This window comes from Clarias gariepinus, chromosome 20 (genome assembly GCF_024256425.1).
Source record: "Clarias gariepinus isolate MV-2021 ecotype Netherlands chromosome 20, CGAR_prim_01v2, whole genome shotgun sequence".
NCBI classification, from domain to species: domain Eukaryota; kingdom Metazoa; phylum Chordata; class Actinopteri; order Siluriformes; family Clariidae; genus Clarias; species Clarias gariepinus.
In genome coordinates, this window is record NC_071119.1 from 12,925,918 (window position 1) to 13,502,633 (window position 576,716).

General features: G+C 36.5%; 12 protein-coding genes across 19 annotated transcripts; 9 read left to right on the forward strand and 3 right to left on the reverse strand.

Annotated features, from left to right (window-relative positions):
• The first annotated feature begins 4,450 nt into the window (after positions 1–4,450).
• Positions 4,451–13,673, forward strand: chrna9a (cholinergic receptor, nicotinic, alpha 9a). Its single transcript, XM_053480238.1, has 6 exons — positions 4,451–4,496; positions 5,513–5,658; positions 8,839–8,993; positions 10,732–10,915; positions 11,301–11,655; positions 12,844–13,673. The coding sequence occupies exons 1-6, from the start codon at positions 4,451–4,453 to the stop codon at positions 13,671–13,673; spliced, it is 1,716 nt and encodes a 571-aa protein (XP_053336213.1).
• A 15,236-nt stretch (positions 13,674–28,909) lies between these two features.
• Positions 28,910–39,814, forward strand: erlec1 (endoplasmic reticulum lectin 1). The gene is made up of 14 exons (XM_053480229.1): positions 28,910–29,220; positions 29,582–29,686; positions 31,222–31,302; positions 31,723–31,800; positions 31,990–32,053; positions 32,153–32,217; positions 32,713–32,936; positions 33,080–33,218; positions 35,023–35,184; positions 35,388–35,447; positions 36,948–37,072; positions 38,438–38,515; positions 38,603–38,678; positions 38,805–39,814. The coding sequence occupies exons 1-14, from the start codon at positions 29,089–29,091 to the stop codon at positions 38,874–38,876; spliced, it is 1,461 nt and encodes a 486-aa protein (XP_053336204.1). The 5' UTR covers positions 28,910–29,088; the 3' UTR covers positions 38,877–39,814.
• A 122-nt stretch (positions 39,815–39,936) lies between these two features.
• On the reverse strand, positions 39,937–43,867 carry gpr75 (G protein-coupled receptor 75). The gene is made up of 2 exons (XM_053480228.1): positions 43,829–43,867; positions 39,937–43,270 (listed from the first exon to the last, which is right to left on the reverse strand). Exons 1-2 carry the CDS (start codon positions 43,858–43,860, stop codon positions 41,554–41,556), a joined length of 1,749 nt encoding a protein of 582 aa, XP_053336203.1. The 5' UTR covers positions 43,861–43,867; the 3' UTR covers positions 39,937–41,553.
• A 50,464-nt stretch (positions 43,868–94,331) lies between these two features.
• On the forward strand, positions 94,332–131,646 carry thbs2a (thrombospondin 2a). Of its 2 annotated transcripts, XM_053479837.1 has the most exons (23): positions 94,332–94,458; positions 94,613–94,647; positions 94,892–94,963; positions 95,167–95,720; positions 98,313–98,397; positions 103,579–103,772; positions 104,826–104,966; positions 105,057–105,150; positions 106,124–106,294; positions 108,168–108,344; positions 109,428–109,601; positions 111,522–111,649; positions 111,879–112,031; positions 116,621–116,839; positions 116,932–117,039; positions 117,670–117,829; positions 118,721–118,839; positions 120,818–121,052; positions 124,795–125,022; positions 125,105–125,376; positions 125,479–125,576; positions 127,990–128,129; positions 128,342–131,646. In XM_053479837.1, exons 3-23 carry the CDS (start codon positions 94,897–94,899, stop codon positions 128,347–128,349), a joined length of 3,525 nt encoding a protein of 1,174 aa, XP_053335812.1. In that variant the 5' UTR covers positions 94,332–94,458; positions 94,613–94,647; positions 94,892–94,896; the 3' UTR covers positions 128,350–131,646. The 2 variants fall into 2 exon arrangements, with proteins under 2 accessions (XP_053335812.1, XP_053335813.1); XM_053479838.1 differs by lacking the exon at positions 94,613–94,647 and having other exon boundaries at positions 94,343–94,458.
• A 6,826-nt stretch (positions 131,647–138,472) lies between these two features.
• Positions 138,473–149,852, forward strand: memo1 (mediator of cell motility 1). 2 transcript variants are annotated; one of them, XM_053479995.1, is made up of 10 exons: positions 138,942–139,820; positions 141,225–141,240; positions 141,548–141,629; positions 144,273–144,341; positions 144,422–144,534; positions 145,328–145,439; positions 146,950–147,092; positions 148,872–148,948; positions 149,062–149,166; positions 149,289–149,852. In XM_053479995.1, exons 1-10 carry the CDS (start codon positions 139,800–139,802, stop codon positions 149,418–149,420), a joined length of 870 nt encoding a protein of 289 aa, XP_053335970.1. In that variant the 5' UTR covers positions 138,942–139,799; the 3' UTR covers positions 149,421–149,852. The 2 variants fall into 2 exon arrangements, with proteins under 2 accessions (XP_053335969.1, XP_053335970.1); XM_053479994.1 differs by lacking the exons at positions 138,942–139,820; positions 141,225–141,240 and adding an exon at positions 138,473–138,904.
• A 3,766-nt stretch (positions 149,853–153,618) lies between these two features.
• Positions 153,619–181,552, forward strand: tasp1 (taspase, threonine aspartase, 1). Its single transcript, XM_053480295.1, has 14 exons — positions 153,619–153,737; positions 155,536–155,753; positions 157,656–157,723; positions 163,397–163,465; positions 164,812–164,932; positions 165,443–165,527; positions 165,725–165,804; positions 166,362–166,468; positions 169,333–169,470; positions 169,625–169,703; positions 169,909–170,019; positions 171,433–171,540; positions 171,707–171,780; positions 179,116–181,552. The coding sequence occupies exons 2-14, from the start codon at positions 155,609–155,611 to the stop codon at positions 179,206–179,208; spliced, it is 1,278 nt and encodes a 425-aa protein (XP_053336270.1). The 5' UTR covers positions 153,619–153,737; positions 155,536–155,608; the 3' UTR covers positions 179,209–181,552.
• Positions 181,553–184,913: 3,361 nt separating this feature from the next.
• Positions 184,914–235,163, forward strand: fam184b (family with sequence similarity 184 member B). Of its 4 annotated transcripts, none has more exons than XM_053479897.1 (19): positions 184,914–185,218; positions 194,876–195,055; positions 195,190–195,840; positions 200,249–200,384; positions 204,557–204,708; positions 208,836–209,099; positions 214,777–214,872; positions 216,640–216,849; positions 216,960–217,066; positions 219,589–219,706; positions 219,775–219,966; positions 221,008–221,224; positions 221,872–222,002; positions 222,142–222,308; positions 222,993–223,142; positions 223,317–223,419; positions 224,479–224,580; positions 229,169–229,395; positions 231,751–235,163. In XM_053479897.1, the coding sequence occupies exons 1-19, from the start codon at positions 185,099–185,101 to the stop codon at positions 231,839–231,841; spliced, it is 3,414 nt and encodes a 1,137-aa protein (XP_053335872.1). In that variant the 5' UTR covers positions 184,914–185,098; the 3' UTR covers positions 231,842–235,163. The 4 variants fall into 4 exon arrangements, with proteins under 4 accessions (XP_053335872.1, XP_053335873.1, XP_053335875.1 ...); XM_053479898.1 differs by having other exon boundaries at positions 204,560–204,708; XM_053479899.1 differs by having other exon boundaries at positions 185,135–185,218; positions 194,949–195,055.
• Positions 235,164–235,484: 321 nt separating this feature from the next.
• On the reverse strand, positions 235,485–247,977 carry haspin (histone H3 associated protein kinase). The gene is made up of 18 exons (XM_053479901.1): positions 247,846–247,977; positions 246,110–246,296; positions 245,525–245,662; positions 244,504–244,728; positions 244,213–244,312; positions 243,123–243,691; positions 240,233–240,689; positions 239,926–240,100; positions 239,705–239,847; positions 239,399–239,584; positions 238,590–238,675; positions 238,155–238,217; positions 237,927–238,018; positions 237,722–237,801; positions 237,108–237,196; positions 236,839–236,981; positions 236,464–236,566; positions 235,485–235,872 (listed from the first exon to the last, which is right to left on the reverse strand). Exons 2-18 carry the CDS (start codon positions 246,256–246,258, stop codon positions 235,668–235,670), a joined length of 3,003 nt encoding a protein of 1,000 aa, XP_053335876.1. The 5' UTR covers positions 246,259–246,296; positions 247,846–247,977; the 3' UTR covers positions 235,485–235,667.
• A 1,797-nt stretch (positions 247,978–249,774) lies between these two features.
• tarbp1 (TAR (HIV-1) RNA binding protein 1) lies at positions 249,775–283,507 on the forward strand. Of its 2 annotated transcripts, none has more exons than XM_053480044.1 (29): positions 249,775–250,719; positions 250,804–250,898; positions 253,989–254,058; positions 254,145–254,293; positions 255,241–255,293; positions 255,498–255,592; positions 255,734–255,869; positions 258,193–258,289; positions 258,486–258,575; positions 258,740–258,872; positions 262,552–262,818; positions 262,917–263,014; positions 263,096–263,254; positions 264,282–264,496; positions 269,245–269,452; positions 270,316–270,501; positions 270,731–270,924; positions 271,049–271,120; positions 271,251–271,371; positions 271,469–271,579; positions 271,717–271,869; positions 273,980–274,066; positions 276,284–276,504; positions 276,642–276,723; positions 276,871–277,042; positions 277,389–277,568; positions 279,414–279,538; positions 280,719–280,855; positions 282,523–283,507. In XM_053480044.1, exons 1-29 carry the CDS (start codon positions 249,813–249,815, stop codon positions 282,683–282,685), a joined length of 4,776 nt encoding a protein of 1,591 aa, XP_053336019.1. In that variant the 5' UTR covers positions 249,775–249,812; the 3' UTR covers positions 282,686–283,507. The 2 variants fall into 2 exon arrangements, with proteins under 2 accessions (XP_053336019.1, XP_053336020.1); XM_053480045.1 differs by having other exon boundaries at positions 253,989–254,049.
• A 16-nt stretch (positions 283,508–283,523) lies between these two features.
• On the forward strand, positions 283,524–288,258 carry LOC128508640 (5-hydroxytryptamine receptor 1D). Its single transcript, XM_053480046.1, has 3 exons — positions 283,524–283,717; positions 284,608–284,768; positions 286,408–288,258. Exons 1-3 carry the CDS (start codon positions 283,558–283,560, stop codon positions 287,761–287,763), a joined length of 1,677 nt encoding a protein of 558 aa, XP_053336021.1. The 5' UTR covers positions 283,524–283,557; the 3' UTR covers positions 287,764–288,258.
• Positions 288,259–300,363: 12,105 nt separating this feature from the next.
• On the forward strand, positions 300,364–370,036 carry map3k4 (mitogen-activated protein kinase kinase kinase 4). 2 transcript variants are annotated; one of them, XM_053480200.1, is made up of 26 exons: positions 300,364–300,682; positions 312,732–312,922; positions 319,068–320,377; positions 323,300–323,551; positions 333,138–333,290; positions 335,667–335,824; positions 342,383–342,499; positions 342,632–342,731; positions 349,646–349,729; positions 350,335–350,604; positions 350,787–350,936; positions 351,198–351,359; positions 351,485–351,618; positions 351,764–351,842; positions 353,219–353,297; positions 353,451–353,544; positions 360,286–360,377; positions 362,884–362,964; positions 363,138–363,329; positions 363,418–363,488; positions 365,220–365,336; positions 365,456–365,615; positions 365,711–365,833; positions 366,019–366,125; positions 366,987–367,166; positions 369,104–370,036. In XM_053480200.1, exons 1-26 carry the CDS (start codon positions 300,660–300,662, stop codon positions 369,122–369,124), a joined length of 4,500 nt encoding a protein of 1,499 aa, XP_053336175.1. In that variant the 5' UTR covers positions 300,364–300,659; the 3' UTR covers positions 369,125–370,036. The 2 variants fall into 2 exon arrangements, with proteins under 2 accessions (XP_053336175.1, XP_053336176.1); XM_053480201.1 differs by having other exon boundaries at positions 300,364–300,678.
• Positions 369,890–389,015, reverse strand: agpat4 (1-acylglycerol-3-phosphate O-acyltransferase 4 (lysophosphatidic acid acyltransferase, delta)). The gene is made up of 9 exons (XM_053480202.1): positions 388,603–389,015; positions 387,192–387,417; positions 378,217–378,386; positions 373,885–374,046; positions 373,420–373,573; positions 373,229–373,331; positions 371,886–371,961; positions 371,499–371,697; positions 369,890–370,424 (listed from the first exon to the last, which is right to left on the reverse strand). The coding sequence occupies exons 2-9, from the start codon at positions 387,367–387,369 to the stop codon at positions 370,330–370,332; spliced, it is 1,137 nt and encodes a 378-aa protein (XP_053336177.1). The 5' UTR covers positions 387,370–387,417; positions 388,603–389,015; the 3' UTR covers positions 369,890–370,329.
• Between the last annotated feature and the right edge of the window lie 187,701 nt (positions 389,016–576,716).

The following is a 576,716-nucleotide window of genomic DNA, read 5'->3' on the forward strand; positions in this document are numbered from 1 at the left end:
GGGATCTTCCGAACCGTAGTCCAATACCTTAACCACTGAGCTACCCCTGTCCTGGCCCTCCTGTTTTTCATCTCCCCCCGACTGATTCTTTTTGTGTGTAGCATCTGAACATGGATTAACTACTTCTACAATCCATACAGCCTGAACCTAAAGGCTTCAAGGCCTCTAATGGTCTTCCTCATCGGATTGCAGTACATATTGGAACCACTTTTGGCTGCGATTACAGCTGCGAGTCTTCTGAGCTATGTCTCTATCAGGGCTTCACATCTGTTTTTTTTTTACATTCTGACTTTTTAACCCAGTTTTGCCTTTATTTGTCACATATACATTACTTCACAATGAAATTCATTCTTGGAATATCCCAGCGTAGCCAAGATACAGCCATGATACAGCATGTAGCATGGAGCTGATAGTGTTAAGGGTCTTACTCAAGAACCCAACCCTGGCAACCTGGGGAAACTGCGGCTTGAACCCCCGACCTTACGATCAGGAACCCTCTGAGCTACTACTGAACACTGCCCCAGTTTCACCAGGTTTTTGCTTTTAAACCAATGTTACTCTGGCAATATTTGAGTCATTGTCCTGTTCAAAGATGTTATAATTCTAGTTATGACATTATATTATATCTCTTATATGTGTGTGTGTGTTAGGTGTGTTTGGATGTGTAAATCACATGCTGGTGTATTGATGGATGTTCATTCATGCATCTTTTATAACGTTTATCCTGCACAGAGCAGCGCCTGGAACATATCCAAAGAGACCTTGAACATGAGGCAGAGTGCACTCTGGACATAGTGTGAATCCATATCAATCAACATCCACCACCCCTTTGAGTAATTTGGGAATGGTAATTAGCTTAATCTAAACGTGGGAGGAAACTGGGGTACCACTTCCATTTTGGGCATTTGGGAGACATTTTTATCTCACAATACATCTGAGCAGTTGAGGGTTAAGAGCCTTGTTCAAGGGCCCAACAGGGACAACCTGGTGCTTGTGGGATTTGAACCTGGGAACGTTCAATCTGTAGTCTGGTGCCTTACCCACTGAGCTACCCCTGACCCAGAGTACCAGAAGGAAACTCACCACGCACACGGAGAACATGCAAACTCCACACACACAGACTTAAGGTGGGAATCAAACCCTCAACCCTTTAGGTGCAATGCTAACCACTATGCCACCGTGCCACCCAAAGATAAGCCCAGAATTACCTTTTGTAGGCCTGACCTGGTCGCATACTGAATTGTCTTGTCTAGCTGACAACTGTTTTTTTTTTTTTAACTTCCAGCTGACTGGTGTGTATAGGCAGTTGATGTTTTCATTATGACTCATGACGGGCTTTCTCCAAATGTATTACTTTCTGAGACCCAAAAGTTAAATGTTTGCTCATAAGATGAGAGAGAGGCTTTTTTGATATATTTTCTCAGCCTACACTATGCTTTCTTTTCATTTTCAGGTTGTGGTTGTCCTCTGAACAGCCTTTCTCCTCTGAGCTCTGTCTTAAGCTTTTTTTTTTTTTTTTAAAGATACAGTTGTCTTCTTGTTTGCCTGTGTGATTCTGCCTTTCTTACTGTTACTGACTTTATATACAGTAGATGCAGTATCTCTGTAGACACATGCTATAGGAAGTATGTGGCTTAGTGGTTAGCATAGTTGACTTGCACCTCCAGGGTCCGAGTTCAATTCCTGGCCAGGATTCGATTAGTTTTTCCGCTTCTGTGTGTATGGAGTTTGCATGTTCTCTCCGTGCTTGGTGTGTTTCCTCCAAGTACACCAGTTTTCCTCTGACAGTCCAAAGACATGCAGATTAGGCTAATTGGCGTTTTCAAATTGCCCGTAGTGTGTGAGTGAGTGTGTATGTGTGTCCTGCGATGGCTTGGCACCCTGTCCAGGATGTACCCCGCCTCGTGCTCTAAGCCTCCTGGGATAGGCTGCAGGCTCCTGGGACACTGTGTACAGGAATAAGTGGTATAGACAGTGAGTGAGTAAGTAAGAGCGTGAGTTAGAGTCACAGAGGGTAAGAATATGAAAAATCGACTATGAGATTAAGCTCATACAGTGGCTGATTTGTAACCCTGTCTGTTCTAAAAATATTTTACTATTAGGTTGACAAAAAAAGTGTGGCTATAAATTCCCATCTAGATTTTCACAGCATTCTCATCTATAAATAGTTTATTTGGTGTTTGAACATAAAGTAATTTAAACTAAAAAAAACAAATGCAACCTTTGTAAATAATTTAATTTACACCCTCTTCTTATGACTATAACTGAACAACTGTTAAAGCATTCTGGGAATTGGAGTTCACGAAAGCCTCTCGCATAAAGGGAAGGCAGGGGTGGCTGTGAGTGAGCGAGAAATTGTGAGTGAATGAGGTAGAAGAGCATGATGCTTTGAATCGAACCACTTCCTGTCTTACTTGTCTGTTCTCTCATCTCCGAGCGTGCCATACTGTGCGCGTGTGTGTCGAACTAAGGTGTAGGCAGTTGAGGGGGTTGTGAAATACGAGTGGGTTGAAGTTTAAGCAATTTTATCAAAGAGACCTCAAAATAACTGACACAAACTAAGCAGTTCAGCGATTCAAGCACATCATGAATAAATAAAACCAAACAGTTCTGTAGCTGAATTTGATGAGTAAAGATAAGAGATACTGCTTGCAGTTGTATCGTCGTGTGCTCTATAATTTTCGGTTATATTTGTAATGACATGGCATTTACAAAAACTGGAGAAGCAAATGAGAGTACATGATTGGCTGACACTTTTCAGGTTATATGAACCACAATCAGTGATGTGATTTGAGATCAGTTGTGTCATGGTGTTGGAACTTGGGAATAATAATAATAAAAAAAATAAATCCAAAATAATTTCCTTATGGGACATTTCTTATACAAGATATTATTTATTCTCAAGGAATAAAAATGTGATGTCTTTTAATCTTCGAAAAACAGGAGCGTCTCAACCTGAAAATGTAATTCTCTTACACTGTTCTGTGGTGACAGTCAGTAAGCACTGTGACAACAGAGCTGTATATATGTGTTTCTCTCTCTTATGCAAAGGGAGTTTATAATTTATAAGATATTAATTAAAATTTTTTTTGACAGAATTGCTTAGATTTTCTCAGACCATAATTAAGAGCAAGCAGCCTGTTGATCATTATGTGACCCTGAAGCACCGTACAGAGCTTCAAAGTCAGTTTACAAAAACAATTACATCACTCGTATCACAGCTGAGGTTAAAATAATCAGAAAAACAGCTGACAAAATCATTGATTCTAAATAATTAAAGCAAAACTGGTATAAATAATGAGCACTTTTTTACACTTTAAGTCCTTGTTTTTTGGTTGTTCCTGTGTCTAGAGTTTGTTCTGTGTTGCGTGCTGTCTGTGTGTCGCGCGTCTTGTGTTCATGGTTTCCGTAGCTCAAGGTTAGAATCTTGTTTTTTGTGGTGTTTATGGTGATTTGTGTTTTACTCCTTAACAAATCATATGCACTCACGTCTGAGTCTATAATCCCTGGCAGTTCTTTACCCCAAAAATATATGTATCTCATCTCATCTCATCTCATCTCATCTCATCTCATCTCATCTCATCTCATCGTCTATACCTCTATACATCGTCTATACCTCCTGTACACAGGGTCGTGGGGGGCATGGAGCCAATCCGAGAAGACTTTTGTACACGAAGGATTGTACACAAGACAGGGTACAATCCATTGCAGAGCATACTTTTTTTTTTGTATATAATCAAAATTCCCACACTCATTCACACACTACGTGCAATTTGGGAACGCCAATTAGCCTAATCTGCATGCCTAATCATATGGTGTATATTATATTGATATCATGATAATAATATTATTATATGAATTGGTATATAACATAAAGCAAATAAAATGAGTATTAAAATATTTATACATAAAATATGTATACTGTACAGTATATGTATATACAGTATATAGTTAAGTAAAAGACACACAATTTAATTGAGTAATTAAGCCAGGGGACATCATGATTATGGGTTACAGTATATATATTTTGCTGTATGTGTACAGTATATGTGTATAAATATATATACTGTAAAGGTGTGCATATTTTTGTTTTGTAGTACATAATCATGATTTCACCTGACTTCCTTAGTTACTCAATGAAAATGTGTATCTGTGTGTGTGTCTGTGTGTGTCTGTGTGTGTGTCTGTGTGTGTGTGCCTGTGTGTGATATGTGATACCCCAGGTCTTGTTCCACAGACACAAGAAGATCGACATTCAGGCCTTGGGTTCTGTATACTATGTGCTGTAAAGCCAGGCTAAACCTGAGCAGTGTTCAGTCACTGCTCTCCTAAACCTGTCTCAACCTTTAAGAGGCCTTTTTGCATTTTTTTTTTATCTTGTCAGCACAAAGTGTACCACTACTGTGCCACCAAATAAACAACATCTACTTGTATAGACTTAAAAAGGAAGATGAAGGTCTGTGTTCTTGGGCTTCTTATGACTATGCAGCTACATGGTAAGTAGTGATTAGCATTTTTATTTAACGAATGCATGTAAGTGACTGATAGATTTTATAGTGAGTGATGTCATTGCCTAGATGGTAAAATTATTTTTATTAAAATGCTTACACTTTCACAACTTTTTTTTTTTTTTTTTTTACATTTTTAACTATTAACCTATATACATCCAGTATGTATATATTTACAATGTATATACCTTACAAAGAAAGAATATGACGTAGACATTCTGATGCAGAATATATTTTTAATTTTCAGCCAGACTTAAGTTTCTCTCCTTAAAGTTCCCTTTTCTCTCTTGTATATTTTTTTAATTTTTTATATTACTGTCATAGCAAAACTGGCCCTGCTGTTTGAATGGGAGTCTGATCACTTTTGTACAACCCAGGTCCATAAATTTTGGAACAAAGATAAGTTATTTTGCCATTTGGTCTCTGTGTTTGAAATTTTAATTTTAAATTGGAATAACTTTGAATTTGAAATGAAAGATTCAAGATGTGAGCAAAGTCTAGACTCCCAGCTTTAATTCAAGGTGTTTGACAAAAGCATAGCATTTTAACATTCAGAAATTACAGCCAATTTCATAAGTACCCACCATTTGGGGGGCTCATAAATAATGGAACAAATTAACATAATCATAAAAATTGCCTTGGAAGAAAATCCCTTTGCAGTCAATGACTGAAGTCTGGAACCACTGGAACTACAGTGACCAAATGCTGACTTTCCTCTCTCAAAACACATTGCCAGGTCTTTACTGCAGCTGCTGCTTCTCTATGAAACTTTCTGCCTTCAGTCTTGTCTTTAATAAGTGAAAATGTTGGATTGAAAGCAGGTGTCAGCAGATAGGAAGATCTGAATATCCCATTTCACTGTATGATTTGGGTTCTTATCCATCTGCAGTGAAGTGGCCTACAGCTCATCTCTTTATACTGTATTTTCTTAATGAAATTGAAACCAGTGTAAAATCCACCTGTCCTATCTCTTTCTTTCTGTCTTTCTCTCTCTTTTATTGCAGTGGTGCTATCTGCTCAAGGCCACTACGCGCAGAAACTTTTAAACACTTTGATGGAGAACTATTCTAAGGCTCTGAGGCCTGTGGAGGACACTGACAAGGCGCTCAACGTTACATTGCAGATTACACTCTCGCAGATCAAAGATATGGTGAGCTCGCAACCAATCCGCCCAATTCCCACCCCCACACACATGTGCACACATCATAAACAATGACTGCACTGAGCTGGCCTGGTGAGATGGTGAGAAACCTCTCAGCTGTAACCATTTTCACTGATATTGAGGTCAACACAAAAGACCTGCCACCTACGACTTCCTTCTGGTCGTCTTGTGGTTGCTGTGCAGTATTTGTGTATTCTCTATGCCCGTCTGTCTGCAGTGATGAAACCACAGAGGTCATGATTTTTCATAAACATGTACTTTGCTCAGGTTGCAAGCATTCACTGGAGGTCTTTCTCAAAGGAACCTGAGAGTTTATATTCACACCACATAACTCTAGCCTAGTTATTCACTTATTTTGTGATTATGTGCTTAAGTGGCATTTATACATACATCAAGAGATTCAGTTAAGTCTACAGCAGACATGAAGAATGTGGAAATAAATGCGATTTCAGTTACTTGCTATGGCAATTTGAAAGTTTTAGAAACTGTTGATCTCCTAAAATATGATGTTCATTCACAACACTCTGAAGATTTGTGAAAGAAAGAAGAAAAAAAATCAGTAAGCAGATCACTCCTGCAGGAGGAAGTGCACAAACCATCAAAAATTGAACAGTTTAACACATCGCCTGACCTTTTAATCTTCAACTTTCTATTTCTATTTGCTGAGCTTTATTATTTTCACCTCAGAGCTTCAGAATACTCTATTTACTCATGGGTTTTATTTATGGTCTGTGCAGGGTTTCACATGTTCTCCCCATGTCTTCATGGTTTAATTATGGGTTCTCTGGCTTCTTCTACATCTCAGTGTTAATGCCTGCAATGGATTGGCATGCCCAACAGGGTGTATAATAAACTAATGCACCTGATCCTGATGTTCCTGATCCACTGACAATTTGCCCAGAATAAAGAGAACAATTGGTAAAGATAAATAAAGTATTAAATATATAATAAATATTTTTGTTAGAAATAATTCAGATCCACCAGTGCTTAGTAATGATTTTACAGAACTTTTTTTTTTTTACTTGTGATTTATTTTCACTGGGATGAATTAAAACTATTTTGCACTGCACTATATGAAGTGACTAAAACCTCAGATCATCTGAGACCACTTGACCTGACCTACATTAGTACACTCCTACTCATGTGCATGTGCATGTTTATATGAATGGGTCTTTGTCATTATCTGATGAAATCATAAAGGTAGATTGTGGTTTGTGGTGTTACTTAGGAAAACACGCTTCTTAATTAGTTTTTAATTATTATTATTATTCATAGTGTATTATACTGCTATGTGACCAGAATCAGTGTCACAGAGTCACTTTAAAATTCTCAGTTTTTTTTAGAAGCCCTCACCGGAATCATTTTCGCCTTTTGCAGTACCTCTTAAAGCTCAAGGCATTTTGGCCATTATTTGTTTTGCCTTTTTCTTTTCTTTTCTTTTTTTTTAAACTTAACATAGGGCTCAGGATTGTGCAATATACAGTGACATATCCTTTTTTCAGCACAAAACAGGCAATATGATGAAGTGAATTTTACTTAATTTTAACGAACTTTCCAGGACAAACAACATGACTGAGCAAAAGATAATTTAAAAAATGAGTCACATAGCCAAAGAAATAACACAGATACACATGATCACATTTTTTTTTGCTGGTTGTTTCTTTGACCAAAATAATAATAATAATATGCAAAATTTTCTACATTTTTGTGATGTCATTCCCATATTCCAGTAGTGGAAAAATGCACACGTTATAAAAGTAATGATAACTTTTGTTCTACCTCACATCTAAAAACCCGAATACCCAGTTTCAATTCTAACGGTTCTTTAGTAAACACTTTTTAAAAATCATTATAGACCTCTGCTGAGTTGCCAGCTTGTATCTGTGCCGCTTAAGGATTAAATATGCAGATTAAAACTAATTTTATAAATGAATGTAAAGAGGTCTTATTGGCACCAACATTGGCCGTACCACATGACTATAATGGTTTGATCTGGAGCTCTGGGGTGAGAATGATTATTTTTGTGAGAGTGACAAAAATAGTTGAAGATTAAAAGATCAAGTGATTTGTTAAACTGTTCAGATTTAATGGTTTCAATCTGTGCTTGATCTGATCTTGTTCTTTAATAAGTGTTTAAGTGTATTTTCAGCCACATCAAACTCAATCGGATATCAAACTTCTGATCTACCCAAAACTTTCCACTAACTGAGTTTGGTTTCTTACAAACCCTGATTAGGGCGATGCTTCCTGTGTTCTCCAAACAATTCAGCCAAAAACATTCTAGCAAGAGTTTTGTCAATTATTTGTCTGAAAGATAGACTAATGATATTGTCAAACACCCATGCTATCTGTTTCAGAACGATGAATGAATTGGCAAATCCTAGGAGAACTATGTTTCATAGCAGAGCTATCTTGTGTGAGTGTGAACATGACAGTGAGTGAGATGCAGAAGTGTTGCAATCTTGGTACAGTAGCTATACTTGTAGTCTGTGATGTGTTCTGGGGAAGGAAACTGACAATGATTCCACTGCGTAAGTAAAGAGTATAACATTTTCACTAAAATGTTTGCCCCATGTTGGCCCTGGCTTATTAATAAGAAACCATCACTCACCCACTCATTCAGCATCTATACCACTTTATCCTGTATTCAGGGTTGCAGGTGGCCTGGAGCCTATCCCAGGGGCATGAGGCAGGGTACACACACATACAAACACTCACACACTCATTCACACACTACGGAAAATTTGGAAATGATTAACTTTTATTTATAATTGATTAAAATGTAATAAGTGGAAAATTTGACATTTCAAATATGATTTTTTATTAAGTAGTGTAGTGGTCAGCACTGTCGCCTTGCCGTATTAATAAGATATCATATTTCAAATATCTAATTTTCCACTTATTACATTTTAATTAATTATAAATAAAAGTACATTATTGATCGGGTGCTGACCACATGCTCATGTGTCTTGATCAAAGATTAGAAAGTTTTTAGTTTTGAGATTGTGTACCTTTAAGCATTACTTCTTTACTATTAGACTTGTTTATGATATCTTGTCTATCATGTTATATTATGTTATTGTCTATCACAAGTCAGAAACCACCATTATTTGATAATTCCAGGTTATTAATTTTGTGCTAATAGCAAAATTCTGTCTTTGTTGACAGGACGAGAGAAATCAGGTGCTGACCACATACCTATGGGTGCGCCAGATCTGGCATGATGCTTACTTACGCTGGGATAAAGATGAGTATGACGGCCTGGAGGTCATCCGCATCCCTAGTGACCTGGTCTGGAGACCTGACATTGTTCTTTACAACAAGTAACACATTTTATATTTATAATACTGTATAAGTTCATATGTAGATACTTTTAAAGGAACACATATACCGATATTTTGGAAGCAATACTACACTAGATTAGCAACACATACAATAAGACTTTTGTAAAATTTCTGTTGAGTAAGACAACCCACATGAATCAAAATTTCAGAAATATGAACAGGTGATCTTTTTCGGGGTATTTCTTTCTTTTGAGAATCAGTAAACTCACTCACTCACTCACCCACATTATTGATTTAATTAAACACAAAGAAGTGAACAATTGAATTCTTCTGAAAGAAATGATGACAGGCCAGTAAAATGGACTATATCCTTGCTCATGTTTATGAGTTTATGTGTGTGTGTTTGTGCGTGTATGTGTGTATGAGTGTGTACGTGCGTGCATTTGTGTGTGTCTGTTTGTGCGTCTGTAAGTGTTAACATTTGTGATGTGTACTGTACATGTGTAGAATAGGTGACAGATGCTGAAACAAAAGCATCACACTATGATGTCACTGAATGTGATGTCACTGAATATAAAGTCAATCCATATAAGGCTACCCGTTTAAGATCCCTCTCTGAGATCAAAAATCCCTCTGCAATTTTGCATCATCAATGTTTTTCAATCACATCGGCCCGGTTTGGTGACGATCGTATAAATTCCCTTGGAGGAGTTTATCAAAATCCATTGGGTGCGTTTTAGCAAGTGGCCAAAAATAACTGACTTGCTGTTGGGTTGATCCCAGAACATGCAGTTTGAAAGTTTTTCGGCTCAATGAGCTCTAAATGTGTACAGAGTTACGTGTGCCTACATGAAAGTGTGTATGAGCTATCCAGCTAAGTCTTGTGTGAGGGCCCCTGAGGGCCCCAGGCCCCGCGACTGTCAGGCATCCTAATGGCAGCAGATTTAAACCTGTCTGCCAATTTTCTTCAGTTTTTGAGCATGTTAAACCCCCCAAAAACCCAAAAGGGTGGGAAAAAATCCTTAGGAAAACAAGAGGGTCCTGTGCCCTATAGTGCTTGGGCCCTAATAATAATGATATGCTAATTTTGAGAGTTTTTGAGAAATTTTTGCAATGTCATTTCCATATTCCGATAATGGTAAAATTTACCTTTTATTAAAGTAATCTGTGACGCTTGGGTTTTAAGTATCCTCACCATTCATTTTGAGTCAAAATAACTTCTGTCTTCCAGCCTTTGTGCTGATTGTATTTTTCTTGCTCCCAGCTGGTTATGCACTTGAACTTTTAATTTACATTAAGCATCGGTAAATGCCAGTGAGGTTTGTTGGAAAAGTGGGTTGTACTTTACAGATGATCAACATACAGTACAGGTACATATCAATGTACCTAAATCTGGCAGACAAATTTTTTGTTAATTTGACAAACAGGTACACACAAGTTTACTACAAGACTGATAAATCAGGGAAAATAAATAAATAATTAAATAAAAATAAAGTGTCAAACTGAGATACTGCTGGAAGGCCTATTTTCTAGGATTTGGTGATAAGATTTTTACATTTTTAAAAATCTTTGTTCAATTTATGGCATAAGTAGTAACTATGCATCAATGTTTGCTGAAACTATTGTGCATTTTTTTCCATTTCCAAGAGACACTGTGTTAACATCTACTCAATTAAAAAAATCACCAAAATCTGTTGTTTATCAAGGGGTGCCTAAACTTTTGCATAAGAATGTACATGCAAAATCTTGGGCTTGCATCCTTTCTCTTTTTTTTTAGCGCTGATGAAGAAGACTCATCAGGCCCTCCTGACACTAATGTAGTGCTGCGGTACACGGGGGAGATCACATGGGATGCTCCTGCAATCACAAAGAGCAGTTGTGTAGTGGATGTCTCCTACTTCCCTTTCGACAGCCAGCAATGCAACCTTACGTTTGGTTCCTGGACCTACAATGGCAACCAGGTGATGCATACACATTACAAACACATAGTGTTATTTTGAAATGTGAAACAAAATAATGCACTAAAGAATCACTCTGCCAGATAAGAGGAGTAGTGTTAAGTGTGTCTGTTTTCACACACAGTATTTGAATTTCTAATTATGAACATATATTACGACTGATTCAGAGAATAATCCTATGTGGATACTTTAGGTTTGTGCTTACAGTATAAACTGCTGCTGTAATCCTAAGACTGATATAAGCTCATCCCAGGACTCTTATTTACAATATGTTCATACAGAACATACAGAAAGTGATGTCTCTTTGGTACTTTGCTTTTGCATGTTTAAACAATCTGAATATCTTGTATCAATTTTATCATCATTCTTCTGCACCATATCACTCTAGGTGGACATCAACATGGGTGGTATGGAGAGCGGTGACCTCTCAGACTTTGTGGAGAATGTGGAATGGGAATGTCATGGCATGCCAGCTGTCAGGAACGTAATCATGTATGGCTGTTGCTCAGACCCGTACCCGGACATCACCTATACGGTGCTGCTGAAACGCCGCTCGTCATTTTATATCTACAATCTGCTCCTCCCCTGCTTTCTAATCTCCTTCCTGGCTCCACTTGGCTTTTACCTCCCAGCTGACTCTGGAGAGAAGGTCTCACTGGGAGTCACAGTGCTTCTTGCCCTCACTGTCTTCCAGATGATGGTGGCTGAAAGCATGCCACCGTCTGAGAGTGTGCCACTCATTGGTGAGTCTGGGGTTGAGTGTTTGATAAAATATTTTTATATTAACATTATAAACATTATAAAGTTTTTCTTTCAAACTGGGTAAAATATTAATTTGGTACATCATACTGTATTAATTGATTTGCTTAACATTGGTCTTTTCAACAGGGAGGAAAGGAAAGACTTCATATTATACTACTAGATAGCATAACTGATAACTGATAAAAGTTCTGCAACGGGCTTGATTTTTAAAATCACCCATAACCATAAGCAAATGTATAAGGCAGTATAACCCTGAGGCACACCTGCATTAACAGTAGTTAACTGCCAAGCGCAATTAAACATAATGATTTTAATAAATTAACAAAAGAGGGATATTTGGAAGTAAATGATAATTTAAAGAAAAGAAAATACTTATTGTTTCATATTTTAAGACGCAGGTTAGCTACAGAAGCTATAGCTGGGAGGTAACAACTAGTATTCATTAATATATACATAGGCAACAAATTTAATGAAAAACAAACAAACAAGCAAAAACTGGGGGATAAACACCATTGTTCCCATATACTGTATATTGCGGCAATTTTATGTTTTCTTTACATCATTATTCTCATTAAACATCCGAGTGAGTTTGGCTTTAGTGTTTGTTAGTATTATTAACACTCATAAGAAGCCTTTTGGTTTCATATTCATATTTCTGTTATATATATATATATATATATATATATATATATATATATATATATATATATCCAGAACAGTAATACATCTATTTATTAATTTTCCCATAGATTCAAATGTCACTTTAGTCACTAATCCTTGAGCACAAGCCAGTTTAGATGTTTTTGTGACTGAAATCCCAAAACTATTTTTTCTTGCTTGATTTAACGTCCAAGTCAACTGGGCCTGCTTAGCATTCTGGTATGCCACAGGGCATGGTGGATGCTTAATTAACTGTATATTACAGTACATTTTCTTGAAATGTCTGTTATTGCTGTTTATCTACTAATTCCTTCAGTTTTTTACTTTGTCCCTATCTATAAATGGAACATGTAATATTTTAGGCTACTTAAAATACATTGCCCTGGACTGTAAAATGTTGAATGATGGGTATTTCTATAACTGGTGTAAAGCAAAGTATCTGGAGACTGTATCTTCTAATTATGGTAATGTGTACATGCACTGATCTTCTGCATGTTCTTATGTCACAGGTAAATACTACATAGCCACAATGACAATGATAACAGCCTCCACCTCATTGACGATCTTCATCATGAACATTCACTTTTGTGGTGCAGAAGCCAAACCAGTACCCCACTGGGCCAAAGTCCTAATTATTGACTACATGGCGAAGATTTTCTTTGTGTATGAGGTAGGGGAGAACTGCACTACTCCTCAAAGTGAATGCGGTCCAACTTTTGCAGAAGATCCACTGGCTAGTTTGGAAAATTATGACTATTTCTCCAGCAGCTTTTACAGCAGTCAAATATATGATGTGTCTATTAATCAGTATAACAGGTATAATAACTGTGGAAGAGATTGCCATAATGCCAGAGGTCACCAGTCAAACGGCTACCATTTTAATGCCCTGAACATGGCACACATGCCTCAACAGTTCTCATCAAGACAGAAAACACAGCAGCCCAACAACATACACCACATTGGGCGAGATGGCAATGCAGTTAACCTAAAGGAGGAAAAACTAAGACAAAGTGATCTCTCTATTTCTGAAAAACTGAACGGATATACCTATGAACATGGCTCTGGCTATCAGCACAATAATGAGTACACCAAACCATATACAGTGGAAGACTACGGTAAAAAGACCAGCACGGAAAAGTGCATGTGTGTGTGCGCTCAGCACCAGAAAGTGGTGCAGAACATTGAGTACATGGCCAATTGCTTCCGTGAGCAAAGGTCCAACCAAGCCAAAGGAGCAGAGTGGAAGAAGGTTGCCAAGGTAATGGACAGGTTTTTCATGTGGGTGTTCTTCATCATGGTCTTTCTCATGAGTATCCTCATCATGGCCAAGGCATCCTGAGATCATGTGATATGAGATATTGAAGACAGGAATAATGTAGGCAGTTCCTAAATAGTTTCAATGGAAGAGAATGTAAGATGGATCATGAAAAATTATTATTGGAATAGATACAATATCCTATTGAACTGGGGACAAATGAGTGATTGATTATTGGTGTAAACTGAACCAAATTTTTAAGTTGCCACCTTACAGTTCTGAATTACTGTGTCCTATTGGTTTAGGATCCAACATAACCTTGATTAATGAATGAATGAATGTATGAAAGTATGAAAAAAATCATACTATAATCAGTATGTTTAAAGATCTTGTATTAAACAATTATTAAAGTGAATTAATTAAATTGTTTATTGTTCTTAACTGTATTTATATATACACAATTTTCCAATCAAATGCCTATAGATTTATATTCTCATGGATAAGCACATTACACGCACCAGGAACTAACACAAATGCACTTCTGCTTTTATCTGTTTTTTTTTTTCATTCTGTAAATTCACTTACAGTAATGTGCCCTTTAAAATCTTAATATAAAGTATTAAATAGTTAATGGGAAGGCATGTTTCTATGTGTGCGTGAGGAGTAAGACAATCTGTTGGCATGGGCACATAAATAATATATAATTACCCTCAAGTGCACACACCTATCAATAATTCATAAGAGTAATTAAAGTATAGTTACAATCCTTTAATTCCGAGAAGAAAAGTGCTATAAGTACAGAAATACACAAAGATTAAAAGCTAAAATACTGAAACTAAAATCACTATGCACTAATCACTCCTCCCTTTAAAAGGAAAACATTGAGCAGCTTCAACATTAAACTTTCAGTGACTGTTCTAATTACTGGTGCACAGATCTGCTGACACAGAGCACGTCAACATTCACACAACTCTCTGTCTCCTGAACAATAAAAACAAATGAAGATTATATATATATATATATATATATATATATATATATATATTTACTTAATTGTAATTATTCCTAATTATTCATTATTTTCAGTCTTTCATAGTTCTGTATTTTTTCCTTGTTCAATCATATATTTTTTAATTATTGCAGCACATTACAAAGATAAATTTCTTGTACATGAAAACCAACTTGGCAGTAAACACGATTCTCATTTGAAAAAAAAAACGGAAAAAAAAGAAAAGCTCTGTTTTTCCTTCAGTCTCAAGCACAACACTATCGAAGGGAGTGTATAGTATTTCTTTGCTTACATCGTGAGGAACATGGAAACCATTTCAAAATCAGCACATACGTCTATGCTATTTCATTATTCCAATGAATATCTAATTATATAATTAAATTGATATGTGTATGCAGAGAAAAAAAAATAGTGATTTAAAAATTTTTTTCATTATTATCCGTTTATCTTAAAAGCGCTGAATATGGAAAGTGAAGTAATGTCTTTGGAGCTGTTAATCAGCATTTACTCGCAAAAAAACAAGCTTGCAAAGAGACAATAAATATATTTGGTTAAAAGTTTCTCAAACTGTTGGTTAGTAACTACTTTGCGAATATAATAGATTAGTTTAATTCCCAAGCTACCCACACATAAAATGAACTAAAATCAATCAATCAATTAATCAATCAATCAATCAAATCAACCTGCTTTGCTTTATTCCCACACATTCCTTTGTAAAAGTCACAGTGTTTGTGTGCCTAGTGAATATCCATGTGAATAACCTTTCAGACCCATGTCGTTACCAGCACACAAAAACACTGGCCTGTAAAAAGAGACAGAAAAAGCAGATCAGTTCAGTGTTTGGTAATGTGATAACTTAAGACCAGAATCTGTTTCACATTTACATGCTGCTCACAAACACTCATGTTTCAATAGTGCTTTCACTTCAACTGATCTTGTTTGCATGACACATGACTGAGTGAGTATAAGGTAACACATGTTCAATTCAATTTAATTCAATTCAATTCAATTCAATTCAATTCAATTCAATTCAATTCAATTCAATTCAATTCAATTATATTTATATAGCGCTTTTAACAATGGTCATTGTCTCAAAGCAGCTTCACAAAAATGAAAGAAATTTAAAAAAAGAAAATTTTGGAAAGTGTGTATGTGAGGGAAAAATGTGTCTAGATAATAATGAGATGAATGAACGAATGATGGATGAAATGTCTCTGATGAGCAAGCCAAGGGTGACGGCGACAGTGGCAAGGAAAAACTCCCTGAGATGGCAATGGGAAGAAACCTTGAGAAAAACCAGACTCAACAGAGAACCCATCCTCATTTGGGTAATAACAGATAGAAATTACAGTATATAACATCATGTATGTTATGCAGCTAAAAGTTCAATATAACAGAAGTTATTTAAATGAACATGAAGTCCAGTTCAGCACAGGGAGGAGTCAGCAGGTGCAGAGGGCAGATGAGGTCTGGATCACTGGGAGCTCAGGAGCAGGATGTGTAGCTCCAACCATCATGAAGCAGAATCCAGCTGGAGCTGGTCCTTCTCTGGATGCCTCAGGATCCTCGCAGCGTTGTCCTTTGTCTACTGAAGCTGGCACAATCTCCAGATGCCTCGGGATGGGTAGAAAAATACAGAACAGATGGAAAGTAATTGGCGTGGTTGCCATTCAGGATAGATGTACTGGAGTATGAGGTTATGGGATGAGTTACGTGTATGCCAGATTAAAGAAATGCGTCTTGAGTTTTAAACTGGGAAACTGTGTCTGAGCCCCGAACACTGTCTGGAAGGCTATTCCAAAGCTTTGGAGCTAAATATGAAAATGCCCTCCCCCCTTTTGTAGATTTTGACATTCTGGGAACTACCAGAAGTCCGAAGTTTTGTGACATAAGATGCAAATTTTAGTTTTTGCTTAAACTTATAACACTTATAACAACTATGACAGTGTATTCAGTCAATACACACAATATATATTTAATTGTCTATATGTCTGTCTATTTGTCTAACTAGAGAGAAAGTAAGAGGTAAGGAGTAAAGAGTCTTTAGACGTAAAGAGTGTGGCAGTGTCTAAGTCCTGAACACTACTTTATTTAGAAAAAAAGAGCATGTTGAAGAGATATCCCATGGTCAAGATCAAAAATGGTCAAAATGTTTTTTTATGGCCTTTATTCAGGGAAGAATACAACGTCCTGAACTTACTAGAATAGGGAGGGTATTCAATAGAGAGAGTTGACTTTTCAATAGGTAGTGCTGAATCATTAATGTAATCCCGAATGATGGCCACACCAGGGTGATGACCAGGGCGGAAAGACAAGAGGCGGAGGATTGTGCATTTATGTTAATAATGCTTGGTGTACGAACTCTGTTATTATTGGAAAACATTGCTCAGCTAACCTAGAGTTTCTCATGGTTAAGTGTAGACCGTTTTATTTGCCACGGGAGTTCACTTCCACCATTATAACTGCCGCTTACATTTCTCCCGACGCTGATGCCAAGCTTGCTATGAACAAATTTCATGCGGCCAACAGCAAACAACAAACTGTTCACCCGGAGGCTGCTTTTATTGTTGCGGGGGACTTTAATCACTCCAACTTAAAGACAGTACACCCTGGAGTCACGTGATGTCAAGTTGGGAAATGGCAGCACGCTAGAGCACGGCCCTGGATACCCACCAGTAATTACATTACTTAGGATATTTGCTTCGCAAATTCAAACAAATTTCGATTGATAATTTACTTCTTACGTGAAGTAAATAACAGACGACAAGATGACATCTTCCAAGCAGCCAATTCGAGGGGTTCAAACACGCCTAAAAACAACGAGCGCAGAAGCTAGCGACTCCCCGTCGCCAGAGTCAAGTAAAGTTAATCAAAACCCGAATTTGAAAGATCTTTTTGCCGAAATTAGCAAAATGAACTCTACTTTACAAGGGGTAGCAAGTGATGTGGTCACTATTAAAGCGACCACTACGGAACTTAAAGATGCGATTAGCTCCGTGCAGGCCCGACTCGATGAAGCGGAGTCTCGTATTTCGCACGTGGAGGATGTATTGAATCGTCTGGAGGGTGATAGCGAGAGGATGGTGAAACTTGTGGACGAGCTTTGGAATAAAACCGAGGACTTAGAAAACCGTAGCCGACGGAATAACATTAAAATACTCGGCCTTAAAGAGGGGAAAGAAGCAGGCTACAAAATGAACGAGTACGTGCTTAAGATCCTTTCAGAGGGCTTCGGGTTGACGGGACTGGAGTTCGAGATAGAGCGCAGTCACCGGAGTTTCGGACCTAAGCCTAACGATGATCAACGTCCCCGAGTAGTGATGGTGAAATTTCTGCGTTATACCGCGAGGGAGAGAGTCTTGGCAAAAGCAAAAAAGAGCAAAGGATTAAAATGGGAAGACTGCAAGCTGTCCTTTTTTGAGGATATGTCGAGGGAGAGAGCAATGATGAGGAAAAAATTCTCCACAGCGAAGAAGTTACTTTGGGACCATGAGGTTCGACATACGCTGGTTCATCCAGCGACACTTAAGTTTACTTGGAAGGGGAAGAAACAGAGTTTCACAGATCACATGGAAGCAGAAAGGTATATAAAGGATCACATCCAGACACAAAGAGGTGATGAGTAAATCACTGGAAATATGTAAGTCGAAGTATTATGAGACATGATTCCGAAGGTGGGTCCGGGAAAGCTTTGGGGTCTGTCTTCCCGAGTTAGCGTGTGCGCTGACTATGAGCATTACGGACCAAAAGGTCTCACCCACAATCGGGTTTCTGTCCCTTAAGGACAGTGTTTTTTGTTTACATTCTTCTTTCTTTTTCGAATTTTTTGTATGCATTTTAAGGTTCTGTTGTTCACAAAAATGGTGGAAGTTTATCCGTTGGTTTTTACTCAGATGTGACAGTGAGGATAATACCAGTTTATATGTTAAAGGGTTATTTTACCTTCTTATTTGAAGCACAGCAAGGAAGTTGTCATGGAGCACATTAGGTGCAAAGTATTATATTTTATTAGTGTGGGATGGATAGGCAAATTACAAATATTATAACTTGGAATATAAATGGATGTGGGTCACCTGTTAAAAGGAAGAAAATACTTACATATCTTAAGCTAAAGAAAGTTGATATTGCATTTTTGCAAGAAACACATTTTAAGGACGAAAGGGAAGCTTTGAAATTAAGACGGGATTGGGTCGGTCATGTTTTTCACAATTCGGTATCAAGCTAGAGAAGCGGAGTAGTTATTCTAGTGAGAAAAAAAAATAAATTTTGTATTAGCAAAGCAACATAAAGACAAGGACGGCCGTATACTCTGCATAGAAGCTAAGCTTAATGATGTTCAAGTAGTGCTGTGCAATATATATGCACCAAATAAGGAGGAGCCTGAATTTTTTTACAAAGTAAACAAAATATTGGCTAATCTCAAGGGATACATTATACTTGGGGGTGACTTTAATCAAACTATGGATGGCATCCTGGACAGAAGTCAAAAGACGATCAGATTTAACCCCAGAGACAGGGCTGCTATCCACACTCTGAAGGAAGACAATGGGCTAACAGATATTTGGAGACTGGTCAATCCACGAGAAAGGGAATACACATTCTTCTCAAATTGTCATAAGTCCTTTTCGAGAATTGACTATTTTTTGATCTCCAACTCATTAATTGACTCTGTTGCTGACTGTATAATTGGTATTATATCACTGACAGATCATGCACAGGTGGAGCTAAAATTAGAAATGAAGATCGACAATAAGAAAAGAGGGAGGTGGAGATTAAATACTTTTATGTTGGATGATAAGGTCTTTGTAAATTCATTACAGGATGACATGAAGATGTTTTTTGAGCTTAATATTGGGTCAACCCCAAAATTAGCAACAGTATGGGATGCATCTAAAGCGTATATCAGGGGAAAATGTATTGCTTATGCTACTAGACAGAAAAAAGAATATTTCGGAAAAGTGAAACTTTTATAAAAACAAATTAGTGACTTAGAAAAAGAATTGGTGCAAGGTTTTACGGAACCAAAATTTAAACAGTTTTGTCAGTTAAAATTTGATTTACACGAACTCTTTAACAAAAAAGCAGAATATGCTCTATTTAAATTAAAGACCAAGTATTATGAAAGTGGGAAAAAAGCGGGGAAACTGCTAGCTAGACAGATAAAGCAATGTGATGAATCCCATATCATACCTGCAATTAAGGAAGGAAATAAGGTGATTACCTCAGACAAAGAAATTAATAGGGTTTTTAACCAATTTTATTCAAAATTATATACATCAGAATCCAGCTATAGTCAGGAAGAGTTAAAAGATTTTTTGACCAATGTTATACTGCCTATTTTATCCCCTGATGAACGAGACTTATTAGATGCACCGATAACACAAGAAGAGGTCAAAAAGATCATAATGTCTTTGAAATTTGGAAAATCACCAGGCTTTGACGGATTCCCAGTTGAATATTACAAAAAGTTTGTGGAGGAGGTATATTCAGAGGTACTTAAGGATAATATGCTGCCTGACAGTTTTAATGAAGCTATAATAACAGTCATACCAAAACCAGGAAGAGATCTGACAGATCCTGCTAATTACCGTCCAATAAGTTTATTAAATGTTGACTTCAAAGTGTTAACAAAATTACTGGCCTCAAAATTAGAAGGTATTCTACCTAAAATAATATATAAAGATCAGGTGGGCTTCATAAAAAATTGATTTTCGGCCGACAGTATGAGGAGGTTATTACATCTGATATGGATGAATCATTCTAATTTAGACCCAATTGCGGCAATATCCCTAGATGCGGAAAAAGCCTTTGACAGGGTGGAGTGGGGGTTTCTGTTTGCTGCCTTAGAGAAATATGGTTTTGGTTCAGATTTTGTGAAGTGGGTTAAAATTCTTTACTCCAACCCTAAAGCAGCTATAATAACTAATGGAATAACTTCTTCTTTTTTTAATTTGTCTAGGTCCACCCGTCAAGGCTGCCCTCTCAGTCCATTACTTTTTATATTAGTTTTAGAACCGCTTGCGTCAATGATTAGAGAAGACCCAAGAATTAAAGGCATATTTGCTGGGGAAAGAGAACACAAATTATTATTATATGCTGATGACATATTGCTTTTAGTTAAAGAACCAACGTGTTCCTTACCAGCACTTCTTAATGTGATTGAATCTTATTCAAAACTTTCAGGATATAAAATAAACTGGCATAAGTCAGAGGCTATGCCAGTATCACAAGCATGTTTCTCTTCCTCAGTGAACACATTTAAATTTAAATGGATGAATAAAGGAATTAAATATTTAGGCATCAATTTGAGCCCTAATTTAGAGAATATATTGTATTTAAATATGGAACCTTTGTTGCAGAAAATACAGACAAAATTAGATAGTTGGAAAAAACTTATGTTAACTTTATGGGGGAAGATTAATATAATAAAGATGGTGGTAGTGCCACAGTTTAATTACATATCAGGAATGGTTCCTGTTACCATGCCTCCTCAGATATATACACAGTATAATGCTATGATTAAGAATTTTTTATGGGAAGGTAAAAGACCCAGGATTGGGGTAAATAAATTATGGTTGCCTAGAGACATGGGAGGCTTAGCATTACCTAATGTAGAGCTCTATAAAAGAGCATTTGAAATCTCTAAGCTCGCTAGACATTGAGGGAATGAGGATTCAGATTTAGATTGGGTATTGATAGAACGACAACTAACTTCCCCTTTCAGGCCAATAGAGGCTCTTTCCCAAAATTCAGAGGGGGATTCAAAACACCCAATGAACAACCCAATACTGCGTCATTCTAAAGAGGTGTGGAAAATTGCCCACAAAAAATGTCAGATTTCTTACTGGTGTCAACATTACTCTTCAGTATGGAATAACCCTTACATTAGAGTTGGTAAAAAGCCCTTGTTTTGGGGACAGTGGTTTAGAAACGGAATACGTACACTAAAGGATTTATTTAGTAATAATACGCTTTTGTCTTTTAATAATCTAAAAGAAAAATTTCAGTTAGAAGGCCGTGATCAATTCTGGAAATACTTACAAATTAGGCACTGCTTGATGGTAAAGGTTCCCATGGAACAAAATAAAAATGTTTTAGAAAATTTCCTTGAACTACCAAGACCTGTCCAAAAGGCATCTAAATTTTACCAACTCTGTTTAAGGATCAATGACAATAACTGTGAAAACCTAAGACTGATTTGGCAGAGAGACATCGATAGTGACATAGATAAAGACACCTGGAAGAGAATTTTGTCCAACAGTGGAAAGTATATAAAAGAAGCAAGAGGCAAATTTATTCAATATAAGGTATTACATAGGTATTATTACACACCAGTTCGACTTTTTAGAATGGGTTGTAGGGAAGATAATAAATGCTGGAAATGTACAGAAGAAAATGGTACACATATGCATGCTCTATGGGAATGTTCAAAGATTCAACCTTTTTGGAAAGCTGTGTTAAAATATGTAGGAGAATGTTTGGGAATTGACATTCCAGTATCACCCAGGATATGTTTGTTGGGAGATAAATCAGAGATCTTACAGATCAAAAACATTGAGTTCTCTCTTATTACAGTGGGTGTAGTCACAGCAATACGACTGATACTTAAATTTTGGAAAGATATTCAATGTCCTGCAATTAAAATGTGGATTGAATTTATGACTGAGAATGTATCATATGAAAAACTGCTAGCCAAATTGAATCAAAATTATAAAGATGTGGAAATATGGGAGAAATTTATTCAGACTGTGGTTTCTAAGGATGACTGATAATAGATCCATGTTTAGATTATAACTTGCTTAATCTGTGGTGCTTTACACTGGTATTTCTGGTTATTACTCGGTGATCACCATTATTGTGTAAGTTTTTTTTTTGTTTTTTTCTTCTTTTTTTTTTTGTTTGTTTTTTTGTTTGTTTGTTTTGTTTTTGTGTTTGTTTTGTAAATAGTACATTAACCTAGTTGTTGTTGGATTTTTGTACTTGTATGTTATGTTTAAGAAAACCAATAAAAACTTCATTTTCAAAAAAGACAGTACACCCTAAATTTCACCAGAACATTTTCTGTCACACCAGGGAAAAACAAAACTTTAGACTTTCCATGTATACACAAACATGGCTGAAGCCTAAAATGTGGACCCCCTCCCCCACTTGGGACAATCAAACCACCTTTCTTTGTTCCTCACTCCTAAATACTTACCCTTCATCAACCGTGTGCAGCCATCAGTGAAGACCATCAAAGTGTGGCCAGCGGGGGTAGACTTCACACTCCAGGACAGTTTTCTACTCAGGCCACCTGTGGCTCTCACACGAACATAGACAGCTACACTTTCTCTGTTCTGGATTACATCAACACTACCATAGACAGTGTCACAACCCAGAAGCAGATCACCACATACCCAAATCAGAAGCCATGGATGAACAAGGAGATGCGTCTCTACTGAAGGCACGCAACACTGCCTTCAGATCAGGTGATGCACAGGCCTACAGCACATCCAGGGCTGAAAAGGGGCATCAAAAAGGCCAAACACTGCTACAAACTAAAGCTAGAGGAGCACTTTTTAAACTCTGACCCTCGGTGCATGTGGCAGGGCATCCAGGCCAACAGCAACTAAAAACCCAGTCACTCCACCCTCATAGCCACTAATGTCTCCTTTCTGAATGAGCTTAATTACTTTTATGCTCGCTTTGAGAAAGATAATAAAGAAAATATCACCAAGATCGCCTCCTCACCCGACCACTCACCCATCACACTTACCTCATCTGACGTCTACAGCGTATTGAGCCGGATCAATGTGCACAAGGCTGCTGGACCAGACGGTATCCCTGGGTGCGTATTGAGGGCGTGCGCAGAGCAGCTCGCTGGGGTATTCAGCTGTACCAGCGTGCTTTAAATCTACCTCAATTGTGCCAGTGCCGAAACACTCTAGCCCAACGTGCCTGAATGACTACCGCCCCGTAGCACTCACACCCATCATTATGAAGTGCTTTGAGCGGTTGGTCCTGACACACCTAAAGGACTCTTTCCAAACATCACTAGATCCACACCAGTTTGCTTATCGTGCCAACAGGAGCACAGATGATGCAGTCTCCATAGCGCTGCACTCTGTACTCACACACTTGGACAATACAAACACCTACGCACGACTGTTGTTTGTTGACTTTAGCTCAGCTTTTAATACTGTTTTACCTTCTAAGTTAACCACCAAAGATCTGAATATTAACACCTCACTTTGTAATTGGATTATGGACTTTTTGACCAACAGACCCCAGCATTTTGGGTCAGGCCACATCTGCTCCACTACTGTCACGCTCAACACTGGTGTACCGCAGGGCTGTGGGCTGAGCCCCTTCCTTTACTCCAGTTTCACCGACGACTGCAGGCCTGTGTATGGATCGAACAACATCATCAAGTTTGCAGACGACACTACAGGGATCGGCCTCATCAGCAACAACGATGAAACTGCCTACAGGGAGGAGATTAAGCACCTGGCCACTTGGTGCACTGACAATAATCTGCTCCTTAACACCAATAAGACCAAGGAGCTCATTGTGGACTTCAGGAAAGGAAGAAGAGGTTCACATTAACGTATTCAAATTCAAAAATTCTAATTTTAAAATTCAAATTTTATTTGTCACGTACACAGTCATACACAGTATGATATGCAGTGAAATGCTTTATATGCAGTGAAATGCTTTACACTTTACACTTTATAGTTGACATCAACGGGATGGTTGTTGAGCCTGTCTCTTCCTTTAAGTCCTGAGGACTCACATTTCGGAGAACCTATCCTGGTCCACCAACACCTCTAGCCTGGTCAAGAAGGCTCGCGCCTATTCTTCTTGAGAACACTTAAGAAGAAGCAGCAGTCCTCAACTACTCTGGTGAGCTTCTATCGCTGTGCAATAGAAAGCATCCTAACCAACTGTGTCACAGTTTGGTACGGAAGCTGCTCTGTTGCTGAGCGTAAGGCACTGCAGCGGGTGGTGAAAACTGCCCAGCGTATTATAGGGACTCCACTTCCAGCCATTGAGAACATTCAAAAGAAACACTGTGTGCACACAGTATTCCTAAGGATTACTCTCACCCCACCCACAAACTGTTTTCTCTCCTGCCTTCTGGTAGGCGCTTCAGGTGTCCCAGGTCAAGAACCAGCAGACTGAGACACAGCTTCTTTCCCAAAGCTGTCTCCTTATTGAACTCTGCCCCCCCACTGACACCTGCCCACACCTCACACACCACTATACTCTTCCCATTACCATTACACTATTTAATATGGACTGCACTAAAATATACATACCTGTTTGAAAATACAAATATCCACGCACAATACATTTGTAAACTTTTGACTGAGTATACATTCGCACATGTCTACTTGTAAATTCCTGTCTATAGAAAATAGCAACCTGCACGTTATGTTCATATCTATCTGTACATGTCTACTTGTAAATTCCTGTACATAGAAAATAGCAACCTGTGTATTATCTTCATATTTATTTGCAAATTCCTGACTATAGTTAATAGCAACTTGTATATATTGTTTATCCATTGTAAATTTATAATGATATTTACTAGCAATCTGTATATTATGCTCACACAATATCATTCTGTAATAGTTACCCATTGCTTCTCTCTTAGAACTTATACCTTTATCCTGCACTTTTTGCTAATTGCACTTTTGGTTAGACCTAAACTGCATTTCGTTGCCTTGTACTGGTACATGTGTAATGACAATAAAGTTGAATTCAATCTAATCTAATCTAATCTAATCTAATCTAATCTAATCCAAAAAGGGAAGCACATGTAGCGATGATCTGGGGTTGCTTTAGTTGGGGGCAATAAGTTTTAAAATATTGCACACACAACACTATCAAAGGGAGTGTATTGTATTTCTTTGTTTAATTCTTGACGGACACAAAAAACTTCTCTGAATCAGCACATACATCTATGCAAAATCATTATTTCAATGAATATCTAAGTATTTAATTAAATTGATATGTGTATACACATATATTTAATACAGTATAGCATTTTCTGCACTTAGAATTTACTGAAGTGTTTTTTTTTTATATTTAATATTATCCGTTTATCTAAAAAGTGCTAAATATGGAAATGTTTCATGTGGTCTATGAAGCTGTTAATCAGCATTTACTTGCAAAACAAGCTTGCAAAGAGACAATAAATAAAGTTTTTGTTACAAATTTTTCAAACTGTTGGTTAGTAAAAACAATTTGTCATGTTTTGATTACTTTGCAAATATAATAGATTAGTTTATATTTCTGCTTAATTCCTTTTTTTTTTTCTTGATCATCCTTTAGTTTTCTTGGTAGTTGTCAAGTGACTTTGTACTGCTGGTGCATTACCGCCACCTACTGGACTGGAGTAGCTTGACAGGAAAAAAATTAATAAATTATAATACTCACTCACTCATTACAGCATTAGTTAGGGTGCATTATGGATGGGGTGCCAATTTATTGCGGGGTACACACATACACACTCACACGCTCATTCACACACTACCGGCAATTTGGTAACGTCATTTCAAACTTGAGGCGGGAATCAATTCTGTAGCCTAGAGGTGCAAGGCTAACCTCTAAACCACCATGCTGCCAACTAATTCATAATAATAAAATTATTATTAATTATTATAAAAATTCCACAAGGTTTACCAGTGTGATTATGGGAACTTTTGACCATTCTTCCAGAAGTGCAGACATTGATGTTGGACAAGAAGGCCTGTCTCACAGTTTCGTCTCTTTCTCTATATATCTCTTTCTATCTCTCTCTCTCTCTCTCTCTCTCTATATATATATATATATATATATATATATATATATATATATATTCTCTCTCTCTATATATATATAATTCCAACTTTCCCATTTCCCTCCAGTCCTACAGGAGTTAAAAGCCAAATAAACAAATAAATAATATTTTAAAATATGTATATGTGCATCCTACAACACTCCCAGTAATCACTCACTCACTCATTGTCATCTATACCACTTTATTCTGTATACAAGGTTGCTGGAAGCCTGGAGCCTATCGCGGATGACTTAGGACACGATGGACTCAAACCAAGGATAGACCCAGGATAGGGTACCACTCCAGTGCAGGGCACACACACACACACACACACACACTATGGGCAATTTGGGTACGGCAAGTAATCTAATGTGCAAGTCTTTGGACTGTGAGAGGAAACCAGGGCACCTGGAGGAAACCCACCAAACACAGGGAAAACATGCAAAATCCATGCACACAGACCCTGGGTGGGAATCGAACCCAGACACTGGAGGTGTAAGGCAACAATGCGAACCACTCTGCCACCTATTTCTAATAGGAAAAAAAGAAAAAAAATAGTTAAATAACTGAGCTGTATATACTCATAACTGATCTGTTGCTCTCCTTTCACCAGCTGATATGATCCGTGTGATGAAGCTGCACCTGTGTGTCCTGTCTCAGTCTTATAAACCGTCTGAAAATATGACTAATATTCTATAATCTACTACTTTAACTGGGTAATATGCTATTACATTTTGGAAGCACTGCAGAAAATGCTTAAAGCGTAATCATCAATATCATTACTTATTAAAAAGCGTCAACAAATGTCGTAACCCCGGATACGGAGAATGACGTCAAAACACTGCAACGGTAACTCAGCGTGAACCAATGGAAGTCTCGCGAGATTTCACCGGCTTCCCTCTAACGAAACTAGTCGAGTCCGTTAACAAAAATATAAAATAATAAAATAAAAAAATAATAATAAAAAAAAAACTTGGTGTTAAATCTGTATTGATACGCAAGAAAATTAGATTGACTCTTTTTCATTATAGGTAATAAATAGCTTTTAGTCACACTCCAGATTTATCAGACCGACACCACCAGACATAGAGCATATTTTTTTATTTAAGTATTTCTTGGAAATTACGAAAATTACGGTTTATTAGCGGTGTATGTATGCCAGTGACAGGTATGTTGACATTAGTGACAGCCTACCGTCTTCCCACCGGAAACAGACGTGGCATATTGACCGGCTCCTGGTCTTTCTTTCAATAGTCTTTCAGGACTCGTTGAATCGACTCTGATTTTGAATTACCCGATAGAGTCGATTCCACGAGTTGAATTCACAATGAATTTACGCTTAATGTCCGTGACACGTGTGTGAAATAGGGCTGTTTAAACATGATATGCAGTAAGTGAGAGGAGAGATATTAGCTCTGCCTACATTCACAAAAATCCAATGCCTCCAATCCTATACCAAATAAAGATTGGGAAAATCGATAAAAAACAGTTATAAATCGCAATTCTTTTGTTTGCCGATTCACATATCGCCACACTGACTCCAAAATAGATTAAATTATTTTTTTTATGTTTATGACAGAGATAAACCTGTCAGAGATACATGCTGCTCAATTAAATGTTAAAATCTGTGTATTTAAAGTATTGTTTAAAAGCTGTACTTGGTTTTTAAATATTATAACAAAGAGGCTACATTTCATTACTCATTCAACTATTTTTAAAGGTTTAAAATTGTAAACCAAATCAGGGAAAATGTAATATCGAATCAGGATATTTATAAAATCGTGATTTTTACAGTATACAGTGGTACCTTGGCATACAAATTTAATCCGTTCAAGAGGTGAGCTATTAAGGTGAAATTTCGTATTGTGCAACGCATTTTCCCATAGTAAATAATGTAAATGCAAATAATCCGTTCCAGCCACCCAAAAATATTACCAATAATACCAATTTTCAAAACTATATTAATATTTTTGCATATAAAAAGAATTAAAACATTTAGGGAAGACATGTAAATGAAGTAAAATATAAAATAAATATTCATTAAACCTCACATATTCTTTATTTATGATTCCTCTAGGCACCGGCTGCTTTCAAAATGAAATTAAATGTGGCTACATTTTGTTCTTGCTGCACTACTTAATAACATTCTTGGGACTTATGGTACTATGTCTTTACTAAATCCTGCGAAAAAAAACAGCTGAACAGCTTCCGACGTGTGCGCAACTTAGCCGGTTGACATCTGGTTCAGCTCGGTTTATTCATTTGTATGCTGAAAATGTTTTGCATGCTGAATTGAATTTCTTACAAAATTTTAATTCTTAACGCTAATATTTAGGAGGTTTGGTATTTGTATACAGAGGTACCACTGTACTTACAGAATCGCAATATTAATCGAATCGGCAGCTAAGTACCGTGATAATATCGTTTTGAGAGGTGACTGTTCCCCACTGCCAAATAGGATTCAAGACTCCTTAAGCTTCGGTCGACTCCCAATGACTGAAATCAGAGAGTCGACTCTGTCTGTGCTCGACTCTGAGCCCTAGCCTGAGTTATTTCTCTATCGCGAGCACTGCTGTTTCATTTCTCTGTGCGTGTGTGTGTGTCTGTGGTCGGATCTGAGAGTCAGTTCTGTCTCCTTAACCGATCCACGTCTCCATAAAGAGCGGCTAAAGTGGCTGGTCGGAGCCATGCGCTTGTGTTCTGTGTGTGTTTGTGCGCTGCTGCTGTGTATCGGAGCTAACGCAAATCGCGGAGCCTCGCATTTATTAACAGATGAGATTCCCTTCAAAATCAACTGGCCTGGGGAACACTTCACCTTGGTAAAAACTAATAATAAAAATAGCAATGCCGTCAGAACTGTAAAATGTATTTCAAGCTAGCTAAGAGGCTAACAGTAGGACGTATTGATCTATTTTATCTTGTTTTTTTTTTTTTAATCCTGCTGAAACTCATTTGTCATTAACGATGTGTGTAGCAGACGTTTTACGCAGACAGAGCTTAAAAGATAAAAGTCACTTTCCATTTTAATTCACGCATATTCATTGTGTTTGTGCTGCGTTATGGCTAGTTGTGCTTTTAGTTCCGCGTTTGTGGATCACGTGATCACTTTCATGTGGCACGAACCATAACAGAGACATAAGATGTACACGTGATGCTGATGCCCTGCTCTGTCCTCCACAGCCTTCATCTGGAGCCCTTTATGAAGAAGATGACTTCCTTATTATGACAACCGCAGAAAAGGAGAAATACAAGTGTTTACTGCCTTCTTTGTCTAAAGGAGATGAGGTAAAACTTTTCAACAAGTTTAATTCCCTAACTTAAACTCACAGGCCATTACTCAATTGAGTTCAGTCTTTATTTGTCAAACATATACATTACTGCATAGTGAAATTCTTTATTCTTCACATATCCAGCTGTTGTTAGTAGGCTGGGGTTAGAGCGCATTATACGGCGCCCCTGGAGCAGACAGGGGTAAGGGGCTTGCTCAAGGGCCAAACAGCGGCGACCTGGCCTTAACATGCTGAGCCACCACCGCCTCAGGATAACCTTGGTTGATCATGTATGAGAGGATTCACTAGTATGATTTAAATTCCCAAGTCACTGTAAAACACAATCTGTAGTACCCCTGCGCAGGGGTAGGTCAGAGGTTCAGGTGTTGGACTACTGATCAGAAGGTTCCAGGTTAAAACCACCATCACTAAGTTGCCATTGTTGGGCCCTTGAGCAAGGCCCTTAACCATCAACTTCTCATTATTATCTAAGGGCCTTGCTCAAGGTAAAGATAAAAATGTAATAAATGTAAATCTGTTCTGTTTGAATATTGCATATTATACCAAGATGCACCTAATCAAGTTGTCAGTGTCTGAACCATAAGCTTGATTTACTATGTAATTCAGCAAAATTTGAAATAGGATTCAAATTGGGGTTAAAACTGACATCATGACATTTGCGAATTCTTTGCCCAAGTTGTTGTTAGTCTTTCAGCTGCTCCGATGGAGGAATCGCCAGAGCAGACCATCCCATCCGCACAGGTTTTACGCTAAATGTCCTGATGCAACCCTCCCATTTTATCCAGGCTTGGGGTAGATACTGCATCCAGTGGCATGCGAGAAACCTACCCTCAATTCTTTCCCCAAAAACACATGTTTATTTATATTACTATAGAACACTGTGGTTCCTAAACGATAGGGGTAGACATTTAAGTGAATGATCATCCGCATTTAAATTTAGGCTTGAAAAAAAAGGGCATGAGTGTAATATGCATTGTTATGCTATTGGATATCAGATAGCTGACAAAGTTTCAGAGAAGAGTAAGTATTTAACCTTAATTTAGTGTGCAAGCTATTGGCCTTAATAGTAGCTCAGAGGTAGTTCAGTGGTTAAGGCATTAAACTACGGTTTGAAAGGTCCTAGGTTCAAACCCCACGACCACAAAGTTGCCACTGCATAATCATAATTCTTAGATGTAAGGGTGTTTGCCAAATGCCTAAATGTCATGGTGTGTTATTGCTGATTTTGCTGTGTGTTGTGATCTATTTTAACATGAGACTAAAGTCCTGTTTCATTTTAGTGTATTTAAATATTTGACTCTGTACAATTTTCCAGCTAACAAAGGTTTCTTAAATGATAAATACCTTGCCTAGTGGAATAGTCGAATAGTTCATATGGTTGGATTAATTTAAATGTCAAAGTAATCAAATGAGTCATAATCCTACTGTCTTTAGACTAGGATGGAGGTACAGAGTACCTTATTCATCTGTGCTTTCTTTCTCCTGATCTTTCTTAATTGCTTTTTCACTCATTAATGCCTGTTTCATCAGGACGACGAGAAGGAGTATACGGGACACAGCCCAGCTGCCCTTCTGGCACCATTATTCCAGCAGAGCAGCTGCTCATACAGGGCAAGTTTCACATCTTTAATTTCGTTATTTAAAAAGATACTTTCGATTTCACTCTGACATGATTTTCAAAATTTGTTTAAATTTATCCTTCCTTCCGTGCATCAATCCAGATGGCGATGTGTGGCCAGCTGGCTACATAGTTAAAGACTTTTTTTAAAATAAACATGTGTATAAAATCATGGCAATGGGATGACTATGGTGTCATAGTCCTTAGTGTCTCTTAAAGTTTTTGCTGTAGGATGTCATGTTAACCGTATGTCCCTGACACTGCCCCTGAGTTGTTGCCACTCATTTGGACCATGAAAATGAAGTCTATAAGCAAACTTTCATTGTGCATCTTTTGTAATAACTGTCTTGTTTTTTTAACCATTATAATATCCTTCCCATTCTGTTGTATAATAAGTCCTCTGTTTGTTACAGATTGAATCTTACTGGTCCTATGAGGTGTGCCACGGTAAACATGTGAGGCAGTACCATGAGGAAAAAAAAACTGGTCAGGTCTGTTAAACATTTCCAATTCTCGTTATGGTTTAAACCAGAAAATACTGTTTATTTTGAGTGCCAAGTACACAATGTTACAGTACTTTACTAGTTCAGGTGAAAAGGTACCTAGTATAAGGACCTACTGAACTTTATTTATAGAACTAATGCAGCTTTAATGCTAATTTGTCTGTTCTGGGCCTGCAGAAATTGAATATGCAGGAATATTACCTGGGGACCATGACCAGCAAGAATACAGAGTCTGCAGGAGGTTATTATTATTATTATTATTTTTTTAATTATTATTATTAATACTAAACTTTTAAACATATGGGTTTTTATCATACTGTATGCTTTGTCTGCTTCTCAGAATCAGAACCTAGTAAAGCAGAAGATTCTGTCAATGAAAGATCAACACCAGATACCAACACTGCGGTATGTAAAGTGCTAATAAATTAAATCAACTAATTTGTACAGTGCCCTCCACAATTATTGGCACCCCTGGTTAAGATGTGTTCTTAGGCTTCCAATAATAATAATTATTATAATTTTTTCACATGAAATCATGAGTACCACAATTATTGGCACCCCTAATGTTAATACTTCTGACTGTAGATATGGGCAAGTTTAGCCCAGCTATTTTATATATATATATATATATATATATATATATATATATATATATAATCTTTTTTTTTTTATGTATTTACTTGAGTTAAAGGTTAGATTTTTCTACAATTTTCAGTGAAATTATGCTTCTGCAAAAAAAAATAATCAATGTATTAGAAATCTAAGAACACATCTTCACCAGGGGTACGATTATTTGTCGAGGGCGCTGTATGTGAAAAGCTCATTGTGATTCCACAGTATTAGTGTTAGCTATTTGTTTTTGTCTGAGTAAATATAAAAAAATGCTGTTAAATATTCCAGGTACCAACAAAGAACATTGAAGGCCAGCTGACGCCGTACTTCCCGTTGGAGATGGGGAATGGAACCCCATGTGTATTGAAACAAAATAAGCCTCGTTCCACCTCTGTACTGTACGTGTGTCACCCAGAAGCAAAACATGAAATCCTGTCCATTGCTGAGGTGACGACCTGCGAATACGAGGTGGTGGTACTAACGCCACTGCTCTGTGCTCATCCTAAGTATAGGTATGTACTAAACACTTAATAAACACTCAGGAGCTAATGACATAACATATTACAGCTATGATTTTCATTATAACCACAGATTTGGTTTCTTTCCCATGTCTTAGCATTATTCCTTTGTCTTGTTCTTGTCATAAAATGTTCAGGTTCAAGTCATCGCCAGTAAATGTCATCTTTTGCCAGGCACTGGCAGGCTCTCCATTCAGGCCCCGCAGCCTCACCCACCAGGACCAGCAGCAGGAGGAGCTTCTTAGGCCACACTTCAGCCCTCCCACTGAGCAAGAGGTGAGAACACCACACATGCACATTCAGTTCAGGGTGATAATTATAATTTGAGAAGGCACTTGTTAAACTTGTATATACAGTATTCAGACCCCGTTAAAATTTTCACACTTTGTTATATTGCAGCCATTTGCTAAAGTTCATTTTTTTCCTCATTAATGTACACACAGCACCCATTTTGACAGAAAACACAGAATTGTTGAAATGTTTTACAGATTGCTAAAAAAAACCCTGAAATATCACATGGGCCTAAGTATTCAGACCCTTTGCTGTGACACTTGTATATTTTCTTCTGATCATCCTTGACATGGGTTTACACCTTCATTTGAGTCCAGCTGTGTTTGATTATACTGATTGGACTTGATTAGGAAAGCCACACACCTGGCTATATAAGACCTTACAGCTCACAGTGCATGTCAGAGCAAATGAGAATCATGAGGTCAAAGTAACTGCCTGAAGAGCTCAGAGACGGAATGTGGCAAATTCTGCTGCATTTAAGATTCCTAAGTTGTTTGTTTGTCTTTCGGCTGCTCCCGGCAAGGGGTCGCCACAGTGGAATATCCAGTTCGCACTTCAACTTGGCAACCCTCCCATTTTATGCGGGCTTGGGACCGGCACTGCATCCAGTGGCTGGGCCTCCATAATCCTTAAATGGAAGACGTTTGGGACAAACCCTTCCTAGAGCTGGCTGTCCAGCCAAACTAAGCTATCGGGGGAGAAGAGCCTTGGTGAGAGAGGTAAAGAAGAACCTAAAGATCTCTGTGGCTGAGCTCCAGAGATGCAGTCGGGAGATGGGAGAAATAAGATGGTGAGAAATAAAATTATCTGGTCTGATGAGACCAAGATAGAACTTTTTGGCCTGAATTATTTGGCCTTAGCATTATGTGTGGAGAAAACCAGACGCTGCTCATCACCTGTCCAATACAGTCACAACAGTGAAGCATGGTGGTGGCAGCCTCATGCTGTGGGGGTGTTTTTAGGCTGCAGGGACAGGATGACTGGTTGCAATTGAGGGAAAGATGAATGCGGCCAGGGATATCCTGGACGAAAACCTTCTCCAGAGTGCTCAGGACCTCAGACTGGGCTGAAGGTTTACCCTCCAACAAGACAATGACCCTAAGCACACAGCTAAAATACAGAAGGAGTGGCTTCATAACAACTCTGTGACTGTTCTTGAATGGCCCAGCCAAAGCCCTGAATTAAACCCAAGTCAGCATCTCTGGAGAGATGAATAAATGTCTAAAAATGGCTGTTGACTGACAACCTGACAGAACTGGAGAGGATCTACAAGGAGGAATAGCAGGAATTCCCCAAATCCAGGTGTAAAAAACTTGTTGCATCTTTCCCAAAATGACTCATGGCTGTATTAGATCAAAAGGGTGCTTCTACTAAATACTGAGCAAAGGGTCTGAAAACTTAGGCCCACGTGATATTTCAGTTTTTCTTTTTTAATAAATCTGCAAAAATGGCAACAATTCTGTGTTTTTCTGTCAATATGGGGTGCTGTGTGTACATTAATGAGGAAAAAAATGAACTTAATAGATTTTAGCAAATGGCTACAATGTAACAAAGGGTTAAAAATTTAAGGCGGTCTGAATACTTTCCGTACCCACTGTATGTCATAAAATATGTCATATTTTCAGTTAAGTTTTGCTTGTCCCATTTGTGTTATTTTCTATAGTATCATTTGTCTTTTTTATTTCTAAGGTTTAAATGATGACTAAAACACAATTTCACAGACACAGCTTTACACTCAATCTGGTTTTAATGAAAACCAAATTTTTAGGCAGAACTTTATCTCTTTCAGGAGGACACATCACCTGTACGGGAAGAGGCTTTTACCTCTACCCACAAACCCATGGCAGTAGGTGGACACACCCAGGTTACAGTCGGCACTACCCACATATCTCGCCTCACTGATGAGCAGCTCATAAAGGAATTTCTGAGCGGTTCATACTGTCTACATGGGGTGAGGTTTTAAAGAGTGTTCTTATAATGTGTTTCCTCAAGATCTTATGTGAAAAAGGGAAATGAAACTAAATAAGTCTTTTATGGTTTTCTACCAATATTACCGTAATTTAAAAAAAAAAATTTTTTTGGTGCAATTGCTACTTTGTTCGCCATGTAAAGCCATGATTCATTCACAACCTTGTACTTTATGCATCTGTTTAGGGGGTGGGATGGTGGAAATACGAATTCTGCTATGGAAAACATGTTCATCAATATCATGAGGTGAGAGGAAGTATTTGTAGTCTAGTCTGTAAGGTATGTTCATTACATTTACAAAGAGTTTGGATCTACTTTTGAACTTGCGCACAACAGTAACTATGCAGCTTAAACATGGACCCCTTTCACATGTATCTGTTTTTAAACCATCTAGGAGTAAATATAAATTAGCTCTCTCTTTAGGGTATAGATGGTTGCATGAAAAAAAGGGAACTGAAAGCGAATAAGATTATACCTTTGTTCGTCCCATGGTGGGGAAATTTTTTGGCAGAGGATTGCAGACAGAATTACCCAGTACCTGTTATTATGTCCTATGATTTTAGAGATCCACTCACCTCCGGAAAAAACACTTTAAAGAGAACTTCTTGCACTTCTTGTGAATGGTGCTATAAGCCTGGAACATCTTTCTTTTGGAAGTGCCTCCCATTCCTCTTGGCAGGATTATTTAACTTTTAAATAGTCAACATCACCAGTTTTATGCTCATTATCTTTGGTGGTATTGATATGATGACAATACTGGGAGACAAATAATCTTTCCTTTAAAATTAGAATCTGGAATTTTTTTATCCGGAATTTAATTTAAAATTCATTGTGATGTAAAGTGAAGCATTTCAAGCTGTTTTTATGTTAATGATTACGCCTTACTATCATGAAAATCAATAATCCAGTATTCGTAAATATTAGAATATTCCACTTAAAGTTTGAGTAAATTACTATCATGCAGTAGAAATACCATGTATCAGTCTATCTCAGTAGACACCAGAGACTACTAACTTGACACGTGCCTAGAAGGTTATCACCTCAGTCCAACATACAGAAGGTGCTGTATTGAAGAAAATTCATGAAAAGTTAACAGTAGAGGAAAGTGTGTTAGAAAAAGGTGCCTAAGCAACAGGGTTGACCACAGCCTTAAGAAGATTATCAAGCAAAGACTATTCAAGAATTTGGAAGTGCTTCACGAGGAGTAAGGCTGGTGGTACTTCATCAAGAGCCACCTCGCACAGACATCTTCATTAAATAGGCTAGAACCGTTACATTCCTAGTATCAAGCCTGGACCAATGCTCAGTGGTCCAAAGTTCTCTTTCCAGATTAAAGTAGTTTTTAATCATTGATCTCACCTCAATGTCCCGGAGTCTAGAGGAAGAGTGGAGTGGTGCAAGAACGAGTTACACTGTGATGATTTGGGGTGCCATGGAGGTGAAGGGTGCAATCAAAGAAACCTGGTCCTCAGTAATGCCTCAGCAGTGCCACAGACTGACCACCACCATGCCATGCATTAGAGTTTTAAGATTTAAGCTTCAAGAGGCAGTGTATATGTGGTTTCTATTTGGAATCGATATAGTCCACCCTGCCCAACTGTTATTGAAAAGATAATTAAGCTATGCTAATTAGTTCTACACAAGTGAAAAAAAATGCGAAAATAAGTGGGGAAAAATGTTCTTTTGCATCCCCAGACATAATATACTTTTTATGCATGACATTCACTTCATTTCATGTTGTTTTAGGACAAAGAACAGGGGACAAGTATTGTTGTGGTGGGCAATTGGAATCATGCTGAGCATTTAGAGTGGGCCAAAAAGAACGTGGCACGCGCCTACCAGCTGAAAGAAGAGGGAAGCCAAAAAGTGAAGTATGACATCCCTGTATTGCTTGTTTATGTATAAATATGGCACCCTGATGTGTTAAGTTAGGAACAAATAATATAAAAGAAGGGGTGTGAAGTGAAGACAAATAGACTGCATAGTAGAGTTACTGTTACCACCCAGATGATCATCATTTTCCAGTTATGTTAGTTCCTGTTGTCACGTAAGTTATAACAGCTATAAACAGGTAGGAAGTTGCCAGGTTATTCACCCCATCTCTTGAGATTAATAAGAAAAAAATCACAGCTTGTCCTGTTTCCGAGCAAACATACAGTAGTTACAGCTTTACTTTGACTGTTACAAAGTGCTTGCAAGGACTCCTTCCAAAAACAGTGAATAAGAATTGGTGATAAGGTGCTGAAATCTGTATGCAGTGCATGTTGAAAAATTAGAATGTTGTGAAAAAAGTATGTTTTATTTTATAATTTAATTTTAAAAAGTCAAACACTTATATATTCTAAATTAATTGCACGTAAAGTTAAATATTTCACGATAACGTTATTGATCCCCAAAGAGAAATTTTCGTTTCTTAGCAGCTGAATTTGTAAAACTAAGATACAACTTTAATATACCCCAGCTGATCATTGAATTAGGCAAATACAATCTCAGTCAAACACCATGTAACAATAGGCCAAAAAAGCCCACAAAAAAAAAGGAATGTAAGCAATACTAAGTACTCTTATTGCTTCCAATAAGTATTGGTAAGTTGCAGCCAGGTGCTGTTAATAGTCAGCCCTTGATTAATTGATCTTTAAAAGTTGTGCAGACCTCTATAAAAGCAGAAGGTATTGCAATGGCTTAGTCAAAGTCCAGAACTCAACCCAATTTAACTGCTGTGGTGGGACTTTAAGAGGGGTTGTGCATAAGCCAGCGCCCTTGTTTTAAAGCGATGTTGTAAAGAAGTATGGGCCAAAATTCCACAATGATGTGAGAGACTAATTAAGTCATATAACAAACAATCCACTTCAAGTTGTTGCCCGTATTTGACTGTATATAAACCTACATAAAGAAATTGGTGATCATAAGCACCTGCTTGGTATAAGTGATTAATCTTATCCTGACATTGATCCCGCAAAATTCCTGACTTTGTGCAAGTGTAAGAATTCAAACCAAAGGGTAGTCAACCAAATATTGATTTGATTTAGATTGTCTTGTGTTGGCTGAGTTAGGATTTGGAAAATGGATTAAAACATTTTTAATCAATTTTTAAAATGCGAAATCAGCAAACAGTTTTTTTTTTTTAAAGCAATCTTACTTTACAGCATTTCTGTCTAAAGCTTTTGCACAGTACTCCACACACACTTAAATACATGTATACACCCCAACATTTAATATTCCACATATTATTCCAGAGTGGTATCCCATTTCTATGGCCATGGAGATGTGTGTGACCTCACAGGGAAGCCAAGACAGGTCATTGTGAAGCTCAAGTAAGTCACTTTTAGTTACAGTAAAAGTACAGTAAATACTGTATTTAAACCAATAAGTGTATAAATTCTGCCATCTTTTACTTTCAGGTGTAAGGAATCGGAGTCTCCTCATGCTGTTGTTGTGTATCTTTTGGAACCTCAGACGTGCCAGTATATTCTTGGGGTAAGCAGATGTGAATGACTAATAGACTGAAATAAAACTCAATGCTTTGTTTTATTGGCTAAATAAAAAATAGACATAAGGTTTTGAACTGTGCTTTTTTTCATGTTTCTTCTTTGTTCTCCTTAGGTTGAGTCTCCAGTGATCTGTAAGGTCTTGGACACAGCTGATGAGAATGGTCTTCTCTCCCTCCCTAGTTAGAAAGAAGACACACTAGTGAACTGGCCATGTTTTAGGAAGAGGAATAGCATTATAATTGGAGTGAAATGTGCATTTCTGAAGGAAAGTGCCTGAACACATGATTTCCTCATTATCCCTTTAAGAACAATTAGCTCTGGACTGAGCTCTGAAAGGTTCATTTATCCTGTGTTACAGCAGGTATGTCTTTTGAAATTATGTTAATTCTGGAGTTGGCAGTCGTGGAACTGCTTAAATTCCTGATCAGCCTGAGAACATCTCTGATTTTGTAACTTTTTGGCACATTTTAATGACTGCTCATGTTTTATTTTTTTATTTAATGCAATAATGTCTGCAGGGAACTATTTTGTTGTTTTAATGGTTTATTTATTTCTGTTAACATGCTTGCTGTTGCAAGCATCAAATTCCATTTTAAGTAAAGCTAAAATTTAAGACTTTAAACAGTTTGTTCATTGAATATATGGACAGATATATTTCTTTGCAAAAGGAGTGGAATGGTTACATAGTACAGCCATCTGAGCATAAAAATGACGAGGCAAATGCAGGAAGAATTCAGACTGTGAGCTTTATTTTGGACTATATATATATATATATGAACACGTACAATAGACTTTGTGTTGATACATGAAATTATGTTTATAATTATGATGAAATTATGGAAGAATCATTACCATGTGTGCTTACAGTCATACATTAGGGTAAGCATTTGTCTTTTTTATGTAAACACAACATAACTGGGTTGTGCTTTGGATAACTGTTAAAATATTTAGGGTGTGTGTGCACACAAATTAATGTAGTTAGTAAACTGTGCTTTAGTTCATGGGTGTTGGCATGGGTTTTTAAAACTGATTTTTTTTTTTTTTTGATTTAGAACAGAATCCCATTGTCCAATTCAGTGACACTACTTGAGCAAATAAAGAATGAATATGGTTTGGTTATAATTAATTTGCATAGGATTTAACGTTCTTAGAACAATGTTTAACACGTGTATACACAGACATGCTCAAGTGATTCTCCAATTTAGAAAAAGGGGAAGAAAATTTGTGTCTTCTGATTTAACAGCCTAGTGGTCATTCGTGGAAAAAATATGGCATACAGTATAATGGCAGTAAATTAAGGCTGACCATCATTTTGGCCTAGGCTACATTGCTGCAGGAGAGCTGCAGACTTTACTTCCACAGGACTTTACTGTTCATATTCCAAAAAGTAAATGCATAAGGAAATGTTGAAATGCTTTAGATCTCTCTGTTGTATTATGATAGGCGCTCATACAGGCAAAATACATATTTTCTTGAGTTAAAAAATCAACAGGTGGATCTAAAGTATTTTGCTGGCATGCTGTCGTGTAACATGTCCTCCTTAATCGAGCAGACAAATATTTATTTTTTAATTATTTCTTTCTCATCATGAATGATGTGTTTCTTCTCACTATGTATTTTTTTCAATTGGCCTTGCTGTATGCTCTGAAGCTGCGAACATACTTGCTCACACTCTACATTCAAGTAAACGGTAATGATGTAATGCTCACACTGTACGTTTACACTGAAATTTTTTAATCAAACAAGATATCTGAACCCTTGAAGGCAACAGAAACCAAAAAACTAATAAAAAAAAGCACATGGTTGAAAGAAGCCCTGCGAGTAAGAGCTGTCTGTTTTGCAGCAGTAACTGGAGGGTCAGTATGTACACAGACATGTTGAAAATTTGTTCGTGTGCACTTTGGGGCTAAAATTGGACAGAATCCATTCAATGTCTGACTTTAGTGGGATTTTCTAAAAAAAAAAAAAAAAAAACATTTTTTAAATCACCTTTAAGCAACTGTTTTTTTGCAGATTGACCTGGCTTTGTCCAACAGGAAACAAGGAATCACTGATCTCACTGGTTTGATGATGTAAATTTCATGCTATGATTTTCATAGGCACCATATCTCAATGCAGTCAAACACCTATAGGAGACATTTAAGTACTGTGTTTGGCAGAAAATCTAAAAGAAAAAGTAACAATTTTACCTTGTGGAAACAACTACTTTTAAACAGGTTTATTTAAAATGAACATTACTGTCTGTGTTGGTATATAATCAAATTAGCATGTTCTGATTTTTTTTTTAAAAATCTGGCTTGGATGTATGTAAAATGTTTAAAACTAAACACTTAAATTGTAGCTCTCTATGACAGGTTAATAAGCAGACACAAACTATATTTTCACTTGCATTATGAAGGTAGTAAATGTCTAATTTTGGGTCTGAAACAAATCTACAACATTTGAGGACTGAACGATTTCATGATGTCATTATTCTGATGGGCCCCACGCAATGAACCTATAGTGTGCTCTTATCCTTCCCTTTACCTGGAAAATATGTAATCAAATCAACATAAGCAAAATACAGTTGCAAAACATTTAGTGACATTAAATGTATAACAACATTTACTTAAAGAAAAGATGCTTTACCATGTTATCAAAAACTCCATGCCAGTGTAAAAATAGAATATCCTTGAATCAGTGAACATCAATAACACTGTGGATAGTCTTAGAATTAGCAGCAACTCTGTTTAAACGTGCACAGCCTCTCAAAGTCCAGCACTGATAAACCAGAAATAAACAAGGTATATTCTTCTATATATTGTGTACAAACTGCCATTCTACTGCTCCCATTATGTTTAGTCGTAGACGTAGTACAGCATTCATACTGAGGGTGCAGGGATCTGATGAGCTGAGGTACTGTCAAAGTCCTGCAGTGCCTCCTGGTGGATGTGATAATGCATGGCCGCAAAGCTCTTAACGAAGCCCGTGGTCTGAGAGTTCACTGGTTTCAGGCTATTGGGAGAACTGGGCCCAGCAGAGGGACTGCTATTGTAGATGCTATAGTAGGGCTCTATGCGAGTGTTGATTGGTGTGGATGTGCTAGGAGGATGGGATTTACATTTTTCGGTTGTGGCACGCATACTGGGCATGCTTTCCCGAGTGTGGCTAGGCCCACATGCCTGGTCTACCAGCCTTCTTTGTGGTTTTGGTGAGAGCATGTAAGCTGAGTTGGTTTCATGGTGTGAGGACTTATTACGGTTTACCTCCAAATTTCCCTTGCCCATAGCATGCAAACGAGTCTTATGCTTACAGCAGAAGGAGCCAAATGCCAGCCATTGGAGGAAACAGAGTACACGACGTCGCAGACCGGCACTGTTTCTGGAGTAAACAAATGGGTTTATGCCAGACTTAAGAAAGATCAGAGCAAATCCACACAGCTCAAATTGATAGTGAATGAAGCTGTTCTCTGGTGACAAAACATCCTGTGCTAAGGCCACACCCATGGGCAGGCAGCAAATAAGCACAGATATGACTATGACCACACATGTCACTATTGCCTTGGAATCCTTGGCCGTGGACGGGTTGGAAACCAACTGGCAGCACGTAGCGTGTGTGGTAGCCTTGGGTACCAGGGGTCGACTGCTAGACTTTGTAAAAGGGTGTGTCTGAACATGCTGTAGCTTGTTGTATGTCTGATTACGATAGAGTGAGGGCACCTGGACAGCACACTGTATGCCCTCAAATCCAGCAGCAATGAAGGCTGGAGGTGCAGCTGGAGGACGTGTGGCACTCACCATGATAACAGAACACTTCCGCACCATGGAATTCTTCCGCAGGGTCTGTGCAATCATAAGATATGACATGGACACTACACCCACACAAAAAGCAAAATCAGCAAGGTACACATACAACACCACCTTTGACTGATTTTCTGTGAGACCAAAGTGAGGCAGGCAGGGACCAGCGCTTCTGGGATAGGCTCTTAAGGTAACCAAGGCTGCCAGGGTGAAGCTTGAAGCCCACAATAAGGCAGTAAGGGACAGTGTGCATGGGAACGAGGCTGCATGATTCGGCTGCTGGCCCAGTACCATGCGCAACCGATGCAGGGCAATGACTGCCACTGTTTCCAAAGACATGATGATGAAACCTGAGCTAGTGAGATGAAAGGCAAAGCAGAAGCCCTTTGAAACACCACCTCCACTGTCCCCAACGTCCAGGAAGATGATGAGCGCAAACATGGGCGCAGTAACGCAACAGATGAAGAGGTCACAGAAGGACAGGTTCAGGATCATGAAGTCGAAGTTGGTACGGAGCTTGCGGACGGCTGGGTCAAAGAAAGACAGGAACACCACCAGGTTGCCATAAGAACCGAGGAGGAAGATGAAGATGAGGAGAAGAGAGCACGACGCCAGGGTAGCTGTATGGATCAAGGCCCAGCCGCTGACAGGAGTCTGTCCGAGAGAGCTGTTGGAGGCTGGGCTCCGGGCAAAATCTGCCAGGTCTAAAGGCCAGGCAGTGCTGTTCATGGTGCAAATGGAGTATCGCAGCCTGAGACGACTTCGCCCATTGTGCAGCAATCCCAAATCTCCTGAAGTACTGACAACAGAAAAACAGAAAAACATGAATATTCTATATGATCTCTGTTAATAGTAATACTACTAATATAAAAAAAAAATTGTTATCGTGCATAATCTGAGGAAAAAAGATTGATACTGGTTATGAATTATTTACGGATTATTTACGCTACATGCGCATAAACGATTAAATATGTTGCATGCACCGGTGTGGTAATGTTAGTTATGCTGTCAGAGTGTTAATGCATGCTGGTGTAATATTGCACAATCTGCATTGGAAGGCTGTATCGATGATATTTCACTGCGCGAACAGGCCATTTCATATCGATAAAACCCGACAATCAGCGCCTCTGGATCAGGTGCACAAATAATACAGTGTATATATGAAGCCCGGAAATATGCAGTTATTTTCCTCCATCCTGGACAAAAATGTTCAGCTCGCATGCTTTACCCTATTATAATTAATAACGCCATATTTATATGTGTATTGCTTCTCTAAACAGCACAGTGATTTGTTTTTTAACCTTGTCAGTATTATAACCAATAATAATAATAATACATACGCAGAAAATGCTCTTACCCCATTTTACTGTAATCGCCCATTTTGATCATCTTTAAAGTTGCCAGTAAAAAAAAATGCCTCTCTTGTTATCTTACTAATAGGAAATAATCACCGAATCACGCGCGATGTAGCGGAATAAAATGACTGATAGAGCTGCAGCGCGCGCGCGGTAGAGGCAGCGCGCGCGGATTGGCCCAGAGAACAGACAGCGTGCGCGTGCCCGTGAGAAACCGCTAGGGAGACAAAATCAGGATGGCAAACTCTTTACTGTTACTGTGTATTCACATCCCGTTTACACCTGCATTAGCCACATTCGACGCTGACATTCACAAAATGGTTTCCTCACTATACCAGAAGGAAAAACAGAAAAACATCTGCACGTGGAGGAGAATTTGGGGTTTGAAACCCTCCTGAAATGCTCTTAAAATGCACAGTTGTACTGTATAAACCAGTATGTCATTGCGGTTTAGTGGTTAGCACTGTTGCCTTGCACCTCCAGGCTCCGGGTTCAATTCCCTCCTTAGGGTCTGTGTTCATGTTCTCCCCGTGCTTGGTGGGTTTCCTCTGGGTATTCCGGTTTCCATGCAGTGCACAAACCCAAGCCACTGAATGCAATGGTGGTCATAGCCTTGATAAGTAGGATTAAATCCTGTGCCAAAGTTGTATGTGGATCGGACGGTCTTCTGTGGCCACCACTTGATGGGAGCAGGCAGAAGACTAACAACAACTTCAGTTTCCTACCAGAGTCCAAAAACATGCAGATAATACTAATAGTGTTTCAAACTTGCCCGTAGTGTGTGAATGCGTTTATGAATGTTGACTGGAGGCCTTCATGGTCCCTTGTTGGTCTAAAGAGGTTCTTTGATGGATGGAACTGGATTCGGCTAACCAGATGTTGCCATTTCACTTCACTGACAGTCCAGGGATTTCTAATCACCTTCTCCACACTGAAATTATAAACTACATAAATTTCACTCATGGCTGCACACTGATGTAGTGGTTGGCACTGTCACCATAATCCTCCAGGGTCCATGTTCAATTCCTACCTCGGGTGCTTGGTATGTTTCCTCAGGGTACTCCAATATCTCCCACAGTCCAAAGACATGCAGATAATACTTATTAGTGTTTCAAACTTGCCTGTAGTGTGTGAATGCATTTATGAATGTTGACCGGAGGCCTTCATGGTCCCTTGTTGGTCTAAAGAGGTTCTTTGATGGATGGAACTGCAGTTAAACCAGCTACTTTCCCTGAAAACATGGTTAATCTAACTGCAGTAGTGTGTATAGGGGAGATCAGGTATGGTTATATCATGGTTACATTTACATTTACATTTACATTTAGGCATTTGGCAGACGCTCTTATCCAGAGCGACTTACAAAAAGTGCTTTAATGTTTACAACATTGGATACATACTTACACTAGGTTAACTAGGTTAATAACTAAGTACCATTAGTCCAACACAACTGAGTTTTTTTTTTTTTTTTTTTTTTTCGGGGGGAGGGGGGTTAGTCCAAGTACTGGAGAAACAGTACTGTTGTATCAAAATCAATTTCACCAATTAGTGATCAGATCGTAGTCATATGATTTCAAGATTTCAGTGTTCAACAGCTTCCTTCCCACATGCTGGCTGTCACATCTGGAAACAGATACATGTAAATTCTGTAGAATGTTTGCAGCCACGTGACCAGATGCTGCCATTCCATGACACTGACGGTCCAGGGATTTCTAACCACCTTTTCCACACTGAAATTATACACCACATAAATTCCACTCATGGCACGGTGGCTTAGTGGTTAGCCTTGTACCTCCAGGGGCCAGGTTTAATTCCTGCCTCAGGGTCTGAGTCCATGGTGTTTGTATGTTCCCCCTGTGCTTGGTGGATTTCCTCCAGGTCCTCTATAGATGTACTCTGCCTTTTGCCCTATGTCTCCTGGTATAGGCTCCAGGCCCCCAATACAGCAACTTTGTATAGGATAAAGTGGTATAGACGATGACTAAGTGAGTTTTAAATTCCACTCAAAGCAGAGATGTGAATCCAAACCTTGTAGATTTAACTTATTCAAATCTCTACATTGAGCCCCAAGTGCTGTTTACTGGCCTGAATTGTTTGCCAGGTTTAGAGTGGTTAAGTCTTTATTATGACATTTAGTTATAAAATGGTAAAAGGGGAAATATATTTAGTTATACACTATTTAAAAATTTCTGTAAAATAATCAAATAAAGTGATGTGAAAACTTGATCCAAAAAAAGTTTATATAAAATTTTAAATAAATTTTAGATAAAAAAACAAGTCGAAGAGCGTTTAATTTTTAGTAAAATATTTTAAGTAAGATTATGTTAATCATATTTTTTTGCAGAATTTAACCACAATTAAACACAGAAAAGGCAGCGCAATGACTTAGTGTTTACCACTGTCGCCTTGCACCTCCAGGATCAGAGTTCAATTCCCTTCTCGGGTCTGTGTGCGTGAAATTTGTATGTTCTCCCCATGCTTGGTGGGTTTTCTCCAGGTACTCTGTTTTTTACCCACAGCCCAGAGACATGCAGAATGGGTTAATTGGTGTTCCTGAAGCCTATTTTGTAGAATGTTTACTGTAAGAATCTTGGATGTGAAAACCATGACATTTGCAATTCTAAACTGATCATAGCAGTTGTAGTCCATCATACCTAAAATGTTCAGATCAGTTGTAGTGCTAAGCCATCTTTATGGTTTCCAAGTGTACCTATAGGCTTTCTGTAGGGGTCCTCCTCAGCAGCTTAGATCAGAACCAACCAGATGGAGGCCATCAGAATGGATCAGGCAGGGAGGGAGAGCAGAAGGGGTCAGGATCACTGATATGTAACGTTAGCATTTGTAACTTGATAGAGATAGAAAGAAACCAATAAGATTTTGCAACTACACTAAATACTGTGACTGTGCTCCCTACTATAGCTTTTACTATTAGAGTTAATAACAAATTCCATTCAATTAAATTTAATTCAGTTTTATTTATATAGTGCTTTTAACAATAGTCACAAAGCAACTTTACAGAATGAAAAAGAAAATTGGGGAAATCAGTATGAAATGTGAGAAAATATGTATGGTATGTGTTTAAGTTAATATGAAGTCTGCTTTTGTAATTGGATGCTCAGATAAATAACTGTTTGTGGGAATTTAAATCCTTAACTATTAAGCGACTGCATCCTTTGATTGAAATAAGCATTGAGGATAGTACAACACTAGCAGTTCACTCAGGCATGAGACCATTTAGTGCCCCGGAGGCCAAAAGTCGCATTTTTAAATCAATGTGTAATTTCATTGAAAGCGAATGCAGTGTGGGTAAGGTAGGGGTGATGTGAACTAACATTCTGGACTAACTGAAGCTTGTTTATGCAGCTAGTTGCACAACGAGACAGTAAGGCATTGCAATAATCTAACACAGGTGACGAAAGCATGAACTAATTTTCTGCATCATGTAGTGACAATGTATTCCTTATCTTGGCAATATTTTTCAGATGAAAGAAGGCTATTCTAGTAATATTATCTACATGAGCTTCAAATGAAATACTGAAATCTATAATCACACCAGCCCTGTGATGGATTGGCACCCTGTCCAGGGTGTACCCTTCCTCATGTCTATTGGGATAGGCTCCAGGCCCCTCCGCGACCCTGAATACAGGATAAGGCATTAAATACAATGAGTGAGTATAATCACACCAAGGTCTTTAGGACTGCACGTGATAAAACTGGTCATTCAGAGTTACTGTGTGATCAGCAAGCTTACTTCTAGCTGCATATGGTCCTATTACAAATAGCCTGCACTTTGTGCTTGAAGAATGTGGGTTGGATTGTAAAGGACCAGGGATTTGCTCCAATATTGCAAAATTTGATAGAGGGTTAATGTGGTTTAGATAAGATCTGTGAATAAGATAGAAAAATATCTTCTGGTTGTTTAGCTTCTTTAAGAACCTACTGGAACATCCAGACAGAAAAGCATTGCAATAAATCTTAATTATATGTAACAAAACAATGAACTACTGTAGCTTTTTTATGCATCATGTATTTCTTATCTTAGCAATATTTCTGAGTTAAAAGAAGGCTAGCATAGTAATAATAAAGTTAATAATTATATATATTTTTTCACTGCTGCACATAATGCAATTGAAAGGCTATGCAGTGTTATTGGCTCGTCTGACCTTTGGTACCAACAAGGCATTTTTGCCATGAGCACTGTAACTTTTTTAGGCTGTTCACTCCCTAGGAATGGTTGTGCGTTAAAATCCCAGTAGAGAACCACATTTAAGGACCTGAAACCAGTCTCTCTCTGTACAGTATGTTTGTATGTCTGCCTGTGTGTATATCTGTACAGTATGCGTGTTCAGCCGATTCACACAAATTGCTGGACAGATTTTAATCAAACATTGCCAGTCCTCCAGTATTTGCCTAAATTTAAATCTGCGCCATAATTAAACCAAAACATCGAGTGGAAATAGTGGTAAAATACCAAAACTAAGAGCAAATTGTTATGTACTAAAATTAAAATGTTGAATAAAATCGATGTGATGATCAGTTATGTGCTAGATTTAACAATTTGCTTTAAAATAAGCTACTAATAAGTTACTTGCTCAATGTGAACAAACATCTGCGCCAATAGATATTAATTAAAAAATGTAAACTGAATATTTTTTACTGGGATTATTTAATATTTTTAATGCTGAAATAACAGTGCTGAATGTGCTGAAGACTGTGCTGAAGATCTGCTGTGGGCTTCAATCCAAAATAATATCACTGATTACATTAAAGCTGATTTTTTTTTTTTTTTTAGCTTCAACCTTTTACAGTAACTCTTTTCCTGTAAATGGAAGGAATGGCATGGCAAGTAAGCACCAAAGGAATTCTCTCTGTCCTAGCAATAGAATATGTAGAAATCACACTCTCTCAATAATGATAACACAAGTTATCTTAAACATTCTTAAAGCTTTGGCTAAATTTTCATGAGGCTAATGCAGCAGACAACATGCTCTTTTTAAAAAAATTATGTACTTAAAAAAGGCCATTTCTTTTACCCATGTCAACCTTCTAACTGTCCATGTGCAAATCTGAAACATTGTTGCTATGGAGACAAACAACCTTTGAAGCTACCATAGTACCTTGAATGAAGAAGAGAGGAAAAATGTGCATAAAATTAAGAAGGAACACTCAGTTACAAAATAAAGACCAATGCCAACATCATAAAAAAATCTATATACATATACTCAGCAAAAATATAAATACTCAGGACTGTGTATTTCAACAATAATGTTGTAAAAATCCAAATAACTTTACAGATCTTCATTGTAAAGGGTTTAAACAATGTTTTCCATGCATGTTCAATTAACCATAATCAATTAATTAACATGCACCTGTGGAATGGTTGTTAAGACCTTAACAGCTTACAGAAAGTAGGCATTTAAGTTCACAGTTCTAAAAACACAGGACACTAAAGAGACTTGTCTACCGACTGTGAAAAACACCCAAAGAAAGATGCCCAGGGTCCCTGCTCATCTGCGTGAACGTGCATTAGGAATGCTGCAGGGAGGCATGAGGACTGCTGATGTGACTAGGGCAGTGGTTCTCAAAGTGTGGGGCGCGCCCCACTAGTGGGGAATACAGATATGACAGGTGGGGCGCAATGAATGGGAGGGTATTAGTGGAAAATAATAGGAAAGTACCTATTCTAATTCATGCTTTTTTTATTGATTTATTTAATCTTTATTTTCTTTATCAGACACTCGAAACATTCGGTATTATATATGTCATTTCATTTATTTCAATGTGTATGCTAATGTTTCTGTATTTTTGTTAAAAATTTATATTTTATCAGGCAGTGCTAGTCTGGCATTTCTAGTTTCCAGTGTGGTAACAAAGTTGCAAAAGGGAAGATTAATATCGTTCTACGCTTTTTGTTGCTATGCAACAGATATAATTTATATATTTTGCCCCCTATACAACCTTTTTTTTTTATATTGCTTACTTTATAATTAAATTAATTTGTTATAATTTGTAATTTGTAAACCATAAACCTATGAATTTAGGTGGGCAATCCGTGGCCTAGGTCGGGGGCATTTTAGACCATAACACAGTAGTGTACTGTATATAGTGAGCATAATAACATCAATGGATACATTTGTTACATGGACCACAAAAAAGCAGGTGATTCAGTCCTATCAGCCTAATCAACCAAAAATCCAGCCGAAAGGAAAACATGATGTAGCCTATGTTGCGCTTGGATTCATGGTGGGGATGGTGGGGCAGAGGAGAGACCTTTGTGTGTTTTGTGTCTTAAACCGCTGGCAGCAGACAGCATGAGACAAAGTAGGAAGACACTTAGAGACAACACACCTCAGTCACGTTAATAAGCCACTTAACTTCTTTGAAATAAAGCTCTAGATAAGTGACGAAGTAAGCCTGTTATAACAATTGCACGTGTATTTTATCTGTTTTGAACTTGGTGTTATTTGATCTTACTGGTTTAGAAATTGATTTTTCAATAAATAGTACACTTGGCCGTTTTCGTTATGATTTTGTTGACAAGTGGGGCTTGAAAATTCGCCCACCCCCTTAAGTGGGGAATGACAGAAAATGTTTGAGAACCACTGGGCTAGGGCAATAAATTGGCATGTCCGCACTGTGAGACGCCTAATACAGCGCTACAGGGAGACAGGAAGGACAGCTGATCATCCTCGCAGTGGAAGACCACGTGTAACAACACCTGCACAGGAACGGTACATCCGAATATCACACCTGCGTGACAGGTACAGGATGGCCACAACAACTGACCGAGTCACACCAGGAACACACAATCCCTCCATCAGTGCTCAGACTGTCCGCAATAGGCAGTCCATGAGGAGGAGATGCACTGCAGTACTTCAAGCAGCTGGTGGCCACACCAGATACTGACTGGTACTTTTGATTTTGAGCCTCCCTTCATTCAGGGACACATTGTAAAACATTTTTAGTTTGTCTTATGGTTTTGACTCTTTTAGTGTTTATACAAATATTTACACATTAAGTTTACTGAAAGTAAAAACAGTTGAAAGTCAGAGGACGTTTCTTTTTTTGCTGAGAGTATTTATATAAATATGTATCATAAATAACTCAGAACCAATGCCTCTGTTTTGCTTATGCAGCTAAACTCATTGTGACAGTCATCATTATTAAATGGTCTGCGGTGTGAGCAGAAGGAAAAAAATGGGAGATCTCTGAGAAAGGGAGGAGGAGAGAAAAAAAAGCAGTAAAAAATGAAGTGTTTAGAGACTTCACCAACCACTGCAAAACACTACAAGAGACATATACACACACTATATTTACTTAACCTTAAAAACTATACAGTATAGTAAGTACAGCAAACAATAGAGTATTTTGATTTAAGTGAAATATATTTTGGACCCTTCTGTGTTCGTTTAAAAAATATACATCCACTTTAATGTCATTTGGCGTATAAATGTAATTCTTAACCATAAAATGCTATGATTACACCACATACCACAAATGTCAAACAATAATACTTTGTTGCAAAAGTGTTGCTGCCAATTACAGCTTTGATATTATTATTGTAAAAACAAATTGTTTCTATTTCAATTTCAGCCCATTCCTCATGGCATTCCAATTTCAATTTACAAAAGGCTTTTTAGTATTGGGAGGTGAACTGTAGACCCCGATCCGAGACAACGTCTTTGGAAGGCCATGAAGCTTGAAGACTTGGTTGATCATGAGTTCGGCGGTCTCCTTGGCGTAGGGCAATCTTGGCAGAGGAATGAAGTGGGCGGCCTTCGAAAACCGATCCACCACATTCATGTTGCAAGTGTGGCAGTTAGACGCAAGTATCACTGTAACGAAGTCCAAAGCGACGTTGGACCATGGGCGGTGTGGAATAGGCAGAGGCTTGAGGAGGCCTGCTGGCGCTGTGTTGGTGTGATTGACCCTGACACAGACATTAATGCCGCCACAAAGCTGGAGACATTCTCCTTAAGTGTGGGCCACCAAAATCGCTGCTGGGTTTGCGCCAAAGTGACAGGAGAGTTTAGGGCTGGCTCACTCCAGGACCTGGGGATGCAGGAAGAGAGGAACGAAGAGGCATTTAGGGGGAACGTTGTAAGGCTCAGGCTCGCGGGTCAGATTGCTTAACCTTGGTCTTAATGTCAAGTTCTGGGGCGGCGAGCTAGGAGGTAGGAGGCAGGATTGTGTCATTAGCGTGGATGTCATGAGAGCCAATAAAATGTCTCGAGACAGCGTCTGGCTTGGAGTTCTTGGATCCTGGGCGATAGGAGAGGGTAAAGTTAAACCTACTGAACAACAGGGACCATTAGGCCTGGCGGGCGTTGAGCCTCTTGGCGCTCTGTAGGTATGCAAGTTTCTTAAGATTGGTCCAGATCAGGAAGGGAACCTCTATCCCCTCTAACCAGTGTCTCTATTTCCCCTAAGCTAACTTGGCCACAAGCTTGCGATCGCCGAAGCCATAGTTTCTTTCAGCAGGAGTTAGGCGGTGTAAGAAGAAGGAACAGGGGTGTAACTTGTTATCATGTGGGGCTCTCTGAGAGAGGATGCCCACTACTCCCGTGCTGGAGGCAGTTGCTTAAGTTCAGTAAAGGCCCTCTCAGCCTCCAGGTCCCAGTGAAAGTGGTTCTTGGGAGAGGTGAGAGTCATTAGGGGGCAGATATAGAGCTGTAACCCTGGATGAAGTGGCAGTAAAAGTTGGCAAAGCCCAGGAATCTCTGGAGGTACTGTCGTGGGGTAATCAAGATATCTTTAAGGTAAACGAATACTGAGGAGTTGAGGAACTATCTTGGCTCCCTGGAGTAGATCAAAGACAGTAGACATTAATGGGAAAGGGTAGCGATTCTTAACTGTGATGTCATTTAGGCCCCCGTAATTTATGCATGGACGAAGAGAACCATCTTTTTTGCCCACGAAGAAGAATTCGGCCCTCAGATTCTTCTTTGTCCTGGACCATGTGGATGTGCTGTTTATGGATAAGAAAGACAGGGAGCAGGTGGCATTGGTCTGGGAGCCTTCTTGGAGCCGTGCCCTCTAGTGCTCCCAACTGAACTAGAGGGCACCTCCTTTTACTAGATAGTCTTTAAGTTGGTGACCTGATTTCCCGCAGTAAAAACAGGCCCCTTCCACTCGATGGCATCATCTCTCCTCTGGGGAGATGCGCATGCTGTCTAGTTGCATGGGTTTATCTTGGGGTTCGGCTCAAGGAGAGGAGGGTCAAGGGAGAAACCTGGGTGAAGAAGGCTGGGTAGGTCTATGAAGGTGGGGGCATAGATCCACTCGGACGGCCAAATCTATAAGTCCCTGGAGAGACAAAGGCAGTTCTTGGCAGATCTTTAGGCACCATACACTGGAATGCGCGAGGGTCTGAAACTCGATGGCATAGTCGTAGGCTGAGCATAAGTCTTGTCTGAGTTTTAACAGCTTACGTCCAGCCTCCCTTCCATAACACGAACGCTTATCTCCTTGGCGAAACTCTTGTAATTGGAGCAGCAGTGGTCATGGACATTCCAGAGCGCAGTGCTCCATTCCCGGGCTCATCCTGTAAGGAGCGTGACGCCACCTGGATCTCCTTCGTAGGTGGGGAAGGGGGGTGGGGAGGCGAGGCTCTTGTTGCTCACTGGAAGCTCCATCTTGCGCTGGAGAAAGTCGGGGGGTCTTTGAAGCTGGGTTGTAAGGTCAGCAAGCGACTGCTTATTGGTGAGCAGCTCCTGTTGATGTGCTCTGAACAAGGGCGCCCTGGCTCTCCAGCACCGAACACATGTGGTTAAAATCCACTCGATCCATATCATGGCTGGATTATTGTGTCACGGGGAAGTGCGGAGCAAGATGGATCCAATGCGGGAATGAGACGGCAGGCTTGGAGTGGGCATAGTCGAAGTGCAGAAGCGGGGTCGGAACCAAAAATAAGTCGGACCAAAAAAATAGCAGACCAAAAAAACCGATGGCGGGAGTCGTAGTCAAAAGGTAGAGCGGAGATTCAATAACCGGCAGATCAAAGAGCGGGGCGTTAAATACGAAAACGTAAGATGAGAAGCCGAAAACCAGAAGAGAAAGCGTGAGGACAAGACCTGCAGATCAAACAGCGAGGCGAACAAATCCGAGAAAAGCGACAGAAAGCAAAAAACAAGAAACAAAGCAAAGTCGGCAACGTGATTATAAGAGATGTGCGGAAAGTGATAGCACGGGAAAAAAAGACAGCAAACAGGACGTGAATCATGACAAAGAAATACCCAACTGTGCAGAAAATTTGCACATGTCTTGCAAATCTGTGCTAAAAGGTAGGTGTTGTTATAACAGCTGTCAGTACCTGTAATATTCATTTGGGCAGCCAAAATGGATTCGTTAAGGTTCCTTATCAAAAATAGAATCTCTTTTAATCAAATAGTGAGTCCCACCATACAAACTCTTGTGAGGATTTGTCTTCCTGTGCATAACTTCAATGGAGCAGCCTTTTCCTCTTCAGTGGCTGGATCGCGGCACAGTCCATGCAGTTCTTTAGCCGCTGTCTCTTGTGCAGAGATAAAGCGGCGGTGTACAGTCTGCTTGCCTTTAAAGTCCCAGGGACTTGTGACATTGTCCCACTCACATGCCATTGGAGCTACTTTTTGCAACTGCTCCAGTTGTAACCCTCACTGAATGATGGCAATCTGTCATGAATATCCATGGCTGAAATTTTTACATGAGCACACTTGAGGGAGACCCAAATAGCACTACTTTGTTGGCCCAACGTTGGCAAAATTTTGGTAACCTTTTGTCAGTGCTCATACTGTACGTTGCGCCCAATGTCATTTTGTCCGTTGGCCCACTGTTCGTCTTTTGGTGGGGCTAAAGATAGGTTGGCCCAATGTTGTTTCAGTACATAATGGCAAGGTTTAAAATTGGAAATTGGAAATTAAATTATGTTGTGTTAGCTTTGTGCAGCAGGCTCTCTTAATGATGCCATCACATCAGGAGCTCATATGAGAGTTGGTTACTGATCTAGTACATAGATAAAATAGAAAGAACTATATATCCAACCTAGTGGATACCGTCGCTGGCCCAACGTTGGTCCAAAAGTGTCGTCTGTGTTGCTCCTATTATGCTTTTTTTGAGGATTGCTAACTATTTGTGAATATAAGTTTCCTAAATATTGCCTATAGAACTATGAATATTTAGTGATCCACAATGACTAAATAATTTGAAAGAAATGCAATGCATTGAGAGAACGAGACAAAGAAACAACTTGATTAACTTGTTTATTTTTGCTTATGCACTCTTGTGTGTGTTGTATGCTAATAAAAAGACTTTTAACAATATTACTGGAAGAATATGTCCTATTATCATTAATATTATCTAAATGGATTCGCTCTAATGTGTTGTTATTTATTTCTGTGTTCTCTGTTGTTATTTATGGCTTAATGACATAGATGCAGATGTAAAAGCTTAAAATTTGATGTACATGAAATAAATAATATGCAGTTAAGACAGCTAAAAAAAATAGTTAAATAAGTTCATTGTGGTACAGTTCATAAGGTGTAACAGGTAAAATAAGACACCCCATTTTTAAAAAATTTTAATTATGTTTTCTAAATGATAAATGTTAAATTCATTGTACTTTTTACATTTTAATGTACAATGCTCAAATTTTTTATGTATTTAACGTTGGAACAAAATGACACTAGGGCAACCACTGATGCCATTGTTGGCCCAATGTATGCACTGGCGTTGGCCAAGTGTTGACCCTTCAGCAGTGTGCTGTCTGGGGAGGTTTCTCTCTCTCCTTGGTGTGGGATTGATTTGCATCCGCCATAGTGTAAAATGTTAAACTGTTAATAAATTTTCTCTCTGTAGCTAATTAATGATTAGTGAGTGAGGCTATGAGCGAGCTGGCACTATTTTAAAAGTTGCTGCTACCCTATCACCACAAGGAAGGGAAATACTGTTTTGTCCAACTCATCATAATCCCATGGCTGAGCATTTGGGAAGAATAAATCACTAAAACATCTTATGGCTCATTTCTGCTGGCTGGGCATTTGTGGTGGTTTTGGTCACATGCATGGCATCATCATCATCATCACTTTTTCCTCCACACTGCAACATCATCGATAGTCCAAAATTTTTATGTGAGTGTGAAGTGATGTGTTGAATGGTAAATGCTGTGTGGCCTTTCTTATAGGTGTAAATGGTGTAACCAATAGATGTAAAGCTAGTTAGGTTATTAATGGATATTTCTTTTAATTTAGTCAGCAAACTATTTTTTTATAGGGGAGACATTAAAATACACCATCATTGTTATTCCTGCCAATATTGCCAGTACATCATATTTCTATTTTTATTTTTTCTATTTTTATTTTTAGTTCTATTTTTCCTAGCACATTTCTATTTTTATTTTTAGTTCTATTTTTCCTAGTTTAATTAAATTTTTCTATTTAATTTTCTATCGTATTTCTTTTATTCATATTTATTTGTTGTAAACTTTAATTCTCTTTTAGGGTCAACGGCAGTCGTATAAGCATTTCACTACATTTCGTACTGTGTATGACTGTGTATGTGACAAATAAAATTTGAATTTGAATATTGTAAACCCAAACTTCTCATTATAACCTCAGCAAGTTTCACATTCAGTTATACTTTTACAGAAGAGGACAATGTCATCAGTATAGCTTACTTGATTGACTAAGGTGAGTTATTGTGCATGCGTGGTTAGACCTGCATTTTCCAGGACGTTGTCTGCGACAATGTGGACCTCATGAATGGCCTTCAAGAAATCCAGATCTCACTCCATGTGATTTTTTCCCCCTGTGGGGCTACGCAAAAGCAGGTGTACAGGACAAAGCCTCTCACACTGGAGGACTTGGAGGTATGGATTCAGGAAGTTCCCATCAATATCCCAAACAGCTTCCTTCAGAAGAAGTGCATTCCATCCCCAACTATTTGAGGAAATTGGTGCATACATTAAACTGGTGCATACATTAAAATTTGCTTACATTTTGCTATGTAATAAAGTACATGTACAATTTGTTTAGATAAATCTGTTTTAGAAATATGGACTTTTTTTGAAACTAATTTTTAATGTCTAGTTAAAAATAATAACAGGCCATATGTTGAAAAAATAGGCCATATATTGCACATCACATGATGTACCAGACAGGCTGTCTATGTTACAAGTCGTACCAGAAAGGTGTTACTTCTTCCTGATTCCTACTAAATCCTTGATCCTGAGCAGGTGCAATTGCTTTTTGCAATCCAGTACCAAACCATCTGGAACATTGCACCAACAGGACTGGGACTTAAGGCTCCTTTTAGCGCTCTAATAACTGTAGAATGATGATCAATTATGCGCTGACAGTCATAATTGTGCTGCCAATGATGCCATCCCACAGCATTTTAGCCTGCTCAATGATGCAACAGCAAGCCTTCAGGACTTGGTGGTGTATTGATACCATGTCTAACCATTGCTTGAGTCTCAGCTTGGTGGAGGACACATCTTGAAACTGGTCGACTGGCTTGTTCAGCTATTGGTTCTGTGATCGTGACAAGTTATCTCCCTGCTGCTCTAATGCCCCTGTTATTTGGGAGAGAGAATGGCAAGAGCTGAAATGCATGGCATTGGTTCAAGCCATCTCTTTAATAAATTGACAGGCTAAGGCTTAGTGCAGTCGGCAGTTGCAGTCGGTAATTCACTAAACCTACAGTACTCACTTTTTGACAGTGAAGGGTCCTTGCCACTGCTCGACGAGCAGACTGCATGGCCTTACTCCAAACAGCAGCTCGAAAGGAGTAAAGCCAGTAGACATTTGTGGAGTCTCTCTTTGACAGTGAGGAGGACATATTGGAGGAACCATTTGGTGTAACACCATTTGGTGTAACATTCTTTTCAGCATCTGGTTGAAGCATTTCACCAAGCCATCGATTTGTGGGTGTACACTGCTCCAGCTCCCCAATGTTTTTGGAGGTGGCCCTATTGGCGTCAGAGTATTGTGCATAATTCACCTTTTTTAGCATGTACTCATGGCCCCTCCCTGACTTTGGGAGGTCATTACTGTAGATCCACACCAATTCGTTTGAATGTCTCACCAATGATGGCCAGAGGGCTAAGTGGGAAAGGACTAGCTTTCTGGGAATAGTTTTATGGGGCGAGGCTACTTTTATAGTGTGCTGATGACTCCAGAACAGTGAGTGATTATGCACTGGCAGGCCATGTTAAGGAGCCCTGCCCCTCTTACCCATTCAGTTGAGCTGGCCATGGTGCTGTAGGCCTGCCCTTACAGTTGAGAACGGGTGCTTTCTGTGAGTACACTGGGCAGGAAATGCCAAAATGTTTGTGGCACATTTGCACACAGGATGCATGTCTATGTTAAGAAATTATATTGTTGTTCCAATTGTCACTTCCTGAAACATTAATTTGGTAAGACTGAGGCTTCAGAATCAAAGGATTCTCTTTATACAAAAAGAATCCCTATGATTCACATAAGGAGTCAAACCTGCCATAGTAAATATATCCTCTCGCTGGTTGGCTTTGTTGAGCATTCTGTCCTGGAGACTGACAGTTTTCAGTAAAAAGTTAGAGGACATCTGGTCATCAAACCTAACAGATATCACAAACAGCCTGGAGATCAGCTTGGAAGACTTAACAGTGTTAAAGGCCAAACTAAGGATGACAAATACTGTAGCATACTACCCTAGGAGTTGCTATTGTCGAGGTGGGACAGTGGAGTGCTGTGGTGATGTTCTCTGTTGTTCTCTTGGGGCAGTAGGCAAAATAATTCTGGTAGAATATAGAAGATAGGCAAAATGTGGCCAGTTGGCAAAGATGGGTGTGAGGGCAACAGGACAAAGTCATTGCACTTTGGTATGCGTGTGGTGTCTGGGGACAGTTCCACTTTACCATGAAGATGATCCTGACCTTGGCCGATGCAGAAAGCTGTTCTCTGAGTGTGACTTGTGACTGCAGTCGCTCAATAGGACTGGGTCCTACAGTCTACCCAAGCCTCCAATTAAGAACTGGACTCCATATTAACCTAACACACAGTATGACTGCAGATCAATTCCTGCTATCTGTTATCACCCCAATGAGTATGGGTTCCCTGTTGAGTCTGGTTCCTCTCAAGGTTTCTTCCTATTGCCATCTCAGGGAGTTTTTCCTTGCCACCTTAGCCCTTGGCTTACTCATCAGGGACTTGACTAATTATTTCAATTCATACACATTTTTTACATTTCATACAAATTTCCATAATTTTTATGATTGTGTAAAGCTGCTTTGCGACAATGACAATGACAATTGAATTTTCAAGATGGCGCCAGTGAGGTCGGCTGCCGTCACGACTGCTCCAACCACCTTTTCTTTGTTTTTGTTTTTTAAGTTAGTTTTTAGCATTTTAAAACTAGTCAAATCATCACCATTGAGTACATTAGTTATAATAGAGACACTCTTGTTTCTATTGGTGTACAATGTACTCACAATTCAACGTTTTAAACAGGATCCGAGCTGGCCGAGTGAAATCTTGAGGGAGAACAATGGACGCAACGTGAAGCGGCGGCCTCGAGGGAAACGAGCCGGCGTCAGGAACAGGCTGAGCCCATGCACACCGCACACTGCCTAGCATCCTGCTCGCCAACGTCCAGTTACTGGAAAACAAACTTAGTGACCTCAGGGCCAGGATAAAGTCCCAGAGAGACATTCGGGACTGCAATCTCCTCTGCTTCACCGAGACATGGCTGAATCCAGCGGTGGCGGACCACGCCATGCCGCCAACTTCCTCTTTCCAAAATACAAACAAAGGCTGAAACAGGAAGTTACGGCTCAGAGGGAGGGCTCCTGTTGATGACGGGGGTCTGGTAGTTCCTCTCCTGCTTTGTACTGAAGTCCACTATCAGCTCCTTTGTCTTGCTGACGTTCAGGAGGAGATTGTTCCTCTGGCACCAGTTCACCAGATTTCCAACCTCCTCCAGGTAGGCCGTCTCATCGTGGTTTGTAATCAGGCCGACCACGACAGTGTCGTCAGCAAACTTGATGATGGCGGTGGAGTTGGTAGTGGCCACGCAGTCATAGGTGTACAAAGAGTACAGCAGGGGGCTCAGAACAGAACCCTGGGGGGCTCCAGTGCTGAGAGTGAGGGAGACTGAGACATGTCCGCCCATCCTTACTGCCTGTGGTCTGCCAGTCAGAAAATTGCAGATCCACTGACACATTGATGAGCACATTTATGAGTCCCAGGTGCTCCAGCTTGGTGGTGAGTATGGAGGGAATTATGGTATTAAATGCAGAGCTGTAGTCGATAAAGAGCATTTTCACATAATTCCCCCTTCGAGTGTCTAGGTGAGTGAGAGATGTATGGAGGAGATAAGAGATAGCGTCATCCGTAGAGCGGTTTGGACGATAAGCAAACTGTAGTGGGTCCAGTGTGTCTGGTAGTGAAGAAATGATGAAGTCTCTGACCAGGCGTTCAAAGCACTTCATCACTACTGAGGTGAGGGCTACAGGGCGATAATCGTTGAGGGAAGCAGGATGATGTTTCTTCGGAACATGGAACAATGATGGACTCTTTGAAGCATGAGGGGATCACCGACTGAGATAAAGAGATGTTGAATATCTCAGTGAACACAGGCGCTAGCTGGTCTGCACTAGCTGGTCTGCGCAGGCTCTGAGGATACGACCCGAGATGCCGTCTGGTCCTGCTGCTTTCCTGGTGTTCACTTTATTGAAGGCTTTCCTCACATTGTGCTCGGTGATGATGAACGCGCTTCCGGTGCTGGCAGTGTCTTCCTGTCTGCAGCCTCGAAGCAAGCATAGAAAGCGTTCAGCTCGTCTGCCAGAGTCGCGTCTGCATCGTCATGCCAGATGTTGTTGCTTTATAATCCGTAATTGTCCTTAGTCGCTGCCACAGGCTCCTAGAGTCACGCTGTTGGAGTTGTGACTCTAGTTTCCTCCCGTAGCACTGCTTCGCCTCTTTCACCGCCTTCCAGACGTTATATGACGCAGCCTTGTACGGTTCCATGTCCCCTAACGCAAGTCCCGTGTTGTAGGCAGCGGTGCGAGATCTCAGAGCGTCGCGAATGGTTTTATCCACCCACGGCTTCTGGTTGGAAAACGTTCTGATAGTCTTTTTCTCCACGGTATCATCCGCTAGTTTCCCAATGAATCCCACAACCGCTTCCGTAAACACGCTGACATCATCATCGAAGCTGTTTCTAAACATGTCCCAGTCTGCGTCATTGAGTGCGTCCTGTAATGCGGCCACAAATTGGTCCGCCCAGCGCGCGACCTCCCTCTGAACCAGAACTTCCTGTTTCAGCCTTTGTTTGTATTTTGGCATGAGGAAGATGGCGGCGTGGTTAGATTTACCAAACAGAGGGCGAGATTGTGCCTTGTAGCCATCCTTGACCGTTGTATAACAATGATCTAGTATCCTTACACCCCTGGTGGGGCAGATGATAAAAGTTCGACGCTGCGCGTTTGAGGTTGGCACTGTTAAAGTCCCGGTGCTGTGTGAGTGCCTCATGCAGCTCGCATAAGGCAGTGTCTGTGTCTGCTTGTGGTGAAATATAAAAGGCGCTGATTATGACCGATGTGCAGGAGCGTGTAAGAGGAACAACGCTCGCGCTGTTGCACCAGCTGTGTCCTATCCATGTGGTGAACCGAGAAGAAATCGGCCGGCTGGATGGCGTGGTCCGGCACCGCTGGGTTCAGCCATGTCTCGGTTAAGCAGAGGAGATTGCAGTCCCGAATGTCTCTCTGAAACTTTATCCTGGCCCTGAGGTCATCGAGTTTGTTCTCCAGTGACTGGACGTTGGCGAGCAGGATGCTAGGCAGAGGTGTGCGGTGTGCACGGGCTCTCAGCCTGTTCCTGACGCCGGCTCATTTCCCTCGTAGCCGTCGCTTCGTGTCACATCTATTGTTCTTCCTTAGGATCTCACTCGGCCAGCTCGGATCCGGAGTTTAAAACTTCGAATTGTGAGTACATTGTACACCAATAGAAACAAGTGTACCAAAAACCAACTTAAAAAACAAAAACAAAGAAAAGGTGGTCGGAGCAGTCCTGACGGCAGCCGACCTCACCAGCGCCATCTTAGAAAGTGACTAAATAACGTGTAAGAAAATGCAATGCATTGAGAGAATAAGACAGAGAAATGACAACTTGCCTATTATCGCTCATGTACGCTGGTGTAATTTGAACACAAACACTTTGTATGCAGCCAAACAATTTTTAACAATATTATTGGACGTATATGTCCTATTATCATAAACTGTATCTAAATGGATTAGCTATGATGTCAGCTAAATAATGGTGATAGTGAGTTGTTATTAATTCGTTATCTACCTATTGTAGATAATATGAACACTATTGCAATGACTACCCCCTACTACTATTTATACTAGGTCACTACTTGCATTTTAAAATCATGATAAGGGGGAATGCATTCATTTATTTATTCATTCACATTTATCAAATTTACATCCAGAATTAAAAAAAAATTATAATTGAAATAATTGCATTTTTTATTAAATTGTAAGGACACTGGAACAATGTTTAATTGCACATTTGTGTGCAATTAAACATAGTTCGTAGATTTACTTTGATATTTTTAGTAATTACATTTTTGTGCAATTTGCTAAAAATATTAAAGTAAATCTACTAACTATGTCATACACACATATCTAACGCTGGATAATTTTCTTATTCTATAAACACAATTCCTGACCATTGAAAAAAAATGTGTTCAGAATTCATGTGCTCCTGTTGCCATTCAAGCATCCCTGGAAAATGTGAAAGTGCACTTTAGACCTATTACTAGTATCATTTCTGCTGATGGAGACTTTACTATTTTATGAAATCCACATGAACTGAAACCTTTCCAGATGTTTTTAATGCTGATTCTCATTTTTTTTTTACAGTGTACACACATTTATAATTATAAATGATATATTATAGATAATAATGGTGTGTCAGAAAAATGTACTCTGCTCCCTGGAAACATTTCATGGAACAGTGTGAAGGAAAGGACAAACGCATACACAGGTTGCGACCAGATTGCTCCAAGAGAGTGGGAAGCAGTTGGAAGAATCTGGGTGAAGCGGATACTTGGACCACAACAAAACACCCATAAAACTATCACCAGGATTTATTCTTGCACACTGTCAAGTGTCAGGCATCTGTTAAAAGAGCATTACTGGGCAACACAGGGAAAAATAACGACCTCTTTTCAAGAATGGTCTCAGATTGTCTGCTTCCTAAATAAAACATGCAAGCTGCAATTTTAACAATGGCTCATAAAGCTGTGCTACAAGAGCCCAAAATCATAACTTAATCGCTCCAATCCAACTTGCAAAACTCTGTATTAAATTGACAACCAGAGGCAGTATGTCTGTGAAGCAGCATTTCAGCCTCACTAAGAAAGAAGAGCAGTTGAGGTGACTCAACTTCCAGATAACCAGAGGCAACTTAATAGATCTTGGAGTCAAAATGATAAAAAAAGCATAATGATTATTTTTCATCGATGTGATGTTTATTGATATGAGCACTATTTTTTTCAGTACCTTTAAAGAAAAATTAATAATAATGCATTAATAATAATAATAATAATAATAATAATAATAATAGATATGTTATTTTTTATAATGGTAATAAGAAAATCCATTAAGTTGACTGAAACCAAGTGTGTGCATATATAATTGGGCTACATTATGAGTTGTATCATCTACATTTAGCCTGTTTTTTATATGAGTGTCTTGGAGAACCGATCCACCATAGATATGACGCAAGGGTGACTGTCGGAGGTGGGTAATCCTGTGATAAAGTCCAGTGCTATGTCGGACCATGGGCAGTGGTTATACCTTAAACAAACATTGCATGCTCCTACGGATCGGGAGATCTCTTCCTTTAATGCTGGCCACCAAAAACGTTGCTGGACTTGGGACAAGGTTTGAGCGGGGCCTGGGTGGAATAGGGTGGGGCGAACAAAGAGGCAATTAGGGGGTACATTACTAGACCCCAATCGATGAGACAGGGCCTGCTTGACCTTGGTTTCAATATCTAGCTCTGCTGCTGCGTACAAGCAGGTGCCTGTGAGTGTGAAGGAGAGAGTGTGTCGAAGCAGCCAAAATGCGTGATAGCGGGATCACAACTTCAGGTGAGGGTTGTCGAAGAAACAGAAACATGAGTTCTAAGCTAGGAAATTAATCAGTGAGGTGATGGAGCCAAACTTTAAAAGAAAAAGCCATAGTCAAAAGGGGAAGCGAGATCAATAACCGAGAAATCAAGGAACGAGGTGGCAAATCCAAATCGTGAAACAAAAAGTGAGAAAACGAGAAACAAACTTGCCAATGTGAAAATCGTGAAACAAAACGTAAAAAAATTGGGTGAGAAGGCATGCTTAATGGCCGGGAGTAATCAAGGTGAGATGAGAGACCGGTGTGCAGATACCTGACAGTACCTGAGCTAACTGCTAATGTCTTAAACACCTCCTTCGATCTAAGGATCCAGGCTGCTTTTTAAGAATGTATTTAGAGTATTATTGTTCTCTTTATTATTAATAATAGGAATAGTATTAGTAATTATATTATTTCTATATAATTGCCCGCCCATGTGTTTTTACGTACATTAATAAATGATTGTTGCAATATATTTGACCAACATAAAAAAATATTTTTACAGCCTTTCAAGTGAAAGTATGTTGTGTCAGGGTCACTTCATTAATCCTTACGTACATATTTAGTTTCCTCTCACCTACAGGCCACCCTATGTTTTCCAGAGGGGACTTAAATTTTTAAACTTGCTTCTTACCATCAACAACATCAGGTATCATTTAATAAATGAGCATTTTTGTTTATTGCTTTTTTTACTGTTTTATCCATAATTTGGCCATGTTTCCCCTCTGTATTGGTTGATTTTGTGTATAAGGAGTCTCATTTCACACCGTGTGTTTAGCCTAAATGACATGTATGGTTTATCCAGCCACAATGCTTGTAATTTCCTGGCTCAGTTTTGACAAATGCTTGAGGAGAGTTAGGTGGGCATTGCCCACACCATTTACTCTAACCTCACTGCCTTTTAACCTTATCAGCTGCGGCCATGCAGTTCAGATGAGATCAATGCACACTGTGCACATGCAGTTCCCTAGTTACAGAAGGAGACAGTCGACTTTTGTGATTTGTGATGGTTGTCATTCATATTTTATTCAACCTGTGCCCAAGTACATTATACCATGCTCAAGTCTACTTGACACGAGCTTGAAAACACCCTTATGTAGTAATAATAATATTACTACTACTACTACTACTAATAATAATAATAATAATATAAATGTATAGGTGCTTTGGGGTCATTAAAGAAAGCAAACACTTAATAGCAATAAAAAAAAATTCAGCAATGAATTCATCTTTATCTCATTGGACTGAATTGGGCAGAGGTCAGTTTCCTGTTTTTATTTTCGCTGTATGATTTGTGTATGATAGATTTGAAACTGAAGAGATTAAACTAATTAGGAAAGATGTTTATATAAAGTAATCTGTGACATATTGTCAACCCAAAACTTTAGACATTAGAAAAACCATCTTATAAGAACTTTCCATACTAATGCATAAGTGGACTGGACAGCTTGAAGGAGACCACGCACTGTAAATTCCTATGGATTTCAAGGAATAAATATATTATAAGCTATGCTGGTTAATCTAACTCTGACTTGACTTGAGTTCTTGAGTTCTAATTAAAAACAAGAATGTTGCAACTTGGCTATATTTTATAAAATTTTATTAAGTTTTTTTGGCATATTGGGACATTTTGTTGTTTTGTCCAATACAAATGAATTTAAAATTTAGTGAGAAGCCTAAGGATATAATGAATAGAGAGAACAGTGAGAGGGGAATCAGCAGAAATACTATAAGGAAAGCTATATCAGGTATTTGCTAAAAAGGCTAATACCTTAATTTACTTTAATATTTTAATTATTTTTGTGTTAAAGAAAGTAACAAAGCACAGAAAAGGTTCAGGTACTGTTATTGCGGAAAACAAGGATTTTGTGTTACTTTAAACAGATTCAATGATTATTATTATTATTATTATTATTTAAAAGACAGATTTAGTTAATGAAGAGTATATACAGTACAATAGTGGACATGCTCACTATACATTTTACTATACATTTCTGTGTACAGTAAATCTAGATCTTTATAAAGCTGTTCCAGTTGTCTCTGGATTTATAGTAAGCTGATGAAGCTCAGGAGTAAACCAGGTGCAGAGTGAGTAAAACGTGAGGGTATAAGGTGTCCAGGATGTTTTGCTGTTTAGAGTTGCAATAGAATACCAGCTCATCAGGAGCGGTTAAATGGTCTCTGCATGGGTGATTTTGAATTGCAGTGATCAATATGGAGGAAGTTTTTTTTTATTGCAGAATGACATGAAGAGTTCCTGCAAAGATTTCGCTAATTTGTTGCCCACAGAACCATTTTTAAAAGACAAAGATTATTAATCATTAGAAACATAGAAATCAACCAAAAACATATGTTTACAATACATTATCATTGTAAACTAGTTTCAGTTTCACTTTAATGGTGTGTTCAGAAATCCCAAATTGATAACAGGAATTAGTGTATAAAGCTGGATATAACGTATATATATATATAACGACGTAGAGAATCCAAAAAGCTTCCTATACATGTGTAACTCTTGTACAAAAAGTGATCATCTTGTGCATTGTAACATTATCTCTATGCCTAGTTTTCTTTAGTAAATATTTCAGTAATGTGCATCACATTTCCCAAGTGCTGAAAAACAGTGTTAGTAACAGTTCAAAGGAAAAAAGTTCAAAGTGATTTTTAGAAAAAAAATATGTTACAGATTAACTTGTGTCTGTGAGAAAAAGGGATGATTGGAAGTCTGAAATGGTGTTTATTTCTTTTTGTAGTCAAAATTATTAAATATTTCTTATTGTTCTTGTCACACTATAATAATAAACCTCATAGTCTTTATTAAATTGTCAACTCTTTAAACAACAAATTGCCACAAAAAATAGTGATTGTAAACGTCACAATATATTTAATATTTGCACTAAATCAATAATCAAATATAAAACATCATTATCTAATAATAAAAATCCAAACAATTGTTTAAAGTATGCATTACAATTAATGAAAAATGAACTACTATAAATTGTCAGGTCAAACAGCAAATGCCTACACATCAAATAACAAGCTTAACTACAGTTTTTTTAATCCTGGCATTAATCCAGTCAATATGTAACAATTTTTTTAAAGTAATTGTTCCTGTCTGGACTTGGTCCAATAAATTGACCAACAAATTGACTTGGCCTAATAAATGAATTACAATAAGCCACATTAGCCTGTTAGCGCAAGCTAGCAACCCCAGCTCAGCATCAGCAGGGAATGGGAATAGGTGGAAACCTCTGATGGTAGGTTTGATTGACAGGTCAGATCGAGTAACAAATGACCAGTGTCAGAGGACGTTACTTTTTAAAGTAACTAATTAAACTACAAAATTACTGTGTTTAAAAAGTAATCAGTTACATTACAGCGTTACTTTCTGATAAAAGTAACTAGTTCGAGTACTTTTCTATTGCAGAAAATGAAAACTCCTTTGTGATTCCTCATGCATGTTGTTTTAGTCAAGAACTTTATAAATTTAAATTTTTTTCAAGATGGCGCTGGTGAGGTCGGCTGCCGTCACGACTGCTCCGACTACCTTTTCTTTGTTTTTGTTCTTTAAGTTAGTTTACAGCGTTTTAAAACCGGCAAAATTACCACCATGGAGTACATTAGTTATGATAGAGACACTCTTGTTTCTATTGGTGTACAATGTACTCACAATTTGACGCTTTTAACCCCGGATCCGAGCTGGCCGAGTGAGATCCTGAGGGACAACAAAGGACGCGGCGCGAAGCGGCGGCCCCGAGGGAAATGAGCCGGCGTCAGGAACAAGCTGAGAGCCTGTGCACACCGCACACCTCTGCCTAGCATCCTGCTCGCCAACGTCCAGTCACCGGAAAACAAGCTCGATGACCTCAGGGCCAGAATAAAGTTCCAGAGAGACATTCGGGACTGCAATCTCCTCTGCTTCACCGAGACATGGCTGAACCCAGCGGTGCCGGACCACGCCATCCAGCCGGCCGAGTTCTTCTCGGTTCACCGCATGGACAGGACACGGGACTCGGGGAAGTCAAGGGGAGGCGGCGTGTGTTTAATGGTGAACAGCAGCTGGTGCGAGCGTTGTTCCTCTCACACGCTCCTGCACACCAAATCTGGAACTACTGTCCATCATGTGTCGTCCTTTTTACTCTCCTCAGGAGTTTACATCAGTCATAATCAGTGCCGTTTATATTCCACCACAAGCGGACACGGACACTGCCTTATGCGAGCTGCATGAGGCACTCACACAGCACCAAACGCACTCGATGACGCAGACTGGGACATGTTCAGAAACAGCTCTGATGATGACGTCAGCGTGTTTATGGAAGCGGTTTTGGGATTTATCGGGAAACTAGCGGATGATACCGTAGAGAAAAAGACTATTAAAACATTTCCCAACCTTAAAGAAGCCGTGGGTGGATAAAACCATCCGCGACGCTCTGAGATCTCGCACCGCTGCTTACAACACGGGACTCACGTCGGGGGACATGGAACCGTACAAGGTTGCGTCATACAGTGTCCGGAAGGCGGTGAAAGAGGCGAAGCAGCACTACGGGAGGAAACTAGAGTCACAACTCCAACAGAGTGACTCTAGGAGCCTGTGGCAGGGATTAAGGACAATAACGGATTATAAAGCACCAACATCCGGTATGATGAACGCAGACGTGTCTCTGGCAGACGAGCTGAACACTTTCTATGCTCGCTTCGAGGCTGCAGCTAAAGACGCTAGCGATGCTAATGCTAGCGGCGCTAACGGCTGCAGACAGGAAGTCACTGACACTGAAGTCACCAGCACCGGAAGCGCGTTCATCATCACAGAGCATGACGTGAGGAGAGCCTTCAAGAGAGTGAACACCAGGAAAGCAGCAGGACCAGACGGCATCTCAGGCTGTATTCTCAGAGCCTGCGCAGACCAGCTAGCACCTGTGTTCACTGAGATATTCAACATCTCTTTATCTCAGTCGGTGATCCCCACATGCTTCAAAGAGTCCATCATTGTTCCTGTCCCAAAGAAACCTCATCCTGCTTCCCTCAATGACTATCGCCCTGTAGCCCTCACTTCAGTAGTGATGAAGTGCTTTGAACGCCTGGTCAGAGACTTCATCATCTCTCCACTACCAGACACACTGGACCCACTACAGTTCGCTTATCGTCCAAACCGTTCCACGGACGATGCAATCTCTCATCTCCTCCAAACATCTCTCACTCACCTGGACACTCGGAGGGGGAATTATGTGAAAATGCTCTTCATCGACTACAGTTCTGCATTTAATACCATAATTCCCTTCACACTTACCACCAAGCTGGAGCACCTGGGACTCAGCTCATCAATGTGTCAGTGGATCTCCAATTTTCTGACTGGCAGACCACAGGCAGTAAGGATGGGCGGACATGTCTCAGCCTCCCTCACTCTCAGCACTGGAGCCCCCCAGGGTTGTGTTCTGAGCCCCCTGCTGTACTCTCTGTACACCCACGACTGCGTGGCCACTACCAACTCCACCACCATCATCAAGTTTGCTGACGACACTGTTGTGGTGGGCCTGATCACGAACAACGATGAGACGGCCTACCTGGAGGAGGTTGGAAATCTGGAGAACTGGTGCCAGAGAAACAATCTCCCCCTGAACGTCAGTAAGACAAAGGAGCTGATAGTGGACTTCAGTACAAAGCAGGTGAGAAACTACCAGACCCCCGTCATCAACAGGAGCCCAGTGGAGAGAGTGGACAGCTTCAGATACCTCGGTGTTCACATCACGCAGGACCTGGCATGGTCCTGTCACATCAACACCGTGGTAAAAAAGGCCCGGCAGCGTCTCTACCACCTCAGACGCTTGAGAGACTTTAGACTGCCCTCCAAGGTGGTCAGGAATTTCTACTCCTGCGCCATAGAGAGCATCCTAGCGGGAAATATCACGACCTGGTTCGGGAACAGCACCATGCAGGACAGACGAGCTCTACAGAGGGTGGTGCGATCAGCTGAGCGCATCATCCGCATCGAGCTCCCTCACCTGCACTCGATCTACAGCAAGCGGTGCTTGACCAAGGCCAGGAAGATTGTGAAGGATCTCAGCCACCCCAATAACAGACTGTTTACTCTGTTGCGTTCTGGGAAGCGATTCCGCTCCCTGAAGGCCAACACAGAGAGACTGAGGAGGAGCTTCTTCCCGCAGGCGATAAGGTCTCTCAACCACAACCACACCACTATGCAGAACTAACACAATCTTTTCATAATTGATCAAATCAATCAATCTTTTTACATCCATGGACACTATGGACAATTACACGCACACCTTCCTTCATATCTACACTACATGTTGTACGTTTACATCCTGGACCATTGCACAAAGACACTTTAATAACTTTGCACACCTACCTTCACAACTACACTACATGTTTACGTTTACATCCTGGACCAGTGCACAAAGACACTTTAATAACCTCTGCACAAAGACACTTTGTTCTATGCATATTTGCACACCCAGTACAGTATATTTCAATTTGTACAGTATATTTCTATTTTTATGTACATCATATTTCTATTTTTATTTTTAGTTCTATTTTTCCTAGCACATTTCTATTTTTATTTTTAGTTCTATTTTTCCTAGTTTAATTAAATTTTTCTATTAAATTTTCTATCGTATTTCTTTTATTCATATTTATTTCTTATTTGTAAACTTTAATTCTCTTTTAGGGTCAATGGCAGTCATATAAGCATTTCACTACATTTCGTACTGTGTATGACTGTGTATGTGACAAATAAAATTTGAATTTTGAATTTGAATTTATAATTATTCTACCATCATCACTCAGCCAAGTTTGGCCCATAATCTGTTAACTACTAATACCCCTATCTCACCTACGCGGTTTCGCGCGGTGACTGTAAGTCATTATGATCCACTGCGAGTTTTGGCGCTGTGATTAGATTCATCTTTTCGCGCGGTGGTCCTCACATAGTCAAACCGCATAGGTGAGATAGGGGTACAACAGCATGAACAACAGAGGGGGGTGGAGGCTTGTGGGACGACTTTCACACATACAGTTCACACACACACACACAACGGATTGGAAATGACTGCGGTCTGGCTCGCGGATTGTATAAATTGTCTAAATAATTAAGTACATTTTTAAAAAGGTAACTAAAGAGTGTCATGCCCACTCAAGACGCGACCGGCACTAGGACCCGGAAGTATAAAAGGAGTAAACAAACCACAGTACAACGCTCAGTCATTGAGTTGCCCGATGTTGTCTCGGTTGCGGTCATCAAACCGTGAGTACTCACTTTCTTGGCTTTGCTTTCTTACTGAGTGTGTGTTTATAGGACGCGGGTTAGATTGTGTCTTTCCCTTACTCCCCAATCGTGAGAGTTCTTAGACTAAACTGCGTGATTATCCTGCCTATTCGTGTCACTCCGCGTTTGGGTTTACCATTCACGCTACACAGGGCTAACCGCTAAAGCTACATCTTCTGGTCATCTCAGAAAGAGAAAATGCATTGCTCTTCTCGCATCGTTGTTGTCCGGGCAGGCAGCTAAGTGGGCCACGGCAGTTCTTTGAGCAAACACCGACACCGCCCATTCTTACAATGAGTTCACCAGCCAGCTTAGACTCACTTTTGAACATCCTGCGGGCGAGGTGGAGACCGACACAAAGCTTTACCACCTGCGGCAGGGAGGATTGTCCGTGAGCCGCTATACCGCCGAATTCCGCACCCTCGCGGTACAGACATCCTGGGGAGACGCCGCGCTCCGGACATCCTACTATGAGGGACTGGCTATGCGCATCAAGGACGAACTGGCCGGACGAGAGCTCCCCGCCACACTGGAGGGGCTAATCTAACTCGCCCTCCGCATCGACCAGCGCCTCCTCTCTCGTCCGAAGCCAGTCCCGAGGACCCTGCTGCCTGCTCCTACCTATGCCCACACGTCACCTCGACCACCGATCACCTTCACTCCCGCCATCACCGAACCCGTCGGATCTCCACCTCCTGCCGTGGTTAACACCGGAGCCGGGGAACCCATGCAACTAGGACGCGCCACCCTGACTGTGGCAGAACGAGAACACCGGTTTCGAGAGGGTCTGTGTGCCTACTGTGGGTCAGCGACTTATCACCGGGCGATCTGCCCACTACGCCCGGGAAACGCGCAGCCCCGGTGAGCAGGAAGAGAGACTCACCGGGCACCATCCACCTCTCCACCACTACCAACGCCACCACTTCCTGCCTCACGGTTCAGGTAACCCTCCAATTTGGCCACAAACGGGTCCGAAGTACCGCGTTCATCGATCCTGGTGCCGCGGGGAACTTCATTGACTCCACTTATGCCAAAGAAATGGGGGTAAAGATCGAGGCGTTATCTCAGCCGCTTCACATCACATCCGGCGACGGTCTGCCACTTTCATCTAGCCCCATCACTCACCAGACCCAACTTCTTACGTTCATCATCGACCAACATCAAGAACAGCTACAGTTTTTTCTCACACCCATCGCATCACCTCCCGTAATCCTCGGCTATCCATGGTTACTACAGCACGACCCTCTCATCTCATGGGCACAAAACCGGATCCTTCAGTGGGGGCCGACCTGCGCCGAGCTCTGCCTCCGGGCACCGGCTGGAACGTGTTCCAAGGAGTCCGAGGTCCCCGACGTCGACACCGACGCCATTCCATCCAAATATCGAGACCTGGCTGAAGTATTCTGCACAAGAAGAGCCACTCACCTACCACCTCATCGCTCATACGACCTTGCGATAGAACTTCAGCCGGGCCACCGAGACACAAGCTATGGAGGAGTACTTTGCCAACGCCCTGCGCAACGGTACCATCCGGCCCTCCTCCTCACCAGCTGCCGTGGGGTTTTTCTTCGTTAGGAAGAAAGGGGGCGAACTTCGCCCGTGTGTCGACTATCGGAGACTGAACAAGATCACACCCACTGCCACTCAACAACTCAGCCCTAAACGCCCTCTCTAGTGCCACCACCTTCACGAAGTTGGACCTCCGGAGCGCCTACAACTTGGTGCGTATCAGAGAGGGCGATGAGTGGAAGACGGTGTTCATCACACCCACCGGACACTACGAGAGCCTGGTCATACACTTCGGACTCTGCAACGCTCCCTCGGCCTTTCAACAATTTATCAATGACGTCCTCAGAGACATGCTGGGCCGATGGGTGTTCGTCTACCTAAACGACATCCTCATCTATTCCCATAACATCAAGGAACACATCCAACACGTTCGGGCTGTTCTTAAGAGATTGCTTGCTTACCAACTGTACTGTAAGCTAGAAAAATGTGCCTTCCACAGGCACTCCACCACGTTCCTGGGTTTTGTCATCTTGCCCCAGGGTGTGGCCATGGATCCACAGAAGCCTGACGAAGACCTTCCCTGGGCGGATCCCGTGCCTGTCATCCCCTCTTCCCGGATCATTGCACTCCTTCAATGGAACTTGGAGACAAGGGTCCGCCAGGCACAGGCTGCAGAGACCGGGCCGGCAGGCGTGCCGCCTGGACGACTCTACGTACCCCAGAACGTAAGATCAGACGTCCTCCAATGGGGCCACTCCTCATCGTTTGCCGGACATCAAGGGACACGGAGGACCCTCTCATTCATCAGACGGGCGTTCTGGTGGCCCTCCATGAGAAGGGACGTCACTGAGTTCGTTCAGGCGTGCTCGGTGTGCGCCAGGGCCAAGGACATCAATCAACCATCCCCTGGAGAGCTCCAACCACTTCCCGTTCCTCGACGGCCCTGGACGCACATCGCCCTGGATTTCATCACGGGCCAGTCGGTTTCCGAAGGGAAAAACACCATACTCACCATTGTTGACCGGTTCTCCAAGGCAGTGCACCTGGTGGCCCTCACCGGACTCCCATCAGCCAAAACCACCGCTGAACTAACACTGGAACACGTAGTCCGCCTGCATGGGTTCCCCAAAGACATTGTCTCGGACAGGGGGCCCCAGTTCACCGCCCAGTTCTGGAAGGCCTTCTGCCATCTGATCGATTCCACCAGTAGTCTGTCATCTGGATACCATCCCCATACTAATGGTCAGACGGAACGGACCAACCAACAAATGGAGCGCTACCTAAGGTGTTTTGTGGCTGATCCCCAGCGCTCCTGGGCCCGCTACCTCATATGGGCAGAACTTTCTCACAACCTGCACGTCTCATCTGCCACCAACCTAAGCCCATTTGAGGTATGCTATGGTTTCCAACCCCCGATGTTTGCCCATCAAGAACCGGAGGTTGACGTACCATCGGCCCAACAGTTGGTCCGTAGGGGTCGACGGCTCTGGAACCAAGCCAACCTCATGATCCAGAATACATTACTCAACACCGCCGTCGACACCCTCCGGGACGCTTGTACAGAGTAGGTGACAAGGTATGGTTATCCACAAAGAACCTACATCTGCACACGGAATTCAGGAAACTTTCACCCCGCTTCATAGGACCATACCGCATCACCCTAAGGATAAACCCTGTCACCTACCGGCTCCAGCTGCCTGCGGCGCTCCGGATTCATCCCATATTCCACACATCCCAAGTCAAACCCTCCAATGTTGTCTCGGTTGCGGTCATCAAACTGTGAGTACTCACTTTCTTGGTTTTCCTTTTTACTGAGTGTGTGTTTATAGAACGCAGGTTAGATTGTGTCTTTCCTTTACTCCCCAATCCTGAGAGTCCTTAGACTAAACAGCGTGATTATCCTGCCTATTCGTGTCACTCCGCGTTTGGGTTTACCATTCACGCTCCACAGGGCTAACCGCTAAAGCTACGTCTTCTGGTCATCTCAGGTTAGTTCTTGACAAAGAGACTGAGTACTTAAATGGTAGACCTAACGCGTTAGATTACTCGTTACATCAAAAAAATAAACCAAGTACTCTAACGCGTTACACCCAACACTGCAAATGACCACATCAAATAACAAATGTGACAGAAAAGAATAATGAAGGCCTGTGTCAAATGTTGAAGTTGTGATGAGAGCTACAGTATGCTACGCCTTCAAAGAGAAAGTAATGATGCTGAATTGAATTAATTTAGTGAATATTCTTTTGTCTTTTCTTATTCAATGGCTGACATTTAATTATTCTACCTCCATGTTTGTTATTTAATGTGTAGACATATTTATTATTTGATAATTTATTTAATGCAAATATTTAATATTGTGTGATGTGTACATTCATTATTTATTCTGGTAATTTGTTATTTGAAGTGTTGGTGTTGCTTTATTCATTAAATGTAGTAATTCATTAGTGTAATCTGACACAAAAAATCCATAGATATTGTACTGTTGAACATACAGTAAAACTTCTTGGTCTATGAAAAAACATATCTTTTTTTTAGTCATTCTCAGGAACTTAATCAACATAAAAATACAAGAGGTCCAACCTGGTGATAGGAAGTCCAGCCTATCAAAAGATTGTGTGACCCTGACTATTTGTTACTCTGATCATAATATATTACAAGGAGGCCCAGACGGTATAAAAAGATTTTACCAGCATAGGCAGTCATAGGCCAGATGCTTTTTAATATCAAGCATCCTTTGTCCACAAAAGTGTGAACTGACTCTGTAAAGCTTAAAATATCTGTATGTTTTGTGTTTTTTTTAATTGTATAAAAATCTTTGTATTACTTAATTTCTAAATGAATAATATCTTTTTCACAAGAAAGTATGATGCACACACTGAAGCATGCATGATTTATATAACTTGTTTTCTACTTAAAGTTAGACAAGTTGTGAAAGTGACCTCTGACTTGCCAAAATAAGAGGCTAATTCTTTTATTTTTTAAGATAAATTCTCTGACAAGTGATTATGAAGGCTGCATGTTGACAGAAACCTTTGAATTAACTGAATTATTAAATATATATAATATACAGTATACATAATATACAGTATATATATATATATATATATATATATACAGTATATATATATATATATATATATATATATATATATATACAGTATATATATATATATATATATATACAGTATATATATATATATATATATATATATATATACAGTATATATATATATATATATATATATATATATATATATATATTGTGGCGTGGGCGGGGCGGCGGCTGACGACCAGCATGCCTTGCGGGGATGTCGGTGTGTTCACCATGATGGGGAAAGGTGTTTGGGTTAGTGACTTCGGCCCTGTTGTGTGTGTGTTGAGGGGTGTGACGTGTGAAATGTGCTCCAGTTCAGGCTGACGCTGAATTGGATGTAGGCTCCTGAGTGAAGGTGCTGCTCATGCCATACCTGCTGTGTGCCTAATAAAGTACTCCCAGCCATTGCATTGGGCAGCAAATAAGCTTACTCGTCTCTTCAGCATTCTTTCCGGCATAAAAACGCTACTATATATATATATATATATATATATATATATATTAGATTATACCATTTATAAGGTTATTAAACAGGCTGTAAAAGCATTTGACACATGGATTAGTACAGACAATTTTAGTATAAAGCAAGTTTTTTAAAGGGTAGAAGTGAATACTAAAGGTAATTTGCTTCTAGGAATAACTGTAAGATAATAAACTGAAGTCAGATTGTTATTTTTATGTCTTAAAATTCATGTTTCTTTAAATCATGTATGTAACCTTTCACTGCCCCTATATTCCGTCATTGTTTATAGAGGAGTAGCGAAGTAAATTAGTATCTCTCATATATTTTAGTAAAAACCTAGGTTTTCTTTCTTACCAAAAGGTTTTATTTATTTATTTATTTTTTACACCTTTGCGTCTAGTTTATGCACAACAATAAAACCTGAGTTATAATATTTGACAGTGCGCACTCTTAGGGATCTTCTGTGAAAGGGAATTTTTATCAGACATTAGTCACATATTGCAAACTATGAAGGTGTTTAGGATGTTTTTCCTCTCAAGTGTTGTTAAGATTAATTGTCTCTAGGAATGTCTAGTACCAGATGTAGCATTCCTTTAAAGTGATGTTTTTATTCTGAAATGCCTTCCACAACGTCAAAGCACAGGCTGCATTATCATGGTTCAGTGTCTTGTGAAGAGATGTTCTGTTCTGACATTCTGGTCTAGAACATACAATTCACATCTGAAATCTGACTTTAGATCTTCAGAACAAAACCACACATCTGAAATTTCTTATGCTCTGACATGCTCTGTCCATTTTAATCAGTCCCAGTTAGATAGTAGTGCTTCTCCTTAAGAGAAAGAATAACCCTTTATAAACCCTTTTTTTTAACCACATTGTCACTACTTGCAACTTGTTAAGAGGTCATTCAGTTCAACTGTTTATTTATTTAATGTGTGTTCACATAACATAACATGATTTAGTGTGAGTGTAAACTAACGCCAATTTTCCTCATTGCTTGAATAGTTGAATCTGGAAAAGGTATTGGCTTTGAGTTCAGAACAATTGTAACGAGATTTTATTTGCTCCCTTTTTTCCGAGTATGATATGCCACAGTTTGGGAGAAATCCTGGGCATAAAAAATATTCCATGTTTAAAATTTTAAAATGTATTCACCACTAGGGCTGCTTAATTATTACAAAAATCATTAAAAGTGTGCCAAACCCCTGTCTAACCCATGATCAAGGTTACTAATTGGTGAGTGGATTGTAAACTGTAGTACACTAGCCTTCCATTCAGTGCTATTTGGGATTCAACCAGAGGAACTCCGGTTCTGAGGGAGGCACTGGAGGAGGTAAGGTTATTCAGGCAAACAGACTGTGGTCTGTTCGTAAGGTAGTCTGGGGTCCATTTGCAGAGTGGTGTGCTGCTGCCAAGCTGTTTCAGGTTCTGGGCTAGCTTGGAAGGGCTAATTGTGTTAAAAGCTGAACTAAAATAGAGAAACAACATCCTGACAGGGTTGTCTAGGTGAGTCAAAGCAGAATGGAGCGCTGTGTAAATGGTATCTTTGGTTGACCTATAAGGGCAGTAGGCAAACTAGTATGTGTCCAGAGTGGGTGGCAGACATGCTTTGAGGACCAACCCTTCTTTGCAATGACAGGGGTGAGCGCATCTGGTCGGAAGTCACTGAGTGCTGTTGCAGTGGAGTATATTGGCACTGGTACAATGGTTGCAGACTTAAAGCAGTTTGGGACCTGGGTCAAGGGTTTGATTCCCATCTCGGGTCTGTGTGTAGAGTTTGTATGTTCTCCCTGTGATTGGTGGATTTCCTTAAGGTACTCCGGTTTCCTCCCACATTGCAAAGAAATGCAGATTAGAGTTAGTGGTGTTCCTAATTGGCCATGGCGTGTGTCTGTCCAGGGCATTCACCTCCTTGTGTCCTTAGTCTCCTAGAATAGCCTCCAGGCCCATGACCCTGTACACAGGATAAGCGGTATATAGTAGATGCTAAATAAACAAATGCGAAAAAAATTCATAATTTACTCCATGCTGCAAACTCATTGAACACTTTATAAGAAACACCTGTACATCAGCAGAAAAGCATTTCAGAACTCACAGCATGTTGAACTTGAATGTGGATGGTCTCCAACAGTAGCAGATCACACTGAGGTTCTAATTCTGCCAGCCAAAAACAAAAAATACACTAAAGTTGCAGTAGTCACAGGCTCACCAGAACTGGCAAGTTTAACTGAACAGAACATTTTGGACCAAGAACTTTAAAGTCTGTTTCCAACAACTTGTGAAATCAATGGATTGAGACAGTTTTGAGGGCCTGAAACCATATGCCAGATACTGTACTGTAGCTTTTGTTCTACTGCCTTCTGACAGACAGATTGACTTAATCTTCTTGCAGCTGCCCTTAGTCACCTAATTGGGATTCCTGCAAGAGGATGAGGATGAAAGTAAAAATGTTTAGCCCAATTGAAAATGTAACATGCCAGCATTAAATACATATTAGAGTATGTAGGTAATTAATTAATTAATTAATTAATTAGTGTTTATGTAATGGCATTGATTGATTAATTGAATATTTTAACAATTTCATTATGTTTATAGGATTGTTCACATAGCAGTTTTAACGTTCAAACCTAATTCATAAAATTGCATGCATGGCTCTAGCCACACAGTGTAAAAGAAAATTCACTACAATTATATTTGTGCACTAGGATAATTTTATATCATCTACAGTGTATAATTCAAAGTTTATACTTAATTCACTGTCAAAAGTGTCACAGTTTCATTGTCAAAAACTTTAGTGAAAACCATATACATTTATAATAATTTGTAAGTAAATATAATATGGTTGTAAAAATGAATCACGAGCATTGTGATTTGCCCAAGGAACAGATATAGGAATCAATGAAAAAAAAAAAGGCAAAGTGTTCCAGTAAACTGTATTATGTCTTCAGAACACTTAAGCTCACACAGGCAAGCTGGTGCATTCCTATTAGAATAACTCACACACACAGATGCTAACACATACTACAGCCATACTTCATGTGAATGTAAATCCACAAATACATAGTTATACACTTAAACATATATACCTTTAGGTGTGAACATTATTACAGAAAACAAAACTTGCATTGATTTCAGGGGGTGAATCCCAACAAATAAAATATAACTCATAGCCAAAGTATGATTTTTACTATACTTTGTATCTCATGTTTTACTGCTTACAACAGACTGGCTTAGATTTTTGGGTTGTTTCAGTCTAATGGAATGTTCCTCATTGAGATTTATTAAAAACACAAGCAAATCCTTTAAAACATCTTTACACTTCATATTAGCAGTAGTCATTACAGGAATGTTCCAAAACATATATCCATTCCGAAATATGCACCACTGAGATAATATATTAGATAATATTACAAAAAGATAACCAGAGTAAATACAAAATACAGTTTTTAAATGATAATGGTTTCATTTATTGAGGGCCAAAAAAGTTGTCCAAACTAACCGGGTCCTTTGTAAGGAATTAAATTCCCCCAAACCTAATAGGTGGGTTTATAATAATTATATATTAGTGTGTGTATACATATGTATACAGTATATACAGTGCATCTGGAAAGTATTCATCACCTTTTCCACATCTTGTTATGTTACAGCTGTATTCCAAAATGGATTAAATTATTATTATACTCAGACTTTTACACACAACACCCCATCATGACAATGTGAAAAAAGTTTACTTGAGGTTTTTGCTAATTCATTAAAAAAAAAAAACAGAGAAGTTACATGTACATACTGTAAGCCTTTGCTCAATACTTTGTCGATGCACTTTTGGCAGCAATTACAGCCTTTTTGAAGTCTTTTTGAATATGATGCCACAAGCTTGGCACACCTATCCTTGGCCAGTTTCGTCTATTCCTTTTTGCATCACCTCTCAAGCTCCATCAGGTTGGATGGGAAGCGTCAGTGCGCAGCCATTTTAAGATCTCTCCAGAGATGTTCAATCGAATTCAAGTCGGGGCTCTGGCTGGGCCACTCAAGGACATTTACAGTGTTGTCCTGAAGCCACTCCTTTGATATCTTGGCTGTGTGCTTAGGGTCACTGTCCTGCTGAAAGATGAACCGTCGCCCCAGTCTGAGGTCAAAAGCGCTCTGGAGCAGGTTTTTATCCAGATTGCTGCAGTTATCTTTCCCTTTATCCTGACTAGTCTCCCAGTTCCGGCTGCTGAAAAGCATCCACACAGCATGATGCTGCCACCACCATGCTTCACTGTAGAGATGGTATTGGCCTGGTGATAAGCTGTGCCTGGTTTCCTCCAAACTTGATGCCTGGCATTCACCCCAAAAAATTCAATCTTTGTCTCATCAGACCAGAGAATTTTGTTTTTTTATGGTCTGAGAGTCCTTCAGACTTTTTGGCAAACTCCAGACGGGCTGCCATGAGCCTTTTACTAAGGAGTGGCTTCTGTCTGGCCACTCTACCATATAGACCTGATTGGTGGTTTGCTGTATAGATGGTTGTCCTTCTGGAAGTCTCTCCCCTTTCCACAAAGGACCTCTGGAGCTCTGACAGAGTGACCATCGGGTTGGTCACCTCCATGACTAAGGCCCTTCTCCCCCGATTGCTTAGTTTAGATGGCCGGCTAGCTCTAGGAATAGTCCTGATGGTTTCGAACTTCTTCCACTTACAGATGATGGTGGCCACTGTGCTCATTGGGACCTTTAAAGCAGCAGAAATTTTCTGTAACCTTCCCCAGATTTGTGCCTCGAGACAATCCTGTCTCGGAGGTCTACAGACAATTCCTTTGACTTTATGCTTGGTTTGTGCTCTGACATAAACTGTCACCTTATATAGACAGGTGTGTGCCTTTCCAAATCATGTCCAATCAACTGAATTTACCACAGGTGGACTCCAATTAAGCTGTGGTCCTGGTCAGCCTCCAAGTGGTGCAGTGGTAAAGTGCTCGCCCTATCATTCGGGGAGCGCCTGATAATCACAATGGGGTGATCACTGACCTAGACCCAGACATCCTGGAATGTAAAGTCAAATGGGCCTTAGGAAGTCTAAGCAACAACAAAGCTAGTGGAGGTGACAGTATTCCAGCTGAACTATTCAAAATCTTAAAAGAGGATGCAGTAAAAGTGTTACACTCAATATGACAACAAATTTGGAAAACTCAACAGTGGCCACAGGACTTAAAAAGATCAGTTTACATTCCAATTCCAAAGAAGGGCAATGCCAAAGAATGTTCAAACTATCGCACCATCACACTTATTTCACATGCTAGCAAAGTTATGCTTAAAATCCTACAAGCTAGACTCCAGCAATATGTGGACCGAGAACTCCCAGAAGTACAGGCAGGATTTAGAAGAGGCAGAGGAACTAGAGATCAAATTGCCAACATACGCTGGATCATGGAGAAAAGTAGGAAGTTCCAAAAAAACATCTATTTCTGCTTCATTGATTATGCCAAAGCTTTTGATTGTGTGGATCACAACAAACTGTGGCAAGTTCTTAAAGAGATGAGAATACCAGACCATCTTATTTGTTTCTTGAGAAACCTATATGCGGGTCAAGAAGCAACAGTGAGAACTAGACACGGAATCACTGAGTGGTTAAAAATTGAGATTTGGAGTTTGGCAAGGCTGTATACTGTCCCCTTGCCTATTTAACTTATATGCAGAGCACATCATGAGAAAGGCGGAGCTAGATGAATCACAAATTGGAATTAAGATTGCAGGGAGAAACATCAACAACCTCAGATATGCAGATGATACCACTCTAATGGCAGAGAATGAAGAGGAACCAAAGAACCTCTTGATGCGGGTGAAGGAGGGGAGTGCAAAGGTTGGTTTGAAACTCAACATTAAGAAAACTAAGATCATGGCATCCGTACCTCTCAATTCTTGGCAAATAGGTGGAGAAGAAATGGAGGTAGTGACAGATTTTATTTTCCTGGGTTCCAAGAACACTGCAGATGGGGACTGCTGCCAAGAAATTAAAAGACATCTGCTCCTGGGGAGGAAAGGGATGGCAAATCTAGACAGCACACTAAAAAGCAGAGACATCACCCTGCCAACAAAAATTGCGTATAGTTAAGGCTATGGGTTTCCCTGTTGCAATGTATGGCTGTGAAAGTTGGACCATAAGAAAGGCTGAGCGCCAAAGAATTGAGGCATGGTAGAGGGATGAGGGATTGAGGGATGGTAGAGGTCAGGAAGGCCTGGAGGAACATGGTCCATGGGGTCGCGATGGGTCGAAAACGACTTCGCAACTAACAACATGCGGCAGTCCTGTGGGCGAAAATGCCTTGTTGATGCTAGAGGTCAGAGGAGAATGGGCCGACTGATTCAAGCTGATAGAAGAGCAACTTTGACTGAAATAACCACTCGTTACAACCGAGGTATGCAGCAAAGCATTTGTGAAGCCACAACACACACAACCTTGAGGCGGATGGGCTACAACAGCAGAAGACCCCACCGGGTACCACTCATCTCCACTACAAATAGGAAAAAGAGGCTACAATTTGCACAAGCTCACCAAAATTGGACAGTTGAAAACTGAAAAAATGTTGCCTGGTCTGATGAGTCTCAATTTCTGTTGAGACATTCAAATGGTAGAGTCAGAATTTGGCGTTAACAAAATGAGAACATAGATCCATCATGCCTTGTTACCACTGTGCGTGTGGTGGTTATGGTGTAATGGTGTGAGGGATCTTTTCTTGGCACACTTTAGTCCCCTTAGTGCCAAAACAGGCTACCTGAGCTTTGTTTCTGACCATGTCCATCCCTTTATGACCACCATGTACCCATCCTCTGATGGCTACTTCCAGCAGGATAATGCACCATGTCACAAAGCATCGAATAATTTCAAATTGGTTTCTTGAACATGACAATGAGTTCACTATACTAAAATGGCCCCCACAGTCACCAGATCTCAACCCAATAGAGCATCCTTGGGATGTGGTGGGACGGGAGCTTTGTGCCCTGGATGTGCATCCCACAAATCTCCATCAACTGCAAGATGCTATCCTATCAATACAGTATGGGCCAACATTTCTAAATAATGCTTTCAGCACCTTGTTAAATCAATGCCACGTAGAATTAAGGCAGTTCTGAAGATGAAAGGGGTTCAAACACTGTATTAGTATGGTGTTCCTAATAATCCTTTAGGTAAGTGTATATGTGCATGTACTACTTTAATAGTCTATGAATATACAGTATAAGTATATTTCAGTACAAAATTAATCGCCAACACATTATTGTACAATTTTATGCACCCCAAAAAATCTGATGCATCCCTGGCATCATATACAAAGAATGTTTAATTTGCAGAAGAACAGCTTCAACCGGCGGTGTTTCCTCTATCTGCCAAAACAGACACATACTTCAGCAAATAAAAATTTATATACTGTAGAACACAGGTGATAAAAATGTATATACTGTAGAACACAGGCTGAATATATGATTTCCGTGGATGATTGGTCAAACAGAGTCATGTGATTATTGTTGCTGATTGCTACGTCTGAGTTTCCTGAATCCTACGGTGTCAAAATTCCCTTCTGTACTGTACATTAATGTGAAAAAACCTCTCTAAAAAAAGTAATGCTTTTAACCTCAAAATTGTGACAACAGTTTTGAGAGGAAACACACAATATTTTACATATATGTGGCTCAAAGCATTTGCCTGTAAATGAAAGCTAAGCTAAGCCATTATAATCTTAGATATATAATCAGAAATGTAAGCCTTGAGCACTTCTCTAGACTTTTTTACAATACAGGCTGGGATCCTGCCCAGCCGAGCAGCATTGCTGCATTGCACCATCAGTTTTCCTTGTTTACCATTAGTTCTGAACCAGTGCCAATAAACTTCTGCTTCTTGTGTTCATGAAGACAAGTCCCTATCATAATTATTAGCATCATACAGCTATGATATGGGCTTCTTGGGGTAGGTGCTCTTCTGTGAATGTATAGCCAGTTCAGTAGCCTAAAGCTCTATTAGCGATTTCACATGTTAACAGCTGTGAAAAATTATCATGCCTACAATACACTTGTGCCAACATCTCACAAAATGATTTCATGTTGCCAGCTTTTCCTAATGAATGTATACAATATATGACATAAGCCAGTAAATTTAACCATACAGAATGGAAGATATTTCTTTCTTGAACAACAAATCAAATGTGTTCGCTTTCACAAGGGGAAAACAACACAACCGAAGGTAAATTCACATACAGTAGCAGGTTAAAGTGCCTGCATTTAACTGTACAGTACTCTAAATCGGAAGTACAGTGTAAGTCTTTTAATCTGGTATTAGCGTAAGTTGTAATGTATGTAAATTCAAACCGCCTTCCTCAACACTTACCAGAGTCTATGTTTCTGTCCCAGTGAATGTCTGAATGCCTGGATAGATAATGTAGCTACGTACATCCGTTATTAACAATATGCAACCATCCTCAATGAGTTTGTAAATTTGTTGTTGATGGATCTACTGTAGCACTGGTAAGAAAAAAAAATAGTTGTGGTGTGGAGTGTGTGTAGTTGTCTCATTAGCCATGCGAAAAGGCTGGTCCAGCATCCAGACTTTGCTTCCTATGCCTTTTTAACCTCCAATATTTACTAGGGCCAAGAACGCTCCATGAAAAGCCTGATGTCCTGGCTACCTCCTCTGGTATATTATGAGAGTGCAGAAATCCACTTAAAATTGCCTGTTCATACCAGAATTCCAGTTGAACCAAAATATTTAACCTCCTCTACCTTCTTTACCACCCTGTGATGGATTGGCAAACTGTCCAGGGTGTACTTCGCCTCATGCCCTAAGTCTCCTGGGATAGGCTTTAGGCCCTCCATGACCCTGTATACAGAATACTCATCTCAACCTGCTCCCTATTCCCGCTGCGGAACACAATATCATCTGCAAACATTATAGTCCATGGGGTCACCTCACCACTGTAGCACTGTCCTTGTACATATTTTGCGCCACCTGCACATACGTATTTCTCTGCCTCTCCTGACTTCCTCGTGCAATACCACAATTTATCTTTGGGCACACATTCTTTAGATTTACAAACACACAATGCAACTCTTTCTGACCTTCTCTATACTTCTCCATCAGCATTTTCAAAGCATACATGGCATCTATGGTGCTCTCACCTGGCATGCGGCTGTACTGTACTGCTGCTCACAGATCGTCACTTCTCTTCACAATCTAGCTTCCACTACTCTTTCCTATTACTTCATGGTGTGGCTCATCAGCTTTATGCCTCTGTACTTGCTACAGCTTTGCACATTTCCCAATTGGAACTAAAACACTTTTTCTTCACTTATCAGGCATTCTCTCACTTTCTAAGATCTTGTTAAATAATCTAGTAATCAATAGATTACTAGTTTCAAAGAAGTAATTCAAAGAAGAAGAAGAATCTAGTAATCAATTCCCATGCCATCTTTCAAAAACACATCCATGCCTTCACTGGAATGTCGTCTAGACCAACTGCCTTTCCACTCTTCAACCTCTTCATAGCTGTCCTTACTTTATTTTTTACTAATTCCCTGTACTACCTGATTCATCTCCACCACATCCAACCTTCTCTCTGTCTTCTTTTCTCAGTTCAGCTGCTCTACAAAATACTCCTTAAACCTTCTCAAAACACCCTTTTCCATTGTCAAGTGCATTTCCATCTGCATCTGCCTGTCCAGTAAATATAAATACTTTTCTTTTCCTTTAGCTTTAGTTTAATTTAGCTTCTAATACAACTCGGTATACACCTTTTCCTTGGCCTTTGCCCCTTCCCTCTTCACCTTACATAGCATCTCCTTATATACTTGTCCACTCTCCTTATCCTTCTTACCTACCCAATTCCCCAAGCCTCTTTCTCTTGTTGCTTTTTTGTACTTCCTCATTCCACCACTAAGTTTCCTTATCTTCCTTTCTCTGTCCTGATGTCATGCCAAATACTTTCCTAGCTGTCTCCCTTATCACTTCTGCAGTAACTGACCAATTGTTCAATTTCTCTTCACCACTACCCAGTACCTGACTCAACTCCTCTCTGAATTTCACACAAAAATCTTACTTCTTTAACTTCCACCATCTAATCCTGGGTTCATTCCTCACTCTCTTTTTCTTCTTCTGTAACTCCAAAGTAATCCTGAAGACCTTCGTCCGATGTTGTCTAGCCAAACTATCCCCTGAAACCAGTCTCTAATCTTCTTTAAATTCTATCTGCTTCCCTTTCACTTAGTACACACAACAGGAGGGGTATCAAAATGTTTCGAGATTTGTGCGCCTCTTATCCGGTTGCTTTTACCATATGTTCTTAATCTGATGCCTTAAAACCTGGCAGTGGAATTCACAATGTCACAAATGTTGAAAAAGAGGTTGAGTATGCACTTGGTTGAGCTTTTTGGTCATAGAGATGATAGGCTCTTCCACTCACACGCTTTGTCTTCGGGTCATACTCATACCAACAAGTTTCAATACAGGTAATGATCCTCAACATAAAGGACGGGTCATCCAGGATCCGGTCATCCGAGGTTCCTTCTGCTCCTGGGTCAGCAGTCTGGGGACGAATTTGGCAGTAACACAATGCATGTTCAAATCACACACTGTTTCGTATAACAGACCAATAGTGGGACTATTGGTCATGCACAAGCTGCTAAATAATTTCCACATTTTTTTGGGGGTGTTGAGCTTATATACCCCCTAATATCTACCTTACTCTGATCCACCATATCAGCTAACTATTGTCCTTTACCCTTCATAGTGCCAATATTCAAAGTCATATTTTAACATTTACCTTTTTACCTTTTCTTATTCTTCTCTGCAGTCAACAGTAGCCTAGTTTCCATGGGTATCCTGCTGACCTGAGGCGGTTGTTTAACTGGGCCTCGACCGGTCTGGTATGGAATTTTTTTTATGATCTGGATATTGATTTGGCGCATGTTTTATGACGGATGCCTTTCTGGTGCAACCCTTCACTTTTTTTTCAGGCTTGGGACCATCACTAAGACTGCACTGGCTTAAGCAAACTTATTGGACAACTTAGCTAAGATTAACACTGACAAACATACAATAAATGCAAAAGATAAAGAAAAAGATAAACGCACACACAAAGAACACCAAAAATAAATGACATTATTTTTTAAAAATTGTACGCCATTAAAACGTTAAATTTTACTTTTGTCTCAACACTTTTGACCACCACTGTCACATAAACACTGTACTGGAGCTTTAAAAATAAATTAACCCTGTAGAGGACTAAACTTGAATCTTTTCTTCTCTTGCCAAGTACAATAATATGTTTTCCAAATCACTAAACAAAATTTAAATTTCTCTCTCTTTCTCTTACACACATACACACTTTTATATGAAGTGCAAAAATGTACAGCAAATGTAGTTATCTTAATTTGTAGTGTTCCATTCCTTTGGAATAATTAGGGCACTGAGTTAGACCACTGTGTTTAACAAAGGATTTAAAAAAATTATAGAAATCTTAACTTTGTTATATTATCTACGCTTAGTTTTACTTAGTAACAAACATAATCTGTGTTTGTGCATTGCAAACACAGAAAGAGCATTGCAGCCCCTTCTGAGCCCGGGGACCCAAGTCCAAAGCTCCACCTCTATATCACTCTCTCTCTCTCTTACACATACACACACACACACACACATAGAAGGAGAGAGAGAGAGAGAGAGAGAGAGAGAGAGTGAAGAAATCTGTCCCATGCTGATCTCCTCATAAAGCATTCATATACTAGTATTTTCCATCATCATTTTGCACTAAAGCATTGCACATTCGACCTGACTGGCTGGTTTCTTTTGGCACTTATTTGGATTTAACTTGACATACTTACATTCCTAATCATCTCTCAACAAATCATCTTTTAAAAATTCTGGTTTAAAAGCTGTTTTTATTACCGCTCACTCTGAATTGTCTTCCATAATTCTTATTAAAAAAAAGATATCAGCAGTTGTAATGCAGCTGTTGGTTGAGATTGTTATCTTTGACTTAAGTTCTGCTGTAACCTGAAAACAAATCAAATGACATAAGCAACACTGCACTATTGATGAATACTGAAGTCAAACAAATTAAGCAAGCACATTAATTAATATTTACAGTAATTAGATTGTGGGGGGAAAAAACAGAGTACCCGGAGGAAACCCATGAAGCATAGGGAGAACATACATTCTCCACACACAAACCTTTAGGACCTCTATAAATATTCTTCATATTAAATTTAATTATGTGAAGTAAAGATATGGGAAATGGTTCTCTTCTCTTCTCTCCCTTTCTGTCAAGCTACACATGCCACTCCTGAGCTGCCAGTGATCCAGACCCCCTCCGCCCACAGGACCTGTCTGACTCATCCTGCTGCCCCGCTCCTGGTTGGAGATGTCGTTGCATGGAACCCCGTGTTGTCTGCTTGGGATGCGTGTGGTGACTAGAGATGGTTCCACTTTACCACGAAGACGATCCTGGCCTCGGTTGATGCAGACAGCTGTTCTCTGAGGATTTGTGACTGCAGTCACTCAATAGTTTAGGACTGGAATTTTCAACACTCCAATAATGAGTCTCCAATAACGAACTGGACTCCATTTTAACCTAAACACATTATTTGTATATTGAATTTCCAGCTGACTAACACACAGTATGCCTGCAGATCAATCCCTGCTATCTCATATCACCCAGATGAGGATGGGTTCCCTGTTGAGTCTGGTTCCTCTTAAGGATTCTTCCTATTGCCATCTCAGGGAGATTTTCTTTGCCACTGTTGCCCTCAGCTTGCTGATCATTTTGATTAATACACATTTTCTCATATTTCATACACATTTCCATAATTTTCCTTTCATTGTGTAAAGTTGTTTTGTGACAATGACCATTGTTAAAAGCACTATACAAATAAAATAAAATCAAATTGAATTGAATTGAATTTTGTTCCAACCACTTAGAGGTACAGGTACAGAATTGAAAATGAGACCCAAAAGAAGAGCCCAAAGAACTTTTCCTCAAGCTTAAATAAAAAAGAAAATACAAGAAGGGCTGATTCTTTGGAAGCAAAATATAAAGAAATGAAGGGTGGCTTAAGGCATGTGCACAGTACTGTACATTTAAAATTTGTTGCTGTTAGCTATTTATTATTTAGCATAAAGACAGTGCAAAGCTTTTTGGGCACAATATGTCAAGTGGTTGCCCTGCCTGGTGGTTATACTATATGAACTATGGGGAAAAGTATTTCCTGCATCTTTGTGGTATCAGTAAATGTGTCACCTTCTTGAGTATTCTGCTTCACGTAATCCCTATTAATATTGTGCAGTTGCAGCTGGTTTTCTTCATTTAATGTCATAGACTGGAGCTGCCTTCTAGTGTTCTCCCAAACTGCTTGATCATGCCAACCTCCTTGGCCCTGCAATCAGGTCAGGAGATCCAAAACACGTAGTCTCCTCTTTTTCTTCTGCCATGCACATGCGGTGATCATGCTGAGGTGGAATGTGCACTTTTTACTATCCAACACAAACAAAATTAGAGAGAAGTAAAGAAAAAAACTGTTAATGCAGCCCACACACAAACAAGCAACAGAAGTTATCTGTCCACTCTGCAATGCTCCTGATGCACTTTGCAGCTAAACTATATCCTCACCTGCCACAATTTTACTAAAAGAATGTCATCATCTTTAAATGTTTGCATATTCTAGTTTTTGACTTCCTGGCACATCTAATGAAAAAAAAAAAAACAAGTATGATTTACCTACAGGTATACTGTAAATTGTACCTAGTGTTATGTATAACTAAGTGGTGAGACCAGTAGTGCTTGGTATCTGTTTACAAAGTGATCTTGGATTTCCAATTCCAATATCTCGGAATTTGGCCGCGAACTGGTTCCAAAATAAAATAAATAAAACTATCCAAATGAAAAGAAACAAAAATACAACAAATATTAACTCTTTCCTTACTCCCTTCCAAAAGCAAAAGAAAATTGAGCATCAAATGGTGCTAACTAAAAACCTTTAAAGGGTCATACACAAAATAGCTATAAGCACAACGTGTCAAAGGCAATATAGACAGAAGTGGTTTATGTCATCTTCCTGGTCTCCATTAAACCAATCACATAGCAGGAGACGAGAGTAACCAGAGAAGAGTAAGTGATACCCTAGAAGTATACATGACAATTTTTAAATATCAGGCACCTAGGATGTCTTTGCTGAATATCTTCCTATGCTACCATAAATGCAACCAGAAATAGCTCAGTGAAATTTTTGACTGATTTTGGACCCCACTTTAACAAGAAATTTAGCATATAGAATTTAGGATTGCATCGCATCCTAATATACAGTGAGCATTAACCCATTGGGCCTTATTTAAGAGACTCTTTAAGAATCCGTATAGAACTTATTGTTGTGGAGTATAAAGACTATGGAAGTTCATTATAGGATTCTTTAAATTGTTTTGGATTCTTTCCCCACTTACTTATGGTGAAATATTCTTAAACAAACCTTGTAAGAAAACTTTCCATTTGTATAACTTGGCAAAAAAATAAAAATAAAGAAATAATTCTCAGGTAATGGCCAAAGTTTCCCATAAACCGGGATGTGTACAGACTTTTTAAAAACCATTTTAAGACCCCCACCCTTCCAGTTTGGGGTGTCACAAGTCTGCATGCATAGATTTGTGCAAAATATGTCATTTAACTAACCACAAATAAATGTTTTTTTTTTTTTTTTAATAATTGAAGGATTATTGCAATTTATGAAGCTCCACAGTAGTTGAAGTTATGTTAAGCTGATTTCTTTTCATTTTAATGTAAACCATATACTTTTATGGTGAGCACAGCTTTACCATGGCACATTCCCTCTTTAATTAATTATTACTTCTAGACAGCAGACTGTATGTAAAGCATTGGAACTTCAAAAAAAGCTTTTAGAAACAAACAAACAAACAAACAAACAAACCAGCAAACTAAAAAGTGAAACAACAATATTCAAGCTTTAGTCATAAGCTCTGATACTCTATTATTGTATACATCATAAAAAAGAAAAAAAAGTAGATTTTGAAAAATCAGTTCATAAGAAATCTTATATACAGTATGTATCAGTTGTATCAATTGTACTCATAATTCATGAATAAATATTACAAAATTATTTAATAGATTACAATAATAAACATTTCTTCAATATTATCTTATACAATTGCAGGGGATAGCATTAAAATGCTGTGTGCAGCTTTAATCACACCCTAAATGAAGTATGTCTAATTAAAGAAGTATATATTAAGACTTAAAGAAGTATATATATATATATATATATATACACTTATATATATATAATTTTTTCCTCTGGATTTATATGGCATATAACTTCCTGGAAAAAATGGCATAAATATGTCACTGTTGTGTGTTTATTAATTAATTAATTTATAATTATCTCTATTAGTATATGGTTCACTGTTTTCTGCTTTTTTGTTGTGTTTTCCAAATTCCACATAGGGTTCATTTGATTATTCTGCATGTTCTCTAGTGGAGTTTGGCGTTCCGCAGGGTTCAGTTTTGGGTCCACTGCTTTTTTCCCTTTACATGCTTCCTCTGGGCAACATAATCCGTAAGCATGGTATTAGTTTTCATTGTTATGCTGACGATACACAGTTATATGTCTCAGCAAAACCTGATGAGAAAAAACAGCTTACTAAAATTGAGCAATGTGTGCAGGACATAAGAAATTGGATGCTAATTAACTTCCTTCTGCTAAATCCGGATAAGACAGAAGTTCTAGTCATAGGACCGCATACAGCTAGGAGTAAAATTTTAGATCACACCGTAACTTTAGATGGCCTTTCTGTTCCATCAAATGCAACAGTGAAAGACCTTGGTGTGATTATTGATTCCAGCCTTTCATTTGAAGCACCCTGAAGCACCAGGATAGCATTCTTTCACCTCAGAAATATTGCCAGAATAAGAAATTTATTGTCGCTAAACGACGCAGAAAAACTAGTTCATGCTTTTATCACCTCTAGGTTGGACTATTGTAATGCCTTACTGTCTGGTTGTTCAGCTAGATGCATAAATAAGCTTCAGCTAGTCCAGAATGCAGCAGGGAGAGTCCTCACCAGAACCAGAAGATATGAGCACATCACCCCTATCTTATCTTCACTCCATTGGCTCCCTGTGAAATTTCGCATTGATTTAAAAATACTACTCTTGACATATAAAGCATTAAATGGTCTCGCGCCGCAGTACCTGAGCGAACTGCTAGTGTCTCACGATCCGCCACGCCTACTTCGATCAAAGGATGCAGGCTGCTTGTCAGTACCGCGTATTATGAAAAATACAGCTGGGGGCAGAGCTTTTTCTTACAAAGCCCCAAGGTTATGGAATAGTCTTCCAAATAGTGTTCGGGACTCAGACACAGTCTCAGTGTTTAAGTCCAGGCTAAAAACCTATTTATTTAGCCAAGCATTTTTATAAATAGATTTGCCATAGGTAAAGGAGCAGATCTGGGGGACTCATGGACGTAGAGTATTATGGTGAACTGGTATGTTTGGATGCTGTCTTCCTCACTCTCATTGATCACTCAGGTTTGCTGACGGTGAGGTGATTGTTTGCTTTACATGTCAGGAAGCCCTCATGTTTGTGTTTCCTTCTGGCTCTCCCTTTTAGTTATGCTGTCATAGTTAGTCCTGCCGGAGTCTCTGCTTGCACTCTACAGTTAATATACATTCACATTATACATTGTGTGACTGTGACCATACCTAACTGCCATCTCTCCTCTTCTTCTCTTTCCCCCCCTCTTTCTTTTTCCTCTCTCCTCCTGTCCCCCCCTTTCACTCTTTCTCTCTCTCTCTGTCGAGCTACACATGTCGTTCCTGAGCTGCTAGTGATCCAGACTCCCTCTGCCCTCCGGACCTGTCTGACCCATCCTGGTGTCCCGCTTCTGGCTGAAGATCTCGTCACATGGATGCCCCGTGTGTCTCTCTGGGATGCGTCTGGTGTCTGGGAATGATTCTCTCTACCTAGAAAATGGTTCTGGCCTTGACTGGTGTTGGCAAGTGTTTCCCTGGGGACTTGACAGTTCGATAGTTCATGACTGGAACTTCTTACAAGTCTACCTGGGTCTTCAATAACTACCTGGACTCCATATTAACATCAATTAACATCAGCTATTATAGCTGAACTGCCTCCCACCCTACACACTGTATAAATGCAGATCATTTACTGCTTTCTGTTTCACCCAAATGAGGATGGGTTCCCTGTTGAGTCTGGTTGCTCTCAAGGTTTCTTCCTATTACCATCTCAGGGAGTTTTTCCTTGCCACTGTCGCCCTCGGCTTGCTCACCAGGGACAAACTGACCATTTTGATTCATACAAATTCACATTTCATACAAACTTAAATAATTCTTTTGACTATGTAAAGCTGCTTTGCGGCAATGAAAATTGCTAAAAGCGCTATACAAATAAAATTGAAATTGAAATTGAAAATTTGATTCCAAAACAACACTTTTTTGTGTGTGTGACTATACCACCAATTACATAGTTTGTGGTTACTATTATTTATTGCATATTATTAATTATAATCAGATTTTTTTAGGTTTAACCTATTTTATAAAATATTGACGTTATTGTAAATTTCATGAAAAAATATATAAGTATACGGCCCCACTTTGACGTTTGACGTTTGAAAATGCTACAAGTGAATATTGAACATCAAAGTAAAAGAATGTAAAGGTAAGGGAATGTATTTCATACTATATTTTCTGAGCATATACAAGCAATGTGTCTGTTATGTTCATTTCAATGATTCTGGCATCAGCGGAACTAAAAGTGACATCACTTTCCACCGTTTGTGTAGAGTGCCCTGTATAAGACTTTACAGAGCGCTACTACGCCGTTTTAAGGCGTTGAAAAAGGCATCGGTTTTCCTCTCGCGCTCCTCCTTCACTAAGAGCCCACAGTGATGATTTGTAACGGGATGCACGAAGTAGGAGGGATTCATGTGTGCTACTGATTTATTACGATACAGGAATTACGAAATCTCTGCAGTAGACAGGGACACCCTGTACAACTGACATGCCATTCTCTGACTATATATAGGACGGAGTGGATGAGCTCCGAACATTTCCCTCGAACCTGCGCTCATGTGGACTTAGTCGGCTTCTGGAGTTTTGCACGTGTGACATCGGTAATTTTTTATGTAAACGCTGTTTTTTTCTGCTGTTTAACGTCGTTTAGTCCGGCATTTTTTTTTATCGTTTTTTTCCATATTTGAGAGAATTTCATATAAGTAAACGAAATGAATCATTTTTGTTGAAATATAGGTTTTCTTTTTTTTTCAGATAATAATTTACCTTGGGATTTAATTTTTTAACAGGTATATGTTTTTTTTTTTACAACTATCACTATAATTACAGGTTTTTCTCCAGCTTTTATGTTAAATATATGAGACAAGTCAAACTGCCAGTCACACTGGTATGATTAGCATGATGTGTTATTGTTGCCATATTGTATTTACAATACATTCACCACAGAATGCTGAATATTTAATTAATTCTAATCTGAACTACATAAATTCGAATTCGATTAATCTAATTCTAAACAAAATCTGTTCTTTTAAGGAGTTATGATACTCAGGGCAATTCATATCTTGCTACCAGTGGTGTTACTGCACACGACAGGAATACCACAAGGTAAATGCATACCAATTATTTTCCATATAATAATGAAAAAGTTAAAGATTTTTTCATTAAAGTTTTTATGTAGCATTTTCTATTTAAATAGGTCTAGGATGCTTAGAATCTTGTGACGAGCCGTTGCAGTAAAACGCTTCAATAATGTCATTGCCTACCAGTAAGTTTTAACATGAATGAATATTAATGATATTACTCCCAAGGGGGCCAAGCGGACGATGACTCCAGGTTTAACTTGTTCGAAATCAGCAACATCACCAGAAAAACGATTGGCGCTAAAGTCCTCAAGGGCCATGACTGGGATTCCCCAGCATTTCGTTTCATTCGCTTTGACCACATTCCTCCAGTCAGCCCACCAATCCTTCAGCAGCTTTTAAGAAAGATACACAGCAACGATGGTTTTGTATTTGTGGCCACTATTCGTCAGGATCGGGCTTCTCGTGGCACCCTTGTGGGATTAGAAGGGTCTGGTGGCCGCCGACATTTTGAGATCATCTCTAATGCATTTGCCAACAGTCTGGATCTAGTCTACTGGGTGGACGGCTCCCAGTACATCGTATCCTTTGAGGATGTGGATATATCAGACTCACAATGGAAAAACATTACATTGCATGTGCATGAAGTGAATGCCAACCTGTATGTGGACTGCAGCCTCATTGATAGCTTTACCCTGGATGTTCCCTTTTATGACCACTTGGAACCTGAGGGCAGCCGCATGTATGTGGCCAAGGGATCTAACAGGGAGAGCCACTTTAGGGTAAGAAGAATTTCTTTTATGTCCAAATGGTGTCTAGTCTCTATCATGAGACAAGTCTCCAGTGTCTAGTCTCCATTCACTGTGATGTCTAATGATGACCCTTTGTCTATCAAGAAACTGATTATAAATTAGTTAAATAATTGATAAATTCATTCATTCATGTTTTATCCTGGTCAGAGTTAATGTTAATCTGGAACTTGTTTGGAAACAGTGGTTGGAAGGTGAGAACATACACAGATAGAAAGCCATCTTCTATTTCTCACCATGCTACATTGATTTGTTACTGTTACATCCAGATTTGAATGAATCTCCCTACATTTAAAAGCATACATGAAAAAAGGTTATCACAGTGGGTACAGAAGAGCATTTAAACACTTCGCTATTTGCATACTTTGTTCTGTTATAGATTTTATTTTAAATGGAAAACGTTGCCTCCTGCTGTAAAGCATTCTACATTTACAGCATTGAGTCTTTAGTGGTCTCACATACTGACAGATCCATTCAAAATTGATCCCAAAGTTGTTCACTGGGTGACCAAAGCATGAGGCCTTGTGTACTCTGCAACAAGTTTTCTTAAAGGACCTCTCTGTATTTGGATACATTTATGCTTCCTACCAGTATGGAGATCTTTTTTATCATCTATGATTCCTTAAAGTGGCCTTCATGCGTCACTGTACCCTAAAGAAGTGCTTAAAAAAGTCCAAAATTATCCACACTCAGGCTGTAGAATTTATTTTTTATGTCTTTTCTAATAGTTAAATACATAATTTTTCCACTTAATCTCCTTGCTTATTCATACACTTTGTCCATCAATCCAGAACCTTTTGTATCCCATCATTAATCGAATGCACGCTATCTTCATTTCTTTAAGTTCCTTCATTTTCGTAGGGCTGCTTTAAAGGGACCAAACAGGTGAGAGTCTGATAGAGCAAGATCAGGACTATAGTAAGGAGGCTTTAACACCTCGTTTTTGCAGTGTTCACAGTGTGGGCAAAAGCAAGATACCGACATCCTTGGATAGCAGCCCTCTGTGTTTAATCTAAAGTTTAAACTTCAGCTCTTTAATAAGCATCTCACTATAACGAGCATTGTTAATTTTCAAACCTTTTTTCCTGATAATGTTCCAATACTGGCCCGTGAGAATACCAAAAACTGTAAGCATCGACTGTTGGGTGACCTTGGTTGACTTTTGAACTTTTTCTTGGTCAGCGAAGAGGATGTTTCTGTTCCATACTTTGCGATTTACTCTCAGGCTTGTAGTGATTAATTGTCAACTGTAATGATTTTCTTTAAGAAACTTTCACTTCATTAGAGTATCGGTCCAAAATTTTTGCAGATTTCAAGACACTTCTGTTTATCCTCTCAGATCACAAAAAATAAATCACTGCCTATTGCTCTTCTTTCAAGCAAATCACAAGTGTAGCATCTATTTTTGCTTGCACCACAGTTGCAAATGACCTGATGTACAGTAACATGTTCACACCTGTACAGCAGCACAAACAGTGCGGCCAACAGAAGTATAAATACCTGTATACCCAGAGTGCGGATATTTTTTGACTCAGATGACTCAAAATTTCAGAGATGGTTGTTCTTTCAACCAGACTCAAAAGGCTTTTAGATCTTTGTAGACTGGTTTTGATCGGGTGGTCAGGTATTTTCAAAATTCTTCCATTTCACAATAATGTGACCCACTGTGATCCTAGGAACATTTATAACTTTACAAATGGTTTTAATGCCTTGCCTATGTCTACGTCTATAAATGTGGAGGTCCATAGATAACTCTTTACACTGCATTGCTTGGACATTTGCTACGTGCAGTGTACGCTGTGGGACTTTTTACACAAAGGTCTTTGCCTTGAATTTACCACAGGTGACAGTTTGACTGCTGTGAACTTCTAGAAATAAAAAAAATCTAATAATAAGCATATGAGAATGCACCTGAGTTTAATTTACATTGACATTATGGTATTTGGCAGATGCCCTTATCCAGAGCGACTTACATTTTTATCTCATTATACTGTACATCTGAGCAGTTGAGGGTTAAGGGCCTTGCTCAAGCGCCCAGTGGGGATAATTTGGTGGTCATTTGATTTAAACCTAATTTTGAAGTGCTCCGGTCAAGAGGCTGAATATGTACAGTAAATAAATGTTTTTTGATTGTTTAAACAGATGCAAGAATTTCTAAAAATGTTTATTTATAATGGAATTTATGATGGAATTTGTTGATTAAAAAAACATTTAACTCATTTAAACAAACAGCACAACAAAGTATGCAAAAACTGAAAGGGTCTCTATACTTTTGACCTTTGCCCAGGTACTAACAGCATTATATCATGATCGTACAATTGCAGGTGGTTTATGCTCTATTCATAATCGTCTCTTCCTTCACAGTATGTACTTTAAAATTTCTGATCAAAAAAAATATAAAAAATATTGTCTTTGAAGGGAATATATTATATCCTGTATTCGTACTTGACTGGCTAATAGTACTTCAGTTGACTGACTTGTACTCAAATAGTAATTTAGCAGAAAACAGTGGACAGTATAGGCGTAAATGATTACTTTAGTAATAACACCTCTACCATCTTACAGGCTTTGTTGAAGAATGTTTATTTCATCTTTGATACGCCTGTCGAAGATATTCTGAGAAACAAGGGCTGTGAGATTTACAAGCCTGGTGAGTATGGAATAACAATATGTAAAAGATTAACAAAAAACAAGCTAATGAGACTAACCATAAGGAAATGATTATAGGGATGGGTTCGGCCTATAACCCCCAACTGTTTGATGAAGGCAATTAGTCAGATGTTGCATAATTCCTTTAACATTTCTGGCAGATTTTTTCTTTCTTTGTTTCTTTTGTCCAGAAGATGTATAGTTGTTAGTGATCAACTCATGATAAAAATAGAGGTTTAAAGACATTAATAATGTTTATTTAAATTTACCTTTTTTTTTTGCTGGACTGTATCCATTCTACATCTTATGGCCATTTGCAGAAGTGGGTCACAGGGTCTGTGGATCAGCCTGTAATATATCAAGCTTATTGAAAATGACTGTGGCTAAGAACTATACTGAGTTCAACCAGGTTGAACATACTATGAAGAAAAGATTTATATCACAATTATATTCTATGGCCACATTGGGGAAAGCCACCAAAGAGTGCAGAAGTAAGCCATGTACTGTAAGTTCACACAAACACAGTAAGATCATGAATTGGCAGGCTCCATGCTAAGTCCTTAAACTGGGCATTACGCCTTTTGGTCCTTTGCTCACACATGGAGCAAGCCAGCAACGTCCATACACATAGCTAAATCAATACCATTTGGATTGCCCTTACATTTTGACCACAAACCAAGCATCAGTTAACATGGATTTAAGTTGCTTTTTATGACAATTTTAAAGGGCTTACCATGACTACATGAAGAATCTATACATGGGGTGTGTACAAATATAGTACAGTTATATTAAACTTAAATATTCCTTTTAAGATATGTGTGAAGATTAATATGCCTTTATGGACAAAGGCTTTGTGCATTTCAGTGGTGGGGCTCAAACCCTCTACCCACTGATCAGTAACTACCTGAGCCGGTAGCTCTTTATATACACTACCGTTCAAAAGTTTGGGGTCATTTGCAAATTCCTTTGTTTTTGTTTAGTAATTTATTTTCTACATTCTACAACAATACTTTGAATTTCAAAACTATAAAATAACACATATGGAATTAGTTAATTATGTAACAACAACAAAAACAACAGTTAGTTGTTATTTTAACTTTTATTTCTTACAAAAACAGTATTGTCAAGTGCATTTGCAAAATCCATCAGGCACCATAATGAAACTGGCTCTCATGAAGGCCATCCCAGGAGGGCGAGACCAAAACCTACCTCTGCCGCAGACGAGAAGTTCATTTAGAGTTATCAGCCTGAAAAATGACCAAATAACAGCACCTCAGATTAGAGGCGTTATGAAGTCTTTAATTCAATTCAATTCAATTTTATTTGTATAGCACTTTTAACAATTGTCATTGTCGCAAAGCAGCTTTACACAAATAAAAAGAATTATTTAAGTCTATATGGAATGGAAGTGTGCATAGATCAAGTTGAGCAGATTGTCCCTGGTGAGCAAGCCGCGGGCGACAGTGGCAAGGAAAAACTCCCTGAGATGGTAATAGGAAGAAACCTTGAGAGGAACCAGACTCAACAGGGAACCCATCCTCATTTGGGGGAAAGCAGGAATTGATCTGCATTTATACAGTGTGTTAGGTGGTTCAGTTATAACAGTTGATGTTAATTGATGTAAATATGGAGTCCAGGTAGTTATTGGAGACAATTGCAGTCTTGAACTATCGAGCAACCCAACCAAGTCAAGTCCTCAGAAAAACAGCTGTTAACACCAGTCGAGGCCAGACAGGGCAGGATGCAGGGCACCAGGATGGGTCAGACAGGTCCGGAGGGCAGAGGGAGTCTGGATCACTGGCAGCTCAGGAATGACATGTGTAGCTCGATAGAGAGAGGGAAGAGAGAGAGAGGGGTATAGTGAACAGAAGAGGGGAGAGCAGAAGAGGAGAGATAACAGTTAGGTATAGTAAGGTATTCTAGGTTCCGATCTGACATAGTTAGTTTAATATCTGCATCAATTGCATTGTCCGGTTTCAAAGCTTCAATTTTATGCCTGATATTTACAATTTTATTATTAAAAAAGTTCATAAAGTCCTCACTATTGTACGATGTTGTCGTGGAGGTTTCTGAATTGGTCTTATTTCTAGTTAATTTGGCTACGGTATTAAATAAAAATCTAGGAGTAGTTTAGTTATTTTCTATAAGAGTGGAGAGATATGTTGATCTAGCTACACTAAGAGCTTTTCTATTGTTCAGGATGCTCTCCTTCCATGCTATTTGAAATACTAACAATTTAGTTTGACGCCATTTACGTTCTAATTTTCGAACTGTCTGTTTTAAAGAGTGCTTGTGGTTGTTATACCAGGGAGCGAGTTTCTTATCTTTTATAATTTTTATTTTAATTGGAGCTACATTATCTAAGGTATAACGGAACGTCGACTCATCATCAGTCGCCTGATCGAGTTCTGTGGGGTCAGATGGTGATCTAATAAAAGTTGTTAACTCTGGGAGATTACTGATAAAACTTTGTGTGGTATTTGATGTGAATGTACGTTTAGTACGGTAGCGTGGTGCTGCGCATACATCATCACTATAACACACTTTAATTGAGACAAGATAGTGATCTGATATAACTTCAGTGGAGTTGTGAATAAATTTCTTATGCTTAATCCGAAAGATATTATTAAATCTGAAGTGTGACCTGCTTTACGAGTGGGTCCTACTACACACTGATTTACTCCTATTGAGTCAAGTATGGACATAAACTCTCTACGCAGAGGGTCTTCTGGATTTTCGAAATGAATATTAAAATCTCCAGCAATTAACGCTTTGTCTACAGAAAGGACTAGATTTGCACAGCATAATTAGCAGACACATTTCACCATTACTGTAACTGTGCAAAGGAAATTAATGCATTTTTTGGACGCCTTCAGCATTCCTTTACAATGTAGAAAGAAATAAAAATCAGAAGGAAAAGGACTTTTGACTTGTAGTGTACATCAGGCCAACGTCAGGCAGACCTTTGTATGCTGTTAGGGATATTCCAGTTGTATGCTCTTATTTTACAGTCATTTAAATGACATTAAAATATACGTCTAGAATGCAATATATTTTAAAATAAATGATTGCAGCTCTGTACCAACCTTAATGTATAAACTTAAGTTGAACTCTGTCTAAATTATTAATACAAAAAAAATCTAATTTTGTAAGATCTTACACCTTGTTTATGCTAACTTGTACTTTTTCGTCATCGGCCAAATACCTGTTTGGTAATTGGAAAGTGAATCAAAAAATCAAAAAAGTAGATTAGGTTTTTACCTTAAAGCAGATTACAATTCAATGACTCCAGCAGATGAAAATTCACTCATACCACTTCAGCACTGTTATTTCTGCAGATAAAACACTAATCCCAGTAAAAATATTCAGTTTAGATTTTTTTTATTACTATTTGTTGGTGCAGGTGTTTGTTTACATTGAGCAAGTAGCTTATTAGTAAATAATTTTAAAGCAGATTAATAAATCTGGCACATAACTGTTCAAAACATCGCTTTTACTCAACTTTGATTTGACTTATGGTGTAGGTTAAACTCAGTTAAACTGCTGGTTTTACCACAGTCAATTGTGGTATCATAAAGTGGAAGCGATTGGGAACGACAGCAACTCAGCCACGTAAAATCGAGCAGGGTCGACGAATGCTGAGACACATACTGTAGTGCACAGAGGACTTTGCCAACTTTCTGCAGAGTCAACAGTTACAGACTTCCAAACTTCATATGGCTTTCAGATTAGCTCAAGAGCAGCGTGTAGAGAGCTTCATGGAATGGGTTTCCATGGCCAAGCAGCTGCATCCAAGCATTACATCACCAAGTGCAATGCAAAGCATCGGATGCAGTGGTGTAAAGCACACAGCCACTGGACTCTAGAGCAGTGCAGACCTGTTCTCTGGAGTGACAAATTACTGTTTTCTGTCTGGCAGACGAGTCTGGGTTTTGACAGTTGGCAGGAGAACAATACTTGTTTGACTGCATACAAGTGTAAGTATAAAGTGTGCCAAGTGTAAAGTTTGGTAGAGGGGGGGATTATGATATGGGGTTGCTTTTTAGGAGTTGGGCTCGGCCCCAGAGTTCCAGTAAAAGGAAATTTAATGCTTCCGCAGACTAAGACATTTTGGACAATTTCATACTCCCAACTTTGTGGCAACAGTTTGAGGATGGCCCCTATTGTTCCAACATGACTACGCACAAGTGCACAAAGCAAGGTCCATAAAGACATGGATGAGATAAGATGAGATGACCCCAACCCGATAGATGTCCTTTGGGACATATTAAGGTGGAGACTGCAAGCCAGGCCTTCTTGTCAAACATCAGGTCTGACCTCAAAAATGTGCTTCTGGAAGAATGGTCAAGAATTCCCATAAACCTTGTGGTAAGCCTTCCCAGAAGAGTTGAAGCTGTTATAGCTGCAAAGAGTGGGCCAACATCATATTAAACTCTATGGATCAAGAATTTGATGTTACTTAAGTTCATATGCATGTGAAGGCAGGAGAGTGAATACTCTTGGCAATAAAATGTATCTAAGTATTGCCAAAGTTTCAATAAATTCTGTCCAGCGGTCGATCTAAGTTGCACATAAACAATCTAGCTCATAACTTCTATTCAACGTTTTGCTTTCATTCATGCCTCAGGTTTAACTTCAGGCAAATACCAAAGTACTGCCAAAGTTTAATTAAATTCTATCCTGGACAGACATACAGACAGGCATACAGACAACAATTTTTCTGAGACTGGGTTTGTGTCCTCCGATATATGAAACGTAAAGATATCATTGAAAGAGCGAGGTCTGACCGATGCACAAACAAAACCTTTCTTTTATTTATATAGATGTATAATTTGGAGAGGTAAAGTAGTAAACATTTAAAGGGGGCTGAAATATCTCCAGGTATTATCAGGGTGTTTGTTTATTCTTTCAAATCCTTGTTTCTAAAATTCACCGGGCGATTCTAGCACCCACAGTGGTTACTCTTGATTGTTCTCCTCCCTAAGTAGCCAAAAGAAAAAAGTCATCAGCCAGTTACCAATTTCAACACTGCTGACCTTTACAGTGGGTCTAGATTTGCACTGCTTAGTTGAAAAATATGGTTTTCACAAACATGTCTGGGTTAGAAACATACATGCCTGCATATCATAAATGTTTGTCTATCTGTCTATTTCTATTCGTGTTTAAACTGGATATTTCTTAGATAATGTGAACACCGCAAACGAGGGTGAAGACATCATGGGCGTCAGTCCAGCACTCTCCACTAACTTTATCGGGCAAAATGTGAAGGAGTTGGAGACGTGTGAACACTCTTGTGAGCAGCTGAGCTCCATGTTGCAGGAACTCAAAGGACTCCGCATAGTGGTCGGAAACCTTATAGATGGCCTACAAAAAGTGGTAGGTTTTTTACTCAAATTATTGTAAATGATCTCTTTTAACAGTCAGGAGAAGTTTCCTGCCAATTACCTATAACCACTTCAAAATTTAATTTAAATGAAAGTACATTAAAGGAAAAGAATAAAAATCATTAAAGGAATTTCTTTATTCTTATAACAGGTCTTAAAAACGAACTTATAGCCTGTATTAGTATATTATGTTTTGTCCTGGTGTTTAATAGATAGACATATGGATAAACTTTTGAAATGGTATTAATAATTATAAATATATTTATGGCAATTAGAATTTAAATATAAATACATGAATTTGATTACATACTTACAGTATGACTTAATGGACCACTCATAATTTTACTGGAATGTAGAGAACAAAACAATTACTCCTATAAATGGGACTTCTAGCTAGTACAGTATAGGCATATATATGTTAATCTACTGTATCATCACTAAACAGTACTTGGTTAATTAAGCTTAAGTAGTAGAATTCCGGCAGTTGGGATTTTTTCTCATTCATTTCATCAGGTTAGAGTGTTTCCCTGTTTCTGAGTGAGAGCCGAGACATGTCTGGCTGTGTTTAAACATCACTCTTTTTTCCTTTGGGAGCATCCCAGCAGTGAAAGAGTTTTGGCACGATCGCTGGGAAATTCAGCTGCTGCTGAACACACTTGGTCCCTAAGGCTCTTGCAGACCAAGTGGTGTGCCACTTTTTGGATTCACATCACTCTCTGTCTTTCTCTCTCTCTTCCTCTGATATTCTTTTTCTAACACATACACACACTCCGAAACACATGCTGTTAATTTCTTAAGTCTTTTTCCACACAGCTAAACCCATATGCCTATTTTGGCATACAGTATTCTCATAAACCTGAGTATGTCACTGAGTTAATAGCTGATTAGACATGCATTTTACAAACAGCATCTCTCTGATTGTCCATGTTTCTCATGTCTTTTATTCCTTTATCAATAATATGTACAGTTAAATGCGTTATATTTGCTATAAATCAAGTCATATATCCACATATCACTCAGGAACATTGTTTTTTATGTCTTTCAGAATGAGGAAAATGAAATCATGAAGAAGACTCTGGGCAACATTAAAAATATCAAACACAACCATATGTGCTGGCAAGATGGCCGCTTGTTCGAGGATAAAGAAGACTGGGTTGTGGATAGCTGCACCAAATGCACTTGTCAGGTAGAAGACTTGGATGAGGGAGATTTGGATTATAAAGGCTTGTAATAAATGTCATTATTTTCCTTTACGGGCCCTTCTTTTTGTTGGTAGGAATCAAAGATTGTGTGCCATCAGATTACTTGTCCTCCTGTGGCCTGTGCTATTCCAGTTTTCCTGGATGAAGAGTGCTGTCCAATGTGTCTGCGTGAGTAGAATTAATTATGATCAATCAAACCCAGGAGACAACACATACTGTATCTGAATCTGTTTCCTTTTACATTATTAGTTATGCCTTAGTATACCAAGAAATCCTGTGTTCAGATTAGAGTGTGGAGTTTGAATGAAGTTACCATGGTGACATGGCGCATCAGGTAGCATTTCCACCTCATAGTCCTGGATGCAAGCCTGGATGCTTTGTGTAAAGTTTTACATGTTCTTTTCATGTTCCTCATGGGTTCTATGTTTTCCTTCCAATGTGTCAGTGTATAAATTGTTTCTAGGTGAACATGAGTATGTAAATAAGTGTGAATGGTTCTGTATGGTGATGGACTTGTGTCCAAGCTGGTGTGAATCCTCTGGATACACCCTGACCCTGACCAGGATAAAGTAGCTTCTCACTCACTCACTCATCGTTCATACTGTACCACTTAATCCTGTATACAGGGTCGCGGGGGTTCTGGAGCATATCCCAGGAAACATTAAGGCATGAGCAGAGACAGGGTCCCAATCAGTTGAAGGACACACACATACAGTACACACACTCATTCACACACTAAAGGCAATTTGGCAATGCTGACTGTGGGAGGAAACCGGAGTACCCGGAGGAAACCCACCAAGCACAGAGAGAACATGCAAACTCCATGAACACAGAGATGGGAATTAAACCTGGACAGTGCTAACCACTACGCCACAATGTCACCAGAGTGGCTACTGAAGACGAATAAATGAAGTTTGTTAGCTACCATGCATGTATGACTGGAAAGAAATTCAGATGTTATCTACAGTATATCTGGGCCAGCAGGGTAAGTGTAGATAAGTCATATAACGCAGCTGTGCTACTTTGTCACCCCAACAGTGAAAATGGGGTTTAGTTGCACTAATACTGGAGTTCTATTCTTAGCATGAGCTGAAAAAGTTGATGGACTAATGAAGTGTTTCTGTTATATGACTGTTCGCAGCCAAGGACAGTGAGGACGGCTGGTCACCCTGGGCTGAGTGGACAGAATGCACAGTCACATGTGGGACAGGCACCCAGCAGAGAGGCAGGTCATGTGATGCAACCAGCAACCCCTGTAGTGGTCCTTCTATCCAGACCCGCACATGTAGTTTGGCTAAATGTGACAGTCGAGGTGAGAAAGTACAACTGCTGATTTCAGATGTATGCATGTTGGTATAAAACTGGTCCAAATTATTTTGCATAGTCCATTTCCACATTCTAGTCAATAGACAGATGATTGAACAATGACAATCAGTCTATTTAAAAAGTCCGTTGAGGAACATCCATTTTATATTGCTCCTCAACGATGTTTGTGTGTTAAACAGTGGTTTGCATGGGGAATATTCACTGAAGAGTATAAAGAAATGACATTTTTAAATATGCAATTGTATGGTCTACATTCAAAACATTCGCTCAAACAGCAGTAAACACCATTTCAAAAAAGTCAGTAAACTGCATCTGACAATTATTTTATCTTTTAAATTCCATTAGTGCAGTTAAATATGGAATTTGGCTGGATTTTTATTTATTTTTTTCGAAGAAACTCGAAAAATCAGTCACAGTTCTTCTGGAGACTTTGACTGTTACATGTGTCTGCTTTTTGTATTTAATACATAAAAGCCAACTTTTTTTTTTTTTTTTGGAGACACAGTGTATGTGTTTAACGATTTACGATTTACTCAGAGAGGGAGACAGAAATCTCAAACTTTAATAGAAAAAAAAAAAATAAACATGGAAAAAAAATCAATGATAAGAAAAATAAACTGATAGCAGAAGAGGGATGACCTTATCTGAGAGAGATTTGATTGCATAAAAGAGACTGCTTCGTGCAACCAAAAGCTATTCTGAGACAATAAACCCTTTGCTCAGAAAACAACATGCCAAGCAACTAAAGATATAAACTTACTGAACTTACACTGAAAATAAGGTAAATATTTAGAAAACTTATGATACTGTACATGAACACACATAAGAGACGAGACCGCAGAGAAACATAATTTAAAACATAAGTGTGCAAGTGCCATCTTGTGGTTTGGTATGAAATTTTTCAGGTATATGTGACACTTTAATACGCTTCCTGTTGCACCTTTTTTATTTTTTGCAACATTTAATTTGGTATTTGTAATTTTCTGCTTACTCAGCAGTGCAGAAGTCATAAAACAAAAATCCAAGGCAAAATTAGTTGAAACAAAGTATATTACCTAAAACCTTTGCACAGCACTTTATACCAACTATATATCGGGGGGGGGGGGGGGCTGTTAGAGAGTGGAGGGGAGAGAGCTGTTAGTGTAACGACCCTCCCTACTAATGTCATCTTCTCCATGGTGCATGTACAAAGCCAATTCAGATAGGGGAGGATCCTTTGACCTTGGAGGATTTAAATACAAGGAACTTTCCAACCTACCTTAGACTGAAAAAGCTACTTGGAAAAGTACTAAAACGTTTCTACTAAACTAAGTCAGTTGACATGACTCACCTTCCACATAATATGTAAAACTTTTCCTTTTATGAATGCAACCTCTCTGGGTACAAAAAAAAATAATAATTCATGTTATAATATAGCATTTTATAATCATGTAATAAAAATGTAAATGCAGCTATAAATTTAAAAAAGTTTTCAGTGACTAAGCGGACAATTGCCTTGACATGACAGCTCATGCTCTTAACACAGATTTGGTGATTCATTGTACATGAAATGTTCGACTGTGTAACAAACTCACACTTACAGCTGATTATTTACAGATGTATTCAAGAGTTGAAACCTTTTTATTCTATAATTTATTTAGCTATATTTATATCTGGACTTGTTTATACAGCAGAGAATCAGGAATTTGTTAAAATAGGGCTGATTCCTAAGTACTGCATAAAAAGGGATATGAAAACTGCCTTTAATTAAATAAAAAAATAAAAATATTTAGCAGGTCATATTTCTGTTGGCATGCAATAATAAATGTGTACTGGATCTATTGTATTAAAAAGATCATAAATGGCACTGTGGTTTTCAGTTCGTCAGGATGGAGGATGGAGCCTGTGGTCTCCTTGGTCCTCCTGTTCAGTAACATGTGGTGAAGGCCAGATTACTAGAATCCGCCATTGCAACTCCCCAGTGCCCCAGTTGGGGGGAAAGGACTGTGAAGGAAATGGCAGAGAGACAGAACATTGCGATACCAAGCCCTGCCCCAGTGAGTGACAGCATACACACTTAATATGTTTCATATGATCTGGCTTAATATATTCCATATAAAAATCCTAGATCTCAATAAATTGTTTGTTGAGAACTGCATGGAAACTTGCTTGATTAATTTATTTAATAAATCACTCAACATATCGACATACACACACGTGGAGCTTTCAGGTCAAACTGGGACTAGTGATGAAATGTCCCGTGAATGAAGCTATAAAACTGATTGACATTTACAGAAGACTTCAAGCACAGTACGGTGAGGAGACTCATAGCCGCAGTAAAACATTTGAATGGTGCAAACGTCCAGAGGCCTCCCGAGAATCTGCTGGGGACCAAGGCAAAAAAAGTATTCATGATGATCATCTTATACTGTAAATTATAAATAAGTTTGCCAGCCCTCGGGAAGACCTACAGTACAGTAAGCAGTTGGGGCCTGCTGACAAGCAGCACCACTGCGTACAGTGACGAATGATGATCCCAGTCAAAGTGGTTTGGGGCCATCTGCAGTCGTTCCTATAAACATTCAACAAGTAGAAAGCCTGATCATTGAAAATTAAAAAAAAAATCATTTGCTTGGACATTACAGGAACTCGGTTGGGAGTTATTGTCACATCCCACATACAGTACTGACCTCGCTGCAAGCCATTTCCACATGTTTGAACCATTAAAGGAGTTCAGCGTTTCAAATGTGGAGCAGTTTGATCATGGCTCCAGCATACTGAGAAAACCTTCTACACTGATGGTATTCAAGCACTAATGAAACACTATGATAAGTGTATGAGTGTAGTAAGAGATTAAATAGAGAAATAAAAGTAGTTTTTACTCTCAAAACTGTGTTCTATTATTCAGCAAACAAAAGTCATTGTTTGACTTGAACACCTCTCGTGTATACACAGATCAGCCATAACATTACGCCTGATTAAGCCTGATTTGCCACCTAAACAGTAATGCATTGTGTGTTCTGACACCTTTCCGTCAGAATTATGAATAACCTTTTCAGCAGTTTCAGCGGAGTATCCCCAGGTACTCCGGTTTCCTCCCACAGTCACAAGCTTTTTTTTTTCACCTTATATGCTTGCAGTTAATGGAGGATGGGGTCCATGGTCCCCATGGGCTGTATGCTCACTGACATGTGGTGGAGGACTGCGGAGTCGAAAACGTGTGTGTAATAGTCCTCGTCCACAATATGGAGGAAAAGTGTGCTCAGGAGAAGCTGAAGACACAGGGACTTGCAACAACCAGAACTGCCCCATTGGTATATTAATTGTGCTCACTTCTGTTTGCTATCTAGTTTATCTTGATAAATCTGAATTTATATTGTAATCTTTTAAGGAGTTATTCTTCACATTAGTTGAAAACTGAAAGTTTGGGTACTTAACTTGCCCTGTAATAAAATCAACAATGAGTAAAATCTTCTCTAAAATAAAACATACATGAGCAAACATCAATAAGCATACACACTTAGATGCACTTTCTCCTTTTGTAGTTCTTCTTTTTTAATATTTTCAACATTGTTCATTAATACTTAAGACATTTAATCTATAAACGAACACATATGGAATTATGTGGAAAAAAAACTCACAACTTGTGAGGGTTCACCACTAGAGGGCAATATGTTGTGTTTGTAGTTTTTGTTTGTAGACTCAGTTTCCCAGAAGGCACCTCTGTCAGGTGACACGGATGCTCACCTAAACTGAGGATGCTCATTAGATTCCTTATAAATAGCTGTTAGTTCTGGGAAACTGGGTCAAGCATTAATGTTAATTTCAGTTCGGTTAAGTGGGTCTTGTCTTGTTCTGTTTTAGTTTGTTTAGTTGGCATTTGGTTTATGGAGCTTTAAGTTTATATTTGTCATTATTTAGTTTGTCTCTGTGTCTCCTAGCAGGATCAGCCTCTAGGAGAAATAGCCTTTTGTGTTTCTCCTCATGTGTCAGTTTGCATGTTTAGTTCTTTGTCTGTATAAATACTAATCAGTGCACTACTAACCTGCTTAGATCTTAGTCTGTCTAGTCTTCGAGTCTGTCTAGATCTTAGTCTGTTTAGGTACTAACCTGTTCAGCCACTAACCTTTGAAGTTCTTAGTCTGTTTTGTACCTAGTCTGCTGTGTACCTAGTCTGTTCATCCCTTGGGTCTCTGGCTACTAGCCTGTTTAGCAATTAGTCTGTTTAGCTACTAGCTAGCTTAGCAGCTAATGTGCATAACAGCTAGTAGGCCTAGCCAAGTCTGTCGTGTGTGTGTGTCCGTGTCCGCCCCTTGCATGTATTGTCTCTTGTGTTTAGTCCATTAGGCTGTTTAGTGTGTCTTGTCTTGTCTGGTTTGTATCCTCTGTCTGTACTGTATTAGTTTGTGTAATCCCTTGTCTGTGAACTGGTTGATTATTAGTTTTGTTTATAGTATGCTCCAAATTCAAGCCAAATCCCTTTGTTCATGTTTGTTTGGTTTTGTTATAATTAAAAGACTTTCTTTGTTATACCTCATCCCCCTCTGCGTCTATGCCTTGCCACACCACCATGCCCACAGTCCAACACCTAGCAGTTTGTGACACAACTCAGAATATGTTTTAGATTGTCCAAAGTAGAGACCAAGATGAAGAGCTACCTTTACTGCAAACAATAAGTTTATTAGAATGAAAAGCATCAAAAACAAATGATTTACAGCACCACAGATTTATCAATTAGGCAGCAGACATATTTCCACATCCAGAAGGAGAACACATTAATCAGGCCTCCATGGTCAAATTGTAGCAAATGTAGCAAATTGTTGGGCCAAGAAACACAAAGAATGAAGGACAGGGAACACAAGGAAGGAATCCAAGTACTCTTCACCTATGGGAACTCCTTCAAGATTGTTGGGAAACCATTCTAGTTTACTGCTACCTCTTGAGGCTGACTGAGAGATTGGCAAGATTGTGCAAAACCTGTTTTCAAAGCAAAAAAATATAAAACATTCTGGGTTATTTAAGACCTTCTTGTTGACAACATTGAATTCCATATTTGTTTGGTCATAATTTCAATGTCTAAATGTAACAAAAGTAAAAGAAAATGAGAGTGTACAAACTTAGGCTGGTACCTGTGTGTGTGTGTGTGTGTGTGTGTGTGTGTGTGTACTGTATACTGTATACACACACAAGGTTTTAGGTTGTTTTATTTCTTTGTTTTTGTTTCTCTTTATCAGATGGCTGTCTGTCCAATCCCTGCTTTGGAGGAGTGGAATGTACCAGCACACCTGATGGCTCATGGGAATGTGGTCCCTGTCCTGTTGGTTTCCAAGGCAATGGAATATTTTGCAAAGATGTCAATGAGGTAAGGTTTGACACTGGAAAGCATGTGTTAATGCAGTCAGCACAGCGTGAAAGATCCTGCAATTTTCCAGCATGCTCAGATCAGTATCCTTTCACAAAAAGACTGTTCTTTTCAGGATTTTACCAGAATTATAATTTTTTAATTCCTAAGAATAATGCCACACTGTTTTATTTTGTCTGAAATATTGCTGATTTTACTATTAACTTCTTTGTGTGTGTTTCAACCATAGTGCGATCTCGTACCTGATGTGTGCTTTAAAGTCAGTGGACAACAGCGCTGCATAAACACTGATCCAGGATTCCACTGCCTTCCTTGTCCTCCTCGTTACAAAGGCAACCAGCCCTTTGGCATGGGAGTGGAAGTAGCCAATAACAATAAGCAGGTTAGGAAAGCCTCGACACTACTGTGTAATGGTAGTAACTGAACTTTCACTGCAAGTAACTACTTATGTTAAAATCTTGAATTTCCATACACATGTTGGTAAGCTGCTCAAGTCTAAACCATGCATCTTTCTATAATACTATCATATTTTCACTTCCCACTAATTACCATACTGTACCTTGCTAGTGAATTATTTACATTTACATATATGGCATTTAGCAGATTTGCTTAACCAGAGTAACTTTGAAGCCTTTATCAATAAGGTTTTGAAGGTTTTTTAGTGCTAATTTAAGTACTTCTGAATGAGGTAGGTCTTGGACTCCCAGTGACTCAGCTGTTTGATGCTGGGATATTTTTGGCTTTGTAGGCAAGCAGAAGCGTTTTGCATCTATTGCAGGCAGCTACAGGAAACCAGTGAAAGAGTGTAGCAATGAGGTACTAATAGAGAAATTAGGTTTAAAACAAGTCATGCAGCTGTATGCTAGATGAGTTGCAGAAGGTCAAATGGTGCACACAGACAGACCTTCCAGAAGTGTGTTGTTTTGTTTTACTCCAGTTTTTACATGTTAAGGGAGATAACACGCACCTGAATGGGGTGACAGAAATAAATAAATCCTTCTGATGCTGTAATGGAGAACTCAACATAGAGGACTCAGGGACACAGTCTATTTCATCTATTTCGGCTTTAAAGTGAGGTGATTGTTCTATTGGAATACTCAATTTTATCCAAATTCTAACCATCTAGCTTATAAGAGGTAGTTCTGAAATTTCTGAAGGGGCTTAATTGTTTATTATTGTTAATTCTTAATTATTTCATCTACTTTGCAATGCACCAGTTCACCTGGCAGCAAAACAACCCTAAAGATGTTACCATCACCATGCTCAAGAGCTGGTATGGTGTTCTCCGTGTTCTTGGTGCCTTAATGCCCTCTGCTGATTTGTTCCTGACCATCCAAACCAAATTTCCTCTCACCTGCGATATTTAGAAATTTGGTTAGAAATTGCCAAGGAGACATTGATGGATTGTGCACATCTACAGTACAATCCTCTGTAAAGATATGCACTAAGATCCTTGGACTTTGTCACTGTAGTATGCGTTGATTAATCCAATGAATGCTATCAAACTGCCGCCTTTTTACGATGGCTCAGACAAGCGACCATCTGCAATCTTAATTAATAACAAGAAGTTGTAGAATAATTAAAAGTAAATTTTTTTTTTATTGGATACATACAGTGTAAGTATGGATACATTTTTATTGGATACATACAGTGTAAGTATGTATCCAATGTTGTAAACATTAAAGCACTTTTTGTAAGTCGCTCTGGATAAGAGCGTCTGCCAAATGCCTAAATGTAAATGTAAATGTAAAATACTTATCCTCTGCCTTAAACGAAAGACCTCTGGGTAGGCTATTGTGTCTAGCATCTGGAAATTAGCAGTAGATCCTTTGGGTGCTGTGGGTTGAGGGGATTGGATTGATGATTCCATAGACCAGACTGAGATCAGGGGAATTTGTGATGCCAAAAAAAGAGAAATTAGTTATCATGAATGAGATTCTTTACCCAGCAGAAGTTTTTGGTGGGCAACATTACAAATGTTGGACCCCAATAGGTATTATTTTGTTTTTGAAAGAAATGACTATAACTGACTGGGATAATGTTGATCGAATGACCTCAACACACTGTTGCAAATATAATTTAAAAACAATATTTAACAAATGTAATTCCTTAAACCAAATGCATCCTTAAGATACTCACACTGCTGCGGGTAGCCTTTTTTTTCTTTCTTGCTGTATCTAAGTCAATGCCCTTAGCAGCATTTAAGCCCTGGGTCCTGATAGTGAGAGTGTTGAATGCTTAAGGAAGGAATTTTTGCAAATACCATTCTACAGTGTGTTATAGAAAATTTTGGTATCACACACACTTAGAACGGACCAATCATAGGTTAACATGGATTTGCTCAAATGCATTTGCATCATTGCCTCAGTGTAATCATTAAGATATTCCACGCGACATGTTTACAGTGAGGTCAATACGTTTTTGATCAACCTGTGATTTTGCAAGTTCTCTTACTTAGAAATCATGGAGGGTCTACAATTTTCAGCATAGGTGCATTTCCACTGTGAGAGACAGAATCTAAAATGAAAAATCTGGGAAATTTACATTGTATGATTTTTAAACAACAGGTCTTTGAGGGTCAGAAATCTGGCTGATAAGCAAGTAATCAAATACTTATTTGACACAGTAATTCACGAACAAATTGGTAAAAAATCATATGTGATTTCCGAATTTTTCTTTTTAGATTCTGTCTTTCACAGTTGAAATGCACCTATGCACCATGCACCCCTCCATGATTTCTAAGTAAGAGGACTTGCAAAATCACAGGGTGATCAAATACTTAATGACCTCACTGTATATACTGTTGTCTCTACTATGCGTTTGAACTGGGATGAGTAATATGATAATGTGTCTCAGCAACACAATTCACACAATCCATTATTGAAGCTGTTTGCATTCCTGAGCGATGAAATTCTAATGGGAAGAGAAAGATAACGGGACATGATGCGCTCTGGAAGTGAAGTCTCATAATAAGGCACTAATGGTTTGGACCCCTACCACACAGAAGAGCAGAGTCAACAGTCTGTACAAAACATAAGGTCAACTTAGGTTATGGACACACACACAGGAAAGAAAAAGCATAAAAGACATGTTAAAATATCCTCTTCAAGTGCAGTAGTGCAGACACTTAGCAAAGCTATGTGGGATACTGCAGTGTAGCTGTACTGTTCAAGTGTGACATGCCTAAATATTGAGCAATATCATTTACTGACTTTCGACAATTAGTTTAATTTCCAAATTGACACTTGTCCTTTGTCTCTTGCTTTTGCTATCACTAGCAAAGGCTTTGTCACTTTTTATGCAATTCGTATTTAGTAAAGAAAAAGAGAGAGAATTCTCAACACTCGAGCGATATGCACACATTGTGTGTGGGACGTGTGGTGTTTGTCCAGTTCTCCAATTGGGATTTCTTAATTCTGTTCCTGTATATACTTTTTTTTTTGGGCCAGGGGTAGCTTAGTGGTTAAGGCATTGGACTACGGTTCGGAAGATTCCAGGTTCAAACCCCACAACCACCAAGTTGCCACTGTTGGGCCCTTGAGCAAGGCCCTTAACCCTCAACTGCTCAGATGTATAATGAGATAAAAATGTAAGTCGCTCTGAATAAGAGTGTCTGCCAAATGCCCAAATGTAAATGTAAATATATTTACGGGACCACAGATGTAATGGTTGATATTTTGCTGTTTTTAGGTTGTATTTGCAACTTTATTTTGGGGTTATTCATTTGACATTATTTCATCCAAGTAATTTTATCTTTTAAAAACAACAACCTAATTGCTGCTATATGAGGTGGTATCTAAAAGTTTCAAGATTAGCTTAATTTACAAGCTCTGTATTTTCACCATACTGTATATTCTCCCTCAGAGACCTGGGCGTTAAATTCCCTATTCGTGGTCTGTCCCGGGGGACGAATTATCGATGCACAATGCATATCGAAAAAGACAATGGCCATGCATTTGGTCGAGCTGTGGACCGGTCTCGCCATTTTCAGTTGTAGAGATGATGGATTCTTCCACTGCTTCGTCTTAGGGTTGTATCCATACACCCAATTTCCTCACTAGTAATGATCCACAACATGAGGGACGGGTCATCCATGGCACGCTGGCAGACTTTGATGCATGTTCCTTCTAATCTCGGGTTAGCAGCTTGAGGATGAACTGTGCAGCAACACAGCACAAATCACACGGCCTAATTGTCTGCACTGTTCCACATAATATAGTGGCAGCAATGTTATGGATTGTTCTCTGAAGATCATCATGCACAAGTTCCTGAATGGTTTCAACATATTCAGGGGTTCAGATCATTGAAGGTCTTCCTGATCTGTAGTCATCTTCCAGTGATGTTATCCTGTATACTCTTGATACGCGCTTGCAACCCAAAACACCTTGAATGACTCATTACAGCCTTAACATAAACTTGCTGATTCATGTCAAACGTCTCTTTGGCAGATTTGCCCATTTTTACACAATTTTACGTTTACTCTTTGTTCTAAGTTGCACACTAAATTATGAAGGTCGGTTTTCCCTGTGACTGTTGGTCGTGTTACAAAACTAGTCTCGGAACATTTCGATACCATCTTGTATGAACATGCCCTGGGATGGGATCCTCCAAGATGTATTTTTTTATTCCGGCAGTTGTCTGCCAATGAAGAATTGATGATTACTGGCAAGAAATTAGATCATAAACCCCCAGACAACAAACTAGCAGTTTGATCTGCATCTAATAATAATCTTCAAAAAGTTTCATAGAAGGTACCCATATGTACAGTATATATGGGTTGTTCAATCAATATATGGGTAATATTCAAGAGTAATCTACTTGTGAACAATTCCTAGTATGTTTTTCACAGAATGTTTAACACTAATACTTTGCTCACCTATGTACAAGCAGTATAATGTAATAAAAGACCCCAAAAAGGCTATATCAGAGGAGAAAGGCCTGACAACTTTAAACCATTTTTTAATCCCACAGATTTGTGAACCTGAGAATCCTTGCAAGGATAAGAGCCATAGTTGTCATAGGTCTGCTGAGTGCATTTACCTCAGCCACTTTAGTGACCCAATGTACAAATGCCAGTGTAAGATTGGCTATGCTGGAGATGGTTTTATCTGTGGAGAAGATTCTGATCTGGATGGTTGGCCCAACCAAAACTTGGTGTGTAGAGCTAATGCCACGTACCACTGCAAGAAGGTAAGCAGCCAATATACAATGGCACTATTATAATTATGAGGAAATATAATTTGTTAATTACTTTGCTTTCTTGTCGTGAATTATTCCTACAGGATAATTGTCCCAGACTTCCTAATTCTGGGCAGGAGGACTTTGACAAGGATGGCCAAGGAGATGCATGTGACAAGGATGATGACAACGATGGAATTATGGATGAGAAAGTGAGAGATCAAAGAAAAAACATTGCTAATCATTCTTGTAAAGATTTTTGTAAATTCAGTTGTTAGTGCAATAGTCTCTCTCATCTCCACAAGGGAACTCAGGCTTTTATTTGTAGTGACCCTTAGGTTCTCGGTCACTAAATTGTAGAAGCATCTCAATGAACACTGATAGGAGTAGAATGTGTGTCACTCTACCCAAAGCTCAATTCGAACATAACAAAGGGCCTGAATACTTATGCAAATGGTATATTTCAGTCTCTACATTAAATTAAATTACCAAAAACTTTTTTTTTTAAACTAAAAAAAACAACAACATATATTTACTTTGTCATTGTGGAGTATTGTGTGTAGAATGATGAGGAAAAAAAGAGCACATTTTAAGATAAGTGTGAAACATAACAAAATGTGAAAACGCTCTGAAAAGTTTCCGTTAGTTTGCTATATATCTCTCTGCCTGTGGATTAGGCATGCTTTTGACAGAACTTAACGGCACATTTTTGTGGATAAAGATTTTTTTTTTTTTAAACTTAGGTCATGTGGAAAGAAAAAACAAAACTAAGGACAAAAACTCAGCTTTTAAAAATGCCCAGCTATGTGTGGACTCGGCCTGAATTTTCTTGTTCTCCACAGGACAACTGCCCTCTCCTCTTTAACCCCAAGCAGTATGATTATGATAAGGACGATGTGGGTGATCGGTGTGATAACTGTCCGTATGAACACAATCCAGCTCAAATTGATACCGATCAGAATGGGGAAGGAGATGCCTGTGCTGTGGACATTGATGGGGATGGTATGATCTAACTTTGTAATTTTCTGCTCAGATAAATGTCAAAAGGACAATGGGATAAGTTGACATAAAATGCAGATACAAGTACAAATTACTGGCATTAATGAGAATAAAAGTACCAGCCTACAGGCAGCATGGTGGCTTAGTGGTTAGCACTGTCACCTTGCATGTCCAGGGTCCGGGTTTGATTCATGGCCAGGTTTGATTCTTGCCTCTGTGTGCATGGAGTTTGCGTGATCTCTCTGTGCTGTGTGGGTTTCCTCCGGATACTTCGGTTTCCTCTCACAGTTCAAAGACATACAGATTAGGCTGATTAGAGTTCCCAAATTGCCTGTAGTGTGTGAGTGTATGTGTGTGTGTGCCCTGCGATGGATTGGCACCTTGTCCAGGGTATACCCCACCTCATGCCCTAAGTCTCCTGGGATTGGCTCCAGGCCCACATGACCCTGCATACAGGATAAAGCGGTATAAAAGATGAGTGTGTGTGAATGTGTGTGTGCCCTGTGATCGATTGGCACGCTGTCCAGAGTGTACCCAGCCTCATGTTTCCTGGGATAGGCTCTAGGCCTGGGATTAAGCGGTATAGACGATGAGTTAGTGAAAGAGTACCAGCCTACATGCTGGGTCCCACATACAGTGTACATACAGTATATTTTTATATTATCTATTAAATCTAAGAAGGAGAACAGCTTATTACATTATTTGTGATTGCGTTGTTGGTATAATCTTACACTGTTTCAAGTAATACTATTTACAAATGTTGCTAAAACCAGCTGTAGAACTATGGCCAAGATTTCAGACAGCTTCCGTTATGATAGTGCCGAAGCTTCTAATTCATCCATAATCATGAGAAAGCAAATCTTAAAATGTCAACTCTTACTGTTTGTGTTCCAGGTATCTTAAATGAAAATGACAATTGCCCATATGCATATAACAATGATCAGGAGGACACTGATATGGATGGAGTGGGAGACCAGTGTGACAATTGTCCTCTGTTGCATAACCCTGATCAGGTACTATTGGGACATTTTATGGCATCTAGTCTATGACACCACACCATTATACAGATGACCCACAGATATGCATGTCACTATGTAAGCTAGTTAACTGGGTTAACATCAGGAATAAGTCAAAAATGCAAAATAAAATCTAGCCAAGTTAATGTCCAAATATGTATAATGGGAGAATTGGGGCTCAGTGGCAGACTTCTCATCTCCCATGGCCCAGGTTAGATTCCTAGCTAATGCCCCAAGTCAAGCCACTTGATGCAGGACAACAATAGTGCCAATCACAAGGTTCAACCTGTGTTGGTAAAAGTTAACTGTTCGCCCTGGATGGTCTGGTGTGGAAACGCCTTAATGGGAGCAACTAAAATCTGCTACCATAAGAAAAAAGACTGCTATAACACAAACAGTAGCTAGTAGACATATATGCAAGAATAACATTTATTTCTTTAAAGAGAGAATGACAGAGATGGAGAGGACAGAGGCAGACTTGGAGGCCAGCTTAACACTATGATTGCTTTCTTAAACCATTCTTAACGAATTTGACAAATCCTAAACAGTTTGACGGGGCACATTAGCCTGTTGAAAGACCTATTGCCATTAGGGAAATACCACTTTAGTAAAGGAGTGTACCTGAAATAATGTTCAGAGGTTAATGTTTAGGATTTTTTAGAAGTTTTTAATGACAAGGTTTTTCAGCAGATCATTGCTGGGAGCATCAAACCGCTTCTGCCTCCTTGTCTTTATCACATAGTGCATCCTGGTGCCATCTCTTACCCTTCAATTAGCAATTAGTTACACACACACACACATCCCGCCATTCACATACTGTAAAAATTAAAAGTAGCGAGCTGTTTCAGCATGTTTCAACATTTGCGCGTTTCAGCATGCTTCTATCATAGCCAGCGGATTCATCAGCGATCCTTTCGTTTGGAGGTTAAAAGTTGCACTTACAACAGCTGAATAAAAAGAACTGTTTTCATTTCATTGCTGATTATTTTAAAGGGGATGATTATTTTCTATACCCATTGTGTGTGTGCGTGTGCATGTATATGTATGTGTGCGTGGGCATGTATGTGTGTGTGTGTAATATTAAATAGTAATCCTTTCTGATACCATTACAGCTATCTAGGTACAACATACTGTAGCAGTGTGCCTAAGACAGTGTATGATGTTTTAAATGTAAAATGCAATATATTAAATAGTACATTTCTATACTGTATATAGGAAACCAGTGCTTATATTTACTAATATTTTGCAATATATGAATGGAGCATGTATGGATATATACAGTTCATTGCAATGAAGACAAAAAAACATTATACTTATACTTATAATTGTTCTAGTAAAACTTGAAATTTTATGCATGTGTAAAAATTATACACACTTTTACTTTGTCAAAGTGCTCTGATTAATGCCTATTAAGTCCATTTAGTTCAAACTACATACAACATATATATGAAGAAATACATATATGTCATCAAATTTAATGTATTATAAAGTATATTGTTGAATATAAAATTATATTTATTTAAATATACATTTGAATATATATATTTCTCAATATATTTCTTAAATATATTTTTAATATAGTTTTAAATATGAATATCTTATTTCCTGTTATCATTAGTCAGTATCAGTTAGTGTAGCAACAAGGAATATTAACATTATAAAATCTGGTCAATTTACCAGTAGATCAGAACACTAAATCATTAAATATATTTACAGTTAATATATAGAGAAATATACTGTATTTTCTTCGCGTAAGGGAAGCACATTCTATTCAGTTTATTTCTTATAGTTGTAATGTTTACTGTGCTGCATATTTTTAAAAGCATCTTCACTTTACATATATATATACTATATACTACTGTAGATGTGTATGTAATAGTTCTTACTTTCAAAAATGTTATATATTTATTGTATGCACATTCTTACAGAAGTTTAATGTGACCACTTTTTCTGATGTATTGTTTAATATCCACAGGCTGATACAGATAATGACCTTGTAGGAGATCAGTGTGACAACAACCAGGACATTGATGAGGATGGCCATCAAAACAACCTAGACAATTGCCCTTATGTTCCTAATTCCAATCAGGCAGATCATGACAAGGACGGTAAAGGAGATGCTTGTGACTTTGATGATGATAATGATGGAATTCCTGATGACAAAGACAACTGCAGGCTGGTAGCCAACAAAGACCAAGTGGACTCGGGCGGTAGGTCAAGTGTCATAGAAACTTGTGTATATATAATGTGTGACCATCATATCAAGTCATGATTTATGGTGCACAGGGTAGTTTTGTGCTATGAACATCACAAAATCCTCATTTAAATATTCTGAAAATAGAAGGTCCTTCTTGTAATCTAACATTGGCTCTGGTCATATACCAGCAAACCGGACATGATACAGTAATAAACCTGGTATCAACCCTAATGGGTCTTTCATTTTCACATTACCAGTTGTATAAATAGGTTTAACTTTTAAAAATGTTCAATACAATCATATCATATAACTCTATGGACTATAAATTGTTAGCTCTATGAGCTACAAGCTAGTTGTGTATGTCTAGCTTGACTCATCTAATGTCTGGTCCACACCCCGATACATACGGTAGAGGTAAATGCACTGACGATGACAATTTAATTTAGTAGCCAATTTAGTGTTCCACATGTGGCTACACATGATATTAGGGCTCTTCATCACACAATCCTTTTTTTTTAAGCATTTCTTTTCTAACATTCCTCCATGTGCCCGTATAAGTTCTTGTGTTTCCTTTTTGTCTTTGTCAAATCTTGCATGTTTTTCACCTGACTAAGCTTTGGCTATTACCTTTTTGAGATTGTTCTTATGTCCAGTTAACCTACAGCAAAAGTGCATTAGATAAGGAGGGAGAGTGCACCCTGGCTGCATATTCCCTCCAGATGGATTTCTCCTGCAGTACCAATTTCATTGACACCTCGGTGAACCCAAAGACCAATGAAAAAAAACTGGGCGGAATTTGTGCTGGTCATCAAGGGAGATCTAGGCCTCAGGAATTTTGCAGAGTTGGAAGTAGTTCTTTATAATCCAGTGTAAGATTTTGGTGGGGGGCGGGCTATAGCTGTTGAGCCTCCTGGAGTAGGAAGAGGCCAAGGCCAACAGCATAGGATGCAAGGGTGAAGAGGCTCCGCATACAGTATAATTTACATTTAGGCATTTGGCAGACACCCTTATCCAGAGTGACTTAAATGTAATCTTATTGTACATCTGAGCAGTTGAGGGTTAAGGGCCTTGCTCAAGGGTGCAACATGGACAACTTGGTGGGCATGGCATTTGAACCTGTGACCTTATGAACCATAGTCCAATGCCTTAACCACTGAGCTAGTCCTATATAATTCCCTGCCCATGTCTCCTAACTTCAGAGTTGGAAACTCTGGTGCTATCTTTGAATGTGATTCAACCCCACCACCTGGATTTGAGAACAATCTCGCTTTGGGGATGTCGTGCTGGAGCCACCACCTAGCTTCAAAGCACATTTGTGCTGGTGCCAACACCTGGCTTAGACACCATTATCATCTTGGTGCAGCCTTGCCTTCATGGACATTGATGCCACATGAAGTCCACTACATGTAGCTGAGAGCATTTTTAAACAGACAGTGCCTTGGATTTATGCACTGTTTACTGACCTTCTGCCACATGTGTTTGTTTTGGTTTCTGTCCTGTGTCCTTCCATGTCTGTTTATTTGTGTCTGCCTCGTGTGTCCTAATTGTTTTCAGGTGTTCCCTGTTCCACAGTCCTTGTGGTTATTTTTATATTTGGAAAATGCTGTCTTGTGATCTCACCAAGCTTTCTGTGTCCTTGCATTTGCTTTTCAGTTTTTGCTCTTATTCCTGTTCTCACTTCAAATTTTTGCTTTAGCCCAGTTTTGGTTGTTTGTTGATTGCATGGATTCTTGGCTCTTTTTTGAGCTTGATTGCTGTTTTAAATTTATTTACTCTGGTTTATCCAAAAAAAGCTTTTGACTTGAATCACCGATATTTGTTCCCATGACCTCACATTGTTTGGTTCATAAAATAAAGCTGGTGCTATTTTCACTTGCAAATAAAAGATGATCAAGCCACTCTAAACGTCACTAAAAACAACCTTATGAATCGTAGATTTACACATTCAATTAAACTCTCTGTAGGTTACACTTTTAAGAATGAGTCGGTGCTCGTCCTTGGGCAACACAGTTATTTCTGTAAAATATTTATATGAAAACACTTTGAAACCAGGAGCACTCTCTTCTCTGCATGTGCACCTGAACTCACTCATTACATGCTGAACGCTTACACTCTACTAGCGTCCATGCCCAATTCTCTAAACACAAATCTAAACAATGTTACATGACACAGATCTTCTGCTATCAAACCTAAACAATAGACAAACAGATCTTTTAAACTTACATGACAGATATAATCATAAATCACAATATGCTGCTCTAACAGATTCATGACAGCAAAAGACAAACACAATATTCGAAGTCATGAGGATGGCGATTCACATTTACCCAGCATTGATAATGTGTATGAATCTGTCTCCCTGCTTATTACACATTAATCATGTTAATCACAACCCTAACTCAATATGAATTGTGCCTAGTAACTATTCCACAAACTTGCTTTTAACTGAACACATAACTGTATTTTAACAATCACATTCTTACTAAATGGAAAACAAAATACATTTTTAACACCAAGTCTGACTTAACATAAGATGCTAGGTAAACTCGAGACTAGATAAAAGAATGAGACTAGATGACTTAAGCATGCGAGCAATAAGCTAAAAGTTATGACCTTTTACCCAAATTATTAACGCCATTGGTTGCCAATTTAGGCGCGAGCACTCTTAACACCAACTTCACCATTTTGCTACTCTGGTACAAACTACAGTTGCATGAACACATAATACTGTTGTGCATTACCTGAAGATTAATTAAAATCAACTTACCTGTAAAATAATTATCAATTATTTATAAACAATTCTCAGCCATGTGTACACCAATAAGGGTGCCTCCACTATGGTCCCAGTGGTATCTCTGAATATGATTGGATACAGTAATATTTGCTCAATACTCAACATTTCTTACCTCAGGACCAACCAATTGAATAGGAAAACAACCTGACAATTCTCATTTACATTTTATATATGTGATGTGAAAATGTAAAATTAACATGATTTTTTAAAAGAGACCACAGAAAGGTACAGAAACCCTTGTTTTATTTGAATACTTGTAGTCTTGTATAAAAACGCGCAGTTGGGTGCAGCACGTAAGCATGACCAAATAAAAGCTAATAAAGTGTCTTAAAATAAGTTCCTAAATAAAAATCAGTGAAGTTGTAAGAATCTTAAATAGGCATATTTCGGATATTTTTTGGCCAGCTGCTGCTAAAATAACAAAGAGCTAGGCCTTTCCCAATTAAAACTAAAAAATCTGTAGTACACTAATATATCAATACTGTACATATTGGGCTTAATTACAGTTGTGATACCTGTAATGTAGTTATGAAAGTCAAGAGAATTCAGAAGTGTGATCATTTTTGAGATGTCTATGCTGTATCACAAATGGACAAAGGACAAACACTTTACCTTGTCAAAAAAGACTCTTCAGATTTGCGACAACAGCCCTTTGATCTTATGCTAAAACCATTTTCAACAGACAGTTATTTATATGTGTATTATTTTCAGTTAAAATTGTGCAGCAGATTTCACATCCATGAAGTTTAAAACCTCAACCATGCCCACTGTGGCACATCTTATGAGTCTTGACTCTGATTTCAATCATCTAGAGCCAATTTAACATATGAAATCATACTGGATGTCGCATTTTTTTATGTATTCAATTCAGCAGTTTCATTTAAGCATCTTTCAATTGTTGCTTATGTCTTTTGCAAATTGATAAGAAATGTCAATTTTAACAAAATTTTACTTTTTATAGGTGACGGTCGAGGTGATGTCTGCCAAGAAGATTTTGATAATGACGGCATCCCTGACGTTTTTGACATGTGCCCAGAGAACAATGCTATAAGTATGACTGACTTTAGAAAGTTCCAGATGGTGCATTTGGATCCCAAAGGGACCACACAAATCGATCCCAATTGGGTAGTCAAGCATCAGGGCAAAGAACTGGTCCAAACTGCTAATTCTGACCCAGGAATTGCAGTAGGTAAGTTAAAACGTTCTTAAATAGTACCTCATAGTCTCATACCCTGGGTTGGTATCTTAATATAATGAGATTTTTTTTCTAGGCTATGATGAGTTCAATGCAGTGGACTTCAGCGGCACCTTCTATGTGAACACAGACAGAGATGATGACTATGCTGGCTTTGTGTTTGGTTACCAGTCAAGTGGCCGCTTTTATGTGGTTATGTGGAAGCAGATCACCCAAACATACTGGGAAGAGAAGCCATCAAAGGCATTTGGAATCTCTGGTGTCTCCCTCAAAGTGGTTAACTCCACCACTGGCACTGGGGAAAACTTACGTAATGCCCTATGGCACACTGGTGACACCCCTGACCAGGTGAGGCAGATGTGCCAATTTTCTCAAAACAGAAACTTATATTTATACAATAAATAAATATACAATTTATACAATTAATAAATGATAATCACTTTCTTCCAGGTTCGCACTCTGTGGCATGACCCAAAGAACATCGGTTGGAAAGACTATACTGCATATAGGTGGCATCTCATTCATAGACCTAACACGGGATTTATCAGGTGACAACCAGCACATATATATATTTTCCAACCAATAGCCCATAACCTTCAGACTATTGATTATATCAGTACAGTGGCCTGTGAAGGGGTGGCTTATATTAGGCAGCAAGTGAACAGTTCGATCTGAGCAGCTTTGACGAGGGACATATAGTGTTCCACATATGCAGTGGTTAGCACTTGTGTGGTACAAGGAGCATAAAAGTTGGTTTGATAAACATGACCAACCGGAAGGTGGTTAGGAGTTTTTGTATAGGAATGGTTTTAGTCCTAATATTTGGTCAGTAATTCACTTTAAACTTAAAAAATAAAGTTATACACGTTTTAAAAGTTTATTTGAATAGCTTTTTAACAATATAACTTACATAAAGTCCCAAAGCAACTTTAGTTCAAAAATTACCTTAGAAATGTTATACAATGCAAACATATATAGGCATGCATGTACTGAATACATTAAAAAAATGTTTATTCTATGTTAAAGACCAGCGTCATTGTTGAAAAGAAAGGAGTTTGTAGAGATAGTTAAAAGGTTAAAGCTGAAATGAGGCCGAGCAGCTTCACTGTAATCAATGATATTACTATTTCAGATTGAAGCCCACATACATGTCTGCCTGTCTGTATTTCTGTACAACAGAACTCAAAAATCGAAAAAGAAGTTCAGATAAAGATTAAGTTTTGTCCTAAAACAACTCCAGCATGTTATTAGTTACATATACCACTTGATCACAGTTATTTCAGCTGTGAAAATATTAACGAATCCCAGTATAAATATTCAGTTTAGCTTTTCTAATTAATATCTATTTGTGCAGATGTGTGTTTACATCAAACTAGTAGCTTATTGGTAGGATGTTTTACATTATTAAATCTGATTATTAAATGAAAGGTTTTGTATAACCAAGGTGGTAAAAAATGTTGTTGCTCATAAAATCTCCTATTACAAAGATTGTTAAAGATCCTGAGAAACAATTAATACAATACAAAAAATTCAGTTTACGATCAGCCTCTTCCTGTCGAAGTTTCCGTTTCACATTGGTAGTTTAAAAACAGAATCGTATCAAACAGATATGCACCATGTAAGGTCATTACAGGCATCGTCCGAGCGCATATACAGTTCCCATATGATAATAAAAGAGTTCAGAAAAGAGCCTTTAGATGTGTATACATTGGGTACATCAGATATTGTATCAAGTATTGTAAACTGAAAGATTTTGCAAAAATTATATTCAGTTAAGTCCAGTACAACCTATTCTTATACATTAAAAAATCCCAAATTAAATCAGTATTCAGTGTGACCACCCTTTCCCAGCAAAACAGCATCAATTCTTCTAAGTCAACTTGCACACAGTTTTAAAAAAAACTTGGCAAGTAAATTGTTCTAAACATCTTGGAGAACTAACCACATATCTTCTGTGGGTGTAGGCTGCCTCAAATCATTCTGTCTCTTCATGTAATCCCAGACAGACTCCATGATGCTATTCAGAGCCAAACCATCCCTTCCAGAAATCCTTGTTCTTCTCTAGGCTGAAGATAGTTCTTAATGACTACTGTATGTTTATGGTTGTTGTCCTTCTGCGGATAAATTTGGGGCCAATCAGACGCCTCCCTAATAGTATTGTATGATGGATAAATATCTGCCTGTACTTCTCAACATGGGACAGCATTAATCCTGTTTAAATCTCCATTTTCAGAAATGTAGCTCCAAACGTTCAAGAAAGCTCCATCTTGCTTCGTTGTTGCCCATAGAGACAATGCCCATTAACACAATGCTCTTCAGCTCATTGACAAACAACCTGCATTTTGACTCATCACCTGCTGTCCTTTTTCTGCACCTCAGTTTCCATGTTTTCATGTATAGTTGAGTAACTTAGCCTTGTGCCTTGTTTCTATGTTGGAGGTATGCCTTTTGGGCCACAATTCTTTATGAAGACCACTTCTGGCCAGACTTTTCTGGACAATAGATGGGTATACGTGTGTCCCACTGATTTTTATCATTTTTTTTTTGCCGATTGCACTGCTGAACATCTTCCGATATTTAAGTAGCAAAGGTTTACTGATCCTCACCCAGTTTTAAGTCTCCTACACAGCTGTTTCTGTTTCAGTTAATGACTGTGTTTCAACCTTCATATGAAATTGATGAAAATTAGCACCTGCTTAATATAAGTGATATTAATCATACACGTAACGCTGATTCTGCAAATTCTTTGACTTTGTTCAAGTGTAAGAACTGATGCTGGTTTGAAGCCAAAGAATAGTCACACCAGATATTGATTTGATTTAGATATTTCTTCTGTTCATGTACCGTACTTTGCATTTTGTAAATTGATTACAATGAAAAACAGCATTTACAGCATTTTTTCTCATACCATATACACAGTACTGTGTTTAGTAACATATTATCATATCTGCTCTTATTCAGAGTGATAGTATATGAGGGGAAACATATCATGGCAGATTCAGGGCCAGTCTATGATCAGACATTTGCTGGGGGACGACTGGGATTGTTTGTCTTCTCTCAAGAACTCGTGTTCTTTTCTGATCTTAAATATGAATGTCATGGTAAGTAATTAAATACCTTGCAATATTATCTGAGTAATGTGTAACATGTTAACTTTAAGCTTGTTTAATGTAGTTTATTTAAACACGGGTGAACTTTAAAGATTTAACATGTATCACACTGCATGAGTAACATTTCAGCATGAGCCTAATTAATTATGTCTTTGAAACACCAGCTATTGCAATATAACCATTGAACAACTTTTTCTCCCTAGATAATTGAAGTATGCAAGTCATGGTAACTAAGGATTCATTTCAGCAAAATGGAATGTTTTGTGGTGACATAAAATAAATTTTGATGGAAGCAAATTCACAGGACATGGAAAATCGCTCCACTTTTACACCATATACTTCACACCATAATAAATTTTTTATTAAAATATTCTCTGCTAGTTCATAAACAGTCAACATTTTTTCTATTTTTTTTCCTTTTGTATGCGTTTGTGTTTCTGTGTGTGTGTGTGCGCGCGCGCTTTAACAGCCCATGTAATATTTGTACTTTTAGAGCATTTTATATTATTTCACACAAAACTGCAACGGATCACAAATACTACAGCTGACATTTGCATTAATGCACACACACACACACACACACACTCTCACACAGATCTTAACATCTTCTAGGCATTTTTTTATTTTATGCGTCTCCCCACCCACACACATAACGAGATATGCAGCATAGATTCAATAGTGAATAAAAGAAGCATTCATTACAACCTTAATCAGGAGATATTTACAGTAGACTATATGTATTAAATATACGACTTATAAATCCCGCTATATGAACATGATAAACAAATACTTTCCATAATTCTTATATTCTGTTTGCAAACAGCTACAGTAAAATAACACATGCAGCTAAATTCAGGCACAATAAGCAATAGATGTCACAGTCATCACAACATTATTTTCCGTCATGAAATTCCAAATACATCCCTTTTCCCCTTTGCGTATATACAGTAAGTCCCCGCAGATGCTGGACTAACGGACCATGGATCTATGAACATTTGTAAATACCAGATATGAATATTTTCAAATATATACAATATTTCCAGTGTGTAAGTGAATGTATAAAATGTCCAAAGTCTGGTACAGTATATTGTATGTGCATGTGGGAGTGCAGATGAAATTTGTCGGCCTCACCGGTTTCAATAAATCAGTCCGGAAGCACAATGATAGAAAATAAATTACCTCGTAAAGCTATCTTGATGGTGAATAATCCTTAACAAAACAGAGTTCACAGTCCAATACAGTGGAAAACAGCTCTGAGACTAAATGACTAATAGAGTCCAAGCGTACAATAAATATAAGTAAACAAGCACTCAGTAAACAGCATTGTCCCTCCCTCTCGGATTGAATGTAAATGAGATCAGCTGATCCCGCTGCGTCTTCAAGATTCCCCTCGCTATTTAAAAGTGTAGCCTTGTGTAATCAAAAGACAACACTGTTGCATTTCACATGTCTGAGATTAAGTACCCGTTATGCATGTTTAAAAAGGCTTACATTGGGCCTCCGAGTGGCGCAGTGGTAAAGAGCTCGCCCTATCTCCGGGGAGCGCTGGTTCGAACCCCGGGTGATGGTGTTTTCCTCTTACAGCCAGGGTACAGAGAGAGCTGATTGGCCAAGCTCTCTCAGGGAGGAGGGATGAGAGGTACTTGCGCTCCCACATTAATCACGGCTCTACAGCCAATCGGGGGCGTCAGTGAGCTCACGCATGCGGAAGGAGCGGCTAGCGCTTTCCTCCGAGTGTGTTACTCCACACCTAACGGTGCGTGAGCAAGCAGTTTGAAAAGATGCGGTCGGCTGACGTCACGCCGTTCGGAGGAAACACAGGGGTCAGGGGTAGCTCAGTGGTTAAGGCATTGGACTATGGTTCGGAAGATCCCAGGTTCAAACCCCACAACCACCAAGTTGCCACTGTTGGGCCCTTGAGCGAGGCCCTTAACCCTCAACTGCTCAGATGTATAATGAGATAAAAATGTAAGTCGCTCTGGATAAGAGCGTCTGCCAAATGCCTAAATGTAAATGTAAACACGGGATAGTCTTCGCCCTCCCGACTAAGTGGTAGTAGTAGCCTTAGTAGTAGTAACACCAACCTCCCCAAAAAAAGTCTTACATTAGTTAGGCATACGGTTTTGGGCCACATGATGGGAGTGTGGGGAAAGGGGACATAGGCACCGCTCAAATTTAGCCAAGTGTTTTTCATTGTATATTCGTGTCAGAGGCGTGTAAGACTTAATTTGTCGGACTTAAGAGCAAATCTAACTTACAATGTGGTCCTGGAACTAATCATGTTCGTAAGTCGGGGACTTACTGTAGCTCTGTTTTTTTGGTATGCCATCAGATTTCATTTTCAGTTCTGAAGGTATTCTAGTGTAAAAAGATTTGTTTTTTTCCTTTTTTTTAAAAAACAAAAAATACCAAATGTCTACTTTCCATCACTGCACTTTTTAATGTTGCTAACTGTGAGTTAAAACAGTTTGACAATGATATGCAGACAGCCATATCTGATTGGTTAATGTTTTTTATTAAGTTCTTTTTGAGTCAGTATTACGATTACAGCACATTTGTCATTAAGAACCATAACTGCTTTATAAGATTTTCCTAAAAGGCAAATATTCTACAGTATATTCCTTAGAATAAATGACACTTAGTTCCACTATTAGATGAGATTACCTTTTAAGTTCACACTGTCATTAAAGTGTATGTTTTTGTTTATTTCTGCTCAGGCACAATCACGCAAATAACTTACTTTACATTCTGTTTACTGAGGCAGTCACCACTCTAATCACAAGATGTTTTTTATTACATCTTTACATTAGTTTATGTTTGTTTGTTTGTTTGTCCTCTTAGTTTTTGAGTCTGTAGTTTTCATTGTTGGAAGCATGTACATTCTTTTAACAATTTACAACAATTTACAATGGTGATGTTAATATTAAGATTTATTTTCTTTTGTAAATTATTTGTGTTATTTCATAAAAATATGTCTAGATACTGCTTTCAGCACAAGGAGATTGTATATAATTATTTATTTGATTACACCAGCTACACACTTAAGAAATTATAATAGCAACTATTACTAGTACTAATTACAGTAACGGTAATTATTTTTCTACATTCAAATACACATTAAATAGTTCTAAGTATACACAGCATCATTCAGTGCTTGATTAGTGTGTCCACCACAATGTAAAATAGAATCTGGGTTCTTTATGTGAAACATCTGTATTTCTTTTATTGAAAACAACAATTTTATAGCCAGCATTTTCCAGAGTAATAATAGAATGCACATTGCAAGACATATAAATCACATGTTTTTAGTGTTTTACATTCATGTGTTTGGTAATAAACCAAAGATTTTTATTTTTAATTATATTAAACCAATGTTGCCATTTACTGTACTAGTATTCTGGACTTCTGATCTTTTTTTCAAGTCATCTGTTTGGTCCTGTTAAAATTTGTAATTTTTATGCCTCACTATTTTTATTTCATTGCTCCTTGAATAAAGATTTGTAGACTACAAAAACTGTACATTGGCACATGTTGACGACTTATGCATTTAATATTTGAATGGTGTGAAATTATTTATATATGAAAGATTAGTTCGAGTCAATATAAAGTCTACTTTCCCTGATGAAGCCTTAGGTACAAAACTGTTTGTGAGAATTTCAGTCCTAAATTATGAAGAAAATACAATCACCAGACTTCACAGAAAAGCCACCATCAGCCCAGGTTCCAGACCATCTTTCTAATAATCAGTCATTACATGCATCCCAAAGTAGTCCATATGGGGCCATCCTCAGCACCAGCCAGAGGCCTCTATGACCATGCAATGAGAACTCCACACAAAAGCGGGGCATGAGTATGTGTCAGACACGTCTGGAGAGCAGAAGGGATCAGGATCATTTGTAACCCAGGAGTGCCATGTGTAGCTTAACAGAAAAAGAGAGGGAGAAATTAGGTTTCCTCACAGTCTCATAATGTATAAGGTTAGCATATATTTTGTGCAGCGTGCAAGCAAGGACTTTGGCCAAACTAGTTATAACAGCATAACTATAAGGGAGAGCCAGATGGAAACAGACACGAGAGCTCCCTGGAAAAAGCTTCAACCACGCTTTGCTGGCAACAAACCTGAGTGGTCGAGTGAGGAAGGCAGCATCTAAACAAGCCAATTTACCACAACTCTCTTTGTTGCCCAACAAAAAACTATTCATGAAAGTGACTAAACAAATAAATTTTCAACCAAAACTTAAACAAATATTCTGTCTTCCTATGTTTATGGAGATTTCCAATAGGACTTAACACCTGTCCATCCATCCATCCATCTAGGATCCTCAAGAAAGTCCGCTAGGGACCATGTATTGTATTTATTCAAATTTTATGACCCTGATTGGACCTCCGGTTAACATTCACACACGCATTCACACATTACAGCCAATATGCATTACACCAATTAGCCTAATCTGCATGTCTTCGAATGGTGGGAGGACACCGGAGTAGCCGGAGAAAACCAAGCACAGGAAAAACATGCAAACTCCATGCACACAGACCCCTGGGCAGGAATCAAACCCGGACTCAAGGCGACCGTGCTTTAGCACCTCCTCACCATGCTTGATTGGCCAGCCAACTCACCTGGTCTAAAACCCATAAAGAATCTATGGGGTATTTGCAAGGGGAACATGAGAAACATCTGAACCAACAATACAAACAAGTTGAAAGCTTCTATCAAAGCAACCTTGCGTTCAATAACGCCTCAGCACTGCTCCTGTATGTCACATTGATTCAGTAATCCCATGGAAAAGGAGCCCTGACCAAGAATTTGAGTGCATAAATTAACCTTTTTTTATTTCAGTATTGTTAATCCTTTTTTTAAAAATTGATCTTAGCAAATATTCTAATATATACTCTAACGATTTTTGACTTTCACTGTACATAGCCAAGTCCCAATAAATAAATAAATCCCTGGCCAATGCAAACAGTCAAAATCAAATTTTGCTTATTCACTGCTTAAATGAACATAACTAATACACTGGGATCCTTGGTTTAATGGTTACGTATTTAATACTTCTGTAACACTAAAATAAATGGATACCATTTACTTCATCTATTTTGTTATCTCCATTCAATTTTTCTTCCTAAGTGGTGTTGGTGATTGAAAATATTTAAGGTTTCACAAAAAAACTGTTTTTTTTACTCTACTACAATTTAGAAAGAAATTTCGCCCCTTGCTCTATTAAGTTTATTTCACATCTTTAAATACTGGTTACTTTTGGCAGGTGTAAGTTCACTCACTCACTCACGCACTCATTGTCTATACCGCTTTATCTTGTATTCAGGGACCTGGAGCCTATCCCAGGAGGTTTAGGGCAGGAGGCAGGGTACACCCTGGACAGGCTGCCAATCCATCGCAGGGCACACACACACACATATACGTACACACACTCACACACTCATTCACATACTACGGGCAATTTGGGAACGCCAATTAATCTAATTAACCTACATGTCATTGAAACCGGAGTACCCGAAGGAAACCCATTAAGCACGGGGAGAACATGCAAACTCCATGCACACAGAGACAGCAATCGAGCCTGGCTTATGAAAAGTGTAAGTTCTTTAACAGAATTTTTAATTTAAATAAAATATCAAATAATCTAATAATGTCTGATGTATTATTATTACAGATAAACTAGATGTTCTTATGCAAAATGGCTAAACTCTTGTATAATTTAAATTATTGTATTATTCTTGTGTTATATGTTTATTCTACTTTATTTATTGTTTTTTTTACAAATAACTGACTGACAGAGTTTTTGCTCACACAAAAAATGACTTAGTGACTTAGTCAAAATTAAGGACCCACTTAACCAGCATGGCTACCAAAGCGTTTTGCAATGACATGCCATCCCATGTGGTTTGCACAGTAGGGCCATTATTTGTTTTACAACAGGCCAATCACCCCAAACACTCCTCTAGGTTCTGTAAGAGCTATTTGTCGAAGAAGGAGAGTGATTGCATTTTCCCATTAGATCAGCAATTTTGGAAATATAAAGACCAGCCCATCTCGCAAGAACAAGCACGCCATGTTCAGAGTCACTTCCATCACATTTCTTCCCCATTCTGAGGCCGGGTCTGAGCTTTAGCAGATTACCTTGATCATGTATACATGCATTAGGTTGCTGCCATGTGATTGAATCTGTGATCTGTTCAACTGAAGTTAAACAGATGTGGCTAATGAAGTTAGCTGGTAAGTGTAGACAAGCCAAGCAAACATAACAAGGTCTAGGTCAGTGGTTCTCAAACATTTTCTGTCATTCCCCACTTAAGGTGGTGGGCGAATTTTCAAGCCCCACTTGTCAACAAAATGATAACGAAAACGGCCAAGTGTACTATTTATTGAAAAATCAATTTCTAAACCAGTAAGATCAAATAACACCAATTTGATCTTACTGGTTTGTTATCTAATCTTGTTGAAAAACAAGTTCAAAACAAATAAAATACACGTGCAATTGTTATAACAGGCTTACTTTGTCACTTATCTAGAGCTTTCTTTCAAAAAAGTTAAGTGGCTTATTAACGTGACTGGGGTGTGTTGTCGATAAGTGTCTTCCTACTTTGTCTCATACTGTCTGCTGCCAGCGGTTTAAGACACAAAACACACAGAGGTCTCTCCTCGCAACATAGGCTTCATCATGTTTTCCTTTCGGTTGGCTTTTTGGTTGATTAGGCTGATGATGCTGAATCACCTGCTTATTTGTGGTCCATGTAACAAATGTATCCATTGATGTTATTATGCCCACTACATACAGTACACTACTGTGTTATGGTCTAAAATGCCCCCGACCTAGGCCACGGATTGCCCACCTAAATGCATAGGTTTATGGTTTACAAATGACAAATTATAACAAATGAATTTATTATTAAGTAAGCAATATAAAAAAAAGGTTGTATAGGGGGCAAAATATATAAATTATATATTTTTTTCATATTTTTCTATTGCTTATTTTATAATAAAAATCTTTTCCTGTAATTTTTCACCACAAACAATATTTATTTAGTGTAATTTGTGATAAATAATTTGTTATTTGTACATTGACAAACCCCTGCAAAATAAATGTGCTATAAAATAATCATTTTGGGGGATATGTATTAATCGTCTCGACGAGTGTCACGTGCCTAGGGTTAATTATAAAATTAATAATATATTTGATAATAATAAACCTTTGAATGTATGTCCTAATATAATATTTGATAGAGATTATGTAGGGGGGGAATCCGTGGCAGGGGGGCATTTTAGCGCATAACACCTGTTTGTGTCCGCGGTAAAGTTAGTTTGATATTCGCATCTCCGAATTCAATAGCTGCGTAAATAAACCCGCAAATAAGACCCACATATATTTCCTCTCTTAAATTATACATGTTTAAAAGCATAAACACCATTATTCTCTACGGCGCAACGAATGATTTAGGGATCATCGCAAAATGCCGCACAGCAACAAAAAGCGTAGAACGATATTTATCTTCCCTTCTGTTCAGCGCCTGAAGGAGCAAAAAGCTACTTTGTGGCCGCACTGGAAACTAGAAATGCCAGGCTAGGACTGCATGATAAAATATTAATGTTTAACAAAAATACAGAAACATTAGCATATACATTAAAATAAATGAAATGACATATATAATACCGAATGTTTCCTTATATATCGTTCCTCTGCAATTAACATGCCGACGTTAAACCGTTATTGTTGGACTATGGTTCCACTTTTTCTCTGATGTTATTTTAATTTACTTGTATTAATGATCCATTTCTTTGTGTGTCATTATTTAGTTTCGAGTGTATGATAAAGAAAATAGAGATTAAATAAATCAATTAAGAAAAGCATGAATTAGAATGGGTACTTTCCTATTATTTTCCACTAATTCCCTCAAGTTCATTGCGCCCCACCTGTCATGTCTGTATTCCTCAAGAGATGAGCCCTGCCCAAAGACCCATAATAACAGCTGCCATCCCCAGCCCAACAGCTCTGGTTCATTGCATGCATCCTCCAAGAAAACCTATTACTAGCAAAGACAATGTGGGTCATTCTGGTCATTCCTACGCCAACACTGCCTGCAGGAAGATTTTCATGCGCCTGGCTAATGCTCATCTCCTCAGGGTGATGACACCCTCCCACCTTGGTCTCAATATTTGATGGTACGAATGACAGCTATGCTTAATAGTGAAAATAACAGCATTTCCACACCCACAATGCAATAAAGATTCATTGGAGTGGGACTAAACATATGTACACTGTATGGACAGAAGTGTTTGGCCAAACCGGCAATGACATTGTATCCAAACACATTCAATATGGAGTTGGTCCCCATTTTGCAGCTATAATTGCTTCCACTCTTCTTGGACAGTTGTCCACAGGATTTTGGAGTGTTTCTGTGGGAATTCATGGCCATTTATTTTTTAGAACATTTATGAGGTGATGAAATTATTTCCAGGGTAATATTAAAAAAAATTCTATCCTATCCTATCCTATCCTATCCTATCCTAACCTATCCTATCCTTTCAATTTATTTATAAAACAGAAATTCTGTTTGGGCTGTTGCTGGTGTCTGAGTGGCCAGTGTGGCGGGCATCCCTCACCATGTACCATTTGGGCAGTGCCATCAAATGTAACAGTAGACAAAAGCATAGCATTATTCAAAATATCTTTGTATGCCAAAGGATTAAGATGCCCTTCATTTGGAATAAGGGGCCTGATTGAAATTCAACATATTATGTATGTCCATAAGAAAACCACTTGTTAGTAAGACAAAAAAAAAATGCTTCAATTTGGCAGAGAGGATAAAGATTGGACTTTGGAACAGTGGTTAAAGGTCATGTGGGTTTGCTTCAGTTTGGGAGGCATAGGGTCAGCAATATTATAAAACTATCAAATGAAGTCAGCTGGCAACCTGAATGTACTGAGAAGACAATGCTGGGATGGGTCTGGAAGTATGAGGAATCATTTTCACACATAATTATCTTCCCCATTGTGTGCTATAACCAAACCTGAAAAAAGCAGCTGAAAAAACCCTAGAGATTTTTTGAGCAGGCAATGTGTATTATATTATAGGCAGCATGGAGGTGGAATGTGTGGGCTTGTGCTCTGCAATAGGAGTGTGTACCCCACCTTTTGCTGTAAGTTCCCAACACAAAATTAGTATTATAGACGATGGATATCATATTATGTTATGTTATACTATTTAAACTTCTCCTGCGTGCAGTTCCTGACGGTCTTGTGCTACAATTACCTGTGAATGGGCTGTGCGGTCAACTCGCTGCCACTCCTTATGCTATTTCGGCAGTTATATTATTACCTCACAGTGTGATGTAAAAGGTGATGATAAAGCTGTCTACTGTTACATTTGATGACACTGCCTGATGCTGATGTTACACGGTGAGGGATGCCCGCTACACCGGCTACTCAGTATTTCTGTCTTACATAGATTATTATTATATTATTATGTCATAATATAGGATAGTAAAGCATAGGATGGTATAGGATTTTTTTAACATCAGCCTGGAAATTATTTAATCACTGAAACACACACAAACTAAATTTAATGACTGTAAACGTCATTAAATGTCACTATTTGCATGAGACAATGATTAACCATCCAATGTTCATTTAATAATTGGTTTCGTAGTTTATTAATGTTATAGTACAGAACCAAGTTCTATAGCCTTTATGTACGCTGCAATGTTTTGAGTAAACAAACACGTGGATCAATTAAGCAAATGCGTTCAGCAAAATGACGTTATGTCATCACATGCTTTTTCATATTTCTATGCTTAAAACAAATCACTGCTAGATGGAGAGAGAGAGATAAAGTGAGTGTGGGATCATTAGCACCAGGAAGGTAGCAGCGTGGAAGATTTAACACGTTAATATCAGATCTATGAAGAAGAGAGTAGAATTAACTTCTTTTTTATAATAATTTTTTTACAATGTTAATAACAGAATTTTCATAAGATTTACATGCAAAACAAACAAGCTTCACGGGATAATGTTTTGAGTACAATAATATGGCCACCCTGAAATGAAAAATCTTCGGAAAAATTACGTCATGTCGGCTCCCACGCCATGAAAGCGGACACATGCGCAGAACAGTTTTGAAGCACATTACGATAGTATGCTAAACGGAGCTAGATTGCGTTAGTATGCTTCAACAGAACTCCCGCCCTCCGGGGTCTCCTGAACGTCCTGATTGGGTGTTCAAAAATACTTGGGCTGCGACTCCTACCTTCGTTGACGAATCAGAAGTCAGAATATCGTTAAGCCTATGGACCAATGAGAGTCGCTGTGTTTTTGACAGAACCTCGGAAGAGTGTTGGCAAACCAACCCACCCGGATACCGCACTAACTTGCCTGCGAGTGGATGAACTACTCAGTGCTTTGTTCTATAAAGCCATCGGTTCTGACAAGTTTTTTTAAATAATACTTTCCGGTTTTCTTTTCCGCGCATAGGTTCAAAGTATTATTTATATATACACACACATATATATATATATACATATATATATATAATTTTTCTTACCACCTCAGCGTTTGTGTCTAAACTAATAATTCTGCTGCTAGCTAGCGGTTTGGCTATTGTTCCCTAAGTCTTATTGAATTTCATACACACTGACCAATCAGATATATTTTTTATATATCTGACCAAGATAGGCGGCTCGGGTACCAAGATGTCGAACCGAATGGTGTGCAGAGAAGCGAGCCACGCCGGCAGCTGGTACACCGCCTCAGGTAGAACCAGGGGGAAAGGGGGCCCTAATAGTGTCTAACAGGAGTTAGCTAGCTAAATGGAGCTAGCTGGCGTTAAACGGGTGGGGGCTGTGTGATCAGCTGTGAATTGTTAAATACCTCTCTGTACACAACCAGGCCTTGTCTTTCACTCGACTGCTCGTCGTTAGTATTTGGTTGGGAAAGTATGATTAATACTAACTTTTAGGGCCTGGTGCCAGCCGACCAGGTCACACGGAGTGATTAGTTTAACGAATATTTACTATAGTAACAGCTTTATGTTGCTCAGTGACTTTAGAGACAAAGGCGCTGGTTAGCAGTAAGCTAACACTGTTAACGGTACGAGTAGTAATGTCAGTAATGCGTTTTCATGGTTAAAAAAACCCAAAAGCAAACAAATACAACATTTATGGCTTTGACGTCTTATTAAAATAATTTTCCTGTCAGCACCGAACGTAGAAAATGGTTAGCTATCTGTTTTCAGCTAACTAGACTAGCCATTGTACGAAAGAAAACATCCGAGCTTGATTTCTCGATTATTAACTAAGCTAAGTATGTCTAGACAATACACTCTCCAGATGTATAGGTTTACATGTTTTAACCGTATTTTAGTTTTTATGTTTTATTTCCCAGCTATATTAACTCGGAAAAGATATCGCTCGTCTAAGCCCATAACTCCGAGCTTTTGGCTAGCCGTGCTGTTTTCAAGTTGCCATCTTATTACTCAGCAGATTTTTAAGCTGCCATACAGTGTGTCAGATTGCCTGCACTGGCAAATCATAATTTATCATCATCATCACACCCGCCAGGCCTTCCTCCACCAAGCCAAACCTGGGGCCCTTCTGACGTCACTGTAGCTGCTCTGTTCAGTGTTGTCAGCTGTTCGGAGACGTAAAACATGTTTTTGCGTCTTTATGAGGTCTGTGCACTGTGTAAATAGTATGGATGAGAATCACCAGTCATCTCCCAATATGATATTGTCATGATAACTAGGTGGCGATTTGATTAAAATAGCAATTCTAGTATCAAGATTTTATAAATATCCTTATTCAATATTACGTTTAGTTACATTTTATACCTTTAAATGTGATGATTAATTAAATTTAGCCTGTTGTATCTCTCTTATTTTGTTTAGGGCAACAGGGCATATAATTTACTCCTACCACATGAGATAAAAATGTGAAAAGTGCACTACCTGTAGGATTATAAAGAAACAGCGTTTTCCAGCCTCAAACACCTTCAAAGTCTCAAAACTCAACCCGACAGTGAGTTCGCGGGTTGAGTGGCTGTGAACATGCAAACGCGTGTGGCTTTTAACATGGGCACTCAGGACTTCCATCACGCTGTTTTCGAGTGATTTGCGCTTGTGGTGTTTTGACACTGACATAAACGTGTGTAATGATTGGGTTTAAGACTAATTAAATTACAGAGTTTGGGGGAAAAAAAGTCAGATTGGAGGCTTTTAACACACGCAATTTGAGATAATGTAATGGCATAAAAATGTATGAAATGTCGATATTTGGTGACAATTCAGCCAATGCACTTCACCATGATATTTCATGGCTGTATTGCACGTACTGACTGAGATTTGTTAAAATGTCAGGACTAATAGTGCTGGTAACTGAATTATATCTAAAAGTTTGACTTTTAACATGTATTTTGAATAATAATCCAAGAAATTGAAAATAGATGAATACGTTATCAAAATACAAGTTATTAGTGATGTAGGGAAAAATTGATTGTTACGAATCATGATTTTTTTTGTGGCGATTCATTTATTGCTGTATTGACTTCAAATTATTATTATTATTTTATAAATGTGCGGTTCTATTTGAGGTAGCAAAATGTTAGGCACCACAGTATTTTAAGAGCAAATTATTTGCTAAATTTGTTTAGAATTGTAACAAAAAATATATTTGTTTATTATATCGGGATGTTTATAAAAGCGTCTTACCAATCTTACCAACATAATCGCACGAACGAAATTAAAACCCAGCTAGACTAATAAGAGAAATCTTGGTAACAGTGAGGCTTATAATTGAATCAGCACCTAGGCATTGTGATAATATTGTATTGAGTAGTCCCTGGTGATTCCCTTCTCTCCTAGTTATACTTAAGTGATTATGCGTTTTGTGTAGTGTTATAGCATTGTAATTGCTCCAAAATAAGATGTTGGATAAGTAGTACCTTTTCCTGAAAAAAAAAATGCACTTAATGAAGGAAAATTAAAAACCAGCTAGATCCGTAGTAAAATCTTAGTAACATCTTGGCTTATGAATGCTGCACAAATGAGTATAATTTTGTCATTTTGAGATGTCTTCAGGTTTTCTTGGAACTTGGTAAGTAATCAAGAACATAAGAAGCTATAGGTTTTACAGTAGTTGTTTGATAAATATAACTGCATATACTAGTATTTACCCAACTTCCAAGTAGTTAGTAAATATTTTAATCATTAATTATTGACAGCTAAGGGATTGTCTAGTAGGTAGGTTTACAAGCTTTAACACATGGTATTGATGATTTAAATAAGAGGTATATTGCCTTGTGTCTGTATGCAACCTCTTGTTAGACCTATTGTTAGTCAGACCATTTTCGTTTACTACTGAATAGTAATCTGATTTTTTTTCTCTCTTTCTCCTACTTTAGGATCCCAGCTGAATGCACAGCTGGAGGGCTGGTTATCTCAAGCTCAATCTATATTAGGACCTGCTAGAGCCATTATAGCACCGTATGTCACCGTATAATTTTATAAAAGTAGCATTTAAAGTAATTTGTACAGTGTTAATTTCTGATTTGTCCTGCATTCATTTTGCTAACATGAACTTCATTTATTTTATTTTTTTATGATGTTGACCTTTTTATAGTTTTGCACCGATCATGGTAACCCATTAAATAGTAAATGCACTTGTAAAAAGCGCTAAAATCTTTACTGATGAACCTTGACACCTTGCTGTACCTAGAATTTGCAAGAATCATTTTCTGCACAGGATGGTCTTATCAACTTTAGGCTGTCACACACTATCAGAGTCATACCCAAACCACAAAGTTGCACCTTGAACTGAACTAAACATTGAAAATCCTGCTGAACAGTGTTGAACACCATTGGATTTATCAGAATTAAAATGCATATTTTTCCAATTGTGTCCAATGTAGGGCAGCACGGTGGGGTAGTGGTTAGCACTGTCGTCTTGCACCTCCAGGGTCCGGGTTTGATTCCCGGCCAGGCTCGATTCCCGTCTCTGTGTGCATGGAGTTTGCATGTTCTCCCTGTGTTTGGTGGGTTTCCTCCAGTTTCTCCCCACAGTCCAAAGACATGTAGGTTAAGTTAATTGATGTTCTCAAATTGCCCATAGTGTGTAAATGGATGTGTGAGTGTCTGTATGTGTGTGTGTGCCCTGCGATGGATTGGCCTCTGTCCAGGGTTTACCCCGCCTTGTGCCTCTGTATACATTTTGTTATAAAGCAAAAAATGTTAGGTCTTTGTAGACAGTGGTAAAAGAGAAAATATTTTTTTCATACACTCCATTATGGTCCATTGAGATAAATTGAGTGTGATTTATTTTCTACATTCTAAAATAATCCTAGATTTTTTCCAACTATGGAACAACACATACAGCGTTAAATTATTAAATAACAGCAAGAATAGTCAGTTATTATTTTAAGCTATAAAGGTCAGCCTTTATGGAATAGTTCTTGCAAGAACAGTATTGTTAAAACACAACAAGCACCGTGATAAAACTGGCTCTCATGAAGACCTTCCCAGGAAAGCAAGACCAAAACTTACCTCGGCTGCAGAGAAGATTATTTAGGGTCACCAGCCTCCGAAATCACCAATTAACAACCAGCACCCAGATTGGAGATTATTGCATATTTTTGTGCCCTCAGCAGTGTTTTACAGTGTAGAAAGAAATAAAAATCAGGAAAGACAATCAAGATAGGAGATGTGTCCCAACTTTTGACTGGTAGTGTTCATCTTTGGTCCCTGGTGTCCTGTCAAAGCACTTTTGCTTATGAATCTGTTCTGTGCAGTCTACATTTTGTTTCTAAGGAATATTGTAGAAATCTTATTTCATTAAAACTGTTCTATTTTTAAAAGCCTAACGTTTACATGAGTGTAGAACAGACCCCTTTTCTGTTGCTATTTTATTTAGTTTTTGAAAGTGTGCTAACGAGCAAGGACTCAATAAACACATGCCTGGAGCTTAGTTAAAATTCCTCCTGTCTTCTTCGCTCAGACACTGTAGACAGTACTGTACAGTATGAACCAGATTAACCTTCTTAACCCAGATATACCCTTGGCAGATATGTTAATTGCTATACAGTACTGTATATTTAAAGTGTCCTGGATTTGAATTTAGTCAGGACGGGTACACTACAGTATCCTACTGTATATGACATTGCTAAGCATATATTATACTGTAAGACATCTATGGAGGAAAGAAAAACTCCATAGATGTAATAACCTGGTCATTTAGTACACTCAAGTCATCAGTTGACTTAATTTTGCTCCCTAGCAAATTAAAGGCCTTTTTTCTGATTAGTGTCACTAACAATCGTTTTTTTCTGGCTACACAGCTGTTTAGTCGCAAACTTGTAAGTTCTCATCACATTGCTTGTGCATGAAAATGTCCTTGCGTTCACTATTAAACATAGCTGTGGTTTTTACTGTGGTTACTTTTTATTATGTGAAAGGTGAAAACCTGTATAGGCATGTCCACGTCTTTACTGTTGTATTTAGACGTCACATGTTCTGTAGACATTCTACAGTCAACTTTAGCATAAAAAAATCTATAGAAAAAACTTCCTCATATTGTTTACCTTACATTTCTTATTTTATTATAAATTTATGCAGATAGTGGGACAACACAATTCAAATTGTAATATATAACTAGGTTGTTCCCTGGTTCTGTTCACTGGAACAGAATCTTATATACACTCTCACACACATCTGATTTTGATCATGTAGCTCTTTAGTTGTGGGAAAAAAAGAGATTTTTTTATTAAAATAAAATGTATATATTTTAGTGAATGTGTGTGGAAAGAATTTTCCAGATATTAAGTGTTTGTCTGTTTGTTTTCTTTTCCCTTTTTTTTTACATGCAGAACCAAAAAACTTCCAGCTCCATATTCTTTTTTTTTTTTTTTTTTTTTTTTAAGATGCCTGGCGTCTAGCCTTTCTTATGCATGTAAAACTGGCTTGGAGTCAGGGAGGGGTGGGGTGGGTGCTATAGGGTTTATAATGGGGTTGTAAAATCTATATTGAAACATTACATGTTTACCCTGTTATATCCCTGTTTAAAATTAATAAAAATATTGTTGAGAATTTTCCAGAGACTACAGTGTTAACCCCCACTACCTATTTCTTTTGCAGACATGCTGGTTATACCTATTGTGGCGCCTGTGCTGCACATGCCTACAAGCAAGTGGACCCTTCTATCACGTGAGTTTAAATGACGAAGTTTCTAAAATTAAGCTGAAGTTCTTCATGTTAGAATAATTGACCGCATTCTTGTTTGGTAGCCGGAGGGTATTTATTCTTGGACCTTCCCACCATGTGCCCTTGTCTCGATGTGCGCTATCCCCTGCTGAGGTCTACAGAACACCACTGTATGACCTGAGGATCGACCAGAAGGGTAAAGCATGGATAGCAGTTAATTCAACTCTTTATGCATAAAGCTTATTTCCTTTTGGTTCATGAGTGTCTTAACCTTTTAGCTACACAACCTCCAAGCAAGCAGGATAGCCACTGTCTCTAAATCATTTCTGTATAGTCTTAACACGGTTACCCTTCAAGTTTTTTCCCTCCCTTCCCCTTATTTTATTTTAGTCTTGGCCGATTTGCCCCCTCTGGTTAGGTCTCTCCTATCATTTAATATCTGCCTAGCACGGAGGGCAAAAGATATCACATGTTCTCCATGGCTTGTACAGCCAGCTACCCTCAACTTTTTAAACTGCTATTCATGCACCATTAGGAGGTCGTATAACGCCACATGAGGAAATTGATATCCGCCTACTTCTACATACATGAGCTCACAGACAATCATGCTCGTCTGATGTTGCTGTGATCGGGGAGAGTACGACACCCCTCCTTGCCTTAATTTAAGCATGCCCAGTTCTGTGCTCTTGGACATTTGGTCACAGATAGGTGTTTAGAGAAGCATTAGGATTTGTGGTTAAGGAGTTAGTTTCCACAAAGATTTAAGTGTCCTTATTCAGCACTCCTGCTGTGACAACCCTCTGAATACTGTGTTGATTCTAATTATTCTCTAACTAGGTAACTTAGCATGTATTTATACCTGCATACCTTCATAGTATTCTATAACAATATATAGCCTTGCTAAGTTCAATAGGTGTATCAAAAAAAAAACTGTATTTTAGCTTCCCCTGCACCACACATTAGTAATGAATTTGTATTTTGTCTTTTAGTGTATGCCGATCTGTGGAAAACAGGCATGTTTGAAAGGATGACTTTGCAAACAGATGAGGATGAGCACAGCATTGAGATGCACCTGCCTTACACCGCCAAAGCAATGGAAAGGTAGTGATTGTATGGCTTGTAATCATGTACCCACTGTATCTGCACACAAAACAAAAATACAGAAACATCATGTTCACTAAGGCAGTATTAACATTTTGATAAATACTTAATAGAAACACGCCATTACTGTACCTGAACCTTATAAAGTTTCATTCAATTTTATTTGTATAGCGCTTTTAACAATTGTCAATGTTGCAAAGCAGCTTTACACAAGTAAAAGAAATTGTGGAAGTTGGTATAAAATGTAAATGTGTATAAATTAAAATTATCAGATTGTCCTTAATGAGCAAGCCAAGGGTGACGGTGGCAAGGAAAAACTCTATAGGAAGGCAATAGGAAGAAACCCTGAGAGGAACCAGACTCAACAGGGAACCCATCCTGATTTGGGTGGTTTTTTAGATATTTAATAACTGCTAATTTAAAGGATTTTGGAACATACCCACCTTTAGGGATTCCATTATTGCTGCTACTATCTACTTGAGAAACTGTGTTTGTATGGGATCATTAAATCATTAGATATAAAGGTTGTGGATTTGCAGAAGAGATGTAAATGTTAAACTGTCCTGACTTTAGCTTCACGCACACAGCGCCTATGTGCACAATCAGAAACACTTATCTGTCAGGATTTATTTTTCCTTTTTTTGAAGGTAAAGTGCAGGTTAATTTGTTTTATTTTTACTTTATATTTTTTATTAATTATTTTTATGTATTAATTTTTTTGGGATGTGGAACAAATAATTTGAGTTTCCATTATTTCTTATGGGGAAATTCAATTTGGTGTATGAGTGTTTTGAAATACGAGCCCTCTTCCGGAACAAAGTATGTTCATAATCCAAGGTTCCACTGTAAATATGATTATACACTCACTGTCCACTTTAATAGAAACATTTACAGGTTAAACTTAGGAAAAAAGACTGGACAGTTCATTATTGGAAAATCAAACTTCAACTGTCTGCTTTTGGTGAGTGTCTTGTTCTTGTTTTGGCTGACAGGACTGGAGTCTGAGGTGATCTTCTGCCCATCCACTACTTGGTTCCATGTTTTGTTAAAGCCGAGATCTCAGCTGATTTCCGCTCAACTCGGTTAAAAAATGAATATTTGAGTCTCTATAATTTCTGGCAGGTTGACTCAATCTCTTATTAACAGGTTCTTTTCACTCACAAAATTGTCACTCAGTAGTATAAACAGTGAAGACAATTGTGTTTAAAAATCCCAATGAATCAGCAGTTTGAAATACGTAAACCGGCCCATCTCGTACCGATAACCATACCAAATAAAGAACACAGAATTTAAACTTTTTCCCCCACATTTAATGTTAGCTTTGCCTGAAGTGCTTGACCTGTATCTTCATTAGTTTATGCATCATGCTTGACCACATTGTCTAAAATGATAAGAGCAGAACTGATCTGGGTTGCAGGTGTTTCTATTAGAGTTGACAGTGGGTGTATATTTCATATAGATTAGGGATGTACTAATTAAAAGTATTGGTTGTTTTCTTTCTAAATCACAGCTGCAAAGATGAGTTCAGCATTGTTCCAGTGCTGGTTGGAGCTCTGAGTGAATCTAAAGAGCAGGAGTATGGAAAGCTGCTCAGCAAATACCTTGCTGATCCTGCCAACCTTTTTATTATTTCATCAGATTTTTGCCACTGGGGTGGGTTCTTCTCTCTTTCTCTCATGCTTTCTTTCCCACATACGCAAACCTTTCAAGTTTAGAGAAACTTCACACATAATGCAGGCAAAGGAACTGTTGCTTTCATTAGACCGTGAAACAAATTAATGATGATCAGTAAATACTTATCTATGTGCATTATGGCAGTGACATACTAGTGTCTAAAAGCCACATTCCTAAAATCTACATGTGAATTTGGATTAACTGTGTTTTACTCTATTAACTGCAGTCAAAAAGGTAGCTCATAGTCTATGCTCAGACATTTCCTGAATTTCTTTTTTTTGGTTAATGTGGACAACTAAATAAGCAATGTTTTTGGAAATGATGCACAAATGAGAGCAAATTGAAATGATTTGGACAGAGCCGGGGGCTGAGGAAAAAATGCAAATGTTTATTTTGCATACAAAATTATGCACAAACCAATTAAACTAATTTAAAAAGATCTACACAATGTGTGTATATGGGAAAGGTGGGGGGCATAATTCGGGGTGTCACATTAACAAAATAGTTTACATGTCACATAAAATAATTTAAGTTGAAAAACTAAATGTGTATTATGCTCACCAAACAATACACTAACAAAATGATCTGGTTTTCATCACACAGGTCAGCACAAGTCTATAGTTTACCTTTCTGGTTGCTCTGTATGTACCATCTGATGTGTGTAAATAAAAAGCGATGCAAACACAACCTGGAGACCTCGTTCGCTGTGGTCTCATGGGTATTGGTTGTAATCTGAAATAATCTATCAAGAATTTCTTGAAATTTAAAAGCCACTTTGACATTAGCTAAAATATTATCTATTTATCATATAGTACCTCTAAGACAGTGTGGCCATAGAAGTTAATGGGACACAATTTCTGCAATACTTTTGTTTGTGTAAAGGTGTGCATTATTTTTTGTGTAACAGCATTGCAATAACACCTGCAGTAACATGAGCGGGATATAATGTCTATAATTAACAGCTACTACAAAGGGACATGTACAGTGGAGGCTTCACTTAATTTAAAACTTAATAAATTAAGAAAAGCCACCATGTTTAAACCTTATGATTTATGATGTGATATTTAATTTGTTAGGTAGGGTGTGGTGTCTTAGGTGGCTAAGGCTCTAGGTTGTTTGAGGTTCAAACCCAGCGTCTTTGGGTTGCCACACCCCACACTAACCAGCCACTGCATGCATGGCGGTCCCAGAGAAAATGGGAGGGTTGCGTCAGGAAGGGCATCCCGGCATAAAACCTGTGCCAAGTTGTAGCAGCTGAAAGACTAACGACCGACGACGACAACAGCATTAATTTATTATCTGACATTTAGTTGACATTTATTTCACATTCAAAAAAGGAGTCTCTGTTGTGTAAGCACTTTGTAAAAGTAACTGAGATTTTTGTTTATCAGCAGAATCTCAGGGTTTTTTAATTTCTTATTAAAAATGACCGATTACACAGCAAGACTGGAGTGGGAGTGAGACTGGTGAGGGCATGAATGTTTATTGCTCTAATACAAGTAAAAACAGGAGCTCACTTGCCTCTTGAAAGTTTAAAAAAAAAATGCTATGTTTCCTCAAATCACTGTGGTACAAGTGAAATAAAACACTCAACTGTGCTGTTTTGCAAAAATAATGCACAAAAAATATAAATTGAATGCTTATTACTACATTTGCCTTTTGAGGTAACAAGAGAAAACCTACAGTATAATAAGTTTATACAATTTGAACATATTTAACATTGTCAGAATTTCTCAACCATGTTTACCATCTTTTCAGGTCAACGGTTCCGTTACACATACTACGATGAAAATCAGGGTGAAATCTATAGATCCATTGAACATCTGGACAAGATGGTAAACCTGCTTCTTTTGTTTTGGAGTTTACACTAGAAATGTCCCAGATTTATTACCCATTATACCCATTATATATTTTGCCTGTTGCTGTAGTAACACTTTATTCCCTTTAGGGTATGGGCATTATAGAACAGCTGGACCCTGTCTCCTTCAGTAACTACTTGAGAAAATATCACAATACTATTTGTGGTCGACACCCTATTGGAGTTCTACTAAATGCAAGTTACTTATTCTCTTTAAAACATAAGTCTTGAACGATATATGAAGCTTTTCTTTAGCTTTTCTTTAACCGATCTTTATACGAAAATAATAAAATATAACTCTCTTTTGTTTTCTCTAGGCTGTGGCAGAACTGAAAAAGAGTGGTCTAGACATGAACTTTTCTTTCCTAAATTATGCTCAGTCGAGCCAGTGCCGAAACTGGTCTGACAGCTCAGTGAGTTATGCTGCTGGAGCTCTTGTAGTTCATTGAGGTGAATTCACCCAGGAGTAACTTCCCTGGCTTTTTTTTTTTTTTTTGAAAACCCAAGGAACTTCCCCAACAACTTAAACAACCTCTCCTCAACCTCTCCACCTTTTTCCAGTTTTCTCATTTCCTTTTCCAGTGAAAGACTTTAGATTTGCTGAGATATAAAGCATTAAATACTAATTAAATATATTCAACTACTGCAATCCCCTCCCTTTTTTTATTTCTTACACAATTTAGTTAATGCTTTAGTTTAAAGTACAATTGCAGCTTGTGCTGCTGTGGATGGTTTTCTCCTCTTTTTTTTTTTTTGCAAGCTTTCCAGCAGTGGATTTTGTAGCGTGATGGAATCTGCAAGGACTTTACCTGTCAAGTTCTTAAGTATCTGTAAGAACATATGGTTCCGTTAAAACTGAAATAAAGTAAATGATATATGCATATTGACATTGCCCTCATTGCAGATCCCCCTCAATGTAACCTAATAAAAAAAAACACGTATAATGATGGAGTAATTAAATAATAGAAAAGTAAAGTGAGACACCTTTTTATAGGTGTGAGAATTGTAGTGATAATGCTGCACCCATTGTTCATATACTTTCAGTTATTCGTAAAGGGCTACACAATATCAAGTTCCCTGTCCCATTTGATAAAAATGTAAAAAAAAAATGTTTTACCTCAGTCGATTAAAAAGGCTGCTCATAATTTAACTTAGTTCCATTTTCTTCTTTAAAAAAAATATATATATATATTTTATTATTAACAGTTTTCTTAACATATTCAGAAATATCTCGTACATATTTTGTGCAACAGTTCTACAAAAGTATCATTTAATTAGCTGACTTTAGGGAAATAATATGGTCTAAGCATTATTTACTATTATATAAGATAATTTAAGGCTCCCTTTCGCCACAAAATGGTAGTAAATAAAAACTATTTGTTGTAGGATGTTGCCAATTTTGTCTTTGAGGGGAAATGCTTGTACACTGCCAAGCCAAAAAACAAAAAAGCTGTATTGCCATAAAAAGGAAACAAGAAGATTTTCTAAATGAATGGATCTGGTTTATGAATTGCCTAATGCATTATTTTAAAACCTGAAACTACAGTGGCATTAGTTATCTTCGTGAAACAAACGTAGTCAGAAAAGAATGACTGTGTTTGGAGATTAATTTATTCTTGGCGAAGTTGCTTCATAAAAAGACAGTAGAAACAGTAGAAATAACAGCTGTTTAATAGGTTAATAAAAAAAAACAAAATGTGACAAAAACTCAGTAATGGGGCCCAAACAGTTATCCATAAAAAAAACTTTCTAGTGAGCCTAATCAGAAATGAATGGCTTCGGTTTCCTTACAATTTGAAAATAAAATTGGACTTTGTAGCAGTGGAAAACAGTTGTGTGTTTTGTTTGGCCCAGATTGACTCTATTCCAGAACGATGAGCGCATCAGGGTAGGAGGGGACACGCATGAAGTGATGCACCCAAAATGAAATGCGTTCTGGAAGTTTTTATTTATTTATTTTTATTTTATTTTTTTAAATGTGCCACTTGACTTCATATTGATAGCTGGCTCTGGGTGGCTGACTGGGCAGTTCGAGCCCCAATCCCAACAACCTTTAACTGAGGGCCTCCAAAAAAAACCTTTTACCGCTGTCTACTTCAAGGTGCACTGTATCACGAAGAAAGAATTTCACTGTGCAGTAATGTACTGTATACATGATAAATAAAGGCTTGATGTAACCTAAAAAAAATAGTCTTTCCTTTTCCAGGTTCGCAGTACAACACTTTCTTCGATTCCTGCCTCATCCTGAACAAGTGTATTATAGAGCAAAGTGGGTTTTTATAGTAGAGCAGTGCTCAGGATATGTTGAACAATTCCATCTGAAAGGTTTACTAATGGTGGCAGCCATAGGTGAAAGTTAAACTTATCTCCTAATCATTTTATATGTCACAAGACAATAAAAATGGTGTTTCCATTGTGGAAATATGAGCTGCAGAAGAAAATTATTCTTAAATACTAAGAGCACAGAACTATTGAGCCTTTAAACAGGGGGGAGGAAAGAAAATATGTAAGAGAAAAAACAAACTGGGAGATGGACATCGACAGCAACAACACCCCCCAGCCTGAACCACTGATAGAAGGCAGAATGGATCAATGCTTTCATGTTGTTTGCGCCAAATTCTGACCCTACCATCCAAATGTTGCAGCAGAAATCGAAACTCATCAGACCAGGCCGTGGTGCTCTCTGTTGTGGGTACGCTTGTTGCACTTTTCATTTTAAATAACAAAATTGGGCACGCCAAAAGAAAAGACCTGAAAGACAGTCATAATACACTGCAGCCTAGTCTGAGAAATGGCACTGTCTGACTTTAATCAGCTGCCTAAACCCACATAAAAAGGTGTGGTCTTTTACCACATTTTGTTACATAACTACAAATGTAAAAATGTGTTACTGGGATTTTCTTCGGTGAAGCCCCCAGAGGTTTGTTAGAAAACATTAATAAACAAACAGCATCATGAAACCCAACAAACACGCCAGAGGTCAGGGATAAAGTTGGGGTGAAGTTTAAAGCAGAGTTAGGTTATAAATATTTTTCCAAGCTTTTAAACATATTTCAAGGAGCACTGTTCAATCCATCATCTGAGAATGAAAAGAGTATGGCACGACTGCAAACCCTGTTTGTGGCAAGCCATGTGGAGAACACAGCAAACGTGGGAGAAGGTGCTTTGGTCAAATGAAACCAAAATTAGACTTTTTAGCCTAAATGCAATTAATACTGTACTTCACCCTGAACACATCATCCCCACCCTGAAACATGGTGGTGGTAGTGTCATGTTGAGGGGATGCGTTTCTTCAGCAGGGTCAGGGAAGCTGGTCATAGTTGATGGGAGCCAAATGCAGGGCATTGTTAGAAGACAACCTATTCGAGTCGGCAAAAGACTTGAAACTGGGGCAGAGGGTCATCTTCCAGCACCCTAAACATACAGCCCGAGCTACAATGAAACGGCTTAGATCTAAGCTTATTCATGTGTTATAATGGCCCAGTCAAAGTAGAGATCTAAATCCAATCAAGAATCTTGTGGCAAGACTTAAAAATTGCTGTTCACAGACGCTCTCAATCCAATCTGACTGAGCTTGAGCTATTTTGCAAAGAATAATGGGCCAACAATGCACTTTCTAGATGTGTAAAGCTGGTAGAGACATACCCCAAAAGACTTGCAGCTATAACTGCAGTGAAAGGTGGTTCTACAAGTATTGACTCAGGGAAACCATTTATTATTTTTTCTTCCACTTCGCAATTATGTTCCACTTTATGTTTGTCTGTTGCATAAAATACATTTATGGTTGTGGTTGTAATATAAAATGTGGAAAAGTTCAAAGGGGCATGTAACACAGATGATGTAATGCACTCTGACAGAAGACACTGAAGTCTTGCTTTTTCTTTAATGTCAAAATGAGAAACTGTTACATTTAGCTTTAATCTCTGGTCAGGATCGCCATTACGATCTCCGAATAGACTTTAAAAATAACAGTTTATTGATGAGTATAACACATTTTTATTTCCAGGTAGGAAACATACACTTTATAAATTGCGTTAAGAAGAAATTTCCCCATTGTGTGCCGAATAAAGGTATATGTTATTATTGCGTTACTTATTTGAGGTGTGGCAGCGTAATTGCTAGCACTGTCACCTTGCACCGCCAGGGTGAGGGTTCAATTTCCACCTCAGGTCTGTGTGCATGTTCTCCCCGTGCTTGGTGGGTTCCCTCTGAATACTCCGGGTTCCTCCCACAGTCCAAATCCATAGGGATTAGGCCAATTGGTGTTCCCAGATTGCCTGTAGTGTGTGAATGTGAGTGTGTGAGTGAGTGAGTGCACGTGTGTGTGCCCTGCGATGGATTGGCACCACATCCTTGTGCCTTGTGGAATCAATTGTCTAAGACAAACGTTACAAGTGCCGTATTGATGTATATGATGTTCATGTTAATCAGTCTAAAGCATAACATAAGACGGGTGTGTGTGTGTGTGTGGGGTGGGGGGCACTTTTACTTGACTTAAAGACTGATTAATGAGATCTTCCATAACTCGAAGTGCAAAACACTGCACTCTCCAGCACAGTAGATGGCGGTAAAGGCAGTTTGCCGGTTTGAGGGACGCTCGATAAACCAGCGAAGAAGATGAATCAGGAGTTTGTAGTTGTAGAAGAAGAAAAAAGAAGCAGCCCGACGTTGCTAGCTGAATTGGAGAGAGAGGTGTAAGTTGTTAGTGCAGCAGAACATCAGCTCTAATGATGTATTTACACCTTAAACACTGCGAACTCATTGAGGTACTGACTTATATATGTGTTTCGGTTTTTATAGATGTTTTTGAATGATTAATGAGATTGTATTGAATATCTGCGACGTTGTTAGAAACGCAGTAATGTCTAACATTAGGCTTCAGCCCAGTGTGATGCTTCAGTAGTGATGAACATCATGACATTTTAATTTTTCTAGCACACAGAGCTTGCATTTAAGAAGTTGTGAGAGTTTAAACTTACAGTCTGCCTGGTTTCTGTCTACACCATGCTTTAGAGTAATGTGTATAAAGTATAAGCATTAAAAAGCCTGATTCAGATTAAATGTTAAGCTGAGTCAGATAGATGAATGTAGGCTACATTAGGTGAAGAGTGTCCTGTGTAACTGCAGTCCACAGATCATGTTTCTGTCTCAGTTCTGTTCATGATGCAGCAGTAATGAATCAAAATAAATAAATAAATGTGACATTCTTTATATCAAATACATTTATTTCAACTCATTACTGTTATTCATTGATTGGAGGCATTGGTGTCTCAGTGGTAGGTCTCTTACGGCCCGGGTTTGATTCCCACCCAATGTCTGTAGTTGATTAAATACAAATGCACACCACATTTTTTGACAACCATTTATCATTTTACTTGCACTTCCCAATTATGTGCCACTTTGTGTTGGTCTGTCACATAAAAGTCCAATAGAATGCATTTACGTTTGTGGTTGTAACATGATAAAATGTGGAGCGGGTATGAATACAGTGTTTTTGGATCGTGACATCCTTAGCACACAGGTGATGTAATGTACACTGACAGAGGACGGCAAAGTCTTGCTTTTCCATTAATGCTGCTATGACAAAAATGTCAAACTATTACTTTTCTTTGTCTTTCGGCTATTCCCTTTCAGGGGTCGCCACAACGAATCATGTGCCTCCATCTAACCCTATCCTCTGCATCCTCTTCTCTCACACCAACTAACTTCATGTCCTCTCTCACTGCATCCATAAATCTTCTCTTTGATCTTCCTCTAGACCTCCTGCCTGGCATTTCAAACCTGGCAGTATATTCACCATCTCTCCCCTGAACATGTCCAAACCAACTCAATCTGGCCTCTCTCACTTTATCTCCAAAACATCTAACATGGGTTGTCAAACTATTACAGTTAGCTTTATTCTTGGTCCAGGATTGCAGTACCCATCTCTAAACAGGCTGCAAAAAAAAAAAAATTTTTTCAAGTTAGGAAACATACACTCTGTTACACTGCATTACTAATTTAAGGTTTGGTGGCACAGAGACCTTGCACTTACAGGGTCGGGGTTCGAGTCCCACCTTGGGGTCTGTGTGCATGGAGTTTGCGTGTTTTCCTCGTGCTTGGTGGGTTTCATCCGACAGTCTATAGACATGTAGGGTAGACTAATAGGCATTCCCGAATTGCCCGTATTGTGTAAATGGCAATCAGGTGTCAAGCTGGCAACCCGACCCTGTAAGTAACTGCCACAGAATCGGCAAATATATCTCAATGCCCAAACCCCCCAGTATTGCCAGTCCCAAGCCCGGATAAAATGGGAGGGTGGCGTCAGGAAGGGCATTCGACGTAAAACCTCGATGGGAGCAGCCGTAAGACAGCGATAGACTGCTGCATTATGAACAGAATTGCATGGTGTATTGAAAGACTGTTAGTCTTACAGTTAGCTCTGGTTGCTAGATGAATTTAAATGTTATGATGTCTTAGAAGTAAAAAGAAAACTGCATTAAAAAAAAATTAACATTTTTTTTACTCTACATGTTATGCAAATTTTTTTTTTAATTTCCTTTCATGTCCATTTCTGTTTTTTAGGGATCAAAACGCCAGTATTTACATGCTGTGAGTGATTGGTAGACCAAGATGCAACTGCTTCTGCGCACGGGTCATGGAGAAAGCGATAAAATCAACAGGGTGCGAAGGGAACACACCTCCACTGAATTATTTAAGAACTATACAGAATAACAAAGAGCAAAATATAGAGATCTCCAGCAAAGACAACAGAGCTGTAGGCTTTGTGTTGGTCCATGCAGGTATGAGATTAAATGTTTTAAATGAATAGCAAAAAACAGATTTATTAGGCATTTTTATAGGCCTGTGTTATTATCTCATTATGTAAAAAAGAGACTTTCAACATTTTTAGAAGATTCTTAGATTCTTCTTCTGCTGTAAGGTACATGTGACTGTATGGTTCACTGTGCTGTATGGTACATGTGTGACAAATACAGATAGTCTTGAATTACCAACCAACCTCGGTTTTACTTTTGTTTTAATCATGGAAGTAGCTCTTGTGTATTTTACCAAAAAACATATCTTGCAGTGCACTTGATACCAATATTTACAATTATATACTTCTATCCGGGAGCACGAAAGAAAACAGCTATCCTGATGGTGAATAATCCTAATTTTAAAAAATCCTTAACTAGTACGTAAGTTAGGGACTACCTACAAGTTGAATGTTATCTTGTCTGTGTGTTGTGAGTTAAACCTTGAAAATGACAAATGTTGTCAAAAAAAACTGATTATGCTTTTCTATTAGCATCTTTGCTTGTTGTTCTTAAATCCACATTTGCAAACAGTGGAAAATGTGTGTATACATTTACTGAGCACTTTAATAGAAACACTATACTAATACAGGGTAGGACCGTCCTTTGCTTTCAAACAGCATCAATTCTTTGTGGGATTGATTCTACAGCATGTTGGAAGTGCTCCTTGTGACATTTTGTGCCTGGGTTGACGTGGCAGCTTTGTGCCATTCCTGATGATTTTTCAGGTGCACTTTGATGTTGCAAATATCCTGATATAGTTTGTCAAAAGTGTGGGGTTAAATCCAATGATTGGCAAGGCCAGTGGAGGACAGTACACTTATTGTTATATCCATGAAACCAGCTTGAGACATCATTTGCTTTGTGACATCATGCCTAATCAGGCTGGAAATAACCGTTAGAAAAATTATCGCTCTAAAAGGAAGCACAGGGTCAGCTGCCAGACTTATATAGGTTGAAGCATTCAGTTTTAAATTGTGCCAAGAGAACATTAACCAGAGCATTATTTCACCCCACCAGCCTGAACTGTTGGCACATGATATTGACATCAAATTCTGAACCTACTATCTGTGTGCCTCATCCGAAATCAAGATTTATCACACCAGGCATGTTTTTAACTGTCTTTACCTGTCCAGTTTTGGTGAGCCTGTCAACTGCAGCCTCAGCGTTCTGTTCATAACCTTATGAGGTCTTCAGGTACCTTAAGGTTTGATGCATTTCGAGATGCTTTTCTGCCCACCATAGTTGTTCAGAGTGATTGAGTTACTGTAGCTTTTCTGTGAGCTTAAACAAGTCTGGTCATTGACTTTCTCATTAACTTGTTATTTAAATAGAAATTACATGGCAGAAATAATACTTTAAACATTTTAAACTTTTGGCCAAAAGTTTGTGGACACCTGACCATCCCACCTAAACATGCTTAATAAACATAACAATCCTAATTTACTTTTGTTGTTTGTAACAATTATCCCTTTTTTAAAAAAGCTTTCCTCTAGATTTATGAGCATTTTTTCAGCAATAAATAACTAATGAGGTCAGGTACTGATGAACTAAATGCAGTTGATGTTCCAATTAATTCCAAAGGTGTTCAGTGAGGTTCAGATCAAGGGTTCTGAGAAGTCTTTTTTAGGTCTTCTGCTTTAGCCTTGCAGTTTTGCTTTGTGCACAGGGCCATTGTCATGCTGGAACAGGTTCAAGTTTCTAAGTCCCAGTGTAGGGAATGTGTAGTGCTACAGGATACAAAGACATCCTGTACAATTGTGCGCTTCTAACTTTGCGGCAACAGTTTTTTATATCTTGTAGCTTGTACGTTATGTTAAAGCTGTTGGTATTGATGGTCTGTTATTTAATACTGAAATACTGATGTTTTCTTTTCCCTTCTTTATGCAGGGGCAGGTTATCATTCTGAATCCAAAGCCAAGGAGTATAAACATGTGTGCAAAAGAGCCTGTCAGAAAGTTAGTACATTTCATATCTTATTAATCTTGTGGTCCAACAACATAAGTGATTTCCAGGTTTGTGTTTCCATGGTGTGCAGTTGTGTATGTATATGCACTTAATGTAAAACATCTACACACCCTTGTTGAAAATTTTACTTCTTTTCATGGAAAAAGTTAAACCAAGATAAATGATGTCAGTATTCTATGTCTAACAAAATTCAGATGTGCACAACATAAGTTGAACTTTTTTTAAAGCACTTTTTGCTTGCAAGACAGCGCTTTTTTCTTCCCTCTAACAAGACATCATTATTTAACAATTTTACAGTGGTACTTCTGCATACACATGCACCAATTAAAAAATTTTCACCTTACGATCTGAAATTTCAACAATCCAGGAGCCTTTTTTTTTTTTTTCATTTTTGCAAGATTTAGTGAAGACATAGCACCTTCGGGCCCAAGAATGTTAGCAAGCATGGTAGCAAAAAAAAAAAAAGGAGCCGCTGTCAGTTTGGTTTTTAAAACAGCTGGTGCCAAGAGTAATCATAAATTACGGTTACGTGAGGATTATTGTCTATTTACTTCATATTTAACTACATTTACATGTCTTTTCTAAATGTTTTGATTGTTTTTAGGCAAAGATATGATTATAGTGTTGGAAATTGGTAATATTGGTAATATTTTTGGGTGACTGAAACGGATTATGTGCATTTACATTATTTTCTAAAATGGGAAAATGTGTTTTGCAATCAGTGTTGGGTGTAACTAGTTACAAAGTAACTTTTATTTATTTATTTTTGTTACTTTTTTCATCTAACAAGTAATCTAATGTTTTTTTTTTAAGTTCTCTAGTTATTTAGTTAATTTTTACTAAAATGTTGTTGTTGGTCTTTCGGCTGCTCCCGACGAGGGGTCACCACAGCGTGTAATTAGTTATTTAGACAATTTATGTAAACCGTAAGCCAGATAGCAGTCATTCCCAATCCCTCAGTGTGTGTGTGTGTGTGTGTGTGTGTGTGTGTGTGTGTGAGAAAGTTTCCGTCCCCGATAACCTGCCCCCCTCTTTTATTTCTGCTGTTATACCCCTATCTCACCTATGCAGTTTGACTTTGCAAGGACCGACGCGCAGAAAGATGGAAACCTAATCACAGCGCCAAAACTCGCGGTGAATCATGATGAACCGTACTTTTTGTACAGCCACAACGTGAAACCGCGTAGGTGAGATAGGGGTATTAGTAGTCAACAGATTATTGGCCAAACTTCGCTGAGTGATGATGGTAGAATAATTATAAAGGTCTTGACTAAAACAACATGCATGAGGAATCACAAGGAGTTTTAATTTTCTGCAATGGAAAAGTACTCGATCCAGTTACTTTTATCCGAAAATAATGCTGTAATGTTAACTTGTATATGTGCACATATGATTATATATATGAGTAATTTTGTAATGTAATTAGTTACTTTAAAAAGTAACGTCCCCCAACCCAACAATATGAAATTTCACCCTAAGAGCTCGCCCCCGGAATGGATTAAATTCGTATGCAGAGGTACCGCTGTATTCACTGCAAGTTCCACATCTATTATATTGCATGGGAATCCCATGTGCACAGCCCTCTTCAAGGCAGTTAAATTTTTAGGTCCCTGGTAAATGTAATTTAAGTGGACTTGCATGAAAGGAGATTCCATCTAGCTACCAAACCTTATGTTCCAAACATGTGAAGAATATGCACGAATGTTATCCAATACAGTGAGTGATTAGTATTTGCCAAATATTCCTACAGCCACTTCAAACCCTACCCTTTCTTTAACAAGTTATTATATGTCTCAAAGGTTCCCCAAAGGGTGTCTGTTAATGCTCTAGCATTTTCAGAAAATGTATTTTTTTACCTTAAACTTCCTTTGTTTCACTCCTTTTTGAATGTGGCATTTCGGTGTCTGTTTATACAAGCTCCTGCTAAGCTATGCTCACCAGAGAACAAAAGACCTGAGAAATAAGCCAGGGGAAGGGTTTTCCATAGATGACGTCACATAACGGGGACAATCTAATTAAATTGTTTAAATGACAAAAAGTGAATTTTGCATAATAGATCTATGTTAGTGTAAGTCTCTTTGCAGCCTTTTTGTCCTCGTTTGTTTGTTTTCCACATATTTATCCCGTATAGAATTTATGTTGCTAAAATATCAGACATAAGTTATCTGGTTTATTTATTTATTACATTAAAAACCCCTACACCCTACATCCTTGTATCTACTGTGCATTTGTAGATGGCAGCTCCTATCTTCAATACTTAATTCATTTATTCATTCATTCATTCATTCATCGTTGTTTTAGGCTTGTAGGTTTTTTTTATATAAATTAAGCATGCCATGGAAAATGCTGGTGAGAAAGCAGGAAAGTTCACATATACAAGGATCAGCTGCTGGTACTCAAATCCAGAGTGCAGAGCTGGATTCAAAATAAAGGCAAAGTGGAGATGCTACAAGCCCTTCAGTTACCTCTAGCATCCTAGGAAAAATGTGTCTTTTTGCAGTAATGATGGAAAGCTCCATGCACTGATTGAGACCCATAGTGAGTATCAGCTGTTCATCTTGTTTTACTCAGAAAATGCTACAGAATGCTTCAATTTCCTGGCTTTCAGGCTGTGAGATTGGACTGGTAAGAAGGAAGCGGTTGTACTGTGTGCAAAACAGCTGCTGTAATCCTGGGCAAATTGATAATATAATATAAATCAAAAATTGCAACTGTGAAGCAGTACGATCATTACCCAAATGTTAAACATCATTCTCTTGCGATCATCATTTACCTCTGATCGACAGCTGACACAGATCACGCTTTTGATGTCATAAACTTGTATCGCAAACTCAACATACAAACTATTTTGCTGTCATTTCTGGGAATTATAATCATACATAACTCTCCAAAGTTTCACCAGTTTGTGGTACAAGTGGAACAGGTCACTGGATTTACTAGAGACAAATGTGGGGGAAGGTTTAACCATGACCTGGTTTTACTGACAGTTACCATCCTGCTATCCTAAGGCAGTCTGTGACAAAGACCAGGAGGAGATGTCACTAGAGGCAGAGCAGGCACTGTAGCTCTGTTTTAAGACCAGAGACTGCGAAGTGTTATGTGAACCAGTTGGGGAAGAATAGCAGACATCAGTTTCTACATGGACACTATAGTTCCAGACAGGAAAGTGTTTTGTTCCTATAATAACAAACACTTGATCACCAAAGAACTGAACTAATAAATAAAAATAAGCAGGCTTTTATGGATTAGTTGGTGAAACTCAAGCCAGTTGTGCGCTTCTGCATTAGGTCTACACAGCAGGTTTCACATAGTTAATGTATAGCTGTGTAACCTGTGCCATAGCCTGAGGTGCTTCTCCCCAGAAATGAAGCTATGTGTAGCTAACCCTAGCTTCTTCTACAATTCCATTTTTGAACTGAGATGAAAGTTAAATGAACACAGACCAAATCAAGGAGACACTAACTGGAGTTAGTAAGTTCATAAAAATGTGCTTTTGTAAGGTTTTATCGCCACACTACAAAGACCGCCAAATGACAGCAAAGTCTTGGTATGGATCCTTGTCACTTCGGTCTCTTTGCTCCAATTCCAACAAGATTCACTCAGTTTTATTCACCATTGTTTGTTGTACACCAAAAACCCCACTACCATCTAGCGTTTTTTCGGCGTAATTGCATAGTAACACCGACATATCAGTGCACAAGTATAAATTCTCATAATGGTAAAGGCCACTTCTGTAGCCGACAGTGTAGATTCTGCATGGACCTGATGCAGAAGCATAATGGGGCATGCAATGTTGTAGTCATCGCAGGTGTCTTTGTAGCTGGGAAGACAGTATGAGAGCTAGAGATGCAGAAAAGAAGGACGGATTCATCAGGCACTAATCTTTGAATAGTTTTAAGCTGGAGTTATGGTCATGACACTGGTGACATGTGTAAAAGTATTATCTTAACAGCACTTTCAGGGACGTATACAGAGACGTGCAGCTTAAAGTGTTTGAGTTATCTCAGATCATAGTCATTAATGAATCTTTTTTCCAGCCACATTTATTTTGTGAATTTGATGGCTCATCACTATCCTTCCAGTTTTAATAATATATTGAAGCGTTTTTTTTTTTTTGTGTGCCAATAATTTGAAACACATCTTTTCCATGACCAAGGTTTTTAAAACTCACAGAAAAATCTGAACTAAAAAATAAAAATAGTTTACTCTTATCGAACCTGCCTGTGTTCTTCCTTTATTGTTCCAACAAGTCTAATCACTCAACAGTAACCTGAACAAAGCGAACTTCATGTTAACTAAAACACATTTCACGTCATATAATCTCACCATATTGTACACAGTTATTCAAAGGATTTATTTGTGGTTATACTATCCAGCACCAGGATGGGTTAATTTGTGAGTCTGGTTCCACTGAAGGTTTCTTCATCATGTCATCTCAGGCAGTTTTTTCTTGTCACTGTCAACTCGGGCTTGCTCGTTAGGGACAAATTGCTATAAGAGCACATATTTATTTTTACCTTTATATCCAGAATATATTTCTGTGCTGCTTCTTTGCAACAATTTTCATTAATAAAAGTTATTTACAAGTTAAATTCAATTAAACTGCATGTATACATAATTTAGGAATATAAAAAAAAAATAAAAATAAATAAAGCTGAGTTTCCTGTTACATTGGAATGGGATATATTGGGTAGCAAGCGAACAGTCAGTTATCCAAGTTGATATTCCTGGAAACAAATTAATTGTGCAAGCACACTGATCTACACAACTTGACATGACATTTTGACATGGAACTAATTGTGTTGGCAAGACAACCAGGGCATGCATGCTTTTTTTTGTTATAATTATTATCAATAATAATTATAACAGTCATAAATTTGATAAATAAGTGCCCAAATGCAAATATTTTAATTAGCACATCCTTTACTTTAATCACTGAACAATAACAGTAACAAACAAAAAACGAAACTTTTACAAATTAATGAAAAAAGTGACTATAAGCATTGTAATAGACTGCATTACAGCCTGCTTGTTCATTTTCACTAAGTGATGTCAGGCTCGCTAAAGCTTTGTGTGACACAATAGGAGAAAGCTTAATTCAGACATTGAGCATAAATTACACTCACATTCTGTGTTCAAGATACATTTTTAATAACATTTTTAATAAAAATTATTAGTTTCTTTTGTGAGAGAATAATGATACGGCCACAACAATATTAATAACAGTATATTGTCTCTTAGGCTACCATACTTAAACAAACATTATAATCATCCTTACCTATTCCATTTAGCGGCACCCCTGCAAAATCAATGTCAAATAAAAAAAAAAAATAGAAAATTATATATGTGGCAGACAGTGTTGATATTGTTGTAAACCACAAATAAATCAGTGCATGTAAAACACCTTGCTGCAAAAGTATTTTTGCCAAAAACAGCAGTTTTTGGCAAAAATAGTTTTACTGTTATGGCTGATAAATGTAATGTAGGATGAAAACTAAAACAATCCCGAGTATCACTATGATTACAGTAGTCAATAAAGTAGATAGTTGTTTGCTGTTCCATGTTGTGTTTGGTTACTCCGGTCAGTAATTGTCGTACATTATCTCTCTCTTTTTCTCTCCTATAATAATAAAGATAGTTATTATTGTTGTTTTATTTTGCAGGCTATGGAGAGGTTGAGAGATGGTGCTATGGCAGTGGAGGCAGTGACTGCAGCTCTTATAGAGCTAGAGGTGATGCCATTGACATTTCTCTTCAACTTGTTATTATTGAGTAATAAAAACCTTATTAATAAAGTTGTGTAAAACTAAGCACTATTGTGGTTGCTTTAAGGGATAGTGTATGTGAACAGATTTGCTTTTTCACAAGATTACAAAAACCTTCTTCACATATTAGATGTCTATTGCACACTCCAACTTACCTGCATATAAACATCTGGGCCCGTATTCACAAAGTTTCTTAAGCCTAAAAGTTGTTCCTAGTGACCGAATTTAAAAAGAAATTCTTACAATTGTGACATTTTCTTAGAATTTACCCTTAAATTTAGGACTAAATCTTAGTAAGGATAAAAATGATTCACAAATCATTTTAGACCTAAAAACAGCTCCTAAGGTAAAAATTGTTAAGAGTAGAGAGGAGGACTTTTAAGAGGCTTAAGAGTTTTTATAGCAGAGGACAAAATGGCGGGAAAAATAAATATTCTCCAACGACTGAACGTAAAGCTAAAAGTAAACACTGCTCTTCTGTCTAATTTGGTTTTCTTGTTCTTTTACTTCCTTCCATCTTTTTTGGATTGCTACATAGCATTTAAAAGTGCAATTTAAACAGACTGTCCTGCAATCATGTAAATTGGTAATCATGCAAGTTGAGCCATTTTGCTCCCATTAATCTGAAATGTAATAAAAATCAGTATGATAAATAAATTTAAGAACTTAAATATAGTAACTTCTGTGTTTAAATTGGTTGCTTCAAAGGTAGACACATTTTCACTAAACTTTTAGATATTAAGCCTATAACAGAAACTTTGCATAAAGGTTTTCATACTTTCCTTCCTCAGAGTTACTCTGAGAAGTTTTCTAAACCACTTTTAGTCTAGGACTCCCAGATAGGACTTTTTAAGCTAAGATAGAAGCTCTCTGAAAGAAGGCTAATGAGCTTTTTAATACGGGCTCTGTTTCACATGAAATATGTTATTGTCTATGGTGGTTAGAACTCCAGACTGTGACCATTTAGTTGCAATTTGCCATTAACTTGGTGCAATGTTGTGACTTGCAAATTTGGCTTCATATGTTGGCTTTAATTTGTTGGTCCTAATTGCAAGCAATTTGGAAACCAGTGTTTTGTAAAAGAACTTGCTATGTCTCTGTATGTTTGAACACAAAGTATCAAGGTATCTTGCAATGTACCTTGAAGGTCTCCTGTTATATGGCCATTCCTAAGGTCCAAATTACAAACAGTATAAGATCAAAATGCCTTCATTGTGTGAACCTGATGTATAACAGCAGAAGGATGAACCATGAAGGAAATCAAAAGTCTGCCCAAGTGTAAATTTATCTCTATACTTTTCTTTTGTTTGCAGGATTCACCCTTTACCAATGCTGGTACGGGCTCCAATCTAAACCTGGTTGGGGATATAGAATGTGATGCCAGCATCATGGAGGGAAAGTCATTAGATTATGGAGCAGTTGGTGCTTTAAGTGGTGGGTTGATTTCAAATTTTTTTAAATACATATTATTTTACATACAATCTAGATTTTTAAGTGCTGTTTTTTTTTGTTTTGTTTACTGTGCAAGACTTGTATAAAAATATATTTTAAGGTGAAGCATAAATGCCCTTAGTTGTGATGTGATGTTGCTCAGGACTATTTGCACTCAAGTCTGTTACGGATTTAAGAATTAAAAAAATGGTAAATAAATATTGAATACAAAAGGGGCATATTGTACTCAACTGAACATATTTTATATGATATAGTTTTTACTCTTATTTATATTTAAACTCATATTCAGAGGAGTTTTACTTTACCCTGATCTATGTATGCTACATTTGGATGTTCTCTAATGTATGAGCTTCAACAAAGTAATGATTTTACAGTGACCTAGTATTATATGCCGTGTCACTTCCTTACTTTTTTTTCTGAATCTGATGTGAATTTTAAACATTAGCTTTATCAGGAATGTATGCATTTTCCAATTCTGCTAATATTTCTCAGGAATTAAGAATCCAGTATTGGTGGCCAGAACGCTATTGAATGAAGCACAGAAAGGGAAGCTTTCAGCTGGAAGAATTCCTCCTTGGTAGGCTTTTTATATAATTACTAAAACATAAAATAAAAATGGTTTAATTTTTTTGTTTTCTGTAATATAGTTTTGTATCCAGTTAACAAGGGCTAATCTCATTCTACAGGCAGAGGTACTGTGTACTTATACCATGTATATTTCAATTCTCGCTGGTTTAAAGTAAATTGGATCTTTTTTTATTTAATATTTTTTAGTTTTTTAGTTGGAATTGGAGCGCAACAGTGGGCTGTTAGTCATGGTATACCTCCATGTCCTTCAGAGAAGATGGCCACCAGTAAGTATTCTGTAAAATAACTATAATGAGTTTGACTGGTATAAAATAAGTGTCCTAAATTCTGTCTGTTTAGATACAAACACCAATATAAAGACACATTAATATTCAAGGCATTTTATTTTACTATTTTAAAATACATATGTAAAAGATTATAATCAGGAAAAACTATCTCAAATAAATAACAATATAATAAATGTTTGACCTAAAGCATGTTTTAAATGTTATTAATGTTTATATTATGCTATATTATAGTTTTATAACTAGGACACTATTCACTAGTAATTAGTTCAGCGTAATACAAGAAATATAAGAAAAAAGTAAAATCAGAGTGTGCTAATGGTATGATTTTGGGCCTTGTGGATGTTTTGTTGAATAATGGCATATGAGGGTAAGCCAGTTAAGGAGGGAGTTGCAAAAGTCTATTTTGCCTTAGTGTCGCTGGTTAAGTGTAGGTTAAAACTGCAGCTTTTAGACCTAGTAGTTATACCCTAGTGAGACTACATTGGCGAGGGAAACATCTAATATTAAATATTTATATTTCTTTTGAAATATTTCAGAGTGTAGCTTGTCAGCATACAAAAGGAATAAACGAAAGATGGAGATGGCAGAGAAGATGGAACCAGAACTTAACTCTCTTAAGAGGCGACGACAATCAAGTGGAACTGTGAGTTACCTAATAAAAGCTAATTTCTATATCACCAACCAGAAACCTTGGGCAATAGGAAACAAGTGCATCAGTCTCTGGTTGGTGGTACACATTAGATGCGGTTAAGGGTTAGATGCAGTTTAGGGAACACTTAAGGGTTGTGATCTGTGTACACATGAACTAGAGTCGAATTGTCACCGAGGTATTACAGAATGTTGCAAGGCCATCAGCAAGGCAAGGGCCTCCTTCTCGATGGTCCTAAAGTTGTGCTGGTGCTTCAACTTTTTGGAGAAGTAGCATACAGTGTGATCTACCACATAGTCATCCTCATGACTTAACACAGCGCCAGCACTGGTACGACTGGCATCTAACCTCCACCTTGAAGGCCCTCCTAGGATCAGGTGCAAAAAAAGCTGAAGAGGACGGTATTAGTTTCACTTAGTTCAAGGCAAACTGGTACTTAGGGGACAACTTGAACGCCACATTCTGGCATAGTGGTTTAGTGAGGGGTAAAACAACATCTTTTTTTTTTTTACACACAAAAACAACACTAATTACCAGCCATAGCTATACTCATAACTGTCTTGAGGTCTCATCATGTCTTGAGGACTGGGAATGTGCTAACGAATTTGGATTTAAATGGCTTTGCAATTCCTTACCCAACCATGTCCCCAAGATAAGACACTCCTCCCTATCCAAACTCACATTTATCCAGGTTCAAAACCAAGGAACCTTCTGAGAGACATGTAAATATATGTAAATAGGGGTTACCTAATTGGTGCATGATCACCTACGCTCTGTCATGCTGTATGATGGTTGTTTGTGACGGGACATTATAATTAGTGCTATGATGTCCTCCTAAAAAGATGCATGCAAATTTGCAACTTTCTCAGGCAAACGTTGCAACACATCTGAATTCATTAAATGAACTGAAGGTACACAATTTATAAAAAGATATAAGCCATTTACAACTGGGGATTACACAGTGTGACCCTACCCTTAGTGACAAAAGGAAACCACTGGAACCACAGAGGAAACTTGTTTTAACTTGTGGTGAGGTGTGTGTATGGTACTTCTTATGCAAGTTGATAAGGCGTATATGAGTTTTGGTCTGCAGTCAGGATTACTGACTTAGTGTAACTTAGTTTTCACTTCAGACTACTACATTTAGAGTCCAGTAAATCGTGTCTGATGTGAAGAACCAGGTATAGGCAATAAAGCTAAAACTTGATTTAATTCACACACCCACACAACGCGGGTACAACAACCTTGCATTAGTTTCCATTTTTCCAAGTTACCATTTTTGATGGTAGTACAGACTACCAGTTGAAGAACAATACCTCATGTTTTTCCAGTTTCAGTGAGTCTGTTTTCACAATATCCTCAGATTCTTGTTTTTAGCTGACTGGGTGAAACTTGATGTGATTGTCTGCTGTTGTTACCCGTCCACTTCAAGAATTGATGTGTTGTCTTCTAAGATGCCTTACTTAAGTTAAAAGAGTGCTTACTTAAGTTACCTAAAGACTTTCAGCTCAGACCAGTCTCACCATCATTCACCTCCAATCTCTCTCATCAATAGGATGTTTCAGGCTTATGTCAGACACGTGTCTGGCTGTGGCGGAGACAGATTGCCCCGTCCCCGTCCCCTACATTCTGTGTAAAGGTTTGGTGTGCCTATTATTGTGCTGCTGACACATACAGTAATTACCATTTAGTTATCTGCATAAATGTACTGGTTTATATATTTTAAGTGGATGGTGAGTTTATGTAGCCTATTGCAGTTTTACTTGCGAGACATTGATATTAAAATTAGTATAGCCTTACTTAATGTATTATATAATATAATGTTTGTAGATAAGACTGAACTATACTTGAAGTAGGATTAAAAATGTGTTGTATTCCTCTTTACCTTGTTATTTAGTTGCATGTACTCTGCTCACTGTTTTACATTACTGAAATTTTAAACAAGGAAATTACAAAACAGGCAGGATTTGACGATATTGACCAAATATAATTTCTATAAACCGTAGGATTCATCAGATAAATTAGTTATGGTTATACCGGATTTATCAAGCTTCCCTGTCTTTATCAGCATATATCACCTCAGAATATTTTGTCCAAACCATCAGTACTATGTTTGACAACTCGGAGTAAAAAAAATAATAATATAAGCAAATTGAATTGCGAATAATATATACACCAAATTTGATGTACCTAAAGGTCTTTGATATATTCTGCAGCTGGGAAATAGGACGTCTCATCAATATGGTATACTTAAGCAATGCCTAGCTGCTGCTCTCTCCTTAGGACAGTGGACATACTGACCTACTTTCACTCTTGCTGCGTCCAACAGTTTGTGTTAACCATTTTTAGAACATCTGTGACACAGATAAATATATATAGTTAAACGTTCTGATGCTGTTCCCATCTATTATCAACTCTTGTGGAAAGCCACCCGTTCACATAATCAAACATAAGCCTAAAGATAAAGCGGTCATATGTAGCAGCCCATAGCAATCACATTCCATTTTCTTCAATTGTACCCTAAACATTAAACCATAAAGTCCAAATCTAATATATATATATATATATATAAAGATTTGGACTTGTATATAATCTTTTTAAGCTGATAAGTAAAGGGAACTTCCCTTGGTGTCAAATCATATTTATGCCCCAAACAAACAAAAAAAAGTCATCAAAAGCCCTCATAAACACTAGGTTAGGGTTAAAAAATATTATGTGAACTTTGAGTATCTAAGGACCCTGGCTGTGTCAATAATTGTCACATGGATTTGTTGTACAATATTTACCCAATATTTATCTTAAGTAAACTGTATGATAATTCTGATGTACAGAACAATAATTAGCATTTCTTTCATCAGGTAAATGAAATGGTAGATTTAGAGGAGCCTTCGTCCCTGGACACAGTTGGAGCTGTTGTCGTGGATCAGCAAGGGAACGTTGCAGCCGCTGTCTCTAGTGGAGGTTTAGCTATGAAACACCCAGGGCGAGTGGGCCAGGTAAAAATCCCTGTTTCTTGCAGGTGCCTCTAACTGAGTAGTTAATAATAATAAATACTATTTTTATTTTCTTGCATTTTCAGCTGTCTTCTTGTAAAGGTTGTACTGCAGTAATAACAGTGATGTCTTTTGCATCTTAATCTCTTATTCTAAGGCTGCTCAGTATGGATGTGGCTGTTGGGCTGAAAATGCACATGATGATCGACCTTATTCTACAGCCGTGAGTACCTCAGGTATGAAAATAACCTTGCAGTGAAATAATATATGTTTGGTCTATTCTGTGCAATTGGATAAAAAAAAAAAAGAAAATACAATTTTCTGCTTGGATTTTATTTTGGTCATCCAATTTTAAGTAAGTTGGGAAAAGCACAAAGTATACATACACTGACTAAAGATTGTAATCTGTAACTTAATTATTGTTCTTGCTGATTGTCACAGGATGCGGAGAGCATCTGATGCGGACCATGTTAGCTAGAGAGTGCTCTACAGCTATGCAGGCTGACAACGCTCATCAGGCACTCCTGGAGGCTATGCAAAACAAGTTTATTGGTGAGTACCTCTTAAATTATTATTTATGTAAGCTGCATGTGAATGCCCGTCTGTATTTACCATCTGATACAATAGCATGATATCTAGGTGCAATTCCAATTAATATTGTGATGACAATTTTTTCCCAGTTTTGTTACAATTTTAAGAAATTGAATATTTAAAAAAAAGTTGCCATAACTTGAAAGTTTTATACTTTATCTTTATGCAACAGCTTCACACCTTAGTTGAACACAATTAATTAAATGTAGCCCATTTCTTATAACATTAGATTTTTCACCTAAAACCAAGCACAGTATTTCGTGTTCGAAAAATACTAACTTTAAATACAAGAGTTTAACATTTAACTTAAAATTAAACTATGAATGCATTTTTTTTACTGAGCAGCACATATCTTTTATGTTGTCTGGCATAATTATTTTTAAACAAACCTAGCAAATAAATCACACAGCCCCTAATGCGCGTTTCGAGACAAATTAGTGCTCGATTATTTGCAGCAATTGGAAGCTTGTGCACTCGGCACAGAATCGGTTATGTCCAGACAGTGTATGTAAATATATAGAACCAAATTTATGACACTAAAGCTTGATTATGTCATAAGCAACATAGAGTAAGTGGTACAGCAGCCACAGCATTAGCAAAGGTATTGTTTGTTTAAAAAAAAAAAAAAAAAAAAGACCCCTCTATGCTTCAAGATTCTCAGGATATAAATGTAAAATATAAATCGTATAGACAGTGCTATAGTGCCACCATTAGATTTATCAGGTTCATTACTCTTGTCTAAGTAAAGAATAGTACAGTAATACTGCACATTACCCAAAAGTCATGTATACAGTCTGTACTGTTTGGTCTGCACAAAAAGTTTTTTTCCATTCATTCCTGTGAGTAAACACCATACTGTAAACAGCCGATATGTGGCATCCATATGACCAACCAAAAAAAGCTGTTCACAAGTAAAAGAAGTGTCATTGTCATGGTGGTGGCGCACACAGACGCAGCAGCCTGGTGCTTATATCCTACTTCACATAGCTATTGTGGTTACTGCGTTGCTGCACTATAGTTGCGCTTTATTACATGCCGGGAAAGATGATGCCCTAATGATATCTTGTTGTTATTTATTGTTTGTTATTTAATACAATGACACTAAAGTTTAATTGAATTCTTTTAGTTGAGCACCTTAGACAAATTGGTCAACCCAAGACATATTTGAGAAAATATAAGAATGTATTAAATTATATTTAAAATTTATGTATATAGCGATTAATACAAAAAGAATTTTAAAAACGGTCCAAAGCTTTGTCCCTTATTTCAAGTTATTATGAGATGGTTTACCTCGAGGTAAGAAAAGGTATGATACATATTGAATATAACCTCTTAAAAGGCTGCATGAGTAAATGTAGAGACTATCTTTTACAGGGTCACCATTTTTGGCCAGTGAGGATGGTGTTCTAGGTGGCATAATTGTTCTGAGATGCTGTAGATGTGGAGAGGACCACAGCACTGGCAGTATGCAGGCATTACTGGGTATGTTCTGTAATCCTAAAGCAGCACAGCACGCATTCTCTACTGACAAATTTATTTGCAGCAATTATACATTTTAGCAATACAAAACACAGGACACTACCGTTCAAAAGGTTGAGTGTCTAATAATATTTATTTATTTATTTATTTTTTTGCGCCCACCATACAGTGGAATTTCTGTGGACTCATACTACGGAGAGTATGTGTGTGGGATACATGTCTGCAAATGACAGGAAAGCTAGGGTAAGGACATCATTAATGTTATTTCATTAACTTTCCATGAATATATATTTTCTTAGGGAAATTCCATTATCGCTGTTATGTTGTAACTCAATAAAGCTGAAATCAACCCTGGACCCTTAGGGTGCTAGACTAAGCCACATGAGTTCAGTGAATGCCTCCTTGTTTGTTGACTGTCACTTTGTGTCATATAAAGTCTCAGCTACAGTATGTCAGTAATTACAGGCCTAAGCAAATCATAAATGCAGTCCATTGGCATGAATGAACTAATGGAACAAATAAGTTTATCTAGCTAACTATATATAGATCATCAATACACTTTAATTTAAGTCTATTAAAAGTGCAGTTACAATCAACAAAATGTAAATTCTCAATGTACGCTATGTCCAAATGTGTGTGGGCCTGGTCAATCACACACATTTTCTGGCAAGCACACAAATGTTAAGAATACTACAAAATACTCCCACAAATGTGGGCCATTAATTGCAAACAAGATTTGTTAATTTGAACACACAAAAAAGTGATTTTTCTAACAAATTCATTTAAGCCCATGTTGCAAAAATGAGTACACCCCAATTATAGTCTTAGGAGAAAAGCCACACTTAAGACTACAAAATTCTAATTAACAGGCATTCAACCACAGGTGAGTCTAATGATTAATTTAAAAAGTGTCCAGCAGACAGGTGACTATAAAAGGGCATTACTTAACAAAGAAAAGCCCTTCCCATTTTATGATGTCAGCAATGGCTTCGCATGGAAGAGAAATGTCACAAAATCTGAGAAAGGAAATTATTTCTTTACACAAAAAAGGTGAAGGCTACAAGAAGATCAGCAAAGCTTTACATATCCGTCAAAATATTGTAGCAAAAGTAATCCAAAAATTTAAGAAAGATGAAAGTGCAACCATCTTACAGAGACATTCAGTTAACATCTCAACAGGAGCATCTTCTGATGAGAAGGGTTGAAGAAAATCGCCATGCAAGTTTACTGCAGTTAGCTAAAGCAGTAGAAAGCCAAAGTGGAGTGACCGTTTCCCGTGACACCATACGGCACACACTGCAGAGGAATGGCATGCATGGGTATCGTCAAAAATGGTTTCAAGTGAGAAAAAACCTTTCGATTAGAGATGTAGTTCTAATAATTGATGAGTCTTCTCCAAGAAATTCATGGGTCGTAAGACGAATAACGAAAGTGTTCCCTGATAAAAAAGGACTTGTGAGACTGTGTGCTGGTTAAAACTAAGACCAATACACTGGAAAGACCTATTGACAAGTTGTGCCTCATATGTGAAATGGACTGTTAATTATGTCATAACTAGTTATGACTTTTTCTTTGGTACGCAAAGATATAACACTCTAAGGCAAATAGTACACATTCTATATTTAAGGAAGCCCAAGGGGTCGTAAATTGAACTAGTAATTGACAAGATTCTTCTTCTGGTCACAGGCTGTTCTTTTAAACTAATCTTAAACTTGAACATGTCTGAATTGATGCACCACAACACCCCTAGAGCTCTCTCGATGGGAAGTGCATCTTTACTCAAATCCAAGTCTCTCATGTCTTTGATTCTTTCACTCTCAGGAATAGAAGTCAGTAAGGCACGACTATTACTTGCCCACTTGGTGAGGTGGAATCCTCCACTTGCACAAAGGTTGGTGAGATTGTTATATAACGCAACTGCTTGATCATGGCTCGAAACGGACTTCAAACAGTCCTCTACATAAAAGTTTCTAAGTGCTGTGTTGACTACCTTAGCAGATGCATTGCTGCGGTTTTCTTCTGCTGTTTTTCTAAGGGCGAAATTAGCAACACTTGGAGACGATTTTGCACCAAACAGATGAACGACCATCTTGTACTCAACCAAATCTTGATTTACATCTCCATTCGGCCACCATAGGAAGCACAGCAAATCTGTGTTTTTTTCTGGAACTCTCACCTGATAGTACATGGCTTCCACATCTGCCATCATGGCAACATCCTCTTGTCTAAAACATGTAAGCACTCCAATGAGTGAATTCGTCATGTCTGGTTCCTGTAGGAGCTTGCTATTCAATGATACTCCCTGGTAGCTGGCAGCACAGTCAAAGACCACCCTTAGCTTTTTCTTTTGAGGATTATATACACCATGGTGAGGTATATACCACACTTGACCATCTTGTCGACAAGAGTGAGGTGTCGGGATCTTGACTGCATGACCTTTTTCAAACATGTCGTTCATAAAGTTTAAATACTTCTTGTGAAAAGAGCGGTTATTCTTGAATTTTCTTTTGAGATTCAGTGCGCGCTGCATGGCTGCACTTGGGTTGTTGGGCATTTGAATAGCTGCTTTCTTAAAGACTGATATAGAAGTGATTATCGGTAAACCGTGTTAGACACAGAGTCTAAAAACTGATAATCCTCTTGTGACAACTCGGCCTTATCATCACAATTCCGTTCAAGAAAATCATGGTTATACTGTTGCATCAGCATTTGTTCCACGCTTTCGATGGAAATTCTGTTGGCTGTAACACTAGCCTGCTCGTTGTCATACATGCTTTCCTCTACCAATTCTCGAAGAGGTCCATTTAGAGTCCATCCAAGAGCAGTCTTTACTGCATATGGCCCTTTGTGCCTGCTGTTAATTACTTGCCATGGTTCTAGATCCTTATCCTTTGTTGCCTATGAGAATTTCAACTCCAGCATCAATCTGAGGCAATTTCACTTCACTGAGGTATGGCCACTTATTAATGTCGTGCTGTTGTGGAATGTTTTCAACTGAGACTGGGATGCTCTTTTGTGACAACACTCTGGAAAGTTCAACAAAGGTGTTTTCTTTCAGACCACTGACCTCCAAGTCAGTGAGCACATAGCTTTCTACTTGAACTTCTTCGAGTTCATGATGCTTAACATCATGTCAACTTTTCAGCCTTGAACATTTAATCGCCTTGCTAATGACTCTGTGCAGGAAGTAGCAGAACTACCTGGGTCCATAAAGGCATACACTTCCACTGTCTTGTCACTTTTCTTGGACTTTATTTTAACAGGTACTATGGAGAAAATGCAATTGTCTCCAGCCCCAGGACAGACGCTTGTTTCATTGTTCACTGTAGCAGGCAAGGTATTAACTGTTTCAGTTTCATCAACTTTTACCATTACCTGAGCTATGTCTTGTGCGGCAATGTGTAGCATGCGAGGATGTTTCTTTGAGCACGACTGACATGTGATTCTTCTTGTGCAGTCTTTGCTTAAATGTCCTTTTACTAAACATCCAAAGCAAAATCCATTCTTTCTCAAAAAGTCCAATTTGTCTTTATATGTCTTAGCGTTGAAATGATAGCATTCATCTAAGGTATGACTTTTCTCACAAAATGCGTTGAGTGAAAGCACTGATAACTAATGCACTTTGCTGTAATCAAGTCTTTATGATTTTTTACCAACCTGTTTTACGCCGGTTGCAAAGCTGCTACCTCTTTTTCCTTCTCTTTTTTAGCTTGGCTCTTTGAAATTTATTACAGTGTTACTTATCACTAGTCAGAACGTCCAGGTCTCCAAAGAGTGGATTTGACAATACTTTTGCTTGTCGATCAACGAATTCCACCACTGCATGAACTTGGCTCTTTTCCGACGGCGCTCCTCGTATTCGTATGCATGGACCCTCTATCTTTCATGCAATTTGTAGGGCAGTTTTGAGATAATAATCCTCATGTTGGTAGGATTATCTAACTCATCCATGTATTCAATGTCTTCCATAACATTGCTGCAAGTTACCAGAAACAGGGAGAAAGCGCTTAATGACTTTCCATCCTCTGACTTTATTTCAGGCCATTTGAATGCCTTTTGCATTAGTGCTGTTGCAATTCTTATCTCATTTCTAAACCTGTCGTGTAACAATTTCATTGCTTCTGCATAACCACGACGATCTGGCATATGCTGGCAGCTCTTCACAAGGTCTCTAGGCTCTCCTCTAGTTTACTGCTCAAGAAAGGTTAACTTATCAGCATCACTATCAGCTCTAGATTTAATGTTCAAACGCCTTCATAAAAGACCTGAACTCCAGCGGGTCTCTATGAAACAAAGGAACGTCGCGCTGAGGTAAAGAAAATTGCCTTTGACTATTCGCAAGCATTTCTGTGATATCTGTCTGACGTTGCATCACTGAAGCTCTACTGTATCCATATTATGGAGTGAATATTCGTTGTCTTGGGTAAACTATTCCTTAAAAAAAAAAATTTCCTAGGTCTTTGGGCTGCCTCACGACGTAATGACATTCGGCCATATTTTGATGACACACTGTACTTGTCATGTTCATTATGTTCCGATTTGGGAACATATGCACCACTCGATTCGATGACCACTCTGTCTTGCGGGATGTTCTCGTTCTTTACAATCCTGATACACCTTTAATGTAGCATGGAACATTGCAAGCGCCGTTTCGATTTTCAGCTTTTCAATTTTAGCCTTTAATTGTGCTTCCTTAGTTTCTAACGCCTGCCGTTCTTCTAGGGTCGCTGCTTTAACCAACAGGGCTGCTCTGTTGGCTTCTTCTTTAAGACGAGCTGAGGATTCTGCAGATGTTGAGGACCTTTTGGATACTGCTGCAGCTACACTTCCAGGCTTATTAGAAGCGAGTGTCTTAGACTCCACCGTTCGTCCATTGGTGAAACTTCATCTTTGAATGTTTGAAACATCTACAAGCGGTTCTTAGTGTCTGCAATCCACAACTCCACTTTTGCTATGAATTCTGTGCAGCACAGCAATTTGGGCTGATACCAGTTGTACTGATCACGTTCGTGTTTTTCTTCACTTAAGCACAATCGCTTATTTACATTGCTTTCAATAAAGTCTTTTAGCAGCCCTTTGTACTTACGAAACTTAGTTTCAACAACATTCAAATTGCAAGCATTGTCCATAAGCAACTCTATTTCGTTGGATTTTGCAGTCAGTTGACTCCACTTGCCTTCTCTGGTGTTTATCATTTCGTGAAGCTTCTCTTCGAAACCTTTGTAGACGAGCGCCCTCACACGCTTAGACTCAGTAAAGGCAGCGTTGCCATCTTCGTCTGCCATAGCGAATTTCAAAGCAAGCAAATCCTTACTTTCGGTTTCAGTTACTTATCAACACTCCCCGTTCCCCTCCCTCGAACGACAGAGAAAGCTTTTGACTTTACATGTACGGGCATGTTATTCCACAAGTTATAACACATCTTTCTTATTGAACTCATTTACTCATGACTCGGACGTCCATGAATTCTTTGTCTCCTTGTTTATTTTTTAACGTCAAACGTTCAACACTTCCTGCATAAATCCACTATGGTAACAACAACTTATTTGCTGTATCTTATTACGTTTTTTTTATTACGGTCAAAAGCTTGTGTTCTCCACAACTTCCGTACCCTAACAACTTCTACCGTGCGTAATAGTCATGCAACTACGCAATTATGGAATGACGTCACAGGACAACTTACGATTATCATAAATGAATGCCTAACTAATAAACTTTAAATAAATACAACAACAGAATCCTAAAAAAAGGAAATATGGCTCTTACAGAAATGGTTGTACGACTGTTTGTGACCTAACAAAGAGAGGTAGGATAGAATTAAAAGAGAGAAAGATTAGAAAAAAAGAGAACTACATTTTTTAAAATTAAATAATTTTGCATAAATGGACAGATCTACAATTTGCATAGTTACAACAAATATAATTGAAATAGAAAAATATAAAATATAAAACTTATTGCTTGTAACTCTCCTCTACAAATGAATGTTTAAATTTACAGTGCATCCGGAAAGTATTCACAGCGCATCACTTTTGACGCATGTCACAGCCTTATTTTAAAATGGATTAAATAAATTTTTATCCTCAGAATTCTAAACACAACACCCCATAATAACAACATGAAAAAGTTTACTTGAGATTTTTGCAAATTTATTGAAAATAAAAAAAACACATGTACATAAGAATTTACAGCCTTTGCCATAAAACTCAAAACTGAGCTCAGATGCATCCTGTTTCCCTGATCATCCTTGAGAGTTTTTGCAGTTAATTGGAGTCCACCTGTGGTAACTTCAGTTGATTGGACATGATTTGGAAAGGCACACCTGTCTATATAAGCATGAAGCAAACCAAGCATGAAGTCAAAGGAATTGTCTGTAAATCTCAGAGACAGGATTGTCTCTAGGCACAAATCTGGGAAAGGTTGAAGAAAAATTTCTGCTGCTTTGAAGGTCCCAATAAGCACAGTGGCTTCCATCATCTGTAAGTAGAAGTTCGAAACCACCATTTAAACTGAGTGATCGGGAGAGAAGGGCCTTAGTCAGGGAGGTGACCAAAACCTGATGGAAGAACCTCTGCAGCAATCCACAAATCAGGCCTATATGGTAGAGTGGCCAGACGGAAGCCACTCCTTAGTCAAAGGCACATGGCAGCCTGCCTGGAGTTTTCCAAAAGGCACCTGAAGGACTCTCAGACCATGAGAAACAAAATTCTTAGGCCTAATGGGACTCTCTGGCCACTCTACCATATAGGCCTGATTGGTGGATTGCTGCAGAGATGGTTGTCCTTCTGGTAGGTTCTCCTCTCTCCACAGAGGACCTCTGGTGCTCTATCAGAGTGACCATCGGGTTCTTGATCAACTCCCTGACTAAGGCCCTTCTCGCCCGATCGCTTAGTTTAGATGGCCGGCCAGCTCTAGGAATAGTCCTGGTGGTTTCGAACTTCTTCCACTTATAGATAATGTAAGCCACTGTGCTCATTGGGACCTTCAAAAAAGCAGAAATTTTTGTAACCTTTCCCAGATCTGTGCCTCGAGACAATCCTGTCTCGAAGGTCCACAGACAATTTCTTTGACTTCATGCTTGGTTTGTGCTATGACATGAACTGTCAACTGTGGGACCTTATATAGACAGGTGTGTGCCTTTCCAAATCATGTCCAATCAACTGAATTTACCACAGGTGGACTCCAATTAAGCTGCAGAAACATCTTAAAGATTATCAGGGAAACAGGATGCACCTGAGCTTAATTTTCAGCTTTATGGCAAAGGCTGTGAATACTCATGTACATGTGCTTTCTCAAAAAAAAAAATTTCAATAAATTTGCAAAAATCTCAAGTAAACTTTTTTCATGTTCTCATTATGGGGTCTTGTGTTTAGAATTCTAAGGAAAAAAATGAATTTAATCCATTTTAGAATAAGGCTGACATAACAAAATGTGGGAAAAGTGATGCGATGTGAACACTTTATGGATGCACTGTAAGCTTTTGTAAGTATTTGGACACTAATCTAAATAAATGCTCTCTGTCTTTCTCTTTCTCTCTCTCTCTCTCCCTCTTTCTCTCTCTCTCACTGTCTCTCTCTCTAGGCTCATATATCTAGGCTGCCTCCTGGGGCTCTGGCAGGGCAGTCACTGGCAATTGAAGGTGGAGTATGTCGTCTAGGAGGTGCGAGAGACTGATCAGAGTAAATCACTTAAAAATAAATAAATAAATAAAAAGCAATATGCCTCTGCTAAAGTCATTATTGACAAGTGTGGGGAATGTGGCATCAATAGCAATATGCCTATGTGATAGTCTGGGGAATTTAGTATCATTTTAACATAAGCCACATCTTGCTAACTTTGATCACATTTTTAACATTTTAGTCTTAGTTTCTTTTTAATATTCCACAGCGCTACAGAATGAACAGGAATATAATAAGATAATAAAATATAACGTATACACTGATCAGCCATAACATTAAAATCACTGACAAGTAAACTGAATAAAATCCGTTGTTACAGTGGCACCCTTCATGGGGCGTGGGGGGGGGGTATTAGGCATTATCAAGCGGGCTAGTATAAGAATCTGAGCGACTATGACAAGGGTCAAATTAAGATGACTAGCCGACTTGGTCAGAGCATCCCTAAAACGACAGATCTGGTGTGGTGCACCAAGGATTTAGTGGTTCAATGACCGATGAACAAGTGACAGGGTCATGGGTCCCCAAAGCTGACTCATGAGAGTGAAGGCTAGCCTGTCTTGCCTGAGCCCACAGAAGATCCACTGTAGCACAAATTGATTAAAAAAAGTTAATGCTGGCTCTGATAGAAAAGGATCGGACACGCAGTCCATCACAAATTGCTGTTCATGGAGCTTTGTAGCCTTGTACTGATCAGAACGCCTATGCTGTTCACTGTCGCAGAATCCCTACAATGGGCACATTAGCATTTAAACTGGACCATGGAACAAAGTCGAAAAAGGTGGCCTTGTCCGATAAAACCTATTTTCTTTGCATCTCGCTTACCTGGGTAAAGATTTTACACCAGAATACACATGCAAAAAAGGCCAAGCCAGCAGCAGTAGAGTGATGCCCACGACAATGTTCTGCTGGGAAACCTTCAGTCCCGGTATTCATGTCACTTGTCATGTTTACACGTTCCACATAACAATGTTTTTTGCTAATAAAGTACACCCATGGCAGTGCTCCTCCCTAAAGACAGTAGCCGTTCTGTAGGATAATGCACTTTGCTGTGCTGCAAAAATGTTTCAGTAATGGTTTGAGCAATATAACAGTGAGTCCACGTGGTCACCTTGGCTCAACCTGCCTTAAAATTTCCAAGATTTAAATGTAACAGAGCATTTATGTAACCTGCTGGGCAAACCAGTCTAACCCATGTATCTGCTGCTGAAGTCTTGATGCCGCACACACAGCACACCCTCTAAGGTATTGTGGAGTCCACGCGTTTGTCAGATCTGTATTGATTGCACAGGGAGGACCTACACATTATACTGTAAAGCAGGTGGTTTTTATGTTGTTGCAGATTGGTGTATATGAATTACAGCTGTTCATTTTGGGAGCATGCCAGCAACATGAAAATAAACAGGATTGAATCGTTGAATAAGCTTAACAAAAAAATTCAAGCTGCTGCTCACGTTTTGCACAGATAAATTGTAAATGTATTTCTTCTATGTATCATACAATCCATATTTAAATAATTTTGCTTTGCGCTGTTATTAAATAAACTAAAATGAACCATACAACATCTTGACCAAAGCTTATTCTGACTATTGCGAAATTGCTTTAGGGCATCTTTGAATTGTTATTATGAGCATTGTTTCCATAAGGTACTATGGATCATAAATGCACCTTATCAGTTTCTGTTCTGTTGATACTTCCATTTGTCTGGGAATAGTTTAACAAAATCATCACATACAACATTAAATCGTGCTATTGTTTGTCTATTATTACTTGTATCTGTTGCACAAATTAACTTTTGGAAGCTAATGTCAAAGAGTTCTCGCAGTAGTATAATATTTTGGTAAAATATTTGCTGTGACTGTAACTTTTCCTGTATGTGTTGTTGAGCAGGGAAATACCTTTAGAAAGCATGACATGAATGTGCTAATTGTTCTAGAAATTAAAATTGCACTATTTTTGTATCAAATCTGGTGTAATGTATGCTATACAACTTTTACATGTATTTTGGTGCAGTGGAATTTTATTTACATATCATGGTTTAATGTAAGAAATTATAATGTCATAATATCTGTTAGATTCAATGCTATACATCAAGCTATCAGTCATTGCCAATATTTATTAATTTTCATCTTCATTAATGTTTCTAAACTACTACATAAAGGCATGTTAAGCTTTAAAAATGAAATATGTAATATAAAATGCTTTGTTTTCATATTGCCAGAATACAATTAACAGTCTTTGTAAAAGTGTATTTGCAAAGCTTTGACCTATAGTTTGTCCTTATTGTGTTATTTTTTTCCCTTTACCATGCTTTCTAATATAGTGAAATAAATTTTAGCCTTTTAAAAGCCTACTTTTTTATTATATCTTTTATCAGAATGTCATACAAAACACCAAAATGACTCCTGGGTTAAATACTTCAGTGTCATTTTCTATTCCAGTGACATACTGTCATCTATTACATAGAGGTGAGGAATATAGTGCAATGCTAGAATGCATGATCTAAGCTGGCTTTCAGCTAGAACTTTAACAGAATCATTTATAACTTTAATATTTTTGCTGGGTTAGATGAACAAACATCCATATTAGTATGAACTTGATTGCAGTATCCACTAAAACAGTGGCCTGAACATTTTAGTATAATACTAGAGATTTCAAAACTATAAAATAACACAATAACTTTATTATTTTAAGACTCTAAGTAGCTCTTGCAAGAACAGTATCGTGCAATTGCATTTAAGCCCCATGATGAAACTGTCTCTCATGAAGACCTTCCCAGGAAACCAAGACCAAAACTTACCTCTGCTGCAGAGAAGTTCATTTAGAGTAACCAGCCTCAGAAATCACAAATTAACAACCAGCACCTCAGATTAGAGTCGTTATTATGAACACAATACCAACTGTTCAGAGGAGATTATTGCGTATTTTTGATGCCTTTAGCATTGTTTTACAATGTAGAAGAATAAGGTAAGACCATGGAATTAGAAGGTCTCCAAACCTTTATTAACAATAATGAGCTCTATTTATAATTCTATTACTGTAATTACTTCAAAAGTATGGCTGGGTAAGTGTGTGTGTGTGTGTGTGTGTGTGTGTGAGAGAGAGAGAGTATGTGTGCAAATGGGAGGGGTATGGGCAGCTTAAATTGCAGTAACAGTTGCCACCCTTATGTAAAGCTATCAAGTGGTTTGACAAAAGGGTCACAAGTGCTTGGAAATGCATCCTGGTCTTTTAGTACCCTACTGCAACCAGTACTGAGATATACATACTGAGAAATTTCGCTTCTGCTGCACATGACTAGAAACATGATGTAACGTACAATAATTCCTTACCTCTGACAAAGAACATCCAAAGCAATGCCCCTCAACTTGGTACTCCTACTCTTGACATTGAAGTTCATCAGGTAACATCCAGTCAATATGTCTGAGTTCATCAGTAAAGTATGTATTAATTCTTCTTTTTTAAATGAGTAAACATGTACTGTATATATATATATATATATATATATATATATACACACATTTGTATGTTGTTTGACGGGCTGCTCCCATCAAGGGATCTTCTATGGTAATCTGAAAGTAGTGTAAAGTAAAGTAATAGACAGTGTGTTCAGGACTTTTTCAAAAATGAATTTGTAAAATATAAGACTTCAAATTCAAATTTTCAAATTTATATAAAGTAGACTTTATATAAAGTAGAATATAAAACAGATGTTTTAAAGAAGGTTGTATGTCTGTGTATGACATACTGTAACCAGGTGTGAATGAAGGTCCAAGCCAATTTGAAAAACCCTTATAGTATCAAAGTCTTGCTCAGATCAAAGCAAAAGTATCCATCCAAAAATACTCACATGAAAGTAAAAAAAAAGTTTCACTGCAACTTTCATTCCTTATTTTAAATTATTTTGTTTTTGATGTTTTAACATCATTTTTGTTTAATTATTCACCCTCTTTTTTGCTGATGTCATGCATAAATAATGAAAAGTAAACCAACTGTTTAAAAATTAACTTATAAATACAACAAAAAATATATTATTTCATCAATATTTACCCTGACCATGAGTGTACGATGTGTCAAGATGCAAAGATGAGAGAAATATACCTGACTAGCTGAAGTACCTGTCGTTGATAGGAAAAGAGTTTGTAAAAAATAGTTAAAAGGTTAAAGCTAAAAATAAGCTAATCAGCTTTAATGTAATCAGTGATATTTTTATTTTAGGTTGTATTTTAGGTTTAGTTAAGATTTTAAATCTACTGTTATTTCTCTTATTACAATCAATAGGAAAGGGAGGATATAGAAAAGTTTATTTTGACTCGTTATTCACACTAACTTGAACTTCTTTTGTCGTCAGTCAAATACACACCCTGTTCGGTAATTGAAGAGGGATTCACGGATGAGAAAGTAGACCAGATAAAGATTGAGTTTGTCAAAAAATTACTCCAGCGTGTTAAAATTCACTTATACCACTTCGTTATTATTTAACGCTTACAGACTTACTCATCATCAATACTGCTTATTCCTGTCTACAGGGTTGTGGGGCACTGGAGCCTATGCTAGGAGACTGCTGTGAGGGGGGTACATCCTGAACAGGGTGTCAATCCATCACAGGGCACACACACACACACACACAAATATACCCACACTACAGCTGCACCTAGACTGTGGAATGCTCTCTCTGAGTATCTGAGGACGCCTCAGATGCTTTTAAATCTGGTCTTAAAACGTATCTTTTTATCAGAGCTTTTGAGTCGAATTAATTTGTAGCACTTTGAGATTTGCTTCAAATATAAACTGCATTATAAATTAAATGTATTATTAAATGTATTACTACAGGAAATTTGGAAACAACAGTTAGTTACATCTGCATGTCTTTGGCTTGTGGGAGAAAGCCAGAGTACCCGGAGGAAACCCACCAAGAACATGCAACCTCACGGGAATCAAACCCAGCCCCTGGAGGTGCAAGGCGACAGTGCTGACCACTAAACCACAGAGCTGTGAAAATATGAACTAATCCCGATAAAAATGCTTAGTTTAAATGTTTTCCAATTAATAACTATTGGTGCAGGTGTTTGAGCAATTAGCTTATTAATGCATTAATTGGTAAAAACATTTCGATTTAGATACACATCTACAGTTGTGTGTGGCTGCATGTATAGCTGTTACTCTGACTGTTAGCTACACGGTGTTCAGTAAATACCCTCCAAGCAAACGTTTGGACGTTTGGTGACCGTTGATGACGGCTGTTGTGAATCCGATAACACATCCGTTTAACTTTTCTTTTTGGAACTATTTTACATCCATGACGGGACGTGTCGAAACAACGTCATTTTAACGGTCATCAAACGTCCAAATGTTTGTTGTGTATCTAAATACTGCAAAAGTTTGATTCAGTTCCGTCCAGTCAGTTTTGTGTGATGATGCTGAGACAAACACACAGAAATTTCTTCTTAGACTGGTTTCTGGTTTCCTTAAATGTATGAAACCTAAAGATATCATTGAGAAAGCGAGTTCTGACCAATGTACAGACCCCCCCCTTATTTAATCAATATAGTCTCGAGGCAGATTTTTGGCCTTCCATACAGTCAGTCACGGCGTCAGCGGCTTGTGAGCCCCGGCGCCCGGCTCGGCGCGCATGCCGACGCTGCGTGTTGTGTTCAGCAGGGTGGGGCTGTGACAAGCCGCGTCTGTGGACGTGCAGCCAATAGTAAGAGACAGTGATTTGACGGGTACCGGGTCAACCAGCGGACAGGCTGTCAGAGAACGTGGTTCGCTATATTCGCTGGATGAGCGTATTCTTCGGTCAAAACAGCTCTCCGTGATCACAGGATTCATCTGCAGGTTTTAAAGCGAGACGCGGCTCCACGGTTGTGACGTCAAGCTCGGGAAAGATGAACCTGCCGCCGAATGCGTGTAACGGGACCGCCGCAGACTTCTCGAGCACTGAAGAGGAGCTGTATGATTATCAAATGCACACCAGGATGTGTAAGAAGATAGCACAGCTCACTAAGGTAGGACAAAGACACATCAGACACCTCGCTTTCATCTTACAGCTGCGTTTATACATTGTATTCAAGTCGCTTTGATTACAAAGTCATCCGGTTTATGATGTGTGCTTATGCAAAGATTCATATATAAGTCCAGTACATACTCTAGTGGTGATTAATGCAGGGTTTTTCCTAAAGCCTTTAATCACTTTAATTACATCTGGGTTTCCTCTGGGCACTCCGGTGTCCTCCCACAATCCAAAGACATGCAGGTTAGCCTAAATTAATAGGTAAATTATTTTAGTGTGTAAATGAGGGTGTGAGTGTGTGTATGTGTGTGTTCGCCCTGTGATGGATTGGCACGCTGTCCCAGGTGTACCTCCTCATGCCCTCGGATACGCTCCTGGCTCCTCGCAACCCTGTATTATACAGGATAAAAGCGACATGGACGATGAGTGATTTGGCCAAACCTGCATTAACATTGTATCCAAATCCATATACACGTATACACATATTCAATATGAAGTTGGTCCCCTTTTGCAGCTATAACAGCTTCCACTCTTCTTGGAAGGCTGTCCACAAGATTTTGAAGTGTTTCTGTGGGAATTTGTGCTCATTAATTCTGAAGAGCATTTATGAGGTCAGGCACTGGTGTTGGATGAGAAGGCCTGACTGGCAATCTCCATTACAGTTCATCCCAAAGGTTTGAGGTCAAGGCTCTGTCTTCGGGCCAGTCAAATTCTTCTACATCAAACTCATCAAACCATGTCTCTATAGTATTTGCTTTGCGCACTGGGGACAGTCATGCTGGAATAGAAAGGGTCTTCCCCAATCAGTTGCCATGAAGTTGAAAGCATAGCAATATCCAAGATGTCTTGGTAGACTAAAGTATTAAGATTACCCTTCACTAAGGATAAGGTGGCTAATTGAAACACCTAAACCCCCCCCAACATACACACACACACACACACACACACAAAATAATTGGTCAGTTCCTGTGAGCTCAGCATTAAAGAAGTGACATCTTGCTAGTATGTTGAACAACTTGTTGCAAAGAAAGGCAAGTTTCAGTACAATATGACCACTGACAGCTGAAATGGGAATAACCTTGATAATCTCGTTACACTGGAACCTGAAAGTTGGTGGGATATAATAGGCAGCAAGTTAACATTTTCTCCCTGAAGTTGAATGTTGGAACTGAGTAGCTACAGCCAGTCAGGATGTGTGATCAGTGTTGTGCTGGGAAAACTTGGATTCCGGCATTAATTTTGATGTTACAGTACTTTGGCATGTACCATTAGGGCTAAACAATTCTTGCCAAAATGTGAATAAAATTGAGATCACAATAAAACAATTCTCTTTTTTCAACCAAAGAAATTATAACACTCAAGTAAAAAATAAATGAATAAATAAAATCTTATGCAGTCTAACTTTCAACTTGCTTGTAAAAAAAAAAAAGGGCTTTACCCTATTTTAGAATCCTTAAAGTGAATTATCTGTTTAAAATACATAAATTGAATGCTTTTTGGACACTGCAATACTTTATGATTACATGCTTTAGTTACTATTATTTTTATTAATAATAATAATAATAATAATAATATTAATAATTTCTTATCAGCATAAGGTAAATGCTGCAGAGTTTATTAGGTAGTTTTTAATTATTTACATAGTTTACAGGGTAGATTTTATTGATTATTCCCATACCGGATCGGTCGTGGCTCGGGTTAACAACGACCACCACTGGTGTTGTTGACCTACAGGGTGCCAGTGGAAATTGGGCTACTGTTGGTCGAAGGAGAGGAGGAAGGCGTGTCCGAAAGCAGAGAGACAAGAGGAAAGGCAAGCGTTTAGGAGTGATAGTAGGAACTTTGAATGTTGGGACTATGACAGGGAAGGCAAGAGAGTTGGTTGATATGATGCAGAGAAGAAAGGTGGATTTACTGTGTCCAGGAGACCAGGTGGAAAGGTAGCAAGGCTAAAAGCTTAGGATCAGGGTTCAAATTGTTTAACCATGGTGTGAATAGGAAAAGAAATGGAGTAGGAGTTATTCTGAAAGAGGAGTTTGTAAGGAATGTTCTAGAGGTGAAGAGAGTATCAGATAGGGTGATGAGTCCGAAGCTGGAAATTGTCAGGTCGACTACATCTTGTGTCGACGTTGTAATCTAAAAGAGATCAGTGACTGCAAAGTGTTGGTAGGGGAGAGTGCAGCCAGACAACACAGAATGGTGGTGTGTAAAATAACCCTGGTGGTGAGCAAGGTGAAGAGTACAAAAGCAGAGCAGAGGACAAAGTAGTGGAAGCTGAGAAAGGAAGAATGTTGTGTAGTCTTTAGGAAGGAGTTGAGACAGGCTATGGGTGGTCAGGAGGTGCTTTTAGTTGACTGGACAACAACAGCCAATGTGATCAGGGAGACAGGTAGGAGGGTACTTGGTGATACAGGGGCTACAAGAGGCTAGCTAAGAAGAAGTGGGACACTGAGAGGACTGAAGAGAGTAGACAGGAGTACAGGGAAAAGCAACGTAAGGTGTAGGTAGAGGTGGCAAAGGCCAAACAAAGAGCATATGAGGACTTGTATGCTAGGCAGAGAGCAGGGAACAGGTGGAGGAAAATTTGGAGAGGTGGAGGTATGCTCTGGAAAGCAGAGGAATGAAGGTTAGCCACAGCAAGACGGATTACCTGTGTGTAAATGAGAGGGACCCAGGAGGATCGGTGAGGCTACAGGGAGCAGAGGTAAAGAAGGTGCAGGATTTTAAGTACTTAGGGTCAACGGTCCAGAGCAACGGAGAGTGTTCAAAGGAGGTGAAGAGGCGGGTACAGGCAGGTTGGAATGGGTGGAGAAAAGTGTCAGGTGTGTTGTGCGATAAAAGAGTATCAGCTAGAATTAAAGGAAAGGTGTACAGGACAGTGGTGAGACCAGCAATGCTTTACGGCTTAGAGACAGTGGCGCTGAAGAAAAGACAGGAGGCAGAGTTGGAGGTAGCAGAGCTGAAGATGTTGAGGTTCTCCTTGGGAGTGACAAGGATGGATAGGATCAAGAATGTGTTTATCAGAGGGACAACCCATGTTAGATGTTTTGGAGATAAAGTCAGAGAGGCCAGATTGAGGTGGTTTGGACATGTTCAAAGGACAGATTGTGAATATATCGGTAGAAGGATGCTGAGGTTGGAACTGCCAGGCAGGAGGTCTAGAGGAAGACCAAAGAGGAGATTTATGGATGCAGTGAGAGAGGACATGAAGTTAGTTGGTGTGAGAGAAGAGGATGCAGAGGATAGGGTAAGATGGAGGCAGATGATTCGCGGTGGCGACCCCTGAAAGGGAACAGCCGAAAGACAAAGAAGAAGACAGGGTAGATTTTATTGTTGTCCAAGCTTTTATTGTTCAGTCTTTACGTATCTCTAATACAGTACTCCCTGTAGCCTTCTATCTGTAAGAGCTAGAATCATAAAGTCAAGTTTAATTAACTGATACAGTTACTGATTAGGACTGTACATGTATATCTTTTGGCTTTTGGCTTTTTGTGTGTGTGAGAGAGAGAGATAAAAATAATAACAATATAAATTAATTCAAAAACACACAAGTACAGAAGAAAATGTAATGGTTTAACCATATGGTTGGGACACAGACAACCCGTCGAGTAGCTTTTTGGCTGGTATTGAGTGAGCGTAGAAAGAAAGTGAAATACTGTTTGAGCACAAGTGAGAGTTGAGTGAGTTAGTGAATGAGTGCGAGTTTGATGGTGCGAGTGAGTGTTTAAAGCAAAAATAGAAGTAGAAGTGCAAATCAGAGATTTACATTTAGGTTTATGGCAAGGAAATAACGACAAACTACTCCAACTTCACCAAGTAAACTGATCAGCTTGTTAAGGTTATTACACATCATATGAGTGACAGCTGAACATCGTAAATTAGGAAGTAAAATGAGAGAAGTGATTGAGTTGTATGACTGAATTATTTGCTAATCTCTGACCTGATGGGTAAATTAGTAGTGTTTTGTTTTTCCAGTGTGACCAGTGAGTGTGACTGGTATACTGTAGTATCTGGGATTGTTGTCAAGTAAATTCAATTCAATTCAATTTCTTTTTGATCAAATGATCAGATCCTCCCTCATGAGTAAGCCGAGGGCAACGGTGCCAAGCTGACTCCATGGTCAAGTGGAACCGTCCCAAGGCACCACATGCATGCCAAAGATGATTCAGACAGGTCTGAAGGGCAGAGGCGGTCTGGATCACTGGGAGCAGATGCAAAGAGAGAGAGAGAGAGAGAGAAAGAGACAGAGAAAACAGTTAGGTATGGTTACAATCACATGTCTAAGGTGAATGTATATTTAGTGCTGAGAGCAAGCAGGGACTCTAAATCTGAAACCTCCAAACTCTCAAACCTGAGTGATCAATGAGAGTGGGGAAGACAGCATCTAAACATACCATCATAATACTCTGTTCATCATAATACTCTGTGTCCATGAGTCCCCCAGATCTGCTCCTTTACCTAAGTCTTTAAGTTAATATGGAGTCTAGACTCTTTTACCTAAGGCAAATCTATTCATAAAAATGTTCGGCTAAATAAATAGGTTTTTAGCCCAGACTTAAATGCTGAGGCTATATCTGAGTCCTGGACATTAATTGGAAGGCTATTCTATAACTTTTGGGGGTTTGTATGAACAAGATCTGCCCTCTGCTATAGTTTTCATAATAATAGAGTAATAATGTCTAGACGGGTCAAGGGTGTCAAGGGGTCAAAGGACTTACTCAGTATTATGCTTGTGGTCATAATGAATAATGTTGTGGCAACAGACAGAGTGTTCTTGCAACATTAGCATTCTAGAGCAAAAAAATAAATATATATATATATATATATATATATATATATATATATATATATATATATATATATATATATATATATATATATATACTGTATATACTCTATATATTCTACGTGGCATTGATTCAACAAGGTGCTGAAAGCATTCTTTAGAAATGTTGGCCCACATTGATAGGATAGCATCTTGCAGTTGATGGAGATGCACATCCAGGGCACGAAGCTCCCGTTCCACCACATCCCAAAGATGCTCTATTGGGTTGAGATCTGGTGACTGTGGGGGCCATTTTAGTACAGTGAACTCATTGTCATGTTCAAGAAACCAATTTGAAATGATTCAAGCTTTGTGACATGGTGCATTATCCTGCTGGAAGTAGCCATCAGAGGATGGGTACATGGTGGTCATAAAGGGATAGACATGGTCGGAAACAATGCTCAGGTAGCCTGTGGCATTTAAACGATGCCCAATTGGCACTAAGGGGCCTAAAGTGTGCCAAGAAAACATCCCCCACACCATTACACCACCACCACCAGCCTGCACAGTGGTAACAAGGCATGATGGATCCATGTTCCCATTCTGTTTACGCCAAATTCTGACTCTACCATTTGAATGTCTCAACAGAAATCGAGACTCATCAGACCAGGCAACATTTTTCCAGTTTTCAACTGTTCAATTTTGGTGAGCTTGTGCAAATTGTAGCCTCTATTTCCTATTTGTGGTGGAGATGAGTGGTACCCGGTGGGGTCTTCTGCTGTTGTAGCCCATCCGCCTCAAGGTTGTGCGTGTTGTGGCTTCACAAATGCTTTGCTGCATACCTCGGTTGTAACGAGTGGTTATTTCAGTCAAAGTTGCTCTTCTATCAGCTTGAATCAGTCGGCCCATTCTCCCCTGACCTCTAGCATCAACAAGGCATTTTCACCCACAGGACTGCTGCATACTGGATGTTTTTCCCTTTTCACACCATTCTTTGTAAAACCTAGAAATGGTTGTGCGTGAAACACATACCAGTAACTGAGCAGATTGTGAAATACTCAGACCGGCCCGTCTGGCACCAACAACCATGCCACGCTCAAAATTGCTTAAATCACCTTTCTTTCCCATTCTGACATTCAGTTTGGAGTTCAGGAGATTGTCTTGACCAGGACCACACCCCTAAATGCATTGAAGCAACTGCCATGTGATTGGTTGATTAGATAATTGCATTAATGATAAATTGAACAGGTGTTTCTAATAATCCTTTAGGTAAATGTATATATATATATATATATATATATATATATATATATATATATAATATCTCACAATTAAATTCTCTGTGGGTCCGAACAAAAATCAGCATATTATGTAGATCAGGCATCACTCATTGGCGGACCGCAGTCTGGATTTGGGCCAAGTGACAGTTCTATCTGGACCCTGATGCTTTTCTGATAATGTGTAATGAATAATGTATTGTATATAGCAGTAATCTAGTGCGTTTAAATTTTATGAAAAATTATTGCAAATAAACATTAAATTTCAAAAGGTTCACAGACTTTTTTTACCCACTGTATATTGTTGTTTGTATTCCATACAAATATAAGGAAATATACAAGGCCATTGAAGTTCAAACTGTACACATGTTTAACATAGTAACTAAAAACTGGCAATAAACATTATTGAAATGCAGTTGAAGGTTTAAATTGCTTATTTTTTATAGATCTCCAATAACTGCGTGTGGTCCGAGATGTAGACCATACGCATAAAAAAAAAAAAACCCACAAAGTTTTGCATGCATGAAAAAGTACCAGGTGTCTTCAGAAGGACTGTTGGTTCTGCTCAGTAAGACTAAGTAACAGTATTTCCTTATAAAACAGCACAAATAGTACTTAAGACCATATTTTAAAAATCAAAGAGTCGTCACACCAATTATTGATGTTTATTGATAGTCATGGAAATTTGTTGATCAAAAAGTGTGTGAACTCTTGTTCCTGGATTGGCACGTCTCCAAGCAGTGGCAATGAGGAGAGGTGAAACTGATAGAGTGGCACGTCACAGAACGACAATAAAGTAGATCTGAGGTTTGGGCTATCATTTAGTAACAGTTCAAATAATTTTGTGGAGTATTTACTGTCTTTTACCGGGAATGCTTTGCACGCTCAGGCTTATTGAAGGATGCAAGGTTGTAATAAACTGATTCAACAGCATTTACAGCACAACATGAACCAGCATACAAGTCCCAAGTGTTATGAGCTCTAAATAAGGTTATTGAGAATTGCAAACTGCTGATATAGTGGCGTACCACATTAGGGCCTGGGTTACTGTGCTGTACTACTGCGACTAATTTAGTTTGTTATGTGCCAGATTGAGAAAAAAAAAAAAAGTTTCATAACTCATACTGCATCAGTTGTTACCACAAGGTTTTCATCTTTTTTACCATAAGATGTCTGTTTAGGCAAGTGTCCTAACACGAATGTTAGGATTCGGCTTATAGTTACCTAAGACAACATGTGCTGTAATTCACTGTCTCATGTCTTTTCATTTTTCATTTTCATTTCATTTCTTTCAACGGGCCAATTCCATTTTATTATCATTACAACAGTTTTATTTGCATTAATGTTGGCCCGTCTCATTCCATCTAAACGTCTTGATGTACAAATGTTTGTGGTTTATAATTTTTTCTGTACTACTTTGTGTGCCTGAAATTGCCCCTGGGGATAAATAAAGTGTTTTTGAATTGAATTGAATGTCTGCTTAAATAAAATACAGAAAACTCACTCCTCTTATCTCCTGAGTTTGGTCTCTTAATTGAAAAAAAGAAAAGTACTATGAGTATGACCCCAAGACAGAGGAAGTGATGCCCAGACTGAGAGGAGCTTGTCTGAGATGCAGATAACCACTTCATTATACAAAGCTGCATTTAAATTATTTAAATGCCTCATCTGTTTCCGTACATTAAATTCTGTAAATGTAATTATAGAAGTACATACTGTAGGTGAGAGGAACACTAAAGGGCTGTTTAACATCATGACTCCCAAATGCACAAAACCATATATGTTCCTCCAGGACCATGGTGCTACAACAAGCTACAGAAGACTACACAAACTAGAAATTGTACTAAAAACTACACTCAAGTGTGCAAGTGCAAGCATGGACAAACCACACACAGTACCCAAAAACGATGTGCAGGACTGCAGGAACAGTTAAGCAGTGAAGTGTAGATCAGTACAAAGTTTTAATTTGAAACAGTGCAAAACAAGAAATTACAATATAATAATACAGTTAAACCTTGGATTGCGAGCAAAATTTGTTCCAGAAGCGTGCTTGTTTATCAAAGCACTAGTTTCCCCAATAGGAAATAATGAAAACCCAGATGATTTGTTTTACAACCAAAAAATACTCATTACAGAAATGTATAGTAATTAACAAAATATAAAGTAAAAATAAAACAAATTAACTATTGTGTAGGACAACTTTTACACATTCACGCACACACACATACACTAACGGAAATTACTGCTCTGTCAGTAAACTTCTTTGAACAGGAACCTCTCGAATGACATTCGCTTTTGGATTTCACAGAAATGTGACGTTACCTTGTCATTAAACAGAACGATTTCCCGCACTGCTACAGCCCTTTTAACCTTTTTATTTACAGAGGCTGTTGTTGCAGTCACAGAACAGTCACTACACTTGGACACAAAAAAAATGCTTTTACGGGTACGCACATACACATGTCGTCACAATTTTATAGTAAACGCTTCATGTGTGCATGGATGTTGTTATATGAGTGATGTGCCCACAATCCGGCACTGCAAGAGAGAGAAAAACCATTGGCTCAGTTGTGATCACGTGACGCTCTGTAGACCAAGCGCATGCGTACTACTCGTATGTCAAGACCTTGTTCATTTATCAAGGTAAAATAAATTTTTTTTAAATGTGCTCACAGACCAAGTTTCACTGTAAATATAATTAAATATAGTTACAAGTTCCAATGTAAATATAAATAAATACAGTTACACGTTCCACTGTAAATATAAATAAATACAGTTACACGTTCCACTGTAAATATAAATAAATACAGTTACACGTTCCACTGTAAATATAAATAAATACAGTTACACGGTTCACTGTAAATATAAATAAATACAGTTACACGTTCCACTGTAAATATAAATAAATACAGTTACACGTTCCACTGTAAATATAAATAAATACAGTTACACGGTTCACTGTAAATATAAATAAATACAGTTTCACGTTCCACTGTAAATATAAATAGGTACAGTTACACGTTCCACTGTAAATATAAATAAATACAGTTACACGTTCCACTGTAAATATAAATAAGTACAGTTACACGTTCCACTGTAAATATAAATACATACAGTTACATGTTCCACTGTAAATATAAATACATAGGGTCCCCAACATAAGTCCCCAACATAGGGGCAAGTTCTGTTCTGAGAGCTCGTTTGTAAGTCCAATTTGTTTGTAAGTCCAACAAACATTGTTTACAGTACTAGAATAGTAATACAATTGGCAATACACAGTATATTACAGTACAGCATTCTTTAGAATCACCAATTGTCCAATCGCTTTTTAGCAGTACCAGCTTCATCCCCGCAGATTTTACGCTTGCTTTCGACATACTGGGCTTGTGTGGTACTTCACTTGCAGAGGGTGCATGCTGCAATCACGTGACAGTGTATGCTGGACATGTGATCTAACTTCCGCAACTTCGAAAGTTTGTAGCTCGAATGTTCGTATGTGGGGGACTTGCGTGATGAAAACAACAATGATTATTTTGATTAGTTTATTAGTTTGATTATTTACAAAGTATCTGTTTTTTCTTTTATAAATATTTTTTCTGTTTATTTGTAGGTAATATATTCTCTTAATACCAAGAATGAGGAGCAGGAAGCAACTTTGCAAATGCTGCTGCATATTACCACAGACACAGCAGACAACATTCAGCCAACCACCAGTCAGTTTGAGGAAGGAGAGGAATCCACATCTGCCCTTAGGACCCGTATCTTAGAGCTCCAGGCTACAGTAGAAGAGGTAAAAAAACATGTACATCTATACTGTATATCCACATCTTCAATGTCACATGAAATAAAATATATGGTTTGCCAAAGTGCAAGTCCTAATTATAGAAGAAGTGTTTTTTTATTTAAGTTATATGTGTTCCTCAGGTAGAGGAGCGGGAACACAGGGCCGAGACAGAGCACGCTGAGCGCATGGCGGTGCTAACCCGAGAGGCTGCAGAACTCCGTCAAAACTACCTCAGTCTAGAGATGGAACGAGACAACCAGTGCAGATTACTGCAGCAAGTCCAGGAGGAAAAGAACTCCCTAGAAGAAGAATGCCAGCTCTTACGACAAGTACGGGACGACAACAGGAAGAAAGAAGAGGATGCTAAGAGAAGAGAAGAAGAAGAGAGGAAGAAAGAAAATGAAGAGCAGTGCAGAGATTTAGAAGAAAGGAGGAAAACGGAGCAGGAATGGGAGAAACGTCTGCTCACACTGAGAAATGCGCTTCAAACACTAGGTGAGGAAAAAGAAAGACTAGAAGAACAGTGGGAGATGGAGAAGGAAGAGTGGAAGAACCGAATGGAAGTCATAGAGAAGGAAAGAAGGGAAGAGCAGGAAGCAGCAAGAAAAACTTTACAGCAAAGCCTTAAAGATCACATAAGCCAGTGGCAGCAGAGAGAGCAAGAAAACTGTAAATTCCAGAACTCACTGCTGCAACAGAAGCTGAAGAAGTCTGAGGCAGAGCTGGAAATACAGGCGGAAAGACTGATGGAGTGCAACAGACACAGCAGTAAATTGCAAGAAAGAATAGAGGTAGACAGACAGACACACACACACACACACGTCAGCATTTTTTATCTTGTTACTTAAACTTACTATACTGTAGGTAACTTTTGTGGTAGAATTATGATGGCTTACTCTACTAAAAAAAAAAAAAAAAAAAAAAGATTTTATAGATTGTTAGGTCTCCAGGTCAGTAAACAGGGTTCCAGACTGAGAAAGTCACATTTTGCAAAATTTCTGGACATCATTTCACAAAATTTTATATCCAAGTGCACCAGTGTGAAATGCATGTGCCTCCCATTACCAGGAGTCCATGTGTGTGTGTTTGGATGCAAGGGTTAACGCGAGGCTCTCATCATCACAATCATCATAAGAGCACAGGCTGGGGACAGTTTTTCATGACGTCATTTAGCTGTGTCCCAATCATGAGTAATCTCAGCCTGACTGACCCTTTCATGACTTTTCATTAAAAAAAAAAAAAAAAAAAAAAAAAAAAAATATATATATATATATATATATATATATATATATATATATATATATATATACAGTATATATTCAGACCTCTTATGCATATATGCAGTGCTTCAACAGTCTTTCAATTTTCAATTAATAAAAGGTCACAAATTTGTAAGGTCATATTTATGTGTTCAGTACCATGCAAGAAAATCTGTTGCCCTTCAGTATCAACTGTAAATATAGATATGTTGCCAGCTAGCGAACAAAAAGTTAGCACTGTCGCCTTGCACCTCCAGGATTTCCACCTCCGGGTCTGTGTGCATGGAGTTTATATGTTCTCCCTGTGCTTGGTGGGTTTATCCGGTTTCCTCCCACAGTCCAAAGACATGCAGATTAGGCTAATTGCCCATAGTGTGTAAATGCATGTGAGAATGATGACCAAAGGCTGTAAAAAATGGGAATAAATACAATGGTCACTTACTGCTAAAACTCAATCTCTATTGGTCCAGTGTTCATCTTCTGTCACTCAGGGCCACTCACATTCCAGGGCACCTGAATCTTGGGGCGGACCTTCTATCCAGAGCGGGCCCGCTTGTGAGGGAATAGAGGTTACACCCATGGGTGGTAGCTCAGATCTGGGAGCTCTTTGGCAGGGCAGGAGTGGATCTTTTTGCATCCAAAGAAAATGCTCACTGCCCATTATTCTTCTTCATGTCAGATCGCAATGCCCCTCTGGGGATTGATGCACTGGCACACTCATGCCATGGGGGCCAGCTCTATTGTATGCTTTTCCTCCAGTGGAACTGATTCTGCCTGACAGAGAGGGTGCGCCAGCAGGGCCTTTAATCCTGGTGGCCCCTCATTGGCCAGCGAAGTTGTGGTATGCAGAGATAGTCAGCCTGCTAGCTGCAGAACCATGCAAACTTCCTCTCATCAGGGACCTTTTGTCTCAGGCAGGGGGAGAGGTAGTGTACCCGTGTCCCGAGCTGTGGAACTTGCACGCTTACCTGGTAAAAGGTCCAATCTGATAGCTAAAGGGCTTCCCCCGAATGTGATTGAGACAATTCAAAGTGCTCGGGCCTCGTCTACGAGAGGCTTATATGCTTACAAGTGGGGAGCTTTTGAGCAATGGTTTTAAGAATGTAATGTTCTTCCATTTCGGTGCTCCGTGGTGGAGGTTTTGTCTTTTCTACAAGAACTATTAGAAAAAGGCCTTTTCTTCTCTACCATTAAAGTATACTTGGCAGCTATATCAGCCTGTCATGTTGGTTTTGATAGAGTGTCACCAGGGGCTCATTGGCTGGCAGTACGAAGGCGACGTCTGCGACCCACATTGTTCCGTCTTGGGATTTATTATTAGTGCTTGAGGCCATCTGTGGTCCTCCTTTTGAGCCAGTTGAGTCTATAGATATGAAAATTCTTTTATATAAGACGGCACTTGCTTTAGTGTCTGCTAAATAAGTGGGTGATCGCCACACTTTGTCCGTGCATCCATCTTGTACGCAGTTTGCTGCTAAGGGTTTAAAGGTTACTCTACGGCTGAACGCAGCCTATGTACCCAAGGTGGTCTCCACTAATTATAGCTGTCTTTGACCTTTATAGCTTTTGTCCCCCTCCTTTTGCTTCCAAAGAGCAGGGAAACATAGACCGTACAGTGAATATGCGCTTATGTGATCAACTGTTTGACCGCTTTTCCAGTCCAGTAAAGGGTAAAGCGCTGTCTAAACAGCGGCTTTCCCATTGGATCGTGGAGGCGATTTCATTAGCTTATAGCAGTAAGGGTCTTCCATTGGCTTAGGGTGTGAAAGTTCATTCAACAAGGGCTATGGCAACATCATGGGCGCTGTTTAAAGGGATGTCGGTGGGTGATATTTGCGCAGCAGCCAGTTGGTCCTCACCACACACTTTTGTCCAGTTCTACCGGCTTGATATAATGACTCCCTCAGTGGCTCATTCTCTCCTCTCTGTGGAGTCCATGATGCAGTAGAGTAGCTATCAGGGTTCTTTTGGCTAACTTTGGTAGATGCTCGGTGGGGCGTGAATATATGTCCCATACAATATGTGTTGTACCAAGTGAATTGACTGAAAGGGAACAAATGGTTATTAATGTAACCTCTGGTTCCATGAAGGAGAGGAACGAGGTTCAACACATTGCTGCCCCGCCTTACAGTTACACTCGGCGAAGAGTGGCTGTTGAACTGGGGGTCAACCGTTGTGACGATGGTTTATAGGTGTAGGCAGGGCTACACCTACGTCACCACAGGTTTGTCTCCCTTTACGGCGTGAATATGGGTGGCTTTAACCAGGACACAAGAGGGCGTAATATCCCATACAATATGTGTTGTAGCTCGTTCCTCTCCTTCAGGGAACAGAGGTTATAGTCATAACCATTCATTCCTAGATGGATGGATGGAACTATTTAAATGGATGGAAGTACTTTGCTTACTGCCAAACTAATTATCACCTACTACATACAGTGTATGTTTGGCTTCCTGCATTGTAATATTCCCAACATGACATGATTCATGAGGTCAGTTGATTGCATCATCAGTTATAGTTAATTAAACTTATATACTTGCCACTGTAGAAACAGTATTTACATTCTGTGTACTTGGAAAGAGACGCACTTTACCTGTGTGCAATCCTACAGTAGGTGTGCTCCATAACCTATACTTTTCCTGTGCCAATACAGCCCCAAGTTTTTGATAATGATAATTCAGATGAAGAACCAACATGCAGCCAGATATTAAAGAAAGCAAAGACATTCTCTTTCTGACAGGACTAATCCGGTTTACATGGTAGAGATATTACAAAGAAAGTAACATCCTCAGTGTGGCTCTGAATCATATGTAAAGCAAAACTACAGCATGAAGCATGAACCATGCGGAGAAAGGTGCCTGAGAAAGCCTGGAGATATTCTTGATGATATTTTGTGTCTGAACATTGGGGAATGTTATTCTGAAAGTATTGGGTAATTTGCTGGTGTGTCTGTTGGCTAATCCGGCCAGCCTCACCAAGTTCTTTAAAACTCTGTTTATACTAAAATATAGTTGGTTCACCCGCTTAACTTTGTAATTTCTACTTGTCACATTGTGATTAGTCATAAATTGGACTCATTCAAAGAAAAAGATTTTCATATAATATAGAATATATATTCCAAGGTGAAAAGATTTTACAGATGACCTCTTATGTTTTCATTCAGACACTGTCATGCCTTTTGCATGTATGTATGTGTGTGTGTGTGCGTGTGTGTTTCCTTCTGAGTGGCAAGCAAGTAGCGAAGCTACTCCGTATGTTTATTGAGGCACGGTTCAAGCAATTCTCCATAGGAATTTTCAAGATGTGGTCAAAATGGGTGTCAATGAGGTGACTTACTTTTTTAAAGACAAAGCAGAAAGCAAAAAGACCAACAAACAAGCAGCAATCAAAGGCATCTGCAGTAATACTCAGGCAAAGCATCCGAAGTGAGGTAGCTCAGCATTAGCTGATCTCCATAGGTTTCAGTTTTAGACAGTACATGAATGAAAATGACTTCTGAGGCTGTAAAATGGAGGAGGAAATGTCTGTAATTCCAAATTTGTTAAATCTCACTGAAATAAAACTGAAAATTTGTTTCAATGACATTTTGCTGACACCCTTATCCAGAGTGACTTAATTTTTATTTTCATTATACATCTTAGCAGTTGAGGGTTAAGGACCTTGCTTAAGGGCCCAACAGGGACAACTTAATGGTCATGGAATTTGAATCTGTGACCTTCTGAGCCATAGTCTAATGCCTTAACCACTGAGCTACCTCTGACCTGACCCCATTACCTGACCCAACTACCCCTGACCCAATTATACCTTGCTTGCTTATTTTTTAAATTAAATGTGGTGGTGTACAGAAGCAAAGCAGACTGTCCAAATACTTATGGACATGATTATATATGTTACTGACTAAAAGGCACCAAGTGTACTATTTTCTCTCATATTCCATCAGGATCTAGAAGAGCAGCTGGAAAATTGCCATCATCGAGTTGCAGAGGCAGAAAGAATAACTAGGAAAGCCGAGGAGGAGCTAGCCGTGGCAAAGGAACGATTATTACTGCAAGAAAATGAACTTCAAAACAAATCAGGTAAACAGTTAAAAGCAACATCCATGTTCTGTTGTACTGGCCATAAACATGCATAACATTTCTGTATAAATGATTATTGTTGTATTTATGTTCACTATTTTTACCAGTAGTTTTTGTATGTATTTGATTCCTAGTATTATGTACATTACTTTTATACTACATGCTAAAAAGATACCTGTCCTCTAATGCAATGTTAAATCACAAATCCCTCCCTAACCCCTAATCAAGGGCACTACTTGGTGTGTGAGACAAGAGGTGTGGTCAATGACTGCTCCACACGGAAAATCTCCCATGAGTGGAGGAGGGGATCCCCATGTCACCCTCAGTGTTTCCCTGACACAGAGATGATGCCCTCCTCCCCAGCCAATGCAGCCCATTCTGTACCCCATCTATTCCTAATGCAGTACCATCCGCGAGCATTTCACTCATTAAGGCTGCAAGCTTTGGCCTATCTGTTCCCAATATTAGTGGATGAGTTAGGCAAGAACTAACCACAGTCTTAACTCCATGATTTTAATCCTAAAACGTCAACTTAAAAAATCCACTTATTGAACATTATGCATACAATTTATATACTATATTTATAAACTGCAATGATAAATAACAAGCCTTGTTAAAAAAAATTCAAATTAAGCTACACTGGAAAAAAACATCCTTCTATCCACTGTAAATAATTGAGGTAATGATTCACACTAAATATTATCAATCTGAACTGTAAACCTAAATTATATTTTTAAGTTGATAACATTGATAAATAATAAATAATTTAAGAGTAAAAGTTGATAAATAATTTGAGAGTGGGTGTAATTCTCTTTTTTTACTTTTAGATTTTTAGTTATCATTTAAAACATTTTATTCTGTTATTATCTATTTGCATTGCAACCACAAAGCTAATAAATGCAAATATTGAAACATATTGAAAAAAAAAATCTTATCAGCACTGCAGTGAACTAGTCTGTATCCACCCTGTAGGCACTTCTCATCTCCACATATATCTGTTCCCAAAACATGTTACCCATGTGAATCATTTACGCATATGTTAAATATAAATGAAGATTATTTGGTGAATTTTCATTTGTTGTGACAGCGTGGCAACTGAAGGGGCTTGAGCAAGTTGAGCAAGAATAAGAAAGAGAAGAAGGAGAATACTTGGGCAACTGCAGCCTCTCTCCATCATTTACTCTCTGGAAGGGTGTGGGTCATTTACCATTTAAAAAGAAGGGTTTTGATATTCTATTTAATTGTTCGAAATATGACAAGAATTTCTATTCAATTTAATTCAATTTTATTTAGGTAGTTATTGGAGGCTCAGGTAGACTTGTAGGAAATTCCAATCCTGATTGTAAGACACTAGCAGTTCACTCAGATACTGCGGCACGAGACCATTTAATGCTTTATATGTCGAAAGTAGTATTTTAAAATCAATGCGAAATTTTACAGGGAGCCAATAAAGTGAAGATAAGATAGGGGTGATGTGCTCGTATCTTCTGGTTCTAGTGAGAACTCTCGCTGCTGCATTCTGGACTAGCTGAAGCTTATTTATGCATCTAGCTGAACAACCAGACAGTAAGGCATTACAATAGTCCAACCTAGAGGTAAGAAAAGCATGAACTAGTTTTCCTGCATCGTTTAGCGACAATATATTTCTTATCTTGGCAATATTTCTGAGGTAAAAGAATGCTATCCTGGTAATATTATCTACATGAGCTTCAAATGAAAGGCTGGAATCTATAATCACACCGAGGTATTTTACTGTTGATGGAACAGAAAGGCCATCTAAAGTTACAGTGTGATATAAAATCTTGCTTCTACAGTAGCTGCATGCGGTCCTATGACTAGAATTTCTGTCTTATCAGGATTACTGTAAGCAGAAGGAAGTTAATTAGCATCCAATCTCTTATGTCCTGCACACATTGCTTAACTTAAGTAAGCTGTTTTTTCTCATTTGGTTTTTCTGTGACATATAACTATGTATCATCAGCATAACAATAAAAACTAATACCATGCTTACGGATTATGTTGCCCAGAGGATGCATGTAAGGGGAAAAGGCAGTGGACCTAAAACTGAACCCTGTGGAACACCAAACTCCACCAGAGAGCTAGATACCGATAATGATCGGTCAAATAGGGTTTGAGCCAGGAGAGGGCTGTACCCTTAATTAAAACTACATTTTCTAATTTGTAAAGAGAAAGAATATGATCAATGGTGTCAAAAGCTGCACTGAGGTCGAGTAATACAACCATAGTTACACAACCCCAATCAGAGGCCAATAGGAGGGCATTTACTACTTTAACGAGTGCTGCCTCTGTGCTGTGATGAGGTCTAAATTCTGACTGATACAGTTCATGTATGCTATTTTTATGTAGATATGAGCTTAGCTACTATCTTTTCCAGAATATTAGAGATAAAGGGGAGGTTTGATATTGGCCTATAATTATTCAGCTGACAGGGGTCAAGGTCAGGTTTTCCTAATTATCAGTTTAATAACTGCTAATTTAAAAGATTTTAAAACATACCCAATGCAGAGTGAGGAATTAATTATTATCAACAGAGGTTCTGTTATTTCTAGCAGCCTGATAGGAATTCGTGCAACATGTCTCTGCTATCATCATTAACCACTGGCAGCACAGGGATTTCATAGCAGTGCTAGCCATAGCTGGTTAAACAGCTAAAGCAAGGCATCTTGTCCTTCTTTCACTTTTCTGGACCTCATCGAACATAGCCAACTAACTGCTTGCTGTCCTCTAGAGCAAAATTCCTAGATGATACAAAAATTACCATATCATACCATTATGCAACATCATTTCAGTCAGATAAAACCCACTTGTTATGATGAATGCGAACTGTAATGACATACTACTCCAAACCTGGTCAAAACCTGGAGCTGAACAATGTGGCTTTTAATGCGAATGGATCCTTATACCTCATGTGCCACGGTAAGGCCACATTGTTTAGGAACTTGTAGGTTGTTCTGTGTAAAACTGATTGTTTAGAGCATGTTTAATTTATTATAATTTTTTTTAAAGAATCGAGAGAAGTTATATTGGTAATGCTACCCACAGACTGGATGTATTTAGTGTTGACCTTTTTCTGATGGATGTAATGCTTGTTGTTTTGCAAGAGAGTCTTGCAAAATGATCAGGAGCAGAGTTAAAGAAATATACAGAGGATATAAAAACACTTGTTAAAATGCTCTAACCAAGATAAATCCCTACAAAATCTTTTCCACCTTTATTGTGACCTATAACCTGTACAACTCAATTAAAAAATAAACTGAAATCATTTAGTGGCGGGAAGCACCTTCTGATTTTATTACAGCACTCAATCTTTTTCGGTAGGAGCCTAACAGCGTGGCACAACTTGACTTGCCCACTCTTTGCAAAAAACATTCTAAATCTGATTGCGAGGGCATCTCCTATGCACGGCCCTCTTCAGATCACCCCAGAGATTTTCAATCCGATTCAGGTCTGGGCTCTGGATGAGCAATACCAAAACTTATATCTTTTTCTGGTGAAGCCAGGAAATTTTGTTGATTTGGATGGATGCTTTGGGTCGTGGTCTTGCTAAATGATCAGTTTCTCTTCATCTTAATCTTTCTAGCAGAAGCCTGAAGGTTTTGTGCCAACATTGACTGATATTTGGAACTGTTCATAATTCCCTCCACCTTTTCTAAGGCCCCAGGTCCAGATGAAGAAAAACAGCCCCAAAGCAGGATGCTACTATTTGGTCATGTGCAGTTTTGTTCTTGCGCCAAATATAACTTTTGGAACTATGCCCAAAAAAGTTCAGCTTTGGCTTCATCAGACCATAACACATTTTCCCACATGCTTTTGGGAGACTTCAAATGTGTTTTTGCAAAATGCTAAACAATATTTATATGTTTGGATGTTTTTCTTCACCCTACCCCATAGCCCTGAATTTGAAATTAAATATTTAAAAGAAATTGAGCTGCACTGCATATTAAAATGCTAAACATGAACCTGCCTATTAGAAAACAAAAAAAGTTGGGTAAGACTTTAAGGCCCTTAAAATGGGGTCACTGACCAAAAAGGTTTGTAAATTCCTATCCTAAGAAGTGTCTTTTTGTGTCTCTCTTTTTGTGTCTTTTTGTGTCTTTTTGTGTCTCTCTTTTTGTGATTGAAAATACTGAGATGTCTTCATTACTGTTTAGAAGAACTGTTAAACCAAAGCTCCTCTCAAGTACGGGTATCTGCTGAAGTGGAGGATCTGAGGTCTCAACTGAGTCGTCTCAACATCAGGAACAAAGAACTGGAACTTCAAAACAGCGGCCGGTCTAATGACCATGCTCGAATGCTTAAACAGGTAATCATGCTCACACAGAGGAAACTGCCTACATGTCCAAAATGTTCAAATTCAGCCACAAAAGCATAAGTTCTGGTGTGGATACAGTAAAATGGCACCTGGTCCTACAGTTTTAACAGTGATTTTAAACCAGAATACTTATTTCCATGATCATGTTGATTTGGTGTTCAAACATCCCCTGGGTTTGGACACAAGTGAAGCACATATTGGACACATTGCTTACTGTATCCTGTTGATAGTGTTAGATGTGATGCTAAAGATATGATTTCCAGGATAATGTGACAGCTGTGTTTGCTTTAGCTGATTTTTATATATACAGTTTATATATAGTGGGGCACAAAAGTATTTAGTGAGCTACCAATGTGCAAGTTCTCCCACTTAAAATAGATGAGAGAGGCCTGTAATTTTCATCATAGGTATACCTCAACTATGAGAGACAAAATAAAAAAAAATCCAGAAAATCACATCAATTTTGTAAATAAATAATTTATTTCCAAACTATGGGGGATGAAATTTTCTTATTGGTCAATAACAAAATATTACTTTGTTATATACCCTTTGTTGGCAATGACAGATGTCAAACATTTTCTTTAAGTCTTTACAAGGTTTTCACACACTGGTGCTGGTATTTTGGCTCATTCCTCCATGCAGATCTCCTCTAGAGCAGTGATGCTTTGGGGCTGTCGCTGGGCAACACAGACTTTTAGCTCCCTCCAAAGATTTTCTATGAGGTTGAGATCTGGAGACTTAAATCTTAAATCTGGTCGACATACAGTACCGTGCAAAAGTCCTGGAGCCACCTCTCAGTTCTTTATATTAAATTAAAGGAAATGGGAACAAATATTACTGTGACAGAATAAAAAGTGCCTAAATATATTATTTTAAAATTGGTTGATTATGTAACAAATGCCGCAGCATCACCAGTATACTAATCATCGGACTGATCATCTGTCATCATCTGTACCTGTGTCTCACCGGTTCATGCCGTATGTTACATGGTTTTATGCTTGAATGATTCATAGGTCACTGTGTGGTTTACAAACAAAAAACATCCCTCTGAAACTGCTCAGGTACAGTGACTGGAATAAGAATGAGAGCCAAAACTTTCCAAAACTAAAAACCTAAAACGTTCGCCAGGAGGCCTGGAAAGCCTGGCTCTTTGGAAACAAAAATATGATAAAATGAGGAGTGGAACAGAAACAGAACTAAATTTAACAAGAGAAACAGGACAGACAAACAGTCCAAATATCACTTCACTTCAGGAAATTTAGCTGAGAGGAACAGGCAGACAGATCAGTTAGGAGCAGGCTCAGAGCACGTCGATAACAATCAGTCAGATTTTCAGGCAAATTCAAGAACAGACTGAGAACTCCATCACAATGCGTAGAGACAACCTGGGAAGGGTGAACTGTGCCTATGTAATATGTAGAGCAGAGAGGCGGGTTGATTAGAGAGAGGTGGAGCTGATTAGGAGTGGCAGCAGATGGAAATAAACAACTGGCAGAGGTGCACTGCAACTCACAGGAATGTGAACAACAAAAAAAAACAAAGTACATAAAGTCACTGGAAGATTATTTTTTTAATTACATGTACACTGCTTTATCAAAAAAGTCACCATTTTATAAGGGTCAAGTTATTGGGCCGCATCAAGCAAAGAAAACAACTATGGCAAAAAAGCACTGTTTAGAGAGGCTAATCAGAAACAAGGTTTCAATCTACTAGATCACAAGTAATGGAAAAGGGTCATGTGTTACGATGAGTCCAAATTGACCCTATTGATTGATTGATTAATTCATTCATAATTTTTATTTCTTTTAAAATGTATATCAATCATATTCTTTACTTACATCATCATTCTTACATTTAAAATTCATTACATCTGTTTAAAAAGGAGTAGGTTAAAGTATAAACTTATTTTATAAGTTTATTGCAGAGCAATGTGTGTGTCAGGGTAAGAAGGGAAGCACATGAAGCGATGCATCCATCATGCATGGTGTCCACTGTACAAGCCTCTGGAGGCAGTGTTATGAACTGGGGTTGCTTCTGTAGCTCAGGTCTAGACTCAGCAACGCTATGTGGCATAAAAGGAAGTCAGCTGACGACCTGAATGTACTGAATAACCAGGTTATCACACCTATGGAGTTGTCTACCCTGATGGTTTGGGCATATTCCAGGACTCACATTGTGAAAGAGCAGTTCTGGGAGCATGAGGAATAAATTTTCAAAAATGACCCAGCCACCATAATGTGCACTGTAATCAAAGCTACACATAAATTAAATCAAATGAAATCAAATGAAGTGTGCCTTTTTTTTCAAGTCAGTGTAAGGCAGTGAGAAACTGCATTTGTTTATTGTTTACCCACAATGCTCATATACATATCTATAGAGTAACATGTCTATTAAACAGGTTTTTAATTGTGAACTTGTCTGTGAAATAAGCAAACCCATATATCATAGGTACAGTGGCTTGCAAAAGTATTCGGCCCCCTTGAACTTTTCCACATTTTGTCACATTACAGCCACAAACATGAATCAATTTTATTGGAATTCTAAGTGAAAGACCAATACAAAGTGGTGTACACGTGAGAAGTGGAATGAAAATCATACATGATTCCAAAACTTTTTTACAAATAAATAACTGCAAAGTGGGGTGTGCGTAATTATTCAGCCCCCTTTGGTCTGAGTGCAGTCAGTTGCCCATAGACATTGCCTGATGAGTACTAATGACTAAATAGAGTGCACCTGTGTCTAATCTAATGTCAGTACAAATACAGCTGCTCTGTGACGGCCTCACAGGTTATCTAAGAGAATATTGGGAGCAGCAACACCATGAAGTCCAAAGAACACACCAGACAGGTCAGGGATAAAGTTATTGAGAAATTTAAAGCAGGCTTAGGCTACAAAAAGATTTCCAAAGCCTTAAACATCCCACGGAGCACTGTTCAAGCGATCATTCAGAAATTGAAGGAGTATGGCACAACTGTAAACCTACCAAGACAAGGCCGTCTACCTAAACTCACAGGCCGAACAAGGAGAGCGCTGATCAGAAATGCAGCCAAGAGGCCCATGGTGACTCTGGATGAGCTGCAGAGATCTACAGCTCAGGTGGGGGAATCTGTTCATAGGACAACTATTAGTCGTGCACTGCACAAAGTTGGCCTTTATGGAAGAGTAGCAAGAAGAAAGCCATTGTTAACAGAAAACCATAAGAAGTCCCGTTTGCAGTTTGCCACAAGCCATGGAGGGACACAGCAAACATGTGGAAGAAGGTGTTCTGGTCAGATAAGACCAAAATGGAACTTTTTGGCCAAAATGCAAAATGTTATGTGTGGCGGAAAAACTAACACTCCACATCACTCTGAACACACCATCTCCACTGTCGAATATGGTGGTGGCAGCATCATGCTCTGGGAGTGCTTCTCTTCAGCAGGGACAGGAAAGCTGGTCAGAGTTGATGGGAATATGGATGGAGCCAAATACAGGGCAATCTTGGAAGATAACCTCTTGAAGTCTGCAAAAGACTTGAGACTGGGGTGGAGGTTCACCTTCCAGCAGGACAACGACCCTAAACATAAAGCCAGGGCAACAATGAAATGGTTTAAAACAAAACATATCCATGTGTTAGAATGGCCCAATCAAAGTGCAGATCTAAATCCAATCGAGAATTGTGGCAAGATCTGAAAACTGCTGTTCACAAACGCTGTCCATCTAATCTGACTGTGCTGGAGCTGTTTTGCAAAGAAGAATGGGCAAGGATTTCAGTCTCTAGATGTGCAAAGCTGGTAGAGACATACCCTAAAAGACTGGCAGCTGTAATTGCAACAAAAGGTGGTTCTACAAAGTATTGACTCAGGGGGCTGAACAATTATGCACACTCCACTTTTCAGTTATTTATTTGTAAAAAATGTTTGGGACATGTATGGTTTTCTTTCCACTTCTCACGTGTACACCACTTTGTATTGGTCTTTTACGTGGAATTCCAATAAAATTGATTCATGTTTGTGGCTGTAATGTGACAAAATGTGGAAAAGTTCAAGGAGACCAAATACTTTTGCAAACCACTGTACTTACTGTACGATTGGATGTACTGTATATACTACTTACAGCAGTGCTGGTGTATGTTTTAGCATGCAGATGCCTTGTCTTCCATGCGCTTGGAGCTGCAGCGTGCTCATGCTGAGGAGATACAGCGCCTACATCAAGAGGTGGAGAAAGAACGAACAAATGACAAGCAGGAGTTGGAGGAGGAAAAGAGGAAAATACAGAAACATATGGAGGAAGAAAAGGCCCGTCTTAAGGAGAAACTAAGGAAAGCGTTGGAAGAATTGATCTGTAAACATGCAAGTGAGTTGCGCCAAGTGCAAGCCTCACTGGAGAACGAGAGAAAACAGGTAACAACTTCACCCGTGGAGTCAAGAGTTATGACATCGTAGTCACAGTAGGCATACTTGGGCACCTGCCATGTTGGTATACTAGGTGCAAATCTTTAAAACTGAACATGTGTAAGACTTTTTCTTAACATCATTTCAAGTGAATGGAAAAAATGTGGTAGTGTTTTCAATCTCCTGCACGGAAAGTAACGGGGGAAAAGCAGCATAAAAGGTACCATCAGTGCTTAAGTTAACATAAGCTTCCAGAACTGATTTAATGCACCATGGAATAGATTTTACATTCTTGTTTCTGGAACTGTGGTAGAGAAATGTAATTTTGTTCTTTTATAACATGCCATAGTGTTCCCTCAGGTGCTGTTTTACTGACGGTGGTAGAGAAAGCTGTCTACTTTAATAGGACATCTGTAAACCTGCACATTTGTAAAAAGTGGTTTTATGGCTTACTATATCGTTTTCTGTCAGCTTGAACTATATGTCCGTTTAGCTCTGAATTGTCTTATTAACGAGGTGGTTCCACCCACACAACTGTCACTCATTCAGTGTTTGTTTGTTTTCTGTTTGTTTTTGTGTAAACTTTAGAGCCTGTTGTATGTAAAAATACAGCAGTTTCTGAAATCCTCTAGATGTGTAGAGGATAAATTGCATGAATGTGCAGGTATAGAGAAAGTCTAATAAAGACGGGATGGTTAGTGTAGGTGTATGGGTAGGTGTACTGTATCTGTGAAGGCCAGAGCATATACAGCTCTGTTTTGAAAATGACACAAATATTAATTGCTGTCTCAGTTATTATGATGGCATTTTGGATATACTCCAGAATATTATGTAGAGTGATTAGATGAATTTGCCAAAAAAATAAACTTAATTCCGCTCCCCAACCCCATCACCTCCAGGGTGCCCATGAAAGTCCAGCAAGCGGCAGGACCCTGTCATAAAGTCGATTCAGCTTTGGGGTCGGTGACCTCACCAAAGCAGAGCCTGCTCAGGAATAGCAGAAGGCAGGTACTGTATGAGTGCATCTGCACGCACAGTAAGGCAAAGATTTTTGGAGGATGGCCTAATGTCGAGAAGGGGAGCAAAGAACCCATTTCTCTCCAGAATAAAACATTAGGCATAGCCTGGTATTCTGCAGAAGGTACAGGGATTGGACTGATTGTTCATGTGTGGGGTTGTCCTGAGACCATTCATGTGTGGGCTTGTGTCTCAGCCAAAAGAGGTGGGCTTACTCACAATTTTGCCTAAAAACACAGCTATGAATAAAGAACTTCACCCAACCATCCAAGAACAGTTTGTTGATAAATAATAACTTTTCCAGCATGTTGGAGCATCTTGCCACAAGGCAAAAGTGATAACTAAGTAGCTCGGGGAACAAAATATCGAAATCCAGGGCCAGGAAACTCCCCAGACCTTAATCCCATTGAGATCTTCTGAAGAGGTGGGTGGACAAACAAATTCTCTACAAGCATTGATTAGGCAAGAATTGACATCAGTCAGGAGTTGTGAGTTTTTTGAGTCCTGAGAGAGTGAGAGTGTCAAAAAGGGTCAAGGGTGCATAAACTTTATGTAATTGTCAATAAAAGCCTTTGACACAGATACTTGTAATTATACTTCAGTATACCATAGTAACATGAAAGACAGCAGACTTTGGGAAAATTAATATTTGTGTTATATTCAAAACTTTTGGCCTCTGCTTTACAGTGTGTATACAAAAGAATCACTTCCTTTTAACTTATTACTTATTACTTATTAATTTATTACTTTGTGGCCTGAAATGAAGACAGTCTCAGTTTTTGTTTTGTCCAGCCTTATTTCCTCAGTACACATTTTAACATCCAAGTGAAAAATATAACATCAACATGATAGAAAAGAATATGAAAAAAAAAAACAGAATCACTGAGTTATAAAAGAATCACTGGCCCCTTGTGGGAGATAACCACCTGTTGAAGTTGCCTTCAGTTTAAAATATCAAACATTTAACAAATTACTTACAAAGAGAATTAAAGAAGATTTCAGATGCCACGCAGAGCTGGTTGAAGTAGGTCAGGCTTTTATTGCAGCAATAAGAACCCAGATGAGCTGGCCTAGCCTTGCTTTGGATCAGAACCAAAGCAGTGCCAAGTCCAGACTGACTTCACAGTAAAAAGCATTCTCCAGTCTCCTCCCCTGTACATTCATCTGTTGACCATAGCAAATTTTTATTCCATTATAATCCAGTTTCTATCAATTAATTTTCCATTATAATTGCACCTCGTTATCTGACTCCCTGCGCTTATAATTTTTTCCATTATAATTCATTTTCGTTAATAATTATTTTCCATTATCTTTACACTTTTTGTATCTTTTTATAAAAATATAGGGGTGGCACTTGTTTTCAAGGCTTTTTTCTTTGTTTTTCTTTGGTTTGTTCTTCATTTCTCAAGAGACCAGCCATAGGTAAGCATCTCCTTTGCACTATTTTACTTATTTGCCTTATTTTAACCAATTCAATGTTTTTATACATTTTATTCTATTTTATAGCCAACTGCGATTTCTCTATTGATGACTTCATTCCTTTGGATGATTCGGACAGCCAGGGCAGTCCAGATCGTGTTTCTTCTGAGGAATTTTATTTCTGTTGATGCTTTTATCCTGGCCCCTTATGTTTTGTATTTTAAGCTTTTATAATTTGTATTTTATATTATTACCATGTAGATACACATTTTTATTCTGTGTTTACTCTTGTTAAAATATTTTATTCATAAAACTAGCTCTGTGTCTTTGATTTTCTCTATTCCTTATTTGCCCATCCAGTCTTCCACATGGCCATCTACGCACACACATACTGTCTCGCAGGGAGATTCCCCTGATTCTTTTCAAGTTTAGTTTCAGTGTACAATTTATTACCTAGTTCCCCATACACCTCGTTAGCCCCTCTCCCCCATTGCTTGGTTACCCGTTCCCTTCATGCCTCTCTTTTTATCTGGTTTCTAGTGCCTGGTGCTTATCTGGTGTCTGTCACCTGATTATTTCTTCTGTCCTTGGTTTTTTTGTTGGTTTTTCCAGGATTTTTCTATCCTACCTGCTTTGCCCTTGGTTTTTTCTATCTGTTGGTTGTTCCTGGTTTATCCTACAGTTCTCAAGAGACAGACCATGTACTGTATAAGCATCTCTTTATTTGGTAGATGCACATGCTAGTCTACTTTTATTAAACTCAGTATTCTTAAACTGATCGTGTGTCTTTTGGATATTTGTCTATATTCCTATATAGACATGTGTACGTGTATATAACATTTGTTTTTGTTCCTTCATTAGTGTGCTCGAGTCTCTGCCAAGTCCGACACCTGGCACCTCATCTTGTCTTATCTGGGTCACTCTCACCATCCCCTTACTGCTATGTTTTATGACCTGTCATACTCCCTGTCTGCTTTTCTCACCTAACATCTACATTATTTCACTAAGATTAATATTATGTTGATTAATATTATCATATTGTTACATTGCTGCATACACAAATATATTTAATTAAAATATGCTTACACCCTTAAAAATGACTTGTAAACCTAATCAGGTGAAGCTAATCACCTTCTCAGTGGCACACAATTAACTTTTAACTGTGAGCACCTCAGCGAAAAAATAGCTTCCCTGGAGCATTTCAGTCCCTGGTAGTGCAACTGAAGCAAACAATGAGTAAAGTAAAGCAAAGTAAATACCGCTGGATAAAACAAAAACGTCTTCATTTCAGGTTGCAATTCAGAAAAATGTGATTATTTTAAAAAGTGTGAGGTGATTATTTTCCATACCCACTGTACAACACAGTGGCCCCATTTGCATGTTTATAGTTCAATAGAAAAATCAGCATAGCCATGCTGCAAAATCTAGTTAAAATTTATGGTCATCTGATGTTTTATGTTTGAATGGGAAAATTAGCATAGCCATGTTACAAAACCTAGTAGTAGCCTTTTTAGAAGAAGAGAGGTTGTTATAATAACAAAGAGGAACTAAACAGACAATGAGATGTTCAGAAAGGACATACTATGGTTGTGGTCAGGTGTTTGCAAACATTTGGCCATATAATATAGTGTACAAAAAATAGTGTTCAAAAATTTACTTGTTCATATCGAACAGGACCACTCCCATCAGAATGGAACAACTCCATCATAGGGTAAAGGGATCAGGTTTTAACCAGATGTGTAGTCATTTTTTCTGCTCACTAAATGTTGGGTGTGCTTCCTTAGGAACTAGCAGAATATTGTTATTTGTTAATTATGTTGATGTAGGGGTGTCCAGCAAAAAAAAAAAAAAAAAACAGCTGTTTTTGGGCAAAAAATTTTTATAACTACTTTCGCATTACAAGTTGCTGTGGGAACTTTTTTCATCTAGGTTGGAGACCCCTTTAAGACAAATTTTGACCAGGTTATTAACCATCAGACGGTTATACAGACTATGCGACAATGTGCAGTACATTTTTCGGTTTGACCTAGAAAGATACAAATACCACAGCTCCAATATATGCACGTACAGCTCCAATATATTCATTTTTATGTGACTTGGGCCTAGATGCTGCATATATACAGTACCCACAAGGTGTTGGTATGCTGTCAGTATGCTGGAGTCTCCCCTAAGAGTATCACAGGCCTAATATGTACTCAACAGAGTACTCTGCGGTTAATAAATTGATTACAATTTCATAACCTTTGTAACCACTTCTGCAGTAATGGGCATTACCTCATGAATACTCAGGAGCAAATGTAGCAGGCACTGGTTAGATAACTGTCATGTTTGCCGGAGACATTCATCTCAAACTTATGCATTCACTCAAATCGGTTTACATTTGAATGCACATTTAATTTTGCATCTTGAGTGATTAATGAAATTGCCCATGACGCTTACATGGGCGACTATACTTCGAAATCTATTAGGAATTTGATCAGCTGTGCCTGTTAAACAATTCAGTTTGGTTAGGCACTCATCTCCACCACTCACCAATAATTAGAGAGTAAGAAGCAGGCCACTGAAAGTACACTTTCACCAGGGTCTGATTCTTCATAAGGTAGCTGTAATATGCTCTTAAATTCTTTATGTGAATTCTACACCTGCAGTCCTGCTATGTAAGAGCTCTCGCATTTGTCGCATTCCTGGCGCCAACTCCTTTTCAAACTCCTCTTTCAAAATAGTAGGGCAGAATTCCTGTTCCAGGGGGCTGAGTAACCAAGCCTTCTGTCCCTTTCAGTCATGGTCGTAATGGCATCATTTTAATTTAGTTATTTTTACTAGAGGCCTCCACAGCCATGTCTACATAACAGCTGTTCTTTTAAAACCATGCCAGAAACAGTTTTGAGACCTCTATGGCTAATAATAGAATCATCAAAAAACAAAAGGTAGATGTTTAGCATCTTGAAGCTGTCAGCAATTCTTTGACAGGACAGGAATAGGAAAAAGTACAAGCATTGCATATTGGATAACTTTTATAATCCATCCATGTGGGATCACGGGTGTGACTTGACTACTTGGCGGGGAAACAAACAAACAGGTATAATACTCCATTTGTTTCAAAGTAAACCTTCCCTGGCTGTTAAGCACAAAGCATATAACTTACATTTTCTGCCGATTTATAGTGTGAAACCCCTTAATTCTATAGGCTGTTAACATTCCTCTAAGTTACTTGCTGCTCAGAATTTGTGTCCCGTATGTCCCATAACAGGCAGAGGAATTGAGAAAGACTGCAGAGGAAGAGAGACATGGCCTGGAGATAGAGAGAGGGGAACTACATGAACAACTAGAGCTGTCTAGTACAAAGGTAAGGACAACTTTGTGAAGAAAACGCCATACAAAAAAAATTATATGCAATTGTTATATGGATGGGAATCAACAGAAATCAGATTGCATTCATTTTTGGCCAAGATTTTTTTATTGATGACAGGAAATTTACATCACTTCATAAAATCTTCTTAGGCACATTCCAAAGATTTTTAAATGAGTTAAGGTTAGAGCACTGTTGTGGCCAGTTAATGTGTGAAAATCATTCCTTGTGTTTCCAAAACCACTCTCACAAACCGCCTCAAGAGTGGCATGAATGTACTCATACAGTGGATAAAACATGAAGGGTGCTCCGTTTTAAATGTTCTATTTTTTATCCTAACACAACAATTGTTCTGAAATGGTGTTAATCTGGACGCGTCACATGACTTTTTTTCCCTTGCTCCAATTTCAAAATTTTGCAAAATTGAAGCCAGTTTTTTAATAAGCCTGACTAACATGGTTTTCTTATGGTCCCACAGCTGTTTAATCATTTGTCAGTTTCTGCCTTGTGTTTGTGTGGAGATGCTCTTACTTTAATTGTAAAGCATAGCTGTGATTACTACTGTTCTTTTTTTAATATGCAACTTTTCCAAGTATCTCTATTCATGATTTTTTTAAATAGAGATGAACACATTTCTTCCACAAAATTGGTGGTTTAGATTTAGCATTTCAGGGTTTAATGTGTTGGAGGATTATTAACCCAACTCCTGTCATTTTTGTAACATTATCTATTTTTTTTTCCCCTGATGCACGCCAATAAATTGTCTCCTGAATTTTTTTTTTCTAATTCAGATCATTTTTAATCATTATGTTGATGTAGAGGTGCCATGCAAAAAACAGTAAATCTTTCTCTGATGGTAAATACTATGTAATTATACGTGCTGACATTTAAAACAGTTTTTCAATTTATAAGGCAATATATTTTGACTGTTATTATTGTCATTGCTCTCTTTAAACCTAAAGTAATTAACAACTTACTTTTAAAGTAATAACCAGCATGGTAGCTATTAAAAAATATAGAGAGAATGTCATTTAAAATTAGGGCTGGGTGCTGAACTTTAAATTTTTAAGGCCGATTTGATCTTTTATAGTAACAAAAAAAAAATAACACATATGGAATTAGGTAATTATGTAACAAAAACAACAGTTAGTTGTTATTTTAAGACACATGAAACTGGCTCTCATGAAGGCCATCCCAGGAGGGCGAGACCAAAACCTACCTCTGCCGCAGACGAGAAGTTCATTTAGAATTATCAGCCTGAAAAATGACCAATTAACAGCACTTCAGATTAGAGGCGTTATGAAGTCTTTACAGAGCAGAAGTAGCAGACACATCTCACCATTAACTGTTCAAAGGAGATTCATGCATTTTTTCGATGCCTTCAGCATTCCTTTACAATGTAGAAAGAAATAAAAATCAGGAACGATCATGGAGTTAGAAAGTGACCCCAAACTTTTGAATGGTAGTGTGTGTATATATATATATATATATATATATATATATATATATATATATATATATACCACATAATATATATATATATATATATTATAGTAACTTAAAAAAATTATATATATTTATTAATATTATATAAATATATATAGTTACTATAATATATACGTTATGAATATATGAATATATCACATTATGTATATATTATAGTAACTATATATATTTATATAATATTAATAAATATATATTAATTTTTTTAGTTATACATTCACCTAAACCATATAATGTGCACAATATATGTTTCCTCTGCAGATACGTAAACTGGAGGAAATGATACAGGTTCTGGAAAAGGAAAAAGAAATTTACAGAAGAAATGAGGAGGAAAGAGAATGTGAATGGAAAAGGGAAAAAAAGGCCGAAAATGAGAAGGAAATCACCAGCCTGGAGCCTCTGTGCAAGTCTGAGTGTGAGAGACTAAATGAAGAATTGAAAAACACACAGCATACTATAGAGCAAATGCAGGTATTTACACACACCAACATTTAAAAATATGTACACTGCTCAGATATCAGCAAAGATAACAGAATAAGATAAAAATACCACTTTTTAATCCCTGATAATGTAACTTCCAGGTTGAGTTTGCTATGGAGAAGGAACAACTGCAAATGGAAATATCCACTCTTAAACATGAGAAAAAGGTACTACAGCAGTCAAATCACAGTGTGGAGGAGAAAATAAGGTATGTATGTGGTCATTAGGCAAAAAAGAGCATTTACCATAACAGCCATTTCAGATTGTTGTTAAACTCTACAAGATGCAGTAAATATAAAATATCTCTGGTTGAAAATTAAAACTCACCTAAAACCATGTGTTATTGTCTGATGATATTAGAGTATATTCTTTTAGGTATAAAATGTTTGGCAAAAAACAGCTTATAAGACAAAGATCACCATATCCACAGTAAAGCATGGTGGTGGCAGTGTTGCCTCAGCTAGAATTAATGTTTTAGCCCAGATAACATATATGTACAGTATGTACTTTGGCATGGTGTGTGCAGATTAGGACTCAGTGATTTGCAGCTTGTTGGCGAAATAGCACAGTGTTCTTTTTTTTTAAACCAGGTCTAGGAAGTAAAGAAATCTTAAATCTCAAAGAAACTCACACATTTGTTTCTGTAAAATGTCTGTGCCTACCTGGCCACAATGAAGGCATTACAACCATGTATCAGCACACACTAGGCATAACCTAGTAACAGACTTTATTAACTTGAACTGGAAAAATCGAAAGAAATCAGCCAACACTTCAGAAATAAATGCGAACCTCCGCAAGTCTGGTTCATCTTTGGGAGCAATTTTTAAATACCTGAAGGTACCATGTTCATCTGTACAAACAATACTAAATAAGCATAAACACCAAGGGACCACACAGCTATCATACTGCTCTGTCTCTTAGAAATATAGTGCATCTGGAAAGTGTTCACAGCGCATCAATTTTGTTATGTCACAGCCTTATTCTAAAATTGATTATATTCATTTTTTTTCCTCAGAATTCCAAACACAACACCCCATAATGACAACATGAAAAAAGTTTACTTTAGATTTTTGCAAATTTATTAAAAATAAAAAAATTGAGAAAGCACATGTACATGAGTATTCACAGCCTTTGCCATGAAGCTTAAAATTGAGCTTAGGCGCATCCTGTTTCCCTGATCATGATCCAAGATGTTTCTGCAGCTTAATTGGAGTCCACCTGTGGTAACTTCAGTTGATTGGACATGATTTGGAAAGGCACACACCTGTATATACTGTATAAGGTCCCCCAGTTGACAGTTTATGTCAGAGCACAAACCAAGCATGAAGTCAAAGGAATTGTCTGTAGACCTCTGAGACAGGATTGTCTCGAGGCACAAATCAGGGGAAGATTACAGAAAAATTTCTCCTGCTTTAAAGGTCCCAATGAGCACAGTGGCCTCCATCATCTGTAAGTGGAAGAAGTTCGAAACCATCAGGACTCTTCCTAGAGCTGGCCGGCCATCTAAACTGAGCGATCGGGGTAGAAGGGCCTTAGTCAGGAAGGTGACCAAGAACCCGATGGTCTCTCTGTCAGAGAACCTTCCAGAAGCACAACCATTTTTGCAGCAATCCACCAATTAGGCCTATATGGTAGAGTGGTCAGAAGGAAGCCACTCCTTAGTAAAAGGCTCATGGCAGCCCATCTGGAGTTTGCCAAAAGACACCTGAAAGACTCTCAGACCATGAGAAACAAAATTCTCTGGTCTGATGAGACAAAGATTGAACTCTTTGGTGTGAATGCCAGGTGTCACGTTTGGAGGAAACCAGGCACCTCTTATCACTAGGCCAATACCATCCCTACAGTGAAGCATGGTGGTGGCAGCATCATGCTGAGGGGATGCTTTTCAGCACCAGGAACTGGGAGACATGTGAAAACCTGTGCTCTTGACCTCAGACTGGGGCGACGGTTCATCTTTCAGCTGGACAACGACCCTAACGACCCTCACAGCCAGGATATCAAAGGAGTGACTTTAGGACAACTCTGTAAATGGGCCTAAGTGGCCCAGCCAGAGCCCAGACTTGAATCTGATTGAACATCTCTGGAGAGATCTTAAAATGGCTCTGCACCGACGCTTCCCATCCAACCTGATGGAGCTTGAGAGGTGCTGCAAAAATGAATGGGAGAAACTGGGTTACACTGTGTTGCTATGAGGATATCACTATAGGGGTCTGACACCAGGAGCAAGTTGCAGTAGTCTAATTTGAAAATTAGGTACTATACAAGCACCTGTGTGGTCTTTGAATAGAAATGTCCACATCCACTTAATGTTGTATAGAAGAAACAAGGTCCTGTGGCTTGCTCTAATTTCCTGCTTTCAACAGTTATGGTAACTGTTTATTGGTTAATGCCTGACCATACATGCCACTCCTTGACATTTGCCACTGTAATCAGATGATCAGTGTTATATCTTCATCTTGTAATATTATGGCAGATTGGGTGTACATCCCTAATTCATATGCAGTCAGACCACTAAGTAAGTTTGGTCAGTGATTTTTTTTTTGCCTCAGTGTATTTGCAAATGTACAAATGTACTGAAAAATTGAGCAATCAATCTGTGATCAATCTTTCAGCTTTGATTCATGGAGTTTAAACAATATTGCATTAACCATTGGGACTTACATTTTACAGGCTCAAAAGATAATTATAAATATAAGCATTATTTTTAACACATACCATCTGTCTGTTTAGGCTGCAGTTTGAGAAGCATTTCTCTGATCATGTCGCAGAGCTACAAAAAGAGAGAGAAAAGGAGATTAGAGACATTAATGAGCATTGGCAACATAGAGTAGAGGAACTACAGACACAGGTAACTTTAACTCATAGTTACTCACAGTTGTTTATCTTCTGTAAACTAACTTTATGCTGTTTCTATAGCTGGAGGAGAAAAATGTTTTATGCAAGAAGAGTGAGAAAGAAAGTGACAGAATGGAATGCCAGGGCAAAGAAGAAATGGAGACAATGAAGCTGGAGATTCAGAAAACAATAGAAATGAACAGCTCGCTCAGTGCCCAGCTTTATGCCACAATTCAGGAGAAAGAGAAGTTAATAAAGAAACAGCAGTTACAGGTAAATTGAAAGCACTGTCCAATTTAAGCCTTTCTTTCTGAGTGCATGTTCCTCCAGTGCTTGTGGGTTTCCTCCAGTTTCCTCCCACAGCCCAATAACATGCAAATTATGCTATCCAAATGGTGTGTGTGAGTCAGTTTGAGTGTGTGAACTGGGATGGATTGGTACCCCATCCAGGGTGGCCGAGTCTCCTGGGATAGGCTTTAGGGTTCCTGCAACACTGTACAGGATAAGTGGTAGTTTAATTCAATTCAGTTAAAATGTATTTGTACAGCACTTTTAACAACGGTCAAGCAGCTTTACACAATCAAAAGAAGATTATGAAAATGTGTATAAAATGTGTGTATAAATCAAAACAATCAGATTGTCCCCGATGAGCAAGCTGAGGATAACGGTGGCAAGAAAAATCTCCTTGAGATGGCAATAGAAAGAAACGTTTAGATAAACCCGACTCAACAGGGAAGCCATCCTCATTTGTGTGCAGGGATTTGATCTGCAGTTATACTGCCTTAGGCAGCTGGAAGTTCAATATAACAGTTTATGTCTTTAAGTTATATGGAGTCCAGATTAAGGCAGGAGTCCTTTTACCTAAGGCAAATCTATTTACAAAAATGTCTCAAACATTAATTGGAGAGTGACAGTGAGTAAGTGTAATTCCCACCCACCAGCTGGCTGTGAGTATGACTGAGTATACAATAACAATACAATTATTTTGCACCTTTCAGATTATTCATAGTGTATACATAACTTTTTTTTTTACTCCTGATAAGAAGAGTAATGTACAACTGTACAATAGTTACAGTATAGACTCACTGATTATAGCCATAGTTTGACCAGAGTAACCATATACATTTTTTCACTATTTGGTTTTTATTACATAGGCAGAGTCTACATCAAAGATATCAGAATATAAAATCTAACTGGCATAAAATTCATATGGGATGCATTTTGCTACAGTAGCTCTGTTAAATAAAATCTTGAGTCGACTTAAGCTGACACAAGTATTATCGAGCAGTTATGCTTTATAATTTCGTTCTATAGGTTGTACAGGAGGAAGATGAGGATGAGGAAGCAGGTTTGAACAATGAATTAACAGATGTGAGGAGAGAGAAGCATGGACGACATCAGCAAGACCAGGAGTTGTTGCGGCTAGAGAGACTCAACCATCAGCATGCCTTACAGGCCTTAGAGAAACATGCAAGTGAGGAACTGCAGGCGGAAAGACAACACCTTCACACCCAGTACAAATTACAGTTGGGTAAGCACGACAAGATAGTTACTATCATTATCTAGTTTCAAAGATTCTCTTTATTTTTAGAATTTGAATTTTCTAGACTTACACTAAAAGTGTATGGATGTTAACATAGTATTGTTGCAAAGTAAACAGAATGACTGCATGTGTGACATTTTAAGCTTATGTATTTACAAATTTTCCTTAAGTAATGAATTTTATTTACACATTCTTTGAGTTTCCTTCCACTTTTCTATCCCTATGGCGATATAGTTAGATGGTCAGTTAAGGATTCTCCTAAAGCTCCTCCTAAACTGGGCCTCTACTATTTCAACTTTTACCTCCAAGGCTTCCAAATTTGTCAAGATCCTCACCCAGTCACAAAACTTAAGCACTCCATCTTTTTTCACTTTTGTAGACAATTAAGATTTAGTTATGGTATCAATCATTTTGTGACCTTGACTGTCTCCTGTCTTCCAAGGGCTGACCATATATAACAGAAATGATTTTGCACTAGGAATCTAATTTTCATTTTTTTTCTCCTGAAGGGTATCAATAATTTGAGAGCTGACATTGCATACCATGTCCAACTTTCTATCTATCTATCTATCTATCTATCTATCTATCTATCTATCTATCTATCTATCGATCTATCGATCTATCTATCTCTGTAGAAAAACAGAAAGCAGAGTTAACACAACAGCACACTGAATGGGTCAGACAGGTCACACAGAGGCATATGCAGCAGATTGAAGACCTGCAGAATGAACTCCAGATACATACAGAGATGATGGCTTTACAACAGGTATATCTGCTAATCCTAGCATTACTACAGCTGAGTACAAAAACCCATCCTTCTTGTACGTGCCAGGATACACTAAATATCCACAGACATAACACAACTGCAACTGAACATAAAGGAATAATTTCCCTCTCTCTGTAAGGACCTGAAGCAGCAGAACAAACTACAGTCACTTGAGAGGCAACTGGATGAAAGGACCAGTGAGGTGCAAGAACTGAGAAGAGAGAATGATGAACTGAAAGAGCGAGTCCATGAACTCAACACGAAGAGAGAAACCAGCATGAACCACAAACAAAAGAGCAGCAGAAGGTCAGATTAAGGTTAAAAATTCAAGCTTAGGGCCTTTGAGTGGCGCAGTGGCAAAGTGCTCGCCCTATCATCCAGAGATCGTGAGTTCGATTCCCGGGTGATGCTGTAACCTCTCGCAGCCATCTGATTGGCCGAGCTCTCTCAGAGGGGAGGGATGAGAGGTACTTCGCGCTCCCACGTTAATCACGGCTCTACAGCCAATCAGGGGCGTCTGTAAGCTCACGCAAGCGGAAGGAGCGGATGGCACTGTCCTTCGAGTATGTTACGCCGCTCCCAACGGTGCGTGCGTGAGCGAGCAGTTTGAAAAGATGCGGTCAGCAGGCGTCACATGGTTCGGAGGAAACACCCGACTGAGTGGTAGTAGCCTTAATGTGGGAGCCGAATGAGTGACGGGGACGAATTGGACATGACTAAATTAGGGAGAAAATTTGAAAAAAAAATCCAAAAAAATTATATAAAATAAAGAAATTCAGGCTTGGTTTTTTTTGCAATACTAATTGACATTGTCTAGGGCTCAGCTTTCACTCTGAGAGTGTTTGGGTATTCCTGTGTCACGGTAGAAAGCTTAGAAACTTTCCAGATAGATCTGAAATGATGTGCATGAATGTAAACCTTTTCATTACTTTAAAGCTTTTAAATCTATGTGGGTTGTTAATTTGTTCATTTGTTTTTTGTTTTTTGCAGGTCATCCAGTTCCTGGAAAGACAAAGGAGTTGAGGATGGATCAAAGGATGATGAGAAGGACGGGATTGATGAAACACAAAATGAAGAGACAAAAAATGAAGAGAGAACAGAAATAAAGAACATATCTGATTTCAACTCTGCCCAAACACAGTTACATGCCCGAACTGTTGCCTGCGAAACAGAGAACGCATTACTCTTATTACATTTTACGATCATGCAAATTTCCACATATTTTCACAAACACATGTTGCTATAGCATGCACACAATCAAGGCTATATAAGGTCATTAAAAATAACTGTTTGTGTGTGTTTGTATAAATGTAGGCTGAAAGAGGAGAAAAGTAGAAGAGGAGTTGAGGATCTTCACATCATTTCTAAACTCCAAGACAAGCTCACTGAACGAGACCAACTCATCAAGAGATTGCTGGTTGGTTAAGATACTGTGGTGATTTAAAAATTGTGATCTCTTTATGGATGATTTTCTGTTTTTGCATAAATGTAACCTAACATTAACTGAACTTCACACAAGTCTTCATATTCAAAGAGAACCAAATTTAGATATATAAAGAGTATGCTCGGCCCTAAGGAAGTTGCTTTAACAAATCTGTGTGTGGCAATTGGATGCAAACCTCTAGGATTTCTAGCTGATTCAAAGGTTAAATAAGAGTCAGGTGTTTCCAGTCAGTGGGATGACAGTCAGATGGGGAGAGGTACCTGTCAAAGTCTGATCTTTACATCACATATCTCAATGTGAGTTAAGGCTTTAACATACTGTAGGATGTTTTTGAGGATCTCACAAAAACAGTAATACTCTTCAGGCTAGAAAAGGTTACAAATCCATCACTTGACAGTTTAGATTTTTGTTTTCCACCAAAGATCACTCGAAGAGCAAGCCATGTAATTATCAGAGAAGTCACAAAGGAACGCAGGATAACTGCTAAGCAACTAAAGGGCTGTGTCACATTAACATCTGGGGAGAAAGCCACTGCCCTCTAAAAAGAACATTGCTGCACTTCTACACTTTGCTAGAGAACGATTTAGGCTTAAATTATGTTTGGAGAAAGAAAAAATGCTGCAGTCCAGCATAATAACCCTATCCAATCATTGAAATATGGTGGTGATAGTTCCATGGTTAGATAACATTAATGGAACTATGAATTCTGAGTTATACCAGTAAATTTTAAAGGAAAATATCACAACTTCTGTGAATAAATGTACTGTTTTGGAGAATGCAGCTCATATAAGGGACACCCACTAACACTATTAGGAGTTAAAGCTTTTTTGCAATAGGCTAAAATTCCTTCCAGCTGATGTGCAGGAACGGATCGGTTACCAGAAATGTTGAGTTACAGTTATTGCTCCACAATAAATAAACTTTCAGTCACCTCTGTACAGTACCAAGATGCTGCTTAAATGTGGCTTATTTGTGTACAATGATGATGTGCATACAGAAACTAGGTTTACATTTTGTTTATTTGTCCACCAGGAAGATCTTCATCAGCTATCACAATATCCTCTAAGCAATGATGGGACAGTCAAAGCCTACCACCTCAGAACACAGTCAGGAAGTCTCACGCCTACCATGAAGGTTAGCCTCACTTACACATAGTTTGGAGAGATTTTGATATCTGGATCTGCCAAATAATGGTATATCCCACAATTACCGATAGTGTGGTTAAGAGTGCAGTCTTTCTCCACATTACAGCATGTTTGGTCCATCACTAGTCATTGATATTTATAAGAAGAATCAGATTGATTATTCAATTCAGAGAGGACAAATGCAGACTCCTTAGACTGTTTTAAATGTTGAACAGTTATACTTCAATTTATTCTGGCCATCAGATCAATGCATTGATTAAATGTCAATAATAAACCAATCACCATACAGTTTATTAAACATCCAACCAGACAGAAGAATACCAAGGACCACTGTTACACTACAGCCAGCAAAGCATATGCCTATGCCATGCCATCCCCTAGACTCCCCTCTCTCAGTAAGACAAAGGAGTTTATAGTGGACTTTAGTACAAAGCAGAAGAGGAACTACCAGACCCCCATCATCAACAGGAGCCCAGTAGAGAGAGTGGACAGCTTCAGATATCTCGGTGTCCACATCACGCAGGACCCGTCATGGTCCTGTCACATCAACACCGTGGTGAAAAAGGCCCGTCAGCCTCTCTTCCACCTCAGACGCTTGAGAGACTTCAGACCGCCCTCCAGGGTGCTTAGAAACTTTTACTCCTGCACCATAGAGAGCATCCTGAGGGTAACATCACAACCTGGTTTGGAAACAGCACCATGCAGGACAGACGAGCTCTACAGAGGGTGGTGCGATCAGCCAAGCGCATCATCCGCACCGAGCTCCCTGATCTGCACTTAATCTAGAGCAAGCGGTGCTGGACCAAGGCCAGGAAGATCAGGGCCGTGCAGAGACGTTTAAAGGGGCGGGTGCTCAAAGTTAAAAAAGATAGAACAGGCTGAATAACAACAACTCACATTCATGATGAATCTAATATGGAATTGCATCAAACTGTTTACTCTTTCTCCTGGCTTGCCCTTTCCTCTACATTCCTTTCATCTCCTCATCTGAACTATTATCCTCCACTTGCTGGTTATTTAAGAACAATGCACAATTTAATATCGCATTTATCTATTATTTAATTATTTACACTTAACAACTTTTGCACCTAGTCCATGATAAAGTAATGATAAAAAATGTTATAGAACCAAAACATCGCAACTGTTTTTATTATTGTTTTTATCCTTGAATACCTCTACAATGCAACGACTGGTACATGTGTTAATGTTACCTGTGCCCTTTGTAATCCAGCTGGTGAGGGATCCACTGCCTTTAGCAGCCTCACACAGCTCCTTTTGTAGCCGTTTCTTTCTCCTCTCCTTTCGAGGCATGTGTGGAATTTTTGCTGTATTATCAGTAATCATTTTAAAAAATCTACACACATATAACACACAAACATGCACATGCGGTGCTTATTAAATGTTTAAACTGTAGAGATACAGTAATTTTACTGCTGTAAAATCAGCATTTTATCTAATTCGAAATACAAACCTAATATCATCTGTTACTTAATTTATTTTCTTTAAAAACAGTGTTTTTTTATATCATAAATATAATAATCCATAATTATGTGGATGTCCATATTAGAACCTTTTTTTGTGAAATAAAAGCCAGAAAAGAAGGAAAAAAGTCCTGTAACTTACTTTAAAACAAAACATGTTTCCTACTGTAAAACGGTGGACAGAGCAAGGACAGGTAATGTTTGTCCCGCTGTTGCACAAACAGCACGCTTATTTAATTCAATTCATTTGTTGTTATAGACTATAGTGTGCGCTGTACATCCTACTTACTGTTTTGTTGCAGTTTCTTGCAGTCTCCTCCAGCTCCGCACCACCCAGCCTGCAGAAAATGTGCGTGCACTTCGCGAGCTCGTACCCGGCTCGTACCCGGCTCGTAATGAGCGCGCTCTGCCCTCAAGGGCGAGCATTGGTTAATGGCAGTCATGTGACTGATGCAAGCCAAATCCTTTTATTTAGCAAAATTGAAATTAATAGTTACATTTTATTGTTGAGGGGCAAAGACAGGGCTCCATACGCACATACACATTAAACAACAACAAAAAACAACAAAGAAAATGGCACTTGAGGCATCCTGGAGGAAAGGGGCGGGTGCTCAAGCACCCTCCTCCTACCAACTAAAATTCTAGTTAAAATTGTCACAATAAATAGGAATTTTCCTTATTGTCTCTGGTTTACAAGGTTAAATCCTTTCATAGCTATTCTAAACAGCAAAATTGGACATGCTACTTGGGTGGGAGGGAGGCCATTATCCACTTCCTGTCAGTCATTGTGACACTGACCGATCATTGGCATCTGTGAGCTTATATATGTAGAAGAGGATGAGGAGTGCCTTAAATGGGTTATGCTGGTGTACCATAAGAACTATTTTAAAAAATATGTGGTAGGTGGCTTTGCGAGTCTTGTATTGGGGACCAGTATTTGATCAAAATAGGAAGACCACACAGTTCATATTTTTAAATTTCCTTTGTTTAAAGTCCTTAGAATAATATATACTGTATTATATTATACATGTATACTACTGCTCAAAAGTTTGGGATTTTCCAAAAAAAAAAAAAAAATTTTCATGCAATTCACAAACAATTCTATCCATTTTACAAGTTAGACGGAATTCTGACTGTAATTCTGTCCGGATCTAAACCCTATTGCTGTTGTGGGAGAAGCTTGAATGTATGGTATGAAGGAAGACTCCATCAACCCAATCCATCAAGGACGCATAGAGTGAAGTCTCATCAGATTATCTTAAAAAATTGACAGCTTAAATGTCTGTTGTTTGTCTTTTTCGGCTCCTTTCATTAAGGGGTCGCTACGGTGAACCATTTGATCCACACACTATATTTTCCTGCCAAGCTATAATTGTTGCAAAAGGTGTTTTTTTTATGTCAAAGTTTTAAAGACAAAGACATTTATTTTTTCCATTAAAATCATGATTTCTACCTGACAATGTCAGCATGTTCTTTTACTATACTGTATACTATATTTTCTATTTAGACTAATTTCATGTTTGTTTCCTTGGAATAGTGTTGAGCGGTAGTGTGTGTGTATATATTTTCATACATTATTAGTAATATCAAAGATATATAAATTTTTTTACTTATTTTATTCAAATTCAGAAGAAAAAGGAAAAACACTCATGTAAATATCAATATCCCTAACTTATTGTGAGTTGTGTATATACAATTCGGGATATTGTTATTTACATGAGTGCTTTTCCTTTTTTGCTCTGAATTTGAATTCTGCCAGGTTACATGGGGGTGGGGTACGATCATCCAGTCTCTGCTTCAACTGGTCCCAGAAGTGCTCTATGGGGTTCAGGTCAGGGGACATTGATGGCCATACCATATGAGACACTCCAACTTCCTGAAGTCGAGCTGTGACAATTCTGCCACGATGTGGTGGAGCATTATCATCCATAAACAGAAAGTTGGGGGTGTGCTGGTGGAATTGGGGGATGATGATGGGTTCTGTGATGTCTCTGAGATAAGAACGTGCAGTGACTGAGCCATTTACAATAACCAAATCTGTTTTGCGCTGACTGGTAATGCCTGCCCAGACTGTTGCACCTCCTCCACCAAAGCAAACCCTGGGGACCATGTTGACCTCAGCGTATCGCTCACCTCGCCTTCTTCAGCAACGCTGACGACAATAATTTCTGTGCACAGGACGGTAGACCCCTGCTGCACTGTCCAGGTCACACAGTCTTGTGCTCACTGCAAACGTTCACGGCGGTGTCTTGGCGTCAGTGGAGTCACCTGCAACGGTCGTCTGGCATTCAAGCCAAAGCGGTGGAGTCAGTTGCGAATGGTTTGTCTGAAAAACCCTAGTACCCCTTTGCGTCTCATAAACGGGCCTGCAGCTGTGTGGCAGTTACATAACGATGTCTGAGGGCATAGGTCCTTAGGTACTGGTCATCGTTGCGGTCTGTCACTCGTGGGGCTCCACTCCTGGGTCTGTCATGAACTCTGCTAGTAGTTCTGTGTCTTGATGCAAGTCTGCTGATGACACTTTGAGACACACCAAGTTCACGAGCAACATCTGACTGCCTGCCACCGCCCCGAAGGCGTGCCATGGCCAGGTGGCGCTGCTCGATCGTTATGTGACGTCGTGTGTTCGTGACTGTTTGAAGGATGAACTTGGAATGACTTACTGACAATACCAGCTTTTTATACCCACAGGAATGTTGAAATTGATGCCACATTATAAAAGGTTGTCTTTTGGGATTGGCCCCAATATAAGGCACACCTGTACACAATGAGACCATTACATGGAAAACACAAAATAAGGTGTGTCTATCACCCCAATACAATTGCCTCCCTATCGCAAAAATGTCTGAAGTGAAACAAACACCGTATGTATGACATCCACTAAGTCTCTCACAATATCCCTAATTTATTGTGAGTAGTGTATATCCTGTATATATACTGTGTGTATATGTATGCATATACCCCGTAGCTGAAAATTGATTAAGCAACTAATGCCTGTTCAAGAATTAATTTTAAATATGAGTCTGTGCTAATTAATGTGAATTAGTGGAAAAGTGGTCAGCCAAGCAGAGCAAATGTACTTTGTCATATTTTCAGAAAAAGATCCGAGAAGATATGCAACCAGGAGGGACCAGTATACCAAGCCACAGTTCAGTAGAAGGGGCATCACCCAAGTCATCACAGTTGTCAAGTCGGACAGTCCTCCCATCACAGACACAAACTCCAATTTCCTTTCATTCAGAGGTCAAGACTTCTGTTCGACATACTCTTACTCCCACTCATGACTTCCTGCACAAGTTGCAACTCAACAGCCAGCACACCAGGTAATCACAATCTTATGCACATGAGTACATAAAAACAACAAAAACATCATTGTTTTTAAAGCTTATATAAGACAGTAAATATAAGACAGTAATTTCTGGACTTTGTTTCATTTCTTTTTATTCATATAAGTTTGATATGGCATTTGAAACTGTTGATGTGGATTTTACAAACTGTAGATGTCTTTAAACCTGTCACAGAATGGTGTGAAAACAAAGAACATGGTGTGAGTGGATGGTCTGAAGTGAGATCAGAGGTGAATGACCAGACTGCTCTGAGCTGACAGGAACACTATTGCATTTTTCTTTTTGCACTATTCTGTGTAGCCCTAGAGACATCAAATGTGAGTGGAACTCCCATCAAATCAGCAGTGTCTGAAAAATACAACAACATTAAACCAACCTCTCTGGCACCAGTATCTATGCCACAATAATCTGTATATATACAGTAAGACCACAGAAAACTGAATTGTTCTGGATGTCAGAAGAATTATGTCCATATTAAAGAAAAACCCTTAAAAAACAGTTGGCCAGATCAAGAACACCCTCCATGAGGTAGGCATACGGACACCTACAGTCAAGAGATGGCTTCACTAAAATGCAAATACCCAAGGTTTACACAAATTTAATCCACTGGTACGTCTCAAAAAGAGGAAGACCAGTTCAAGCACAGCCTACACAGTTCTGAATGAACATCCTGTGGATGGATGAGATCAACTTGTACTGGTACGAAAGTTAGAGAGGAGTATAAGAAAATGAAGGAACTGCTCATGATATTATATGTACCACCACATTTTTAGACATAGACGTGATGTCGGCCAATATGACCCCTGACCACTGACAAAAACAGCAAAAGAATTCTCAAGTGTATAGGGCTAGATGGTTCAAAACGTATTGAAAGATGCTTTATGTTGCAGATGGGCAATAACAGCTAAAGGTAACTTTAAATGCAATTCAAGACTTAGAGCTTAAAGACTTTAAAGCAACGAAGTGGAATGTTTCACAGTGGCCAAGTCAGCTCCACAACTTAAATTGGTTTGAGCAACTGAATACAAAAAGCCCCAACAACCTGGAAGACCTGATGAAAGTACACCAAATGGAAACCAAATGGTGCTGGAAGTTTGAAGCACACTAATGAGCTGAAACAGATTTAACCCTGCAAGGAACCAGCCCATATTTCCATCAACACTAATCCACTTATGCTCCATTAAAGGCACCCCAGGTTGCTGAATACCTGTTATTGTTCTTCCTGTATATTTTAAGTGCCAAAAACAGAAACCCCCAGCAGTCATAAAGACCACCCATTTCATACACATGAAACTCTAAAAGCTTGGACCATTAGCACTCTACAGTCTGTACACCAGTTTCTCCAGGATTTTAATACTGTCCTTCCTGTTCAATAGGGAAATCAATGGATGTGCATGTACCTACAGAAAAGGCAAATGCTGGCAATCCTAGACAGCAGGGCATATTTTTCAGGTGATGGAGGCTCCAAGCAGAAATGGATCATCAGTATGGATCAAGAAGACAGGCGGCAGGATCACTGGTATCTCAGAAGTAACATCTGTAGATTGACAGAAAAAGAGAGAGAGAGAGAGACAGAGAGAGAGCACATATTTTTGTACATACTCTTGTCTTGAATGATTTAAGATTGTACAGTAGATTGTGTGCAGAATGCAAGCAGTGACTTCAAGACTAGCTATCAAGGTATAACTGGCACCAGAAGGTAACACAGACAAGAGCATCTTGGGACATAAAGCGGCCAGCTATTCCACCATCAACAAACAATCAATATTCAATATTTGTGGGTGTTTTTATCTATGGTACAAAAAAAGAGCCTGCACCTTTTAATTTAACCAGGCATGGCTCATCATGATAAAAAGATTGCCGAGGTAGTGCAGCATAAAATAAGTGTACAGTGCCTTTTACATTATAGAGTGCTTTATTAGTCTTCAGTAGAATCTTAGAACCATTTCAACATTTTATTAGACATAAATTGTTGTGCATAAGAGGTGATGTAGTCAAAACTCTAGGCTCTGCATTCTGACTAACTAAAGCTTGTTTATGTACACTCTGGGATTATCCAAGCAGAAAGGTGATGATTAGCTGTACCTGCCTGAGTAAAACAAACATCTGCAGGTTTCTTTTGCACCCAACTAGTGACCAACATTATGAAGTAAACCCTGCATCAAAACCAATCAACCCCACAATGAAAGCAGTATAACATACTGCCCTTACTTGAACCGTATTCAATCTTATTCAATCTAACAGAAGTTTATTTTTACAACAGCACATATTGTATGTATTTATGGTTATAAACAATCGTGTTGTTAGAAAATGTATTTACCTGTGTTTTAGGGCTCCATCTGAAAAGAGGGTGATTGAAGCTGTACCTGATGGCCAAGACCCCAAGAGGCAAGAGTGGTTCACCAAATACTTCTCTTTCTGAGCACACTTGTTCCATATTTTCCTGAAATTGTTGACTGGTCAGCATACTTTGAATGCACAAAGAATCTACAAAGTTTCTAAACGAATTCACCCTGATTTGTGCTTTTGCGCCAAAGGTGACCTCATGCTGGTACTGTATTGCCGCATACGGTATGTCGTGGTTTATTGCATAGCCTGATGTGACCTCCCCAGAAATGTAAATACACATTGTGGTGGCACAGACCACAACAACTTTGATCAATCTGGTAGCGGCATTCTTTGCTTCTACATCAGGTTCTACTGACAGGAACTCTCTTTACCTATTTGCCCAACATATTTCATACAAGCACATAAAGACTTGGAAAACTGGTGCCTTTGTTAAGTTCTGTTTATGAGGGCATTTGATTTATGGCTCCATCTAAAAAGAGGGTGATTGAAGCCCTAACTGATGGCCAATACCGAGAGAGGCAAGAGTAGTTTATCAAATACTTCTCTTTCTGAGCACATTTATATTATGATTTTGTGAAATAGTTGATTGGTCAACGTACTTTGAATAGACACACAAAGGTTCAGAAAGACTAAACCCTGATTTGTTCTTCTGCATCAAGTCTATGCTTTAGGTTGCCTCACATAGGTACTGCGTACTGTAACTGCATACTGTACTCCATAGCCTCCAGCATCGCCAGATGTGCACCTCCCAGAAATGTAAATATAGTCGTGGTGGTGCAGGCCACAACGGATGTGATCCGCCTGGTAGCATCAACATTTCTGGTTTTTAATTCACTCTTTATTGACAGGAACACTTATCAAACATATTTCACACAAACACATACAGACTGGAAAATAATTATGGAAAAATCAGTGCCTTTGTTATGCTGTGTGGAAGTGTATGAGGGCACAACAACAAATTATGACGATAGTTTAATCCATGTAATTTCCTTTCTTTCTGTTTAATTATAAACATAAATTAGAAAGTTGGTCAATTATCAGGTTTCATCTTAACATTTGTCAACCCTCCTCCTTTCTTGTTTGGGCTTTATGACCAGCAACAGCTGAGTGATTTTATATGGGCGTAGCGTTAAGTTCCTTAGCCGAAGTTGCCATTCCAGTGGCAATCAAGTGGTGGCCCAGGGCTCAAACCTATGACCATCTGATCAGCACCCCAGAGCCTCAACCTCTTAAGCCACCACTGCCTTTGTAAATATACAATATTGTTTGACGATATTAAATCTCAAGCATACCCCAAAATTATTAAATTGGCACAGGAGGAATTGGTCTGTCGGGAGGTGACTGGTGTACACCATTCAAAATTTCTTAAAAAATTAAAGTTGCTTGTGTGTTGGAGCTTGCAGACACTCGTTTTCATGCTGTTACGGGTAAATGTCATAAACCTGCACCCCTAAAATCTGTCTGTTGCAGATTAACCTGCTATCAGTAAAAGCTTCTGCTTTATAGAGATCCTAAGGTTACATGTTTGGTTCACAGCATCCTGAAAAAAATTTAATATTAAAATAAAACCCAACATTTGACCCATTTTCTAATTTCTTATTGAGCATGAGATCGAAAGAACAAAAACAACTTAATTTTTTTTTTCTTTTGGATTTCTAGATAAGAAATGCCATCTTTAAACTTTCCAATATTTGATTATTAATTAATTAAAAGACTAAAGGATATACTGATTTATAAATTATATTTTTCTTTCATTTTTTTCACCTATCTTTACAAACTTATGCCGACACATATTGAGATCATGACTGTGAAGAAACAGAGGGAAGTAAAAACATAAAACCTCATAAATCCAAATAAAACATAGCAGTATGTATGTATTTATAGGCACAATTGTATTTTTTCCTGATAAGATGATTTATATACAAATAATGCAACATTGTACAGTATCTTGATATGCAGAGTGGGATTTATTGTTCAGTGTGCGCTGCATGACTTAAGAATATGACTTAAGGACTATTAATGTGTAATCAAAATGAAAAGATAACCTTGGTTAAAATCCTTTGCAAATTATTACCCATATTGGAATACTGAGTGCTTGACCAAAATTTGTCATATCAGTAACTGTTGAGTGAATTGTTTAAAAACACAGGTATACACAGGTATATTAAACCCCACTGTCCAGGCATTAATGGTCAAATCAGATCAAGCATTTGTTAACATAACAATTGTAAAATATATTGCAAAAACAGTAACTTAAGAACATAAATCAGACAATAAATTAGCATAAATGCTGATAAATGGCTGAACATAAAGACCTAAAATGACAGAGGGGAAAGGATTAACTGGAAGGAGGACAAGAAAAATTAACACACAATTATAATTGTCAATACTATATATACAGTATGTCAAATTAAAAGAAATAAGATTATCTAGTAAAATAAGATAATGAACCATGATAAGTTATTCCATTTTAACAGAGTAATTGCTCCTTGCTTATAAGATTATTATTAACAAATTTCCAAAGATTTTGACTATTCCATGGACATGAATAGTCATAACAGAAGCATGATGTTTTATTGCGTTAACCAGCTCTTTTATTATCGTAAATCTGCCAATAATCAGCTATGCCTCTATCCTAGCAATGGGAGCACCAGACTCGCATCAAAAACCCAATACTATAGTTTATACTGTTACTAAAGTACTTGCAAGTAATTACTCATGTTACTTTATATTTGAAGCACATCATGGTCCTGGCTTTTTAATGCCTCATTTATGGTTTGCTTGGCTGTGGTGATTGAGTAGTTAAAGCTTTATGAGTTCAGATCCCAGCTACCACTTAATTTGCCAATTAACTTAAATTGCTGTTACACTTGGCTGTTACAATTGGCATTAATTTGCCAATTAACTTAAATTGCTGTTACATACATGTTACATATATGCTGTTACAAATATACATATGAATAAATGCATATATATCAATAAATATTTAGCCAAATATCTGAATGCAATCTGAATATTGTTTTCCTGAAGGACTATATATAAATATAAGGTATTTTTAATGAAAGAGGAAACTAACAAACCCACAACAGCAGGATTTGGAAAATGCACATTTGCAGTTATTTGCATTATCCTATTCAACCTCCTCAAAATTCAGTCCATTTTTTTATTTTTTAAAAATGTACAAAAAAAAATTACGTATGGCTGTAAAAATGACCAAAGGTAACGAACCAGTAATACTATGTAACAGAGGTATATTGTATAAAAGTTGTTGCTTGTCTTTGTTGTCCAATGCTCTAATTAAAAATGTAAATGTCATGGGAGTGGATAATCTGTGGAGATCTGTGGCCAAACCTGCTGACTATTGAATGCTAATAAATTTACATGTGAAATCAAAATTGGCAATGTTTTATTATTCGCAAGCACAGGTGGGCAATCTTTTGGGATCCCAGGTTTGATCCGGAAGCCAGGTTACAGGTTAACTAAAGTATGTGGAGTTCTGCCCGGTACTCAGGTACTTCTCCGGGTTTTCTGGTTTCGATTTTGTATAAGTGGTTGATAGATTTAAAAATAATAATAATAATAATAATAATAAATAAAATTTTAAGGATGGTACAACCTGAATTCTGAAGAAGTTGGGGAACTTTTTTGTTGTTGTTTTACATTTTTGTCTCACGCTCAAGGATTTACATTTAATGAGGTCATGTACAGTATATGCTATGCTGCATCATTTCTCTTTTTACAATGTACACAAACTACTGTATATTAATAACAAACTGATCTTTGAACTCAAAAAAAACTTTATTACATTTTTACAAATGATAATGATTCAGTTTACAATGTACTCTTAATTTTTTCATACATTTATAGCAAGGATTAAAAAAAATTAGCAAAGCTAGAGGTTACTTAAATAGCGGGCAGTGCAAAAGGACATCCTTAGCTGAACGGTAGTTGAGAATCTCTGAGTGAAAGGACTTAAGGCTGTTCATAAAGGCTTTCTGCTGGCTGCTCTGCATTTTGCACCTGTACTTCATAGTCAAAAGCTTATCTGCCAGGTAGTGCAGCCACAGTATGTTGGAGTGAGGGTTATAGTCCGCCCAGCAGTTACTGCAAGACGAGAATTTAAAAATCACCAAGTTGAAGGAAATAAAAAAACTAAAAAAACTAAACACAATCCATAAGCTGGACCAAATTGTCAACTATTTAAAATAAGTTTTAAAACAGAGAAAGCACACATCAATTTTTTTACATTCCAATGTTCTTTTTTTGCAAGGTAACGGAAAAAAACAACACCCAAACTAGTTAACATTACTTTTGTAGCTAGACTTTTATAAATGTAAAGTTGTTTGTCCTTGGGCTACTCCCATCAGTGGAAGGCCCAGGTTCGATTCCCAGCCAGTGGCCAAAGACCAGCCACTGGATGCAGAGCCCAGATAAAATGGGAGGGTTGCGTCAAAAAGGGTATCAGTAAAACCTCTGCCAAGTGGTAGGATCAGGCGGTCTGCTGTGGCAACTTTTTGGCGGAAACAAAGGACGAAAAGACAAACAAGCTACAAAAGCGAGCGTAACTTTGCGAGCGTTGTTTTGTTTCCTGGTAATCATAAGCTCTCTGAAAATGTAAGACATTTTAAATTATTCTCATTCCCTACCCCTAATTGTAGTGCTATTTAGTCAGTTTGCTTAGGTATAGATGCTTACTTGTTCTCGCTCTTCATCAGACGGTAGATCTCAAATTGATAGTCACCCTGGCCCATAAATAACTCTTCTTCATTTGATATATCACAGGACACTGTTAACCCATCTTGGAGCAAGAAAGATGAAAAAAAATTTAACTAAAAGCTAAGTAACATAAATAATCCTTTAATATGTTAACCCACCCAACACCCCCATCCCCCTGCTTTACCCACCAGAATCATCTTTACCACAACTAAATGATTTTATGAACCTCTGATGCGATAGAAATCGTTACTAGTAGAACATTTAATGAAAGAATACTACTGCACACTGGCTTGCATATATACAAGAAAATACAATTATATTATTATTTTTCAAAGGAGGAACCTTTAAACTTACCAATCTCAAGGCGTGAGAGAGAATAGTCTATAATGTTAACATGAACTCCTCGTGTCTCAATAGAGTGTACTGAGCCATTCAGAATAAACTGAAGATGCTTTTGCTTACTATTTTTTACCAGAATATTTCCCCAGTGGAGGTCTCTACAGAAACAGAAGTACATAGAACAAGAGATAATATTGATTAGGTTTTTATAGACAGAGCTAATTAATCTTAATCTTAATAATAACAGCTTATTATTATGGTTGCAATGCTGTGTGCAGTTCTACCTGTGTTCAAAGGAAAGTGCCTCCTCAGCAACAGCCAGCGCAGCTGTAACCTGGTGCAGCACACTTTTAGCTTGGGCCATAGATGTGAGCTTCACACAGACAAGCACACAGAACACAGATCAATTATAATACTTCTCATTTCCCCTCAGTCCTAATGGTGGAGTATGTTTTTTATAAGGTTAACAGTTAAGTTTTTGTGTGTGTCTTTTTTTAAGACAAAATGTGTACTGTAGATGCATCAGATTAAATCTAAGACTTAAATTCTTATTCTAAACTCTTCTTAGAACATTAATCCCAGTTCTACATTACTGAGGAAAACAAAAGAAACTAACAGATTAATGTGTTAACCTACTGACAGACATACTAATAATTCTGCTTCCATATTTTCAGTTTAAGTAGAGATAATATCTGAAAGTAATATTTGTTTATATTTTCTTTTTCTTTTTCTGGGGTAGACAGAAGAAAACAAACAAAAAAAATGATTACTGTAAAGTTTTAGATCTATATGAAGTCTTTTTCTTCCCACCAGAACACTTTTTTTTTTAAGTCTTAATGACATCTGTACAACACCCCCAATATAATGAAGACCTTTCAAAGACCTGATATTAATTTACCTTTCCATTCATATTCTCCAAATCACTGCCTCCAAACTCAAACTCTAGGATCAGAAAGAGTTGCTCCTTTCCAAAGAAATCTGTACATATACATAAACATTATTCATTAAAACAATTTCATTAAAATAACTAAATATTTAAGTTGCCATGTAATTTGAAACTGGTTCAAAATTTATACTTGTGAGGTTTGGAAATACAGTTTTACCAGGTCTGTCATTGTCAGATCCCTTTTCTTGGTCAAACTTGTCCCATGCTTTAAGCAGACCACCAGGATAGCAGCCACGCACACAGTGAAGACTAAAACAATAATTGTAAGCACTTCAGTTCCGTTACACACAGCAATTAAAGATAGTGTGTCAAAGATATAAAGTTACCACAAATACTCAATAACAACTGAAAGTCAAAACTAAAAAAAAAGTTATGTGTATCGTACTTAATGAGGCCGATGAAACCATTGGTTTTGTTGTGCTCCTTGGAGTTGAGTGCACTTAGCTCCCTATGAGAAAAACAGTGTTCCAAGGGAGATCATTACACAGATTAACAATTTCTTTTTAGGCTGATTCAAAAATACACTTACAGTGAATTATAATATAGACCTGAACCCATGTTCACAATATGAGCAAATGATTTTAATATTTTTTAGTCTTACTAAATTCTTGGTTTTGATCAAGTGTAAAAAAGAAAGAAAAAAAAAGTAAGAAAAAATCTGAAACTGAAACTTCAAAATTAAATAAATAAAACAAGGTAGAGTTTTCCTTTATTAAAAAGAAAAAAAAATGGCTGACATTTACAGTATATTACCCCAATAAATTGTAATCTTCCAAAAAAAGAAAAAAGAAAACAGAGGGCTTACAATGTAAAAACATACTTGGATATAATTATCTCATGAAGAATTTCACCAAATGTTTTCTGTGGTTCACCATTGACTTTCTGGTGGCCTTCCACTGGAATAATCTGAAAAAAAAAAGAAAACAACTAAATGCTATGAAAACTATATCAAAAAGCCAGTTTTTTTACAAAACAGCATAAAATTTAGCAGGAAAGAGCAAAAGCCAGAACCTACCGGGAATATGCCAAGAAAAAAAAAAGAAAGGATAAATGAAGCCCGGTGTTTGAGAGCCAAAGTGTTTTTGAGAAACAAAGACATTCCAGAATTACAAATTGATGCTGATTTTCTTCATACTTGTATTCACATTAATAAATGTCAATCACCTGTGAAGTGCAAACCATGTTCCTGTCACTGCACCTTTACACCCAGAAAACGACATTAGAGGTAATGCACAGAGGGATGGAAGCACTAAATTACTATTAAGCGGCAAAATAAATTGCAGAAATTCAAAAGCATTAAAATTGGAAGGGGGAATTTATATTCGACAGTATCTTCCAGAAAGTAATTTATACAAATTATATGATTTGTAGCCAATGTTTATAGCTCATCTTTTAGTTGGATTTACACTCTGTGTGATTCTTTAAATTATGAGATTTTCACAAATACCAAGTTGATACAAAAAAAATGTACTGACAAACAATTTCTAAATAAATTAATTTACATCCAGCTTAATTGAGAAACAATGATTTTTTTAGGTAAATAGCAAGCATCACTCACAGCAACTTAACCTGGATGCTATGGACAAAATCTAATGCACCAAACACTTTTATAAGGTTTGGCTTGCGCACCTTAAGAGCCACGGTCTGTCTGGTTTCGTTGACCATGGAGAACACTTCTCCAAACGTGCCCTCCCCAATCTTAACGATGCATTTCATGCATTCTGGTGGAATGCAGTCGTCAAATAAAATGGGGCCGTCCTGCTGACACTCCTGATAAACTTTGTCAGCATCACTGATGTCTTCATTGTAAGAAATCTATCCAACAAAAAAAAAGATGTGTCGCTCAAACATTGAAGATGTGCATTTAGGTTTTATACTTGTACATGTAATAATACATATGTATATATGTAAAAAATGTACTGGGAAAGATCCAACCATGGAGGTACTGTTCATGCTGGACTGGAGCAGGTGAGAAGAAGCTTGATTACATACTGGAGTGCCAAAAAGATCTAGACTGGTGTCTACCAGCCCTGGATGCTTGAGCTTGGATAAAGCCAGCCGATGAGGAGTTGGTAATGCTGCAATACAAAAAAGTGGTTAAAGATTTTTTATGATGACAAAGAAATTAAATTTGTAATCATGCTTCTCAGGTGCACCTGTCATCTTCTTGTGTACAGACAATGCAGCTTTGAGACGCCCCCATGTGTGTGTTGTAAGCGAGTCTGGAGTGAAACCAGTCAGAAAGTCGGGAAGGTTTAGGAGTTCGACACGGAGGGGGGTCTTAGGCAATCCATTCACTCTGCTGCTTTGCAGCCAGTCACAAGCAGATTCCTGTGTTTAAAGTATATATAAATATAATATTAATAAAATATATACACACCAGAGCAGAGCATAAACTACCAAACAACCCACCAAGTATTCCCACAAATAAAAAAAAAAAGAAAAAAGAAAATAGTACATTACCCCCATGTATGACTCCACTCCAGTGGGCAGCAGGTCACTGGATGAGCAATCTCTCCGTTTGGTCCTCTTTTTTCTGTTTTGCTCACCCGTACCTCTCTTTGACCACCGGCTAGAACTCAGGCCACTCACACACACTTTACGACTAGAACAATAAACATTTTCTTTTTTCACTGGCATTTTACCAGGAGCTGTAACAGGTGCAGGGCTGATAGAAGACAGCATGAAAGAGCCAGAAAATTCGTGGTCAGATGATTGTCCTGCTGATTTATTGTCTTCCACACATGGAACATTCTTTAAGATTCTAGTATTTTGGCTTTCTTGTGTTTCTAAAGGAAGAGGAGAGGCAACCTGGGATGTAGCAGTGACGGAAGTGGCAGGACCAACATCCGATCTGGGTATATATGTTTTCTCCACCTCTTCTTTTCTGTTATCACTTTGATTCAGCATGATGACGGCTCTAATTGAGGGCAGAATATAAAGAAGAAAAAAAAGTATTAAAAAAAACCCCTAAAACTTAATTTAATTTAAGATTTAGTAAAATGTGTTTTTTTTTCAGTAGCCATATATACAGAAATATCTCATGCATCTACAAGTATTCATAACCTTCACCATTATATTGTTGAAAAACTATGGCAGTGATTACAGATTTAAAACATGCATGTTCTTCTGGAGCGTCACTCAAGTCCTTCAAATTTAATGCCACTTTTCCTTACAATGCCAACAATGGAGAAAGTAACTGACTACATAATCGACTGTGTCAAAATGCACACCACTGAGTATTAACATTTACTGTTAATGTTATACAATATCAATGCTGGTGGCATGCAATATTGACAATGCTGATAGTATTGCATTGCAAATTAAAAAGTAGAGAAAAGTTCTTCAAAGAAGTTCAATAAAACGTTTTGGTGTGTCAGATCTCAAAATATTTCTTTGACATCATCAGTTTTGACAGTTAGGAAAGTCAGGTATGTTTATTATGTATATATTTGGATTAATATTAATGGTGCAGTTATATAACTTAAGGTTGCTGGATACTTTGGATCTTTTAACACACATGAGATCCAGCAGGAGGTTATCAGCCCCAGGCTTGTCCCCAAGTAGATTATTTTCTATGGGTTACTCAACTCCAAAACTTTGGCTTTGCCAAAAGCCAATGCACACAAACTTGACTGTCCACCAAATAAATTTAGTAAGAGTGAAAAACAGAAGTTCTGAGATTGGAATGGCCTCCAACTCATTGGTCTGAATTTTCACAGATACAGTGGTGTAAAAAACTATTTGCCCCCTTCCTGATTTCTTATTCTTTTGCATGTTTGTCACACAAAATGTTTCTGATCATCAAACACATTTAACTATTAGTCAAAGATAACACAAGTAAACACAAAATGCAGTTTTTAAATGATGGTTTTTATTATTTAGGGAGAAAAAAAATCCAAACCTACATGGCCCTGTGTGAAAAAGTAATTGCCCCCTGAACCTAATAACTGGTTGGGCCACCCTTAGCAGCAATAACTGCAATCAAGCGTTTGCAATAACTTGCAACGAGTCTTTTACAGCGCTCTGGAGGAATTTTGGCCCACTCATCTTTGCAGAATTGTTGTAATTCAGCTTTATTTGAGGGTTTTCTAGCATGAACTGGCTTTTTAAGGTCATGCCACAACATCTCAATAGGATTCAGGTCAGGACTATGACTAGGCCACTCCAAAGTCTTCATTTTGTTTTTCTTCAGCCATTCAGAGGTGGATTTGCTGGTGTGTTTTGGGTCATTGTCCTGCTGCAGCACCCAAGATCGCTTCAGCTTGAGTTGACGAACAGATGGCCGGACATTCTCCTTCAGGATTTTTTGGTAGACAGTAGAATTCATGGTTCCATCTATCACAGCAAGCCTTCCAGGTCCTGAAGCAGCAAAACAACCCCAGACCATCACACTACCACCACCGTATTTTACTGTTGGTATGATGTTCTTTTTCTGAAATGCTGTGTTACTTTTACGCCAGATGTAACGGGACACGCACCTTCCAAAAAGTTCAACTTTTGTCTCGTTGGTCCACAAGGTATTTTCCCAAAAGTCTTGGCAATCATTGAGATGTTTTTTAGCAAAATTGAGACGAGCCTTAATGTTCTTTATGCTTAAAAGTGGTTTGCGCCTTGGAAATCTGCCATGCAGACCGTTTTTGCCCAGTCTCTTTCTTATGGTGGAGTCGTGAACACTGACCTTAATTGAGGCAAGTGAGGCCTGCAGTTCTTTAGATGTTGTCCTGGGGTCTTTTGTGGCCTCTCGGATGAGTTGTCTCTGCGCTCTTGGGGTAATTTTGGTCGGCCGGCCACTCCTGGGAAGGTTCACCACTGTTCCATGTTTTTGCCATTTGTGGATAATGGCTCTCACTGTGGTTCGCTGGAGTCCCAAAGCTTTAGAAATGGCTTTATAACCTTTACCAGACTGATAGATCTCAATTACTTTTGTTCTCATTTGTTCCTGAATTACTTTGGATCTTGGCATGATGTCTAGCTTTTCAGGTGCTTCTTTGTGTCAGGTAGCTTCTATTTAAGTGATTTCTTGATTGAAACAGGTGTGGCAGTAATCAGGCCTGGGGGTGACTACAGAAATTGAACTCAGGTGTGATAAGCCACAGTTAAGTTATTTTTTAACAAGGGGGGCAATCACTTTTTCACACAGGGCCATGTAGGTTTGGATTTTTTTTTTCCCTAAATAATAAAAACCATCATTTAAAAACTGCATTTTGTGTTTAATTATGTCATCTTTGACTAATAGTTAACGGTTTTTGATGAGCAGAAACATTTAAGTGTGACAAAGATGCAAAAGAATAAGAAATCAGGAAGGGGGCAAATAGTTTTTCACACCACTGTATGTGTAACAGGAGCTTACCTCTCTTTCAACTGCTTCAGGTGTGATCGAGTGGACGCAATTTCAATATTTGAGCATGTCTGATGTTTCTTCTGTTTCAGCGGTGGTGATGCATTTGCATGCTTTGCTCCTGAATTTATTGCATTTTGCTCTTCTATTAGCTGCACTGTCTCATCTGTTGGTATGTGCTTTGTACCCTCTTTCACAGTACTATTTTTCCTTGCTTTATTTTTTGGAGCACTTGCTGCGCTTTGATTAATTGAACGAGGCTCATCAAAATCATCAAAGCTAAGGGGTGAGAGCTCACTGATGGAGGGCTTGAGACAATGTAGGTTTCGTTCCAGGGATGGGGTACTGCAAAGCAGTGGGTGTTTACAGGACATCGTCTGCTCCTCAACATCGTTGAATGAAACTTCGCGTAAAACTGTGCGGGAATGATTGCATACAGCACTGCGCAACACAACAGGTGGCTTAGTATCGATCTCTTGCTGAGTTGTGGGCCGCTTGCAATTTGTCACATAATGGGAAAATGAAGGAACACTACAAATAAGGTCTTTTGATGTATCAAATGAGTTGCTGGAAATCCCAAGCTGAGGAGGATAGAGGGAAAAAAAACAAAATGAATTTAATGTAAAGATTTGACCCATTTAGAAAAAATTATGCCAAACATTTGTATTTTTGCTGTCCGTTTTTGATCAACCTTATGTTTTTTGTCCCTGAATTATACATCATGGTGCATATACAATTGGTTGATAAACCCTAACTCCGATACCCATTCCAAAAATATTAAAATAAAAAAAAAATGTAAAAAGTGGCGGGGAGGAGGATGGGTCCCCATACAAACTATAAAGTCATGTGCAAAAGTCTGTACCCCCACTTAATTCCGAGTGTTTCTGAATTAAAAAAGTCTTGATATTAGGCAACCACTAACCCAGTCTGCCCGGCACTTGAGCGTGTTGCTGTGTGTTTCGCGGTCTCTAACACAAATGTGTTAATGTTCAAATGGGAGAAATGTCCAAGTTTAAATTAAAGTTGTTCTACAAATATGGTCAGCAATTATTTTCACCCATGTTAATTACTTGTTGCACCCTGTGTGTGTCCAAATTCTTACATTTTGTTTAAAAGCGGGATTATTGGATTTCATGCCGAGCACTTTCTTGCGCTGTGTGACGAATCTGTCCAGATGTGGTGGATCTGCTGATTCTCCTTGCCTAATTGGAAACACGAAATCACAAGACTTAAAGATCATATTAACAACCCCAAAAACATGTGTGTTTGGGGTTCAAGCTAATATGTTTAAATGAAAATCAGTTAAGGATTCTTTAACTCAGTACCAGGACTCCACACTAATTTAAAGGGACAAGCTTTGGATATACAGTTTAAAGACTTCAGAACTACTTACTTTATATGTTTGGAATGAGAAGATCTGCTCTTCTTGAAGCTATTTGAACATTTGTTTGAGACATGAGTTGCACTTTCATTCTCACTGTTGCCGAGATCTGGTTGTATTTTTCTTCTCTTCCTTGTGCGTTTTCCGACATTTTTTTCCTTCTTGGATGAGGAGCTCTGCATGCCTGGTGCTGCACTTGTGACTGCAGTCTTAATTAGTTTGGGGCTTGGCTTTCTCCTGCATATGGACAAATCAATAAACAGGACTGAGAGGAAATTTAATAAATACCTAGAGAAATACATACTTATGTAGATTGTGTGGACACATTCATAAAGAGCAAGATGGCCGCTTGAGACTTGGCTATGCATCAGGCTTTATAGTATAAAGTATAGATATGGCACAGATGCCACATGTTGTGGGCTCAATATTATATATTACCTTAATACTCATAAATCCCTTCCATTAGAAGGTTCCTTAGATGCTGAAAAGACTTTGTAAATTGTGAAAATGACACTTTTTGTTATACTAGAAAAAAAAATTATTTTGATTCTAATTTATAAAGATTATAAAAACGCTCTATTCTGATCCAATTGTCAATGTACATATAAACAGTCTATTGTTGCACGGGTTCCCTGTACACAGAGCTGCTGACGTTGTAATCTATCTGAAGGAAACTGAAAAGTTAGAGAACACTTAGTGCTCTATTAGGTTACAAATTCATTAGAGAAAACATCAGTCACTCTTCTTTAATCTTCCCAGAATGTATTTACACAATTTGATTTTCAAATGTTTAATAAGAGACTCAGATTCTTATGTGTTTTTTATTGAAATTGAACTGAACTACAACAAATAAATACACAAGATTCTAATTTATTATTGCAATAAACTAGATTTGTCTATTTTGTTCGCGAACTGAGTCTGAATTGTCAGGTTCTAAGCAATTATGTTTTGTTAGAGCAAACACAAATTTACCACAGTATAGCAACCACTTAATAAGAAAAAATTAATAAGAAAAGTAATTGATGAATATTACCTGGTAGCTGTTTCTGGATTAAAATCACTTTCCTCATCACTGTCCAGCGCTTTCGACAAGGCTTTCAAAGCGTTCTGCTTTGCCACACGCAAAGTCCTGGAACTAGTTGAAGCTATGCTTTTTTTCTTATTGGTTTTGCTTTGGAGAGAAAGAGCAGAATTGAGTTAAATGTGGCAAATTTAAATCACTGACTCATGAGAAATGTGACAAAACATGATCTGTACTTCAAATAGTTCACCCCCCCCCCTTTCTAGTTAAATACAAAACTATCTGTGTGTACCCTATATCAGCTTAGCACATCAAATAAGTAATTTCAATTAGATTTAAGATTTTTTATTTTTAATGATGCCTTTTCTAAAAGGTAATTAAAATAAATTATACAGCTAGAGAATGGATCATTTGACACCCTCATATGCATGTATACGTGTTTGTAATATACATACATACACATATCTGCACATGCAAACATGTGCGTGCATACACAAACTTTGTTTAAAGACTTTTTTTTTTTCATGTAAACCTGATTTCTCTCATTTTACAGAAATGTCCAGATCTACATATAAAACACAAGAGACTTCACATTACCGTTTCAGTTCTATTAAAGACTCCTCAGATGAAGGTGTACTGGAGAAAGAGAAGGCTTGCTTCCTCAGATCGGGAGAGAACCACTGCTCCACTCTACGCTTCTGTCTGCCATACGTCTTCAAATACCCCGGTTTACCAAGCACACTCATCTTGTGTTTTTATTTTCCTTTTATTTATCAATGGTATACTGAAATGCAACAGAATAAAACACAGTCTTCAGCTTATTACTGAATTTAACTACTTGTATATACACACACTTGTATGTGAATGGCTGCTGTGGATAACTCGGAGAGACTGTATTCTGAATAAAACTATTTTTAACAAATTATGATAAATTATCTAAATAAATAAAAAGTTTTTTTTCTGTACATTAGTTAGAACTTTCTTTTTCAATTATGTCTTTATTTATTTATTTTTTTTTTTACATTGGAGGCCAAAAACTAGTCTCATAAAAATTTCTGTCCATATTTCAGATTTTGCCACAGCATCACACAAAACTGGCTGGACAGAATTTATTTAAACTTAGTCTAACCTTAGTTTAGGTAAACCTGTGCCATACATCATTTTATTTATTTATTATTTTAGAAGCTATAATCAGTTTTGTAAGTCTTGACTTAAGAATTTTCTTGCAGTACATAGATATCTGCCTGAAATTTAACCTTCACCATAACTGAAATTAAAATGTTGAGCAAAAGCGATGTTATGAACAGTTATGTGCTACTTTGAAATAAGCTACTAGCTCAATGCAGCACAAAGAAAAAAAGACAAAGAAAAAAAAAACCACACACACACACCCCCACCTACACCAATAGATTTTTAGTAAAATTTATTATTTTTACTGGGATTACTTCAGATTTCCATTATTGAAATAAAAGGACTGAAGTGGTATGAGTGAATTTTAGCATGCTGGAGTCATTTTATGACAAACTTCATCTTTATTCAAACTACTTCTTTGATTTCTCATCTGTGATTCACACTCTGCATTACCAAACGCAGAGTGCATTTTTCTGATAAGCAAGAAGTACAACTTAAGTGTAAACAATGTGCAACCATCTCTATATCCTCTCTTTTCCACTGATTAATTGTAACAAGATGAAATACCTAAACTCAATATCTTGCCTTGAACTAGATACATTGTTACTTTTCTGAAATTTGGCCACCCATCTCGCGGAAACCAATACCATACATATAAGGTCACAAACACAATTATGTAAGATTACAGTATAGCAATTAAAGTTAAATAATTAAGGGGTTTATCTTTGTTGCAGGCAGACATGTACATTGGCTTTAACCTAAAGTAATATTGTCACCAATTACATTAAAACTGTAGATTTCAGATTATTTTTTAGCTTTATCCTTTCAACCATTTCTACAAACTCTTCTTAACCAAGTGATTTAGTTACTGAAGCACTTATTCACGGTCTACAGTGCGGAGGATGAGCCGCTCGTTAAACACTGTGAAAGGATAAATAAATAATACCACTCATTTTAGCTGTGCTAACCTGGGTTAAAACACTGCTTCTAAGATACCCGTTTTACCAAAACATTACTAAATAGGTGATGTTTTGCGGATGTAATTAAGATGTACTGCTGTTAAAACGGAAACAACTAAACCGACAGCTAACTACAAATTAGCGACCTAGCTAAACATCACCGGCCACTGAGTCGGTTAGCTAAACAGCATTACCACCAGCCCCATTAAACATCAACTAGAAGTTTAAACTTAAAAAAAATACCTTTAATGGTCCCTTACGGCGATAATTTCAATAAATAATTACATCGCTAAAACATGCGAATAGCAGTAATCACGTCGGAAAAGCGCCTCGCGTTTAAACTAAAGGCCGCTGTTGATTGGCTGGAGATTTCGCTCCCAAACCCTTATGCAGTCTTCCTTAGTGGTGTTTTTATAGCGGTTGGCAAACCAGCAGTTGTGAGAATTACTGCCCCCATCTGGCTGTATCTTGTCAATCAGATAAGACTGGGCCAATTTAGATTTCACAAAAAAAAGACAATCTTGAAAAAGTAAAATGCTAAATTGTTAAGATATTACAACATGAATTGACATGGTTATGGACACTATCGATTTTTTAGCTTTGTATAATTTTACCAAAAAAAATCTCTCATGCAAATCACTGAGGTAAACGTGGAATTTTAATGGTATACTTATGTGTTACCAATAATTATTGGCCAGATTACAAAAGCCAATTTTAACCAGATAAACTATAATTTTATATGTTTTATGGCCACATAGCATAAGGCGTGTGTCTAATTTGGAGCATTTAAACAAAACCACTGTTGTTTACACGGGTGATCCTTAATTTTGCAGGGAATGCTTTAATTTAAGCAACAATTTTTACACACTTTTTACAGGCCATACGCTTTTAGAAGCTTACATAAATTTTTGTATCAATACTAATTTAGGAAATCTGAGTCATTTGCATTTAAAATGATTGTTGTTTAGAGTGAAACAGTGACACTGACATTTTTTGGGGGAGGGGGCACAGTATAAAATCATCTCTCTAAAATAGCTGAAGCTGTTAGCAACTTGAAATTTTCAAGGCAATATTGGTCACTTCCATGTTGAATAAACATTAGAACTTTAGCTCAGAATAAATAAATCATGCATCTATCCATGAACCTCTGAAGTAATCCCTTTGAATTTTTTTTTTACTTAAATCTATTGGTGCAGGTGTGTGTTTTTTTTTTTTTTTTTTGCTGCATAGTAGCTTATTAGTAGCTTATTTTAAAGTAGATTGTTAAGCCTACACATTACTGTTCATAAAATGGCTTTTACACAACATTTTGATTCCAACTGGTGACAGTGGAGGCCATGGTAGGACCTCCGGTCAATGTTTACACACTATGGGCAATTTGGGAATGCCTAATCTACATGTCTTTGGACTGTGTGAGGAAACCCGTCAAGCACAAGGAGAACATGCAAATGCCATGTACACAGAGGCAGGAATCGAACCTACAACTGGAACCTACGAGCCAGGGGTAGCTCAGTGGTTAAGGCATTGGACTACAGTTCAGAAGATCCCAAGTTCAAACCCCACAACCAACAAGTTGCCACTGTTGGGCCCTTGAGCAAGGCCCTGCTCAGATGTGTAATGAGATAAAAATGTAGTCTGGATAAGAGTGTCTGCCAAAGGCGTAAATGTACAATGACCTCAACCACACCAGTAAGATTACATCACAATGGCTGAAAAACAAGGTTTGGTTTTGCCAAACAGTTATTGTTGCTAAATTTGAATCTAGAAGTTATTAAATCGTGGGATTTGCCCATTTTTTTTATTTTTTATTTTTGAAGGGAGCTTTTCTGTGAAATAAATAATGGCACAAAAGTTATAAGTTTTTGTTCGCCTGAGGTTGTATTTGGCTAATAATGAGACCTGCTATGATGCTAGATGATTTTTATTATGTCTTTGCCGCCACAAAAAACATAGAATTCAAAAGAGGGCGTACTAACTTTTGAACATGACTCTCTCTTTCGCGCGCGTGTGTGTGTGTGTGTGTGTGTGTGTCCGTTAAACTTTGTTCCAGTAACTTGTACTACCGCTGTTTACGCCGCTGCTGCTCCATCCTCCAGTCCGGTTGGTAGCAGTAATGCGCACCTTCACGCTGGTTTCCCACCAAATGAGAAGCACAGAAGCAGAAGACAGCGTGTGTAGTGTGTAGACTCACACTGTATGTGAACTTCACTATGTCTGATTTTCTGATTAAAGTGTTGGTGGCGCAGTGCGGGGATGTGGAGCGCACGCTGGACGTGTTGTGCTGGCCGAGCTGTGCGTGTCCTGCAGTAGAGAGGGTGGAAGCCCTGAGGCTGTTTATCCGAGAGCTCGTCCACACAGAGCAGTCAGGGGCGTGTAGTGGCTTTAATAGCAGGGAAAGTTTTATTTGTAAACTTCACTCAGTCATATGGAACAACTGTGTACCACTTTTAAAACTGATTCCTATGGAAAGCATCAGGTCTCGGGAGGACAGTGTTGCACACAGTGGTGAAAGGAAGGAGATGCTCCATGCCACTTGTGCTCTCCTCATGATGTGTGTGAGGGAGTGTCAGACTGACACCTTGGACAAACTGTTCAGTTTAGTTTTACCCGCGTTTTCAGGAAAGAGCGACAGAAGTGAAGTTGATCTCGGTGTGGCTGTTGAGGTTCTGGCAGTACTGCTCTCAGGGTTTCCTTCCAATACTGCTTTAACTAAGAAAGCTTTGTCCTGTACCCTTGGTAGTGTTAAAGAACTTTCAGACACATGGGTCTCCAAAATCACTGTGCGTATCTGGTGCACATGCCTTAACTCACTGAGCCCAGAAATGCAGTCAGACATCCTGCATCACCTCTGGGTAGATCTGCTGGGTTGGTATGAGCGAGAGCCTTCAGACGTGGTGACATCACGACTTCTACTGTGCCTTACTGCTCTTTCTGACTTCCTTTTCTCACCGGATCAAACGGCGTCCAACCCATTAATGGCGCACCCTTTCTTCAGAGCGGTCCAAGCTGGACTTGTGCACAAGGACACCGTGTCCCGAAAGAGAGCACTTTATCTGCTAAACAGATGTTTGTCCATGGCAGAGGCACGCAACGCAGATCTTACTATGTGTGAGAAAGGTAAAGTGTTTGTTTTGTTTGTTTGTTTGTTGTTGATTTTTTTTTCCAGATATTGTGTCTAAATGAACTTTAATTTTCTGTTAGATTTTTTCTTTAAATGGAGGGTAGAGCAAAGATCAGTGCTACAGGAGTTCTGGAAAGCCTACGCCTTAGTGCTGGAAACTCTTGAGGAATATCAGGTATTTAAAGTTCTCAGTATTCTATTATGTCTATTTAACATCATGGATTTTTTTTTGCCTTTAAAGCAACCACATGTTTAATCCTAATAGGGACTGTTAAATCAGACAGCTTCCTAACAGGCAGGGTTTTTTCCCCCCATTTTTTTAGCATTTAAAAATGACAAATCGATTAAATTTAGAGACGCTGACTAGTATTATGCTAAAGAAAATAAAATTTACTTAAATAAGTCTTCTTATTTTTCTATAAACTTGTTATAAACATAATGAGCGATGAACAAACCGACTTCTATGCAGCAAATAAAAATGCATAAATTTTATTCTAGCAAGCGAGTATTAACTGACTTCAAGTTTACATAACTGAATCAAATTAGGCCAAGAAATGTTTAACCTACTACAAAATGCTCATTTACCATCAAACTAAAACATCTTGTTTAAACCTTGATGGCTTCGCCAGAGACCAACTTATTAAATAATAAGAATGGAAATCACCACGGATCGTCCTATACGATTATCACAATCTAGTAAGTACCACAATTTTATGAATATCCAGATTCAATATTAATCTTTTTTTAGATATTGTTATAATTCTAAACATACCTAGCAAATAATGTGCTCTTAACACACAGAGTGCTGTGCTGTGTGAGTAGTTTAACCTGCAGGATTACACAGGAACAGCAACATTTAACCCCTTCAAATGCAGTCATACAGGTTCATCTTAATAAATTAGAATATTATCAAAAAGTTGATTTGTTCTCGTAATTCAATTCCAAAAGTAAAACTTGTATATTATATAGATTCACTCCACACAGACTCTTTCAAGTGTTTATTTCTTTTAATTTGAATGATTCTGGCTTACAGCTAACAAAAACCCCAAATTTAGTATCTCAGAAAATTAGAATATTGTGAAAAAGTTTAGTATTGGAGTCTCATGGTGTCACACACTAGTCAGCTAATTAATTCAAAACACCTGCAAAGGTTTCCTGAGCCTTTTTCATTCTAATTCAGTGGGTCTAGAAAAGGTCATTGCTCAAGAAGCTATCTGTTTACAGAGTGCTGTATCCAAGCACATTAATGGAAAGTTAAATGGAAGGATGTGTAACAGGGATAACCACAGCTTTGCAAGGATTTTAAAATCAGTTCCATTCAGGAATTTGGGGAAGATTCAGCAGGACTGGACAGCAGCTGGAATCTGTGCTTCAAGAGCCATCACACACAGATGCATCCAGGACATGGGCTACAACTGTCGCATTCCTTGTGTAAAGCCGCACTTACTGTAAACCAGAGACAACTTCAGAGGTGTCTTTCCAGGGCTAAGGACAAAAAGGACTTGACAGTTGCTCAGTGCGCCAAAGTCCTGCTTTTAGATGAAAGTAAATTTTCCATTTCATTTGGAAATCAAGGTCCTTGTGTCTGGCGAGGAGGGGAACAGAATCCAAGTTGCTTGAAGTCTAGGTTAAAGTTTGTACAGTCAGTGGTGGTTTGGTGAGCCCTGTCATCTGCTGGTGTTGCTCCACTGTGTTTTATCAAGTCCAAGGTCAGCGCAGCCGTCTCCCAGGAGGTTTTAGAGCACTTCAGGCTACCCTCTGCTGACCAGCTTTATGGAGATGCTGATTTCATTTTCCAGCAGGACTTGGCACCTGCTCACACTGCCAAACGTCCTAATACCTGGTTTAAGTACCATGGTATCCCTGTGTTTGATGGACCAGCAAACTTACCCGACCTAAACTCTGTAGAGAATCTATGGGGTACTGTGATAATAGGTACTGCTTCAAATAATCCATGCAAAGTGAGCCCTGACCGAGTATTGAGAGCTTTACATATTCATATTTCTTAGTAGTCCAACATTTCTGGGTTAGAAATCCTTTTTTTTTTTTTTTTTTTTAATTCGTCTTAAGTAATATTCAAATTTTTTGAGATACTGAATTTTGGGTTTTCCTTAGCTGTAAGCCTAAAAATTAAAGGAAATAAACACTTGAAATATATCTGTCTGTCTGTAATGAATCTGTATAATATATTACTTTTTGAATTGAATTAAGGAAATAAATGAACTTTTTGATGATATTCTAATTTATTGAGATGCACCTATATGTAAATAAAAATGTTAAAAAAAAATATTTTGGGGTCAGGCGGTGGTGTAGTGGTTTGCACTGTTGCCTTGCAACTCCAGGGTCCAGGTTCGATTCCCGGCCAGGCTCGATTCCCGTCTCTGTGTGCATGGAGTTTGCATGTTCTCCTTGTGCTTGGTGGGTTTCCTCCGGGTACATTGTGAATGTGTGTGTATGTGTGTGTACCCTGTGATGGATTGGCACCTTGTGCCTTAAGCCTCCTGGGATAGGCTCCAGGTCCCCATGTTCCTGAATACAGGACAAAGCGGTGTACTGTAGAATGTGAGTGAGTGATTTTGGAGTCAGTGTAAGAATACGTGAATTGGCTCACAAAAAAATCAAGGTACATCACTGAATTGCCCATACATCGAGTTCATGCCTGATATGTGAACTTGACTGTCTTGAAACACAAGTAAGTACAACTAAAATGTCAATTCTGATCTCTCTTCTTTCACCTTTAAACCATATATGCAAAGGCACCAACGTTGTAGATCACCTCACATACACCCTTCAAACAAACTTCTTACCCTCCTTTTATCTGGCAAAATGTACCAATGTATTTGTGCCCACCAGCAACAGTTTCTTTCCATAAACCATGATGAAAAAAATATACTGTACTTTTGGCTTGTTTTTAAACTGAAAATATGAGTAAAAAAGTTAATAATGTTTTTTACATATTGTTAAAATTACATATAATTGAACTGCAAAAAACTTTCTGTGACCCTCTTTAACATTTGAGCTCCATAATCCATTCTAAATGGCCTCCAGTAAAAAGACTGAGTGGGAAACAGTTGGCAGTTGTGTGGCAGTTTTGTATTTTTAATTCAGTATATTTTTACTTTATAGCTTTTGTATCATGAACCTGTAATGTGGCACACCGGGCAGAAATATTTTATGAATATAGTATACAATGAGTCTTTGTGGTGATAATTGAATTATTCAGTCATTCCTTTTAATGTTTGTGTTTAATAATTGTTATATTTAGATCCATGTGATTCGACCTGTTCTGAGCCGAATTGACACGCTTGTCCAAACGACTTCAGCAGGTACTCAAGGTAAGTCATGTTTATTTGCGTCACATTGAATCAGTCTGCAGGTTTTTAGCAGTTGACCTACTTATTTAATGCTCCTCTTTTTGTAGGTGGTGAACTGATCCATCCCTCCTGGTTACTGTGTGTCTATCAGCGCATGTTCCACAGTGAGAACAAGGCTGTAATAAAGGAAGGCGTCATGCATCTGTTGGGGCTTCAAATGCCTAGGGACCCTGCTTTTGCTTTTGCTTTCTCCCAGGTAAATTATTACATTGTAGTGGTTGGCAAATGAATGCAGATTAGTTTAGTATGCAGTATTACATTTACGTAATTTGTTTTTTAGTTATGGTGTCGGAGATAAATTTGTAAATCGAGAGGATAAATGCATTGTCTACTTAAGTATATAATATTATTCTTAACATGATCTAAGGCTCCTGTGTTGAAGCATATGTCCAAATTTATGCTCACAAAAGCTAATAGGGTAATAATCTCTGATGCAACCAGCAAACTTTTTTTTTTCTCAAGGTGGGTTTTTAGTGATGCCATAGACATCTGATCTGTGTGTGATTCTTTAATCTGTTGAAAAAGTTTGTACAGGCACAGATCACTGAGCATGGGCATGCGGAAGACCTGGGTTCGATTCCCAGGATAATGATTGTTATGCAGCGTCTTTACCAGCTGGTTTACAGTACCTCTGTTGAGCTTCCTTTGCCACTTGGGACCATTTCTTTATGGTCTTCCTTGTCAAAGCATTAGTACAATCGGCCAGTATATTGGAGTCTGTAAAAGCAGGTTGTGGTCAAACTTGTCAAGCTTCCTAGTTGGGACAGAACACATGAAGAGTATGCAGTCTTCATGCTTGCATGTAGAAATGTTAAATTTTGTTTTATACCCGAATTATGATTGGTGGAAATAAAGGCTTATAGTATTCTCTTTTCCTTTGTAATGAATCTTGCGCTGCATCTTTTGTAGGTCTCAGGACATAGTTAGGATTTGAAGCACAGTGTAGTCCTTTAGAGCCTCACCCGTTGATCACATGTGTACATGAGGGATTTTGCCGCTAAAGAATTGTATTAGCTTATATTGTATTTTTGATTAGTATAAATGTTGTGCTGTTAAATTTCTCTAATGCCATTTAATACAATATGATATTTTCTAACTTAGGTTAACTTGCAAAAAAAGTAGAATATGTGTTTGTACACCCAGTTTGTTGTAGGTCCCTTAGTGGATGTCCTAGCTGAGACCTCGCTGTACCACAGGTATGTCTTATATTTTTTTACATGTAACCTGAATTTTTGGGTTCTAAGTAGTCTCTAAGATAAAACAACTTTGGGTAATTACAACAATTTAAAAATATTATTTTATTCATTTAAACTATTACTTTCTATGATGAATACGAGCTTAAATGCTAAGAAGAGTCCTTAACATTGTTTGTACTACGATTACATCTTGTGTTCATCAAGATCTGCTGAAAACGTTGGAGAATGTCCAGAAGTAGGTCTGAAACTGCAGAATTTCATGGTGATGTTCTTCAGCAGTTTGCCTGAGGACACTCAAGGTATCAGAGCATCTTTTTTCTTAAATATCAACTATGTTTCATGAAGAATAGTCTCTGTAAACATACAATCTCTATTTGGGAATTGTTGACATTTATCTAGTTTTATGTAAATTTTCATGTTCTTTTATGATCTTTACTTAGGATCGGTGTTGCTGCAGATTCTTGAACGTTTGAACTCTCGACGGTGGTGTTCTGTTCCCCTGTTATTCCTTTCTCAGACTCTGTCCTGCTTGTCACCCTGCCCTCTTCTGAAAACAGATGGGCTCCATATACTTAGGTATATATTGATTAAGAATTTCATGGCCTAATTTACTCTGAGCAACTGCTATAAATCAACTACAATGAACAGTGCTACTGAGAAACTTGTGACTAAGTGTGTAACACTCAAGAATTCAAATTTTACATTTTAGGGTGTGAAGAGTATAAGGAGGAAAAGAATCATCCATGCATTAAAATTGAAAAGTCAATTTCTGCAACAGGAGCAATTATATGATAATAATAGTTGTTTAGTAAGTTCAGCTTTAATTCACTGTATCAGAAATCCAGGGGGTCAAATGTTTACATACCCGAAGTTGACTGTCTTTTTAAATAGTCTGGAAGTCTCCAAAAATTTGTGTAAACATTTTTTGAAGAGCTTGATTAGCCAAATGTGATAATTGGCAGCACCACGAGTCATGTAATCAGCTGTACCAGTGGGGCTTAGATTTTCAGTGCCTAGCCCAAAAGTAGGATTGCAAGATTATGGCCAAAAGGTTTTGTTGGGGAAGGGAACAGAGGTGGTGAGAATGTAATAGGTAGGTTTGGTCTACAGGGCAGAAAGGTAGAGGACAAAGGCAGAGCAGAGGACAAAGTGGTGGAAGTTAAAAAAGGATAATGTTGTGCAGTTTTCAGGGCAGAGTTAAGACAGGCTCTGGGTTGTATAAGGAGGTGCTTCCAGTTGACTGAACAACTACAGCTAATGTGATCAGGGAGACAGGTAGGAAGGTACTTGGTGTATCATCAGGAAAGGGAAAAGTGTACAAGGAGCCTTGATGGTGGAACAAGGAAGTTCTGGAGTGTATACAAGGAAAAAGTCCACAAACCACATGTAGACTGGAATGTCAAACTCCCGGGCCCGTTTGATCATCAGTGAGAGACTAAAAAGCTGGTTTGACCAAAAAAAGAGACTAAAACCATGCTGCGGCCTGGAAGGAACTTGCATTGTTCCTCTTGGATCCTAGGTAGGGATGCACCGAAATGAAATTTCTGGGCCGAAAACGAAACCGAAATTTTTGGATGCACTTGGCCGAAAACCGATACCGAAACCGAAAATGGCTTCATTAAAAAAACATGTTTAAAATATTTTCTTTTTGTTTGTATTAAAAAAACTACAAATTAATTAAAATTATTGCAACTTTGCTGTCCTCATCTGAAACTTTGAAGTGCTTCCAAACCGCCGACATACTCCGTGTTTGATGCGTAATGACAGCGCGAACGACTCGGGAGGATGGGAGAGGCGTCGCGACAATTTCGGCTTTTATTTTCGGCGCTTTCTTACGTTTCGGCCGAAACCGATAGTGCTATTTTGGCCAAAAATTTTCGGCGGCCGAAATTTCGGTGCATCCCTAATCCTAGGCTAACAATTGATCCTTCTTTCCATCTTTCCAGTACCTTATCCAAGGGGACTGTACATGTCCCAGTTCCTTTTTCAAAATGGGGACCACCACCCCAGTTTGCCAGTCCAAGTCGGGGTCAGAGTTTTACCACCTTTCCTGAACACAGCTTCCCTCTCCTGAGCTGCCAAACAGTCTTCCAGAACATTTTTGATTTCAACCGAAAGTCGCTTCCCGTGGACTCTCTGTACATCTCCCATGCACAGATTTTGTTTCTGCAGGCCAAGTACTCTGCAGTGTTGGTTGGCGCACATGTACACACAACAGTGAGACTTTTCTTCAGTTAGGGTGTGGGGCTGAGGGGGCTCTTGTCTCCTGAGACAGGCTCCTCCGCTGCAGCCAGAATCTCTCACTCCCTCTAAAAAATAAAAACATTAAACAATTTCTGCGATATTGTATATGATCGTTAACATGAAAGATCGCCATACCTGTACTATTATAAAAAATTTATAAAAAACACTGCAAAAAATATAATTAGCAGCACAACTGTGGCTGTAAAAGTGCCATTGGACTACGGTTCGGAAGATCCCAGGTTCAAACCCCACAACCACCAAGTTGCCACTGTTGGGCCCTTGAGCAAGGCCCTTAACCCTCAATTGCTCAGATGTATAATGAGATAAAAATGTAAGTCGCTCTGGATAAGAGCGTCTGCCAAATGCCTAAATGTAAATGTAAAAGTGCCTACCATTAGGTATAGGGCCTCTTTGCCTGTGATGCTGTAAAATTAGCAAATTGCCCAAGAAATGGAAAAAAAATTGAACCTGCTCAAGTTTTTTTTTCCTGCTTATACAACAGCAGTAGCAGCCATTTGTGAAGTAGACTTCTCCTTTTTTTACTTACATGTCAAACTATAAAATAAAAAAAGAGTTATAGTGTCTGTATGGTCTGTTTATCTGTATAGTAAAGAAAATTAAGTTACTGAAAAATCTTCTGTATATTACATTTCAGAGAGGTACTTGGCTGCACTATGGTAACTCACCATGTTCTTCTAAGAGGGGCTGTACAATGCTTTCTGCTTGAGACTGTTCTCCGCCTGTCTGATGTGGTATGAATTTTTAAATGGCCTAATTTGTCTCCAGATTTTATTTTAGAAAACTTTAAAATGTATTGGTTATCAGTTTTTTTGTAATTTGGTTTATTTTTGTATGTATTTTGTTTGTGTTATTTTAAGTTATTTTTAATTAACTTTAAATAGACATTGTAGTGGTCTGAAATTAGATTTTTTTCTCCTTTATTTTTAGTCAGAGGTGTCTCTGGATGAAGTATTTGGTTTCCTATCACATTTCCGGGCTGAGGAGTCACTCTGTCCAGGCACAAAAATTTGGGAAAAGGTAGGTAAACAAGGTTTATTTTCTTGCTTTGTACTATACGTGGTTAAAGTAACTATAGGCAAAAGGCAAATAACACATGTGTTTCAGCTCATTAGTAACCATGCCAGCTATTTTGGATCCAATATATTCCTTTCAGGTTTAATCATGTGTATGTCCCGTTACAGGTTTGTGATTGGTTGATGGTTAACGAAGAAGCTTTTCAACCAGCTTCAACTTCCACCGGTGTTTTTCCACAAAATGTCTCAGTGCACAGCTACCACTTATTAAAAACCTTCTTGACCATACCAGCTGGTGCAGGTACACCACTTTATGCCACATAATATGGATACAAGATGGTGTAAAATACTGATCAATGTGAAACTAGGTACCAGGTTAAGCTATAGTGGCAAGAAGAATTGGTGAACCTTTTGGAAATTCATGGTTTTCTGCCTTATTTTGTCATACCATGTTAATTTAGGTCAAGAGTATTGACAAATATAATGTGCCAAAGAATTTTGATATTTCATGTCTTTACTGAGAACAACAATAAAAACATCATAGTGCTAAAGGAGGTTAATGACCTCAAAAAGGAGTTAATGACCTCAAAAAGCTAACTGGAGTCAGGTGTTAGCCTACCTGGAGTCTTGCTAAGAAAATGAGTTTGGAGGTGTGGACTAGAGCTACTTTGACTAATAAAAACCACTTAAACACTTTGAATTTGCTCCACACAAGAAGAATATACAGTAGTGTGAAAAACTATTTGCCCCCTTCCTGATTTCTTATTCTTTTGCATGTTTGTCAGACAAAATGTTTCTGATCATCAAACACATTTAACTATTAGTCAAAGATAACACAAGTAAACACAAAATGCAGTTTTTAAATGATGGTTTTTATTATTAAGGGAGAAAAAAAATCCAAACCTACATGGCCCTGTGTGAAAAAGTAATTGCCCCCCTTGTTAAAAAATAACTTAACTGTGGTTTATCACAACTGAGTCACCCCAGGCCTGATTACTGCCACACCTGTTTCAATCAAGAAATCACTTAAATAGGAGCTACCTGACACAGAGAAGTAGACCAAAAGCACCTCAAAAGCTAGACATCATGCCAAGATCCAAAAAAATTCACGAACAAATGAGAACAAAAGTAATTGAGATCTATCAGTCTGGTAAAGGTTATAAAGCCATTTCTAAAGTTTTGGGACTCCAGCGAACCACAGTGAAAGCCATTATCCACAAATGGCAAAAACATGGAACAGTGGTGAACCTTCCCAGGAGTGGCCGGCCGACCGAAATTACCCCAAGAGCGCAGAGACAACTCATCCGAGAGGCCACAAAAGACCCCAGGACAACATCTAAAGAACTGCAGGCCTCACTTGCCTCAATTAAGGTCAGTGTTCACGACTCCACCATAAGAAAGAGACTGGGCAAAAACGGTCTGCATGGCAGATTTCCAAGGCGCAAACCACTTTTAAGCATAAAGAACATTAAGGCTCGTCTCAATTTTGCTAAAAAACATCTCAATGATTGCCAAGACTTTTGGGAAAATACCTTGTGGACCGACGAGACAAAAGTTTAACTTTTTGGAAGGTGCGTGTCCCGTTACATCTGGCGTAAAAGTAACACAGCATTTCAGAAAAAGAACATCATACCAACAGTAAAATATGGTGGTGGTAGTGTGATGGTCTGGGGTTGTTTTGCTGCTTCAGGACCTGGAAGGCTTGCTGTGATAGATGGAACCATGAATTCTACTGTCTACCAAAAAATCCTGAAGTAGAATGTCCGGCCATCTGTTCGTCAACTCAAGCTGAAGCGATCTTGGGTGCTGCAGCAGGACAATGACCCAAAACACACCAGCAAATCCACCTCTGAATGGCTGAAGAAAAACAAAATAAAGACTTTGGAGTGGCCTAGTCAAAGTCCTGACCTGAATCCTATTGAGATGTTGTGGCATGACCTTAAAAAGCCAGTTCATGCTAGAAAACCCTCAAATAAAGCTGAATTACAACAATTCTGCAAAGATGAGTGGGCCAAAATTCCTCCAGAGCGCTGTAAAAGACTCGTTGCAGTTATTGCTGCTCAGGGTGGCCCAACCAGTTATTGGGTTCAGGGGGCAATTACTTTTTCACACAGGGCCATGTAGGTTTGGATTTTTTTTTCTCCCTAAATAATAAAAACCATAATTTAAAAACTGCATTTTGTGTTTACTTGTGTTATCTTTGACTAATAGTTAAATGTGTTTGATGTTCAGAAACATTTTGTGTGACAAACATGCAAAAGAATAAAAAAGAATAAATAATGACAAACATGCAAAAGAATAAAAAAGAATCTTTGACTAATAGTTAAATGTGTTTGATGTTCAGAAACATTTTGTGTGACAAACATGCAAAAGAATAAGAAATCAGGAAGAGGGCAAATAGTTTTTCACACCACTGTACTTCTGTGAGCAATGCCTTGCCAAAAAAAGTGTTCAGTTGATTTATCATCAAGAATTGTTGTACATAAAGCTGGAAATGATTACGAAGTGATTTTAAAGAATTTAGAAATTCAACAGTCTACAGTTGGAACACAAATGGAGACACTTTGGGACTGTGGCTACTCTACCATACTTAGGGGGAAAACGTGCGTCTCTAATAATAAATCTGCCTGCACATGTAGTGTGTGTTTATTGATAATTATGCTGACTTTAAATGTACTTTGCCAATCATAGACCCTCCTGCCTGCAACCTGCAATATTTTCTCTCCCACATCAACCCGCACATTACTAGAACTGATTATCATCATCATTATTATTATTATTATTATTATTATTATTTGTTCTTTTTATTTTGGACAAGCAGTCTTCAGAACAAACAGAGTTGCTCTGAGACTGGTCTTAAATCGCTCTTAAGCTATGACTGAGAGAATTCTTGGAAGCTCTATAAATACAGAACCAGGTTGCTTTCATAGCAGCCTTCAGCACATCTGTATTTTTAGGTTTAGTGTTTCTCATCTTACTTTTAATAATACCCCATAAATTCTCTGTGGGCTTCAGGTCAGGTGAGTTTACTGGCCAATCAAGCACAGTAATATCATGCTCAGCAAACCACTTATTGGTAGTTTTGGCATTGTGGGCAGGTGCTAAGTCCTGCTGGAATAGGAAATTAGCATTTCTATAAAGCATGTCAGCAGGCAGAAGCATCAAGTGCTCTCCTAAATCTCCTGATTGTCCAAAGTGTTAACTTTGGACACAGTGGAACAACATTATAAAAGGACATGACAGCCCAAATCATCACTGACTATGGAAGCTTTACATTGCACTTTACTCTTCTTCTAGATTATGGGAGCTTAAGCTTGATACTAGGAAAGCAACGGTTCTACAGTAGCTCATTATCTGTAGATGTCTATGTATGGTGACTCTTGATGACTCCAGCCTCAATACATTCGTTCCCCTGTCACATTGTTCCCTCCTAGTGAAGTTTAAATGAAAAAGTTTAAATGGCACTTTGGGAGCAGCTAGTGCACTTTAACCAATGTGGAAGGGGCCAATGATTTTTATGTAGACAGCTCTCACATCAGCAGTCTTCCCCATGATTGTGGTTCCATGTACTGACATAGACTCACAGATACACAACATTCATTCTGTGGTGATAACCAGACACATCTTTTATATTTTTAATCTCACTCAGGTAATGGATTAGTCATTAACATCTCTACTTTCAACACATCTAACAACCAGCAAATTCCTTGCTACCTAATATGTCCCCTCCTTTTAGTGGTGCGATTATAATGGATAATCAATATTATTCAGATCACCTCTCAGTGGTTTAATGTCATGGCAAATGCAGTTAACAATGTTTTTTTGTTATAGAATAACAGTAAAACGTTTAGATTTTATAAAGATTCACCTTTCCCTGTATATAAACCTTTGTGAATGCATACAATTTCTTTCATTAATGTGTTTTTATGAATTTAATAACTATGTGGGTTATTCCTGAGTCTTGGTTTTGTTTTTAACAGAGCAGACAGACAGGCTGCCTATAGAAGGTGATGCTGAATTGCTAGCCCGCACCCTCCTTTTTTCTGTAACTCTTGACTGGAGGAGAAGTGAAAAGCAGCGTCCTGGGGACATGGGACTAGAAGAGCTTTTTGGCCCTCTGCTTGATGTCCTGCAACGGCTCAACACCAGCGTTTACTTGTCAGTGTGCAAGATCGATAAGTGTCTCCAGCTCATGTTAAGACTTCTGGTGCTTCTGGGCAGATATGTAGAGAGGAGTAGGGTGAAAGGTTTGTTCTATTGTGCAGATAAGTAAATAAGACAGTCTTTCGAGAAGGTCTTAAAACTGTAGTTAAATTAATTTTACTATATAATCTGTTTTTCATAGAAGATAAGATGGTGGTTGCCTTGACACAGCTGCTGTTGGGTGTGGCAGAACCAGTTCAAGAGTTCATACTAAGAAGACTTAGTGGAGAACTACAGGAGGTGGATGCTGCATTCATACACAAACACATTCTAAAGGCTCAAAGATAGCTGAATGCTTCAACTTGACTTTTTTTTTTTTAGTTTTCTGATATAGGCAGGGCAAATCTGTATCTGTCTCTTCTTCGGGAGATGATAAAAACCTACATTAAAGTCCCAAGCTATGGCTCCAACTTGCAGAAAAACTATGTGTCCAGACTCACTATAAACTGTGTGAGACTCCTTAAAGAGCCATCTGAACAGGTACTATACAATGCTTTTCGCCTACTTTTGATGTCACAGGAAGTTATACTTAAGCAATATCATATGAAAGGACGAACAGCTAAAGGCATGACAACAGTGGTGATATTCAGCCCAACAGCATGATCTTGTGTGTGATATTGCTTTTATACAACAGTTCCACAAATGCCATTTATCATTAGATTATGATTTGTTTGTTTATTTACCAGTATTGTGCTTCACCTACACATGTCCTTCTACAACTAGTGGCACTAACTAACCACAACAAGTGGAGCAACAGTTTTTTTCAATTAAAAATTGAAAAGAAGTTCTTACTGGCTCTATATAGCAAAAAGTAAATCTCATACTTTAATATTTCGACTTTAGAATATCAGCTCTATTAACTTCTGGGGTACAGTGTTAAAACGCAAATAGTGTTAAACTTAAAGCTTGTGTGTAGTGTGCACAATCACTTGATCAAGTAGGGCCCTTGATTAGGTGTTGCAGAGGGATTTGGGATTCAGCTTTGTGTTAGAAGCTAAATAGCTTTCTAGCTTGGCTTAAGCATAAATAAAACATCACAGAGGTATTTCAGAGCAACGTAGAAGCAATTACTGAGTGAACAAAGTGTTGTTTAAAATCACAACATTATCAGATGAGTTTTCATGCTAAAATGCATCTGCGATGGATTTAAATGTGCATTTTGGCAGGCAACTGCTCTCTCCTCAGTGCTGCATTCTCTACTGGCCTGCTTTAACTCAAGCTGCAACCACTAGTTAGTGTAATTAACACGAAATTAAGTGTATCACAATAAACAGTGATTAAATATGGAAATTTTATTTTATGTTTTAGTATGTTAATATTGTCCTCCTTTATACTATTTGTTACACTGCTTCTGGTAAATTCACCCATTTTCAGTTTTTGCTAATTTATCTAATAAATATATTAAATATATTATATCATTTTAAAATACATGTTATAAAACATGTAGTAGTTTATCACATAATTTATTTTATTTTCTGATCTGTGTCGTTTGTGTCTTCTTTTCCAGAATCCATCTATTGCTGGACAGGTGCAAAAAGCAGTTAGCATGGCTACGTTAGCCTTGCTATGTGAGCTGGCTGATAAGTGTTTGTTTGACTTCCAGTCTGAGGCCATGAGATCCCTCTGCTCACTCACTGCCTATTTCTGTCCATCTTCACCCACAACTCAGTGCTTTAACCAGTCCTTACTGAAGCCTTCCTCTACAGCAGACGTCTCGGGCTGGTCTGTTTCAGCTAAGAAATACATATTTGTGTCTTTCCAGCTAACTAGTATTAAATCTAATGATCAATCAGGTCAACAGAAAAATACCATATACTAAAGAGTATTACGGAAGTGTGTTTTTCTGCCTTTCTTTCTGTCTTCTTTTCTCACTTTGCTCTGCCCAATCAGAGCATTCATCTCCCAGGAGCATTCACTTTATAAGAGCCTCTGAAAAGTTAATTGTGTCATGATTATGTCTAAATAATCTGCAAGTAGTTGTAGGTATCTGTACAGTCATGTTTAAAAGTGGTGCCCCTCTTTAATTCTCAGTTTTTCTCTGTAAAATTAATTAATTGTAGCAGGTCTTCTATTAGGCAACTACGACCTTAGACAAACAACAACATATAACTTTCTTTACTGTGCCATTATTTATTCAACAAAAATGAAGCCCAAAAAAGCATGCAAGTACTTCATAACTGCTTACACAGAATTTAGGAGGGTAATATAATCTAATGCTAATCATTAGCTCTTGATCATTAGCAGGTTTGTAGACCCCTATAAAAGCATAAGTATTGACAGTTTGCTGGTCTGGAGCGTTCAGGTTTGTGTTAATACAATGAGAAGAAGGATAGCCATAACTGATGGTCTTATGGAAGCACACATCAAATTCACTGGCAAATTTGGAAAAAGTTTAAAACTCTCCAAACAATTTGAAGCTTAACATTGAGTGGAAAGCATTCACAACAGTTGCCAATCTTTTCAGGAGTAGACATCCCAGCACATTTACCCCAGGGTCAGACCGTGCGGTGCTCAGGAAAGTACAGAAAAAAACCCCAAGAGCTTAATCTCACTTAGCATGTTAAATAATAAAGTATATGACCGCACAATTAGAAGAAGACTAAACGAGTCTGGTTTGTTTAGAAGAGTTGCTAGGAGAAAGTTTCTTTTGTCTAAAAAGAACTTGGAATCATGACTAAGCTTCGCAAAAAACTGTATTTAAAGAAATCACTTCTAGTTTGGCGAAAACTGAACAGCATTTCAGCAGAAACACCTTATGTGTTTGGAGATGTGATGATTTGGGCTTTTTTTTGCAGCTAAAGAACCTGGGCACCTTGTGGTCATTGAGTCGACCATAAACTCCTCTGTATACCAGAGTATTCTAGAGGGTCACGCAACAGGACAATGATCCGAAGTTCCCCAGTAAATCTTAATCCGAATGACACAAAAATAAAGCCATAGACTAGTCAAAGTCCAGCCCAATTGAAATGCTGTGGTGGGACCTTAATACCCCTATCTCACCTATACGGTTCATCACGATTCACTGTGAGTTTTAAGTTGTGAGGTGCTGTGATAACGTTAGAAAATTAGAAATATTTCCTTGTGGAAGCTTGCAGACCTTGCAGAACATTGCAGAACGCTGGGCGGTCACTCCCGGGTGGGCTTACGGTGCCAACACCCCATCCCATCACGAGTCAAACCGCATGGGTGAAATAGGTGTATAAGTGAGCTGTGCATAAGCATATACCCAAAAGCGTAAATGAACTGAAGCAATGTTGTAAGGAAGAATGGGCCAAACTTCCTCTACAGTGATGTAATCAGAAGTCTTACTTTAGTTGCATGTTGACTAGTACTTTTGTTTTGTCAGAACTGATTTAAAGTTGATAAGCATCAATGTCAAATGTCCTGTATGCATTCTTTAACTTTACTCAGCATAACATTGAAAACTAATACAAATTTACGTTACCCAGAGGAAGCATACACAGAGAAAACAGCAATGGACTTAAAATAAAACCTTAAGGAGTACAAACTTTACAGTTATGCACCATTTACATTGATAAAGGTCATTTGGTCCTTAGCCAGGAGTCTGCCTTACTCACTTACTGCTTTAATCAGTGCTTTATGCTGACTGATGCATTTCATGAATGTTATTCTTATGTATATGCTGTGCTATACTGTAACTATTTCCAGGATCTTGCCATGATAGGGGTGATTTGATGTTGTTTTAGAGTTCAACAGCTGAAAGGGTCAGTGTCAGGTTTTTTTTTTATCAGTTGTAACAGTTAGTATAAAGGTATAGGATTTAGCATCTGAGTTGATTTTGATGAGAACATTTGTGAATTTAGTTCCCCTTTTTAAAGGGAAGTAAAACATTCTAATTGCTGATCTGATATATTGTTGTCTAGATTTTTATGTATTGTTGCTACAGTTATAAAAATATATGACTGTTATTTTCTTAGGGTAGAGAAATACTATCGATCTGATTTTTTTCTATAGATCAGGAGGATCTCTTTCAATGCTGTTTGACCTACTACCATTTTTAACACAAATTACATTCACATTTTAAAATGGTCAGTTTAAATGTGTGAGTGTGATCAGGTTGCAAGTTTTTATTGTTCTGAGTGAGATTGTCCAAACCCTAACAGGCCAACCTAGCCCTCAAAGCCACTTTAGTTCAGCGCCCATGACTGCACTGTTCTTCACTATGCTAATTTTTCTTCTTTTTGCTAATAATAATATTTATGCTGTCTTGACTTGACTTAACCATATTGTAAAATACATCGCCACTGTGTTGGCATGGGGACTGGGCATATTATGTATCAGCATGTATAAAGTTAGTTTTATTTTAAAGACCATCAATTCAACTATGAAGCGTGATGGTGGCAACATCATGTAATGCTGATGTTTAATCAGAAAAGGAGGGGCTAATTCTCTAGGTTGTTGGTTTGAGGATCTGAGGATCTGGGTTTAAGCCCTGCCGTCGGTGGCTTGCCACACTCCATACTACCCAGCCATGGCATGCGGTGCCGCCACAAGCCTGGATAAACTGGGAGGGTTTTGTCAGAAAGGAACCTGTGGTGTAAAACCTGTGGCAAGTTGTGAGCGGATCGGATATTAGGCTGTGGCGACCCCTTCATGGGAACAGCCAAAGAAAATTAGTTTCTCAACCCGTGGTTGCACATTCTTCACCTCCATCTATTTGCATGTATAACAAAATGTTATATAACACAACATGGACGTGTCTGTACTTTATGACAATCTCCCTTCTAAAAAAGCATTCTATATTTGTAATCTAGATTTTTAGATTATATATTTTTCTTTGTACAGTCGTGGCCAAAAGTTTGACACAAATATTAGTTTTCACTAAGTTTGCTGCTAAACTGCTTTTAGATCTTTGTTTCAGTTGTTTCTGTGATGTACTGAAATATAATTACAAGCACTTCATACATTTTAAACGCTTTTATCGCCCATTCGACTGGGCATGCTCTCAATCAACTTCTGGGCCAAATCCTGACTGATAGCCACCCAATTCTTTCATAACCACTTCTTGGAGTTAGTGGGTTTTCGTTTGTCCACCTGCCTCTTGAGGATTGACCTCAATGAAGTTCTCAATGTGATTAAGATCTGGGGAGTTTCCAGGCCATGGACCCAAAATTTCAACGTTTTGGTTCCCGAGCCACTTAGTTATCTCTTTTGCATTATGGCACGGTGCTCCATCATGCTGGAAAATGCATTATTCTTCACCAAACTGTTGTTGGATTGTTGGAAGAAGTTGCTGTTGGAGGGTGTTTTGGTACCATTCTTTATTCATGGCTGTGTTTTTGGGAAAAAATTGTGAGTGAGCCACCTCCCTTGGATGAAAAGCATCCCCACACATGAATGGTCTCAGGATGCTTTACTGTTGGCATGACACAGGACTTCTCCGGACAAGCCTTTTTCCAGATGCCCCAAACAATCGGAATTTGGCTTAATTGGAGAATATGACTTTGCCCCAGTCCTCAGCAGTCCATTCACCATACTTTCTGCAGAAGATCAATCTGTCCCTGATGTTTTTTAGGAAAGAAGTGGCTTCTTTGCTGCTCTTTTTGACACCAGGCCATCTTCCAAAAGTCTCCGCCTCACTGTGGGTGTAGATGTGCTCACACCTGCCTGCTGCCATTCCTGAGCAAGCTCTGCACTGGTGGCACTCCGATCCTGCTGCTGAATCCTCTTTAGGAGACGATCCTGGCGCTTGCTGGACTTTCTTGGACGCCCTGAAGTCTTCTTAACAAGAATTGAACCTCTTGAAGTTCTTGATGATGCTATAAATTGTTGATTTAGGTGCAATCTTAGTAGCCACAATATCCTTGCCTGTGAAGCCATTTTATGCAACGCAATAAGGGCTGCATGCGTTTCTTTGCAGGTCACCTTGGTTAACAATGGAAGAACAATGACTTCAAGCATCACCCTCCTTTCGACATGTCAATTCTGCCATTCTAACCCAAATAGCCTCACATAATGATCTCCAGCCTTGTGCTCATCAACATTCTCACCTGAGTTAACAAGACGATTACTGAAATGATCTCAGCAGATCCTTTAATGACAGCAATTAAATGCAGTGAAAAGGTTTTTTTGGGATTAAATTAATTTTCATGGCAAAGAAGGACTATGCAATGCATCTGATCACTTCATAACATTCTGGAGTATATGCAAATTGCTATTATAAAAACTTAAGCAGCAACTTTTAATTTTCAATATTTATGTAATTCTCAAAACCTTTGGCCACAACGTATGTTCTTATTTTTCTTAAGTTTATTCTTAAATTTCTGTACATTTTATTTCAAATTTTTCTTTGTACATTTTTTTATATTATCCTTAATGTAAATATGATTTTGGTATCATTTTTTTATGGATTTTATTTAACTTTATTTTTATTCGATTTTGTGGTCACAGTCAGTCATAATGAGTATTTCACTGCATGCCTACTCTGATGCCTATTTGTATTTTCTTAGTCTGTATGGTGACCCCCTTCTGAGAGACTGGAGCAAAGTGGTGGCTTTCTTCCTCAGAGACCAGTGGACATGTCTCAGTTTTCTTCAGAAGTTTGCCGAGACCCACAGAGCTGCAGAGGCTTTTCAGGCTGCTGTTGAGGCACTTTCCTTGCTGCCAAGTGATTTGGTGTTGCCTGTACTGGACTTCATGTGTGCAGCTTTACCCCAGGTCACAACCCATTAAAAAACATTATTCGTTTTACACTTTCCAAGGTAGACTTGTAATAATAAATTGCGAGAAAGCAAGAAATTTATCTGCAAAGAAGTTTTAGGCAGCCATGATAAAAATGCTGTAAAGCAAGAATGCTCTCAAAAATGGAAATGTTTAATAATTTATTTTTCAATTAACGAAATGAAAAGTAAATAAACGGAAGAGAAATCCTAATTAAATTGATCTTTGCTGTGACCATTCTTCGCCTGCTAAAACATCATCAATTCCACTATGTACACCTGGACATAGTTTTTAAAGGAACACTTGATGCAGTTCAACAACCTTGTATGCTGTTGCTGTATGCTCAGTCTTGCCTTGGTGTAGGACCTGTGACATGAAACTGTCCTCCAAAACCTCCTAGTAGCAGAGTTTGGCTGATCCTTACCGAGTTTTAAGTCTCCTACGAAGCTGTTTCTGTTTCAGTTAATGACTGTGTTTCAACCTACATAAAGAAATTGATGATAATTAGCACCTGCTTGGTATAAGTGATTAATTATGCACCTGAATCTAATCCTGCAAAATCCCTGGCTTTTCTTCTGTTCGCTCAGTTTGCATTTTGTAAATATAAAAAAATAATTAAGTTATATATTTTTGAAAACATTCTTACTGTACAGCATTTGTTTTTTTACACCTGCCTTAAACTTCTCACAGTACTGTGCATGCATTCACACACACACGCACATCAACAGCACAGTTACATGTAGAATTCGCTCAATTTTGATAGCATTGGTTTTGTGATTGACATAATGCATGCAATGGTATTTATTTATTTATAATTTTTTTATTCATTATGACATTTGTTTTTTTCCTTACTGTAATAGGTTCTACATGAAGAGGCTTTATGTGTGCAAGGAGTATCTGTGTCCTGGAGACTGGTACATTCCTTGAATACAAACGCTCATGACTTCTGGCCTGTCCTGCGGGCGTTTGTGCGCTTGGCCCTCCACCGCTCCTTCCTCGAGCTGCAGGATGTTCAAAGCCACAAGATAACTGGCTGCATCCAACAGGTGAACTGAGTAGTGTAGGAGGAGAGAATCTGAATTTGCTTAACACAAAGTGGATAGGACTAAAATGTAATTTCCCTTAACTAACCTTTATTTTTGTATCTTATAACATTTAGTGTATTGCTAATTCCTTTAACAATGGGATGCCCAGTATTTAAATTTCTACTAAGCTCTATTTTGTTAACAACAGTAGTGCACTTTAACAGGTATGATATGAAATGTCTTTTGGAAGGTTACACGTGAGCTGATTGAGCTCTCCCAGGCCAAGTTGGGAGTTCTGAATGTGCTGATTGAGCACTGTTGCAGCACCTGGCTTCCCTCTGACCCGAACAAAGACGCTGACACTGTTTTACAAAGTGCCTTAAATCACTTGGACACACTAACTGAAGCCTGCATCTATGGGCCGATCTACAGACGGGATCAAAGGTATCTCCAGTAGCCATTGCATTTAATTAACCAATGATCAATTTGTAAGCCTGTTGCTATGACTAGCTTGAACTATCTGATTCTTGTTCTTCTAGCATTTGTTATAATTGTTCTTGTCTAATAGACTGCTTCTGGAGGTTCAAACGTATGTAGAGCAGCTTGGGGAAGAGCTTGCAGCAAATGTGGTGATTAACAGGTTGGCACGCATATTTGTTTCTACTGAAACAGAGTGTGGTTCATAGACCAACTTTATTCCTCCTACCCTTCAACTTTTATAATATGTATGTAGAAATATATAGTATGCATTTTTCTCTGTTGTGTTTAAGTTGGGTTAGGGATGATCAGTTCCCTCGCTTGTGTGTTTTGGCCTTTCTGAGTCATCTTGACCCATACAATAGTCTACATCAGAGACTAATGGAAAACCTAGTGCAATGCTTACTGAAAAAGGTATGAGGATTTAAGCAGTTAAAATTAGGAAGCTTAGATTTATACCTGCTCTCTTTTGTCTACCCCGGGCCTTATATCTTTGCTTCTACTTTTATAGGATAAGGACATATCAAAGTCAAAAGTGCGTCATTACTCTAACTCTATGCAGCACAGAGTAAAGAATAGGGTGTGGCAAACATTGTTGTTCCTTCTGCCCAAACTGAGGACGGTGAGTAACATGCATTCATACTGTACATTCATTCACATCTTTTTTGTCATATCATTATTCAAATGCAAAAATTATACATACATTTTCTATTTATTTTTGAAATAAACAAAAATCTGTTATGGTGACTGTAATTACAGGAGTTTGTGGTAGAGTATGTGTTTGGCCTGGTTTGTGAGGCAGGTTTTGGCAACAACCAGCCTTCTGTCAAGTACCTGATTGAGTGGGTCCTGATCCTGATCCTCCACCAGAACCCCTCTCAAATCGAGCGCCTGTGGGTTTGCTTTAATGTGGTGAGCATTCTTATCTAAAATTTACAAAGAACAGTTCAATGGGAATTTAAGACCCGAGGTCCCATAAGACTCACCAGTACACACAAGATATTGGTATTTTTAGGTTTACTGTTGAATAAGGTAGGTTTTTCTAAATGTTGGTAACACAGCCCATTCAGTCCACACAGGCAAAGAAACCATTGCTGTCTGCAGTTATGTGTAAAAATTAGTCATGTCATTCAGGTAAAATTTTTATATAGTTACTTACAGTCATACTGTGTGATTAATCACGATTTATCACAATTTTAAAATCCTCAGATTTACTTGTATTCTAAATGTGAAATGTTGGATAAACAAATGCAATGTGAAACAGCGTATGCAGTTTTGTAATATCTCAAACATTAACATTTAACAAATATAAAATTAATATTTCTCGAATGGGACCTGCACTGCTGATGGCGAGACTCAAACTCGGATCCTTAGATCTGAAAATCAACAGCGTAGAGTCTGGGCCCCCTGTGGCACTACTCCCACATCTTAAGTTTAATGTGAATTGTTTCCCTTTAAGGTAGTTAGAGCACACAACTTTGGTTTTATTTAATTTTCAACATCTTTATTTCATAACAAGATCTCAATCCTTATTTTACACTCTGTATGTTTGTGTCCTGTGTAAATATATGTTAATCTTCGCCTGTCTTAGTTTAGTTTTTAATAAGATTTTACTGCCGAATGTGGCGATTGTCTTGTTTAAAAATTGTTGTTTTTGCCAATTCAAACGGAACGTATATACATTTAATTTAATTTTAAAAATATTTATTTTGGTAAAACATGAATTAGCACTCAACAGCATCTCGATATGTAACCCGAATTTATTTTTTTCTCCCATTTCTACTATGCATACAAACATCAATATGCATGTATTAACAGCAAAACTGTGTGAGATGACTTCATACAAGAGACCCAGGCACAGTGGAACCTCGGATTACGAGTAACGCGGTTTACGAGTGTTTCACAAGACGAGCAACAATTTTTAATAATTTTTTACTTGAAAAACGAGCATTGTCTTAGTTTACGAGCACCGAGTATCATGTTTCACGCATGCGCTTCTTGTTTTAACACCGATCGTTACGTCATCACAAGTGAGCCAACGTTTTTTTTTCTCTCTTGCAGCGGTATTGTAGGTAATCGTCTCTCCTGCTGGGTGAATACACCCACACACACACACGCTGTGTGTGTGTGTGTGATGTGCGTTCGCGCACACACACACATTAACAGAGAGACCGTTTTTTAAACCGTTTAAAAATTAGCAAGGAACATTGCTAGTCACACTCGCGTGAGCGCATACTAACGGGATCACTACTGTAAAGTAAAACAACAACAACAAAACTTAAACAGCTCCTCACCTTTGAAAACAGTCGCGACAGAGAAGAGTTTGTGTTTGTTTGGCAACCTGAGAGAAGGGGAGCTGTAAAGCCGAGACCTATCGTCTCCCCTGCTGGGTCTTAGTGCTTGCAGTGTTTTTGAGTGTGCATGTGTGTGTGTGTGTGTGTGTGTGTGTGTGTGTGTGTGTGTGTTTGTGTCTGTGTAAGGCAGAGAGTTTGTGTGTTTGTTTGGCAACCTGAGAGAAGGGGGCCGTAAACACGAGCGAGCCCCCCTTCAGCCCCCCTCCTCTCAGGTTGCCAAATAAACACACAAACTCCTCTCTGTCGCAATTGTTTTCAAAGGTGAGGAGCTGTTTAATTTGTTTTTTGTTGTTGTTTTACTTACAGCAGTGATCCTGATAGAACGGTCTATCCGTTAATGTGTGTGTGTGTGTGTGTGTGTGTGTGTGTGTGTGTGTGTGTGCGCGCGAAACGAAAACCCTTATCTGTCCGGATTTATTTTTACATTTTTTTAAGGTAAAGTACAGTTTAATTTGTTTTATTTTTACTTTATATTTTGTATTAATTATATTTATGTATCTTTTGGGCTGTAGAACGAATAATTTAAGTTTCCATTATTTCCTATGGGAAAATTCAATTTGGTTTACGAGTGTTTTGGAATACGAGCCCGCTTCTGGAACGAATTAAGCTCGTAATCTAAGGTTCCACTGTATTATTCTAAAGAACAATGCATCTAATTGGTTTGGCAGGATCAGGAGAAGACCAAGACAAGCATCTGTACATTCCTTTCTGTGTTGGTGCACCTGGGCATCCTGCTCCCAAAACTAGAGGATAAGGTAATGTTACTGCATCTATTCTTAAATACAGATTATATTATCTGCTACTCTGGACACCAAATAATAATCAAAATAGTAGGATTTATTTGTAGCTGGTGGTGATATTTGGGTCTGTCTAGTCTCTAAATCAACAGTTAGATGCCACTTCCATGTGAAAAATGAACCCCTGCGAAATTTCTCATGAATGGAGGTGTAAAACAGATTAACATTTGCAAGAGAATTAATGCCCAGTTCACTGAGGAGATTCATAGCCACAGTAAACTGTTTGAATGTTGCAAACGGTTTTAAGAATAAAGAGATCCCAGCTGAGGTGTCTTAGAGCAAAGTATAGGTAACATACAGTAGGACTTGCTATTCATCATCTTGCAGTTTTCAATGCCAAATAGATTTTATTTTTCCTGTAAAAAAAAAAAAGGGAGAGAGATAGGCTATCTGTATCTCCTCCCAAACCATTTGACCAAACATGCACAGTACCTTTTCTTAGATGTACTAGTTTTCTTAGTTTACCAGTTTAACTTTATATACAGTCAAGCCCTAAATCATTCATACCCCTGGCAAATTCTGACTTAAAGTTATTTTTATTCAACTAGCAAGTTTTTTCTTAATGAAAAATGACACAGGCTTCTCCCAGAAGATAAAAAGACGATGTATAAGAGGCATCATTATGGGGGGACAAAAAGGAGGGTCTCCTTGCCATCACCCTGATCTTTATTTCCCTCCACAGATTCTCATTTGGGTTTAAGTCAGGACTCTGGCTGGGCCACTGCAAAACGTTAATGTTTTTGTCTGATAACCATTTCTTCACCACTTTGCTGTGTTTTGGGTCATTGTGCTGAAATGCTGAGAATTTTAATGTATTACTCTTTTTTCATGATGCCGTTTACTGTAGTTAGGTTTTCTGGTCCACCGGCTAAAAAACACCCCCAAAAGGTTAGGTTCCCACCACCATGTTTGGCAGTGGGGATGGTGTTCTTATTGTTAAAAGCTTCTTCCTTTATTTACGCCAAATAAATGCTACATCATTGTGGCCAAACAATTACATTTTTATTTCATCTGACTACAAAACAGAAGACCAGAAGTCTTCTTCTTTGTCCTTCTTCAAAGGCCAAGCAAGCTTTTGTGTGCCTTATCTGGAGAAGTGGTGTCCTCCTTGGTCTGCGTCCATGGAACCCAGCAGTGTGCAGTGTCCGTTGGACTGTCTGCCTTAAGATGTTGCCATCAGCAGAGAACTTTGGATTTTTCCATAAACTGTGAAAGTTTGCAAAGGATATCAATAATTTTGGGCATGCTACTTTTTGTTTAGATGTAGATACAGTAAAAGCTGAGAATTTTTTTTCCACAATGATGCCTCTTGTACTTCCTCTTATTATCTTATGGGAGAAGCCTGTGTCAAAAAAAATTCCGGTCAAAAATAAAACTTGCTGGTTAAATAAAAGTAACTTTAAGTCAGAATTTGCCAGGGGTATGAATAATTTCACATAGACACAATAAATTTCCCTGACACATAGAGACCACCATTGCATTGCAATCTTTCATCTTCAGACTCTTCCTCCATCCGCAACTCCCTCCTTTGGGAATTTGACAAAACCTTTATTAGGATGCATAGATATGCATTAGCTACAGTGTTTAATTGTTAGTAGCAGCATGTTCAGTGGGCATGTGACACATGTATTTTTTGGATTACTTATAAATGTTTTAAATTTGACAGTTAATTTGTCACCAACTAGCTAAGGAGACGCATCCGACTGTGAGAAATTTGTACACAATCTATTCATGAACACCAGGTGCACATTACTTGGAATATAATATAACATCTTCCCCCAGAAGTTATTGCCACATCCCTGTACAGTTCTGAACTGGCTTCAATTAGTTATTCCACATGAGATATTAAGGAATTCACATTATTTTAATATCATTAAAATTAGTGTTTTATGACGTTGTCCACTAATTACAATGTAATGTTAGGGCATTATGAAATTGGCAATGTAATTGACACTGAATTGTGAATGTAAATTACATATTATTTGCAAATATGTTATTGTAAGAGCTATTAAGGTATTCATTATATATATATATATATATATATATATATATATATATATATATATATATATACACGAGATGGTAAAATTATTCGTCCCCCAGTTCCAGAATATACTGTATCTGCAGAATTGTACCTATTGGACTGAGTTGCTTAGAAACTTGTTTCTCTTTTAGGCAAGGCAGTGGCAGAAGGCTGTAGAGGTGATTTTGCTGTGGTGTTTTAGTCATAACTTCACTGTCCGTCTGTATGCATTGCTGGCACTAAAAAGAGTGTGGGGTTTAGAAGGGGTGAGATGCCTGGCTGAAAAAGAGCAGTACGGTTCGGGCTCTCTGCAAGGACTTGCAACAGTTGTTGAGGCGTGTTTACATCAAGCTGAGGTCATGCAGAATACTGGGTGAGTCTTATTCATTAGAATGTCAATTTTCTAAGAAGAGTTTACAAATGGGATTTTAATATTTTCAGTATTATTACTGTCATGTTGTGTTCTCATTTATTTTATTGTGTGTGTGTGTGTGTGTGTGTGTGTTGCAGAAATGCCATAAAAAACTGGTCCAGAATACAGGAGCATTTTTTCTTCAGCGCCTTTCATCCCCTTAATGATTATAGTTTAGAGGTAAACCCAAGATTTAATTGCCCTCTTTCTTTGTAATGACTGTTTTCCTCACCTATCTAGACTTTTGGAACATAGTTTGCTAAAGTTTTTTAATTTTCTTATTGCTCATAAAATTGTAGTAATTTAAATATTATTTCCTCTTTTTAGACAATTTTCCACACATTCCCTATTCTGTCAGAAATGACAGACGATGAGTGCATTCCGATATGGAAGTTTGAGAAGCTGGTGGACTTTAAACACCTTTCCTCTCTACCTTTAAAAAACATAGGCAGAGAGCTGAAGGAGATTAAACCTGGCGACTGGGTTCAACAGGACAGAGGTAGCACCATCAGCATGCAACAGAGAGACTTTTTATATACACCAAAAGTACTTGTTTTAAATATTCATAGCTTTATGTGCTATGACATTCTCATAAAAAGTCAATAATAATTTATTTTATGAAATGAAATTACTATAGAATCAATATTCAGTATGAAGTCATTTCTTGGCCTGCTTGATTGCTTCCTGGAGATGTACAGAAATTTGCAACAGAAGTTCACAATTCCCTAGTTTAAGCCATTTTTGTGCAGAGATGGACTAATTAGTGATGTCACCTGTTTGTTGCACAGGAAGAAACTATAATGCCATTTGTTAATATTTTTGTCCACTGTCTGTGTCTCCTACAGGTGAGTTGGAACAAGAAGAACGCTGGGTAGATGTGCAAAAAAAGATTGCCCCTTGGAGTCTGAACGTGGAAGATGTGGAGCCAGACCTTGTGGTCCAGCAGAGAGGAGCACGTCTGGGCAAACCTACCACTGCCCTCCTGGTGGTCGCCTCGCTTATTGACAAGCCCACAAATCTTGGTGGTATGATCCATTTTTTTTTCACATATACTTTATACAGTATATACACATGTACCTTTAAGCCCCTTTCAGACATGCACACTTTTCCGTAAACCTGACTGCACTGTAATGTTTTGCCTCATGAATGGTTGCATGCATACTGTAAAAGTCACTCTATTTACCTTCCAAAAGCATTTACAGATCACTTTGAACACCGAATAAGACTGGACAGATTGGCATTTCCATAATATTTACAGAGAGACATGCATGAGATGCAAAATACTGGTGTCCTGTTACCAGAATGGGCATTTTTCCTACTTTCTATCATTTTGGGGATGGAAAATGGTGTCTTAAGTGGGTAATAAATGCCAAAAAATGCCTTTCGGTGGAAACAGATCAGTGGAAGTTAAAGACTTGATTGTACTTCACACAAGCCTGTGCCATCTGTAGCATTCCAACACATATGTTAGGATGATATTTGTTGACTTGTGTCCCACTGTCAATATAATCGTCCCCATAAACTGGTAAACATACTCAGCAACTAGAGATTAACCATCACACTTTGCTCATGTATTTTGGACTTTCTCACTATCAGACTCCAAAATCGGGGTCAGGGTGGGCACCTGCACATTGTCTTACCTTGAATACAGATGCACCACAGGGCTGTATCCTAAGAAAAGTCCTCTTTTTTTTTTTCCTGATTAGCACATTTCTGCACACCCATCCACTACTTTAACACTAGTGAAGTTTGCTGACAACACCATTATAGTCAGACTGATAGTTGGAACAACCAGAAAAACGATCTCTTGCTCCACATAAGTAGTGAGTCACCTTAAGTTACACATAAAGCGTCTATGGCATTAAATTCCTGTGATGTCACATTATAAAGGTAGTAACATGGACTAATGACATCTCCTACTTAGTGAAACAAGCTCAGGAGAGGCTTTTCCTCTTGAGAAAGCTGAAATAAGACAAACTCTCGTCTCAGCTATTAGAGAATTTCAGCCTGCAGCCCAAATTGTGGTTTGTGTGTTAACCTGTGGGGCAGTGTGTCGGGAACTGGATATGAAAGCCCGCCGATACTGGGTTCACTCTCTCACTGCACAACGTCAGATTAAAGGAAGTTTTTTGTGGTTTATGAAGAAATGCGAACATTTCCGCGTAAGTTTTTCAACAATTATCCCTTTTCTGCATTTCCCTATGTATAGCATGTAGGATCATGGGATGTATTCGGTCCTCCAAAGCGTAAAATGAACGTGAAGAAAACGCACTAGAAGCGGTTTCCTTGCGTTCGTTGGGATTTGAACGGCAAGAAAAAAGCTGCATGCAACGTTTTTTTTAATGCCGTATAAACACGCAGCCGGACAAACGCACGTCACCAAAGCCCGTGTGAACACTTTCATTGACTCCTACGTGTAGAAAACACCGGACGCTACGCAAGAAAAACGTCTCGGCACCCACATCTCTCTCTCTCTCTCTCTCTCACACACACACACACACACACACACACACACACACAGGTGCTGAAGACAGCAAACAAACCAACCTGTTTTTTTCTCCCAAGCTGCTGCTAATGCACTGAAAAATTTAAATCCAGGATTGTAAATACAATCATTCTGCTACTGCTTACAGGCACTGTTTGCACCGTTCAAATCTTATCTTTTTTTTTTCAAACTGTGTGTAATAAGTTTAAACCATTTCCCCTCGTCACTTGTGGTTTATTCATGTCTCTTTTCTGTCAGGTAAAAGCTGTCAGATGGCATTTGTCCTAATGTGATTCTTAATAATTATGCCTTAGGTACTATATCTAGTTTAGTAAATATGACTTATGTCTCTTTCTGTGCGTTTATGTGCTCACGTTTGTCAAAGGTCTTTGTCGAACTTGTGAAATCTTTGGAGCCAGTGCTCTTGTGCTTGGTGGCCTACATCATGTCGGTGACAAACAATTTCAAGCCCTGAGTGTGTCTTCTGAGCTGTGGCTTCCTCTGATGGAGGTATATATCATATCATGTATCATATCATATATATGCCCATAATATATAAACAGCATGTAGGCTTAAATTCTAACTGCCATTGTATTGTAGCAATGACACTATCCTTAAATCACCCACTTTTTTTCAGATTTATATTAATCTGAATTTTATAACAGATATTTGATATTTGAATAGATTTTATTTAGTTATTAGACAATAACCTTTAATGCTAGCAAATATGATATTTGCAATGCCCAAAAATGTAATCATATCAAATGTACAGTTACTCTATGATTCAGAGCTCTACACAGCTGAGCACATCAAGATAAATGTCATGAAAGTGTTTTTTAATGTCTCAGTGACTCCCCCATCTTCCCATTCATTTTGTTTTTCATTTCTTTTGACTAATGACTGATATTCATGTTGGTCCTTTATCTAGTGTAAATCCATTTCGTGAATAAATATTTACCTGTAATGATAAGATTGAAAAAGTGTTCTGTTCTTGCATATAGTGGGAGCTTTTTATTGCAGTTGTAGTCCAATAACCATCTGTCCACGCCACTGACCATGATCGCTGTGTGCATATGTCTGTACACACACTGCTTGCCCACATTTTTAGAAATTAGAAATTGAGTCCAGCACATTTTTAAAACCTGGAGGGCTAATGCTGATCCTCTGAGAGATCAGACCGTGATAAGAGATCACTTAAAGACACTTTTGGTGACTTAAAGACAAGTTTGATACAAAATCCCAGAAATCAAAGCTATTTAAATATTAGAACATTTTTAGAATGCACAGTGCAATTTCACATGTGCAGTGTGATGAGAGGTCACGGGATTGGTGCTGAGCAGCTGTATGGTCATAAGAACATTTAATTGCTAGTGAATAATCAGAGGAAAAGGCTTTGATTTTCTGGTATGAATTTTGTTATGCACATTTTCACCACATTCAAAGTTCAGGTTTCTTCTGCAATACAAGATCTCAGCCAAAATTTAATGTGACCTTCGATTAAAACATATATGTGATGTTGAAACAATGACTGTTTAAAAATGATTTTAGATATTTAAAGTGGCATACAATGAAGGGGATCAGGATTTGGTCTGTAGGAACAAAGAAGATTTTAGATTATTATTTTTTTTTTTTACATAGTCTTTTTTTTTTTTTGGTCAAATGGCTAACATAAATTTGTGTTTTCTTCCAGGTGAAGCCCATGGACCTGGCAGGTTTTCTGCAGCTGAAGCAAAGAGAGGGTTACAGTATCATTGGGGTAGAACAGACAGTAAACAGCCAGAGTTTACAAAATTATAGGTTTCCAGAGAAGACTCTTCTACTCTTAGGGTAATGAATAATAATCACTTTTTTTTTTAAGATATTATGAGGTCAGTAAGGTGTAATGTTTACTAGAAGTTCCTGTTAATCTTATGTGCATCCTTTGTGTAAGCTGACGTTGCGGGTGAATGTTATCTGCCTAATTGGCAATGTTCTCAAGGGGTAAGAACGTTACCTCTACATGTTGAAGACAGAACAGGCTTGTCCCAGCATGCATGATGCTCGTTAGCAAAACTCAGACACATTCATGACGAGAAAAAAGCAAAGCAACATGGTGACCCATAAAACTATGGGTCCACAAAAGTCATTATTTAAATATTCTGCTTCTTTTTCTTCTTCTTATAATTATTGAACTATTATTTCATATAAATTGAAAGTGATTTTCTTTTGCAGTATTTGGGGGTTAAGAATCCATGCATAGGTGTATGATATCTGGCTTTAATTTTGACTAGTCATTACACTTTAAATGTAAAAATTCAGGATTTTGTGTAAATTGTAATTTGCATTATCAGGTTAAATAGCAAATCTTGCTTTATAGAACAAATGTTAGGGAAAGATGTTGCTGCAATATTGTCAAGTACATACACCTAACTCGGTGTTTCCCCAAAAAAATTTCCAGCCACGGTGTCAAGAGGATGATAAAGGTTTTGTGCACATACCAACATTTTTTTTTATTTATTTTTTTACACAAGTAAGTTAAAGGTCAGGTGAAACAAGGAGAAAATTAATAAGGTGTATTTATTGCACACAAATAATTGTCAAAGCTACCAATTACTTCACCTCGCCATATTTTTACCTCGCTCAACTCTCATTTATTTTCACATTTGTTTTTATTGCTTGGTTCTGCTTTCATGCCTGTTTTCAGACATCCTGGTATGCACACATGTGAAAATGTACGCCAGACATGTGATCTAACTTCCGCAACTGAACATGCGTTAATCGAATGTTCGTATGTTGGGGAGTTAATATAATATAATATAATATTATATAATATTTGCACAAGACAAATCAGTACAGTATGTGTGCGCAACCTCTCTTAATTTCTCTCTCTTGCTCACTTGCAAATAATGGTTTCCAGGACATTGTATATAATTAAATGTATGTGATTTTTAGTTCCTAACAGATCCATCCTGTCCAAAAAGAAGCATGGTTACAAAACATGCTCTTTAAGCATGTTCATGCACTACACTGTTTATTTGTTTTATCAGAACTGTCAGAAGCGAATCAGATTTGAAACAGGAAAGAGACCCGCAGAGACGCACCTGACTCCCAGATGCATATAATTAGTTTCCCTAACGATGTACATTGGATGGGATTAGATAAAAAAAATATATATGTATATATTAAAAAAAACAGCCTGTGCTGTACACATGGCAGGAGGGTCTTGTTGACACAGTAGTCTGCCATGTCTGTGCTATTATATGGAAAACACGGCTAACCTATTGTACACCGAGGCTAAAATACCTATTTAAAAATGTTTACATTTGGTAAAGTTAAGTTTGGGTTTCTGAGTTTTTGTGAGATGTTTAATATCCAATAGTACCGGGTCTCTGATTTTATATCCAGGTTGGTTTGTGTCATCACATTGTTTCTTTGTTATTTCTGTTATTTTATCTAATAACATTATCCAGATGACATGTTCAGAATTAATATTTCTCATTATGTTTCTCTATTAGGAATGAACGAGAGGGTATTCCTGTTGACCTCCTGCAGTTGTTGGACACATGTGTGGAGATTCCTCAGCAGGGAGTGACACGTTCTCTGAACGTGCATGTGAGCGCCGCCCTACTGGTGTGGGAATACACCAGACAGCACTTGGGTCCTGACCAATTCGCTTAAATACTCTGAATTAAAATTGCCCCTTTATGCTAAGGTTTCAGTATTGAAACACACAACTGAAAAAGAAATTATTAATGTCAGATAGTAAGTAAGTGCTTTGAAGTTCTGAGAATTGTATGTGCCTCATTAAACAGCCCCAAAGTGGGAAATGTCGAATTTTGTATTTAAATAGAATTAGAATTGATTATATTTATTGGTTTAAGGTTGAATAAATACAGCTTTTTTACAGTAACTCATCCAAAAAAAGCTGTCATCTTTGGTCTTTTTATCCTGAGAGAATATTAGGAGAATAAGAGGTGAATGATTCCAAAAAGAATTATGACAATGTTTCAGTCTTAAGATCTAAATGTTTTTAAAAGTTTATATTAAAGCTATGACATCACACAAGAAAATAGGTGCTAAAAACATACAAATGTTTTGAAAAAAAAAAGTTTTAAATAAGACACCTAAAACACTGACCTGACTGTGGGAAATGAAACATCTGAGTCGCTAGCCTGCTGAAAGACCCTGGCAGACATATTTACTTAGCTTGTGTAATTTTGCCGTTTGCTAATTCGGTTTCTTAAGTGTTTGATTTTCCACCTTTGTCAGCTAAAGAAATGCATTCATGTACACATAGTGTTTCTCCCGCCCCTCTCTTTACACACACCTGCTGCCTCCACTCGCTTCACAGAAAAGAAAAAGCTCTTGCTGACACACAATTCCAATTTTATTGCCAACAGTGAATTTTATGTAGATTTTATTATTTCTGGTTATTGCTAAATGGCAACATTTTGTTTAAAACAAACACAGAGCGATTTGGAGTAGATCTTGTTTTAATTATTGTATTTATTTACCTACCAACCTATTTTGGAATCCTTGAGTCAATTTAAATGGACATACCAGGGAACATATGGTTGGATGCCAGGGAGACTTTTCTGGGTCAAACGCAGATTTTACAGACAAACACAACTTCCATGCTGTCTTTTTCTCCACATGGAAAGCTGCTGCTCGAGGTGCTCATGGTGCTCATGTGTGTCGGCGCAGTGACGGGTGCAGTAGATTTTTTTTGTTGTTGTTTTTTTTTTTTGTGATTGTTGCTTTGCTGTACAATTAAAAAAATGAATGATAATGTTAAATAGTATCGTAATTGCTTGTTAACAGAATGCTGTAGATGTATTTGGGTCTATTCTTTATGACAGTTGTAAATCTAATTTGTTTACATAGATACTAGTTTCAGTAGTTTTTAGTATGACAAATTACTGAAAAGCTGTATTTAACAAGCTATAGTATATTTTTGTTAAGTTTTTTCCCCATGAGATTTACATTATATTGATGGTTTAAGGAAACTGGCTTATACTATATTGTTTGATCCCGTACTTTTAGGTCATGGAAATATTATAATTTAACCACCTTCTTTTTGCAGATGTGTCCCACTGGCATATTTTCTTCACTGCTAGTACCATTAACCTTTGTATTCTGTTCAGCTAACTTTTCTATCGAAAATTAAGTGGGATAAATTTTCATTTTGATCCATTTGCTTTATTTTGCTATTATGTATTTTAGTATATAATGTATTTTTGGCCTTAAAATAAAACAAAATGGTAAAATCAACTGGAACAAAAGAGTCTATTTGCACTCATACCAGATAAAAAGCTACTGGTATAAGAATCCCCTTACAATTTGGTGTTTTACGTTTTCCTAAAACCATGGATGCATTCCATACAGGGTAGGCCATTTTAATTATGTGATCATCCATCTGAATATATATGATCTGTAAACTGTTCATTCAAGTAGCAAGAAGGACACAAAGGTTACTAGAAACTTACTAGTTAATTTTTCTACCCTTTTATATTTGGTGTTTAGGTTAATACTTATACTTATCAATAATACTTAGTTGTGTTTTGATTAAATTTAAAGTCATTTAAATTTCTGTTTGTTAGGAAATATCCTGGTCATCATGATTGTGGTGGCAACAAAGACATTCCACAGTGTGACATCTGTGCTCATTATTAATTTGGCAATCAGTGACTTCCTGGTTGGCATTGGTGTCATGCCATTTGTAGCTGTTTCTATCATGAATAATGGATGGGTGAACTGCACTGTTAGTAAGGCCAGCTACTCATACATCTTCATTATGCATGTGTGTTAATGCCTACAAAATTACACTTAAGACAAACATTTCCAAAAAATGTAATTAGATTAAATTAATATGAATTTAATACCCAGAAAATTGTATTATTTAATGTATGTTGATTTTGTCAGACATATCAATTTACAAATATATATGAATTTTCTACTTTAATAGGTACACCGGTTCATTAATGCAGATACCCAACCCAATCAGTTAATTGTGGCGTCAAATCATCCAGATACAAGTTGAGTTTTGCCTAATGTTTATGTAACCTCTAAATGTGGAAAAAGACCAGAATTTTTCCACCTGAAATACGACTGTCCTGTAGGGGATCCCGCATACTTTCACAGATATTTTTTTGATCAGGTGTAAATTTCATGTGTTTTAAAAAGATATTTTCTCTGAGATATAGTCTTTTGTTAACATGCAAACGCTGGTCACTAAAAACTGACTTTTGGGAAAACACTTTCCAGGGAAGGAGATTTGGAAACCCTGTTTTCACCCTTTACATGTAGGCAGGAATTTTTGGTCTGGAAGAGCGTGCACAGCATGTGCTGTATCTCCCTGTGTTTAAATGATATACTTGAGGACTTCAAGGTTTATGATTCCCCAACATGAATTTACATTTGATCTCAGCCTTTGATTTCTTTTCTTGGCTGACAAGAGTGGACCCTAATGTGATCTGCTGCTGCTATAGCTCATCCACCTGAAGGTTTGGTGCATGCTAAACAGGAAAGCAGTTTAGAATCTATTTAGTTTTGTTTAAAGGTAAAAGAACATTAGCAACAATGTAACAAAACTTCACAGAACTGGAACTAAACAGCTGAGTGGTCATTAAAAAACACTTGTTAGATTAAAAGGAGGGGGGGGGGGTAATGAAAATGGAAAAAAAAAAAAAAGGAATGTGATCCAAAAGTTCAGATGTAACATATTGAGTTGATACTTACATTTACGTGTTAGCATTTTGAAAAAGCATAGTATTGTGGGACCTTCCAGTTCATAGACCAATGCCTTTACAACCCTGCCCCCCAAAATGTACTGAATGATCAGGTTATCCAAAGGATATTCCAGAATTTCAATTTCAAATGTTTAAGAATGGCCTTGTGAGCATACGGAATCGTCTTCACACACAAATTGCTCGCCATAGCACACCATAATTGAAGCTAATAGCAGTCAAATAAATTATTAGTGTATATTGCTTCTGGCAGTGGCCTTTCTAAAACCGCTTATCAGCTAACAATTTCTACCCACAGTACTGTTGCTTAACTCGGCAGTGTTTTTTGTTTTGTTTTGTTTTTTTGGCTGGTTTTGGCACTATTTTGTGTAAACTTTATAGACTGGCAAGTGTGAAAGTTATAGGGAATCATCAGTACCTTAAATACCTTAACCAACTGGCATCAACAATTATGCAATGTCTAATGTTGATGTTTACCTACATTTTATTTGCAGTGTTTCTTCATGACTAAGGAATTGCACTGCTGCCACATAATTAACTGACTGAATATCTGCAAAAATGAGCAGGTGGTTAAGTGTGTGTGTTTCTGTATATAAATGTGTGGTATGTGCAGTATATGGTATTTAATGTTTGTTCTCTTTATATTTACTGCAGGATTTATGTCTTTATGTGGGTTACACTTCCTCAGTCTACTGCAGTGCTTCAGTCCTAACACTTGCAGCTATTGCGTTGGATCGCTACTACTCCATTGTGGACTGTCTGCGCTATAATTCACGCTGTACTCTATGGCGAACCTGCGCAGCTGTACTCTGGATTTGGCTACAGGCTGTGATCACCAGTTGTCCCCCTCTCCTAGGCTGGAGTAACATCAGCTTTGTAAGCCCCATGTATAGCTGTGCTGTCAACTGGGCTAGCAGTCCCAGCTATACAGTCTTTATGGCAGCTCTCTGCTTTTTCCTTCCTGCCACAGTAATACTCTTTTGCTATGTGAAGATTGTGCGAGTGGCCCAGCACCATGCTCAGAGGATCCACAGCCTTCAGCAGCATTTTCAACACAGCAAGGGCCACCCCGTATCCTCACCGTTTGAATCATCCCACCAATATTCAACCGTAGACGTGGAAGTGCATGACCCATCTAGGCTTGTGTACTATGTAAGTAGGAGGTTTGTGTCAGAATCTCAGTTCGATGTTCCTCATCCTAATACAGATCTAACAGGAGATTCAGTGTCACAAATTTATGGTAAAAGTAGCTCCAGACATAATCGTGGACGTCTGCATACCTTCCTTGCTCATCTCCAAAATGCTAGCACGCTGCAGAACAGTCAACCACAGCAACATGGTGTTGTGAGGCTTTTCATAGTTATCGCTGCCTTCTTTCTGTGCTGGACACCTTACATTGGAGTTGCTCTGGTGCAGGCCACAGAGACTGCCCTCTCACAATCCGCAAGCCAGGTCCCACCTGCAGCTGTCACTTTCTCTTACTGGCTTGTCCTGTTCAACTCAGACATTAACCCATTACTGTATGCTCTACTTAGCAAGCGATTCCAGGGGGCATTAAGTAACCTTAGAAAGAAGATGCAGACAAGGTTAGGTATGATTCAAAAGGTAGAAGAAGGAAGAACAGATGAAGATGGTGGAGTGTTCACAACTCCCGCTTATGTCATAGCCAGTGCCACAGATCAGAATCGTCAAGATAGTGGACTTCATCAGAATGGGTCTATGTCCTCCACTGTTTTAACAATGAATACAACTTTTCCCAAAAGTTATAAGCAGGAAACAAACCAAGTCCTTTTACCAGGCAGTATGTTATCTTCATTTTCTACTTCTTCCTCTTCTGTTTCCCTTTGTCATAACTGTGGTAGAAATACCCCAGGAAATTCAGACTGTCAGCAGGTTCGCTCCAAGTCACATGGATGGGACAAACTACAAAGTACCTCTGTAATCAATGAGAGACATGCAACGTTTTTTTATGGCCAGATCGCTGTCCGAGTGGAACAGGAAATCTGCTGAGACTGCATTAGATTATTCGCCCACAAACAAGCTAAAAATGAATCTGCATGGCTTTAGCTGTTGTATTTTAGGAATTAAAAGTTCATTTGTGTTTGTTACATAAAAGGAAATTTGCCTGTGTAAACGGCCAATTATGCAGAATTCCTTATAATACTTTGAATAGGATTGCATCCAGGTTTAACTCATAGCACTAATTAAAAAGAAAACCTGAAAGAAATATATCTGTGATAATGCAAAGGTTCAAAAAAGGTGATTTGTACCATGGAACACATTTGACATTTTGAAGTAAAACTAAGTAATTAAAAATACCATAAAATATTACTACATAATGAAATGGCTGTTTTGTAAAATAATGTTTATTGTGTGGTTATCTCATATCCGTTTTTAAATAGAGCAGGGGTCCTGATTTAAAATTTAAGAAGGTCCAGTCAATAAAAAGTTTTTTGAGCCAAGGTCCGAATTTCATGTTTTATGTGTGTTAAGATTCAGCCCTTTATGTACAGTATGCATTGTGTAAGTCTATAAAAAATTTAACATTTCCATAGCATTTCAATAATATTTATTGTCAATTTTTAGCAACTAGGTTAAACATGAACAATTTGAACTGTTATGACCTTGTATATATGCTTGTACTTGTATAAAACAAAAACAACTATCTTTAATCTATCTTTAGTGAACCTTCAATCGCAAGCTGCTGGGTTGTTGTTAAATGACAAAACATTCTGTCCTTTCATCTTTAAAGGTTCAGTTTTCATAGTACACTTTCCCTTTCCCTTAAGACATGCTGTGTCATGCTTTCATTTATGTTTCTTCCACACACTTTGTCTAGACTTCTTAAACTATCACATTGATTGGCTCTGTTGAGTGACGTGTATAGCCACATCTTGCTCAAGGAGAAAAGTGTACATTACTGGTATATTAATTATTCTCAGTTACTAAAATGAAAAAAGCGTCAGGGTCCAGATAGAACTGTCACTCAGTTTAGACCACGGTTTGCCATTTAGTTTGCCTGAAATTGAGCACTGAACAAATTAGACTACATTCTTATAGATCCATCTTATCAACACAAATACTAATAATGTTAACACCTGAAAGAGCAATTCAAACATGTATTCTTTAGGCCAGAAGTTAAGACTGACTGCACAAATAATTTGGTGTAGTCTAAATAGCAATGCTATTGAAATTAGTGGGTTCGTATGAAAGAGAAAAAAAAGAAAAATGGTACCCACTAATGGGTAGAGGGCAGACTTGAGCAATGATGTGGCCTGCTGTCATTAATGTTCTCATTATAATCTCATTATATGTAAATCTGATTACTGATTCAGTTTACTCCTTTCACACTTAACTCTGCATATTCAGAATGTTCTTGTGTTGTAAGCAAATGTATAGAAATGAAGTGCTATGAAAGTCATCTTCCATACCACAAAGGGAAGTAAGTCAGCAAAAGTTCAAGCCCTTTAAAGACTTTCTGTATTTTTTTTAAATGTACAGTCAGTTGATATTTCTATTGGGAACTCATCAGCCATAACATTAAAACCATCTGCATAATATTGTGTAGGTTCTGTTCTAATCAGCTCTGACCCACTGAGGCATGAAGGTGTGCTGTGGTATCTGTTCCCAAGACATTAGCAGCAGGTCCTTTAAATTGCAAGAGGAGGCTAAATTGATAAGACTGCTTCATTAAGCACATCCCACAGATGCTCACTGAGACTGATGTGTGAAATGTGAAAGCCAAGTCACATCGTAAATCCTGTTCATTAAATAATTTCTGAACAATTTTTTTGCAGTATGACAGGGAACATTATTATGCTGGAAGAGACCGCTGCCACTACGGTGAAGGGTTTATTTTTGTCTGCAACAATGTTTAGCTTGTTGGTATGTGTCAAAGTAACCTGACTCAAGGTGTTCTAGCAAAATATGTTTCCATCAGTTTGCCTTTTTCCCATAATGCATCCTGATGCTATCTCTTTCCCAGGCACTTGCCAAGATGTCCACATGATGTCCTCATATGTTTAATGATGTAGGTGTCTTTGGCAGTGGGTGTGTCAGCATAATCTTTCTGACCTATCTGTGGCCATATAAGCAAGGTGAGATGTACTGTGTGCTCTGACATCTTAATCTTAGCAGCATTAACTTTCATAGCAATTTGTGCCACAGTAGCACAAATGGGATTAGATCACACAACCTAGATTTCATTTTCCATTGCTATCAATCAGTAAGGCCCGGGCACCCATAACCCTGTTTTTGGTTTAAAAATTGTCTTTCTTGAACTACTGTTGGTAGGTACTAACTACTGCATACTGGGAACACCCCTCAATGAGAGATTGGAGATGCTCTGACCAAGTGATCCAGCAATTATAATTTAGTACTTGTCACACAGGTCCTCAGCCTTGCCAATTGTTCCTGCTCCAAATGTAACAACCACAACAGCTCTCTTCACTAACTTCTGACTTATAAACCCCACCCCTATTTATCTTTTAAACTCTTTTACAACAATGTCATTTTTTTAAATAATTTTTTAGTACATATATACTTATATTTTAAATTCTATATTTTCTCCTCTCTTGTTCATAATTCTCAGTTTTTTTTGTTTGTTTGTTTTTTTGCTTGTCTTTTAGTCCGTGTTTGTTTATGTAATTGCATTTTTGGAATGTCTGCATGTTTATATGTGTTAACATTGTATGTTCTATGTGTAAATTTATATATGTTTTATAAACTTTTTAACTTTGTTGCTGCCACCTTGGCCAGGACTCCCTGGAAGAAGAGATAATGTATCCAAATAGACACAAAATTCCTGGTAAAATAAAGGAGAAATAAAAAAAAACAAATGTTATTCACTTCACCTGTCAGTAGTTTTAATGCCATGTATGGTCAAAAGTATGTGGACAGGTGACTATCACACAAATTTGTAGAAACAGAAACTGTTGTATGAAGGTAAAACAGTAGCAAAACCCGAGAGCTTGCAAATTCGAATGTGAGAACTTGTAAAATGAATATTTGTATTTGTAAGTTGAAATTTATACTCACAGCTCTGATGTGAAAAGCTGCATCTATCGATTTGCACACCTGTGTTTCGAATTCGAAGTTGCAGATTAACAGGCACAATTGTGTACTACACATTTATCTTTGCGCTTTACTTCAGTTTTGCGATATTCCTGTAGCAAAACTGACTTGTGCACTTGTAAACGCGGGGGCGGGGCTGGGGTGGAAATGAAGTCATTTTATTGGTCAATGCCTCTCTAATTAACAACGCCAGCCACAATGCAAACATTTGTATGCATATGTATCAGCTATTTTGTTTTTAAACGCTTGGAAATTTTTTTTTATTAACTATCATCAGTTTTACTGGATTTTATATACCAGTAAAAGCGCAGCAATGTCGTTTAATTGGTTGGCATAGACGACCCACCACCACCGAAACGGCGCGAGCTGCTCTGTGTAGTCTGTGACGTCATCGCGCACAAAACGTCCCACTTCATTGGCTGGCTCCAACCAATTAAATGTTCATTGGTGAGGCATTGACCAATAAAATGACTTCATTTCCACCCCAGCCCCGCCCCCGCGTTTACAAGCGCACAAGTCAGTTTTGCTACAGGAATATCGCAAAATGAGTAGCAAAAGTCAGAGCGCCGGGATTTGAGGTTGTACTGCCAGATCTGAGAGGTTGTGAGCGCCGACTTGTGGTTGTACAGCGAAACTGAAGTAAAGCGCAAAGATAAATGTGTAGTACACAATTGTGCCTGTTAATCTGCAACTTCGAATTCAAAACACAGGTGTGCAAATCGATAGATGCAGCTTTTCACATCAGAGCTGTGAGTATAAATTTCAACTTACAAATACAAATATTCATTTTACAAGTTCTCACATTCGAATTTGCAAGCTCTCGGGTTTTGCTACTGTTTTACCTTCATACTGTTGCCACAAAGTTAGAAGCACACAGTTTTGTAGGATGTTTTTGTATACTGTTGCAATACAATTTTACTTCCCTAAATCTTAGAGACCTTGTCCAAACCTGTTCCGGCATGACATTGCACTTGTGTGCAAGTGAGGTCCATAGTATATGCTAAGGTTGGAGTGGGAGAAATTGAGTGGTCTAGATAAAGCCTGGACTTTAACCCCAGTGAACACCATTGGGTGAACCCAACGGCTCAACGGTCTCTTCATCTTTAGTGGGAAAAAAAGCATCAACACATTACCTAAATAATGCTTTTGTGACTCAATGGCCAAATCCCCAAACAACATTTCAATATCTGGTGAAAAGTAAAATATTGTGATAATAAGAGCAGGGAGCTAAATTTAAAATGGAATGTTCACAAAACCCATAAGTTGATGATGGTGCAGTGACCAAAATATTTTGACCTTATAGCATATTTTTGTTGGCACTTTAAACTAAATTTGATAAATTGCTGCTTACAAATGAATACTGTATGTGATGTGAACTTTTTAAAAATAATTTTTATTCTTTTTTTTTTCTTAGGATATAAACCCACTCACAAAAATAAGTACGTCCCTCTAATTTCAGCAAACATTTAAGTATGTACTGTAGGTATGTATGTTTGTACACCCACTTACAAAAGTACACCTCTCTAAATTCAGCAAACATTTTTGTATATCTTCTTAAAGAAGAAGAATATATATTTAGAGTAGGTAATGTGCATCTTGTATAATAATATAGATTTACTCATTTAAAAGTGAGTACACACTAAGTGATAACAGCTGTATATCTTTAACCATGCAAAGTCACATGTCCTAATAATCATGTTCATGTGTTTGTAAATGGCCAAATATGTCTCCAGATGCCCTTCCTGACACAAACCAAGGCCTTGAGACTGGCACTGCATTCTGAGTTACAGTACATCCACTGTAACTAAATATATTACTAGACAAATCCACACTATTTCAATTAGCAATCTTCCTCCAGTGTGCTTTACCTGGAACACAAAATCACTTCCAAAACAGTCTTCAAAGGGGCTTTAACGTCATTATCATGTATCATGTAATAATTTTTTTTTATTGTTTAATATACTGTAATTTAATTCTTGAAGGCAGCTAAATTATAATAACCCAATAAAACAATTAATCTTTTCTTTAATTTAGTATTTTTTGTAGAAATATGCCTAATAATCTTATTTGGTTTGTTATAAACAGACATTAAGAATTTTAGATAAACTTGACTAGATTTTTTGCCAAAATATTTTTGCAATGATCGGTTGATGACAAAACCCCAGAAAAAGCCCTGAAACCAAATTAAGAAAACACAAATATATAAGCAAAACCTTTCCTACAACAAATAAATGAAACCACTGATGAACAATTGCATCTGCAATCAACTGCAATCCTTATTAAAGGAAATAAAAATTACCAAATTTAACAGATTTTGAGGACACCCTTACCCAGCACAACTTACATAAATCTCATTTATAGAAGTAAGCAGTTGAGGTTTAAGGGATTTATTCAAGTGGCAGCTTGGAAGTGCTGGGATTTGACCTCAGAGGCTTCCCAATTTGAAGTTCAACATCTTAACCTTGTTTCAGTACCACAAAAAATCCCAATCATCAAAAACTCAGCAGGAAAAACATCATGCAAACATACAGTATATTCATCTTAATCCATCATTAAGTCTCAATCTCTAACTTGCCTTGCAGCCTCTAAATTCAAGGAGTAAATCTTATGGAGTTTAATATGGTAATTATTGATGAACTTAGGAAAGCTTTCTCATTTTGCACCCAAAGCTCTTTTGATTGCTTCAGGACCACCATAAAGTTTATTGTGTCAGTTCCAGATCAAATTCAACCCAAAGTCAAAAGTCACAACAATTATTTCAGACCTAGGTTGTGTTATTTTTTCTCCAAGATCTTGTATTGATGATGGCATAGACCATAGTGTCTCCAGACGATCTCAAAGATTCCAAACATCTGGACTCTGTGGTGGCCAATACATGCAAATACATGCAGTGGAAAGTAAGTTTTATACTTCTTTTATTTATGATTAATTTCAGCCTTTTTCATCATAAGTGCAAAATCTTGAAGAAAAATTAATGAGATTCTGGACTAAAATAAATGATGTGATGCTTATTGAAACGATGCCACAGCTGTAATCAAAGGAAAGCCATACCAACAAAATATTAGAGTGTGCAACCTTTTTTATATCCAGAGTGTATCCACTTAAGAAAAACTAGCCCTGTTACATTTTATTTGTTTTGTTTATTTTTGTACATTTTATTTATAATCATTTTATTTATAGTTCAATCCCCTAAGTACACTACAATAAACGTAAAAGGTAGAAAACTCAAAACAGCAATTTAAAAAGAATTAAAAATAAAATAAATGAAATCTAAAATAGCAGACAATTAAGATTACAAAGGCTAAATATATTATTAAATGATAGGAATCAGTCAGTAAAAATTAACAGACATTTAAGTTTATATGCTTTTTTGAAAAAGACGAGTCTCTGCAGCTGTTTTAAACACAAAGATGGAGCTATAGTGTCGAATGTTAAGATTTAGTTTGTTCCAGAGCCTTGGCGCCACCCTAGAGAATGGTCTAGCACCCACTGTGATTAAAACCTGGTACTGACAGAAGGCCAGCCGAGGCAGTTACTGGAGCAGTGATCCAGCAGGGGTGTATGGTATGATCAATTCAGTCAGGTACACTCGAGCAATGTTATGTAACAATTTAAATGTCAATGAAAGGATTTTAAAATAAGCACAATAAGATAATATGTTCAGATGTTTTTGATTGCATAATAATTCTTGCTGTGGAATTCTGAATAACCTGTAACTAATGTAAATGCTTGTTGTGGAGGGCAAATAGAATAGAGTTACACTAATCAATGCAAGATGTAATCAGATCATTAACCAGGAGGTCAGTGCTTTTCTAAGTGAGATATTGCAATGCTACGCAGACAAAAAAATCATCTGTGAGTAATACTGGTAATGTTCACATTAAAAGACAGGGTGCAATCTAAAATTATGCCAAGACTCTTAACTTTGGTAGAACAGGGCAAGACACAGCCATAAATGCTTAATCAGTAATTACCTGTCTTAGACAACACTGATTTGGATCCTAAAACCAATCTCTGATTTATTACTATTTAACTTCATATAGTTCTTCGACATCCACTGATGTCCTGGAGAGAGCAGTAAACGTCACTGGGGAAAAGGATCTGGGGACTCAGATGGCTGGGGGCAGAAATTGTGTTCTGGCAAGGGCTGCAGTAGGCTGCATGCCACACTGATTCCTGGCCTGAGTAGGGTGGTGGTATGTGGCAAGGGAGTGTGGTTGAAAGTCACAATGAGACAGAGAGGAACAAAGTGAACCAGCATGTAACACATAACAGCTTGCACCTGCGCATTGTTACTAAGCTTATTCTTGCATGTCTCTTTCTGCTCTCGGAAATATTGTAATGTGAGAGAGTCAAACCCCACATTATCAAGGATGACATAATATTTGTTATGAAACGGGAAGAGGGGGACACCATTACGAAGAAGAATCTGCTTTTAATGAGAACAAGTACAAACAAACAAACCAACAGATGTGTGTCAAAATCATAGTCGAAAGAACAGGCATAGGTCATTTGTTTTACAAACAGTGTACTGCAGGCAATCCTAAAACGCAATCTGAAAATTGTTACATTGTTCATCCAGAAAAAGTATCAGAAAATCATAGTGCTTGGCATAGTCTTAAAGAATGTATACTTCAAAAAGACTTACTGTTCAAAAGTTCTCTTTATACCGCCATGTTAATTGCACACAGGTGTGTGTGGTTAAAACTCAAATAATACAAAGTGTGCATACTGGGAGTTGTGGTTTCTTTCCAGTATGCTGCATGCTGCTGATCCAGGTGTCTGGAGAATATTATTATTACATAATAATTTTTAACTCATCTATCTATAAATCAGGATATCAATCTCACTCACTCACCTCCTATACCGCTTTATCCTTTATTTAGGGGACCTGGAGACTATCCCAGGAGGCTTAGGGCACGAGGCAGTGTACACCCTGTACAGGGTGCCAATCCATCGCAGGGCACACATATACACACACTTACACACTCATTTACACACAACGGGCAATTTGGGAATGCCAATTAGCCTAACCTGCATATCATTGGACTGTGTGAGGAAACTCCATGCACACAGAGACGGGAATCGAGCATGGCCATACTTTATTTCAATTTAAAATAGTAAAATTTTTATTTTTTAAGTATTAATAGTAATATTTCTGTAATTTACTGCCTTACTCTATATTTTTTATATTGCTTATCCTGTACAGGGTCATGGGTGGCCTGGAGAATATCTGAGGGGACTCAGAGTCTGACAAGGAGTACACCACGGATGGGGTGCCAGTCCATCGAACTGCACACAAACACGTACACAGTACTGGGAATTTGACCACACCAATTAGCCTAGTCCACATTTATTTAAACTGTAGGAGGAAATCAAAGTACCTGGGAGAAACCCACCTAGCATGGGAAAAACATCCGAAATCCATTGCACAAAACCGAAGTGGGTAACCATTGACCCTACATGTGCAATGCCTCAGTGTGCTGACCACAATGCCACCTTGTGTCATTCAATATAGTTATATTTTATTTGTGTAAATAATATTTTATCTATTTATTTAATATTAATATGTTATTTCAACACCATACCGCCACCTACAAATGTCTCCATGTCCATCCATCCATCCATCCATCCATCCATCGATATGTTATGAAGCACTGTTGGTATTATTTTGCCTTCTCCCATCAAGAAGTCTCCACAGCGGACCATTCAATCCGCACACAGCTTGGCACAGGTTTTAGCTGGATGCCTTTCCTGACTTAACTCTCCTATTTTATCTGGGCTTGGCACCGGCCCTGCATCCAGTGGCTGGGGTTTGGGCATTAGGTGGGAATTGAACCGGGACCTTCTGTAATTGACCGCACACTCCATTCGCAGGTAATGATAGCACACTGGTCGGAACCTCGTGTTTTTTAAACCTTTTTTATTTTATCAGATTTATACTCTGTGTGTTTTGTACATCATATGTCACTGCTTTAACAGCAAGACAAACTTCTAGAGTGCTCATTTTAGAGTGCGCTGACTTTACACAAAACTTGCACGCGCACAAAATTAACCCACCATACACTTAATGTACAGCAAAGATCCAATTATAACTAAAAGAAGCCTTCATTACAAACTAAATCAGGTGACATTTAATTTGCATTCATATAAAAAATTAAGTAGGCTATATGTGTTAAATACATAACAGTTACAGTATATGAACTTTCCATACTTATAATTTCTTGTGTTTTAACAATTGCAATAAAATGACCATTACAGTAAATTAACATGTGCGGCTATATCCCAATAAGCAATGTAAGAGTCACAGCCATGAAAACACCAACTGAAGTTTGGCCTTAATGTTCCTCACTAAAAGTCTGAATCCCTCATTTCTTACTGTCTGTATGTAATATTTAGTTGCTGCTCTAGTTTTAGTTAAGTTTAAATCTCTACTCTCCATATCTGGACTATCTAAGGTTTGTTAATGGTGATGTAGAAGAGTGTCTGGCTTCACTGTTTGTTAATTAGTGGTATGACAGCAGCCTCACCTGATTGGTAAATTTTTTTAACAACTTCACCCTGGCTTCCCTTGACATGGTTCTGATAAATCACAGTTTTAAGTTGCTATGAGGAAAGCATTTTATGATTGGGTAATCTTTTGATTTTTTTTTTAGAAAGGAAAACCAACTTGTCCTGGCCTCCCTTTGGAGATGATGGTAAAAATGCAACACTGCATTTCAACACACAAATTACATTCAGGGGGTTCGGTGGCACTGTTTCACTTACTGTGAAATATTCTGTGAAAAACAGAGAAGGCCGGCAGCAACAGCACAGAAGAATTTATTATTAAAAAAGCTTTCAAACAAAGTTCTTTTTTTTTTTTTATTAAAATAACATGTACACTCTAAAACACTGGGGAGGCCTGGCTTCCGTTGTCTTCAGGAAGGACACGCAACAATGTCTAATACTTGTTATCAAATCAAACACTTGTTATCAAGAACTTGTCATTAGATATGGGGGAAAATCAAATCAGTTATGAATTGTGATTCTTTTGTGTGATGATACATGTTGCCATACCAACTCCAAAATCGATAATTTTTTTATATATATATATATATATATATATATATATACCTTCATAATAGAGATAAACAGGTCAATCAGACAGTGACCAGAATTGGTTGGTTTTTAGTTTGATTGGCCACAACTGGTGATTGGTTGTTCAGCCATAGATATAAACGATTCTGTACTGCATGCAGAAGCTTCCGAGTGGCGCAAAAGAAATGCATTTTTATGGCGTTACATTATAGCATTATCACGTCGCACTAACCCAGGCTCCCCTCACAATCTGTGAAGAGGACGTGAAAATGTTCTTCCAAAAACAGAAGATCAGAAAAGCACCTGGCCCAGATGGTGTCTCCCCCTCCTGTCTCATAGCATGTGCTGACCTACTGGCTCTGATATTCACACATTTTCAACAGATCACTCCAGCTGTGTTAAGTTGTGTGAAGTCCCGCTTCAAACAATTCATTATCCCGGGCCCCAAGAAACCCTTCATCACATATCTGAATGACTACAGGCCTATAGCTCTAACATCTGTGGTCAGAAAGTCCTTTAAACAACTTGCATTTGGCCCACCTAACGAAACATGAAGGAGCAGCTGCTAGATCCCCTTAAGTTTGCGTATCGAGCTAACAGGGCAGTGCATGATGCAGTTAACATGGGGCTGTACTACATCCTCTAACATCTCGACTGCCCAGGGATAGATGCAAGAATAAAGTGTTGACTTTAGTTCTGCCTTTAATACAATAATCCCGGACATACTCTCCTCTAAATTCCTACAGCTAACTGTACTTCCTGCCATACGTCAGTGGATCTCCAGCTTCCTGACAGGCCGGAAACAGTAGGTGAGGGTGGGAGGAGTTACTTCTAGCATACAGATAGTCAGCACTGTTGCTCCTTTGGGATGTGTCCTCTTTTAATACATATACAGCTATTCTCCCTGTATACAAATGACTGGACATCCAAGGACCCAGCTGTCAAATTAACGACACTATGCTATTTGGACTCATCCAAGAATAGTGACAAGTCTGCATATCGGCAAGAGGTGGAACGGCTGGTGCTCTGGTGCAGTCAGAACAACCTACAGCTAAACACGGACAAAAGTGTGGAGATGACAGTGAACTTTAGGTGTGGAGGACAGTGGACACTCCTTAACACTACCCCTCTCACAATATCCAACAACCCTGTGTCAACAGTCTTTCAAGTTTTTGGGAAGTACCACTTTTCACCACCTGAAATGGGAATGCAACATCAACCATCCTCAAAAAGGCCAGCTAATAATGTACTTCTTGCGCCAACTGAGGAGTTAATAAAATAGTTTTATACTGCAGTCTGAATCTGTTCTCTGCTTATCCATCACTGTCTGGTTTGGAGCAGCCACTAAACAGGACAGGCACAGACTGCAGAAAACAGTAAAAACTGCAGAAAAAAAAAATCATTTGCACTCCCCTGCCCTGTCTCCATGACTCGTACCCTACAAGAACCAGAAAACAGGCAGGAAATATCTCTCACACCCAGGACACAACCTTTTTCACCCCCTCCATTCTGGCAGGTGCTACAGAACTTGGACTACATGACTATTGAGACTATATGCAACCTGCTGTTAAAAGCACCAACATGCCTTTTTAAAAACTAAAAAAAAAAAAAAAACTTTGTATAGTTTAAAAGCAACAAACTCCCTACATCCTACCTCACATTACAACTACTTACTATTTTGTACTACTTATTATAGTATACAGACGCGCACAGAGCTACTTGCCCACTCACTTTATGTACACTTATAAACACTTTATGTACATCGGTACTCAGGATGTTAAACTCGTTTGTGAAGTTAGTTTGTATTGGCTAATGCGCTTGGTTTTTAAGTGAGAAAACTAATTTTATAAGTAATGCTACATTTAATGAATCATTAAAGGTTTATAATGTATCAGCATCAAGGAAAAATGCAATATCGCATTGGGATATTTATTTAAAAAAAAAACTTATTAGAATAGAATTGCAATTTTAATCAAATCGGCACCTGAGTATCTTAAAGATATTATATCGAGGGGTGTATGGTGATTCCTTTCCCTAATGCCATTATTTTGACTGTTAAATCCCTGACTTGAAGATATATATTTTTAATATTTAAATATTTTTAAGAAAAAAATTGTCTTACTGGTAAAAATGTAATTATGGCGTTGCCTGTAAAATTGGCAAACCTGAAGCATAAATAAAATCTGTAAACGGCAAAAGGGAAATATCTTGTAAATACAACAAAAACGTATGTAAAAAAAATATTTTGGGGGGAATATTTTCTTCATTGTGTAATCCCCACCCACGTGATCATTTTGTTTGTCTCGATTTAAACCCTTAGTATAAAACTCAGTATACCAGAGTCCTTCTAGAATAGAATACACAAGTTCATTTATTTATTCATTTTTAGTAACGTTCTATATTGATCAATGCAACTTAATTTACTTTTTTTTTTTTCAACATCAGAACATTTCTCTGTAGCGCAGATGTTCTGGTTAGCCTGACCAAACCGTTCCCCGTCTGTAAGGGTTTCCGATGTACTGAACGAGTTGCCGTAGCAGCAGCGATTGGCACTCCCTCATAGTCGTGGAAATATGGCGCCTGGTTATACACGGCCGAGCTTCAACTCTGCAGACGGATAGTTCAACTGCATTCCCTGGACATTTAATACATCTGTGCATGCAAAGAGCAAATGCGGGATCGAACATTTTGCTAGGTCAGACATGTTTGAACTCATGCATAAGTAGCGAAAGTCATCGTGGCATCGGCCCGTTATGGAGCCTTCAGGACAAGGCAGGTAAGAGAAGGATAGAAGCCAGTATATTTGTGTTCACTCAGCCGGGATCTAAACCGTGCTAAATAGTGCTCCAGGCTAACTGCTGCTAACACAACATGGTGCAGCAGTGCTAGCGCCTGCGCGGTCGACTGAAAGAGGCTTCCTGCCATAAAGTGATCTGAGCGCAGTGCACCTAATCGAATTTTATGTAAAAGTTGAAAACTTTTTTTTTAGGCGTAAAAGATTAGTTCTTGAAAAACGTATGCACAAAATGTGTTTTCATTCGCGCCGAATGTAAAAATGGATGGAAGTGCGTGTCCTCGGAGGAAGGCAGCGCGCAGGATCACGGTGTGGTCAGCAGGAGCTAGCTAGTTAGCAGGCAGTGACTTGTGTAGTTAAACATGTTCTTCTCGCTGGCCTGATCAGCTCGATTTAGTTACAAGCAGGCTATTTCCTGTAAAGCTCTGAGATATTATCTGATTGCATGCAGCCGCGTTTGTATAAACTTTCTGTATGTATTGCATACATGTCCCACTTCGTGCGCGCGTGTGTGTAACATAAAGTGCAATACATTTATGCAAGTACTGTGCAGATAAATACTGTAGAGCAAGGTGCCTTCAACAACAACAAAAAACCCATATAAAGTCCAGTAAACAATAAATAATAAAACAAAGGCAGTATTTGGTGTGATGGTGCTTTGAGGACCGTTTAGTCCCAGGTACAGTTAGTGCAGTTTTACTGAGCATCCTGCAGAACCACATACAGTTCAGTTGTTCTGAGGACATGAAGCATGCAAAACCCAGCAGCTTCCATTTTGTTTTTTGTTTAAAAAATGGTCACTTGTATTATATGCTGCTTTATCTTCTGGCATACTTATACTGTAACTTTTGTTATGGAATACTGATGTTTGAAAATCAGAAATGTTTTAATACTGACTCATACTGAATATTGAATATGTCAAAAATAAAAACCAGGAACATCCCACAAGAGCTGCAGTTGCTCTGATCCAGTGGTCTAGCCATCACAGTCTGTCCCTTCTCACAGTAGCTACAGTAATAATATCTAATTACACGTTATATATCTGATTACATACTTGGAAGTGAGTGGGACATATTAGACTGTAAGTGAACATTTCGTCCCTGAAGTTGTGTTGGAAACAGAAAAAGGCCAAATGTAGGGATTTGAGTGACTTTGATAAGGACAAATTATGATAGTCAAACTACAGGGTCAGGCCAACTCCAAAACTGCAGCTCTTGTAAGATGTTTCCGGTCTGCAGTGGTCAGGACATACCAAATGTGATTCAAGGCTCATTGATGTTTGTTGAGGGCGAATTCTCTCTCTCTCTCTCTCTCTCTCTCTCTCTCTCTCTCCCTCTCTATTAATCAATTAACAAAATGGACAGTAAATGACAGAATACAAGCAGAAATTCAAATCAAGTCAGTATTCACCTGCAAAATGACATCAATTATGTTTATGAATAGCAACCAATTCACTTGCACACATTTTTTGAAGGAACTCACCACAGGCTGTCTCAAACCCTTTTGTCTATTTATGTAATACCAGACAGACTGATGTTGAGATCAGGGCTCTGTGGTGGCCAAACCATCACATCTCTTGTTCTTCTCTACACTGAAGATACTTCTTAATGACTATGGCTGTAAGTTTGGCAAAGTTGTCCTGCTGCAGAATAAATTTGGAGCCAATCAGACGCCACCCTGATGGTATTGCATGATAGATAAATATCTGCCTGTATTTCTCAGCATTAATCCTGACCGAATCTCTAACTTCATTTGCAGAAATGCAGCCCCCGACATTCTGATGACCTGTTTGTGTGTCCCCTCAATGCACATATGTCAAGCCATAACCTTTTCTTTTTTTGTTGTGTTTATAATCACATGGGTTAGTTCATATCACACACACACACACACACACTAAAATAAAATATATACTACTGTCTCAAAAAAAGGTAGACATATACAGTTACAGCTAATTGGGATAAAACCTACTGTATTAGTTCATTAAACCTTACTTGATGATTCTAGCTCTTACGCTGGGACTCTAGCTCTTACACTCTCTTACTGAGAACAGATCAAACGCTACATAGAATTAAACATGAAGCATTTTTGAAGTATGCAAAAAACTTTTATGCTGTAAACTATGTACTTAATTACAAACTACCCAACAAACTCCTGACATTTTCTGTTTGCTAATAATAATAATTATAATGATAATCTAATGCATGCAGTCATAAAGTACCAGTTGGCTGAGTGTCCAAAAAGCACAGGTGCTATATATTCGTTATTTTTATTTATTATTGGTAACAATCTGTGTATGTTCAACAGCTTTAAGTGTTCTAAAATGGGCAAAGGCAAGTTTTTAATACAAGAGAGTTGAAAGTCCTATGTAGACAGCACTTTTTTTTGTGCTATAACTGTGTGAGAGAACCGTGATCTCAATTCCAATAGTGTGCTCTCCCAGAAGCCAAGCGAAACCTGTTTTTCCAATTTTTATTAAATGTTTTTTTGTTTTTGCTGTCTGTCATCTCTGTTTTGCACTCATGATTTTACACTGAGTGAAACAGCAACGGCGCACTCCTCAAATGTAATGTGGTGAATGTGTGGTAAAAAGTGGCATTGCACTTTTACCGTCGAGTCCAAAGGGAGGCCAGGCCGAGGTGAGGCTGCTGTTATACAGCTGAACAAACGGTGAAGCCAGACAATCTTCTACATCACTGTTGACAAACATTATAAATTATTGATATGGAGGGTAGAGATTTTGGATAAAAAGAATGAATTATTATATGGTTTTACAGTTGCCAACAGTGTGTGTGTGTTAGTAAAAGAAGCATCGGCAAGTGTGTGTGCGCGAGCATGCAAGTTTCGTGTAAAATTATAAAGGGCACTTTAGAAGTTTATCTGGCTGTTAAAACGGTAATGCATGTCGTAAAAAACACGATATATTTCATAAAATGAAATAAAAAAAGGATTTTTTTTTTCCAAAAATTGTGATGCCCTAGAGACACAACTGTTTCTGTTTTTAGTTAATGACTGTTTATATATATATATGTTGAGATAAGATAAAATTCAAAATGGGAAAAAGAAAGTTATTTTAGGAAATGCTTAATACAAAATACACTAAGTGGCCTGTATCAGCTTTCATGTAGTCATGGTATTTTCCCCCTTGAATAATTCCCTTAAAGCAGAGTTCCTTAAATTCCTACGTAAGATATGATGTCTGCTGCACCTCCGGGCTGCAGAAACAAATCAATAGTCTGTTGTGATCGTTAACAGCTTGCATGATTTTTTTTTTCTGAAATGTTTCGTTGCACTATGCATTTATGAATAAGACACCTTTTCAAATTAATAGACGACTGCAGTGGTTACTGCAAGTTAGGAAAGAGAATAAGTCAGAGTTTAGCTTAGCTTGCTGGTTAGTTTTCCTGCATATATGATATTGCTTTACTAAACCCAATTTGTGTATCTTGGCTATAGTCTTTTACAAACTATCCATCTCTTGTTAGATAACTTCATGTTCTTACTGAGTAGATGCCTCTATAGCCCTTTTTAGATACGGGATATGAAACATTTCCTCAAGCCATAAAAACTACATAATTCCATCATTAAGACTTGTTTGTCACAGCTTCATTCAGACATGCCCACCTACATGTGTGATATTTCTCATTATGCAAAAATAAAGATAGAGTAATCTGATTGGCAGAGAGGGTTTCCACTAGTGGTAATGAGGGACAGTAACAGCATTGAAATGTCTAATAAAAAGCATCACTTCTCGTCCCATATGTTCAATTAGCCATTAATTACACTAAGTCTTGGTCACGAGCATGGGTGAAAGTAGGTCGGTACTTAGGATGGGAATCACCAATCATCTCCCGATATGATATCACGATTTTTTGGTGCCAATTTGTTTAAAATTGCAATTATTGAAGAATAACGATTTTTATAAATATTCTGATTTGATAACATTTTCACCCAATTTTATCAAAATTTTACCCCTTTAAAAAGTTTGAGTCATTAAATCTAACCTGTACCTTATAACATTAGTTTTCCTCACTTAAAAGTCAAGAGCATTATTTAAGCAATACAAACTAACTATACAATAGTTTAACATTCAACTGAGGGTTCGTCCACACGAAGCCGGTGCGTTCCCTATCCGATCATTTTTTTTCGTGAACACGGCGTCGTCTCAAGAAATATCTGCGTACACACGAAACCACTGAAAACGGTGTAGTATATATGCCAGACCAGTATGGGGCGCTGTAATTCTGCCATAGAGATACACTATACACGGAGAAGACTTTGAGCATGCGCATAACCTTCGCGCTGTATACGAACCAAGATTGTGTTGTCCATTATTGTTTGTTGCTCATAACAGTTGCATAGAAGCAATAGATTTTGCTGTAATAAAGCTAGTAGGCTTTGTAGCAACACGAACACAATCATGTAGTCCGCCATTATTGTTGTTGCTGTTACGTGTGACTCAGCCGACACGTGATGTGATGACATCATCGTTTCACAAAATATACGGATTGGCCGTACACACGAAGACGCAAGGGTGTCGTTTTCAGATTTATCCACTTTGGGACCCGGTTTAAAAAAATTGCGGTTTCAGTCTCCTAAAACGCCGGATCCGTGTGGACGAAACGCCAATACGATAAAAAATGTATAGGTATACAGCGAAACGCGTCTCCGTGTGGACAGGCCCTGAGTACTATGTATCTCTGTCCTCTGCTTTTTTAAATTATTATTTCTAAACAAATTATTTACTTCTACCACATGAGATGAAAATGTGTAAATACTTTACCTGTAGAAATATAAAGAAACGGTGATGTTTTACCTCCTCAAATGTCTCCAAAGACTCAAAACTTAACATTGAGCATGTGGGTTGAGCGGCAGCGACTGCGTGGGCATATGTGGCTTCTAATGTGGACACACACCTTTTAACGCATGTGACTTATGGGTAATTAACACCTGTGGTGTTGAGACTGGTGTGAGCGTGTGTAATGAGTGAGTTTGAGACTAATTCACTCATGGAGTTTGGAGGAAAAGGCAGATAGGTGTCTTTTAGTGCGAGCAATTTTTGATAATGTAACGCCATAAAAATACATTTCTCTTGTACCACTCGGAAACTTCTGCACTCTGTACAGAACCATTTTAAATCTGTGACTGATTGTCCGATCTACGGTCACTTCCAATCAAACTGAAAACCAGCCAATTCAGGTCACTGGCTAATCGACCGGTCCATCTGTAATTTAATATATATAAATTACAGACGTAATGTTATTCTCCGGTGGAAGCGCATATGGAATGATTACATCGCAGGTGACATGGAAGAGGAAAAATGGAGAGATTAATAAATATTGTTTATTTATTTATTTATTTATTTTGGCAGACTCTAACCTGAAATGCTAGTGCACATTAGAAGTTTTTGGTCATGAAGGTCATGGAATAGTTTTTTTCAACTACCCAGAACCATCTCAAACTATAACTAAACTAAACTTTTCCAAAATTAAAATGTTGTTGCTTTACTTAATCATTTACTAGTGTAAGCACCCTTTGTTGATGTTTGTAGAAATAGTTAATAGTTTAGAAATAGTTAAAGTTTGTAGAAATAGTTTGTGGAAATAGTTAAAAGGTTAAAGTCAAAATAAGCTGATCAGCTTTAATGTAATTGATCTGTAATGTAATTGTGATATTATTATTTCAGGTTGAAGCACATGTAAATGTCTACCTGTTTGTCTTTCTGTACTGCAGAACTAATCGGAGAGGTAATCACAGATGACAAATTGAAAAAGTAGATTGAATCAAGATTAGGGTTTGCCTTAAAATGACTGGAGCAAAACAAATTAATCTACACTTTACCTTTGAAAAGAATCGCGACAGAGCAGTGTTTGTGTAGAGCAGAGTGTGTGTGTGTGTGTGTGTGTGTGTGTGTGTGTGTGTGTGTGTGTGTGTGTGTGAAGACGAGAGAAGGAGGAGTGTGTGTGTGTGAAGGTAAGAGAAGGAGGGGTGTGTGTGTGGCACGGTGTCCAATGACGCAAGTGCACACACAGTGCAGGCTGACACAGAGAGAGAAAATTGATCTTTAACCTATCTTATGAGACTTTTTTTCCCCCTTAAACGCGTGCTGTACACACACACACGGACACAAAATAAAATGTTTTACACACACACACACATGTGGTCACAGTGTTATAGTAAACAGTACATGCGTGCACAGATGTTGCTTATAGGGGACACGATTACCCACAATTCCACAGCACGAGAGAAAGAAAAACCATTGGCTCAGTTGTGATTATGTGACGCTCAGCGTCAAAACAAAAAGCGCATGTGTGATACATGTGTAAAGCGTTTAGCAGGGCAGGCCAGAACACAGACATAGGAAACACCAGTTTAGGCAAATGAGGTCTTTTATTTACAACACATAGGGAAGTTGCAAAGGTTAGGGGAGTTGCTTCCTGAGTAGCAATTGAGAGGATAGCTTCGAAACCTCCTAGAATAGCTGCAGCCGGTCTTACACATTCGACAGGCAGGCCAGGAGGCGGTAGCAAGGCTAAGATGCAGTCCCTTTCTCTGTGAGTTGTCCTGGATCGTGGGCTTTCTTGGCTCTGTAAGAGAGAGAGGAGAAAATAAGGCATGTGAATCTTGCATCCAGTATGTCTCACTCACCCGGCTGGTGGGGACTCATCTTTTTTGTTGACGCCAGGATGGTAGGTACTCTGCTGCCTTTGGCCACAAGTCATTGAGGCGCCCTGCCCCTTGTGTGCATGAGGGGGAGCTGACCATGGTGCTGGACCTATGCTGGATTTTCCTCTGCTTGACTGAGTGTGAGGGATAGATAATAAGAGGCGCTGGCTCTAGGCCCGCCATCACAGCACCCCTCTCTCCCCCGCTTCATGCTCATACCAAGTGATGACAACATAGCATGGCGCCTTGCGAGACCGTCTGCGTTCCTGTGTTGTGTTCCAGCTATGTGCAGGATTAAGAATGAATAATCCTGTAGTGAAAGGAACCAGCGGGTGATGCGAGGGTTTGTATCCTTAGCTCTTGCCATCCACTGCAAGGGAGCATGACCGGTAATTAGTGTAAAGTGTATTACACCCTCAAAGTCCTGAGAGAGAACTGCTTCTAGCCCAGTTTCTGATGCATCGTTGTGAACAAGAAAAGGACTGTCAAAGTCGGGGTTCCGGAGGATGGGGGAGCTGGTGAGGTAGGTTTTAAGTTGTTGGAAAGCCTTTTCTGCTTTTTTGGACCATGGTACTTTCTCCGGCGGTCCCTTCCTGAGCAGATTGGAGTGGGGTGCTGCCACATAGGAGAAGTTGGGCACAACACGTCTATAGTATACTGCTAGCCCCAGAAAAGCACATACCTGTTTTTTTGTCATCAGTAGTGGGAAAGTGCGGACCGCTTCCACTTTTTTCTCCTGCAGTTTCAGCAGAACATGGCCAATACGGTAACTGTGCTTCGGTCAGTCCCAGGTGGCATTTTTTTATTGGATTTGCCGCCAGCCCTTCTGAGTTCTTCAAGGATCTTTTTCAGGTGGTAAAGGTGGTCCTCCCAGTTGCTCGAGTGGATAATAACATCATCTAGATAGGCTGCGGCATACTGTCGATGCTGGCAGTGTACAATATCCATTAAACGCTGGAAAGTGGCTGGTGCGCCATGCAAGCCAAAGGGGAGGACCCTGTACTGCCAGTGGCCTTGTCTAGTACTAAAGGCAGTCTTTTCCTTAGCATCAGCTGTGAGGGCCACTTGCCAGTACCCCTTGGTTAGGTCCAGTGTGGATATGAACCGTGCTGTTCCCAGCCGCTCAATGAGGTTGTCCACTCGAGGCAACGGGTATGCATCAATCTCTGAGATTTGCTTCATGCGCCTGAAGTCGTTGCATATCCTCATCGATCCATGGGGCTTTGGCACAGCAACAATGGGGCTGGACCAGTGGCTAGTGGACTCCTCTATGATGCCATCATGGAGCATTTTAGTGACTTCAGCGTTAATGGCAAGGTGGCAGGCTTTAACGCTGGGGGCTCTGTAGGGTTGTAAGCGGACAATCATACCTGATGGGGTTTTAATGTCGTGTTTCACGAGGTGGGTGAGCCCCGGTTCTAAGGAGAACACGTCTTGAAACTGTTCTATAGGCTCGTTCAGCTCTTGTAGCTGTGGTGATGAAAGGTCCTCCCCTCGATGCACTAACTCGCGACCCTGTGCTTCGGGAGAGAGAGAGGCAAGAGCTGAAACAAGTGGCAATGGTTCAATCCACATATTCAAGATTTATGTGATTGAGCCCAGTATTTTTCCTCTTACCCAGCTGTTGAAATCTATAGTTTACTGGCCCCACTTGTTCCATAACAGTGTAAGGTCCCTGCCACCTGGGGAGTCTCTCGGATTGAAAGGGGACATACAGGAGTAGCTGGTCCCAGTTACGACCACCTTCACTGATCCCTTAGACGTGGCATCCTCTTGAGCGTTTGATTGAACCTCTCCACCAGGCCGTCGGTCTGGGGGTGATAAACGGAGGTGAAGATCTGTTTCACCTGCAACAGCCGGTTAATCTGCTATTAATTTTGACATACAGGGGGTTCCTTGATCACTAAGGAGATCCTTGGGTAGGCCCATGAGACTAAAGAGCAGCAGTAGCTATTAGTGGGGCGGGGGCCGGCTTCTTAGGTGTGGTCCTCTGGTACTCGGGACACAGTTGACAGAAGTTCCTTACCTCGGCCTCAAGTCCCGGCTAATGGAAGCGATCCTTAATCTTCTCCATTGTGTTCTTCACTCCCAGGTGGCCGCAGAGAGGGTGAGAGTGGGCCAGGTGCATTACAATGTCAACTTTTTCTTGTGGGACCACTAGGAGGTCACACGGTTCTCCTCTTCTCATTGTGTGATAGTATAGGAGTCCTCCACGAATAAGGAAATATGATGTGGCCTTGGGGCGTCCATCATCCTTAGTCTTATCCTCAAACTCCCTCACTTGTCCCCAGCAGTTTTTTAGCCGTAGGTCTTCCTTCTGCTGTAGGGCAAAGTTGCCCTTATGTGTAACCTGCTGAGACAGGGAAAGAACCCGGGTTAGTGGTAGGGTTTTGCTCACCTTCCCTCTCAGTGTCTATGCCATCATCCTGGACTTGGGTCATGAATGCTGGACGAGGCCGTGCGGCCTCTTTGCAGAGCCAGCTCTGGCCATAAGCTGCAACTTTTTTCTTTTTTTGGTTGGGCTGTAGTAGGGCTGGGCGATATGGCAAAAAAAAAAAATCTAGGTTTTTTCATAAAGTTTGACCGATTCACGATTTTGATTTTTTTTTTATGTTTAACTAGTCAACTTAAAACATTACAACAACATGACTGAAGTAACATTCTCTTTATAAGTAACTTGAAAAACCATCTAGTTAAGGAACATTGTATTTTTAATGGCCATGCCATAAATTGGTCAACAAGGTGTAAATAAATGTAAAAATAAAAATACTTGAGTTAAATTTCTTTGCAGTAGATTTAAATGAAATATGAAAGTAAATATTGTGCAATTTGAATTAAAAATCTAATTCTTCTGAATATACAGTTAGAAAATAACCATTTTAACCAATGTAAACATTACATCAGTGAACTCAAAAAAGTTAAGCAAATTTACACCAGTAAATAATAATAAAATAACAGAACATTGTAGACCATCGTGCAAACATAAAGCACGTTGTTGATAAGTCACATGTAGATGTTCTTTACAGGTTTCTTGAGAGGAAGACCAGTCTGTCTACTGTTTCAGGCTTTAGAGATGCTCTGTGACAGGTTATAATGTTCCCACCTGCACTAAACACCCTCTCAGAAGGGGCACTGGTTGCAGGAATACAGAGGTATTTTTTTGCAAGTTTGCTGAGCCTGTGGAAGATTGCCTCATTAGCCTTCCACCATTGAAGTGGGTCTGTGTCTGAATCTACATCAGGAGACATCAAATAGGCTGTCATCTCGGCATTGACTTTGTCTTCCTCTGATTGAATGCTGGTGTCGTTTTCTTAAAAAAGCTTCCTAAGGTTTTCTTCCTCTTGGCCCCAGCTTCTGTTCTCTGTTCTTCCTGCTCCATGTCCTGAGTCATCTGAACTGTTGTCTCAAGATTTTTGTCTGGCAACAAAGACGTCAGCCCTTTAACAACTTTTTGCTTGATTCCCTCTAACTTGTCATGTTTGATGTAAGTTGTACGGAACCTGGGATCCATCAGAGAAGTTACATCAAGGAGTACATCTGTGACAGGGTCGCTGTATTTGCTGTTGAGGTACTGCAGTATTGTGCTTTTGATGCATTTTGTTAAATCTGTGTCATCGTCTTGTGCTTGTAGAATGCTACTGTTAAAGAGATGGAGCACTGGTTTGAGGTACGAGACACTTACATATGCTCTACCTGACAATGCATCAGTGAACTCCTGCAGAGGGCTTACAGCTTTATTTATGAATTCCATGGCATCAATGTCTTGCCACGGTTGGAACAAGCTGCCGAGTTTTTTTTATCAGAGCCAAGAACCCGAGCTATGGCTTTCTCCTGTTCTAAAACACGCTCGATCATCTTTTGTCTTGAACCCCACCTGGTGGGGGTCTCTGTAATGAGTTGATGAGAAGGTAGGCCGAGCTCAGCCTGTGCAGATGTAAGATCTCTTCTCTTTTTCCAGCTGAAGGATAACGCACTTACAACCTTCTTGCACACTGCAACTGCACGGTCAACTCTGTGGTCTTTCACACCATGTTCTGTTAAAACAAAGCAACAAAAAATAGATTTGAAATAGCAGTTCACTGTACTTTGACAGAAATATTGTGAAGAGCTTCTTCCTTCAGAACATAAATCTATAACCAACAAACTTATATTACGTGATTGGCACTGTTATTACAAAAGCAAAACAATAATAATAATAATAATAATAAATCATAATTTCATTTATTAATGAAATAATATCTGAATATTATTGCTTAAATTATTAATCATACTTACCAATGGCATTGTGAAGACGATGTCCAAAGCACTGAAGATGGGTCCACTCGTTGATCTTCATTGCTTTGATCATGTTCGTTCCACTGTCAGTGGTCACGCACACCTGTCAATCCTCCACAAGCTTTCAAGACGCCAGTGCATCTTTAAGCCCATGACCAATTATTTCCCCAGTATGATCGTCAGGAAAATAACACGTTTGAAGGCAAAAACTTCGCAGTTTCCATTCTGCGTCAACGTAATGGGCTGTAAGGCTCATGTAAGGCTGAAGAGTACGACTACTCCACAAGTCAGTCGTCGTAGAAAAAAAAGATGCCCTTTCAAGCTGCACCGCTACTTTTACGCAGAATGGTTTTAATTCAGTCACATTTGAGGGTTTTTCAAAACCAAATCAGCACTGTTTCAAAGCTGCATCTTCACTATTTAAAAAAAAAAATTGGGCCACTTGGGAGCGATTTCCTACTCTGAGATGCTTAATAAATATATGCTGGCAGCGCAAAATAACTGATTAAACAATCAATCATGATCTGTTGGTAATAAATGGTATTTGTGGCAAAAGAGTCCGTCACAGCCACAGACACTTCTCATCACATTTTATGTGTTTGAAAATGTTCTTACTTTCTCTATGAAGCATGTTGCTTTTTTAAATAAAACTTCACAATGTGTTTAAGTCAGGGATGTCAACTCTTATCCAGAAAGGTCCAGTGTTGGTGTAGGTTTTCAATCCAGCCAAGTAGATGCCACACTGTTTACATGATCTGAACTCATAATTTTATTTCTGTACACTTCCATAAAGCACTATCCATCCAGGTGCTGATAATGTTCCTAACTTCCTAACCTATTTCCAGTACTTTCAAATCTTTTTGTTTTCTTTGATGCAGCTAAATAATTTTACACTTCTTAAATGGCTGGTTGTTCAAATTGTCAAAATGAAAGGACATGGCTTATTGTGACTTTAAATCATTTGGATTAGGCTTTTTAAATTTTGTTTTTGTTTATTCACCAAATTTTTAAATATAGTAATGTTGGGATGCATATGATGTATATATTTATGACATTATAATATATAACCATACACCTTTGTGTTTGTTGGCAGGCCAACAGACTCACCAAAGAATGTCTCTCAGCAGAGCTCAAAGGCAGAGGAATTATGGGACGAGCTCAGTCAGGAAGAGGATGGTCTGTATAGTGCCTCCCCTCCCTGCACTCCTCGACAGATGAAGCGCATGTCTGATAAACGCCTAAGAAGCAATCAGAACAGATCTGTAGGACGCTCCCCTGTGAAAGGTAAAATGCCCTTTTTCAACTTTACTAAAGAAATAAGGCAAAAGGATCTTTTAACAATAGGGTCCACTTAATAAACCTAAACCTAAGTTCACAATAGCATGTGACAAAATGACAGGCTACTTTCAATTTTCTGCCTATGACATAAACTTGCGATTTCAGTGATATGATGAGTAACAAGCAACATGTGGGATAAGATTCACTGAACTTTATGGAAAGTAGGTTACATGGTAACTCGACAAATCCAAACTACAGCTTTAGTGATTTCTTTGATCTTGAAATACGGAGATGATCATATGGCACACATTAGGTAGTTAAATTTGCTGTACTTTGTCCAGTGTAAATAATGCATATATTTACAATGATGAAAAGATGAAAACACAGATTAGAGTGCACATTAGAGTTGTATGTTCTGAGAGCTGCTTGGAGAAATGACCTGCAAAAGCATTCCTTCCTTCCACCAGGCTTCGTAACTCCTCCTTTCTCCCCTCATTAATAAACCAAACATTAACAATGTAATCTATAAACATTTGTAAATTACTTGTCCCTCAGACCTATTTCAAATCAGAACTGTACAAAGTGAAAAGAAAGGGGATCAGGTAGAACTTCATGTGAAACATCTACAGTTCTGTAGCTACATATACTGCGGCCCGCTAGTCAATAATAAATTATACAGGACACCAGGGCAGTGTGCATCTTCACTCAGCTTGTCCCTCAGAATGCGGCGATGGATTGTGCTGAAGGCATTAGAAAAATCCATCTTCAACTCCACAATAGACCAACTGTAAGAGTTCCAGTGCCACACCCACATGCCTCTTCTTTGCCTTCATCAGGTCTAATGTTAGCACTACAAGTTTGTAGCCTTGGGAGTTCTTGCTCTTTAGCAATGAGACCATGTAGGAGGTCCTCCAGCACACCAGGACCTTCAGACTCTAGCTGTACTCTAGCTGTGCTCATTTGCCCTCATCCAACCTTCCACAGCCGGACGACTACAGGGCAGTTTGTAACCTGACACCTACGTTTTCCCTGTGCAGACTTGTTTCATCTTACCCCATCTTTCTAACCCTCACCTTTATCTTCCTGTGTTTATTGATCACGTTTTATCACCAGTTATGCTTTTTTGTTCAAAGTTACTAAGGGTTATTTGCATAACAGTGCACAGAATTGGCACAGCAATTTCCACACAAATGCTTATGTAGTCTGGTACAGTTTTGTAGACAGTTGTTATTAAAGCGGGGCACAGAGATCCGTGGCCAGTAGCCAGCAGGTTAGGAACATATATTTCTATAATTTATTAAATTGTGCTTTATCGTTACTGACCATTTGCACCAATAAAACATAAATATGGTGTCTATTTCCCCAACAATAACTTTGGGCCAGTTTAAACTCTGATATGATTGTGATACATCATGTTGATTTCTCAAGAATAATTCACTTTACTCAGGTGCAGCAAACTGTTCCTACTGCTTAGCTTGGATAGCTGGCAAGCATAGAAAAAGATTTGACCCAGTCCAAAATGTCAACTAATGCTAAGCCAAACTAAATTTGAGGTTTTATTTAGAACAGAGGTGGGAGAATATGTCATTTGTGCATTTCGGATAACTTGTATATCAAAGTGAATTTCATTCCACAACACAAAAATATTCATATATAAATAATTAATACTAAATAAAAAGGACAACATTCACACGCGTGCACACACACACACACACACACACAGATTACCGACAGAGACACTCACTCACACAAACGTATGCACACACAAACAAAACAAAAAATGCGTTACATGCACACACATGGACAGTGTTAAGTATAAACAGTGTAAACAGTATAAGTGTTTACAGTATAAGTTCGCACGGATGTCGACTATACGAGTGAGGACACGCGCACTGAGACTTAGCATGGGAAACGATTACTCCCAATGCTGCTCGTATTTCAAGACCTCGCTTGTTTACCAAGTTAAAATAGATTTAAAATTCTTGCTTGTCTTGCGAAACACTCATTAACTGAGGTACAAGCCAAGGTTCCATTGTATGTATGTCTGTGTGTGTATATAGTTTTTTTTTAAATGTTTATTTTTAACTTTCTATAGCTTTCTATGATTTCTGCACATTACTGTATGATTGTGTATAATGTTGAAAAACATCTATTGTGTGTGTATTGCAATGTGTGTGTGTATTGCAACATACTGAAGGCATTTAAGTTTAATTTTAAAAGATGAATAAAATGATTGGAATTAATCAGATTTAAAAGATGGGAGAAAAAAACGATTCCGTTATGACTCGCGCTATTTTTGTGTGCACATTTATCTACACACTCGTGGCACAATTGATTTTTAAATGATCTATTACATTTATAATAGTGATGCACCAGTCAAGCAGTCAGTGACCAGAATTGGCTGGTTTTCAGTTTGATGGGTCAAGCCTTTCAAACCAATTCTGTGCTGAGAGCATGAGCTTTTGAATGATGCAACAGAACAAATTATTATTGGATTATTTCATAAAAAGTCGCATGCACTTACATTAGAAGACATATGTCACTTAATTTATAAAAATTTTAGTTATGGTACAGTTCAAGGTCTTACAATTGTAGGAAAATTTTGGGAAAAAATTATATCCACTCGGGATATTTATAAAATCTTGATACTGACAGAATCGCAATATAAAACAAATTTTTACATAATTCCTTACAACTTTTTTTTTTTTTTTTAAGGGTGAGTGTGCTTAAAGCATGCTTTTATAGTACAGTGAAACCTTGGATTGCAGGTAACACAGTTTGTGAGTGTCCCACAAGACGAGCAAAAATTTGTAATAAATTTTGTACTTAAAAAACAAGCAAGTCTAGATTTACAAATATCGAGTATCATGTATCACGCATGCGCTTCTTGTTTTGATGCCAAGCGTCACTTGATCACAACTGAGCCAATGGTTTTTCTTGCTTGTGTGCTGCCGAATCATGGGTAATTGCTCGGTCTTAGTGTACGTCTTTCAGTTTTCTCTCAGAAAAGGGCGCACGCTTTTTCCTGCAGACGCTTCTGTAACCTCCATTGCGCGAGCGGCTGTGTATTTGTGTGTATCTGCGTGTATGTGTGCATCATGTGGTCGCTCTCCTCAGTAAAGTGAGCAGCCCAACTAATCGATAACGGAATTCGCTGACAACAAATTTCATTATCGATAATTATCGATTTTTCTCGATTAGTTGTTGCAGCCCTAATTTACATCCAAATTGGGGCAAGGATGTAGGAATTACAGCTCTTTAAGCTGTAGCCACCTCTTTTTTAAGGGACCAAAAGTAATTGGACAATTGACTCAGAAGGCTGAAAAAAAACAAGGCTGCATGGGCTCTTCCCTCATTAACCTGTCATCAATTAAGCAGTTAAAAGGTCTGGAGTTGATTCCAGGTTTAGCGGTTGCATTTAGAAGCTGTTGCTGTGAACACACGTGGTCAAAGGAGCTCTCAAAGGAGGTGAAACAGACTATCCTGAGGCTGAAAAAAAAGAAAAAATCCTTCAGAGAGATAGCAGAAATGTTAGGAGTGGCCAAATCAACAGTTTGGTACATTCTGAGAAAAATAGAGTGCACTGATGAGCTTGGGAACTCAAAAAGGCCTGGACGTCCACGGAGACAACAGTGGTGGATGATAGCAGAATCCTTTCCATGGTGAAGAAAGACCCCTTCATAACATTCACTCAAGTGAAGAACACTCTCCAGAAAGTAGGTGTATCAGTATCTAAGTCTACCATAAAGAGGAGACTTCATAAGAGTAAATACAAAGGATTCACCACAAGGTGCAAACCATTAATCAGCCTCAAAAAAATAGAAAGGCCAGAATTGACTTTGCCAAGAAACACCTGAAGAAGCCAGCCCAGTTCTGGAAGAGCATTCTTTGGACAGATGAGACTAAGATCAACCTGTACCAGAATGATGGGAAGAAGAAAGTTTGGAGAGGACTTGGAACAGCTCATGATCCAAAGCACACCACATCTTCTGTAAAACATGGTGGAGGCAGAGTGATGGCATGGGCATGCATGGCTTCCAATAGCGCTGGGTCACTTGTGTTCATTGTTGATGTGACAAAAGACAGAATCAGCCGGATGAATTCTGAAATGTATAGGGATATACTTTCTGCATCGAGCATGCATTTTACTTGCTCAAGACAAGACTTAAGGCAAAAAGACCCACAAACAAGCAACAACTGAAGACAGCTGCAGTAAAGGCCTGGCAAAGCAACACAAAGGAGAAAACCCAGCGTTTGGTTATGTCCATGGGCTCCAGACTCCAGGCAGTCATTGCCTGCAAAGGATTCTCAACCAAATATTGAAAAGTAACATTTTACTTAAGGTTATGTTTATTTGTCCAATTACTTTTAAGCCCTGAAATGAGAAGTGTTTGTATAAAAAAGGTACAATTCCTACATGTTTAATTGTATATTTTTGTTCAACCCCTTGAATTAAACCTTAAAGTCTGCACTTCAATTTGGTTGTAGTTGTAATGTGGTGGCATGCAGAGCCCAAATCATGACGATTATGTCACTGTCCAATTATTTATGGGCCTAACTGTGTGTATGTATGTGTATATATATATATATATATATATATATATATATATATATATATATATATATATATATATATATATAGTCGCTAAACGATGCAGAAAAACTAGTTCATGCTTTTATCACCTCTACAATTGTAATGCCTTACTATCTGGTTGTTTAACTAGATGCATTAAAAAGCTTTAGCTAGAATGCAGCAGCGAGAGTCCTCCCTAGAACCAGAAGATACAAGCACATCACACCTATCTTATTTTCACTTCATTGACTCGCCGTGAAATTTCCCATATTATATAGGGATGCACCGAAATTTTGGCCGCCGAAAATTTTCGGCCGAAATAGCATTATCGGTTTCGGCCGAAACGTAAGAAAGCTCCGAAAATAAAAGCCGAAATTGTCGCCACGCCTCTCCCATCCTCTCGTCTCGTTCGCGCTGTCATTACGCATCAAACACGGAGTATGTCGGCGGTTTGGAAGCACTTCAAAGTTTCAGATGAGGACAGCAAAGTTGCAATATGCAACATTTTTTTAATACAAACAAAAAGAAAATATTTTAAACATTTTTAATGAAGCCATTTTCGGTTTTGGTATCGGTTTTCGGCCAAGTGCATCCAAAAATTTCGGTTTCGTTTTCGGCCCAGAATTTTCATTTCGGTGCATCCCTAATATTATACAATATATGACTGCGACTATACCTAACTGTTATCTCTCGTCTTCTGCTCTCCCCTCTCCTGTTCTCTATCCCCCTCACTCTTTTTCCTCTCCCTATTGAGCTTCACATGTCGTTCCTGAGCTGCCAGTGATCCAGACTCCCTCTGTCCTCCGGACCTGTCTGACCCATCCTGGTTCCCCGCTTCTGGTTGGAGATCTTGTCGCATGGATGTCCCATGTGCCTCTTTGGAATGCGTCTGGTGTCGGGATAGTTTCACTCTACCATGAAGACGGTTCTGGCCTCGATTGGTGTTGACAGCTGTTTCTCTGAGGACTTGACTTGGCTGCAGTTGCTCTATAATTCAAGACTAAAATTTCCTCCTACCTGTCTACCTGAGTCTCCAATAACTACCTGGACTTCATATTAACATTAGCTGTTATAGCTGAACTGGCTGCCGCCTAACACAAAGTATAAATGCAGATCAATTCCTGCTTCCTGTTTTACGCACATGAGGATGGGTTCCCTGTTGAGTTTGGTTCCTCTCACTGTCGCCCTCGACTTGCTCACCAGGGACAATCTGATCATTCTGATTCATACACATTCACATTCCATACAAATTTGAATAATTCTTTTAATTGTGTAAAGCTGCTTTGCAACAATGACAATTGTTAAAAGCGCTATACAAATAAAATTGAATTAAATTGAATTATCTGTCGAGATTTATTTTTACTTTTTTCAAAGGTAAAGTGCAGGTTAATTTGTTTTATTTTCACTTAATAATTTGTATTAATTATTTTTTATATATTTCTTTGTTTGGGTTGTGGAACGAATAATCTGAGTTTCCATTATTTCTTATGGGGAAACCAGGAATGAATTATGCTCATAATACAAGGTTTCACTGTATTTTAAAAATCTGATGCACGATGCTTCTATTCCATCCAATAGAGAAAACTGCGTCCGGTCCGTCCACCCAGCGAGAGCAGGAAGGACTCACGCCAAGTGAATATACAGACGAGTTTATTTACAAGCAAGGCAAGAAACAGCGCTCCAATCTACGTTCCAACGAGAGGGACAAAAAGAAGACTTTTGAGGGTTCTTTCATGTTGGGCTCCTTCTCCAAGTCTGGTCCCTTCACCACAGTCAACATGGATCCTAGAAAGCCATATCTAAGCTTGGGGCCCGTCACTATGTCCCACTCTCTACCCCGTACCCACCGCCAGACCTCACGGACTGACTGTCCTGCTGACCGCCTAAAGTTCTTTGAGACACTGCGCTTACTTCTCAAACTAACATCCATGTCATCTAAAAAGAAAGAGAAGGAACAGCGGGGCCTGGAGAACACTGCCTTCATGGGACAGAACAATGAAGTCATCTGGTTGGAGCTGCAAGCCTGGCATGCACGCCGCAGCATCACTGACCAGGATCTGTTTCTATTTACAGCCCGCAAGGCTATTCCTGATATTATCAGCAAGGTGCTACACTTTAAGGTGGATTACAGCAGCCTGGCCACACCCGAGACTCTACTTGGGGCTGCAGTTCATAGAAATTGCTGCTCAGAAAGAAATAACTATGAAACCTGTCCTGGCTCTTGGCTGGAGGTTGATGCAACAGCATTACTAGGTCCAGGTACAACTTGCAAGGAACACCTACAGAGGCAGCGTCTGGCCTTTGAGCAAGTAAATGGTGTGATGGGGTTGCTGGAGTCTGTAGAAGCTCTCTACCCATCACTGCAGACTCTGCAAAGAGACTACGAAAAGTATGCAGCAAGGGACTTCCAGGGCAGAGTGCAGGCACTTTGCCTATGGCTTAACATTACTCAGGACCTAAACCAAAAGCTGCGTGTAATGGGTACTGTGCTGGGCCTTGGAGACCTTACTAATATTGGCTGGCCTGTCTTCGAGATTCCCTCTCCGCGCTGTTCTCATGAGAATGATTGCGAAGATGACAATGAAGAGAATGACTCCACACCCACCAGCACAGCCCATACAGGGGAGCATGGGAGAGAAGAAGAAGGGGTCAAAAGGGATCCTATTACTTGCTTTTCATCTCCATTTACCCAACCGTTAACTGAGGACTTATTCCCAGTATGTAGCAATGAAATTCAGTGCTGCCCAACAAGCATCTACAGACCCTTTGTAGACAAGGCACTGAAACAGATGGGTTTGCGCAAGCTCATCCAACGACTGCTCAAACTGATGGACCGCTCATTACAGAGGTCCCGGACTGCACTGCTGAGCCACATGCCTGCTCAAGAGGTGAGGATTCAGTTTCTAGAGTTTTAAACACACTCACTTTTTGTTATGAAATATGGGCTTAGAAAGTTTGTGTCAATAGTATGTAATTGTACATGTCAATAGTATGTAATTGTACATATGTAGTGTTTTTTTTTTTTTCTACAGGTCAGCCCTACTGCAAAAATTCTTAGAAAAACCTTTCCTTTTCAAACTGTGTTTGACTGTTGGCACTTAGTTAGTTACCTAGTAACCCAGTGTAAGGATCTATCCAAGGACGGAAACCTCTAAGCACTTTTTGAAAGTTGTTTCGGATAAGATCGTCTGCCTAAATGGAAATGTACATAGTATTAACAGTACAACAGTCAAGTGTATCAAGTGTATTTGCAAAACCCATCAAGCACCATGATTAAACTGTCTCTCATGAAGACCTTCCTAGAAAAGCAGGACCAAAACTCTGCTGCAGAGGAGAAGTTCTTTTAGAGTCACCAGCCTCAAAAATCACTAATTAACAAACAGCACCTCAGATTAGAGCCTTAAGAAGGCTTTACACATAAGTAGCAGACATCAACTGTACAAAGGAGATTGTTGCATTTTTTGGACGCCTTCAGGATTGTAGAAAGAAATCCCAAACTTAGAAAGTGATCCCAAACTTTTGAGCGGTAGTGTGTACTGATTTTGGGACAGTTTGGAGTATGGAGTGTTGCTCATCCGGTTAATTCAGTTTGTTCTTATAGCTCATAGTGTTGCCATCAGTTAAGCTGTTAAGTTAATTGACAGCATGCCAGGGCGAATTGCAGAGGCCCTGTAAACGAAGGGTCAACACTGCAAATATTTACTCTTTGCATACATTTAATGTAATTGTCAATTAAAGGCTTTAACACTTATTAAATGCTTGTAATTATACTTCAGTATACCAAGGTAACATCTGACAAAAAGATCTAAAAACACTGAGGCAGCAGACTTTGTGAAAATTAATATTTGTCATTCTCAACACTTTTGGCCACGTCTGTACACTGTCTACACCCAAAAAAAGATTTATTCAGTCATCTTTAGCTTTGATTATAGCACACAATGTGATGGCCAGTTCACATGTGTTAAAATTATTCTTCATTCCCCCAAAACAACTTCAGTCATGGAACATGCCTGTGTCATCAGGAAAGTCAAACTCTTTTTATGTCCTTACCTGATCATTCAGTAGCTTCACAGTGGCAACACTGCTTCCAGAGGGTACATCACTTTGTGCACCTCCCTTCTTACCCTGATGGACATACGGTCAATCTGAACTCATCAAATCACATTACCCTTTTCTTTTGTGCTTCCTAGCAAACTGGTGGTTTCCCCATGGTAAATTGTCATTATAAATAACTGTGACATCTCCTTCTTTACCAGTTGCTGATTTATGTAATAAAATCCAGGTGGAAAGTTAATCCACATTTCTGTTAAACACAGTATATCACACTTCTGATCAGTAATCTTTTCATAAGCAATAAGTCCTTTAGATGTAAGAGATCGAATAGTTAACAGTCCTTGCTTCTGATCAATTTGTTGTGGTCTATTTTTATATTGATTAAACAAGTAAGACAGACATCTGAGTGGGATGGACACATTCCTGCCCTAATAGGCCAGCTTTGCCCTCAAAGGTACTCCAGTTACCTATAAAACCCAAACTGTTTTTTAGGCACCACCTGGGAATTTAGTGGTTCAGTGACCATAACTTGCTATGAGCTATGTCTCCACGTTGCATTGGGATGGGGCCAGAGTATACTACTTCATCCGACATCGCCTTCACTATCACCTTTACAAACTTGGTCTTACTCTAAGTGACTAAGGTGTAAATTGTTAGCTCCATCATGTACAACTAGAAGACCTATGGTTGCCTAAGACTCAATGATTGCCTGCTTTATCAGACGCTCTGTATGTGCTCCCCTAATGCTACAGTCTTCTTCATCAGAGTGCTAACTAATATACACATACCTTTCACAGATAAAGTTATTACTAATGGTCAGGAAAGAGTGACTGAACATTCTGCATTGTAATTGGGCAGTGAGTGAACCACAGATTTCAGGAAACAACAATTTCAGTGCGGAAACACAAAGTAATTTGACAGAAAAAAATACAAAAAACTGTTTCTGAGCCGTTTCTAAGGCAATATCTTTAAGCTGTATCCCAGCTGGGGAAAGGATGCCAGTGCAGATAGGACACTCTCTGGGTCATTGTCAGGGACCAATCTTCATGTCTGTGAACTGTGTTGCCTGGTTTTATTTATTTATTTTGAGGAAAAGGAATTTTACTTTATCCTATCTATTGGTGTTCTCACCAACTGTTTTACAGGTAAATTACCACCAAAATTTCTTTGGCCGTCCAATATGCCAGGATTTTTAACAGCTATAAAAAAGATGAGGGAGTGTGTATATTTATTTACTCACACTTACTCATTGTCTATACCGTTTACCCTGTATTCAGGGTCGCGGGAGACCTGGAGCATATCTCAGGAGACATATAGCATGAGGCGGGCATCCATCACAGGGCACACGCACGCACGCACACACACTACGGGCAATTTGGGAACGCCTAATCTTCAGGTCTTTGGACTGTATAAGGAAACCAAAGTACCCGAAGGAAACCCAGCAAGCACGCGGAGAACATGAAAATACAGAGACAGCAATCTATATATTTATTCACTTGTTTAGAAATATTTTTTATTTGCTTTAACATCCTATTTTCCTAGTTTTATTTCATGTCTTTTTTTTTTTTTTGCCTTTTTTTTTTTTTAACAGTCCTTTTACCCACTCAATAAAGTGGTCGGAACTCACCAGAACTTCTCTGTATCACCAGTAGATGGTTTTGCATTTAGCTTCATTAGTTTGATTGATTACATGTTCACATTATATTTAATTAGTTTATACAGTATAATACTATGTACATTTTTTTGGTATTTTCCAGTTGTCTGAGGTTCCAGACTGTTTCTTGCTGAACAATCTGCCTGAACTCTCTCGTCACCTGTCTGGATATTTGAAAGAGGAATCAGCTTCAGGGCGGGTATCATGTGTGGAGCTACAGAATATGGACCTACCCTCATTTCGTCCTGCCTTCTTGGTGCTTTGCCGGGTATTGCTGAATGTCATTCATGAGTGCCTCAAACTGCGTCTGGAACAAAGACCTGCTGGAAAGCCCTCACTGCTCAGCATCAAGCAGGTGCTTACATGTTTGTGTGTACATGCAATGCATGCTTTGTCCTATATTGCTTAACCTCTTTTTTTAGTTCTTCCCACCATACTGTTTAATTCCAACACACAACCCCTTTTTTTTAAACCTGGTTCTTATATTCAAATGAAATAGGCATTTTTTTGTCAGTAATCCCATCAAAATACTTACCACACTTCGCATTACAAAGTATAGGTAACAAACTATACTGCTACTATACTGAAAACTATTATGTCAAAGAACTTTAATGGCTTTTTATTGAGGCCTGGGAGATGCTCTTCACCATCATCAATATTATATCATTATTAAAAACCTAAATTTTCAGAAAAAAAAAATCAGAAAAAAAAAATTGTTTTGGAGCCTGTGTTCTTCTTATAAACGTTACAAAAAGATAACAGAAACAGTCTAGATAATACCTTTAAAATGTCACATATTTGCTATAAAAAATAATGCACACTAGATGTGCCATAAGATATATTACTATATATATATACGATATACTGTGTGCTGTAAAGTTTAATGAATAATATAACAGGAAAGTTGTTTAAATTAGAATGAAGTCCACTTTTACTGATGGAGGCTCAAGTGCACAACAATTCATGGGAATTTTAGTCCTAAACTATTAAATGACTGCACTAGCCATCATAGAAAACTGCCCACATCAGCCAAGTCCAAGACCATCTTCATGGTCAAGTGGAACATCCCAAGCAGACCACATGGGGCCATCCTCAGCAGCAGCCAGAGGTCTCCATTTGATAAGAACTTTACCCAGGAGTGGGGCATCATTGATTATTAATTATATACCAGTAAACTGGTGATGGAATTATGGGTATCCAAGGCTCAGTTATCCCTGTGGGGACCAAAGGCCAGCCAATGTTGTCAGATCCCACAGAAGCCAAGGTGGGACATTAACACTAACATATATATGCACACACAAGCAAGGTTGGTTGCAAAAGTGCATATTTTGATTTTGTAGCACACATTTGAAGATGATAATTATTTAAAACCTCATTATTTAGTGCTATCTTCTTTTTAAGATTTCAGAGCTGCTACTCAGTATGCCTCAACTACATCAGGAGCTTATTTGAATATTATTTATTGAGTTTGACTTGTTCTTGCCATTCTCCCCTAAGAGAGCATCAAGAAGGCATTTTCACTCAACTTCACATTATCCTAAATTTATTAGGCTGCTGTGTTTAATCTGGATATGCAGAAACATACAGCTGTGTGCTACTACCATGTCTATAGATAATGTAACCAGACATTATATATGTTAAAGGAAAAGCAATAGGCCTATAACAGAACCTTACGGAACACCAGACTTAGTGTGCAGTAGCCATCCTTGCCTTCCAGACCTGGGCCATCAGTGACCTAACATGTGAGCTTCCTCAAAAGAAACCCAACACATTTAACAATTATTAAAGTTATTAAATTAAAATTTGCAATGCATATAGGCTCTAATACATACAGTACAGTACTTTTTAAACGTAAAAGATCACTTTTCAGGATGTTGAGTAAAACTTAGCAGCTAATTACCTTATAATATTGCACAAATTGTACCAGAGAATAGATTTTAGGAAAAGTGTCATCTCACCAATTATTGACTTTGTTTCATTAATTAGTTTTTACTCATGCAGCAGTTATTTGCATGTGCTTATTTGCAAGTAAAATGTATTGACGTCTACACAGTATCGTATTATTTATATTAAAATTTATACAGTTGTTTATACAGTACTGTAATATATACAGTGGTTTGAAAAACTATTTGCCCCCTTCCTGATTTCTTATTCTTTTGCATGTTTGTCACACAAAATGTTTCTGCTCATCAAAAACCGTTAACTATTAGTCAAAGATAACATAATTGAACACAAAATGCAGTTTTTAAATGACGGTTTTTATTATTTAGGGAGAAAAAAAATCCAAACCTACATGGCCCTGTGTGAAAAAGTAATTGCCCCCCTTGTTAAAAAATAACTTAACTGTGGTTTATCACACCTGAGTTCAATTTCTGTAGTCACCCCCAGGCCTGATTACTGCCACACCTGTTTCAATAAAGAAATCACTTAAATAGGAGCTACCTGACACAGAGAAGTAGACCAAAAGCACCTGAAAAGCTAGACATCATGCCAAGATCCAAAGTAATTCAGGAACAAATGAGAACAAAAGTAATTGAGATCTATCAGTCTGGTAAAGGTTATAAAGCCATTTCTAAAGCCTTGGGACTCCAGCGAACCACAGTGAGAGCCATTATCCACAAATGGCAAAAACATGGAACAGTGGTGAACCTTCCCAGGAGTGGCCGGCGGACCAAAATTACCCCAAGAGCGCAGAGACAACTCATCCGAGAGGCCACAAAAGACCCCAGGACAACATCTAAAGAACTGCAGGCCTCACTTCACGACTCCACCATAAGAAAGAGACTGGGCAAAAACGGCCTGCATGGCAGATTTCCAAGGCACAAACCACTTTTAAGCATAAAGAACATTAAGGCTCGTCTCAATTTTGCTAAAAAAACATCTTAATGATTGCCAAGACTTTTGGGAAAATACCTTGTGGACCGACGAGACAAAAGTTTAGCTTTTTGGAAGGTGCGTGTCCTGTTACATCTGGCGTAAAAGTAACACAGCATTTCAGAAAAAGAACATCATACCAACAGTAAAATATGGTGGTGGTAGTGTGATGGTCTGGGGTTGTTTTGCTGCTTTAGGACCTGGAAGGCTTGCTGTGATAGATGGAACCATGAATTCTACTGTCTACCAAAAAATCATGAAGGAGAATGTCCGGCCATCTGTTCGTCAACTCAAGCTGAAGCGATCTTGAGTGCTGCAGCAGGACAATGACCCAAAACACACCAGCAAATCCACCTCTGAATGGCTGAAGAAAAACAAAATGAAGACTTTGGAGTGGCCTAGTCAAAGTCCTGACCTGAATCCTATTGAGATGTTGTGGCATGACCTTAAAAAGCCAGTTCATGCTAGAAAACCCTCAAATAAAGCTGAATTACAACAATTCTGCAAAGATGAGTGGGCCAAAATTCCTCCAGAGCGCTGTAAAAGACTCGTTGCAAGTTATTGCAAACGCTTGATTGCAGTTATTGCTGCTAAGGGTGGCCCAACCAGTTATTAGGTTCAGGGGGCAATTACTTTTTCACACAGGGCCATGTAGGTTTGGATTTTTTTTCTCCCTAAATAATAAAAACCATAATTTAAAAACTGCATTTTGTGTTTACTTGTGATATTTTTGACTAATAGTTAAATGTGTTTGATGATCAGAAACATTTTGTGTGACAAACATGCAAAAGAATAAGAAATCAGGAAGGGGGCAAATAGTTTTTCACACCACTGTATTTTCTTTATTTATGTTGGTGGAGCGCACTAAAAGGGTGCTGTAAAATGAAGATTTGACGATCTGTATACTCGAGTTGAAATTCATGTTTGTGGTTGGAGAGCCAATCAGTAAAGTGAATGTCATCCAAGAGAATAAAAAAAAACAAATAGAATGGTCTTATTAGTGTTTCAAAACTGTTTTTCAGAAAACCTTTGGGTGGTGTCATGGAGTGTTTGTCCAGTTCTTTTTGTACATTCTATGGGCACAAATTTAAAACTCAAGGTAAAAGATGGGTGTAAATGATTGTCTGAACTGGAACATCCAATCTAGGCCTGTACAGTAGTCCGACATGGCGAAGATGAGATCTATAAAATATATTTTTCTATTTTTCTTCTTCTTTGTCTTTCGGCTGTTCCCTTTCAGGGGTCACCACAGCAAATCATTTGCCTCCATCTAACCCTATCCTCTGCATCCTCTTCTCTCATACCAACTAACTTCATGTCCTCTCTCACTGCATCAATAAATTTCCTCTTTGGTCTTCCTCTAGACCTCCTGCCTGGCAGTTCCAACCTCAGCATCCTTCTACCGATATATTTAAAATCTCTACTCTGAACATGTCCAAACCACCTCAATCTGGCCTCTCTGACTTTATCTCCAAAACATCTAACATGGGTTGTCCCTCTGATGAACTCATTCTTGATCCTATCCATCCTTGTCACTCCCAAAGAGAACCTCAACATCTTCAGCTCTGCTACCTCCAACTCTGCCTCCTGTCTTTTCTTCAGCGCCACTGTCTCTAAGCCGTAGAGCATCGCTGGTCTCACCACTGTCCTGTACACCTTTCCTTTCATTCTCGCTGATACTCTTTTATCGCACAACACACCTGACACTTTTCTCCACCCATTCCAACCTGCCTGTACCCGCCTCTTCACCTCCTTTGAACACTCTCCGTTGCTCTGGACCGTTGACCCTAAGTACTTAAAATCCTGCACCTTCTTTACCTCTGCTCCCTGTAGCCTTACCGATCCTCCTGGGTCCCTCTCATTTACACACATGTAATCCGTCTTGCTGTGGCTAACCTTCATTCCTCTGCTTTCCAGAGCATACCTCCACCTCTCCAAATTTTCCTCCACCTGTTCCCTGCTCTCGCTACAGAGCACAATGTCATCTGCAAACATCATAGTCCATGGGGACTCCTGTCTTACCTTATCTGTCACCCTGTCCATCACCAGAGCAAACAAAAAGGGGCTTAGGGCCCTTTGATGCAGACCCACCTCCACCTTGAACTCTTCTGTCACACCTACAGCACATCAGTCTGTCTTACAGCTCTCATACATGTCCTGCACCACTCTAACATACTTCTCTGCCACTCCAGACTTCCTCATACAATACCACAGCTCCTCTCTTGGCACCCTGTCATACGCTTTCTCTAAATCTAAAAAGACACAATGCAACTCCCTGTTACCTTCTCTGTACTTCTCCGCCAGCATCCTCTAAGCAAATACTGCATCTGATGTACTCTTTCTAGGCATAAAACCATATTGCTGCTCACAAATGCTCACCTCTGCCCTTAACCTAGCTTCCACTACTCTTTCCCACAGCTTCATTGTCTGGCTCATTAGCTTTATACCTCTATAATTGCCACAGCTTTGCACATCTCCCTTGTTCTTAAAAATTGGCACCAATACACTTCTCCTCCATTCCTCTGGAATCCTCTCATTCTCCAAGATCAAACTAGTCAGAAACCCTACTGCCACCTCTCCTAAGCACTTCCATACCTCCACAGGTATGTCATCAGGACCAACAGCCTTTCCACTCTTCATCCTCTTCAACGCCCTTCTCACCTCACTTCTACTAATATTTGCTACTTCCTTTTCCACAACAGTCACCTCTTCTACTCTTTGTTCTCTTTCGTTTTCCTCATTCATCATCTCCTTAAAGTACTCCTTCCATCTTCCCATCACCCTCCTGGCATCTGTCAGTACATTTCCATCTCTATCTTTAATCACTCTAACCTGCTGCACATCCTTCCCGTCTCTATCTCTCTGCCTTGCCAACCTGTACAGATCCACCTCTCCCTCCTTACTGTCTAGCCTAGCATACAAGTCCTCATATGCTCTTTGTTTGGCCTTTGCCACCTCTACCTTCACCTTACTCTGCATCTCCCTGTACTCCTGTCTACTCTCTTCAGTCCTCTCAGTGTCCCACTTCTTCTTAGCTAGCCTCTTTCCCTGTATACACTTCTGGACTTCCTCATTCCACCACCAAGTCTCCTTGTCCACTTTCCCCTTACCTGATGATACACCTAGTACCCTCCTACCTGTCTCCCTGATCACATTGGCTGTAGTTGTCCAGTCAACTAAAAGCCCCTCCTGACCACCCATAGCCTGTCTCAACTCCTCCCTGAAGACTACACAACATTCTTCCTTTCTCAGCTTCCACCACTTTGTCCTCTGCTCTGCCTTTGTCCTCTTCGCCTTCCTCACCACCAGGGTTATTTTACACACCACCATTCAGTGTTGTCTGGCTACACTCTCCCCTACCAACACTTTGCAGTCACTGATCTCTTTCAGGTTACAACGTCGACACAACATGTAGTCGACCTGAGTGCTTCTGCCTCCACTCTTATATGTCACCCTATGTTCCTGCCTCTTCTGGAAGAAAGTATTTACTACTGCCATTTCCATCCTCTTTGCAAAGTCCACCACAATTTGTCCTTCTACATTTCTGTCCTGAAGATCAAACCTGCCCATCACATTTTCATCACCTCTGTTCCCTTCCCCAACATGTCCATTGAAGTCTGCACCAATCACCACTCTTTCACCTCTGGGGATGCTCTGCATCACTTCATCTAACTCACTCCAGAATTTCTCCTTCTCTTTTAACTCACTTCCTACCTGTGGGGCATAACCACTAACAACATTGAACATTATCCCTTCAATTTCCAGCTTCAGACTCAGGCCTTATGTGAATATTTTTCCATTTTTTTAATGACATTAAAAGATGGTGATTTTGATACATACATATATCACCACCACCATCGAAGTGTATAATCTAGTGGCTTTCATTTAAAGAGTTTAACAAAAATGTTGCCTTAAATCTTTTGGAGCTACACCTAATTTTTAAAATTGATTAAAAATATGAACAGGTATGGACAATGATGACAAAGTACGAAGATTAAAGTTCTGCCATAAATTCCAAATGTTGTCTTATAATGTAATTACGATGGTACCTCAGCATACAATTAAATCCATTCCAGAGGGGAGTTCTTACGGCAAAATTTCGTATTGTGAAATGCATTTTCTTATAGGACATAATGTAAATGCAGATGATCTGTTTCAGACACCCAAAAATATTACCCATATTACCAATTTCAAACACTATAATCATTTTTTGCATATAAAACCAAAACATTTAGAAATTACATGTAAATGTTTTTATATAAATAATAGTATTTATAATTGTTACTTTGTCCAAATATTTTTTAGTCTATAAAAAGGGAGGAACTGTGGAAAAATAGCTGTGATTTGTAAATGGGTAATGCGCTATTTTGTTAACCCCTTTCAATTTAAAGCTGAAAGTCTACACTTCAGTCACATCTCGATTGCTTTAGTTTATATTCATATTCAGGCTACAAAAATGACAAAAATTGTTTCTTGGTCAAAATACATACTTATGGACCTTGCTGTAATTGCTTAAGTGTAATATCTTTTACACCGTTTTTATTTTTAAATGGTGAATACTGAATTCCCTAAAAGTTACTTTTTCCATTGAAACAAGTAGATTTGAGAGGATGGCTGCAAATTACTGTAGTTATTTAGGAACTGATTGTCTAAGTTCATTGTAGTAAAATTATTATATCAATTCAATTCTGTATAAAGACTTCCATAGTATTAGAGTATATATTTTATTTTAGGTAAAGTCCATGTTTAAAACATGCAAAATACACATGGGAAGTGTACAGTGCCTTCACACATGGGACAGACTAACATCTGACCCTAAATGAGCAGGCTTGTTCTTTAAAGTAGCCTGAATCTTGAGCATTAATAATTTTTAACCTTTTCATTAGAAACCTGATCCTAGGTTTTGCTGCTATGACAACTTTTACTGGCTTTCCAATAGATTTTGGAGGTTTGGGAGCAGTGTTAATTTTTGGCAGTGATATGAAACAAGAATGCCCAGTGCACAGTCTGTAATTTAATTAATCCCAACAGTGTTTACTGTGGTTGAGGCTCTCAGTCCACATGACTTCTTCAATACTAACCCTGGTAAACAGTGCCCTTATGGAGCTTGCTTTGTGCATGGGGATTGTCATGTGATAAGCCCCTCAGTCCAATCAAGTGATGTCTTTAAAAATTGCCATATACAAAGACATTGTAAACAATTATGTGCCTTATAGAAACAGTTTAAGGAAGATCAGCTAAAGAATGAGATGTTCATGTGTTTAGACCACATAGTATGCATCAAAATTTTTAATGCTGTATATAAATAATGTTGTTCGTCACTCATTTGTCAATGAAAATATCTATTATTTTTTGTTTATTATTTGTAGTACATAATTCACTGTATAGCCAAAACTAGGGATGCACCGAAATGAAAATTCTGGGCCGAAAACGAAACCGAAATTTTTGGATGCACTTGGCCGAAAACCGATACCGAAACCGAAAATGGCTTCATTAAAAAACATGTTTAAAATATTTTCTTTTTGTTTGTATTAAAAAAACTACAAATTAATTAAGCAATCAAACTTTTATTGATAATAAATAACAGTAATAAGGCTGTTTAACAATAACAAAACTTGCTTCCAAGTGCTTCCAAACCGCCGAAATACTCGGTGTTTGATGCGTAATGACAGCGCGAACGAGACGGGAGGATGGGAGAGGCGTGGCGACAATTTCGGCTTTTATTTTCGGCGCTTTCTTACGTTTCGGCCGAAACCGATAATGCTATTTCGGCCGAAAATTTTCGGCGGCCGAAATTTCGGTGCATCCCTAGCCAAAACTATGGCTACCCGACCATGAGCCCCTTAAACTTTGGGAGGCTTTCTCCAAGCTTTTGTCATAAAGTTTAAGGCACATGATTGTCTAGAACATCTTTTATGCTGTAAAACTAAAGAATCTTTACTGGTACTGTGGGGCTCGAAGCCATTCCAGCATGACATGATGAGCCAATAAATATTTTGTCTGTAGTAAAATGTAAAAATGCATTTTATCCAAATAAAAAGCTTTTAATATAACACTCAGTTACAAAAATGTTCAGCTGGTGAATCACCTGCATTGAACATTTTTTTTCATTCAAAAGTGATGACTGAGGATTTTAGGGTTTAAAACCTTTGATTTTGAATTTGACTGTAATTTGCACTTACTAATTTACTCTTTGAAAAAAAAAATTCAAACTTATTCTCTCTCATTTTATTTAGTAACTTATAGCTTTAATTACAGCACACAATGTGGTGGCCAGTTCATGTGTGAAAATAATTCCTTATGCTCCCAGAAACACTCTTTCATAATGTAATTCCTAGAATATGCCGGCGCCAGCTGGAAAGAAAAACATACTGTAATTGATTTGATAACCTGGTCATTCAGTACATTCATGTTGTCAGCTGACTTCATTATATTGCCACAAAATGTTGCTGCCTCCAGAGGCGTGTACAGTGGACACTATGCATTATGGTTGCTTTGCTTCTTGAGCTTCCCTTCTTACCACCCATCGCACTGGAATAGGCGAAGGCGAAATTAATCAGATCGCATTAACTTTTTCCAATCCTTTGAAGTCCAAACTTTATGCCCTTTATTTTATTATTTATGCACTTTATTTTCCCTAGCAAATTGAAAACTTTTTTCTGATTAGCCTGACTACGTGGTTAATCAAAATCCTGTGAGATGTCTTTAAAAATGTCCATACTTTCACTAGCTATGGTTTTTATCTTTGATTCAACTTCAAGTGTTTAAGTGATCTCTGTTTATGATTTATTAAAATTTTTTCCCACCCACATTTCTTTCACAAAGTTGATGGCTTAGCGCTATCCCTCCAGGTTTTGGTAATGTATTAAAAAGTTCTTAACTTAAAACCAGTAGTTTCAAATCTCCTTAGTGGTTCGCTTGATGCAGTCAAATTTAACCCTTCTGAAATGGCAGTTTTTTTGGACAGGCAGTGTGTTGTTTGTAGTTTCTGTTATTCTCAGTTATAACTGAGAAAATTAATATTTTTTATATTCATATTAATTTATTTTTTATTATTTTTGTTCCAGTTGGTGCGTGAGTGTAAGGAAGTACTGAAAGGTGGACTCCTAATGAAACATTACTACCAGTTCATGTTATGTGGCATTATTTCTGACTCACAAGGACTGCAGACTAAGGCCAACATTGATGAGTTTGAGGAAGATCTCCACCAAATGCTAGAGGCAAGTCATTGGTTGTCATTTATTATGTTTATCAAATAATTATTTTTAGGAGCAGCACTGCTAATTAAAGATTTTTTTTTCCGTCATAAGTAGTCTTCTTATTCATATTCAGAAAGTCTATCAAAATAGCGGGAAAATACCACAGGAGAAATGACAGTCAAAATAGCAAGCAAAGGTACACAATATATCTTACTTAATATAAAACTTACACTGAAAACAACAAAGCAAAAGCTGAGTCTGGTGCAGTGTAGATTTAAGGAGTACCTGTACCTTGCCCTACGTTTGCCAAGATTCTGGCTTTACCAAATTCACATTTTGATAGGTTTAAGTTAAAGAGGCTTTCTGAAGGTGAGAAAGAAAACTGTCTAAACTACTAATATGTGCATCCCAGGTATCTGAAAATACAACTACCTCATCAAGGTAGGCTTCACAATTATCCACATCACCAAGAACCTGGGTCATTAAATGCTGAAATATAGTAAGAGCATTTTTGATGCCAAATGCCATCACAGTACAGTGGAACCTTGAATTACGAGCATAATTCGTTCTGGAAGCGGGCTTGTAGTTCAAAACACTCGTAAACAATTAAATTTTCCCATAAGAAACAATAGAAACTCAAATTATTTGTTCCACAGCCCCAAAAAATAAATACAGAAAAATAAGTAATACAAAATATAAAGTAAAATAAAACAAATTAACACTTTACCTTTAAAAAAGTACAAATGAATCCCAACAGATAAGTGTTTCCGTTTATGCATGCAGGTGCTGTGTATGTGTGAAGCTGAAGTAAGAGGAGAGGAGAAATCAGACCCTCCCCTCTCCCTCTTCTCGTCTTACACAGTAACCATTTCTCCTCTCTTATTTAAGTTTCTCACACACACACAGTAAAGGAATGACTGTTTTATCGGAAAAATTAACAAGGATCATCATTAATAACACTTGCGTAAGGTAATACTGTCGGAATCACTGCGGTAAAGGAATAAGGAAACAAATTAACCTGCACTTTACCTTTGAAAAGAATTGCGACAGAGCAGTGTTTCCATTAAAAAGAGTGCGTGTTTGTGTGTGAAGGCGAGAGGATGAGAGGTGAGTGTGTGTAAAGGCCAGAGGAGGAGGTGTGTGTGTGTGAAGGCGAGAGGAGGAGGGGTATGTGTGAAGGGGCACGGTGTCCAATGACGTGCACGCACACAAAGTGCAGGCTAATACAGAGAGAGAAAGAAAATGGATTTTCAACCTCTCTAATGAGACTTTCTTTTGCTTTACACGCACACACATGTGTTATAAGAAACAGTACACCCGCGCTGTACACACACGCATACAAACACAAAATAAAAGATGTTTTACGCACACACGTGGTCACAGTGTTATAGTAAACAGTACACACGTACACGGATGTTGCTTATACCAGTGAGAGACTGAAACCCAGCAGGGGAGACGATTACCCACAATTCCGCAGCGCAAGAGAAAAAAAAAACGTTGGCTCAGTTGTAATCACATGACGCTCGGCGTCAAAAAAAGTGCTTGCGTGTTACATGATACTCTGCATTCGTAAACCAAAACTTGTTTGTTTTCCAAGTCAAAATTTATTTTAAAAAATATATTTTTTTTTGTTACTTACAATTCGAGGTTTCACTGTACATTAAATGAGTGTGAGAGGAATTTGCCAGTAACCTTTTAAAAAATTTAGCTTTTTAGCAGACTTTTCTGTGATCAAGAAAAACATCACAACAAGTTCGCTTTAGCTAAAGCATTAACTTTTCGATATTCTAAGCTTTTGTCAGGCTTTGGAATTAGCAGGCGAGAACACCAGTTGCAGGTGCACTGGAAGGTGGCGTAGTCTTCAACACTAACACAACATGTTCGCAACATCAGCTCATTCAATCTCTTTCTTAGTTTAGAGCTTTACACTGCTGTTGACTGTAGTCCAGCTGCTTTTATTTTACTTAAATACTTAAGCATAGGCTCCCCGAATGATGAGCTTCCTGTGATCGGGATCCTTGAGCCTGGCGCCAGTCTCCACCACATCCAAATCCTCCACATCAAATGAGTGTGATGCAAGACCTGCCTCAGGATTTTCAAGAAAAATGCGGTGTTTCAGCAGGGATTTGTACAGCAGCTTTTTTAATATTCCGCTAATTAGCACTTAAGAGCACAGTACAACACAATACACTTTATCTACACTCCATTGCTAACCAGGATAAAACAAAGTGTCAATACAATGGTGCCGCAGGTAGAGGATGGAGCAAGTGATCGTCCAATTGATGGTAGGAAACTGGAACCAACAGGTTGAAGTGGGACCGACCAAAACCTTTAGGAAGACTTAAAGTCGTATTTAGAGCTGTTAACAGTAATAGTTATGCTGAACAATGTATGCAGGTTTATTTTGGCTACATGCGCAGCTGGATTGAGATGTTGCAGCAGCTTCCACAAGCTTCTCACAGCCTGAAAAACTTACTTGAGGAGGAGTGGAACTTCACCAAAGTCATCACTCCATACATTCGTGGAGGAGAAGCTCAGTCTGGAAAGCTCTTCTGGTAAATTATGGCCTTTAATCATTTCCTCAAATGTTTTACACATTTTCAACTATTGTTTCTTTATACTTCCTCCTACAGTGGTTACTCAATTGGAATGTTCGTTCTATTGTACTGCCGCGGCGCTCGGCGGCAGCATTTGGGTTTGTGCGTTTGCTGGCTTTCATTGCTGAGCGGCGCTATATAACTACAGACTGATGCCTCATACCTTAGTTCATTCTCTGCAGAATTAATGAGTCGCAGCTCCTTTAGAGCTGCACATAGAAGCGGATAAAATCAAGTGAAACATTGTAGTTAAACGAATTCATAATTACAGTACTAAATTTACAGTACAAATGTAGAATTCAAATTAAATCTTATTAGGATCAAATTTAAGCGAAATAAATGTTAACACAGTGAGCCTTTAGATTTTATCACATGTATATAGAACAGCTACGCATGTAGGGTTTTGTGAATTTGAAGTAGATTAATTAACTGAAATAAATGACCACAAAATTAAAACATTGTCAGGACGTTCTACTGCAACAGCAGATGGCGGTCATTTAGCCCCGCTTGTGTTTTTGCGTTATTATAAGAATGAAATGCAGTAGGCTGTTATGATCTGTAACAGGTTCGACCCATGTTGTACGGGCGGCACCATGAAGCACGGACATAAGGCGAGGTCTTACGGAAAAAGGGTAATTTATTTAGGTAAAATGCGGAAGGAAAGGGTTAAAGGAGGGAAAATGGAAAGAAAGGAATAAAGGATGTGCAGGTCCGGGGCAGTGCCACGCTGGCATGCGGGCACACAGCTCAATTCAATTCAGTTTTACTTGTATAGCGCTTTTAACAATTGTCATTGTCACAAAGCAGCTTTACACAATCAAAAGAAATATTTAAGTCTGTATGGAATGTAAGTGTGCATGGATCAAGATAAACAAGCCGCGGGCGACAGTGGCAAGGAAAAACTCCCTGATATGGTAATAGGAAGAAACCTTGAGAGGAACCAGACTCAACAGGAAACCCATCCTTATTTGGGTGAAACAGAAAGCAGGAATTGATCTGCATTTATGCAGTGTGTTAGGTGGCAGGCAGTTCAGCTACAGTGGTGTGAAAAACTATTTGCCCCCTTCCTGATTTCTTATTCTTTTGCATGTTTGTCACACAAAATGTTTCTGCTCATCAAACACATTTAACCATTAGTCAAAGATAACACAAGTAAACACAAAATGCAGTTTTTAAATGATGGTTTTTATTATTTAGGGAGAAAAAAAATCCAAACCTACATGGCCCTGTGTAAAAAAGTAATTGCCCCCTGAACCTAATAACTGGTTGGGCCACTCTTAGCAGCAACAACTGCAATCAAGCGTTTGTGATAACTTGCAACGAGTCTTTTACAGCGCTCTGGAGGAATTTTGGCCCACTCATCAATCATAATTGTTGTAATTCAGCTTTATTTGAGGGTTTTCTAGCATGAACCGGCTTTTTAAGGTCATGCCACAACATCTCAATAGGATTCAGGTCAGGACTATGACTAGGCCACTCCAAAGTCTTCATTTTGTTTTTCTTCAACCATTCAGAGGTGGATTTGCTGGTGTGTTTTGGGTCATTGTCCTGCTGCAGCACCCAAGATCGCTTCAGCTTGAATTGACGAACAGATGGCCGGACATTTTCTTTCAGGATTTTTTGGTAGACAGTAGAATTCATGGTTCCATCTATCACAGCAAGCCTTCCAGGTCCTGAAGCAGCAAAACAACCCCAGACCATCACACTACCACCACCATATTTTACTGTTGGTATGATGTTCTTTTTCTGAAATGCTGTGTTACTTTTACGCCAGATGTAACGGGACACGCACCTTCCAAAAAGTTCAACTTTTGTCTCGTCGGTCCACAAGGTATTTTCCCAAAAGTCTTGGCAATCATTGAGATGTTTTTTTAGCAAAATTGAGACGAGCCTTAATGTTCTTTTTGCTTAAAAGTGGTTTGCGCCTTGGAAATCTGCCATGCAGGCCGTTTTTGCCCAGTCTCTTTCTTATGGTGGAGTCATGAAGTGAGGCCTGCAGTTCTTTAGATGGGGTCTTTTGTGGCCTCTCGGATGAGTTGTCTCTGCGCTCTTGGGGTAATTTTGGTCGGCCAGACACTCCTGGGAAGGTTCACCACTGTTCCATGTTTTTGCCATTTGTGGATAATGGGTCTCACTGTGGTTCGCTGGAGTCCCAAAGCTTTAGAAATGGCTTTATAACCTTTACCAGACTGATAGATCTCAATTTCTTGTGTTCTTATTTGTTCATTAATTTTTTTGGATCTTGGCATGATGTCTAGCTTTTGATAGATCTCAATTTCTTGTGTTCTTATTTGTTCATAAATTTTTTTGGATCTTGGCATGATGTCTAGCTTTTTGGATCCTTGGCATGATGTCTAGCTTTTGATAGATCTCATTTTCTTGTGTTCTTATTTGTTCATGAATTTTTTTGGATCTTGGCATGATGTCTACCTTGCAAATAGTTTTTCACACCACTGTATAATAGTTATACATCTTGGCATGATGTCTAGCTTTTGAGGTGCTTTTGGTCTACTTCTCTGTGTCAGGTAGCTCCTATTTAAGTGATTTCTTAATTGAAACAGGTGTGGCAGTAATCAGGCCTGGGGGTGACTACAGAAATTGAACTCAGGTGTGATAAACCACAGTTAAGTTATTTTTTAACAAGGGGGGCAATCACTTTTTCACACAGGGCCATGTAGGTTTGGATTTTTTTTCTCCCTAAATAATAAAAACCATCATTTATGAGGACCATCAAATGAGGATGGGTTCCCTGTTGAGTCTGGTTCCTCTCAAGGTTTCTTCCTATTACCATCTCAGGGTTTTTCCTTGCCACTGTCGCCCTCGGCTTGCTCACCAGGGACAAACTGACCATTTTGATTTATACAAATTCACATTTTATACAAACTTAAATAATTCTTTTGACTGTGTAAAGCTGCTTTCCTGCAATGAAAATTGCTAAAAGCGCTATACAAATAAAATTTAATTGAATTGAATTGAATTTAAAAACTGCATTTTGTGTTCAATTATGTCATCTTTGTCGGTTTTTGATGAGCAGAAACATTTAAGTGTGACAAACATGCAAAAGAATAAGAAATCAGGAAGGGGGCAAATAGTTTTTCACACCACTGTAGTTGATGTTAATTGATGTAAATATGGAGTCCTGGTAGTTATTGTAGACAACTGCAATCTTGAACTATCGAGCAACCGCAGCCAAGTCAAGTCCTCAGAGAAACAGCTGTCAACAGTTAAGGCCAGATCCGTTTTTATGGTAAAGTGAGACCATCTCCAGACACCAGACACACGCAAAGAGACACACGGGGCATCCATGTGACGAGATCTCCAACCAGAAGCGGGGCACCATGATGGGTCAGACAGGTCCGGAGGGTAGAGAGAGTCTGGATCACTGGCAGCTCAGGAACGACATGTGTAGCTCGACAGAGAGAGGGAAGGAGAGAGGGAAGAGGAAGAGCAGAAGAGGAGACATAATAGTTAGGTATGGTCGCAGTTACATAATGCACAATGTGAATGTATATTCAGTGTAGAGTGCAAGCAGAGACTCCGGCAGGACGTCTCCAGAAGACGTAGATTATAATGCCAGGCAACATTCCCCTAGATGTTGTCCTCTAGATCTGCCCCTTTAACCAAGACAAATCTATTTATAAAAATGCTTGATTAAATAAATAGGTTTTTAGCCTGGACTTAAACACTGAGACCGTGTCTAAGTCCCGAACACTATTTGGAAGACTATTCCATAATTTTTGGGCTTTGTAAGAAAAAGCTCTGCCCCCAGCTGTAGTTTTCATAATACGCGGTACTGAAAAGCAGCCTGCATCCTTTGCTCGAAGTAGCACACAGCTGACGATAAGTGGCGGTGGGCGGAGTGGCAGAATGGAGCATGCGGAGGCAGCGCTCCAGCACGCTCCCTCGTGCTTCTCCCGCTGTCGGTGGCCGGTGGGAGTCCTTGCTGACGCAAACACAAGAACTTTGCAAACGTCCTTTTCCTTTGCGAAGGCCGTCTCAGTGCTTGTGCAGCTCTTTCTCGCGCTGTTCTCAGCGCGGGGAATTCCAGTGTTCTTGGTTTAAGTCCCTGGGGGCGCGTCACATCACCCCACTCACATGCCCCACTCATTCTCCACCACATCACGTACTTCATGGACCTTGGACTAAACTCCGTGCCTTTCTTTTATAATGCGGAAGCAAGCCCGAGATCATATTACCGTTAATTATCGCCAGCTGGCATGAATAGGCAGCTTTGTCCCTTTGCCGCCTATTCAGGGAGCCTACGGAGTAAGCGAGTAGGGATAGTAGATTTGGGCGCATGCCCATCACAGGCGCAAGCTGTGACAGATCATCATCATTTTCTTTAATAGTAAATAATGACCCCCGTTGCGCTGTACCACCGCTGGCAAAACCGTATGGATTACAAGTCACACAAACTTTGTGTGCGGTTAAGTGCTGATTAGACTACGTAGGAAAGTAAAGAGGAGGATTACGATGCTCAACATTCCGGAGCCAAAACCCCATTTAAATTAAATTAAAGTAAATAACAATAGCCCACATTTAAAAAAGCATTTTTAATTAAATTATAAAAATAATTCTGCATCTGTTTTAAGTGTTCCAGCTGCTACTGTTCTTATGGCTCTGTCAGAGAAGCCGTAAATTTCCATGTAAAACAGGTACATCTGGAGGAATAAATTGATATGATGCCCTATTGATCAATGACTTATGTAAACGACTCAGTTCAGATTTTAGTATGCTCTGATTAGACTACGTAGGAAATTAAAGAGGAGGATTTTCATTTAGACTATAAAAAAGTAACCTGCGTCTATTTTTAGGCGTGCCAGCTGACACATTTTAGTTAGACGTTTTCAATACCAATCTTATAATGCCCACATGACATCAAAAATTCCCCTTGTTAATATTTTAACTATTAATTTTACTATTTTAGCCATTACTGTTTCTTTTACTTCAAAATAACATTAAAACAAAAAAAATAAAAGTTTTTTTAAATATTGCTGACTACATTTGGGCTGTGTAACGGATTCGACCCTAAGTGCAGGGCTCGAGACGAGGTCTTATGGGGAAAATGGGAAGTAAAGGGTAAAAGGAGTGAGGATGGAAAGGAAGGAATGTGCATGTGCAGGTTTGGTTGACAGTGCCCCGCTGGCATGCGGGCACAGGCTGGTGAGCGATGAGCAGCGGACAGAGTGGCAGCGTGGGCCCGCGAGGACAGTAGTTCCTGCCTCCGTCCGCTCGACCTTTCTCTGCTCTCTACGGATGGCAGGACCGGCCCCTCCTAGCTCTCACTTCTTTTAAATTCATGGGGCGAGTTCTATTTGCCCTGCTTGCATGCCGCACTTCCACGTTGTTGCGCGCACATCGCACTCACACCGCGTAATAAAATCCACTGTAACCTAACAGACCCCGAGTATTTTATAGCGCAGGGTGCATGCCCGGGATCATTATCATCACAGGGTGCGCTGTTCTGTATTGGTTTTGGTGAACTTGAGCGCGTCAGAAAATGAACCGAAACTCGTGTATACTCGCCTCACAGACGTGAAAAATATATCTGGTTGCTGTTTTTCCCGACGCATTCATAATCATTAGTCTACTTCTGCCGGTGCGTTCTGGAAAAATTTATGCATGCGTCGATTATGCAGCGCTGATTAAAACTATGTAGTAAATTAAAGAGGAGAATCACTATGCTGAATCAAAGTCCTGAGCCCAAACCTCATTTAAATTAAATGAACAAATATTATGATTAAAAAAAGCCCACGTTTAGAAGATGTTTAGAAATTCTTTCTGACATGAGTTGGCCCGGTGTTATGCGCAGAGCGCCAGGAGATTTCCTGAAGCTCCGAAATCGCTGGGGCATTTTTTCTAAGTAGACGCTATCTTTAATAACTGATGGAGGTTTTGAGCTGTAAACACACGCATTCTTGCCTAAACAACTCTTAAAACTACACCTATGACACAATAACAGTAATATTTCAAACATTTTGCAGGCTGCTATTTGGAGAAACGAAACAATAATGAATAAACCAGTTGTTGGGTCAAAATAACCCAAGCAGGGGTTCATTTGTAAATGACCCACTACATCTCATCAACAGATACAGGGATACGCTATATAACAGTTTATACTTTGTACAAATAAAATTGTCAGCTAGTGAACTTTATCTAAACAACATTTACCAAAGGGTTTTTTTATTTAAACTTATTATTGTACAGTACATATCAATAGCTCTGGTTCCGATTTTTTCATGTTTGTGTAAAGTACTCGTGGAAATTACCATCACTATTGTATTTACTGCGACGAGTGAAAATGTCACTTTGTGCCACCTGGCGGTCATTTTACGAATGACTTTGAAATGCAACTGATTTATTTTGGTCGCTGTCGTTTTAACGCGGCGCTGAGCGCAGCGGTAATAACCATTCCAATTGGGTACCTACTGTATGCCAGTTTTGGTATCGGCGCCACTTTACTTTATTTTGTGTAATTATTTTGGCTGAGTCTGCTACATTTTTCTTCGATTTCAGTGACATTGCTGGCATGCTGCTAAGATCAACTGGGGACTTTTTGGACACAGGCCTTCAGAAGAGTTGTGACGAGTTTTGGGAAAGTGCTGATGGAAGTACTGCCTTGGATGAGATCAGGTAACATGTTAAATGACTTAAACCACTGCAACATAATTAAATGTTTTCATTGATAAATATTTGCAAATTGACAGTTTGAGGTTTTTGTATTATATTATATGACATACTAATGCTTTATGCCTGGCCCCACAGGCGATCTGTGATTGAGACAAGTCGCTCTCTCAAAGAGCTTTTCCATGAGGCCAGGGAGCGGGCATCTAAAGCGCTGGGATTTGCAAAAATGCTACGTAAGGTAAGACAATCAGGTCTCTTTAATCATCTTTCATGCCCGTTATTAATGACACACCTGTATTATTTATTTTATAAATTAACTGCAACTTTTAAAGAGGTCCTATTATTATGCTTTTTCAAATATTTTCTTTCATGCAGTGTGTCATGTAGCTGTATGTGAACATAAACTATCTGCACTATTTGTGACACTGACAGTCCACGATAAATTAAAGAATCAACTCACATTAGCCTAAACAAGTCGCTAGCAAATCTATTTTTACTCTGTTAAGGATCATCGTTACTCCGTAACATATTTGCATATTGTCCGCCCACGTTCTACGTCGCGAACAACTTGCCCGCCCACGGTTTACGTCACGAACAACTTGCCTGCCATCTTACAATTAACATTACCACACTCTTGTTAATGTGACCGAGCATTCATGCCAGGTTCGCTTAAACACTTTATAATATAAAAAAAAAACAATAAAAACGAGAGCACACGAAATTCTTTTTAAATGTTTATCCTCCACCATTCACCAAAACTGAACTTGGCGCATGCGCACTTCGCGTGTGCGGAGGCATTTTTTTCCCTTGAGGTTTGCCGTAGAGGTTTAGTTTTGTATAATACACGTTTGCTTTATCTACAGTGGTTACTCAATCGGAATGTAGGTTCTACCGTCGCGGCGCTCGGCGGTACCGATTGGCTTTGTGCGTTTGCTGGCTAATACCGCTGAGTGGCGCTATATAACTACAGACTGACGCCTCATGCCTTAGTTCATTCTCTGCTGGATTAATGAGACACGGAGTTTTAGAACTGCACATTGTAGTTAAACAAATTTATAATCACAGAACTAAAATTACAGTACAAATGTATAATTCAAATTAAATTAAATCTTATTAGGATCAAATTTAAACAAAATAAATGTTAATACAGTGAGCCTTTAGATTTTATCACGTGTAATTAGAAAAGACGCGTGTAGGGTTTTGTGTCGTCTTATATCTTGTGTTCTTTAAATTTGTAGTAGATTTATTAACTGAAATAAATGACCATAAAATTGTCAGGACGTTCTACTGCGTCAGCTGATGTTGGTCATTCAGCCCCGCTTGTGTTTTTGCGTTGTTATAAGAATGAAATGCAGTAGACTGTTATGATCTGTAACGGGTTCGACCCATGTTGCGGACACGAGGCGAGGTCTTACGGGAAAAGGCTAATTTATTTAGGTAAAATGGGGAAGGAAAGTGTTGAAGGAGGAAGAATGGAAAGAATGGGATAAAGGTTGTGCATGTGCAGTTCCGGGGGCTGTGCCACACTGGCATGCGGGCACACAGCTGACGATAAGTGTTGGTGCGCGGAGTGGCAGAACTGAGCACGCGGAGGCAGCGCTTCTCCCGCTGTCAATGGCCGGCGCGAGTCCTCGCTGACGTAAAAACTTAACACAAACGTCCTCGCCCCCATACCCGTTTTTTTTTTTTTTATAAAAATACCAAAGAAGATTATTGTGTATAGACTGATTAAAACCAATGCAATTTACGCTATTATAAGGAAAATCTCAAGTTCTTCCATTCCAAGGATTAAAAAAAGGCAACAATGTTAACTTTAGAATTTAGAATCCAGAAGATTAAAATTACACAAATTTAAATCACTGAAAGTCAGTCTCAGATTCAAGAGGTTTTTAAAGTGGGGAGAAGTGCATTTCAGTTTCTCTGAATGTATAGGTGAGAACAGCCGATTCACACCTAGGAAGGGTGGATAATTTGTATTTGAATGTTGTTTGGCATTGTAAAGCACTATAGTGACACTAAAAGAACAACCCAGGATTAATAGGAATTATTATACTGCATAATTATTATTTAGCACAAAAAAAAATTCCTTGCGCTCGGGAAAACTATGCGTGCGGTTGAGCGCCGATTAGACTTTAGGAAATTAAAGCGGAGGGCTTTTATTTAGACTATAAAAAAAATAACCTGCGTCTATTTTTAGGCGTGCCAGCTGCCACTTTTTAGTCAGAAGTTTTCAATACAAATCTTATAATGCCCACATGACATGACGGAATAAAGGCACGGCTTATTATGATCCCGGGCTTGCACCCTGCGCTATAAAATACTTAGGGTTTGTTGGGTTACAGTGGATTTTACTACGCGGTGTGAGTGCAATGGCCATCCGTCCGCTCGCGCTGACTCTGCTCTCCGCGGATGGCCGGACCGGCCCCTCCCACCTCGCGCTCCTTTGAAGTCCCCGGGGCGCGTTCCATTTGCCCCACTTGCATGCCGCACTTCCGCGTTGTTGCACGCATGTTGCATACACAGAGCCTAGTAAAATCCACTTTAACCCAACAAACCCCGAGTATTTTATAGCGCGGGGTGCAAGCCCGGGCCATTAGCAACAAAGCTCACCAGTCATGTGTAATTCTGCGGTCCCGCTGCTTCGCATGTCTGAAGGGAAGGACGCCTAACTAGTGAGCGAGGAGCGATATTGATTTGGGCGCACGCCGTGACAGGCTGAAAAAACTGTGTCAGATTAATGTGCAAAAACTATATAATAAAACTATATAAGACTACATGGCCTTTATAAGACTCAACTTTTATTTAAGTGCACTCACAATAACGAAAAAAATTAATGATTTTGTAAATGTATGAAAGCAAATAAGGTGCTTTGTTCTGTATTGTTTTTGGTGAACTTGAGCGCGTCAGAAAATAAACGCAAACGTTTTTTTTAAATGGTCAGAGTCAGTCTGCTTGCTGTTTTCTCGACGCATCCATAATCAAACTTCATGGAAAACTTCATGAGTGCTGATTTAGACTATGGAGTAAATTAAAGAGGAGAATCACGATGCCGAATCGAAGTCCTGAGCCCAAACCTCATTTAAATTAAATTAACAAATATTATAAGTAAAAAAACAATAGCCCACGTTTAGAAACCGTTTATAAATTCTTTTCGACATAAGTTGGCCCGGTTAGGTCAAAATAACCCAACCAGGTGTTCATTTGTAAACTACATCTCATATGAGCCAACATGAGCAACCCAACAATGTGTTTAAAGTACCTAAAATAATCCAGAACTTAAATAACAATAAACAGATACAGAAATACGCTGTATAACAGTCACTATTGTATTTACTGCAACGAGCGAAAATGTCACTTTGCGCCACCTGGCGGCCATTTTACGAATGACTTTAAAATGCAACTGATTTATTTTGGCCGCTGACGTTTTTACACGGCGGTGAGCGCGACGGTAATAACCATTCCAATTGATCAACTACTGTACTTGTTTGTGTTTGTTTTTTTTTTTTTTTTTGGTATGTACACACATGCAATAAACACAGACTTCTGACATTTTCCATTCACTCGCGTTCACATACACATACAGTTTATTATATGTAGTTTGTTTTGTTGTTGTGCACCTTTTTCGTTTACTTTATTTAGTTTTGTATAATACGCGTTTGCTTTATCTAATTGTTTGCGTTTGTCCTTTTTGCTCACCAGCCTTTTAACGCAACACTGACACAAAGATAAAAGACCTCTTGATTTTTGTAGCCACAGTTAATATAAAATTAGCTGGTCGTTACGCGATAAAACCGACGCCATCTTTTCTGTGTTGATGGATCTCCAGAGCCGTCGTTCAGTTATGGTCATGGGCGTTTTGTTTTCCGACACACGCTGTAGCGGTAGACCAATCATAAATCACCGCGCCATCTGACACGAGTCGTTTACAAATCATTTAGAAATGGGGTAAAATTAAATCTATTTTTAGAGAAAACTGAAGTGTTTTTTTGACCTTGCATACATGTTTTAAGAGACTTATTAAGCAATATTAGCAACCTTAAAATTGCATAATTGGACTTCCTAAATAAACATTGATTGCAGTTGATCAGACTTTAGCAATATAATAAAAAAATATTTTGCATATTTGTCACACTTAAATGATTTAAAATTTTTATATTTCACAAGGATAACCTAAGTAAATACAAAGTGTAGTTTTCAAATGATGATTTCATCCCCCCCAACCCGCCACCCCTTGCTGAACAATGAATGAATTATGATTAACCACATTTTTTGGAAAGCTGAGTTAAATTTCACTTGCCAAAAACTTGCTATACTGCATCTCTAGACTAATCTTCACACAAATGTTTGACTGAAATGTAACCATTGGCTAATTAGTTTTTAGCAGGTATTTAACAGAGTAATCACTAAGTAATTGTCATAAAACCTGAATATGAGGCTTCTTTAGTGAGTCAGTATCAGTTAATAGGAGATCCTACCATATAAATGCAGTATAGATAGTTTCTAATTGATTATGTTACCAGAGCATATGCAAGTGCACCCTTATACATCACCATACTTAAAACATTTTACATGTCCTTAAAATTTTGTTCACTGTATATAGTTTAAATACATAGCAAAAACATTTCTATTAAGTGACACTGTCTCGCTCAACCCTCAGGGAGATGCTATTCAAATGTTTGTGCATAAAAATAAGCATATCTTTGTAAGATATCGAGTCAAACATATTTATTCCCATGCTGTCTCTCCTCAACTTTGCAATTTTGGCTATTTAGCTTAATCAAATCTAATGAGGCAGAGCCTAATTTACTTAAATGGTTAGACAACAGAAAACAGAGTTTTTCATTTACCCTTTTTCCACCAAATATGTTTGTTAGATCTCACATCCAACCTACTCAGCCTAATGAACTGACACATATATTTAGGTCTTCAAGCATGTAGTATCAACAGTTAATTAGAGTCCAACAAAACGAACTTTTTAATGTTCTTATTTTTTTCCTCATTTATTAAAGCAGCTAAATTAGTGTCGGCTTGGATTCCCACAAAACTAGAAAGGCAGCATTCACAGGAGGGGATTTTGAGGGGATATGCAACATTTAAGGCATGGTCTCACTTATAGGGTAAAGCTATCATCCCAAAATATGATTAGATGAAATGTTTATTATTGTCTTTTTATGGTTCTGTGTTTCTTTGGCAAGAACTGATCTGGAGGTGCTACTGTATGTGTATGGAATGCTTGAACCCTCCACATTGCTGTTTTCAGCAGAATGTATTATTCAGGGTGAGGCCCAAGGTTACATGAGCCATTTGCCATTTAATTTCTATTTCAGCTCCTTTTTTTCTGTTGTCTGATCTCTATCATTTTCAATTTGAAATTTCTTGACAAACATTTTCAACTCTTTCAGTTGTAAGGACCTTTTCTATGATCCTCACAACTTTTAGCTCCGATCATTTTAAGCTAAGCAACTCCCCCAATTCTTTTGCACCCAACAACAGAGCAAGCTGATAGTTTTGATAGCTGAAGTTTTTGTTGTTTTGACTTTAGAGAACACTCTAGATGTAATCTTGATGTGGGCTCTAATAGGGTTTATACTGTACATTTCCATTAATTATTTTTTTATTTAATATCTTTTTGAATGATATAAAGTGCATAAAAATATGAATTATGTGTACACTAAATAATTTTAAACAAAAACGTCCAGTCAAAACAAAATTGTACAGGTAAGGTAACAGCTAATAGAAAACTATGTACACATTTATGTACCTTGACAACAATTTGGGTCTAAGCCACTTTAGCATCACCAATAGAAAAAAAAATTTGGTCGTACTGTACATTTACAGTTATATATCAACATCAATTGTTCTCTGATTCTTTAAATCAAACTCAAAATGCACCATGATGCTCATTTCTGCCACATTGGATTTTTGCTACAAATAAAATTCTTTAGGAGAAACAGTTTTCTCCTGCAAACCTTTCCAAAATCATTGCTTAACGTGAATCACAACATGCTAAGACTATTCAGAAAAAGTTATTTCTTTGATTTTTGATGTACAGGATGATTCATAACAAACCAACAATATGAAAGCTGACAAACAGAATGTAAAAGCGTAGGAAGATCATTGAAGATCATCAACATGGCAGATAATTAAAGTACTGTACCTTCTAAGTGTCTCAAGGAAGTTTTGCGTGTAATTCATCCTTAGGTTTTGCTAAAATTTGTCCTAAAATTAAATAATTTTTATTTCTCTTGATTCCCCTGAACATACCATGTGCTCCTGATATGTTTTTGAATTTGTGATCAAATGATGAAACTGAGCAAAACTGCAATTTAATGTCTCCTACAGATTTTGATTGAACATCATAAATTGGCAAGCTGCATCAAAAGACCAGAACAGATAAAAATATTTTGATGTTTGATTTATGTAATGATTCACCCATAAGACATTGCAAACAATTTAATGTAAAGGCACCAAACGGGAAGTAAGGGCGTATCTCAGCAGCAATTTGAAATATTTTTATCAAACATTTTTTTTAATTAAATGAACTTATTCAAAACTTATTCTAATCCTAAGAAGTTTTGTTTAAATTCACAGTAAGGTAGAGCTAAAACTTTTAACCGAGTTTTATTTATTGATTTTTTTTATGTAACCTAGCCAAACATGACTTGTTACAGAGTTTTTTAATATATAAGAGTCTATTTGTGACAACTCAACTAGGATAGTAAAGGAAGTCATAAATGAGAAAATGACATTTCAGGCTTAATTTTTTTCCCATACAGACACAAATTTGTTTATAACAGAACATTTTTTCCTTCTGAAAAGTTTAATATATATTTTTAATATCTTTTTAACTGCATTTGGGAGGAATGATGCTTCTTCAATATTTATGAATGTGTTGTAGTGACACTAATAATATAATTAAAAATTTTGACATTTGTACTTTTTAACACGCTTGTGCCGCAAAGAAACAATGTACAAAAAAATAACAGTTCTTTAAAATACAGAACTAAGTTTGCAGTCATTTTCTTCAGATGTTGACTGTTTTTCTGCTTTTTCCTACTGCTTTTTTTACTTCCTTTACACTGTTTTTATGCCTTTTTTTTTACGCCACATATGCCACATGATATGTTCTTAAAGCATTTAATTTTTCTGCAGGACCTTGAGATTGCTGCTGACTTCCTCCTAGCTAGTGGAGTGTCTTGCATCCTCCATGCTCTGAAACAAAGAAACTATGTAAAGGTACTTTTTTTTCTCCCCTTTTTGTCTTAATGTTAAAACAGTTACCTGGCCATGGTTCAGACTAGAAGTATTGATGGTCTTTCCATCAAAGAAAGCTAAACAGATTAACAAGTGTGTAATTCTTGCCATAAATTAACATTTTAGTTTGTTAGCAGGACCTTTTTTACGAACTTACAAACTTTTTGTGTAGCCAACAAAAAATAATAGTGGGCTAGTTTAAACTCCTAATGTTAGTTCTGTTAACAATAAAAGCTGCTTCGAATTGAGCCCCATTAGCGAAATTCGACTCTTTCTGTAGAATGATAGCTAAGAGTTGTGAAGACTGGAATTTTGGTTACAGAGGCTAAGGTTAGATTACAGTTGTGTGCAATTTCAGCATCCCCTCTTCTAATTCTGTGTGTTTTTGTGCAAAGACAATCAAAAATCATCTCATCCTAGCAGGTCATAGTATTGTGCAAATAGCGCATTAGGGTATGTATATGTTAACGGGGACGAAAAATATCAGTCCCTTTAAAAATTAAGCTGGCTTACGTAAACATCCACAATGCTAAAAATAAAATGTGTGTATGTTCATGGATGCATTTGTACTTTGTATTACACTGCAGGCCTATATCCCAGGGTTGGAAGAATTACAGGTCTTTGTCCCATGTGGTCTAATGGACCAGCGCCTCACCATTTTGCAGCTACTGAATGCAGCAGCAGGAAAGGAATGCTCCAAAGAGCCAGATGAGATCCCTGAGGATGAGGCCTTCCTTATCATGAGCAAGCATGGAGCTGGGGATGTGGATGCTGAGGCCAGTTGGGCTTCGTGGGATGGGATTGTGGTCAAACTGGTGCCACAGATGGAGACAGTAGATACCTTGAAGGCAATGAAGGTAAGTAACAGATCAATTGGCATTATACTGCCACTAAAAGGTATCATTTGAAATGCTCTCACATATTTAATGGATATTTTGACTATTCAAAACTAATCATCGACTAAAATTAATACTTGTATTCATTCTCTTTCAACCCATCTGTACATCTGAATTCAAATGTTTCTCTAAATGTCCTTTAGGTGGAGAATATGTTGCTGATTGTAATGCAGTCCGGACACCTGGTGGCCCAGCGTAAAGCCTTTCAGCAGTCTATGGGGGAACTGTTGACTCTACGGCGAGAGCAGACTTCCAGCCAGCCCCTTATTGCCAAAGCCCTGGAGCAGCTCAAGGTACTAACTTTTCTGTACCAAATTAGAATGTGATCATGCTAACTTGGACTGTTAATGTTAATAAAACCACTTACATTTTGATGGGTGCTCAAGCATTTCTGCCAAAAACAATACTAATAAATTACTTTATACTAACTTTTGATGTTTGAGAATTTTATAAATTTATAGGAGTCAATTAAGGTTCAGTTTGGCTGTGACGCATTGCTACCCTTAAGCAACTACATTCTGGTGTTTTAATCTCCTCCTTCTTCTCTCTGTTAGAATGAGGCTCTGAACTTGTGCAGTAAGATTAACAGTGCCATTGACCATGTAGAATACATGTTCACATCTGAGTTTGAGGCAGAAGTAGAGGAGTCTGAGTCTGTCACCCTTCAACAGTACTACAGAGAAGCCATGATTCAGGGCTACAACTTTGCCTTTGAGGTTTGCATGGACAGGTTTTAATTAATCTGCATTCTGCCTTTATTAATGATCTGCTTATAGTACCCTGTCAACTTTATACTTAAAATCACTAAGTAGCAAGTGTTTTTATTTTATTTTATTTATAGTACCATAAAGAGGTGGTGAGGCTGATGTCAGGAGAGTTCAGGCAGCGGATCGGGGAACGCTACATTGCCTTCGCCCGGAAGTGGATGAATTATGTCCTAACAAAGTGTGAGAGTGGAAGAGGTACCCGTCCCAGGTTAGCCCATCTCCTTCTCTAGGCATCTACGGAGTCTCTTATGCTGTACCTACAGTATTTAAAAGGGTCTGGGTATAAGAATGTTGGTATTAAAACTAAATAAAAAATAAAATTTTGATCGATTTGTCTTCTCTGCACATGGTAGGTGGGCAACACAAGGTTTTGATTTCCTCCAAGCCATTGAACCTGTTTTCATCTCTGCACTGCCTGAAGATGATTTTTTGGTAAACTTTAAATTTTAATCTCTGCTGATTTTAGATAGTAAATATTAGTAAATGTTTTTTAGCTTTCTAGACCAGTTCTGATTTTTAAGTTTAACATGTTGATTCGGACTTTTTTATACTTTTAATGTTTAATTCTCTTACAATTGACAGCAAATACAAATATTTTTGTAACTTTTCTTTCATGAAAATTTGCTTGTATGTTCATGATAAAAGCTGGACTATTAATTAACTTTTTAACTTTTTGTTAAACTACACAAGGTTACAGGATATCTTCCATTCAAATAAATCAGTAAACAGTGCTCCAGATTACTGGACAGGACTTCTTCATGATTTTTTCCCCCTGTTTGTCACACTTAATTTATCGAGATCAACAAACAAATTTTATTATTACACAGAGATAACCCGAGTAAATACAAAATGCAGTTTTTTAATGATTTCATTTGTGAAGGTAGAAAAGATGTTCAATTTTGTCCTTGTCCTATGTGAAAAACTAATTGCTCCTAAACCTAATAACTTGTGCTAGCCTTTGTAGCAATACCTGCAAACAAGTTTTTGCGATAACTGGCAATTAGTCTTTCATATCACTGTGGAAGAATTTTGGCAACAAGAGGTCTGTATTTCTTTTAGATGTTGTTCTGGGTTCATTTATGAGTTCCTGGATGAATCGTAATTGTAAGATTCACCACTGTTCCAAGTTTTCTCCATTTGTGTATAATGGCTCTCACTGTGCTCCTCTGAAGTCCAAAAGCCTTGGAAATGGCTCATCTGTTTCTTTAGGTCATGATGTGAGATCTTCATGCTGCACTTTGTCAGACAGGTTTTATTTAGGTGATTTCTTAATTTAAGCAAGTCTGGGTGTGGCAAGTGCAATTTAAATCAGCTTTCCAAAAAAAAATCACAGTTCATTCATAGCATCACAGTTCTAATCACAGTTCATTCATAGCAAGGGGGGCAATTGCTTTTTCACATAGGGCCAGGTGGTTTTCAACAGCTTTTTTTCAATTTGTTTTATGATCTAAATTATTAAAGTAAGATAAATATGGAAATAAAATGAGCAAATGCAAATACTTTTTCACAGCACTGTGTTTATCTATATATGGTAACACCAGTCGATATCATGGCCAACTCCCAGCTACAAATGGTTGTAGCAGAATTCGAACTTGCAATCTCCAAATAATAGGGGGGAACGGTTTGTGGGAGCTTGTGCTTAATTGGCACACAGCTGGTCATTGCTCATAGTTGATCAAGCCCGGCAAATTTAGTCATTTGTTCTTTAGTAATTATAACCGTAACAACGTATTCCATTAACATTTTATGGTACACAAGATCACTGTACACAGATGAACAGATTTTTTTTTTCCCTTTTATTTTTTCAGAGTCTTCAGGCCCTGATGAATGAGTGCATCGGCCATGTTATTGGAAAGCCGCACAGCCCTGTGAGCGGCCTGTACCTTGGTTAGTCTTTTTTGCCAATTATAGTGATTCTACCGTGAAGCGTGAAGTCAAGTGAAATCAGTTTTGTTTACTTTCATATTAAAAATAATATTTGTAGTCTATCAACACCTGTTTTAAGGATGTTCTTTTTGATACTGTACCATGTTTTTTTAGCCCCTCGAAATAGTCCACGGCCTGTCAAAGTTCCTCGATGCCATAGTGATCCTCCAAACCCGTCACTGTTTATTCCTAATACAGAGGGGGCCAGGTAGGTCATGTGTACATGTTTTTTGGAGCTCATTTTGTTAACCAATATTACCAATATTAACCAATATAAAGATGTCAGCAGTATTTTTTTAAAAGGTTATAAACAAGTCTAAGCACAATATTTGTTTATACAGTACTTGTCATTCTTTCTATAAAGGCAAATATCTGTGAAAATAATATCACTTACATCTTTTACCATCACCAATATATGACAGTTCATTTAGTCCTTTGTTTGAAAGGTAAGAAGCTCCTGGCCCTCATTGTTTTCCCAGTTTTTGGAAATTCCTAATGGACATACAATCTACCACGTCAGTCTTTACTTCATCCACTGGGTCACTGGCACTCCATGTGCATAAAAAGTGCTTTGTGTGAAGACTTGAGAGCTGTGCACCTAAAAAAGAGCTGCATGCATGCAAAGGTCTCGAGGATTTAGAAAACTTGCGAACACAAATGAGACACTTGAATGCAACATCTCTGTGCAGATGCAGTATTCTGCTCAGTCCATAGAAGATTGTGCCTTTTTGTCAGTCATTGGGTGATAAAGTATGATTGGCTACAGTGATATTTCTTTGATAGTCAATGTTTCTTACCACGGTATAAACCAATTGAATGAAAATTACTTGGCAATGCTCATTCACATTTTATATAGATTAGCCATGACATTATAATGAAAAATATTATCCCTGGTATTGTACATTTACATTTACATTTAGGCATTTGGCAGACGCTCTTATCCAGAGCGACTTACAAAAAGTGCTTTAATGTTTACATAATTGGATACATACTTACACTGGGTACATACTTACACTGGGTTAACTAGGTTAATAACTAAGTGCCATTAGTCCATCACAACTAAGAAGAGTTTTTTTTTTTTTTTTTTTTTTTCCCCCCCGGGGGGGGTTAGTCCAAGTACTGGAGAAACAGATGAGTCTTGAGTCGTTGTTTAAAGATAGTCAAAGTCTCTGATAGTCAAAGTCTCTGATTGTATAGACCCTGCTGCCCCTTTTGCCACTAGAACAGCTCTGAAGTTACGCGGAAGTTTGTAATATCGCCTGACAACGCAGAAATTAAAAAAATGGACATGCATCGACTCGATTTGTCTTTCTCATCACTGCATGGGCATGAATTAACGAGCTGTTGCGCTGCCGCGAGCAACGACAACAAAAGCGGTGAAGCTTAGTGAGGTAGATACGGACGCGATGTGTTTACTGATGTGTTTACATGACTTCTTAATCTTCGACAGACATCGTTATAAACCATCTAACGTTACAAAGGTAAGCATAATATAGTTTTCCGACTACGTACACAGTTTGCAACTAGACAATCACCTTAATGCATTGTTTATTATAAACGGGCGATTAGGGATTATATAGAGACGGATGTACACAGAGAAGAAGCCATAACCATGTTCTATGAGAGTATAAGTTAAATTATACTCCGCATTCATAGTGATTATTAAAAAGGCGATCTGCAAAGATTCATAGAAAAATAAATCACACTGACCGAACCTGGTCAAGATGAAGCAGGAACACGAAGTTAGTACAGATCCATTTTTAGGAGCAGCTTCGTAGCAAAACCTGCTAAAAACTAAATTTAGCCAGTGCATCCTCAGCGGCTCAGATGTCGGTAGTGAATGACGACTGCTGTGTTCGCTATTACTCGGGGCTATTACTGTATTCTCACTCGGGGCGGGTCTTTGCTAAAACACCAGTGTCAATCAACTAGTGTAGGAGCGGCCTCTTGTGATGTGGCGTCACAGTGACAGGCTTTTGCGATTGGCCTGATTTCAGAAGGGGCATGTTATTGTAATAAATGAAAAGAAAACCACTGGGCGGCTCTTTATCATCATAGAGTGGTTGTGTACACACTCTCCTAACACACAGTTCAGTCCAAACAGCTTAAAAAAGTGCATGTAGGCCTGTATGACCTCTTTAAGTGTGGCAGCCTGTGGTGCACTGGGTGCCCTGCTGCCTTTCTGTTGTGGCCAGGATTTTTTTTTGGCTAGTTGTGCTGCATTGCCATTTCTGTTCTAGACCAGATGGGGCCTTTAGTCCCCACAGGCATGGATGAGTTATACTGGTATATAATTGATGATCATTGCTAACATGTGGTGTTAATGTTATGGCTGATTGGTGTATATATGTAATGTGAAAATGTAACATCACTGTGTGGTTTAAAGTATGGCAGAGAAAAGTGCCTCTTTTCTTAACTACTGAAAGTATTTACTAACTTAAAACTAATTAGTGACTTTTTTGGTGGGCAGAAAAGATGTTAATATCAGAATAAACTGTATAATGATATCCTATATTCATAGAGCCTGTTCTAGAAGACTTTAGGCACGAGTCAGGATACACCATGGGCCAGTCTATTGCTGGGTGCGCACACAGTCACATACACACATTATGGGCAATTTGGGAACACCTCTTAGCCTAATCTGCATGTTTTTGGAGTTCATGGGTACTTTGAGGAAACTCAAGAAGCACGGCAGAACATGCACACAGACCCGAGGACTCGAACCCTTGATGCTGGAAGTGCAAGGCCATAGTTCCTACACCACCACTTTTAACAACAACCTTGTTGTTTTATAGAAAACCAGCTTTATAGAAATAAATGTTCTGCATATAAATTGTGGTGGCAAAGTAAAACTACGTAAAATGACAAGGGGAAAAAACCTTGATAGAAACCATACTCAAAAGGGAAACCTTTCTTATCTGTGTGAGATCAAATATAGTGGAACCTCGGGTTACGAGCATAATTCGTTCTGGAAGTTGGCTCGTACTCCAAAACACTCGTTTACCAAATTAAATTTTCCTATAAGAAATAATGGAAACCCAAATTATTTGTTTTACAGGCCAAAAAAATACCTGTACCTTTATCTGTAAAAAAAAAAAAAAGTAAAATGAAATTCCCACAGATAAGTGTTCCGTTTGTGCATGCAGGCACTGTGTGTGTGTGTGTGTGTGTGTGTGTGTGTGTGTGTGTGTGTGTGTGTGTGTGTGTGTGTGTGCGTGCACACACACACATTAACAGAAAGACTGTTTTATTAAAAAAATTAGCAAGGAACATCACTAATCACACTCGCATGAGCGCATAGTAACGAAATCACTGCTGTAAAGTAAAAAAAATAATAAAATGAACCTGCACTTTACCTTTGAAAATAACCGCGACAGAGCGAAGTTTCTGTGTAAGGCAGAGGGTGTGTGTCTGTATGTTTGTAAAGCCAGGAGGAGAGGGTGGGAGGGGGTCTGTAAAAGTGAGAGGCTGTGAGTGCGCGCGTGTGTGGGAAGCCCAGAAGAGGAGGGGGTGGAAGGGGGGCTGTAAAGGCGAGAGTGTGTGCGTGTGTGTGAGAGAGAGCACGGTGTCAGATTATACACACACACACACACTCTCTCGTCTTTACAGCTGCCCTACCACCCCCTCCTCCTTTCGGCTTTCCAAACACACACACATTCCTTCTACACCTATGTGCTCTGAGGTCAAAAGTGGGTTATTAACTGTGTTAAAAACTGTACTTGGCAGTTTCAGTCCTTTAACTATTTGAGTGATAAGCCATCACAAAAAACAAACAATTTAGTGGAATCTCGGATTACGAGCATAATTCGTTCAGGAAGTGGACTCGTATTTCAAAACACTTGTAAACCAAATTTTATTTTCCCATAAGAAATAATGGAAACTTAAAATATTCGTTCTACAGCCGAAAAAAAATAAATACCTAAAAATAATTAATACAAAATATTAAGTAAAAATTAAACAAATTTACCTGCACTTTACCTTTCAAAAAAGTTTTAAAAAAAATCCCGGCAGATAAGTGTTTCTCTTTGTGCACGCAGGCGCTGTGTGCGTGGGTGCGTGCGTGCGTGCGTGTGTGTGAGGCTAGAGTAAGTGGAGACTCTTGCTTTTAGCCCCTCCTGTCTCCCCCTCCTCATCCTACACATTAAAACTTTCTCCTCTCGTTTAAACACACACACACACAGATTAACAGAAAGACTGTTGTTCTCTTCTAAATTTTTAAAGCTTCTCCACTTTTTATGTTGCTCACGACAGCGTAACACCTCTGTAATTCATGCTCGTGTAATGATGACAAACGGGTCGATGCGCGTTCTTTTATTTTCTGCATCGTCAGGTTATAGTACAAATATCGGGTGGATCCTGCAACTAAATCCAACTAAAAAATCTTAAGAACAAAACTCAGGCTCTATATCCTAGTGTACATCTCGCATTCGCCTTCACACACACCAGACTGCATTACCCACAATGCATCTCCCGCACTGGACTACACTTCCGTAAACAGCGGTCATAAATTAACGTCTCTCTCCCGCTACACTGTTTTATCTGAAAATTAGCAATAAACATCGCTAATGACACTTGTGTGGTCGCAGACTAACAGAATCACTGCTGTAAAGTAAAACAAACAAATTAACCAGCACCTTACCTCTGAAAAGATTTGCGACAGAGCAGTATTTCTTCGGAGAGCAGAGTGTGTCTCTCGCCTGTGCACGCGCGTGTGTTTGTAAATGGCGGTTTCATACACACACACACACACACACACACACACACACAAACACAAACACACACACACAGCCGGCACAGTGTCAGATTACGCGTGCGCACACACACACACACACACACACACACACACACACACACACAGAGCCGGCACAGTGTCAAATTACGCGCACGTGTGTTATAAGAAACAGTACACGCACTGTACACACGCGCTACCGAACACAAAATAAAATATGTTTTACACACACACACGGGGTCACAGTGTTATAGTAAACAGTAAAGGCATGCACAGATGTTGATTATACCAGTAAAAGACGAGCACTAGGACCCAGCAGGGGAGACAATTTCGCAGCGCAAGAGAGTGAAATCCGTTGGCTTAGTTAGTTGTGATCACGTGATGCTCGGGGTCAAAACAAGAAGCGCATGCATGAAACATGATACTTGGTGCTTGTAAACCAAGACAATGCTTGTTTTTCAAGTCAAAATTTATTAAAAATCTTTGCTCGTCTTGCGGAACACTCGTAAACCGCGTTACTCGTAATCCGAGGTTCCACTGTACCATGAAACTAAAAATCAAATCAATGCAAATCATGAAAATCAATGCAATCCAAACCATGGTTTTGATCCATCCTCAGTTATCACATGAATATTTAGGCAAACCATATGGAACCATCCTCATGACCAGATAGTAGTTTATATGTGATGATGACTTTAACTCGATGTGGGGCACCAGGATGCAAAAGGGGTCAGGATCACTTTAATGCAGGATTAATGCAGTATATATTATGCAGAGTCAAGCATGGACTCCCAAAAGGACTAGGTATGACAGTATAATTGAAAGGGAAAACCAGAGGGAAAAACACACCTAAGGGTTCCCTGGGAAATAGAGCAACCAGACAGTTCACTAGCAAAAAACCTGGTTAAGCTCATGACAATGGGGGAAAACATCCATATATAAATGTTCACCATAAAACTCTACACGTAAGAGTCCCCTAGATCTGCACCTCTACTCAAGAAAAATTCACAAAAGAGTTGACTAAAAATACGCTTCCAGCATATACTAAAACACAGACTGTTTTTGAGTCCCAAACATAAATTGGAAGGCTATTCCATAACACTGGGGGCTTTGTAGGAAAAAGGTTCTGCCCACTGCTGTAGTTTTCATTATATAACATGCAAACAAAGCCTGTACGTTCTGCTTAAAGTAGGCATGGCAGACCATAAAATACTGGTAGATAACTCGGGTACCATGGTGAGAGACCATTTAATACTTTATCGGTTAATAGTAGTATTTTACAATGTGAAATTTCACTAGGAGTCAATGCAGAGTGGACAAGGTAGGAGTAATGTGTTCACATCACAATCCAAAGACATACATAGTAGGCTTATTGCTGTTTCCAAATTCCCTATACTGTGAGTGTGTGTGGGCTTGTTTGCCCTGTCTAGTGCCCGAATCCTCTGGGATGGGCTCCATACCTCCCACAGCCCTGTACAGAATAAGCAGTATAGAAAATGACTTTGAATTTTTGCTTGTGTGACTTTTATATAATTAAAATAACTCGTTTGTATAACATAAAAGTACAAAACCATATTTACAAAACAATATTAAAATAATAATAAAATATCCCTATCTCAACTTTGTATTAGTGATTCTGATTGATCACCAAACCATTCTAGCTGATCTGCTAGCTCCTAATCTGTACCAACATAAGGTTTTTTTTTTAGCACTTATTGATTTATATTAAACCAAATACAATACAATGGCAAAGTGCTGCCAGGACCTGGAGCCATTTGTACGCACCTCCCAATTCCTAGATTACTTCAAACTATTTGACTATGAACAAAATAAAAAGCTCTTGTTCCTTTATCTCCTGAAGCCTGTTGTTTAAGCATTTCTTTAAGCTAATGCAGACAGACTGGCTTTTATATGCCATGGGTTTTTTTTTTAGCTTCTGAATTAACAGGATTTTAATTTTTTTTAAATGCTTATAGTAATGATTTTACACAAATATATTCATATCCAGATTAATAAATGAGGCATTTTGGTGTTATTACAATTTTGTACTGTACATTGCCGGTTACTATTTTTATTAGGTCAAGTGGCTGTATTGCAAATACTGTGCAAAAGTGGAAATATATTGCAAATTCTTAACACCTAGACTTTGTTTGCTTGTATGTGTTAGTGTGTAATATTAGCAATTTTGGTGCAGCTATAATGTTGTTTGGATTCTTACAGTGTCCATGAGAATGATCGTCTTTCATCAGTGGCTGCTGAGTTGCACTTCAGATCCCTTAGTCGCCACTCTAGCCCCACTGAAGACAGAGAAGGTAAAATCTAAGTGTCCAAGGGCAGTTACTATTAAATTTAGAAAAAGCTTTACTTACCTACCTTACTTTTGAATCTGGGAAAAGTGTAAGTAAATAATATACCTAGAGAAGATGCGCAGTATAATCTCTTTTTACCAATGAGGTCATTTATTTCTATTAAGGATGTAGTGATCCTTATCAAGAAACAATACAAGCAATACTGTTGTGCAATGCTTGCATTTTACTATTTGGTGTTGCACTCAAAAGGTTAATTAAATTTAACTTTGACCCCAAAGCTGTGGCAGCTGTATGACATGGTAAAAAAATTACAAAATTGGAAAATAAACAAGTTCCCACCTTTTCAATAAAATTTTAAACATCTACTAATAAACTAAAAGGGAAATAAATTACTAAGAAGAGGGAAAACTCAATCCATTAATGGTCTGTAGAGCAAAAAGAATGGAGAACCTATAATGTAATATATTAAAAATTTTCAGTGAAAAACCTCCTTTTTCCCTCACTATACTGTAGTTATTTTGGTCCTAGCCCCCACTGTGCATAGAACCCTGTGCATGTTTTTGGCATGACGGTGACAAAGATGTTGGTGATTGTCATCAAATTCGTAATCTATAAATTTGTTGTTCCAGTAATAGTAAAATGAACATTTATCCAAAGCCAGTTGATAGTTATGTCACAATTTAACTATTTTTAATTTGACTTAATACATTATAACGATTATGTGATAAATTATCGCAGCATTGTTGACTGTCAATACCCTGTCAGTTGTCACAGTTACCTTCCTTTGTACTTTTTTTTTTATCTGCATAAAAGCAGTCTCAAAAGCTTTAAAGATTTGATCAACTATTAAAATCATAAGTATCGCAACCTTACTTGAAATGCTCAAGGTTTTCATGGCAGGACAACATAATTTTCTTTTACCTATCAAAGATTATTAGAAGTTATTACATATTAGAAAAACATCATCTTATTTTTTAAAAAATTGGATGATCTAGCAAGAGCTTCCGCTTTTCCTTTAAAATGTGACCTCTAAATCAATTTGACTTGCTGTTTAAATTCACTTCTCTAAAGAAACCAAATATTCCAAAAATAAGTCACATTTCTCTGGCCAAATCTTATCTTTTAGCATATGCAACAGTTTTTGTTTGCCATAGCATTTTAAATCTTTGACCTCACTGCTTGTTCGCAGTGATCAAAATTATGCATACACACATGCCTCCGAGTGGTGCAGTGGTAAAGTGCTCGCCCTATCATCCGGGGAGCGCTGGTTCGAACCCCGAGTGATGCTGTTTTCCTCTCACACCTGGAGGCACAGAGAGAGCTGATTGGCCGAGCTCTCTCAGGGGGGAGGGATGAGAGGTACTTGCGCTCCCACATTAATCATGGCTCTACAGCCAATCAGGGGCGTCTGTGAGCTTGCGCACGCGAAAGGAGCGGCTAGCGCTTTCCTCCGAGTGTGTTACTCTGCCCCTAACGGTACGTGAGCAAGCAGTTCAAAAAGATGCAGTCGGCTCGCGTCACATGGTTCGGAGGAAACACGGGATAGCTTTCGCCCTCCCGACTGAGTGGTAGTAGTAGCCTTAATGTGGGAGCCCCCTAGTGACGGGGAGGAATTGGCTACACGACTAGATTGGGGAGAAAATCGGGGAAAAAGAATTGGACAGGACTAAATGAAAAATAAATATATATATATATATATATATATATATATATGCATACACTCACTTAACATTATTAATTCAGGGGTGTTGAATGTCCCAGTGTTTAAATTTGTCACGCCCAAGGACTCAATACATACAACTTGATCCCAATACATTCTAGCTGCTAGCTCCTAATCTGTACCAACATAAGGTTTTTTAATAGCACTTATTGATTTATATTAAACCAAATACAATGTATTTTATACAATACAATGAATTAAAAATGTTAAGTGAGTGTATGCATAATTTTGATCACTGCGAACAAGCAGTAAGGTCAAAGATTAGGCCAAGTGCTGCCAGGACCTGGAGCCATTTGTAATCACCTCCCAATTCCTAGATTACTTCAAACTATAGTACTAGAGTATAATTCCATGGGTTGTAGACACTTATGAAAGAGAAACCAAATTGTCGCTCTTAACTGAGAGGAAATTGGTTTAAATGGTCAGGAATGACCCAAGAACCACAAAGACACAGGCCTGCCACTTACTGGAACTTGCTGAAACACCGCGTTACTGCTTTGAATTTATATTCAAGTTACTCTTGGGTAAAATGAAATAACCAGGCTTTTTTTTATGGATTTTTTAAAATTTATTTTAAATTCTATTTCCTATTTGTTGTCTTCACTGATGCTGAACTATGATGGCATGCAACAAAACATTTGTTTACAGTACCTCAAACATTTTTCAGGTTATGTGCAGTTATCCTTTATAGGTATGCAGTGCCAAACCGAATTAGACACAGTGCTGACTTAAGTCAGTCAAATTAGTTTGCTGTTCAATTTGCTCAATCATTTTTTCTTTCCTATTTAGAGCCCTCATATCCAAAAGCAGATCCCTCTGCTGCCACTCGCCGTAGTTGGGAACTCCGTAACTTCATTTGCCAGTCAAAAGGTTAGATTTGAAAATGTTAAAAAGCCTTCCTATATATGATGTAATTAATGATGCATAAGTATTCATATAGTCTTGTTTTCTCTGTAGTTAAATGCCAGAGATGTGCTCTCACTGCCTTAATTTTCCAGACTGAATGTATGATGTTCGTCTCCTTCTTCCTTTTTCCTGCATAGACACAGCTACATGTCAGAATCCAATGGAGATGGTACAACGAACGATCCGCTCCTTCGAGGAGAAACGCTATGCTGCCCTAAGGCAGCGTAATGTTATCGGCCAGGTGTGCAGCACGCCAAAATCCTATGACAACATTATGCATGTGGGTCTGCGCAAGGTCACCTTTAAATGGCAGAGAGGCAACAAAATAGGTATGGGAGTTCTCTCTAATATCAAAACATTTATTTAGTTATTTATTCATTTATTTATTTTATTCATGTCTTTACTATCTGTGCACAGGGGAAGGACAATATGGAAAGGTCTACACTTGTATTAATGTGGACACAGGTGAACTGATGGCCATGAAGGAGGTATGGTTATATACAATGTCTTGCAAAAATATTTAATCCCCTTTTGGGTCATCAGATTTTTCCTAGATGATAATTAACACTATTTTTGCTATTGTATTTGGTATTAATAAACTGAGTGATAACTGGTTAAAAAAAAAAAAAAGTTTTAAGCGTTTCATTGCTTTAATATTTAACCTCTGCATTTAAGGAAAATTAGAAATAATACAGAAATGGTCACTGTTGGAATTGTTTAGCTAGGCTACCACCTATGCATTGTGTAGACTAAGAAGTCCTTTAATATTACCCATAGAATCTGAGACTTTTGTAAAGTTGAACTATGTAACACAAAAAAACTATGCATCCAACTAGCCTGTATAGGAAGGCTGTTAGTAAGAACATATTACTGACGAAACACCACATAAACACCTTATGAGAGACCCTGTTTAAATATTTGATAAGCTAATGAGGTTTATGAAGCTAAATTGAATGGTGGCTAGATGGTGCAGAATAGGGGATATACTGCAAGGGGTACACCTGGGCAGAGTCGAGGTCCAGTTATTTGTATAGCATTTTTAACACTGGTCATTGTCTCAAAAATCTTTACCGAAATCAAATTCTAAATATGAATAGAAAAAAATTATACATCAATAGTTTATTGGTTTGTTCCCAAAGAGCCTTATTTGGGTGATACTAGATAGCACAACCATAAAAACTCCCTCCTATAACTGCATTTTTAAACTTAAAATGTTGCTGCGTTTGCCAACTACACACTGGAGACATGGGTACAAAACTTTTCATGGCAATTTCAGTCCTTAAACTAATCAAACGATTGCAGTTACAAGTCATCACAGAAGACGGTGCATCAATGCACAATAATTATCTAAATGCTGTGTGCAAACCTGATAGAAATGTACCCAATTAGTAAACAAAAGTAGCTTCAGTTATAGTTTTAATGTATCATTTTTGAAAGATTTGCCAACAAATAATAAATGTTTACTTTAAAGTACAGTGAAACCTCGGATTGCGAGTGTTCCGCAAGATAAGCAAAGATTTGACTTGAAAAACAAACAAGTCTTGGTTAACGAGTACTGAGTATCATGTATCATGCATGTGCTTCTTGGTTTAACGCCGAGCGTTTTTTTTCTCTTTCCTGCGCTGCGGAATTGTGGGTAATTGTCTCCCCTGCTGGGTCTTAGTGCGCGTCTCTTACTGGTATAAACAACATCCGTGCACACGTGTACTGTTTACTATAACACTGTGACCGTGTGTTACACAGACCAAAGGAGAGAGAGAGTGTGTGTGTGTATGTGTGAACCAGCACAGTGTCAAATTACGTGCGCACAGACATAACAGGCTGAGGGGCTAAAAGTAAGAATCTCCTCCTACTTTAGCTTCACACACTTATACAAACACACACACAGCGCCTGCGTGCATAAACGGAAACACTTATCTGTCTGGATTTATTTTTAATTTTTTTAAGTAAAGTGCAGGTTAATTCATTTAATTTTTACTTTATATTTTGTATTATTTTTATGTATAAATTTTTTTCAGCTGTGGAACAAATAGTTTGAGTTTCCATTTTTTTTTCATTATGTTTTGGAACATGAGCTCGCTTCCAAAATGAATTATGCTCGTAATCCAAGGTTGCACTGTACATTTATTTACAGCATCCTTACTTGACACGTTGTTTAACACCCAAAATCGAATCATGTGGCTGCCAGTACATAACAAATGTCTGCATTTTGTATAAAGATTCGTTTCCAGCCTAACGACCACAAAACAATAAAAGAGACTGCAGATGAGCTGAAAATATTTGAAGGAATTAAACATCCAAACCTGGTCCGTTACTTTGGAGTTGAGTTACATCGGGTAAGACAATTTCAGTTTATTATTTGCTTCTACATTTTCTTTTCCTTTAGTAGAATTATTTCCCTTATTTATCTTTCACTCATTTATGCTTTCTCTCTCTCTTGGTATTGATCTCTCAGGAGGAAATGTACATCTTTATGGAATATTGTGATGAAGGGACCCTGGAGGAGGTCTCCAGACTGGGACTGCAGGAGCATGTAATACGTCTTTACTGCAAGCAGATCACCACTGCTATCAATGTGCTCCATGAACACGGCATTGTGCACCGTGACATTAAAGGTCTGCTGTCCCGGATGTATGCACCATGCCATTAAAATAAACTTGAAAGAGAAATGGCTTCACACTAATGCATTTTCTAATCAATACCATTCTAGGAGCCAACATTTTTCTCACTTCTTCTGGCCTGATAAAGCTGGGAGACTTTGGGTGCTCAGTCAAGCTAAAAAATAATGCCCATACCATGCCGGGAGAGGTAAACAGCACACTGGGGACTGCAGGTATGACTAGTATCCATTGAACATAAAGATATTTTATCTTGAAAAAAAAAAAAAAAAAATGCTAGCCAAAAGGGTGTTCAGAAAGAACATAAATGAAAGTGATTCCAGTGGTCACAGATGTTCATGCAACTTTTTTTTTTTCTATTTTGTGCTCACTCTGCTGTCCTTGTTTACATTTCTTTCAGCATACATGGCTCCTGAAGTCATCACAAGGGCAAAGGGTGAAGGTCATGGACGTGCAGCTGATATCTGGAGTCTTGGTTGTGTTCTCATTGAGATGGTCACTGGAAAGGTACCTGCTGCAGCCTTCTTTTTATTTTAAACTTGTTAATGGATAAATCAAACAAAATTATTAAACCTTTATAAACATAATTGTTAATCATTACATTTTGCAGGATGTGAGGCTATACTGTACTGTAAATGTTTATAATTCTTGAGCAGTTAATTTCATTTCAGTTTTATTTTCAATTACTTGGTGTTTTATTGCATGTAAATATACATTTACCACAGAATGTATTATGACCAGGCCAGTTTAATTGTTTTTGCAAAACTAAAGACATCTGGGGTTGACACCAAACGATAAAAAGACAACAAAAAAAACGATAAAAGACAACACCTCAGAATTTATTTCCTGATCTACATCTATTGTACTGTACATTTTTAAAACAACATAGAGAACATGCTACCTTTGGTTTAAACCTCCTAGTTAGAGGAGTACCATAATAGGATTTTCTTAATTTTAAGTTGCTTGTGCTACTGTTTCTTAATATAAAATCTAATTAAATGACAGGGTAACGTAAATTAATTTGGTTGAATTTAAGACTGTTTCAGTTTTCTATTCCTTAATCAACTTTACTCCAATCAGGCATTAAGAATTCAGTTGCAGTTCAGAGTCTGATTTCAGTCCATCAAATTTGGCCATACATTTTTTAAATACAATTAAAATATTTATAATGATGATTTTTGAGCTTTATAGAATTTCTAAGAATTTATCATTGTAAATCTAATGTGCAGTCTAATATGTAATAGTCATAAAATTGACCAGGTGCTTTTTTTTTTTTTTTCACTTCTCTTTTTTTGCCTTGACTAGAATATACTTCAGTAGAACAACCTTACAACAATATCTTTTTGTGCTTTTTCCTTCTTTGTATAGAGACCATGGCATGAGTATGAGCATAATTTTCAGATTATGTATAAAGTAGGCATGGGACATAAGCCACCCATCCCAGAGAAACTGAGCACAGAGGGGAAAGACTTTCTGACCCACTGTCTAGAGAGTGACCCCAAATGTCGTTGGACTGCCAGTATGTTGCTGGATCACCCATTCGTCAAGGTTTGAATTTCATGCACACAATACCCTTCAAGTAGTGCCTTGACAATATTTTCTTTTTGTAGCAGTGTTTTACCAACTGAGGGCTGCTTTAAAATCCCAGACTCTGTGTTAGAAATACATTTTATTTTTTAACAATTTCTGACATCTGTTTTTATTTTTTAAAATAGGAAGCAATTTTTTTATCTTTGGGGGAAAAAAGACATCTTGTCACAAGTTACAGTAGATGTAATGTGTGAAGGAACGGGTGCACAATAGCACTTACTAACCACATAAAAGATTTTATTTTTTGTTTCCACTGCCTAAGTGATGATCTAAGTAATTGTGGCCAGATATCATGCATGCTGAGGAAACCTTTTGGTGAGGCTAGAAATGGTGCATAACATTAGTTTTGTGTAATAATACTACTCAGTCTGGTATACAATTAACTGAGTTCTTCTGGCACTAATATTTAGCAGTGATATCTCAGCCATGAATTTATAAATTGTACAACTTAGGCCAAATTTCAAGTGGATTTCTAGGTACAGGTTAATTTTCCCATAAGAAATAATGGAAACTTTGATGATTCGTTCCACAACCCAAAAATATTCATATAAAAATGAATAGAAAAAAATAAAGTAAAAATAAAACAAATTAACTTGCACTTTACCAATGAAAATAATCCCGACAGAGCAGTGTTTCCGTTAGTGTGTGTGTGAAGGCGGAACACAATCTAACGGAAACATTGCTCTGTTAGAAAACTTTTTTAACAAGAAACCTCTCTAATAACTCACGCGCACACACACATGGAATCACTGCCTTCTGATAGACCTGTAACAAGGAACCTCACGAATGACACTTGCTTTTGCTTTACGCACATGTAACAATGTTATAATTAACAGTACACGTGCATGGATGTTGGCTCACTAAGACTGAATATTGGAGACAATTACCCACAATCCTGCAGCGCGCGCGCGCGAGAGAGAAGAACCATTGGCTCAGTTGTGATCATGTAAAGTTAAGACCTCGCTTGTTTATTAAGTTAAAATTTACAGTGGAACTTCAGATCGCTAATGACACGCGCGCACAAACAGTGCAGACTGAGAGAGAGAGAAAATTTTATCTTTAACCTCTCTAACACACACACAGCGCATGCGTGCACCAACACTAACGGAAACACTTACTTGTTGGGCTTTATTTTTACTTTTTTCAAAGGTAAAGTGCAGATTAATTTGTTTTATTTTTACTTTATAATTTTGTATCGATTATTTTTATATATTGGGTTGTGGAACGAATGAGTTTTCATTATTTCCTATGGGAAAATTGAGTTTGATTTATAACCGAGTGAAAACATGGGTTTTGATATACTAACACGCTTCCGGAACAAATTGTGCTCGTAATCCACGGCACCACTGTATTTTAAAATTTTGCTTGTCTTGCAAAATACCCGTAGACCAAGTTACTCGCAATCCAAGGTTCCACTGTATTAAGTTTGCTTACTGCATAGGGTATAACATAATGGTGCTGTTCTGTACACCTTGCACTATATGCCTGAAACGAACACTACTAAACTGAAATAGAACACTACAACACTCTGAAATGAAGTTACATAAATTGTTAATTCTTTTGTTGAGTCTTTAAATAAATAAATGTAAACATTCTCTCTTCTGTGATCGAAGTGTTGTCAAATAAAGTGCATGCAGATGTACTGTTTTGTGCCTCATAACCTAGTACTTAATCAAGATATAGATCATTTTGTTTATATAGATTATGTGGTGGTCTTTTCTGCAAAGAAAAGCCTTACAAGCCATTCTTGGCTGTAAAAATTTTATAAAGAACATTTATTTTTATTTTGAATCTTAATTTGTCATTGTATATTGTCATTCAAGCGTACAGTTAGTAAATGGACATTTTGATATTTACCCATGTTTATTCTTCTTTCTGCTACTTTTTATTTATAGGTCTGCACAGATGAAGAATGATGAAGTGGTGTCCCTGCGCTGTCTTTGTTTACAAATGCTTGCACTACTGTGGATGGTATTCTTAAGGAACTGTGGTACAAGGAACTTAAGGAACAAGTAACAAAGAAAAATATAAATCTATTGATAGCTTAGTGATTGGTGGCGGTACACTTTGCAGTATGTAAGAGCAAGTCTTACATGTTCAGATACAAGTTTAAAGGGCCAGTTGATAGCTTTGTCAAATGAAAGTAAGTAGCTGTCACATTGTACATAATGTAAGAAAAAGGTTAAGGTTTATTATTATTTTTTTTGTATAAAGCATATTGTAAAGCCACTAGTGTCTCAATGGAGACAACAGATTTTTGGTAAGCAGCAAGGAATACATATTGGGGGGGGTGAGATTTGAAGGCACTTTTCATGTTCCCACTTTAAGCACAAATAATAAATGTGGTGATCACAGTGGGAAAGAGCTGGAAGAAATCAATGAAAAAAAGGTTCAAATTAAATCAAGGGATTTTTTTATGCATTTTGTGTTTAACTCACAATTGTTAAAATTTACTTCAGTGTTTAAGTTGTGCTGAAAGTTGTCAACCTTTCCCAATGGCCAGTGGCATTCCTATAATATTTGGGCGCAGAAGTGTACTCAGCTGAAACTTTCAGTTTCTCTCTAAAGCATACATCAACTTATTCCAAAACTGCCTTACTGTAATATCTGGAGACAAAATATTTGACTTTTAACTTTGATGTTTTAAATTGATGTTTTCAATTAGAACATCATTTGAACAACATTACTTAAGAAACTAGGCATATGCTAATTGTATGGCTAAGCCCCGGTAGCCCTCTAAACCCATGCATCAATATTTTTGGTCCTGTGTTATTCCTACAATGTTTGCAATGTATAGAGCAATGAATTAATAAACAGGTCAGTTTTAATTAATGGCCTACTTAATTTTTTATTAGATTCCTAGAAAAAAAATGAAAGCAATTATTTCAGAACTGCTGTGAAAACTTTAGTGTAAAAAATTAGTATTTTCTTATGAAATTGTTACATCATGTTTTATGGTTCCCATTTTGATTATTTACACTTAATATGAATAGCTGCCAGTGACTTGGTCCACTTGATGTTGCTATCTTGTTCAAAACTGCTCTTAGTCGCTCTTGATATCCAGAGTACACACTGTCGATGTAATCTGAGTTCTGCTGTCCTTGTTGGTGATTTTGTGTCCTTAGGCATTGTTATTAAGTTGTCCTTCTTTGTTTCCATAACTTGAGCCCCTGTTAATCTCTGTCTGGCCTATCATCCAGCGAACACCAAGTGAGGCTGAAAAAAAAGGTTGATTATGGCGGTTAACCTTATTCCTTATTGTAAACATGCAATTATGCATTCAAGTATCTTAATTTTAATTGTTTCTGAACACAGATTTACTCCAGATGCAATAATTTAATCAACAATAACATGCTCCAGGCTCTTCTAGGGGTATAATGGTACGGCATGCTTCAGTATGTGCCTTTGTTTTGATGTCATGGTCAATATGTTTTTGGAAAAGTAAAGTAAAAAAGAAAATAACTTTTTTAATTATTAGGAATTTAACTTTGAAACTTATAAACTAATACCAAGTTGTGCAAGAATAGTAACACCACTACTAAACCAAAACAATGGTTATTTAAAATAAGAGATGAGGAAATGACTGGTGAGCCCATCTTTTTTTGTAGTGTATAACGGAAGCATATCATATCATATCTTCATGACATGAAATGAAATGCCCACTATACCTGAGAAGTCAACTAGGAGTATTCTTCTCAACTCTGAATTCCTTCCATTTACACAGTGATGTAAAAAAAAAAAAAAAAAACACTACGGCTGCTGCACACGGAAATACTCGTATCATTACACCCCGCTGTTATAATAATGTTATAAACAGTATTTACTGGTGTACATGCTATTGTGCTTAAAAGTCCACCCATTGCTCTTTATTATGTAGTGATGCTCACACTTCTAGTAAGATACATATCCCTTGCATATTTACATATAATTTGACTTCTTGTTGAGAGCAAAACAGAAAAAAGAAAATTTACATATCGGACCTTTAAGTGCAGTAAGCCCTGCAGTATTAATTCATGCAGCATTAGGATGTTTCAATATTTTCAACATTAAAAGTGACATGCACAGAAATACAATTCAGAGAATGGGACTTGTACTTACTCCCAAACCATGTGATCACTTTCCGAATGAAACATGGGGATTTTTAAATTCAGTGTTAAGGTACAAAACCATTTTAAATAGTAATTGTTTTATTTCAAATTTTAAAAATCTAATTCAATTAATTTATAAGCCTTTGATATGAATCTAAATTTAAATACTGTATTAGGCATATTTCTTTTAGATTTAATATACCTGCAAAGCACAGGACAACTGTAGTGAAAATGGTGAAAGCTGACCCAGTGTGAAAGAGCTGCAGTAGTAGTAGACATAAGGGAAAGAGGAGAAGCCCGATCCAAAATAGCCAGTTAAGCAAGGCCCAATGGCGGCGTGGAGGCGTCAGGATGGGGCCAGGAAAACAACCTGTCAGACTGTATTTTTCCTGCAACTCATCCTATAGCAGAACAGACAAAATATATGATCCATGTTAAAAATGTATCCTGAAGTGTACAGGTTCAATACTGGCCATTGGGACTGAAAATATAACAGAACAATGAAAAAGCTGGTGTTCAATCATTTTTTCAGCATTTCAAAAAACAGTTCCATTACCTTTCCCACCAAGTAAACATGAGATTCTCTCACCTTTTCCTGGTAAAGTTTGTGGAGCCACATAGCACATTCAGATTCATTCTCTGGTATTGTATCCAGTGGAATCCGCCTTAATCAAGCAGCAAAAAAAAAAAAAAAACTCAAAAAAATCAAATACCTACTTTTGATCAAAACAACATGGCAGATGGGTTTGCATGGAATACTTTACTATCCTATTTGGTTTTAATATAATCAAAGTTAATGTGTTTCAGCTGGCAACATTTTAACCATAACTAATGCAGTGAGTAGCTTCTCCAAAAACCTGAAAGGATAGTTATGAACTTTGCGTGAATTAGTTAGGTAAATATATTTGACTTCAGTGAAATGTGTCAGTGCATCACTATTTTCTTTCATTCCCAATAATGTATGGTGGAATACAGGGCTAGAATGACCAGTTATCTGGCATACCAAGCATTTTACTGGTGGAATGATCCACTTTTGGGCTAATACAATGTCTCCCTTCCCCCTACTCTTTTGCTAAATTTTAATTTTTAAGGTGAAAATTCTCTGGCGAAAATAACAAGGTCCACTGTATATATTTTCTCCACATATTCTTTGAGCTACAGACACATTTTTACATTATACATTTTTGAAAACTTAAAACCACACTGCTCTTGACAAGGAATGATTAAGGGATTATCGCAAAGTGCAGCCCACCAAGTAAAAGCTTTGAATGATATTGATTTTTCTAATTCTACAGCGTCTGAAAACTTTAAAAAACCAACTGCACTGAAAATAGAAATGTCAGACTTGTACTGCCTGATAACATAAGCAGTATCTAAAAGAAAATACAGCAACAATTTATTCATCTTAAGCAACAGTGGACACATTATCATTGCCTCTGGCAGGTTGGTATAAACACTGCGCAGTGCTTTTCACACCAAGTGATGGTGTGAGGTTATACTGTTATGTTATACTGTAGTTATAAATACTTAACTAGTTACATTAAGTATTTATAACTACAGTATTTAATGTGACATAGACGTGCTGCTGACATGCTGCATGCATATATATATATATATATATATATATATATATATATATATATATAGTAAACACCAGAAGAAGGTAATTTGAACATCAGTCATATTGTCATAAGTCATGGCATGGACCAACCATGGTCATAGCACAAGCCCGAATAGGTCCTTATGAAGTGTATTGACATACTGTAGCAACAACACTAACATATATACAACAAATAACAACTCAATCAGAATGACATCCAATCTTTCCAATCAGTGCCATGCTTGTAGTATGTCAGGTCTTTATGAGGCATTAGTTATGCCTTACTCATTTTATTGTCATGACCATAATAACATACATGGAGTCTGGCTTACCTTACATATAAATCAGCATGGTACTTTTTCCCATTTAGTATTCCTAGCAAGGTTGGTTTTTGGTTGTTTCTGAAATTAAGTGTAGAATCGTACACAGCAGTAACTACAAAGAAAAAAATTGAAAAAATTGTCAATACATTCTAAAAACAAAAAATTGCCCAGGCAAAGACAATTTAATGTAGGTTTCTCACCTGTTCCCCTTAGGTGTTTAACAGTAACACAAAAGCCCTTGGTGCGAGGCAGGAGATGGTACTTGAGTTTTGGGAGGCCTTTTTTTTCTGCTACTTCCATACTAATCTTGTGCTTTTTTTGAGTGAAACGAGTGCCTTCGCAGTACAGAAGAAACTAAGACAACATAAAAATATTATTGGTCTTGATAGGTAAAGTATGTGTCTTTTGCTTATGTTATAATTTTATGTTAAGAATTAACAGATCATGTTTTAAAATCAAATGGTTCACTTTCTGCCACAATAATGAAGAAAGACAATGTGTGAGGTATACAGACTCTACAATACTTGTGAATATATATATTTTTTCCTTAAACAGAGGATAAAATAAGAGGAAAATGCAGTTAACTGTCATGGATACATTAAATGAGTACCATCAGTTTAAATACATTGAATCAAAGTATATTATTATTATGAGAAGATCTTTACCCAGAAGTACTCTGGATAATCCTTAAGGCGTTGAAGGCTCTGCACCACTGTTTTCTGATCTTCTTCCCATTTTCTCTTACAGAAGACAATCTCCAGAAAGTACCACATCCAGCCAATTACAGGCACAAATGCGAGTTCTTTCTTTGCCAGGACCTTTGAGCTCTGTGTGTGTATATATAAAGATTTACCTGTTAGTATTTAAATATCTACAATTTTTTATACTTGTATACACAGGGGCTCTTCATACATACATACATACATACATTCATTCATAAAATGTTATTACAACAGTTCAGTTATTCTTTCCCCTTACACTTACATCACATTATAAAATTTTATACTGCATGTTCAAAAAAGCCATTCCAGAAGTCTCAAATTATCAGCCATCAATCAAAGAAAACACCAAATTTACTTAAAAAACATCTAATCGTTAATTAAAAACTTGAATGGATAGTGCTGAACTGTCAACTAGAAGAAACATTATGTGAAGATATCATGAATGATGGTGATTGGAGATCACTTCAGTGCTTGTTTAAGTAGCATAATGTGTGTGTCACAACCTTAAAGAAGGTGGAACAAAATATTAGTGTGTGGCTTTTAAATGTATTTAACTAATTTTTTTTTTTGGCCAGACAGTGTATTTTTAAACCAGACACAACAGGTAACAACAATAACAGAGTTTATGTGATGACAAATCTTTTGGAAAAACCTATAACCGACTTTTCTAAAATGTAGTTTTTACTCCCATCACAATCACCATATTATCTAAAATTTAAGCCGTCCATATAGAATTAAATTTATATCGGGTCCAGGTCCAAGTTAATCAAAATTCTATGATTTTATTTACATGCTGATCAAAAGTCTTTTTGATCGACTTTCTAGTGGGTTGCAATTTCTTTTAAATCAAATATATAAAACATGCACCAATACAATGAATCAAGACACAATGTATATAAGAAGCATCTATTTTTCATTTTTTTTAAAACTTATACTCATCCATATACTTTTATTTGTAGATTTTACCTATACCCGTTGGACAAAAATGTCTGACTGTTGTTAATTGCTTTATTTAGGTACACATACTATAGCATGCATCAGCGACAAACCAGAAAACTCAAATATTTAATATTTCCCCAAGTTGCAAACTAAAAGTTTAAGGTTATATATAAAAAACACTACAACTCTTTTGGTGAATTTTAAAAAGGTTAATTGTATGGTTTGTCCCAAAATTATATAACAGCCATCATCTTTTATCTACTTCAACTGGAGCATGACCATACAGTATGACCACATGACAAACATCCTTGTTCATAGACAATATAACCTGCTAAACACTTCCTCCTTATTTGGTAAAAAATAATGTTTCTTTTTTTTAAATTACCCAAATTCTAATTAATTAACTGTCTTAAAACCTATTCTTCATGAGGTTTTACTTTTACAAAAGTAATTCTGTATGTTTTTCATACAATAGTCAATTGCAAATATTTGAATATTGTGGAAAATAGTTTTCTTTTGGCATTTAATTCAATAATTTCTTAAGTAAAATTCTCATATTTTACAGTCAGTAGAGATACGATTAGTAGACATAACAGCTCATGAAAAGCCAGTATCTCAAAATATAACAATACATACAAAATGTACTATATTCTATAAAGAAAGAATTAACTATACAGAAATGTCCAACTTCTGAAAAGTATGCTAATTTCTGCACTCAATACTTGGTTGCAGCCAATGACCTGAATTAGCTGGTTTCAGCTTGATTGGTCATGACCTGTCAGCCTTAAGTATGAACTATTATAGCTTTCAAATGGTGTGACAGAAAGCATTTGTATGGCATTACATTATCAAAGACTGTATATGATAAAAAGCCAAATATCAGCCTTTTCCCCCAAACTTTGAGCAAATTAGTCTGGAAACCCGCTAATTACACATGCTCAACATTTGGAATAGCAATTTGGAAAATTAGTTGGTTAGTTAGCCTAATCTGCATGTCTTTGGACTGTGGGAGGAAACCAGAGTACCAAAAGGAAACCCACAGACCCAAGGCTGAAATCCACCCCAGAACCTGGAGGGTGCAAGGTGACTGTGCCGCCTTCACTGGTGAAACCCATCCCTAATACCCAAAGATTCTCTGTGGGGTTCATGTCAGGCAAGTTGGCTTGGCAAGCAAGCAAAAAATGTCAGCAAGCGAACAAAGTGGTAGTTTTGACACAGTACTCAGATGCTAATTCCTGGTGGGAGATTAAATTATCTTCTACATCATACAGTGCATCCGGAAAGTATTCACAGTGCATCACTTTTTCCACATTTTGTTATGTCAGCCTTATTCTAAAATTTTTCTCAAAATTCTACACACAACACCTCATAATGACAACATGAAAAAAAGTTTACTTAAGATTTTTGCTAATTTATTTTTTTTTTTAAATTGAGAAAGTACATGTACATAAGTATTCACAGCATTTGCAAAATTGAGCTCAGACGCATCCTGTTTCCCTGATCATCCTTGAGATGTTTCTGCATCTTAATTGGAGTCCACCTGTGGTAAATTCAGTTGATTGGACATGATTTGGAAAGGCACACACCTGTCTATATAAGGTCCCCCAGTTAACTGTTCATGTCAGAGCACAAACCAAGCATGAAGTCAAAGGAATTGCCTGTAGACCTCAGAGACAGTATTGTCTCGAGCCACAGATCTGGGGAAGGTTACAGAAAAATTTCTGCCACTTTGAAGGTCCCAATGAGCACAGTGGCCTCCATCATCAATAAGTGGAAGAAGTTCGAAACCACCAGGACTCATCCTAGAGCTGGCCGGCCATCTTAACTGAGCGTTCAGGGTAGAAGGGCCTTAGTCAGGGAGGTAAACAAGAACCCGATGGTCACTCTTTCAGAGCTTCAGAGGTCCTCTGTGGAGAGAGAAGAACCTTCCAGAAGGACAACCATCTCTGCAGCAATCCACCAATCAGGTCTATATGGTAGAGTGGCCAGACGGAAGCCACTCCTTAGTAAAAGGCACATGGCAGCCCGCCTGGAGTTCGCCAAAAGGCACCTGAAGGACTCTCAGTCCATGAGAAACAAAATTCTCAGGTCTGATGAGACTCTCTGGCCACTCTACTATATAGGCCTGATTGATGTATTGCTGCAGAGATGGTTGCCCTTTTGGATCTTTCTTCATGTTTTTATTATGGGGTGTTGTGTGTAGAATTCTGAGAAAAAAAATGAATTTAATCCATTTTAGAATAAGGCTGAGACATAACAAAATGTGGAAAAAGTGATGCGCTGTGAATACTTTCCAGATACACTGTAAATGCCACAGACAGAGGCATGGAGTGCTCTAGAATCTTCATGTGGGTGTGTTGACCTTGGACCTTGGACTTAAACACAGTGGTCCAACACCAGCAGATGACATGGCACTTTGATTAAATGCCTCACCACTCTTTCTCCAGACTCTGGGACCTTGACTTCCAAAAGAAATGCAAAAATAACTTTAATGTTAAAAGAGGACTGAACAAATGAGAAATGGTCAAGTTCTTTTTCTGCTTAGAATAATGGTCCTGATGCTGTCTCTAGTTCAGGAGTGCTTTGATGTTAGCAATGCAACAGCTTTAGCCAATTTTCTGAAGATGTCTGTGCATGATTGCTTTGAAGCTCTTTTAATTTCAGGGAATAGCTGTGCTTGACAATCTGTGGTGATCCATGTTGCTTGTGCACCTTTTCCTACTACATTTTTCATGAAAAATATTCCATTAATATTTTTCACAGTGATGACCTCCTGTGGCTTCTCGTGGAGAGTATCAGCTTCTCGTGGAGGGTATCATTGTTCGTCTTCTGGACAACTGTCAAGTCAGCAGTCTTCCCAAAGATTACGGTTATGCATACTGAACTAGACAGAAATTCACACTATTTATACTCTATGAATAGTAATTTATTTTAACTTGAAATTAAATATTTGAATATTCTGAGATTCTGGAATTTAGATTTTCATGAGCTATACAATAAGCCATAATCACTTAAATTAAACCAAAAATCACTTAAAATACTCTATTAATAAATAATGCATCCAGCATATTTAAGGTTACATTTTTTAAAATTTAATTATTTTTAAAAATGCCATTTTCATGTTATTTAAATTTTTGAGAAGCACTATACTTTCCCAACAGGGATTTTACACTGATAGTAGCAGACCCAGTTCTAGTCTATGACCAGTCAACCAGTATCAGAATATATGAACTGACAAGAAAGCACCTCTGTAAGTCATTCTGTATAATAAAAGGGCAGTTTAGCCAAATAAATATTTAAAGATCACAGGTAAGTAAAATACGGGATGTTTCTTACCCCTAACACACCAAACCTTTCGCAGAAGTTCCAACCACATAGAAAATCAATCTCAAAGTTATGGTTGAGGATAACAATTGCATTTTCTTTGCCATAGAAGGGGTAGGAATCAGGATCAGTATACAGTGTACATTCCGTCCCTGACCACCATTCCAGTAGTGCCACCATCTCTGAGCAAAAACAGGAGTGGAAAAGGTAACATTATCCAGTAAAGTCATAGGTCTAATTTAAATACAATTATGGAAAAACAATGCCATCAAAACAAACAAACAGTATAAATGATTGTGTGTGTGCGTGTGTATAAATACATACTGTATACACACACACACAGTAGAACACTGGATCACGAGCATCATTCCTTCCAAAAGCGGGCTCGTATTTCAAAACACTCGTAAACCAAATCGAATTTTCTCATAAGAAATGGAATGAAAATAAATACATTAAAATAATTAACACAAAATATACAGTGGAAATAATACAAATTTAATTTGTTTTCATTAAAAAAAAAATACAAATAAATCCTGACAGATAAGTGTTTCCTTTTGTGCGTGCAGGCGCTTTGTGTGTGTGTGTGTGTGTGTGTGTATATATATATATATATATATATATATATATTTTTTTTTTTTTTAATATATATATATATATATATATATATATATATATATATATATATATATACACACACACATATATATATATATATATATATATATATATATATATACATACACACATATATACATATATATATATATATATATATATATGTGTGTGTGTGTGTGTATGTGTGTGTGAGAGAGAAACTAAAGTAATTTAAGAAACTAAGTTACTAAAGTGATTTTTAATCTCTCTGAGACTTGCTTTTGCTTTACATGCACGCTGTACACACACGCATACAGACCCAGAAGGGTCTGTATCCCACAATTCCGCAGCGCATGAGAGAGAAAACCCGTTGGCTCAGATATGATCATGTGACATTCGGTGTCAAAACAAGAAGCGCGACTTTCGCGCACACACAAATTTCCAGAAATTTCCCACACGCTTGTGTGTGTCTGTAACACTGTGACCATGTGTGAGGAACAAGTAAGTAGTAAGGTAGAGACCTGCGCTAAATACTGCCCGCAGTATTCAAGGTTTGTCCTGCTCCCGCCCGCAAAATCCCGCAGGTAAACATAAGTAGTTTTATTTTTACTGCTTCTTCCCGCTACCATGTTATTTTTTTTTAAATGCTTCCCTTTTGAGTATATATAACAAAAGAAACGCAAAATAAATATGTTTCGTTTTATTTGAGTTTGATTAAATGGAATAATGAAATAGGCTAATAATTTTGCGATGAAAAAAATTATAATAAACGTTGATTTCTTAAGTGGTCAAACAGAAAAGCATTTGGCCTAATACTGCTTTAGAACGTTGGGCTTTTTTGCCTTTAGCAATGTTCAAACATAAGTTATCCTTATTTCTCAATAAATAAAAATAGGCCAATTAACCAAAAAAAAAAAAATGTAGGCCTACTTAATGTGTCCATGCAGGAATAGCATGTCATTCACTGATAAGGGCTTCAGATTAATGCGTCTCTGCTAAAGTATGCAACCGCAAACACTTAGAACTCTCTCCGACGGTGCTCTGGAAGCTGGAATACAAAGTAGAGACCTGCGCGGGACAGATTTTTCAGTCCCGCTCCTGCCTGCTTCCACAAGATTCTGTCCCGCTCCCCCCGCACCCACATTCACCCATCAAATCTTGTCCTGCGCCGCACTCCTAGCGCTGGGTCCCGCGGGTCCTGAAGTACTCCCGCGGGAATGCAGGTCTTTAGTGTAAGGCATCTTTTTTGTGTGTTTTTGTGTGTGTGTGAAAGTTATCCTACACACACACACACACATACAAACACAAAATAAAAAATGCCTTACGCGCGCACACACATGGTCACAGTGTTACAGTAAACGGTACATGCACGGATGTTGACTATACGAGTGACGCACGTGATATCAAGCATCGAAGACGATTATCCGCAATTCCGCACTGCGCAGGAGAGAAAACCCATTTGTGATCAAGTGATGCTCGGCATAGATACAAGAAGCACGTGTGCCACATGATACTCAATGACACACACTTGTATATTCAATTCAATCAAATTTTATTTATATAGCGCTTTTAACAATTATCATTGTAGCAAAGCATCTTTACACAATCAAAAGAATTATTTACGTTTGTATGGAATGTGAGTGTGCATAAATCAAAATGGTCAGATAGTCCCTGTATATCAAGTCAAACTTTTTTATAAAGTTTTGCTCGTCCTGTGGAACACTCGCAAACCGGGTTACTCGCGATCCAAGTTTCCACTGTATATGTATATATAGATAGAGGGATTGATATCTCACATTTAAAAAAAAAATAAATCAACACCTGGAATTACCCAACCAAATAGGAAAGAGTATATTATACAGTATATATAACAAATACAGTAGGTAAGAGTAATATCCACTGATAATGTGGTGTGTCTGTCTCAGAGGAGTCAAAATATTGGCTTGCATCAAGAAAACAACTAAGAAGATTGTTGAAGGTACTAAAATTGGGTGAAGAACTGTAAAATTCATTCTTAAAACCTGAAGTCATACTGACCAAACATCATCATCATTACATGCTTATTCCTTGCTTAATGAAATCAAGCAAAAGAAAAAGTAGAACTCATTGTATAATGGACTGTGGAGCATTGGAAAAGATCATGTGGTCTGATAAGGCCAGATTTACCCTGTATCAGACTGATGGGCGAATCAGTTTAGGAAGAAAGGTGGATGAAGTGATGCACCATGCATAGTGCCTCCTGTACAAACCTGTTGGGGTTGTTCTGTTGATCAGGTCTAGGCTCAACAATATGTGCACAAAAAATTAGGTCAGATGACTACCTGAATATACTGAATCACCAGGTTTTTTTTTTTTTATTGATTACTTTTTTCTGATGGCACAGGCATATTGCAAAATGAAAATGCTAGGATTAATTGGGCTCAAGTTGTGAAAGAGTAATTAAAAGAACATAAGATAATTTTTCACACATGGACTGGCCACCACAGAGTCCAGATTTTAATCCCATTGAGAATCCTTGGGATGTGCTGGAGAATACTTTATTCAGCAGTCCAACTTGCCCATCAATACAAGATCTTGGAGAGAAATGAATGTGCCCTAAAATAAACCTAAATAAATGGGACATTGTATAAGCTTATACAAATGATGGCATGGGCATAATCAAAGCAAATGATGGTCCAACTAAATATTAGTGTGTTATTTTTAAGGCAATGTTAATGCTTTTTAACTAATTTATTGTACTTATGTTTTTTTTTTCATAGACACTTTTATAACATGTGTAGAAGTGTCTTTTAAAATCTATAACTTACAGGCAGTAAAATGTAAATTGAGCATGATCATATGACTGGAAGATGCAGTCATTGTATAGTTTGAGTAACACACATGCACAAATCCTAATACCTTTAATAATTTATCCACCAACCAAGTAACTGTTGCACTGGTACAGTAAGTAAGTTACTAAGTAGGTAGGTACTTTATTGATCTAGAAATTCCAGACTTCCAACAGCAGTGGACACAAAAACAGGTTTGTAGATGTAATTGCACACTGTATACAGTAAGTATAGAAAAATCACACCCCTTTTAAAATACACATTTTGTTGCTTTGCAGCCTAAAATGTTTACAGATACAGTTTTTGCTTTATCCAGTTGTATTTACTCTGTGTAACTTTAAACATTCAAGGGGAAGTTAAACTCCAACATGTCAAAAAAAAAGTAGAATGATGGATCACTCCCCTCCTAAAAATGACTTGTAAACTAAATCAGGTGAAGCTAATCACCTTCTCAATGGCACGCAAAGCCATTTGACTTTTAACTGTGATCAACTGTGATCATTTTGATTAGCTCAGCATTAAAAAGAGCTTTCCTTGAGCATTTCAGTCCTAAAAACTACTCAAGCTCGCAAAGAACATCTACCTACTGTACCAGCCATCATGATAGTTGGACTCTGTCTGCAATTTCCACCTAGTATAATAGTATAATCAGTCTTTCTCTAGCATTATTAGTATTTTATATATTTTTTAATATTATAATGTTTATAATTATTAGTTAGGACTACTTTTTATTAGTTAGGACTACCTGGCGCAGACTATTACGGGATGTTACAGGCTTATAAACTGACACGCACGCACTCACACACACACATAACAGCTACAGATAGACACTCTACCTTCCCCATATCCAACGCCTTCGTGTGCTTATTCCCTTCAGTGTGGGCAGGCGGAATCGGGACCAGCGCTCTCTAGCTGCAGGGACTGGAGCTGTTTGCCTACACTGGACATTTCCTATCCCCTGTACCCTCATCGTTGCAATGTTTATGTCTTGTGATTACATGTTTTTTTTCTGTGTTTGTTGCTGAGGTATTTTTTGTACCCCTGATCCCACACTGCCCTTTTCGAAGGACAGTCTGGGAGGGGATTTTTTACCCTCGTTATCCTAATGTATCTTATTCCTTATTTTCTATGATGGCGCCCTAGGTGGCTGACGTCGCGACTCTGTGGTCGCAAAATAATTTCGCTGCATATTGTACTCTGTATGATTGTGCATGTGACAGAAAATAAATTCTTGATTCTCTTCTTGATTCTTGATACTTTTTACTAACAAATTACATTTGTTTATTTTAATGGGGAAGACAGTATCTAATTATTTAGTGTTTAAAAATTAAACCCTAAATCAAGAAACCTAAAGAAAAAAGGAGCTCATATAGGTAATCCACATTAAACCCTAAGTAGGTTAACCTAAGTAACAAATATTAAATGCAATATTTTATATATGATAGTTTTTCAAAAATTTCAGATATTTTAGTATGCCGCATGTAGTAATCCATTGTAACATTTATTCAATCATTAGATGTACTCAGACATTAGAGAACTTTAATGAGAGTCATGGCAACATGGGGGACATTCTCGTTTCCTTAGGCCAGGGGTGGGTAAACTGCAGCTCTGAAGCCGCATGTGGCTCTTTTTTATGCCTCTGCTGCGGCCCCCTGTCGCTATGGAAAATAAATACCATAAATAAAATAAACTTAAATTAAATAAGTTTGTTAGTTTTAAAATGTAATTCTAAATTTGAAGATTATGATGATCTTGTAACATTAAAATAAAACGTGTTTAATTTTTTTTGTTGCTGTCGGTTACGGTAACTGGCAAGGACACTAACATCGCTGTGGAAAAATTTTGGTCCAATCTACTTTGCAAAATTGGAGGGCCACATGACCTCAGTTGAATTTAAGTCTAGACACTGACTAGGTCACCCCCAAACACTTACATTTTTTTTTACCAATTCAAAGGTGGTTTTGCTGATGTTTTGGATCATTGTCCTGCTGCAGAACCAAGTGCGCTGAAGCTTGACGTCCCAAACTTATGTCGGGACATTCTTTGGTGAAGCACAATATTCATGGTTCCATCAATTATGAAGCCCCAGACCAGCACACCACCACCATGTCGGTATGATGTTCGATTTCATAAAATGCTGTGTTAATTTTATGCCAGATGTAATGGGCGCTCACTTACCAAAAAGTTAAACTTTGCCTAAAAGTCTTGGGGATAATTAAGATGTTTGTTTTTTTTAAGCAAATGTGGCAAGAGTCAAAGAGTTAGACTTATGGCCTTATAGAGAACTGTGATAGCAAAATCAAATAAATAAAACCAATCGATAAACCAAATAAATCCTAATTACATTTTAATCATCTTGTTCACAATTTCATTGCTCATTGGTAAAAAGGTTCATCGGAGATAGCCTTTTATCCTTTAGAAGGTTCGTGTTTGATGAAAAAAAGCACTTCTGATATTCTCAGGAAAAGGGAATAATATGTGGCTTTTAAAAAAATTGAAGACCTCATTCATTGGCTTATTCGTGTGTTTACTGACAACTTCTCATTTGAGTCAAATTTCTATTGGGAACTTTACCCTTTTCTTATTGGGAGTTAAAAATTTTACCTAGCCTTAATATTCTTTTACACCTTGCTGCTTGTATGTTGTTGTAAAATTTCCCTTTGGTATTAATAAATACTACATTTATATATGCATCTCTTACTTTCACAAGTAAATATGTTAAGACATAAATACAGTACATTTGTTTGTTTTTTCACCAGTTTCCTGTATAAATCTCAAAGGGTTCACTATGGTATGACTAACATTTTTAGGTCTTAAACCATCATTAGCAACTATTGTGGAATTTCACTGAAATAATACTGTAGGTATTCCTGTGTTTGTTTTGGTTTAAGTGAAACTCAGCAATTATTGAAAAAAAATTGGAACATCTGAAAATGGTTCTCACTCATCGTCTACGCCGCTTTATCCTGTATTCAGGGGCATTTAAAAAAAACCAAGCATGTTAAATTATAACAGCTCTCTAAAGCTCTCGCATGTTCTCACCAATATCATTAGTTTGGGAACCTATATCTTTCTAAATTTTAAATACTGCAAAAAAGATTTTAAAAAATATGTAAACAGTAATTACATAATCTATTTCCAAGAATTTTTAACTTTCTACTGGTACAAAAATTATGTATATAGATTATGTTTTTTGTTGTTTTAAATACACTACCAGTTGAAAGTCTGGACATACATGCTCTTCCAATGTTTTAATTATTATTATTATTATTATTATTTTCACAATTTACAATGTTAACATGGATAGAATTTAGGTAGTAAATAATTTTTAAAAAGAGTTAAACAAACCCAGGATGTGTTTTAGATTTAAGATTGTCCAAAGTATCTACATTTAGCTTTGATGACAGCCTAGCACACTTGTAAAATTCTCCCATAGGATTTACAAGGTAGTCAGCTACAGTAGAATGGTTTTCAAATTACAGGTATGCATTTATTAAGAGTGAATTTAAGACTTTTCTTGCCTTCTTGATGCACTTTAGACCATCAGTCTGGGTACAGAGACAACAGCCCTATTAGTGCTACTACAACTATTGTATAAATCCATATTATGGCATGAAACACATGTAGTTAGATAAAGAGAAATGACAGTCCATTATGCTATAAAAAATGAAAAAAAGTCAGTAAACCAGAAAAATTTATCCTTAAGTAAAGTGGCTAAAAACCATCAAACACTATGGTGAAATGGGCACTCTTAAGGACAGTTTCAGGAAAGCAAAAGCTACCTCAGGTACTGAGGATACATTTATTAGAACAGTGGTCTCTGACCTTTTTTGCACCACAGACCTGTTTTATGCAAGGCAGTTACATGTGGACTGGCCATCACAGGCAGGCAAAGCATAATAATGTACATAATATATACAACATGCCATAACACAGAATCTGTGTGCGCTTTGAGCTTTTTTCCCCTTGTGACTAGATGTTTCCATCTTCCATCGTCTTTGTTGCTGTCATTGCAGACAACCCCATCTTACACTTGTTGGAAATGGAGCAGGATTTTTATTTGCTTTTGTGGCAATTTCAGGTTATTCCGCCTTATTTTAATCCAGAATATCAGCAGAGTTGTTTTAAACACACTTTTAAGGCCACATTTATTATACAGAGCGGGCTTGGAGCATGTGAATCAAATGTTGCGATGTGCAGATGAAAGTCTTTTTATCTGATCGTCTTTTTATTTTTCAAAATTAAATATACTGCAGACTTTGATAATCAGTAAAATGGAAATAAAATCAAATAAGTTCTGGAAAAACATAAGAGACCACTGCAAAATAATCTGTTTATGTTTTTTTCTTACAAGTACATGAATTGGTGAGATAAACAGGTTTTTAAATTTTTTGTAAGAACTGCTGACAATATTTCTCCTCAGTTCAAAATATAACTACAGCAAAACCTTGGATTGTGAGTATAATTTGTTCCGAAAGTGTTCTTATGTATGTAAGCAAATTTACCCATTAGAAATAAGGGACACGCTGATAATTCTTTCCACAACTTAAAAATATTCATATAAAAATAATTAAAATGAAACAAAGTAAAAATAAAACAAATTAACCCCCACTTTACCTTTGCAAAAAATCATCCACGGCCGGTACTGGGCCATGACCCAGTGGTTGGGAACCACTGTATTGTAATCCCACCTGGTTTGAAATTAATGATTACATTTGTTTTAAAACAGTGAATTAAATCATTTGTTTTAAAATGGTGAATTAAAATTTAAAAAGTTAACGACAAGGTCTGAATTTCATGTTTGTGTTAGGATTCACAGTTCCATCTATCGCACAGTTATTGTAAGTACATAAAAAATAAGGAGTTAAAAATTAATAGCATTTCAAAAATACTTGAAATGTGGACAGTTTGAACTTTGATGGCCTTCTGTATTTGAATGGAATACGGCCAAAAATATTTGATCTATCTTTAGTGAATCTTCATTTGCACACTGTATAAAAAAAATGAATGTAAAAGAACTTTCGTTGCTGTCATCAAAGCAAAAGGTGGCTACATTGAAAAATCAAAAACAATAAACATCTGGTTTATTAACAGATTTTTGGTTGACTACATAATTCCATAATTTCCTGTCATTATTTTAGTGTCTTCAGTTTTAATACACAATGTTAAAAACAATAAAGAAAAAACATTGAATAAGAAGGTGTGGTCACACATTTCTTATATATACTGTAATATATATATATATATATATATATATATATATATATGAACACACAGACTACCGATTAAATGGAGGAAGCAAATAAGCAAACAGATAGTCATGGGAGGGGGGTGTCTGTGTATCATTCTTAAGACCACCTTTTCCAAAGCACGGAATGACTGTGTTCTCACTGATCAAAATGAACCAGGCTTGGGGGTCAAGTGTTCTCAGGCACAATCCCAGGTCCCCTAATGTGAAACGACCTTTAGAGATCATTGACTCATCCCACTACTCTTTACTCCTTTCCATTTATGTGATGTATACACTTTATATGCAACAGCAAAGCAACAATTGTTTATACTTACGGCTGGAGATACAGTATGCAAGTCTACAGTTGACCTTGCGAGCCAGCTGTTTGTTAATACCCCACAATGGCAGTGTGCAAAGCTGCAAAAAGTTGACTATGAGCCCACTGATTAGAAACACATAACAGATGAAGAGATGACAAATGAACTGCATCTTCAACAGCTTTAACAGTCCCATGTTTAATACCGTAGATCACGGAATTTCCTCCCCAGCCTCTGCAAATGCCTGCATAGAAGGTAAAGAAAACCATGGTAGTATTTGCATTTCCTCAAAAAAAGATGAGCATAAGAATGCATATAATAAGGATTACACACTAAACAGCCTTCAAAAGCCTGGATATTTGTATATTCTCCAGTAAAATTATAAATTCTTTATTTACATACAGTAAAGAAGATGGTAAGGGGTAGAAACAAATCACAAGTGCGCACACACAAAAAAATATATAACTAGATAAATGTTGAATGAATTAATATTGTATTGTTGGCCCAACTTCTTAGTGGTATTTGTTGAGACAACAGGTAACATTGTGTCACAAGATTCATAACTTTGACTAGTTTTGGATGAATAAAATTTTTTTTAAAGTAATGTTTGTGTGTTTTAATTGTAGGGGGTATTGTTAGGCTAACTTTAACTGTTAACTGTTTTTATAGAAAACCAGTGGGCTAAAATGAAGCATGTTTGAGCATGCTGGGCTAAGTCAACCCTAGAGAAATTAATTAATTGAGGTTACAACCAATAAAACTTGAGCTGACATGAATATTTAAATTACAAGTTAAGTCAATTTAAGTTTTTGAACTGGTTACTTGTTATGTCAACTGAATAGCAACTTGAAATATTTTGTTTAGCCAGCACATTTCCCCAAAAGTTGAGTAAACTTTAAAAACCTGTGCAACTTGAGATGGCTTGTGCAGTTGATTTTTAAAGTTAGAAAATGTCACAACAATCTTTAAAATGGTCTGATGGGAATTCACATGCAAAAACCTGACAATAGAATTACAGGCATTTAGTATAGACTGTCTGCCCAGCTGCATTTTTAAGAAGAACCCTAAGGAAACTTATTGGAACGCAAGGAGATTTAAAAAAGACTTTACACACAGATTTTATTAAATCAAATCAGAGACCAGCTGATCTATTATCATTTTTCCTCTTAATGTAATATGAAAACCTATGACAGGCTTCACCTATTACAGTGGGGGAAAATCAGCACTGACATATAATGTAAAAAAAATAAACAAAATAAAAAAACAATTGCACTTTAAGAAACGCATCGCAGAGGCCCACGGCCGGGGCGGGAGTGAGGACAGAAACACAAGAAACACAAAAGAAACAGTGCGATGAATGAGCTACAGTACATACCCATTAGAAAATGGTAGTATACACTTTATACACGTAAAACACTTTAAGGTTTACCTTAACTCTTTGTTCCCGCTGCTGTAGAAGATTTAGTCAATCACTTTGTTACACGCAAAGACTTTCAGACCGCACTGACTCGAATAGGAAATGCGAAACGCTAAAACAGATTTGTTTTTCCTGCACACAATGAAAAGCGCTTGGTTTCGCTGCAATATATATTTTTTAAAAATAATAATTCCAACGTTCAGTTGTCCTACACTACACTTTTGTTTTAGATGCCTGACAGTGGTCAGAATACGAGTAAAAGAAGTATGGTGAATGTAATCTGAGGCCACACCCTAACTAGACTTCTAGGTCAGGTCTTGCGTCGAAGTTTGTTCCCCCATTGTTATACGTTTCTCCACCCCCGGGAAAACAGCGCAAAGAGCGCGCGTTCAGAGAACGGCTCACCCCCGAGAGGCTGTGCTCGTACCACCGAGGTTCTACGGAAGGCAGTTCAGTCCAAAATTGACGTTGTTACCGTTTTATTTCCGTGTAAAGAAAGCGAAACGAGATTTCTACGCGCTTTGAAAACGAAACTTATTAAAAAACCTACGTTACATTGTTTACAAAACCCACAATTTATTTGTTCATTTTATCACATTTGGATACTTAGAGAGACGATATTTTAATTGCTAATTTTATACAGTACCAGTCAAAAGTTTGGACACAGCAGTGAAAAATATCTCACTATCAACTGTTCAACGGAGATTATTAAATATTTTGTTTTACAATGTACAGAGAAATAAAAATAAAACAATGGCATAGATTTAGAAAGTCTGTCAAAACCTTTGATTGGTGGTATGTGTATACCAAAAGTTTACACACACACCTTCTTATTAAATTTTTTTTTTTACTATTCTTATTGTTTTCACTGTTGCATATTAATACTGAAGTCACTGAAATTATGACAGAACAAAAACCTGGTAAATATATTTTTTCTGCTTGTTGTTCGATTTATATAGTATATGTATATTCCATTCTAGATATAGTTTAGTGCTTCGACATAAATTTTATATATATATATATATATATATATATATATATATATATATATATATATATATATATGAAAAAATTAAATAAATTTGGGTTAAGAATTAAAACCTGGTGAACCTTGTTTTATTTTTTTAATGATCTGCCAAGCCGAACTGAGTAATTGGGGGATGAAGGGCAAAAGTGTGAACACAGCAGTCATACATTTGGACACAGTTTTGGATTTATTTTCCACATTTTAAAACAATAATGTTTTGTTTTGGTTTTTTTTTTTTTTTTTTCAAAAATGACACAGAACTCAAGGGTCACAATAAATGGGATCCTGAGCTTCCTTACGGTGAGAGGAGTGCCTAACATTAGAACAACCATCAGTGCCAGACAGAACTCCATTCCTCACTAAAAGGTGCATGACAGCCTTCCCGGGAGTTCGCCTAAAAATGCCTCACAGACCATGATAAATAAAATTCTATGGTTTGATGACACAAAGCTTGGAACTATTTGTAATCAGGAAATTCAGGCACTACACATCTCCTTATTAAAACCAGGCTCACAATTAAACATCATGGTGGCAGCATTCTTCTGTGTGGATGTTAAATAATGCAAATTTATTAAATGTCAGAACATCCTACTTAAACTCTTTATGAGCATATGATGCAATAAATCCAGTAACCTCGACAAAATTAAGAATGCGGCAAACGCTTTATTTCAGCATCAGCAGCCTAAAATGATCATTTTCAACACATTCAGGCATTTTAGCATACATAATAAAACCTTTTTTTTGTTATTCTTTTTCAAATTTTTACCATGAAAACTGTATATAAACTCATTATTTTGTATGTTTTACATGACCATGCATTAGTTGTCCATTAGTTGATCCATTGTCAGTGGATCTCCAATTTTCTGACTGGCAGACCACAGGCAGTAAGGATGGGCGGACATGGCTCAGCCTCACTCACTCTAAGCACTGGAGCCCCCCCAGGGTTGTGTTCTGAGCCCCCTGCTGTACTCTTTGTACACCCACGACTGCGTGGCCACTACCAACTCCACCGCCATCATCAAGTTTGCTGACAACACTGTCGTGGTGGGCCTGATCACCAACAATGATGAGTCGGCCTACCTAGAGGAGATTGTAAATCTGGAGAACTGGTGCCAGAGGAAAAATCTCCTCCTGAACGTCAGCAAGACAAAGGAGCTGATAGTGGACTTTAGTACAAAGCAGGAGAGGAACTAACCGGCCCCCATCATCAACAGGAGCCCAGTGGAGAGAGTGGACAGCTTCCGGTACCTCGGTGTTCACATCACGCAGGACCTGTCATGATCCTGTCACATCAACACTGTAGTAAAAAAGGCCCGGCAGCATCTCTACCACCTCAGACGCTTGAGAGACTTTAGACTGCCCTCTAAGGTGCTCAGGAACTTCTACCCCTGTACCATAGAGAGCATCCTGATGGGAAACATTACGACCTGGTTTGGAAACAGCACCATGCTGGACAGACAAGCTCTACAGAGGGTGATGCGATTAGCTGAGCGCATCATCCGCACCGAGCTTCCTGACCTGCACTTGCTCTACAGCAAGCGGTGCTGGACCAAGGCCAGGAAGATTGTGAAGGACCTCAGCCATCCCAACAATGGACTGCTTTCTCTGTTGCGGTCTGGGAAGCGATTCCGCTCCCTGAAGGCCAACACAGAGAGACTGAGGAGGAGCTTCTTCCCGCAGGCGATAAGGTCTCTCAATCACATCACACCACACAAGAGTAATATCTTTTAAACATTGACACTGACTGGACAATCATGGACACATTCATGCAATACATATTTACATATCTGAAGCCATTGCACATGTCACTTTTCATAAGTCACAGCCAAAAAGTAGCCAAGGAATGATAATTTCCAATACATTCATGCATTCTAGCATACATGTTGAAAAACAACTGCTTTACTTTGTTTTGACTTTGTTGCCTTATTGTAGATATTAGAAAATCAGTCAAGCATCTGCTGTAGAAAAGTGAAAGCCTTGAACATGAAACTCAAATTGATGCAGTTAATTCATCATGAATAATATGTTCTTAAACATTCTGTTCCCCATACTTAACTTTATCTTAAATTGGCCACTTTAATATACATTCCCAATTTTTAAAATTGAAAGACAGCGTTTCTGCCTTTTAAACAGGTAGACAGGTCTAAGTAAATTTTACACATCCATTGCGTTATTACATTCAGTTGGGAGGGTGAAAATGTCTTTGTTTTTCACATTTTTTTGTTGTCACCTCTTTTTTTATTTATTTTTTGACTTTTCTTTTTGACTTTCTTTTCAGCTATGAGTATGGCTGGCTCTCATACCAGGTTCTTTCTAACGTCCATAGGTCAATTGCTTTGGCAGTCGGAAGACCTGTGGAGTGCAATAGTACAATGCAAGGAAACCATTGATGTACCTGCCAGTGTTTTATTAGTGCTGATGTCATAAATGTGTGAGGGCTGTCTTGTTCTTTTAGAAATTATTATTTATTTATTTATTTATATATAATTAAACATCTAGGCCCTTTTTGGAGTTGTAAAATGCTCAAAAACTCATGACAATCGGCACATAGGTTGTACACTGCCACTATTAAATGGCCTGCATGTCTCGGCCAAACTTGCTACGCTTCTAGATCTCACTGAACTGAACAATTTTCACTGGTCATTGGCCTAACTCTTTAGGTCAGTGGACACACTTTACATACACTACTCCTCACACACACACACACGCACGCACGCACGCACGCACACATGCACACACACACACACACACACTCATACATGCATACTACACACACACACACACACACACACACACACACACACACACACTACGCATCCTTAACTGTCTCACACACACTACAAATGTTAAACTTCAGTGCTTCCAAATTAAGCAAGCCGCTTTTATTAGACAAGAAGATCGAGGTATAATATGTGACTGACAAACACCCACAAGTGATCCTCGCCTAAATGTATATGCAGAGTACTCATTAATGATGTGGGTCAAGGAGAGGTTAGGGTGTAAGTATTATCATTATTTATTTATTTATTTATTTATTTTTTACATTTGGGCCCTTTTGGGAGACTTAAAATCCCCCAAAAAACATTAAAATTGGCACATATGTAGTAAACTGCTGTCATTAGGAGCCCTGCATGTCTGGGCCTTAAGAGTGGCTCAGGAACTTTACAGGAGATTTTGCTGCAAAGCTCATACACACATGCTCATATACTTGTCAAACTTGGATCATTTCTAGATCTCATTAAACTGAACAATTTTAACTGAACTTAATTTGACTAACTCAGCAGGAGCTCAGATATTTTGGGTCAATTGCAAAATCCACACACATTACACACACATACTGTATGCACACTACAAACACACACATACACACAGAAACTACAATCACACATCCTACACACAGACACGCACAGATACTACACATACTACGCTCTATATGATTACACATGCAAACAAACACACAAACACACACATGCATACACACATACACACACAGACACTTACTACACACACACTACACTTCCTAAACAGACACACACCTCACACACACTATACATGCTAATCTTCAAGGCTTCAAATTAAGCAGGTTGGTTATGGTGGACAACAAGGTCAATGTATGTGACTGACCAACACACACAAGTGATCCTTGCCTGACTGTGTATACGGAGGACTCATTGTTGATGCGGGTTGAAGAGGGTTTGGAGTGGCTGCAGAACTTTCTAAGTAGTCGAGGATCTTGAATGTGCTGAGAGTTTCCACCCTGACAGTGCAAGGGACCCCTCAACGGATTTTTCAGAGTTGTAATAGTGCTGATGTCATAAATGTACAAGTGCTGTCTCAAACATTTGGGCCCTTTTGGGGGTCGTAAAATGCTCAAGAATTCATAAAAATCGGCACTTAGGTGGTACACTGCCACCATTAGAAGGCCTGTCTGTCTGGGCCAAACTCAGTACGCTTTTAGATCTCATCAAACACATTGGATACACATTACATGCACCACTCCACACATACACACACACACACACACACACACACACACACACTACAAACACACTTCCTGTTTCCTGGGCCCTTTTGGAAGTATTAAAATCCTCAAAAACACATTTGCACATAAGTGGTATCTGCTGTCATTTGAATGCCTGCATGTCTGCGTGTTCACCGAGGATTTTGCTACATAACTCAGTCACACTTGCACAAATGTACATGTCAAACTCGGTACACTTCTTGATGTCATTGAGCTCTGCGCATGTCATTGGGCTTACTCAACAGGGGGTTTTAGGTATTTTAGGTCATTTGCAAAATCCAAAATCCACACAATGGACTCACATTACATATAATACTCCACATACACACACTACTCACAGAACACATAAATGGATTTACAGGGGAATTTGGCTGCATACCTTATACACACTTGCACATATACATGTCAAACTCAGTACACTTCTAGATGTCATTGAGCTAAACAATTTTCACCATGCATGTCAATGGCTTATATTTGGGCCATTTGCAGAATCCACAGAATGGACTGACATTACATACACTACTCCACACAAAAAAACACTAAATAACATATGCATACACTGCACATCCTACACACACCCATACAACACACACAAACATCACACACACACACACACACACACACACACACACACACACACACACAAATAGACATAAAAACAAACACACACACATGCACACTACACAAATAAACATACACACACACACACATACAGAACATGTATATACTACACACACAAACACATACAGACACACTATCTACTTATCCCTCACATACAGTACACATCCTAAACACACACACACACACACACACACACACAGACAGACAGACACACACATCGTTCATCGTTGCTTGTAACTATATGTCTATATTTTTAAAAGGCCGCAGGGGCAACTTCTTCGCTTTCATCTTTGGAAAGATCTTTGGTGGACAACATTACGTGCTCCTCGTTCCTCATCTGACTGTGCATGCGAGGTCCCTATTGTGATGTTGCTGCCGTTGGACCCAGCATGACTGTCTTGAGTGAGCTTGAGTAGGTGTTTATCTTAGTCGACCGAGGAGCAATTGGCGGTACACAACCAAAGTTAAATCTTGAATGCCTTGATGTACCTTCTTGTCTTCAATCTTCAGCGGGTGGTTCTTAGTTCTTGGGAAACTCCTAGACCCACTGTTCTGGGAGAGACTCTGGGCTTCGTGGACTTGCTCTGGGGACATGGGTAGATGTTAGCCAAATTAGCTGTAGTATAATATTCATCACAATAATCAGTGAATAAATGTTTGTCAATGGACAAATGACCGATGAAAAATTGGGACAAAAACTACGATAATAACTAGCCATCCCAATAAATCTCATAAGCTCTTTTTTAGTACAAGGAGTAGGGAAATTCTCTATCGTGCTCACTTTGGCGCGCAAAGGGCGCACCCTACCCTGACTTACCTCTTTTCCCAAGTAAGAGATTGTTGCCTGTGCAAAGTCACATTTCGCCAAGTTTACAGTCAAATTCGCCTTCACTAGACGCCTAAATAAATCCCGTACCCGTGTCACGTGTTGATCCCAGCTATCGCTGTAAATGATAACATCGTCTAAATAAACCGCACAGCCTTCTAAACCAGAAACTACACGATTCATTAATCTCTGAAACGTAGCTGGAGCATTGCGTAAACCGAAGCTGATAATGGAAATAAGAGTATAACCCTGAAGAAGTTACGAAAGCAGTGATTTCCTGTGCCTGAGGTGTCAAAAGCACCTGCCAGTATCCTTTAAGTAAGTAAAATTTACTGACATACCTTGCCGAGCCTACCTGATCAACGCAATCCTCCATTCTCGGGAGGGAAAAAGCGTCAAATTAGGTGATTTTGTTTATTTTTCGATAGTCCGTACAAAACGTTCCATTGGATTTTCTGACCAATAAACACGGCGAGGCCCAACCTCGAGAAAGACGGTTTTGCGATGTGATTCCTCAGCATATACTAAATCTCAGACTCCAACTTCAAACGTTTTTTAAAAGGGACACTATAAAAGCGCTGGCGTATAGGTAAAGCATCACCCACATCCACGTCATGCTCTATTAGATGATTTTGTGATGGAATATCTCCAAACAGTGACGAAAACTCGCATATCAACTGTGACAATTTAGCTCTCTGTAAAACAGACAAATGGGACAACAAGAGTCTCAGAATTTTTTAAACGAGGCTGCATTACAGCAACGTCTAAAATCTTATCCCCTTCCCTCTCTTCAAATGAAGGCTGCCCCAGCTCATCAACCACGGGAGAAAAAAGGTTTCAGTAAATTTACATGACAGACTTGGGTTGCTTTCTTTCTGTCTGGAGTTACGATTTTATAATTAAGGTCAGATAATGCCAGCGCAACAGTATATGGTCCCACAATTTTGCGCAGAATGGAGAACTCGCAAGCTCTTTTTGACAAGGAGCAAAAAAACCTGATCCCCAGGATTAAATATGCGCTGTTCAGTATGGCGATTAAAAAGTTTCTTCATCTTACTCTGCGCCTTTTCCAAGTTTTTCTGTGCTGCTTGACCAACTAAAAACAAATGTCTTCTAAAATTGTTTACATACTCAAGCAGACTTTTTGTTGGCTGTTTCCCTTTTAACTGATTGGCCACAACTGCAAGTGGACCACGCACATTGTGCCCAAAAACTAATTCATTGGGACTAAAACCCAAACTAGACTGCGTGACTTCTCTTACGGCTAACAAAAGCCAAGGAAGTCCTTCCTCCCAGTCTTGATTTAATTCAACACAATATGCCCGCGAGGGGGGGCGCTAGAGAGCACCACATGGTGTGGACGTAAATTTAGGGTGCTCCCTCAAAGCCTTGAAAAATTTGTGTTTTTTCTTTTATTTTTATCGTGAAAGCTTGCTTGCCATTATATAGTAGTGAAATGAAAAAGGCCAAACTCAAGAAAGATGATTCACCAACTTCCTCAGGCAAACAGCCGGCCGAGAAACCGCCGTCTAATGACGGCAAGGCGGGTGGCAATATTCGCGCGGCCACAGATTTAACTGTCATTCTATCGGCGATTTAGACTTTGAGCAATGGTATGAATGACAGATTTAATTCGCTAGAAGCTACTTTATCTCAGCTGCAAACGACACTTTCTAAAACCACCTTGCGTATTGCTGACCTGGAGGGTGCTAAAGCTGAGCATGAAGCCCGTATATCTGACCTGGAGGCCTCCTGTCAGGAAATTATTGCAGTTAACAAGGCCCTACGTGCTAAATTGGACGATCTTGAGGGTCGTTCTCGACGAGCGAATATCAAGATCGTGGGGTTACCTGAGAACGTGGAGGCTGGCCGTCCAAACAAGCTTGTGGAACAACTCATCCCGAAACTCCTGGTTACTGAGAACTTTCCCGAACGGATTAAAGTTGACCGTGCACATCGCACCGGGCCTTTACCATCAAGAGGAGGACGTCTCCGAATCATGATCGCGAGTATACATCATTATCCGGTCAAAGAGACGATACTGCGACTTGCGCGGCAGAATGCCCCTTTAAAATATGACGGAGTACTCATCTCCATCTTCCTGGACTTCACGGCAGAGGTACTTTCTCAAATTTATTTACACTAGCCACTAAATGGTATATAAATATTATACATTATGACTTGTAATAGGTCTTTATCTAAAGTTGGCAACGTCACCCTTGCCAGCTGGAATGTTCGGGATTTAAATAATCAGGTTAAGAGAGCCAAAGTTTTTTCTTATTTAAAGTCTATTGCTGCTGACATATTATTTTTACAAGAGACGCATATTAGGCATTTTGAACGAAGGCGACTGAGATGCAGTTGGATCTCTCAGGTATTCCAGTCTTCTTTCTCATCCAAGGCCAGGGGGGTAGCTATTTTAATTCGTAAATCTGTTACTTTTAAGCACATATCGACTATCAGTGATCCTAATGGTAGTTATGTGATTGTCTTGGGCTTACTTTCCTCAACCCATGTCACATTGCTGAATGTGTATGAACCTAATTTCGATGATCCCACTTTTTTTCGCAAAGTTTTTAATCTTTTGCCTACTACTGTAAACACACATCTGATAATAGGCAGCGATTTCAATTTAGTATTAGACTCTTTTTTAGACAGATTTCCTTCACGTGCTGATATATCTCTGACTAATTCTGTCATTGTTCTTAATGATCTGATGGCTTCCCTTGACCTTGTTGATATTTGGAGATTAAAATATCCAACAGACAAGCAGTACACCTTTTTTTCGCAGGTTCACAAATCATACTCTAGGAAATTTTTTTTTTAAATTGACTCTGAAATTACTGAAAGTAATTACTGAAAGTAATTTCATGTGTTAAATCGATTAAACAACATAATAGAATCATTTCTGATCATTCAGCAGTGACACTTTCCCTAGATCTGTCAGAAATTAGGCCCAGTTAAAATTGGCAGTTTAATCCTACCCTGCTTTTGGACTCCGGGTTCTGTGAGCATTTAACAGAGTTGCTTGCTGAGTTTCTCAAATTTAATGACACGGGTGAGGTTTCAGATTCGATATTATGGGAAACTCTAAAATCTGTCCTAAGAGGACATATTATTTCTTACGAATCCAGTCTTAAAAAACAAAGAGAGAAACGTCTCCTGGAAATTGATAATCGTCTTTCGCAGTTAGAAGATGCATACAGAGATTCTACAGATTTGGACTTACTTAATGAAATTGCTGCACTCAAATTAGAATATAACTCAATTCTTTCAAACCAAGTTAATAACATGCTGTTAAAAGTTAAACAAAAACAATTTGAACTTGGCGATAAACCAGACAAATTGCTTTCTTGCCAGCTAAGAGGGCTTCAAGCCAGTAGAGCAATTCATAAAATCAAAAACAACGAGGGTTTTTTTAACAAATCCCACTGAAATCAACAATACATTTAAAGAATTTTACAAAGAATTATACAAGTCGAAGGGCTGCTCTGACCCCTCAGCATTAAGTAATTTTCTTCATTTAATACATCTTCCAAAGTTAGGGTGTGCAGAGCAGACAGCTTTGAATGCTGACATAACAATCGCTGAAATACTAGAGGCTATTAAATCTTTCCCAGGTGGGAAGGCACCCGGCCCAGATGGGTTCGGTATTGAATTTTATACAAGATTTGCACAGACACTCTCCCCTTTACTGTTGAGAATGTTTAACCACTCATCTGGTAAACATCACCTTTCCCAGTCCTTGTATGAGGCAAATATCTCCTTAATTTAAAAAAAAAGGTAAAGAAGAAACAAATCCATCATCACATCGACCCATATCTCTTTTGAACTCTGATCTTAAAATTTTCACTAAGATTCTTGCCAACAGACTAAATAATTGTATTGGGAAAATTGTTCATCAGGACCAGTCTGGGTTCATTCCTGGCCGTTTCTCCTTTTTTAATGTTAGGCGACTAATGAATATTTTGTATACTAGGTTTGAACCTCAAGATAGTATTGCAGTTCTTGCCTTGGATGCAAAAAAGGCGTTTGACCAAATTGAGTGGGACTATATTTTGGCTGTGATTAGAGAATTTGACATGGGTGATACATTTGCCTCTTGGGTGAAAATGTTATACGTTCATCCTAGAGCTTCAGTTTTAACCAATTTTAATAGATCATCTCAATTTTTACTACATAGAGGCACCCAGCAGGGCTGTCCTCTCTCGCTCTTGCTTTTTGCAATTGCAGTTGAACCCCTTGCCCTTGCAATTAAAAAGAACCCTTTAATATTACCCCCAAATTTAGGCCAAATTAATCATCATATTTCCCTCTATGCAGATGACATTATTTTGTATCTCCGCAACCCAGAACAGTCTGTACCACCCCTGCTAAATTTACTGGAAACATTTGGTAAATTCTCAGGATATTCAGTAAACTGGCAAAAAAGTGAATTTTTGGCAGTGACTAACAATATAGACTAAAATTTTATGAGTAGTCTTCCTTTTAAGCCACAAACAGTCTGAAATATCTGGGTCTTAATATATCTAGAAATCCTAAAGATATATACAAATTAATTTTTTTACCTATGCTAGAAAATTTGAAAACCAATATAAAACAGTGGAGGACCCTGCCATTATCAATGATGGGGCGGGTGAATGTAATTAAGATGGTGATATTACCCAGATTTCTCTATCTTTTTCAGAATCTACCAATTTATTTGCCAAAGAAATTCTTTAAAACTTTGGATTCCATTGTACTGCCATTTATATGGGGCTTTAAAACACATAGAATATCTAAATTGCATGTGTGTAAGCCTAGGCCAATGGGGGGGGGTTAGGTTTGCCAAATTTTCAACACTACTACTGGGCTGCTAATTGTAGAGCCTTAACTTTTTGGCAGGACCCATGCCCCGACAGTCTTATAGCTGATCTCCCTTCATGGCTTGTGATTGAGCGTGGTGCTTTACACTCATCTCTCTCTTTGTTGCTATTTACTGCCCCAGAGAAATCTAAAGTTGCAGTTAGATCCCACTTCATAATTAATAACTCTCTCAGGATATGGCATCAGATTAGTAAGACATTCAAACTGCCAGGTACTTCCTTTTTTGCTCCTGTTTGTCGTAACATCGCCTTTAAACCCTCATTATTAGACCCAGTGTTCGCAGGTTGGGCGAGAAAAGGAATACTCACTCTGAGAGATTTATATATAGACAACAATTTTCCTACTTTTTCTCAAATAAAAGAGAAATTCGACCTTCCTGCTTCGCATTTCTTTAGATACCTACAAATTAGAAATTATGTTCGTTCCACTATGCCGAACTTTGAAACTCTGCCAGCTGATAATGAACTACACAAACTACTTACTTGCGTTAGTAAGTCACAAAATTTGTAGATTTTTTTACAAGTCAGGCACCAACTTATTCAGTACAAGGTGTTACATAGATTGCACTAGTTTAGGGTTTAACTTCACACTTTTTACCCCACTATTTCCTCTCTTTGCAATAAGTGTAAATCTGCTGAGGGTTCGCTTAGTCATCTTTTTTGGGCATGCCCCAAAATCGGTGAATTCTGGTCAGAAGTTTTTCAATTTCTTTTAGATGTTTATGCTTGTGAACTTCCCTTAGACCCTGCAACTGCTCTTTTTGGCTGGTCAGTCTCCTTGCAGCATCTTAACATTGCTTTCAGTATGGTATGATGATCACAAAAAAATCTATTCTCTGCATGTGGAAGAATAAGTCAAGGCCACTATTCAAGATTTGGTTGTCTGAACTTTCTTTCACCCTTCATGTAAAGAGGCTTAGATATAGTATGTCTGGAAATATAGATCAATTTGAAGTTTCTTGGCGGCCTCTTTTCAACTACCTGTTAAAAATCTCAGATAATCGCGAAACTACTTGAAACCTTGTAATCGTAGTGCCGGTTTTAATTTTTATTTCTTTTTGTTCTTCCTCTGTTTTTTTTTTTTTTTTTCACTCCCCCTGTTACTTTTGCTTTAAGTACCTAGGTGATTATATATTAATATTTGTATTTTTAGTGCCACTATTATTTATAATGTCATATTAAGTAAAAATCTATTTTTGATCTTTTTTGCCTTTACACAGTGAAGTGGTTGACTGAAGGAGATACTGTTCTTTTTTTCTTTCTTTTTTTTCTTACACTTCTGTAGGTGTGTTTTGTCTGGTTTTGTGATTGTGTTCTTTTTGTATGTCTGAAAATCAAAAAATTACCACAATAAATATAATAAAAATAAAAAAAAACACAATATGCCCGCAAAAGTGACTTAAGTGTTTGATAAAATCGTTCCAGCGCTCCCTGGCTCTGTGGATGGTTTGAGCTGGAACGATGATGTTCAACTCCCAACTCCTTTAAAATCTCTGCAAACATTTTAGACGTAAAATTTTTTCCCTGGTCACTCTGAATGACCTTAGGGATACCAAAAAATGAGAAGAACTGAGACAGGGCTTTTACTACAGACCGAGTAGTGATATTACAAAACGCATAAGTTGCTGGATAGCGAGTACTTTGACACATTATGGTCAAAAGAATTTTTTTTCCCGACTTAGATGGAGGTAACGGACCCACACAGTCTACTAGCAAATGTTCAAAAGGCTGCTCCACTGGAGGAATTGGGCACAATGAAGCCTGTTTCAATGGCTGATTAGGTTTTTCAGTCACTTGGCACGTATGACAAGTTTTAATAAACCAAGAGATATCCTTTTTCAACAGTGGCCAATAAAAATGCTGCAAAACTTTCCATACGTCTTTTTTACACCCAAATGACCAACTCTATCACCATGAGCCAATCGAAGTAACACATTTCTGAATTTCTTAGGTACAACAACTTGAGCAAATGACTCACCACCATCTACTTTTTGAGCAGGCGACTTGCGCAATAGTACCCCATCATCTATAAAATATCCAGTCGCAGCACTCTCAACATCTTCCGGTGGGAGAACAGCAGTAAACAAACTTTTTAACCCAGGATCATCCTTCTGGACGGCAACAAGTTCTGCACGAGAAATTTTAGGCAAAAGAGAACCCAGGAACGACAGATTTTTTACGTATGCCTGACTCATACAAGTTAACATTCTCACCATTCATCATTTTGGTCTTGGACCGTGTTACAACACAAGATGCATCCTCAGGCAACTCACGACACCCTGAACAAAGGAAGGAGCCGGAGTGACAATACAGTAGGTGAAGGGGCCGTCCGAAGGGGACTGGCGGGTTTTTAGTACTGTGTTCAAGTGACACTTGCGACATGCAACTCGTTGAAAGCAGCATTCTTATTTTTACTACGTCCCTGTTTACCTTTGATTATCGGACATTCATTCTTCCAGTGCCTGACTTCTCAACAATAACGACACAAAGAATCAGTTATCACCCTCTGAAACCCACGATTATTGTGCTGGGACTGTTTAAGGTAAAAACTTCCATTACCCCGATTCCCATAACTAAGTTGGTTTTTGTGAGTCAAAACAAAATCATCTGCTAACGATGCTGCTTCAATGGCAGTGCGAGGTTTATTCTCATTAATATATACTGCAATTTGATCAGAAACGATATTTTTTAACTGTTCAATAATCATCATTTCGCGTAACTCACTAAATGATTGTACATTTGATGTTGCACACCAATGTCACACCAAAATTATTACTTAACTCTCTTGTGACTTCCACATGCGTTTGTCTCTCACTTTTCCTCCAAGTACGAAAACGTTGCCGGTAAGCTTCTGGAACCAGTTCAAATGCTTTTAATACAGCAGATTTTACACTTTCATATTTCTTTCTTTCCTCCACTGAAAGAACAGTATATGCTTCCTTTCCCCACTAATACGGATTGAAGCATAACTGTACGATCAGTTTCGGGCCATCCCCGTTCGTCGCCTATGCTCTCAAATAACGAGAAAAATATTTACAAATATATTTAATAATCTGGATCTCTCTTATTAAACACAGGTAATAACTTCAAATTATTAATTATATCAAAGTAACGATCTGCGCAATCAATAGGTGATCTGCCATCACTTTGAAGTTTCAAACTTTAGCTGGAACTCTTGATTTTGTCATTCTACAGCTAATCTTTGCTCATGTTTTATTTTTTCAAACTCCATCTCACGCTGTTTCATCAGATCATCTAACTTAGGTTTTTTTATATTTCACGATCAGGCATCGCCTTTTCATGTAATTGCTGCATTTTAATATGCTCCTTCTGCTGCTCAAACGACAACCCAAGGAATGAAATCGACTCTTGAGCTACAGGATTAACCCAGCTGTTACTTGTTTGTATGTAATTGGTAAAATATGAAGCTCACTTAATTTATTTCCTATTATTTCTCTAACCTTGTCTTATTTCCCACAGCTGTTTTTTCGAACACCGATTTAATAGCTCGTCCGAAGGAGCTTTACAAAATTCCTCAAACAAAAACAACCTTACACAAATTAATACAAATATTCAGCCTACTTACAATTCAGCTCAGGCAATTCTTATGGTTCATTTGCGCACATTTTCCACATCCCCACCTAATCCTAATGAAACTAACTTCTCCTAGTCTCCATGTGCTCCCAAGAGTCAAGCCTTTTGAAGCACCCAAATACCGCTGGCGTAGAACGGAAAAAACTGTTCAAGAACTAACACCAAGGCAGTGTTCTCAACCCAGGAGACACACAAAAAGAATTAACCAAAAATCTAACAAAGGAAGATTTATAAATACACAAATTCCAAACCACAAGAACTTGCCTCTTTTGAGCTGACTAACAACGCAACCGACGCTCCAACAAATGTTTCCGCCCCCTGGTCTCTCCCACCTAATCAACCAAACAAACAAAGTTCCACATCAACGAAATCAAATCAATCTAAATTAAACGAGCCCCTATATGTTACACCTGGCTCAAGGATGTAACATTAAGGGAGACGACACGGCGGAATAACATAAAACATAATATTTATTACAGCAAAATTTACCAAAATAACAGTCAGGACATCAGTATCTGTAAGTTGGATCAGAGTGAAATGCAACTGAATGGATGCATAATGAAGTGTGGTCAGCGCTAATGAATGAGTGCGAAACATAACATAATATCACAATTTAAAGCGCAGGCTCTGGCAGGGGTCCTCTTTAAGAATACCTCACAAAAGTACACCTGTTTATGAAACGGGGGGAAAGTGGTTGTGGTTGGTTCAGAAAGCTGAGACCCCATGACAAGTATCCATCACATTTCCACAAATGTACTGCAGCCTACTATGGAAAGCTCACCACCTAGCACACCATACAGCCCTTCAGCCTTGTCCACGTGCTTTTTTATCTCTGAGCCCTTTTACTTCTTAGTGGATTCTAGCAAAGTTTGCAGCAGACAGCAGCGATAAGCGAGTCTTGGAGGAGTACACGACATCATTCTAGAATTAACCCCCGCAAAGCTGCAGGCCCTGATAACATACCAGGGAGGGTACTTAAGGACTGTGCTCACCAGCTGTCAGAAGTGTTAACTGACATATTTAACACCTCTTTGTCAACTGCGACTGTTCCTACCTGCCTGAAGACTGCCGCCATTGTTCCAGTCCCAAAGTGTTCAACAGTGACTTGTCTGAATGATTACCGCCCCATAGCTCTAACCCCGGTAGTCATGAAGTGCTTTGAGAGGCTGATCATGACTCACATCAAAGCCTCCATCGATGCCACTGTAGACCCCCATCAGTATGCATACAAGACAAATCGCTCTGCAGATGATGCCATCTCATCAGTGATCCACACAGCCCTTACACACCTGGAGAATAAGAATTCCTACATCCACCTGCTTTTCCTGGACTTTTCCTCTGCCTTCAACACCATCTCACCACAGACATTAATTCTAAAGCTTTCCTCTCTTGGCTTAAGCCCTTCAGTAGGGAACTAGGTCCTAGACTTCCTGACCAACAGATCTCAAACTGTCAGGATCCATGACACCATCTCCTCCACCATCACCATCAGCACAGGCTCGCCTCAGGGTTGTGTGCTGAGCCCCCTCCTGTTCACTCTGTTGACGTATGACTGCATAGCGAGACACTCCAGCTGTCATATAGTCAAATTCACAGATGACACAGCAGTAGTGGGACGCATCACTGACAACGATAAATCCTATTACAGAGAGGAGGTAGAACAACTGGTACAGTGGTGTAGGGGAAATAACCTCTGCATCAATGTAAAAAAGACCAAAGAGATGGTGGACTTCAGAAAGGACAAGCGAACTCCTCTCCCCCTACACATTGATGGAGCAGCTGTGGAAGTGGTCTCCAGCTTTAAGTATCTAGGCGTCCATATAGCTAAGGACTTAAACTGGAGCATCAACACCTCGGGCCTGATTAAAAAGGCCCACTAGCACCTCTACTTCCTCAGGAAGCTAAAACGAGCTGGGCTTAGAAGCCTGGTTCTGAAGAGTTTCTATCGAGGAGCGGTTGAAAGAATCATCAGCTCCTACATCACTGTGTGGCATGGCAATAGCACTGTAGCTGAGAGGAGAGCCCTGCAGAGAGTAGTTAAGGCTGCACAGAGGACAGTGGGGAGCAGGCTCCCCTCTATCACCGAACTGTACACTGCAAGATGCAAAGGAAGAGCCCTCCGCATTATTAAGGACTCCACCCACCCTGCACATGCTCTATTTCAACCTCTTCCCTCGGGCAGAAGGCTGAGGAGCTTTCAGGGCAAGACCACCAGGCTCAAAAACAGCTTTTACCCTGAAGCAATTAGAGTACTGAACTCTAGCCGTGCTCTGTAGGTCCTCTCCCATTAAACACAATCAAACTTTTAGTGTAATATATAACTCTATGGTGCAATACACATATATAACCCTATAAGTCGAATATACAATGTGTGCAATACAGCCTCTGAAAATGTGCAATACACTATGTATAGTTTATGTCTAATTTCCTGCATAATATATCTCTGACTGCTCTTATTTATATTCATGTATATACATATTTACACCCTCATATTTATACTACTATGCTATCTCTGTGGCTTAAACGGGACCTGGGTCCTAATTTCGTACCAGAACATGGAAGTGTGCTGGTATGGCAAAAAAGCTTCTTGAATCCTTGAATCCTTGAATCCTTGAATCAGCGACCAGCTGCATCAACAAATGCACCGATGCTTACTACTTTCTTTAGAGAGTCTATCGAGAGCATCCTGGTTTGGGAATTTTGCCATCTCGGACCTCAAGACCCGGATAGTTAGAAGAACACCGGGGTCTCTCTTTCCTCTGTCAAATACATCTACACCTGCATCAGCAAAGCCACCAACATTGTGGCTGATCGGACACAGCCATAAAACTCACTCTTCACCCTCCTGCCATCTGAAAAAAGGTATTCTTTTTCACATTTTAATCCTGAAAAAAACATATGAACTTATTTTATGTTTTACATGACCATGATTTTTTTTGTCTGCTGATGTTGAGATAAAGCGTTTGCTGTGTTCTTAGCGCTGTACGAGCTCAGGAAAGCAGTTTTCTCACACAACTACAGAAATAGTTTTCTAGTTGTGTGAGAAAACTGCTTTCCTGAGCTCGTACAGCGCTAAGAACACAGCAAACGCTTTATCTCAACATCAGCAGACAAAAAAAATCTAATGAATAATCATTTCCAACACAATCATGCATTCTAGCATACATGTTAAAAAGCAACTGTTTTGATAATGTTTTTCACATTTTGAACATGAAAAAAAAAATTTAAACAAGTTTGGTATATTATACATGACCATGTATTAGTTTTGTGAGAAAAACACTTTTCTGAACTCGTACAGTGCTAAGAATGCAGCAAACGCTTTATCTCAGCATCAGCAGCCTACAGTATTAGTCAAAGAAATTATCATTTCCAACACATTCATGCATTTTAGCATACTTGTAAAAAAAAAAATTTTGGTATTATTTATAAGATTTTGACCATGAAAACTGTATATAAACTCGTTTTGTATGTTTTACATGAGCATGCATTAGATGTGTGAGAAAAGCGCTTTCCTGAGCTCGTACAGCGCTAAGAACGCAGTCAAACTTAGTATACTTCCAGATGTCATTGAGTGAAACAATTTTCACTTTGCATTAACTCATGTTTTGGGTCATTTGCATAATCCACACAATGGACAGACATTACATACACTACTCCAAACAGAAAACATAAAAACATGCCACACACACAAACATACACACACACACACACACACACACACACAAAAAAACACACACACACAAACACACACACACACACACAGCCACAACACATGCATGCTACACACATAAACACACACACGTACGCACGCACGCACGCACACACACACACACACACACACACAAAACAAAACAAACCTAAAATCTACTTATCCATCACATACAGTGCACATCCTAAACACACACACACACACACACACACACACACACACACACACACACACACACACACACACACACACAATCACACACAGACAAAAAAACACACTCATCAGACTTTATACGCATACTACAGAAACGATGTCCTGCTCAAGCCCCTGTGCCATTACAGTCACAAGAAAAATTGTAAAGACACGTCCAGCCATGATGATGGCTTAAACTCATGTCACGTGTGTGTATGTACAATGTTTATAGAATGTAATGTCTGTAGTGTGTGTGTGTGTGTGTGTGTGTGTAGGTGTGTGTGTGAGTGTGTGTGTGTTTGTGTGTGTGTGTGTGTAAAGGATGTGTGTGTATTCCTGCTAGGAGCGCCTTTTGCGCTACAAAAATTTAAATCACATGGAGGGTGGCAAAGGGCTGTAGGATGTGCTAGGAGGAGAGCATTCCATAGAAGGCTGCAGTATGTTTGTGGAAATTCATGGGATACTTGTGCCATTTTGTCGAGCAGATAGAATTATGAAGTCTGAGCTATCTCAACCACTGACTAGCACATTCCCCAGTGTTTCACAAACAGGTGGATCTATTGGAAGTATTCTTAAGGAGTTATAGCCAACAAAAATTGCTCCCTTCCCCCACAAAGTTCTTAGGATCTTTTCCTACAATCAATCTGCACCCAATTGTGTTACCATCTACCCATGTTCCCAGAGCAAGCCCCTAAGCAATGTAAAAACCAAGAAGTCGGCCATGAAGCCTTTAAAAAAGGAAGAAAAATAGTTACAAGCTACAATGAGCTGGCCCAAGCACCTGAGCCATTGCCACTTGGGCGCACCTCACAACTGTGCCTTTTCAGCACACTAAGACCTCTTAACCAAATATGAACTGCATCGTCATGGCTGGACGTCTTTCTGGTGCACCATTGCTAGCTGTCACTCAATGTAGGCTGAGTTTGGAGGCGAATGTAATGGTGCCATCGCCACTTAGATGCATATCACAACATGTGTGCCTTTTCAGCACGCTAAACCCTCTTAAACATATATGACATGAGTTTAAGCCATCATTATGGCTAGACATTTCTTTAAAATTTTTATTGTGACTGTAATGGCACAAGGGCTTGAGCAGGACATCGTTTGTGTAGTATGCGTATAAGTTCTGATGAGTGTGGGTTTTTTTTTTTGTGTGTGTGTGTGTGTTTGTGTAGAATGTGTAGTGTCTGGGTACTGTGTGTAGTGCGCGTGTTCTTGTTTGTGTATTTGTATTTGACCTCTTGTTGAGTTAGGCGGATGTGAAACGTGTTTTCAGTTCGGTTAAGATCTTGAAGATCCAGATGTTTAAAGGGAGATGAATGAAAAGATAAATAATAATCCATAAAATGGCAAGAAAGCGCTTCTGATTCATGATATCAGCAAAACTTTTGCGTGATAAACCGTTTGCTGCGTTCTTAGCGCTGTAAAAAAATGTGTAAAAGAATAACAGAAAAATTGTTTTTCATCCTGTATGCCAAAAATGCAAGAATGTTGTGGAAATGATCATTTATTAGATTTTTTACCTTGTTAAACTGAGATAAAGGGTTTGCTGCGTTCATAGCGCTGTACAAGCTCAGGAAAGCTGTTTTCTCACACAACTAATGCATGGTCAGTGTAAAACATACATAATAAGTTTGTAAAGCATTCTGAGCATCCAAATGTGAAAAACAATAACGAAAAAGTTGTTTTTTAACATGTATGCCAAAATGCATGAATGTTGTGGAAATGATCATTTATGAGAATGTTAAACTGAAATAAAGCGTTTGCTGCGTTCTTAGAGCTGTACGAGCTCAGGAAAGCGGTTTTTCACACAACTAATGTATGCTCAGTGTAAAACATACATAATAAGTTTGTAAGCATTCTTAAGCATCAAAATGTGAAAAACAATAACGAAAAAGTTGTTTTTCAACATGTATGCCAAAATGCATTAATGTTGTGGAAATGATCATTTATTAGATTTTTTTGCCTTATTAAACTGAAATAAAGCGTTTGCTGCGTCCTTAGCGCTGTACAAGCTCAGAAAAGTGGTTTTCTCACACAATTAATGCATGGTCATACTAAAAAAGCATCAAAATGTGAAAAAGAATAACGAAAAAGTTGTTTTTTAACATGTATGCCAAAATGCATGAATGTTGTGGAAATGATCATTTATGAGAATGTTAAACTGAAATAAAGCGTTTGCTGCGTTCTTAGTGCTGTACGAGCTCAGGAAAGCGTTTTTTTCACACAACTAATGTATGCTCAGTGTAAAACATACATAATAAGTTTGTAAGCATTCTTAAGCATCCAAATGTGAAAAACAATAACGAAAAAGTTGTTTTTCAACATGTATGCCAAAATGCATTAATGTTGTGGAAATGATCATTTATTAGATTTTTTTGCCTTATTAAACTGAAATAAAGCGTTTGCTGCGTCCTTAGCGCTGTACGAGCTCAGAAAAGCGGTTTTCTCACACAATTAATGCATGGTCATACTAAAAAAGCATCAAAATGTGAAAAAGAATAACGAAAAAGTTGTTTTTCAACATGTTTTTCCAAAATGCATGAATGATGTGGAAATTATAATTTCTTAGATTTTTTTGCCCTGTTAAGTTGAGATATGCTAGATTTCATCATTCTTTTGACTCTTTGGCTTCTGATGCTGAAATTATACTGCTGACGTTGAATTTATGCATATAATAAATGACTAATTTTCTGAAAGACATTTTTAATATACATTAAATTAACATTTTTGTGATTTTGTGGACATGGAACAAGGAATTCTTTCAAGTAACATACATCATGTTCTAGTAATTTAAACACGTTTATGACATTTTTATTATTGTTTATTGTGCCATCAAATTTGTTGTGAAAAATTGTCAACAAAATGAAAAAAAGGACACTTTAAACATTTAATTAAAAATAGAATAAATTATAAGCTTAAAGCACTAATATTGATTATTAATTATAATAGTTTATAATTGATTATTATTAGTGGTAAGCTGAAAGCATGCGAGTTCTACACATTGTTCAAGCTCAGAATCCCAGAGATCTTGCAACACTTGTACATCGTTTACATCGTAAGTAAAATAAAGTTCTGAAAAGTATTGCTTGACACACTAATAATGAATTAGAATTACACATGTCATTGTTTACAAAACAATCAGTAAACCACCTCCGTCAGGTAATCCAAATGTTTCCATTACATGAAGTCTTCTACATGTTCATAATAAGTAATTACGAAAAATCAGATTTTCACTTTATGTGAAAGCAGATTTATACTCTTATGTCTTTAAATACAGTTAAAAAGGAAGCAATATGAATGACGGAAGTTGCGAACATGACATTTATCATAGATAATGTTAATTTAGGTGAATTTTAGAATGAAATTCAGAGTTAATTTGTCACATACACAGCCATATACAATATGATATTTAGAGAAATGCTTTTACAACCTCCCATGACATTAAAACATTAAAAGAGGAGAGTATTCAAACTAAGAATATGACTATAATAATTTTTAAAAAATGCAGTATGAATAAGAAAACGTTTAAATAATATAAATAAGTATATAATTATATAAATACAGAAAACAACTTTACATTGTTTATAGTTTATAAAAGAAAATACCGAGCACTTCTTCAGCGGTGAGCAGGGACAGAAGAGAGGAACCATGGGAAAATTGTGGCTTGAGTACTTCTGATGGAGGGTCAGCCTGGGGATGGTGTGAGCTAATGTTTCTCTAGTGGAGAGACACATCGAACTGGACTCCAGCATCGCAGGAATGGGGCGTGCCCCAATTTCTAGGTGTAGGCTTTCACATGTGGGTCAAAGCAAATCATGGGTCTTTAGCTTGTTGTTTGCTTTATGTGTGGTATAAAGTTCAAGTAGGATTTTATTTTCTTTTTTAACCATATACAATTTAGTACACAGTGAAACGATTCCACCTTCCTCCAGGACCTCCAGGCTTCTATTGGCCAGGTTTTTATGTGCTTCATAACCAGGTGTCCCTCAATCATCGACAGCGGTCAGTTGATCAAGAGCAAGAACCTGTAAATAAGCCTTTCACTTCTAAGCAGACAAGATAGATATCATAGATTTATCATGCTAGGCTACAGTATGTAATTCCTGGAACTCTGAGTCTGGCTGGCTCAGCTTACCACACTTGTCTGCTACAACCTTCACTAGGAGCCGCAAAAAATAAATGGCAGCTAAGGAATGTAAAGCACACATTTACATTTACATTTGGGCATTTGGCAGGCGCTCTTTGAAGCTGGCATCTTCCGAACTGTAGTCGATTGCCTTAACCACTGGGCTACACCAGGCCCACATGGAAAAGGCCGAAGGCTAGGTGGTGAGCGTTCCGTAAAAGGCTGCAGAACGTTTGTTGAAATGCGTGGGTTACTTGTGACATCTTGTCAAGCAGATAGAGTCAGAGGGTGTAAGCTATCTGAACCTTCCACAACCACTTTTCCCAGTGTTCCACAAACAGGTGAACTTAGAGATAGGGCAAAACTGCTCTCTCCACAAAGAACCTAGGATGCATGATCAATCTGCTCCCTGCAGCTGATTTGGGCACCGTCTACCCATGTTCCCAGAGGAAGAGCCCAAGGCCCAGAGCCTCACCCAGGACAATGGGTCTGGAAGTTCTCCAAGAACCTCCTGGCAAAGGTGGAAGCCAAGAAGTACATCTGGCCATTTAAGATACAACAAGAATTAATTTTGGTTGCCTACCATCAGTCACGCGCTGGTTGATAAACCCCACCTCAAGCTTGCTCAAGGCAGGCCTGTGCAGCACTCTGGAGGGTACATTGCCACCAATATCATGATGGTGCTTCCGCAGGCACAGTCAAGCAAGGAACACTCGTGGGTCTCAGGCGATGAGCGGGCCCAGTCAATCTCCTCTGCTTCACCGAGACCTGGCTGAACCCAGCGGTCCTGGACCACGCCATCAAGCCGATGGCCGTCTTCTTCTAAGTTCACCACATGCCAGGACACGGGACTTGGGGAAGTCAAGGGGAGGCAGAGTGTGTTTAATGGTAAATAACAGCTGGTGCAACACCGCGAGCATTGTGCATCTCACACGCTCCTGCACACCCAACCTTTTTTTTACCTTCCTTGGGAGTTTACATCGGTCATAATCAGCGCCGTTTATATTCGGCCTCAAGCGGACACGAACACTGCCTTAGGGACTCATACAGCACCAGACACAACACTCCGCTCATTGTGGGGGGGACTTTAACAGCGCCAACCTCAAACACTTAATTTGCGGATTACATCACCTGACCCACCAGGAGCGAAAGAACACTGGGTCATTGTAATACTACAGTCAAGGAGAGCTACAAGGCAAAATCTCACCCTTCGTTTGGGAAATCCGACCATGCCGCCATCTTTTTCTTGCCAAAATACAAACAAAGACTTAAACAGGAAGTTCCTGTTCAGAAGGAGGTCGCGCGCTCCACGGACTAATCGGTGGCCAAACTAGACGATGATACCGTCGAAAAAAACAACATCAGAACGTTTTCCAATCAGTAGCCATGGGTGGATAAAACCATCCGCAATGCACTGAGATCTTGCACCGCTGCCTATAACGCAAGGCTAGCGTCGGGGGACATGGACCCGTACAAGGCTGCGTTATACAACGTCTGGAAGGTGGTGAAGTAGGCAAAGCAATGCTACGCGAGAAAACTAGAGTCGCTGGAAGACACTGCCGGTACCGGAAATGCGTTTATCATCTCCTAGCATGATGTGAGGAGAGCCTCCAGGAGAGTGGACACCAGGAAAGCAGAAGGACCAGGCGCCATGTCAGGTCAAGTTCTCAGAGCCTGCGCAGACCAGCTAGCACCTGTGTTCACAGAGATATTCAACGTCTCCTTATCGCAGTCGGTGATCCCCACATGCTTCAAAGAGTCCATCACTGTTACTGTTCCGAGGAAACCCCATCCTGCTTCAGAGTCAGTGGATCTCCATTTTCCTAACTGGCAGAGCACAGGCAGTAAGGATGTGCGGAGATGTCTCAGCTTCCCTCACTCTCAGCACTGGAGACCACTAGGTTTGTGTTCTGTACTCTTTGTACACATATGACTGCGTAGCCACTTCCAACTCCACCACCGTCATCAAGTTTGCTGACGACACCGTAGTGGTAGGCTTGATCACGAACAACAATAAGACGGCCTACCTAGAGGGGATTGGAAATCTGGAGAAATGTTGTCAGAGGGCCAATCTTCTCCTGAACGTCAGCAAGACAAAGGTGTTGATAGTGGACTTTAGTACAAAGCAGAAGAGGAACTACCAAGACCCCTGTCATCAACAGGAGCCCAGTGGCGCCTGTTGCCACTCATCTGGAGCCCAGACGAGCTCTACAAAGGGTGGTGCGATCGAGCTCCCTGACCTGCACTCAATATACAAACAAGTGGTGCTGGACCAAGGCCAGAAAGATCATGAAGGTCCTCAGCTCACCCCCGAAATGGAATGTTCTGTCTGCTGACGAGATGGCACGAGAAACCCAAGAATTTATGTGCACGCAGAGTTTGTGTGTGCGTCTTATAGGTGTGCATGCGGATTTTATATGTAGTTGTTTGAGCACTTAGTAACATATATGTATGTATGTGTGACAGTTTCATTTATGTGTATGCTAGTGTTACATGTGTGTGCATGAATGGATTTTGATTTAAGCCGTATATGGCGCCTCATACATTTTTTTAAATATTGTACCGGAGAAAAAGAGGTCCGAAGTGTAGTAATATCAGAGGGGAAAGAGTGTGGGCACACAATAAACAGATGCCTCTAGGTATACCATAAAAATCACCCAGTTTTGCGGGGTCTTTGTGGTAATTATGTTACTACATGATAACATGTTTTATTTTGTTTAATAGTTAAACCGATGCCAAAATCATTAATCTAAAAGGTTACCAAATGATTGTGACCTATAGTAGCTACAACAGTCCAAGTGTGTAAATTCTTATATTACAAAAAAAGTTTTAAACACTGGCCTTTATTGTTTTGTAGTTACAAAAACATGGACATGCAGAAGTTTTTGTGACGGTTAAAAAGAAATACAAATTAGCTGAAAACATCAGATAAAAAAATAAATTTTAAAATGTTATATTAATATTATATGTTATATGTTATAAATGAAAATTATTTTGTAAAAAAACTTAAAATATGGGTTTGGGCTAGCTTAGATTGACTGTAGGGATAATTAATAATAATCTTATTGCTAAAATGTTACATTTTTATACTCAATAAAACTAGGTTTTCCTCGCCGTCACATCGTCCTACATGTCGAACTGAGAGTGGAAGCTATTTAGCACATCTGGAAGAGACCCTTCACTGTCACAGGCAGGTGATGATGTCTTGTAGTTGGTAACATGTTGTATGCTCTGCCACATGTGCCGTATGTCGCCGCTGTCCCTGAAATGGTTGAGGATTTTCTGGGCGTGTGTGCGCCTAGCCTCTCTGATTGTCCAGGAAAGTTTGCCCCTTGCTGTTCTTAGGGCCACTTTGCCCCCTGCTCTGATGGTGGAGTCTTGGGTCTTTAGAAGTTCACACACCTTCGCATTAATCCACAGTTTCTGGTTGGTCGTGAGATGATTTTCTTTGAGACACTGATGTTATTGGTGAACTTGATTTTGGCTGGTCGTTGATTTCGTGTTCTCCTTCAAGTCAGCGAAGTTGCCATAAGTTGCGGCTTTCCAAATTATGTTTCAGTCAGTGTTCTCAAAACAGTCCTAAACAGCAGCGATGCCGTCTATTGGCCAGGTTTTGATCTGCTTCAGGACGAGGTGTCCCTGAATCATCAACTGTAAACACTGCTCAGTTAATCAAAAACAAAAACCTGTAACTAGGCCATTCACATCTAGGAAGACAGAAGGTGTCATTCATTTACCATGCTACAGTAGGTATTCCTGGAATGCCGAGTCTGCCCAGCTCAGCTTATCGCTGCTGTCTGCCACGACCTTTGCTAGGACCCACAAGAAAGAAAAGAACCCAGAAATGAAAAGCACATGGACAAGGCCGAAGGGCTGTATGATGTGCTAGGTGGTGGGTGTTCCATAAAAGGCGGCATTAAGTTTGTGGAAATGCATGGGTTACTTGTGACATCTTGTCAAGCAGATAGGGTCACAAACAAGTGGACTTATCAGAGGTATTTTCAAAGAGGTAGGGTCAAAAACTGCCACCCTCACCCCCACAAAAACCCTTGGATTGTGTGATCAATCTGCACTGTGCAGCCAATTAGGCCACAGTCTAACCATTTTCCCGGAGCAAGAGACCAAGACCCAGACCCTCACGTGTCATTCTATGCATCATTACTAGTGATTGCTTCGTGGCGTCTGTATTGCCGCAGGTGCTTGGGCCGGTCATGGATTGTGAAGAATGCCTACGGTGTGTGTGTGTGTGTGTGTGTGTGTGTGTGTGTGTGTGTGTGTGTGTTTGAGAGTGTGTGTATAGGATTTCTACTGTATGTGTGCGTTAAATGGTTTGGTGTGGCTTTGTTTGTGTGCAGTAAGTGTTTGTGTGAGTTGTGTATGTAAAGGATATGTAGTGTGTATGTGTGTATGTCTGAAGGTTGTCTGTGTACTGTAAATGATGTGTAGTGTTTGTGTGTATATAGTGTGTGTGTGTGTGTCATGTGTGTGTATAGTATGCATCTGTAGTATTTGTGTGGGTGTAGTGCATGTGTGTCTGTAATATGTGTGTATGCAGTAAATGTGTATTTGTATGAGTAGTGTGTGTGTGTGTGTATTTGAGTATGTCTGTGTATATGTTTGGTTACGATATATGTGTGTGTGTGTGTGAGACGGGCAAAGGGCTGTAGGATGTGCTAGAAGGTGAGCATTCCATAGTAGGCTGCAGTATGTTTGTGGAAATTGATAGGATAATTGTGCCATTTTGTCGAGCAGATAGAGTCATAAAGTCTGAGCTATCTCAACCACTGACTAGCACATTCCCCAGTGTTTCACAAACAGGTGGATCTATTGAAAGTATTCTCAAGGAGTTATAGCCAACAAAACTTGCTCCCTTTCCCCACAAAGTTCTTAGGATCTTTTCCTACAATCAATCTGCACCCAATTGTGTTACCATCTACCCATGTTCCCAGAGCAAGCCCCTAAGCAATGTAAAAACCAAGAAGTCGGCCATGAAGCCTTTAAAAAAGGAAGAAAAATAGTTACAAGCTACAATGAGCTGGCCCAAGCACCTGAGCCATCGCCACTTGGGCGCACCTCACAACTTGTGTGCTTTTTCAGCACACTAAGACCTCCTAACCAAATATTACATGCATCGTCATATCTGGACGTCTTTCTGTTGCACCATTGCTAGCTGTCACTCAATGTAGGCTGAGTTTGGAGGCGAATGTAATGGCGCCATCGCCACTTAGATGCACATCACAACTTGTGTGCCTTTTAAAAAGATATAAACTTTTAGGTCATCGTCATGTTCGGACATTTACAAACATTTGGACTTATAGGAGACATGCAAGCAACAATGAGTGGGCCCAAGCGCCCGTGGCATCGCCTCTTGGGTGTATCTCACAACCTGTGTTCTTTTCCAGCACACTAAGACCTCTTAAACAGTTTTAAGCCATCATCATGGTTGGACGTTTCTTTACAATTTTTATTGTGACTGTAATTGCACAGGGGCTTGAGCAGGATATCGTTTGTGTAGTATGCGTATAAGTTCTGATGAGTGTGTTTTTTTTGTTTGTGTGTGTGTGTGTGTGTGTGTGTGTGTAGTATGCGTGTGCAGTGTGGGTCTGTGTAGGATGTGTAGTGTCTGGGAACTGTGTGTAGTGCACTTGTTCTCGTTTGTGTATTTGTATTTGACCTCTTCTTGATTTAGGCGAATGTGAAACGTGTTTTCAGTTCGATGAGCTCTTGAAGATCCAGATGTTTTAAGGAAGATGAATGTAGGGAATATTTGATTTTTAGTGTGTTTTTCTTCCTTTTCTCACGACACAAGCTGCACTTTCATTAAACACATTCTATAGTAGTTTATTTTAAAGGTCGTAAAACTGTTAAACGCTGGTAAATGCAAAGCTACTCGTAAATTTATGTTCTTCTTCATCTTATCTTTTAAAAGCATTCCAGACTGGATGTAAACACTCCTGCATCCACCTTTTCTTTGTTTTTTGTTTTTTTTGTGTGCGTTTATCTATCCCTGTCTCCCACAATAAAGTTTGAACGTCTCTGACTTGTAGAAGCACTGACTTGTGTGTATCATTGAGGGGTTCCCTGGTACCAGGCGGGACAAGCAGTATACAGGCTGAGCACTGAGTAGACAAAAGGAGGTCTATCAAAATTCAAGAAATCCTTACAATGAATAAAAAGATGAATAATAATCCATAAAATAGCAGGACACCGCTTGCTGATTCAAGACATGAGCAAATATTTTGGGTGATAAACCGTTTACTGCGTTCTTAGAGTTGTACGAGCTCAGGAAAGTGCTTTTTCACACGACAAATGCATGGTCATTGTAAAACATACAAAATAAGTTTGTAAAGCATTCTTAAGTATCAAAATGTGAAAAAGAATAACGAAAAAGTTGTTTTTTAACATGTCAGCCAAACTGCATGAATGTTGTGGAGATTATCATTATTAGATTTCTTGCTTTGTTAAAGTGAAATAAAGCGTTTGCTGCGTTCTTAGAGCTGTACGAGCTCAGGTAGCGCTTTCTCACACGACAAATGCATGGTCATTGTAAAACATACAAAATAAGTTTGTAAAGCATTCTTATGCATTCAAAGGTAAAAAAGAATAACGAAAAAGTTGTTTTTCAACATGTATGCCAAAATGCATGAATGTTATAGAAATGTTCATTTATTAGATTTCTTGCCTTGTTAAAGTGAAATAAAGCGTTTGCTGCGTTCTTAGAGCTGTACAAGCTCAGGAAAGTGCTTTCTCAGACAACAAATGCATGGTCATTGTAAAACATACAAAATAAGTTTGTAAAGCATTCTTAAGTATCAACATTTGAAAAAGAATAACGATAAAGTTGTTTTTTAACACGTATGCCAAAATGCATGAATGTTGTGGAAATGATCATCTATTAGATTGTTTAACTGAAATAAAGTGTTTGCTGCTTACGTAGCGCTGTACGAGCTCAGAAAAGTGGTTTTCGCAGACTATTAATGCATGGTCGTAGTAAAAAATGAAATAAGTTTGTAAAGCATTCTTAAGCATCCAAATGTGAAAAAGAATAACGAAAAAGTTGTTTTTCAACATATATGCCAAAATGCATGAATGTTATGGAAATTATCTTTTATTAGATTTCTTGCCTTATTAAACTGAAATAAAGCGTTTGCTGCATCCTTAGCGCTGTACGAGCTCAGAAAAGCGGTTTTCTCACACAATTAATGCATGGTCGTAGAAAAAAATACAAAATAAGTTTGTAAAGCATTCTTAAGCATCAAAATGTGAAAAAGAATAAGGAAAAGTTGTTTTTCAACATGTATGTCAAAATGCATGAATGTTGTGGAAATAATCATTTATTAGATTTCTTGCCTTGTTAAAGTAAAATAAAGCGTTTGCTGCGTCCTTAAGCATTAATGCATTCTTAAGCATTCAAATGTGCAAAAGAATAACGAAAAAGTTGTTTTTCAACACGTATGCCAAAATGCATGAATGTTGTGAAAATGATCATGTCTTAGATTGTTAAATTGAAATAAAGCGTTTGCTGCGTTCTTAGCGCTGTACGAGCTCAGAAAAGCGGTTTTCTCACACAATTAATGCATGGCCATAGTAAAAAATGAAATAAGTTTGTAAAGCATTCTTAAGCATCCAAATGTGAAAAAGAATAATGAAAAAGTTGTTTATCAACATGTGTGCCAAAATGCATGAATGTTGTGGAAATGATCATTTATTAGATTTTTTTGCCTTATTAAACTGAAACAAAGCGTTTGCTGCGTCCTTAGCGCTGCACGAGCTCTGAAAAGCGGTTTTCTCACACAATTGATGCATGGTCATGGTAAAAAATGAAATAAGTTTGTAAAGCATTCTTAAGCATCCAAATGTGAAAAAGAATAACGAAAAAGTTGTTTTTCAACATGTATGCCAAGATGCATGAATGTTGTGGAAATGATCATTTATTAGATTTTTTGCCTTATTAAACTGAAATAAAGCGTTTGCTGCGTCCAAAGCGCTGTACGAGCTCAGGAAAGCGGTTTTCTCACACAACAAATGCATGGTCATTGTAAAACATACAAAATAAGTTTGTAAAGCATTCTTAAGCATTTAAATGAATAAAAGAATAACGAAAATGTTGTTTTTCAAAATGTTTGCCAAAATGCATGAATGTTGTGGAAATGATCATCTATTAGATTGTTTAACTGAAATAAAGCGTTTGCTGCGTTCTTAGAGCTGTACGAGCTCAGGAAAACGGTTTTCTCACACAACCAATGCATGGTCATTGTAAAACATACAAAATAAGTTTGTAAAGCATTCTTAAGTATCAAAATGTGAAAAAGAATAACGAAAAAGTTGTTTTTCAACACGTATGCCAAAATGCATGAATGTTGTGGAAATGATCATGTATTAGATTGTTAAACTGAAATAAAGCGTTTGCTGCGTTCTTAGCGCTGTACGAGCTCAGGAAAACGGTTTTCTCACACAACTCATGTATGGTCATTGTAAAACATACATAATAAGTTTGTAAGCATTCTTAAGCATTCAAATGTGCAAAAGAATAATAAAAAAGTTGTTTTTCAACACGTATGCCAAAATTCATGAATGTTGTGAAAATGATCATGTCTTAGATTGTTAAACTGAAATAAAGCGTTTGCTGCGTTCTTAGAGCTGTACGAGCTCAGGAAAGTGGTTTTCTCACACAACAAATGCATGGTCATTGTAAAACATACAAAATAAGTTTGTAAAGCATTCTTAAGCATCCAAATGTGAAAAAGAATAACGAAAAAGTTGTTTTTCAACATGTATGCCAAAATGCATGAATGTTGTGGAAATGATCATTTATTAGATTTCTTGCCTTGTTAAAGTGAAATAAAGCGTTTGCTGCGTCCTTAGCGCTGTACGAGCTCAGAAAAGCAGTTTTCTCACACAATTAATGCATGGTCATAGTAAAAAATGAAATAAGTTTGTAAAGCATTCTTAAGCATTCAAATGTGCAAAAGAATAATGAAAAAATTGTTTTTCAACACGTATGCCAAAATGCATTAATGTTGTGGAAATTTTTTTTTTTGTGAATATTATAATTTTATTTTTTGACCAACACAGAACAATACAAAAAAGCAACAACAACTATAAAGACAAAGAAGGAAAGACAAAAAAAAAAGAGGATTTTAAAACCATTGTTACATCAGTTCCTCCAGCTTTATACATAGGTTAACAATGTTCTACATATATTTCTGGGCCAGTGGGCACGGGCAATTAAATGATCTTACATGCCATGAAAAGGTCATAACTTCAAACTACTATCCTTGACACTTGTAAGGTAAATGAAAAAGGGTTCCCAGGTGGATTCGAAATCAGCAATGCTATCAGAAAGATTGTGTCTAAGTCTCTCTAAATGCAAAGTGCTAGAGAGTTCAGAAAGCCAGGATTTAAAAAGTGGTTTTGATGCCTTTTTCCATAGACAAAGAATAATTTTTTTAGCTACCACCATTCCATATTGGACAGCTTTTTTAATTTGATGACTGAACCCACGAAGTGAGTCAGACCAACCAAAAACAGCAATTGCTGGATCAGGGGCAAGAGTACAAGAATAAGCCTTAGAGTAGAATCTGAAAATTTCGGACAGCGGAAAGGTCCTCCAACTTTCTATATTAAGCTTTAAGCTCTCTAACATAGCTAAATAATTTAATTTATAGATATCCTTTGTATTTTTCGGAATGGTAACCCCAAAGTATTTTAAACTATCTGTTGCAATTTTAAAAGGTAGGTTTTGTATAAAGCTTGGGTCAGTCTTATTAGTCACGAGCATGAGTTCACTCTTTTGCCAATTTACACAGTAACCAGAGAGCTTTCCAAAAGTCTTCAGTAAATCTAATAGGGGTGGGATGGATCGTTTTGGATCGAGTAGGTGGAGAATAATATCGTCAGCGTAGAGAGATATGTGGTGGTCTAATTGGCCTATCTTGGGTGAAAGAATAAGTGGGTTATTTCTAATATCAGTCGCAAGTGGTTCTATAGCTATGGCAAAAAGCAGGGGTGAGAGTGGGCACCCCTGTCTAGTGCCCCTATGCAATGCGAATTGTGAAGACTTGTCAAAATTGGTGAGCACCGAAGCCTTAGGTTTGGCATAAAGCATTTTCACCCAGCAGGAGAACGATTCTCCCAGATCGAATTCCTGGAGCACTGCAATAATATAACTCAATTTGGTCGAACGCCTTTTCGGCATCCAGAGATAAGATGGCAACATTTGAAGCAGAATCTTGTTTTTAGTATAAAATGTTTATTAAGCATCTCACATTAAAGAAGGAAAAGCGCCCAGGGATGAAACCGGTCTGATCAGGTTGAATAATTTTTGCAATACATTTATTTAATCTGTTTGCAAGAATCTTAGTAAAGATTTTCAGATCTGAATTTAGAAGGGCTATGGGACGATATGATGCCGGATCTGTTTCATCTTTTCCTTTTTTAAGAATTAGAGAAATGTTTTTGCGTCGTACATTGACTGAGGAAATTCCTGCTTATCAATAGAATGATTAAATAATCTGAGCATCAGAGGAGCAAGTTTTTGAGAATATTTTTTATAAAATTCAATTCCGAAGCCGTCCGGTCCGTCGGCCTTACCATTGGGAAAAGATGCAATGGCTTTGAGTATTTCATTTAATGTTATCTTTGCATTAAGGGCGTCTCGATCTGTTTCATCCAATTTAGGGAGGTGTAGTGATTGAAGAAAGTGGGAAAGGGTTTTAGGGACAGTGGGAGATCGAGATTTATACAAAGCCTCGTAAAATTCCTTAAAACATTTGTTAATGTCACTGGGGTTTGTCTTAAGGGTTCCATCCTTTTTCCTAATTTGGTGTATAGCTCTATTAGCTTGAATACTTCTTAAATGACGCGCGAGCAGCCTATCTGGTTTGTCTCCTAGCTCAAATTGCTTTTGTTTTATTTTTAATAGCATACTACTAATTTGGTCTGAAAAATTTTATTATATTCTAATTTTAATGCTGCAATCTCTTTGAGAACCTCAGGGTCTGCTGAGTCTACATGTAGATGTTCAAGTTGATTAAGACGTGCTTCAATTGCTAACAGGGATTTTTTCCTTTGTTTTTTTTAGGCTGGATTCATATGAAATTATGTATCCTTTTAATACCGCCTTAAGTGACTCCCACAGTGTTGAATCAGATACTTCGCCTGTGTCGTTGAACATAAGATACTCATCTAACCATTTTGTTACACGTTGGGAAAAATGAGAATCAAAGAATAATGTAGGATTGAATCGCCAGTTATAGCTGGGCTTAATTTCAAAAAGATCAAGAGAAATGGTCACTGCAGAGAGGTCTGAGATTATTCTGTTGTGATGCTTAATTGCAGTTACACATGAGGCAACCTTGAAATCGGCCAGGAAAAAATCTATTCTGGAATATGAGCTATGAACGTTAGAAAAAAACGTATATTGTGTGTCAGTTGGGTGGTTCAGCCTCCAAATATCAACTAAATCATATGAGTTAATTAATTCGTTTAAGGTGGAAGTGGAGTTAGGCAAGTGACCCACAGAACGGGCAGGAGTCCTGTCCAGAGTGGGATCTAGAACCAGGTTAAAGTCACCACCAATTATTAAATGTGTGTTAGACAAATTGGGGAGGAGATTAAAAACTTTACGGAAAAAGGATGGGTCGTCATGATTTGGTCTATATAGATTCAATAGTGTAATATGTACAGAAAAAATTAAACCCGTGACTATCACATATCGACCATTTGGATCACTAATGGTAGATATATGCCTAAAAGGTATTGTTCTGCGGAACAGAATGGCAACTCCTCTAGCCCTGCATGAAAAGGTAGACTGAAACACCTGCGAAACCCAGCTACACCTAAGTAGTCTTTGTTCATTATGCTTGATATGTGTCTCTTGCAAGAATATGATATCAGCAGATATTGACTTCAAATAAGTAAAGACTTTGAACCTTTTAACCCGGTTATTAATGCCTCGTACATTCCAGCTGGCTAAGGTGACATTACAATTTGAGGATTGCATATTATATGGCAGTACAATTGAGCTTCAATTTTATGATAACTGTATGGAACTGGAGTTATTACAGTAAACAGGACAAAACATATAACACTTAACACACACTCATGAAAAAAGAGAACCCGGGTCACCGCTTAGTATAGCGGCGCATAAACAAGACCACACTCACAGGCTTGATATACTTAGCACAATTGAGAAAATTGTCAAGTGTACGTGTGTAGGAAGAAGTCAAGAAGCTGTATTAATTGCATTGGCGAATGCTTCGGCGTCCTCGACTGAATTTATTTCTGAATTAATTTGACTTCAATTTATTCTTAACTCCGTCAAATTTTCGGCGCTGCGACAGAACCTCCGCTGTCAGATCAGGATATATAGAGATCCGCGTACCCTCAAACTGCAAGGGTGACTGTTGTCTGGACAACCTCAGGATTGATTCTTTCACTGGGTAATGGTGGATTCTTGCTATTAGCATCCGGGGGCGCCCTCCTTTGGCTGGCAGGGGTCCAATGCGATATGCGCGATCCACTTTTTACTCCAGATGGGAAATTTTGGTCTCCCAGGATGGCCGGTATCAGCTTCTCCACAAATTCCGTTGGGCGACCATTTTCAACTTTCTCTTGTAGCCCCGCTTTTTAATATTTTGATAATTTTAATATTTTGTCGCCGGGAGCGACCCTCCAGGTCATCAAGCTTGACGCGTAGGGCTTTATTGGCGGCAACAATATCCTTGCAAAGAACCTCTAACTCGGAAATGCGACCGTCATGCTCGACTCTCGCGCCCTCGAGATCGGATATACGAGAGTTAGTTTCGTTAAGCGATGCTTGCATTTGTGACAAGGTGTTTTCGATGGAGTTAAATCTGTCGTTCATCGACTTATCCATAGTTTGGATAGACGCTTGGATTGCCGCTAAGATTGGGGAGAAGGCTGTGGCCTCGTCGTTGACAGTAGCACTAGCCGCATGTTCAGCCAGTGTTTGCTTCTCCATCGACTGTTCGTCTACATCAGTGGTTCTCAAAGTGTGGGGCGCGCCCCACTAGTGGGGAATGCAGACATGACAGGTGGGGCGCAATGAACGGGAGGGAATTAGTGGAAAATAATAGGAAAGTACCTACTCTAATTCATGCTTTTCTTCACTGATAATAAAGATCGGACACTCGAAACTAAACAATCACATGCAAAGAAATGAATCATTAATACAAGTAAATTAAAATAAAATCAGAAAAAAAGTGGAACCATAGTGCAACAATAACGGTTTAACGTCGGCATGTTAATTCCAGAGGAACGATATATAAGGAAACATTCGGTATTATATCTGTAATTTTATTTATTCCAATGTGTATGCTAATGTTTCTGTATTTTATCAGGCAGTACTAGTCTGGCATTTCTATTTTCCAGTGTGGTAACGAAGTTGTTTTTTGCTCCTTCAGGCGCTGAACAAAAGGGAAGATCAATATCGTTCTACGCTTTTTGTTGCTGTGCGGCATTTTGCGATGATCCCTAAATCATACGTTGCGCCGTAGAAAATAATGGTGTTTATGCTTTTAAACATGTATAATTTAAGGCGAATGTAGCTTAAAGACGATGTAGAGAGGAAATATATGTGGGTCTTATTTGCGGGTTTATTTACGCAGCTATTGAATTCGGAGATGCGAATATCAAACTAACTTTACCGCGGACACAAACTGGTGTTATGCGCTAAAATGCCCTCCTGCCACGGATTGCCTCCCTACATAATCTCTATCAAATATTATATTAGGACATGCATTCAAAGGTTTATTATTATCAAATATATTATTACTATTATAATTAACCCTAGGCACGTGACAGCCGTCGAGACGATTAATACAAATCCCCCAAAATGATTTATTTTGCAGGGGTTTGTCAATGTACAAATAACAAATTATTTATCACAAATTACACTAAATAAATATTGTTTGTGGTAAAAAATTACAGAAAATGAATTTTATTATAAAATAAGCAATATAAAAATACACATGTTGTATATGAAAAATATATATATAATTTATATATTTTTTCCCCATTTACATTTTTTTATATTGCTTATTTTTATAATGAAATTCATTTGTTATTATTTGTAATTTGTAAACCATAAACCTATGAATTTATGTTTTAATATATTATTTGAAAGAGATTATGGGGGGGGGGCAATCTGTGCCGGGGGGGGGGGGGGGGGGCATTTTAGAGCTAACACCACGGGGTCAGTAGCGTACTGTATGTAGTGAGCATAATAACGTCAATGGATACATTTGTTACATGGACCACAAAAAAGCAGGTGATTCAGCATCATCAGCCTAATTAACCCAAAAGCCAGCCGAAAGGAAAACATGATGAAGCCTATGTTGCGCTTGGATTCATGGTGGTGATGGTGGGGCAGAAGGGAGACCCGTGTGTGTTTTGTGTCTTAAACCGCTGGCAGCAGACAGCATGAGACCCAACAAAGTAGGAAGACACTTATAACAATTGCACGTGTATTTTATCTGCTTTGAACTTGGTGTTATTTGATCTTATCGGTTTAGAAATTAATATTTCAATAAATAGTACACTTGGCCGTTTTCGTTATCATTTTGTTGACAGGTGGGGCTTGAAAATTCGCCCACCCCCTTAAGTGGGGAATGACAGAAAATGTTTGAGAACCACTGGTCTACATTAACCGATCGGTCACATTTCTTCGCTATAGGTTTCGTCATCTTGACTTCAGGCTTCAAATTATATTGTTTCGTTTTGATCATAATTAAATAAAACTAGTTTTTCCGAGGTTAATGGAGGAGTTCCTTAAAACTACGTCTACTCCATTCGGTGCTTTCGAGCGCCCCATGTATTAGATTGTTAAACTGAAATAAAGCGTTTGCTGCGTTCTTAGCACTGTACGAGCTCAGGAAAACGGTTTTCTCACACAACTCATGTATGGTCATTGTAAAACATACATAATAAGTTTGTAAGCATTCTTAAGCATTCAAATGTGCAAAAGAATAACGAAAAAGTTGTTTTTCAACATGTATGCCAAAAATCATGAATGTTGTGGAAATTATCTTTTATTAGATTTCTTGCCTTGTTAAAGTAAAATAAAGCGTTTGCTGCGTTCTTAGAGCTGTACGAGCTCAGGAAAGTGCTTTCTCACACAACAAATGCATGGTCATTGTAAAACATACAAAATAAGTTTGTAAAGCATTCTGAGCATCAAAATGTGAAAAGAACAACGATAAAGTTGTTTTTCAACATGTATGCCAAAATGCATGAATGTTGTGGACATGATCATCTATTAGATTGTTAAACTGAAATAAAGCGTTTGCTGCGTTCTTAGAGCTGTACGGGCTCAGGAAAGTGGTTTTCTCACACAAAAAATGCATGGTCATTGTAAAACATACAAAATAAGTTTGTAAAGCATTCTTAAGCATCCAAATGAATAAAAGAATAACGAAAAAGTTGTTTTTCAACATGTATACCAAAATGCATGAATGTTGTGGAAATGATCATTTATTAGATTTTTTTGCCTTATTAAACTGAAATAAAGCGTTTGCTGCTTCCTTAGCGCTGTACGAGCTCAGAAAAGTGGTTTTCTCACACAATTAATGCATGGTCGTAGTAAAAAATGAAATAAGTTTGTAAAGCATTCTTAAGCATTAAAATGTGAAAAAGAATAACGAAATAGTTGTTTTTCAACATGTAGGCCAAAATGCATGAATGTTGTGGAAATGATCATCTATTAGATTGTTAAACTGAAATAAAGCGTTTGCTGCGATCTTAGAGCTGTACGAGCTCAGGAAAGTGGTTTTCTCACACAACTAATGGTGTTTATGTAAAACATACAAACTAAGTTTGTAAACATTTTTAAACAGCAAAATCTTAAAAATACTAAACAAAAAAGTTGTTTTTTAAGATGTATGCCAAAATGCATGAATGTTGTGGAAATGATCATTCATTCGATTTTCTGCCTTGGTGAGCTGAGAAAACGCGTTTGCTGCGTTCTTAGAGCTGTACGAGCTCAGGAAAGTGGTTTTCTCACACAACTAATGGATTAGTATGGATAATGGATAACATACAAAATAATGTTAATGGATAACATACAAAATAAGTTTGTAAACATTTTTAAACAGCAAAATCTTAAAAATAATAAACAAAAAAGTTGTTTTTTAAGATGTATGCCAAAATGCATGAATGTTGTGGAAATGATCATTCATTCGATTTTCTGCCTTGGTGAGCTGAGAAAACGCGTTTGCTGCGTTCTTAGAGCTGTACGAGCTCAGGAAAGTGGTTTTCTCACACAACTAATGGATATTTATGTAAAACATACAAAATAAGTTTGTAAACATTTTTAAACAGCAAAATCTTAAAAATAATAAACAAAAAAGTTGTTTTTTAAGATGTATGCCAAAATGCATGAATGTTGTGGAAATGATCATTCATTCGATTTTCTGCCTTGGTGAGCTGAGAAAACGCGTTTGCTGCGTTCTTAGAGCTGTACGAGCTCAGGAAAGTGGTTTTTTCACACAACTAATGGATTTTTATGTAAAACATACAAAATAAGTTTGTAAACATTTTTAAACAGCAAAATCTTAAAAATAATAAACAAAAAAGTTGTTTTTTAAGATGTATGTCAAAATGCATGAATGTTGTGGAAATGATCATTCATTCGATTTTCTGCCTTGGTGAGCTGAGAAAACGCGTTTGCTGCGTTCTTAGAGCTGTACGAGCTCAGGAAAGTGGTTTTCTCACACAACTAATGGATATTTATGTAAAACATACAAAATAAGTTTGTAAACATTTTTAAACAGCAAAATCTTAAAAATAATAAACAAAAAAGTTGTTTATTAAGATGTATGTCAAAATGCATGAATGTTGTGGAAATGATCATTCATTCGATTTTCTGCCTTGGTGAGCTGAGAAAACGCGTTTGCTGCGTTCTTAGAGCTGTACGAGCTCAGGAAAGTGGTTTTCTCACACAACTAATGGATTAGTATGGATAATGGATAACATACAAAATAATGTTAATGGATAACATACAAAATAAGTTTGTAAACATTTTTAAACAGCAAAATCTTAAAAATAATAAACAAAAAAGTTGTTTTTTAACATGTCATCCAAAATGCATGAATGTTGTGGAAATGATCATTCATTCGATTTTCTGCCTTGGTGAGCTGAGAAAACGCGTTTGCTGCGTTCTTAGAGCTGTACGAGCTCAGGAAAGTGGTTTTCTCACACAACTAATGGATATTTATGTAAAACATACAAAATAAGTTTGTAAACATTTTTAAACTGCAAAATCTTAAAAATAATAAACAAAAAAGTTGTTTTTTAACATGTCATCCAAAATGCATGAATGTTGTGGAAACGATCATTCATTCGATTTTCTGCCTTGGTGAGCTGAGAAAACGCGTTTGCTGCGTTCTTAGAGCTGTACGAGCTCAGGAAAGTGGTTTTCTCACACAACTAATGGATTAGTATAGATAATGGATAACATACAAAATAATGTTAATGGATAACATACAAAATAAGTTTGTAAACATTTTTAAACAGCAAAATCTTAAAAAATAATAAACAAAAAAGTTGTTTTTTAAGATGTATGCCAAAATGCATGAATGTTGTGGAAATGATCATTAATTCGATTTTCTGCCTTGGTGAGCTGAGAAAACGCGTTTGCTGCGTTCTTAGAGCTGTACGAGCTCAGGAAAGTGGTTTTCTCACACAACTAATGGATATTTATGTAAAACATACAAAATAAGTTTGTAAACATTTTTAAACTGCAAAATCTTAAAAATAATAAACAAAAAAGTTGTTTTTTAACATGTCATCCAAAATGCATGAATGTTGTGGAAATGATCATTCATTCGATTTTCTGCCTTGGTGAGCTGAGAAAACGCGTTTGCTGCGTTCTTAGAGCTGTACGAGCTCAGGAAAGTGGTTTTCTCACACAACTAATGGATATTTATGTAGAACATACAAAATAAGTTTGTAAACATTTTTAAACAGCAAAATCTTAAAAATAATAAACAAAAAAGTTGTTTTTTAACATGTCATCCAAAATGCATGAATGTTGTGGAAACGATCATTCATTCGATTTTCTGCCTTGGTGAGCTGAGAAAACGCGTTTGCTGCGTTCTTAGAGCTGTACGAGCTCAGGAAAGTGGTTTTCTCACACAACTAATGGATTAGTATAGATAATCGATAACATACAAAATAATGTTAATGGATAACATACAAAATAAGTTTGTAAACATTTTTAAACAGCAAAATCTTAAAAAATAATAAACAAAAAAGTTGTTTTTTAACATGTCATCCAAAATGCATGAATGTTGTGGAAATGATCATTCATTCGATTTTCTGCCTTGGTGAGCTGAGAAAACGCGTTTGCTGCGTTCTTAGAGCTGTACGAGCTCAGGAAAGTGGTTTTCTCACACAACTAATGGATTAGTATGGATAATGGATAACATACAAAATAATGTTAATGGATAACATACAAAATAAGTTTCTAAACATTTTTAAACAGCAAAATCCTAAAAATAATAAACAAAAAAGTTGTTTTTTAAGATGTATGCCAAAATGCATGAATGTTGTGGAAATGATCATTCATTCGATTTTCTGCCTTGGTGAGCTGAGAAAACGCGTTTGCTGCGTTCTTAGAGCTGTACGAGCTCAGGAAAGTGGTTTTCTCACACAACTAATGGATATTTATGTAAAACATACAAAATAAGTTTGTAAACATTTTTAAACAGCAAAATCTTAAAAATAATAAACAAAAAAGTTGTTTTTTAACATGTCATCCAAAATGCATGAATGTTGTGGAAATGATCATTCATTCGATTTTCTGCCTTGGTGAGCTGAGAAAACGCGTTTGCTGCGTTCTTAGAGCTGTACGAGCTCAGGAAAGTGGTTTTCTCACACAACTAATGGATATTTATGTAAAACATACAAAATAAGTTTGTAAACATTTTTAAACAGCAAAATCTTAAAAATAATAAACAAAAAAGTTGTTTTTTAACATGTCATCCAAAATGCATGAATGTTGTGGAAACGATCATTCATTCGATTTTCTGCCTTGGTGAGCTGAGAAAACGCGTTTGCTGCGTTCTTAGAGCTGTACGAGCTCAGGAAAGTGGTTTTCTCACACAACTAATGGATTAGTATAGATAATCGATAACATACAAAATAATGTTAATGGATAACATACAAAATAAGTTTGTAAACATTTTTAAACAGCAAAATCTTAAAAAATAATAAACAAAAAAGTTGTTTTTTAACATGTCATCCAAAATGCATGAATGTTGTGGAAATGATCATTCATTCGATTTTCTGCCTTGGTGAGCTGAGAAAACGCGTTTGCTGCGTTCTTAGAGCTGTACGAGCTCAGGAAAGTGGTTTTCTCACACAACTAATGGATTAGTATGGATAATGGATAACATACAAAATAATGTTAATGGATAACATACAAAATAAGTTTCTAAACATTTTTAAACAGCAAAATCCTAAAAATAATAAACAAAAAAGTTGTTTTTTAAGATGTATGCCAAAATGCATGAATGTTGTGGAAATGATCATTCATTCGATTTTCTGCCTTGGTGAGCTGAGAAAACGCGTTTGCTGCGTTCTTAGAGCTGTACGAGCTCAGGAAAGTGGTTTTCTCACACAACTAATGGATATTTATGTAAAACATACAAAATAAGTTTGTAAACATTTTTAAACAGCAAAATCTTAAAAATAATAAACAAAAAAGTTGTTTTTTAACATGTCATCCAAAATGCATGAATGTTGTGGAAATGATCATTCATTCGATTTTCTGCCTTGGTGAGCTGAGAAAACGCGTTTGCTGCGTTCTTAGAGCTGTACGAGCTCAGGAAAGTGGTTTTCTCACACAACTAATGGATATTTATGTAAAACATACAAAATAAGTTTGTAAACATTTTTAAACAGCAAAATCTTAAAAATAATAAACAAAAAAGTTGTTTTTTAAGATGTATGTCAAAATGCATGAATGTTGTGGAAATGATCATTCATTCGATTTTCTGCCTTGGTGAGCTGAGAAAACGCGTTTGCTGCGTTCTTAGAGCTGTACGAGCTCAGGAAAGTGGTTTTCTCACACAACTAATGGATATTTATGTAAAACATACAAAATAAGTTTGTAAACATTTTTAAACAGCAAAATCTTAAAAATAATAAACAAAAAAGTTGTTTTTTAACATGTCATCCAAAATGCATGAATGTTGTGGAAATGATCATTCATTCGATTTTCTGCCTTGGTGAGCTGAGAAAACGCGTTTGCTGCGTTCTTAGAGCTGTACGAGCTCAGGAAAGTGGTTTTCTCACACAACTAATGGATATTTATGTAAAACATACAAAATAAGTTTGTAAACATTTTTAAACAGCAAAATCTTAAAAATAATAAACAAAAAAGTTGTTTTTTAACATGTCATCCAAAATGCATGAATGTTGTGGAAACGATCATTCATTCGATTTTCTGCCTTGGTGAGCTGAGAAAACGCGTTTGCTGCGTTCTTAGAGCTGTACGAGCTCAGGAAAGTGGTTTTCTCACACAACTAATGGATTAGTATAGATAATCGATAACATACAAAATAATGTTAATGGATAACATACAAAATAAGTTTGTAAACATTTTTAAACAGCAAAATCTTAAAAAATAATAAACAAAAAAGTTGTTTTTTAACATGTCATCCAAAATGCATGAATGTTGTGGAAATGATCATTCATTCGATTTTCTGCCTTGGTGAGCTGAGAAAACGCGTTTGCTGCGTTCTTAGAGCTGTACGAGCTCAGGAAAGTGGTTTTCTCACACAACTAATGGATTAGTATGGATAATGGATAACATACAAAATAATGTTAATGGATAACATACAAAATAAGTTTCTAAACATTTTTAAACAGCAAAATCCTAAAAATAATAAACAAAAAAGTTGTTTTTTAAGATGTATGCCAAAATGCATGAATGTTGTGGAAATGATCATTCATTCGATTTTCTGCCTTGGTGAGCTGAGAAAACGCGTTTGCTGCGTTCTTAGAGCTGTACGAGCTCAGGAAAGTGGTTTTCTCACACAACTAATGGATATTTATGTAAAACATACAAAATAAGTTTGTAAACATTTTTAAACAGCAAAATCTTAAAAATAATAAACAAAAAAGTTGTTTTTTAACATGTCATCCAAAATGCATGAATGTTGTGGAAATGATCATTCATTCGATTTTCTGCCTTGGTGAGCTGAGAAAACGCGTTTGCTGCGTTCTTAGAGCTGTACGAGCTCAGGAAAGTGGTTTTCTCACACAACTAATGGATATTTATGTAAAACATACAAAATAAGTTTGTAAACATTTTTAAACAGCAAAATCTTAAAAATAATAAACAAAAAAGTTGTTTTTTAAGATGTATGTCAAAATGCATGAATGTTGTGGAAATGATCATTCATTCGATTTTCTGCCTTGGTGAGCTGAGAAAACGCGTTTGCTGCGTTCTTAGAGCTGTACGAGTTCAGGAAAGTGGTTTTCTCACACAACTAATGGATATTTATGTAAAACATACAAAATAAGTTTGTAAACATTTTTAAACAGCAAAATCTTAAAAATAATAAACAAAAAAGTTGTTTTTTAACATGTCATCCAAAATGCATGAATGTTGTGGAAATGATCATTTATTCGATTTTCTGCCTTGGTGAGCTGAGAAAACGCGTTTGCTGCGTTCTTAGAGCTGTACGAGCACAGGAAAGTGGTTTTCTCACACAACTAATGGATTAGTATGGATAATGGATAACATACAAAATAATGTTAATGGATAACATACAAAATAAGTTTGTAACCATTTTTAACAGCAAAATCTTAAAAATAATAAACAAAAAAGTTGTTTTTTAACATGTCATCCAAAATGCATGAATGTTGTGGAAATGATCATTCATTCGATTTTCTGCCTTGGTGAGCTGAGAAAACGCGTTTGCTGCGTTCTTAGAGCTGTACGAGCTCAGGAAAGTGGTTTTCTCACACAACTAATGGATATTTATGTAAAACATACAAAATAAGTTTGTAAACATTTTTAAACAGCAAAATCTTAAAAATAATAAACAAAAAAGTTGTTTTTTAACATGTCATCCAAAATGCATGAATGTTGTGGAAACGATCATTCATTCGATTTTCTGCCTTGGTGAGCTGAGAAAACGCGTTTGCTGCGTTCTTAGAGCTGTACGAGCTCAGGAAAGTGGTTTTCTCACACAACTAATGGATTAGTATAGATAATCGATAACATACAAAATAATGTTAATGGATAACATACAAAATAAGTTTGTAAACATTTTTAAACAGCAAAATCTTAAAAAATAATAAACAAAAAAGTTGTTTTTTAACATGTCATCCAAAATGCATGAATGTTGTGGAAATGATCATTCATTCGATTTTCTGCCTTGGTGAGCTGAGAAAACGCGTTTGCTGCGTTCTTAGAGCTGTACGAGCTCAGGAAAGTGGTTTTCTCACACAACTAATGGATTAGTATGGATAATGGATAACATACAAAATAATGTTAATGGATAACATACAAAATAAGTTTCTAAACATTTTTAAACAGCAAAATCCTAAAAATAATAAACAAAAAAGTTGTTTTTTAAGATGTATGCCAAAATGCATGAATGTTGTGGAAATGATCATTCATTCGATTTTCTGCCTTGGTGAGCTGAGAAAACGCGTTTGCTGCGTTCTTAGAGCTGTACGAGCTCAGGAAAGTGGTTTTCTCACACAACTAATGGATATTTATGTAAAACATACAAAATAAGTTTGTAAACTTTTTTAAACAGCAAAATCTTAAAAATAATAAACAAAAAAGTTGTTTTTTAACATGTCATCCAAAATGCATGAATGTTGTGGAAATGATCATTCATTCGATTTTCTGCCTTGGTGAGCTGAGAAAACGCGTTTGCTGCGTTCTTAGAGCTGTACGAGCTCAGGAAAGTGGTTTTCTCACACAACTAATGGATATTTATGTAAAACATACAAAATAAGTTTGTAAACATTTTTAAACAGCAAAATCTTAAAAATAATAAACAAAAAAGTAGTTTTTTAACATGTCATCCAAAATGCATGAATGTTGTGGAAATGATCATTCATTCGATTTTCTGCCTTGGTGAGCTGAGAAAACGCGTTTGCTGCGTTCTTAGAGCTGTACGAGTTCAGGAAAGTGGTTTTCTCACACAACTAATGGATATTTATGTAAAACATACAAAATAAGTTTGTAAACATTTTTAAACAGCAAAATCTTAAAAATAATAAACAAAAAAGTTGTTTTTTAACATGTCATCCAAAATGCATGAATGTTGTGGAAATGATCATTTATTCGATTTTCTGCCTTGGTGAGCTGAGAAAACGCGTTTGCTGCGTTCTTAGAGCTGTACGAGCACAGGAAAGTGGTTTTCTCACACAACTAATGGATTAGTATGGATAATGGATAACATACAAAATAATGTTAATGGATAACATACAAAATAAGTTTGTAAACATTTTTAAACAGCAAAATCTTAAAAATAATAAACAAAAAAGTTGTTTTTTAAGATGTATGTCAAAATGCATGAATGTTGTGGAAATGATCATTCATTCGATTTTCTGCCTTGGTGAGCTGAGAAAACGCGTTTGCTGCGTTCTTAGAGCTGTACGAGCTCAGGAAAGTGGTTTTCTCACACAACTAATGGATTAGTATGGATAATGGATAACATACAAAATAATGTTAATGGATAACATACAAAATAAGTTTGTAAACATTTTTAAACAGCAAAATCTTAAAAATAATAAACAAAAAAGTTGTTTTTTAACATGTCATCCAAAATGCATGAATGTTGTGGAAATGATCATTCATTCGATTTTCTGCCTTGGTGAGCTGAGAAAACGCGTTTGCTGCGTTCTTAGAGCTGTACGAGCTCAGGAAAGTGGTTTTCTCACACAACTAATGGATATTTATGTAGAACATACAAAATAAGTTTGTAAACATTTTTAAACTGCAAAATCTAAAAAATAATAAACAAAAAAGTTGTTTTTCAACATGTCATCCAAAATGCATGAATGTTGTGGAAATGATCATTCATTCGATTTTCTGCCTTGGTGAGCTGAGAAAACGCGTTTGCTGCGTTCTTAGAGCTGTACGAGCTCAGGAAAGTGGTTTTCTCACACAACTAATGGATTAGTATGGATAATGGATAACATACAAAATAATGTTAATGGATAACATACAAAATAAGTTTGTAAACATTTTTAAACAGCAAAATCTTAAAAATAATAAACAAAAAAGTTGTTTTTTAAGATGTATGCCAAAATGCATGAATGTTGTGGAAATGATCATTCATTTGATTTTCTGCCTTGGTGAGCTGAGAAAACGCGTTTGCTGCGTTCTTAGAGCTGTACGAGCTCAGGAAAGTGGTTTTCTCACACAACTAATGGATATTTATGTAAAACATACAAAATAAGTTTGTAAACATTTTTAAACAGCAAAATCTTAAAAATAATAAACAAAAAAGTTGTTTTTTAACATGTCATCCAAAATGCATGAATGTTGTGGAAATGATCATTTATTCGATTTTCTGCCTTGGTGAGCTGAGAAAACGCGTTTGCTGCGTTCTTAGAGCTGTACGAGCTCAGGAAAGTGGTTTTCTCACACAACTAATGGATTAGTATGGATAATGGATAACATACAAAATAATGTTAATGGATAACATACAAAATAAGTTTGTAACCATTTTTAACAGCAAAATCTTAAAAATAATAAACAAAAAAGTTGTTTTTTAACATGTCATCCAAAATGCATGAATGTTGTGGAAATGATCATTCATTCGATTTTCTGCCTTGGTGGGCTGAGAAAACGCGTTTACTGCGTTCTTAGAGCTGTACGAGCTCAGGAAAGTGGTTTTCTCACACAACTAATGGATATTTATGTAGAACATACAAAATAAGTTTGTAAACATTTTTAAACTGCAAAATCTTAAAAATAATAAACAAAAAAGTTGTTTTTTAACATGTCATCCAAAATGCATGAATGTTGTGGAAATGATCATTCATTCGATTTTCTGCCTTGGTGAGCTGCACTCAAAAAAAATAACTTGTTGAATGAACGTAATTAAATTATGGAAAGAATTTCCACCTGATTTAATGGCTCTCTTTCAACATTAAGTAATTTTGTTGGCCCAACTTAATGTTCTTAGGTTCAGTCAAATTAATTTTATTAGGTTCATTTAACTTATTTACTACAGCTGCGTCCAACATAATTTAATACTGTTAACATAAATGAATAGCGTTGGTACAACACATTTTTAAGTTGTAAATTAAGTTGATCCAACTCAAGTAAATAAATTTCAAGCCCTGGTCAACAGAATTCTGTGAAGGAAGGAAGCATAAGACAAACGGGATAAAACAGATTTTTATTTTACACCAGCAGCAACTTACAAATGAAGTCTAAGTTTGAAAAGATGTACAAAACATAAAACATCACAAATAAGTATTAATCATAGAAAAAAAATGTTAACACCAACAGAAACGTTTTGTACTTTATAACTGTCCGTTATGACTTTTAAATATGACCGTTAGAGACGGTTGGTCAGGAAACTCCTGAAGTCAGATGCAGACAGGACACTTTCACTCACAAACTCCTGTGGAAAAATACAGAAATAGATTTAATTAAAATTCATGATACTTAATTTATCAAATGAACAATATTTATACTTTCTTCCTCTCGCTCCACAACTCATGAGAACAGACCGAAACCAGAACCGAACCGCAGATTAAGCACGCGCATATAACCGTCGGGATTTTTAGTGTGATTAAAAATACAAGAAATAGCTTAAACCAAAATAACGTGACTAAACATCGCTAAACAGCAGGTGACATTTATGTTCGGTATTTCGTTTCTATTTAGAAAGACGGGAATTAATTCCTGCTTACCTTTTCCACACGCGCGCCAAACGTTTGTCTTCTTAACACGCTGTGTTCTCTTCTCGCGATGTCTTCTCGCGATATTTCCGGTTTTGCTATTTCCGGTTTCCATAGTGAGAAGATCTCTTTGGTTTATCTCAACATGATTAAATCTAATACATGTTAAGTTGTTGAATTTCATGTAAATACAACATCATTTATTCATGTTCATCTTGGAAACATGAAATTATTATGTACAAAACACATATTACATTTTAGTACATGTAACAGGTAGCCATGTTCATTTTTTTGAGTGTGAGAAAACGCGTTTGCTGCGTTCTTAGAGCTGTACGAGCTCAGGAAAGTGGTTTTCTCACACAACTAATGGATTAGTATGGATAATGGATAACATACAAAATAATGTTAATGGATAACATACAAAATAAGTTTGTAAACATTTTTAAACAGCAAAATCTTAAAAATAATAAACAAAAAAGTTGTTTTTTAAGATGTATGTCAAAATGCATGAATGTTGTGGAAATGATCATTCATTCGATTTTCTGCCTTGGTGAGCTGAGAAAACGCGTTTGCTGCGTTCTTAGAGCTGTACGAGCTCAGGAAAGTGGTTTTCTCACACAACTAATGGATTAGTATGGATAATGGATAACATACAAAATAATGTTAATGGATAACATACAAAATAAGTTTGTAAACATTTTTAAACAGCAAAATCTTAAAAATAATAAACAAAAAAGTTGTTTTTTAACATGTCATCCAAAATGCATGAATGTTGTGGAAATGATCATTCATTCGATTTTCTGCCTTGGTGAGCTGAGAAAACGCGTTTGCTGCGTTCTTAGAGCTGTACGAGCTCAGGAAAGTGGTTTTCTCACACAACTAATGGATATTTATGTAGAACATACAAAATAAGTTTGTAAACATTTTTAAACTGCAAAATCTTAAAAATAATAAACAAAAAAGTTGTTTTTTAACATGTCATCCAAAATGCATGAATGTTGTGGAAATGATCATTCATTCGATTTTCTGCCTTGGTGAGCTGAGAAAACGCGTTTGCTGCGTTCTTAGAGCTGTACGAGCTCAGGAAAGTGGTTTTCTCACACAACTAATGGATTAGTATGGATAATGGATAACATACAAAATAATGTTAATGGATAACATACAAAATAAGTTTGTAAACAATTTTAAACAGCAAAATCTTAAAAATAATAAACAAAAAAGTTGTTTTTTAACATGTCATCCAAAATGCATGAATGTTGTGGAAATGATCATTCATTCGATTTTCTGCCTTGGTGAGCTGAGAAAACGCGTTTGCTGCGTTCTTAGAGCTGTACGAGCTCAGGAAAGAGGTTTTCTCACACAACTAATGGATTAGTATAGATAATGGATAACATACAAAATAATGTTAATGGATAACATACAAAATAAGTTTGTAAACATTTTTAAACAGCAAAATCTTAAAAAATAATAAACAAAAAAGTTATTTTTTAACATGTCATCCAAAATGCATGAATGTTGTGGAAATGATCATTCATTCGATTTTCTGCCTTGGTGAGCTGAGAAAACGCGTTTGCTGCGTTCTTAGAGCTGTACGAGCTCAGGAAAGTGGTTTTCTCACACAACTAATGGATATTTATGTAAAACATACAAAATAAGTTTGTAAACATTTTTAAACAGCAAAATCTTAAAAATAATAAACAAAAAAGTTGTTTTTTAACATGTCATCCAAAATGCATGAATGTTGTGGAAATGATCATTCATTCGATTTTCTGCCTTGGTGAGCTGAGAAAACGCGTTTGCTGCGTTCTTAGAGCTGTACGAGCTCAGGAAAGTGGTTTTCTCACACAACTAATGGATATTTATGTAAAACATACAAAATAAGTTTGTAAACATTTTTAAACAGCAAAATCTTAAAAATAATAAACAAAAAAGTTGTTTTTTTAACATGTCATCCAAAATGCATGAATGTTGTGGAAACGATCATTCATTCGATTTTCTGCCTTGGTGAGCTGAGAAAACGCGTTTGCTGCGTTCTTAGAGCTGTACGAGCTCAGGAAAGTGGTTTTCTCACACAACTAATGGATTAGTATGGATAATGGATAACATACAAAATAATGTTAATGGATAACATACAAAATAAGTTTGTAAACATTTTTAAACAGCAAAATCTTAAAAATAATAAACAAAAAAGTTGTTTTTTAAGATGTATGCCAAAATGCATGAATGTTGTGGAAATGATCATTCATTTGATTTTCTGCCTTGGTGAGCTGAGAAAACGCGTTTGCTGCGTTCTTAGAGCTGTACGAGCTCAGGAAAGTGGTTTTCTCACACAACTAATGGATATTTATGTAAAACATACAAAATAAGTTTGTAAACATTTTTAAACAGCAAAATCTTAAAAATAATAAACAAAAAAGTTGTTTTTTAACATGTCATCCAAAATGCATGAATGTTGTGGAAATGATCATTTATTCGATTTTCTGCCTTGGTGAGCTGAGAAAACGCGTTTGCTGCGTTCTTAGAGCTGTACGAGCTCAGGAAAGTGGTTTTCTCACACAACTAATGGATTAGTATGGATAATGGATAACATACAAAATAATGTTAATGGATAACATACAAAATAAGTTTGTAACCATTTTTAACAGCAAAATCTTAAAAATAATAAACAAAAAAGTTGTTTTTTAACATGTCATCCAAAATGCATGAATGTTGTGGAAATGATCATTCATTCGATTTTCTGCCTTGGTGGGCTGAGAAAACGCGTTTACTGCGTTCTTAGAGCTGTACGAGCTCAGGAAAGTGGTTTTCTCACACAACTAATGGATATTTATGTAGAACATACAAAATAAGTTTGTAAACATTTTTAAACTGCAAAATCTTAAAAATAATAAACAAAAAAGTTGTTTTTTAACATGTCATCCAAAATGCATGAATGTTGTGGAAATGATCATTCATTCGATTTTCTGCCTTGGTGAGCTGAGAAAACGCGTTTGCTGCGTTCTTAGAGCTGTACGAGCTCAGGAAAGTGGTTTTCTCACACAACTAATGGATTAGTATGGATAATGGATAACATACAAAATAATGTTAATGGATAACATACAAAATAAGTTTGTAAACATTTTTAAACAGCAAAATCTTAAAAATAATAAACAAAAAAGTTGTTTTTTAAGATGTATGTCAAAATGCATGAATGTTGTGGAAATGATCATTCATTCGATTTTCTGCCTTGGTGAGCTGAGAAAACGCGTTTGCTGCGTTCTTAGAGCTGTACGAGCTCAGGAAAGTGGTTTTCTCACACAACTAATGGATTAGTATGGATAATGGATAACATACAAAATAATGTTAATGGATAACATACAAAATAAGTTTGTAAACATTTTTAAACAGCAAAATCTTAAAAATAATAAACAAAAAAGTTGTTTTTTAACATGTCATCCAAAATGCATGAATGTTGTGGAAATGATCATTCATTCGATTTTCTGCCTTGGTGAGCTGAGAAAACGCGTTTGCTGCGTTCTTAGAGCTGTACGAGCTCAGGAAAGTGGTTTTCTCACACAACTAATGGATATTTATGTAGAACATACAAAATAAGTTTGTAAACATTTTTAAACTGCAAAATCTTAAAAATAATAAACAAAAAAGTTGTTTTTTAACATGTCATCCAAAATGCATGAATGTTGTGGAAATGATCATTCATTCGATTTTCTGCCTTGGTGAGCTGAGAAAACGCGTTTGCTGCGTTCTTAGAGCTGTACGAGCTCAGGAAAGTGGTTTTCTCACACAACTAATGGATTAGTATGGATAATGGATAACATACAAAATAATGTTAATGGATAACATACAAAATAAGTTTGTAAACAATTTTAAACAGCAAAATCTTAAAAATAATAAACAAAAAAGTTGTTTTTTAACATGTCATCCAAAATGCATGAATGTTGTGGAAATGATCATTCATTCGATTTTCTGCCTTGGTGAGCTGAGAAAACGCGTTTGCTGCGTTCTTAGAGCTGTACGAGCTCAGGAAAGAGGTTTTCTCACACAACTAATGGATTAGTATAGATAATGGATAACATACAAAATAATGTTAATGGATAACATACAAAATAAGTTTGTAAACATTTTTAAACAGCAAAATCTTAAAAAATAATAAACAAAAAAGTTATTTTTTAACATGTCATCCAAAATGCATGAATGTTGTGAAAATGATCATTCATTCGATTTTCTGCCTTGGTGAGCTGAGAAAACGCGTTTGCTGCGTTCTTAGAGCTGTACGAGCTCAGGAAAGTGGTTTTCTCACACAACTAATGGATATTTATGTAAAACATACAAAATAAGTTTGTAAACATTTTTAAACAGCAAAATCTTAAAAATAATAAACAAAAAAGTTGTTTTTTAACATGTCATCCAAAATGCATGAATGTTGTGGAAATGATCATTCATTCGATTTTCTGCCTTGGTGAGCTGAGAAAACGCGTTTGCTGCGTTCTTAGAGCTGTACGAGCTCAGGAAAGTGGTTTTCTCACACAACTAATGGATATTTATGTAAAACATACAAAATAAGTTTGTAAACATTTTTAAACAGCAAAATCTTAAAAATAATAAACAAAAAAAGTTGTTTTTTAACATGTCATCCAAAATGCATGAATGTTGTGGAAATGATCATTCATTCGATTTTCTGCCTTGGTGAGCTGAGAAAACGCGTTTGCTGCGTTCTTAGAGCTGTACGAGCTCAGGAAAGTGGTTTTCTCACACAACTAATGGATTAGTATGGATAATGGATAACATACAAAATAATGTTAATGGATAACATACAAAATAAGTTTGTAAACAATTTTAAACAGCAAAATCTTAAAAATAATAAACAAAAAAGTTGTTTTTTAACATGTCATCCAAAATGCATGAATGTTGTGGAAATGATCATTCATTCGATTTTCTGCCTTGGTGAGCTGAGAAAACGCGTTTGCTGCGTTCTTAGAGCTGTACGAGCTCAGGAAAGTGGTTTTCTCACACAACTAATGGATATTTATGTAAAACATACAAAATAAGTTTGTAAACATTTTTGAACAGCAAAATCTTAAAAATAATAAACAAAAAAGTTGTTTTTTAACATGTCATCCAAAATGCATGAATGTTGTGGAAACGATCATTCATTCGATTTTCTGCCTTGGTGAGCTGAGAAAACGCGTTTGCTGCGTTCTTAGAGCTGTACGAGCTCAGGAAAGTGGTTTTCTCACACAACTAATGGATTAGTATAGATAATGGATAACATACAAAATAATGTTAATGGATAACATACAAAATAATTTGTAAACATTTTTAAACAGCAAAATCTTAAAAAATAATAAACAAAAAAGTTATTTTTTAACATGTCATCCAAAATGCATGAATGTTGTGGAAATGATCATTCATTCGATTTTCTGCCTTGTTGAGCTGAGAAAACGCGTTTGCTGCGTTCTTAGAGCTGTACGAGCTCAGGAAAGTGGTTTTCTCACACAACTAATGGATATTTATGTAAAACATACAAAATAAGTTTGTAAACATTTTTAAACAGCAAAATCTTAAAAATAATAAACAAAAAAGTTGTTTTTTAACATGTCATCCAAAATGCATGAATGTTGTGGAAATTATCATTCATTCGATTTTCTGCCTTGGTGAGCTGAGAAAACGCGTTTGCTGCGTTCTTAGAGCTGTACGAGCTCAGGAAAGTGGTTTTCTCACACAACTAATGGATATTTATGTAAAACATACAAAATAAGTTTGTAAACATTTTTAAACAGCAAAATCTTAAAAATAATAAACAAAAAAGTTGTTTTTTAACATGTCATCCAAAATGCATGAATGTTGTGGAAATGATCATTCATTCGATTTTCTGCCTTGGTGAGCTGAGAAAACGCGTTTGCTGCGTTCTTAGAGCTGTACGAGCTCAGGAAAGTGGTTTTCTCACACAACTAATGGATATTTATGTAAAACATACAAAATAAGTTTGTAAACATTTTTAAACAGCAAAATCTTAAAAATAATAAACAAAAAAGTTGTTTTTTAACATGTCATCCAAAATGCATGAATGTTGTGGAAATGATCATTCATTCGATTTTCTGCCTTGGTGAGCTGAGAAAACGCGTTTGCTGCGTTCTTAGAGCTGTACGAGCTCAGGAAAGTGGTTTTCTCACACAACTAATGGATATTTATGTAAAACATACAAAATAAGTTTGTAAACATTTTTAAACAGCAAAATCTTAAAAATAATAAACAAAAAAGTTGTTTTTTAACATGTCATCCAAAATGCATGAATGTTGTGGAAACGATCATTCATTCGATTTTCTGCCTTGGTGAGCTGAGAAAACGCGTTTGCTGCGTTCTTAGAGCTGTACGAGCTCAGGAAAGTGGTTTTCTCACACAACTAATGGATTAGTATAGATAATCGATAACATACAAAATAATGTTAATGGATAACATACAAAATAAGTTTGTAAACATTTTTAAACAGCAAAATCTTAAAAAATAATAAACAAAAAAGTTGTTTTTTAACATGTCATCCAAAATGCATGAATGTTGTGGAAATGATCATTCATTCGATTTTCTGCCTTGGTGAGCTGAGAAAACGCGTTTGCTGCGTTCTTAGAGCTGTACGAGCTCAGGAAAGTGGTTTTCTCACACAACTAATGGATTAGTATGGATAATGGATAACATACAAAATAATGTTAATGGATAACATACAAAATAAGTTTCTAAACATTTTTAAACAGCAAAATCCTAAAAATAATAAACAAAAAAGTTGTTTTTTAAGATGTATGCCAAAATGCATGAATGTTGTGGAAATGATCATTCATTCGATTTTCTGCCTTGGTGAGCTGAGAAAACGCGTTTGCTGCGTTCTTAGAGCTGTACGAGCTCAGGAAAGTGGTTTTCTCACACAACTAATGGATATTTATGTAAAACATACAAAATAAGTTTGTAAACTTTTTTAAACAGCAAAATCTTAAAAATAATAAACAAAAAAGTTGTTTTTTAACATGTCATCCAAAATGCATGAATGTTGTGGAAATGATCATTCATTCGATTTTCTGCCTTGGTGAGCTGAGAAAACGCGTTTGCTGCGTTCTTAGAGCTGTACGAGCTCAGGAAAGTGGTTTTCTCACACAACTAATGGATATTTATGTAAAACATACAAAATAAGTTTGTAAACATTTTTAAACAGCAAAATCTTAAAAATAATAAACAAAAAAGTAGTTTTTTAACATGTCATCCAAAATGCATGAATGTTGTGGAAATGATCATTCATTCGATTTTCTGCCTTGGTGAGCTGAGAAAACGCGTTTGCTGCGTTCTTAGAGCTGTACGAGTTCAGGAAAGTGGTTTTCTCACACAACTAATGGATATTTATGTAAAACATACAAAATAAGTTTGTAAACATTTTTAAACAGCAAAATCTTAAAAATAATAAACAAAAAAGTTGTTTTTTAACATGTCATCCAAAATGCATGAATGTTGTGGAAATGATCATTTATTCGATTTTCTGCCTTGGTGAGCTGAGAAAACGCGTTTGCTGCGTTCTTAGAGCTGTACGAGCACAGGAAAGTGGTTTTCTCACACAACTAATGGATTAGTATGGATAATGGATAACATACAAAATAATGTTAATGGATAACATACAAAATAAGTTTGTAAACATTTTTAAACAGCAAAATCTTAAAAATAATAAACAAAAAAGTTGTTTTTTAAGATGTATGTCAAAATGCATGAATGTTGTGGAAATGATCATTCATTCGATTTTCTGCCTTGGTGAGCTGAGAAAACGCGTTTGCTGCGTTCTTAGAGCTGTACGAGCTCAGGAAAGTGGTTTTCTCACACAACTAATGGATTAGTATGGATAATGGATAACATACAAAATAATGTTAATGGATAACATACAAAATAAGTTTGTAAACATTTTTAAACAGCAAAATCTTAAAAATAATAAACAAAAAAGTTGTTTTTTAACATGTCATCCAAAATGCATGAATGTTGTGGAAATGATCATTCATTCGATTTTCTGCCTTGGTGAGCTGAGAAAACGCGTTTGCTGCGTTCTTAGAGCTGTACGAGCTCAGGAAAGTGGTTTTCTCACACAACTAATGGATATTTATGTAGAACATACAAAATAAGTTTGTAAACATTTTTAAACTGCAAAATCTAAAAAATAATAAACAAAAAAGTTGTTTTTCAACATGTCATCCAAAATGCATGAATGTTGTGGAAATGATCATTCATTCGATTTTCTGCCTTGGTGAGCTGAGAAAACGCGTTTGCTGCGTTCTTAGAGCTGTACGAGCTCAGGAAAGTGGTTTTCTCACACAACTAATGGATTAGTATGGATAATGGATAACATACAAAATAATGTTAATGGATAACATACAAAATAAGTTTGTAAACATTTTTAAACAGCAAAATCTTAAAAATAATAAACAAAAAAGTTGTTTTTTAAGATGTATGCCAAAATGCATGAATGTTGTGGAAATGATCATTCATTTGATTTTCTGCCTTGGTGAGCTGAGAAAACGCGTTTGCTGCGTTCTTAGAGCTGTACGAGCTCAGGAAAGTGGTTTTCTCACACAACTAATGGATATTTATGTAAAACATACAAAATAAGTTTGTAAACATTTTTAAACAGCAAAATCTTAAAAATAATAAACAAAAAAGTTGTTTTTTAACATGTCATCCAAAATGCATGAATGTTGTGGAAATGATCATTTATTCGATTTTCTGCCTTGGTGAGCTGAGAAAACGCGTTTGCTGCGTTCTTAGAGCTGTACGAGCTCAGGAAAGTGGTTTTCTCACACAACTAATGGATTAGTATGGATAATGGATAACATACAAAATAATGTTAATGGATAACATACAAAATAAGTTTGTAACCATTTTTAACAGCAAAATCTTAAAAATAATAAACAAAAAAGTTGTTTTTTAACATGTCATCCAAAATGCATGAATGTTGTGGAAATGATCATTCATTCGATTTTCTGCCTTGGTGGGCTGAGAAAACGCGTTTACTGCGTTCTTAGAGCTGTACGAGCTCAGGAAAGTGGTTTTCTCACACAACTAATGGATATTTATGTAGAACATACAAAATAAGTTTGTAAACATTTTTAAACTGCAAAATCTTAAAAATAATAAACAAAAAAGTTGTTTTTTAACATGTCATCCAAAATGCATGAATGTTGTGGAAATGATCATTCATTCGATTTTCTGCCTTGGTGAGCTGAGAAAACGCGTTTGCTGCGTTCTTAGAGCTGTACGAGCTCAGGAAAGTGGTTTTCTCACACAACTAATGGATTAGTATGGATAATGGATAACATACAAAATAATGTTAATGGATAACATACAAAATAAGTTTGTAAACATTTTTAAACAGCAAAATCTTAAAAATAATAAACAAAAAAGTTGTTTTTTAAGATGTATGTCAAAATGCATGAATGTTGTGGAAATGATCATTCATTCGATTTTCTGCCTTGGTGAGCTGAGAAAACGCGTTTGCTGCGTTCTTAGAGCTGTACGAGCTCAGGAAAGTGGTTTTCTCACACAACTAATGGATTAGTATGGATAATGGATAACATACAAAATAATGTTAATGGATAACATACAAAATAAGTTTGTAAACATTTTTAAACAGCAAAATCTTAAAAATAATAAACAAAAAAGTTGTTTTTTAACATGTCATCCAAAATGCATGAATGTTGTGGAAATGATCATTCATTCGATTTTCTGCCTTGGTGAGCTGAGAAAACGCGTTTGCTGCGTTCTTAGAGCTGTACGAGCTCAGGAAAGTGGTTTTCTCACACAACTAATGGATATTTATGTAGAACATACAAAATAAGTTTGTAAACATTTTTAAACTGCAAAATCTTAAAAATAATAAACAAAAAAGTTGTTTTTTAACATGTCATCCAAAATGCATGAATGTTGTGGAAATGATCATTCATTCGATTTTCTGCCTTGGTGAGCTGAGAAAACGCGTTTGCTGCGTTCTTAGAGCTGTACGAGCTCAGGAAAGTGGTTTTCTCACACAACTAATGGATTAGTATGGATAATGGATAACATACAAAATAATGTTAATGGATAACATACAAAATAAGTTTGTAAACAATTTTAAACAGCAAAATCTTAAAAATAATAAACAAAAAAGTTGTTTTTTAACATGTCATCCAAAATGCATGAATGTTGTGGAAATGATCATTCATTCGATTTTCTGCCTTGGTGAGCTGAGAAAACGCGTTTGCTGCGTTCTTAGAGCTGTACGAGCTCAGGAAAGAGGTTTTCTCACACAACTAATGGATTAGTATAGATAATGGATAACATACAAAATAATGTTAATGGATAACATACAAAATAAGTTTGTAAACATTTTTAAACAGCAAAATCTTAAAAAATAATAAACAAAAAAGTTATTTTTTAACATGTCATCCAAAATGCATGAATGTTGTGGAAATGATCATTCATTCGATTTTCTGCCTTGGTGAGCTGAGAAAACGCGTTTGCTGCGTTCTTAGAGCTGTACGAGCTCAGGAAAGTGGTTTTCTCACACAACTAATGGATATTTATGTAAAACATACAAAATAAGTTTGTAAACATTTTTAAACAGCAAAATCTTAAAAATAATAAACAAAAAAGTTGTTTTTTAACATGTCATCCAAAATGCATGAATGTTGTGGAAATGATCATTCATTCGATTTTCTGCCTTGGTGAGCTGAGAAAACGCGTTTGCTGCGTTCTTAGAGCTGTACGAGCTCAGGAAAGTGGTTTTCTCACACAACTAATGGATATTTATGTAAAACATACAAAATAAGTTTGTAAACATTTTTAAACAGCAAAATCTTAAAAATAATAAACAAAAAAGTTGTTTTTTTAACATGTCATCCAAAATGCATGAATGTTGTGGAAACGATCATTCATTCGATTTTCTGCCTTGGTGAGCTGAGAAAACGCGTTTGCTGCGTTCTTAGAGCTGTACGAGCTCAGGAAAGTGGTTTTCTCACACAACTAATGGATTAGTATGGATAATGGATAACATACAAAATAATGTTAATGGATAACATACAAAATAAGTTTGTAAACATTTTTAAACAGCAAAATCTTAAAAATAATAAACAAAAAAGTTGTTTTTTAAGATGTATGCCAAAATGCATGAATGTTGTGGAAATGATCATTCATTTGATTTTCTGCCTTGGTGAGCTGAGAAAACGCGTTTGCTGCGTTCTTAGAGCTGTACGAGCTCAGGAAAGTGGTTTTCTCACACAACTAATGGATATTTATGTAAAACATACAAAATAAGTTTGTAAACATTTTTAAACAGCAAAATCTTAAAAATAATAAACAAAAAAGTTGTTTTTTAACATGTCATCCAAAATGCATGAATGTTGTGGAAATGATCATTTATTCGATTTTCTGCCTTGGTGAGCTGAGAAAACGCGTTTGCTGCGTTCTTAGAGCTGTACGAGCTCAGGAAAGTGGTTTTCTCACACAACTAATGGATTAGTATGGATAATGGATAACATACAAAATAATGTTAATGGATAACATACAAAATAAGTTTGTAACCATTTTTAACAGCAAAATCTTAAAAATAATAAACAAAAAAGTTGTTTTTTAACATGTCATCCAAAATGCATGAATGTTGTGGAAATGATCATTCATTCGATTTTCTGCCTTGGTGGGCTGAGAAAACGCGTTTACTGCGTTCTTAGAGCTGTACGAGCTCAGGAAAGTGGTTTTCTCACACAACTAATGGATATTTATGTAGAACATACAAAATAAGTTTGTAAACATTTTTAAACTGCAAAATCTTAAAAATAATAAACAAAAAAGTTGTTTTTTAACATGTCATCCAAAATGCATGAATGTTGTGGAAATGATCATTCATTCGATTTTCTGCCTTGGTGAGCTGAGAAAACGCGTTTGCTGCGTTCTTAGAGCTGTACGAGCTCAGGAAAGTGGTTTTCTCACACAACTAATGGATTAGTATGGATAATGGATAACATACAAAATAATGTTAATGGATAACATACAAAATAAGTTTGTAAACATTTTTAAACAGCAAAATCTTAAAAATAATAAACAAAAAAGTTGTTTTTTAAGATGTATGTCAAAATGCATGAATGTTGTGGAAATGATCATTCATTCGATTTTCTGCCTTGGTGAGCTGAGAAAACGCGTTTGCTGCGTTCTTAGAGCTGTACGAGCTCAGGAAAGTGGTTTTCTCACACAACTAATGGATTAGTATGGATAATGGATAACATACAAAATAATGTTAATGGATAACATACAAAATAAGTTTGTAAACATTTTTAAACAGCAAAATCTTAAAAATAATAAACAAAAAAGTTGTTTTTTAACATGTCATCCAAAATGCATGAATGTTGTGGAAATGATCATTCATTCGATTTTCTGCCTTGGTGAGCTGAGAAAACGCGTTTGCTGCGTTCTTAGAGCTGTACGAGCTCAGGAAAGTGGTTTTCTCACACAACTAATGGATATTTATGTAGAACATACAAAATAAGTTTGTAAACATTTTTAAACTGCAAAATCTTAAAAATAATAAACAAAAAAGTTGTTTTTTAACATGTCATCCAAAATGCATGAATGTTGTGGAAATGATCATTCATTCGATTTTCTGCCTTGGTGAGCTGAGAAAACGCGTTTGCTGCGTTCTTAGAGCTGTACGAGCTCAGGAAAGTGGTTTTCTCACACAACTAATGGATTAGTATGGATAATGGATAACATACAAAATAATGTTAATGGATAACATACAAAATAAGTTTGTAAACAATTTTAAACAGCAAAATCTTAAAAATAATAAACAAAAAAGTTGTTTTTTAACATGTCATCCAAAATGCATGAATGTTGTGGAAATGATCATTCATTCGATTTTCTGCCTTGGTGAGCTGAGAAAACGCGTTTGCTGCGTTCTTAGAGCTGTACGAGCTCAGGAAAGAGGTTCTCTCACACAACTAATGGATTAGTATAGATAATGGATAACATACAAAATAATGTTAATGGATAACATACAAAATAAGTTTGTAAACATTTTTAAACAGCAAAATCTTAAAAAATAATAAACAAAAAAGTTATTTTTTAACATGTCATCCAAAATGCATGAATGTTGTGAAAATGATCATTCATTCGATTTTCTGCCTTGGTGAGCTGAGAAAACGCGTTTGCTGCGTTCTTAGAGCTGTACGAGCTCAGGAAAGTGGTTTTCTCACACAACTAATGGATATTTATGTAAAACATACAAAATAAGTTTGTAAACATTTTTAAACAGCAAAATCTTAAAAATAATAAACAAAAAAGTTGTTTTTTAACATGTCATCCAAAATGCATGAATGTTGTGGAAATGATCATTCATTCGATTTTCTGCCTTGGTGAGCTGAGAAAACGCGTTTGCTGCGTTCTTAGAGCTGTACGAGCTCAGGAAAGTGGTTTTCTCACACAACTAATGGATATTTATGTAAAACATACAAAATAAGTTTGTAAACATTTTTAAACAGCAAAATCTTAAAAATAATAAACAAAAAAAGTTGTTTTTTAACATGTCATCCAAAATGCATGAATGTTGTGGAAATGATCATTCATTCGATTTTCTGCCTTGGTGAGCTGAGAAAACGCGTTTGCTGCGTTCTTAGAGCTGTACGAGCTCAGGAAAGTGGTTTTCTCACACAACTAATGGATTAGTATGGATAATGGATAACATACAAAATAATGTTAATGGATAACATACAAAATAAGTTTGTAAACAATTTTAAACAGCAAAATCTTAAAAATAATAAACAAAAAAGTTGTTTTTTAACATGTCATCCAAAATGCATGAATGTTGTGGAAATGATCATTCATTCGATTTTCTGCCTTGGTGAGCTGAGAAAACGCGTTTGCTGCGTTCTTAGAGCTGTACGAGCTCAGGAAAGTGGTTTTCTCACACAACTAATGAATATTTATGTAAAACATACAAAATAAGTTTGTAAACATTTTTGAACAGCAAAATCTTAAAAATAATAAACAAAAAAGTTGTTTTTTAACATGTCATCCAAAATGCATGAATGTTGTGGAAACGATCATTCATTCGATTTTCTGCCTTGGTGAGCTGAGAAAACGCGTTTGCTGCGTTCTTAGAGCTGTACGAGCTCAGGAAAGTGGTTTTCTCACACAACTAATGGATTAGTATAGATAATGGATAACATACAAAATAATGTTAATGGATAACATACAAAATAATTTGTAAACATTTTTAAACAGCAAAATCTTAAAAAATAATAAACAAAAAAGTTATTTTTTAACATGTCATCCAAAATGCATGAATGTTGTGGAAATGATCATTCATTCGATTTTCTGCCTTGTTGAGCTGAGAAAACGCGTTTGCTGCGTTCTTAGAGCTGTACGAGCTCAGGAAAGTGGTTTTCTCACACAACTAATGGATATTTATGTAAAACATACAAAATAAGTTTGTAAACATTTTTAAACAGCAAAATCTTAAAAATAATAAACAAAAAAGTTGTTTTTTAACATGTCATCCAAAATGCATGAATGTTGTGGAAATGATCATTCATTCGATTTTCTGCCTTGTTGAGCTGAGAAAACGCGTTTGCTGCGTTCTTAGAGCTGTACGAGCTCAGGAAAGTGGTTTTCTCACACAACTAATGGATATTTATGTAAAACATACAAAATAAGTTTGTAAACATTTTTAAACAGCAAAATCTTAAAAATAATAAACAAAAACGTTGTTTTTTAAGATGTATGTCAAAATGCATGAATGTTGTGGAAATGATCATTCATTCGATTTTCTGCCTTGGTGAGCTGAGAAAACGCGTTTGCTGCGTTCTTAGAGCTGTACGAGCTCAGGAAAGTGGTTTTCTCACACAACTAATGGATTAGTATGGATAATGGATAACATACAAAATAATGTTAATGGATAACATACAAAATAAGTTTGTAAACAATTTTAAACAGCAAAATCTTAAAAATAATAAACAAAAAAGTTGTTTTTTAACATGTCATCCAAAATGCATGAATGTTGTGGAAATTATCATTCATTCGATTTTCTGCCTTGGTGAGCTGAGAAAACGCGTTTGCTGCGTTCTTAGAGCTGTACGAGCTCAGGAAAGTGGTTTTCTCACACAACTAATGGATATTTATGTAAAACATACAAAATAAGTTTGTAAACATTTTTAAACAGCAAAATCTTAAAAATAATAAACAAAAAAGTTGTTTTTTAAGATGTATGTCAAAATGCATGAATGTTGTGGAAATGATCATTCATTCGATTTTCTGCCTTGGTGAGCTGAGAAAACGCGTTTGCTGCGTTCTTAGAGCTGTACGAGCTCAGGAAAGTGGTTTTCTCACACAACTAATGGATTAGTATGGATAATGGATAACATACAAAATAATGTTAATGGATAACATACAAAATAAGTTTGTAAACATTTTTAAACAGCAAAATCTTAAAAATAATAAACAAAAAAAGTTGTTTTTTAACATGTCATCCAAAATGCATGAATGTTGTGGAAATGATCATTCATTCGATTTTCTGCCTTGGTGAGCTGAGAAAACGCGTTTGCTGCGTTCTTAGAGCTGTACGAGCTCAGGAAAGTGGTTTTCTCACACAACTAATGGATTAGTATGGATAATGGATAACATACAAAATAATGTTAATGGATAACATACAAAATAAGTTTGTAAACAATTTTAAACAGCAAAATCTTAAAAATAATAAACAAAAAAGTTGTTTTTTAACATGTCATCCAAAATGCATGAATGTTGTGGAAATGATCATTCATTCGATTTTCTGCCTTGGTGAGCTGAGAAAACGCGTTTGCTGCGTTCTTAGAGCTGTACGAGCTCAGGAAAGTGGTTTTCTCACACAACTAATGAATATTTATGTAAAACATACAAAATAAGTTTGTAAACATTTTTGAACAGCAAAATCTTAAAAATAATAAACAAAAAAGTTGTTTTTTAACATGTCATCCAAAATGCATGAATGTTGTGGAAACGATCATTCATTCGATTTTCTGCCTTGGTGAGCTGAGAAAACGCGTTTGCTGCGTTCTTAGAGCTGTACGAGCTCAGGAAAGTGGTTTTCTCACACAACTAATGGATTAGTATAGATAATGGATAACATACAAAATAATGTTAATGGATAACATACAAAATAATTTGTAAACATTTTTAAACAGCAAAATCTTAAAAAATAATAAACAAAAAAGTTATTTTTTAACATGTCATCCAAAATGCATGAATGTTGTGGAAATGATCATTCATTCGATTTTCTGCCTTGTTGAGCTGAGAAAACGCGTTTGCTGCGTTCTTAGAGCTGTACGAGCTCAGGAAAGTGGTTTTCTCACACAACTAATGGATATTTATGTAAAACATACAAAATAAGTTTGTAAACATTTTTAAACAGCAAAATCTTAAAAATAATAAACAAAAAAGTTGTTTTTTAACATGTCATCCAAAATGCATGAATGTTGTGGAAATGATCATTCATTCGATTTTCTGCCTTGTTGAGCTGAGAAAACGCGTTTGCTGCGTTCTTAGAGCTGTACGAGCTCAGGAAAGTGGTTTTCTCACACAACTAATGGATATTTATGTAAAACATACAAAATAAGTTTGTAAACATTTTTAAACAGCAAAATCTTAAAAATAATAAACAAAAACGTTGTTTTTTAAGATGTATGTCAAAATGCATGAATGTTGTGGAAATGATCATTCATTCGATTTTCTGCCTTGGTGAGCTGAGAAAACGCGTTTGCTGCGTTCTTAGAGCTGTACGAGCTCAGGAAAGTGGTTTTCTCACACAACTAATGGATTAGTATGGATAATGGATAACATACAAAATAATGTTAATGGATAACATACAAAATAAGTTTGTAAACAATTTTAAACAGCAAAATCTTAAAAATAATAAACAAAAAAGTTGTTTTTTAACATGTCATCCAAAATGCATGAATGTTGTGGAAATTATCATTCATTCGATTTTCTGCCTTGGTGAGCTGAGAAAACGCGTTTGCTGCGTTCTTAGAGCTGTACGAGCTCAGGAAAGTGGTTTTCTCACACAACTAATGGATATTTATGTAAAACATACAAAATAAGTTTGTAAACATTTTTAAACAGCAAAATCTTAAAAATAATAAACAAAAAAGTTGTTTTTTAAGATGTATGTCAAAATGCATGAATGTTGTGGAAATGATCATTCATTCGATTTTCTGCCTTGGTGAGCTGAGAAAACGCGTTTGCTGCGTTCTTAGAGCTGTACGAGCTCAGGAAAGTGGTTTTCTCACACAACTAATGGATTAGTATGGATAATGGATAACATACAAAATAATGTTAATGGATAACATACAAAATAAGTTTGTAAACATTTTTAAACAGCAAAATCTTAAAAATAATAAACAAAAAAGTTGTTTTTTAACATGTCATCCAAAATGCATGAATGTTGTGGAAATGATCATTCATTCGATTTTCTGCCTTGGTGAGCTGAGAAAACGCGTTTGCTGCGTTCTTAGAGCTGTACGAGCTCAGGAAAGTGGTTTTCTCACACAACTAATGGATATTTATGTAGAACATACAAAATAAATTTGTAAACATTTTTAAACTGCAAAATCTTAAAAATAATAAACAAAAAAGTTGTTTTTTAACATGTCATCCAAAATGCATGAATGTTGTGGAAATGATCATTCATTCGATTTTCTGCTTTGGTGAGCTGAGAAAACGCGTTTGCTGCGTTCTTAGAGCTGTACGAGCTCAGGAAAGTGGTTTTCTCACACAACTAATGGATATTTATGTAAAACATACAAAATAAGTTTGTAAACATTTTTAAACAGCAAAATCTTAAAAATAATAAACAAAAAAGTTGTTTTTTAACATGTCATCCAAAATGCATGAATGTTGTGGAAATGATCATTCATTCGATTTTCTGCCTTGTTGAGCTGAGAAAACGCGTTTGCTGCGTTCTTAGAGCTGTACGAGCTCAGGAAAGTGGTTTTCTCACACAACTAATGGATTAGTATGGATAATGGATAACATACAAAATAATGTTAATGGATAACATACAAAATAAGTTTGTAAACAATTTTAAACAGCAAAATCTTAAAAATAATAAACAAAATGTTGTTTTTTAACATGTCATCCAAAATGCCTGAATGTTGTGGAAATGATCATTCATTCGATTTTCTGCCTTGGTGAGCTGAGAAAACGCGTTTGCTGCGTTCTTAGAGCTGTACGAGCTCAGGAAAGTGGTTTTCTCACACAACTAATGGATTAGTATAGATAATGGATAACATACAAAATAATGTTAATGGATAACATACAAAATAAGTTTGTAAACATTTTTAAACAGCAAAATCTTAAAAAATAATAAACAAAAAAGTTATTTTTTTACATGTCATCCAAAATGCATGAATGTTGTGGAAATGATCATTCATTCGATTTTCTGCCTTGGTGAGCTGAGAAAACGCGTTTGCTGCGTTCTTAGAGCTGTACGAGCTCAGGAAAGTGGTTTTCTCACACAACTAATGGATATTTATGTAAAACATACAAAATAAGTTTGTAAACATTTTTAAACAGCAAAATCTTAAAAATAATAAACAAAAAAGTTGTTTTTTAAGATGTATGTCAAAATGCATGAATGTTGTGGAAATGATCATTCATTCGATTTTCTGCCTTGGTGAGCTGAGAAAACGCGTTTGCTGCGTTCTTAGAGCTGTACGAGCTCAGGAAAGTGGTTTTCTCACACAACTAATGGATATTTATGTAAAACATACAAAATAAGTTTGTAAACATTTTTAAACAGCAAAATCTTAAAAATAATAAACAAAAAAAGTTGTTTTTTAACATGTCATCCAAAATGCATGAATGTTGTGGAAATGATCATTCATTCGATTTTCTGCCTTGGTGAGCTGAGAAAACGCGTTTGCTGCGTTCTTAGAGCTGTACGAGCTCAGGAAAGTGGTTTTCTCACACAACTAATGGATTAGTATGGATAATGGATAACATACAAAATAATGTTAATGGATAACATACAAAATAAGTTTGTAAACATTTTTAAACAGCAAAATCTTAAAAATAATAAACAAAAAAGTTGTTTTTTAAGATGTATGTCAAAATGCATGAATGTTGTGGAAATGATCATTCATTCGATTTTCTGCCTTGGTGAGCTGAGAAAACGCGTTTGCTGCGTTCTTAGAGCTGTACGAGCTCAGGAAAGTGGTTTTCTCACACAACTAATGGATATTTATGTAAAACATACAAAATAAGTTTGTAAACATTTTTGAACAGCAAAATCTTAAAAATAATAAACAAAAAAGTTGTTTTTTAACATGTCATCCAAAATGCATGAATGTTGTGGAAACGATCATTCATTCGATTTTCTGCCTTGGTGAGCTGAGAAAACGCGTTTGCTGCGTTCTTAGAGCTGTACGAGCTCAGGAAAGTGGTTTTCTCACACAACTAATGGATTAGTATAGATAATGGATAACATACAAAATAATGTTAATGGATAACATACAAAATAATTTGTAAACATTTTTAAACAGCAAAATCTTAAAAAATAATAAACAAAAAAGTTATTTTTAAACATGTCATCCAAAATGCATGAATGTTGTGGAAATGATCATTCATTCGATTTTCTGCCTTGTTGAGCTGAGAAAACGCGTTTGCTGCGTTCTTAGAGCTGTACGAGCTCAGGAAAGTGGTTTTCTCACACAACTAATGGATATTTATGTAAAACATACAAAATAAGTTTGTAAACATTTTTAAACAGCAAAATCTTAAAAATAATAAACAAAAAAGTTGTTTTTTAAGATGTATGTCAAAATGCATGAATGTTGTGGAAATGATCATTCATTCGATTTTCTGCCTTGGTGAGCTGAGAAAACGCGTTTGCTGCGTTCTTAGAGCTGTACGAGCTCAGGAAAGTGGTTTTCTCACACAACTAATGGATTAGTATGGATAATGGATAACATACAAAATAATGTTAATGGATAACATACAAAATAAGTTTGTAAACAATTTTAAACAGCAAAATCTTAAAAATAATAAACAAAATGTTGTTTTTTAACATGTCATCCAAAATGCATGAATGTTGTGGAAACGATCATTCATTCGATTTTCTGCCTTGGTGAGCTGAGAAAACGCGTTTGCTGCGTTCTTAGAGCTGTACGAGCTCAGGAAAGTGGTTTTCTCACACAACTAATGGATTAGTATAGATAATGGATAACATACAAAATAATGTTAATGGATAACATACAAAATAAGTTTGTAAACATTTTTAAACAGCAAAATCTTAAAAAATAATAAACAAAAAAGTTATTTTTTAACATGTCATCCAAAATGCATGAATGTTGTGGAAATGATCATTCATTCGATTTTCTGCCTTGGTGAGCTGAGAAAACGCGTTTGCTGCGTTCTTAGAGCTGTACGAGCTCAGGAAAGTGGTTTTCTCACACAACTAATGGATATTTATGTAAAACATACAAAATAAGTTTGTAAACATTTTTAAACAGCAAAATCTTAAAAATAATAAACAAAAAAGTTGTTTTTTAAGATGTATGTCAAAATGCATGAATGTTGTGGAAATGATCATTCATTCGATTTTCTGCCTTGGTGAGCTGAGAAAACGCGTTTGCTGCGTTCTTAGAGCTGTACGAGCTCAGGAAAGTGGTTTTCTCACACAACTAATGGATATTTATGTAAAACATACAAAATAAGTTTGTAAACATTTTTAAACAGCAAAATCTTAAAAATAATAAACAAAAAAAGTTGTTTTTTAACATGTCATCCAAAATGCATGAATGTTGTGGAAATGATCATTCATTCGATTTTCTGCCTTGGTGAGCTGAGAAAACGCGTTTGCTGCGTTCTTAGAGCTGTACGAGCTCAGGAAAGTGGTTTTCTCACACAACTAATGGATTAGTATGGATAATGGATAACATACAAAATAATGTTAATGGATAACATACAAAATAAGTTTGTAAACATTTTTAAACAGCAAAATCTTAAAAATAATAAACAAAAAAGTTGTTTTTTAAGATGTATGTCAAAATGCATGAATGTTGTGGAAATGATCATTCATTCGATTTTCTGCCTTGGTGAGCTGAGAAAACGCGTTTGCTGCGTTCTTAGAGCTGTACGAGCTCAGGAAAGTGGTTTTCTCACACAACTAATGGATATTTATGTAAAACATACAAAATAAGTTTGTAAACATTTTTGAACAGCAAAATCTTAAAAATAATAAACAAAAAAGTTGTTTTTTAACATGTCATCCAAAATGCATGAATGTTGTGGAAACGATCATTCATTCGATTTTCTGCCTTGGTGAGCTGAGAAAACGCGTTTGCTGCGTTCTTAGAGCTGTACGAGCTCAGGAAAGTGGTTTTCTCACACAACTAATGGATTAGTATAGATAATGGATAACATACAAAATAATGTTAATGGATAACATACAAAATAATTTGTAAACATTTTTAAACAGCAAAATCTTAAAAAATAATAAACAAAAAAGTTATTTTTTAACATGTCATCCAAAATGCATGAATGTTGTGGAAATGATCATTCATTCGATTTTCTGCCTTGTTGAGCTGAGAAAACGCGTTTGCTGCGTTCTTAGAGCTGTACGAGCTCAGGAAAGTGGTTTTCTCACACAACTAATGGATATTTATGTAAAACATACAAAATAAGTTTGTAAACATTTTTAAACAGCAAAATCTTAAAAATAATAAACAAAAAAGTTGTTTTTTAACATGTCATCCAAAATGCATGAATGTTGTGGAAATGATCATTCATTCGATTTTCTGCCTTGGTGAGCTGAGAAAACGCGTTTGCTGCGTTCTTAGAGCTGTACGAGCTCAGGAAAGTGGTTTTCTCACACAACTAATGGATATTTATGTAAAACATACAAAATAAGTTTGTAAACATTTTTAAACAGCAAAATCTTAAAAATAATAAACAAAAAAGTTGTTTTTTAAGATGTATGTCAAAATGCATGAATGTTGTGGAAATGATCATTCATTCGATTTTCTGCCTTGGTGAGCTGAGAAAACGCGTTTGCTGCGTTCTTAGAGCTGTACGAGCTCAGGAAAGTGGTTTTCTCACACAACTAATGGATTAGTATGGATAATGGATAACATACAAAATAATGTTAATGGTTAACATACAAAATAAGTTTGTAAACAATTTTAAACAGCAAAATCTTAAAAATAATAAACAAAAAAGTTGTTTTTTAACATGTCATCCAAAATGCATGAATGTTGTGGAAATTATCATTCATTCGATTTTCTGCCTTGATGAGCTGAGAAAACGCGTTTGCTGCGTTCTTAGAGCTGTACGAGCTCAGGAAAGTGGTTTTCTTACACAACTAATGGATATTTATGTAAAACATACAAAATAAGTTTGTAAACATTTTTAAACTGCAAAATCTTAAAAATAATAAACAAAAAAGTTATTTTTTAACATGTCATCCAAAATGCATGAATGTTGTGGAAACGATCATTCATTCGATTTTCTGCCTTGGTGAGCTGAGAAAACGCGTTTGCTGCGTTCTTAGAGCTGTACGAGCTCAGGAAAGTGGTTTTCTCACACAACTAATGGATATTTATGTAAAACATACAAAATAAGTTTGTAAACATTTTTAAACAGCAAAATCTTAAAAATAATAAACAAAAAAGTTGTTTTTTAACATGTCATCCAAAATGCATGAATGTTGTGGAAATGATCATTCATTCGATTTTCTGCCTTGGTGAGCTGAGAAAACGCGTTTGCTGCGTTCTTAGAGCTGTACGAGCTCAGGAAAGTGGTTTTCTCACACAACTAATGGATATTTATGTAAAACATACAAAATAAGTTTGTAAACATTTTTAAACAGCAAAATCTTAAAAATAATAAACAAAAAAGTTGTTTTTTAAGATGTATGTCAAAATGCATGAATGTTGTGGAAATGATCATTCATTCGATTTTCTGCCTTGGTGAGCTGAGAAAACGCGTTTGCTGCGTTCTTAGAGCTGTACGAGCTCAGGAAAGTGGTTTTCTCACACAACTAATGGATTAGTATGGATAATGGATAACATACAAAATAATGTTAATGGATAACATACAAAATAAGTTTGTAAACAATTTTAAACAGCAAAATCTTAAAAATAATAAACAAAAAAGTTGTTTTTTAACATGTCATCCAAAATGCATGAATGTTGTGGAAATGATCATTCATTCGATTTTCTGCCTTGGTGAGCTGAGAAAACGCGTTTGCTGCATTCTTAGAGCTGTACGAGCTCAGGAAAGTGGTTTTCTCACACAACTAATGGATATTTATGTAAAACATACAAAATAAGTTTGTAAACATTTTTGAACAGCAAAATCTTAAAAATAATAAACAAAAAAGTTGTTTTTTAACATGTCATCCAAAATGCATGAATGTTGTGGAAACGATCATTCATTCGATTTTCTGCTTTGGTGAGCTGAGAAAACGCGTTTGCTGCGTTCTTAGAGCTGTACGAGTTTAGGAAAGTGGTTTTCTCACACAACTAATGGATTAGTATAGATAATGGATAACATACAAAATAATGTTAATGGATAACATACAAAATAATTTGTAAACATTTTTAAACAGCAAAATCTTAAAAAATAATAAACAAAAAAGTTATTTTTTAACATGTCATCCAAAATGCATGAATGTTGTGGAAATGATCATTCATTCGATTTTCTGCCTTGTTGAGCTGAGAAAACGCGTTTGCTGCGTTCTTAGAGCTGTACGAGCTCAGGAAAGTGGTTTTCTCACACAACTAATGGATATTTATGTAAAACATACAAAATAAGTTTGTAAACATTTTTAAACAGCAAAATCTTAAAAATAATAAACAAAAAAGTTGTTTTTTAACATGTCATCCAAAATGCATGAATGTTGTGGAAATGATCATTCATTCGATTTTCTGCCTTGGTGAGCTGAGAAAACGCGTTTGCTGCGTTCTTAGAGCTGTACGAGCTCAGGAAAGTGGTTTTCTCACACAACTAATGGATATTTATGTAAAACATTCAAAATAAGTTTGTAAACATTTTTAAACAGCAAAATCTTAAAAATAATAAACAAAAAAGTTGTTTTTTAAGATGTATGTCAAAATGCATGAATGTTGTGGAAATGATCATTCATTCGATTTTCTGCCTTGGTGAGCTGAGAAAACGCGTTTGCTGCGTTCTTAGAGCTGTACGAGCTCAGGAAAGTGGTTTTCTCACACAACTAATGGATTAGTATGGATAATGGATAACATACAAAATAATGTTAATGGATAACACAAAATAAGTTTGTAAACAATTTTAAACAGCAAAATCTTAAAAATAATAAACAAAAAAGTTGTTTTTTAACATGTCATCCAAAATGCATGAATGTTGTGGAAATTATCATTCATTCGATTTTCTGCCTTGGTGAGCTGAGAAAACGCGTTTGCTGCGTTCTTAGAGCTGTACGAGCTCAGGAAAGTGGTTTTCTCACACAACTAATGGATATTTATGTAAAACATACAAAATAAGTTTGTAAACATTTTTAAACAGCAAAATCTTAAAAATAATAAACAAAAAAGTTGTTTTTTAACATGTCATCCAAAATGCATGAATGTTGTGGAAATGATCATTCATTCGATTTTCTGCCTTGGTGAGCTGAGAAAACGCGTTTGCTGCGTTCTTAGAGCTGTACGAGCTCAGGAAAGTGGTTTTCTCACACAACTAATGGATATTTATGTAAAACATACAAAATAAGTTTGTAAACATTTTTAAACAGCAAAATCTTAAAAATAATAAACAAAAAAGTTGTTTTTTAACATGTCATCCAAAATGCATGAATGTTGTTGTGGAAATGATCATTCATTCGATTTTCTGCCTTGGTGAGCTGAGAAAACGCGTTTGCTGCGTTCTTAGAGCTGTACGAGCTCAGGAAAGTGGTTTTCTCACACAACTAATGGATTAGTATGGATAATGGATAACATACAAAATAATGTTAATGGATAACATACAAAATAAGTTTGTAAACAATTTTAAACAGCAAAATCTTAAAAATAATAAACAAAAAAGTTGTTTTTTAACATGTCATCCAAAATGCATGAATGTTGTGGAAATGATCATTCATTCGATTTTCTGCCTTGGTGAGCTGAGAAAACGCGTTTGCTGCGTTCTTAGAGCTGTACGAGCTCAGGAAAGTGGTTTTCTCACACAACTAATGGATATTTATGTAAAACATACAAAATAAGTTTGTAAACATTTTTAAACAGCAAAATCTTAAAAATAATAAACAAAAAAGTTGTTTTTTAAGATGTATGTCAAAATGCATGAATGTTGTGGAAATGATCATTCATTCGATTTTCTGCCTTGGTGAGCTGAGAAAACGCGTTTGCTGCGTTCTTAGAGCTGTACGAGCTCAGGAAAGTGGTTTTCTCACACAACTAATGGATTAGTATGGATAATGGATAACATACAAAATAATGTTAATGGATAACATACAAAATAAGTTTGTAAACATTTTTAAACAGCAAAATCTTAAAAATAATAAACAAAAAAGTTGTTTTTTAAGATGTATGTCAAAATGCATGAATGTTGTGGAAATGATCATTCATTCGATTTTCTGCCTTGGTGAGCTGAGAAAACGCGTTTGCTGCGTTCTTAGAGCTGTACGAGCTCAGGAAAGTGGTTTTCTCACACAACTAATGGATATTTATGTAAAACATACAAAATAAGTTTGTAAACATTTTTAAACAGCAAAATCTTAAAAATAATAAACAAAAAAGTTGTTTTTTAACATGTCATCCAAAATGCATGAATGTTGTGGAAATGATCATTCATTCGATTTTCTGCCTTGGTGAGCTGAGAAAACGCGTTTGCTGCGTTCTTAGAGCTGTACGAGCTCAGGAAAGTGGTTTTCTCACACAACTAATGGATTAGTATGGATAATGGATAACATACAAAATAATGTTAATATATAACATACAAAATAAGTTTGTAAACAATTTTAAACAGCAAAATCTTAAAAATAATAAACAAAAAAGTTGTTTTTTAACATGTCATCCAAAATGCATGAATGTTGTTGTGGAAATGATCATTCATTCGATTTTCTGCCTTGGTGAGCTGAGAAAACGCGTTTGCTGCGTTCTTAGAGCTGTACGAGCTCAGGAAAGTGGTTTTCTCACACAACTAATGGATTAGTATGGATAATGGATAACATACAAAATAATGTTAATGGATAACATACAAAATAAGTTTGTAAACAATTTTAAACAGCAAAATCTTAAAAATAATAAACAAAAAAGTTGTTTTTTAACATGTCATCCAAAATGCATGAATGTTGTGGAAATGATCATTCATTCGATTTTCTGCCTTGGTGAGCTGAGAAAACGCGTTTGCTGCGTTCTTAGAGCTGTACGAGCTCAGGAAAGTGGTTTTCTCACACAACTAATGGATATTTATGTAAAACATACAAAATAAGTTTGTAAACATTTTTAAACAGCAAAATCTTAAAAATAATAAACAAAAAAGTTGTTTTTTAACATGTCATCCAAAATGCATGAATGTTGTGGAAACGATCATTCATTCGATTTTCTGCCTTGGTGAGCTGAGAAAACGCGTTTGCTGCGTTCTTAGAGCTGTACGAGCTCAGGAAAGTGGTTTTCTCACACAACTAATGGATATTTATGTAGAACATACAAAATAAGTTTGTAAACATTTTTAAACAGCAAAATCTTAAAAATAATAAACAAAAAAGTTGTTTTTTAACATGTCATCCAAAATGCATGAATGTTGTGGAAATGATCATTCATTCGATTTTCTGCCTTGGTGAGCTGAGAAAACGCGTTTGCTGCGTTCTTAGAGCTGTACGAGCTCAGGAAAGTGGTTTTCTCACACAACTAATGGATTAGTATGGATAATGGATAACATACAAGATAATGTTAATGGATAACATACAAAATAAGTTTGTAAACATTTTTAAACAGCAAAATCTTAAAAATAATAAACAAAAAAGTTGTTTTTTAAGATGTATGCCAAAATGCATGAATGTTGTGGAAATGATCATTCATTCGATTTTCTGCCTTGGTGAGCTGAGAAAACGCGTTTGCTGCGATCTTAGAGCTGTACGAGCTCAGGAAAGTGGTTTTCTCACACAACTAATGGATTAGTATGGATAATGGATAACATACAAAATAATGTTAATGGATAACATACAAAATAAGTTTGTAAACATTTTTAAACAGCAAAATCTTAAAAATAATAAACAAAAAAGTTGTTTTTTAACTTGTCATCCAAAATGCATGAATGTTGTGGAAATGATCATTCATTCGATTTTCTGCCTTGGTGAGCTGAGAAAACGCGTTTGCTGCGTTCTTAGAGCTGTACGAGCTCAGGAAAGTGGTTTTCTCACACAACTAATGGATTAGTATGGATAATGGATAACATACAAAATAATGTTAATGGATAACATACAAAATAAGTTTGTAAACATTTTTAAACAGCAAAATCTTAAAAATAATAAACAAAAAAGTTGTTTTTTAAGATGTATGTCAAAATGCATGAATGTTGTGGAAATGATCATTCATTCGATTTTCTGCCTTGGTGAGCTGAGAAAACGCGTTTGCTGCGTTCTTAGAGCTGTACGAGCTCAGGAAAGAGGTTTTCTCACACAACTAATGGATATTTATGTAAAACATACAAAATAAGTTTGTAAACATTTTTAAACAGCAAAATCTTAAAAATAATAAACAAAAAAGTTGTTTTTTAAAATGTATGCCAAAATGCATGAATGTTGTGGAAATGATCATTCATTCGATTTTCTGCCTTGGTGAGCTGAGAAAACGCGTTTGCTGCGATCTTAGAGCTGTTCGAGCTCAGGAAAGTGGTTTTCTCACACAACTAATGGATTAGTATGGATAATGGATAACATACAAAATAATGTTAATGGATAACATACAAAATAAGTTTGTAAACATTTTTAAATAGCAAAATCTTAAAAATAATAAACAAAAAAGTTGTTTTTTAAGATGTATGTCAAAATGCATGAATGTTGTGGAAATGATCATTCATTCGATTTTCTGCCTTGGTGAGCTGAGAAAACGCGTTTGCTGCGTTCTTAGAGCTGTACGAGCTCAGGAAAGTGGTTTTCTCACACAACTAATGGATATTTATGTAAAACATACAAAATAAGTTTGTAAACATTTTTAAACAGCAAAATCTTAAAAATAATAAACAAAAAAGTTGTTTTTTAACATGTCATCCAAAATGCATGAATGTTGTGGAAATGATCATTCATTCGATTTTCTGCCTTGGTGAGCTGAGAAAACGCGTTTGCTGCGTTCTTAGAGCTGTACGAGCTCAGGAAAGTGGTTTTCTCACACAACTAATGGATTAGTATGGATAATGGATAACATACAAGATAATGTTAATGGATAACATACAAAATAAGTTTGTAAACATTTTTAAACAGCAAAATCTTAAAAATAATAAACAAAAAAGTTGTTTTTTAAGATGTATGCCAAAATGCATGAATGTTGTGGAAATGATCATTCATTCGATTTTCTGCCTTGGTGAGCTGAGAAAACGCGTTTGCTGCGTTCTTAGAGCTGTACGAGCTCAGGAAAGTGGTTTTCTCACACAACTAATGGATTAGTATGGATAATGGATAACATACAAGATAATGTTAATGGATAACATACAAAATAAGTTTGTAAACATTTTTAAACAGCAAAATCTTAAAAATAATAAACAAAAAAGTTGTTTTTTAAGATGTATGCCAAAATGCATGAATGTTGTGGAAATGATCATTCATTCGATTTTCTGCCTTGGTGAGCTGAGAAAACGCGATTGCTGCGATCTTAGAGCTGTACGAGCTCAGGAAAGTGGTTTTCTCACACAACTAATGGATTAGTATGGATAATGGATAACATACAAAATAATGTTAATGGATAACATACAAAATAAGTTTGTAAACATTTTTAAACAGCAAAATCTTAAAAATAATAAACAAAAAAGTTGTTTTTTAACTTGTCATCCAAAATGCATGAATGTTGTGGAAATGATCATTCATTCGATTTTCTGCCTTGGTGAGCTGAGAAAACGCGTTTGCTGCGTTCTTAGAGCTGTACGAGCTCAGGAAAGTGGTTTTCTCACACAACTAATGGATATTTATGTAAAACATACAAAATAAGTTTGTAAACATTTTTAAACAGCAAAATCTTAAAAATAATAAACAAAAAAGTTGTTTTTTAAGATGTATGCCAAAATGCATGAATGTTGTGGAAATGATCATTCATTCGATTTTCTGCCTTGGTGAGCTGAGAAAACGCGTTTGCTGCGATCTTAGAGCTGTACGAGCTCAGGAAAGTGGTTTTCTCACACAACTAATGGATTAGTATGGATAATGGATAACATACAAAATAATGTTAATGGATAACATACAAAATAAGTTTGTAAACATTTTTAAACAGCAAAATCTTAAAAATAATAAACAAAAAAGTTGTTTTTTAACTTGTCATCCAAAATGCATGAATGTTGTGGAAATGATCATTCATTCGATTTTCTGCCTTGGTGAGCTGAGAAAACGCGTTTGCTGCGTTCTTAGAGCTGTACGAGCTCAGGAAAGTGGTTTTCTCACACAACTAATGGATTAGTATGGATAATGGATAACATACAAAATAATGTTAATGGATAACATACAAAATAAGTTTGTAAACATTTTTAAACAGCAAAATCTTAAAAATAATAAACAAAAAAGTTGTTTTTTAAGATGTATGTCAAAATGCATGAATGTTGTGGAAATGATCATTCATTCGATTTTCTGCCTTGGTGAGCTGAGAAAACGCGTTTGCTGCGTTCTTAGAGCTGTACGAGCTCAGGAAAGTGGTTTTCTCACACAACTAATGGATTAGTATGGATAATGGATAACATACAAAATAATGTTAATGGATAACATACAAAATAAGTTTGTAAACATTTTTAAATAGCAAAATCTTAAAAATAATAAACAAAAAAGTTGTTTTTTAAGATGTATGTCAAAATGCATGAATGTTGTGGAAATGATCATTCATTCGATTTTCTGCCTTGGTGAGCTGAGAAAACGCGTTTGCTGCGTTCTTAGAGCTGTACGAGCTCAGGAAAGTGGTTTTCTCACACAACTAATGGATATTTATGTAAAACATACAAAATAAGTTTGTAAACATTTTTAAACAGCAAAATCTTAAAAATAATAAACAAAAAAGTTGTTTTTTAACATGTCATCCAAAATGCATGAATGTTGTGGAAATGATCATTCATTCGATTTTCTGCCTTGGTGAGCTGAGAAAACGCGTTTGCTGCGTTCTTAGAGCTGTACGAGCTCAGGAAAGTGGTTTTCTCACACAACTAATGGATTAGTATGGATAATGGATAACATACAAAATAATGTTAATGGATAACATACAAAATAAGTTTGTAAACATTTTTAAACAGCAAAATCTTAAAAATAATAAACAAAAAAGTTGTTTTTTAAGATGTATGTCAAAATGCATGAATGTTGTGGAAATGATCATTCATTCGATTTTCTGCCTTGGTGAGCTGAGAAAACGCGTTTGCTGCGTTCTTAGAGCTGTACGAGCTCAGGAAAGTGGTTTTCTCACACAACTAATGGATATTTATGTAAAACATACAAAATAAGTTTGTAAACATTTTTAAACAGCAAAATCTTAAAAATAATAAACAAAAAAGTTGTTTTTTAACATGTCATCCAAAATGCATGAATGTTGTGGAAATATTCATTCATTCGATTTTCTGCCTTGGTGAGCTGAGAAAACGCGTTTGCTGCGTTCTTAGAGCTGTACGAGCTCAGGAAAGTGGTTTTCTCACACAACTAATGGATTAGTATGGATAATGGATAACATACAAAATAATGTTAATATATAACATACAAAATAAGTTTGTAAACATTTTTAAACAGCAAAATCTTAAAAATAATAAACAAAAAAGTTGTTTTTTAACATGTCATCCAAAATGCATGAATGTTGTTGTGGAAATGATCATTCATTCGATTTTCTGCCTTGGTGAGCTGAGAAAACGCGTTTGCTGCGTTCTTAGAGCTGTACGAGCTCAGGAAAGTGGTTTTCTCACACAACTAATGGATTAGTATGGATAATGGATAACATACAAAATAATGTTAATGGATAACATACAAAATAAGTTTGTAAACAATTTTAAACAGCAAAATCTTAAAAATAATAAACAAAAAAGTTGTTTTTTAACATGTCATCCAAAATGCATGAATGTTGTGGAAATGATCATTCATTCGATTTTCTGCCTTGGTGAGCTGAGAAAACGCGTTTGCTGCGTTCTTAGAGCTGTACGAGCTCAGGAAAGTGGTTTTCTCACACAACTAATGGATATTTATGTAAAACATACAAAATAAGTTTGTAAACATTTTTAAACAGCAAAATCTTAAAAATAATAAACAAAAAAGTTGTTTTTTTAACATGTCATCCAAAATGCATGAATGTTGTGGAAACGATCATTCATTCGATTTTCTGCCTTGGTGAGCTGAGAAAACGCGTTTGCTGCGTTCTTAGAGCTGTACGAGCTCAGGAAAGTGGTTTTCTCACACAACTAATGGATTAGTATGGATAATGGATAACATACAAAATAATGTTAATGGATAACATACAAAATAAGTTTGTAAACATTTTTAAACAGCAAAATCTTAAAAATAATAAACAAAAAAGTTGTTTTTTAAGATGTATGCCAAAATGCATGAATGTTGTGGAAATGATCATTCATTCGATTTTCTGCCTTGGTGAGCTGAGAAAACGCGTTTGCTGCGTTCTTAGAGCTGTACGAGCTCAGGAAAGTGGTTTTCTCACACAACTAATGGATTAGTATGGATAATGGATAACATACAAGATAATGTTAATGGATAACATACAAAATAAGTTTGTAAACATTTTTAAACAGCAAAATCTTAAAAATAATAAACAAAAAAGTTGTTTTTTAAGATGTATGCCAAAATGCATGAATGTTGTGGAAATGATCATTCATTCGATTTTCTGCCTTGGTGAGCTGAGAAAACGCGATTGCTGCGATCTTAGAGCTGTACGAGCTCAGGAACGTGGTTTTCTCACACAACTAATGGATTAGTATGGATAATGGATAACATACAAAATAATGTTAATGGATAACATACAAAATAAGTTTGTAAACATTTTTAAACAGCAAAATCTTAAAAATAATAAACAAAAAAGTTGTTTTTTAACTTGTCATCCAAAATGCATGAATGTTGTGGAAATGATCATTCATTCGATTTTCTGCCTTGGTGAGCTGAGAAAACGCGTTTGCTGCGTTCTTAGAGCTGTACGAGCTCAGGAAAGTGGTTTTCTCACACAACTAATGGATATTTATGTAAAACATACAAAATAAGTTTGTAAACATTTTTAAACAGCAAAATCTTAAAAATAATAAACAAAAAAGTTGTTTTTTAAGATGTATGCCAAAATGCATGAATGTTGTGGAAATGATCATTCATTCGATTTTCTGCCTTGGTGAGCTGAGAAAACGCGTTTGCTGCGATCTTAGAGCTGTACGAGCTCAGGAAAGTGGTTTTCTCACACAACTAATGGATTAGTATGGATAATGGATAACATACAAAATAATGTTAATGGATAACATACAAAATAAGTTTGTAAACATTTTAAACAGCAAAATCTTAAAAATAATAAACAAAAAAGTTGTTTTTTAACTTGTCATCCAAAATGCATGAATGTTGTGGAAATGATCATTCATTCGATTTTCTGCCTTGGTGAGCTGAGAAAACGCGTTTGCTGCGTTCTTAGAGCTGTACGAGCTCAGGAAAGTGGTTTTCTCACACAACTAATGGATTAGTATGGATAATGGATAACATACAAAATAATGTTAATGGATAACATACAAAATAAGTTTGTAAACATTTTTAAACAGCAAAATCTTAAAAATAATAAACAAAAAAGTTGTTTTTTAAGATGTATGTCAAAATGCATGAATGTTGTGGAAATGATCATTCATTCGATTTTCTGCCTTGGTGAGCTGAGAAAACGCGTTTGCTGCGTTCTTAGAGCTGTACGAGCTCAGGAAAGTGGTTTTCTCACACAACTAATGGATTAGTATGGATAATGGATAACATACAAAATAATGTTAATGGATAACATACAAAATAAGTTTGTAAACATTTTTAAATAGCAAAATCTTAAAAATAATAAACAAAAAAGTTGTTTTTTAAGATGTATGTCAAAATGCATGAATGTTGTGGAAATGATCATTCATTCGATTTTCTGCCTTGGTGAGCTGAGAAAACGCGTTTGCTGCGTTCTTAGAGCTGTACGAGCTCAGGAAAGTGGTTTTCTCACACAACTAATGGATATTTATGTAAAACATACAAAATAAGTTTGTAAACATTTTTAAACAGCAAAATCTTAAAAATAATAAACAAAAAAGTTGTTTTTTAACATGTCATCCAAAATGCATGAATGTTGTGGAAATGATCATTCATTCGATTTTCTGCCTTGGTGAGCTGAGAAAACGCGTTTGCTGCGTTCTTAGAGCTGTACGAGCTCAGGAAAGTGGTTTTCTCACACAACTAATGGATTAGTATGGATAATGGATAACATACAAAATAATGTTAATGGATAACATACAAAATAAGTTTGTAAACATTTTTAAACAGCAAAATCTTAAAAATAATAAACAAAAAAGTTGTTTTTTAAGATGTATGTCAAAATGCATGAATGTTGTGGAAATGATCATTCATTCGATTTTCTGCCTTGGTGAGCTGAGAAAACGCGTTTGCTGCGTTCTTAGAGCTGTACGAGGTCAGGAAAGTGGTTTTCTCACACAACTAATGGATATTTATGTAAAACATACAAAATAAGTTTGTAAACATTTTTAAACAGCAAAATCTTAAAAATAATAAACAAAAAAGTTGTTTTTTAACATGTCATCCAAAATGCATGAATGTTGTGGAAATATTCATTCATTCGATTTTCTGCCTTGGTGAGCTGAGAAAACGCGTTTGCTGCGTTCTTAGAGCTGTACGAGCTCAGGAAAGTGGTTTTCTCACACAACTAATGGATTAGTATGGATAATGGATAACATACAAAATAATGTTAATATATAACATACAAAATAAGTTTGTAAACATTTTTAAACAGCAAAATCTTAAAAATAATAAACAAAAAAGTTGTTTTTTAACATGTCATCCAAAATGCATGAATGTTGTTGTGGAAATGATCATTCATTCGATTTTCTGCCTTGGTGAGCTGAGAAAACGCGTTTGCTGCGTTCTTAGAGCTGTACGAGCTCAGGAAAGTGGTTTTCTCACACAACTAATGGATTAGTATGGATAATGGATAACATACAAAATAATGTTAATGGATAACATACAAAATAAGTTTGTAAACAATTTTAAACAGCAAAATCTTAAAAATAATAAACAAAAAAGTTGTTTTTTAACATGTCATCCAAAATGCATGAATGTTGTGGAAATGATCATTCATTCGATTTTCTGCCTTGGTGAGCTGAGAAAACGCGTTTGCTGCGTTCTTAGAGCTGTACGAGCTCAGGAAAGTGGTTTTCTCACACAACTAATGGATATTTATGTAAAACATACAAAATAAGTTTGTAAACATTTTTAAACAGCAAAATCTTAAAAATAATAAACAAAAAAGTTGTTTTTTTAACATGTCATCCAAAATGCATGAATGTTGTGGAAACGATCATTCATTCGATTTTCTGCCTTGGTGAGCTGAGAAAACGCGTTTGCTGCGTTCTTAGAGCTGTACGAGCTCAGGAAAGTGGTTTTCTCACACAACTAATGGATTAGTATGGATAATGGATAACATACAAAATAATGTTAATGGATAACATACAAAATAAGTTTGTAAACATTTTTAAACAGCAAAATCTTAAAAATAATAAACAAAAAAGATGTTTTTTAAAATGTATGCCAAAATGCATGAATGTTGTGGAAATAATCATTCATTCGATTTTCTGCCTTGGTGAGCTGAGAAAACGCGTTTGCTGCGTTCTTAGAGCTGTACGAGCTCAGGAAAGTGGTTTTCTCACACAACTAATGGATTAGTATGGATAAGGGATAACATACAAAAAATAATGTTAATGGATAACATACAAAATAAGTTTGTAAACATTTTTAAACAGCAAAATCTTAAAAATAATAAACAAAAAAGTTGTTTTTTAAGATGTATGTCAAAATGCATGAATGTTGTGGAAATGATCATTCATTCGATTTTCTGCCTTGGTGAGCTGAGAAAACGCGTTTGCTGCGTTCTTAGAGCTGTACGAGCTCAGGAAAGTGGTTTTCTCACACAACTAATGGATATTTATGTAAAACATACAAAATAAGTTTGTAAACATTTTTAAACAGCAAAATCTTAAAAATAATAAACAAAAAAGTTGTTTTTTAAGATGTATGCCAAAATGCATGAATGTTGTGGAAATGATCATTCATTCGATTTTCTGCCTTGGTGAGCTGAGAAAACGCGTTTGCTGCGATCTTAGAGCTGTACGAGCTCAGGAAAGTGGTTTTCTCACACAACTAATGGATTAGTATGGATAATGGATAACATACAAAATAATGTTAATGGATAACATACAAAATAAGTTTGTAAACATTTTTAAACAGCAAAATCTTAAAAATAATAAACAAAAAAGTTGTTTTTTAAGGTGTATGCCAAAATGCATGAATGTTGTGGAAATAATCATTCATTCGATTTTCTGCCTTGGTTAGCTGAGAAAACGCGTTTGCTGCGTTCTTAGAGCTGTACGAGCTCAGGAAAGTGGTTTTCACACACAACTAATGGATTAGTATGGATAATGGATAACATACAAAATAATGTTAATGGATAACATACAAAATAAGTTTGTAAACATTTTTAAACAGCAAAATCTTAAAAATAATAAACAAAAAAGTTGTTTTTTAAGATGTATGTCAAAATGCATGAATGTTGTGGAAATGATCATTCATTCGATTTTCTGCCTTGGTGAGCTGAGAAAACGCGTTTGCTGCGTTCTTAGAGCTGTACGAGCTCAGGAAAGTGGTTTTCTCACACAACTAATGGATATTTATGTAAAACATACAAAATAAGTTTGTAAACATTTTTAAACAGCAAAATCTTAAAAATAATAAACAAAAAAGTTGTTTTTTAACATGTCATCCAAAATGCATGAATGTTGTGGAAATAATCATTCATTCGATTTTCTGCCTTGGTGAGCTGAGAAAACGCGTTTGCTGCGTTCTTAGAGCTGTACGAGCTCAGGAAAGTGGTTTTCTCACACAACTAATGGATTAGTATGGATAATGGATAACATACAAAATAATGTTAATATATAACATACAAAATAAGTTTGTAAACATTTTTAAACAGCAAAATCTTAAAAATAATAAATAAAAAAGTTGTTTTTTAACATGTCATCCAAAATGCATGAATGTTGTTGTGGAAATGATCATTCATTCGATTTTCTGCCTTGGTGAGCTGAGAAAACGCGTTTGCTGCGTTCTTAGAGCTGTACGAGCTCAGGAAAGTGGTTTTCTCACACAACTAATGGATTAGTATGGATAATGGATAACATACAAAATAATGTTAATGGATAACATACAAAATAAGTTTGTAAACAATTTTAAACAGCAAAATTTTAAAAATAATAAACAAAAAAGTTGTTTTTTAACATGTCATCCAAAATGCATGAATGTTGTGGAAATGATCATTCATTCGATTTTCTGCCTTGGTGAGCTGAGAAAACGCGTTTGCTGCGTTCTTAGAGCTGTACGAGCTCAGGAAAGTGGTTTTCTCACACAACTAATGGATATTTATGTAAAACATACAAAATAAGTTTGTAAACATTTTTAAACAGCAAAATCTTAAAAATAATAAACAAAAAAGTTGTTTTTTAAGATGTATGTCAAAATGCATGAATGTTGTGGAAATGATCATTCATTCGATTTTCTGCCTTGGTGAGCTGAGAAAACGCGTTTGCTGCGATCTTAGAGCTGTACGAGCTCAGGAAAGTGGTTTTCTCACACAACTAATGGATTAGTATGGATAATGGATAACATACAAAATAATGTTAATGGATAACATACAAAATAAGTTTGTAAACATTTTTAAACAGCAAAATCTTAAAAATAATAAACAAAAAAGTTGTTTTTTAACTTGTCATCCAAAATGCATGAATGTTGTGGAAATGATCATTCATTCGATTTTCTGCCTTGGTGAGCTGAGAAAACGCGTTTGCTGCGTTCTTAGAGCTGTACGAGCTCAGGAAAGTGGTTTTCTCACACAACTAATGGATTAGTATGGATAATGGATAACATACAAAATAATGTTAATGGATAACATACAAAATAAGTTTGTAAACATTTTTAAACAGCAAAATCTTAAAAATAATAAACAAAAAAGTTGTTTTTTAAGATGTATGTCAAAATGCATGAATGTTGTGGAAATGATCATTCATTCGATTTTCTGCCTTGGTGAGCTGAGAAAACGCGTTTGCTGCGTTCTTAGAGCTGTACGAGCTCAGGAAAGTGGTTTTCTCACACAACTAATGGATATTTATGTAAAACATACAAAATAAGTTTGTAAACATTTTTAAACAGCAAAATCTTAAAAATAATAAACAAAAAAGTTGTTTTTTAACATGTCATCCAAAATGCATGAATGTTGTGGAAATGATCATTCATTCGATTTTCTGCCTTGGTGAGCTGAGAAAACGCGTTTGCTGCGTTCTTAGAGCTGTACGAGCTCAGGAAAGTGGTTTTCTCACACAACTAATGGATTAGTATGGATAATGGATAACATACAAAATAATGTTAATGGATAACATACAAAATAAGTTTGTAAACATTTTTAAACAGCAAAATCTTAAAAATAATAAACAAAAAAGTTGTTTTTTAAGATGTATGTCAAAATGCATGAATGTTGTGGAAATGATCATTCATTCGATTTTCTGCCTTGGTGAGCTGAGAAAACGCGTTTGCTGCGTTCTTAGAGCTGTACGAGCTCAGGAAAGTGGTTTTCTCACACAACTAATGGATATTTATGTAAAACATACAAAATAAGTTTGTAAACATTTTTAAACAGCAAAATCTTAAAAATAATAAACAAAAAAGTTGTTTTTTAACATGTCATCCAAAATGCATGAATGTTGTGGAAATATTCATTCATTCGATTTTCTGCCTTGGTGAGCTGAGAAAACGCGTTTGCTGCGTTCTTAGAGCTGTACGAGCTCAGGAAAGTGGTTTTCTCACACAACTAATGGATTAGTATGGATAATGGATAACATACAAAATAATGTTAATATATAACATACAAAATAAGTTTGTAAACATTTTTAAACAGCAAAATCTTAAAAATAATAAACAAAAAAGTTGTTTTTTAACATGTCATCCAAAATGCATGAATGTTGTTGTGGAAATGATCATTCATTCGATTTTCTGCCTTGGTGAGCTGAGAAAACGCGTTTGCTGCGTTCTTAGAGCTGTACGAGCTCAGGAAAGTGGTTTTCTCACACAACTAATGGATTAGTATGGATAATGGATAACATACAAAATAATGTTAATGGATAACATACAAAATAAGTTTGTAAACAATTTTAAACAGCAAAATCTTAAAAATAATAAACAAAAAAGTTGTTTTTTAACATGTCATCCAAAATGCATGAATGTTGTGGAAATGATCATTCATTCGATTTTCTGCCTTGGTGAGCTGAGAAAACGCGTTTGCTGCGTTCTTAGAGCTGTACGAGCTCAGGAAAGTGGTTTTCTCACACAACTAATGGATATTTATGTAAAACATACAAAATAAGTTTGTAAACATTTTTAAACAGCAAAATCTTAAAAATAATAAACAAAAAAGTTGTTTTTTATAACATGTCATCCAAAATGCATGAATGTTCTGGAAACGATCATTCATTCGATTTTCTGCCTTGGTGAGCTGAGAAAACGCGTTTGCTGCGTTCTTAGAGCTGTACGAGCTCAGGAAAGTGGTTTTCTCACACAACTAATGGATTAGTATGGATAATGGATAACATACAAAATAATGTTAATGGATAACATACAAAATAAGTTTGTAAACATTTTTAAATAGCAAAATCTTAAAAATAATAAACAAAAAAGTTGTTTTTTAAGATGTATGTCAAAATGCATGAATGTTGTGGAAATGATCATTCATTCGATTTTCTGCCTTGGTGAGCTGAGAAAACGCGTTTGCTGCGTTCTTAGAGCTGTACGAGCTCAGGAAAGTGGTTTTCTCACACAACTAATGGATATTTATGTAAAACATACAAAATAAGTTTGTAAACATTTTTAAACAGCAAAATCTTAAAAATAATAAACAAAAAAGTTGTTTTTTAACATGTCATCCAAAATGCATGAATGTTGTGGAAATGATCATTCATTCGATTTTCTGCCTTGGTGAGCTGAGAAAACGCGTTTGCTGCGTTCTTAGAGCTGTACGAGCTCAGGAAAGTGGTTTTCTCACACAACTAATGGATTAGTATGGATAATGGATAACATACAAAATAATGTTAATGGATAACATACAAAATAAGTTTGTAAACATTTTTAAACAGCAAAATCTTAAAAATAATAAACAAAAAAGTTGTTTTTTAAGATGTATGTCAAAATGCATGAATGTTGTGGAAATGATCATTCATTCGATTTTCTGCCTTGGTGAGCTGAGAAAACGCGTTTGCTGCGTTCTTAGAGCTGTACGAGCTCAGGAAAGTGGTTTTCTCACACAACTAATGGATATTTATGTAAAACATACAAAATAAGTTTGTAAACATTTTTAAACAGCAAAATCTTAAAAATAATAAACAAAAAAGTTGTTTTTTAACATGTCATCCAAAATGCATGAATGTTGTGGAAATATTCATTCATTCGATTTTCTGCCTTGGTGAGCTGAGAAAACGCGTTTGCTGCGTTCTTAGAGCTGTACGAGCTCAGGAAAGTGGTTTTCTCACACAACTAATGGATTAGTATGGATAATGGATAACATACAAAATAATGTTAATATATAACATACAAAATAAGTTTGTAAACATTTTTAAACAGCAAAATCTTAAAAATAATAAACAAAAAAGTTGTTTTTTAACATGTCATCCAAAATGCATGAATGTTGTTGTGGAAATGATCATTCATTCGATTTTCTGCCTTGGTGAGCTGAGAAAACGCGTTTGCTGCGTTCTTAGAGCTGTACGAGCTCAGGAAAGTGGTTTTCTCACACAACTAATGGATTAGTATGGATAATGGATAACATACAAAATAATGTTAATGGATAACATACAAAATAAGTTTGTAAACAATTTTAAACAGCAAAATCTTAAAAATAATAAACAAAAAAGTTGTTTTTTAACATGTCATCCAAAATGCATGAATGTTGTGGAAATGATCATTCATTCGATTTTCTGCCTTGGTGAGCTGAGAAAACGCGTTTGCTGCGTTCTTAGAGCTGTACGAGCTCAGGAAAGTGGTTTTCTCACACAACTAATGGATATTTATGTAAAACATACAAAATAAGTTTGTAAACATTTTTAAACAGCAAAATCTTAAAAATAATAAACAAAAAAGTTGTTTTTTATAACATGTCATCCAAAATGCATGAATGTTCTGGAAACGATCATTCATTTGATTTTCTGCCTTGGTGAGCTGAGAAAACGCGTTTGCTGCGTTCTTAGAGCTGTACGAGCTCAGGAAAGTGGTTTTCTCACACAACTAATGGATTAGTATGGATAATGGATAACATACAAAATAATGTTAATGGATAACATACAAAATAAGTTTGTAAACATTTTTAAACAGCAAAATTTTAAAAATAATAAACAAAAAAGATGTTTTTTAAAATGTATGCCAAAATGCATGAATGTTGTGGAAATAATCATTCATTCGATTTTCTGCCTTGGTGAGCTGAGAAAACGCGTTTGCTGCGTTCTTAGAGCTGTACGAGCTCAGGAAAGTGGTTTTCTCACACAACTAATGGATTAGAATGGATAAGGGATAACATACAAAAAATAATGTTAATGGATAACATACAAAATAAGTTTGTAAACATTTTTAAACAGCAAAATCTTAAAAATAATAAACAAAAAAGTTGTTTTTTAAGATGTATGTCAAAATGCATGAATGTTGTGGAAATGATCATTCATTCGATTTTCTGCCTTGGTGAGCTGAGAAAACGCGTTTGCTGCGTTCTTAGAGCTGTACGAGCTCAGGAAAGTGGTTTTCTCACACAACTAATGGATATTTATGTAAAACATACAAAATAAGTTTGTAAACATTTTTAAACAGCAAAATCTTAAAAATAATAAACAAAAAAGTTGTTTTTTAAGATGTATGCCAAAATGCATGAATGTTGTGGAAATGATCATTCATTCGATTTTCTGCCTTGGTGAGCTGAGAAAACGCGTTTGCTGCGATCTTAGAGCTGTACGAGCTCAGGAAAGTGGTTTTCTCACACAACTAATGGATTAGTATGGATAATGGATAACATACAAAATAATGTTAATGGATAACATACAAAATAAGTTTGTAAACATTTTTAAACAGCAAAATCTTAAAAATAATAAACAAAAAAGTTGTTTTTTAAGGTGTATGCCAAAATGCATGAATGTTGTGGAAATAATCATTCATTCGATTTTCTGCCTTGGTGAGCTGAGAAAACGCGTTTGCTGCGTTCTTAGAGCTGTACGAGCTCAGGAAAGTGGTTTTCACACACAACTAATGGATTAGTATGGATAATGGATAACATACAAAATAATGTTAATGGATAACATACAAAATAAGTTTGTAAACAATTTTAAACAGCAAAATTTTAAAAATAATAAACAAAAAAGTTGTTTTTTAACATGTCATCCAAAATGCATGAATGTTGTGGAAATGATCATTCATTCGATTTTCTGCCTTGGTGAGCTGAGAAAACGCGTTTGCTGCGTTCTTAGAGCTGTACGAGCTCAGGAAAGTGGTTTTCTCACACAACTAATGGATATTTATGTAAAACATACAAAATAAGTTTGTAAACATTTTTAAACAGCAAAATCTTAAAAATAATAAACAAAAAAGTTGTTTTTTTAACATGTCATCCAAAATGCATGAATGTTGTGGAAACGATCATTCATTCGATTTTCTGCCTTGGTGAGCTGAGAAAACGCGTTTGCTGCGTTCTTAGAGCTGTACGAGCTCAGGAAAGTGGTTTTCTCACACAACTAATGGATATTTATGTAAAACATACAAAATAAGTTTGTAAACATTTTTAAACAGCAAAATCTTAAAAATAATAAACAAAAAAGTTGTTTTTTTAACATGTCATCCAAAATGCATGAATGTTGTGGAAACGATCATTCATTCGATTTTCTGCCTTGGTGAGCTGAGAAAACGCGTTTGCTGCGTTCTTAGAGCTGTACGAGCTCAGGAAAGTGGTTTTCTCACACAACTAATGGATTAGTATGGATAATGGATAACATACAAAAAATAATGTTAATGGATAACATACAAAATAAGTTTGTAAACATTTTTAAACAGCAAAATCTTAAAAATAATAAACAAAAAAGTTGTTTTTTAAGATGTATGTCAAAATGCATGAATGTTGTGGAAATGATCATTCATTCGATTTTCTGCCTTGGTGAGCTGAGAAAACGCGTTTGCTGCGTTCTTAGAGCTGTACGAGCTCAGGAAAGTGGTTTTCTCACACAACTAATGGATATTTATGTAAAACATACAAAATAAGTTTGTAAACATTTTTAAACAGCAAAATCTTAAAAATAATAAACAAAAAAGTTGTTTTTTAAGATGTATGCCAAAATGCATGAATGTTGTGGAAATGATCATTCATTCGATTTTCTGCCTTGGTGAGCTGAGAAAACGCGTTTGCTGCGATCTTAGAGCTGTACGAGCTCAGGAAAGTGGTTTTCTCACACAACTAATGGATTAGTATGGATAATGGATAACATACAAAATAATGTTAATGGATAACATACAAAATAAGTTTGTAAACATTTTTAAAAAGCAAAATCTTAAAAATAATAAACAAAAAAGTTGTTTTTTAAGGTGTATGCCAAAATGCATGAATGTTGTGGAAATAATCATTCATTCGATTTTCTGCCTTGGTGAGCTGAGAAAACGCGTTTGCTGCGTTCTTAGAGCTGTACGAGCTCAGGAAAGTGGTTTTCACACACAACTAATGGATTAGTATGGATAATGGATAACATACAAAATAATGTTAATGGATAACATACAAAATAAGTTTGTAAACATTTTTAAACAGCAAAATCTTAAAAATAATAAACAAAAAAGTTGTTTTTTAAGATGTATGTCAAAATGCATGAATGTTGTGGAAATGATCATTCATTCGATTTTCTGCCTTGGTGAGCTGAGAAAACGCGTTTGCTGCGTTCTTAGAGCTGTACGAGCTCAGGAAAGTGGTTTTCTCACACAACTAATGGATATTTATGTAAAACATACAAAATAAGTTTGTAAACATTTTTAAACAGCAAAATCTTAAAAATAATAAACAAAAAAGTTGTTTTTTAACATGTCATCCAAAATGCATGAATGTTGTGGAAATAATCATTCATTCGATTTTCTGCCTTGGTGAGCTGAGAAAACGCGTTTGCTGCGTTCTTAGAGCTGTACGAGCTCAGGAAAGTGGTTTTCTCACACAACTAATGGATTAGTATGGATAATGGATAACATACAAAATAATGTTAATATATAACATACAAAATAAGTTTGTAAACATTTTTAAACAGCAAAATCTTAAAAATAATAAACAAAAAAGTTGTTTTTTAACATGTCATCCAAAATGCATGAATGTTGTGGAAATAATCATTCATTCGATTTTCTGCCTTGTTGAGCTGAGAAAACGCGTTTGCTGCGTTCTTAGAGCTGTACGAGCTCAGGAAAGTGGTTTTCTCACACAACTAATGGATATTTATGTAAAACATACAAAATAAGTTTGTAAACATTTTTAAACAGCAAAATCTTAAAAATAATAAACAAAAAAGTTGTTTTTTTAACATGTCATCCAAAATGCATGAATGTTGTGGAAACGATCATTCATTCGATTTTCTGCCTTGGTGAGCTGAGAAAACGCGTTTGCTGCGTTCTTAGAGCTGTACGAGCTTAGGAAAGTGATTTTCTCACACAACTAATGGATTAGTATGGATAATGGATAACATACAAAATAATGTTAATGGATAACATACAAAATAAGTTTGTAAACATTTTTAAACAGCAAAATCTTAAAAATAATAAACAAAAAAGATGTTTTTTAAGATGTATGCCAAAATGCATGAATGTTGTGGAAATAATCATTCATTCGATTTTCTGCCTTGGTGAGCTGAGAAAACGCGTTTGCTGCGTTCTTAGAGCTGTACGAGCTCAGGAAAGTGGTTTTCTCACACAACTAATGGATTACTATGGATAAGGGATAACATACAAAAAATAATGTTAATGGATAACATACAAAATAAGTTTGTAAACATTTTTAAACAGCAAAATCTTAAAAATAATAAACAAAAAAGTTGTTTTTTAAGATGTATGTCAAAATGCATGAATGTTGTGGAAATGATCATTCATTCGATTTTCTGCCTTGGTGAGCTGAGAAAACGCGTTTGCTGCGTTCTTAGAGCTGTACGAGCTCAGGAAAGTGGTTTTCTCACACAACTAATGGATTAGTATGGATAATGGATAACATACAAAATAATGTTAATGGATAACATACAAAATAAGTTTGTAAACATTTTTAAACAGCAAAATCTTAAAAATAATAAACAAAAAAGTTGTTTTTTAAGGTGTATGCCAAAATGCATGAATGTTGTGGAAATAATCATTCATTCGATTTTCTGCCTTGGTGAGCTGAGAAAACGCGTTTGCTGCGTTCTTAGAGCTGTACGAGCTCAGGAAAGTGGTTTTCACACACAACTAATGGATTAGTATGGATAATGGATAACATACAAAATAATGTTAATGGATAACATACAAAATAAGTTTGTAAACATTTTTAAACAGCAAAATCCTAAAAATAATAAACAAAAAAGTTGTTTTTTTAACATGTCATCCAAAATGCATGAATGTTGTGGAAACGATCATTCATTCGATTTTCTGCCTTGGTGAGCTGAGAAAACGCGTTTGCTGCGTTCTTAGAGCTGTACGAGCTCAGGAAAGTGGTTTTCTCACACAACTAATGGATTAGTATGGATAATGGATAACATACAAAATAATGTTAATGGATAACATACAAAATAAGTTTGTAAACATTTTTAAACAGCAAAATCTTAAAAATAATAAACAAAAAAGATGTTTTTTAAGATGTATGCCAAAATGCATGAATGTTGTGGAAATAATCATTCATTCGATTTTCTGCCTTGGTGAGCTGAGAAAACGCGTTTGCTGCGTTCTTAGAGCTGTACGAGCTCAGGAAAGTGGTTTTCTCACACAACTAATGGATTAGTATGGATAAGGGATAACATACAAAAAATAATGTTAATGGATAACATACAAAATAAGTTTGTAAACATTTTTAAACAGCAAAATCTTAAAAATAATAAACAAAAAAGTTGTTTTTTAAGATGTATGTCAAAATGCATGAATGTTGTGGAAATGATCATTCATTCGATTTTCTGCCTTGGTGAGCTGAGAAAACGCGTTTGCTGCGTTCTTAGAGCTGTACGAGCTCAGGAAAGTGGTTTTCTCACACAACTAATGGATATTTATGTAAAACATACAAAATAAGTTTGTAAACATTTTTAAACAGCAAAATCTTAAAAATAATAAACAAAAAAGTTGTTTTTTAACATGTCATTCAAAAAACATGAATGTTGTGGAAATGATCATTCATTCGATTTTCTGCCTTGGTGAGCTGAGAAAACGCGTTTGCTGCGATCTTAGAGCTGTACGAGCTCAGGAAAGTGGTTTTCTCACACAACTAATGGATTAGTATGGATAATGGATAACATACAAAATAATGTTAATGGATAACATACAAAATAAGTTTGTAAACATTTTTAAACAGCAAAATCTTAAAAATAATAAACAAAAATAGTTTTTTAAGGTGTATGCCAAAATGCATGAATGTTGTGGAAATAATCATTCATTTGATTTTCTGCCTTGGTGAGCTGAGAAAACGCGTTTGCTGCGTTCTTAGAGCTGTACGAGCTCAGGAAAGTGGTTTTCACACACAACTAATGGATTAGTATGGATAATGGATAACATACAAAATAATGTTAATGGATAACATACAAAATAAGTTTGTAAACATTTTTAAACAGCAAAATCTTAAAAATAATCAACAAAGAAGTTGTTTTTTAAGATGTATGTCAAAATGCATGAATGTTGTGGAAATGATCATTCATTCGATTTTGTGCCTTGGTGAGCTGAGAAAACGCGTTTGCTGCGTTCTTAGAGCTGTACGAGCTCAGGAAAGTGGTTTTCTCACACAACTAATGGATATTTATGTAAAACATACAAAATAAGTTTGTAAACATTTTTAAACAGCAAAATCTTAAAAATAATAAACAAAAAAGTTGTTTTTTAACATGTCATCCAAAATGCATGAATGTTGTGGAAATAATCATTCATTCGATTTTCTGCCTTGGTGAGCTGAGAAAACGCGTTTGCTGCGTTCTTAGAGCTGTACGAGCTCAGGAAAGTGGTTTTCTCACACAACTAATGGATTAGTATGGATAATGGATAACATACAAAATAATGTTAATGGATAACATACAAAATAAGTTTGTAAACAATTTTAAACAGCAAAATCTTAAAAATAATAAACAAAAAAGTTGTTTTTTAACATGTCATCCAAAATGCATGAATGTTGTGGAAATGATCATTCATTCGATTTTCTGCCTTGGTGAGCTGAGAAAACGCGTTTGCTGCGTTCTTAGAGCTGTACGAGCTCAGGAAAGTGGTTTTCTCACACAACTAATGGATTAGTATGGATAATGGATAACATACAAAATAATGTTAATGGATAACATACAAAATAAGTTTGTAAACATTTTTAAACAGCAAAAACTTAAAAATAATAAACAAAAAAGTTGTTTTTTAACATGTCATTCAAAAAACATGAATGTTGTGGAAATGATCATTCATTCGATTTTCTGCCTTGTTGAGCTGAGAAAACGCGTTTGCTGCGTTCTTAGAGCTGTACGAGCTCAGGAAAGTGGTTTTCTCACACAACTAATGGATTAGTATGGATAATGGATAACATACAAAATAATGTTAATATATAACATACAAAATAAGTTTGTAAACATTTTTAAACAGCAAAATCTTAAAAATAATAAACAAAATAGTTGTTTTTTAACATGTCATCCAAAATGCATGAATGTTGTTGTGGAAATGATCATTCATTCGATTTTCTGCCTTGGTGAGCTGAGAAAACGCGTTTGCTGCGTTCTTAGAGCTGTACGAGCTCAGGAAAGTGGTTTTCTCACACAACTAATGGATTAGTATGGATAATGGATAACATACAAAATAATGTTAATGGATAACATACAAAATAAGTTTGTAAACAATTTTAAACAGCAAAATCTTAAAAATAATAAACAAAAAAGTTGTTTTTTAACATGTCATCCAAAATGCATGAATGTTGTGGAAATGATCATTCATTCGATTTTCTGCCTTGGTGAGCTGAGAAAACGCGTTTGCTGCATTCTTAGAGCTGTACGAGCTCAGGAAAGTGGTTTTCTCACACAACTAATGGATATTTATGTAAAACATACAAAATAAGTTTGTAAACATTTTTAAACAGCAAAAACTTAAAAATAATAAACAAAAAAGTTGTTTTTTAACATGTCATTCAAAAAACATGAATGTTGTGGAAATGATCATTTATTCGATTTTCTGCCTTGTTGAGCTGAGAAAACGCGTTTGCTGCGTTCTTAGAGCTGTACGAGCTCAGGAAAGTGGTTTTCTCACACAACTAATGGATATTTATGTATAACATTCAAAATAAGTTTGTAAACATTTTTAAACAGCAAAAACTTAAAAATAATAAACAAAAAAGTTGTTTTTTAACATGTCATTCAAAAAACATGAATGTTGTGGAAATGATCATTCATTCGATTTTCTGCCTTGTTGAGCTGAGAAAACGCGTTTGCTGCGTTCTTAGAGCTGTACGAGCTCAGGAAAGTGGTTTTCTCACACAACTAATGGATACTTATGTAAAACATTCAAAATAAGTTTGTAAACATTTTTAAACAGCAAAATCTTAAAAATAATAAACAAAAAAGTTGTTTTTTAAGATGTATGCCAAAATGCATGAATGTTGTGGAAATGATCATTCATTCGATTTTCTGCCTTGTTGAGCTGAGAAAACGCGTTTGCTGCGTTCTTAGAGCTGTACGAGCTCAGGAAAGTGGTTTTCTCACACAACTAATGGATATTTATGTATAACATTCAAAATAAGTTTGTAAACATTTTTAAACAGCAAAAACTTAAAAATAATAAACAAAAAAGTTGTTTTTTAAGATGTATGCCAAAATGCATGAATGTTGTGGAAATGATCATTCATTCGATTTTCTGCCTTGTTGAGCTGAGAAAACGCGTTTGCTGCGTTCTTAGAGCTGTACGAGCTCAGGAAAGTGGTTTTCTCACACAACTAATGGATATTTATGTATAACATTCAAAATAAGTTTGTAAACATTTTTAAACAGCAAAAACTTAAAAATAATAAACAAAAAAGTTGTTTTTTAAGATGTATGCCAAAATGCATGAATGTTGTGGAAATGATCATTCATTCGATTTTCTGCCTTGTTGAGCTGAGAAAACGCGTTTGCTGCGTTCTTAGAGCTGTACGAGCTCAGGAAAGTGGTTTTCTCACACAACTAATGGATATTTATGTATAACATTCAAAATAAGTTTGTAAACATTTTTAAACAGCAAAATCTTAAAAATAATAAACAAAAAAGTTGTTTTTTAACATGTCATTCAAAAAACATGAATGTTGTGGAAATGATCATTCATTCGATTTTCTGCCTTGTTGAGCTGAGAAAACGCGTTTGCTGCGTTCTTAGAGCTGTACGAGCTCAGGAAAGTGGTTTTCTCACACAACTAATGGATATTTATGTAAAACATTCAAAATAAGTTTGTAAACATTTTTAAACAGCAAAATCTTAAAAATAATAAACAAAAAAGTTGTTTTTTAACATGTCATTCAAAAAACATGAATGTTGTGGAAATGATCATTCATTCGATTTTCTGCCTTGTTGAGCTGAGAAAACGCGTTTGCTGCGTTCTTAGAGCTGTACGAGCTCAGGAAAGTGGTTTTCTCACACAACTAATGGATTAGTATGGATAATGGATAACATACAAAATAATGTTAATGGATAACATACAAAATAAGTTTGTAAACATTTTTAAACAGCAAAATCTTAAAAATAATAAACAAAAAAGTTGTTTTTTAAGGTGTATGCCAAAATGCATGAATGTTGTGGAAATAATCATTCATTCGATTTTCTGCCTTGGTGAGCTGAGAAAACGCGTTTGCTGCGTTCTTAGAGCTGTACGAGCTCAGGAAAGTGGTTTTCACACACAACTAATGGATTAGTATGGATAATGGATAACATACAAAATAATGTTAATGGATAACATACAAAATAAGTTTGTAAACATTTTTAAACAGCAAAATCTTAAAAATAATAAACAAAAAAGTTGTTTTTTTAACATGTCATCCAAAATGCATGAATGTTGTGGAAACGATCATTCATTCGATTTTCTGCCTTGGTGAGCTGAGAAAACGCGTTTGCTGCGTTCTTAGAGCTGTACGAGCTCAGGAAAGTGGTTTTCTCACACAACTAATGGATTAGTATGGATAATGGATAACATACAAAATAATGTTAATATATAACATACAAAAAAAGTTTGTAAACATTTTTAAACAGCAAAATCTTAAAAATAATAAACAAAAAAGTTGTTTTTTAACATGTCATCCAAAATGCATGAATGTTGTTGTGGAAATGATCATTCATTCGATTTTCTGCCTTGGTGAGCTAAGAAAACGCGTTTGCTGCGTTCTTAGAGCTGTACGAGCTCAGGAAAGTGGTTTTCTCACACAACTAATGGATTAGTATGGATAATGGATAACATACAAAATAATGTTAATGGATAACATACAAAATAAGTTTGTAAACAATTTTAAACAGCAAAATCTTAAAAATAATAAACAAAAAAGTTGTTTTTTAACATGTCATCCAAAATGCATGAATGTTGTGGAAATGATCATTCATTCGATTTTCTGCCTTGGTGAGCTGAGAAAACGCGTTTGCTGCGTTCTTAGAGCTGTACGAGCTCAGGAAAGTGGTTTTCTCACACAACTAATGGATATTTATGTAAAACATACAAAATAAGTTTGTAAACATTTTTAAACAGCAAAATCTTAAAAATAATAAACAAAAAAGTTGTTTTTTAAGATGTATGCCAAAATGCATGAATGTTGTGGAAATGATCATTCATTCGATTTTCTGCCTTGGTGAGCTGAGAAAACGCGTTTGCTGCGATCTTAGAGCTGTACGAGCTCAGGAAAGTGGTTTTCTCACACAACTAATGGATTAGTATGGATAATGGATAACATACAAAATAATGTTAATGGATAACATACAAAATAAGTTTGTAAACATTTTCAACAGCAAAATCTTAAAAATAATAAACAAAAAAGTAGTTTTTTAAGGTGTATGCCAAAATGCATGAATGTTGTGGAAATAATCATTCATTTGATTTTCTGCCTTGGTGAGCTGAGAAAACGCGTTTGCTGCGTTCTTAGAGCTGTACGAGCTCAGGAAAGTGGTTTTCACACACAACTAATGGATTAGTATGGATAATGGATAACATACAAAATAATGTTAATGGATAACATACAAAATAAGTTTGTAAACATTTTTAAACAGCAAAATCTTAAAAATAATAAACAAAAAAGTTGTTTTTTAAGATGTATGTCAAAATGCATGAATGTTGTGGAAATGATCATTCATTCGATTTTGTGCCTTGGTGAGCTGAGAAAACGCGTTTGCTGCGTTCTTAGAGCTGTACGAGCTCAGGAAAGTGGTTTTCTCACACAACTAATGGATATTTATGTAAAACATACAAAATAAGTTTGTAAACATTTTTAAACAGCAAAATCTTAAAAATAATAAACAAAAAAGTTGTTTTTTAACATGTCATCCAAAATGCATGAATGTTGTGGAAATAATCATTCATTCGATTTTCTGCCTTGGTGAGCTGAGAAAACGCGTTTGCTGCGTTCTTAGAGCTGTACGAGCTCAGGAAAGTGGTTTTCTCACACAACTAATGGATTAGTATGGATAATGGATAACATACAAAATAATGTTAATATATAACATACAAAATAAGTTTGTAAACATTTTTAAACAGCAAAATCTTAAAAATAATAAACAAAAAAGTTGTTTTTTAACATGTCATCCAAAATGCATGAATGTTGTTGTGGAAATGATCATTCATTCGATTTTCTGCCTTGGTGAGCTAAGAAAACGCGTTTGCTGCGTTCTTAGAGCTGTACGAGCTCAGGAAAGTGGTTTTCTCACACAACTAATGGATTAGTATGGATAATGGATAACATACAAAATAATGTTAATGGATAACATACAAAATAAGTTTGTAAACAATTTTAAACAGCAAAATCTTAAAAATAATAAACAAAAAAGTTGTTTTTTAACATGTCATCCAAAATGCATGAATGTTGTGGAAATGATCATTCATTCGATTTTCTGCCTTGGTGAGCTGAGAAAACGCGTTTGCTGCGTTCTTAGAGCTGTACGAGCTCAGGAAAGTGGTTTTCTCACACAACTAATGGATTAGTATGGATAATGGATAACATACAAAATAATGTTAATATATAACATACAAAATAAGTTTGTAAACATTTTTAAACAGCAAAATCTTAAAAATAATAAACAAAAAAGTTGTTTTTTAACATGTCATCCAAAATGCATGAATGTTGTTGTGGAAATGATCATTCATTCGATTTTCTGCCTTGGTGAGCTAAGAAAACGCGTTTGCTGCGTTCTTAGAGCTGTACGAGCTCAGGAAAGTGGTTTTCTCACACAACTAATGGATTAGTATGGATAATGGATAACATACAAAATAATGTTAATGGATAACATACAAAATAAGTTTGTAAACAATTTTAAACAGCAAAATCTTAAAAATAATAAACAAAAAAGTTGTTTTTTAACATGTCATCCAAAATGCATGAATGTTGTGGAAATGATCATTCATTCGATTTTCTGCCTTGGTGAGCTGAGAAAACGCGTTTGCTGCGTTCTTAGAGCTGTACGAGCTCAGGAAAGTGGTTTTCTCACACAACTAATGGATTAGTATGGATAATGGATAACATACAAAATAATGTTAATATATAACATACAAAATAAGTTTGTAAACATTTTTAAACAGCAAAATCTTAAAAATAATAAACAAAAAAGTTGTTTTTTAACATGTCATCCAAAATGCATGAATGTTGTTGTGGAAATGATCATTCATTCGATTTTCTGCCTTGGTGAGCTGAGATAACGCGTTTGCTGCGTTCTTAGAGCTGTACGAGCTCAGGAAAGTGGTTTTCTCACACAACTAATGGATTAGTATGGATAATGGATAACATACAAAATAATGTTAATGGATAACATACAAAATAAGTTTGTAAACATTTTTAAACAGCAAAAACTTAAAAATAATAAACAAAAAAGTTGTTTTTTAACATGTCATTCAAAAAACATGAATGTTGTGGAAATGATCATTCATTCGATTTTCTGCCTTGTTGAGCTGAGAAAACGCGTTTGCTGCGTTCTTAGAGCTGTACGAGCTCAGGAAAGTGGTTTTCTCACACAACTAATGGATATTTATGTAAAACATACAAAATAAGTTTGTAAACATTTTTAAACAGCAAAATCTTAAAAATAATAAACAAAAAAGTTGTTTTTTTAAATGTCATCCAAAATGCATGAATGTTGTGGAAATAATCATTCATTCGATTTTCTGCCTTGGTGAGCTGAGAAAACGCGTTTGCTGCGTTCTTAGAGCTGTACGAGCTCAGGAAAGTGGTTTTCTCACACAACTAATGGATTAGTATGGATAATGGATAACATACAAAATAATGTTAATATATAACATACAAAATAAGTTTGTAAACATTTTTAAACAGCAAAATCTTAAAAATAATAAACAAAAAAGTTGTTTTTTAACATGTCATCCAAAATGCATGAATGTTGTTGTGGAAATGATCATTCATTCGATTTTCTGCCTTGGTGAGCTAAGAAAACGCGTTTGCTGCGTTCTTAGAGCTGTACGAGCTCAGGAAAGTGGTTTTCTCACACAACTAATGGATTAGTATGGATAATGGATAACATACAAAATAATGTTAATGGATAACATACAAAATAAGTTTGTAAACAATTTTAAACAGCAAAATCTTAAAAATAATAAACAAAAAAGTTGTTTTTTAACATGTCATCCAAAATGCATGAATGTTGTGGAAATGATCATTCATTCGATTTTCTGCCTTGGTGAGCTGAGAAAACGCGTTTGCTGCGTTCTTAGAGCTGTACGAGCTCAGGAAAGTGGTTTTCTCACACAACTAATGGATTAGTATGGATAATGGATAACATACAAAATAATGTTAATATATAACATACAAAATAAGTTTGTAAACATTTTTAAACAGCAAAATCTTAAAAATAATAAACAAAAAAGTTGTTTTTTAACATGTCATCCAAAATGCATGAATGTTGTTGTGGAAATGATCATTCATTCGATTTTCTGCCTTGGTGAGCTGAGAAAACGCGTTTGCTGCGTTCTTAGAGCTGTACGAGCTCAGGAAAGTGGTTTTCTCACACAACTAATGGATTAGTATGGATAATGGATAACATACAAAATAATGTTAATGGATAACATACAAAATAAGTTTGTAAACATTTTTAAACAGCAAAAACTTAAAAATAATAAACAAAAAAGTTGTTTTTTAACATGTCATTCAAAAAACATGAATGTTGTGGAAATGATCATTCATTCGATTTTCTGCCTTGTTGAGCTGAGAAAACGCGTTTGCTGCGTTCTTAGAGCTGTACGAGCTCAGGAAAGTGGTTTTCTCACACAACTAATGGATATTTATGTATAACATTCAAAATAAGTTTGTAAACATTTTTAAACAGCAAAAACTTAAAAATAATAAACAAAAAAGTTGTTTTTTAACATGTCATTCAAAAAACATGAATGTTGTGGAAATGATCATTCATTCGATTTTCTGCCTTGTTGAGCTGAGAAAACGCGTTTGCTGCGTTCTTAGAGCTGTACGAGCTCAGGAAAGTGGTTTTCTCACACAACTAATGGATACTTATGTAAAACATTCAAAATAAGTTTGTAAACATTTTTAAACAGCAAAATCTTAAAAATAATAAACAAAAAAGTTGTTTTTTAAGATGTATGCCAAAATGCATGAATGTTTTAGAAATGATCATTCATTCGATTTTCTGCCTTGTTGAGCTGAGAAAACGCGTTTGCTGCGTTCTTAGAGCTGTACGAGCTCAGGAAAGTGGTTTTCTCACACAACTAATGGATATTTATGTATAACATTCAAAATAAGTTTGTAAACATTTTTAAACAGCAAAATCTTAAAAATAATAAACAAAAAAGTTGTTTTTTAACATGTCATTCAAAAAACATGAATGTTGTGGAAATGATCATTCATTCGATTTTCTGCCTTGTTGAGCTGAGAAAACGCGTTTGCTGCGTTCTTAGAGCTGTACGAGCTCAGGAAAGTGGTTTTCTCACACAACTAATGGATATTTATGTATAACATTCAAAATAAGTTTGTAAACAATTTTAAACAGCAAAATCTTAAAAATAATAAACAAAAAAGTTGTTTTTTAACATGTCATCCAAAATGCATGAATGTTGTGGAAATGATCATTCATTCGATTTTCTGCCTTGGTGAGCTAAGAAAACGCGTTTGCTGCGTTCTTAGAGCTGTACGAGCTCAGGAAAGTGGTTTTCTCACACAACTAATGGATTAGTATGGATAATGGATAACATACAAAATAATGTTAATATATAACATACAAAATAAGTTTGTAAACATTTTTAAACAGCAAAATCTTAAAAATAATAAACAAAAAAGTTGTTTTTTAACATGTCATCCAAAATGCATGAATGTTGTTGTGGAAATGATCATTCATTCGATTTTCTGCCTTGGTGAGCTGAGAAAACGCGTTTGCTGCGTTCTTAGAGCTGTACGAGCTCAGGAAAGTGGTTTTCTCACACAACTAATGGATTAGTATGGATAATGGATAACATACAAAATAATGTTAATGGATAACATACAAAATAAGTTTGTAAACATTTTTAAACAGCAAAAACTTAAAAATAATAAACAAAAAAGTTGTTTTTTAACATGTCATTCAAAAAACATGAATGTTGTGGAAATGATCATTCATTCGATTTTCTGCCTTGTTGAGCTGAGAAAACGCGTTTGCTGCGTTCTTAGAGCTGTACGAGCTCAGGAAAGTGGTTTTCTCACACAACTAATGGATATTTATGTAAAACATACAAAATAAGTTTGTAAACATTTTTAAACAGCAAAATCTTAAAAATAATAAACAAAAAAGTTGTTTTTTAACATGTCATCCAAAATGCATGAATGTTGTGGAAATAATCATTCATTCGATTTTCTGCCTTGGTGAGCTGAGAAAACGCGTTTGCTGCGTTCTTAGAGCTGTACGAGCTCAGGAAAGTGGTTTTCTCACACAACTAATGGATTAGTATGGATAATGGATAACATACAAAATAATGTTAATATATAACTAACAAAAAAAGTTTGTAAACATTTTTAAACAGCAAAATCTTAAAAATAATAAACAAAAAAGTTGTTTTTTAACATGTCATCCAAAATGCATGAATGTTGTTGTGGAAATGATCATTCATTCGATTTTCTGCCTTGGTGAGCTAAGAAAACGCGTTTGCTGCGTTCTTAGAGCTGTACGAGCTCAGGAAAGTGGTTTTCTCACACAACTAATGGATTAGTATGGATAATGGATAACATACAAAATAATGTTAATGGATAACATACAAAATAAGTTTGTAAACAATTTTAAACAGCAAAATCTTAAAAATAATAAACAAAAAAGTTGTTTTTTAACATGTCATCCAAAATGCATGAATGTTGTGGAAATGATCATTCATTCGATTTTCTGCCTTGGTGAGCTGAGAAAACGCGTTTGCTGCGTTCTTAGAGCTGTACGAGCTCAGGAAAGTGGTTTTCTCACACAACTAATGGATTAGTATGGATAATGGATAACATACAAAATAATGTTAATATATAACATACAAAATAAGTTTGTAAACATTTTTAAACAGCAAAATCTTAAAAATAATAAACAAAAAAGTTGTTTTTTAACATGTCATCCAAAATGCATGAATGTTGTTGTGGAAATGATCATTCATTCGATTTTCTGCCTTGTTGAGCTGAGAAAACGCGTTTGCTGCGTTCTTAGAGCTGTACGAGCTCAGGAAAGTGGTTTTCTCACACAACTAATGGATATTTATGTATAACATTCAAAATAAGTTTGTAAACATTTTTAAACAGCAAAAACTTAAAAATAATAAACAAAAAAGTTGTTTTTTAACATGTCATTCAAAAAACATGAATGTTGTGGAAATGATCATTCATTCGATTTTCTGCCTTGTTGAGCTGAGAAAACGCGTTTGCTGCGTTCTTAGAGCTGTACGAGCTCAGGAAAGTGGTTTTCTCACACAACTAATGGATACTTATGTAAAACATTCAAAATACGTTTGTAAACATTTTTAAACAGCAAAATCTTAAAAATAATAAACAAAAAAGTTGTTTTTTAAGATGTATGCCAAAATGCATGAATGTTGTGGAAATGATCATTCATTCGATTTTCTGCCTTGTTGAGCTGAGAAAACGCGTTTGCTGCGTTCTTAGAGCTGTACGAGCTCAGGAAAGTGGTTTTCTCACACAACTAATGGATATTTATGTATAACATTCAAAATAAGTTTGTAAACATTTTTAAACAGCAAAAACTTAAAAATAATAAACAAAAAAGTTGTTTTTTAAGATGTATGCCAAAATGCATGAATGTTGTGGAAATGATCATTCATTCGATTTTCTGCCTTGTTGAGCTGAGAAAACGCGTTTGCTGCGTTCTTAGAGCTGTACGAGCTCAGGAAAGTGGTTTTCTCACACAACTAATGGATATTTATGTATAACATTCAAAATAAGTTTGTAAACATTTTTAAACAGCAAAATCTTAAAAATAATAAACAAAAAAGTTGTTTTTTAACATGTCATTCAAAAAACATGAATGTTGTGGAAATGATCATTCATTCGATTTTCTGCCTTGTTGAGCTGAGAAAACGCGTTTGCTGCGTTCTTAGAGCTGTACGAGCTCAGGAAAGTGGTTTTCTCACACAACTAATGGATATTTATGTAAAACATTCAAAATAAGTTTGTAAACATTTTTAAACTGCAAAATCTTAACAATAATAAACAAAAAAGTTGTTTTTTAACATGTCATTCAAAAAACATGAATGTTGTGGAAATGATCATTCATTCGATTTTCTGCCTTGTTGAGCTGAGAAAACGCGTTTGCTGCGTTCTTAGAGCTGTACGAGCTCAGGAAAGTGGTTTTCTCACACAACTAATGGATACTTATGTAAAACATTCAAATTAAGTTTGTAAACATTTTTAAACAGCAAAATCTTAAAAATAATAAACAAAAAAGTTGTTTTTTAAGATGTATGCCAAAATGCATGAATGTTGTGGAAATGATCGTTCATTCGATTTTCTGCCTTGTTGAGCTGAGAAAACGCGTTTGCTGCGTTCTTAGAGCTGTACGAGCTCAGGAAAGTGGTTTTCTCACACAACTAATGGATATTTATGTATAACATTCAAAATAAGTTTGTAAACATTTTTAAACAGCAAAAACTTAAAAATAATAAACAAAAAAGTTGTTTTTTAAGATGTATGCCAAAATGCATGAATGTTGTGGAAATGATCATTCATTCGATTTTCTGCCTTGTTGAGCTGAGAAAACGCGTTTGCTGCGTTCTTAGAGCTGTACGAGCTCAGGAAAGTGGTTTTCTCACACAACTAATGGATATTTATGTATAACATTCAAAATAAGTTTGTAAACATTTTTAAACAGCAAAATCTTAAAAATAATAAACAAAAAAGTTGTTTTTTAAGATGTATGCCAAAATGCATGAATGTTGTGGAAATGATCATTCATTCGATTTTCTGCCTTGTTGAGCTGAGAAAACGCGTTTGCTGCGTTCTTAGAGCTGTACGAGCTCAGGAAAGTGGTTTTCTCACACAACTAATGGATATTTATGTAAAACATTCAAAATAAGTTTGTAAACATTTTTAAACAGCAAAATCTTAAAAATAATAAACAAAAAAGTTGTTTTTTAAGATGTATGCCAAAATGCATGAATGTTGTGGAAATGATCATTCATTCGATTTTCTGCCTTGTTGAGCTGAGAAAACGCGTTTGCTGCGTTCTTAGAGCTGTACGAGCTCAGGAAAGTGGTTTTCTCACACAACTAATGGATACTTATGTAAAACATTCAAATTAAGTTTGTAAACATTTTTAAACAGCAAAATCTTAAAAATAATAAACAAAAAAGTTGTTTTTTAAGATGTATGCCAAAATGCATGAATGTTGTGGAAATGATCATTCATTCGATTTTCTGCCTTGTTGAGCTGAGAAAACGCGTTTGCTGCGTTCTTAGAGCTGTACGAGCTCAGGAAAGTGGTTTTCTCACACAACTAATGGATATTTATGTATAACATTCAAAATAAGTTTGTAAACATTTTTAAACAGCAAAATCTTAAAAATAATAAACAAAAAAGTTGTTTTTTAACATGTCATTCAAAAAACATGAATGTTTTGGAAATGATCATTCATTCGATTTTCTGCCTTGTTGAGCTGAGAAAACGCGTTTGCTGCGTTCTTAGAGCTGTACGAGCTCAGGAAAGTGGTTTTCTCACACAACTAATGGATATTTATGTAAAACATTCAAAATAAGTTTGTAAACATTTTTAAACTGCAAAATCTTAAAAATAATAAACAAAAAAGTTGTTTTTTAAGATGTATGCCAAAATGCATGAATGTTGTGGAAATGATCATTCATTCGATTTTCTGCCTTGTTGAGCTGAGAAAACGCGTTTGCTGCGTTCTTAGAGCTGTACGAGCTCAGGAAAGTGGTTTTCTCACACAACTAATGGATATTTATGTAAAACATTCAAAATAAGTTTGTAAACATTTTTAAACAGCAAAATCTTAAAAATAATAAACAAAAAAGTTGTTTTTTAAGATGTATGCCAAAATGCATGAATGTTGTGGAAATGATCATTCATTCGATTTTCTGCCTTGTTGAGCTGAGAAAACGCGTTTGCTGCGTTCTTAGAGCTGTACGAGCTCAGGAAAGTGGTTTTCTCACACAACTAATGGATACTTATGTAAAACATTCAAATTAAGTTTGTAAACATTTTTAAACAGCAAAATCTTAAAAATAATAAACAAAAAAGTTGTTTTTTAAGATGTATGCCAAAATGCATGAATGTTGTGGAAATGATCATTCATTCGATTTTCTGCCTTGTTGAGCTGAGAAAACGCGTTTGCTGCGTTCTTAGAGCTGTACGAGCTCAGGAAAGTGGTTTTCTCACACAACTAATGGATATTTATGTATAACATTCAAAATAAGTTTGTAAACATTTTTAAACAGCAAAATCTTAAAAATAATAAACAAAAAAGTTGTTTTTTAACATGTCATTCAAAAAACATGAATGTTGTGGAAATGATCATTCATTCGATTTTCTGCCTTGTTGAGCTGAGAAAACGCGTTTGCTGCGTTCTTAGAGCTGTACGAGCTCAGGAAAGTGGTTTTCTCACACAACTAATGGATATTTATGTATAACATTCAAAATAAGTTTGTAAACATTTTTAAACAGCAAAAACTTAAAAATAATAAACAAAAAAGTTGTTTTTTAACATGTCATTCAAAAAACATGAATGTTGTGGAAATGATCATTCATTCGATTTTCTGCCTTGTTGAGCTGAGAAAACGCGTTTGCTGCGTTCTTAGAGCTGTACGAGCTCAGGAAAGTGGTTTTCTCACACAACTAATGGATATTTATGTAAAACATACAAAATAAGTTTGTAAACATTTTTAAACAGCAAAATCTTAAAAATAATAAACAAAAAAGTTGTTTTTTAACATGTCATCCAAAATGCATGAATGTTGTGGAAATAATCATTCATTCGATTTTCTGCCTTGGTGAGCTGAGAAAACGCGTTTGCTGCGTTCTTAGAGCTGTACGAGCTCAGGAAAGTGGTTTTCTCACACAACTAATGGATTAGTATGGATAATGGATAACATACAAAATAATGTTAATATATAACATACAAAATAAGTTTGTAAACATTTTTAAACAGCAAAATCTTAAAAATAATAAACAAAAAAGTTGTTTTTTAACATGTCATCCAAAATGCATGAATGTTGTGGAAATGATCATTCATTCGATTTTCTGCCTTGGTGAGCTGAGAAAACGCGTTTGCTGCGTTCTTAGAGCTGTACGAGCTCAGGAAAGTGGTTTTCTCACACAACTAATGGATTAGTATGGATAATGGATAACATACAAAATAATGTTAATATATAACATACAAAATAAGTTTGTAAACATTTTTAAACAGCAAAATCTTAAAAATAATAAACAAAAAAGTTGTTTTTTAACATGTCATCCAAAATGCATGAATGTTGTTGTGGAAATGATCATTCATTCGATTTTCTGCCTTGGTGAGCTGAGAAAACGCGTTTGCTGCGTTCTTAGAGCTGTACGAGCTCAGGAAAGTGGTTTTCTCACACAACTAATGGATTAGTATGGATAATGGATAACATACAAAATAATGTTAATGGATAACATACAAAATAAGTTTGTAAACATTTTTAAACAGCAAAAACTTAAAAATAATAAACAAAAAAGTTGTTTTTTAACATGTCATTCAAAAAACATGAATGTTGTGGAAATGATCATTCATTCGATTTTCTGCCTTGTTGAGCTGAGAAAACGCGTTTGCTGCGTTCTTAGAGCTGTACGAGCTCAGGAAAGTGGTTTTCTCACACAACTAATGGATATTTATGTAAAACATACAAAATAAGTTTGTAAACATTTTTAAACAGCAAAATCTTAAAAATAATAAACAAAAAAGTTGTTTTTTAACATGTCATCCAAAATGCATGAATGTTGTGGAAATAATCATTCATTCGATTTTCTGCCTTGGTGAGCTGAGAAAACGCGTTTGCTGCGTTCTTAGAGCTGTACGAGCTCAGGAAAGTGGTTTTCTCACACAACTAATGGATTAGTATGGATAATGGATAACATACAAAATAATGTTAATATATAACTAACAAAAAAAGTTTGTAAACATTTTTAAACAGCAAAATCTTAAAAATAATAAACAAAAAAGTTGTTTTTTAACATGTCATCCAAAATGCATGAATGTTGTTGTGGAAATGATCATTCATTCGATTTTCTGCCTTGGTGAGCTAAGAAAACGCGTTTGCTGCGTTCTTAGAGCTGTACGAGCTCAGGAAAGTGGTTTTCTCACACAACTAATGGATTAGTATGGATAATGGATAACATACAAAATAATGTTAATGGATAACATACAAAATAAGTTTGTAAACAATTTTAAACAGCAAAATCTTAAAAATAATAAACAAAAAAGTTGTTTTTTAACATGTCATCCAAAATGCATGAATGTTGTGGAAATGATCATTCATTCGATTTTCTGCCTTGGTGAGCTGAGAAAACGCGTTTGCTGCGTTCTTAGAGCTGTACGAGCTCAGGAAAGTGGTTTTCTCACACAACTAATGGATTAGTATGGATAATGGATAACATACAAAATAATGTTAATATATAACATACAAAATAAGTTTGTAAACATTTTTAAACAGCAAAATCTTAAAAATAATAAACAAAAAAGTTGTTTTTTAACATGTCATCCAAAATGCATGAATGTTGTTGTGGAAATGATCATTCATTCGATTTTCTGCCTTGTTGAGCTGAGAAAACGCGTTTGCTGCGTTCTTAGAGCTGTACGAGCTCAGGAAAGTGGTTTTCTCACACAACTAATGGATATTTATGTATAACATTCAAAATAAGTTTGTAAACATTTTTAAACAGCAAAAACTTAAAAATAATAAACAAAAAAGTTGTTTTTTAACATGTCATTCAAAAAACATGAATGTTGTGGAAATGATCATTCATTCGATTTTCTGCCTTGTTGAGCTGAGAAAACGCGTTTGCTGCGTTCTTAGAGCTGTACGAGCTCAGGAAAGTGGTTTTCTCACACAACTAATGGATACTTATGTAAAACATTCAAAATACGTTTGTAAACATTTTTAAACAGCAAAATCTTAAAAATAATAAACAAAAAAGTTGTTTTTTAAGATGTATGCCAAAATGCATGAATGTTGTGGAAATGATCATTCATTCGATTTTCTGCCTTGTTGAGCTGAGAAAACGCGTTTGCTGCGTTCTTAGAGCTGTACGAGCTCAGGAAAGTGGTTTTCTCACACAACTAATGGATATTTATGTATAACATTCAAAATAAGTTTGTAAACATTTTTAAACAGCAAAAACTTAAAAATAATAAACAAAAAAGTTGTTTTTTAAGATGTATGCCAAAATGCATGAATGTTGTGGAAATGATCATTCATTCGATTTTCTGCCTTGTTGAGCTGAGAAAACGCGTTTGCTGCGTTCTTAGAGCTGTACGAGCTCAGGAAAGTGGTTTTCTCACACAACTAATGGATATTTATGTATAACATTCAAAATAAGTTTGTAAACATTTTTAAACAGCAAAATCTTAAAAATAATAAACAAAAAAGTTGTTTTTTAACATGTCATTCAAAAAACATGAATGTTGTGGAAATGATCATTCATTCGATTTTCTGCCTTGTTGAGCTGAGAAAACGCGTTTGCTGCGTTCTTAGAGCTGTACGAGCTCAGGAAAGTGGTTTTCTCACACAACTAATGGATATTTATGTAAAACATTCAAAATAAGTTTGTAAACATTTTTAAACTGCAAAATCTTAAAAATAATAAACAAAAAAGTTGTTTTTTAACATGTCATTCAAAAAACATGAATGTTGTGGAAATGATCATTCATTCGATTTTCTGCCTTGTTGAGCTGAGAAAACGCGTTTGCTGCGTTCTTAGAGCTGTACGAGCTCAGGAAAGTGGTTTTCTCACACAACTAATGGATACTTATGTAAAACATTCAAATTAAGTTTGTAAACATTTTTAAACAGCAAAATCTTAAAAATAATAAACAAAAAAGTTGTTTTTTAAGATGTATGCCAAAATGCATGAATGTTGTGGAAATGATCGTTCATTCGATTTTCTGCCTTGTTGAGCTGAGAAAACGCGTTTGCTGCGTTCTTAGAGCTGTACGAGCTCAGGAAAGTGGTTTTCTCACACAACTAATGGATATTTATGTATAACATTCAAAATAAGTTTGTAAACATTTTTAAACAGCAAAAACTTAAAAATAATAAACAAAAAAGTTGTTTTTTAAGATGTATGCCAAAATGCATGAATGTTGTGGAAATGATCATTCATTCGATTTTCTGCCTTGTTGAGCTGAGAAAACGCGTTTGCTGCGTTCTTAGAGCTGTACGAGCTCAGGAAAGTGGTTTTCTCACACAACTAATGGATATTTATGTATAACATTCAAAATAAGTTTGTAAACATTTTTAAACAGCAAAATCTTAAAAATAATAAACAAAAAAGTTGTTTTTTAAGATGTATGCCAAAATGCATGAATGTTGTGGAAATGATCATTCATTCGATTTTCTGCCTTGTTGAGCTGAGAAAACGCGTTTGCTGCGTTCTTAGAGCTGTACGAGCTCAGGAAAGTGGTTTTCTCACACAACTAATGGATATTTATGTAAAACATTCAAAATAAGTTTGTAAACATTTTTAAACAGCAAAATCTTAAAAATAATAAACAAAAAAGTTGTTTTTTAAGATGTATGCCAAAATGCATGAATGTTGTGGAAATGATCATTCATTCGATTTTCTGCCTTGTTGAGCTGAGAAAACGCGTTTGCTGCGTTCTTAGAGCTGTACGAGCTCAGGAAAGTGGTTTTCTCACACAACTAATGGATACTTATGTAAAACATTCAAATTAAGTTTGTAAACATTTTTAAACAGCAAAATCTTAAAAATAATAAACAAAAAAGTTGTTTTTTAAGATGTATGCCAAAATGCATGAATGTTGTGGAAATGATCATTCATTCGATTTTCTGCCTTGTTGAGCTGAGAAAACGCGTTTGCTGCGTTCTTAGAGCTGTACGAGCTCAGGAAAGTGGTTTTCTCACACAACTAATGGATATTTATGTATAACATTCAAAATAAGTTTGTAAACATTTTTAAACAGCAAAATCTTAAAAATAATAAACAAAAAAGTTGTTTTTTAACATGTCATTCAAAAAACATGAATGTTTTGGAAATGATCATTCATTCGATTTTCTGCCTTGTTGAGCTGAGAAAACGCGTTTGCTGCGTTCTTAGAGCTGTACGAGCTCAGGAAAGTGGTTTTCTCACACAACTAATGGATATTTATGTAAAACATTCAAAATAAGTTTGTAAACATTTTTAAACTGCAAAATCTTAAAAATAATAAACAAAAAAGTTGTTTTTTAAGATGTATGCCAAAATGCATGAATGTTGTGGAAATGATCATTCATTCGATTTTCTGCCTTGTTGAGCTGAGAAAACGCGTTTGCTGCGTTCTTAGAGCTGTACGAGCTCAGGAAAGTGGTTTTCTCACACAACTAATGGATATTTATGTAAAACATTCAAAATAAGTTTGTAAACATTTTTAAACAGCAAAATCTTAAAAATAATAAACAAAAAAGTTGTTTTTTAAGATGTATGCCAAAATGCATGAATGTTGTGGAAATGATCATTCATTCGATTTTCTGCCTTGTTGAGCTGAGAAAACGCGTTTGCTGCGTTCTTAGAGCTGTACGAGCTCAGGAAAGTGGTTTTCTCACACAACTAATGGATACTTATGTAAAACATTCAAATTAAGTTTGTAAACATTTTTAAACAGCAAAATCTTAAAAATAATAAACAAAAAAGTTGTTTTTTAAGATGTATGCCAAAATGCATGAATGTTGTGGAAATGATCATTCATTCGATTTTCTGCCTTGTTGAGCTGAGAAAACGCGTTTGCTGCGTTCTTAGAGCTGTACGAGCTCAGGAAAGTGGTTTTCTCACACAACTAATGGATATTTATGTATAACATTCAAAATAAGTTTGTAAACATTTTTAAACAGCAAAATCTTAAAAATAATAAACAAAAAAGTTGTTTTTTAACATGTCATTCAAAAAACATGAATGTTGTGGAAATGATCATTCATTCGATTTTCTGCCTTGTTGAGCTGAGAAAACGCGTTTGCTGCGTTCTTAGAGCTGTACGAGCTCAGGAAAGTGGTTTTCTCACACAACTAATGGATATTTATGTATAACATTCAAAATAAGTTTGTAAACATTTTTAAACAGCAAAAACTTAAAAATAATAAACAAAAAAGTTGTTTTTTAACATGTCATTCAAAAAACATGAATGTTGTGGAAATGATCATTCATTCGATTTTCTGCCTTGTTGAGCTGAGAAAACGCGTTTGCTGCGTTCTTAGAGCTGTACGAGCTCAGGAAAGTGGTTTTCTCACACAACTAATGGATATTTATGTAAAACATACAAAATAAGTTTGTAAACATTTTTAAACAGCAAAATCTTAAAAATAATAAACAAAAAAGTTGTTTTTTAACATGTCATCCAAAATGCATGAATGTTGTGGAAATAATCATTCATTCGATTTTCTGCCTTGGTGAGCTGAGAAAACGCGTTTGCTGCGTTCTTAGAGCTGTACGAGCTCAGGAAAGTGGTTTTCTCACACAACTAATGGATTAGTATGGATAATGGATAACATACAAAATAATGTTAATATATAACATACAAAATAAGTTTGTAAACATTTTTAAACAGCAAAATCTTAAAAATAATAAACAAAAAAGTTGTTTTTTAACATGTCATCCAAAATGCATGAATGTTGTGGAAATGATCATTCATTCGATTTTCTGCCTTGGTGAGCTGAGAAAACGCGTTTGCTGCGTTCTTAGAGCTGTACGAGCTCAGGAAAGTGGTTTTCTCACACAACTAATGGATTAGTATGGATAATGGATAACATACAAAATAATGTTAATATATAACATACAAAATAAGTTTGTAAACATTTTTAAACAGCAAAATCTTAAAAATAATAAACAAAAAAGTTGTTTTTTAACATGTCATCCAAAATGCATGAATGTTGTTGTGGAAATGATCATTCATTCGATTTTCTGCCTTGGTGAGCTGAGAAAACGCGTTTGCTGCGTTCTTAGAGCTGTACGAGCTCAGGAAAGTGGTTTTCTCACACAACTAATGGATTAGTATGGATAATGGATAACATACAAAATAATGTTAATGGATAACATACAAAATAAGTTTGTAAACATTTTTAAACAGCAAAAACTTAAAAATAATAAACAAAAAAGTTGTTTTTTAACATGTCATTCAAAAAACATGAATGTTGTGGAAATGATCATTCATTCGATTTTCTGCCTTGTTGAGCTGAGAAAACGCGTTTGCTGCGTTCTTAGAGCTGTACGAGCTCAGGAAAGTGGTTTTCTCACACAACTAATGGATATTTATGTATAACATTCAAAATAAGTTTGTAAACATTTTTAAACAGCAAAAACTTAAAAATAATAAACAAAAAAGTTGTTTTTTAACATGTCATTCAAAAAACATGAATGTTGTGGAAATGATCATTCATTCGATTTTCTGCCTTGTTGAGCTGAGAAAACGCGTTTGCTGCGTTCTTAGAGCTGTACGAGCTCAGGAAAGTGGTTTTCTCACACAACTAATGGATATTTATGTAAAACATTCAAAATAAGTTTGTAAACATTTTTAAACAGCAAAATCTTAAAAATAATAAACAAAAAAGTTGTTTTTTAAGATGTATGCCAAAATGCATGAATGTTGTGGAAATGATCATTCATTCGATTTTCTGCCTTGTTGAGCTGAGAAAACGCGTTTGCTGCGTTCTTAGAGCTGTACGAGCTCAGGAAAGTGGTTTTCTCACACAACTAATGGATACTTATGTAAAACATTCAAATTAAGTTTGTAAACATTTTTAAACAGCAAAATCTTAAAAATAATAAACAAAAAAGTTGTTTTTTAAGATGTATGCCAAAATGCATGAATGTTGTGGAAATGATCATTCATTCGATTTTCTGCCTTGTTGAGCTGAGAAAACGCGTTTGCTGCGTTCTTAGAGCTGTACGAGCTCAGGAAAGTGGTTTTCTCACACAACTAATGGATATTTATGTATAACATTCAAAATAAGTTTGTAAACATTTTTAAACAGCAAAATCTTAAAAATAATAAACAAAAAAGTTGTTTTTTAACATGTCATTCAAAAAACATGAATGTTGTGGAAATGATCATTCATTCGATTTTCTGCCTTGTTGAGCTGAGAAAACGCGTTTGCTGCGTTCTTAGAGCTGTACGAGCTCAGGAAAGTGGTTTTCTCACACAACTAATGGATATTTATGTATAACATTCAAAATAAGTTTGTAAACATTTTTAAACAGCAAAAACTTAAAAATAATAAACAAAAAAGTTGTTTTTTAACATGTCATTCAAAAAACATGAATGTTGTGGAAATGATCATTCATTCGATTTTCTGCCTTGTTGAGCTGAGAAAACGCGTTTGCTGCGTTCTTAGAGCTGTACGAGCTCAGGAAAGTGGTTTTCTCACACAACTAATGGATATTTATGTAAAACATACAAAATAAGTTTGTAAACATTTTTAAACAGCAAAATCTTAAAAATAATAAACAAAAAAGTTGTTTTTTAACATGTCATCCAAAATGCATGAATGTTGTGGAAATAATCATTCATTCGATTTTCTGCCTTGGTGAGCTGAGAAAACGCGTTTGCTGCGTTCTTAGAGCTGTACGAGCTCAGGAAAGTGGTTTTCTCACACAACTAATGGATTAGTATGGATAATGGATAACATACAAAATAATGTTAATATATAACATACAAAATAAGTTTGTAAACATTTTTAAACAGCAAAATCTTAAAAATAATAAACAAAAAAGTTGTTTTTTAACATGTCATCCAAAATGCATGAATGTTGTGGAAATGATCATTCATTCGATTTTCTGCCTTGGTGAGCTGAGAAAACGCGTTTGCTGCGTTCTTAGAGCTGTACGAGCTCAGGAAAGTGGTTTTCTCACACAACTAATGGATTAGTATGGATAATGGATAACATACAAAATAATGTTAATATATAACATACAAAATAAGTTTGTAAACATTTTTAAACAGCAAAATCTTAAAAATAATAAACAAAAAAGTTGTTTTTTAACATGTCATCCAAAATGCATGAATGTTGTTGTGGAAATGATCATTCATTCGATTTTCTGCCTTGGTGAGCTGAGAAAACGCGTTTGCTGCGTTCTTAGAGCTGTACGAGCTCAGGAAAGTGGTTTTCTCACACAACTAATGGATTAGTATGGATAATGGATAACATACAAAATAATGTTAATGGATAACATACAAAATAAGTTTGTAAACATTTTTAAACAGCAAAAACTTAAAAATAATAAACAAAAAAGTTGTTTTTTAACATGTCATTCAAAAAACATGAATGTTGTGGAAATGATCATTCATTCGATTTTCTGCCTTGTTGAGCTGAGAAAACGCGTTTGCTGCGTTCTTAGAGCTGTACGAGCTCAGGAAAGTGGTTTTCTCACACAACTAATGGATATTTATGTATAACATTCAAAATAAGTTTGTAAACATTTTTAAACAGCAAAAACTTAAAAATAATAAACAAAAAAGTTGTTTTTTAACATGTCATTCAAAAAACATGAATGTTGTGGAAATGATCATTCATTCGATTTTCTGCCTTGTTGAGCTGAGAAAACGCGTTTGCTGCGTTCTTAGAGCTGTACGAGCTCAGGAAAGTGGTTTTCTCACACAACTAATGGATACTTATGTAAAACATTCAAAATAAGTTTGTAAACATTTTTAAACAGCAAAATCTTAAAAATAATGAACAAAAAAGTTGTTTTTTAAGATGTATGCCAAAATGCATGAATGTTGTGGAAATGATCATTCATTCGATTTTCTACCTTGTTGACCTGAGAAAACGCGTTTGCTGCGTTCTTAGAGCTGTACGAGCTCAGGAAAGTGGTTTTCTCACACAACTAATGGATATTTATGTATAACATTCAAAATAAGTTTGTAAACATTTTTAAACAGCAAAATCTTAAAAATAATAAACAAAAAAGTTGTTTTTTAACATGTCATTCAAAAAACATGAATGTTGTGGAAATGATCATTCATTCGATTTTCTGCCTTGTTGAGCTGAGAAAACGCGTTTGCTGCGTTCTTAGAGCTGTACGAGCTCAGGAAAGTGGTTTTCTCACACAACTAATGGATATTTATGTATAACATTCAAAATAAGTTTGTAAACATTTTTAAACAGCAAAAACTTAAAAATAATAAACAAAAAAGTTGTTTTTTAAGATGTATGCCAAAATGCATGAATGTTGTGGAAATGATCATTCATTCGATTTTCTGCCTTGTTGAGCTGAGAAAACGCGTTTGCTGCGTTCTTAGAGCTGTACGAGCTCAGGAAAGTGGTTTTCTCACACAACTAATGGATATTTATGTATAACATTCAAAATAAGTTTGTAAACATTTTTAAACAGCAAAAACTTAAAAATAATAAACAAAAAAGTTGTTTTTTAACATGTCATTCAAAAAACATGAATGTTGTGGAAATGATTATTCATTCGATTTTCTGCCTTGTTGAGCTGAGAAAACGCGTTTGCTGCGTTCTTAGAGCTGTACGAGCTCAGGAAAGTGGTTTTCTCACACAACTAATGGATATTTATGTATAACATTCAAAATAAGTTTGTAAACATTTTTAAACAGCAAAATCTTAAAAATAATAAACAAAAAAGTTGTTTTTTAACATGTCATTCAAAAAACATGAATGTTGTGGAAATGATCATTCATTCGATTTTCTGCCTTGTTGAGCTGAGAAAACGCGTTTGCTGCGTTCTTAGAGCTGTACGAGCTCAGGAAAGTGGTTTTCTCACACAACTAATGGATATTTATGTAAAACATTCAAAATAAGTTTGTAAACATTTTTAAACAGCAAAATCTTAAAAATAATAAACAAAAAAGTTGTTTTTTAAGATGTATGCCAAAATGTATGAATGTTGTGGAAATGATCATTCATTCGATTTTCTGCCTTGTTGAGCTGAGAAAACGCGTTTGCTGCGTTCTTAGAACTGTACGAGCTCAGGAAAGTGGTTTTCTCACACAACTAATGGATATTTATGTATAACATTCAAAATAAGTTTGTAAACATTTTTAAACAGCAAAAACTTAAAAATAATAAACAAAAAAGTTGTTTTTTAAGATGTATGCCAAAATGCATGAATGTTGTGGAAATGATCATTCATTCGATTTTCTGCCTTGTTGAGCTGAGAAAACGCGTTTGCTGCGTTCTTAGAGCTGTACGAGCTCAGGAAAGTGGTTTTCTCACACAACTAATGGATATTTATGTATAACATTCAAAATAAGTTTGTAAACATTTTTAAACAGCAAAATCTTAAAAATAATAAACAAAAAAGTTGTTTTTTAACATGTCATTCAAAAAACGCGTTTGCTGCGTTCTTAGAGCTGTACGAGCTCAGGAAAGTGGTTTTCTCACACAACTAATGGATATTTATGTATAACATTCAAAATAAGTTTGTAAACATTTTTAAACAGCAAAATCTTAAAAATAATAAACAAAAAAGTTGTTTTTTAACATGTCATTCAAAAAACATGAATGTTGTGGAAATGATCATTCATTCGATTTTCTGCCTTGTTGAGCTGAGAAAACGCGTTTGCTGCGTTCTTAGAGCTGTACGAGCTCAGGAAAGTGGTTTTCTCACACAACTAATGGATATTTATGTAAAACATTCAAAATAAGTTTGTAAACATTTTTAAACAGCAAAATCTTAAAAATAATAAACAAAAAAGTTGTTTTTTAAGATGTATGCCAAAATGTATGAATGTTGTGGAAATGATCATTCATTCGATTTTCTGCCTTGTTGAGCTGAGAAAACGCGTTTGCTGCGTTCTTAGAGCTGTACGAGCTCAGGAAAGTGGTTTTCTCACACAACTAATGGAAATTTATGTAAAACATTCAAAATAAGTTTGTAAACATTTTTAAACAGCAAAATCTTAAAAATAATAAACAAAAAAGTTGTTTTTTAAGATGTATGCCAAAATGCATGAATGTTGTGGAAATGATCATTCATTCGATTTTCTGCCTTGGTGAGCTGAGAAAACGCGTTTGCTGCGATCTTAGAGCTGTACGAGCTCAGGAAAGTGGTTTTCTCACACAACTAATGGATTAGTATGGATAATGGATAACATACAAAATAATGTTAATGGATAACATACAAAATAAGTTTGTAAACATTTTTAAACAGCAAAATCTTAAAAATAATAAACAAAAAAGTTGTTTTTTAACATGTCATTCAAAAAACATGAATGTTGTGGAAATGATCATTCATTCGATTTTCTGCCTTGTTGAGCTGAGAAAACGCGTTTGCTGCGTTCTTAGAGCTGTACGAGCTCAGTAAAGTGGTTTTCTCACACAACTAATGGATATTTATGTATAACATTCAAAATAAGTTTGTAAACATTTTTAAACAGCAAAAACTTAAAAATAATAAACAAAAAAGTTGTTTTTTAAGATGTATGCCAAAATGCATGAATGTTGTGGAAATGATCATTCATTCGATTTTCTGCCTTGTTGAGCTGAGAAAACGCGTTTGCTGCTTTCTTAGAGCTGTACGAGCTCGGGAAAGTGGTTTTCTCACACAACTAATGGATATTTATGTATAACATTCAAAATAAGTTTGTAAACATTTTTAAACAGCAAAATCTTAAAAATAATAAACAAAAAAGTTGTTTTTTAACATGTCATTCAAAAAACATAAATGTTGTGGAAATGATCATTCATTCGATTTTCTGCCTTGTTGAGCTGAGAAAACGCGTTTGCTGCGTTCTTAGAGCTGTACGAGCTCAGGAAAGTGGTTTTCTCACACAACTAATGGATTAGTATGGATAATGGATAACATACAAAATAATGTTAATGGATAACATACAAAATAAGTTTGTAAACATTTTTAAACAGCAAAATCTTAAAAATAATAAACAAAAAAGTTGTTTTTTAACATGTCATCCAAAATGCATGAATGTTGTGGAAATGATCATTCATTCGATTTTCTGCCTTGGTGAGCTGAGAAAACGCGTTTGCTGCGTTCTTAGAGCTGTACGAGCTCAGGAAAGTGGTTTTCTCACACAACTAATGGATATTTATGTAAAACATACAAAATAAGTTTGTAAACATTTTTAAACTGCAAAATCTTAAAAATAATAAACAAAAAAGTTGTTTTTTAAGATGTATGCCAAAATGCATGAATGTTTTCTCACACAACTAATGGATTAGTATGGATAATGGATAACATACAAAATAATGTTAATGGATAACATACAAAATAAGTTTGTAAACATTTTTAAACAGCAAAAACTTAAAAATAATAAACAAAAAAGTTGTTTTTTAACATGTCATTCAAAAAACATGAATGTTGTGGAAATGATCATTCATTCGATTTTCTGCCTTGTTGAGCTGAGAAAACGCGTTTGCTGCGTTCTTAGAGCTGTACGAGCTCAGGAAAGTGGTTTTCTCACACAACTAATGGATACTTATGTAAAACATTCAAATTAAGTTTGTAAACATTTTTAAACAGCAAAATCTTAAAAATAATAAACAAAAAAGTTGTTTTTTAAGATGTATGCCAAAATGCATGAATGTTGTGGAAATGATCGTTCATTCGATTTTCTGCCTTGTTGAGCTGAGAAAACGCGTTTGCTGCGTTCTTAGAGCTGTACGAGCTCAGGAAAGTGGTTTTCTCACACAACTAATGGATACTTATGTAAAACATTCAAAATAAATTTGTAAACATTTTTAAACAGCAAAATCTTAAAAATAATAAACAAAAAAGTTGTTTTTTAAGATGTATGCCAAAATGCATGAATGTTGTGGAAATGATCATTCATTCGATTTTCTGCCTTGTTGAGCTGAGAAAACGCGTTTGCTGCGTTCTTAGAGCTGTACGAGCTCAGGAAAGTGGTTTTCTCACACAACTAATGGATATTTATGTATAACATTCAAAATAAGTTTGTAAACATTTTTAAACAGCAAAATCTTAAAAATAATAAACAAAAAAGTTGTTTTTTAACATGTCATTCAAAAAACGCGTTTGCTGCGTTCTTAGAGCTGTACGAGCTCAGGAAAGTGGTTTTCTCACACAACTAATGGATATTTATGTATAACATTCAAAATAAGTTTGTAAACATTTTTAAACAGCAAAATCTTAAAAATAATAAACAAAAAAGTTGTTTTTTAACATGTCATTCAAAAAACATGAATGTTGTGGAAATGATCATTCATTCGATTTTCTGCCTTGTTGAGCTGAGAAAACGCGTTTGCTGCGTTCTTAGAGCTGTACGAGCTCAGGAAAGTGGTTTTCTCACACAACTAATGGATATTTATGTAAAACATTCAAAATAAGTTTGTAAACATTTTTAAACAGCAAAATCTTAAAAATAATAAACAAAAAAGTTGTTTTTTAAGATGTATGCCAAAATGTATGAATGTTGTGGAAATGATCATTCATTCGATTTTCTGCCTTGTTGAGCTGAGAAAACGCGTTTGCTGCGTTCTTAGAGCTGTACGAGCTCAGGAAAGTGGTTTTCTCACACAACTAATGGATATTTATGTAAAACATTCAAAATAAGTTTGTAAACATTTTTAAACAGCAAAATCTTAAAAATAATAAACAAAAAAGTTGTTTTTTAAGATGTATGCCAAAATGCATGAATGTTGTGGAAATGATCATTCATTCGATTTTCTGCCTTGGTGAGCTGAGAAAACGCGTTTGCTGCGATCTTAGAGCTGTACGAGCTCAGGAAAGTGGTTTTCTCACACAACTAATGGATTAGTATGGATAATGGATAACATACAAAATAATGTTAATGGATAACATACAAAATAAGTTTGTAAACATTTTTAAACAGCAAAATCTTAAAAATAATAAACAAAAAAGTTGTTTTTTAACATGTCATTCAAAAAACATGAATGTTGTGGAAATGATCATTCATTCGATTTTCTGCCTTGTTGAGCTGAGAAAACGCGTTTGCTGCGTTCTTAGAGCTGTACGAGCTCAGTAAAGTGGTTTTCTCACACAACTAATGGATATTTATGTATAACATTCAAAATAAGTTTGTAAACATTTTTAAACAGCAAAAACTTAAAAATAATAAACAAAAAAGTTGTTTTTTAAGATGTATGCCAAAATGCATGAATGTTGTGGAAATGATCATTCATTCGATTTTCTGCCTTGTTGAGCTGAGAAAACGCGTTTGCTGCGTTCTTAGAGCTGTACGAGCTCGGGAAAGTGGTTTTCTCACACAACTAATGGATATTTATGTATAACATTCAAAATAAGTTTGTAAACATTTTTAAACAGCAAAATCTTAAAAATAATAAGCAAAAAAGTTGTTTTTTAACATGTCATTCAAAAAACATAAATGTTGTGGAAATGATCATTCATTCGATTTTCTGCCTTGTTGAGCTGAGAAAACGCGTTTGCTGCGTTCTTAGAGCTGTACGAGCTCAGGAAAGTGGTTTTCTCACACAACTAATGGATTAGTATGGATAATGGATAACATACAAAATAATGTTAATGGATAACATACAAAATAAGTTTGTAAACATTTTTAAACAGCAAAATCTTAAAAATAATAAACAAAAAAGTTGTTTTTTAACATGTCATCCAAAATGCATGAATGTTGTGGAAATGATCATTCATTCGATTTTCTGCCTTGGTGAGCTGAGAAAACGCGTTTGCTGCGTTCTTAGAGCTGTACGAGCTCAGGAAAGTGGTTTTCTCACACAACTAATGGATATTTATGTAAAACATACAAAATAAGTTTGTAAACATTTTTAAACTGCAAAATCTTAAAAATAATAAACAAAAAAGTTGTTTTTTAAGATGTATGCCAAAATGCATGAATGTTTTCTCACACAACTAATGGATTAGTATGGATAATGGATAACATACAAAATAATGTTAATGGATAACATACAAAATAAGTTTGTAAACATTTTTAAACAGCAAAAACTTAAAAATAATAAACAAAAAAGTTTTTTTTTAACATGTCATTCAAAAAACATGAATGTTTTGGAAATGATCATTCATTCGATTTTCTGCCTTGTTGAGCTGAGAAAACGCGTTTGCTGCGTTCTTAGAGCTGTACGAGCTCAGGAAAGTGGTTTTCTCACACAACTAATGGATATTTATGTATAACATTCAAAATAAGTTTGTAAACATTTTTAAACAGCAAAAACTTAAAAATAATAAACAAAAAAGTTGTTTTTTAAGATGTATGCCAAAATGCATGAATGTTGTGGAAATGATCATTCATTCGATTTTCTGCCTTGTTGAGCTGAGAAAACGCGTTTGCTGCGTTCTTAGAGCTGTACGAGCTCAGGAAAGTGGTTTTCTCACACAACTAATGGATATTTATGTATAACATTCAAAATAAGTTTGTAAACATTTTTAAACAGCAAAATCTTAAAAATAATAAACAAAAAAGTTGTTTTTTAACATGTCATTCAAAAAACATGAATGTTGTGGAAATGATCATTCATTCGATTTTCTGCCTTGTTGAGCTGAGAAAACGCGTTTGCTGCGTTCTTAGAGCTGTACGAGCTCAGGAAAGTGGTTTTCTCACACAACTAATGGATATTTATGTAAAACATTCAAAATAAGTTTGTAAACATTTTTAAACAGCAAAATCTTAAAAATAATAAACAAAAAAGTTGTTTTTTAAGATGTATGCCAAAATGTATGAATGTTGTGGAAATGATCATTCATTCGATTTTCTGCCTTGTTGAGCTGAGAAAACGCGTTTGCTGCGTTCTTAGAGCTGTACGAGCTCAGGAAAGTGGTTTTCTCACACAACTAATGGATATTCATGTATAACATTCAAAATAAGTTTGTAAACATTTTTAAACAGCAAAAACTTAAAAATAATAAACAAAAAAGTTGTTTTTTAAGATGTATGCCAAAATGCATGAATGTTGTGGAAATGATCATTCATTCGATTTTCTGCCTTGTTGAGCTGAGAAAACGCGTTTGCTGCGTTCTTAGAGCTGTACGAGCTCAGGAAAGTGGTTTTCTCACACAACTAATGGATACTTATGTAAAACATTCAAAATAAGTTTGTAAACATTTTTAAACAGCAAAATCTTAAAAATAATAAACAAAAAAGTTGTTTTTTAAGATGTATGCCAAAATGCATGAATGTTGTGGAAATGATCATTCATTCGATTTTCTGCCTTGTTGAGCTGAGAAAACGCGTTTGCTGCGTTCTTAGAGCTGTACGAGCTCAGGAAAGTGGTTTTCTCACACAACTAATGGATATTTATGTATAACATTCAAAATAAGTTTGTAAACATTTTTAAACAGCAAAATCTTAAAAATAATAAACAAAAAAGTTGTTTTTTAACATGTCATTCAAAAAACATGAATGTTGGGGGGCGCTGGTGCGCGTTAAGCATGTAAGTCGTGTTTTCGAACGCTCCCAGGGAAGGCAACATATTTGTTCACTTATTTAACAGTACAGCCTCTTTTTTTCCTTAAAACTTTTTAAAACAAGCTTCAGAGACTCTAAGTGTATACTTGTATAAGTCATAAGTATAAACATGGCGACGTCTCGCTCCAAAGCCGATACGGGTAGGGGAGGCCGCAACAAAGCCCCGGTCTCTACAGGCGATACTAAGGGATCCCCGGGAAAAGAATGCGCCTCGGATAACCCATCCGGGAATATCACTAGTCTTCAGATGATGCTGGACTCTGTCAAGAATGAGATCTGTCAGAAAATAGATTCACTATCTATTGACTTACGCTCGGAGATTGTCACAGTGCGATCAGACGTCAAAGGCTGGTTAGAACCTTTGCAGCAGATGGTCGAATCCAATACTAGTACCATCAAAGAATTAGAGCGCTCTTCTTCTGATCATAGCGATCGCATAACAGAACTGGAGAATTTGTTTTCGACTTTCAACGATCGCTTAAATCAACTTGATGCTAAGTGCGAAGATTTGGAAGGCCGTTCCAGGAGGAATAATATCCGCCTAGTGGGTCTCCCTGAAGGCAACGAAGGCTCTCGTCCAACTGAATATGTGGCCCAACTTCTGCAAGATATATTACAACTACGGGATAAGCCCCTATTGGATCGCGCGCACCGTACACTACGCGAAAAACCGAAGAAAGGGCAGCCTCCTCGTCCACTCGTTATTAGAGTGCATTACTTTCATGTTCGTACTGACATTCTTCAAAGGGCTGCGGAACTCTCTCCTCTTAATTACGACGGTAAGAGACTGTCTATCTTCGCTGACTACACCACGGCGGTGGCCAAGAAGCGGTCCGCATTCAGAGATGTCAAACGTGTGCTCCACTCGTGTCCTGGAATCAAGTTTGGCTTACTTTTCCCCGCGGTGCTGAGGATCACTACAGCTGATGGAGTTTCACATAAGTTTGTAGAACCGTCCGAGGCACTGGACTTCATTCGCAAAAACCTGAAATCTACAGAAGCTGTAGGTAATGACACATAGTTCATAGGCTGGTCTGAATACCTTTACGGGACATCATTATACCTATCTGTAGCACGGACCTTATATTATAGGTAACTTACAAAGGATGTTAAGTTTATTTTGAGGTCTAACCTCTTTTTTCCTTTCATTGGTATTAATGGTCTTTTTATTGTGATTTCAGTAAAATATTTTATATTGGGGTCGGAAAAGGCGAGACATAGTTTCACAAGTGCTGTTCTGTGTAGCTCCCTGTTTTATTTAAAATGCCGTTGCCTTCTCTGAGGCGACAAGTTGCAAGTTAGAGTAGAACTTGCGTTGCCTCAGTAGGTTCAGTAAGAAAGTTAACGTTAAGGAAGGGTCATGCATGTATCTCGTTTGGGGAGATGCTTTTTTTTTTTTTTTCTTTTTTCCTTTTTCCTCCCTTTTTTTTTTTTTTTTTCTTCTCTTTCTTTTTTTTTTTTTTGTTTCTCTTTATGGATGTGCCAACTACAGCTTCCTCTGGTGTCAGAAGCTCTTATCAATACTTTATTATATGTTATTCTATAATTATTTTTTCTGTAAATTCGATTTTACACGATCATTAGAAATATGGCTCAGCCTAAGGTGACATTTAGGCCGGGGGGTAGTAACCTGAGATTTGTAAGTTGGAACTGTAAGGGGGTAAACGAACCAGTAAAACGGAGCAAGGTGTTACATCATCTCCAACACTTGGGTGCACATATTGTCTACCTCCAGGAAACTCATCTTAAAGCTAAAGACCATTTACTATTAAAAAGAAGATGGGTTGGTCAGGTTTATCATTCCTCATTTCAGGGCAAAGCTAGAGGGACAGCAATCCTTATACACAAATCAGTAAAATTTGTATGTTCAGATGTTAAAACAGATCCAAATGGCAGGTATGTCATTGTCTCGGGGAGAATTGGAAATACTGAACTTCTCTTAGTCAATATTTATGCTCCTAATTGGGATGATGACAAATTCTTTAGGCATTTATTTGCCTCACTGCCAGATATATCTTTAAGTTTTCTTATTTTAGGAGGGGATTTCAATTGTTGGCTTAACCCGGATCTTGATCGTTCGTCTCTCAAACGTAATTCACCCTCAAAATCTGCTCGTGTAATTCAATCCTTTATGGACGAGTTTTCAGCTTCAGATCCCTGGCGTTTTTTCAATCCACATGGTAAAGCATTCTCTTTTTTTTCCCACGCGCACCAAACATTCACACGCATTGATTACTTTATAATAGATAATAAACTTATTCAGTCAGTAGAGTCATGTGATTATAATGCTATTTTAATATCAGACCATGCACCAGTAACCATGAATATTTACTTTGAGGGGCCTGACGGCACACGTCCATTGTGGCGGCTGAATACTCGTATGCTATTAGATCAGAGCTTTGTAGAGTTTGTCTCTAATAAAATAGACTTTTTTATATCCACGAATAGCAGTCCAGAGATATCTGCATCTCTTTTTTGGGAGACTCTGAAGGCATTTCTGAGGGGAGAAATCATTTCATATATTAGTCACAGGACAAAGTTAAACAAAAAGAGACGTTCTGAGATAACACAAAAAATTATTCAGTTAGATAATATATATGCGGTCACCCCATCTTCAGATATTTATAAGGAACGCCAGTCATTACAGGCGGAGTTTGATATTCTTTCAACAAGTCATGCAGAGAATTTATTACTTAGAACTAAGTCTAGGTATTATGAAGATGGTGACAAAGCAGGTAGGCTACTAGCCCTACAACTAAGACAGGAATCAACTTCCCACCTTATCCCCCAAATCCGAATGCCTACAGGAATAACAACAGATCCCATATTAATCAATAATCAGTTTAAAGACTATTATACTTCACTTTATGCTTCTGAGCAAACCGCTAATTCATCTGATTTTGATAATTTTTTCAGCGCCGTTAATATCCCAACAGTTAATTCTAATTCAGTTGAACAACTTGAGGCACCTATTAGTATAGAAGAACTTATCCAAGCTGCTACCTCTTTACAGTGTGGCAAATGTCCTGGACCCGATGGATATCCAGTAGAATTTTATAAGAAGTTTATGAGTAAATTGGCTCCCATATTAATAGAAATGTATAACGAATCATTTAAGTCACTTAAACTTCCTCAAACACTTAATCAAGCCTCAATCTCCCTGATCCTTAAAAAGGATAAAGACCCTTTGGAATGTTCCTCATATCGGCCTGTCAGCTTACTTAATGTAGACTTTAAGTTGTTATCAAAACTGTTATCAATGCGACTGGAATCTATATTGCCATCAATTATATCTCTAGATCAGACCGGTTTTATAAAGAGTAGACATTCTTTTTTTAATGTTAGACGGTTATGTAATGTTGTGTATAATTCTTCTTCCTGTTCTACCCCGGAAGCTGTAATATCATTAGATGCGGAAAAAGCATTTGACCGGGTGGAATGGGGATATCTTTTTTACACTTTAAAAAAATTTGGTTTTGGTGAAAGATTCATCTCATGGGTAAAACTGTTGTATTCCGCTCCCCAAGCCTCAGTTAGAACTAATAACACTCGTTCTGAATACTTTAACCTCCATAGATCCACTCGTCAGGGATGCCCCTTGAGCCCACTTCTTTTTGCTATTGCCATCGAACCCCTTTCTATTGCTTTGAAAGTTAACCCATTAATAAAAGGAATAGCAAGAATAGGTACAGAGCAGAGGGTATCGCTATATGCAGACGATCTTCTTCTGTATATTTCAGATTTTACGGTGTCAGTCCCGGCAGTTATTAATACTTTGCAATCTTTTGGTTCTATTTCGGGTTATAAACTAAATTTATCCAAAAGTGAAATTTTCCCACTAAATTCAGCTGCCAAAAAATATCCCTTACATACTTTGCCATTTAAAATGGCACTGGGTAAATTTAAATACCTTGGGGTTTGGATAACTAATAGATTTCAGGATCTTCCAAAGTTTAACTTTGATAATTTAATGTCCCAAGTTCAGAAAGACTTTGAGAGGTGGTCAGTGCTTCCTTTATCCTTGGCAGGCAGAATTAATACGGTGAAAATGAATACCCTCCCAAAATTCTCATATTTGTTTCAGTGTATCCCTGTTTTCCTCTCTCAGTCCTTTTTCCGAAGACTTGATGGTTTAATTACAGAGTTTATATGGAATAAAAAGACTGCTAGAATCCGTAAAGTACTTCTTCAACGCCCTAAATCTCTTGGAGGTATGGCCTTGCCCAACTTTCAGTACTACTACTGGGCAGCAAACTTTAGAGTCTTTCAGTACTGGCTAAGCCAGCCTCAGTGTTCACCTATGTGGCTTACTATGGAAGTAACCTCTTGTCTGCCCACTACATTAACAGCCCTGTTACATTCCCCTATTAACAGTTCATACTCTCTCTTTACTAAAAATATAATCGTAAAGACTTCACTGCGAATCTGGAGACAGTTTAGACGGCATAATGGATTACAAGCTTTCCCTATGTCGGCCCCCATAGCATCAAACTTTGTTTTCCCACCGTCCATGATGGATAGGACTTTCTCCCAATGGGCAACTTATGGCTTATCTATGTTTAGAGATTTATATATAGATGATGTCTTTGCATCTTTCCAGCAGCTTTCAGAGAAGTTTTTACTGCCCCAAAATAATTTTTTCCGGTATTTACAGGTTCGCAGTTTTATTCGTGATATGCATCCTCAATTTCCTAATCTTCCAGTTCCAACTCCCTTGGACTCATTCCTCGAACCAAGGTCTATTGGGAAAGGGATGATTTCCTATATTTATGATAAAATATGTTCCCTGCATAGTAGTTCACTGACATCATTAAAAACACAGTGGGAAGAAGACCTATCAGAAGAGATTCCAGAGGAATTATGGGAAAGAGTCTTGAATAGGGTACATTCTTCATCTCTATGTGCAAATCATGGGTGGATCCAATGCAAAATACTCCATCGTATTCACTGGACTAAAGTCAGGCTCTCCAAAATTTACTCTGAGGTGGATCCTATCTGTGACCGTTGTCATCAGGGTCCAGCAACCCTGGCACATATGTTCTGGTCATGCCCAAGTTTACATGGATATTGGGTTCAAATATTTAAAACAATATCTCAGGTAGTTGGGACAGCAATCAAACCTGCAGCTATAACAGCACTCTTCGGCGTACTTCCCTTACCAGTTCATCACCTAGGTTATAAGGCGGACTTTGTGGCCTTTGTATCCCTACTGGCTAGACGTTTGATTCTAATGCAATGGAAATCATCTGACTCACCTACCCACTCAAGGTGGATTAAAGAAATCTTTCACTGTGTCAAACTGGAAAAAATTAGGCATGCACTTAGGGGATCTTCCAAGAGCTTCTATAAGATTTGGGGCTCTTTTCTTGAGTACATGGAAACATATACTCCCGTTTAGTTGAAAATAATGTCTATTTTGCCCCCCCCCAGCGGAGGACTTATATTGATATGTATGTTTGATTCAATTGGTAAATGCTCTAAATTGTTGTTGGCACATGTGTAGAAAATGTGTGTTTTTTTTTTTGTTTTGTTTTTTTTGTCTTCAGTCTTTTTTTTTTTTTTTTGTTATTGGGAGGAGAGAGGAGGTTGGGCGGGAGGGGTCACAATAATTGTTCTTCATTATAGGGGGTTATTGGTTGTATCTTATTTTGACAATACCTTATTTGTATCCTGACTACCTTTTCTATGTATAGTTAGGGTGTGAAGGGTTATGTAAACTGTATTTTTGAAATGTTTGAGATAATTGTGTAATGCTAGGAAAACTTATAAATAAAGTGTGGAAAAAAAAAAAAAAAACATGAATGTTGTGGAAATGATCATTCATTCGATTTTCTGCCTTGTTGAGCTGAGAAAACGCGTTTGCTGCGTTCTTAGAGCTGTACGAGCTCAGGAAAGTGGTTTTCTCACACAACTAATGGATATTTATGTATAACATTCAAAATAAGTTTGTAAACATTTTTAAACAGCAAAAACTTAAAAATAATAAACAAAAAAGTTGTTTTTTAAGATGTATGCCAAAATGCATGAATGTTGTGGAAATGATCATTCATTCGATTTTCTGCCTTGTTGAGCTAAGAAAACGCGTTTGCTGCGTTCTTAGAGCTGTACGAGCTCAGGAAAGTGGTTTTCTCACACAACTAATGGATATTTATGTAAAACATTCAAAATAAGTTTGTAAACATTTTTAAACAGCAAAATCTTAAAAATAATAAACAAAAAAGTTGTTTTTTAAGATGTATGCCAAAATGCATGAATGTTGTGGAAATGATCATTCATTCGATTTTCTGCCTTGTTGAGCTGAGAAAACGCGTTTGCTGCGTTCTTAGAGCTGTACGAGCTCAGGAAAGTGGTTTTCTCACACAACTAATGGATATTTATGTATAACATTCAAAATAAGTTTGTAAACATTTTTAAACAGCAAAAACTTAAAAATAATAAACAAAAAAGTTGTTTTTTAACATGTCATTCAAAAAACATGAATGTTGTGGAAATGATTATTCATTCGATTTTCTGCCTTGTTGAGCTGAGAAAACGCGTTTGCTGCGTTCTTAGAGCTGTACGAGCTCAGGAAAGTGGTTTTCTCACACAACAAATGGATATTTATGTATAACATTCAAAATAAGTTTGTAAACATTTTTAAACAGCAAAATCTTAAAAATAATAAACAAAAAAGTTGTTTTTTAACATGTCATTCAAAAAACATGAATGTTGTGGAAATGATCATTCATTCGATTTTCTGCCTTGTTGAGCTGAGAAAACGCGTTTGCTGCGTTCTTAGAGCTGTACGAGCTCAGGAAAGTGGTTTTCTCACACAACTAATGGATACTTATGTAAAACATTCAAAATAAGTTTGTAAACATTTTTAAACAGCAAAATCTTAAAAATAATAAACAAAAAAGTTGTTTTTTAAGATGTATGCCAAAATGCATGAATGTTGTGGAAATGATCATTCATTCGATTTTCTGCCTTGTTGAGCTGAGAAAACGCGTTTGCTGCGTTCTTAGAGCTGTACGAGCTCAGGAAAGTGGTTTTCTCACACAACTAATGGATATTTATGTATAACATTCAAAATAAGTTTGTAAACATTTTTAAACAGCAAAAACTTAAAAATAATAAACAAAAAAGTTGTTTTTTAAGATGTATGCCAAAATGCATGAATGTTGTGGAAATGATCATTCATTCGATTTTCTGCCTTGTTGAGCTGAGAAAACGCGTTTGCTGCGTTCTTAGAGCTGTACGAGCTCAGGAAAGTGGTTTTCTCACACAACTAATGGATATTTATGTATAACATTCAAAATAAGTTTGTAAACATTTTTAAACAGCAAAATCTTAAAAATAATAAACAAAAAAGTTGTTTTTTAACATGTCATTCAAAAAACATGAATGTTGTGGAAATGATCATTCATTCGATTTTCTGCCTTGTTGAGCTGAGAAAACGCGTTTGCTGCGTTCTTAGAGCTGTACGAGCTCAGGAAAGTGGTTTTCTCACACAACTAATGGATATTTATGTAAAACATTCAAAATAAGTTTGTAAACATTTTTAAACAGCAAAATCTTAAAAATAATAAACAAAAAAGTTGTTTTTTAAGATGTATGCCAAAATGTATGAATGTTGTGGAAATGATCATTCATTCGATTTTCTGCCTTGTTGAGCTGAGAAAACGCGTTTGCTGCGTTCTTAGAGCTGTACGAGCTCAGGAAAGTGGTTTTCTCACACAACTAATGGATATTTATGTAAAACATTCAAAATAAGTTTGTAAACATTTTTAAACAGCAAAATCTTAAAAATAATAAACAAAAAAGTTGTTTTTTAACATGTCATTCAAAAAACATAAATGTTGTGGAAATGATCATTCATTCGATTTTCTGCCTTGTTGAGCTGAGAAAACGCGTTTGCTGCGTTCTTAGAGCTGTACGAGCTCAGGAAAGTGGTTTTCTCACACAACTAATGGATATTTATGTATAACATTCAAAATAAGTTTGTAAACATTTTTAAACAGCAAAATCTTAAAAATAATAAACAAAAAAGTTGTTTTTTAACATGTCATTCAAAAAACATGAATGTTGTGGAAATGATCATTCATTCGATTTTCTGCCTTGTTGAGCTGAGAAAACGCGTTTGCTGCGTTCTTAGAGCTGTACGAGCTTAGGAAAGTGGTTTTCTCACACAACTAATGGATATTTATGTATAACATTCAAAATAAGTTTGTAAACATTTTTAAACAGCAAAAACTTAAAAATAATAAACAAAAAAGTTGTTTTTTAAGATGTATGCCAAAATGCATGAATGTTGTGGAAATGATCATTCATTCGATTTTCTGCCTTGTTGAGCTGAGAAAACGCGTTTGCTGCGTTCTTAGAGCTGTACGAGCTCAGGAAAGTGGTTTTCTCACACAACTAATGGATATTTATGTATAACATTCAAAATAAGTTTGTAAACATTTTTAAACAGCAAAAACTTAAAAATAATAAACAAAAAAGTTGTTTTTTAACATGTCATTCAAAAAACATGAATGTTGTGGAAATGATTATTCATTCGATTTTCTGCCTTGTTGAGCTGAGAAAACGCGTTTGCTGCGTTCTTAGAACTGTACGAGCTCAGGAAAGTGGTTTTCTCACACAACTAATGGATATTTATGTATAACATTCAAAATAAGTTTGTAAACATTTTTAAACAGCAAAAACTTAAAAATAATAAACAAAAAAGTTGTTTTTTAAGATGTATGCCAAAATGCATGAATGTTGTGGAAATGATCATTCATTCGATTTTCTGCCTTGTTGAGCTGAGAAAACGCGTTTGCTGCGTTCTTAGAGCTGTACGAGCTCAGGAAAGTGGTTTTCTCACACAACTAATGGATATTTATGTATAACATTCAAAATAAGTTTGTAAACATTTTTAAACAGCAAAATCTTAAAAATAATAAACAAAAAAGTTGTTTTTTAACATGTCATTCAAAAAACGCGTTTGCTGCGTTCTTAGAGCTGTACGAGCTCAGGAAAGTGGTTTTCTCACACAACTAATGGATATTTATGTATAACATTCAAAATAAGTTTGTAAACATTTTTAAACAGCAAAATCTTAAAAATAATAAACAAAAAAGTTGTTTTTTAACATGTCATTCAAAAAACATGAATGTTGTGGAAATGATCATTCATTCGATTTTCTGCCTTGTTGAGCTGAGAAAACGCGTTTGCTGCGTTCTTAGAGCTGTACGAGCTCAGGAAAGTGGTTTTCTCACACAACTAATGGATATTTATGTAAAACATTCAAAATAAGTTTGTAAACATTTTTAAACAGCAAAATCTTAAAAATAATAAACAAAAAAGTTGTTTTTTAAGATGTATGCCAAAATGTATGAATGTTGTGGAAATGATCATTCATTCGATTTTCTGCCTTGTTGAGCTGAGAAAACGCGTTTGCTGCGTTCTTAGAGCTGTACGAGCTCAGGAAAGTGGTTTTCTCACACAACTAATGGATATTTATGTAAAACATTCAAAATAAGTTTGTAAACATTTTTAAACAGCAAAATCTTAAAAATAATAAACAAAAAAGTTGTTTTTTAAGATGTATGCCAAAATGCATGAATGTTGTGGAAATGATCATTCATTCGATTTTCTGCCTTGGTGAGCTGAGAAAACGCGTTTGCTGCGATCTTAGAGCTGTACGAGCTCAGGAAAGTGGTTTTCTCACACAACTAATGGATTAGTATGGATAATGGATAACATACAAAATAATGTTAATGGATAACATACAAAATAAGTTTGTAAACATTTTTAAACAGCAAAAACTTAAAAATAATAAACAAAAAAGTTGTTTTTTAAGATGTATGCCAAAATGCATGAATGTTGTGGAAATGATCATTCATTCGATTTTCTGCCTTGTTGAGCTGAGAAAACGCGTTTGCTGCGTTCTTAGAGCTGTACGAGCTCAGGAAAGTGGTTTTCTCACACAAGTAATGGATATTTATGTAAAACATTCAAAATAAGTTTGTAAACATTTTTAAACAGCAAAATCTTAAAAATAATAAACAAAAAAGTTGTTTTTTAAGATGTATGCCAAAATGCATGAATGTTGTGGAAATGATCATTCATTCGATTTTCTGCCTTGGTGAGCTGAGAAAACGCGTTTGCTGCGATCTTAGAGCTGTACGAGCTCAGGAAAGTGGTTTTCTCACACAACTAATGGATTAGTATGGATAATGGATAACATACAAAATAATGTTAATGGATAACATACAAAATAAGTTTGTAAACATTTTTAAACAGCAAAAACTTAAAAATAATAAACAAAAAAGTTTTTTTAACATGTCATTCAAAAAACATGAATGTTTTGGAAATGATCATTCATTCGATTTTCTGCCTTGTTGAGCTGAGAAAACGCGTTTGGTGCGTTCTTAGAGCTGTACGAGCTCAGGAAAGTGGTTTTCTCACACAACTAATGGATTAGTATGGATAATGGATAACATACAAAATAATGTTAATGGATAACATACAAAATAAGTTTGTAAACATTTTTAAACAGCAAAATCTTAAAAATAATAAACAAAAAAGTTGTTTTTTAACATGTCATCCAAAATGCATGAATGTTGTGGAAATGATCATTCATTCGATTTTCTGCCTTGGTGAGCTGAGAAAACGCGTTTGCTGCGTTCTTAGAGCTGTACGAGCTCAGGAAAGTGGTTTTCTCACACAACTAATGGATATTTATGTAAAACATACAAAATAAGTTTGTAAACATTTTTAAACTGCAAAATCTTAAAAATAATAAACAAAAAAGTTGTTTTTTAAGATGTATGCCAAAATGCATGAATGTTGTGGAAATGATCATTCATTCGATTTTCTGCCTTGTTGAGCTGAGAAAACGCGTTTGCTGCGTTCTTAGAGCTGTTTTCTCACACAACTAATGGATTAGTAAGGATAATGGATAACATACAAAATAATGTTAATGTAAAACATACAAAATAAGTTTGTAAACATTTTTAAACAGCAAAAACTTAAAAATAATAAACAAAAAAGTTTTTTTTTAACATGTATGCCAAAATGCATGAATGTTGTGGAAATGATCATTCATTCGATTTTCTGCCTTGTTGAGCTGAGAAAACGCGTTTGCTGCGTTCTTAGAGCTGTACGAGCTCAGGAAAGTGGTTTTCTCACACAACTAATGGATATTTATGTATAACATTCAAAATAAGTTTGTAAACATTTTTAAACAGCAAAATCTTAAAAATAATAAACAAAAAAGTAGTTTTTTAACATGTCATTCAAAAAACATGAATGTTGTGGAAATGATCATTCATTCGATTTTCTGCCTTGTTGAGCTGAGAAAACGCGTTTGCTGCGTTCTTAGAGCTGTACGAGCTCAGGAAAGTGGTTTTCTCACACAACTAATGGATATTTATGTAAAACATTCAAAATAAGTTTGTAAACATTTTTAAACAGCAAAATCTTAAAAATAATAAACAAAAAAGTTGTTTTTTAAGATGTATGCCAAAATGCATGAATGTTGTGGAAATGATCATTCATTCGATTTTCTGCCTTGTTGAGCTGAGAAAACGCGTTTGCTGCGTTCTTAGAGCTGTACGAGCTCAGGAAAGTGGTTTTCTCACACAACTAATGGATACTTATGTAAAACATTCAAAATAAGTTTGTAAACATTTTTAAACAGCAAAATCTTAAAAATAATAAACAAAAAAGTTGTTTTTTAAGATGTATGCCAAAATGCATGAATGTTGTGGAAATGATCATTCATTCGATTTTCTGCCTTGTTGAGCTGAGAAAACGCGTTTGCTGCGTTCTTAGAGCTGTACGAGCTCAGGAAAGTGGTTTTCTCACACAACTAATGGATATTTATGTATAACATTCAAAATAAGTTTGTAAACATTTTTAAACAGCAAAATCTTAAAAATAATAAACAAAAAAGTTGTTTTTTAACATGTCATTCAAAAAACATGAATGTTGTGGAAATGATTATTCATTCGATTTTCTGCCTTGTTGAGCTGAGAAAACGCGTTTGCTGCGTTCTTAGAGCTGTACGAGCTCAGTAAAGTGGTTTTCTCACACAACTAATGGATATTTATGTATAACATTCAAAATAAGTTTGTAAACATTTTTAAACAGCAAAAACTTAAAAATAATAAACAAAAAAGTTGTTTTTTAAGATGTATGCCAAAATGCATGAATGTTGTGGAAATGATCATTCATTCGATTTTCTGCCTTGTTGAGCTGAGAAAACGCGTTTGCTGCGTTCTTAGAGCTGTACGAGCTCGGGAAAGTGGTTTTCTCACACAACTAATGGATATTTATGTATAACATTCAAAATAAGTTTGTAAACATTTTTAAACAGCAAAATCTTAAAAATAATAAACAAAAAAGTTGTTTTTTAACATGTCATTCAAAAAACATAAATGTTGTGGAATTGATCATTCATTCGATTTTCTGCCTTGTTGAGCTGAGAAAACGCGTTTGCTGCGTTCTTAGAGCTGTACGAGCTCAGGAAAGTGGTTTTCTCACACAACTAATGGATATTCATGTATAACATTCAAAATAAGTTTGTAAACATTTTTAAACAGCAAAAACTTAAAAATAATAAACAAAAAAGTTGTTTTTTAAGATGTATGCCAAAATGCATGAATGTTGTGGAAATGATCATTCATTCGATTTTCTGCCTTGTTGAGCTGAGAAAACGCGTTTGCTGCGTTCTTAGAGCTGTACGAGCTCAGGAAAGTGGTTTTCTCACACAACTAATGGATACTTATGTAAAACATTCAAAATAAGTTTGTAAACATTTTTAAACAGCAAAATCTTAAAAATAATAAACAAAAAAGTTGTTTTTTAAGATGTATGCCAAAATGCATGAATGTTGTGGAAATGATCATTCATTCGATTTTCTGCCTTGTTGAGCTGAGAAAACGCGTTTGCTGCGTTCTTAGAGCTGTACGAGCTCAGGAAAGTGGTTTTCTCACACAACTAATGGATATTTATGTATAACATTCAAAATAAGTTTGTAAACATTTTTAAACAGCAAAATCTTAAAAATAATAAACAAAAAAGTTGTTTTTTAACATGTCATTCAAAAAACATGAATGTTGTGGAAATGATCATTCATTCGATTTTCTGCCTTGTTGAGCTGAGAAAACGCGTTTGCTGCGTTCTTAGAGCTGTACGAGCTCGGGAAAGTGGTTTTCTCACACAACTAATGGATATTTATGTATAACATTCAAAATAAGTTTGTAAACATTTTTAAACAGCAAAATCTTAAAAATAATAAACAAAAAAGTTGTTTTTTAAGATGTATGCCAAAATGTATGAATGTTGTGGAAATGATCATTCATTCGATTTTCTGCGTTGTTGAGCTGAGAAAACGCGTTTGCTGCGTTCTTAGAGCTGTACGAGCTCAGGAAAGTGGTTTTCTCACACAACTAATGGATATTCATGTATAACATTCAAAATAAGTTTGTAAACATTTTTAAACAGCAAAAACTTAAAAATAATAAACAAAAAAGTTGTTTTTTAAGATGTATGCCAAAATGCATGAATGTTGTGGAAATGATCATTCATTCGATTTTCTGCCTTGTTGAGCTGAGAAAACGCGTTTGCTGCGTTCTTAGAGCTGTACGAGCTCAGGAAAGTGGTTTTCTCACACAACTAATGGATACTTATGTAAAACATTCAAAATAAGTTTGTAAACATTTTTAAACAGCAAAATCTTAAAAATAATGAACAAAAAAGTTGTTTTTTAAGATGTATGCCAAAATGCATGAATGTTGTGGAAATGATCATTCATTCGATTTTCTGCCTTGTTGAGCTGAGAAAACGCGTTTGCTGCGTTCTTAGAGCTGTACGAGCTCAGGAAAGTGGTTTTCTCACACAACTAATGGATATTTATGTATAACATTCAAAATAAGTTTGTAAACATTTTTAAACAGCAAAATCTTAAAAATAATAAACAAAAAAGTTGTTTTTTAACATGTCATTCAAAAAACATGAATGTTGTGGAAATGATCATTCATTCGATTTTCTGCCTTGTTGAGCTGAGAAAACGCGTTTGCTGCGTTCTTAGAGCTGTACGAGCTCAGGAAAGTGGTTTTCTCACACAACTAATGGATATTTATGTATAACATTCAAAATAAGTTTGTAAACATTTTTAAACAGCAAAAACTTAAAAATAATAAACAAAAAAGTTGTTTTTTAAGATGTATGCCAAAATGCATGAATGTTGTGGAAATGATCATTCATTCGATTTTCTGCCTTGTTGAGCTGAGAAAACGCGTTTGCTGCGTTCTTAGAGCTGTACGAGCTCAGGAAAGTGGTTTTCTCACACAACTAATGGATATTTATGTATAACATTCAAAATAAGTTTGTAAACATTTTTAAACAGCAAAAACTTAAAAATAATAAACAAAAAAGTTGTTTTTTAACATGTCATTCAAAAAACATGAATGTTGTGGAAATGATTATTCATTCGATTTTCTGCCTTGTTGAGCTGAGAAAACGCGTTTGCTGCGTTCTTAGAACTGTACGAGCTCAGGAAAGTGGTTTTCTCACACAACTAATGGATATTTATGTATAACATTCAAAATAAGTTTGTAAACATTTTTAAACAGCAAAAACTTAAAAATAATAAACAAAAAAGTTGTTTTTTAAGATGTATGCCAAAATGCATGAATGTTGTGGAAATGATCATTCATTCGATTTTCTGCCTTGTTGAGCTGAGAAAACGCGTTTGCTGCGTTCTTAGAGCTGTACGAGCTCAGGAAAGTGGTTTTCTCACACAACTAATGGATATTTATGTATAACATTCAAAATAAGTTTGTAAACATTTTTAAACAGCAAAATCTTAAAAATAATAAACAAAAAAGTTGTTTTTTAACATGTCATTCAAAAAACGCGTTTGCTGCGTTCTTAGAGCTGTACGAGCTCAGGAAAGTGGTTTTCTCACACAACTAATGGATATTTATGTATAACATTCAAAATAAGTTTGTAAACATTTTTAAACAGCAAAATCTTAAAAATAATAAACAAAAAAGTTGTTTTTTAACATGTCATTCAAAAAACATGAATGTTGTGGAAATGATCATTCATTCGATTTTCTGCCTTGTTGAGCTGAGAAAACGCGTTTGCTGCGTTCTTAGAGCTGTACGAGCTCAGGAAAGTGGTTTTCTCACACAACTAATGGATATTTATGTAAAACATTCAAAATAAGTTTGTAAACATTTTTAAACAGCAAAATCTTAAAAATAATAAACAAAAAAGTTGTTTTTTAAGATGTATGCCAAAATGTATGAATGTTGTGGAAATGATCATTCATTCGATTTTCTGCCTTGTTGAGCTGAGAAAACGCGTTTGCTGCGTTCTTAGAGCTGTACGAGCTCAGGAAAGTGGTTTTCTCACACAACTAATGGATATTTATGTAAAACATTCAAAATAAGTTTGTAAACATTTTTAAACAGCAAAATCTTAAAAATAATAAACAAAAAAGTTGTTTTTTAAGATGTATGCCAAAATGCATGAATGTTGTGGAAATGATCATTCATTCGATTTTCTGCCTTGGTGAGCTGAGAAAACGCGTTTGCTGCGATCTTAGAGCTGTACGAGCTCAGGAAAGTGGTTTTCTCACACAACTAATGGATTAGTATGGATAATGGATAACATACAAAATAATGTTAATGGATAACATACAAAATAAGTTTGTAAACATTTTTAAACAGCAAAAACTTAAAAATAATAAACAAAAAAGTTTTTTTAACATGTCATTCAAAAAACATGAATGTTTTGGAAATGATCATTCATTCGATTTTCTGCCTTGTTGAGCTGAGAAAACGCGTTTGGTGCGTTCTTAGAGCTGTACGAGCTCAGGAAAGTGGTTTTCTCACACAACTAATGGATTAGTATGGATAATGGATAACATACAAAATAATGTTAATGGATAACATACAAAATAAGTTTGTAAACATTTTTAAACAGCAAAATCTTAAAAATAATAAACAAAAAAGTTGTTTTTTAACATGTCATCCAAAATGCATGAATGTTGTGGAAATGATCATTCATTCGATTTTCTGCCTTGGTGAGCTGAGAAAACGCGTTTGCTGCGTTCTTAGAGCTGTACGAGCTCAGGAAAGTGGTTTTCTCACACAACTAATGGATATTTATGTAAAACATACAAAATAAGTTTGTAAACATTTTTAAACTGCAAAATCTTAAAAATAATAAACAAAAAAGTTGTTTTTTAAGATGTATGCCAAAATGCATGAATGTTGTGGAAATGATCATTCATTCGATTTTCTGCCTTGTTGAGCTGAGAAAACGCGTTTGCTGCGTTCTTAGAGCTGTTTTCTCACACAACTAATGGATTAGTAAGGATAATGGATAACATACAAAATAATGTTAATGTAAAACATACAAAATAAGTTTGTAAACATTTTTAAACAGCAAAAACTTAAAAATAATAAACAAAAAAGTTTTTTTTTAACATGTATGCCAAAATGCATGAATGTTGTGGAAATGATCATTCATTCGATTTTCTGCCTTGTTGAGCTGAGAAAACGCGTTTGCTGCGTTCTTAGAGCTGTACGAGCTCAGGAAAGTGGTTTTCTCACACAACTAATGGATATTTATGTATAACATTCAAAATAAGTTTGTAAACATTTTTAAACAGCAAAATCTTAAAAATAATAAACAAAAAAGTAGTTTTTTAACATGTCATTCAAAAAACATGAATGTTGTGGAAATGATCATTCATTCGATTTTCTGCCTTGTTGAGCTGAGAAAACGCGTTTGCTGCGTTCTTAGAGCTGTACGAGCTCAGGAAAGTGGTTTTCTCACACAACTAATGGATATTTATGTAAAACATTCAAAATAAGTTTGTAAACATTTTTAAACAGCAAAATCTTAAAAATAATAAACAAAAAAGTTGTTTTTTAAGATGTATGCCAAAATGCATGAATGTTGTGGAAATGATCATTCATTCGATTTTCTGCCTTGTTGAGCTGAGAAAACGCGTTTGCTGCGTTCTTAGAGCTGTACGAGCTCAGGAAAGTGGTTTTCTCACACAACTAATGGATACTTATGTAAAACATTCAAAATAAGTTTGTAAACATTTTTAAACAGCAAAATCTTAAAAATAATAAACAAAAAAGTTGTTTTTTAAGATGTATGCCAAAATGCATGAATGTTGTGGAAATGATCATTCATTCGATTTTCTGCCTTGTTGAGCTGAGAAAACGCGTTTGCTGCGTTCTTAGAGCTGTACGAGCTCAGGAAAGTGGTTTTCTCACACAACTAATGGATATTTATGTATAACATTCAAAATAAGTTTGTAAACATTTTTAAACAGCAAAATCTTAAAAATAATAAACAAAAAAGTTGTTTTTTAACATGTCATTCAAAAAACATGAATGTTGTGGAAATGATTATTCATTCGATTTTCTGCCTTGTTGAGCTGAGAAAACGCGTTTGCTGCGTTCTTAGAGCTGTACGAGCTCAGTAAAGTGGTTTTCTCACACAACTAATGGATATTTATGTATAACATTCAAAATAAGTTTGTAAACATTTTTAAACAGCAAAAACTTAAAAATAATAAACAAAAAAGTTGTTTTTTAAGATGTATGCCAAAATGCATGAATGTTGTGGAAATGATCATTCATTCGATTTTCTGCCTTGTTGAGCTGAGAAAACGCGTTTGCTGCGTTCTTAGAGCTGTACGAGCTCGGGAAAGTGGTTTTCTCACACAACTAATGGATATTTATGTATAACATTCAAAATAAGTTTGTAAACATTTTTAAACAGCAAAATCTTAAAAATAATAAACAAAAAAGTTGTTTTTTAACATGTCATTCAAAAAACATAAATGTTGTGGAATTGATCATTCATTCGATTTTCTGCCTTGTTGAGCTGAGAAAACGCGTTTGCTGCGTTCTTAGAGCTGTACGAGCTCAGGAAAGTGGTTTTCTCACACAACTAATGGATATTCATGTATAACATTCAAAATAAGTTTGTAAACATTTTTAAACAGCAAAAACTTAAAAATAATAAACAAAAAAGTTGTTTTTTAAGATGTATGCCAAAATGCATGAATGTTGTGGAAATGATCATTCATTCGATTTTCTGCCTTGTTGAGCTGAGAAAACGCGTTTGCTGCGTTCTTAGAGCTGTACGAGCTCAGGAAAGTGGTTTTCTCACACAACTAATGGATACTTATGTAAAACATTCAAAATAAGTTTGTAAACATTTTTAAACAGCAAAATCTTAAAAATAATAAACAAAAAAGTTGTTTTTTAAGATGTATGCCAAAATGCATGAATGTTGTGGAAATGATCATTCATTCGATTTTCTGCCTTGTTGAGCTGAGAAAACGCGTTTGCTGCGTTCTTAGAGCTGTACGAGCTCAGGAAAGTGGTTTTCTCACACAACTAATGGATATTTATGTATAACATTCAAAATAAGTTTGTAAACATTTTTAAACAGCAAAATCTTAAAAATAATAAACAAAAAAGTTGTTTTTTAACATGTCATTCAAAAAACATGAATGTTGTGGAAATGATCATTCATTCGATTTTCTGCCTTGTTGAGCTGAGAAAACGCGTTTGCTGCGTTCTTAGAGCTGTACGAGCTCGGGAAAGTGGTTTTCTCACACAACTAATGGATATTTATGTATAACATTCAAAATAAGTTTGTAAACATTTTTAAACAGCAAAATCTTAAAAATAATAAACAAAAAAGTTGTTTTTTAAGATGTATGCCAAAATGTATGAATGTTGTGGAAATGATCATTCATTCGATTTTCTGCGTTGTTGAGCTGAGAAAACGCGTTTGCTGCGTTCTTAGAGCTGTACGAGCTCAGGAAAGTGGTTTTCTCACACAACTAATGGATATTCATGTATAACATTCAAAATAAGTTTGTAAACATTTTTAAACAGCAAAAACTTAAAAATAATAAACAAAAAAGTTGTTTTTTAAGATGTATGCCAAAATGCATGAATGTTGTGGAAATGATCATTCATTCGATTTTCTGCCTTGTTGAGCTGAGAAAACGCGTTTGCTGCGTTCTTAGAGCTGTACGAGCTCAGGAAAGTGGTTTTCTCACACAACTAATGGATACTTATGTAAAACATTCAAAATAAGTTTGTAAACATTTTTAAACAGCAAAATCTTAAAAATAATGAACAAAAAAGTTGTTTTTTAAGATGTATGCCAAAATGCATGAATGTTGTGGAAATGATCATTCATTCGATTTTCTGCCTTGTTGAGCTGAGAAAACGCGTTTGCTGCGTTCTTAGAGCTGTACGAGCTCAGGAAAGTGGTTTTCTCACACAACTAATGGATATTTATGTATAACATTCAAAATAAGTTTGTAAACATTTTTAAACAGCAAAATCTTAAAAATAATAAACAAAAAAGTTGTTTTTTAACATGTCATTCAAAAAACATGAATGTTGTGGAAATGATCATTCATTCGATTTTCTGCCTTGTTGAGCTGAGAAAACGCGTTTGCTGCGTTCTTAGAGCTGTACGAGCTCAGGAAAGTGGTTTTCTCACACAACTAATGGATATTTATGTATAACATTCAAAATAAGTTTGTAAACATTTTTAAACAGCAAAAACTTAAAAATAATAAACAAAAAAGTTGTTTTTTAAGATGTATGCCAAAATGCATGAATGTTGTGGAAATGATCATTCATTCGATTTTCTGCCTTGTTGAGCTGAGAAAACGCGTTTGCTGCGTTCTTAGAGCTGTACGAGCTCAGGAAAGTGGTTTTCTCACACAACTAATGGATATTTATGTATAACATTCAAAATAAGTTTGTAAACATTTTTAAACAGCAAAATCTTAAAAATAATAAACAAAAAAGTTGTTTTTTAACATGTCATTCAAAAAACATGAATGTTGTGGAAATGATCATTCATTCGATTTTCTGCCTTGTTGAGCTGAGAAAACGCGTTTGCTGCGTTCTTAGAGCTGTACGAGCTCAGTAAAGTGGTTTTCTCACACAACTAATGGATATTTATGTATAACATTCAAAATAAGTTTGTAAACATTTTTAAACAGCAAAAACTTAAAAATAATAAACAAAAAAGTTGTTTTTTAAGATGTATGCCAAAATGCATGAATGTTGTGGAAATGATCATTCATTCGATTTTCTGCCTTGTTGAGCTGAGAAAACGCGTTTGCTGCGTTCTTAGAGCTGTACGAGCTCGGGAAAGTGGTTTTCTCACACAACTAATGGATATTCATGTATAACATTCAAAATAAGTTTGTAAACATTTTTAAACAGCAAAATCTTAAAAATAATAAACAAAAAAGTTGTTTTTTAAGATGTATGCCAAAATGCATGAATGTTGTGGAAATGATCATTCATTCGATTTTCTGCCTTGTTGAGCTGAGAAAACGCGTTTGCTGCGTTCTTAGAGCTGTACGAGCTCAGGAAAGTGGTTTTCTCACACAACTAATGGATATTTATGTATAACATTCAAAATAAGTTTGTAAACATTTTTAAACAGCAAAATCTTAAAAATAATAAACAAAAAAGTTGTTTTTTAACATGTCATTCAAAAAACATGAATGTTGTGGAAATGATCATTCATTCGATTTTCTGCCTTGTTGAGCTGAGAAAACGCGTTTGCTGCGTTCTTAGAGCTGTACGAGCTCGGGAAAGTGGTTTTCTCACACAACTAATGGATATTTATGTATAACATTCAAAATAAGTTTGTAAACATTTTTAAACAGCAAAATCTTAAAAATAATAAACAAAAAAGTTGTTTTTTAAGATGTATGCCAAAATGTATGAATGTTGTGGAAATGATCATTCATTCGATTTTCTGCGTTGTTGAGCTGAGAAAACGCGTTTGCTGCGTTCTTAGAGCTGTACGAGCTCAGGAAAGTGGTTTTCTCACACAACTAATGGATATTCATGTATAACATTCAAAATAAGTTTGTAAACATTTTTAAACAGCAAAAACTTAAAAATAATAAACAAAAAAGTTGTTTTTTAAGATGTATGCCAAAATGCATGAATGTTGTGGAAATGATCATTCATTCGATTTTCTGCCTTGTTGAGCTGAGAAAACGCGTTTGCTGCGTTCTTAGAGCTGTACGAGCTCAGGAAAGTGGTTTTCTCACACAACTAATGGATACTTATGTAAAACATTCAAAATAAGTTTGTAAACATTTTTAAACAGCAAAATCTTAAAAATAATGAACAAAAAAGTTGTTTTTTAAGATGTATGCCAAAATGCATGAATGTTGTGGAAATGATCATTCATTCGATTTTCTGCCTTGTTGAGCTGAGAAAACGCGTTTGCTGCGTTCTTAGAGCTGTACGAGCTCAGGAAAGTGGTTTTCTCACACAACTAATGGATATTTATGTATAACATTCAAAATAAGTTTGTAAACATTTTTAAACAGCAAAATCTTAAAAATAATAAACAAAAAAGTTGTTTTTTAACATGTCATTCAAAAAACATGAATGTTGTGGAAATGATCATTCATTCGATTTTCTGCCTTGTTGAGCTGAGAAAACGCGTTTGCTGCGTTCTTAGAGCTGTACGAGCTCAGGAAAGTGGTTTTCTCACACAACTAATGGATATTTATGTATAACATTCAAAATAAGTTTGTAAACATTTTTAAACAGCAAAATCTTAAAAATAATAAACAAAAAAGTTGTTTTTTAACATGTCATTCAAAAAACATGAATGTTGTGGAAATGATCATTCATTCGATTTTCTGCCTTGTTGAGCTGAGAAAACGCGTTTGCTGCGTTCTTAGAGCTGTACGAGCTCAGTAAAGTGGTTTTCTCACACAACTAATGGATATTTATGTATAACATTCAAAATAAGTTTGTAAACATTTTTAAACAGCAAAAACTTAAAAATAATAAACAAAAAAGTTGTTTTTTAAGATGTATGCCAAAATGCATGAATGTTGTGGAAATGATCATTCATTCGATTTTCTGCCTTGTTGAGCTGAGAAAACGCGTTTGCTGCGTTCTTAGAGCTGTACGAGCTCGGGAAAGTGGTTTTCTCAGACAACTAATGGATATTTATGTATAACATTCAAAATAAGTTTGTAAACATTTTTAAACAGCAAAATCTTAAAAATAATAAACAAAAAAGTTGTTTTTTAACATGTCATTCAAAAAACATAAATGTTGTGGAAATGATCATTCATTCGATTTTCTGCGTTGTTGAGCTGAGAAAACGCGTTTGCTGCGTTCTTAGAGCTGTACGAGCTCAGGAAAGTGGTTTTCTCACACAACTAATGGATATTCATGTATAACATTCAAAATAAGTTTGTAAACATTTTTAAACAGCAAAAACTTAAAAATAATAAACAAAAAAGTTGTTTTTTAAGATGTATGCCAAAATGCATGAATGTTGTGGAAATGATCATTCATTCGATTTTCTGCCTTGTTGAGCTGAGAAAACGCGTTTGCTGCGTTCTTAGAGCTGTACGAGCTCAGGAAAGTGGTTTTCTCACACAACTAATGGATATTTATGTATAACATTCAAAATAAGTTTGTAAACATTTTTAAACAGCAAAATCTTAAAAATAATAAACAAAAAAGTTGTTTTTTAACATGTCATTCAAAAAACATGAATGTTGTGGAAATGATCATTCATTCGATTTTCTGCCTTGTTGAGCTGAGAAAACGCGTTTGCTGCGTTCTTAGAGCTGTACGAGCTCGGGAAAGTGGTTTTCTCACACAACTAATGGATATTTATGTATAACATTCAAAATAAGTTTGTAAACATTTTTAAACAGCAAAATCTTAAAAATAATAAACAAAAAAGTTGTTTTTTAACATGTCATTCAAAAAACATAAATGTTGTGGAAATGATCATTCATTCGATTTTCTGCCTTGTTGAGCTGAGAAAACGCGTTTGCTGCGTTCTTAGAGCTGTACGAGCTCAGGAAAGTGGTTTTCTCACACAACTAATGGATATTTATGTAAAACATTCAAAATAAGTTTGTAAACATTTTTAAACAGCAAAATCTTAAAAATAATAAACAAAAAAGTTGTTTTTTAAGATGTATGCCAAAATGTATGAATGTTGTGGAAATGATCATTCATTCGATTTTCTGCGTTGTTGAGCTGAGAAAACGCGTTTGCTGCGTTCTTAGAGCTGTACGAGCTCAGGAAAGTGGTTTTCTCACACAACTAATGGATATTCATGTATAACATTCAAAATAAGTTTGTAAACATTTTTAAACAGCAAAAACTTAAAAATAATAAACAAAAAAGTTGTTTTTTAAGATGTATGCCAAAATGCATGAATGTTGTGGAAATGATCATTCATTCGATTTTCTGCCTTGTTGAGCTGAGAAAACGCGTTTGCTGCGTTCTTAGAGCTGTACGAGCTCAGGAAAGTGGTTTTCTCACACAACTAATGGATACTTATGTAAAACATTCAAAATAAGTTTGTAAACATTTTTAAACAGCAAAATCTTAAAAATAATGAACAAAAAAGTTGTTTTTTAAGATGTATGCCAAAATGCATGAATGTTGTGGAAATGATCATTCATTCGATTTTCTGCCTTGTTGAGCTGAGAAAACGCGTTTGCTGCGTTCTTAGAGCTGTACGAGCTCAGGAAAGTGGTTTTCTCACACAACTAATGGATATTTATGTATAACATTCAAAATAAGTTTGTAAACATTTTTAAACAGCAAAATCTTAAAAATAATAAACAAAAAAGTTGTTTTTTAACATGTCATTCAAAAAACATGAATGTTGTGGAAATGATCATTCATTCGATTTTCTGCCTTGTTGAGCTGAGAAAACGCGTTTGCTGCGTTCTTAGAGCTGTACGAGCTCAGGAAAGTGGTTTTCTCACACAACTAATGGATATTTATGTATAACATTCAAAATAAGTTTGTAAACATTTTTAAACAGCAAAAACTTAAAAATAATAAACAAAAAAGTTGTTTTTTAAGATGTATGCCAAAATGCATGAATGTTGTGGAAATGATCATTCATTCGATTTTCTGCCTTGTTGAGCTGAGAAAACGCGTTTGCTGCGTTCTTAGAGCTGTACGAGCTCAGGAAAGTGGTTTTCTCACACAACTAATGGATATTTATGTATAACATTCAAAATAAGTTTGTAAACATTTTTAAACAGCAAAATCTTAAAAATAATAAACAAAAAAGTTGTTTTTTAACATGTCATTCAAAAAACATGAATGTTGTGGAAATGATCATTCATTCGATTTTCTGCCTTGTTGAGCTGAGAAAACGCGTTTGCTGCGTTCTTAGAGCTGTACGAGCTCAGTAAAGTGGTTTTCTCACACAACTAATGGATATTTATGTATAACATTCAAAATAAGTTTGTAAACATTTTTAAACAGCAAAAACTTAAAAATAATAAACAAAAAAGTTGTTTTTTAAGATGTATGCCAAAATGCATGAATGTTGTGGAAATGATCATTCATTCGATTTTCTGCCTTGTTGAGCTGAGAAAACGCGTTTGCTGCGTTCTTAGAGCTGTACGAGCTCGGGAAAGTGGTTTTCTCAGACAACTAATGGATATTTATGTATAACATTCAAAATAAGTTTGTAAACATTTTTAAACAGCAAAATCTTAAAAATAATAAACAAAAAAGTTGTTTTTTAACATGTCATTCAAAAAACATAAATGTTGTGGAAATGATCATTCATTCGATTTTCTGCGTTGTTGAGCTGAGAAAACGCGTTTGCTGCGTTCTTAGAGCTGTACGAGCTCAGGAAAGTGGTTTTCTCACACAACTAATGGATATTCATGTATAACATTCAAAATAAGTTTGTAAACATTTTTAAACAGCAAAAACTTAAAAATAATAAACAAAAAAGTTGTTTTTTAAGATGTATGCCAAAATGCATGAATGTTGTGGAAATGATCATTCATTCGATTTTCTGCCTTGTTGAGCTGAGAAAACGCGTTTGCTGCGTTCTTAGAGCTGTACGAGCTCAGGAAAGTGGTTTTCTCACACAACTAATGGATATTTATGTATAACATTCAAAATAAGTTTGTAAACATTTTTAAACAGCAAAATCTTAAAAATAATAAACAAAAAAGTTGTTTTTTAACATGTCATTCAAAAAACATGAATGTTGTGGAAATGATCATTCATTCGATTTTCTGCCTTGTTGAGCTGAGAAAACGCGTTTGCTGCGTTCTTAGAGCTGTACGAGCTCAGGAAAGTGGTTTTCTCACACAACTAATGGATATTTATGTATAACATTCAAAATAAGTTTGTAAACATTTTTAAACAGCAAAAACTTAAAAATAATAAACAAAAAAGTTGTTTTTTAAGATGTATGCCAAAATGCATGAATGTTGTGGAAATGATCATTCATTCGATTTTCTGCCTTGTTGAGCTGAGAAAACGCGTTTGCTGCGTTCTTAGAGCTGTACGAGCTCAGGAAAGTGGTTTTCTCACACAACTAATGGATATTTATGTATAACATTCAAAATAAGTTTGTAAACATTTTTAAACAGCAAAATCTTAAAAATAATAAACAAAAAAGTTGTTTTTTTAACATGTCATTCAAAAAACATAAATGTTGTGGAAATGATCATTCATTCGATTTTCTGCCTTGTTGAGCTGAGAAAACGCGTTTGCTGCGTTCTTAGAGCTGTACGAGCTCAGGAAAGTGGTTTTCTCACACAACTAATGGATATTTATGTAAAACATTCAAAATAAGTTTGTAAACATTTTTAAACAGCAAAATCTTAAAAATAATAAACAAAAAAGTTGTTTTTTAAGATGTATGCCAAAATGTATGAATGTTGTGGAAATGATCATTCATTCGATTTTCTGCGTTGTTGAGCTGAGAAAACGCGTTTGCTGCGTTCTTAGAGCTGTACGAGCTCAGGAAAGTGGTTTTCTCACACAACTAATGGATATTCATGTATAACATTCAAAATAAGTTTGTAAACATTTTTAAACAGCAAAAACTTAAAAATAATAAACAAAAAAGTTGTTTTTTAAGATGTATGCCAAAATGCATGAATGTTGTGGAAATGATCATTCATTCGATTTTCTGCCTTGTTGAGCTGAGAAAACGCGTTTGCTGCGTTCTTAGAGCTGTACGAGCTCAGGAAAGTGGTTTTCTCACACAACTAATGGATACTTATGTAAAACATTCAAAATAAGTTTGTAAACATTTTTAAACAGCAAAATCTTAAAAATAATGAACAAAAAAGTTGTTTTTTAAGATGTATGCCAAAATGCATGAATGTTGTGGAAATGATCATTCATTCGATTTTCTGCCTTGTTGAGCTGAGAAAACGCGTTTGCTGCGTTCTTAGAGCTGTACGAGCTCAGGAAAGTGGTTTTCTCACACAACTAATGGATATTTATGTATAACATTCAAAATAAGTTTGTAAACATTTTTAAACAGCAAAATCTTAAAAATAATAAACAAAAAAGTTGTTTTTTAACATGTCATTCAAAAAACGCGTTTGCTGCGTTCTTAGAGCTGTACGAGCTCAGGAAAGTGGTTTTCTCACACAACTAATGGATATTTATGTATAACATTCAAAATAAGTTTGTAAACATTTTTAAACAGCAAAATCTTAAAAATAATAAACAAAAAAGTTGTTTTTTAACATGTCATTCAAAAAACATGAATGTTGTGGAAATGATCATTCATTCGATTTTCTGCCTTGTTGAGCTGAGAAAACGCGTTTGCTGCGTTCTTAGAGCTGTACGAGCTCAGGAAAGTGGTTTTCTCACACAACTAATGGATATTTATGTAAAACATTCAAAATAAGTTTGTAAACATTTTTAAACAGCAAAATCTTAAAAATAATAAACAAAAAAGTTGTTTTTTAAGATGTATGCCAAAATGCATGAATGTTGTGGAAATGATCATTCATTCGATTTTCTTCCTTGGTGAGCTGAGAAAACGCGTTTGCTGCGATCTTAGAGCTGTACGAGCTCAGGAAAGTGGTTTTCTCACACAACTAATGGATTAGTATGGATAATGGATAACATACAAAATAATGTTAATGGATAACATACAAAATAAGTTTGTAAACATTTTTAAACAGCAAAAACTTAAAAATAATAAACAAAAAAGTTTTTTTAACATGTCATTCAAAAAACATGAATGTTTTGGAAATGATCATTCATTCGATTTTCTGCCTTGTTGAGCTGAGAAAACGCGTTTGGTGCGTTCTTAGAGCTGTACGAGCTCAGGAAAGTGGTTTTCTCACACAACTAATGGATTAGTATGGATAATGGATAACATACAAAATAATGTTAATGGATAACATACAAAATAAGTTTGTAAACATTTTTAAACAGCAAAATCTTAAAAATAATAAACAAAAAAGTTGTTTTTTAACATGTCATCCAAAATGCATGAATGTTGTGGAAATGATCATTCATTCGATTTTCTGCCTTGGTGAGCTGAGAAAACGCGTTTGCTGCGTTCTTAGAGCTGTACGAGCTCAGGAAAGTGGTTTTCTCACACAACTAATGGATATTTATGTAAAACATACAAAATAAGTTTGTAAACATTTTTAAACTGCAAAATCTTAAAAATAATAAACAAAAAAGTTGTTTTTTAAGATGTATGCCAAAATGCATGAATGTTTTCTCACACAACTAATGGATTAGTAAGGATAATGGATAACATACAAAATAATGTTAATGTAAAACATACAAAATAAGTTTGTAAACATTTTTAAACAGCAAAAACTTAAAAATAATAAACAAAAAAGTTTTTTTTTAACATGTATGCCAAAATGCATGAATGTTGTGGAAATGATCATTCATTCGATTTTCTGCCTTGTTGAGCTGAGAAAACGCGTTTGCTGCGTTCTTAGAGCTGTACGAGCTCAGGAAAGTGGTTTTCTCACACAACTAATGGATATTTATGTATAACATTCAAAATAAGTTTGTAAACATTTTTAAACAGCAAAATCTTAAAAATAATAAACAAAAAAGTAGTTTTTTAACATGTCATTCAAAAAACATGAATGTTGTGGAAATGATCATTCATTCGATTTTCTGCCTTGTTGAGCTGAGAAAACGCGTTTGCTGCGTTCTTAGAGCTGTACGAGCTCAGGAAAGTGGTTTTCTCACACAACTAATGGATATTTATGTAAAACATTCAAAATAAGTTTGTAAACATTTTTAAACAGCAAAATCTTAAAAATAATAAACAAAAAAGTTGTTTTTTAAGATGTATGCCAAAATGTATGAATGTTGTGGAAATGATCATTCATTCGATTTTCTGCCTTGTTGAGCTGAGAAAACGCGTTTGCTGCGTTCTTAGAGCTGTACGAGCTCAGGAAAGTGGTTTTCTCACACAACTAATGGATATTCATGTATAACATTCAAAATAAGTTTGTAAACATTTTTAAACAGCAAAAACTTAAAAATAATAAACAAAAAAGTTGTTTTTTAAGATGTATGCCAAAATGCATGAATGTTGTGGAAATGATCATTCATTCGATTTTCTGCCTTGTTGAGCTGAGAAAACGCGTTTGCTGCGTTCTTAGAGCTGTACGAGCTCAGGAAAGTGGTTTTCTCACACAACTAATGGATACTTATGTAAAACATTCAAAATAAGTTTGTAAACATTTTTAAACAGCAAAATCTTAAAAATAATAAACAAAAAAGTTGTTTTTTAAGATGTATGCCAAAATGCATGAATGTTGTGGAAATGATCATTCATTCGATTTTCTGCCTTGTTGAGCTGAGAAAACGCGTTTGCTGCGTTCTTAGAGCTGTACGAGCTCAGGAAAGTGGTTTTCTCACACAACTAATGGATATTTATGTATAACATTCAAAATAAGTTTGTAAACATTTTTAAACAGCAAAATCTTAAAAATAATAAACAAAAAAGTTGTTTTTTAACATGTCATTCAAAAAACATGAATGTTGTGGAAATGATTATTCATTCGATTTTCTGCCTTGTTGAGCTGAGAAAACGCGTTTGCTGCGTTCTTAGAGCTGTACGAGCTCAGTAAAGTGGTTTTCTCACACAACTAATGGATATTTATGTATAACATTCAAAATAAGTTTGTAAACATTTTTAAACAGCAAAAACTTAAAAATAATAAACAAAAAAGTTGTTTTTTAAGATGTATGCCAAAATGCATGAATGTTGTGGAAATGATCATTCATTCGATTTTCTGCCTTGTTGAGCTGAGAAAACGCGTTTGCTGCGTTCTTAGAGCTGTACGAGCTCGGGAAAGTGGTTTTCTCACACAACTAATGGATATTTATGTATAACATTCAAAATAAGTTTGTAAACATTTTTAAACAGCAAAATCTTAAAAATAATAAACAAAAAAGTTGTTTTTTAACATGTCATTCAAAAAACATAAATGTTGTGGAATTGATCATTCATTCGATTTTCTGCCTTGTTGAGCTGAGAAAACGCGTTTGCTGCGTTCTTAGAGCTGTACGAGCTCAGGAAAGTGGTTTTCTCACACAACTAATGGATATTCATGTATAACATTCAAAATAAGTTTGTAAACATTTTTAAACAGCAAAAACTTAAAAATAATAAACAAAAAAGTTGTTTTTTAAGATGTATGCCAAAATGCATGAATGTTGTGGAAATGATCATTCATTCGATTTTCTGCCTTGTTGAGCTGAGAAAACGCGTTTGCTGCGTTCTTAGAGCTGTACGAGCTCAGGAAAGTGGTTTTCTCACACAACTAATGGATACTTATGTAAAACATTCAAAATAAGTTTGTAAACATTTTTAAACAGCAAAATCTTAAAAATAATAAACAAAAAAGTTGTTTTTTAAGATGTATGCCAAAATGCATGAATGTTGTGGAAATGATCATTCATTCGATTTTCTGCCTTGTTGAGCTGAGAAAACGCGTTTGCTGCGTTCTTAGAGCTGTACGAGCTCAGGAAAGTGGTTTTCTCACACAACTAATGGATATTTATGTATAACATTCAAAATAAGTTTGTAAACATTTTTAAACAGCAAAATCTTAAAAATAATAAACAAAAAAGTTGTTTTTTAACATGTCATTCAAAAAACATGAATGTTGTGGAAATGATCATTCATTCGATTTTCTGCCTTGTTGAGCTGAGAAAACGCGTTTGCTGCGTTCTTAGAGCTGTACGAGCTCGGGAAAGTGGTTTTCTCACACAACTAATGGATATTTATGTATAACATTCAAAATAAGTTTGTAAACATTTTTAAACAGCAAAATCTTAAAAATAATAAACAAAAAAGTTGTTTTTTAACATGTCATTCAAAAAACATAAATGTTGTGGAAATGATCATTCATTCGATTTTCTGCCTTGTTGAGCTGAGAAAACGCGTTTGCTGCGTTCTTAGAGCTGTACGAGCTCAGGAAAGTGGTTTTCTCACACAACTAATGGATATTTATGTAAAACATTCAAAATAAGTTTGTAAACATTTTTAAACAGCAAAATCTTAAAAATAATAAACAAAAAAGTTGTTTTTTAAGATGTATGCCAAAATGTATGAATGTTGTGGAAATGATCATTCATTCGATTTTCTGCGTTGTTGAGCTGAGAAAACGCGTTTGCTGCGTTCTTAGAGCTGTACGAGCTCAGGAAAGTGGTTTTCTCACACAACTAATGGATATTCATGTATAACATTCAAAATAAGTTTGTAAACATTTTTAAACAGCAAAAACTTAAAAATAATAAACAAAAAAGTTGTTTTTTAAGATGTATGCCAAAATGCATGAATGTTGTGGAAATGATCATTCATTCGATTTTCTGCCTTGTTGAGCTGAGAAAACGCGTTTGCTGCGTTCTTAGAGCTGTACGAGCTCAGGAAAGTGGTTTTCTCACACAACTAATGGATACTTATGTAAAACATTCAAAATAAGTTTGTAAACATTTTTAAACAGCAAAATCTTAAAAATAATGAACAAAAAAGTTGTTTTTTAAGATGTATGCCAAAATGCATGAATGTTGTGGAAATGATCATTCATTCGATTTTCTGCCTTGTTGAGCTGAGAAAACGCGTTTGCTGCGTTCTTAGAGCTGTACGAGCTCAGGAAAGTGGTTTTCTCACACAACTAATGGATATTTATGTATAACATTCAAAATAAGTTTGTAAACATTTTTAAACAGCAAAATCTTAAAAATAATAAACAAAAAAGTTGTTTTTTAACATGTCATTCAAAAAACATGAATGTTGTGGAAATGATCATTCATTCGATTTTCTGCCTTGTTGAGCTGAGAAAACGCGTTTGCTGCGTTCTTAGAGCTGTACGAGCTCAGGAAAGTGGTTTTCTCACACAACTAATGGATATTTATGTATAACATTCAAAATAAGTTTGTAAACATTTTTAAACAGCAAAAACTTAAAAATAATAAACAAAAAAGTTGTTTTTTAAGATGTATGCCAAAATGCATGAATGTTGTGGAAATGATCATTCATTCGATTTTCTGCCTTGTTGAGCTGAGAAAACGCGTTTGCTGCGTTCTTAGAGCTGTACGAGCTCAGGAAAGTGGTTTTCTCACACAACTAATGGATATTTATGTATAACATTCAAAATAAGTTTGTAAACATTTTTAAACAGCAAAATCTTAAAAATAATAAACAAAAAAGTTGTTTTTTAACATGTCATTCAAAAAACATGAATGTTGTGGAAATGATCATTCATTCGATTTTCTGCCTTGTTGAGCTGAGAAAACGCGTTTGCTGCGTTCTTAGAGCTGTACGAGCTCAGTAAAGTGGTTTTCTCACACAACTAATGGATATTTATGTATAACATTCAAAATAAGTTTGTAAACATTTTTAAACAGCAAAAACTTAAAAATAATAAACAAAAAAGTTGTTTTTTAAGATGTATGCCAAAATGCATGAATGTTGTGGAAATGATCATTCATTCGATTTTCTGCCTTGTTGAGCTGAGAAAACGCGTTTGCTGCGTTCTTAGAGCTGTACGAGCTCGGGAAAGTGGTTTTCTCACACAACTAATGGATATTCATGTATAACATTCAAAATAAGTTTGTAAACATTTTTAAACAGCAAAATCTTAAAAATAATAAACAAAAAAGTTGTTTTTTAAGATGTATGCCAAAATGCATGAATGTTGTGGAAATGATCATTCATTCGATTTTCTGCCTTGTTGAGCTGAGAAAACGCGTTTGCTGCGTTCTTAGAGCTGTACGAGCTCAGGAAAGTGGTTTTCTCACACAACTAATGGATATTTATGTATAACATTCAAAATAAGTTTGTAAACATTTTTAAACAGCAAAATCTTAAAAATAATAAACAAAAAAGTTGTTTTTTAACATGTCATTCAAAAAACATGAATGTTGTGGAAATGATCATTCATTCGATTTTCTGCCTTGTTGAGCTGAGAAAACGCGTTTGCTGCGTTCTTAGAGCTGTACGAGCTCGGGAAAGTGGTTTTCTCACACAACTAATGGATATTTATGTATAACATTCAAAATAAGTTTGTAAACATTTTTAAACAGCAAAATCTTAAAAATAATAAACAAAAAAGTTGTTTTTTAACATGTCATTCAAAAAACATAAATGTTGTGGAAATGATCATTCATTCGATTTTCTGCCTTGTTGAGCTGAGAAAACGCGTTTGCTGCGTTCTTAGAGCTGTACGAGCTCAGGAAAGTGGTTTTCTCACACAACTAATGGATATTTATGTAAAACATTCAAAATAAGTTTGTAAACATTTTTAAACAGCAAAATCTTAAAAATAATAAACAAAAAAGTTGTTTTTTAAGATGTATGCCAAAATGTATGAATGTTGTGGAAATGATCATTCATTCGATTTTCTGCGTTGTTGAGCTGAGAAAACGCGTTTGCTGCGTTCTTAGAGCTGTACGAGCTCAGGAAAGTGGTTTTCTCACACAACTAATGGATATTCATGTATAACATTCAAAATAAGTTTGTAAACATTTTTAAACAGCAAAAACTTAAAAATAATAAACAAAAAAGTTGTTTTTTAAGATGTATGCCAAAATGCATGAATGTTGTGGAAATGATCATTCATTCGATTTTCTGCCTTGTTGAGCTGAGAAAACGCGTTTGCTGCGTTCTTAGAGCTGTACGAGCTCAGGAAAGTGGTTTTCTCACACAACTAATGGATACTTATGTAAAACATTCAAAATAAGTTTGTAAACATTTTTAAACAGCAAAATCTTAAAAATAATGAACAAAAAAGTTGTTTTTTAAGATGTATGCCAAAATGCATGAATGTTGTGGAAATGATCATTCATTCGATTTTCTGCCTTGTTGAGCTGAGAAAACGCGTTTGCTGCGTTCTTAGAGCTGTACGAGCTCAGGAAAGTGGTTTTCTCACACAACTAATGGATATTTATGTATAACATTCAAAATAAGTTTGTAAACATTTTTAAACAGCAAAATCTTAAAAATAATAAACAAAAAAGTTGTTTTTTAACATGTCATTCAAAAAACATGAATGTTGTGGAAATGATCATTCATTCGATTTTCTGCCTTGTTGAGCTGAGAAAACGCGTTTGCTGCGTTCTTAGAGCTGTACGAGCTCAGGAAAGTGGTTTTCTCACACAACTAATGGATATTTATGTATAACATTCAAAATAAGTTTGTAAACATTTTTAAACAGCAAAAACTTAAAAATAATAAACAAAAAAGTTGTTTTTTAAGATGTATGCCAAAATGCATGAATGTTGTGGAAATGATCATTCATTCGATTTTCTGCCTTGTTGAGCTGAGAAAACGCGTTTGCTGCGTTCTTAGAGCTGTACGAGCTCAGGAAAGTGGTTTTCTCACACAACTAATGGATATTTATGTATAACATTCAAAATAAGTTTGTAAACATTTTTAAACAGCAAAATCTTAAAAATAATAAACAAAAAAGTTGTTTTTTAACATGTCATTCAAAAAACATGAATGTTGTGGAAATGATCATTCATTCGATTTTCTGCCTTGTTGAGCTGAGAAAACGCGTTTGCTGCGTTCTTAGAGCTGTACGAGCTCAGTAAAGTGGTTTTCTCACACAACTAATGGATATTTATGTATAACATTCAAAATAAGTTTGTAAACATTTTTAAACAGCAAAAACTTAAAAATAATAAACAAAAAAGTTGTTTTTTAAGATGTATGCCAAAATGCATGAATGTTGTGGAAATGATCATTCATTCGATTTTCTGCCTTGTTGAGCTGAGAAAACGCGTTTGCTGCGTTCTTAGAGCTGTACGAGCTCGGGAAAGTGGTTTTCTCACACAACTAATGGATATTTATGTATAACATTCAAAATAAGTTTGTAAACATTTTTAAACAGCAAAATCTTAAAAATAATAAACAAAAAAGTTGTTTTTTAACATGTCATTCAAAAAACATAAATGTTGTGGAAATGATCATTCATTCGATTTTCTGCGTTGTTGAGCTGAGAAAACGCGTTTGCTGCGTTCTTAGAGCTGTACGAGCTCAGGAAAGTGGTTTTCTCACACAACTAATGGATATTCATGTATAACATTCAAAATAAGTTTGTAAACATTTTTAAACAGCAAAAACTTAAAAATAATAAACAAAAAAGTTGTTTTTTAAGATGTATGCCAAAATGCATGAATGTTGTGGAAATGATCATTCATTCGATTTTCTGCCTTGTTGAGCTGAGAAAACGCGTTTGCTGCGTTCTTAGAGCTGTACGAGCTCAGGAAAGTGGTTTTCTCACACAACTAATGGATATTTATGTATAACATTCAAAATAAGTTTGTAAACATTTTTAAACAGCAAAATCTTAAAAATAATAAACAAAAAAGTTGTTTTTTAACATGTCATTCAAAAAACATGAATGTTGTGGAAATGATCATTCATTCGATTTTCTGCCTTGTTGAGCTGAGAAAACGCGTTTGCTGCGTTCTTAGAGCTGTACGAGCTCAGGAAAGTGGTTTTCTCACACAACTAATGGATATTTATGTATAACATTCAAAATAAGTTTGTAAACATTTTTAAACAGCAAAAACTTAAAAATAATAAACAAAAAAGTTGTTTTTTAAGATGTATGCCAAAATGCATGAATGTTGTGGAAATGATCATTCATTCGATTTTCTGCCTTGTTGAGCTGAGAAAACGCGTTTGCTGCGTTCTTAGAGCTGTACGAGCTCAGGAAAGTGGTTTTCTCACACAACTAATGGATATTTATGTATAACATTCAAAATAAGTTTGTAAACATTTTTAAACAGCAAAATCTTAAAAATAATAAACAAAAAAGTTGTTTTTTAACATGTCATTCAAAAAACATAAATGTTGTGGAAATGATCATTCATTCGATTTTCTGCCTTGTTGAGCTGAGAAAACGCGTTTGCTGCGTTCTTAGAGCTGTACGAGCTCAGGAAAGTGGTTTTCTCACACAACTAATGGATATTTATGTAAAACATTCAAAATAAGTTTGTAAACATTTTTAAACAGCAAAATCTTAAAAATAATAAACAAAAAAGTTGTTTTTTAAGATGTATGCCAAAATGTATGAATGTTGTGGAAATGATCATTCATTCGATTTTCTGCGTTGTTGAGCTGAGAAAACGCGTTTGCTGCGTTCTTAGAGCTGTACGAGCTCAGGAAAGTGGTTTTCTCACACAACTAATGGATATTCATGTATAACATTCAAAATAAGTTTGTAAACATTTTTAAACAGCAAAAACTTAAAAATAATAAACAAAAAAGTTGTTTTTTAAGATGTATGCCAAAATGCATGAATGTTGTGGAAATGATCATTCATTCGATTTTCTGCCTTGTTGAGCTGAGAAAACGCGTTTGCTGCGTTCTTAGAGCTGTACGAGCTCAGGAAAGTGGTTTTCTCACACAACTAATGGATACTTATGTAAAACATTCAAAATAAGTTTGTAAACATTTTTAAACAGCAAAATCTTAAAAATAATGAACAAAAAAGTTGTTTTTTAAGATGTATGCCAAAATGCATGAATGTTGTGGAAATGATCATTCATTCGATTTTCTGCCTTGTTGAGCTGAGAAAACGCGTTTGCTGCGTTCTTAGAGCTGTACGAGCTCAGGAAAGTGGTTTTCTCACACAACTAATGGATATTTATGTATAACATTCAAAATAAGTTTGTAAACATTTTTAAACAGCAAAATCTTAAAAATAATAAACAAAAAAGTTGTTTTTTAACATGTCATTCAAAAAACATGAATGTTGTGGAAATGATCATTCATTCGATTTTCTGCCTTGTTGAGCTGAGAAAACGCGTTTGCTGCGTTCTTAGAGCTGTACGAGCTCAGGAAAGTGGTTTTCTCACACAACTAATGGATATTTATGTATAACATTCAAAATAAGTTTGTAAACATTTTTAAACAGCAAAAACTTAAAAATAATAAACAAAAAAGTTGTTTTTTAAGATGTATGCCAAAATGCATGAATGTTGTGGAAATGATCATTCATTCGATTTTCTGCCTTGTTGAGCTGAGAAAACGCGTTTGCTGCGTTCTTAGAGCTGTACGAGCTCAGGAAAGTGGTTTTCTCACACAACTAATGGATATTTATGTATAACATTCAAAATAAGTTTGTAAACATTTTTAAACAGCAAAAACTTAAAAATAATAAACAAAAAAGTTGTTTTTTAACATGTCATTCAAAAAACATGAATGTTGTGGAAATGATTATTCATTCGATTTTCTGCCTTGTTGAGCTGAGAAAACGCGTTTGCTGCGTTCTTAGAGCTGTACGAGCTCAGGAAAGTGGTTTTCTCACACAACTAATGGATATTTATGTATAACATTCAAAATAAGTTTGTAAACATTTTTAAACAGCAAAATCTTAAAAATAATAAACAAAAAAGTTGTTTTTTAACATGTCATTCAAAAAACATGAATGTTGTGGAAATGATCATTCATTCGATTTTCTGCCTTGTTGAGCTGAGAAAACGCGTTTGCTGCGTTCTTAGAGCTGTACGAGCTCAGGAAAGTGGTTTTCTCACACAACTAATGGATATTTATGTATAACATTCAAAATAAGTTTGTAAACATTTTTAAACAGCAAAATCTTAAAAATAATAAACAAAAAAGTTGTTTTTTAACATGTCATTCAAAAAACATGAATGTTGTGGAAATGATCATTCATTCGATTTTCTGCCTTGTTGAGCTGAGAAAACGCGTTTGCTGCGTTCTTAGAGCTGTACGAGCTCAGGAAAGTGGTTTTCTCACACAACTAATGGATATTTATGTAAAACATTCAAAATAAGTTTGTAAACATTTTTAAACAGCAAAATCTTAAAAATAATAAACAAAAAAGTTGTTTTTTAAGATGTATGCCAAAATGTATGAATGTTGTGGAAATGATCATTCATTCGATTTTCTGCCTTGTTGAGCTGAGAAAACGCGTTTGCTGCGTTCTTAGAGCTGTACGAGCTCAGGAAAGTGGTTTTCTCACACAACTAATGGATATTCATGTATAACATTCAAAATAAGTTTGTAAACATTTTTAAACAGCAAAAACTTAAAAATAATAAACAAAAAAGTTGTTTTTTAAGATGTATGCCAAAATGCATGAATGTTGTGGAAATGATCATTCATTCGATTTTCTGCCTTGTTGAGCTGAGAAAACGCGTTTGCTGCGTTCTTAGAGCTGTACGAGCTCAGGAAAGTGGTTTTCTCACACAACTAATGGATATTTATGTATAACATTCAAAATAAGTTTGTAAACATTTTTAAACAGCAAAATCTTAAAAATAATAAACAAAAAAGTTGTTTTTTAACATGTCATTCAAAAAACATAAATGTTGTGGAAATGATCATTCATTCGATTTTCTGCCTTGTTGAGCTGAGAAAACGCGTTTGCTGCGTTCTTAGAGCTGTACGAGCTCAGGAAAGTGGTTTTCTCACACAACTAATGGATATTTATGTAAAACATTCAAAATAAGTTTGTAAACATTTTTAAACAGCAAAATCTTAAAAATAATAAACAAAAAAGTTGTTTTTTAAGATGTATGCCAAAATGTATGAATGTTGTGGAAATGATCATTCATTCGATTTTCTGCGTTGTTGAGCTGAGAAAACGCGTTTGCTGCGTTCTTAGAGCTGTACGAGCTCAGGAAAGTGGTTTTCTCACACAACTAATGGATATTCATGTATAACATTCAAAATAAGTTTGTAAACATTTTTAAACAGCAAAAACTTAAAAATAATAAACAAAAAAGTTGTTTTTTAAGATGTATGCCAAAATGCATGAATGTTGTGGAAATGATCATTCATTCGATTTTCTGCCTTGTTGAGCTGAGAAAACGCGTTTGCTGCGTTCTTAGAGCTGTACGAGCTCAGGAAAGTGGTTTTCTCACACAACTAATGGATACTTATGTAAAACATTCAAAATAAGTTTGTAAACATTTTTAAACAGCAAAATCTTAAAAATAATGAACAAAAAAGTTGTTTTTTAAGATGTATGCCAAAATGCATGAATGTTGTGGAAATGATCATTCATTCGATTTTCTGCCTTGTTGAGCTGAGAAAACGCGTTTGCTGCGTTCTTAGAGCTGTACGAGCTCAGGAAAGTGGTTTTCTCACACAACTAATGGATATTTATGTATAACATTCAAAATAAGTTTGTAAACATTTTTAAACAGCAAAATCTTAAAAATAATAAACAAAAAAGTTGTTTTTTAACATGTCATTCAAAAAACATGAATGTTGTGGAAATGATCATTCATTCGATTTTCTGCCTTGTTGAGCTGAGAAAACGCGTTTGCTGCGTTCTTAGAGCTGTACGAGCTCGGGAAAGTGGTTTTCTCACACAACTAATGGATATTTATGTATAACATTCAAAATAAGTTTGTAAACATTTTTAAACAGCAAAATCTTAAAAATAATAAACAAAAAAGTTGTTTTTTAACATGTCATTCAAAAAACATAAATGTTGTGGAAATGATCATTCATTCGATTTTCTGCCTTGTTGAGCTGAGAAAACGCGTTTGCTGCGTTCTTAGAGCTGTACGAGCTCAGGAAAGTGGTTTTCTCACACAACTAATGGATATTTATGTAAAACATTCAAAATAAGTTTGTAAACATTTTTAAACAGCAAAATCTTAAAAATAATAAACAAAAAAGTTGTTTTTTAAGATGTATGCCAAAATGTATGAATGTTGTGGAAATGATCATTCATTCGATTTTCTGCGTTGTTGAGCTGAGAAAACGCGTTTGCTGCGTTCTTAGAGCTGTACGAGCTCAGGAAAGTGGTTTTCTCACACAACTAATGGATATTCATGTATAACATTCAAAATAAGTTTGTAAACATTTTTAAACAGCAAAAACTTAAAAATAATAAACAAAAAAGTTGTTTTTTAAGATGTATGCCAAAATGCATGAATGTTGTGGAAATGATCATTCATTCGATTTTCTGCCTTGTTGAGCTGAGAAAACGCGTTTGCTGCGTTCTTAGAGCTGTACGAGCTCAGGAAAGTGGTTTTCTCACACAACTAATGGATACTTATGTAAAACATTCAAAATAAGTTTGTAAACATTTTTAAACAGCAAAATCTTAAAAATAATGAACAAAAAAGTTGTTTTTTAAGATGTATGCCAAAATGCATGAATGTTGTGGAAATGATCATTCATTCGATTTTCTGCCTTGTTGAGCTGAGAAAACGCGTTTGCTGCGTTCTTAGAGCTGTACGAGCTCAGGAAAGTGGTTTTCTCACACAACTAATGGATATTTATGTATAACATTCAAAATAAGTTTGTAAACATTTTTAAACAGCAAAATCTTAAAAATAATAAACAAAAAAGTTGTTTTTTAACATGTCATTCAAAAAACATGAATGTTGTGGAAATGATCATTCATTCGATTTTCTGCCTTGTTGAGCTGAGAAAACGCGTTTGCTGCGTTCTTAGAGCTGTACGAGCTCAGGAAAGTGGTTTTCTCACACAACTAATGGATATTTATGTATAACATTCAAAATAAGTTTGTAAACATTTTTAAACAGCAAAAACTTAAAAATAATAAACAAAAAAGTTGTTTTTTAAGATGTATGCCAAAATGCATGAATGTTGTGGAAATGATCATTCATTCGATTTTCTGCCTTGTTGAGCTGAGAAAACGCGTTTGCTGCGTTCTTAGAGCTGTACGAGCTCAGGAAAGTGGTTTTCTCACACAACTAATGGATATTTATGTATAACATTCAAAATAAGTTTGTAAACATTTTTAAACAGCAAAATCTTAAAAATAATAAACAAAAAAGTTGTTTTTTAACATGTCATTCAAAAAACATGAATGTTGTGGAAATGATCATTCATTCGATTTTCTGCCTTGTTGAGCTGAGAAAACGCGTTTGCTGCGTTCTTAGAGCTGTACGAGCTCAGTAAAGTGGTTTTCTCACACAACTAATGGATATTTATGTATAACATTCAAAATAAGTTTGTAAACATTTTTAAACAGCAAAAACTTAAAAATAATAAACAAAAAAGTTGTTTTTTAAGATGTATGCCAAAATGCATGAATGTTGTGGAAATGATCATTCATTCGATTTTCTGCCTTGTTGAGCTGAGAAAACGCGTTTGCTGCGTTCTTAGAGCTGTACGAGCTCGGGAAAGTGGTTTTCTCACACAACTAATGGATATTTATGTATAACATTCAAAATAAGTTTGTAAACATTTTTAAACAGCAAAATCTTAAAAATAATAAACAAAAAAGTTGTTTTTTAACATGTCATTCAAAAAACATAAATGTTGTGGAAATGATCATTCATTCGATTTTCTGCGTTGTTGAGCTGAGAAAACGCGTTTGCTGCGTTCTTAGAGCTGTACGAGCTCAGGAAAGTGGTTTTCTCACACAACTAATGGATATTCATGTATAACATTCAAAATAAGTTTGTAAACATTTTTAAACAGCAAAAACTTAAAAATAATAAACAAAAAAGTTGTTTTTTAAGATGTATGCCAAAATGCATGAATGTTGTGGAAATGATCATTCATTCGATTTTCTGCCTTGTTGAGCTGAGAAAACGCGTTTGCTGCGTTCTTAGAGCTGTACGAGCTCAGGAAAGTGGTTTTCTCACACAACTAATGGATATTTATGTATAACATTCAAAATAAGTTTGTAAACATTTTTAAACAGCAAAATCTTAAAAATAATAAACAAAAAAGTTGTTTTTTAACATGTCATTCAAAAAACATGAATGTTGTGGAAATGATCATTCATTCGATTTTCTGCCTTGTTGAGCTGAGAAAACGCGTTTGCTGCGTTCTTAGAGCTGTACGAGCTCAGGAAAGTGGTTTTCTCACACAACTAATGGATATTTATGTATAACATTCAAAATAAGTTTGTAAACATTTTTAAACAGCAAAAACTTAAAAATAATAAACAAAAAAGTTGTTTTTTAAGATGTATGCCAAAATGCATGAATGTTGTGGAAATGATCATTCATTCGATTTTCTGCCTTGTTGAGCTGAGAAAACGCGTTTGCTGCGTTCTTAGAGCTGTACGAGCTCAGGAAAGTGGTTTTCTCACACAACTAATGGATATTTATGTATAACATTCAAAATAAGTTTGTAAACATTTTTAAACAGCAAAATCTTAAAAATAATAAACAAAAAAGTTGTTTTTTAACATGTCATTCAAAAAACATAAATGTTGTGGAAATGATCATTCATTCGATTTTCTGCCTTGTTGAGCTGAGAAAACGCGTTTGCTGCGTTCTTAGAGCTGTACGAGCTCAGGAAAGTGGTTTTCTCACACAACTAATGGATATTTATGTAAAACATTCAAAATAAGTTTGTAAACATTTTTAAACAGCAAAATCTTAAAAATAATAAACAAAAAAGTTGTTTTTTAAGATGTATGCCAAAATGTATGAATGTTGTGGAAATGATCATTCATTCGATTTTCTGCGTTGTTGAGCTGAGAAAACGCGTTTGCTGCGTTCTTAGAGCTGTACGAGCTCAGGAAAGTGGTTTTCTCACACAACTAATGGATATTCATGTATAACATTCAAAATAAGTTTGTAAACATTTTTAAACAGCAAAAACTTAAAAATAATAAACAAAAAAGTTGTTTTTTAAGATGTATGCCAAAATGCATGAATGTTGTGGAAATGATCATTCATTCGATTTTCTGCCTTGTTGAGCTGAGAAAACGCGTTTGCTGCGTTCTTAGAGCTGTACGAGCTCAGGAAAGTGGTTTTCTCACACAACTAATGGATACTTATGTAAAACATTCAAAATAAGTTTGTAAACATTTTTAAACAGCAAAATCTTAAAAATAATGAACAAAAAAGTTGTTTTTTAAGATGTATGCCAAAATGCATGAATGTTGTGGAAATGATCATTCATTCGATTTTCTGCCTTGTTGAGCTGAGAAAACGCGTTTGCTGCGTTCTTAGAGCTGTACGAGCTCAGGAAAGTGGTTTTCTCACACAACTAATGGATATTTATGTATAACATTCAAAATAAGTTTGTAAACATTTTTAAACAGCAAAATCTTAAAAATAATAAACAAAAAAGTTGTTTTTTAACATGTCATTCAAAAAACATGAATGTTGTGGAAATGATCATTCATTCGATTTTCTGCCTTGTTGAGCTGAGAAAACGCGTTTGCTGCGTTCTTAGAGCTGTACGAGCTCAGGAAAGTGGTTTTCTCACACAACTAATGGATATTTATGTATAACATTCAAAATAAGTTTGTAAACATTTTTAAACAGCAAAAACTTAAAAATAATAAACAAAAAAGTTGTTTTTTAAGATGTATGCCAAAATGCATGAATGTTGTGGAAATGATCATTCATTCGATTTTCTGCCTTGTTGAGCTGAGAAAACGCGTTTGCTGCGTTCTTAGAGCTGTACGAGCTCAGGAAAGTGGTTTTCTCACACAACTAATGGATATTTATGTATAACATTCAAAATAAGTTTGTAAACATTTTTAAACAGCAAAAACTTAAAAATAATAAACAAAAAAGTTGTTTTTTAACATGTCATTCAAAAAACATGAATGTTGTGGAAATGATTATTCATTCGATTTTCTGCCTTGTTGAGCTGAGAAAACGCGTTTGCTGCGTTCTTAGAGCTGTACGAGCTCAGGAAAGTGGTTTTCTCACACAACTAATGGATATTTATGTATAACATTCAAAATAAGTTTGTAAACATTTTTAAACAGCAAAATCTTAAAAATAATAAACAAAAAAGTTGTTTTTTAACATGTCATTCAAAAAACATGAATGTTGTGGAAATGATCATTCATTCGATTTTCTGCCTTGTTGAGCTGAGAAAACGCGTTTGCTGCGTTCTTAGAGCTGTACGAGCTCAGGAAAGTGGTTTTCTCACACAACTAATGGATATTTATGTATAACATTCAAAATAAGTTTGTAAACATTTTTAAACAGCAAAATCTTAAAAATAATAAACAAAAAAGTTGTTTTTTAACATGTCATTCAAAAAACATGAATGTTGTGGAAATGATCATTCATTCGATTTTCTGCCTTGTTGAGCTGAGAAAACGCGTTTGCTGCGTTCTTAGAGCTGTACGAGCTCAGGAAAGTGGTTTTCTCACACAACTAATGGATATTTATGTAAAACATTCAAAATAAGTTTGTAAACATTTTTAAACAGCAAAATCTTAAAAATAATAAACAAAAAAGTTGTTTTTTAAGATGTATGCCAAAATGTATGAATGTTGTGGAAATGATCATTCATTCGATTTTCTGCCTTGTTGAGCTGAGAAAACGCGTTTGCTGCGTTCTTAGAGCTGTACGAGCTCAGGAAAGTGGTTTTCTCACACAACTAATGGATATTCATGTATAACATTCAAAATAAGTTTGTAAACATTTTTAAACAGCAAAAACTTAAAAATAATAAACAAAAAAGTTGTTTTTTAAGATGTATGCCAAAATGCATGAATGTTGTGGAAATGATCATTCATTCGATTTTCTGCCTTGTTGAGCTGAGAAAACGCGTTTGCTGCGTTCTTAGAGCTGTACGAGCTCAGGAAAGTGGTTTTCTCACACAACTAATGGATATTTATGTATAACATTCAAAATAAGTTTGTAAACATTTTTAAACAGCAAAATCTTAAAAATAATAAACAAAAAAGTTGTTTTTTAACATGTCATTCAAAAAACATAAATGTTGTGGAAATGATCATTCATTCGATTTTCTGCCTTGTTGAGCTGAGAAAACGCGTTTGCTGCGTTCTTAGAGCTGTACGAGCTCAGGAAAGTGGTTTTCTCACACAACTAATGGATATTTATGTAAAACATTCAAAATAAGTTTGTAAACATTTTTAAACAGCAAAATCTTAAAAATAATAAACAAAAAAGTTGTTTTTTAAGATGTATGCCAAAATGTATGAATGTTGTGGAAATGATCATTCATTCGATTTTCTGCGTTGTTGAGCTGAGAAAACGCGTTTGCTGCGTTCTTAGAGCTGTACGAGCTCAGGAAAGTGGTTTTCTCACACAACTAATGGATATTCATGTATAACATTCAAAATAAGTTTGTAAACATTTTTAAACAGCAAAAACTTAAAAATAATAAACAAAAAAGTTGTTTTTTAAGATGTATGCCAAAATGCATGAATGTTGTGGAAATGATCATTCATTCGATTTTCTGCCTTGTTGAGCTGAGAAAACGCGTTTGCTGCGTTCTTAGAGCTGTACGAGCTCAGGAAAGTGGTTTTCTCACACAACTAATGGATACTTATGTAAAACATTCAAAATAAGTTTGTAAACATTTTTAAACAGCAAAATCTTAAAAATAATGAACAAAAAAGTTGTTTTTTAAGATGTATGCCAAAATGCATGAATGTTGTGGAAATGATCATTCATTCGATTTTCTGCCTTGTTGAGCTGAGAAAACGCGTTTGCTGCGTTCTTAGAGCTGTACGAGCTCAGGAAAGTGGTTTTCTCACACAACTAATGGATATTTATGTATAACATTCAAAATAAGTTTGTAAACATTTTTAAACAGCAAAATCTTAAAAATAATAAACAAAAAAGTTGTTTTTTAACATGTCATTCAAAAAACATGAATGTTGTGGAAATGATCATTCATTCGATTTTCTGCCTTGTTGAGCTGAGAAAACGCGTTTGCTGCGTTCTTAGAGCTGTACGAGCTCAGGAAAGTGGTTTTCTCACACAACTAATGGATATTTATGTATAACATTCAAAATAAGTTTGTAAACATTTTTAAACAGCAAAAACTTAAAAATAATAAACAAAAAAGTTGTTTTTTAAGATGTATGCCAAAATGCATGAATGTTGTGGAAATGATCATTCATTCGATTTTCTGCCTTGTTGAGCTGAGAAAACGCGTTTGCTGCGTTCTTAGAGCTGTACGAGCTCAGGAAAGTGGTTTTCTCACACAACTAATGGATATTTATGTATAACATTCAAAATAAGTTTGTAAACATTTTTAAACAGCAAAAACTTAAAAATAATAAACAAAAAAGTTGTTTTTTAACATGTCATTCAAAAAACATGAATGTTGTGGAAATGATTATTCATTCGATTTTCTGCCTTGTTGAGCTGAGAAAACGCGTTTGCTGCGTTCTTAGAGCTGTACGAGCTCAGGAAAGTGGTTTTCTCACACAACTAATGGATATTTATGTATAACATTCAAAATAAGTTTGTAAACATTTTTAAACAGCAAAAACTTAAAAATAATAAACAAAAAAGTTGTTTTTTAAGATGTATGCCAAAATGCATGAATGTTGTGGAAATGATCATTCATTCGATTTTCTGCCTTGTTGAGCTGAGAAAACGCGTTTGCTGCGTTCTTAGAGCTGTACGAGCTCAGGAAAGTGGTTTTCTCACACAACTAATGGATATTTATGTATAACATTCAAAATAAGTTTGTAAACATTTTTAAACAGCAAAATCTTAAAAATAATAAACAAAAAAGTTGTTTTTTAACATGTCATTCAAAAAACATAAATGTTGTGGAAATGATCATTCATTCGATTTTCTGCCTTGTTGAGCTGAGAAAACGCGTTTGCTGCGTTCTTAGAGCTGTACGAGCTCAGGAAAGTGGTTTTCTCACACAACTAATGGATATTTATGTAAAACATTCAAAATAAGTTTGTAAACATTTTTAAACAGCAAAATCTTAAAAATAATAAACAAAAAAGTTGTTTTTTAAGATGTATGCCAAAATGTATGAATGTTGTGGAAATGATCATTCATTCGATTTTCTGCGTTGTTGAGCTGAGAAAACGCGTTTGCTGCGTTCTTAGAGCTGTACGAGCTCAGGAAAGTGGTTTTCTCACACAACTAATGGATATTCATGTATAACATTCAAAATAAGTTTGTAAACATTTTTAAACAGCAAAAACTTAAAAATAATAAACAAAAAAGTTGTTTTTTAAGATGTATGCCAAAATGCATGAATGTTGTGGAAATGATCATTCATTCGATTTTCTGCCTTGTTGAGCTGAGAAAACGCGTTTGCTGCGTTCTTAGAGCTGTACGAGCTCAGGAAAGTGGTTTTCTCACACAACTAATGGATACTTATGTAAAACATTCAAAATAAGTTTGTAAACATTTTTAAACAGCAAAATCTTAAAAATAATGAACAAAAAAGTTGTTTTTTAAGATGTATGCCAAAATGCATGAATGTTGTGGAAATGATCATTCATTCGATTTTCTGCCTTGTTGAGCTGAGAAAACGCGTTTGCTGCGTTCTTAGAGCTGTACGAGCTCAGGAAAGTGGTTTTCTCACACAACTAATGGATATTTATGTATAACATTCAAAATAAGTTTGTAAACATTTTTAAACAGCAAAATCTTAAAAATAATAAACAAAAAAGTTGTTTTTTAACATGTCATTCAAAAAACATGAATGTTGTGGAAATGATCATTCATTCGATTTTCTGCCTTGTTGAGCTGAGAAAACGCGTTTGCTGCGTTCTTAGAGCTGTACGAGCTCAGGAAAGTGGTTTTCTCACACAACTAATGGATATTTATGTATAACATTCAAAATAAGTTTGTAAACATTTTTAAACAGCAAAAACTTAAAAATAATAAACAAAAAAGTTGTTTTTTAAGATGTATGCCAAAATGCATGAATGTTGTGGAAATGATCATTCATTCGATTTTCTGCCTTGTTGAGCTGAGAAAACGCGTTTGCTGCGTTCTTAGAGCTGTACGAGCTCAGGAAAGTGGTTTTCTCACACAACTAATGGATATTTATGTATAACATTCAAAATAAGTTTGTAAACATTTTTAAACAGCAAAAACTTAAAAATAATAAACAAAAAAGTTGTTTTTTAACATGTCATTCAAAAAACATGAATGTTGTGGAAATGATTATTCATTCGATTTTCTGCCTTGTTGAGCTGAGAAAACGCGTTTGCTGCGTTCTTAGAGCTGTACGAGCTCAGGAAAGTGGTTTTCTCACACAACTAATGGATATTTATGTATAACATTCAAAATAAGTTTGTAAACATTTTTAAACAGCAAAATCTTAAAAATAATAAACAAAAAAGTTGTTTTTTAACATGTCATTCAAAAAACATGAATGTTGTGGAAATGATCATTCATTCGATTTTCTGCCTTGTTGAGCTGAGAAAACGCGTTTGCTGCGTTCTTAGAGCTGTACGAGCTCAGGAAAGTGGTTTTCTCACACAACTAATGGATATTTATGTATAACATTCAAAATAAGTTTGTAAACATTTTTAAACAGCAAAATCTTAAAAATAATAAACAAAAAAGTTGTTTTTTAACATGTCATTCAAAAAACATGAATGTTGTGGAAATGATCATTCATTCGATTTTCTGCCTTGTTGAGCTGAGAAAACGCGTTTGCTGCGTTCTTAGAGCTGTACGAGCTCAGGAAAGTGGTTTTCTCACACAACTAATGGATATTTATGTAAAACATTCAAAATAAGTTTGTAAACATTTTTAAACAGCAAAATCTTAAAAATAATAAACAAAAAAGTTGTTTTTTAAGATGTATGCCAAAATGTATGAATGTTGTGGAAATGATCATTCATTCGATTTTCTGCCTTGTTGAGCTGAGAAAACGCGTTTGCTGCGTTCTTAGAGCTGTACGAGCTCAGGAAAGTGGTTTTCTCACACAACTAATGGATATTCATGTATAACATTCAAAATAAGTTTGTAAACATTTTTAAACAGCAAAAACTTAAAAATAATAAACAAAAAAGTTGTTTTTTAAGATGTATGCCAAAATGCATGAATGTTGTGGAAATGATCATTCATTCGATTTTCTGCCTTGTTGAGCTGAGAAAACGCGTTTGCTGCGTTCTTAGAGCTGTACGAGCTCAGGAAAGTGGTTTTCTCACACAACTAATGGATATTTATGTATAACATTCAAAATAAGTTTGTAAACATTTTTAAACAGCAAAATCTTAAAAATAATAAACAAAAAAGTTGTTTTTTAACATGTCATTCAAAAAACATAAATGTTGTGGAAATGATCATTCATTCGATTTTCTGCCTTGTTGAGCTGAGAAAACGCGTTTGCTGCGTTCTTAGAGCTGTACGAGCTCAGGAAAGTGGTTTTCTCACACAACTAATGGATATTTATGTAAAACATTCAAAATAAGTTTGTAAACATTTTTAAACAGCAAAATCTTAAAAATAATAAACAAAAAAGTTGTTTTTTAAGATGTATGCCAAAATGTATGAATGTTGTGGAAATGATCATTCATTCGATTTTCTGCGTTGTTGAGCTGAGAAAACGCGTTTGCTGCGTTCTTAGAGCTGTACGAGCTCAGGAAAGTGGTTTTCTCACACAACTAATGGATATTCATGTATAACATTCAAAATAAGTTTGTAAACATTTTTAAACAGCAAAAACTTAAAAATAATAAACAAAAAAGTTGTTTTTTAAGATGTATGCCAAAATGCATGAATGTTGTGGAAATGATCATTCATTCGATTTTCTGCCTTGTTGAGCTGAGAAAACGCGTTTGCTGCGTTCTTAGAGCTGTACGAGCTCAGGAAAGTGGTTTTCTCACACAACTAATGGATACTTATGTAAAACATTCAAAATAAGTTTGTAAACATTTTTAAACAGCAAAATCTTAAAAATAATGAACAAAAAAGTTGTTTTTTAAGATGTATGCCAAAATGCATGAATGTTGTGGAAATGATCATTCATTCGATTTTCTGCCTTGTTGAGCTGAGAAAACGCGTTTGCTGCGTTCTTAGAGCTGTACGAGCTCAGGAAAGTGGTTTTCTCACACAACTAATGGATATTTATGTATAACATTCAAAATAAGTTTGTAAACATTTTTAAACAGCAAAATCTTAAAAATAATAAACAAAAAAGTTGTTTTTTAACATGTCATTCAAAAAACATGAATGTTGTGGAAATGATCATTCATTCGATTTTCTGCCTTGTTGAGCTGAGAAAACGCGTTTGCTGCGTTCTTAGAGCTGTACGAGCTCAGGAAAGTGGTTTTCTCACACAACTAATGGATATTTATGTATAACATTCAAAATAAGTTTGTAAACATTTTTAAACAGCAAAAACTTAAAAATAATAAACAAAAAAGTTGTTTTTTAAGATGTATGCCAAAATGCATGAATGTTGTGGAAATGATCATTCATTCGATTTTCTGCCTTGTTGAGCTGAGAAAACGCGTTTGCTGCGTTCTTAGAGCTGTACGAGCTCAGGAAAGTGGTTTTCTCACACAACTAATGGATATTTATGTATAACATTCAAAATAAGTTTGTAAACATTTTTAAACAGCAAAAACTTAAAAATAATAAACAAAAAAGTTGTTTTTTAACATGTCATTCAAAAAACATGAATGTTGTGGAAATGATTATTCATTCGATTTTCTGCCTTGTTGAGCTGAGAAAACGCGTTTGCTGCGTTCTTAGAGCTGTACGAGCTCAGGAAAGTGGTTTTCTCACACAACTAATGGATATTTATGTATAACATTCAAAATAAGTTTGTAAACATTTTTAAACAGCAAAATCTTAAAAATAATAAACAAAAAAGTTGTTTTTTAACATGTCATTCAAAAAACATGAATGTTGTGGAAATGATCATTCATTCGATTTTCTGCCTTGTTGAGCTGAGAAAACGCGTTTGCTGCGTTCTTAGAGCTGTACGAGCTCAGTAAAGTGGTTTTCTCACACAACTAATGGATATTTATGTATAACATTCAAAATAAGTTTGTAAACATTTTTAAACAGCAAAAACTTAAAAATAATAAACAAAAAAGTTGTTTTTTAAGATGTATGCCAAAATGCATGAATGTTGTGGAAATGATCATTCATTCGATTTTCTGCCTTGTTGAGCTGAGAAAACGCGTTTGCTGCGTTCTTAGAGCTGTACGAGCTCGGGAAAGTGGTTTTCTCACACAACTAATGGATATTCATGTATAACATTCAAAATAAGTTTGTAAACATTTTTAAACAGCAAAATCTTAAAAATAATAAACAAAAAAGTTGTTTTTTAAGATGTATGCCAAAATGCATGAATGTTGTGGAAATGATCATTCATTCGATTTTCTGCCTTGTTGAGCTGAGAAAACGCGTTTGCTGCGTTCTTAGAGCTGTACGAGCTCAGGAAAGTGGTTTTCTCACACAACTAATGGATATTTATGTATAACATTCAAAATAAGTTTGTAAACATTTTTAAACAGCAAAATCTTAAAAATAATAAACAAAAAAGTTGTTTTTTAACATGTCATTCAAAAAACATGAATGTTGTGGAAATGATCATTCATTCGATTTTCTGCCTTGTTGAGCTGAGAAAACGCGTTTGCTGCGTTCTTAGAGCTGTACGAGCTCAGGAAAGTGGTTTTCTCACACAACTAATGGATATTTATGTATAACATTCAAAATAAGTTTGTAAACATTTTTAAACAGCAAAATCTTAAAAATAATAAACAAAAAAGTTGTTTTTTAACATGTCATTCAAAAAACATGAATGTTGTGGAAATGATCATTCATTCGATTTTCTGCCTTGTTGAGCTGAGAAAACGCGTTTGCTGCGTTCTTAGAGCTGTACGAGCTCAGGAAAGTGGTTTTCTCACACAACTAATGGATATTTATGTATAACATTCAAAATAAGTTTGTAAACATTTTTAAACAGCAAAAACTTAAAAATAATAAACAAAAAAGTTGTTTTTTAAGATGTATGCCAAAATGCATGAATGTTGTGGAAATGATCATTCATTCGATTTTCTGCCTTGTTGAGCTGAGAAAACGCGTTTGCTGCGTTCTTAGAGCTGTACGAGCTCAGGAAAGTGGTTTTCTCACACAACTAATGGATATTTATGTATAACATTCAAAATAAGTTTGTAAACATTTTTAAACAGCAAAAACTTAAAAATAATAAACAAAAAAGTTGTTTTTTAACATGTCATTCAAAAAACATGAATGTTGTGGAAATGATTATTCATTCGATTTTCTGCCTTGTTGAGCTGAGAAAACGCGTTTGCTGCGTTCTTAGAGCTGTACGAGCTCAGGAAAGTGGTTTTCTCACACAACTAATGGATATTTATGTATAACATTCAAAATAAGTTTGTAAACATTTTTAAACAGCAAAATCTTAAAAATAATAAACAAAAAAGTTGTTTTTTAACATGTCATTCAAAAAACATGAATGTTGTGGAAATGATCATTCATTCGATTTTCTGCCTTGTTGAGCTGAGAAAACGCGTTTGCTGCGTTCTTAGAGCTGTACGAGCTCAGGAAAGTGGTTTTCTCACACAACTAATGGATATTTATGTATAACATTCAAAATAAGTTTGTAAACATTTTTAAACAGCAAAATCTTAAAAATAATAAACAAAAAAGTTGTTTTTTAACATGTCATTCAAAAAACATGAATGTTGTGGAAATGATCATTCATTCGATTTTCTGCCTTGTTGAGCTGAGAAAACGCGTTTGCTGCGTTCTTAGAGCTGTACGAGCTCAGGAAAGTGGTTTTCTCACACAACTAATGGATATTCATGTATAACATTCAAAATAAGTTTGTAAACATTTTTAAACAGCAAAAACTTAAAAATAATAAACAAAAAAGTTGTTTTTTAAGATGTATGCCAAAATGCATGAATGTTGTGGAAATGATCATTCATTCGATTTTCTGCCTTGTTGAGCTGAGAAAACGCGTTTGCTGCGTTCTTAGAGCTGTACGAGCTCAGGAAAGTGGTTTTCTCACACAACTAATGGATACTTATGTAAAACATTCAAAATAAGTTTGTAAACATTTTTAAACAGCAAAATCTTAAAAATAATGAACAAAAAAGTTGTTTTTTAAGATGTATGCCAAAATGCATGAATGTTGTGGAAATGATCATTCATTCGATTTTCTGCCTTGTTGAGCTGAGAAAACGCGTTTGCTGCGTTCTTAGAGCTGTACGAGCTCAGGAAAGTGGTTTTCTCACACAACTAATGGATATTTATGTATAACATTCAAAATAAGTTTGTAAACATTTTTAAACAGCAAAATCTTAAAAATAATAAACAAAAAAGTTGTTTTTTAACATGTCATTCAAAAAACATGAATGTTGTGGAAATGATCATTCATTCGATTTTCTGCCTTGTTGAGCTGAGAAAACGCGTTTGCTGCGTTCTTAGAGCTGTACGAGCTCAGGAAAGTGGTTTTCTCACACAACTAATGGATATTTATGTATAACATTCAAAATAAGTTTGTAAACATTTTTAAACAGCAAAAACTTAAAAATAATAAACAAAAAAGTTGTTTTTTAAGATGTATGCCAAAATGCATGAATGTTGTGGAAATGATCATTCATTCGATTTTCTGCCTTGTTGAGCTGAGAAAACGCGTTTGCTGCGTTCTTAGAGCTGTACGAGCTCAGGAAAGTGGTTTTCTCACACAACTAATGGATATTTATGTATAACATTCAAAATAAGTTTGTAAACATTTTTAAACAGCAAAATCTTAAAAATAATAAACAAAAAAGTTGTTTTTTAACATGTCATTCAAAAAACATGAATGTTGTGGAAATGATCATTCATTCGATTTTCTGCCTTGTTGAGCTGAGAAAACGCGTTTGCTGCGTTCTTAGAGCTGTACGAGCTCAGTAAAGTGGTTTTCTCACACAACTAATGGATATTTATGTATAACATTCAAAATAAGTTTGTAAACATTTTTAAACAGCAAAAACTTAAAAATAATAAACAAAAAAGTTGTTTTTTAAGATGTATGCCAAAATGCATGAATGTTGTGGAAATGATCATTCATTCGATTTTCTGCCTTGTTGAGCTGAGAAAACGCGTTTGCTGCGTTCTTAGAGCTGTACGAGCTCGGGAAAGTGGTTTTCTCACACAACTAATGGATATTTATGTATAACATTCAAAATAAGTTTGTAAACATTTTTAAACAGCAAAATCTTAAAAATAATAAACAAAAAAGTTGTTTTTTAACATGTCATTCAAAAAACATAAATGTTGTGGAAATGATCATTCATTCGATTTTCTGCGTTGTTGAGCTGAGAAAACGCGTTTGCTGCGTTCTTAGAGCTGTACGAGCTCAGGAAAGTGGTTTTCTCACACAACTAATGGATATTCATGTATAACATTCAAAATAAGTTTGTAAACATTTTTAAACAGCAAAAACTTAAAAATAATAAACAAAAAAGTTGTTTTTTAAGATGTATGCCAAAATGCATGAATGTTGTGGAAATGATCATTCATTCGATTTTCTGCCTTGTTGAGCTGAGAAAACGCGTTTGCTGCGTTCTTAGAGCTGTACGAGCTCAGGAAAGTGGTTTTCTCACACAACTAATGGATATTTATGTATAACATTCAAAATAAGTTTGTAAACATTTTTAAACAGCAAAATCTTAAAAATAATAAACAAAAAAGTTGTTTTTTAACATGTCATTCAAAAAACATGAATGTTGTGGAAATGATCATTCATTCGATTTTCTGCCTTGTTGAGCTGAGAAAACGCGTTTGCTGCGTTCTTAGAGCTGTACGAGCTCAGGAAAGTGGTTTTCTCACACAACTAATGGATATTTATGTATAACATTCAAAATAAGTTTGTAAACATTTTTAAACAGCAAAAACTTAAAAATAATAAACAAAAAAGTTGTTTTTTAAGATGTATGCCAAAATGCATGAATGTTGTGGAAATGATCATTCATTCGATTTTCTGCCTTGTTGAGCTGAGAAAACGCGTTTGCTGCGTTCTTAGAGCTGTACGAGCTCAGGAAAGTGGTTTTCTCACACAACTAATGGATATTTATGTATAACATTCAAAATAAGTTTGTAAACATTTTTAAACAGCAAAATCTTAAAAATAATAAACAAAAAAGTTGTTTTTTAACATGTCATTCAAAAAACATAAATGTTGTGGAAATGATCATTCATTCGATTTTCTGCCTTGTTGAGCTGAGAAAACGCGTTTGCTGCGTTCTTAGAGCTGTACGAGCTCAGGAAAGTGGTTTTCTCACACAACTAATGGATATTTATGTAAAACATTCAAAATAAGTTTGTAAACATTTTTAAACAGCAAAATCTTAAAAATAATAAACAAAAAAGTTGTTTTTTAAGATGTATGCCAAAATGTATGAATGTTGTGGAAATGATCATTCATTCGATTTTCTGCGTTGTTGAGCTGAGAAAACGCGTTTGCTGCGTTCTTAGAGCTGTACGAGCTCAGGAAAGTGGTTTTCTCACACAACTAATGGATATTCATGTATAACATTCAAAATAAGTTTGTAAACATTTTTAAACAGCAAAAACTTAAAAATAATAAACAAAAAAGTTGTTTTTTAAGATGTATGCCAAAATGCATGAATGTTGTGGAAATGATCATTCATTCGATTTTCTGCCTTGTTGAGCTGAGAAAACGCGTTTGCTGCGTTCTTAGAGCTGTACGAGCTCAGGAAAGTGGTTTTCTCACACAACTAATGGATACTTATGTAAAACATTCAAAATAAGTTTGTAAACATTTTTAAACAGCAAAATCTTAAAAATAATGAACAAAAAAGTTGTTTTTTAAGATGTATGCCAAAATGCATGAATGTTGTGGAAATGATCATTCATTCGATTTTCTGCCTTGTTGAGCTGAGAAAACGCGTTTGCTGCGTTCTTAGAGCTGTACGAGCTCAGGAAAGTGGTTTTCTCACACAACTAATGGATATTTATGTATAACATTCAAAATAAGTTTGTAAACATTTTTAAACAGCAAAATCTTAAAAATAATAAACAAAAAAGTTGTTTTTTAACATGTCATTCAAAAAACATGAATGTTGTGGAAATGATCATTCATTCGATTTTCTGCCTTGTTGAGCTGAGAAAACGCGTTTGCTGCGTTCTTAGAGCTGTACGAGCTCAGGAAAGTGGTTTTCTCACACAACTAATGGATATTTATGTATAACATTCAAAATAAGTTTGTAAACATTTTTAAACAGCAAAAACTTAAAAATAATAAACAAAAAAGTTGTTTTTTAAGATGTATGCCAAAATGCATGAATGTTGTGGAAATGATCATTCATTCGATTTTCTGCCTTGTTGAGCTGAGAAAACGCGTTTGCTGCGTTCTTAGAGCTGTACGAGCTCAGGAAAGTGGTTTTCTCACACAACTAATGGATATTTATGTATAACATTCAAAATAAGTTTGTAAACATTTTTAAACAGCAAAAACTTAAAAATAATAAACAAAAAAGTTGTTTTTTAACATGTCATTCAAAAAACATGAATGTTGTGGAAATGATTATTCATTCGATTTTCTGCCTTGTTGAGCTGAGAAAACGCGTTTGCTGCGTTCTTAGAGCTGTACGAGCTCAGGAAAGTGGTTTTCTCACACAACTAATGGATATTTATGTATAACATTCAAAATAAGTTTGTAAACATTTTTAAACAGCAAAATCTTAAAAATAATAAACAAAAAAGTTGTTTTTTAACATGTCATTCAAAAAACATGAATGTTGTGGAAATGATCATTCATTCGATTTTCTGCCTTGTTGAGCTGAGAAAACGCGTTTGCTGCGTTCTTAGAGCTGTACGAGCTCAGGAAAGTGGTTTTCTCACACAACTAATGGATATTTATGTATAACATTCAAAATAAGTTTGTAAACATTTTTAAACAGCAAAATCTTAAAAATAATAAACAAAAAAGTTGTTTTTTAACATGTCATTCAAAAAACATGAATGTTGTGGAAATGATCATTCATTCGATTTTCTGCCTTGTTGAGCTGAGAAAACGCGTTTGCTGCGTTCTTAGAGCTGTACGAGCTCAGGAAAGTGGTTTTCTCACACAACTAATGGATATTTATGTAAAACATTCAAAATAAGTTTGTAAACATTTTTAAACAGCAAAATCTTAAAAATAATAAACAAAAAAGTTGTTTTTTAAGATGTATGCCAAAATGTATGAATGTTGTGGAAATGATCATTCATTCGATTTTCTGCCTTGTTGAGCTGAGAAAACGCGTTTGCTGCGTTCTTAGAGCTGTACGAGCTCAGGAAAGTGGTTTTCTCACACAACTAATGGATATTCATGTATAACATTCAAAATAAGTTTGTAAACATTTTTAAACAGCAAAAACTTAAAAATAATAAACAAAAAAGTTGTTTTTTAAGATGTATGCCAAAATGCATGAATGTTGTGGAAATGATCATTCATTCGATTTTCTGCCTTGTTGAGCTGAGAAAACGCGTTTGCTGCGTTCTTAGAGCTGTACGAGCTCAGGAAAGTGGTTTTCTCACACAACTAATGGATATTTATGTATAACATTCAAAATAAGTTTGTAAACATTTTTAAACAGCAAAATCTTAAAAATAATAAACAAAAAAGTTGTTTTTTAACATGTCATTCAAAAAACATAAATGTTGTGGAAATGATCATTCATTCGATTTTCTGCCTTGTTGAGCTGAGAAAACGCGTTTGCTGCGTTCTTAGAGCTGTACGAGCTCAGGAAAGTGGTTTTCTCACACAACTAATGGATATTTATGTAAAACATTCAAAATAAGTTTGTAAACATTTTTAAACAGCAAAATCTTAAAAATAATAAACAAAAAAGTTGTTTTTTAAGATGTATGCCAAAATGTATGAATGTTGTGGAAATGATCATTCATTCGATTTTCTGCGTTGTTGAGCTGAGAAAACGCGTTTGCTGCGTTCTTAGAGCTGTACGAGCTCAGGAAAGTGGTTTTCTCACACAACTAATGGATATTCATGTATAACATTCAAAATAAGTTTGTAAACATTTTTAAACAGCAAAAACTTAAAAATAATAAACAAAAAAGTTGTTTTTTAAGATGTATGCCAAAATGCATGAATGTTGTGGAAATGATCATTCATTCGATTTTCTGCCTTGTTGAGCTGAGAAAACGCGTTTGCTGCGTTCTTAGAGCTGTACGAGCTCAGGAAAGTGGTTTTCTCACACAACTAATGGATACTTATGTAAAACATTCAAAATAAGTTTGTAAACATTTTTAAACAGCAAAATCTTAAAAATAATGAACAAAAAAGTTGTTTTTTAAGATGTATGCCAAAATGCATGAATGTTGTGGAAATGATCATTCATTCGATTTTCTGCCTTGTTGAGCTGAGAAAACGCGTTTGCTGCGTTCTTAGAGCTGTACGAGCTCAGGAAAGTGGTTTTCTCACACAACTAATGGATATTTATGTATAACATTCAAAATAAGTTTGTAAACATTTTTAAACAGCAAAATCTTAAAAATAATAAACAAAAAAGTTGTTTTTTAACATGTCATTCAAAAAACATGAATGTTGTGGAAATGATCATTCATTCGATTTTCTGCCTTGTTGAGCTGAGAAAACGCGTTTGCTGCGTTCTTAGAGCTGTACGAGCTCAGGAAAGTGGTTTTCTCACACAACTAATGGATATTTATGTATAACATTCAAAATAAGTTTGTAAACATTTTTAAACAGCAAAAACTTAAAAATAATAAACAAAAAAGTTGTTTTTTAAGATGTATGCCAAAATGCATGAATGTTGTGGAAATGATCATTCATTCGATTTTCTGCCTTGTTGAGCTGAGAAAACGCGTTTGCTGCGTTCTTAGAGCTGTACGAGCTCAGGAAAGTGGTTTTCTCACACAACTAATGGATATTTATGTATAACATTCAAAATAAGTTTGTAAACATTTTTAAACAGCAAAAACTTAAAAATAATAAACAAAAAAGTTGTTTTTTAACATGTCATTCAAAAAACATGAATGTTGTGGAAATGATTATTCATTCGATTTTCTGCCTTGTTGAGCTGAGAAAACGCGTTTGCTGCGTTCTTAGAGCTGTACGAGCTCAGGAAAGTGGTTTTCTCACACAACTAATGGATATTTATGTATAACATTCAAAATAAGTTTGTAAACATTTTTAAACAGCAAAAACTTAAAAATAATAAACAAAAAAGTTGTTTTTTAAGATGTATGCCAAAATGCATGAATGTTGTGGAAATGATCATTCATTCGATTTTCTGCCTTGTTGAGCTGAGAAAACGCGTTTGCTGCGTTCTTAGAGCTGTACGAGCTCAGGAAAGTGGTTTTCTCACACAACTAATGGATATTTATGTATAACATTCAAAATAAGTTTGTAAACATTTTTAAACAGCAAAATCTTAAAAATAATAAACAAAAAAGTTGTTTTTTAACATGTCATTCAAAAAACATAAATGTTGTGGAAATGATCATTCATTCGATTTTCTGCCTTGTTGAGCTGAGAAAACGCGTTTGCTGCGTTCTTAGAGCTGTACGAGCTCAGGAAAGTGGTTTTCTCACACAACTAATGGATATTTATGTAAAACATTCAAAATAAGTTTGTAAACATTTTTAAACAGCAAAATCTTAAAAATAATAAACAAAAAAGTTGTTTTTTAAGATGTATGCCAAAATGTATGAATGTTGTGGAAATGATCATTCATTCGATTTTCTGCGTTGTTGAGCTGAGAAAACGCGTTTGCTGCGTTCTTAGAGCTGTACGAGCTCAGGAAAGTGGTTTTCTCACACAACTAATGGATATTCATGTATAACATTCAAAATAAGTTTGTAAACATTTTTAAACAGCAAAAACTTAAAAATAATAAACAAAAAAGTTGTTTTTTAAGATGTATGCCAAAATGCATGAATGTTGTGGAAATGATCATTCATTCGATTTTCTGCCTTGTTGAGCTGAGAAAACGCGTTTGCTGCGTTCTTAGAGCTGTACGAGCTCAGGAAAGTGGTTTTCTCACACAACTAATGGATACTTATGTAAAACATTCAAAATAAGTTTGTAAACATTTTTAAACAGCAAAATCTTAAAAATAATGAACAAAAAAGTTGTTTTTTAAGATGTATGCCAAAATGCATGAATGTTGTGGAAATGATCATTCATTCGATTTTCTGCCTTGTTGAGCTGAGAAAACGCGTTTGCTGCGTTCTTAGAGCTGTACGAGCTCAGGAAAGTGGTTTTCTCACACAACTAATGGATATTTATGTATAACATTCAAAATAAGTTTGTAAACATTTTTAAACAGCAAAATCTTAAAAATAATAAACAAAAAAGTTGTTTTTTAACATGTCATTCAAAAAACATGAATGTTGTGGAAATGATCATTCATTCGATTTTCTGCCTTGTTGAGCTGAGAAAACGCGTTTGCTGCGTTCTTAGAGCTGTACGAGCTCAGGAAAGTGGTTTTCTCACACAACTAATGGATATTTATGTATAACATTCAAAATAAGTTTGTAAACATTTTTAAACAGCAAAAACTTAAAAATAATAAACAAAAAAGTTGTTTTTTAAGATGTATGCCAAAATGCATGAATGTTGTGGAAATGATCATTCATTCGATTTTCTGCCTTGTTGAGCTGAGAAAACGCGTTTGCTGCGTTCTTAGAGCTGTACGAGCTCAGGAAAGTGGTTTTCTCACACAACTAATGGATATTTATGTATAACATTCAAAATAAGTTTGTAAACATTTTTAAACAGCAAAAACTTAAAAATAATAAACAAAAAAGTTGTTTTTTAACATGTCATTCAAAAAACATGAATGTTGTGGAAATGATTATTCATTCGATTTTCTGCCTTGTTGAGCTGAGAAAACGCGTTTGCTGCGTTCTTAGAGCTGTACGAGCTCAGGAAAGTGGTTTTCTCACACAACTAATGGATATTTATGTATAACATTCAAAATAAGTTTGTAAACATTTTTAAACAGCAAAATCTTAAAAATAATAAACAAAAAAGTTGTTTTTTAACATGTCATTCAAAAAACATGAATGTTGTGGAAATGATCATTCATTCGATTTTCTGCCTTGTTGAGCTGAGAAAACGCGTTTGCTGCGTTCTTAGAGCTGTACGAGCTCAGGAAAGTGGTTTTCTCACACAACTAATGGATATTTATGTATAACATTCAAAATAAGTTTGTAAACATTTTTAAACAGCAAAATCTTAAAAATAATAAACAAAAAAGTTGTTTTTTAACATGTCATTCAAAAAACATGAATGTTGTGGAAATGATCATTCATTCGATTTTCTGCCTTGTTGAGCTGAGAAAACGCGTTTGCTGCGTTCTTAGAGCTGTACGAGCTCAGGAAAGTGGTTTTCTCACACAACTAATGGATATTTATGTAAAACATTCAAAATAAGTTTGTAAACATTTTTAAACAGCAAAATCTTAAAAATAATAAACAAAAAAGTTGTTTTTTAAGATGTATGCCAAAATGTATGAATGTTGTGGAAATGATCATTCATTCGATTTTCTGCCTTGTTGAGCTGAGAAAACGCGTTTGCTGCGTTCTTAGAGCTGTACGAGCTCAGGAAAGTGGTTTTCTCACACAACTAATGGATATTCATGTATAACATTCAAAATAAGTTTGTAAACATTTTTAAACAGCAAAAACTTAAAAATAATAAACAAAAAAGTTGTTTTTTAAGATGTATGCCAAAATGCATGAATGTTGTGGAAATGATCATTCATTCGATTTTCTGCCTTGTTGAGCTGAGAAAACGCGTTTGCTGCGTTCTTAGAGCTGTACGAGCTCAGGAAAGTGGTTTTCTCACACAACTAATGGATATTTATGTATAACATTCAAAATAAGTTTGTAAACATTTTTAAACAGCAAAATCTTAAAAATAATAAACAAAAAAGTTGTTTTTTAACATGTCATTCAAAAAACATAAATGTTGTGGAAATGATCATTCATTCGATTTTCTGCCTTGTTGAGCTGAGAAAACGCGTTTGCTGCGTTCTTAGAGCTGTACGAGCTCAGGAAAGTGGTTTTCTCACACAACTAATGGATATTTATGTAAAACATTCAAAATAAGTTTGTAAACATTTTTAAACAGCAAAATCTTAAAAATAATAAACAAAAAAGTTGTTTTTTAAGATGTATGCCAAAATGTATGAATGTTGTGGAAATGATCATTCATTCGATTTTCTGCGTTGTTGAGCTGAGAAAACGCGTTTGCTGCGTTCTTAGAGCTGTACGAGCTCAGGAAAGTGGTTTTCTCACACAACTAATGGATATTCATGTATAACATTCAAAATAAGTTTGTAAACATTTTTAAACAGCAAAAACTTAAAAATAATAAACAAAAAAGTTGTTTTTTAAGATGTATGCCAAAATGCATGAATGTTGTGGAAATGATCATTCATTCGATTTTCTGCCTTGTTGAGCTGAGAAAACGCGTTTGCTGCGTTCTTAGAGCTGTACGAGCTCAGGAAAGTGGTTTTCTCACACAACTAATGGATACTTATGTAAAACATTCAAAATAAGTTTGTAAACATTTTTAAACAGCAAAATCTTAAAAATAATGAACAAAAAAGTTGTTTTTTAAGATGTATGCCAAAATGCATGAATGTTGTGGAAATGATCATTCATTCGATTTTCTGCCTTGTTGAGCTGAGAAAACGCGTTTGCTGCGTTCTTAGAGCTGTACGAGCTCAGGAAAGTGGTTTTCTCACACAACTAATGGATATTTATGTATAACATTCAAAATAAGTTTGTAAACATTTTTAAACAGCAAAATCTTAAAAATAATAAACAAAAAAGTTGTTTTTTAACATGTCATTCAAAAAACATGAATGTTGTGGAAATGATCATTCATTCGATTTTCTGCCTTGTTGAGCTGAGAAAACGCGTTTGCTGCGTTCTTAGAGCTGTACGAGCTCAGGAAAGTGGTTTTCTCACACAACTAATGGATATTTATGTATAACATTCAAAATAAGTTTGTAAACATTTTTAAACAGCAAAAACTTAAAAATAATAAACAAAAAAGTTGTTTTTTAAGATGTATGCCAAAATGCATGAATGTTGTGGAAATGATCATTCATTCGATTTTCTGCCTTGTTGAGCTGAGAAAACGCGTTTGCTGCGTTCTTAGAGCTGTACGAGCTCAGGAAAGTGGTTTTCTCACACAACTAATGGATATTTATGTATAACATTCAAAATAAGTTTGTAAACATTTTTAAACAGCAAAAACTTAAAAATAATAAACAAAAAAGTTGTTTTTTAACATGTCA

Excerpts from the sequence above, each read along its gene's own strand:
- tasp1 (XM_053480295.1), top strand. The coding sequence starts at position 155,609 with ATGGAGAAAGCGATAAAATCAACAGGGTGCGAAGGGAACACACCTCCA. Across the intron at positions 163,466-164,811 it reads CAGCTCTTATAGAGCTAGAG|GATTCACCCTTTACCAATGC; the intron begins GTGATGCCATTG and ends TTTTGTTTGCAG. Across the intron at positions 169,704-169,908 it reads TACAGCCGTGAGTACCTCAG|GATGCGGAGAGCATCTGATG; the intron begins GTATGAAAATAA and ends TGATTGTCACAG.
- chrna9a (XM_053480238.1), top strand. The coding sequence starts at position 4,451 with ATGAAGGTCTGTGTTCTTGGGCTTCTTATGACTATGCAGCTACATG. Across the intron at positions 10,916-11,300 it reads GGACCTACAATGGCAACCAG|GTGGACATCAACATGGGTGG; the intron begins GTGATGCATACA and ends ATATCACTCTAG. Across the intron at positions 11,656-12,843 it reads TGAGAGTGTGCCACTCATTG|GTAAATACTACATAGCCACA; the intron begins GTGAGTCTGGGG and ends CTTATGTCACAG.
- gpr75 (XM_053480228.1), bottom strand. The coding sequence starts at position 43,860 with ATGATCAAAATGGGCGATTACAGTAAAATGGG. Across the intron at positions 43,271-43,828 it reads GGCGATTACAGTAAAATGGG|TACTTCAGGAGATTTGGGAT; the intron begins GTAAGAGCATTT and ends TTCTGTTGTCAG.
- agpat4 (XM_053480202.1), bottom strand. The coding sequence starts at position 387,369 with ATGGGACTGTTAAAGCTGTTGAAGATGCAGTTCATTTGTCATCTCTTC. Across the intron at positions 371,698-371,885 it reads ACAAACTTTACCAGGAAAAG|GATGAGTTGCAGGAAAAATA; the intron begins GTGAGAGAATCT and ends GTTCTGCTATAG. Across the intron at positions 370,425-371,498 it reads AGTTGTCCTGTGCTTTGCAG|CCTCACTTGGTGTTCGCTGG; the intron begins GTATATTAAATC and ends CTTTTTTTTCAG.
- memo1 (XM_053479994.1), top strand. The coding sequence starts at position 138,844 with ATGTCGAACCGAATGGTGTGCAGAGAAGCGAGCCACGCCGGCAGCTGG. Across the intron at positions 141,630-144,272 it reads GCTAGAGCCATTATAGCACC|ACATGCTGGTTATACCTATT; the intron begins GTATGTCACCGT and ends TTTCTTTTGCAG. Across the intron at positions 145,440-146,949 it reads ACCGCCAAAGCAATGGAAAG|CTGCAAAGATGAGTTCAGCA; the intron begins GTAGTGATTGTA and ends TCTAAATCACAG.
- map3k4 (XM_053480200.1), top strand. The coding sequence starts at position 300,660 with ATGGAGCCTTCAGGACAAGGCAG. Across the intron at positions 351,619-351,763 it reads GGAAGAGGTACCCGTCCCAG|GTGGGCAACACAAGGTTTTG; the intron begins GTTAGCCCATCT and ends TGCACATGGTAG. Across the intron at positions 367,167-369,103 it reads TGGATCACCCATTCGTCAAG|GTCTGCACAGATGAAGAATG; the intron begins GTTTGAATTTCA and ends TTTTATTTATAG.
- erlec1 (XM_053480229.1), top strand. The coding sequence starts at position 29,089 with ATGCGCTTGTGTTCTGTGTGTGTTTGTGCGCTGCTGCTGTGTATCGGA. Across the intron at positions 29,221-29,581 it reads CTGGGGAACACTTCACCTTG|CCTTCATCTGGAGCCCTTTA; the intron begins GTAAAAACTAAT and ends TGTCCTCCACAG. Across the intron at positions 31,801-31,989 it reads AGGAAAAAAAAACTGGTCAG|AAATTGAATATGCAGGAATA; the intron begins GTCTGTTAAACA and ends CTGGGCCTGCAG.
- thbs2a (XM_053479837.1), top strand. The coding sequence starts at position 94,897 with ATGATACTCAGGGCAATTCATATCTTGCTACCAGTGGTGTTACTGCAC. Across the intron at positions 112,032-116,620 it reads TAGCCAATAACAATAAGCAG|ATTTGTGAACCTGAGAATCC; the intron begins GTTAGGAAAGCC and ends TTAATCCCACAG. Across the intron at positions 117,830-118,720 it reads TGTGGACATTGATGGGGATG|GTATCTTAAATGAAAATGAC; the intron begins GTATGATCTAAC and ends TTTGTGTTCCAG.
- fam184b (XM_053479897.1), top strand. The coding sequence starts at position 185,099 with ATGAACCTGCCGCCGAATGCGTGTAACGGGACCGCCGCAGACTTCTCG. Across the intron at positions 195,056-195,189 it reads TCCAGGCTACAGTAGAAGAG|GTAGAGGAGCGGGAACACAG; the intron begins GTAAAAAAACAT and ends TGTGTTCCTCAG. Across the intron at positions 222,309-222,992 it reads AAACAAAAGAGCAGCAGAAG|GTCATCCAGTTCCTGGAAAG; the intron begins GTCAGATTAAGG and ends TGTTTTTTGCAG.
- tarbp1 (XM_053480044.1), top strand. The coding sequence starts at position 249,813 with ATGTCTGATTTTCTGATTAAAGTGTTGGTGGCGCAGTGCGGGGATGTG. Across the intron at positions 271,580-271,716 it reads TTCTGCCCAAACTGAGGACG|GAGTTTGTGGTAGAGTATGT; the intron begins GTGAGTAACATG and ends CTGTAATTACAG. Across the intron at positions 276,505-276,641 it reads GAGGTCATGCAGAATACTGG|AAATGCCATAAAAAACTGGT; the intron begins GTGAGTCTTATT and ends TGTGTGTTGCAG.
- LOC128508640 (XM_053480046.1), top strand. The coding sequence starts at position 283,558 with ATGGACATACCAGGGAACATATGGTTGGATGCCAGGGAGACTTTTCTG. Across the intron at positions 283,718-284,607 it reads GTGTGTCGGCGCAGTGACGG|GAAATATCCTGGTCATCATG; the intron begins GTGCAGTAGATT and ends TCTGTTTGTTAG. Across the intron at positions 284,769-286,407 it reads ATGGATGGGTGAACTGCACT|GATTTATGTCTTTATGTGGG; the intron begins GTTAGTAAGGCC and ends TATTTACTGCAG.
- haspin (XM_053479901.1), bottom strand. The coding sequence starts at position 246,258 with ATGAGTGTGCTTGGTAAACCGGGGTATTTGAAGACGTATGGCAGACAG. Across the intron at positions 243,692-244,212 it reads ATCCCGCTTTTAAACAAAAT|CTTGGGATTTCCAGCAACTC; the intron begins GTAAGAATTTGG and ends TATCCTCCTCAG. Across the intron at positions 240,690-243,122 it reads CTGAAGCAGTTGAAAGAGAG|AGCCGTCATCATGCTGAATC; the intron begins GTAAGCTCCTGT and ends GCCCTCAATTAG.